Below are 576,716 nucleotides of genomic sequence, written 5' to 3'. Positions count from 1 at the left end.
ACTTGATGCCACGAAGGTTTACATTGTGCTTTTCCATAATATATACTTTAGCTTGGCAGGAAGTTTGTTTCATCTCTGGAAATGAGACAGCTATATGTCATTTAAATGGATGACCTGTGCACTTTGTTTGAAGTGAGGTTTTCCATAACATGAAAGAAAGGAGAAAGCTAGAACTGATAGTTCAACATTTCATCAATTAGGACTGGAATATTTTTTTCTTTTTCAAAAAGAATGAGGGATAGAAGCTTGTTCTTTAAAGTTGAAACAGAAAATAACTGGATACTAAATAAACAAAATTCTACATGTCCAACATCTCATCCCTAATTCCAAAAAGGAAATGTAGATAAAATGCCAGTATTCATGGAAATGATTTATTACAGGACCGAGAAATTAAACTTTGGGGAAACTTAAATAGCAAGGCAATGCTGATAGATTCCCATGCATTTCTGTACATCCTAAGAAAGCTTTACCAAATAAACAAATAAACCACCTCTGTTTTCTTTTCTTTCTTTCTTTTCTTTTTTTTTTTTTTTTTGTCTTTTTTCCATTTGCTTCAATGGCATATGGAGATTCCCAGGCTAGGGGTACAATCAGAGCTGTAGCTGCTGGCCTACACCAGAGCCACAGCAATGCAGGATCCGAGCCTTGTCTGGGACCTACACCACAGCTCAGGGCAACGCCGGATCCTTAACCCACTGAGCAAGGCCAGGGATCGAACCCGCAACCTCATGGTTCTTAGTCGGATTCATTAACCACTGAGCCACGACAGGAACTCCAACCACCTCTGTTTTCAAACAAAAGAACAGGTATAAAAAACAAGACGGAAAGAGAGAGACAAATACCGTATGATATCACTTACATCTGAAATCTAATATAGGGCACAAATGAACCTTTCCAAAGAAAAGAAAATCATGGACTTGGAGAATAGACTTGTGGTTGCCAAGGGGGTGGGGAGTGGGATGGATTGGGTGCTTGGGGTTAATAGATGCAGACTATTGCCTTTGGAATGGATTAGCAGTGAGATCCTGCTGTGTAGAACTGGGAACTATGTCTAGTCAATTATGATGGAGCATTATAATGTGAGAAAAAAGAATGTATACATGTATGTGTAATTGGATCACCATGCTGTATGGTAGAAAAAAAAAATGTATTGGGGAAATAAAAAAAAAAAAAACCACCAACAAGATGGAAAACAAATATTTTGTAATTTTGGACTTTTCAAATAACTTTTTCCTTTTGAAACACTTTAATCCTTTCTTCAGATGAGTGGCTTAGCTTATTGGAGGAAAGACATTCAGTTTTATAACAAAACTCACATCCAAAAGCTATCATAAGACTTAAAAGGGAGCTCCTGCAAGGTTGCTTTGCCTTTAATGGTTCTGCTGGTTCCTCTATTGCTGCCATGAAAGTCTCCAAAACTCTCACTGCAAGGACATAAACGAACTCAGGCATGCATTTATTGGGTTGTCTAACTGTATCTGGCTTTATTTGATCATGTTATTCAATCTATCCCTGTCTTCCTCCTGAGGAGTGGAAGTAAAATATCTAAAGTCTAAACTTTAAAGATGAAGAAATAATACTTGAACAATCTGAGAAAAAAGTTAAATTACCTTTTGTGTACCACTGTGTTTGTGTAAAACTGTAACAATAAAAACTTTTCATCAAATTTTTATGTTTTAGTCTTGATCTGGCTGTTCTACCTTTTAGTCTAAATGGAAGTTATTTCTGGATTTTTGATTAGATATAGATGTAACACTTTTGGCAAGAGTGTAAAAAACTTTGTGCTTCAATTTGCATTATATCAGAGGCCTGAAATATCTGGCGGTTCTACTTTTAGTGATGCTGAGATTAATCAGTGACTTCAGGTGGTGACAATCTGGTCGATCACTGTAATGCTCTATATTAATCTTTGATCTAATGACTACATTCATGAATGATAGTTGACAAAGGAATTACTTCTTTAAGGGACTGAAAAATGGCAATTTTCTAATTCTTTGATGCTTTAAAATTTTTATCAGTTGGAATTCTTCAATAAAGAAGAGCTTTCTCTCATCAGCTAGGATTACTCGGTTTCCCTGAAATACTGTTTATACTAAAGGCAAGATAAACACTCAGTTCTTTCCTTTAATTACCAATTCACCAAATAAGAAATTGATACTCTAGTTACTTCCAATGGTCTCCACTGGATTTTACTTTTGATATTTCTCCATCTGCATAATTTTGAACACAGAGTTCTGAGCACAAACCCTCACATGTGGGGATCTGGCACTGGGAGAAAGAGCCCCTGGAACATCTGCCATTGAAGGCCAGTGGGGCTTGTGCACAGGAGCTCCACAGGACTGGGGGAAACGGAGACCCCATTCTTAAAAGGTGCACACAGACTTTCACGTGCACTGGGTCCCAGGGCAGAGCAAAGTCTCCACAGGAATCTGGGTCAAACCTGACTGCAGTTCTTAGAGGATATCCTGGGAAAACAGGGGTGAGTGTGGCTTGTTGTGAGGGAAGGACATTGAAGGCAAAGCTCTCGGGAATATTCAGCAGCTGCCTTTCTCTGGAGGTGGCCAGTTGGGAAAATCTGGCCCCACCCATCAGTCAGCTCTAAGAAGCCCCAGGCAAAACAACTATCCAGGTGGGATCACAGCCCCCCTCAGTAAACAGGCTACCTAAAGACCCCTCAGGCACACAGCTGCCTCTAATCCCATCCAGAGACTAAGCCCCACCCACCAGAGGGATTAGAATCAGCTCCACCTACCAGTGGGCAGGCATCAGCCCCTCCCACCAGGAAGCCTACAGCAAGCCCCCAGAATGACTTCAGCCACAAGGGGGACAGACACCAGAAGTAAGAGAGGCTACAACTCTATAAAGGTCACCACACCAAAAGCATATAAAAAGGAGAAGACAGAGAACTGTAACTCAGATGAGGGAGAAAGGAAAAACCCCAGCCAATCAGCTAAGTGATGAGGAGATTCTCAGCCTCCAGGAAAAAAACTTTAGATTGTTGATGCTGAAGATGATGCAAGACATTGGAAATAAACTGGAGGCAAAGATGGATAGCTTACAGGAAACACTGAGCAAAGAGATACAAGATATAAAACTTAAACAAGAAGAGATGCAAAATACCATAACTGAAATAAAAAATTCACTAGAAGCAGCTAACAGCAGAATACAGGAGGCAGAAGAACCAATAAGTGAGGTGGAGGACAGATTAGAAGAAATTATGGATGCAGAACAGAAAAGAGAAAGTAGATTGAAAACAAATGAAGAGAGTCTCAGAGAACTCTGGGACAATGTTAAACGCGCCAACATCCATATTATAGGCGTGCTAGAAGGAGAAGAGAGAGAGAAGGGGACAGAAAAAATATTCCAAGAGATAATAGCTGAAAACTTCCCTAACATAGGAAAGGAACCACTCACTCAAATCCAGGAAGCACTATGAGCACCATATAAAATAAACCCAAGGAGGAACACCCTGAGACACATATTAATCAAACTGACCAAAATTAAAGACAAAGAGAAAATATTGAGAGTACCTAGGGAAAAGACACAAATAGCTAACAAGGGAACCCCAATAAGGTTATGGGCAGATTTTTCAGCAGAAACTCTGCAGGCCAGAAGGGAGTGGCATGATATACTTAATATGATGAAAGGAAAAAACCTCCAACCAAGATTACTCTACCCAGCAAGGCTCTCATTCAGATTTGAAGGAGAAATCAGAACCTTCACAGATAAGCAAAAGTTGAGAGAATTCAGCAACACTAAACCAGCCATACAACAAATACTAAAGGAACTTCTCCAGGCAGAAAAGAAAAGGCTGCGATAGGAAACAAAAATTCCACAAATGACAAAGTTCACCAGTAAAGGTATATATACAGTAAAGATACAAAATCATCCATGCACAATTATACCACCAATATCAGAAATCATGAGAAGTGGGTACAAATGTAGGACACTGGAGATGAACTTGCAATTAAGAGAACAACAACTTAAAACAATCTCATATTCATATAGACTCATATCAAAACTTCAGAATAACTGCAAACCAAAAATCTACAATTGATACACAAACAAAGACTCTCTGGAGAAGAAATATATCTCATAGTAAATAAGTGCATAATCCACCATGAAGGGGGTCATTTGACATCATTCTTGGAATGCTGAAGTCTTCTCAGATCTGATTCTGATTTCCTCTCCATCAAAGAATTATGATAATTATAGTTAAATAATGCAACTGTACAATTAAAAAAAATAGTACTACAAATTTATTGGTATGTGATGGTGTGACTGGAGAGTATGCCACCAAAACACATAGCAAAGAAGTATTACAGATATTTGAATAGCGACCTAAAGTGAGGAGAGTTATCTACCTGAAGGTGTAGGGAAAAAGTATCCCAAGAAAAGAAAGTGGCAAATATATAGACCTTAGGATGGGCAAAGAATGTGTGTTCAGGGACCACAACAAGGACAGTGAGGTTGGAACAGTATTACAAGAAGAGTGGGAGTTCAAGAGAGAGGAACAGTAGACAGGAGCCAATCACGGATAGCATTTTGGAAAGGGCTTTAAATTGTATTCTCAGTATAATGGAAGTCATTGTTAGATTTGACATTTGCAAAATTACACTGGCTACTATGTGAAAATTAGATACTGCTGGTATGAGTAAGAATAGAAAGATAATTGTCAGGAGGAACCCAAGCAACAGATGATGGTGCCTTGGATCATGACCATGAGAAGGGGTCAAGTTCAGGACAATATTTTGAAAATAAAACCAAAGGACTTTTATGTGGATTCAATGTGAGATACTATAGAAACAACAGATTTATGCATGATGCTTAGTATTTGAGCCTGAGAATCTGTGTGAATTGTGGTAGCATTTAGTAAGGTCGCAAAGTCTGAGGAGGGCTGAGTTCATGGTCGGGGGAGGGAGGATGGAGGAGAGATTGATCAGTAGTCCAATTTTCTGCATGTGTTAAGTCTGATATGCTGATTAGACATCGGAGGTGTTGAGCTGACAGGTTAGATATGCGTCTGGAGCTCAAAGGAGAGGCAGGGGTGGAGATAGAGATGTGGTTCAGCAGCACCTAGATAACAGTGAAAACTATGAGATTATGTAAAATAACCTAGGATGGGAGAGGCAGTAGGGAGCACTGAGTCCTGGGGAAAAGCAACAAGGACTTAGGAAGAGGCAGAAGAATAGGCAAAAGAGGCTGGGAGGAAGTGACTGATGAGGAAGGAAGAAAAGCAGGAGTATGTGGAACCCTAAAGACAAAGAACAGTGTGTTAAGGATGAAGGAAAAGTCAGTGAATAACAAATGCTGCCAAGAGGTCAAAACTGGCAGAAAAATTGATAACTGATCACTTGGCAACACTGAGAACCGTATTAAAGGTTGTCCTACACAGATATTTTCAGGTAAAAAAGAAAGAGGGAAAGTTAAAATTTGCTATATTTCACCTTATCTGGAATAAGAGAAAAGGGAGGTAGAATAGAATGAGTTTCCATGGAAGATGTTTTAATTTTGCCTTGTTAAAAATATATTTTTTTTGTTGCAGCCATGAGCTGAGGCAAAGTGCTTATTCTTTTCAATCAAGATTGCCCTCGTTATCAGATATGTTGGCAGGACTCTGCTTTTTGAATAATTGCAGCAGCCTCAGACACATTTAAGCTGGAGGTAGGTATCCTTAGCCCCCTGAGCAAAGGACAGGGATGGAACCCGCATCCTCATGGGTATTAGTTGGGTTTGTTACTGCTGAGCCACAATGGGAATTCTAGCCTTGGGCTTTGACCCTGGTCCCAGGCATGCCTGGAGTGGGGGTCCAGGGGAGTGGTCCTGGCAGGCTGGCCAGAGTACCAGTCAGTTTTCATTCTGCTGCCTCTGTGCTGGGACTAAGAGCAGGCAAGTCTGTGTGAGTGCTCTTCAAGAGCAGAGTTACCCCCTGGTAAGCCCCACTAGTTTTCAAATCAGCTAAGAGGGCTTGTGTTCCTGGTGCCACACCCCAGGGCTGGGGTGCCTAATATGGCACTCAAATCCCTCATTCCTTAGGGAGGACCCTCAGGCCTGCGGTACACCCTTTTTTTCTGGGTCACCCAGTAGGGGTGTGAGTTCTGAATAGATCACTTCTCCTCCGCTCCTTCCAGACGATGAGGTCCTTTCTTTATCACCCTGGTTTCAGAAGAGCCATTCTGCTAGTCTTTAGGTGGTTCTCAGCAAAAGCTGCTCTAAACGTAGTTGTAGTTTTGTTGTGTTCATGGGGGGAGGTGAACTCAGGGTCTTCCTATTCCACTATCTTGCTCGCTCTCCTTTAATTCCTGATATAGATAAGAGATGTGACATAATAGCAAAGAGATGCAATTATCAAAATTTCCACTAGACTCTCTTTAAATAGGTATCTTACTACCTGTTTATGACACTCTTAAGCTCTCTCCTCATTGATAGCTGGCATCAATGATGACAAGAACAAAAAATTTTTAAATGTTGCTACTAAGATCCATATATGCCTAAAAATGTTGTTATGCCATAGTGAAGAAAAGTGTTTCACAGATATTAATGATATGCAGTGTGAGTTGCCTTTGATTCTATAGGGTTTTATTTTTTCACAATAGATCACAATTCAGTGCACAGCAAATTCCCATTAGGCAATAACTTAAGCATGACTTTCATTTGCAATCTATTCATTTGATTTTTGGTGGTAGTTTAAAATATTAGACACATGGAAAACTGAATTCATATGAATTTTTAAGGCAAAATGAAGATGTCAAAGGCCTTTTCTTTCTGGCCTTGTCTGCTTTGAGCTATTATTTAGAACTGGACAAGATCAGATTTATAAGTTAGGGTGACACAAATCCCAGAATCACTGATGTTGGACAATTTGCATATGATGTGTTTCTGAATACTCCCTGCACATCGTTGCATTTTCTTCTCTGGAAAGCTCTGTTTGATACTTAGAAAATGTGAGAGAGTATTGATAAATGTAATTACATCTGTTATTTCTATATGTATAAGCCTTGATTCCAACATCTTATCTCTTGTAGGAAACATTAGCACCACAAAGTACAGATGCCTGAAAGCTCCATGTTGTCTTTATTTATAATGTCAGCTCCTTGAGGGACATGACTAATATTTTGATGTTTCCTGAGATGACTAAAATGCATGTAGTGATGCCAAATCATATTTGAGGAGGAAATGCATGACTTGATGCCTAACTCAGTACAAAGATGAGATCGCAAGAAGTCATGTGTTAGCTATTATTGCTCACAGCTGTTTTCTCATTGGTGCTACCGATCATGTCATTGAAAAAAATTAATGATGTGTCCAAGGGAAGGGAAGCGTCATGTTGTCCTCTGGGCCTCACAAACAAACCTCGTATTTTGGAATTTGGATCTACATCAGTCAATCTGTCACACTATCTTAAAGGTATGGGAAGCATGTGATTTGCTCAGAACCAAAACTTGGCATTGAAACAGATTAAGCTCTGCTGTTTCCAACTGTGTGATCTTCAACCTCTCTGAGTCTGTTTCCTCAAATGCAAAACAAGGATAATAATAGAATATACTTCACTAGGTACTGTTAAAAATTAAATTGGTTAATATATGAAAGTGCTAAACACTGTGCCTGACAAAGACCAAGTACGTAACAGATAATAATTATTACCCAGTAGCACAGTGAGATACTATAGTGAATATAAGGAACCAGTCTTAGGCTCTGCCCCCAACAATTTTCCACCAATTTGAATAAGCAAGGTGTACGCATAAGTAAATAAGGTCCAAACACACAACAAGGAAGTGCTATTGCAACAGCATAGGGAATGGCTAATTTCTAATTTCAGAGAAAAGAAAGATCAAAGAAAATACAAGTCAGAGACAACTCACAGAAAATGCAGAATATGAACTTGGCTATAAACAACGAGCAAAATTTCAGTACACCAAAGAAGTGGTCAAGGGAAAGGCACTGAGAACTATGTGAGCAAGAACATGGAAGTGTGAGCATGGCAATGTGGAAGGCCGTGAGGTGGAGTGATTGGAATAAGGGATCCTTTTGGAAGCCAATGGAGATCAGCTACAAGGTGATTCTAAATAGAGAAGAAGATAAAAAACAAGAAGAAATTTTGATCTTTTCCCATGAAATTAAATTCTCATTGCATATTGAGATAGCACAATAGAAGAAAAAAAGATGTTTAAGGAAAATTAATACATATTTCATGTATTAATACTACTGCACTAGGAACAGTGGGAGAAGCTGAGCTATGAAGCCATCTTAACTGAGGACTCAGCCAATCCTAGAGAGTTTTGAAATCAGGACGACCCTCTACAGTTGTCCCCAGATGGGTAATGGGACCGGGCCTTTATGCCCCACATTGATCCATCCTTGGAGATGGGTCACTATAAGAATGGTGTGTGACCGGATGAAGAAGCTAGCTCTCTAAACCCAGGCAGTCCCTAAAAGGAGCTGACAGGGAGGGCCATCTTCTGCCAGCAATTCCAGAACCCAGGGGAATAAGACCTTCATTCCCATGAGAGGATCTGGACAACACAGACCAGCGCCCACCACCACCGCTGTTACTTTCAAAAGAGACAAATACAGACTAGTGAGATGGTGACTGATGGTCTAGTCTAATTATTTCAGTCCCATTCTTTCTGCCCTCAATTTAGGACTCTTCTCTGTACGGGATTGCAATGGGAAAAAAATTAAAACAATAGTTGAGCGACTGAAATTGAGAAAAATAAACAATATCTCTACCAAAGTTTCTTGAAAACACCGAATGCAGTTTCAATTCACAGAGCACAAAATCTCTTAAAATCCTCTTTCCCCATTTCTTTCCTTCTTAGTATCTCACATGAACATCATCTGCCCCCGATTCTTTCCCCTGACCCCCATATGAACATCAGCAACCTCCAATTCCCATCACCAATTCAGACCCAGCCCTCCTGCTGTGATTCCTTCTTTGTAAATCTATTCTAGGCTCATTCCACAGGAACTCTCTTTGCCACCAGCAAGTTAGCGAACATCAGCCTGGTTAGCTGGGCTCCTCTCTGATCTCTACCCCACAACTTCTCTGTTTTTTACAGCCAAAGTCAAGAGCATATATAACAGACACAACCTTATGCTGAAGGTTAGTTAATTATTTCCTCTTACCCCTCTTATTCTCCCAACACTCTACTTATCATTGTAATGATTTGTTGGTTTTCTCTATAATCTCTTTGTAGCATCACTCTCAATAGATACTAAATGAACATATCAGACACCTCTCTCCCCACTATTTACCCCAGCCATTTCAGTGGCAGCCAGTTTTGTACAGGTATAACCCAACAGCCACCAACTTCTGCTGTATCATGTGTCATTTGTCATCAGCCCCTGGTCTTCTCTAACACTGGGACACCTGTGGACACCTGTCTTCTATTTGTTCATGAACAATATGTGGAATAAGATAATTAATACTCCAAGGGGCATCCCCTGCCCAATGACAGATGGAAGCTGGTGAATAAATGCTCTGTTTCTCCAAATGTGAGGCAGATCCCACACGACTCACCAGAAAGACCCTGTGGGATTGATTTATAGCTGCCAGCAAGGTTGAACCATTTGAGGACACACCCTTGGACTGGCTTTGCCTCTGCACCTGGTCTCTCTCTTCTGTTTCCTGGAATTAATTCTGCCTCCCACCTTCCTACCCCCAACTATTGCACATAAATTCTTCTCTCTTATTCTGCTTTCTGGAGGAAATACAGAGAAAGAGACAAAGCCAAGGAATGTATGAATGAATGGATGAATGGATGAATGAATGACTGGATAAACATAGAAGAGAATTCTGTGGTAGGAGAGTTTCCTTAGATGTTCAAAGAAATTGTAAAATTCTCTGATTAATTCAGGGATGCAGAAAGAGATTCATTGTTCTATTGTCCTACCAAACACTTTAAACACTTTACATGTGATGCAAATACAGAGCTCTATCCAGACGTCACCGTGTGTGTGTGTGTGTGTGTGTGTGTGTGTGTGTGTGTATGTGTGTGTGTGTTAGCTGGAATGCACTGGGTCTCCAAATAGTTCCTACATATTGTGTCAAATTCTGCTGAGGATATGTGTGTGTTCATGGTGCATGTGTATTTGTGTTTGTGTAGGCAAGAAGGAAAAGGGTTAGACGTGCCTTAAAGAGCTTTTGCAAACACTGATGAGTTAGAAGCACAAATTAAATTCACTGTCCATTCCTTTAGATAGAGAAATAGTAAAGCAGAACACCTGGGGCAATATAAATTAACTCTTGGAATTTTGATAAACTACCACCTGCTTTTGAACATTTACATAAGAAACAAACTTTCATTTGATTAAAAACACATTTATCAAAAATTTTGCAGTCTCCTTTCAAAGTGCTCTTTTCAAATCATTCATTTAGAGAGACTTAATTTTCTTATGCTTTTGAAATTGGTGGTGAGTGAACATGAACATGCCATTTTCAGTTAGAATTAAGCATCTTATTGCAATGAGATATGATGCTAATTTCCAGGTGTACCCACCCTCCCTTCCTCTCCATACAAACAATTTCATCTCCCACATTTACCAACACGACTATCTGTATCTGGGTTTGCATTTTAGTTCACTGAATCAACAGATTAAAATTATTTCTAAACCATGCCATAAAAATCAGTTATTAGGACAATACTCTATTGAAATATCTATTCAGTCTGAGACATAAAAATGGAACTATGAATTCCTATGAGTGCTGATTTGGAGGGGAGATGCTATACCTGCCTTCTGGTTAATCCTCAAATATTTGACAATTGTTATGTGCAAATCATTGTTTTAGATCCATAGCAATTACAAAGACCTATAGTAATCTTCCCCCATGGTGAATTCATCTTACACAAAGTTTAATGCACTTCGATTTAATGAGTCACCCCTGCTGTTTTTCACTGGGGCTGCATGTGGGTGTGTGTGTGTAGGGGGTTGCTTATGCCCTTGCTGTACATTAGCTGGAAAATGGAGAAAGTTATCTCCCTCTGCCTCTCCCTCTTTTTCTCTTTTTTAACTTTCTTTTTCCTCTCTCTCCCTCTATCCTTTTGCTTTTGAAGAATAAAGTCTTGAGGGACAGACATAAGAGTTTCAGCAAAGATTTGTGTCATGTGAGAACTCTCCTAATTGAGAAACTTTTAGCTCCATATATTCTAAGAGATTAGGGAGAACAGAAGCCTTGCGTCAGCAAAGAGCTGGAGCAGCTACATCCATCAGAGCAGGAATGGTAAATAGGGAGAAAGCTCTGGGTGGGGGCAGTTGCAGGCACAAATAGCAGGGGAGATTTGCTCAAGAAAGAACACAGCACAGGTGAAAGAGACCAGCAAGGAAGCAGAAACCAGAGCTATTCCCACATACATCCTTGTGCTTAATGCACCTATTGCCAGAACGTATGAGTGCATCATCAATGCATCTGATACAAATGTAATCCCAACTTAAATCAAAGGAAATGTGGAATAGCTATGCAATTCCTTGAATTTTTTTTTCTTATGCTTTTTAGGGCCACATCTATGGCATAGGGAGGTCCCCAGCCTAGGGGTCCAATCGGCGCTACAGCTGCCAGCCTACACCACAGGCACAGCAATACCAGATTCAAGCCGTGTCTGCAACCTACACCACAGCTCACGGCAATGCCAGATCCTTAACCCACTGAGTGAGGCCAGGGATCAAACCCACAACCTCATGATTCCTAGTTGGATTTGTTTATGCTGTGCCATGACCAGAACTCCCAATTCCTTGAATTTTTAACAATAGATAGAAGTCAGGGGAAGAAATGAAATAAGTCATCTTTGACATGCCTTATGGAAACTTTGGAATGCGATCATAACCTATTTTTCAACCTTTATTCTAATACATTTTAAAAGCCTTAAAAAATACTTGATTGAAGGAGTCAATGGCATTGAGTAACTGACATCAGACACTAGGTTTTATCTCTTGGACAGGAGGTGAATCAATATCAAAGAGTCATAGGAGTTGGAATCAACCTGACAAGTATCGAGAAATTTGCAAATTTGAAGTAAAGCAGATTATAGAAGCCAGAATGTTTTTTGGTTTAAACTTCACAATTAAGAACATCTCAGTAAAAACTGATCTCTCTTCAAGAGAAAAATTAAACTTGAGTTTATGCAACAAATTCTTATTGAGCACTTTCCACATACCAGGCATATAGTTGTTAGCTACTGGACAGTTCACTACAATCTTAGAAAGATGGGCAGGGAGGCTTTAACAAAAATCATTTATTTCATGTCTTTCTTTTTCTTCTTCTTTTTTGCCTTTTAAGGCTGCACCATGGCATGTGGATCTTTCCAGGCTAGGGGTCGAATCACAGCTGCAGCTGCTGGCCTATGCCACAACAGGGGATCTGAGCTGCATCTGTGACCTACACTACAGCTCATGGCAATGCTGGATCCTTAACCCACTGAGCAAGGCCAGGGATTGAACCTGTATCCACATGGATGCTAGTCAGATTTGTTAACTGCTGAGCCAATGACTGAAACTCCCACTGTTTTTCTTTAACCAAAAGAGTATGAAAAATAATTTCAAGAAAACCTGAACCATTGTACAGAAACACACAAATGGGCCTAGAAAATTAGCCTACTAGGGTACACGTATGAAAGAGATCAACTGCTGCTCCTTGTGACATTTAGAGTTTTCTTTCTCCCCTCTTCATCTTTTTGGCCACCAGGGTAATAAGGCAGCAACAGCATCTCAGAGTCAAAGGCGACTGGAAATTAGCTTCATAATATCCATCATTGATCATTTAAGATGCTTAAAATGCACTTTTATGCATTGTTTAACATGCAGCCTTTCAGTGAAATAAAAGAAAATTTAACAGAATTAAAATGTTTTCCTGTAAACTCTTACAAAATCTTAATTTCTCCTCCTTAGGGTTTTGGGGACCCTTTGTCCTAGCTCTCAGGTACGATTACTACAAAATGCCTTACAGCTGTACTATCCATTATAGAAGACACTAGCACATGTGGCTACTTAAACTCAAATTAATTTAAAAAAATAAATTACATGTCAAGTGTGCAATAGCCAAACATGGCCAGTGGCTACCATATTGGACAGCACAGGTCTAGTACATCTCCATCATCTAAGAAAGTTCTCTTGGACAACTTAGCCTTAGAATTACCTTCGAGGATGTTGTCCAGAGTTACTTGACATGGCTTAAGAGTCAACAGCACAAGTTGTATTTTGTTATATTGTATAACAGCCTGAGTGCCAGATGACTGGTGATAGTAATTAGTACTTTAGGAATCAGAAGAGACAGAGTTTACTGTGAGTGAGGTAGTCAGGGAAAGTTTCATGGAAAAGGTGGGCTTTGAGTTGAGTCCCAATAAACTGTTTGGATTTGGGCAAGGAGCAAGTGGCAAAAACATTCTAGATGACAAACAAAACCTGAAGTAATATATGAATGCCAAATAATTTAAGGTATAGTTAGGACAGAGAACTGAAAGTTCATGTTTAGAAAAGTAATTTGAAATAATATTGTATCTGATCTTAGAGGATAAGGGGGGACATGATGAAGCACAATTTTAGAAGGATGTTGAAAAGTCTTGAACATTCGCTGAGTTTTATTTTCTATGAAAGATATATCAGCAGGACCACTATAGCCCAAATAGTGTTTTAATTGTGAGTCAGAAAAGCGCTTCTTGGACTTAAGTATTTTTAAAGTTGGTATATTTTAATGTATCTATAACAAGTAAAAACAAATATAAAATGACTTTGGTAAATTATACAAGTTGAAGTAGTAAACATGAAATTATAGAAAATTAAAACTTTAATCACAATAATTAAGAACTCAGAGATACAATGAAATATAATTTATTATAAAATAATTATACTCCTTGCTTTCATAGGAAACAAAACCCTTTATGACTGCTTCAATGCTCACTTGTGCTATTTCTGTACAGAAATGGCTACTAGATTAACAGCCTATTTTGTAGCATTATTCTTAAATATATATATATATATATATATATATATATATATATTTAATGGGATTTATATAAATAATGGGATTTGAGGTTCAACAATGGGCCTACACCAAGGTCTACTGCAACCAACCAATTCTGAAATCACATGCCAAGGTTTTATTTAAACGAATGAATCGCTTTTCCTACTGAAAATCTGTGGCTTTTGCTTTTATGGATTCTGCCGAGTTTTTGTGTTTTCTTCTATATGAGTGCATCCTCAATGCTTTAAACTACTTGCCTCAGGGTGATTCTTTGACGGTGAATCCAAAGACCGCTTCTTATAGACCTGATCCCTCTGTGTTTGGTCAGATTTTTGCTGTTTTGTCAGGCAGAAACTTCAGCAGAACTCTCACTCTATCTCAGAGTTATTTTTTCCTTTATAAGTGTTTTTGTAATTCTTCAAATTAAATATTATAGAAGTATTTAAAAGACCATAAAATTGTTTCTGATTTTTTTCAAAATTATATTACTGTATACAAATTTTTAAAAAAATTGATTTTGAAATTTAGTTTTGAATTCTGAACTGATAATAGGGTTTGAGGTCAATATAAGTCTCCCTTTTCCTATGTTGGAGAAATTGTCATCAGTGTAAAGATGTTCACAATTTGTTTGGTGTCAGTGATACTGATCTTGTAAATACTACTACTCCTAACTTAAAAAAAAATTCTGAATCTCTTTGATGCTTTCATGGACATAACATTTATTAAGTTTTGGTTTATGCATCATTTCACTTAAAGCTTTGAGCCAAAATAGTATTTAACAAATAAATTTCAAAAGATAGGCTTGTGTTATAATTTACATCTTTATTAATATCAGCAACAGTTTTTATAAAAGCACACATTGCATCTAATTGCATTTTAATAGCCTAATGGCAATGACTTGAATTTCTCATTGTGGATTCCACAATGGTTTCAAATTTGCATTTGTTAAATGTGTTTTTAAAATATTTCAATATTCATTGAAGCCAAAGAGTATTAATTGTATAGCCCTTGTATAATGTTTAAAAAGGGGGAAAAAAACCCTTTATGTAATAGTAAAAGAGCCTTTTCCTTCATTGTTTGTTGAAGAATGAAACATTTAAAATGTCTTAGATTTCTTTTCAAGAATATTTTGTCACAAATCACTATGTTTTACATGTTTCCAAATTGAGATGCTTTAGAACCCCAGGCTTCTAAAATGTTTTTGGCTTAAATTTATTCTGTTTTATCCAGTCTGTTACATTTATTTATTTGTTTAGTTGGATTTTTTTTAGCCTATATATATAAAATCTGCTAGAATCTGGTTTTGTATTTCACTCCATAAATAATGTGTTTATTTATTATTTATTGTCAATGTTTGCATGCCTCACAGAAGTTTTGCTGTAATGCTTTCAAATTTGGTTAATGAAAATTCCCATTATCATATGCACATAACATTTCTTGGATAATTTTCAGGATGGCGGGCATCACCTTGCCAAAAACTGTATCATGGATTATGCATTCAAAAACAGCACCTTGGGAGTTCCTGCGGTGGTGCAGTGGGAATGAATCTGACTAGGAACCATGAGGTTGCAGGTTCAATCCCAGACCTTGCTCAGTGGGTTAAGGATCTGGTGTTACCATGAGCCGTGGTGTAGGTTACAGACGTGGCTCGGATCTGGCGCTGCTGTGGCTGTGGTGTAGGCTGGCAGCTGTAGCTCCGATTAGATCCCTAACCTGGGAACCTCCATATGCCATGGGAGCAGCCCCAGAAATGGCAAAAAGACAAAAAAAAAAAAAAAAAAAAAACTACTGATGACTATTTCACTTTGCTCATATTTAAGAAAATGCTATAAGTGCTGCCAAAAATTGTACCATAGTTTCAATCAAACAGAGTGCAATAGGTTTTTCACCATTTTGAAGAATTTGAGTGTCATGAATTTCTGAAAATGTCATGTTAGTGCTATCTCTTGGAAAACTAAAATATCTTATTTAGGTTATGTATCTGGATCAGCAGACAGTATGTTTAGTATAATAAATCCTCTGTGATTTTTCTATTACTGTTTGTTTTATCCTTGAAATTCTGTAGTAATAGCTTTCATAGCATACAGTAAATTTACCCATGCTTCATCTGCACCCTAACTCTAGCCACATTCTGCTCACATTAGGAACTCTGAATTACTTTTCACTTTTTCTACTTTTCCATCTATTTTCTCCAACAATGCATTTCTTTTTTTTTTTTTTTCCTTTTTATCTTTTGTCTTTTTAGGGCCACACCCGTGGCATATGGAGGTTACCAGGCTAAGGGTCTAATTGGAGCTACAGCTGCCGGCTTAGGCCAGAGCCACAGCAACGCCAGATCCGAGCCACGTCCGCAACCTACACCACAGCTCACGGCAATGCCAGATCCTTAACCCACTGAGCAAGGCCAGGGATTGAACCTGCAACCTCATGGTTCCTGGTCGGATTCCCTTCCTCTGCACCACGACAGGAATTATCAAACTTGTTCCTCTTTCATAAGTTAATACGGCATTTGTTATACATATGCATGTAATTATATAATTTATATCTTAAAGTGACACACTTTATTCCCATTAATCATAAAATTATCTATATATATATACACATATTTTTAGAATAAGACTCTACCATCATCAGAAAACTCTCAGTATAAATATGCAAATAGCAACAGACAACACAGGAGAGTTACATTTGGGGGACAAGAACTGATCTAAACCTAAAAGAAGCAAACTATGGCATTTGGAGTGGATGAGCAATGAGATTCTGCTGTATAGCACAGGGAACTAGTGATGGAACATGATATAAGATAATGTGAGAAAAAGAATGCGTGTGTGTGTGTGTGTGTGTGTTGTGACTGGGTCACTTTGCTGCACAGTAGAGAAGTGACATAACATTGTAAATCAACTATAATAGAAAAATAAAAATCATTTAAAAAATAAGAACTGATCTAAACTTATGTGTAGGTTGCTTGTTTTATAAGTAAATTCTATCTCAGGTTATTAATGTTTATAACACTGCAAACTGTAAAATAGTCTATTACATTTAGTGATGATGATAATGCATTTAGAATCTATATATGTGTGTGTGTGTATATAAATATATAAATATAATAGCTAAGTCTTCTTGTAATCAGCTTTCCCCATTGGAAAAGTAAAATTAATTATAATCTCTTCTTTGAAAGCCCAGAGGTGATACCCTATCTCCACCTGGTTTATATAAAGATTGGTAAATTATCTCAAAGCAACATGTTGATGTATGGAAGTAGGTTTAAAATCAACTCTTCAATATTCAATGATTTTACAATAAATCAACTGACTTTCGATGCGGTAAAATATTTTCTGTTAAACAACAGGTCAATTGGCTAAGCAACACGATTTTGTTGTTCTCTGTAAAATGTTCTAGTGAGTAAAATTATATTTTTATGGTTGCACTGACAAAAGAACACTTGTGCTATAGCTTTGATTTACTAACCTAGTTCTTATCCTTATAAAATGCCACTCTCAGCTGTATTTATCTTCCTTAGTCATCCTGTCCTTTCTAAATACCATTGCTGTAGTTTTCCATAATACTATTATTTTTCTTTAATCTTGAAAAAATTCAGACAACTTCACAAATAAGTTATTTGTTATATATGTTTGGAGAGAAACTCAATATTTAAGCAAAGTTAATTACACGGTACCTTTAGGCTTTGGAGAGCATTACATTCTTTTCCACAGTTGACCGACCAGCAGATCTCTTCAATCTCAATTGTTTCCCTGAGATTTGAGAAATCATATGTGAGCAATTTGTATATTTTTAATTTCACATGTTAGAGCATCCTTTTTCCATCTGTAGAAAAGAAAATTGTTTGAAAAAACATTAATGTCAGAAGCTGATATAAGAATATTTACTTCAGAATTTTATTCCTGTTATAGGATATATTAATGCCCACTATACAAATATGAAAACAGCAATGCCACTAACTTCTATTAAAATGGGGAAACTGAATGACTCAAAGTAGACTGTTTCCTGGGTCAAGATATGTTTGATATTTTTCTAGAGTCCAAACGCCACCTATTGGTGGGAGGTTTCTCTATAAAGTGTTTCTCTGAAAATAAGCACAAACAACAAACAAAATCACCTGGTAAGTTAGCATTGAGGAGATATATTCACCAAATACAGGGATCATACAGTTGTCTGAATTACAGAGCTGGAAAGTGGCTTACGGTTGATTTTGATAAAATGAATATGATAGGAGAAAACTGACATTTGAAATTTTCTCTGCTGGTACTGTTTCTATTTTCAAACTTTTGGAATTTGGTCCCTTAACATATTCATAGAAATCACCACATTTCTTGGAATTATCTAAAGATTTTAGACTTAGAACTGTCTTTTGTTTGCACTGTAGCTATAGACTAGGCTAGAGAAGTTTCTGAAGGAGAAGTATTTTACAAAAGCAAGCTTAGAAAAAATAGCAGCACATTTGGAGTGAGTCTTGGAGCTTATTTCCAACAATGGAACGAATGCAAGGGGTCGCAAATCTCAGGGAAGGATGAAAGTAAATATCAAATGAGGCTCCAATTAGATAATATATTCACAGCAGGATTTCAATAAACGATAGCCATAAGCATTTTTAATACAAGTCTGACAACTCCTTGATTTTGTATTATGTTTATGGCTTTTCACACATCCGCCACACACACAATCATCTGATAAGTGACAGACACTTACAATGGCTTATAGGCATTAAATTATGACTTGATTACCCATGTCAAATACAGGAGAGACATCTTTTAAAACTGAACTTGGAAAATCCTTTTTTTCACATCACAGGGGATAATTCCTTTTTAAAAATCCACTTCACATCCCACAATGAAAATATGGCAGTCTGGGAAGGTTTGATACTAAGAAAGTAAGTTTACTTATTCCAAAGCGATAAGAAAATATATATCTTTTTCAGTCACCAACTTGAGTAACAGAAATATTTTAGATAGCAGATTATAAAAATCTAAACGTATTTTGATCTCCCAAATGGTTATGTTCTCAGGGGAATTCTCAGTGGAAGCCCAGAGCAAAGGCTAGCCAGAGACTTCTTGATTTTTTTTCAAGGGAAAAAACAAAAACAAACAAATAAAACCATGCGAATTAGATACTTTTGCCTCATGCCACTAAGAGGACGCAGGCACAAGTTCGAGGGTGGACAGTTGTTATTCATTTTCCCTAATCTCTGTCTCAGAAGGTGCCTGCAAGGCAGTGCCCTTCTCTCCACGACTCATGCCGTTCATGACAGATTTCTTCAGCTGAACCTGGATCCACTTTCCCATACACTCTCAACCAGGAATTGTGTGATAATTAGAGGCTATGTTACATTTTAGGTACCGTAATTTTGCCCACACATCCCACTAGTAATTTGTTCACCGCAAGTGTGTCCGGCCCACACATTTCATCTCTAAACTCTTCGCTCTGGCATTCTCTAAAATTATGATTCTGATGTAAACCTAGATATAATGGTGAGCCTTTCAGTGAAGGTCATCTACCCTAAAATCATCAAAAAAAAAAAAATTTTTAGGGAAAAAATGCCACTTGTATTGTGCAAAAAGGATACCACTGATGAGGGTGAACTTCAAATGGAATTGGTTAATCTCTACAATGCTTCCTCTAAACACTAAACACTATGTTCTAATTACACAATGGAAATATAGTAACTTAAAGGAAGTTTAAGCATCTTTTAAAATGAACATTTCTTCACATTTCTCTGAGGAAATAAAATATAGATAGAATAAAATAAATGCGAGAATCTAAATATTATTTCAAGTGTTAAAATGTTATAGCTATTTAATATTTCACTTGGCTAAAATATTTAAGCTAATCATTACTATCTGAATATATGCATTGGTTTTTGTTCTTCGTGGGAAGAATATCAAACTTAAAATAAAACTAATTGCAACTTTACATTAACCTTTAGGATAACTAATTATTAATTAAATTGGCAAATGAGCCTCTGCCAGAAAATCTAATTCCAACTCCATGAAAACCGAAGGCCTTTAAAACCATCTTCATCAAATGAAAAGATTGGGGGAAAATGTTAGCTAGATCTTATTATTTCTAAATTAATTTGTTCTTCTTTCAGCTTGCCTCCATAACCACATTGCAATATATCACATACTCATTAGTTATCCCTTATGTGTCCTTCTTTGGTGTTTGTTAGTTCATTTATTTGTTTCACTCATTCATTCTCTGTACATGTTAGCTTTCTTTAGTTGCAATCTGCAGAAATGAACTACTACTAATAAAGCAAAACTGAAAGATTGAATTATTGCACAGACATGCATTAGCTCACAAAATCAAAGGAGAGATGATTAATTAGTTTTTTTTTAAAGTCAAAACCAGGGGCTCTCTAATTTTGTAGACATAGAAAATTTGCAAAAATAGTACAAAGAAATACACGTAGCCTCTATCCAGATTCCCCAAATGTTAGCATTCTACATTTGCCTTCTCTTTCTCTCCCTTTTCTTTTTTTCTCTCTCTCTCTTCATGTTCAATTGAGTCCTGGTCCAGTAACAAGAAAGGCTTTTCTCTGTGGCCTCTTTTGTAAGAAAGGGAAAAACAAAACCCTTCCCTTTAGATCCGTCTCCAGATACTATTCAGGGGCAGACTGGGCCAGGACTGGAATTTAATGGCATTGAGAACACGTGGGATCTGTCTCTGAGTTCCTCTTGGTTTGAAATCATTTCATACAAATAGATGATAGATAGATAGATAGATATAGATAGATAGATAGACAGAGAGATAATTTTTTTAAAATCTGTTTGAGAGTAAGCTGCAGAAATAGCATTCCTTTAACCCTACGATAAAGGGTCTAACTCCATTTTCTAATGCTTGCTGACAGCTTTAAACCTCACTCCTCCTCTTCCCAGCTGAGCAATCTGATGGGAAAGTACAATACTCTTTCCTTCAGTGCCATGGGGAGCTTCAGACCATGTAAGCCCCTGCCTGAGTGTGGGAACCCTCAGTCTGGGCCGATCCCCAACCCCAATGAAACCCTGAACCAGTCTTCCATCCTTGCTCTCTTTGACCTGATTGGGAGGCTTGTCTTGTTTATCCAAGACACATCAACTGCATAAGCAATAAATCTTCTTATACTCTCATACCTCCTTAGGTGTGTACGATATAAATCTCAATGTTGGAAACAAATTCTGGGAAAGGGACCATCCTACCCCTACAGAGTGATCACAACAAACTCTAAATATAATCTCTTATAGAATCACAGTATAATCATCAAAATCAGGACACTAACATTGATGCACCTTGATTATTTAACCTACAAACCTTTTTCAGATCTCTTCATTTGCCTCAATAATGTTCCTTTAAGCCAAAGAAGACCTTGGATGGTATTATTAGTCAGATGGCATGTATATTTATCTCCTTTATCTGAAGCAGTTCCAAAGTCTTTCCTTGTCTTTCATGACATTGATGTTTTGAAGAGTATTGTTCTATCATTTTTTTTTCTATCGTCAAATCTCAATCTATATTTTATGTCTCTTCATAATTAAATTCTGGCTATGTTGTACTTGAAGTTCCTTTGTTTCTGATTGTGGACTGTATGTGCTTTTTGCCCTATCAAGGGTTTCTGGTATTCCTATTATCCTTAATATCTCCTAGGTAGGAACAAATTCCTAAACAAAACCAGGCTTAAGTCTTGAGTATCCAAAGGCTGAGACAAAAACCACTGGACAGTGTTTTCTACTGGCCCTCTTGCTACTGATTTTAGGGTGACAGAAGGTATCAGTTACTAAGAGGTAGTGGATTAAGCATTGTCATTTGCGCTTTTGAAAACTAATGCCATTTGCAGCAACATGGATGGCTCTAGAGAATCTCATACTAAGTGAAATAAGCCAGAAAGAAAAAGACAAATACCATATGATATCACTTATTTATGGAATCTAAAATATGGAACAGATGATCCTATCTAAAAATAACAAGCAAACAAACAAACAAATAAGCAAAAAACAGAAACAGATCATGGCCAAGAAGAGCAGACTTGGGGTTCCTGAGGGGGAGTGGGATGGATGGGCATTTTTGGGGGTTTAGGGGATGCAAACTGTTATATTTGGAATGAATGGGCAATGGGATCCTTCCATACAGCACAGAGAAATGTGTGTGATTGGGTCACTTTGTTGTACAACAGAACCTGATGAAACATTGTAAATCAACTATACTTTAATAATAATAAAATTTAAAAAATTAAAAGTTAAAAACAGAAAACCTTGTAGAAGTTCTCTCTTGAGTCAGGCTTGGCTGAGATCTGACACAAGAGATGCCATATTAAAAGCTCTTGAATAAACCTCTTCTGCCTCTTTTTGTTAAATCACCCTAGAAATTCCAAGAGCTACCAAAAATTAAAGGAAGGGTATGGTTTCTAGTAATTGTAGCACTATTACCAGTAGTCTGACTGATCAATGATTTTCACATTTTAATGTAGACATTTTTGGGTTATTTATGAGAAACATACATTCCCTTCATAATCAAAAAATAAGGAGGATGATGATTTTTCCATTAAAAAGCCCCACATCTAGTAGGTAACAAACTAGTGGTTACCAGCAGGGAAAGGGAACAGGGGAGGGGCAATACAGGGGCAGAAGAGTAAGAGGTACAAACAAGTAGGTATAAAATAAGCTATAAGGCTATATTATACAATACAGAGAATGTATCCAATATTTTATAATAACTATAAATGGAGTATACTCTTTAACAATTGTGAATCGCTATATTGTACACCTATAAGTTATATCAGAGTTTGTAGCAACCATACATCAATTTTTAAAAAAACCTACCCCGGACCAAAATTGTTTACTCTAATCATTATTCCCTCCCTCCCTGTGAAGCTAAGTTCTTGAAAGAGCAACACCCACTTGATGTACCCACCTCCTCCTCATGGCCCATTCAGTTCTGCAGTAACCTTCTCAGGCTCACTTCTCCATCCTCGCTGGTACTTGATCAGTTTTGAGCACTTCTTCCTTTGGCAACTGACTGAATATCATCTTTGTTTGCATCTCTTGCTCTACCCATGCCATAAATATTGCCCACATATGTCCCTATTCTCACTGTTCAATGAATTCATACACTTTCGTGGGTTCAACTCCCACTTAATCATCCAAGATATAAAGGAAGAGTCATATTAGATCCTTCCCTTGTTCCACACTTCCAGGTCCTGTTGGGTCCAGATCCTATATACTTCTTCTTCTACATCCCCTCTACTACCTAGCTATAAGGACAAATTTGGCAATCGTTCATAAAAATCCTATTCACTATACATTTCAGACATTTCAGTTCTATCCAGTTTTGTTTGTTTGTTTCTTCCATCAGCTTTCATATATCTCCACACTTGAAAAATTCCCACATATTCAGGATAACATTCATCATATATTTATATAATATTTAGTAAAATCTTCTGGAACTCTCTGCAAACATCAGAGAAAATGACTGAAAGATATGAACATCCCCTTATTTGATCCAATGATTTAGAATGAGTTTCCAGTTTTTAACAAAAATAATTGAGGCATTAAATTGCTGCTTTTCAAATTTCCTCCAGGAGATCCCTGGTGGCCTAGTGGTTAGGACTTGGCACCTCACCACCACAGCCCAGGTTCAATCCTTGGTCTGGGAACTAAGATCTCACATCAAGCTGCTGCATGCTATGGCCAAAAAAAAAAAAAAAAAAAAAGTTAAAAAAAACTTCTGACAGTGAGAGAGCATCATCTTTTGTCATTTCTCCTGGCATTATTCATCAAACTTGACTTATTTTTCTATATAAATATCCATTTTCTTGCATACTGAGGCATAGATAACTTTTTAATATCTGGGTGCTGATCTTCAAGTAACCACTCTAAATCTTGTTGTTTATCTGTACATTGTTCACATCTGATTCCAGATGTTTGCAAATATGATTGTGTTTGATTAACTTCATCTAAAACTTCAAACAAGAAAAAAGATAACTCAGAAGAGAAAAATCCCACTCATCAGAGAGCAAAAATATAAGCTTATCTTCTTGGATCCATATTTCCTATTAGATCACACAGTACTTCAAAGGTTGGGATTAACTTTTCAAAATGTGTCTGTACTACCTGCATGGTTTTATAATGAACACCCCAGCCTGTCTGGGAAAGTCTTTCCATCCTTATACTTTCTGCAGCATTTTCCAGTAATGAGGTGAGACTAAACAGAATAAATAATTTTTCCTCAAAGCTCCAAAAAATGACACACTTGAAGAACTAGTTCGACTGGAATGATTTCTGCAAACTTCTGAGAATGATTATTCATGAGGTCAAATAAGAACTTGAGATTAATTGTTTAATATTTCTCTGAACACCTGTGAGAAGACTAGTCATCTCACAGCATTATTAGATCCTTCAACATTGTGTATAGTTTAAAAAACTTCTATAGAAATGCAAATTTATTTATTTATTTATTTATCTATCTATCTAAAGTAACTATGCTAAAAAGAACCCAAGAATCAGATAGGACAGGACTAAAAAACAACAATGAATCATCTTCCATAAGCACTGACAATAAGGAAGAGAAAGAAAATATCGGGTAAGAATCAAAATCACATGTATATATATGTACATAAGTATATATACATATATAGAGAGAGAAAGAGGCGAGAGAGATAGAGTGAGAGACAGAGAGAGATACAGAGAGTGACATGTAGAAAGAGACAGAGAGACAGATTTGTAAATACCAAGACAAAGATTTGATACAGAAGGGATAATTAATGATATTTTAATTTATTCTGATATTGCTGCTTGGCTAGTACTGGTTTCAGATGATTTGAGAGTTAATTTGTTTAGGAGAGGAACTGAACCTCTTCAGATTAACGATGAACTTTTCCAGTTCAATGAAAAAGGGAAAAAAATAGCAGAGATGGTGGTTGACATAACAATGTCATGGTTTTATAAATCTTTATCAAACGGCAAAGAACTTGAGAACTTGATTTATTCAAAAATCACAAATGTATTTGCTTTCTTTTTTCACGGTAGGCTGTTTGCAGATACAGAGATATAAGTTGCAACATCCAACTTTATAACTAGCTTTAAAACATAGAAGAAATTCAAACCTCAAATCCCTGAACTTGAGACATACAGACACTTCTGCCAATTAGAGAAGGAAGACATCAGCAATGATACTAAAATTTAGGGGAAAAAAATTGTTGCTAGAACCCATCATATGGAAACATAAAGGGAGGGAAAAATGGGGAGACAACTTACATCATCTTTTTGACATATAGTGTTTTTAGCTACACAACACCAGCCCTTCTGTGGTCATAAAGAGAACATTATCTACAAACAAAGGAAATGTTTGGAGTTGTTAGAACTGCTCTCAAGTTACAACCCAGTTTTGAAGGAACATTTTATTAAACTTAATCATGTTATTCCCTCTGAAGGGAAAGTAATTTCATGTTTGTTTTGGAAGATCATCTTCTGTAAAATCATATCAAATGAAAAATCATAGTGGACACTTTTTTTCAGGTCACTTTAATCATTTAATCCCATCACAATTACAATTTTTTTTAATAAGGTAGGAGTCATGTTTCTACTTGTAATTATGTTTTTGGTGAAGTAAGGAACCTTAGAGTTCAAATAAGTCACTTTTCTAATTATATAGATGAGGCAATAACTATAATAAAATTCACTGAGTGGATTTTTTAAAAGCTAAACCAAAGCGAAGGATGAACTGTCAATCCCACTTCCAAGATTCAGTGATTTTAGTACCCTTTACTAGGAGCTTTAAGAATAAAGACAATCAAGAGACTGGGACAGGGCAGAGAGGTCAGACCCTCTCAAGGGTCTCCATCAGTCCCTCTTTTACGTGTTGGACACAAGATCAACAAGCAAGGTCTCCAGGATTTTGGGGGGATTCGTCACATTTCACAGAACATTTAACTTATGAAATATTTCCATGTTATACCTCAGAATGTGGTACATAGCTTAGGGGAAATTCTTCAGGGAGTGATGCCTCCGAGATTACGAGTTTATTTATTATAAGCTATCCTTTAGCCAGAGACATCCCACAGATCAACAGACCTCTTCCTCCTATAAAATACCATTGTCTTTGCTTATACCTGGAGATCCTCTTGACGAGGAGTACAGGCCAGTCTTCTTTTCTTGCCCCTAGAGGCCTGCCTCCTTCCTATTAAGGGCATGAGTGATCTCAGACCAGATCTGCAATTCCTTCCATCTATAATTCTTTCTGTAATTCCTTCCTCCAAATACTTGAGTATGGAAATTTCTAGATTTACTGTAAGTTGGAATAAATTTTTAATAAATTTATTAAGCCTCTGCCAAACTTATTATCTTCCATTCATCACTATCCATTGTTCTGAAGTCCTGTCCATTCAGCAGCAATCTTTCCAGAAATGGGAAAGAAGCTCAAGAGAATTTATTTTAATTTTGTCATCTTTAACATGAACATTTTCCTTCACACTTTGCACATCTGCTCAATGTGTGAACTCAATACTAAATCTAGAAATTTCAATACTATCTTTTTTTTCAATACTGTACTTGTTTCTTTGAGCAGTTTTCAAATGTCCCCAGAGTTTAAAATTTTGTACTAAGCATCTTCATCATAAATTTATATTACATTTGATAAAATATTCTGGAGTTTCTCTTCTGGAAAAATCAAATAAAATGGTTGAAAGGTAGCAAACATTGAAATTATCTTATCCATTGCTTTAGAATAAGTGTCACTCAATGTACCCTGCTCCAAATTTCTTTTAAAAATCCAGAATAAGTATGTACCAGCTGCTGCTTTCACAACTATCTTGCAAACAACTACAAGCTTTCTCTAAGTTTCTGAAAGAAAAAAAAAAAATTTCGCTTAAAGTTACTTGTATCCTTCTAAAACTTGGCACTTTGACTTTTTTAATTACATAAATAGTTGTGTAAATAATCCAGTAACAAATTAGTGAATTTTAATAAAATCAAACACTTGCAAAAAGTACAATTTAAACAACTACTAAGTTACACCATCTATGTAACATTCTATTTTATGGATTTGTTCTTTAGCATTAAAACAAATTTAGGGAGTTCCCTTCCTGGCTCAGCAGTTAACAAACCCGATGAAGATCCATGAGGATGTGGGTTCGATCCCTGGCCTCACTCAGTGAGTTAAGGATCCGGCACTGCCATGAGCTGTGGTGTAGGTAACTGACACGGCTCAGATCTGGTGTTGCTGTGGCTGTGGTATAGGCCAGCAGCTGCAGCTCCGATTTGACCCCTAGCCTGGGAACCTACATATGCTGTGGGCGCAGCCCTAAAAAGAAAAAAAAAATTTAAAAATACATTCTTTTTAAAGATATATTTTATATTGTATGAAATAAAACTGCCCAAATACAGTTGAGAAGTCTCTATAACAATAGATACTATTTTTGTTGCATGTCTGCTCTCATGACAATTAAATGTAGCTAGGCTATTGTCTAATACCTCTAAACAGCTGAGATAGCCTACTTAGGTTTTGCCAGTAATACCCTTGCCATCAAAATTGCTAGATTTATGTGATGGACAAACAAACACAACATGTGCTTTCCAATACATTTCATATATATATATATATATACACACACACACACACACACATTTCATATATATATATACACACATTTCATATTTTATATATATATATATATATATATATATATATATATATACACATTTCTTTTTTTCCATTATAGCTGGTTTCCAGTGTTCTGTAAATTTTCTACTATACAGCATGGTGACCCAGTTATACATCCATATACACATTCTATTTTCTCACATTATCATGCTCCATCATAAGTGACCAGACAGAGTTTCCAGTGCTACACAGCAGGATCTCATTGCTAATCCATTCCAAAGGTAATAGTCTGCATCTATTAACTCCAAGCTCCAAATCCACCCCACTCCTTCCCCCTCCCACAAGTCTATTTTCCAAGTCCATGAGTTTCTTTTCTGTGGGAAGGTTCATTTGTGCCATATTTTAGATTCCAGATATAAGTGAAATCATATGGTATTTGTCTTTCTCTTTCTGACTTACTTCACTCAGTATGAGAGTATCTAGTTGCATCCATGTTGTTGCAAATACATTATTTCATTCTTTTTTATGGCTGAGTAGTATTCCATTGTGTATATATACCACATCTTCCGAATCCAGTCATCTGTTGATGGACATTTGGGTTGTTTCCATGTCTTGGCTATTGTGAATAGTGCTTCAATGAACATGTGGGTCCATGTGTCGTTTTCAAGGAAAGTTTTGTCTGGATATATGCACAAGAGTGGGATTGCTGGGTCATATGGTAGTTCTATGTATAGTTTTCTAAGGTACCTCCATACTGTTCTCCATAGTAGTCGTACCAGCTTACATTCCCACCAACAGCGCAGGAAGTTTCCCTTTTCTCCATACCCCCACCAGCATTTGTAATGATGGCCATTCTGACTGGTGTGAGGTGGTATCTCATGGTAGTTTTGATTTGCATTTCTCTAATAATCAGGGATGTTGAGCATTTTTTCATGTGCTTGTTGGCCATCCATATGTCTTCCTTGGAGAAATGTCTATTCAGGTCTTTTGCCCATTTTTCCATTGGGTTGTGGGCTTTTTTGCTGTTGAGTTGTATAAGTTGCTTATATATTCTAGAGATTAAACCCTTGTCACTTGCATCATTTGAAACTATTTTCTCCCATTCTGTAAGTTGTCTTTTTGTTTTCTTTTTGGTTTCCTTTGCCGTGCAAAAGCCTGTCAGTTTGATTAGGTCCCATTGGTTTATTTTTGCTTTTATTTCTGATGCTTTGGGAGACTGACCTGAGAAAACATTTATTTGTAAGTTTGATGTCAGAGAATGTTTTACCTATGTTCTCTTCTAGGAGTTTGATGGTGTATTATCTTACATTTAAGTCTTTAAGCCATTTTGAGTTTATTTTCATTCATGGTAGGAGGCTGTGTTCCGAATTCATTGATTTGCATGCAGCTGTCCAGGTTTCCCAGCAATACTTGCTGAAAAGACTGTATTTTTTTTTTTTTTTTTTTGAAAAGACTGTCTTTCTCCCATTTTATGTTCTTGCTTCCTTTGTCAAAGATTAATTGACCATAAGTGTCTGGGTTTATTTCTGGGTTCTATATTCTGTCCCACTGGTCTGTATGTCTGTTTTGGTACCAATACCACACTGTCTTGATGACTGTGGCTTTGTAATATTGCCTGAAGTCTGGGAGAGTTATGCCTCTTGCTTGGTTTTTGTTCCTCAGGATTGCTTTGGCAATTCCAGGTCTTTTGTGGTTCCATATAAATTTTTGGATTGTTTGCTCTAGTTCCATGAAAAATGTCATGGGTAATTTGATAGGGATTGCATTGAGTCTGTAGACTGCTTTGGGTAATATGGCCATTTTTACAATATTAATTTTTCCAACCCAGGAGCATAGAATATCTTTCCATTTCATTACATCTTCTTTAATTTCCTTGATTAATGTTTTATAGTTCTTGGCATATAAGTCCTTTACCTCCTTGGTCAGGTGTAGTCCCAGGTATTTGATTTTTTGGGGTGCAATTTTAAAAGGTATTGTATTTTTGTATTCCTTTACTAATATTTCTTTGTTAGTCTACATAAATGCAATTGATTTCTGAATGTTAATCTTATACTTTGATGAATTTGTTGATCAGTTCAAGTAGTTTTTGGGTTGAGTCCTTAGGATTTTCTATATAGAGGATCATGTCATCTGCATACAGTGACAGTTTTACCTCTTCTCTTCCTATTTGGATGCCTTTTATTTCTTTTGTTTGTCTGATTGCTGCAGCTAGGACTTCCAATACTATGTTGAATAACAGTGATGAGAGTGGGCATCCTTGTCTTGTTTCAGATTTTAATGCATTTCTAATGGGCTATGAATGTGCCCAGTCTAACTAACCAAAGACTATTTAGTCTATTCCCCATCGACTGATTTTTCAACTTAGTTTGTAAGACAGTCTTCTGAAGGTTTCCTATACCCTAGCAAGTATTTTCCAAAAAGCTTGCCAAAAAATAAAGTACCTCTGCCTCATCTACTACCACTTATACATATCAATATCACTTGCTCACATCAAGAGTACTCTACTTTGGCTGTCTTTTCATAATCCACAACAAATTATTTTTTTATTCATTTTATCTCTCATTCAACAGACATTTATTAAGTACTCTCTAAATGCCAGTAAGATACAAAGATAAAAGATGTGATTCTTGGAGTTCTCGTTGTTAAGAATCCAACTAGTATTCATGAGGATGTGGGTTCGCTCCCTGGCCTCACTCAGTGGGTTAAAGGATCCAATGCTGCCTTTAGGTGTAGGTTTCAGACATGATTCATATCTGGCATTTGGTGTTGCTGTAGCTGTGGTGCAGGTCAGTAGCTGCAGCTCTGATTCAACTCCTAGCCTGGGAACTTCCATATGCCATGGCTGTGGCCCCCCCAAAAAATAAAAAAATATAAATAATGTGATCTTCCTTTAAAAAGATAATATTTGGAAAGTTAAACAATAAATTTTGGTAGATGCCAATAAAGACGCTCATAAAGAGACTAGGTGTCTATTCAAGAATTTACTCTACAAGCTTGGGGTTTGAAGGTCATTAGGTATGACTCGAAAGTTGTTAACCAAAAAGGAATAAAATAATATTAAACATCCCTCTGACCTAAAAATTAATTCTGGAAAGTCCAGTTAATAATCTCATATTGCATTTAATTATAGGAATGGAAACCTAGAAAAGGGATTTATAAACAATTACAGTTGGGCAGGAATTCCCATTGTGGCGCAGTGGTTAACGAATCCAACTGGGAACCATGAGGTTGCGGGTTCTGTCCCTGGCCTTGCTTAGTGGGTTAAGGACCTGGCATTGCGGTGAGCTGTGGTGTAGGTTGCAGACGCGGCTTGGATCCTGCGTTGCTGTGGCTCTGGTGTAGGCTGGTGGCTACAGCTCTGATTCGACCCCTAGCCTGGGAACCTCCATATGCCGCGTGTGTGGCCCTAGAAAAGGTAAAAAGACAAAAAAAAAAAAAAAAAAAAAAAAAAACAAGAACAAAAAAAAACCCCAACAACAACAAAAAAACAATTACAGTTGGGGGCAGAAGTAGCCATCAAACTTTTGCGCCAACAAGTATCAGATTATTCACTTCACTAGAGAGTGGGACCATAGCTTATTCACCTTTGTATACCAGACCATAATATTAAGTACTGGCTCAAAAATTCTTTTTGAACCACACTTAAGGTAATATTTCAGAAAATTAAAACTTGAAGCAAAAATTCTGAATTATCTATTTATCTCTCCTATCTCTCTTCCCAAAAAGATGATCAATAATGTAATAGAACTGTTTTTTTTATTTGTTTCCCAAACGCATTAGGTTTATATTCATCTTTTGTTTCTTATAGACTCAGTGAAAGGCAGTAAATGGCAGAATAATAAATATGCATTGGCAACTAAGAGAAGTAAATATCCAGAAAAGCCACAATCTCCAAAATTGACTAATGAGTAATTCAAAATTGACACACTTGATTCAAAAACTGTGTGTTGAGGGCCCTAGTCTTTATTCGGCACTACAAACACAAGAGTAAGACTTTCTAAGTTATAGGATTACAATTATTTTTTGTCTTTTTAGGGCCACGCCCGTGGCATATAGAGTTTCCCAGGCTAGGGGTCAAATCAGAGCTGTAGCCACCAGCCTACACCACAGTAGAGGATTACAAATTTTAAAGGAATAGGTTTTTTTCCTTGTTTTAAAGGAATATAGTCACGATGGAAATTTCACCAGTTTTTCTTTCCTAGACTTCCTACTCTTCTCCTGTTTCTTGCGAGTATTCTTTTAGTCTCTGTAGGCCTCATGCTGCAAAACGGAATTGAAAACAAAAACCCACTGTAGGGCCAGAGAGATCCAATAGGAGACTCAGACCTCCCTTGTACCAAGCAGCTCCCACTGCTGCTGTGTCCTTAGTGAGGATATGAAAGAAGCAGAACATGATGTAGACACTTCTTTTTTAAAGTTACATTTTTAATCGATGACTATGTTCCATGGCCTCTTCTTTTTAAAAAAAATTTTAAATTATTGTTGATTTACAACATTGTGCCAATTTCTGCTGTACAGCAAAGTGACCCAGTAACACATAAATACACATTCTTTTTCTCGTACCATCTTCCATCATTTTCAATCCCAAGAGACTGGTTATAGTTCCTTGTGTTATACAATAGGACCTCATTGTCCCTCCATTCTAAATGTAATAGTTCAAATCTACCAACCCCAAACTCCCTGTCCATCCCACTACCTCCCCCTGCCCCCTTGGCAACGGCAAGTCTGTTCTCTACATCTGTGAGTCTATTTCTGTTTTGTAGATAGGTTCATTTGTGCCATATTTTATTTTATTTTTAATTAATTTTATTACATTTATAGGTGTACAATAATCATCAACAATTTTACAGCATTTCTATCCCAAACCTTCAGTGCATCCCCCCACCCACCAACCTGTCTCAGGTGGAAACCGTAAGTTTTTCAAAGTCTGTAAGTATCTGTTCTGCAAAAAAGTTGTGCCATTTTTTAAAATTTATTTTTCATTTTTTTGTCCATTTAGGGCTGCACCTGCTGCATATGAAGATTCCCAGGCTAATGGTCTCATCAGAGCTGTAGCTACTGGCCTAAGCCACAGCCACAACACCACCAGATCGGAGCCACCTCCGTGAACTACACCACAGCTCTCAGCAACACCTGATCCCTAACCCACTGAGGAAGGCCAGGGATTGAACCCTCAACCTCATGGTTCCTAGTCAGATTCGTTTCCACTGGGCCATGAGGGGAACTGCTACTGTGTCCTTTTTTCAGATTCCACATTTAAGTGATAGCATTTGATCTTGGTGTCTCACTGTCTGACTGACTTCACTTACCATGATAATTTCTAGGTCCATCCATGTTGCTACAATTGCTATTATTTCTTTACTTTTAATGGCTGAGTAATATTCCATTGTATATATGTACCACATCTTCTTTAGCCACCCCTCTGTCGATGGACATTTAGGTTGTTGTCTTGGCTATTGCATATAGTGCTGCAATGAACACCAGAGTACATGTGTCTTTGCGAGTCATGGTTTCTCTGGACAGATGCCGAAGAGTAGGATTGTTGGATCAAATGGTAGTTCTATTTTTAGTTTTCTGAGGAATCTCCATACTGTTTCCCACAGTGGTTGCACCAATTTACATTCCCACCAACAGTGTAATAGGGTTCCTTTTTCTCCATGCTCTCTCCAGCACTTATTGTTTGTAGACTTTTTGATGATGGCCATTCTGGCCAGTATAAGGTGGTTTTGATTTGCATTTCTCTAACAATGAGTGATGATGAACATCTTTTCATGTGTTTTTTGGCCACCTGCATGTCTTCTTTTGAGAATTGTCTGTTTATATCTTCTGCCCATTTTTTAATGGGGTTGTTTGGTGTGTTTTTTTTTTTTTTTTTTTTTTTGGTTTTGAGAGGCAGGAGGTGTTTATAAATTTTGGAGATTAATCCCTTATCAGTTGAGTCATTTGCAAAGATTTTTTCCATTCTATGGGTTGTCTTTTTGTTTTGTTTAGGGTTTCCTTTGCTGTGCAGAAACTTTTATGTTTAATTAAGTCCTATTTGTTTATTTTTTATTTTATTGTCATTACTCTAAGAGGTGGATCTGAGAAGATATAGCTGTCATTTATGTCGGAGAGTGTTTGGCCTATGTTTTCCTCTAAGAGTTTTATAGTATCTGGGCTTATATCTAGGTCTTTAATCCATTTTGAGTTTATTTTTGTGTATGGTCTTAGGAAGTATTCTAATTTCCTTCTTTTACATGTGGCTGTCCAGTTTCCCCAGCACCACTTGTTGAACAGGCTGTCTTTTCTCCATTGTATATTCTTAGCTCCCTTGTCATAGATTAGTTGACTATAGATGTGTGGGTTTAATTCTGGACTTCCTATCCTGTTCCACTGACCTATGTTTCTGTCTTTGTGCCAGTACCATATGGTTTTGATGACTGCTGCTTTGTAGAATAGTCTGAAGTCATGGAGCCTGATGCCTGCAGCTCCATTTTTCTTTTTCAGAATGTCTTTGGCTATTCTGGGTCTTTTGTGCTTCCAAACAAACTTTAAAAGATTTTGTTCGAGTTCTATGAAAAATGTCCTTGGTAATTTGATAGGGATTGCATTGAAGTTGTATATTGCCTTGCATAGTATAGTCATTTTGATAATATTGACTCTTCCAATCCAAGAGCATGGTAGGTCTTTCCATCAGTTTGTTTCATCTTTGATTTCTTTCATCAGTGTCTTTTAGTTTGCAGAGTACAGGTCTTTTGTCTCTTTAGGTAGGTTTATTCCTAAGTATTTTATTCTTTTTGATGCAATGGTAAATGGGATTGCTTACCTAATTTCTCTTTCTGATTTTTCATTGTTAGTATATAGAAATGCCATCTATTTCTGTGTATTAATTTTATATCCTGTGACTTTGCCAAATTCATTGATGAGATCTAACAGTTTTCTGGTAGTCTTTAGGATTCTCTAGGTACAGTATCATGTCATCTACAAATGTGAGAGTTTTACTTCTTCCTATCCAATTTGGATTCCTTTTATTTCTTTTACTTCTCTGATTGCTGTGGCTAGGACTTCCAGAACTATCTGGAAGAGTAGTGGTGATAGCAGACATCCTTGTCTTGTTCCTGATCTCAGTGGGAATTCTTTCAGCTTTTCACCATTGAGAATGATGTTGGCTCTGGGTTTGTCATATATGGCCTTTGTTATGTTCCCTCTATGCCCACTTTCTGAAAGGTTTTTATCAGAAATGGGTGTTGGATTTTGTCAAAGGCTTTTTCTGCATCTGTTGAGAAAATCGTATGTTTTTTTATTCTTCAGTTTATTAATGTGGTGTATCACACTGATCAATTTGCAGATATTGAAGAATCCTTGCATCCCTGGGACAAATCCCACTTGATCATGATGTACAATCCTTTTAATGTATTGTTGGATGCAGTTTGCTAGTATTTTGTTGAGGATTTTTGCATCTATGTTCATCAGTGAAATTGGCCTGTAGTTTTCTTTTTGTATGATATCTTTGTCTGGTTTTGGTACCAGGGTGATGGTGGCATCATAGAATGAGTTTGGGAGTATCCCTTCCTCTGCAATTTTTTGAAATAGTTTCAGAAGGATAAGTGTTAGCTCTTCTCTAAATGTTTGATAGAATTCGCCTGTGAAGCCATCTGGTCCTGGACTTTTGTTTGTTGGAAGTTTTTTAATCACAGTTTCAATTTCAGTACTTGTGATTGGTGTGTTCATCTTTTCTATTTCATCTTGGTTTAGTCTTGGAAGATTGTAACTTTCTAAAAATTTGTCCATTTCTTCTAGGTTTTCTGTTTTATTGGCGTATAGTTGCATATAGTAGTCACTTAGGATCTTCGTATTTCTGTGATATCCGTTGTTACTTCTCCTTTTTCATTTCTGATTTTATTGATTTTAGTCCTCTCTCTTTTTTTTTTTTATTTGTCTTTTTGCTATTTCTTGGGCCGCTCCCGTGGCATATGGAGGTTCCCAGGCTAGGGGTCGAATCGGAGCTGTAGCCACTGGCCTACGTCAGAGCCACAGCAACTCGGGATCCGAGCCACGTCTGCAACCTACACCTACAGCTCATGGCAACACCGGATCCTTAACCCACTGAGCAAGGGCAGGGATTGAACCCGCAACCTCATGGTTCCTAGTTGGATTCGTTAACCACTGCGCCACGACGGGAATTCCCTCTCTCTTTTTTTCTTGATAAGTCCGGCTAAGGGTTTATCAATTTTGTTGATCTTTTCAAAGAACCAGATTTCATTTCATTGATCTTTTCCATGGTTTTCTTCATTTCTACTTCATTGATTTCTGCTCAGATCTTTATGATTTCTTTCCTTCTACTAATTTTAGGTCTTATCTGTTCTTCTCTCTTGAGCTGCTTTAGATGTAAAGTTAGGTTGTTTATTTGAGCTTTTTCTTGTTTCCTGAGATAGATTTGTATTGCTATAAACTTTCCTCTTAGACCTGATTTTGCATCCCATAGGTTTTAGAGTGTTGCAACTTTGTCATTTGCTTCCAAGTATTTTTTAATTTATTCTTTGATTTCTTCAGTGATCCATTGGTTTTTCTAGTAGCACATAGTTTAGTCTCCACGTGTTTGTGTTTTTTTGCAGTTTTTTTCTTGTTGTTGATTTCCAGTCATATAGTGTTGTGGTCGGAAAAGATGTTTGATATGATTTCAATTTCCTTAAAATTACTGAGGATGGATATTAGCCCAGGATGTGATGAATCTTAGAGAATGTTTCATGTGCACTTGAGAAGAATGGGTATTCTGTTGCTTTTGGATGGAACGTTCTATAAACATCTAGTAAGTCCATCTGGTCTAATGTTTCATTTAGGGCCTGTGTTTCCTTATTGATTTTCTGTCTGGATGATCTGTCCATTGCTGTAAATGGGGTGTTAAAATTCTCCACTATTATTGTGTTATTGTTGATTTCTCCTTTTAAGTTTGTTAGCAGTTTCCTTACATATTGTGGTGAACCTATGCTGGGTGCATAGATATTAAAAATTGTTAAATCTTCTTGGATTGATCCTTTGATCATTATGTAGTATTCTTCCTTGTCTCTTAAAATATTCTTCATTTTAAAGTCTATTTTGTCTGATACGAGTATTGCTACTCCAGCTTTCTTTTGATTCCCGTTTGCATGGAATATTTTCTTCCATCCTCTCACTCTCAATTTGTATGTGTCCTTAGAAGTGAAGTGGGTCTCTTAAAGACAGGATATATATGGGTCTTGTTTTTGTATGCATTCAGCACGTCTATGTCTTTTGGTTGGGGTGTTTAGTCCATTTACATTTAAGGTAGTTATTGATATGTATGTTCTTATTGCCATTTTATTAATTGCTCTGGATTTGTTTTTGTTGCTCTTTTTTCTTCCCTTCTTCTCTTGTTCTTGCCTCTTGTGGTTTGGTGACTATCTTTAGTAGTGTATTTGAGTTGATTTTTCTTATTTGTGTGTGTATCAGTTGTAGATTTTTGGTTTGCAGTTGCCCTGAAATTTTTATATAGGAGTCTATATACATACATGAGATTGTTTTAAGTTGTTGGTCTCTTAATTGCAAATGCATCTCCAGTGTCCTGCATTTGTACCCTCCTCTTCTCATGATTTCTGATTCTGGTAGCATAATTTTGCATGGATTATTTCCTATCTTTACTCTATATATGCCTTTACTGGTGAGCCTTGTCATTTGTGGTATTTCTGTTACTGGTTGCAGCCTTTTCTTTTCTGCCTAGAGAAGTTCCTTTAGTATTTGTTGTAAGGCTGGTTTAGTGTTGCTGAATTCTCTCAACTTTTGCTTATCTGTGAAGGTTCTGATTTCTCCTTCAAATCTGAATGAGAGCCTTGCTGGGTAGAGTAATCTTGGTTGGAGGTTTTTTCCTTTCATCGTATTAAGTATATCATGCCACTCCCTTCTGGCCTGCAGAGTTTCTGCTGAAAAATCTGCCCATAACCTTATTGGGGTTCCCTTGTTAGCTATTTGTTTCTTTTCCCTAGGTACTCTCAATATTTTCTCTTTGTCTTTAATTTTGGTCAGTTCGATTAATATGTGTCTTGGTGTATTCCTTCTTGGGTTTATTTTATGTGGTACTCGTTGCACTTCCTGGATTTGAGTGAGTGGTTCCCTTCTCATGTTAGGGAAGTTTTTGGCTATTATCTCCTTGAGTATTTTTTCTATCCCTTTCTCTCTCTCTTCTCCTTCTGGCACCCCTATAATATGGATGTTGGTGCGTTTAATGTTGTCACAGAGTTCTCTGAGACTCTCTTCATTTGTTTTCAATCTTTTTTCTCTTTTCTCTTCCACATCAGTGATTTCCACTAGTCTGTCCTCCACTCTCTTATTCTTTATTCTGCCTCCTGTATTCTGCTGTTAGCTGCTTCTAATGAATTTTTTATTTCAGTTGTTGTATTTTGCATCTCTTCTTGCTTAAATTTTATATCTTGTATTTCTTTGCTCAGTATTTCCTGTAAATTATCCATCTTTGCCTCCAGTTTATTTCCAATGTCTTGCATCATCTTCAGCATCAACAATATAAAGTCTTTTCCTGGAGGCTGAGAATCTCCCGATCACTTAGCTGTTCTGCGGTTTTTTCTTTCTCCATTATCTGAGTTATAGTTCTCTGTGTTTTCATTTTTATAGATTTTTGGTGTGGTGACCTTTTTGCAGACAATACAGTTTTAGCCTTTCTTACTTCTTACGTCTGCTGCCCTTGTGGCTGACGTTGTTATGGGGGGGCTTGCTGTAGGCTTCCTAATGGGAGGGACTGATGCCTGGCCACTGGTAGGTGGGGCTGATTCCTATCCCTCTGGTGGGTGAGATTAGAGGCAGCCGTGTGCCTGGAGGGTCTCTAGGCAGTCTGTTTACTGATGGGTGGGGCTGCGATTCCTCCTGGATTATTGTTTGGCTTGGGGCTTCTCAGCACTGATTGGTGGGGCCAGATTTTCCCAAAACGCCCACCTCCAGAGAAATGCATGCTGATGAATATTCCCAAGAGCTTTGCCTCCAATGCCCTTCCCCCAGAACGAGCCACATTCACCCCTTTTCCTAGGAGATATACCAGGAACTGCAGTCAAGTCTGACCCAGATTCCCATAGAGGCTTTGCTTTGCCCCGGGACCCAGTGTACATGAAAGTCTGAGTGCACCTTTCAATAATGGGGTCTCCATTTCCCCCAGTCCCATGGAGCTCCTGCTCACAAGCCCTACTGGCCTTCAATGCCAGATGCTCTGAGGGCTCTTTCTCCCAGTGCCAGATCCCCAGGCATGGGGATTTGATGTGGGGTCTAGAACTCTCATTCCTGTAGGTGAGTCTCTGTGATACAGTTACTTTCCAACTGTGAGGCTTCTTACCTGGGAGGTATGGGGTTGTTTATATCCCATAATCACCACTCCTACCTCTTGATGTGGCCTCCTCTTTGCTTTCTGTAGTAGGATATCTTTTTGAAAAGTTTCCAGTCCATTTGGTTGAAGGTTGCTCAGCATTTGCTTGTAATTTTGTTGTTTTTATGAGAGAAGTTGAGATCCAATCCTTCTATTCTGCCATCTTAATCCTGTCTCTGTGCCATATTTCAGATTTCACATATAAGTGATATGGTGTAGATATTTAACAACAAACCTGGGCTCCAATCAGGTTCGTTTGGAGAACTTCCCTAGCCTATAAGAAGGGAGCTGAGGAATCAGAAAGGTTGAAGAGTAAGGCTTTCTGAATATTTGGGGTAAGCATGGTGTTTAAGCATTACCAGTATATTCCCGTGGTCACCATAGCATGAAATATTTCCCAAGAAAGGCTGCTATGCCAGTGTGCTTCTGCTTTTTACTTTTAATATTATAATGATTTTTATTTTCTCCCATTATAGCTGGTTTACAGTGTTCTCCAGATTTTTTACCATACAGTATGGTGACCCAGTTACACATACATATATACATTCTTTTTTCTCACATTATCATGCTCCATCATAAGAGACCAGACATAGGTCCCAGTGCCACACAGCAGGATCTCCTTGCTTATCCATTCCAAAGGCAATAATCTGCATCTACAAATCCCAAATTCTCAGTCCATCCAACTCCCTCCTCCTCCCTCTTGGCAAACACAAGTCTGTTCTCCTCGTCCACAATTTTCTTTTCTGTGGAAAGGTTCATTTGTGCCATATATTAGATTCCAGATATAAGTGATATCGTATGGTGTTTGTCTTTCTCTTTCTAACTTCACTCAGTATGAGAGTCTCTAGTTCCATCCATCTTGCTGCAAATGGCATCATGTTGTTCTTTTTATGGCTGAGTAGTATTCCATTGTGTATCTATACCACATCTTCCTAGTCCAGTCATCTGTCAATGGACATCTACGTTGTTTCCATGGCTTGTGGCTATTGTGAATAGTGCTGCAATGAACATGCAGGTGCATGTGTCTTTTTTCAAGGAAAGTTTTGTCCAGATATATGCCCTAGAGTGGGATTGCTGGGTCATATGGTAGTTCTATGAATAGTTTTCTAATTTACCTCCATGCTGTTTTCCATAGTGGTTGTACCAATTTACATTCCCACCAACAGTGCAGGAGGGTTCCCTTTTCTCCATACCCCCATCAGCATTTGTTATTTGTGGACTTATTAACGATGGCCATTCTGACTGGTGTGAGATGGTATCTCGTGGTAGTTTTGATTTGCATTTCTCTAATAATCAGGGATGTTGAGCATTTTTTCATGTGCTTGTGGCCATCTGTATATCTTCCTTGGAGAAATATCTATTCAGGCCTTTGCCCATTTTTCCATTGGGTTGTTGGCTTTTTTGCTGTTGAGTTGTATAAATTGGTATATATTGTAAAGATTAAGCCCTTGTAATTTGCATCATTTGAAACTATTTTCTCCCATTCTCTAAGTTGTCTTTTTTGTTTTTTTTTTTAAGGTGTCCTTTGCTGTGCAAAAGCTTGTCAGGCTGATAGGGCCCATTGGTTTATTTTTGCTTTTATTTCTCTTGCCTTGGGAGACTGACCTGAGAAAACATTTGTAAGGTTGATGTCAGAGAATGTTTTGCCTATGTTCTCTTTAGGAGTTTGATGGTGTATTGTCTTACATTTAAGTCTTTCAGCCATTTTGAGTTTATTTTCATGCCTGGTGTGAGGGTGTGTTCCAGTTTCATTGATTTGCATGCAGCTGTCCAGGTTTCCCAGCAACACTTGCTGAAAAGACTGTCTTTTGAGGCTGTAGGCTGTAGGTCCCTTGCCATACAAAGCTAAGGTGGGCTAGGTGACTTGGGGAGGTGAGAAAAGTGTCTGTGTCTGCTTTGGCAATAATGACCATAATGCTGCCATAAAGCCGTCATCACAGAGTTTTGGGAGACTCATTCTAATACCCAACTCTTGCAACTTTGGGATGGAAATTATATCATGCATATAAAATGCTAGCAAATAACAATACCTATAATAAGCTCATAACAAATAAGAAAGATGAGCTGTTATAATTTCTATTTCTGTCATCATCATCATCATTGTCACCTTCCAAACACAAAGGACATTGTTCTAAATGACATCCCCAGTTATTCTCAGATGAATCTACAAATTGAAATGAATCCTTTTCTAATTTTCCAGGTAAGATTATGCAAAAAAGGGAGAAACAGCAGCATTTACCAATGACTTGAACATTGTAAGTAATATGCATCCCCCTTCTCTTCCAAACTATAATAGCACAGAGCAGTGATCATAATAAGCAATATCTTATGGTCACAGCAACCATTGGCTCTGAGTGGATTCATCCCAAGATACACTGCTGTTTTATTTTGCTTTTTAAGCCTGTAGCACAGGTGTATTTCAAGCAATCAGCTAACTTATCCTCAAAAGGAAAAAAAATCAAATAGTGGATAGACAGTGAGAGGATCAGGACGTTGAGACATAGTCACTGCAAGGAGAAAAGCTTAGACATAGACATATATAAATAATTACGTTATTATTCTTAGTCTGCCTCTTTTTACTCCCTCTCTCTACCTTCCACCCATGTTGAAACAAGGATTCTTTTACCATGCAAATTTGAATGTTGCAGAATAAATAAGCTCAAGTGCCTTATTTCACTTTCTTTGACACATGTTATGGCTCTGTAAATAGGTCCTGTGAGATGAACCTGTTGGATGTATTGAGATCCAAAGTAAACGTATTTTCTTAAAAGGTTATGAAAGTGTCTTTAAATAAAATGAAGGACTCAGAGAATGAACTGATTCAGTTATAATATTAGAATTTTCACCACAGACTCAATATTATATTTAAAACCTCCATATTATTTCATCACACTTTCATATTAGTAACTTATTTTTGATTCTCAATGTCTTGTGATGCGATATTCATAAGGCAGTATTTCCATACTACAGAAGATACACAAAAACGTTATGCATCTCATAAAAAAGTCAGAGTTAGTAGGCCTAAAACGTTTTACTTTATTCGCTGTCCAATTATTTACTGGACACCCAATAATTACCAAGGACTATGCAAGGCACTGGGGGATATACAGGTGAGGGAGGGGCCCATTTTCTTGATTTGAATGGCTATTTTGGTAGGTTTATTAGAACTCAAAATTCTACATGCCATTTGTCCATCCATCATTTCAAGCAAGTTACTGCAAAAAAGGCCTGAGCGTTTCAATATATATTCAGACAGCTGTGCACACTAAAGAGGACAGATGTGGTTTCAACAGTTCTCTGTTTGTCTGAATTCTTATTTAACACCTGTGTTAGAGAAGCCTGGCCTACCTTTATGAGCATGAGATCACCGTAGCATTTTCCACCTATAATTTTGAATAAAGGGCCAGACAACCCCGGGTGGGAATTGACCTCAAGATTTAGTCTTTTTGTGTGTGTGTGGCCACCTGCATTTGAACTCATTCATCTCCATCCAATTTAATAAGCTGAGGGAAGGGGAGAACCCATTAATGAAACTGAAAGTTTTTCTCTTCAAAAGGAACTTGTTAAGAAAACAAAAGGTCTTAAAACACATGTGCGTGCATGCACACGCACACACACGTGAAAGCAAGATTTGGCACAATATAAAAAATAATAAAGCTGGAAGCGTTTTTCTTGTGATTCTAGTGCTCATTAAACATTTAAAATAAATCCAATGAAAATAGTTCAGGTGTGATTTTGTAGCCAAATCATGAGGTTGTTTCTTAAAACATAAAATATTTCAATATATATTTTATCCCACTTTTAGTGTCTGGAAAGTAGGAAAAAAAATCATCCAAAAACAGAAACTCTACCCAATATTCTGGAATAATCTATGTGGGAAAAGAATCTGAATGAAATGGATGCGTGTATATGTACAACTGAATCACTTTGTTGTACAGAAGAAATTATCACAAACTTGTAAATCAACTATACTTCAAAAAAACTTTAAAGATTGAAAAAAGGTAGATTCTGCTTTTCTAAAAAAAAAAAGGTATTTACTTTTTAACTTATATAAAAAAAAATTCACACTTTTGGGTGTATATTTCAATGAGTTTTGACCCATCAAGCCAAAAGAACCCTCATGCTACCGATTATATACTGTTCCTTTTCCCACTTTGAACTCCTAGAAATCACCATTCTACCTTCTACAAAGAGTGAAATATATATGCTATTGTTCCGTATGTAGCCTTTAGGATCTGGCTTCTTTCACAAAGCATAATTCATTTGAGATTCATGTTAAGTCAGTAACATATTCCTTTGTATTGCTGAATAGTATTTCCAAATGATTTAGTAACTTGGCCTCATAATTTTAGTTAATGATGTAGAGTCAAGTAATGTACTTCTCTATTTTCCCCTTCCTCTTTAATTCTTTCTTTCCTTCCCAGTTCCCATCAGTATATGCCACCCACATCTCTATGTCTCTGTGGCTGTGTAGGATTTGGGAAGGCAAAGTGAAGGAGCTTGTGAGTTTCTGAAGTCAGAAAGACTTGGGTTGAATCCTACGAACTTTGGCAAGTAAATTAACTTTGTTAAGGCTTGGTTTTCTGATCTATAAAAAGGGCATAATATTACCTACCTCATAGGATTTCTCATGATGATGAAATTGAATACCAAATACCAAATGTCTAGCATAGGGCCTGAAATATAATCAACTCCTCCATATTTTATAAAACCTGCATTGTTTCCAGTCCCTGATATTGAAATTCACTTAACTTGGTGGAAATCCTCTGAATCCACAATTAGAGATACACCCACAAGGCAATACACATATATTAAGTTATGTTTGGGATAAAAATCCCATTGACAAATTTACATGGAGGCATAAATTATTGATTTAAGCCTCTTTCAAGGAAAAAAAAAAAAGGATGTCTGAAGAAGTAAAAGAGTGGATAGAGGGAGGGGATATATAAAAAGAGGAGACCTGGGTCCACTGAAAATAAGGTTTATCTATTTTAACTTTTTTGTCTGACAATAGTTATATGTCAGAGACTAACTTATAAGACTACTCTTGTGGGATGTTGATCTTTGAGTAGCATATTATGTTCACCAACCATATTATAATGAATCTGTCCTATGTAATAAAGGTTTTCCATTACTCTCAATAATAAAATAAACACAAACTTTCTTCTGAATTCTAGCTACAGCAAGTTGTGTTATAGTAACTTTTACTATGGTGCGTGAAATCTCTCCTTTTCTGAATCTTTGGAGACAATTAACCAAATTCCTGGCCCAGCTATCAAACGACCAGAAGGGAAATTTCGGTTCTCATTTGGTGGCAATTCAAACATTTGTTGTCAGTCAATCAAGATGAGTCTCATCCATGCATTTTTCTTGGAGAGATGTGACTCTGGTAATGAATATATGCATATCTGTGAACTGGGTAATAATAGCCTCTCTACTGACAACTTGTATCTGCAGAATCACCAGCCCTGCCCCAGTCCCCTCATAAATGCTATCCAAAGAGTCATCATTTCCACATGTACTAAGCACCAAATTTAATGACTTCTTGAATAATATCTAAAGAGAATATTGTTATCAATTTTAAAATATGCTTTTCAAGATCAGAGCAGTGGGAATCTTAGTGGAATGTTTCTGAGGTGCGTTCCCTCCTCTGAATTTCCTTAATCACTCACCTCTATCATTTTGCTGTTCTGCATGTAGCGCATGCATTTCTCATTGAATTAGAAGTGCTCTTGGGAAAAAATAAGCAATTGCCGGTAGGAGCTTCATCTATGTTATGAGTTTCTGGAAGGCAGAAAAGTACATCTTATTTATCACAATGTTCCTTTCATCGCTGAAGGAGAGTTATTCAACACTCACAATGTTTCAGGCATTATATGAAGTATAGCAGAGCCAATGACAAGATGACTTCATAGCCTGCCAGGAGAACACAGTGAGAACAGGGTTTGTCTGAAACCACTGGTGCATCTGGCCAGAGTTGCAAATGTCTAGGCTCCACCCAACATGTTCTTTATCAGAATTTGTGCTGAGTGTCCTGGGAATTATACCACATAAACTTCTGTGGATTAGGGATTGTGTCTTGTTCTTCAATTTGTACCCAGTGCTAAAGGCAAATTCTGAAACAGAGTAGATACTTAATACCTATTTGTGAACTTCAAGCATTCCACAAATATCTGAGCACCTTCCATGAGCCAGACATTGCTCTAGACAAAAACTGCCATTTTCATGCAGTTTATACATGGGAAAAGGGAGGGAAAGGAATAAACAATGAACACAATACGAGAAAGCAATCAGCTGTATTCACTAAAGTGCAAGATATGCACCTTGAGAAGGTGACACTTGAGCAAGGACTCAAAAGAGGTGAGAAAGCGAGCCTCATAAGTATTTGACAGAGAGAATCCAGTGAAGAGAGAAGAGCTAGTGCAAAGGGAGTGAGTCAGAAGTGCAGCTGGCACATGAGAGTAACAGCAAGTACCCTTGTGGGCTGGGACCAGAGTGAGCAGAGGAAGAGGTCAGAGAGGTAAGGGAGGGACAGACCCTGTGCAATCTAGCAGGCCATTGTAAGGACTTTAAGTTAAATGAGAAAATGAATTAATGAATAAAGGAGTTAATGAATGAAGTTGCTACCATGACATGTGGCAAGTACTAAGCAAAGAAATTCAGAGGGCGCTCAGAGGGGAGTCCACTGTTGCAGGAATTCAAATATTGTTTTACTATTAGATATTTTCTTTTTGCAATTAAAAGGTGCATTTAAAAAAACAAAAATTAGGACCCCCCCCCCAAAAAAAAGGTGCATTTTGTTATCATCAATCTTGCCACTGGCTAGTGAAAACTAAATATGGTTCTAATAAGAGCAGTTCTCTTTCTGTTTTCTTTTTCTTAATACGTGCACTATTTTTTTGGCCATGGCCATGGCATGTGAAAGTTCCTGGGCCAGGGATCAAACCCGCACCACAGCAGCAGCCCAATCCGCTGCAGTGACAATGCTGGATCCTTAACCTGCTGCAGCACAAGAGAACCCCCATGCATTATTTTTTTAGGGGAAAAAAATCCTCCTAGTCTCACCCTTCCTAAAAGAACTAACTAACTAACATGGCAAAAGTAGAATAAAAGCCCTGTGTTCTGCCATTCAATCAAGAGTTTCTTCTGTTTTCTCACAATGTCTCAAGGTATCCAAAATGTCTGGCAAGTCAGTTCTGTGATTTCAAGGGCCATAAACAACAGTGGCCACTTTAAACTAATACAGTGTGTATGTCAATTATAACTCAATAAAACTGGAAAAAAGAAACACAACAGTGGCCTCAAGTGGACTGCCCTTATTCTGACTCTCTCTGCCAAGTAAAAATAAAAATTAAAAAGGACTCTACATAGTGTTTAGTGCCTTAATGTTTTCTAAGGTTATAGTACAAATTCTCTCTGTAATATCAGATACTATTTGTCATGAGGTTTGGTCATACCCATGTTTCACACATTTTGGTAGGGTTATATATATATATAGCACTTTGCTATAGAAAAACTAAAGTTTTCTAACCAAACACCCAAACAAGACACTATTCAAACAAACAACCAGCAACAACAACACACACAAACATCCCTCTAGAGAAATAACTGCACAGTCAAGTTTTAGAAAGATATGGTAACAGACAAGGAGAAAGAAGAGAAAGTCTTATGTTTTCAGCTGAATATTTTATAGGAAATAATCAAATTAACTTCAGAATCTCTAATTTTTTTCAAACTGTATAGAGTGACAGATTATTACATTGTATGGTAATTTAATTAATTATTAAAGATATATTTTAATTGCTATGCATACATAATAGAATCACAGTTTTACATTTGATATTACTATAACTCCATATTTTAGTTAAATTTTAAAGTTTTTTTTCTTCTTTTTTTCTTCAGGCTTTTACGATGCTTCCTTTTAATGATTAGAGTATTTGGGAAACCCACTATTTTGTGTTTGTCTAACATTAAACAGGTCATGTCACACTATTCTCTTTTTTCTATGCTCCATATGAAAAGTCCTTCAATATTGAAATGATTCTTCATGGTGCTATTATGCAGTACTCACTCACATAATTTCTTAACTTACACTGCACCCAAGAAATTGTGCTAATTTGGTCATTTGTAAAGCCATCTATGTCAGCAGAATATATGTAAAATGATTATAAACTTGTAAAAATGAACCCTATAGTCCCACATGGCTACAAATTATTAATTTATTTGTATTATATTAATATGGTAAATATTTTATATGATGGAAAATGTGTTACAAATGCATTTGAAGTTTATGTTCTCCTTGGGAGCAATCCTGGAAAATACATCACTGAACCCTCACATGCATATTAAAAATACATTTTATTTCTGTGATTTTTGGATTTTTGTCATCTATCTTGAGAGCTTAGAGCAAATAAGAAGTAAAAAACTGAGATATAAAGAATTGACAAAATAAAGTTTATATGTTTATACTCTGAAGACAGCCACACGATTCTATATTCTCACAATCCCTTGGGCATGAAAAGCTCATCGGCTGTGCATTAGTAAATTTAAACACTGTAATTTTAGGTTTTAACCTTCGATTGTCAATAAAAACACAACATGTGGCTGGAAGAGGTTGTTTATGAAGAAGAATTCTCGACGATACTTAAAATAGTGTTATTTTTAAACATTGTGCCCTTTTAGCTGAAATTAGTTTATTTCATTTGAGACTGTAAAATTTACTGATCTGATGTAATAAAGATATGTATATGTATAATATATATATGTAATAAATAAATATATATATAGTGACAGAGTTGATATATTGATCAGTTTAAGCAAATGCTTTAATAAAAGAAAGTACTAGATAATATTTTCCTTCTCTGGATGAGATTCCCCATCTCTCCAACTTTCACTCTTCTTCCTTTTTCTTCTTGTCTCCCAAAGCCTGTGCTTGTGTTTCCTTTCATCATTCACATTCTTTTCTATTTCTCTTCTTTTTCTCTGCTTGCTTTTTCTTCTCTCCTTTGGGTGTCAGGGCTTTGCTTGCTTCCTTTAACCTCTTTTCTGGCTCTTTCCCTCTTTCTTTTGGTTACAGTAATACCCCTTTTGGCAAAATCTCTCCTTTAGAGACATCAGGGCTCTTGCATGAAATGCCTGGAAAATTAATTCCATGTACATTTTAGGAAATCTTGCTCACAGCTGCATTTTTCCATTAGAGATGGTTTCAAAGGCTACATTAAAAAAACCACAGCCAAATGAGGCAAAGTTTAAGTGAGAAAACATGTGTGGAGCATTAAGCCAAGTGACAGGAACAGAGCTACATTTTCAGAGAAGCAGAGAATTTCTATAAATGCCTTTCAAATAAAACAAGAACATTTTTTTGAACTTTAAAAATACAAATCAGATTGCCAACACAATAAAATTTACAAAAATAAAATTCACTTTTGGTTTGAAAGACAATTATAGGTCAACTTCTTCAGTGACTGGTAAACAGCAACCACATATGTAAAATCATGAAATGTACCTAGTAACAAGAGAGAGAGACAATCAACTAAAAACAATCCTTCCATTTACTATCATTCTTTATTAGTGATCATAAAGCTTTTCTTAAAATCATAGTCTGCTAAAAATCCTGCTATTTGCCAAATTTCCACAGATTTAACTCATTAATTTATGACTAACATATTTTCTTTTCCCATTTTGGACAATGGTCTTTTTCTACAGATTTTTTTCAAAATATGGCAAACAGAAGTGATATGAGTAATACAAAATTAGTAGTAGGCAATGATTAAAAGATAATCTAATATTTGTCAAAATTCCCAGTATAGAAATTGACCTGACATCTTTGTGAAACTTTTGTGTAGGTCATGTAAAGTACATGACCACTGCTATATGTGTTTGAGAAGACATAATAAAACAGTAACATATTTCTTTGCAACTTCTCAATTTTCAGAAGACCTTTCAAATATATTCTGATTTGGTGTGATCATTTAATATCTTTGAAGGGAATAAAAGCAACTGTCCTGTCTGTTCAAATAGCTCAGGAAGAGAAAAAAGGAATCTCATACAAACTTTGAAAGGAGTTAGGAGTTGCTATGATATTGAATGAATAGTCATCTTTATGCAGATGAATGTTTATTGTAATTCTGGGCTTCATGAATCAATTGAGAATGAAGTGATGCGAAGTAATAACTTGATTTCCAAGGATTTCTGCTAACTCTGGAAAAGGACTCTCATGAGGAAGTAATCAAGAAAGATATTAAAAATAAAGTTTACACAATTTTATTTTTCTGCTAGCCTAGGAAGGTCAAATATGAAACATGACCTTTGCTCATAGAAATCTCTACCCACTCCCTCCACCTCTAAAATAATCACTTTGAGTTGACATACTGACTTAAATGTACAAAGGAGCTGTCTTCTTTCCAATAACCTGTGAGCCTCTCCAATAACTAATGCTTAAGACCTTCTTTCCAATTCTATTCCAAAATGTCTAAGGGGATGTAGCCATTTGGAACAGGTTTAAGCAGCACACACATACACACACACAAATAGTGGAATCTGTTTAAACAGTGACTCTCAAATTCATTGTCTAAGCCAGGACACTCTTGAGAGTGAAGAGGGCTACCAGAGCTATGGAGAACAATGGCTAGGTGAGCCTTCTTACTGGAAAAAGGTTAGAGATGTTCATTAAAAAAAAATCTGTCTACTAAATACGAACAGCAATACACATAAAATCTCCAAAGAAAAAAATAGTAATAGCTGTTGATTCAACAGCTCTTTTCATTTTCTTAGTTTTCTTCAAACTTACAACTAAGTTTTTCTACATTATACAATAACATTGCAAATGTCTCTGAACACAATATTTATGCACAGCCAAACCTATTAGATAATCTATTGCATCTTTTTTTTTGTCCTGGAAGAAGCCATACTAGAACCCTCTTCTTTTGTTCTAATCTTTACTACTTGCTCTCTAGGTCTAACAGTTTTCATCCTGAGAATTCCCTTTGCCTTTCTCTTCTCTTGTATCCTATATACTGCACCTTCTTTGTTTCTTCTTTCTCCCTTATTTTGGTAGAGCACATTCTTAAGGAGATTTCTAAGAAAAGTACATAAGAGACAATTCTTTTGAGATGGTGTTTATCTGAAAATATCTTTATCCTATCTTGACATTAGGTTGATATTTTGGTTAGAGACAGAATTCTAGGTTGACAATAATTTTCACTCGTAATTGTGGCTGTGTCCATTGTTTTGTAACTTCCAATTTGTGAGAAGTCTGATGTTGTTTTTATTCTTGATCCTTTATATGTGATGTTTATTTCCTTTGAAAAAAAAAAAGATTTCAGACCTTTATGACTAGTGGTCTGTAGAGTTATAATACTTTGCTATGTAATTATTACAATAACTTCTCCCATTTCTCTGAATGTATTGATTTTAGTTTCTTTGGAAAAAAAATTTATGTTCTCTACATTTTAAAATCCCTTTTCTGAGTTCATTTTAATTTGTTTTATCTTTTTTAAATATCAGTCTTTACTCAACTATCAGGTGATCTTTGGCTGTCCATTCATTTTTAATGATGACACTGAAAAGCTAACTAAGAAATATGTCTCCATGAACATAGCTTCTTCACGGACAGGTTTCACTCTAGGCTGATGAGGTGATCAACTGAACTTGTATCTGAGAATGCTAGATTTAAGAATCTGTACTATTTTTCTGTGGGATACTTGAGTTTCTCAAAGGATACACATATTTCTCGCCAGGGCTTGGGAATGGAGGAGGGAACATAAGCCTGGTTGTCATCTTTCTGGTAAGGAATGTAGCTGGCGCTGATCACACTGTTCAAATGCTGACTTCCATGTTATTCCCATTGTCAATCCAGCATCTCAGCCTACAGAGAGTTTGATATATTCTTTTGGTTACATCTGGCTAGATTGTTGATAACGGTCTACCCATTGTCAAAGGCAGGCATAACACTAACTCACTGAAAATCATCCTACCTGGGTATTCAAAGTGCGGTTATACAATACCTAGGAAAGAAAAAACACTTTTCCCAGCTAACGTTGCAAACGTAAATCTATTAAGTGATGGCAAATATCACAAAGCTATAGAGTTTAAAGGTTTTATGGCACATGCTTTATTATGAAACTAATAAAACAATGAATTCAAATAATATTCACCTCTGTAAGGAGTAACCAACAATATTTGATGGATTTAAATATTCTAAGGTGTGTTTTCCTCTTGATGTCAATAATATTAAAATCAATATAATAGCAGAAAAGAAGTGAATGTGCACACACACACACACACACATCTTATAAATGGAAGGACATAAACAATTCTGTTAATTGAAATAAAGGTTTTTCCAGTTTCTTTCCTCTAGTGATTCAATAGGATGGAAAAGAAAGGTGCAGAAGTATAATAGCCTTTATGATCTCAACCAATGTGTAGCTCTATAACGAAACACCCTTGCAGCCTGGATGAAATCACTTTCATCTGGTAAGTTCATGAACTTGTTCAGTATCTTTCTGTTGATGAAAAACAAATACCTAGCTTCAGCCATAATCTGTAAACCAAGCTTCAAGTTTATATGTAATTTCTTACTGAACAAACCCAACTTAACCTTCTACAGTCACCTCGAATCCAATTATTAAAAATGAATCCGTCATTGTTTCCAGAAACTAAGATCCTCCTCTGGGTTCCTTCTGAGATCCCTGGTGTCACCATCTGCTCATTCTTCCAAGCCCGAAACCTGGGACAGATTATCTTTCAGACACACACACAACACCCACCCACCCCCTAACTATTCATAAGAGCTGAGCAAATCTATTTCAAAATTTCTCTCAGGTTCAGTCTCTCCCTTCCCAGATCTATTGCTGTCACTATCAGTAAAGACAAAGCAGTCTCTTTGCACAGACCTCCTTTTTAAACTCCCTGTCTATCTCTAGTACTGCCACCGGATTTGCCTCTGGCCATAAATCTGCATATGACACTCCCCTTATTAATGTCTCTGTGACCATCCACGCCCAGAGGATAAAAGCATACCCTCCACACCCTTGTGCCTTGGCCTCAGTCTGTTCTACACCTTGTAGCTTACATTATAGCTCCAGGAATATAACCTTCTCCTTGGGTGTGATACTTTCCTTGTGACACTGACTTTCTGTTATTCAGTGCTGGTCTGTTATATTTAACTAGAATACTGTTCTCCCACTCCCCAGGTCTGGCACACTCCTGATGAATTCTGAAACCTGGAACAAATGCTTTGCTTATCTCTTGCAGGTAGAGTCTGTCATTTCTTCAACCAGCTATTTGTTCATACCTATGTCATGTCACTCACTAATTTTGATAGTAACTTAAGTTATCCATAATATATTACATATAAGTGTTATATAAAATTTATCGATCTTGTATTTAGGGCTCTCAGACTGCATAAAATAGCAACCAAATATAGTTTAATGTGTACCTAAAGTAATCTACATAATTGTATCAGGTCATTGGTCATTCCAGTGCCTTTAAGCAACATCTACTAAGCCCATGTTAGCTGTTAAGCTATATTGCTCTGAAAAAAAGGAAGTTTTGCTGCGCAATTCAGTCAAATCTGCTGTGAAGGAATTTAAATACAAAGAGTCAGAAGTAATTTTCATGAATGACATGTCCATGAATTTTAAATCTTCGAGAACTGAATTGTTTTATTTCACAATAAAAACTTTTTTTACTCTAATGGGATAAATTTTCACTACTCTCTGATACTTAAAATTTTACATTTCTACTCTTTTCTTACCTTCCACTCTGCTTTTCTAAATACTAATATTCTTCACTTGTTTCCAAAAAAAACAAAGCGTATGTTACATACTGATTCTCACATTTATGTTTAAAGTATATCCCACAAGGTGCTGAAAATTCAACTCAATTGGAAAACCATATGCCGATTTTCTGCTTTTTGCCAGGTACTGAAGTAATATTCTAACTACTTTGAAAAAAGAGAATGTGACCTAAGTAAAAGACTCTGGGATGCAGAGTCAGAAGATCTGGATTCAAACCCGGGCCTCATTATTAGAAGCTGTGAGTACCATGCTCTTTAAGGACTTTCTCTGTTTCTTGAAATGATATTTTCTTGATTATCTTCCCTGGCTCAGTTGGGGCAAATTTCGTTGGAAAAACAGAAATTTTTCATAAAATTAATGTAGAAGTTTGTGTATTTTTTATGGTTTTGTAGAGAAAATAGAAACCTCTATAGCTATTTTACACAGAAAGGGATTCAATACAGGAGTTAAATGCCTCTAAAATCATTAGACATGTTAGAGAAGTTCTAACGAGAAGACTGACCATGGAACCATTGAGTGAAAGAATTATAAGCCTCTGTTTCAAGGATCAGAAACACCCCCACTAATATCTCAGCTGCTTCCTGCCACCCATGAAGCCAGGGACTGGACAGGAGCTCAGAGTGTGTCGTCCACTCCCAAGACCACCACCCTGCTTCTCAACACTGCCAGCAGAAATAGAAGGGTGAAAGCAGCCCCGTCACTAACAGCTTCCAAATTTTGCAGAGGTGTAGCTGTAAGAGTCTAGAAATTTAGAATTTGTTTTTTTCTAGCCTCTGAAATGTATTCAAGAAGGCACGTTGAAAGAGGTAAGAAAAGAAGTTTGGTATCTATTAATCATAAACAGACTGGAGAGCATATTGGAAGGATGGTTTGTATGGCTATTCAGAATGTGTGGCACTTAAGGACAAGAAAGGAAGAAGATTTAGCTGGACATAGTCAGGTGAGGACTGAAGAGGAAAATCGGTGAGTGACCTTGGGAGACTCATGTTTCCCAAGAGCTATGCATTTTTATCCTCATTCCTGCTCCTCCCCCCTTCTCTCCCCCTACTTCCCTCTCTCCCCACCCCTGTTCACACAGATCTCTATAACATAAACTAGATAGCTGGAGAATGGGGACACAGGAGAATGAGAGAAAGGTAAGTTATCTTAAGAATGGAAGCGAGCAGGTGATGATCTTTTTTTGTTTTCACACCTCTCAGGGTCTGTCAGGATACCTAGGACAGAGGACATGTTCACTAGGTGATGCATAAACAGATGAATAAATAGACTTTGACTGTTTCCTCATATCTAAAGTGAAAAATGGAAATATCTGCTCAATCCTTTTACGGTTGTTGTGAGAATCAAATGAAATTTAAAAAAAGGCTTATATAAATGTTATCCTATTTTATGAGATATGCATCATTTTTACCACCAATTTTAAAATGTTAAAGAAAAAAGAATAAAAGTATTATTTAGAACAGCATTTTTCCACATGCTTTGCTATGGTTTATATACTATATTATCTGACACTGGGTCTCTGGTTCTCAGTAAATACTAATTAATTTGAATCTACATGTGCAGTCATGTGTGTAGTAAATAGTGTAGATGCATCCATCCATGAGATATTTTTATCATTGCTAATAACAATCCTTATTATTTTCTTTTGTGAAATCATCTGATAATTGACTGAATTTCCAGCTGAGAAATTCGAGAACCAATCCAACTGTCACTCTATGGAACAGTTACCCTACGACTAGTACATGCTGTTCATTCTCAATAGACTTCAATTTATTCCAGAAATATGATTCCAGTGCTTTCATGGGGCATTGAACTATAGATAAGACAATTGCAGCCATAAAGTTCTATACTTCTGTTGGCACTAAATAGCAATAGGTTTTAGTATAAAATTGAAATCACTGTAAGGCTAACTTAACCTACTCCACAGCTCTAAGGAAAGATTTCCTAGGAACCAAATAAGACAGGGAAAAGAAATCATATTTACTGGTGGACTACCTTGAACATTTTATATACATTGTTATATATGGACGTCTATTGAATAGCCAGACCTATTTCCAATAATTTGAACAGACTTGTCATTTCATCTTACAAATATTAAATGAGTATCTACTGTATTCCAGGAAACATCCTGGGGACATAACGATATGAAGGATCAACCTCTGCCCCAAGGAACTTATACTTCAGAGGATCTATGAACAAAAAACTAACTTCAGTGCACTGCAAATGTGATATTAGTGTGCTATGGGATATCACAGTAAGGACCCTTAATTCAGCCTCTGGGAGTCAGGAGAGACTTTATAGAGTAGCACCTAAGAGGACTGCAGGTGAGCACTCAGAGGCGTAGAGGGCACGATGTGTAGCAAACATATGTGGGACTTTTGTAAGGTCATATCTGACATACTAAGGTGTTTCAACTTAGGGAAAGGGGAAACCAAGGAACTTCAAGTAGAGGGTGATTGATGGAATTTGCATTATGGAAAGATCAATCTGGCTGTGTATGGAAATGGATTGAAGGCCTATGAGAGTGAAGGTTAGACAGGACATTTGGGAGAAAGTCTTTGTAACAAAGGAGAAGGGTGACGGTGGCTTGTACTAGGGTGGAGCTAGTGGGGAATGAAAGAAGAAATATTTTCAATGTTTAAAGAATCTTGTGATTTTACAGAGAGGTAAGGACAAGGGAGAGGTTATGGATGATACCTATATTTCTGGTTTGCATCAGGCAACTGGAAGGAAAAGAGTGTCATTCATTGAAACTGGGAAATTTGGAAGAGAAACCAAATTCTGGAAGAGATGACCTACATTTTGAGCATTTTGAGAGTGAAGTGCTGAAAGGCATCTGGGTGAAGATATTAGGCACCATTTGTATTCACTTCTATAAGTAGCTCTGGGGAGCTCTCTGGGAGAGAGACCACAGAACCAAGACAATAAGAGAAGCTACTTGGAGAAAGTAGGGAGAGTGCCTGTGAGGGACACCAATATTTGAGGGCACCAATGTCCAACAAACAAGGGAGCAAAGCTTTTAAAGGAAATAGACAAGAAGGGAAAGCCAGTAGGAAAACACTGGGTCATGAAGCCAACATAAAGAAGTGTTTCAAGAAAAAGTGGGTGACAAACAGGTTGAATGCTACTAAAGAAACAAGTTCAGTAAGTCTGAAAGTGGTCTGTTGGGTTCACTGGGGCACTTGAATGGGCAGAAATAAGACAGCAATGAATTGTAAAATTCAGATGTGGGGGAAAAAAAAGGCAGTGAGTCTGATAGATAAAAGGAGGATAATGACAGAATGATAGTTGGGGGGGGGGCATTCAATTAACAAAAGCTCTTCCTACCTTTCTTGGGTCAAAATAAAAGAGACACAAGTAATTTTAAATGTTAAAAAGAGGAAAATAGAAAGAGCAGAAGATAAAAAATATTAAACAAGAAGATACTCACTTCAGAGAGGTAGAAGAAGAGTCAGAACTAGCTAAAGCCACCTTGGCTTCAGATCCATTGAATTATTAACTTGACGAACATTTATTGAGTGTTTACTCAAGTCTGGAGATACATCAGTGAGAGGAGATAGAGGTGGGGAAAAAAAGTAAAAAAATGGGAGTTCCCGTCATGGCTCAATGGTTAACAATTCCGTTAGGAACCATGAGGTCATGGGTTCGATCCCTGGCCTCACTCAGTGGGTTAAGGATCTGGTGTTGCCCTGAGCTGTGGTGTAGGTCGCAGACAAGGCTTGGATCCTGCATTGCTGTGGCTGTGGTGTAGGCCGGTGGCTACAGCTGCGATTAGACCCCTAGCCTAGGAATCTCCATATGCCGTGGGTGCGGCCCTAAAAAGAAAAAAAAAATGTAAAAAAATATTGTGGAGGAAAAGGTAAAAAACAGAGAAAATGAAGGTTAACATGGTAAGAATGGAATGTGTAATTAAATGAAAAAGCATTAATTATTTGAGAGGCATTGAATTTAATAGCAATTTCCAGCTTAATCTTCTTCATTGTGCTTTGTGTGTAAGCTTTCCCCAAAATCATTCTGGCATATGGAAGTTCCCAGTCTAGGGGTTGAATCGGAGCTGCAGCTGCCAGCCTATAAGGATTTCTTTCTTAAATGTCCAAAGAAATGTGGTCAAGAAAGCTCATTGCATATCACCAATATTATCAGATAGGAACAATTACAAAGCTGATGATGATGATAATAATAATAATAATAATAATAATAATAATGGGAACAAGCCGCATCCCATGCACCCCGTGTAGTTTAACACCTCTTCATACAATTGAATCAAAACCCTTTAAGAAATTATCAGTTGATGCTGTGGAGGCTCAGATGGAAATAAAATAGAGTGCCCTTGTACAAAGAAGGAACCCACACACAGCTTTCTGTGCTGCAGATGAAAGACTCTGAAGCAGAGAATAGTTCGTGCGGGCTCTTCCGCATGTGCTGCTCAGGTCTGGACCTCCAAGGAATTAGACTGACAATTGCATGAAAGGTTCTGATTCAACTGTTCCCTTCAAAAACACTTCAAAGGATGGTGATGAGAGATACCAAAGGGATAAAAGGTTTCTTTCAGGACTGTGTTAATTTATTTTAGACCAAAGAACAAATATCCCAGTTGACAAGGGAGGTGATGCCGTCCTCCTGATTGTAGTGACAAACTTTAGAAAAAGACCAGGTCAGGAGGAGGCTGGAAGAAATTCCTAATCAATTGTGTACCAACTTGCCTATGAAGTAAGTCTCAAGTCACGCTGACTGGATTGTGTGTGCTGACAGAGAGATCCAGAAAAAAGTCAATGCAAGTGAGGTCTGGGGAGGGAAGTCAGGTGGATGGGAGCAGGTACTGCTTTTGCTCTCCAGGCTGCTAATGACCTCTCTGTGGATGGAGGAGACAGACACAGACAGAGGCTAAGGAAGACCAAAGATATTTTTTTCACAGCCAACTATTTCAAGTCTAGTAGAAGTACTGGACTTGGAGTTTGAATTCTTGGATATGGATTCCACAATGCTGGGGGTTAGGCTAGCTGTGAGACTGACAGCAGTAACTTAATTTCTCTGTGTTACAATGGATACAGTTTCTCAAGAGTAAATTACAGAGCTGTTGAGTGCCTTAAGTAAGGTAATATAATCTAAGGCCTGTGGTAAACTCAAAAATGCTACACGTTAGAAATTTTTGCAGCTATATTTACAAGAATAAAACCTGTAATATTGTATTAGAACTTAAAAAAATCATATGAAAAAAGGCAATAGCAAACATGTCACCAAAATATCTGCATGGGGGACAGACAGGAACTCAATAAGCTGAATGAAAATCAAACTTAGCGAAAATATTTGTAGCAATTCAGAAGCTGAAGCTGTGGTACATTCTAAAAAATCAAGTAGTTGGAGTTCCTGCTATGGCTCAGCACGTTAAGAACATGACATAGTGCTTGTGAGGATTCAGGTTCGATACGTGGCCTCGCTTAGTGGGTTAAGGATCCAGCATTTGCATAAGCTGCGGCACAGGCCACAGATGTGGCTCAGATCCCGTGTTGCTGTGGCTGTGGTGTAGGCAGCAGCACGTCCAATTCGACCCTTAGCCTGGGAACTTCCATGTGTCCCAGGTGCAGCTGTAAAAAGAAGAAAAAAAAAAATCAAGTAGAATAGATGGAACAGAAAAAAGAAAAAATGGGAAATCATGTTTTTTTCATGCTTTTACCATGACTCAGGTAAAAGGCATTTTAAGAAAGAATCCAATGCAAATTGCTAAGGATCGGATCGTGCTTAAATTGAGCTTTTTTCCCCTCAGGGAAGGAATAGATAAATTGCTCCCTTCCTACTTTTTCTATTGTATTTATATTTTATATAAATATAAGTTTAAATTTTTTTAATTGAAATACAGTTTATTTACAATATTGTGTTAGTTTCACATAGTGTATAGCATAGTGATTCAGGGTTTTTTTGGCATGTTATATTCTGCTATGGGTTATTAAAAGATATTGGGTATAATTCCCTATGCTATACATAAATCCTTGTGGCTTATCTATTTTATATATAATAGTGTGCATATGCTAATGTCATATTCCTTATTTGTCTCTGCCCCTCCCTTTTCCCTTTGGTAACCCAAATTTTCTTTTCTATGGTTATGAATCTGTTTCTGTTTAAAATATAGATCCATTTGTATTATTTTTTAGGCTCCACACATAAGGGGTATCATATACTATTTGTCTTTCCCCATCTGACTTATTTCACTAAGTTTAATATTCTCTAAGTCCATTCACATTGCTGCAAATGGTAATATTTCATATTTTATAGCTGTATTCTTTATCCAGTCATCTGTTGATGGGTATCTGAGTTGTGTCCACGTCTTGACTGCTGCTATGAACATTGCAGTGCCTATATCTTATCGAATTAGTTTTCATCTTTTCCAGGAGTGGGATTGGTAGATGAAATAGCAACTCTGTTTTCAGTTTTTTAAGAAACTTCCACACCATTTTCCACATTGGGTGCACCAATTTATAGTCTTACCAACAGTGTAAGAGGGTTACATCTTCTTCACATCCCCTCTAGAATCCATCATTTATATACTTTACTTTAAAAAAAAAATTTTATGGCCATACCTACAGCACATGGAAGTTCCCAGCCAGGGACTGAATCTGAGCCACTGCTGCCACCAACCCCACAGCCACAGCAACACCAGATCCCTTTAACCAACTGTGGCAGGACAGGGACTGAATCCACTCTTCCATAGTGACCCTAGCTGCTGTGGTTGGATTCTTAACCCACTGCACCAAGGCAGGAACTCCTTATTTGTATACTTTTTGATGATGGCCATTCTGGCCGGTGTATATGTGGTGCATTGATGCTCTACAGTATTTGGTTCAAGTACATCCTTTACCTCCCCGCTAATAAAACATTTATGTTACAGAAAGATGTTTAATTTCACTCATTAAAAGGCTATACAAATTAATACCACACCATCCGCCCCATTTTATATCCAATAAATCTGCAAAAATTCAAATTTACATGAACATATTGTATTGGCAATGATGTGAGAACATAGGCACCTCCATATATTGTTGGTGAGTGTGGGAACTGGCATAAGTTAAGTACATGACAATTTGTCAATATCTGTCAAAAGTACAAGTCTATTGACTAAACAATCCGTGGCTAGAAATTCATCTTAGATTTCATACATGAAATGAGATGATGAAATTGTGTTTGTTATAGAAAAAGACTTAAAAACTGCATTTTGTCTCTACGAGACTAGTAAAATGAATTATGGAATATCATACAATGAAAACTATGTACTTACATAAAATAATAAATAAGATCTTTATGTATTCATGTAGAAAGATCTCCAAGATATACTGTAAATGGAAAACATTAACATATAAAACAGTATGTGAAATAATTTACTATTTGTGAAAAAAGGGGGGTTATAAATATATATTCATCTTTGTATTTGAATATATACTAAAATATATGGCAGGACACACAAGAACTCAATAACACACCACCTACCTATTGGAGGGACTTTAATACTTTCTGATTTAAGAAGATGGAACTAGAGAATCTCATACTGAGTGAAATGAGCCAGAAAGACAAAGACAAATACCATATGATATCACTTATAACTGGAATCTAATATCCAGCACAAATGAACATCTCCTCAGAAAAGAAAATCATGGACTTGGAGAAGAGACTTGTGGTTGCCTGATGGGAGGGGGAGGGAGTGGGAGGGATCGGGAGCTTGGGCTTATCAGACACAACCTTGAATAGATTTACAAGGAGATCCTGCTGAATAGCATTGAGAACTATGTCTAGATACTCATGTTGCAACAGAAGAAAGGGTGGGGGAAAAAACTGTAACTGCAATGTATACATCTAAGGATAACCTGACCCCCTTGCTGTACAGTGGGAAAATAAAAAAAAATAAATAAAAAAAATAAATTGGGCTCATTTTAATCTAATTCTTAGTGCAAAAAAAAAAAAAGAATGTGCAAGTGTATTATTATTTCAAAATTTTAATTTAATTAATTTTTAAATAAATTATTTGCTTGGAAACCTGTTTTCCCAACAGAGTAAAGACTATGCCTTGTTCCTTTCCCATCTCATTACCTAGCTCAGGACACAGCACATAGCACGTGTTCAACAAATGCTTAATAAATAAACAATGAAAAATAAAATGCTATAATTGAAACATTCTTGAAGGAAAGGCAAATGTCCTGCCTTCCTTCCATATAGAATTCTTGATGCAGTGAAAGTTAGTGACATTTTGTGACAAGGACAAGGAAGACCAACAGAAAAGCAACTGAGCAGCATTGAGAACTATGTCTAGAAACTCATATTGCAACAAAACAAAGGGTGGGGGAAAACATGCATACATGTAAGGATAACTTGACCCCCTTGCTGTACAGTGGGAAAAAAATAAATTAATAAAAAAAAGAAATATGCAGATTTGAGAGAGAATAAGATATTTTAGAAATAAAAAATATAAAAATTGAAAAAAAAAAAAGAAAAGAAAAGCAACTGAGAAGATAAGAAAATAGACTTCTATGCAAAATCCTAATTTGAGATGTCATTCCTTTTCTAATTCTTTCCGGAGTTTGCCAACCAAAGTTGAAGTGGGTGAGGTGAGAAAGAAAACTTCAACTGTACTTTGAAGAGAAAGAGAAAGGGGGAAGAGAGAAACAAAAAGAAGGAGAAGCACAAAAAAGTTTCAAGTAGAAGCAATTGCTCCTAACTCTGGGACATCAAGGTGTTTTGGGGTTGTTTTGGTATTGGGTAAACTATTTTGTTTAGTGGATTCCTGTTTTTTAAATGTTTGTGGATGTAAACTGTTTACTTCAGGCTTCTTTTTTTATATTTGTTAGCTATTACTTTCTGAAAGCTTTTTCTTTCTCCCAGGTTCAAAATAGTCAGCTCACATACACTCAGTTTAAGCACAAGGGAGAAACACACAGGTTAGACCACAGGGCTTAGAGCAAGGGTTCTCAATCTTGGTCATGGGTTAGAATCCACAGGGAGTGTAAAAATAATAATGACGCCTGGTTCCACCCCCAGATATGCTGATTTAATTGGTTTATAGAATGGCTTGGGCATCAGAATATTTTAAATCTCCCCCAAGTGATTCTAATATGCAGCAAAGTGTAAGAGCTACTGATTAATAGCATTCTTCAGCCTTTGTATGGAAATAAGAGATCTCCAAAGTCAAAGGAATATGGAATTTATTATTCATTTGGAATAACTAACTTTTATAGTGAAGACTGGGAAATAAAGTGCCATATCCCTTATTTTTCTTTTTGGGGGTAGCCAAGTGTTTGCTGTCCTTACCTCCTTAATATAGGAGCTACATATTATAAGAAGCTCCCATGTGCTTCATATTAATGATCATAGGTGGTGGCAACACCAAGTGATAGCTTTGTGGGTCCGTAGATTACAACTGCTCCTGTCATTGCAAGTTTCCTCAATGTTGTTTAGGAAGGTCCATTGGATTTGTTCTCAGGTTAGTCACCTGTGTTTGCTCAACAACAGCAGTGTAGTTGTAATAGCAAAAAAAATTAGAAACAATTCAAATGACTAAATCAGAAGAACGGATAGGTAATTTGCATTATATTACACACACATACAACATAACACACCCAGGCACACACACATGAATGCACGAGTGGGAAAAAACTATTTAACTGGACCTATGTGTAGCAATATGGAGTAATCTTATAGTATCAAGTACAAAAAGCAATTCCTAGAAGACTACATATAGCCTCATGATCTTTTAGATCACCTACAACTAAATTAGACAACTTGCTTGTTGAGGGTTAATTACCAGTTTTCCTATGTTCCGCCTTGAGGAACTACGTCCAGGAGAAATAATAGTGAAAAGGTTAATTTTAAAAATATATATTTTGGAGTTCCCATTATGGTGCAGTGGAAATGAATCCAACTAGTATCCATGAGGATGTGGGTTCAATCCCTGGCCTCACTCAGTGGGTTAAGGATCTGGTGCTGCAGTGAGCTGTGGTATAGGCCTCAGACATGGCTTGGATCTGGTGTTGCCGTGGCTGTGGCAAAAAAGTCCATATCCTACAGAACTTACAGTCAAAGGTAACTTAAACAAGGTGATTTATGTGTCAATAGAGGAATAAAGATACAATTATATAAGAAAAGATATCCCATTGTTTGAGTTCCAGCCAAAAGCTTCCTCAAGCAGCTCATTTCTACACTGAAGAATGTGTAAAAATATGCCCAGGGAAGAGTATTCGAGGATGACAGAATAGTAGCTGCAAATACCCAGAGGAGAGGAAGCACAAGGCATTCAGTGGGCTCTAAGTTGATTGGGAGGACAGGATTACACTGAAAGAGACAGAGAGTTGAGGATGACAACAAAGAAGGCTGAAGAGAAAAAGCAAGTAAGAGATGGTGAAGGGACTTGTTCTCCCAGCAGATCAGAGCTGCACTGATGAGCAACAGAAATGGACCCTGGGTCATATAAAAAGAAAAGGTTTTCTGGAAAACTATCAAAGAAAGGTAATGCATTTCATTTCACCCATAACACATACTGGTGGGCTTTCCAAACTGAAATAAAAGATCAGATGTAGATAAAAAAAATAAGTAAGACTAAGAAAGAGAGGATAGAACACTTCTATTTCATTCTATAGGCAACCAGGGGTCATAAAATGGATTGACATGTTACAATCTGCATTATCCATCTAAAGATTCTTGCAGTAGTGGGAATAAATTGAAGTTACTTCGAGGAGATGAGAGCTATTGCAGTGACATGGTTGAGAGATGACAGTGGCTTAAATAAGGGCAGTGGTCATGGAGAAAGAAGAAAATGGGAAAGAACAGATGTGGGATCTAGGGTTGCAGAAGGGTAGCAGAGGATGAGTGAGCATCTGTGCCCTGCTGCTGGCCAGTATCTCTAAATACAAAATCATGGCTTCAGTGGCTTGGCTTTCATGAAGCAGGAGAAGAAAAATCCCAGGTGGGAGTGGATTTGGGGAGTGGGGAGTTAGCTACTGCTTCCTCCTGAATATTCCTGTGTGGTCCAGTCTCCACAAAACAGAACTGCACATTACCCCCACTTTCGACAATGCATAAGTTGTATATTTCATTTTCGAACATCTCCTTTTCAGTCGTAACACCTAACCTTGACTGTCCTCCATAATGAGATGTAAATTTATTAACACCTTTTAGTCACTTGCCTGCAACTATATATTTTGGCCAGCCTCCCAAGTCTTTAATTCCTTTATTGATGCATTTCATGATGGTTATTGCTTCTGTTTAAAAGCTTTTTGCAATCTCTGAGTTTTTGGAAGACTATCTGTTTCTCTCCCATCCATGCTCTCACTAAAATTGATTTTCTCAACTTCTCAGGTATTTCTGTTTGAGGCAAAGAATTTTAGACAGATACCACATCCTAAGCACCAGAGGTAAAGATGGGGGACAACTGAGATCTGCGAAATGTTATTTTAATTGCAATTTAAAGCCAAAAGGCAAAGACTTAGTAAAGAGCTGTTTTCGTTACAGTTGTTCCATGCATGAAATGAACCATTACACATTGGAAAAGAAGAAATCATTCCAGAGTGGCTTAGTTCTAACAAACAAAATGAGTTCCAACAAGCTGTTTTTAGTCCCACAGCCAAAAAATGCATTCTGTTGGTATTCAGGATTTTTTTTTTCTAATGTGGTATTCTATTTTGAAATGTGATTTCATATTATACTCTTTGTATAACATATTTGCATTGAATAATGAGAGAAATGACCAGCTGGTCTTAGCAGTTACAAAGCCCTTTATTAGAGGGAGCAGGTTGATGGCAGATGGCAATTTTAGGTTGAAGTCTCACTACAAATAGATTTGTAGCACCTTGTTGATGTGGGATATACAACCTTCCTCTGGTCTATCAGAATGATGCTGGTTTATTGAGATATTAATTTATACTTTTGTTTTCACTGTATTTTTTCTTCCCTCATTAAAATGGGAGAGGCTTTTTGGTTCACTGTAGTTGAGTTCCAAGACCAAAGGCGAACGTCAAAGACAGCACTTCTTATTCTCCTGTTTTTGAAAGCTGAACTAAGGAAATGAATGAGAGGGCGAACAGGGGAAAGAAGGTGTTTGGGGTTGGAGAGCTGGAAGAACAGTTCCATATCTTAGATAGAGAACGTCGTGTACTTGATGGAATAGCAGGATTGACCCTGACTCCTTTACCAACATGGATGTTCACCTCAAGGTACCATTCACTAGGCACTGAGACCACCACTTCTTACCCTAGGCTTGTGCAGGTGTAGCAGAGCCACCCAGATTTAAAGAGGCCATAAAGAAGGGCAGAGTCCTCTGCTTTTGTAAAGATCAAGAATGTAAGTACTATCTTTGTCACCATCACATGGAAGACAAAAAACTCCAATGTTTCATAAACGGTTTAGACCCTGATTCTCTTGTGTGGCCTTGGAAGTACAGGACCAGGACCACTCCAACCCAGTCCTATACCTTTAAGACAGGAACTGAATTTCTTACCATCTTAAGGATTGGAGATTTAGAATCTGGTTAAAAGTTATCTAGAACAATAGTGTAACATTTCTTGCACTGGAGTATTATAGAATAAAATTCAAACCTTCCACAAGTATGAGAAGACAGTTATTTAAGGTAAAGTCATATAAAAGAAAGGGTTTTAAAGCCATAATTCCAGATCACTCTGAATTTTAATTATTACAATGATTATGAGAAGTGTAGTTGATAAGCTCAATGGTTGGGATGGAGAACTGTCTCCCAAGCAGTAGATTCTTGTCCTCAACCAGCATTCCACCACTATTTTACAGTCAATGTTCCTAGGAACCCTTGCACTTCCTTTCTGAGACCTTCACATGGAGATGCGGATAAAGCCCAGCTCTTCACAGTCTAGTGTATTACTGTCCTTCACAAACCAAGATGGCATCTCACCGTTCTCTTCACCAGGCTCAAGGATCCTAATTCTATTAGCTTTGTCTCCCAATGTCTAGTTTCAAGCGTTTTTGTTCTTTTATATGCAATTCTTTAAAGCCCTTCTGTTTTCACATTCGATCAACCATTTGTGCTTGAGATCATTAAGGACAGTGTGGTATAATGACAAGAACCACGGAACAGTCCCAAAGCTAAAGCTCCGTGGGATTTTCAGAGGCAGCTGGATCTCATTCATATCCAGCTTCTGCCACTTCCCAGCTGTGGGAGCTTGGGCCAGTTCTTTAAACTCTGTATTGCTCAATGTCCACATTTATAGTCATCACTTAAAAAATTTTCTCTATCGTGTGTTTTAATATCTTGGGGACCTTACAGATTGCTTCTCCAAGGGCTAATTCGTCCCTAAAAAGGTTGTAAATGCCCTACCTAGGACCATGTATTTCATGTGCAAACCAGCCAATACAGGGTCTATACCCCCAACCACCTTTCCTTACCTACCTCTCACATAGCAGGCTAGTTCTTCCCCCACCCTAAAGCACCTCAGGGCCAGATATCAGACAGCTGGAGACAACCTGCATAGCCCAAAGTTCACTGAAATTACTCATAATAACCAATCATAAACTGTATACTCTCCCTTGCCTTACCTTTCCTCTGGAAATCCTAATAAAGGCCATGTCCGAGACTTTGTCCTGCTTCTGCTTCCTGACCCAACCTGGTGCTTTCCCATAGCCCTTGTGATTTGGGTTTCTCTTGGGAAATGTAACTAATACATTTTTCTTTTAGTGGTATTGACGCTGTGTCATCCCTCAGTCACCCCCGTAAATAAAAATCCCATGGGCACAAATGAGGCAATGTTGAAAAATCAGAAAGATGGTTAATAATAGGTCACTACAAGGATGAAAAAGAGCCAACAGGAGTTCCCATCATGGCTCAGTGGAAAGGATCCTGACTAGTATTCATGAGGAGGCAAGTTCAATCCCCAGCCTTGCTCAGTGGGATAAGGATCTAGTGTTGCCTTGAGCTGTGGTGTAGGTTGCAGAAGCGGCTCCGTTTCAACCCCTAGAAAAAAGCGAAAAACAAAAAAACAAAACAAAAAGCCACAATGTGCACAGGTATATGAAATCCTGGGAACATTACTTTGTGCACAGCAGGTGCTTAATTGATGCTGTCTATTATTTTTAATAAACTTTAACAAACAGTTGTTGAGTATCTCTACCCTACTTCTTCAGTTTCTTCATTTGTTAAAAGGGATACAATGACAATATGTCAACAGCAAAGGAATATTTTGATGATTAATCTTAACTTTTTTATAAACCAATAAAGGTACAATATTACTTTGGAAAATTCCAGTAATAACCATTGCATTCTAACTTGGAAAAAAAAGTGTTGCTGTGTGAAATCTTATTGAACTAATGATATTAGTAAATAGCTTCTTGAAATGACTGGATGATTAAGGCCAATTTGAAGACGTCATTTTTATCTTCTATAATGTTGTTCCACCCAGTTTCCTCATGGAACTCCCAGCTGCTGCTAATTCCTAACCTGCCCTCATTGGAAAGGAAAGGAGCAAACATGGGGCAGACATGCGCATGATGAGAATGAGTGTCTCATCCCCTCTTTGTTTTTGAGAACGTTCAGCCACATTTCTGAATAATTTCCAAATTAGAACCACATTTTCTGCCTGCTTTCTCATGTTTAGTATGAACCACAAACTCTAGCCTAGGGCATTGCACTCAAAGGCCCCTCTTGACTATGTTCTCTGTCTAACATGGGGCCCTGCAGCCTACCCTTGTCCCCCTACTCACCTTCTGACATCATCGCAAACCCTTTAGTTTAACGTGATGTAAGGTACATACATGGCAGGAAACTGAAAAAGGAGTGACAGATGGGGAAGGGCTTTTCTGTTAAAATAGTAACAGTGACCCCAAACTTTTCATGTTAAACATACAGGCTCAGTCCTTCGCCCTACAGCTGTGGTAGGAGGCCAGGGGGTCTGAAAACAAATGGGCACAGATGTTTGAGAACATTAGCCTGTATCACAACCATCCCAAGGGCTTGTTAAAATGCAGACTGAATGACTTCCGCTTTTGAGAAGGAAAGACATATTTCTCTACTCCTTCCACTAAACATTTTTTTTACATGTTTGACAAACATAAGAGGACTCTGAAGGTGGAGAGAAGAAGGCCGACTGACTAGGACCTTGAGACCCAAGGAGGGACACTGTGGTGAGTTCCCTCAGTTTTTATTTTGCCTCATGCATCCCAGACTTGGAGCAGAAGAAATGCCAATGGTCTCAGACAAGAAAAAATAAAATAGGGCTCAACCAAAGGGCAGCCTACCAAGGCAGAAACGTTTAGAAAATAACAGCTCCATTTCAGCAAAACACCACAGGGGAAACAAAACAAAACAAAACAAAACAAAAACTGGCCACACCTTCACACAGGCCAGCAAAGGCCTAGACTTTCATCCTAGTGAGGGTGGAATGAAACACTTCAAGCCCCCTTCTGGGTGGTATTAAAGAAATCAAGCAAGGAGCCAGAATTTCTTCCCCTCCAGCCAATAACGAGCTCCTCCCCTTGTCAGTAGAGACCACATGGAGATCTTGGACTTCCACTTCCCCTGCAGGAATGAGGCACCCTTGCCTCTGATACCAGAGAAGGCCAAGTGGAGAGTCCGGACTCTCAGCTATTATCCAGCAAAGACGACGCCATCCTCACCACACTGTCAGTGGATATCCCCCTGAGAAGCTCAAATGCCCACCCCACCCAGCACTATGGAGCACTCCTCCTTGAGTGTCAGTGGTGGCTGAGCAGGGAACCTGGACTTCTACTCCCAGCCAGCAGCAACAAGGTGACACATCACCCCTCGTTCCCCTTCCAGAGTAGTGTTATATGAAATCAGCTAAACCAAAAGGCTTAAATAAGATCCAGAGTCTCCTAACACACACACACACACAAATTCAAATTTCAACTGAAATTTACTCATCAGGCCAAGAATCAGGAATATCTCCAAGTGAATGAAAAAAAATATAATCAATAGATGCCAACATTCAGATGATGGACATGTTACAATTATTGGACAACGGTTTTAAAGCCAGCCATCATAAAAATGCTTCAATGAGCATTGAAGAATGGGCTTGAGACAACAACAAATGAAAAAATCAGAAGCCTCGGCAAAGAAATAGAAAGACTTAGCAAAATAACAGATGAAATAAAGAAGAACCAAAAGGAAATTTCACTTTTTTTCATTTTTTAAAGTTTTATTGATATATAGTTGATTTAAAATGTTGTGATAATTTCTGCTGTTACAACAAAGTAATTCAGTTATATATTTACATACATCCATTCTCTTTCAGATTCTTTCTCCACATAGATTATCACAGAATTTTGGGTAGACTTCTCTGCGCTATACAGAAAGTCCCTGATGGCCAATCATTCCATATACCTTAATGTGTATATGCCAATCCCCAAATCCCACTCCACCTCTCCTCCCACACCTGTCCCCTTTGGTAACCATAAATTTTTCAGTTTCTGAGTCTTTGAAAGTTCATTTGTACTCTTTTTTTTTTTTTAGATTCATATATAAGTGATATCATATGATGTTTGCTTTCACTGTCTGACTAACTTCACTTAGTGTTTTTTTTTTCTTTTTTCTTTTTCTTTTTTTTTTTTGTCTTTTTGTCTCTCTTTGTTGTTGTTGTTGTTGTTGTTGTTGCTATTTCTTGGGCCGCTCCCACGGCATATGGAGGTTCCCAGGCTAGGGGCTGAATCGGTGCTGTAGCCACCGGCCTACACCAGAGCCACAGCAACGCGGGATCCGAGCCGCGTCTGCAACCTACACCACAGCTCACAGCAACGCCGGATCGTTAACCCACTGAGTGAGGCCAGGGATCAAACCCGCAACCTCATGGTTCCTAGTCGGATTCGTTAACCACTGCGCCACGACGGGAACTCCTCACTTAGTGTTATAATCTCTAGGTCCATCCATGTTGCAGCAAGTGACATTATTCCATTCTTTTTTTTTGGCTAATATTCCATTGTATATACGTAGCATATCTTCTTCATCCATTCCTCTGTTAATGGACATTTAGGCCGCTGCCATGTCTTGGCTATTACAAATAGTGCTGCAGTGAGCACTGGGGTACATGTATCTTTTCAAATTATGGTTTTCTCCAGATAGATGCCCAGGAGTTGGATTGTTAGATCATATGGTAGTTCTATTTTTAGTTTTTAAAGGATCCTCCATACAGTTTTCCATGGTTGCACTAATTTCCATTCCCACCAACAGTGTAGGAGGGTTCGATTCCTCCACATCCTCTCCAGCTTTTATTGTTTGTAGACTTTTTGATGATGGCCATTCTGGCTGGTGTAAGGTGGTACCTTTTGATTTGCATTTCTCTAATAATTAGCTATGATGATCATCTTTGCATGTGGTTTTTGCCCATCTGTATGTTTTCTTTGGGGACATGTCTATTAATTCTTCTGCCCATTTTTTTGATTGTGTTGTTTTTTTTGATATTGAGCTGCAGGAGTTGTTTGTATATTTTGGAGATTAATCCCTTGTCAGTTGCTTCGTTTGCAAATATTTTCTCCCATTCTATGGGTTGTCTTTTAATTTTGTTTATGGTTTCCTTTGCCATGCAAAAACTTTTCAGTTTAATTAAGTCCCATTTGTTTATTTTTATTTCCATAACTCTAGGAGGTGGATCTGAGTAAATATTGCCACAGTTTATGTTGGGGAGTGTTTGGCCTGTTTTCCTCTAAGAGTTTTATAGTATCTGGTCTTGTGTTTAGGTCTTTAATATATTTCGAGTTTATTTTGGTGTATGGTGTTAGAGAATGTTCTAATTTCACTCTTTTGTATGTAGCTGTCCAGTTTCCCAGCACCACTTATTGAAGAGACTGTTTTTTCTCCATTGTATATTCTTGCCTCCTTTGTCATAGATTATTTGACCATGGGTTTATTTCTGGGCCTCCTATCCTGTTCCATTGATCTATATTTCTGTTTTTGTGCCAGTACCATATTGTTTTGATGACTGTAGCTTTGTAGTATAGTCTGAAGTCAGGGAGACTGATTCCTCCAGCTCCATTTTTCTTCCTTAGGATTGCTTTGGCTCTTCAGGGTCTTCTATGTTTCAATACAATAAATGGAAATTTTAGAAGTGGAAAATATAACAACCGAAATTTAAAAGTTAAATGCATAGAATTAAGAGTAGAATGGTGATGACAGTGGAAAGAATCAGTGAACCAGAAGATAGGGAGATGGAACTAACCCAATTTTTTTACAGAACGTGAGGTTCAGCTGCTCACCACTCTAGAGCAATAAAGAGGCAAGGCTGGTGGAAAGGACAGTTTGCTTTATTTTGGAGGCTAGCAACTGGGGGAGTGGCAGGGGGAGAGGGGACAGGGTAGACTCCTGTTCAAACACACCTCACTGACAACCAGTGGGCAAGACCTTTTAAAGGGGAGTTTCAGGGATTTACAGGCAGAGGAGGGGGCTACATTCAGAAACAGCACAGTCAGCTCTGAGAGTTCTCTTGAAATTGGTCATGTGGTCTGACCAGCATTGTTTTAAGTACTTAATCTTCAGTTCCAGGGTCAGTTTGTTCTCATTTCTTTGAGGCCAGTTCTTGGGACTGTGGCAGCTTACATCATGGCTAAAATTTGGGCATCATATATTTAACCTCTTCCACCTGCTGGGGTGTTCAGTATCTATAAAACAGCTCACAGAATATGGCTCAGAATATTATCTATAGCTCCTGAGAAGGAACTAAATGTCCTTGACTTTGATTAATGATTAAAGTAGTATTATTTGGTCTTGACTGTTTTCCTTTGCTTCTGCATTTTCTTACTTCTCTGATTAAACTTATTCTTTGGCTAAATTTTTTCCACAGACAAATTTTTTCCGCAGGCAGAGGACACGGTGGGGAAAAACCATAGGGTCCTACTCCATTTCAATCTGAACCACAGAAAAACCTTTACAAAACAACAACAACAACAACAAAAAATAAAACAAAACAAAACAAAAAAGAGGCTCAGCAACCACAGAACTATTTAAAAATATATAACTTTCATTTCATTGGAGACCCAAGGAGAGGAGAAACAAGAAGGAACTAAAAAACGAACAAACACAAAAAATTCTCAAATAAATAATAGCTGAACATTTCTCAAATTTGACAAGAACCCAAAGAATACAAACCCAAAGAAATTCATGCTGAGATATACCACAATTAAACCTCTGAAAAGACAAAAATATATCTTGATAACAACTAGAGGAAAAACAATACCTATGAGGGTTAAATGATCCAAATGGCTGCAAATTTCTCAGCAGAACCATGGAGGCCACAAGGAGGTAGCACAATATCTTTCAGGTGCTGACAGAAAAAAGAAAAGAAGGAAAGAAATTCAACTCAGAATCCTATGTCCAAAAAAAAAAAAAAAATACTCTTTAAGAACTGAAAGGAAAATCAAGACATCTTCAGATGAAGGAAAACTAAGACAACTTGTTTTGAGTAGACATACAAAGAATGGCTGAATAAAATTCTCTAAAAAAGAAAGAAACTGATACAAGAAAAAACCTTGGAACATCAGGAAGGGAAAAAAAACATGGGAAATAAAATTATGGACAAACAGAACAGGCTTTTCTGGAATTTTCTAAATTATGTTTGATGACTGAAGCAAAAATTATAAGAATGTCTGTGTGATAGATGTGATTCTAAATGTATGTAGAAGGAAAACTTAAGGGAATTACATTATAAATAAGGAATATAAAAGGACACAAAGAGAGGTAAGTTTTCTATATTTCCCTTAAAATGCGAAAATGATGCCAATAAATTTTAATCAGTTATGTATATGTAACAGGAATGTAAAATGATACAGTCACTCTGGAAAATAGTTTGGAAATTCCTTTAAAATTTTAATATGCAACTAACATGCAAGCCAGTAATTGTCCCCCTCGGTATTTATATCAAAGAAATGAAGACTTATGTTCATACAAAAACCTGTCCACAAATGTTTATAATAGCTTTATTTGTAATAGTCAAAAAAGAAAACCCAGATGTCCTTAATGGGTGAATGGTTAAATAGACTGTGATCCATCTAAACCTGGGCTCTTATTCAGCAATAAAAAGAAATGAACTATCAATGCAACAACCTGGATGAATCTCCAGAGAATTATGCTGAATGCAAAAAAAATTCCAAAAGGTTACACACTGTGTGATACCATTTATATTACATTTTTGAAATGATAAATTATTGAAATGAAGGACAGATTAGTGGTTACCAGGAGTTAAGGAGCGGGTGAGGGCAGAAAGGAAGTGAATGTGGCAAGAAGAGGGCAACATGAGGGATCCTTGTGAGGACAGAAATGGTCTGCATCACTGCCGACGTTCTCCTTGTGACCCTGCACTACAGTGTTCAAGATGCTACCATTGGTGAGAACCGAATAAAAGGTATGAGGGATCCCTCTTCATTCTTTCTTATAAGGGCATGTGAAACTACAATTATCTCCAAAGAAAAATTTTTTTAAAAGAAGGCTTGCAGAGTTTCAGATTCAGTAAGTCTAGGATAATGCCTGATAATCTGCATTTCTGAAAGGTTCCCAGGTGGTGTCAACACTGCTAGTTGGGACTCTTTTTTTTTTTTTTAATTGTTTTTTAGGGCCAAGCCTGTAGCATATGGATGTGGGAGGTCAAATCGGAGCTGCACCTGCCAGTCTACACCAGAGCCACAGCAACATGGGATCTGTATCTGTGACCCACACCACAGCTCATGGCAACGCTGGCTCCTTAACCCACTGAGCAAGGCCAGGGATCAAACCTGCATCCTCATGGATACTTGTCAGGTTCGTTTCTGCTGAGCCACAATGGGAACTCCTGGGACCATACTTTGATAACCACTACCCTAGAGGACAAGGAAATTTGGTTTCCAGAGAAAAGCCCACAGAAGACATTCTACGCAGACACTCTTTCCTCTTCAAACCAAAATGTCAACATAAATAACAACTTCATAGTGCTAAGTCCAGAAACAAGAGGAAAAGAGGAACTGGAGAGAAGCCAGCCTTAAGGCTAGCCAGTTCTAGCCTCAAAACCAGTGTGGAAGTGTGCTGTCATATTGGTCAGCAATATCAGATGATGTCACCAGAAAAGTCAGTGACCCTGTGGTCATGGTGGTCCCCTAACACAGTGGTCCCTAATCCTGGCTTGGAACCAAAAACACTTGTGGTAGAAATATAGCTTTCTGGATCCCACTCCAGAGCCCATCGAATCATAATCTCTTCTTGGGAGGGCCCAGAATTCTATATTTCTTATCACACTTTCCAGATGAAGTATGCACGGTAAAGCTGGAGAAACACTGGGCTGGAGACTTATGATTAGACAAAGAATAACCCAGGAAAGAGTATAGGGCAAGCTGGCAGCTAGTGAGAGGAAGGCCTTCCTGCCTTCCAGATAGAAGGGCTTCTCCTTTAGCAGTTTTACACATTGCCTTTTGTGGAGCATTACTGTGTATGAGGCATAACACCAGAACATTGTAGACTGTCTCTAATTTTATTCCCACAAGAGCCCTGTAGTCCTGCAAAATAGCTATTATTAGCCTTATTTTACATATGAGGAACCCAAGGTCCAGAGACGTTAACTGCTCAATGTCATATACCTGATGAGTAATCGAGCAGGGTTTCTAATCTGGGTCTTTCATCTGGCTAAACTCAATTTCAAAGCTCTACCACTTGGATGCTCCACGATAGTATACAAGAATGGAGAGAGAGGACAAGATGGCGGAGGAGTAGGGGGACACGCTCGCCCTCTCCCACAAACACAACAAAAAAAGCACATCTACAGAAGAAATGACTCGCACAGAACAGCAACCAATCGCTGGCAGAGGAACCTAAACTCCAATAATGGCAAGAAGTTCGTGACATTATTGGGCAGAACGGGAGAAAAGAGGAGAGTGAGAGAAGGTGAATCCGAGCGGGACGGGCGCTCCCGAAAGGGAACTGCGGAGGAGAAAGAGATCCTGCACCCTGGAAAGTCTCCTACCAGGCGAAAGATCAAATGAACCGGAGGAATCCCCAGATGCAGAGAAGAGTGTAGCAGTAAGTCGGAGTACGGAAAAACGGATCAAGAACCCAACGGACCATCTGAACTACGGGCACAGTCACCAAAAATTGAGACGCCTGGGTGGGGGCTGGGCACCGAATCCTCGGCTCCAGAGGTTAGTCCCCGGGAAAGGGCCGGGGGACGCCTGGGTGGGGGCTGGGCACCGAGACCTCGCCTCCGAAGGTTAGTCCCCAAGAAAGGGCCGGGGGACGCCTGGGTGGGGGCTGGGCACCGAGACCTCGGCTCCAGAGATTAGTCCCCGGGCTAGGGGGGCGGGGAAGAGCGGAAACTGCTTGGGAGGTCTCTAAACCATTTGACGGGCAGAGACTGCCTGGGAGACTAGAAAACAAAGCTGTCGCAGAGGAAGGGAGCAATACTCTAGGGGCGGGGAAGTGGAAAGCCGCCTCAGAGGGAACCTGGGAGAAGAGCCTGGTCTGCGCCCGTGCTGGGGAGCGGAGAAAAGAAGGGGTGGGTTCCCATAGAATACCCCCCACGCCACAGCAAGCTTACAGGCCCGCTAGCTAGCAGAAAGCTGTGCTTCCCAGTGCATTCCCTCCCCCCACCCCCGCCACCCCCTACGCTATCGCGGAACCTGGGGCTGCCTGCCATCCAGGAGGGCTGGCCTCAACAATTGCCTGAAGCCTACCACCGCAGGGGCTCTCCCTGCACAGGCCTGCTTGCCCTTTGGAGGGGCTACACTTCCACAGAGCAGCACCAAACACCACCAGCCCCCTAGAAAAGGCCTGCAGCCCAGAAAAGCTAGAACAAGCCTAGCCAGGCCGTGAATAGATCGACCTAATTCTCCGACGGTTTTTCTGAGACGGGCTCCCCCGGGGAGGAGCCTCTTGGGTTTCCAAGGGCCTTGCTACCCGCCCAAGACCCCAGGGGGTGCTAAGACCTAGTGGACCAGCTGCATAGGACTGCCAGCTCCAGGCAGGACCCCCTGCAGCCCAGAAAAGCTGCAACAAGCCTGGCCGACTTGGGAAAAGATCTCAGACGGTCTTTCTGAGTCGGGCTGCCCTGGGGAGGAGCCTCTTGAGTCTCCAAGGGCCCTGCTACCCGCCCAAGACCCCAAGGGGTGCTGAGACCTAGTGGACCAGCTGCATAGGACTGCCAGCTCCAGGCAGGACCCCCTGCAGCCCAGAAAAGCTGCAACAAGCCTGGCCGACTTAGGAAAAGATCTCCGACGGTCTTTCTGAGTCGGGCTGCCCTGGGGAGGAGCCTCTTGAGTCTCCAAGGGCCCTGCTACCCGCCCAAGATCCCAAGGGGTGCTGAGACCTAGTGGACCAGCTGCATAGGACTGCCAGCTCCAGGCAGGACCCCCTGCAGCCCAGAAAAGCTGCAACAAGCCTGGCCGACTTGGGAAAAGATCTCAGACGGTCTTTCTGAGTCGGGCTGCCCTGGGGAGGAGCCTCTTGAGTCTCCAAGGGCCCTGCTACCCGCCCAAGACCCCAAGGGGTGCTGAGACCTAGTGGACCAGCTGCATAGGACTGCCAGCTCCAGGCAGGACCCCCTGCAGCCCAGAAAAGCTGCAACAAGCCTGGCCGACTTGGGAAAAGATCTCAGACGGTCTTTCTGAGTCGGGCTGCCCTGGGGAGGAGCCTCTTGAGTCTCCAAGGGCCCTGCTACCTGCCCAAGACCCCAGGGGGTGCTGAGAACCAAGTGAAATCTGCTACCATCGTGGGGTGGACCTCCCAGTCCTGTCTGCCCTCAGGAAGTCCTCCTTTGCTTCAAAGAAACACTGTTAGTTCCATCAACACTCCAGAAAAGCCACACTGCCTCAAAAAAGATTGACCAACAACGACAGCCCTCAGGAAATATTCCACGGCAGTGACAAGGCAAACACTACCCGATAACGGAGAGTACAACTCCCTCAGGAGAAAGAAGACAACAAGCAAGATGAAGAAGCTGAGAAACCACCCCCAGTCAAACCAACAGGAGAACTCACCTAAAACAGTCAACAATGAAACAGATCTCGGCAGTCTGACAGACCTAGAATTCAAAAGAGAAATACTGAAAATACTGAAGGAATTAAGAGAAGATATGAACAGTAATGCAGATACCCTCAGAAAGGAGCTAGAAAATATAAGGAGGAGCCAAGAAAAACTAGAACATTCATTTGCAGAGATGCAAACTGAACTAGGGGCAGTAAAAACCAGAATGAATAATTCAGAAGAACGAATCAGTGATGTGGAAGATAGAATAATGGAAATCACTCAATCTGGTCAACAGACAGAAAACCGAATCAAAAAACTGGAAAGCAATATAAGAGACCTATGGGATAATATAAAGCGGGCCAATCTACGCATAATAGGAATTCCAGAAGGAGTAGAAAAAGATAAGGGAATGGAAAATATATTTGAAGAAATTATCGCTGGAAACTTCCCAAATCTAAAGGATACTGGGTTCAAGATACAAGAAGCACAGAGGGCCCCAAACAAACTGAACCCAAACAGACCCACACCAAGACACATCATAATAAAAATGGCAAAAGTTAGTGATAAACAGAGGATCCTAAAGGCAGCAAGAGAAAAACAGAATGTTACCTACAAGGGAACCCCCATAAGAATATCAGCTGATTTCTCTACAGAAACACTACAGGCCAGGAGGGAATGGCAAGAGATATTTAAAGTGCTAAAAGGAAAAAATATGCAACCTAGAATACTTTATCCAGCAAGAATATCATTTAAAATAGAAGGGGAAATAAAAATTTTTCCCAACAAACAAAAACTTAAAGAATACAGCAACACAAAACCCAGGTTAAAGGAAATATTGAAAGGGCTTCTCTAAACCAAAAAGAAAGGAAGGAAAGGGAAGAAAAAAGAAAAGAAAAAAAAAAAAAAAAGAAGAAGAAGAAGAGGAAGAACTAGGACTGAGGAAACCGTAATCAGAGAGCAGTCACTCAAATAAGCCAGCATACAGATTTAATCATGAACATGCTTCAAACAAAATAAAATTAAAAAGAAAAAAATAAAAGAGTCATCAAAACCATAAAATGTGGGCAAGGGATGTTAGGAGGTAAATAATCCTTTTTGTTTGTATGTATGTCTCTCTTCTTAATTTTAATATAATAATGAAGTGTTTGAACTTACAGGACCATCAGGCTAAGACACACAATTATGGGAAGGGGTTAGCATACTTAAAAAACAGGGCAACCACAAGCCAAAACCAAATAATGCATTTGCAAAAAATGAAAAAAAAAATAATACACTCAAGCAGATAATAACAGGAGACCATCCAACCAAAAAAAAAAAAAAAAAAAAAAAAAAGAAGAAGAATGGAGAACCATAGAATCAACTGGAACACGAGGATCAAATGGCAATAAATAATCATCTATCAATTATCACCTTAAATGTCAATGGACTGAATGCCCCAATCAAAAGACACAGAGTGGCTGAGTGGATAAAAAGGCAAAAACCTTCAATATGCTGCCTACAAGAAACTCACCTTAGGACAAAAGATACATATAGATTGAAAGTGAAAGGCTGGGGAAAAGTATTTCATGCCAATAGACATGACAGAAAAGCAGGAGTTGCAACGCTCATATCAGACAAAATAGACTTTAAAACAAAAGACATAAAGAAAGACAAAGAAGGACACTATTTAATGATTAAGGGATCCATCCAAGGAGAGGATGTTACTATCATCAACATATATGCCCCAAACATAGGAGCACCCAGATACATACAACAAATATTAACAGACATAAAGGGAGATATTGATGAGAATACAATCATAGTAGGAGACCTAAATACCCCCCTCACATCAATGGACAGATCCTCCAGACAGAAAACCAATAAAGCAACAGAGATCCTAAAGGAAACAATAGAAAAGTTAGACTTAATTGATATCTTCAGGACACTACATCCAAAAAAAGCAGAATACACATTCTTCTCAAATGCTCATGGAACATTCTCAAGAATCGACCACATATTGGGACACAAAGCGAATCTCAATAAATTTAGGAGCATAGAAATTATCTCAAGTATCTTCTCTGACCACAATGCCATGAAATTAGAAATCAACCATGGGAAAAGCAAAGAGAAAAAACCTACTCCATGGAGACTAAACAACATGCTACTAAAAAACCAATGGGTCAATGAGGAAATCAAGAAGGAAATTAAAAACTACCTTGAAACAAATGATACTGAAGACACAACCTCTCAAAATCTATGGGATGCTGCGAAAACAGTGCTCAGAGGGAAATTTATAGCAATCCAGGCCTTTCTCAAAAAAGAAGAAAGATCCCAAATTGACAACTTAACCCTCCACCTAAATGAATTAGAAAAAGAAGAACAAAAAAGTCCTAAAGTCAGCAGAAGGAAGGAAATTATAAAGATCAAAGAAGAAATCAATAAAATAGAGACCCAAAAAACAATAGAGAAAATTAATAAAACCAAGAGCTGGTTCTTTGAAAAGGTGAACAAAATTGATAAACCCCTGGCCAGACTCACTAAAAAGAGGAGAGAAAGAACCCAAATCACCAAAATTATAAATGAAAAAGGAGAAATCACAATGGATACAGCAGAAATACAAAAAACCATAAGAGAATACTATGAACAACTATATGGCAATAAGTTTGACAATCTGGAAGAAATGGACAATTTTCTAGAATCTTACAGCCTGCCAAAACTTAATCAAGCAGAAACAGACCAACTGAACAGACCGATCACTAGAAATGAAATTGAAGAGGTCATAAAATCACTCCCTACAAATAAAAGTCCAGGACCAGATGGCTTCACAGGTGAATTCTATCAAACATATAAAGAGGAATTGGTGCCCATCCTCCTTAAACTCTTTCAAAAGGTTGAAGAAGAAGGAATACTCCCAAGACATTCTATGAGGCCACCATCACCCTCATTCCAAAACCAGGCAGAGATACCACCAAAAAAGAAAACTATCGCCCAATATCATTGATGAATATAGATGCAAAAATTCTCAACAAAATCTTAGCCTACCGAATCCAACAACATATCAAAAAAATTATACACCATGACCAGGTTGGGTTCATCCCAGGTTCACAAGGATGGTTCAACATACGCAAATCAATCAACATCATACACCACATTAACAAAAAAAAAGTCAAAAATCATATGATCATCTCAATAGACGCAGAAAAAGCATTTGACAAAGTTCAACATCCATTCATGATCAAGACCCTCGCCAAAGTGGGTATAGAGGGAACATTCCTGAATATAATCAAAGCCATTTATGATAAACCCACAGCAAATATAATCCTCAATGGGGAAAAACTGAAAGCCTTCTCACTCAAATCTGGAACAAGACAGGGATGCCCACTCTCACCACTGCTCTTCAACATCGTTTTGGAAGTCCTAGCCACAGCAATTAGACAAACAAAAGAAATAAAAGGCATCCATATAGGAAGAGAAGAGATCAAACTGTCACTGTATGCAGATGACATGATTCTATACCTAGAAAACCCTAAGGACTCAACCCCAAAACTCCTTGAACTGATTAATAAATTCAGCAAAGTGGCAGGATATAAGATTAACATTCAGAAGTCAGTTGCATTTCTGTATACCAGCAATGAAACATTAGAAAAGGAATACAAAAATACGATACCTTTTAAAATTGTACCACACAAAATCAAATACCTCGGAATACACCTGACCAAAGAGGTAAAGGACCTATATGCCGAGAACTATAACACCTTAATCAAAGAAACCAAAGAAGATGTAAAGAAATGGAAAGATATTCCATGTTCCTGGATTGGAAAAATCAATATTGTGAAAATGGCCATCCTACCCAAAGCAATCTACAGATTCAATGCAATCCCTATCAAATCACCCATGACATTGTTCACAGAACTAGAACAAACAATCCAAACATTTATATGGAACAACAAAAGACCCAGAATCGCCAAAGCAATCCTGAGAAACAAAAACCAAGCAGGAGGCATAACTCTCCCAGACTTCAAGAAATACTACAAAGCCACAGTCATCAAAACAGTGTGGTACTGGTATCAAAACAGACAGACAGACCAATGGAACAGAATCGAGAATCCGGAAATAAACCCTGACACCTATGGTCAATTAATCTTTGACAAGGGAGGCAAGAACATCAAATGGGAAAAGGAAAGTCTATTCAGCAAGCATTGCTGGGAAACCTGGACAGCTGCATGCAAAGCAATGAAACTAGAACACACCCTCACACCATGCACAAAAATAAACTCCAAATGGCTGAAAGACTTAAATATACGACAGGACACCATCAAACTCCTAGAAGAAAACATAGGCAAAACACTCTCTGACATCAACATCATGAATATTTTCTCAGGTCAGTCTCCCAAAGCAATAGAAATTAGAGCAAAAATAAACCCATGGGACCTCATCAAACTGAAAAGCTTTTGCACAGCAAAGGAAACCCAAAAGAAAACAAAAAGACAACTTACAGAACGGGAGAAAATAGTTTCAAATGATGCAACTGACAAGGGCTTAATCTCTAGAATATATAAGCAACTTATACAACTCAACAGCAAAAAAACCAATCAATCAATGGAAAAATGGGCAAAAGACCTGAATAGACATTTCTCCAAGGAAGATATACAGATGGCCAACAAACACATGAAAAAATGCTCCACATCGCTGATTATAAGAGAAATGCAAATCAAAACCACCATGAGATACCACCTCACACCAGTCAGAATGGCTATCATTAATAAATCCACAAATAACAAGTGCTGGAGGGGCTGTGGAGAAAAGGGAACCCTCCTGCACTGTTGGTGGGAATGTCAACTGGTACAGCCACTATGGAGAACAGTTTGGAGATACCTTAGAAATCTATACATAGACCTTCCATATGACCCTGCAATCCCACTCCTGGGCATCTATCCGGACAAAGCTCTACTTAAAAGAGACACATGCACCCGCATGTTCATTGCAGCACTATTCACAATAGCCAGGACATGGAAACAATCCAAATGTCCATCGACAGAGGATTGGATTCGGAAGATGTGGTATATATACACGATGGAATACTACTCAGCCATAAAAAAGGATGACATCATGCCATTTGCAGCAACATGGATGGAACTAGAGAATCTCATACTGAGTGAAATGAGCCAGAAAGACAAAGACAAATACCATATGATATCACTTATAACTGGAATCTAATATCCAGCACAAATGAACATCTCCTCAGAAAAGAAAATCATGGACTTGGAGAAGAGACTTGTGGTTGCCTGATGGGAGGGGGAGGGAGTGGGAGGGATCGGGAGCTTGGGCTTATCAGTCACAACCTAGAATAGATTTACAAGGAGATCCCGCTGAATAGCATTGAGAACTATGTCTAGATACTCATGTTGCAACAGAAGAAATGGTGGGGGAAAAAGTGTAATTGTAATGTATACATGTAAGGATAACCTGACCCCCTTGCTGTACAGTGGGAAAATAAAAAAATAAAATTAAAAAAAAAAAAAAAAAAAAGAATGGAAATGGTGGGAGCAAAGGTGAATCAATAGTGGCAGCAAAATAGCAAAAGCAACAGCTAAAGTGGTATGGGGCACCAGAGTGTTCCAGGGAGGGGACATGGCCCAGAGAGTGAGGGCTGGCTGTGAGAGGGGGGTGAAATAAGCAAGGTGAGAGTGGGGCTGAGATGGGTAGAGAGAGGGTGTTGTGGGAGGATGTAATATTTACCACTAATATTATGAAATTGGTTTATTTTACGTTCAAATGGAAATTCATATTTACAAAATAAAATGATATTATATAAAATATTTTTAGAAAGCTATATATGCTTTAATAAAAGAAACAGTGTATTTTCTAGGGCATATAAATAACCAGAATAATGTACAACCACATTGCTTCAAAGAGGAAAATGTCTTCAGATTTGCTCATTTCCAGTTAAAACATTTGTTTTCCTAGAACATAGGTCCTATAAATAATCTAACACCCAATATAAAATCTGGCAGGAAATATAGTCTATTAAATTTCTACCATTGTGCTTTCTTTATCTGTCATATGTTTTAATGTGATTTTATTAACTGTGATAATTGCTCCTATACTGCTAATGATAATATGATACTGTTAAAAATCAACTTCCAAAGTAATTGCTTTTATGCATTCCACCTCCCTCAATTCTTACACTCAAACCGTGAGCATGGTTCTGGAGTTAAAGCAGGTCTGTGTTTTTCTGTAATTGAATCAATTTGATCACCTCTCCTGATGGTAAATCCAGGACCATGCTATCCTATTCTTCCAAATTTCCACAATTTTACCAAACCCCAGGAAGATAATATCCTTCCCTATAATTTGCAGATTAAACAGCTAATAACAGATGTGCAAGTCTATTATACTATCTGCTTATAATAATTGATAGCTAGTAATAGTAGAGTAGTAGTAATAGTAGTAGCAGTGGTCAAAACTGGTAATAAATAGTAGTAGCATTATCCAATAAAGGAATGAGACTTGATATCTGTTGTTTTGGTTGAAAGAAGTTATCTTACTTATTGGGGGAGGGGGCTCTCTTGTGTTGTTCAGAAGGGAAAATGTTAATATGTTGCCCATCCAGACATACATCTCAGGTTATCACTATTTATTGTACTTGCCCTTAGACCTATCAGAGACTGTCCTTGCTCTGAGTCCATGCTTATCAAACAAGCTCATGGGAATGGCTCATCTTCCTATGTGGATTTGCCATCCAGGGAGAGCATGCACTGACCACCACCTGGTAGGAGCAGGTCAGGTTTTTTATGGGTTTTTTTCTCATTATAATTCTAGTTTATTAAAAAGATGAAACATTTTGCCTTATATAAATGTTAACTTTAGTTTTTTTCTATTTCCTTTTTTATTCACTGGATTCTCCATTGAGCTGAGAAATTTTTTCTTCACAGTAAAGCAAACAATCAACAAAATGAAAAGGCAACCAACAGAACGGGAAAAAAACATTTGTAAACCTTATATCTAATAAGAGGTTAATATCCAAAATATATAAGGAACTCATATAACTCAATAGCAAAAAATAGAAAATAAAAAACCACCAACGACAAATAACGATTAAAAAATGAGCAAAGAGCTTAAACAGGCATTTCTCCAAAGAAAACATACCAGTGTCAAACAGGTATATGGAAAGATGCTCAACAATACTAATCATCAGCAAAATGCAAATCAGAACCTCAGTGAGATATAACCTCATACCTTTTAGGATGACCATTATCAAAAAAATATATAGCAAGTGTTGTCAAGGATGTGGAGAAAGTGAACCCTTATGCACTGTTGGTGGGACTGTAAATTGGTGCAGCCACCATGAAAAACAGTATGAAGGGTCCTCAAAAAAAATTAAATATAAAACTAGTGTATGATCCAGCAATCCCACTTCTGGGTATATAGCAGAAGAAAATAAAATCAGCATCTTGAAGAGATATCTGCACTCCTGTGTTTATTGCAGCAGTATTCAAAATAGCTAAGGTATGGAAACAACCTAAATTTCAATCAATGGATGAGTAAATAAGGAAGATGTTGTGTATGTGTGTATATATATATATATATGGAATATTACCTAACCCTAAAAAAGGACAGCCTGTTATCTGTGACAACACGGATGAATCTGGAGGACATTATACTAAGGGAAATAAGCCAGGCACAGAAAGAAAATATTACATCATACCACTTATAAGAGGAATCTAATATAGTCAGAAGCAGAGAGTAGAATGGTGGTTATTGGAGGTTTGGGGGAGGGGAAATGGGAAGTTGTTGTTCACTGGATATAAAGTCTCAGTTATGCAAGATTTTGTAGAGATTTGGAGTTTCGGGGGAGGGGAAATGGGAAGTTGTTGTTCACTGGATATAAAGTCTCAGTTATGCAAGATTTTGTAGAGCTTTGGAGTTTCCACTGTGGCGCAGCAGAAACGAATCCAACTAGGAACTATGAGGTTGCGGTTCCATCCCTGGCCTCACTCTGGAGTTAAAGATCCAGTGTTGCCTGAGCTGTGGTGTAAGTCACAGATACAGCTTGGATCCCAAGTTGCTGTGGCTGTGGTGTAGGCTGGCAAGTGTAGCTCTGATTAGACCCCTAGCTTGGGAATCTCCAAGCCCTTTTTAGGGCTATAGGTATGGCCCTAAAAAGCAGAAAAAAAAAATCCATCCTGACATTACTATCAATAATGACCTCTGACAGGTTACATTTCCTCTGGCTTCAGTTCCCATCTATAAATGAAGGGGTTGGTCCAAGACACTATGCCAAATAAATTATGTGTCAATAAGAATTGCATATGAGCAGGAATCTATATTTATGTTGCATTCCAGATCAACTCTACTCTGTGCCAGATATAAAAATATTTCCAAATTGTCTTTTGTCACCCAAAATGCAAAGTAGTCATAGGAATTTTTAAATAAACAGAAATGTGGTTGGTGTTGGTAATCACAGATAGATTATCATAGACATTGAAATTTTCAGAGGCATAGTTAACCAGCAGGCTCCATTGCAATACTGATCCAGTTCCCCAAACATTTTCTTCTCAAATAATGTAGAAATGTTAATTACACTTCTAGAGGGAGATTCTTTTTGGCTACAATATATTTTTCTTTTGTTAAAAAATTTTGTGATTTCTTTAGTCCTGATTAAAACTGGGCTTTGCTTTTTTAGCTCATGCATCTGGAAATGTAAGGAAGAGGAAAATAGAACTACTTTGTCTTTTTTTCCAGATTGTCACTCAGTTCTCAGTTATCTATGAAATCAGTCCATTGTTATTAATGTCTTAGAAATCTATAGAAATACTGGAAAAGTCTTTAATTTTTTTTTAGGGTATGTTTATATTAATGCTGAGGTAGCCCAAACATTTGTTCTATGTGGTAGACTGTAAAATTTGATTAATCTGTGATATCTATCCTGCCACTTCTTTACAATTGGATGAAGAAGTTATTACGGATTGGAAATTTGACTATTCAACCAAAATACGTTTTGGGAGACATGACATTCTGATAAAAATATGCAACTATTACTTGGATTACTATATAGTGTTATTATTTGGGAATCAGTCTTTGAGATAAATACAAAAAAAAAAAAACAGATAATGCTTCCAAAATGAACCTAATAAGAGATTTTAACTCCTGCCTCTTGCAAATATATGTTCTTGTTGACATTTTACTCCTAGTCCTGGGGAAGAGTATTTCTGAAATATTTTTTTAAATTAGACTGCAAAAGAAAAACCAGAATAATGAAGAAAAAGACATAAAGACAATGCTGGCATTCATGAACCAGTCATTAGAGCATATACTTTTTGGTCTTAATGAATTACTTATGTGGTGAGATTGTTTTAGGAATCGTGACAAAAACATAAATACTACTGCTATCATAAGTTTTAATTTATTGAGCATTTATATCCTGAACAGAATAGTATGTCACACATGCACTATTTCTCAATAAATCCATGGGATAGGTATTTTCATGACTGTTACAGATGAAGAAATTGAAATTCACTCTAAGCGTTGTAATGAATTGCTCAAGGTCACACACATCTACCTTGTAAAAGGTAGATCTGAGATTTGAACCTAAGTTGTATGACTTGGTAGACGGCCCTCTAAAGAAGCCAGATGTCACAAATTCCACTAATAAAGTATCTTATCCCACAGTGACCTTAATTTAAATATCATCCAAACTACCCATTTCTCATTAAGGGGGCTGAAAACATTAGATAATTCTGCTATATTTGCATTTCCAATCTACAGACTTAGCCCCTCCCACCCACACCCCAGTGTAACACTTAGAATTGCAAGTCTGAGATGCTATCAGTTTTAAGCAGGATCATACATAGCAGGAAAGAGAACTCAATTGAGCTAAAAGACACAGTAAACTTTAATATGATCAATTTCACTCAGAGAGGGGAGGGGAACTTTTTTGGAAAAGTCTATTAGAAATTCTTGGAGTAAGCTAGCTACTTTACCTTTAAAGCATAAAAAAGGGAAATGCTTCTGAAACCCTTCTAATAAAAATAAAAATTGTTTTTTAATAGGAAATTAGAAAATTTAGAAAATGTTAATTTAAAAAATCTTTCTGCTACTGACCACTGACTCTGAAAAAAATGGTAATAATTTAAGAAAAGGGAACAAAAAAAAAGAAAGAAAAGGAGGAGGAATTAAAAAAAAAGAAGAGGAAGAAGAGGGGGAGGAAGAAGAGATGGGCAGGAGTAGGAAGTAGGAAGAAAAGAGGAAAGAAGGAAAAATAAAAGAGACACTTAAAAAGCAAGAGCTGCTCATGTACCTTTATTTTTTTCCTTCCATTAATCTTTCATTTCTGTTGAATAGATATTCACTAAGGCATTTTATGGAGTATATCAATATTTTTGATATGGTCAAATTATAAACCAGGTGAGGTCAGAGTTCTATTTTTTTTTTTTTTACTTTATTTACTGCTTCTCCCCAGCATCTAGAACAGTATTAGGCATATAGATGACATTCATTATGTTTGTTGATTGAATGAAATTTCAGGCTATGCTTTCAAATCCACTAAGGAGAGCTAGTCAATTAGATAGTTAATCTATTTCTTATATTGAATAACTTAGCAATACAGAGAATAACTGTATGCTGACAAAATGAATTTTTCTGAACAAATGCATTTCAGTGTAACATCTAATTATGCCAGCTTTGGAGATATTTCAGACCCCCAGCAAATTATCAAAATTGTTGTCAGTTGGGTCTACGTACCAACTAGTTTCTACCTCCTCCTAGAAACTATTACCTCTACAAACAGGGGAAATTTTCTTGATGCTGAAATTAAATAGAATTGGGAAGGGTGTTTGATAATTTTAAATGTGAAATACTTCGAGAAATGGGTTTAATGAGAGAGTAAATATGGGCTGTGTTAGCTTCTGTCTTTTCCTCCTTTATCCTGGAAAATATCAGATTGTCCTGTAGGCACTTATATGAATGTGTGTGTGTGTGTGTGTGTGTGTGTGTGTGTGTGAGAGAGAGAGAGAGAGAGAGAGAGAGAGAGAGAGAGAAATCATCATTAGCAATAAAATGAACAGTGGTCATTTTATTTTAACATATTAGATGCCAGGAACTGCTTGAGTATTTTCCATATATGAACTCATTTAATCTTCAGAGCAGCCCTGTGAGCTAAACAAAACCTGATTCCTTTTTAAGTTTCTTGTTTCCTTTTCTCAGTCTCTCACCATTGAAGTTACAAGGATCTATTTCTGAGGTTAGCTGACTCCTGTTTTTTGCCTGTTTCTGTAAATAGTGGGAAAAAGTACACTCATTAATTTAAGTACTGTCTATGGCTGCTTTTTCATTAAAAAAAAAAAAAGTAGTTGTGATGGAGACCAGATGGCCCACAGAGCCAAAAGTGTTTTCTACCTGGCAGTGGGCAAAAGTTTGCCAACCCTCATGACCTGTACAGACTGCAGAGGAATTCGATGGCTCTTGCTTCTTCCTTTCCAGCTGTCTGGAAGTTCTACTCCATTTTTGTTTCTCCAGTCCCCATTTTTCATGACGTTCTGTTCCGGAGAGCTATCCTGAGAGTCAGGGTGCAGATTCCAGACCCAGGCTGCTGAAGTTCAAATTCCACCTACTCTGTATGTAACCTTTGCAAACCTGCTGGACTTCTATGTGCTTAAGTTGTGTCCTTAAGTTTCTGCTCTCCTGTTGCTGTTTTGGCCACTCTCTGCCTTCATCTCTGTTGCACTAAAATAAGACTCTCAGGAACTAGCCATCCCTGTGTTTGCTGCCAGGATGGAACTCTCAATGAGGCTGACCCTGCCGTCCTTCCACACGAAGCCAGAAACTCTGGCCTCACATGAAGCTTTCCGTCTCCAGCCATTTATAGAGGAACCGTCTCCTAGGAGCTAAAGTAGCTCATGGGGACTGCAGCCAAGCTGGATAGGGAAGGAAATCTGACTTTCTTCTTCCCCAGCAGCTGCCAGGAGTTCCACAGTACCCACACTGCTAGCTTAATTGCCCACATACCCACCATGTCCACAATAAAATCACTGGATGAGGAAACTAAGACTTCTGTTCGTGTCCCATGGAAAACACCATATAATGGAATGAATTCTAAACTAGGAGTGGAATTGCCTGGATTTTAGTTCTGGCTCTACCCCAAACTGCTTCAGAACCTTAAGCTATCACTTTAACTTTTCTCTATTTTCCTCTTCTCACCTCTAAAACTGGGCACACTAGAAAGTCTCTAAAGCCCCTTATAGCTGTAGGATATTTATGATGCTATATAACCCTGAACTAACTATAAGGGGCACTTAAAAACTTGTTCAAATGGAGTCCATTCGAGCAGAATTTGGCCTGTGATCATCAACTGCCTGGGCTACTGAAGCAATGGCCTTTGTCTTAGAAAACGGGGTTAATGGGTCATTCCTTCTGAGGTTCCTTTATATCAAACAGGCTCAAAAACTGTCAAGAAGAAAAAAAAAAAAGCTGCATAGTCCTTTTAGATCTAGGTCAACTATTTCTTGAAAAGAAAAAGAAATGACTTACTTTTCTTAGCAATAATTTCTACAACTCAAACTATATTTTAACATAAGCCTCCAGGCTCCTGGCAGAGGAAATATATATGACAGTATATTGGAGGAGTTTAAATGTCAGATTTATTCAATGTTTTCAAAGCAACAGCTTCAATAAAAGGAAAAAAAAAAGACATCCAAGGACTAAATTTGAGGGCAAAGATTAAAGGCTGTTCATTTGTGTGAAGAAGGGTAGAGGGGAAGGACATGATGATTTGGGAATTGAAAATAATATAAAAGTACAGATGTTTTAATTTCAATAACATAAAATAAAAATTTCAAACTATTCTTGATATATTATGAAAGGCCTTTATTTTTAATCCTATTTTGAGGAAAGGATTAAAAGTATTGAATTTGGTTTGGGAGAGACATTCCTCAAATTTCATTCCTGAGTAAAGAATGAATATACTAAGCACAGGTATTTAGCCCTAAATACTGTAAAGAAATCTTTGAGGACATATTCATGGGCCCCTTAGATCACTGACATCTTGAAGATTATATTTCTCAGGTGCTATTTCAAGAGTTTTATCAATTCTGTTCAGACCCATTTAGAATGAAGAAGAGAGAAATCAAATTCAAAAACTAATCCTTTGTTTTTGCAATTTATGGAACCTAGTACAGGACTTCTAACAAACAGATTTATTATGCTTTTTCAAAAGAGGATATAGAGATTCCTTCATTTGGAATGTGTGTGTGGAAGGGGTTTTATCAAGAGGAGGTGACAAATAGCAGGAAAGGTTTGTTCATATCTTTATCTGGGTGAAAGAATTATGTTTAAGCAATGTGCCTACCACTCCAGTAGTGTCTGAAGGCCATGGCAGTGCCCACGATTGAAGGACAACCCACTCATCAGCCCAGGGGCCATGGCAGGTAAGTTTCATTGCTGAGTTTCTACTGACTCCAACCTGCTGGGCTTTGTAGAACACCTACGAAGCTAGACTTTCTGAAAATGCATTTTAAAAGGCTAAAAAAATTCAAGAGATCCTTTAAAAATTCATCAACAATGACAGGACAACTATTACAGTCTAACAGTGACTCATACAATCTATGAAAACATCCATGAGCTATCCCATCACTCATTTGGTAAACCATCAGACTTGCACTGAGGTCCTGCGTGAACAGAACTGTTTCTTGCCTTGACCTCACTATTAGCTACTTGAGAGGGTGAGTTTTCTTCTCTCGTCTTCCAAACAAGTCCTCTAGATTTGGCCCTGGCTGGCCTCCATGCTGAGCCTCCTACCTGCAACCTCACTGATACGTACCCTCCTCAACAGACGGATACACAAACCTCTCATTTCCACATTCATCCAACAACATTACTTTGGCAATGTGTACATTCACTTGTAGCCAGAGTAAATTTTACACTTTGATCAAAATTAATTGGTGTAAAGACTTGGCTGGGAGCCAAAGTGCCTGGGAATCTGATTAAAACAACAACAACAACAACAAAAACCCTTTAATTCAACAGGCCTAAAGGTTTAATGACTAAAGATGCTAGGGTGCCTGATTTTTACATGAAGATTTTTAACAAAGGCACACACAAATATATTTTGGCACATACTACCCTTTTCAGATCCACCAAGATGGAAATCACATTTAAACGTTAACATGTTTATCTGAACCATTTTGCTGTATAGCAGAAATTAGCACAACACTGTAAATCAACTCTACCTCAATTAAAAAATTAAAAAAAATGTTAAAATGTTTACTGTACAATATTTATGGTCTGTGCATATTTGGTTTAGCTATTCTGTACTGCAGCAATTTTTATGATTATTTTCTCTTTCAGAGATTTTATAGTAATAGTATATTCATCTCTTGAGATGCTGCACTGCATTGTGTTTTCTTTCAGCTTACAAGTAACCTGGATATCACAGCCAGTTAGATATATTTTCCCTTTGTGTGTATCAGGGTTTGGGAGACAGGGGATTGTTAACAATTGGATAGATTATACAGCATGGTATTATAGTGCTCATCCATTTGGTAGAAGTTTATACATTACCCAAATGTAGCCCCACTTAGACTGTGGGTGCTGTGATCCAATTGCAGAGTGATCACAAATTATTCCCAGAGAGCATGTACCTGCCAAACACATGGCAGAGCTTCCCAGTCTTGACCTTCTTTCATGTCATCCTTCTTGCAGATAAGAGTCTGGCATAGAAGGTCAGGACCTCCAGTTGGTACTTTAGGTACATTGAAACACCAGAGGCAATGAATGCACTTGACATTTACAAAATGTTTGCATGAAATTCACAACTGTAGCAAATAACAAGAGGTGAACTAATGAGTGACCAGTGTAAGAGATACAGTCTATCTCAGTGGAGACCTCCCTGGAGGGTCAAGGTTTACAAAACGAAATAAACCTATTTGGAAACCCAAGAAAGATTCATGGCTTAGGGGTGCCAAATGCATGCAAGACTCAGCAGGAGAAACGGAGCCAGGTATCTGAGGCAGAACTGGAGTGTGCTCGTGCCTGTCAGGGGAAGGGAGGTTTATCTCTGATAGGCACAGCCAGCTTAATATGAAACTTGCATCCACAGTTAGCACCAAACTCCAGACTTTCATTCTTACGTATTGAGTCAAGTACTTCTTTATTCGACTGGCTATTGAAAAAGCATGGTAGAATACTGTGAAGATCAGTATTTTCTGACAGTGCAAGGAATCAAGCCTTACTTCTCACCCTCAAAGAAAAAAGAGAAAATGTTCCTTTATTCTTTTTATTATCAAAGAGATACACTTTTGTCAAAAAATTTAAAATGCAGAAATGCAAATAGAAGAATATTAAAACCACCTGCCATCCTCATAGTCAATAGTTTGGTTAATATCCTTCTAGTCTCTTTTCAATATATGTGTACATGATTTATTTTAAATATATAATATAAAGTTAAAAAGTATAAAAATTTGCCACTGAATCTTATTTTTCTTCAGCAACACATAGTGATCATCTTTCCATGACATTATTCTTTCACTGCTTCATTTTTAATAGCACATGATATTCCAGTTACAACCCTCTTGAAATTAACTTCACACATTTATGTTATGTCCAACTGTTTTACTACTACAAAATATGCTGTAAGGAACATTAAAAAAAAAAAGGCCTTTGAAACTGGGTCTACTTTTAACATTTCCAGGCATTATTTCTTCCCTTCCCTCCATTTTAATCAGGCACCCACCTACTCACCCAGCATCTAGTATTCCTCTTTATCTGGAACTTTACTGATGTCTCCATATAGAAATGACAGGAAATATTCAAAGAGCTGACACACAGGAGAGGATTTAGAATGATTCTGTGCTTTCTCTAGGACAAAACCTGGACCAGTGGTGAGAGGTTGCAGGGGAACAGATGGCCACTAAACACATAAACTTTGAAACAATGGATAGGCAGAGCTTTAGAATAATGAGTTCAGGTCCCTAGTGTTCAAGCAGAGGCTGGAAAGATATCTGTCCAGGATATTTTAGAAGAAATGCTTATTTTGAATGGAAAATATATCCAATTAGACTTTTAAAGGTTTTTTTGTTTTTCAAATGGAAAATTTTCTACCAATTTAGGTGAACTCTGTATAAAGAAGAGCAGCATTTTCTTAACATAAAGGTTATTTAATATGTTCAAACTTTTGACACTTACTATGAAGCTAATCAATGAGAAAATTTGAAAACTGGTGGTCCTCAATATGCCTAAAACCTATCTGACATATTTGGGGAGAGCTTTATTTTTAATAATTTAAAATTCATAAAGTATGGTTTGAAAAAATTGTTTGGAATCATACAACTAGACTCCTTGAACTATCTCTGCAACTTTGTAGTTTTGTGGAATGAAGATCGAAAACCAAGGCACTAGACTGTCTTTAAGAATCTTTCTAGTTCTGGAGTTCCCATCGTGGCTCAGTGGTTAACGAATCCGCCTAGGAACCATGAGGTTGTGGGTTCGATCCCTGGCCTCACTCAGTGGGTTAGGGATCCAGCATTGCCATGAGCTGTGGTGTAGTTTGCAGACACAGCTCAGATCCCGCGTTGCTGTGGCTATGCCTCAGGAGTGGCCCTAGAAAAGGCAAAAAGACCAAAAAAAAAAAAAAAAGTATTTCTAGTTCTAAGCATCTCAATTTTTTGAAAACTTTGGATTACATTTCTATGAGCCAATTCCTTGATTTAAATGTTGCTATATTTTATTCAATGATGTGCCTGTTGGCAGAGAGCATAATACCTGGAGAGTGTATGTGGAGGCTTGTCAGTCAGATTAAAGCAGGGTTTGAACTTGGGATCAAGAAAAAGCTGGAGTGAGTTTGCATTCATTCTCAAATAAAGAGTTCAGGCTAACAGGTGTGGGATGGGAGAATGAAGCAGCAGGGATCAAAAGTCCAAGATAGCAAGAGTTGAAATCTAGTTCATGGGTTTTGATGTCAGGGAAGGGTACCAGCAAAGAAGAGAGGAGCTTATTATATGGCAAATTTTGTACAAAATTGGAAGTCTTTCTCTCCTTCCTGCCAAAGGCATGTCACACTCTCAAAGAGTGGACAGAACTGAGCTCAAAATTATGGGTTAATAAAAGGTCCTTCTTTTCTTCTTCTTCTTTTTTTTTTTTTTTTTTTTTGCTTTTTAGGGCCACACCTGTGGCATATGGAAGTTCCCAGGACTAGGGGTCGAATTGGACCTTCAGCTGCCATCCTACACCCCAGCAAAGTGGGATCCAATCTTCGGCCAATACCGCAGCTCACAGCAACACCAGATCCTTAACCCACTGAGTGGGGCCAGGGATCAGACCCGAGTCCTCATGGACTCTAGTCAGGTTCATTACTGCTGAGCCATGATGGGAACTCCAAAAGGTCCTATTTTTGATGGCTTAAAGAAGTGGAGACAGAGTAGAACATCTCTAACACTAATAGTTTGTGGATGGGCAGCATTATAAGCAAACTAATTATGCTTAGAAATAGCATTGGGTTGGTCTGGTAAAGATTTTAAGGAGATTTTGTAGACTTATAAGCACATGGTGCCCCCTGGAGTGAGAGAATCTGGTATGATGATACGAGGAGAAATTTGAAGATTTCTCTTCTGTTCCAAAGCAGGGAATGAATGAATCAAGACTGAGCCTTAGGGGTATTTACAGGGCAGTGCAGACTCACAACTTGGTGTTCTGTCTAACAAAAGCAAGAAAATTAAGAAGGCACATTTGGGAGTTCCCGTCGTGGCGCAGTGGTTAACGAATCTGACTAGGAACCATGAGGTTGCCGGTTTGGTCCCTGCCCTTGCTCAGTGGGTTAACGATCTGGTGTTGCCGTGAGCCGTGGTGTGGGTTGCAGATGCGGCTCATATCCTGCATTGCTGTGGCTCTGGCGTGGGCCGGTGGCTACAGCTCCAATTCCACCCCTAGCCTGGGAACCTCCATATGCCGCGGGAGCGGCCCAAGAAATAGCTAAAAAAAAAAAAAAAAAAAAAAAGAAGGCACATTTGTTTTTCAGGATGCTGGTGGTCCTCAATCCACTGGCTTTGTGTTACTGAACCAAACTCTGGTCCATTCACTGGAGGTGCAGCAAAGTCAATCTACTGATACCAGGTTGTGGTGAAGGAAAGTACAATGTTTAGTGTAGGTATAGCTGCTGGTTAGCTCAGCTGGTTAGAGAGTGGTGCTAGTAATAATGTTTACTGTAGGGCCCATCAAGGAGAACAGGCACTTCATGCTCAACAGACCCAAATTCTCCAATGGTTTTCGGGGAAGGGTTTTTATTTTGTTGTGTTTTTCCCTCAACAATAGATATTTATTTCTTACAATTCTGGTGGATGGGAAGTTCAAGGTCAAGGCACTGGCTGATGTGGTTCTTGGTGAGTGCCCTCTTTCTGGCATGAAGCTGGCTGCCTTCTCACTGTGTCCTCACATGGCTGAGAGAGCTCCCTCTGGTCTCTCCTCCTCTTAAAAAGGCACTAATCCCATTGTGGGGGTCCCACCCTTATGATCTCATCTAAATTAATAATCTCCCAAACCCTTCCTCCAAATACCATCATATTGGGTGTTGGGACTTCAACATATGAGTTTAGGGGGGACACAAACATTCAGTCCACAACAATATACATCACCGTATATAGGTATTCCTTACCTTTCAAAGTTCACTTTCTATCACTTTGCTTTTATGAAAGATCTGCATTACTACTTGTTTTCACTAACTGGAAGAAATGTGAAGGGGATTTTCACTTTTATAAAAAAAGATGAAAAGTGAAAATATCATTCAGCATTTGCTTTGCAGCACAGCAGTTACAGAGGTAGCAGGACTCTGGGCAGTGAGAGTGGCCAGGCTGGGGAAGAATTCCTAAAGCAAGTTTGAGGGAGGGTGTCACAGGGAGCATGACCAACCCATGAACATCTTTCTAATTGGTTAGTGGGGAGGTAACAGGGTGGTGTTTTTAGGAGTCAATGTCATCAACTTTCTGGTTCCAATCAGTCTGGGGGCGCCATGCTGATGGTCAGCATGCAGTTCACTTTCTACACCTGGTGAGGGTTTTAGTATCTACAAGACAACTTAGAAATGTACCAGACTTAGCTTTAGCTTTGAAACTGGGGGTCCTTGTGACTGATTTATTGTTTAAGTTACGACTACTGTTCCCTGCCTGACTGTCCTATCTTTGTCTCTGCAATCTTTATTTCCCCAAATATTAACTGTTGGGCCCTGTTCTTTGTTCTACATGGAAGATCTAGGAGGTGACATTATATTTCCATAGACTCTTTTCTTAACAATAAGAGGGAACACAGAGGGGTCTGTTACCAAGAAGGTCCCTACATAGTCCTATTTGGTTTCGGCTTATTCATCTACACCTATATAAATAATATACTCAGAAATCATTTCAGATACAAAAGCTGCTAATAAATGCGTATATATGTAATGCTTTGTATAGTTCTGCAATTATTTTTATTTTGAAAGGAATATATTTGTTCATTAAGTAATCATTAATTAGCTATTTGTAGATCTTCCTTGTGCTAAACACTGCTAGGTACATAACTAAATGACTTTAGTACTTAAGGAAATTGAAATGTTGCTAAGAAACACACAATATATACTTTTAAGCAGCAGTCTTATGCTACATGTTTTGCAGATTCTTCCTGTATGTATCTTGTCTCATTTGTTCCCCAGTATTTCAGAAAATCCCAGCTGAAAGAGACCCAGAGATCACCTCTTCCACCGAGTGTACTGATGACCAAACATGACACAGTAACTTGCTTAGACAATTAAAATCAGAACCTGAATCTTCTGACCCAAGAGTGATGCACAGACCACACTCACCCTTCCTGTACAAACAGATATACTAGTACTTCTTTTGCTTTGTAATATATATTTAATTTTCAGTTTGTCTACTCCAATTGTAAGTTTGTCAAATAGCTTGGCTTGACCTACTTTTCACATATTTGAGGTTTGGCTTGATATAAATCATATTTATGAAGAACATTTTATTTTAATTTAGAAAACTGTATGTATATTTTAAGGAAGAATTAAAACATATGTTTCTGATTCATTTACAATTAATTCAACCTTTTATTTTGCCATAGTCATTTGATGCTTAGATACCTCATTGTGCCTTCAAAATAGTTTCTCCTATAAGTAGAAATCATAATTCATTAAGATTAAAAAAAATTACTCCTAAAAAATCATCATGTATACCTCAAAACTAGTTTTCATAATATTTTATTAGATTCCAAACAAAATAGACAGTGCTCATTTTTACTAAGGAAAACTTATTCTCAATTTAGAATCTTTTCCAACTCCTTATTGTGCTATTTAAAGGGATTTTATTTTACATTTTCTCAGAATCCTTCAGGATATGTACATCACATTTATAAAAATGGCTTTTGTTGTCAAAAAGGAACGATGAAGGAGGAAAAAAAATCACTGTTTTTTTTAAAAGGTAATAACACGACATTTAAATGAATACCTCTTTTCACCATTCAGACATGAGTGAACTTGGCATTAAACCCATTCTTAATTCAATCCATCTGTTCAGTGCCCACTGCTTTATTTTTAGTGCCACCATTTAAAACCACCTGAAATACTTCATAGTGAAAATTAACAAAGAACACAGCATTCCTGATATAATAAGCATATATATGTTCACCAATAAAGCATTTTTTTGATGTGGTATCTCATGTCTCTTAATATCAAAAACAATTTTCAAAAAAAAAAAAACACACTACAATTTTTATGACAGGGGAATTTAACCACTAACCATGAGGTCTATTCAGTGTGGCATTTGAGGGTAAATCATTAATTTAATGTAGTGTCAAGTACATATACTGGATGCTAACAATTACTAGCAACAAAATAGAAGACATACTTTATCAATGTACAAAAATGTAAGAGGCAATAGAGACAAAGAATCTCAGTATATTTACTGAAATCCTGTAATGGGCTTGTCTGCAGTACAAGCACTTGTTGAAATTCAGGCCTTGCCACTGTCTCTGACTCCTGACATCCTACAGCCACATAGCGACTGCACAGTGACATGGAAGGAGCAGTGGTCAACCTGGGACCACATGTTCCCTGCTGATCCTCCTCTTTCCAAAACAGCCCTGAGACTTTCTCAAAAAGACCTGACTGTACTGCTTTGGACCTACAGTTTCAGGTTCTGTATACTTCAGAACCAGAGTTTCCTGTTTCAGCAGGAATTCCTGGTATTTATTTTAAAGCCCTAAATCAGAAGTTTCCCATACTCTAAAACTTTATTTCACATGAGCTATACATCAAAGGTACATGACTAGGTAGCTTTCATTTTATGAGGTCCTACAGTTTCAGCTTCTGGGATAATATGTTCTGCACAGAATTTTTTCTTAGCCTTTTTGTTGAAAGAATCTGAAAGCATGGGTGTGAGTGGAGAAGGTAAAACTGTGCAGGTAAGTGCATAACCCAATGCTTTTCTAGAGTTAAGCATATTTTTAAACATAATTAGTGCTATTATAAGAGGCAGAGTAGTCTAGCAGAGAAATGACAAAGTTTTCGGAGCTGCAAAATGACCTCAGAAAGCATGTAGTTGAATGGCTTTGTGTACAAAATCAGCCTTGCGAGGCTGAAAAGTTTCCCTAAGTGACAGCCATCAGCAGAACTGGCCCTCGGGTTCTACATCCACATCTGTAGGTCAGCTCCACGACCTGATTCCTAGTCCAGCTTTCCACCAACCATGTGACTTTTCTGGGCGTCAGAAGTTCCCCCATCCCTGAAATGAAGGGACTTAGACTGGATGATCTTTGAGGTCCTTTCCCATACATTTGATGTGTTCTAGACAGGAAGTGGTATGTTTTTTAATTTAGAGGAGAAATTTATCTGGAAAAATGCCAAGATCCATTTTTTATCTTCTAATCCTTTTTGAATGATTGGTGTCACTATTAAGTGAAATATTGTGTGTGAAGACCTGGAAATGCCTGATACTCAGTAGATGGTAGCTCTTAATATTCTCATTTTTTTTCCAAGGAAGCAGGATTATTTTTACTCCTTTGCTGAAAAGTCTTCTATGCTATTTTTTTCAAGATTTGGGCTCACTTGGCCACCTGGTCGTGCTCCTGACATCTTTCCCTCTCCAAACTAAAAGTGAAGGAGAGGCTTGACAAAAGGAAGCAGGAGAACTATGAAGGAGTTGGGGTGGGGAGAGTCTGAGAAGTGTCTGAAATGGAAAAACAGAAAAACATCTCAAAATAAATAACAAAAGAGAAAGTACTTAAAGAGAAATAATTACAGAGGTCAAATGAATTTCTGATAATTTCCTGATAATTTCCAATAACCCGAAGGATAGAAAACATTAAATGTTCAATTAGCAGTGCCCAAGGACATCAAGGGAAGTGCCTGCTACAACTCTGAGGGTTCTCTACGCTTAATTAGACCTCACTCCAGGGTTTAAAGCAGCTAATATGCAGCTAATATTCCCATCTTGCCTATCACGTACGCAGAATGCACATTGCAAGTCAACACTTGGGACTGCTTTTTAATTCCTGCTTATTTTCCAGATGCTTGGAAGCTATAGCTGCATGTATGATATATACCAATTTATCCAGCTGGTTGTTCCAAGCTTTCCAAATAAGATGAGCCCCAAATGAGCTGCTCTCCCAAAGCCCACTATGAAATAAACACTACCACATCATGCAGGAGGCTATTCTCAGTCCACAGATGACATAAAAGTGGAGAGTGGGTGACTCCTAATTTCTAATACCCATGAGTCCTGCTGGGTTAGAGAAATGATCCTTGGGGCAAGATCGTATCAATGGACAAGTTACCAAGCCACAAGGGTACCATTTAGTACTCAGAAGTAAGAATCTGCTAAATTGTACTCTGAGATCCCGGGAAATGAAGGCACTGGCAAAAAAGTTTATTTCTACTCAGGGAACAGGTTACTCAGGCACAGGATCTGGCCCCAGGGTTAACACATTGTTTTAAGGATCCATGAAATTGTTTCTGTGTTCAGAGGGGAAAAGGAGAAACAAGGGAACAATTTGGACTGCTATATTTATTTTCTCTTATGGTAATGCAGAGCCCTTTCCCTTCCAGGACTCCAGGAATAGTTTTCAGCTTGAGACATCTTGGGCTAATGGACTGTATACCGGCCTTATGGGAGTTAATTTTGAGTTTACTGCTGACTGGCAGACCAATCTGTAGCTAGCTACCCCTTTGCATTTTCAATTTCCTTATCCGTGAAATGGGGATAACTATATTTGCTTCTCCACCTCACAGTGGCCTTTGTGATTAAGTAATTAATGTGGATCAAGTTCATTAAACCAGAAAGAACCATATAAATGCTAAGAAGAATTATTATAACAAACCCCAGTGGTTTGTCCAGTTAATTTCCTGCCAGGCCAGACAAAAGGAGAAATTGAATTGGATTTGCAGGATGGGTATGACTGTTTTGAGTTGGCTGTTCCATGATGACTTCAAATTGTTTATAGCAACTTTTAAGTGTGATTTTTTTCCCCTAGGGAAAAGGATTTAAATTAAATGGCATTCTTTCATCCTGTGACTATGGGAAAGATCTATTACTTTTTACTAATCCCAGATTTTATTGATACCATCCACCATTTTATAGTCAGTGAAAATGTATTCAGTACCCACATGCTGAATACATGCAGTGAGACAGAATGAAAACCTTCCCTTTGTTAAACTTCTCTGTTCAATTTGTCACTGGCATGTGTCACACCCTAAGACTGACACCAAGTTGAAGAAAAGACTTGCCCTGCTTTATGGGAAGTCACAACCCAGTTGGGGAGCTGGACCCAGACGTAAACAATGAGAATGTAAGGGCTGCATGAGTGTTATCATGTAGGCACAAGAGCTCTCCAAGTGTGAACTTCCTAATATAAAGACATAGTCATGGTATTCCCATCAAAACCACAGTTTAAGTGAACTTCATAATCTAGCTCCTGATTAGCATCCAGCAGCATCTTGACTTTCTCTCATCTTACACCCAGCAGTCAGGTGACCCTTAGCATTCAGTTCCAGTTCACCAAATCCACTGAGCTCTCCTACATCTCCTTAGAACATGCTGCTCCCTTGGCGGGAAAAGCATTTCCCTGAGTGTCCCCTCCATCCTTTCCCCCAGGTCCTCCCCCTTTGTCTACTATCTGCCACATTCTCAGTGTTTCAGATTTCAGTGGACAGTCACATCCTCCTGGAACCTTCCCTGATGTCCTCAGGTCATTGTTATGTGACTCTCTGTGAACTTGAATTTCTCCTATCTTAGCAATTTGTGCACAGTATTATAAATGCCTGTCCTCTTGTGTTTTGCACTAGACTATTGGCTCAAGGATGGCAGCAGCATCTATCCCTGACACAGCACCAGCATAGCAAGTGCACAATAAATATATGAGTGAATGAATGAATGAGTCTAGAGTCAAGGATTGTACTCTAGAGCTGTTAAGTACATTGTGTAACTACAAGAATATTAAACACTTTCTGCTTCATCTCTCCAAAGATTATATTCCATCTTGACTAAATTACGTCTAAAGCTAGGATCTTTATCAAAGATCACTTTCTTATAGTGCATCTCCTCCATAAGTATATACTGTTTACACAATAATGGGTTTCTAGTTTTTATGCAATGTTATTGTAACAAAAATACCAATCTCAAATGACATAAAAGTCTTAGTATACTTTTAATTATAACTTTAAATTGAGTTGCAGTGCAATCCATTTCATTCATAAAGGGGGGAAACAGATTTATTGGCATGTTTGATACAATATCCAAGTTGAATAAGATGTTTTCAAAAATTTTAATGTATGTTGTCAATTTTCATTTTCCGTGAAAATCCATTTTGACATTGATCCAAACCCATTCTATAAAAATGGTATTTTACTGCATATAATTATGTACTTCATGTTGCTCTACAGCTGTTCTCTGAGTGTTTCATCAATCAATCAGCAGCACTTATTGAGCGCCTGCTAGGAAAGTACTCAGCCCTGAGATGGGAGCCATGGTGGGAAGAGAGAAAAAATATAATAAGTCTGCTTCCTGGCCTCAGACAGTGTAGAATCTAGTTAAGGAGTTAACTGACATGAACAAACAGATTTTTAAAATCAAAATTATTATGGAACAGGTGCAAATCTCTATCCACAAACTCAGGAAAACATGAAATGTATACTTGCTGCTCCAAGTGTAGCCTGAAAACCAACAGCAGCAGAAACAATGAGAAGCTTGTTAAAAATGAAGATTCTCCTGTAAGCTGGCACAGCCACTATAGAAAATAGTATAGAGGGTCCTCAGAAAACTAAAGATAGAGTTACCATATGATCTAGCAATCCCACTCCTGGGCAGGTATGTAGACAAAACTATAATTCAAAAAGGTGCATGCATCCCTATGTTCATATGTTCATAGCAGCATTATTCACAATAGCCAAGACATGGAAACAACCTAAATGTCCATTGACAGATGAATGGATAAAGAAGATGTAGTACACACTGGAATACTACTCATCCATAAAAAAAAATGACTAATGCTATTCACAGCAACATGGATGCAACCAGAGATTGTCATACTAAAAGAAGTACGCCAGAAAGATAAATGCCATTTGATATCACTAATATGTGGAATCCACAATATGAGACAAATGAATCTATCTATGATACAGAAACAGACTCACAGACAAGGGGAACAGACTTATAGTTGCTAAGGGGAAGGGGTTTGGGATTGGGATGGGGTAGGGAGGTTGAGGTTAGCTTATGTAGACTATTATACATGGAGGGGATTAAACGACAACAAATAGCAATGAACGATAATAAACAACAGTAGGAGGGTCCTACTCTATAGCACAGAGAACTATATTCAGTGCCCTATGGTAAACCATATTGGAAAAAAATACTTTTAAAAAAGAGAGTGTGTATATATATAAACACACACATACACCCACACATATATGTATGTATGTATAACTAAATTACTTGGCTATACAGCAGAAATTAACACAATATTGCAAATAAACTATACTTCAATTAAAAATGCAGATTCTCAGGGCTGGTGCTGGAACTACTGAATCGGCATCTGCATTTTAACAAGGCCCCTGGGTCATCATTATTCATGGTAGAGTTTTTGAAGCACTGTTCTGGTAGAGTATTTTTCAAAGTAGCCCAGAGATGACCTGCATTAGATCACCAGGGGGCACTAGCTAAAAATACAGATTCAGGCAAGTATTACTATATATAATTGCAAGTATAAAATCATAAATTTCCAAGTAGCAAATCCAGGACTATGCAGCTATATAAAGCCCATCAGATGAGACCTACACTCTCTACCATTTGAAAACTCTTGCCACACCACCTAGAAATGAGGTAGGTTTCAGTAATTATGGAATTACAGTTAATTTTCAATAAATAATATATAAATCTGTGTAAATATTGAATAATGCTTTATAAATTTTGATGGAGAAGAAAAGAGTAGTCTGATATGTGTTGGACTGATCACAAAATACAGAATGCTCACATTTCCAAGATGTTTTAGAATTATACTCCAATGCAGTTCAACTAAATTTAACAAATATTTATTTAGCACCTGCTATGGGTAAATATTGCCTCACTGCTAAAATAACTAATTAATTTAATGTACATTTATTAATTTTCTATCCTGTATCATTGGCAGAACAGCAATAAAATAAGATATGGATTCATTCTTCAAGGAAAACTACTGAAGGAACATTGTGGAGTTTTCCTAGTTTTGCTTATTAGTATCTCACTTCAAAAAAGAAAAGAGCTGAAAGAAGCTTATTTGTGGGGATCTCCTAAAGAATATGGTTTATGGATATTTTACCTTAGTTGACGTAAATATTATGATGAATGTGTTTTTCTATTTCAAATGTAACAGAGTAGATGTAATTCTACACTCATCATTGTGACTAGAACACAAATAGTTTAGCTTTTATTATTACTACTCTTTGCTACATAATTATATCAAGCAGAGTAGGCTGTTATCCTGCATTAACAAACAATATAAAAATCTTTGTGGTTCAAAAATAATAAAGTTTATTTTTGTTCATGCTTTATTGACTCATATTTGACCAAAAGAGCCCTTCAGGTTAGTCACTCAAGGGGTAGGGCTGATGAAGGCTTCATCTGGACACAGACTTCCTTGATTGATGAATCCAGGAAAAGAATATAACGGACAAACACACTGGCTATTAAAGCTTCTCCTATAAGTAACGCATGTCACTGTCATTCACTTTTCATTGGCCAAAACATGCTGTTAGAACTCAACAGAATGGGGATATATAGTCCTTTTGGATAGAGGGGCACCAAATATTCAAACAGTCTATCATAGTAAGCAGAAAACACAGTCTATTAAATGATAATTAAGTTAGTGACACTTAAGCTCCAGGTTCTAGTCTAATAGTGAGGTCTGCAGATTAGTCAGAAGCAGGGTTGGGGAAGGAAAAAAATAACAGAGCAAATACTTACCCAACCAAACTTGGGTCCACTGACCCAACACCAGGCCAATCTAACGACACCAGGTTGTGGTGAAGGAAAGTACAGTGTTTACTGCAAGTTCAAGCAAGGAGAATAGGCAACGAATGCTCAAAAGACCCAAAGTCTCTGATGGCTTTCAGGGAAGGACTCTTTTTTTTTTTTTTTTTTGTCTTTTTGCTATTTCTTGGGCCGCTCCTGTGGTATATGGAGGTTCCCAGGCTAGGGGTTGAATCGGAGCTGTAGCCACCGGCCTAAGCCAGAGCCACAGCAACGCGGGATCCGAGCCGCGTCTGCAACCTACACCGCAAGCAGCTCTCGTTAACCCACTGAGCAAGGGCAGGGACCGAACCCGCAACCTCATGGTTCCTAGTCGGATTCGTTAACCACTGCGCCACGAAGGGAATTCCCAGGGAAGGATTTTTAAAGACAGTGTGAGGGAGAGGGTCCTAAGGTACATTATCAGCTTGTGCTCAATTCTCTGGCTGATGATGTGGCAACAGGGTGATGATTCACGAATTTCAATCACTGGTTTCAGGAATTTCAATCATTGACTTTCTGGTTCCAGCCAGTGTCGATATGCTGATGGTCAGTATGTAGTTAAAAGTATTTGTAAAACAACTCAAGGATATGGCTCAGGATATTATCTACAGCCCTTGAGGAGGAACTAAAGGTCTTTGACTTTGTTTATGGCTAAACTATTATTGTTTTGTCTTGCTTGACTATTTTCCTTTGTTTCTAAAATTTCTCTCTTCTCTTATTAAATCTTCTCTTTGGAACTTGGGGAAGGGCCAGGAAATTAAAGATTTTTTGCAAACAAGAGGCAGGGGACATGCAGGATCTGTCCCCAGGAAGGCCTCACAGGGTCCTCTCAGTTTTAAGACAAGGAGTAGAATTGTTGTGATACACGTCTTATTTTTTCAGTAAATGCCCTGAAACTCAATGTATCCTTCTGAATTTCTTCTTAAAACAAATAACCAATGAACTAGATCCCACTGTATTCAAATCACTCTCTGGAGAAGTCACTGGCTCTTTTTCATGCCACTTTACTCACAAAGGTAAATAAATGCCCTAATCTTGAAAGCATCTACCTTAGCAACCAGAGGTGGGAGATATCCACCAGCTGGGAGGTTCTTTTTTTTTTTTTTCCTTTGCCTATCTTCTTCTCTTTATTTAAGTGTCTGGTATTAAGAATGCTTTATTGTGCTGGTTTATGTGGGTTAGGGAAGAGTGGGATAAGCCACTTCTCACAATAATCCATCACAAAATAAACTGAGGTTTTCTGCATATCATAAACAAAAATTACAATGCATTTGCTAAGAACTACTATTAGAGATGTAAAGATAATGCTGAAAAAAAAATGAGTAAAACACATTTCTTGCTTTCAGGTATCCCAGTCTCATGTTATAAGGATATCTAAAGGTAGAAAAATTATAATTTTTCAGTACAGGGTGTCTAAATACTGAAGAAGTAGAAACCAAGGCAGAAAACGCAAGATGAGACCAAATTGCCTAAAGACTCCAATGCCAGGCACAAAACAGATAGGTGTGGCCCACTAATGAAAGAAAGACAATCTGGGAGCAGTGGTGTGCACTCAACAGAGTGGGGGATTTGAGTTATAGGGACAAGGCAGAAGGATATTGCACTAGGCTGGACAGGAGGCGCTGGTCAAAGATCTGTCGACTGATGGGAGGTAAGAGAGCAGAAGAGGAGTCTAGGACCACTGACCACCAATCTTGCTCTCTTCTTGAAGGAAGTCCATACCTGTTCAGGAATTCTCTACCAATAGGCAATAAACATCAAGATCCAGGAAGTTCACCTTAACATGAAACCACTAAGTAAGTAACTGTAGAGTTTTCCCTCAGGGTTTTGTCTTAATGAGCAGGATAACTATGACCAGGTTATAAAGGTCAATCATTACTTCTGCAGTTGAAGTGACATTAGGTAGTAAGCCTCCAGGCCCCTTACCAGGAATTTTACCTCTCAGGAATTCTCCCTCGGATTTGTCAAAATATGTCCTTCCTTAAAAACACTTCTGTTGCTACTTATTTTCTTGCCAATGAAAAATCCATTACTGTTTCCATGGTAATAAGAGATTTTTTTCTTTTTTCTACTTCTGAAAGCCTTCACCTGAGAGAAGAGATGGTGAGACTTGGTTTGGTTGATGAGATCTTCTGAGACTCTGAGGGCCCAACAATAGGGTCAAGGTGCATAGTGCTTTTCAGGAATGTACACACTACTGCTTCCAACTTCCCCCAGACACCAATAAATATACTGGTGAAGCAACTATGTGAGGGTCCTGTGATGTCAAATAGAGACTTAGGATGGGGGGAGGGGGCTTCAAGAGCATTGCACGGAGGTAAAACCCCTAACAGATATGATTAGTTGCTGAGGCCATATGCTTCTGGCTGTGAAGGACACTGTCCATATTAACATCGTTTGTATTTTACATTTTTTTTGTTTGTTTGTTTGTTTGTTTTCTCTCTCTCTCCTAAGCATCCCATTCAGGGATAGTGTAAAGAGCTTAAGGTGGGGAGGGGGATTAATTTATGAGAATTTTATAGACTATTTTAGAGAAGATGAAAAGTGATGTCTTGTTCTCCTTTCAATGCTGATTTAAATAAGGTCCCTGTCATTTTATAGCCCTTCCAGAGGCCCCTAACAAGTCTTTGGTACATAAGTCCCATGAGAAGAAAGGGTGAGAGGGAGAGAGACTATTAAAAACTATTTTAGAACCCTAAGGCAAAGACAGTAATTGCCAATTTTTTTTTTCATCTTCAATTCTGGAATCTGTGTATCTTTCATGAGAAAACTTAACCCCACAATTTATGATGCATTTATGACTCATTTACACTTACTTTATCAAAGCCACATGTTTCAGATAACTCTCAGATAATAGACAGATGAGACCTCTTTATAAAGCCACTTTAAAAGGTGAAAAAAATCAGACTTTATCCAAACGTACTAGAATTTGTTCTTGAGTTTGATTTAACTTGGAGTATCTCAGAGCTTGTAGGATTTCAAACATGAAACAACCTGCTCTCCAGTCTAATTATCAAGCTAAGCTTTAACTGACGAGGTATATTTTTTATCAGACACTTATGTCATCAAAGGTTTTAACCAACTCTATTTTGGGCAAGACCTGGATACCTTCCAATTTAAAATGTGCCATCTGATCACTCCAGAGCCACAGGGCCAGCAATTATCCAAGTCATCTATACTGACACAATAAAAACAGATTAGCCATCTAAAACAAATGGATTTACAATTAGGTCATTAAGAAGATGGCCACCCTTCTAAGCCCTTTTCTCCATCTCTGTCAGAAAGAAGGCCAAAAAGGTCTGCTCATTTCCTACTGTTTCCCCCCTAACCCCTGAGGTATTTGGTGAGTGAAAAACCTATAAACTTTTCCCAGTGCTTTTTATCTCCTGCCATTCTCCTCCATCTTGCCGTAGGTCATTTAAATAAATGTTTGCTGCTTGAATCCATTTGTCCTGGTGGCAGTGATTAATGCACCTGTTTGGTTTAATTTTATATGCATTTTATATCACCCATTGTGCATTTTCAGACTTATTAAATAAGTACTCCATCTTTTTACACATAGTCAGTAAACATTTTATTTCTATAATTTGAGTGTGTGTATATCTGATTTTAAAAACCAATTTTCTTTTCCTTTCAAAATAAAAATACCTACAGCCTTAACCACCTACGGTTATGTTTGGTTTCTAATGCACATGCTACAATGCAAAATGAAGACAAAGCTTTGAGTTTAATAATTGGCTTTACTCATTTAAAGCAAAACAGCTTCAAATTTAACTCTTTATTGACAATGCATTAGGTAGATTTCCTAATAACTCACCCAGGAGCAAATATTTATATTTTTCTTAACAAATGACTTTGGGTTAAGGGGACTTTATGAAAATACAGGCAGGATTTTTAACAAATTTTTACAAATTTAGTTTATAAAACTTTCAGTTATTGTGGAAAGCCCTATTTGATTTTAGGCAAAGATTATTCTATCCTTTTACTTGCAAAAATTGCTGAGTGCCAAAACAATGAATTCATATCCTGAGCCACTAAAGAAAAATTCTTAATAGGATTCTTTATCTTTGATTTATGTCAAATAAATAGATCAGCAAAAAAGATGTACCATCCCAATGCTACCTGCTACTTCAACCCCATCACCAGGAATTTAAGGACTGCCACTAGACCTAGGAGACTAAATCTCTAATTTCAAGACTTTTTTTATTCTGTCTTCAATACATTAAAGGTAATGTTTACCTAAGTGTCCATTTACATAAATGGATAAAGAGGATGTGGTACATATACACAATGGAATACTACTCAGACATAAAAAAGAATGAAATAGTGCCATTCACACAAAATGGATGCGACTAGCGATTCTCATACTAAATGAAGTCAGAAAGAGAACAATAAATACCATATATCACTTATATGTGGAAGAGAACAATAAATACCATATATCACTTATATGTGGAATCTAAAATATAACACAAATGAACCTATGCTTGAAACAGAAACAGATTCTCAGATAAGGAAAATAGACTTATAGTTGCCAAGGGGAATGGGATTAGGAGAGGGATGGGGTAGGAGGTTGAGGTTAGCAGATGTAAGCTATTATACATGGAGGGGATAAACAACAAGATTCTATTGTAAAGCACAGAGAACTATATTCAATGTCCTATGATAAAGCGTAATGGAAAAGAATTTTTTGAAGTGTATGTGTGTATATAGCTGAATCATATTGCTATACAGCAGAAGTTGGCACAACACTATAGATCAACCACACTTAAATTAAAAAAACAAAAAAGGAATGTTTGCTCCTAAATACCTGCCCCCCCAAAGAGCACGTAAGTGCCATAGAGTGTTACTCAGAAATGATAATAATTATGACCAAGCACACATGCAATACACAACACACACACACACACACACACACACACACACACACATACACACACACACACACACACACACCCAAAAGGCTAAAGTTAAACAAAGGCACTTGATTGAAAGATTATGCTCATCTAGACCAATAGTTTCAACCACAATCTTTAAAACCCCAAATTTACTCAAAGATTCTGCAACATTCTGCAACCATTTGATAAAAATTTTAAGATATGTTTTAAAACTATACCTAGAAAGCAATAATCCCACTCAAATTTGCTATATTAATACATTTTGCCAGTAAGAGACCATCAGCCTGTTAACTAGGACAGCCAGGTTAATTTTTTTTTCTTTTTTTCTTTTTTTTGTCTTTTTGCCATTTCTTTGGGCCGCTTCCGTGGCATATGGAGGCTCCCAGGCTAGGGGTTGAATCGGAGCTGTAGCCACAGGCCTACGCCAGAGCCACAGCAACACGGGATCCAAGCCGCATCTGCAACCTACACCACAGCTCACGGCAACGCCGGATCGTTAACCCACTGAGCAAGGGCAGGGACCGAACCCGCAACCTCATGGTTCCCAGTCGGATTCGTTAACCACTGCGCCATGGCGGGAACTCCTAGGTTAATATATTTTTGTGCCAATCTCAGAATAATTTTCTTCTGCCACATCTGTATAGACATTATTTCTTGCAAACATAAATTTGAGATGGTAGCTCTGTGAGGTTTTGTTTGTTTGTTGGACTTTAAAATTCAGACCCGGGAGTTCCCGTCGTGGCGCAGTGGTTAACGAATCCGACTAGGAACCATGAGGTTGCGGGTTCGGTCCCTGCACTTGCTCAGTGGGTTAATGATCCGGCGTTGCTGTGAGCTGTGGTGTAGGTTGCAGACGCGGCTCGGATCTTTCATTGCTGTGGCTCTGGCGTAGGCCGGAGACTACAGCTCCGATTGGACCCCTAGCCTGGGAACCTCCATATGCCGCGGGAGCGGCCCAAGAAATAGCAAAAAGAAAAAAAAAAAAAAAAAAAAGAAGTTGTTTAAAAAAAAAAAAAAATTCAGACCCGAACATATCTATAAAAGACAGTTTCTCATTAGCAGAGACTCTGGTCGTGACATAATATTTAGTTAGACAACAAACACATTTATTAAAGTTCACATTTATTCAGTACTTACTATGTACCAGACAACATTTTAAGTTCTTTGCACAATCTATCTGGTTTAATTCTCAGTTAATCCTACAAATTAGATAACATTATGAGCAAAATTTTAAACAGATGAACACAAGAGAGAGAAGTAATGTGCCCAAAGTCATGCAAGTGGTGGGCAGAAATGCTGAGCTCTAAACCTGGGTGATCAGGTTTCAATGCCCACGTGGTTGACCTTTACAGCCAACTGCTTCTCAGACTTTTTTTTTTAATGAGACTTCTAAGATATATGAATGTTACCTTTCCCTTCCTTCCTTTCTTCCTTCTTTTCTTCTTTTTTTCTGTCTGTCTGTCTGTCTTTTTTTAGGGCTATACCCTAGGCACATGGAAGTTCCCAGGCTAGGAGCTGAATCAGAGCTGCAGCTGCCAGCCTATGCCACAGCCACAGCAATGCCAGATCTGACCCGTGCCTGTGACCTATACCACAGCTCATGGCAATGCCAGATCCTTTAACCCACTGAGCAAGGCCAGGGATCAAACCCTCATCCTCATGGAACTCCCATATGAATATATCTTTCCACAATCTGTTTAATCATGGAAAACTCTGATATTTATAGTCTATGAGAAAAAGAAAAAGGTTTTCATTTTTTAATGTAACTGTTAAGCCATTCATGATTGCAATTATTCACCCACTCAATAAATATCTACTAAAGATATATGCTAGTTACTGGTAATAAAAAACAGAAAACAGTTCCTGCTCTCAAGTTTACAGTCTCATTTGTGAGACAATCAATTCCAGATAATAAAAATACTCTAAGGGATAGGATATTCTGTGGGAACGCATAAGAAAGATACCTCACAGACTGAAAAGAGAAAGACTTCCTAGCAGGAGGGATGGTCTGAGCTGATCTTTAAAGATAGTTAGTATTCACTGAATCAAATGAAGGTGGAAAAGCCATTCCAGAGAGGGCCATTAGCGGGGAATATCAAGTAAGTAGTACAGTATGGCTAGAGTTCAGGGTTTAATGGAAGCAATGGGGCGGACGTTGAAAAATGAACTTGGAAAATCAAGTAGGATGAAATCAAAGGTGATTGCATGTGCTATGAAAATAGCTTGGGTGTTGGTATGAAAGGAATGAGGAGTCCTTGCAGATCTTAAGCAAAACAGTGATCTCATAAGCTTAGGTAAATGAATTAAAAGGGGAGCAGAGAATGGATGAGGAAGGCAATAGGTAGAATCCAGATGGGAAATGATAAAGTAAAGGAAATGGTAGTTCCAGTGGTGATGAGCAGAGGCCTGATTAGATGAAAGTCTCTTGCGATGAACTCAAGAGAAGCTTTTATTCTCTGGTTATGCAAGACCATGGTGTGAATCTGGGCTGCTGGCAACTTTGTCCTCTAAACTAAGAAGAGGCCAGTCATGGTAGAGGATAGTAACACCAACATTCAAAAATAAACAGAAGTGAGAATTCTTGTCCAGATGCTAGAGTGAATTTTTCACTTTTTTTTTTTTTCTCTTTTCACTTGTAATCAGGTGTTCTTGAATAATATAAGTAGGAAGAGCCCAGCACTTCCTTTTAAACCAAGGATCATGATAAAAATCTGACACTGTGGAAACCTCAACTTGTTACCTCCTTAACACTTCACTCTGCCATTTCTTTGGTAAATCTCTGTTGCCAATATATGCAAACAGTTAAAGGGAGTTCCATCAGAGATAATGTCTTTTCCTTGTTCCTTTTCCCACAGTTTCCACAGTCAATGACATACTCATTCATCTATTCAGCAATTGTTTATTGAGTGTCAACTCTTTTAGGCACAGAGGATTAAAAAAAAATGGAAAAGGGAAGTCCTAGTTCTTATGGAGCTTACATTTTAATATAAATGTATAACAACGTAGCCAGACAGTGTAAAGAAACTAGGGACTCTCCCATATGGAAAATAGTTTATTTTCAGCTTTATATTCTCATGTTACTCCAGTAAGCTTGACTTTGCTTAAAATATGGCTTTATATTTTCTTAGACATCCCACTTCTACCCTTGTTTGGTCAGCTGTTCCAAATCTTTATGACATTGCATATTTCCTTGCTGATTTAATTTTGTCTCATCATATTTATAATACTGTACATTCTGGTTTCGCCTTTTACCAGCTATGTGTACTTGGAATAATTTATCTCCTAAGCCTCAATTTCCTCATTTGGAAAATAAAGGGTGTTCCATGTGTATTAAAACAATTCATGGAGTTCCCATTGTGGCTCATGGGAAATAAATCCAGCTAGTACCCATGAGGATGCAGGTTTGATCCCTGGCCTTGCTCAGTGGGTTAAGGATCCACCGTTGCCATGAGCTGTGACGTAGGTTGCAGACATGGCTTGGATCTGGCATTGCTGTGGCTGTGGTATAGGCTGGTGGCTACAGCTCCTATTTGATCCCTAGCCTGGGAACCTCCATATGCTGGGGGTGCAGCCCTTAAAAGAGAAAAGACAGAAAAAAAAAATAATTCATGTCAGGAGCTCACTATAGTGATGAATGCATGGTGATACCTCTCAGCTATTTTGTTGATGATGATAATGATGAGAAGGAGGAAAAGGTAGTGAGTGTGTGTTTGTGGCATTCAGAAATTACTGAATCTCTTGGATTAGATCAGGGGTCCACAGACATTCCCGTACAGAGCCAGATAGTAAATATATGACTTTGCAGGTCACATAAATTCTGTGTTAACTATTCCACTCTGCCATTGTAGTGTTGGAAGCCACCAAGGCAATATAGAAACAAATGAACATGACTGTGTTCCAATAAAACTTTATTTACAAGAACAGCTAGTGGGTCAGGTTTGGCCTATAAGTGGTAGTTTGTCAATCCCTGGACTAGATCACAAGACTTCTAAGTCTAGGAGAGTTTTATGTAAACGAATATAGGCAACCTAAAGGATCAAATACCTTTTGGGCAAAAGCTTTTTTTACTTTTTAAAAAGACACTATTTAACTTCTTTTTAAAAAGAAGCTATTAAGGGACAGTTAATTCAAATAAAGAAGAAAGAGTAAACTATGAGTGAAACCAAATAGAAAATGTAGCATAAACCCTTATATGCTTTAAATATGACTTGAAATAATACTGCAAATCCCCAAAGTGCTAAAGAGGTAAAGATCATGAACAGGTGTTACAAAAAAACAAAAAGAGTGTGTTGCCATAAGATTATGCCTCTGCTGAAGGCCAAAAAGTCATTTAGAAGAAATTTTAGAATGAATGTAAGGTCAAGACTCATATGCTATGAGATTTAAGAAGAAAGTATTATGTAATAGTATAAATTAATGTAAGCTAGTTTCTATTAGTTTTTTTTAATAATGTGCACTTAATAAATAATTTCTCTTTTTCTCTTAAAACTATTCCTTAACCCATGATGCCATTTTACTGCAGATGGCATCTAAGAATTGAAGAAATACAGTATTCCTTTCATGAGGAAGTTTGTTTCAACAGAAATTTTGTAAAAGTAGAGTTAAAGCTTAGGAATGTATTCATGTTTACCTAGTACTCTTTAAAGGAGAGAAACAGATTCTGGCAGAGATGAGTATTTCAGTGCCTGATACAGCAAACACAGTAACAGATAAATGCTTTTCTAGGCGCGAATAAAATATTCTATAATAACAGAAAAGCAAAAATAAATAGCCTATCTTTCTTTTATCATATTTGGTGTTCATCAAACTACCTACTGATTATTCATATAATTTTCTAGATACTAAGATAACAGAAACAGATCACATTCACATAATCTTTATTAATAATAACTATTACTTATTGACTGACTCTAGCCCCATAAAAAGTACCTTATATGAATTAAGTCATGACACTTTGATGAAATGGGACTATTATCTTCATTTTATAGATGGGGAAACCAAGGCTTATAGAATTCTGCAAGGTTGTACAGCTAGTAAGCAGTGAATCTTAATTTAAATCCAAGATTCATTGACCCTAATACCGACACTATTAACCACTGAATATTCTTGCCACAGGAAAGAAATAACCACCCACTGGAAACTATTAAATGGTCTTTCTGGGTGATAAACTCAGTTTTTTTGAGCTTGGCTGATGTGAATCAGTCGCTAAACCTAGACAGGCAGGAACACATCTTTGAACTCCAGGTGTCCCAATGCTTTAAGCATCAAAAGACTGACCCATCCAAACTTTCTACTAAGCTCTATATCTACCAGTTTCACTACACCATCAGAGGGTTAATTTTGATAATGTTCCTAAAAAGTAAATAAATACAAAGTATAAGTGAGTACAAATTCTAGAACCAAATTTCCTGGGCTCATATTCCAATATTTCCACTCACCAGCTGTGTGGCCTTCAACAAGTTATTTAAGACTGAGTTTACTCATCTATAAAATGGGGAATCTATTTGGGCCTGCCTCATAAAGTTACAGAGAGGATTAAATGAGATAATCTATGTAAGGCATTTGGTACAGAACTTAGAACACAGCAAAAGTTAGTACCTTAAAAAAAAAAAAAAAGCCATGACTCAGAGAGTTGATTGACAGTGTTCAAAAATAATCATTTTAACATCCCTCTCTACCATGCTGAGGCCAAAAAAATGATTGACTGCTTTGCTTTGAATAACAAACCCACATCTATGGTAGAGTACATACAATGGTAAAGTTCCAATTTTTCAAATGTCCCTCATTTTCCACTTGACATGTCTAGTAAATTTTAGATGATATAGTAAAATGCAAGATGCCCTTTCTGAATGGCATTTCGAACATGAAACCTCAAATTAGGGATCTGATAAGCCAACCCAGTTTCTGCCCACTTAATGGGGCAGTCAGTTCCATCCTAAGGTTCACTGCAAAATTTTCAGCAGCAAAATTATTTAAATATTTTTGAAGCTGTCCTTCTGGACTACTTGCTTTCGTCATAGAAAACATAAGATAAATTACCCATCTGAAGCCAGGCGAATGGTGTTCTGAGAATTTAAGCACTACATTTAAAGACTGACCAGAGAGGGAGACTGCCTTTCACACCACACCAACTCCATTTGCTCAGATCAGCTTATTCCAAAACCAACCACACAGCAGCTATAAGATACACACAGATGAATGTTCAGGAAAATGTTAATAAAATGACTGTTAGTTAAATTTGACAGCTTTGAGATTTGGGAGTCAATCTTCCAGATAAATAAGAAATTAACTGGACAATTGCTCTAATCTGAACCCTTATGTCTGACTCTGTCTGTTTCTCGCATTTTTCTAAGTATGTGCTTGGAAATAACAATTAGAATATGTGGGAACTCCTGCAAATGATGTGTCTTCCTCTCCTCTCCAGAACCTATAGCGTAATTCAGAGTTTTAGAAATGAAGAACTATAAATTTATTTTGCAAATGAAAAAACTCAAGGACATGATGGAAGAAAACCACGTGGCATTTGAAGGTGTCACATTTTTTAAGATTCCAAACTTATAGCTTAAAATTAATTTCAGTTCCTAAGTGGACCACCATGAAAATATTATTATAGATAAAAATTGCAAAGTCAAATAATTACTTTGTCAAAAACTAAAATTAAAAAAAAAAACTGTTTAGGACTTATTTTTCACTCTTGAAAATATTCATTAGTATGCAAGTTTATTAATATTAAAAAGATGCTTTAGGTACATTTGTTATCTACCTAAATTGTTCATTCACTTCTACTGTGTTTTAAAGCTTCCTTCCTTCTTTCCTTTCTTTTTTTCATTTTTGACCACTCTGTGACACATGGAGCTCCCAGGCCAGGGATCAGATCCAAGCTGTCACGACCTAAGCCTCAGCAGTGGCAATGCCAGATCCATAACCCACTGTGCTGGGCAGAGGATCAAACCTGTGTCCCAGCGCTCCCAAGACTCCACCAATCCAGTTGCACCACAATGGGAGCTCTTAAGGCTTTTGTTTTCTGTTTGATTTTTTTTTTTTTCAAATTATGAACATTCCCTGGAGTATCAGCTACAAGCAGTTCAGTACACTCAATGAATGGAAAGCGTATTAATGAAGTATTTGTAGCTTATGGCACTTTCGATTCTTCTGAAAGCATCTTTATGAATAACAGTATCGATCACTAGACTAGCAAAATCTCACTCATCTTCCCAGGCCCAATTTAAATCTAATCTCCTCCATAGAACTGGCTTTAATCACCTCAGCCTAAAAGACATCTAATCTCTTAGAATACATATTTTCTACCCGGGCACTTGTTTTTTATCTTTTATTTTCAATGACCATTAATGATTTAATTATCTACTTATTTGTACAGTCATTCACCCACACATTCATCCATTCACTCTTTAATGAGCATTTCCTAAGTACACTGTATGTGTTAGTCATTGAGCTAAAATCTAGGGATGCTAAATTACATAATAGTAATTGCTTTACAATAAGGGTATTATATATAATGTAATAAGTAAAGGATATTGGGATTAATGTTCAGCAACCTCAAAAAAAATGAATTGGGTTCATGAGGAAATCACTAATAAAACCCTATTGTGAGACTGTTCTCCAAGGAAGATATACAGATGGCCAACAAGCACATGAAAAAATGCTGAATATCGCTGATTATAAGAGAAATGCAAATCAAAACTACCATAAGATACCATCTCACACCAGTCAGAAAGGCCATCATAAATATGTCCACAACTAACAAGTGCTAGAGGGGTTGTGGAGAAAAGAGAACCCTCCTTCACTTGTTGGTGGGAATGTAAGCTAGTACAGCCACTATGGAGAACAGTCTGGAGATACCTTAGAAATCTATACATAGAACTTCCCTATGACCCTGCAATCCCACTCTTGGGCATATATCTGGACAAAACTCTACTTAAAAGAGACACATGCACCCACATGTTCATTGCAGCACTATTCACAATAACCAAGACATGGTAACAACCCAAATGTCCATCGACAGATGATTGGATTAGGAAGACATGGTATATATACACAATGGAATACTACTCAGCCATAAAAAAGGATGACATAATGCCATTTATAGCAACATGAATGGAACTAGAGACTCTCATACTGAGTGAAATGTCAGAAAGACAAAGACAAATACCATATGATATCACTTATAACTGGAATCTAATATATAGCACAAATGAACATTTCCACAGAAAAGAAAATCATGGACTTGGAGAATAGACTTGTGGTTGCCTGATGGGAGGGGGAGGGAGTGGGAGGGATTGGGAGCTTGGGGTTATTGGATACAACTTGGAATGGATTACAATGACATCCTGCTGAGTAGCATTGAGAACTATGTCTAGATACTTATATTGTAACAGAACAAAGGGTAGGGGAAAAAAAATGTATACATGTAAGTGTATCTTGGCCCCCATGCTGTACAGCAGAAAAATAAATAAATTAATTAATTTTAAAAAACCCTATTGTGAATGTATAAAAGCCAAGTGAAAAATATAATATGGAGAACTGGATTTCTGCTAATTTAATGTGGGGGATGGGATGAGATGGGCATTAAGCCCTGTCCTTGCTAGACTCAAATTAGTATCTGTCATGACAATTCTTTTAGGTGTTACCTGCTATGGCCACAGCGTTTTTCAACTGAAAACTTGAATGTATCATCTGGCAAAATAATTTTGAATATTGAAGAATGAATTAATTTTTCTTTTTTTAGGGCTGCATTTGCAGCATACAGAAGTTCCCAGGCTAGGGGCTGAATCAGAGCTGTAGCTGCCAGCCTATGCCACAGCCACAACACAGGATCTGAGCCACATCTGCAACCTGTGCCACAATTTGTGGCAATGGCAGATCTTAACCCTCTGAGTGAGGTTAGGGATCAAACCTGAATTCTTATGGATACTAGTTGGGTTCTGAACCCACTGAGCCACAACAAGAAATCTGAATATTAAACAATGAATTTAAATGAAACTTTTTTTAAAAGATTGTTAAAGTCACAGTTCATTAGATATTTGCCAATTTAACTTTTTTTCACAGAAGATATTGTATTCTAAGAGAAGCAGCCCCAAGACAAAAATCCATGCTCAAGTGACTTATTAAGGAAGTGCCCAGGAATGCCATGGAAGGGAATATGGGAAGAAAATGAAGGGAAGAGGGCAAGAAGATGCCATCGCAGACTACCTCAAACAGGGCTTCTGAAGAACTACAGAGCATGAGCTATGCCTTAAAACTGTCCTGACAAAAACAGGGAAGCTGGCCTTTCGTACCCCAGTACCTACTAAATTAGGCCACCCAGAGGTGCATGGACTTTTCCAGGCACTTTTGTCTCAGAGTATGCAGACGAAGCATCCTGTGGTGGACTGAGGGCAGGATACAAAAAAAGACACAGATGCTGGCCATGGGAGAAGAAGAAGTATTTTAAAGAAAGCGTGAGAGAGAAGCGAAAAGTGAAAGGAAGGGAGGAAAAGAAATGGAGGAAGGGAATAAGGGACAGAGGAAAAAAGGAAGGGGAGAAAAGAAAAAAAAGGTAGAGGTAGAAGGGGAAAAGAAAATAACAGTAGGAGTTGCACAGTGGCACAGACAGTTAAGAAACTGACTGCAGCAGCTCAGGTCTCTGAAGAGATGCAGGTTTGACCCCCGAGCCTGATGCAGTAGGTTAAAGGATCTGGCATTGCCACAGCAGCAGTGGTGCAGGTTGCGGCTATGGCTCAAATTCAGTCCCTGGCACGGGAACTTCCTTATGCCGCAGGTGCAGCCATAAAATAAAATTAAAAAAAAAAAAAGTAACAGTAAAAAGAGAAAGGATGCAGGAAGTCTAAAAGGAGCACTGAAACAGCCTCACTTGAAATGTGAAAAATCTAAGGAAATGCCAAATGTATAATCTGATACCTATTTTAATTTTCCTTACCTGCCTTGCCTGCCACTTGGGGAAACTTCATTATTAACCTGTTCACCCCAGCATACAGGGAGGCCAAGGTACTTAGATGGGGCAAGGATGAGTATAAATCACCACACTCTACCCGCTATTTTCCCTTTGGATACCTCTGTGACACCTTAGCATCTGTAAGGACCATATTCTAAAGAAATTCTGTCCAAGTCGATTAGCACCATCCTGTCATGTGTTGTGGTTGATACTTGCTTGTCATTTTCTTTTACATGCTTTCTGAGCTCAAAATTTTGTAACTCACCTTGGGTCGCCCCCCGTCATTAGTGTGAGGTGAGAGAGTATTCTTCTGTATGAAATAAGCAGGTATGTATTAGTTTGATTTCTCATCAGGGGAGAGAACTGTAAGGTAATTTGCATGCTCCAATGCTCCAAGATAACTTAAAAGTTACCTCTGCTTTCCTTGACATTGATGAAACAAGACTATACCCATAGGCAATGGCTCAAGGTCACACTTTGGATTTTCCTTCATCTTTGATTTCCCTTCATTCTATCCCTGCGAATTTATACTGGTAAAATGAGCTCACTTTGTACTGAATGACCCATCTTAATGAATACTGATGTTGTGTAACTTCTCATACTCAGAGCTCTGTCAGACATTTACCTGACAGTCTCTAGTGGATAGAGCACGTTAGAATATAATGGTTCCGTGAATTCCTTTCTGCCCATAGAGCAAAATATTTCCACTGGCTTCACTGAGATTTAAAAAGGAAGAAGTCATTCTACATTCTGATAAAATTTTGTTCCCAAATCTTTTCTTTCTGCTACGGACTCAAAACAACATATCTTTATATCACTATTTTTAATACATGTGAAGATGCTACGTCCACAGGTAAAGTGCTCAATAATCAATTTAAAGCATCTATTGTCATAAACACCAAAGAAAGCAGCCAAATAAAACTTGAAATAGTTGTGTGTGAAACTCTTAAATTAAGAAAAAAATTATTTTTAAAATTACATGCACACTGAAAAAATCAAATGAAATCATACCATCAATGTTTCCTGTGCATTTAATAAAACCCTATAATATGTGCATAAAATATATGGATAGACACATTTATAGGTTTTTCTATTTCTAAACAAATATTGGATCACATTATGTATACTTCGCAAATTGTCTTATCACTGAACAATATATCCTCAAAAACTTTCCATGCTAGTCCATTAGGTCCACTTTATTCCTTTTAAAATCTCAGTAGTGTAACCGGTGCTTACAAGGGAAAATCAGAGCTGTAGCTGCCAGCCTACATCCCAGCCATAGCAAGGCCAGATCCGAGCTGTGTCTGTGTCAACACCACAGCTCACTGCATCACCAGATCCTTTAACCCACTGAGCGAGGCCAGGGATCAAACCCACATCCTCATTGATGATAGTCAGATTCAATACCAATGAGCCACAACAGGAACTCCTAGTACCTATTCTTATACCACTCCTGAACTATTTTATTTTTATTTTTTTGCCCTTTAGGGCCACACTTGTGGCATATGGAAGTTTCCAGGCTAGGGGTCAAATTGGAGCTATAGCTGCTGGCCTACAGCACAGCCACAGCAATGCGGGATCCGAGCCGTGTCTGCGACCTATATCAACAGCTCAGGGCAGCACTGGATCCCAGGCCTATTGAGTGAGTCCCGGGATCAAACCTGCATCCTCATGTATACTAGTCGGATTCGTTTCTGCTGCACCACAGTAGGAACTTCACTCCTGAACCTTGCAAAACAGAGTAACTTGATGGCATTTTTTGATATTTTAAAGGTATCCCCCTTTAAGAATATTTCTAAAAATATATTTGTTTTTACATTTCTAATAATTACACATCATATTTCTATTTGGTGTTTTTATCTTAGTGAATTAGACAGCACTTCAGTAATAATGTTAAAGAATAGTGCTGCCAGGGAAAATTTGTGCCTTTTTCTTAACTCTAACTAGACAGCCCCTAATGGTTCACCGTTAAGTATGATGTTGGCTGTTTGTAAAGATGGTTGTTTTTGTCTGCCCAGCAGTTCTTCCATATCCTCCCAGCCTTTTGGTAATAGGCCCTGGCTCTGACTGTATTTTTGAGAATGCGATCCCCTTTGAGTCAGCCATAGTATCCATCCCTCTGGACACAGTGATTGGTTTAAAGATGAGCCCCTGACTCAAGCCCAGCCAATAAAAAACCAGTACTTACAGGGGAAAATCTCTCTAACCTTTCAAGTAACACCAGAGACCTATGAATCTGATGTTGCTGACAGCCATGTTTCATGTTATCGTGTTTCATGCCATATGGCAAACTGTTAAATAAGAGAAAGTGAAGCTCACCACAGAGGGAAAAAGGGGTTGAGAGAGAGAGGGGGAGAGGGAGGGAGAGAATGCGTGCTGTAATCATTTGTTCCTTGAGCCGTCATATCAGAAAAGAGACCATATCTGCTCTTGCTCTTTTCAGACAGCAGGTCTTCTAGAATTTCACTTCAGAGGATCACGTTTACCTGAGTAATGAAAACTCCAGAGATTTCTCTACTTTTTTTCTGGATCTTTCCCCTCAACTTTATCTCTCAAATCTTGGTTCCCCTTTCCTGGAATTCTTTCTACAGTGATATTCTTTTTATCAGTCTGGAATATTTGCCTTTCCACACTTCTTTCTTGTCATAATCTTGCCTGGTTCTCCTTAATCTTATCAAGATCTGCTTATTTCTGGTGCCTTAGAAATATCTTCATAAATCACATCATCTTCTACACACTATATAATCTGAAGATCTATTAGATGTTAGAACTCTCAGTTGGTGACAGAATCACAAAATTTTCATTTTGAAATCCCTCTTAAGTTTCATCAACTCCAATTTATCATTGCGACCCCAAAGCAGCACAGAGATGCCTAACTCTCTGGCCTGCTCATCTAACACGGGCTTGAGCCTAAAGCTCTACCTACCAAGAATCTCCAGCCTAGTAAACAGGTAGAGTTACCAATGCTGTTACATCTACTGCACTAGGAAACCTTGGGCAAATCGTTACATTTGACTCAATAAAATGAGCTCATAAAATGACATTAAATTTTTGAACAGAGGATGCAATGAGATTGTAAATAAGATCACATATGTAAAGCAGGTAGTACAATCCCCCTAGTTAGCACACACTGATAGTCATTATTCCCATTATCCATCGAGTGACTTACTCAATCCTGGATGAACAAGAGCATCACTTGTGTAGCCTCTAAAAAAGTACAGCATTCCCTCCTCATACCTCCCTAGAATTGAGCCTGGGTTAGAAAGCCCCATTGGTGATTCTGCTGCACATCTGCATTATGTGAAAATGTCATGAGTCATCCAGTTTCATCTTTCCAAAGTTCCACCTTCTAGAAAGAATTTCCTTTCATTTAGTCAAATGCAACTTGTACTCCTATTTTTATTTTTGACCCTGAGGAGTAGACAGAGCAATCAAATAACATTTTCTGCTTGGAAGTCCTTCGGATACATGAAAGCAGCTATTACATCTCTTACTATGTCTCTTCTCCTCCTGGCTAAATAGTCTCATTTTTTTCAACCACTCTTGTATAACATGATTTTAAGCCTCTTCCCCTTTCTAGCATGCTGAGCTTCAGCGCCCAAGACAAAATGCAGTGCTCCTGATTTCTTCTGATCAGCCACAAACAGAGGGGTCCTATTACTGCCCTAAATTGGCATTAGGATTTTTTTCTATCATTGCCCAAAGTTTGGGATAAAGGTGCTATTAACCCCTACTGACTCATCTTTATGGTGCTCTTTGTCACTAAACCTTCCCTATTATCACTTAAAAAGAATTCCCTTCTCTCTTGGCACCATCTCACAAGTTGCTGTGCTTATTAATCGTGAGTGAGTAAGATCTGATAGGTATCTCACTTGCATATCCTTTTGTTAGTCAGTCTGTCCTGCCTTTTAGATTTCACTTGAATCCCAAATCTATTATCCAGTGCAATTGCTACAATTCTACAGAATTGTGACCTCAACATTTTCACACAACATTAGTAAAAAATACTGGCTATGACAGGAATGAAAAGAGAGACTGATGGCATACTACTATAAAATACCTCTTCTTTTTTTTTGCTACATGTATTCCTAGACTGAGAGGCAGAATTTGAATGAGAGTATCTTGCTCCAATTGCAGCTTCTCCACTTGTTAATTACATGATTTCCTGTGCCTCAGTGATCTCATCTATAAAATGGGAATAAAATAATAATAATAGCACTTGGAGTTCCCGTCGTGGCGCAGTGGAAACAAATCCGACTAGGAATCATGAGGTTGCGGATTCGATCCCTGGCCTAGCTCAATGGGTTAGGGATTTGGCATTTTCATGAGCTGTGGTGTAGGTTGCAGACATGGCTCGGATCTAGCATGGCTGTGTCTTTGGCTGTGGTGTAGTCTGGCAGCTGTAGCTCCAGTTCGACTCCTAGCCTGGGAACCTCCATATGCCGCCGGTGTGGCCCTAAAAAGACAAAAAAAATAATAATAATAATAATAATTAATAATAATAATAGCACTTGACTCCTAAGGTTTCTATGAGGATTCATTGGGTACTTCATGTAGAGCAAAAGGTAGCTGGTGAAAGGTAGAGACAGGAAGTGTTGGTCAGAGGCATGCATTTAAATTCAAGTTATGCTACCATTCATCACTATCTACTACCTCTGAACCACAATTTCCCCTCTGTGGAATAAATATGATAATCACACCAACTTATGTAATTATGACTGTTACATGAGGTGATAAAGCACTTAGCACAGTAGCTAGTATAGAGAGATCACTAAATTATGTGTAGCATTGTTGCTATTACTGTTGTTATTTATAATAGCATTCAGTTCTTCTGATTCCCTGTGCATTATTCTCTCCATTATTTTATATTACTCAGGTCCCTCTTTTCAAAACCAAACTACTGAGCTGTCATTGCCTAAATAAATCTTTGTTCTTTTAAAGGGAATAAAATGAAAAAAAAGTTTTAAATTTCTATGTAATCTGCCCCAATTTTTATAACTTTCCCTACAATAGACTTTTAAACATATTGCTTAGAATACCATTTCAAAGAGTTAATAAATCTTCAAAGCCTTTTATTTTTCTAGTTATGTTTTAAGTTCCTTTCACTACATGTAGAAAATCATGCTATGACTTTAGAACAGCGCTGCTGTTAATTCTGCAGTCGCAAATTCCCCTTAAAATATGGCTAAGCCTTCTTGCATTGCTCTTATTGCAAGATTATCCAAGTTAGAAAAAGAAATCAGTGCATTTAAGAACTCTTAGCACCATCACCACCTCTTATTGATACTTGAATACATAACTTATCACACAAAATCTCCACTCAGATGCCAGATATCAGTTGGTTCTGATATAGGGAAATAATAATTGACACACTAGACAAGACACACTAGCTGCTGGGAAGCTCTTCCCTGGGGCTTGCATGGAAGGTCAAGGTGAGAAGAATGGTGGGCCTGTCCTCCTGACAGCCACACATCACACCTCTGCTTACTCGACCTGGTGCCTGCTTATGCTGCTAAACTCCCAACTATAGATCCTCTTACGTTCTGATTCTTCTTTCAAGAATTTTTTCCTTGACTCCTGAGTCAAGCTTGGTCCCCATTCTTCTGCTACGGGGCTCTGTAGTCTCTCATGATCTCAGAATACCTTTTCTTTCCAGCTTTTCTTGCAGATTGACTCATGAAGTCTGCTGTCTTGTCCACCATCTCTCTCCACATCCCTCTTCCCATGCCCTGCTCCCGGAAGAACTGACCCCAGATACATGTAATCTGGAATTCTACGAACTACTTGATTGGGATATTACCTTGAGAACTTGGTATAAATATAGATAATAGACTTCCCAATTCATTTGGTCTTGGTTTAGAGATCTTTATGATTCAGAAGCTTCCTGATGTATATCTAGGTTTGGGAGCTATGTTTTATATAACACTACCACATCAGTTTTCCTAAATCATGATTCAGATCATGCCAAGTTCCTACTCAAAATACTTTCTTTTTTTTTTTTTTTTTCTTTTTATTGATGCATCTGTGGCATATGGAAGTTCTAGGCTAGGCATTGAATAGGAGCTGCAGCTGCTGGCCTACACCATAGCTTGCAGCAATGCCAGATTCTGATTCCACTGAGTGAGGCCAGGGATCAAACCCACATCCTCATGGACACTATGTTGGGTTCTTAACCCACTGAGCTACAACAAAAACTCCTCAAGATGCTTCGATCTTTCTTCAACGTCCATAATTTAAATGCAAAACCCCCGATCTGGTATGTAAGATCACCATAATTTGGCTCCAACAATTATCTACTTTTCTTTCCATTGCTCCCATGTACATATCATTTTCTCTAGCCAAACTCTGCCTAATACATTCCATAGGCTTTCCAGCCTCCATGATTTAACAAATGCATTGTTGTCCACCTGGAATACCTCCTCCTACTTCCAACAGCTACTGAAAACCCTCCCTGTCTTATGCGGGTCAGATCAAACTCTACCTCTAAGCCTTGCCCAACCTTCCTCCACCACCTTCACCCCCACATGAAATCCTCATTCATTCAATCAACGAGTATTTCCTGAGAGGCAACCATGGGCCTGGTAGTGAGAAAAGCACTGGTGATACAGGGCCTTGTGAAATAGAGCCTTCACAGAGCTTACAGCCTAGCAGATTTATGCCCCTGAACCCTTACACCACTTGGTTTATGCCTTTCCTCTGACACTGACCTTGTCTAAGTTATTTGTGTGCATGTCCTATGTCCTCCCTTAAACTGTAAATCTATCTATTGTGCCCTGCAGCATCTGCCGTGGGGTTGTACACATGGCTGGTGCTCATCAAAGTGTTCTTGGACTGAATTGAAATCCTCCACAGGGATGAGTAAAAGTAGATGCTCAACATTGATTGACGTTAGACACTTTAACTGCAGAAGATTGTTGCCCTCAATAGAAAATATGCTTTATGGATACTAAAGCAGCAAAAATAGGCTGAATATTCCTTGATTTCTAAAGGTAAAGGTGTTTTCCTCAAAATGCCCTTAATATAAGCATCTGAAGCTAGAATACTTTGAATTATCCTTCAGAGGAAAGTACTGAAATAATTACAAGCCCATGTATGATTTATCAGCCACACTGGTGACCTGAGATAAGAGAATATGCACACGGTGCTCATGTCAGCTTAATTCTCAGGAATAAAACTCAAGAGTTTCCTTTCTTGAAAACCTCAAGATATGCAGGCCCAAGGAGAAATAATAGTAATAAAAAAGCCTCAGAGGTATGTGACTAGCCTCTAAATGCTGCAATAAGTGTGCTTTGTTGAACATTAGTGTCAGCATGTCATAACATCAGCTCATTTGATGTGGCATAACTCCTGTAAGTCTTCTTACAATGTCAAAATACAGGCTAAAGCTCTCTCTCTTTTTTTTTTTTTTTCCTGTGGAAGAAATAGGAAATAGTAATAAATTTCTCTGTTGTATGCAGGCTGCTGGATGGGTCTGTTTCCTGGCTCCCAGGCTGGTTGTCAAGTGGTTCTACTGCTGAGGAATATGAAATGTTGTTCCATGGATATCCAGTGATCGGGCTGATCGGTCTCCCTTGTTTACTAAAAGGCAAAGTTCCCAGTGACAAGCAGGGAATCAAGGGCAAGGAAAACCTGGGGAAACGCCTCTGTTCAGAAAAAGGCACCAGTTACACTGTGTTTCTGTGCCTAACATTGTGTAAGGCAAGTAGTGGACATTCAGTAATACCTGCTGACCAGTGAAGGCTGAATGAATCCTAGCTTCTCACTGCTGGAATGCACAGAGGCTGAGTCAGATGCTGAAAGAACACTTAATAAACCTAGGGGGCTTATCCATGGGGGTATCAAGTGATAGAGCTTCAGACAAAGTCCAGAGACTGATAGTTCAGCATATATTGCCAACTTCCCTTCTCCAATCTGTCTAGAAATATCCTATTATACTAGCAATGATAAGCTTCTCAAGTGTGAAGTATACAACTCATATATCATGGGTATCCTCTGTAGCTCCTACAAAATGTTGGAGTGTGCTTGACACGTGTTTTTTAACTAAGAATGGGAAGCAAACAGGCAAGGGGAACCTTTGGTATCAACACACATGCCTAACCCATAAGCCCCAAGAGAAATATGGCTTGGGTCCCCAGTGGAGCCTTGAGACACAGCTGTTACTGCTCTTTCTGTTCCTTTCTGTTTGTCCCAGCATCTCCTGTACTTTGTCACTGCTGGTAGGAACTGTGTCTGATGAAAAATGGAAACTGAACACACACTAGTATCTTTTCCCTCTCGTCTCACACTACGCTGACATTTTCTTCCACCTGCTGGACCCCCTTCCTATGTGGTAAGTCTACATTTTTGGCTGGCTCCTCGGAAGTTCCGTGAAAGCACAGGAGGCCACCTTTTGCCACTTTATTAACCGTTTTTACTCTTTAGGAGATCTATCAAGGATGGTGTTTATTTTCCATTTTATCCCCCAACAATTACATGTCCCTGTCAAAGAGAAGTCTAAATCAGAAGAGATTCAAATGATTCCTTCAGAGTTGGAGCATTCAAATGCCTTCAAAGTCACATAACTTTTTTGAAAAGAGATGTATCTTTAAGCATAGTCCCAGGTACATTCTACTGGAACTGTCAGCAAGAATATAAACACTTCCATCAAGCCTAAAGGACACTCTACTTGGAGCTCATGTCCCAAGCCAAATCCTCAAAGTGAGCTGTTTCTTCAGCCCACACTCCTGTTTCAACTCTCACACTAACCAGGAGATATAGAAACATCATGCATCAGGAGAGTGAAGTAACTCAGCAGATTTTTTAGGACTGACAAGGATTTGTAAAAAATCCTTGGATGAAAGGAATGAGCAAACCTTGTTTTCAGACCTGATATTAACTATGTGACCTAGGGCAAGTCATTTCACCTGTCAATTCTTTCTTTTTTTTTTTTTTGTTTTTTGTTTTTTGTCTTTTTTTAGGGTCACACCCATGGCATGTGGAAGTTCCCAGGCTAGGGGTTGAATTGGAGCTGCAGCTGCCAGCCTACACCACAGCCACAGCAACACAGTATCTGAGCTATGTCTGCGACCTACGCCACAGCTCCGGGCAATGTTGGATCCTTAACCCACTGAGCAATGCCAGGGATTGAACCCGCATCCTCATGGATACTAATCGGATTCGTTTCCACTGAGCCAAGATGGGCACTCCTATAACCCTCTTTCTTCAGAGTAACCATGTGTCCTACAAACTTTCATAGACCTTTGAAAGATGTGGTGAGTTAATGTACAAAAAAAAAAATTACTGTGAAATGTTACTCATATGTAAGGCAACTCTGATATCTACAGAGATCTACAGAGATGAGGCAACAGTCCTATAACTATTGAACTCTTTCTCTTTCTTCCTTGATTCATTTAACCTATCAACAGATAGTTATTGAATGCCTAGGTGCCAGGTATTCTTGGTGTTGGGGATATAGAAGTAACAAAGCAAAACCTTTGCCCTCATGAAGCTTACATGCTAGTGAAGACAAACAAACAATAAAAGTGCTATGAAATAAAATGAAGCAGTGTTGTGGGTGCAACCTGATTTGTGTGGGAGAGTATGATGTTACATAATGGTGGGCTGAAAAGGCTTCTCTGATATAGTGACATCTGGCAGACCTCTGAAGGAAACAAGGGACAGAGCCATGACAATATGTAGAGAAGCAGTGTTCCACGCAGAAAGGACAGTGAGTGCAGAAGCCCTGAGAAGGAAGCGTGCACTCAGGAATAGGAAGGAAGCTGGTAGAGCCAACTGGTAGAGTGAGCAAAGATTGGGGTGGTTGGAGAAAGAGTCTGGTGGCAAGGGGTCAGGAAGCATAGTTAAGGTACAACCTGCTATGATCATAGGTTTGAGGAAAGGTATGGAAGAGTTTTGGAGAGAAGAGAATAAGATCTGTCTTCTTTTTAAGGGCAGCTCTCAGACTGGAGGGTATATCATGGAGGCAGAGAGACAAGTTAGAAGCATTTTCCAGTAATGCAGCAAGAAATTAAGAGGATTTGGATTAGGGAGGCGATGGTGAAAACAGTGATTCCAGATATATTTTTAAGATAGAGCCAATAGGATTGCTGATGTATCGGATTGAGATATAGAGAATAAAACGAGTAAGAAATTATTCCAATTTAAAATGTTTCCACCATCACTCCCCCCCACCAACAGAGGGTAGGGAGTTAGAAGGGGAAGAAGCAAATAGATTGAACTTAATATTACTTTTTCCTAAAAAATTACTTGTTGAACTCCTAATATATATGATGATTTCTGACCTCAAATGAACTCGTGATTATTTGGGTGAGCAAGACCCCAGTGAAGAGTGGGAAGAGTTAAACAATGTTTAACAGAGAATTAGCTACAAATCCTACAAGTTTTAAAACATGTGATGATTTTTAAACAAAAAAATAAAATGAAGCACTGCATCATCCAATGAAATTATCTCTGGCTGTTCATTGAGGCCAATATTGAAATCTCAGTGCTGCTATAAATTGTGCAATTTGGAGCCAATTAACCATAGTAGCCACAACATAATACAAATGTTTATTTGATCTAATCCAATTTAGTTTGACAGACCTGGGCTCAAACAATGGTTCCATCATTTATTAACAGTGTGACCTTGGGCAAGTTCCTTATATGCTCCAAACCTAATTCCCTCTTCTATATACACTGACAATAGAGGCTAGCTCACCTGTATTGGGGGAGGAGGGGAGCTGTCATTGAAGATGATGATGTACATGTGATATTATATTTGATACATAGCTCTCAGGACCAGTTGTTGCTGCCATTGGCTGCAAGGTCTCTAATGTGCTCTGCAAGCCAGCCTCACTCAGGGGAGTGCTTCCTATTCAGTATATTCACCAAGAAAGCTAGTCTGTGCCACAAATGGCAAGAGTGGCTTTTATACCCTTCACATTCTCTGGATGCCTGGCACTGTGCTAAGTGCTAAACAGAGTAGAAGGTGTATTTTATATTTGGCACTTAGCAACGTAGGATGAAAAGATTTGCTAACTGGCATGCAGCAGGGCAATACAGGGGTGTTTACTGATTGGCCAGCCACAATGCAGAGGGATTGCTACCTAAACAAGTGATGAAAAACAATGTGAACCCCACAACTTTGCCCTTCCTCACTTTATTAGTTTGGAAGGGCTGCCACAACAGAGCACCGCAAACTGAGTGGCTTAAATAAAAGAAATATATTGTCTTAGTTCTAGAGACTAGATGCTCAAGACCAAAATGCCAGCAGGGTTGATGCCTTCTGAGGGTGGTGAAGAGGAACCTGTTCCTGGCCGCTCTCCTCATTTCTGGTGGTGTTCTGGCCATCTTTGGCCTTCTTTGCCTTGTAAGCATCACCCTGATCTCTTCCCTCATCTTCACATGATGTTCTCCCTGTGTGTACCTGTGTCCATATTTCCCATTTTTATTTTTTGCTTTTTAGGGCTGCACCTGTGGCATATGGAAGTTCCCAGGCCAGGGGTCAAATCGCCTACACCACAGCAATGCCATACCAAGCCGAGTCTGCAACCTATGCCACAGCTCACTGCAATGCCAGATCCCCAACCTGCTAAGCAAGGCCAGGGATCGAACCCACAACCTCATGGATACTAGTCAGGTTTGTTATCGCTGAGCCACAATGGGAATTCCCATTTTTGTAAGGACACCAGTCATACTGGCGTAAGGGTCCCCTCCAGTATGACCTCATCTTAACTGATTACAAAGGAAAATGACCCTATTTCCAAATAAGGTCACACAGTGAGGTACTGGGGTCTTAGGACTTTGACATATGAATTTTGGGGACACAATTAAATCCATAACACAGTCCTGCTGCATGCCCTATTTTGCATCCTCCTCATCTAGGAACTTGATTTCCTCCTGCTTCCTCTTCTTTATTTTATACAGTTCAGTTTCCTAACTAGCAGCTAATAGGCCCACATCCACGAGCCACTTAAGCAGCACTCTGTATGCTCTGTATTCTTATCACTGCTGACACGCCATCTTACAATTCAGGACTTGTGCTCTGAAGGAAGGAAGTTTGCTATCTTGGGAGCCTTCCAGATTATAAAGAACAAACGGAACAAATTGTTTGAAGGACCCTTTGATGACTCACTCATCATTCCTACACTCCTATTGTCTTTGTGTCTCCTTACTCGCTGACCTTTCTTCTTGGCAAACTGCTTCATACAAAACGCTTCCCTTCTCCTTTAACTCAGCTCACCCAGCAGAGAATCCTGCATGTGGGTCGTGCATAGAAATTATCAGCATAGGCACCATGGAGCAAGGTTAATGAAGAGCAGTTTTAATTCTATGGCCATCTCCAAACCCCTCCTCTCCATTTATATTTTCAACATATGGTTGGCTTTTTCATGTTGCTTTAATGTTTTCTCTTGTACTTAATTATTTAAAGATTTAATAACAAACTGCTGAGAATCAATCACACACAAGGGACACATTTCTTTGAATTCTTGCTCTTTTTTTCCTGCTTTTGCATAAGAGTGAATTTAAGTCACTGGAAACTAAGAGCACAAAGCTAAAAGGAGAAAAGAAGAGAACAACTTAAATGCATTCAGAAAAGGGTTATCTGTAGGTGAAATCAAACTCTCACCAACACCTGATATGTACCTCTTATCAGCAGTAGGCAGTGGTGATAACCAAGGAAAACCAAAACAAATATCTTTAATTCCACTTTCTTGCTAATAATATAAAGGCCATGGCTTACATGTCAAAATTTTTCTTTTTAAAATAAATACCTCTTGGGCTTGGTTCTGAGTGTTGGGGGCAAGGAGCTGGAAGGATAATTATTGCTGTAAGGCTCCAGTCCTAGTAACAGAGAGAGGACTTTTTTTTTTTAATATCATGTTTATAATTTTAAATGGTTTGCTGCCTAATACTTTAGGATTTCCTTTCCTCATTTCTAACTATCATCTGGATGCCCTAATTTAGTTAGGGAGACGCTCATTCATTAACGTATTTTCCTTGCATGCTTTGGCTAGAAAGTGTACCAGGTAATAAGGATCTAGCAAGAGGCAATGCCAAGAGCATCCTGGCTTCACAGCCACTCACATCCACCTTGGGGAACAGAATTCACAAAAGGACAGTTACCATGCCCATGCTCTGATGTAGGAAGCACAAGCTACTATGGAAGCCCAGGGGAAGGGCATTAACCCAGATGTGGAAGAAATGGCAAATCCTTCCTGGATGAGACAACTCTCACAAGACCTGAGAAATCAATAGGAGTATGACCAATGAAGGTCAGTAAGGAGGATAAATAATGGAGAATCCACTATTATTTAGTTATTTCCTATATGTGTATTTTTAAAATAAGAATTAGAAATTAAGCAGGCATTTTGCAAATGATGCTGGATACTGTTTCTAGAGGCAAAATTTCATTGATTTTTATAGAAAACGGTCTTACCAAATTTTCCCCAAATGGCCAAGTCTGACGCTGTCTTTGCTGGCTCCAGCTAGCACTGCTATGAGGAGCAACCCAAGTCTGCATCTGCTAACCACAGGATTCCCTGGACCGGAACCTCTTAAACTTGAAATTCTGACTTTGGGGATGGCAGGATTTGTCAGCCCCTTACATCTCACCTTTACACTTATCTAAATTCATGACATTGATTTGCAATAAAGTATACATGTCAAGGAATATTATATGCATTACTGTTTTTTTTCTAGACTCTATAAAGTTCATTTCAGTTAACTTTCTTATTTCAGGGAACATACACTTACAAAATATATAATTTAAAAATGTTAAAGGCAGTGAGCAAATAAAACTTCACTTAATTTAATATTCAATGATGTTCCTCCAGGACTTAATGAAAAAGTTAAATCATGACTTATGATCCTGAGCTCTGAAAGTCAACATCAACATGATTGTCATCATCTTCAAATAGACCATGTTAAGAGGAATTGAGATGGTTTGTGATTTACTGAAAGGCAGTGTACAGAATGCACTGCTAACTACAGCACAGTATGACAGAGTATTCTAAAAATTCCACCAAAAGAATGCATTGCCTGATGAACTCCCCATCCTTAAGAGACTGAGGCAGCAACAAGAGTATTGGAGAAAGGATCTTTGTGTTAAGTAGGGTGTTAAATTATAACTTATTACTGTTTTAATGTTACAAATAATATATTTGAGTTTCATTTTCATTACAGGATCATTGTAAGGATCATCTGAGATATGTATTAACAGTATAGACCAGAGCCTGGCAATTAAAATATGTTTAATGATTGGTGATTGTGCTAGTAATACAAGTATCAGCAATAGTAATGAGTTGTTTAAAAAAGAGAGGGAAAAAATACAGAAAAGTAAGTGAAAATGTAAAATATCCTGTAATGTCTCTACCTAAGGAAAAACAGTTCACATTTAGGACATTTTCTTTGATATGGATGGATGGAAAGATGGATAGGAAAGAAAGTGGGGGGATAGGAAAGAAAGTGGGAGAGAAAGAAAGAAGAGAGGAAGTAAGGCTGAAAGAGAGGAACTAAGGTTGAAAGAAAGGAACAAAGGAGAGAGGAAGGAAAGTTGGGAGGAAGAAAGGGGAAAAGGAAAGGGAGGAGGAGGGAAGGAGGGAGGGAGGGAGAAAGGAAGGAAGTCATGAACTTTGAGGGTTTTCTTTTTGCCTTCCTACTTGAATGATAAGCTGGTGGACCCTGGGCTCTCAGTTTAAAACCATTTTCCTCTAGAACTTTGTAGACACTGTCTTGTTATTTTTACCATCCTGTGTGACAACTGAATATTCTATTAGTCTGATTCTTTCTTTTTGTAAGCAACATTTTCCCTCCCTTAACTCACAGGATTTTCTCTTTATTTTACTCAGATCTTTCATAAGCATGTTCCTATATATGCTTCTTTTTCTATTTGTTTTAATTTCCCTCCTCTGTCAAGTCTTTATTCACACCAGAACAATTTACTTCTATTTATCTTCCTTGCTCATTTCTCCTTTATTTTATTTACTTCTCTTATTATCAGAGAGTTATTGAATATCTAGGTATATCTTCCATATCTCAGCAAAAGGGGCAACCATTTTCTCCCTAAGCAGTGAAGAAGGTGCTAATCACAGAAAATTTCACTGTGATAACTGTGGGAATATGAGCAAAGAGAGAGCGTACCTCCTGAGCCTAGGAACTCCATGTCTACTGCTTTATTCCGCTACTACCCCTGGAATCAATACTCAGGCTGGATTTTTCCCATAAATCAATTGCCCCATTTGTTTAAAGAATAGTTCCCGTACCCTAAACTGTAACAAATGCTGATTCAGCCACTTAACAGTAGAGACTGGAGCAGTTGGTCCCACAGGCTTTTTAATAATTAGCACACTAAGCATCCTCTGGCATATTTCTACTTGCAAGTCTTGAATCTCTGATCTAGGGGATTTTCCTGAATTCAGATGGGAAAATTCACTCTTGAACGGTGCTCACTTTCATTTTTATGGGCCACAGGCAGCCTTCCATCAATCCAAGTCCATCTGCTATGTATCTTCCAGAAATTCCTTGGCATTCTTGGCCTGCTGATGGTGCCCTTCCAAAGGCTTCCAAAAGTAAATTTGTTTGTTTGTTTGTTACTGCCCAAGGGTAAGCCGTGGCTCTGCTCTTTTTTCGGTTTATAGTTTCACTTTAGGTCTATCCGTCCTTAGTTTCATATATTTTTTTTTTCTATCATTTCAGTAGGATCACAGGAGAAAAAGCAAATGATTTTCTTAGTCAGACATCTTGAACTGGAGTTGCTGAATTAAGTTTTAATTGTTCATTTCTATTTCTGTCTATCCCCATTAGATTATAAGCCCTTTGATGTCAAGATCTCCATATTACTTCATTTTTATATACCTGCCCCTGACACATAGAAGATGCAAAATAGAGGTTACTTAATGCATAATTGATTAAATTAGGTAAAATGGCTATAAACAGATATTTTATTACATTGAGTGTACATAAGTAATAGAAAACAGTCACCTCTTCATAGAAAACAAATTTATGGTTACCAAAGGGGAAAGGGGTGGGAGAGGGATAAATTAAGAGTATGAGATTATCAGATACAAACTATTATATATAAAATAGATAAACGAGGTCCTACTGTATAGCACAGGGAACTATATTCAATATTTTGAAATAAACTGTAATAGGAAAAAATATGAAAAAGAATATATAAAAATATATGTATAACTGAATCACTTTGTGCTATACCAGTAACACAACATTGTAAATCAACTATAATCCATTAAAAAGTATAACATTAAAAAAAGAGAAAAAATAGCCATCTCTTAAACTTGCTGCAAAGAGATGAGAGTCTTACCCCAGCCATCCCACTTCCACTGTGCTACAAAGAGGAGGAAGCTTTGTAAAGAAGGCAGTGTTTTATGCGAACTCAAATGAGGATGCCTAGAGTGGTTGGGGTGGAGATAGGGTGAGGAGTAGAGGGAGAAGTTATTCTCAACTGTGTGCCTCATCCTGTTTTTCCAAGAGATTCCATCTCTGTCTCATGCCTTTCACATTACTGTTCATCTCTCCTCTTTTCAGAATTCATGCTTAGTTTCATTTCTCTGGCCATAGTCTGGTTTCCTACCCCAGCTTCCCTGAATTACCTCTAAGGTCAATCCTCAGAGTCTAGTCCTTGCTGCTGCCCTCCCAACCTGTGCCACAACCACACTGGTCCCAGCCCTATAAGTAATAACTGGACACAAGTTTGTGCATATTTTTGCCAAACTTTTCTTAGTTTCATTTTTAACCCTAAAAAAAAAAATAGTATTATAACTCCCTTTCTCCCTCAAGCCAAGGTTAATGGTACATTTAATGCATCATCATTTATTTTCAGAGACTTTAAGAGGTATAAATTGTACCTAATATGCTAGAGCCATGTTGGCTTTGAGGAAAAAAGATAAATACAAAGTCAGTGCATTGAAGCTTCCCAAGCAGCTAGCCACTTGTCCCCTCCTCCCCCAGGTTAAAAGAAGTGATGAATAAAGGTCTTTGTGCATTAAGAAGTTAAAATAATCCTGCAATGAACATGCGGGTGCATATGTCTCTTTTAAGTAGAGTTTTGTCCGGATATATGCTCAAGAGTGGGATTGTGGGGTCATGTGAAAGTTCTATGTATAGATTTCTAAGATATTTCCAAACTGTTCTCCATAGTGGCTGTACAAGTTTACATTCCCACCAACAGTGCAGGAGGGTTCCCTTTTCTCCACAGCACCTCCAGCACTTGTTATTTGTCAATTTATTAATGATGGCCATTCTGACTGGTGTGAGGTGGTATCTCATGGTAGTTTTGATTTGCATTTCTCTTATAATCATTGAGCATTTTTTCATGTGTTTGCTGGCCATCTGTATATCTTCTTTGGAGAAATGTCTATTCAGGTCTTTTGCCCATTTTTCCATTGATTGATTGGCCTTTTTGCTGTTGGGTTGTATAAGTTGCTTATATATTCTAGAGATTAAGCCCTTGTCGGTTGCATCATTTGAAACTATTTTCTCCCATTCTGTAAGTTGTCTTTTTGTTTTCTTTTGGGTTTCCTTTGCTGTGCAAAAGCTTTTCAGTTTGATTAGGTCCCATCGGTTTATTTTTGTTCTAATTTCTATTGCTTTGGGAGACTGACCTGAGAAAATATTCATGATGTTGATGTCAGAGAGTGTTTTGCCTATGTTTTCTTCCAGGAGTTTGATGGTGTCCTGTCATATATTTAAGTCTTTCAGCCATTTGGAGTTTATTTTTGTGCATGGTGTGAGTGTGTGTTCTAATTTCATAGCTTTGCATGCAGCTGTCCAGGTTTCCCAGCAATGCTTGTTGAATAGACTTTCTTTTTCCCATTTTATGTTCTTGCCTCCCTTGTCAAAGATTAATTGACCATAGGTGTCAGGGTTTATTTCCGGATTCTCTATTCTGTTCCATTGGTCTGTCTGTCTGTTTTGATCCCAGTACCACACTGTTTTGATGACTGTGGCTTTGTAGTATTTCTTGAAGTCTGGGAGAGTGATGCCTCCTGCTTGGTTTTTGTTTCTCAGGATTGCTTTGGCGATTCTGGGTCTTTTGTGGTTCCATATAAATGTTTGGATTGTTTGTTCTAGTTCTGTGAAAAATGTCATGGGTAATTTGATAGGGATTGCATTGACTCTGTAGATTGCTTTGGGTAGTATGGCCATTTTTACAATATTAATTTTTTGAACCGTAGCTTGAATAGCACAGAGAGGCATGCAGGAATGAAGTAAAGGGTTTCGTTAAAGTTAGAATAAATGGTTGTAGCCAAATTATGAAGAGCATCAGCTATCAGTAGAAGCATTTGTATTTGGTTGTGAACTCTTCCTCAACATATTTTTGAGGCATTGAGTTCAATGAGTTGGGAAGTACATGTTCTGAATTTCCACTTGTGACAAGAAGTTTTGCATCAAAGTATTAACATTTGCAATTTGGGACTGAATCTTGATTTACGTTTGAGATTTGTGAAAATGCACCAGTTTATGGGGATAGTGGGATGTGTAATATTAACAGTATCTAAAATAAATGAAAGAAAATAATCATTGAAGATAAATTCACTCAAAGACCTGTTTTATCTTTTACTTTTTCTGGCTTTTTGGTGGTGGATACATTTGGTTATTTTTCAGACCTTAGGAAAAGGAGCTCTGGAGAAGCTAACTGTGGCAGAAACTGACCAGCCCTTCATAAAATTAATCTCCTCTTCTTCCAGGACCACAGGAAGCTACATTTCCCAGCCATTCTTGCACGGAGACACAGCCTTGTTCCAGAATGTGCACATCACCACTTCTACTGCAGGTCCACAAAATGTTCCCACATGTGATCCTTCCCTTTTTTTCCCCATCTTCTGGCTGAATGTGGACAACTCTGAGGTCCTAGAGGAGGATGGGGCCAGAAGATGGAGGAAATCTGGATCTCAAAAGGTTATGTGCAAATAAAGAACTGCCACATAAATAGGTTAGATGTAAAGAAGGAACACCCACCCCCTGAACGGCTACACAGATACATTAGATGTGCTCCTGTTTAGCCACAGAGATTTGGGGATTAGTTTGCTACAGCAGCTAGCATTGGCCTTACTGATTCAATACACTGACATTTAAGTTACTGGCTAGCCTTTCAAAAATAGAATTGGTAACTATGACAAAGAAGTTTTTTAATAATCTTCATGTCCATGGAGGTAGGAACAGAACTAAATAGATAGTGAAAGGTAAACCATATACCTAGAATGGAAAGTGTCTTTAACTCACCTTGGCTAAGTTTAACTCTCCTAAGTCTTCCCATTGTATAGGATGGAGAGAAAGAATAGTACCCCCTCAGAGGCCTCCACTCCTCACATTAATCACAATCAACATTCCTACTATGTGATTCAGTCTGTAGAACTAATCACTCACCATTTTAAAACATCTTGGGCTTTTGTTTGTTTGGTGTCATCCTCCCTCTTGAATGTCAGTTTTATGAGAAAAGAGACTGTTCTGGTCCTGTAACTTCTTGATAACCAGCACCTTGAACACTTGCTCTGTATTAGACACTCAATGGTCATTTTTGTTGAACTGATGAATGACCCTTGATGTTCATGACTAAAAAGATTTGGATTTATTATTGTATTCTTCCTCCAGTCAACAAATAAGTAGTATGACTTAAAGCTAGTCTAAGCCTGCAGTCCAACTGAGGAGGTTGTAGGTCAAGCGAGGAAAGATAGGACATGACAGGGTTCAGCAAGACAAATGGTGGGTGATAAATGGTAAATTTAATGAAAGTGGTAGAATTCAAGTGTTTCCAGGACTTCAGAGGGGAAGAATGAGTGGCTAAGAAAAATTCCACAGGAATTTGAGTTAAATCTTGAGTTAAATCTTCAAGGGCAGATCGAAACTGACAGTCTAAAGATGTGTTCACCAAAAGAGATGTGATGACCTTGAGGAGCGGGTGGGGAAGGGGTGAGGGTCACAGGACATCTACAGGGGTGGAGAGAGGAATTATTAGAACTCTCGTACAAATCCACTCTTCATATTTTTTTTTTAAAAAAAGGCTTTACTAATATTTAGCAGATGAACTAATAATATACAAGCATACATTTCATAAAGTAAACATGCACATATTATGGGGGCATGTTCATAATTAGAAAGTTTAAAGATTGCTTATACAGAGAGGACATTTTAATGAGAGAGGTGAACCAGGCATGGGTGCAGGAATGAACAAAAGGGCATATTTGAACCATAGCTTGAATAGCACAGAGAGGCATGCAGGAATGAAGTAAAGGGTTTCGTTAAAGTTAGAATAAATGGTTGTAGCCAAATTATGAAGAGCATCAGCTATCAGTAGAAGCATTTGTATTTGGTTGTGAACTCTTCCTCAACAAGATATCCCTGTGTCCATTGTTTCCAGCTCTTTGATAGCCTCAGGGTGACTGCAACACCTCCCAACTCATCTCCTTGCTTCCATACTGGCCCCACCTCTGTTTGCTCCCCCACAAGGTGGCCATTGTGATATTTTAAAAATTTAAATGGGATCATTCCACTCCTTTACTCAAAAGTTTTGAATGATACACCAATGCACTTAGAATACAATCAAATTTCTACCTTTTCTATATGATTTGTCACCTGCTTATTTTTCCAGGCTCAACTTGTATCACCCTGCCCTTGCTCCCTGTATTCAAGCCTCGTCAATCCATTGTTTGTTTCTCCTCATGCATGCAAACCCTTTCCTTTCATAGCATCATCACACTAGCTGTGCCTCTACTCAGAGTGTTTTTCTCACAGATGCATGACCTGCCTCTTATCTTCATCTAAGCCTCTTCTGTGCTAGGTACTTGCATATATACATATCATTAATTTTATCCTCCCCATAACCCAGTGAGGAAGGTACAGTAAGAAAGGGTCAATTATATTAGAAATGGATGTAGGTATAAATGTATGTGTAAGTATGTGCATTGATTAGTGTGCAAAGTACTTTAATATGAGTCCATTTGATCCTCACCCCAACTCTGTCAGGTAGAAATTGTTTTATAAGGGAAAGAAATGAGAGTAGAAAGATTGTGACTTCATAAAAATTACACGCAGATTTTAAGTGCTGGATAGAGGATTCAACAAATGTCATTTGGCTTCAAAATCTAGTGGTCATTTTGCTCTATTCCACATAAAGGCAGAGATCCAAGAATGTGAGGAGAGACATTAAGAGCATCTCTTAGAGTCAGCAAAGGAAAAATGTATAAATTAGGATGTCAGGAGTAGCCTCTGTTAGCATAATGAATAACCAACATATTCATTAAAATTAAAACATTAAATCCCTACCATGTGCACTGAACTAGGCTGGATTAGGAAGATGTGGTATATATACACAATGGAATACTACTCAGCCATAAAAAAGAACAAAATAATACCATTTACAGCAACATGGATGGAACTAGAGACTCTCATACTGAGTGAAGTAATTAAAAAACAGAAAGAAAAATACCATATGATACCGCTTATATCTAGAATCTAACATAAGGCACAAATGAAACTTTCCACAGAAAAGAAAATCAAGGAATTGCAGAATAGACTTGTGGTTGCCAAGGGGGAGGGGGAGGGAGTGAGTGGGTTGGTTGGGGAGCTTGGGGTTAATAGATGCAAACTATTGCCTTTCGAATGGATTAGCAATGAGATCCTGCTATGTTGCACTGGGGACTATGTCTAGTTACTTATGATGGAGCATGATAATGTGAGAAAATAGAATGTGTACATGTATGTGTAACTGGGTCACCATGTTGTACAGTAGAAAAAAAATTGTATTGGGGAGATAACTATTAAAAAAAAAAAAAAAAGAGTGGTTCCCATTCCCTAAAATGGGATTTTCAAAGAATAATGGCAACAGAGGTCAAATTAAATGAGGACAAGATAAAGGTCTCTGGAGAAAGAAAAATCACACTCCCAGTTCTCTGAGATTTTTGTCTCTGAAAGGTGGAGACAATAGTTTAGTAACAGGAAGGAGGAGAAGGTCAAATGGAGGTTGTATTCAAGATCCAAGACAACAAGTAATTAGGTAAACCGCAGCTTTTTAACTTGACAGTGTCTCATGGGCTTTTCAGCCTGTATTCAGAAATTTGCATTTTCACTTCAAGGCTCTAGTTAGGCGGTTTCAGTGATGTCATCAGATTGGCTTTTCCTGAGGGCCTCTTCTGAGAGCACCTGTCAATACTGAAAGCTCAGTATCCGGGGAGGGGTGACGTTGACACAGAAAATGCCCTTCTGATGGCTGATGCTCTTGCTGCCTCAAGCTGCCAGAGTGACACAGTGACCCAGAGCCTCCTAGGATTTGGCTGATCCTTGGGAGTAAGATGAGGGTTTAGAAAGCCTCATAAATAACCCTGGTCGGGGGTTTGGGGGCATTACATAGATACATGTGTCTGGTTTAGTGTACTCATTGGTACTCTAGAGACCAACGGGTAGGAAATCAACTTTCAAAAGTCTGATAATTTACTCTATGTATTCTATGAGTAGAAAGACTCTTGAATTTGACTCAAAATACCTCCCTATTAGATCTGATTTCAGTTTACAATGGATCCCTCATTAGTGCTGTCTTAATTGCTGATATCATCCTGTACTGCTCCAATTGTTCAGTTTCTGCCTTTGAGGGGCAGTCCTCAAAAGGCTCTGCATATGAGAATATGAAGCACAGTCTCAAGAAATGTAAATTCAGGAATTTTTAATAGATTTTCTAGGAGAAGAAATGAAAAGAAGGGATCAGAAGCTAAAAGCTAGATAACACTGAAGGGTCAGGCCAAGACAAAACAAAAGTCATCCTATGAGATATGTGGTCATTGACTGGACTCAATGGAACAAAAGTGGAACACAAGTAGGTTAATTCAGCAGACTTAGAAATTGTATTTACTACATTAATTAAGGGAAATTTTAAATATTCTCTATAGACTACATGCAAATACAGAATTCTTGGGGAAGCTCAAGTATTTAAATATCATTTTTCTTAATCTGGGTCTTGCTCTGAAAACCTTGGTGATGGGGGTTGTTTCTGGATTCTGGTCCAAAGCCTTCCTGATATCCAGTTTGTCTGACATTCCTATTAATGCTGATTTCAGATCTTTCCCATACCATGCTGGGGGATTGTGTGGTCCACAGTTTTTATGCTCAGATAGCTGTCCATATTAGAGGAGGAAAGGTAGTAAGAACCCTTGAAATATATTTCAATGGAGCTTTTTCTAACTCTTTTTTTCCAAGTACTACTACCTCTCCAAACCAGCCTCCCACAAATACCCAGTTGCTACCCTGATCTTGTTCCTTTTCCCTCATCTTTTTTTTTCTCTTATATTTCTCCCCAGAGCTCTCCAAGAGAAGAAAAATACAACCCAGTAGCTATGGGGATAACAACCAAGCACTCTTCCAACTGACAATAAATTGAAATTTCTCCTGTTCTGTATGGTCAGCATGAACCAATCATACCTTGGAAAATACACCTATACCCCTGCATTAAGAATTTGCCTTTTCTTGCAACAGTATAGGTAAGCAAGTTATTCACTTTATTCCAAGGGAAACAGAGGTAATGTACCGAGAAGTGGCAGGATATGATTCAGTGGTTCTCAATCCTGGATGCACACCTGTCTTTTAAAACACACTAATGCTCAGGCCCCACTTCAGACCAAGTAATTCATAATACATGAATGTGGAGTCACTCTCATTTTGTCAAAACTCCCAGGCTATGCTCTTAGGCAGCAGATTAAGGACCACTAATATCATACTCAGAGCAGTGTAAATCTGAGGATTGATGTTAGTCTCTGTTCCAGACTCGTGCAATGACCTTGAACATGCTACATAGCCCATTGGGTTTGAGTCTCTTTCTCTATAAAATGTCTTTGGTCTCCTTCTTCTCTCTCTTTTCCCCCACTTTCACTTGGACTAAATGTTCAAAATACCATCCAGTTTTAAAGGTTTATAATTTTAATGCCTGCAAATGGATCAAGTGGGATTATTTTGACTTCTCAGATCATAGAAAGATCTCATGACAAAAGACACGGAATCCATTAAGGATGATAGAGAGAATGTGTAGGGGAAAGATGGGAACCAGCTGATGGGCAGGCAGAGATTTAACATGAATAACAGTGCTGGAAAGAAGAGCCAAGCTTCCCAAATGTCAAACCTCCATGGGTTAGGAGGAACATAATAAGGAAGGAATTTCCCAGATTGTTGACAAAGCAGTATAGCCACGAAAGGGTTCTAATGGGACAATACCAGAATACTGATGGTTCCATTTTAAAATTTTTAATTCTACATTTTGCAGGAAATCAAACAAAATAAACTTAAGAACCTAGTCTTATTTTATGTGAATACTGTATCTAACACACATCTATGTACCTATTCAAATAAACATATTCACATCTGTTACACATCACAGAGTGTATTCATGTGTTCAGAGTAGCTTTTCATTAAACAAATTCTCAGCAAGCACCTATACTATGTTTTATATACTGAGGATACAGCATATAAAACCCAGCAAATTTCCATTCCCAGCTTTCAGTCTAGTGGAGAAGACATACTATAAATAGGATAAGTAGTGCCTTCTTAGTGCAGTGGGCAGCACGAAGTTCTCATAAATAGGATTAGTAGGTATATGCTAATAAAACTAGGTAAAAAAATATTGCAGGAAAAAGATATCAGATTACAGCCAGGTAGGGTGCTGCTATGGTATAGGTTCTACCCCTGGCCTGGGAACTTCTGTATGCCACAGGGGTGGCCAAACAAACAAAGATATCAGAAGCATTGGGAAGGTGGTAATAGTTTTAGGTAGAGAACTAGAGAGAAAGACAATGCCATATATTTTATTTGGATTTAGATCAAATTAACTTAGCTTTCCATTTATGAAATGAAGACTGTTAGCCTTCCTCTCCAGAGGAAAGGAGAGTCCCTGATTAAGGTGCCTGGCAGGTACTAAAGGACTCAGTTAGTAGACAAAGAAAAAGGACACTGGATAAGTAATGGTGAATCAGGAACAGGTCAACAGCAGAGCTAGAACCTAAACTCGAGATCTTCAGACTTCACTTCATGGTGGGTGCCTGCTCCTTTCCATCTCTGCTCTGCAGGTGTTCAAAGACTGGTTCTGAGTATTTAAAGTTATGACACTCACACCATATCTGTGGAAAAAATGTGAGGTTGAAAAAGGCAGAGAGGTATAGTTGGTCCACACTATAAGCTAGAAAGGTAGTAAGGACTCAAGTAATATTTGTAGAATAGTCATTGTATTTACTACTCTAACTTCTAGTAGTAACACATAAAATTCAATAAATATGAGCTATAGAAATGCTGACCCTCTGTAGTGTTTGGTTTTACACTGTGGGCCGAATGAGACACAAACATACGTTTAACCAAATTGATGTTTTATCAATTCATTTTACTTTAGATCACAGGACAGCAAGTCCATTTCCAGGTTTGAAATAAGAATACAAAAAGGTACCATTTTGAGTAAGCATTTACCCTTTACAACCCTTGTCTATCACCATGGCATTTCGATGCCCAAACTATTTTTCCTCTGTAAATAAAAAAGAGAGCTTTATATTTTAATTACAATGCATGCTGTTTCCACTTCCAAATTCCTTAACCACTCTTCAACTTCTAGCCCCCAGAGTGGACACTACCCTTTTGAAGATCGCTGATGCCACTTTAGGACTTCAATTCTGTCCTATCCTCTTTGGCTTTTCAGCAGCCAGGAACCCCTGGTGAACATTATAAATCCTCCTTGAAACTGTCCCTTCCCTTGGCTTTCAGATGGTTGGGCCTTTGGTTCTTTGTCCTCTCCTACTCCTCTCTCCCTGACTTCCTGTGCAAATGCCTTCCTTGTTCTGCTCCCTACATGGTGTCATCCCTCAGAATGTGGCTCACATTCCACTTCTCTCTCTCCTATAGTTAACCTGTCATTGCTGTTTTACTCTTGACCTCAATTATCACCTTTAAGAGGGATGCCTCCAATTCTGTCTCCAAGTCAGACTTCTGGGATGGCTTCTAGGTCTGCATTTATGTAGCCAGGACAGTTTCATGGGCATGTTTCTCTGTTCTCATATGTCTAGCACATCCAAAGCGGGATGCTTTATACTCAGTCTATTCTCTTCTTCTTTCTGTGTTCTCTACCTCTCTCATGTCATAGTTGTCTTACTCACCCAGGCTTAAAATTCCACCCCTTAACTACTCATTCCTGTCCTTGACTCCCCATATGCAAGGAGTCATCAAATCCAGTACACTCTGGTTCCACGTTTCTCACGTCCATTCCTTTTAACTCCCTCTGCTGTGGTCATGTTAACTCTCACTTACACAGCTGCATCATTCTCAGTCTCCCCACAGCCTTCAATTCTAATCATGTCCCTCTCCTTCTGTTGCTCCCATAATAAAGCTCAAAAACATGTTGCCTTTAAAACTCTTAACAATCTAGCCCCAAATACCCTTTCCCACTTAATTCCCTATCTTTCCTCTCTTAACATGCTATGTTTGAGCTGTACCAAATCCCACATCATTACTCAGACTTGCTGCCCTAGTGCTCTTGCCACAATGGTACTTTCAACCTGGGATGCACTGTCCCCTACTCTGCCTACCAAGTCCTTCCCCTCTTCCTTCCAAGTCCTCCTTTGGAATGTTTCTCTTGGTTCTGCCAATGTAAGATCACATTTTTCATTTCTGTGCTCCATCAGCACTTCATTTATTCTTTTCTCATTGCTCCATCTTTTAGTATAGTTGTAAATGTACATATTGTAGAGACATTTAATCATGTGACCACATAGCTCCGTCCCCGTTATGGTTCATTGTGTTGACCCAGCAGATCCTCCAAGAGTGTCCTATTACTTCAATTATTGCCCAAATGGCCATGAGGTTCAGCTAGCCTCCAACACCATCCTTCAACAAGCCTGGCCCTCTTTAGCAACCTAGCACCCTCTCATGGTGGGCATCTTCAAATGCCTAGCACCATTCACCCTAATAACGCTCTCCTTTGAGAAGAGCCAGAAGTTTCATTCATTTGTCATTTATATCACCATTTTCCTTTCATTTAAGATTGCAAATCAGTTCTTTTTAATCACCACTTTCCTCAGCAACTTCAAAGACCCACCATCATCCTCTTCTTTAGGCTCAGATCCTTAGAGCAGAGTCATGCTACAAATCAAGGGGCACCTCTCTTAGGAACCTCTTCATTTTGCAGTTAGAAATGCATGCAGCAGCTCTGCTTGCCTGCTTCACTTCAGGGCTGCAAATTCAAACAAATTCCCTTGCCAAAGACCATTATGTGTTTACTTAGCAGCAAGGAGAGCACTTTCTAAATAATTAATTTCAAGTTCAGGATCTTTCTGACCTGTGCTCAGTTCCTGGAATTTATCCTGAAGGATCCCATGTGCTAACTATTTCATAACTGTTACTATAGCTATAGATCTTCCTCTGGATGCTTTTGATTTTTCTTTCTGTTTTGTTTTTTTTTTTCCAAAGGGGGGAAAATGAATTTTCAGCCACTATATAATTTTAAAGATTTACTTTGATTAGTCAAAAATGGAGAAAATGAAAAAGTTTTCCCTGGTATACTAATCCCCCAAATGCTCACACTTGAAATTGTCCCTGGCCTACTGTTTCTCACAATCCTGCTCACACGGTCTCAAGTCCTTTGCCTGAGCATGCTTTCCATCTTTGTTTTTGTTTGGAGGCTTAGTATATTAGACTACAAGTGGTGCAAATTTTAAACAAAGCAGGCTTCAGTTCAGAGAAGACTGACAGGTCATATCAAAGGATACCTGTGCAAATAATAGGAAAATTGTTTTCCCACCACCTCCTAAATTCATTTTGGCCAAATAAAACTTATAGGCCTAAACCAGATAATAACTCAAAATTAGCTTTATGATAAATAAATACTCTAAGTCTCCCTAGAATTATGGCTTTTTTTTCAGCATTGTATTGTGGCAACAATATATGCTGTTAGGACCTGCAAGAACTACTGTGCCAAAACAAAGACTCATAATGGTATAAAAGACAGAGGATATCAAGTAATGCTCAGTTGCCCAGAAACGAGCTTTATACAACTGTAGAACTGTGACCCATCATCCAAGCCAGTCTTTTTAGGAAATTGAGGCTCAGATAGGTAAAGGAGCTGGCCCAACCAAGGTCTCACAATTATTTTATTAGCACTAAAATTAGATGAAAGTTTCATGACTCCTTTAAGTCATGGCACTAAACCAGACCTCATCTAACATTGTACAAGTGAGGTAGCCTGTTGAGATTTGCCCAGTTTAGAGAAGCCAGATTCTAAGAAAACAAAACAAAACAAAATCCCATCAATTGTTGAATAAAATCTCTTATTTGAAAAGAGGATGGGATAAGGATGATATAAAAGCAAATCAAAGTAATCTCAAGTTTAAGGGCATTAAGAACCATGTATTAAAATAAACAAGAGATAAATTTGCTACAAAATGGTCTCTCTTTATTCTCTATCTTCACATTTCTTCTCTTTTCCTTTTGTGTCCAGCCTCTTTCTTTCCTCTCCTCTTCACTCTCCTACTAAAGAATCCAACCAAAATGAGCCAATAGCTATTAAATCCACCCAGTTAGGGAGAAATCTCTGCCATTTGCCTTTAATTAATCAAATGGTAAATGTGAAGAGCTGCTCGGAGCTAGCTTCTGGGGAATCTCTGTGATGAGTGTGCTATCAGGGTTCAAGAGCTATCAGTGCAGCTAGCAGCCTTCTTCTCTTCCTTAGAAATAGATTCGACCTGATTGCTTAAGTGGTTTGAATGGATGCTTAAAGTGACTTCGTTTAAGCAGTAGCCATCCATCACGGCTGAGCTGTCAGAGCCCAGTGTGTGAGAACCAAAGGATCAGATCTTGACAAAACTTTATCTCCATGGAGACCTAGACGCTCATGGCACCACCCGTTTACCCTCCTCACCATGCAGTCTGTGCACAGCTCAGCCTGGCCTTTTCTCACTACCAAGCTCCATCCAATCAACTTCCTATGCATTTTTCTGAGGTAAAAAGACCCCAATTAAATGGTACCAGACCTAATATTTTGTGTTTCATTTTTCTATATACCCTACAACTTTCGGAATTCTTCCCACACTGAGACTTGTTCAAAAATGGCGCCCCAAGGTATTTCCTTGGCTGGACCAAATTTTCATTTAGGGTCTTTTCCTGTATATTTCTGGGGTTTTCTTTTTAACATTTCAGTGGATAAGTTCCAAGGCCTATGTCTTATTCATTTTGTAACTTTTACCCTAGTGCAGTGCCTGGTAAATAGCAAGTAATTGACTTGTTTGTGAATGACGGAAAAAATAAGGACTCAGATTTCTGCTCTCCCTGTGAAGCAGTGTCTTTCAGTTTCTTTACCTCTATATTCCACCTCCACTCAGTACACTCCCTTCATCTCTGAACTTTTTCTGCAGACTTTCTCACACAGTGTTACAAGCATCTTTCAGATGCAGATTCTATCTGCTTTTATGATGGGGCCAGACAAAGAGTGTTTTTCTGGCTGGGTCTTCCCCCCCCCCCCCCCAAGGCAACTAGGGACATTTCCAGTGAGTATATCATTAGAGTGATTTTTCAGTGGTTAACCAAGTTGTCATAGGCATTTAGCACTGCCAAATAGTAAAAGCTCTTTGACACTACTCAGTACCCAGTTCTCCCTTACTTATTTATATACAATATTTAAATAATTTGTCATGCATTTGGAGTTCCTGTCATGGTCCAGCGGAAAAGAATCTGACTAGGAACCATGAGGTTGCAGGTTTGATCCCTAGCCTGGTGCAGTGGGTTAAGGATCCAGTATTGCTGTGAGCTGTGGTGTAGGCCACAAATGCGGATCAGATCTGGCACTGCTGTGCCTGTGGCGTAGGCCAGCAGCTATAGTTCCAATTGAACCCCTAGCCTGGAAATCTCCATATGCTGCTAATGTGGCCCTAAAAAGTAAATAAATAAATAAATAAATACTGTGTCATACATTTAAAATAGCCCCTGAGAAGTGTGGCAAGAAACAAGTCAATAGGGGGATTAATGGAGCTTTGTTTGTAGAATGCAGAATTTTGTAATAATTCCGGAAGCAGATTTTTGGAGGATGACATATTTTCAAATTCATTATTGCTTTTAGAACAACATAATTTTATATATGAGCAATAGCTTGAGACTGCTAGAAATGGAATTAGCAAGAGGGGTGGCTTTATTTTTTGGTCTTTGCAGGTAGCAGACAATTCTCCTCTTTATACTTGGAAGCTCTCGTGTCATCGTGGAATGTGATCAGTGGATTCAACAGTTGGGGGTTTTTGAGAGAGAGTAAAGGGAGAAGGATTAATTCTAAGAACTTCTAGCAATAGTTAATCAAAAGGTAGGATTTTTAAAAAATATCTTTAATTCTGCTTGTACCAGACTTATAATACAGGGCAACTGATCACTTGATTTTATTGGGCTGAGGAGTCTGGAAATACCTCACCATATTGATTAAGGACCTAGCATTTCCATGCAACCTACCTGCTTGCATTCAGGCACCTTACAAGAATAGGTGTTACTATCTCAAGATCACCTGATAAATTTATTGTTTTAATTAAGTTATGTATTGATTCAAATTTTTTACTAAATTTGGTATGGAGAGAAATTGAGATAGAGGGTAGTGTCTCTCATAAAATTTCTCCCCCAAAAGAGGGGAGGTTTTATACCTATTATAATAAGTGCCCCACACATTCCGAATGGATTTGTAGGCTATGGGTCTCTATGACAGAGTCTGTGAAATGTGACTAGGATGGAAAGGTATTTCACTGCTTCCTTTGACAGAGAACCTAGGGAAAGAGGTGGAAAGGATGCATCCCAAATACCAGCAAGAATGAAAGCTCCTGAGTAGATAAGTTAGAAGGTTGTGAGCCACTTCAAGATGAGCATTAACTCCTTAAATTCAGAAATTAAATATTCATTGACCATCACTCACTTTTAAGGGATCATGGGACTGCCTATCCCGGAAGTCTATAATCTCAGGATGTTAGCTCTAGATAGGACTCCAGGGATGAAATAATTAAACCAAACCTCTCACCTGTCATATGAGTGCATGAAACCAAGAGTTCAGTGACTTACCATGCTAAGTTGGAGTAGAGAGATACCTACAATCTAGACCCTGTGACTCATGTCCAGGCCTGCAGATGTGACTGTGAAATCTCCAGTACCTGGTTAGTAATGCTGAAATTTATGCTATGAGTACCATCAGACTTATTTTGAGAATTTTAGTAAAAAATGCAAGATGGAAGCTAGAGTACACTTTTCAAAGGAAAATTTAGCTCTACCTTATTTCATTAAAAAAGGGGGAGAGAATGGATACAAACAATGCTCATACACAACATTTTAAATTTCAAGGCTCCTTACAGTAAGACTCTTTCTGTATAGTTCGTGGGGTCAAGCCAGCTGTTTAAAAACTAGCTCTTCAAGCTTAGGGAAGAAAAATACCTCTAAAAGTGATACGTTGCATATATGTGCACAAGGCAAAGAAAGAATTCACCTTCCCTCTTTGGGTATTTGTTGCAGTGGGGAGGTTCTGTCCTTTCTGCAGCTTACTTGAACAGCTTGGGAAGATGGTGTATTAGTTTTCTACTGCTGCATAGCAAATTATCAAAATCAACAGCTTAAAACAATACCCATATATTAGCTCACAATTATGTAGATTAGAAGCCTTGTTAAGCATAAGGTGATCTCCATCCAGGAGACCACAAGGCTGAAATGAAGGTTTTGGCAGGGCTGGGTTCTCAAATGGAGATTCCAAGGACAAATATGCTTCCAGGCTCATTCTCATTGTTGGCAGAATTCATCCCCTTGCAGCTGCAGGACTGAGGTCCCTGTTACCTTGTTGGCTATCAGACAGGGGCTACTTCTTCTGAATACCTACAGGCCACCCATACTCCTTGCCATGTGGTCTCCTCCTTTGTCAAAGCAGCAATGATGCTTCAAATACTTCTCACATTCTTGGGTCTGACTTCCTCTTCTCTGACCAGCTGAAGGAAACTCTCTTTTAAAGGGTTCAGTATGATTAAATCAGACCCACCCAGATAATCTACCTATTTTAAAATCAATTGTTTAATGACCTTAACTACATTTGCAAAATCCTTCACAGCAGTCCTTAGATTAGTATTTAATTGAGTAGCTGGGAGAAGCTGCAGGCATATCAAGTGCCAAGAATCCTTTTTTTTTTTCTTTTTAGGGTCACACCTTTGGCATATGGAAATTCCCAGGCTAGGGGTCAAATTGAAACTGCAGTTGAGGCCTACACCACAGCTACAGCAACATCAGATCCAAGCCACATCTGCAACCTATAGTGAAGCTTGCAGCAATGCCTAATCCTTTAACCCACTGAACGAGGCCAGGGTCAAATCCACATCCTCATGGATACTAGTCAGATTCTTAACCCACTGAGCCACAATGAGAACTCCAGGTGCCAAGAATCTTGGTGGGCCATCAGAATTCTTCCTACCACAGATGACATGGTGTACCCATCCAAAGTTAAGAACAATGCATCTTTTCTTCCTTAATAAATGCTGCCACCTGACACTAAAGATTCAAAGACCCAGATAGACTATTTTTATTCAGCATGACACAGTGCCTAAGTCAGAACTCTATAGCCTAAGGACTCGGATGTGATATTGGTATGACCATGCATACATATTTCTGAGAAGGGGTTATAAAGACATCATCAGATTATTAAAGGTTTGGGACCTTCCACTCAATCATGATCCCCTTACTCCCACCAGAATATAGGTAATCATTGTTTTAGTTTTGTTGTAAGCTGCTTGTCACTCTCCCCATACAAGGCACATGAGCAATTAGTAGAAAACCCCCCAAATTTCTTTTCTTTCTCCAAATATTAAAACAGTTCTTAGTCTGACTTAGTTTGCTTACTGTGGAATCCCTACCACTTGGCCCTGGTGTCCCCATTGTTCTCATTCCCCTGTTCCCTGCACACCTCAAGGCCTCCACTCTGATTTGTGTCTACAGACTCTTTGGAAATCTCAAGGCTAGAAAACAACCGATCTTTCTGCAACTCCAAAGGACTCAACCTTTTTGGCTATCTCATAAAGAGAAAGAGTTGCCATCAGTAGGTATGACACAAGCAACAGGAGGCTGTGTACACAATGGCTAAGGGAGCAGACTGCTGATAAGCCTGGCTGGATTGGGAATCTGCCTCCAACATTACTCACTGGGTGAACTGGGGCAAGTTCCATTACTTCCCTGGGCTTTGATCATCTTATCTTCAAAATAGGATTCATATTAATGCCATATTTACAAGGTTAGTGGGAGGTAATTGTACATGGAAAGTACTGAGAAGTCACTCAGTAAATTCAAGACTATGGGGTTCCCATTGTGGCTCAGCAGAAATGAATCTGACTAGTATCCATGAGGACACAGGTTCGATCCCCGGCCTCACTCAGTGGGTTAAGGATCCAGCATTGCCATGAGCTATGATGTAGGTCACAGATAGGGCTTAGATCATATGTTGCTGTAGCTGTGGCATAGGCTGGCAACTACAGCTCTGGTTCAACCCCTAACCTGGGAACCTCTATATGCCATGGGTGCGGCCATAAAAAAATAAAAAAATAAATTCAAGACTAGCTATTTTATCATAAAATCAATGCTATTGCTCTAATTTCTCACCTCTTATCACCATCTCTCTTGTCTGCAGCAAGACATACATCCATTGTCTCTTGAGGGGTTATTTCCCCACTTCTCCAAGGCGCCCTCTTCAACTGAGTACAATGCACCACCCTCTACTTCAAAGCACAGTGAGGAGAAAAGGGTATCAAAACAAGTTCAGAAGAACTGACATAAGCCCACAAAATCTCCCACAAAGGCCTCCTTCTGCAGTTCTTTGTTCAAATGGAGTCTCCAACACAGACCACAGATGCCTGAGAAATAAACTTGGTGACTTAGTCTCAACAAGGATCAAAGTCCAATAAAAGAAATAGACTTAAAACCTTGGAAAGAACTAACATAGACAGAAGTAGTCATTACTCATCACTGGATAAATTTAGATTATAGCCAGAAATAAATAATTGTAGGAAATACTGATGCTTGCTGATGTGAAGGACGAGAAAGAAATACAATATTGAATACCAAACACCTGTGGTAGCATCTACTACTATGGACTGTACATTGCAGATGCCTTCTGTCATTCAGTGTAAAACAAAGACTAGCCTACCAGGAAGAACACCATGAGAAAGAAGAGTGAGCAACCGTGACCTGGAGCTATGATTCCAAAGGATATTAAAGGAATTACGATAGTAGAGTCCTCAGTCTTTCTGGAATGACATAAAGAAATGGCTTTAAAGGTGGGATATAAACTATGACATAGAGACTTAATGAAGTAATATAAATAAAGGGCCATTTTATTATAAGACTATACTATATTGTCTTCATTGTTTAAAATCTTTAAAATGTCAATACTCAATAATAACTCAATAAAATAAATGCAAATTTGCTCTTCTCACAAAGCGATTATGAGGATAACTATGACGTAATGCTTAAGGAATGACGATGATACAGGAATTATGATGTTCAACCATACTAGTTTAGGAAATAAACAATGTCACTCTATAGTAACAACCCCAGAGTGCATTTCTATTCAAAGTAGCAGGTAAGCCTGAGCTTTCCTAGGGATTCGTAATCACCTGCAGAATCCAACAATATCAAGAGGTACTTACTCATGTGCAAAGATTTGGTTTCTGTGACAAATCAGATGTACTTTCTTGAGATCAGAGATAGGGCTCACCAAGAGGTCATTTATTTTTCCTAATTGTCTTTTGCCCACACACAGTCACCCTCATGGCAGAAGCTCAGCTCATCTTTCTCTCCCCTATGCTCCTCACTAAAAAGCATCAAACTTGAGGATAATTTCCTTTGAGTCCTAATCCTTTTTCCTAAAGATAAATATTGCTCTATATTTGGGGCCACATTCTAGTTTTTCTCTTTTCTCTTTAATGAAAGGAAAGGTAACTAAATCAACTTTGCCAAGATACATGGCACAGTGTGTGGAACTCAAAGTCAAGGGACCAACTGGAAATGCAAACTCTTCTGTAAGGATGAGTGTTTCAACATGGTTCAGCTAGTTTGGACCCTTAGTCATTTTTTTCAGGGGCCACCTCTACAATCTGAAGTGAATCTAGGGAAGTGAATTTGGGGACTATGACAAAGAAGAAGAAAATAAAAGCCCCCATCTATCTTGCCATAGTTAAAGCATCAATTGCTAATGCTGTTTCTCATCTCTGCTTGGCTGCTGCCTTCTGGGCCCCCATTAAAAGCCTCTTGTATGATCATTACTACTCTTGCTTCTTCAAAATGTCATGGAGCCTATTTAGCCAATAGATCACCTCATGCAAGGCTACGACTTCTCTTTTAAATATTGCACTAATCACTTAAATGTCGAATGATGTGAGCTATTAAATTGGTAACAAAATGGTTTTTCCTCTTGGCTCTTTTTATTCCTCCTCTTATTATTACAAAAAAGGCAAACCAATACTTCACAATGGACACCTATATCCTCAGGATCTAAATAATATTCCTTTGTTTCCACCTATCATTCAATGTGTATACTATGCTGTCAAGGCATTATAAAGGCATGCAACCCATGCCCTTCAAGGACATGGTCCACTCTTTGTGCACATCAGCTAAGATTCTAAAGATGGTACACAGATGAAGAAGTCCAGGACCAAGACCTAGGTGCATCCAAGACCTAGATCTTGTCTAGCACTGTCCCACATCAGCTGTGCAACTGGAGGTTAGTTGATTTATTTTATTTTATTTTTGCTTTTTAGGGCCACTCCTGAAACATATGGAGGTTCCCAGGATAGGGGGCCAGTCAGAGCTGTAGCAGCCAGCCTACACCACAGCCACAGTGATGCAGGATCAGAGCCATGTCAGCAACCTACACCATAGCTCACGGCAATGCTGGATCCTTAACCCACTGAGCAAAGCCAGGGATAGAACCTGCAACCTCATGGTTACTTGTCAGATTCGTTTCCGGTGTGCCACAACAGGAACTCCCTAAATTCTTTTCTAATATTTATAAATACCATCTCTAAGCTCTGAGATTCTATGTTTATTACTGAACCAGGTTTGTGACACTTGGAAGACAAGAAGATTTTGTAAAAACAACGAAAGCAAGCTTGATAAGTGAAGGCAGTTTGCAATTCATTATTTATTAAGCAAGTTATAATTTAATAGATCTAACTGATGATTACCCTCAGTTTCATGATCAACAGACTCTTTACTGGACAAAATACTTATTTATTTATTTATTTATTTTCTTTTTAGGGCCACACCAGCGGCATATGGAGGTTCACAGCTAGGGGTCAAATCAGAGCTGTTGCCACTGGTCTTTCACCATGGCCACAGCAATGCCAGATCCGAGCTGTATCTGACCTACACTGCAGCTTGTGGCAATGCCTGATCCTTAACCCACTGAACGAGGCCAGAGATTGAACGGCATCCTCATGGATACTAGTTTGGTTCTTAACCTGCTGAGCCACAATGGGAACTCTTGGACAAAATATTTTAGAAAGAGAATAGAGTACCTATGGCCAGAAGCTTACATTGTAAACGCTGGTCAACAAAGAGTATACTGAATCACATAGTGCATGAGGACAGTGGTTGGTATTGGGATGTAGGGTACTTCCTTTCCGAAATTAGGTTAGTGATGCAATAAACACCCAGTTCTTTGGAGCAGAACTCCTTATCTCATATCCTGGTTCTATCATTTATCTTTACATGAATCACCTAAATTATCTGACTTCAGTTCCCTCACTTGTAAGATGAGTATACATGTATATGCATATGTATATATATATATATATATATACACACACACACATATATGTGTATATGTGTGTGTGTGCTTCATCTCTGATACTGTGAATGGGGTGTTGTGTCAATTTTGAAAAACATCTGCCATGTCACTATGTCTGACTGGCCGTGACATAGTACAATTACATGAGTCTGAGCCTGTGTTAACATGACTGAGCATCTCTGTATCACTGGAATGTCTGTGACACACTTTATGTCCTTATTGCCTTGAGTAGGTGAGCATTACACACTCATAATTGTGTGGCTCAGTGCTCTCAGGCTTGTATGTGATTTCCACCCTAACTACCTTACAGGGCTGCTCTTAGGATGAAATAAAATGAGTACAAATAATCTGCCACATTTCTATAGCATTTTATAACTTATAAAGGGTTTGCCCATATGACATCTGTTTTTGGCATCCTAACAGCTGAATGAAGTGTTTTATTACTTTTATTACTATCATATAGATAAGGAGATCTAAAACTTAAATAACTGATTTAAAGTAACTTAGCTAATCAAGGGGACAGCTATATTAAACCTAGATCTTTATCATGGCCAATATTTCCGGTATGTGTTTTTCACATTATATACCCACCTCCTTGTGAAAAAGTTTCAAGGCCTATTGTAAAGTGCATTACAGATGTAAGACATTAATTCTTAATACTACAGAAAATTTTGTAAGGAAGACTATGCAGTTGTAATTTCCTAGGTGATTTACTGATCAGGTTTTCCTCAGTAATTGTGCTATTTCCTACTTCTTTACAATTGAAGATGTAGCTGAAGCTAATAACAAAGTCAGGGAAAAGCCATGGTTTTGGATGCCAACTGGTATAGGAATTTGTCTGAAGACTTGGACTGTGTGTCTTGTGGCTGAAATGGCTGCAATGTCTGCTTAATGCTTCCAATGTATGGTCTGCATCTGCTCCTGATTTGCTCTATGATCAATACTTTCTCCAGCAGGTATTGCAAAAGCCTCACCGTTCCTGTACTAAGATACCGCGACTGAGTCATCAGCAGAATGGGGCATGAGCTGTGAACTACTTCTACAGGGTCAAGGGTAAATTTTCACTGAGTCCATTTCCTCTTTCTGATCACCCTGGTGATCACTTGCTCAGGGTAGGAGCTGTTCCCATAATCGCGCACTCTAAGTTTCCTTATCTGTCAAAGGGTGTAACAACAGCTACCTTGCAGGATGAGTGTATTTGTAAAATAACATGTTCAGAGTGGTTTACACAATAATTAATAGTTATTTTAATAGAGACATTATTGAAAGGAAATCACTCCCAAGATCTTCATCTTTTAGCACAGAACTCCCATCCACTGAGCCAAGAAGCCAGCTATGGTCACTTCTACTTTATATTCTGACAATCACTTCTTAAACACTTAAAGGAAGGAGAAGGTTAGTTAATTAAATAAATGCTTTTTTATTAATAAATATTTATAAATCAAAGGGACCTGTCTTTGAAATTTCTTAAGCTTTGTGCATTTGATTACTGCTTTCTTTGGAAGAATGAATAAATTAATTTCTCTTATCACTTGGCAAAGGAAACCTTTGTTTATGCACAAAGGAGCCAGCTTTAGGTCTGTACTGAAGAGTGATTAAATTCTAGAGGCTTCTAGAGGTTGAGAGGCAAGAAGATAACATGTTGTTGTTATTAACATCTATTTATTTAACACATAATGTGTAGCAGTTTCTAAAATAATTTTTATATACACCATTCATTCACTAATTTAATGAGCACCTACTATGTGTTGGGGGTTATAGTCAAATAAATCATTGAAAAGCCAGAGTCTGATCTCTGCATAATAACATGCTCAGATTAAAAACAAACAAACAAACAAACAAAAACACATGAATCATGATTTTCTGGACCTCATATCCCTCATCTGTATACTGAGATAATAAAACCTGTTTTTATCTCCAGTACTGCTACAAAGATAAAAAGAAACAATAGACAAAAACCTTATAAATAATTAAGAATTTCAAAAATGTAAATGTTAATAATAGCTTTCAATTGCTTTATTCATTTATTTGTGTTACTAGATACTGAAATACCTGAATCAGCTAAGATTGTATTAGTCTGCCTTCCAGAGAAACACCAAACTAAAGCGTTTTAAATGGAAAAAACTTAATTTTGGCAAATAAAAAAATATATAGGGGTAAGCAGTCTAAGGCTCAACATTGCCATTAAGGACCCTGGTTAATTCTATATCTTCCTGCTACTCGAACTTTAGAGTTTGGTTTTCTTCATGATCACACAATAGCTGTTTCACCTCCAGGGTTGCATCCACATTCCAGTCAAACACATTAATATAGTTTTGTCAAATACTGCAGGAAAAGAAACTCTTTCCAGCTGTATTTAGAATTCAAGATACAAATTATATATTTCCCCACAGGAAAAAACGTCATTTTATTTATAAACAGAAAAGAATGAGATCCCCTATTCATATTGATAATTCATATTATAATGCAGACCCAACGGTTAAAAAGGAAAATTAAAATTAAAAGAAAGTGAAATGGGAGTGTGCCTGGAATCAAATGCACTCAGAGAAATAAGAGAGAACTAGAAGATACCATTACTTATACTATCAGAACAGGAGCAGGGAAAGAATAAAACTACATAAAAGCAAGTAGATTAAACTAGAGTAAAAAAGCAATTTCTCAGGAGTCCCATTGTGGTGCATCAAAAATGAATCTGACTAGTATCCGTGAGGACACGGTTTTGATCCCTGGCCTTGCTCAGTGGGTTGGGGATCTGGCATTGCCGAAACTGTGGTATAGGTTGCAGACACGGCTCAGATCCTATGTTGCTGTCTGTGGCATAGGCTGGCAGTTGTAGCTCTGATTTGACCCCTAGCCTGGGAACTTCCATATGCTGTGAGTGTGGCCCTAAGGAAAAAAAAAAAAAAAAACAATTTCTCAAGAAGAATATGTGAGTCAGCATTCTCCAGAGAAATAGAACCAACAGGAACCCAGGAAAGAATTGATGTTATAGCTCAAGTTCAAAGCTGAAAGAAGTCATTTTCTTTTAGGGATGTCAGGTTTTTTTCTTAAGGTCTTCAACTGATTGGATGAGGCCCACCTGCACTATGGAAGAAAATCTGCTTTACTTTCTGTCTACTGATTTAAATGTTAATCTCATTAAAACACACACACACACACACACACACACACACACACACCTTCACAGCGACATACAGATACCAGTGGCCATACATCTAGGTACCATAGCCTAGCCAAGCTGACAGATAAAATTAACTATCCCTGGGACTATCAAGATCTTAAAAAACAGGCCAGGTGATATGAAGTATATATTTTGGTGATTTTTCCAGACCGTCAGGATCTAGGAAATTATTGGGGGGTACTCTCCTAAAATTCAGAAATGCCATACTAAAAAAAATAATAAAATAAAATAAAATAAGTAATCCCTTGAATTTCAAGACAGCTATATCTAGTGGTTTACAGAAAACTGGGAAGAATTGAGAGAGTTAGAACAGCATGATCTTAAGATACACAAAGATTATTATAGTACATAGTTAAATAATAGTCCCAATGAAGCAGTCCTCCTTTTGTCCATTCCCATTTGTCAGGTCAGTTTGCTATTCAGAGATGGAGCCCATTTCCTCACTCCTTAAATCTGGGATTGTCTAGTGACTCTTTGACCAATGGAATGCCTCGGAACTGATGTCATACATTTATTTTTTGATAAACATTTGAAATATTCCCAGCTTATTGCTGTCAAGAAAATGCCATTTATGAACATTTATATATATTTACATAAACAGTTACACAAATAAAAGAATTTATCTAGCATATACACCTAGGAGAAGAATGACTATTGTAAATATAAGCATTTTCAATTTAACTATCAAAACAGTTATCAAACCACTTTCCAAAGTACAAACTGTGTAGAGATTAAACAGATAAACTGTAAAAGAAAATATTAGTAACTAACTTAAATCAAGAACTTCTTCATCAAGGACAACATAATGAAAGGTGAAGAGAAGTAACAAACTGGAAAAAGGCATCTGCCTACATTTAATTAAAGTATGGGTATGCCTAACACATAAAGAATTATGAATCAATAGGAAAAAAGATAAACAACTTAAGAGGAAAAAAATATAAACATCACATAAGAAAAAATACAATGGCCCATAAACATATAAAATGAATTTTCAGTTCATTAGTAAATAGGGAAATGCATTTCTTCGTGAACCCAAGACACTTCTTTGCCATTTCAAAGGAGGTGGATGATATTAGTAAAACAAAATTTATGTCCCATCACTACTTACCTACTAAATTTATCTCTTAAACATTCAAAAAAGAAAAAATCTGAAACTGAAATGGTGACAGTGAAATACATGATGTCCATGCATATACAGGGAAAAACAACTAATGTTGTGGTTAAGAATGAAAATTAATACATTTCTAGAGACGATTAGGTAATATACACCAAAAGCTTTTAAAATGTGTATACTCTTAGTCAGGAATTTCACTTTGGGGAATTTATTAGCTAACTGCAGAGATATTTGCATAGAAGTGTTGATTATTGAACAGTTTGACCATGCACCCTTCTAAAGGATCTGTCTCAACCTATATTTCTTCCTGAGTGGCAAGGCCAACTGTCACACCAGGTGAGCCTGACCACATCCTGTCAGAGGTAAACAGACTGACTGGTCAGGCATAAAGAGATGGGCAGGGACAAGAGGAAACCACAACACAGAGCTATAGTTTACAGAGACTGGAACCAAAAGGATGGAGTAAGGGTTGCCACGATGCATTATTATAGACAGGGAAGGCCCTCACATAACAGAGACGAGAATTATGAGGAGGTAGAGGAATACCATTAGTAAAAAGAAGAGAATAAAATAGATGCACGGAGAGAATCAACTTTCCTAGAGCTGCTTTAGAGGGCAGCAGCTTTCTAGGGCCAGTTCCAGCCCACATGTACCATGATAACAAAGCACCTTTTCATTGGGGAGCCTCAAGCAAGACTGTTTCTTGAAATCAAGAAGGTTCTCACTAAAATAACCCTACATGAAATCATGTATAAGGATATAAAATTGTGATGCTGAATCACATTGATGAAATGACAAGCTCACAATGATAGGTTGTTGTCTCCTCTGTGTGACACGTGGTCTGCACTTTTTGGGCAGTTTATGTCTGGGAAAGAAAATTAGTAGGAAACTTTGACGGTGGGATCAAGCTATGTTTTCTAATATAATCCTACCGCCAATATGTAGTATTTTGAGCCACTCAACATAAGCTGATAAAATTAAAAGCAGAACATTAAAGAACAGTGTATCTAAATATCTGCATTATTCCTCAACATTTACATACACAGTATGTGATAAACAAATAGATCAGAGAGAATGCATATCAAAATATTGACTATTTCCATCTCTGGATGGTAATATTACAGATTTTTTGACTCTCTGGGTTATCTACAGGGAAATGAATAATTTTAGAAACAAATACTTAAGTAATGTGAGCTTGTGGACATTTGTGCCACTGGATAGCACCCCCATGTGCTTCTTCCTTAGGAAAGGCCAGTTCCATGAGAACAATTTGAAGATGCAAATACATGGTCAAATATTTCACAATTACTCTCATAAATGAGCACTGCACAAGGTCATAAACATGGGTAAGGATCAGCCCTACAGTTGGACATTGGGAAAATGTTCTTAGTTTTAACTGAGCCCCTGGCTAAGCCATTTCAGGACCACCATGGCTGGACCTCCTGATATATTCACAAGTGCCCTGCTTTACTCATGAGATTTAGGAGTAAATGTCATAGACTGTTATTGGCAAAGTGAGTTATTTGATGTATTATTCAAAATCAAAAAGTTGTTTAATGAAAAAAAATAGCAGCTGAGTTTATTTTTGTGACAATGGTTTGAATTAAAATTCTCTAATAAACTTATCATTAAGGTTTTATAAAATGACTGTTCCAATGTTAGTTTATTATTACAGACTATTAAGTAACGGCTTTAAAACACATTCTATTTGTACTATGAAGCAAATAGGATTTTAATTATCAAGAAATTGTTACTTTTCTGCTATGTTAATCATTAAATGGAGTCAGAAAATAACAGAATGGAATCAGATGAAAATATTAAATCTTTAGCAGGAAGCTGCATAAAACTATGTGATCACTTAAGGTTTACCTATGAGTTAACTCATTGTAAAAAGATAATAAATGATTTAATTACTCCCCAGCTATTAGAAATTTGATTAAATGCCATTTAGTTTCTGTAACCACAAACTTCTTGCCATTACTCCATTCTCAATCTTATCTCTACTGTATATTGATGCTACTAGAAGGTAAAATACAGCCATCTAGAGAAGGGAAATAACATAAATACTTGGATCTATGACATACTACACTCTAAATTTCATTCACCATATTTCATTAACCCACCTCATTAGTGATATGAAGTAGCCGATCCCCTGAATAGCCAGGCACACTTAGCCCATCACCCTAGCATTCCTCTGACACCTGGGAGCCCTCTCTGAACTTATCTTTCAATGTCGCCATTTTTCTTGCTACTTCTTCACAAAATGATGAGTTCTTTAAGTTCAGGGACAATATCTAGTTTACCAAGATATAATGGGGCAAATATTATTTAAAGCCAAATCTGACAGTATACCAACTTCCACCCATTAGGGAAAACCCCATAGTGCTAATAGAAAAAGGGACTTTTGATGTGCTCTATTCTCTTTCTCAGAGACCTTTGTGAAGAGAGGAAAAAAGAACATTAAAATTGCAAGACCGCTTCCAAACCTGTTGTGCCTCGTCATGGAGGGAACTAGAGTACACATCCCACTGTTTAGCAGAATGCCTTAGGTATATCTCCAGATATTTTAAAGGTATACCCAAAGCAGAGGCACAGGAAATAAATTGCTCTAAACAATGTAGTAAGGACAATTGAGTTTTCCTCGGTTGCTAAAGGGTAAAGGCATGGGGTGTCCCACTAAATTGAAAACCAGAGACTCGGGAGAATGGCTCTCAAACTATTTGGGGTGAAGGAGGGGGTCTTGGGTTTTCGTTTTTGTTTTTGTTTGTTTGTTTGTTTGAAGTACTTCTGGTTGTTGGAAGTGGATTTTTGGGGGAGGGGGTAGTTTTCAAAAACCACTGATGAATTGATATGAATGCTTACTCTCAATTTCAGGATTTACCTCAGGGTGGACTAGTAAGAGTTCACATCTTTGAGTAGCATTGGTCTAGAGGGTGGAGAGGTGAAAGGACTCTCAAGAAAAATAATGCCTGGTTTCAGTTTAAGTTATTTACTGCTGATTGATCAACTGATTGATTGATTGATATTTTTTACATCAACAAATGACATAAACAACAAATGCTTTGCAAGAATGGATTTTGTTTTCGAGAGAGGATTAAGATGGTGGAATAGAAGGACTGGAGCTCAACTTCTCTCCTAAAAACAACAAAATTCACAACTAAAAGCTGAACAATCTCCACCCAAATGGACGAGAAACCTTAAAAAAGATATCCTACTCCAGAAGAAAAAGAGGAGGACACATCAAGAGGTAGGAGGGGTGATTTTATGATATAAACAACCCCATGCCTCCTGGGTGGGAAGCTCCACAGAGTGGAAACTAACTGGGTCACAAAGACTCACCTACAGGAGTGAGAGTTCTGAGCCCCACATCAAACCCTCACATGTGGGGATCTGGCACTGGGAGAAAGAGCCCCTGGAACATCTGCCATTGAAGGCCAGTGGGGCTTGTGCACAGGAGCTTCACAGGACTGGGGGAAACGGAGACCCCATTCTTAAAAGGTGCACACAGACTTTCACGTGCACTGAGTCCCAGGGCAGAGCAAGGTCTCCACAGGAATCTGGATCAAACCTGACTGCAGTTCTTAGAGGACATCCTGGGAAAATAGGGGTGAGTGTGGCTTGTTGTGAGGAAGGGACATTGAAGGCAAAACTCTTGGGATTATTCAGCAGCTGCCTTTCTTGGGAGGTGGCCATTTTGGGAAAATCTGGCCCCACCCATCAGTCATCTCTAAGAAGCCCCAGGCAAAAAAACAATCCAGGTGGGATCACAGCCCCACCCCTCAGTAAACAGACTACTTAAAGACCCTTCAGGCACACAGCTGCCTCTAATCCCATGCAGAGACTAAGCCCCACCCAACAGAGGGATTAGAATCAGCTCCACCTACCAGTGGGCAGGCATCAGCCCCTCCCACCAGGAAGCCTACAGCAAGCCCCCAGAATGACTTCAGCCACAAGGGGGACAGACACCAGAAGTAAGAGAGGCTACAACTCTATTATTTGTAAAAAGGTCACCACACCAAAAACCTATAAAAATGAAAAGACAGAGAACTATTAACTCAGATGAGGGAGAAAGGAAAAACCCCAGAAAATCAGCTACGAGATAAGGAGATTCTGAGCCTCCAGGAAAAAAACTTTAGATTGTTGATGCTGAAGATGATGCAAGACATTGGAAATAAACTGGAGGCAAAAATGGATACCTTACAGGAAGCACTGACCAAAGAGATATGAGATATAAAACTTAAACAAGAAGAGATGCAAAATACAATAACTGAAATAAAAAATTCACTAGAAGCAGCTAACAGCAGAATACAGGAGGCAGAAGAACCAATAAGCGAGGTGGAGGACAGATTAGAAGAAATTATGGATGCAGAACAGAAAAGAGAAAGTAGATTGAAAACAAATGAAGAGAGTCTCAGAGAACCCTGGGACAATGTTAAACGCACCAACATCCATATGATAGGGGTGCTAGAAGGAGAAGAGAGAGAGAAGGGGATAGAAAAAATATTCCAAGAGATAATAGCTGAAAACTTCCCTAACATAGGAAAGGAATCACTCACTCAAATCCAGGAAGCACTACGAGCACCATATAAAATAAACCCAAGGAGGAATACACCAAGACACATATTAATCGAACTGACCAAAATTAAAGACAAAGAGAAAATATTGAGAGTACCTAGGGAAAAGAAACAAATAGCTAAGAAGGGAACCCCAATAAGGTTATGGGCAGATTTTTCAGCAGCAACTCTGCAGGCCAGAAGGGAGTGGCATGATATACTTAATGTGATGAAAGGAAAAAACCTCCAACCAAGATTACTCTACCCAGCAAGGCTCTCATTCAGATTTGAAGGAGAAATCAGAACCTTCACAGATAAGCAAAAGTTGAGAGAATTCAGCAACACTAAGCCAGCCATACAACAAATACTAAAGGAACTTCTCTAGGCAGAAAAGAAAAGGCTGCGATAGGAAACAAAAATTCCACAAATGACAAAGCTCACCAGTAAAGGTATATATACAGTAAAGATACAAAATCATCCATGCACAATTATACCACCAAAATCAGAAATCATGAGAAGTGGGTACAAATGTAGGACACTGGAGATGAACTTGCAATTAAGAGAACAACTTAAAACAATTTCATATTCATATAGACTCTTATATCAAAACTTCAGAATAACTGCAAACCAAAAATCTACAATTGATACACAAACAAAGAATCTCTGGAGAAGAAATATATCTCATAGTAAATAAGTGCATAATCCACCATGAAGGGGGTCATTTGACATCATTCTTGGAATGCTGAAGTCTTCTCAGATCTGATTCTGATTTCATCTCCATAAAATAATTTATGATTATTATAATTAAATAATGCAACTATACAATTAAATAATACAGTTCTACAATTATTATTAATAACCATTTCTCTCCATGGTACAATGTAGGGTCTATAATGTCTTGTTTATCACATCACCTAGAATGGTGTAATACCTATATTGAAGAATCAATAGGATGTAACAAATTGTGAGGTCATATTTATACAGTTACACTGTTTTTTAACCAATTTATGCATTTTATATTTTACTTATTTTCAGAGGGTGTATTATTTTTGTTATTCTTACCAGTTGTTATTCTTTTTATTATGCTATATAAAATATTTAATGGTATATAAGGCTTTCTTCTTTATAAATTTTAGTTGCATAATATACACAATTTTAATATAATGCTAATTTTTAAAGAAAAGTTGAAATGTAATAGATAATACTAAATAGTAAAGATGAAAGCCATACAAAATGGGATAAAGCATAGGATAAATTTCCTATTTGTTTCAGCATATTTTCCATTCCACTTCTCCAGAGGGAGACACTTAATCTGTTTCTTAAGATCCGTGATATAATAATCTGTCTGAATGCAATTGTGTTTAAATATATGTATTTTATTCTGTAAAAAAATTATATTCCGTGATAATCTATGTGGGAAAAGAATGTGAAAGGGAATGGATGTATGTACATGTATAACTGAATCTCTTTGTTGTACAGCAGAAATTATCACAACCTTGTAAATCAACTATACTTCAATAAATTTTTTTTAAAAATAAAAAAAAAAGAATGGATTTTGTTTTGGTTGTAGTTGAGGATTGAGGGATTTTGGGAAATGAGGAAGAGAGGCAATTTTATATCTTGGTCATCATAGAGCAGACCAAAAAAAAGGGAATAGATGGTATTACATAAAAGTTCAATGAGATCAAAAACTAAGCCAGGGTCATTGCCAACTACCCAAAAAGCCCACCAAAGTCTTATAGATTATGCAAAGCCACGTTTATTGATCATTGCAATAAAGGAGGTCATGACCTTGACAGTCTTAGCTGCATCTTGAAAGACAGAGTGAGAAGGAAAGATAAGATCTTAAGGAGAGGCCTTCAATGTGAAAGCAGAATTGGGTAGAGCTTGTGATGTAATAGTTTAGAATTGGCAGAAAGAGTAAGAACAAGGTTTTAAAGGAAGTAACAAGTCCTTTCATAAACCAAGTTAAACAATCTATTGTTCCTGAGAAGGAGGCTTGCTTGCCTTGATGAAGACTAAATGGGTAGTCTACTACTGACAAATGAAGTTCAGGAAGATTATGAGACCAATATCTTCCTTAATAAGAATTTCCAGAAAAATGAAGTCAGGTCAATGAAGAGTACTGAGTAGTAATGCCATGCTAAGGTAGACCATAAGCTACAGGGTTTGATTCAGAGTTACCAGTAAATGCAAACCCTGTAGACGGTATTAGATTTCACAGAGGTTTTAGAATAGGAAATTGGTCTCATGTGACATCTGGATTATATTTGTTATCTCTATCATCCAGCAATGACAGGAATGTAGTAGGGACTTGACAAATACTTATGAAAAAAGAATGAATCAGTAAATAAATGAGTGAATGAATGAGCACACCACCTGATTACTGTTTAATTCAAAGTCTGAAAGCTCTGGTTTTTTAATGTCCACTGTCGGGACTTCTTATTTCAACATTATCTATTTTGTTAAGAAGAAAAAGCAAAAGCAACCATGCTAAGCTTCAAACATGAGCCCACAAGCATGTCTGATGAATGACCCTAGCCCCCTGGAATCTTACAGAACTCATCTTGAACTGGCTGGAAGTCTGGTCTCCCAGCATCAGCCCTGTGAAACTTGAAAGTGACCATTTATAAAGAAGTGGTTTCTTTGCTGTAGGAGCCAATGAGAGCTGTGAACTCAGAATCCCGCCTGATATATTTGATGTGATTCCTCCTTTGGTACTCTTTTAATTTCTGCCCGAAGAGACTCACTGACCTTGTAGCTGATTGACGGGACTTTCATTTTTCAGGCAAGCAATAAATTCAGCTTTGTTTTGGATCTCAATTTGGTGGTAAACTTCCTTTAGTATTTAACAATTAATAATAGAATCCTAATCCCAAGATATAATGAAGAGATAGACTATTAATAAAATCCCAACCCCACTGTCAATGAGATTCCAAGAATGTAAGTGTTGCTTCCTCCAAAACTATAGTGCAAAACTTTATACAATTAAAACTTTATAATGGTATAATTTTAAAATGCAATCACTACAGCCTGACATATACCTTGTGCCTAACTGGTCATGTATTTCAAACAAATATTAAAAGAGTCCCTGGACAGTGATGTGTTCAGACCTGTCCCCAGAAAATATAGGACACTGGTCTTAAATCCAAAAGCACCTCTAACCACACATATTCAACTGTGAACTTTGCTTTCCATTATTGTTTGAAATTAATAGCATTTTTAAATTTTTATTTTTTTAAAATTGTTATTTCCCCAATATAATTTTTTTTCTACTATACAGCACAGTAATCCAGTTACACATACATGTACACATTCTATTTTCTCACATTATCATGCTCCATCATAAGTGACTAGTCATAGTTTCTGGTGCTACACAGCAGAATCTCATTGCTAATCCATTCCCAAAGGCAACAGTTTGCATCTATTAACCCCAAGCTCCCAATCCACCCCACTCCCTCCCCCTGCCCCTCCCCCTTGGCAACCACAGGTCTCTTCTCCAAATCCATGATTTTCTTTTCTGTGGAAAGATTCATTTGTGCCTTATATTAGATTTTAGATATAAGTAAATGGAGTTCCGGTTGTGGTGCAGCAGTTAATGAATCTGACTAGGAACCATGAGGTTGCAGGTTTGATCCCTGGCTTCACTCAGTGGGTTAAGGATCCGGCGTTCCGTGAGCTGCGGTGTAGGTCGCAGACGCGGCTCAGATCCCGCATTGCTGTGGCTGTGGTGTAGGCCGGCAGCTACAGCTCTGATTAGATCCCTAGCCTGGGAACCTCCATGTGTCGTGGGTGTGGCCCTAAAAGGAAAAAGACAAAAAAAAAAAAAAGTTAGTAGCTTTTTTTAAAGTAAACTTCTTTAAGAAGTTCAGGGCATCATTGATTTATATACACTCATTTATATATTATGAATTTGGTCAAATAAGGGTATATGATTACTAGATACCATGGGACAATGTGAATCTGAGTCAGCTACCTCCAAAGTCTGCTTAGGGCAGAAGAAAGCTCCATAAGCCAATAAGCCCTGGGAGAGTAACAACCAAAGGGAGATGGGAATATCCCAGTCTGTACATTCAAGGAACACTCTGCAAAACCAAAGTACAAAGGGAGGTCTGGGTCTCCCTCTCTTTGGACTTGGGACTTGCATGTAATATTTTCAGTATGTCTTGGTCATTGAAATGCTATGATCTCTGAGCAGAATAGAAGGGATACCTCGGCTATCTATTTTTACAATATTTTAGTTTTGTTTGTCTCACCAGCTTAGCTTGGGTTTCTAGCCTGATAGTCTGCATTTAAAATGTTCTGTTGAAGTATTCAGTTCATTTATTTTTAATTAAAATGTTATTAAGATTATAAAACTGGTATGAAGATTAAAAGCAGACAGTACAAATTACATATGGGATGTGGTAACATTAAATATTCACCCACCCAACTAATTTGGATAACTTCAGAGTGAAGAGTAAAAAAATCCCGATGGCTTCCAACTTTGTTCTTTTCCGTTTGCCACCAGATGTCCCTGGGTCTCCTCTAACTCTGTGATTCACAAGTAAATGCTTCTTTCTGTCCTCCTAGACTGCTTCTAATGGAGCCTTACAAATAAATGATATTTCACCAGTCCATCAGTATGGAAAAATGGGGGAAAGGGAGTGAAGATTCAGTTCCTGGTACCATCTTGAATGAGAAAAACCAGCTTCATGATCAATAAAACCCATGGAACAAACATTACATAGGCACCTTGAAATGGCAAAAGAGCTTTATTGCACATGAAGATGTCTCTAACAATTGGTTCCAGGACTCACAGGAAAGGTGACTGTATGAAGACAGGCAATAGCACTACAGTTAACCTGCTTGGGCGTGACTCCTACCCTTCTGGGTAGACAGTAGAAATGCTGAGAATAGGCCTACCAAGAACCCAAAGCTTAATAGGAAAAGAAACTATAGCTACCACTCACTTTAAAATTCATGATCTAGCTAACCTTTCAATAAGGTAAGTGGTAGAAAGCAATAGCTATTAGTAAAACAGAAATGAACTACACAAAGCCATTCTAGAGGTGTAGGTGGTAGTGTGAGAAATGGAACTAACCTCTAAGCCCTACGGTCTTCCCACTACATCAAGCAGAGAATTCTAGATGATATATATGTATATACATATGTACGTATATACGTGTGTGTGTGTGTATGTGAAAGAGAGAAACTGGTCAGGAGGCTTCTATATAAGATACACAAACCCTTTACCTTCTTATTCTTATTTCTGGAATGTGCAATTGTATTAGTTGACATTTCAGCTCTGCATTTTTGAAATATAGCACTTTACCTACCTTGGGATGCTGGACAGCTAATCTGACCATCAACAGATTGTATCAGACTACTTTTAGAAGCTTCTTAAAATCAAACTTAATGTTTTGCATTAATATTTCTATTAGAATAAATCCAAAAGAAAGATACATACTTTTTCCCCTAAATGTTACTCAAGTAAAAAGCAGGCAGGCTGAAAATGTAAACTGTTACATATTTCACAAACAAAATTGATATAAGTGCAAGAATCTACAGTGAATTAGGGAACAATGAAGGCACCTGGAACATTTTCATTAAAGCAAATCCTTTTCAAAGAATAAGAAAAAAACCTTAACAGTAAATGGACTCCTAGTTTTCTTATCTAGAGAGGAAATCCTAAACTGTAGCAATGGTTTGCCTCAGATCAGAATCGGTATTTTTAAAATTAATTTTAAAGAACAGAGCTAGATATACTGTTGTAAGTCCTGGGTCCAAGATCCAAGTGCAGCCTGTGGGACCAGTGTCCACTGAGGTCTGGTAGGGTCCCTACTGGAGTAGCCAGCAATGTCATTGGAGTATAGGCTGATTGTACAACCTCCAAATCTAATTCCCTGGCCCTGAGGGTCTGTGAGTTCCCCAGGGTTCTTTCATTCATTCCCTTTCCACTTAAACTGCTTAGACTGACCTTTATTTTTTGAACACCCTCACACAGAGACACACACACAAAGTTCATCTTCCACATATTGGCCAGAGTGAGATTTTTATGCAACATCAATTCATTACACTCTTTTGATCAAAACCCTCCCATGGACTTCCCATTGCCACCATACACAGTCCAGACTACGCACCAGGACTATGGGCTCACACCTTGTCCATGGAGACCTCAGCTACACCCCCATAAGATCTGCCATACCCATCTCCCTCCCCTCTCCCTGTCAATGGCTCCACTCCAGCCACACTGGCCTCTTTCTGTCCCTAGGACATACCAGCTCCCTCCTATCTCAGGACCTTTGTACTTGTTATTCCTTCTGCTACCAGAACCTCCCATTGCTGCTGTCCTCACACCACTGAGAACACTCCAGGCACTCTCAATTACATTCTGTCATTTTATCTTCTACTTAGTTCTCATATGTCCAAGAAAGTATTTTATCCATTTATTTTCTTAACTGTGTATTGTCTATTCCCTCATAGGTGAATGTAAACAGCTCAAGGGTAGGAATTGAATTCTATCTTATTCCAGCATTTAAAAGGGCCCAAAATAATCACAGAGATTCTCGATCAATATTCACTACATGACAAACTCTCAAACTACCTCTGAATATTTTATGTAGTTTTAATTTTAAAACAGATATTATTTATTTCCCACTATGTGGGCCCATAGTCCTGGTGCAGAGCCTGGACTGTAGTATGGTGGCAATGGGAAGTCCATGGGAGCGTTTTGATCATTTGAGATAACTGAGAAGATACAACATATTACAAAGGAGAGAAAAAAAATCTTTATTTCCACACCCTGGGACAAGTCTAATAACAATTTGATCTATTTGTTTTATTCATTTTTTTCTATAGAACATAGAGCCATTTCATGTAATTGAGATTCTATTCCATACTGTATTAGATTTCTAGGGCTGTTGTTACAAATTAACACAAACTGGAGGACTTAAAATAACAGGAATAGACAACTTACAGAGTGGGAGAGAATATCTGCAAACCACATATCTGATAAGGGGTTAATATCCAAAATATATAATGAACTCCTACCACTCTGAAAAAAAAAATCCAATTTTAAAAATGAGCAGAGGATCTGAACAGACATTTCTCCAAAGACATAAAGTGGCCAATGAAAAAACACTCACCATCACTAAACGTCTGGGAAATGCAAATCAAAACCACACCGAGGTACTACTTCACAGCTATTAAAATGGCTACTACCAAACAGACAAGAGATAAAAATGTTGGTGTGAAGATACAGAAAATTTGGACCCTTTTCACATTGTCAGTGTGAACGTAAAATGGTGAGTCTACTAGGGAAAACAGTATGGAGGGTCCTCAAAAAATTAAAAATAGAACCAAAATAGGATCCAGCAATTCCATATCTGGGTATATGTTGTAAAGAACTGAAATCTGGATCTTGAAGAGATATTTGCACTTCTATGTTCATTGCAAAATTATTCACAGTAGCCAAAAGGTAGAAATAACTTAAATGTCCATCAGTGGATGAATAGATAAAGAAAATTTGGTGTGTATATAAAAAGGAATATTACCCAGCCATAAAAATGGTCAGCCTTTTCTATGCTATAAGATGAATCTTGAGGACATTATGTTAAGTGAAATAGCTTCTTATTTCACTTAACACACACTGACATGATTCCACTAATATGAGGTATCTAAAGCACTTAAATCCATAGAAACACAAAGTGGAATGGTAGCTGCCAGGGACTGGAAGAAGGGGAAAATGGGAAGTTGCTATAGGTATAGGTATCGTTTTGGTCATGCAAAACAATTCTAGAGACTTGACATAAACATTAGACACTTATAAATTTGTTAAGAGGGTGGATCTCATGTGTTTTTTTTACCACAACTTTTGTTCAAAATGTTTTTTTTTTAAAAAAAAAAAGATTTAGTCATTCACAATTCAAGAGGCCACAGTCTAAAATCAAGGTGTCAGCAAGTCATTGTTCTCTGTGAAAGCTCTATGAAGAAAGAATCCATCCTTGCCTCCTTCTAACTTCTGGCAGTTTCTGGCAATCTTAGGCATTACTTGGCTTATGGATGCATCCAACACTCCAGTCTCCATCTGGGCCATCACATGGCCTTCCCTGTGTGTTGACATGGGTTTCTATAAAGATGCTAGTCATTGGACTCAGGGCCTACCCTAACCTAGTATGACCTCATCTTAATTAATTCCATCTACCATGACCCTATTTCTAAATAAGGGCACATTTCCAGAGATCTCAGTCCCTGTTAGGACTCACCTCAACTTTTACTCCAAGACCCAAGTTCAAAGCTATACTTCAGCTTTGAAATGACCCCAGCCACTCAGTCCTCCTGTCCCTGCTCCTCTGAGTGAGGCAGTTCTATTCTGGCTCCAAGGGCAGTCAGTTCTTTGCCATCAGATTATCCTGCACTAAACTTGCAGATTTATTCTTCATCACTACTAGAGATTTCTCTCATCTTAGCCCAGAGAATTTGACCTCAAGCCCTTAAACCATTTCTTTTCATTAGTATTATTTATTTGAGGCACATTCACCACAGAGATTATAAAACTGGTTCCACCCTATGAAGATGTTCAACTTTTTCACATGTTTCTCAATGACAGCACTTGGATTTAGTCTCTTATAGGGTCTCCTATGTGAATTTTTTCTGACTAGCTTATCAAAGATCCACTTACATTATCTTTTGAATGCTAATGAGCTCTTGAATATGACCTTGAATTTCTGAGATTCCACCTCATTAGATAAACAGAAAGACCAAGAATATGCTGGGCTAAGGAATGCTCTGGCACCAACCTCGGCTGTTCCAATCAGCCTTCTCCCAGGAAACTATCATGCAAACAGTATCAAAATATTAAAATATTTTATCAAAGTATTAAAATATTAAAATATTTTTCTCAGAGGCATTAACAATTTCTGGTTAGAATCGTGCTTGGGAAAGCTAGTTACAGGGAATAAAGAATGGGAGAGAGACTAGCAAGGATACGGGTCAGCAGTTCATTTCAAGACCTGAAGAAATTTTGGGAACTAGAGGAGGACTAGAAGGGAGGAAGGAGTCATGAGACCTCTATTCAGTTTAACTTATAGGCTACTATGACCTAGCCAACTTCTCCATATCTCGAGGAAATGTGTCATTGAGCTGGTTTAGACATGTATAGACTATTAGAAGGACATCTGTGTGAAAGAGTCCGAGTGGGGTGCCAATAGGGGAAAGATGACATCATAGGACTTTGATGTTGATGCTTAAGTGAAGCAAGATGCAAAATAGGAAATCTCTAGGTAGCTGTGATAGTAGAATACCATCAGATCCAACAAGCTTTTAAAATCCTACATGTTCCCATGCAATGAAGACAGGGTAGGCAGGCTACTCTGCTTAACAAATATTAATCCTTAGACCCTACCATTTCCAGTACTGAAAACTGCCCATTTAAAACCATTTAAAAATTTATTTGTGGGCCATTTTACATTCAAATTCTAAAGAGAAGGAAGTGTGGAACAAATATCTTTGTATTTCCTTGGGCACAACAAATATGAAATAATCCCTTTTATCATTCTTGTTTGCCTGTGGAAAAATTCAAAACCAGAAATATGATTCAATTTAAGAAACTTTAACCTTATTTCATGTGATGCTGTGCTGTTTGTCATTAAGACAGTTCTGATTAAAGGTTTATTGACTCAAATAGATACTCTCTATTATATATCACTGTTTTAAAAAGAGCAAAGCTAACTCATTAGTTAGAAACCAGCAAAGCATGCAAGTGCTTTGTTCAACTGACAATACGAGAGAGAACCAGTGGAAATTTACTGCTGGAAAGCATTATCACCAGAAGATATTCACTGAGCTGACAATTTTTGACGTTTCCCATGTTCCTTTTGAAAATATTTGTATTAGAATCAGACCTTTCAACATCACCAAATAGCATCTGATTGATTTCTGTGTGATTTTGCAAACTCTGGAAACTAAAATACAAGTAAGATGGACTAAGTGTCTCTGAATGCACACAACAGACCCAAAGCCGCACCCAGGGTGCCGTGCTCTCATCACTCCTACCCCCACCACCAACACCATCAGGGCTGAACGTCAACAATAATATGACTCATGTTTCTGAAACTCTCTCCCCCCAAAAAAAACACAGACTCCTACTCCAAACTCCATGTTCTCTGTAGAGCCCTCACCTTCACTTGCTTCAGTGGTCTTGCTGTCTGTTGTCTGAGGGCCTGAGTGATGCAGTTCCCAGGGAGCTTCTGCTTCTGCTGCATCTCCCCCAGATTTATCCTCGAAATGTATTGCTGAGGCTGTTGGGACTCAGCCTTGCCTTCACTCCCACTATCTTTCCTCCTATCATAACTTCCACTGCCTTATATGATTCCTGAGTGCCCTATTTCAGAGGATGGGTTTGCCTTTTCTACCCACAGGACTTTGCCAAGCACCACTATCCAGGGCTCACAAACATTTATTCTGCTAACATGGGATAATGTAAAACATCAAGCCAGAATAAAGGACCCACCTTACAGCAGCTGCAGGCCTGAGAGCACAAGGGAAGGACCTTTTGAAAGCACTGCTGAGGCACCATCGTGGAGATGATGCTCTATGAAACAGGTAAGCATCCTCCAGGATGCAGTGTACACCTTCAAATGAAACCACCATGTGGTATCGTCTGTTCTTGTAGGTCAAATACAGGTACAAGTGTAAGTAGTTATTTTGCCCTTTTCTATTTATTCATCTCTATTTTCCTCAGCCCTTAATGATAAAGTTGAGATCAGTAGGCAATATTTAACCTAACTCTTGATTTTTGCTTTACTGAATGTACACAATGCCTTGCCTAACCTGTTGATTCCTTTCCTGTATTAGAAGGAATAACAATGAAGAATTAAGTAGTTAAAGAATCATTGACTCTCTACCCCCAGCTTCACCTTAGCAAATCTGTAGGTGGACCAGAGGGCAAAACAGCATCCAACAGAAGATCAAGAGAAGTCAGCAGGTCTACATGCAATGGAAAATTAACCTCCTATCTTAATTATTAACTGAGATTGCTGTCCCTTTAAAAATTGTCATGGCTGAGCAGAATCTTTAACACTAGTCTCCAGACATGAGTCTACCTTCTCCCCACACTGCTGGCCTTTCTGAATAAAGGACCTTTCCTTTCTACCAACACTTTCCCCTTGATTATTGGCTTTTGAACAGGAAGCAGCTGAACCTAAGCTTGGCAACACAGGAAACAATAGATAGAAGTAGTAGAAGGGCTCCTAATGACTGTCCTGGGGAATTTGTGCTTCTCAACCCTTCATCTCTAGGCTCCAGGTATCAATAGGTCCTGGTTCCCAGAGGCGAATGCTTCTACCAGAGACATGGTTCAAGTCCTACTGAACTTTAAGCCACAGCTTCCACCCAGTTTCTTTGAGTCTTTTGCGCCAAGAAACCAGTAGGCAAGGAAAAGTGTCACTGAATTGGTAAGATTAATAATCTTTATTATAAGGAAGAGGAAGGACCTTTTATACAATGGAGGAAGGGAAGAATATGGTTGGCACTTGGGTAACCACTGGGTATCTTTTAATACTCTCCTATCCAATTTTGACAGAAAATGGAGAACTACAACAGCAGTGGACAGAGAAGGATATGGTGACCAGGGGCTCGGAACCCTCAGGGATCAATCTAGGTCACCATGCCAGCAAGCCCCATAAAGTGGCAGAAGTGTTAAATTAGACTGAGAGAAATCTAAAATGGGTAGTAGAGGAAAAAGACAATGAATATCAGTAGTAATGTCCTGGCAGCTACAGTGGCAAGGCGTGGAGCTGGACCCACTAACCTTCCTTCATCAAGTTTCATAAGAAAACGAGATCAATCAGAATTTTGAAGGAGTTGTTTCCAGAGGAGGGTATTTTACTGTATGAAACAAGTGGACCCTAGGGTTGGGCTGTGGTGGGTGGAGTGGTGGACCACTTGGCTCTCTCCTTCAGAAATGAGGCACTAGTATCTGAGAATGTATGCTGATGACAGTTCTAGGATCTGCCCTCAGCCAAATGGAGCTGCCTCTCCTCAGGATCTGTGGCATCCAATGACTGGTCCATAGGAGATTTCAGAGGATCAGCCCCTCACCTGAAAGGCCAACCCAGTACCAGAGCCCATGGAGATTCCCTGCAGCCTCAGCCACATCATCCCAATTCAATGTTTCCCTCTGCCCAGCCTGCTTCCCTCACTCCTTTACCAGTGCTGCTCAGAGCCTCTCAACAAATCTTCTGTACACAAGTCACAGAAGCTGTTTCCAAGGGAACTCAATGTAAGACAATCTCAGGAGCCTTGGTTTCTGCAAAGCTCATAGCAACACCTACATTATAGGGTTGCTATGAGGATTAAATGAAAAATTACATGTAAAGCATTAAGAATAATACCTCATTCATGCAATATTCATTAAGTGCGCATTCTTGTGTGGTCCTGTTACAAGTTAATTCCTGGTTTGCATGTCAGCAGTGACATCACTATCACTAGAATCCATAAAGTCTGTCCTTCAAGGTCTCCTAAAACTAGTGCTATAAGAGGGTCTTTTCTATTTCCCTTGCCTTCTCTCCAATTGTAGTTTATCTTCAAGCCTGAGTCTCTTAGTTTTAACTTAAAGCCTCTGAAAGATTTTACAGTGTCTGTGGCCTTTTTCCTTGGGGATGCAAGAAAAAAGTCCTTATGACCATGAAAGAAATGAAGTAAAATTGTCAGATCTAGATCAGAAGGAGATTTCCAGATTATTTTTCACTTGATTGTGGTCCATGTTTGAAGACTGTAATATGAGAACCTTGGGCTCTGTTATTGACCTCAAGAGAATGAGTTAGGCATTCAGAATCATGCCTAATTATACGATCCAAAAAATTAGGCATACAGTTCTGGAAGCCATGAGTTGTTTTTGGAAGAATAACAAGTAAGGAGTTTCTCTATTTTCTTCTTAGTGTGGCTCAGAGCTCTAGCTAAATAATGCATTCTGCCAAAAATGGATGGGCAGCTGACCACTCCCCTCTCTAGTCAGCCCTCTCTCTGGGTGGAGGGAAGGTGGTGGAGCAAGGCAAGTTGGCTGGCTAACATAAAATTCTCACATCTTTCCGTTAAAATAAAAATATTCCCATCGCCTTGTCCACCCTTCTGCATCACTTATCCACCAATGTAATCTCCTTACTATCTCCAGAGGGCACTATATTCTCTCCAGTCTTTGATCACACCATGCTCTCCATTCTCAAAGCTGACATTCTTTGACCACTGCAAAGCCTACCACACCTCCCTCTCCGGAGCCCCATGGTAACTAGAGGCTATACATGGAGCATGAAAATATATTCTTTTTATATACTTCTCTCTTGTTTGAGATATGCTTGTTTTGTCTCTAGTGGAAATAAGAGTTCCTTCAAGGGAGAGATTCATATTCTAAATGAATGTGGAATGACTTTTTGGGAGAATGGGGAGCATCCTTCAGCAGCTCTCTTCCAATGGATATTGACATCCACTGCCCCACCAACTATAATATCAAATACATCTGCTTATCTGGGCAAAGTAAAAGCCTATGTCTATACCATTCCCTAAAAAAGAGCCAGAGCTCCTTGGAGAACTAGCCGATTCTAGAACTTGGAAAAGAAAGAACAAAATAAGTCTGGAAATCATTCTGTGTCAGGAAATGCACATGCTCAAAAAATAATGGGGACATATAAAAATGACATAGGATGTAGTTTGAGGGGCTCCTTCTGGTCAAGTCTGACAACTGAGTATCAAATATTGTTTTAATAAATTACAAATCATTGAGTAATATAAAAATCCATGAGTCTATATTGACAATCTATTTCTGCCCCTTCATAGGTCATAAAAATATTTTCATATTTTCTTCTAAAAGTTTTATAGTTTTAGAAATTGCATTTTTATTTGAAATTTCATATCAATTTTTTATGTGTAGAATATGAAGTAGACATCAAGATTCATTTTTTTCATATGTTTATCCAACTATTCTAGCACACTTATTGAAAAAAATCTTCTCTTCATCAAATTAATTTGCCCCTTGTTATAAAGTCAATTGACCATATGTACATGGGTCTATTTCTAAAATCAACTCTGTTCAATTTTTTTCGTATTATCTAATGCAAATTCTTCCCTGTCTTGGATGCTGTGGGCGTCATAGAAAGTTCTAAAATCTAATAGGGTAAGTTTTCAAGATTGGTAGGTTCCTTCCTTTCAGGGATATCTTGTCTCAATTTCTAGCCACCTCAGCATCCCAAACTTTGCTTTTCTCAGGTCAATACAACTATGACTTGTCCATAGCCCTCATGAGGACAGGAAGACGTGCCTTCAGGAGAAGAAGCCAAAGTTTGTGGATTTCACCCAGTGTAATTGTTTACTTCTCTCAAGGGTTGAATCTACTCTAGTTCTTGCTAGCTTTTGGATCTATACAGAGGGAGAAAGTCTATAACAGTTATCAGCAGGAGTTAGCTTAATATAAGCTCTTTGGCTCTTACTGGGAGACCTAACTTTTCCATTGGTTTTCAACACTGACAGCTGCCATCAGCCCTACCTGGAAACTCCTACCAGATAGGTGAGCTTAGGAACCAAACACTATTGTCCAGAGGCAGCTTTTCATTTCCTCCATGCTGTTAACCATGTCTGCCCTCAAGCACCCAATCACACCATGGCACTGCTGTGCTCCTAGCTGGCCATCTAGCCCCTGGCTGTGATTGCATAGTTCCAAGTTTCCTCAGAACAAATGAGGACAGAAGCAAAACACCCAGAGGAAAGATGGAAGAGCCCTGGGAGGGGAGGGAAAGAAGAGCGGGAACCTCAGCCATATCTGAAGGTGAATGGGGGTGTGGAGAGGAGGTACTGAGGCCAGAGACGCTAGGATTTAGAACAAGAGTCTTATCTTTTGTGGGAGCTATTTGTCAATGTCTGTTGGTACTGAAGAAAGAATTTTATGGAGTTCCCGTCGTGGCGCAGTGGTTAACAAATCTGACTAGGAACCATGAGGTTGCGGGTTCGGTCCCTGCCCTTGCTCAGTGGGTTAACGATCCGGCGTTGCCGTGAGCTGTGGTGTAGGTTGCAGACGCGGCTCGGATCCCGCGTTGCTGTGGCTCTGGCGTAGGCCAGCAGCTGCAGCTGCGATTCGACCCCTAGCCTGGGAACCTCCATATGCCGCGGGAGCGGTCCAAAGAAATAGCAAAAAGAAAAAAAAAAAAAAAAAGAAAGAATTTTACTACTCTACTGACACTGTCTCTTTGTCCTTCCTGGGACCACTAATCCCTTAATTATTCCCAGGAGAACTAAAACTATAATTATACTTGCAGCTACTCTTGATTCCCTGGACAGCCTGGATATGACAGTTCTGTCAAACCTCCTTTCCCTACCATGGTCTCTTTTGTCTCTTTCCCTTTCAAAAGAAGTCATTCTTATTTCTGAACCACCCCATTATTAATCTTTTTCAATTTCTATAAAAAGCAAAGCTATATATTTTCTAATGAAAAGGAACTCATCCCCCTTTGGAAATTGTGCTTGTCTTTGAAAATCATGTAGCCATTTCAGTGGGAAGAGCATGAAGGGAAAAAAAAATCATTGTAATCATCTTCAACTCTTTGACTGCAGTTGAGTAAAATGTGAAGAGCCTCAGGTTATGTGACTTAAGGCCAATAGTTTCATTTATCAGAGAAAGATAAGGTAAGCTCTAAACAAATCCAGCTGCATGATTGCTTTCTGACCTTTCATTGAACAGTTATCAGTTGTCACTTTGGCTTGCAGATTGACATTAAAAAAGATGAAAATATGACTTTCTTAGTACAGCTTCTTATGGACAAGGCTTTTGTTCAGGCTATGACACTCTGACAAATTAGTCCAGGAAAATGGAGCAGGAAAAACAACCTTTATTTCTCCTTGTTATCATCTTTAATATTACCAGAGCAGTTATTGTTCATTTCTTACTAAGGAATGGGATCTGCATAAATTAATGGATGGCCAATATCCAACTAGATTGTGAACTCTGTGGGTGGGGAGGGTTTGATTTAAACCCCCACAGCACTCAGCATACTTCTGGGCACATGGAAAGTACTCAGTAATTATTATTTGATCATATAGCACACAAGTTGTTCAACATTAATATTCTGTACTCATCTCTTTTTCCCTGAGATCAAAAATCCACACTAATTTTGGGGTGGTTTTATGTCTATAGCAATGTCTTCTTTCCACGGGTGTTGTAAATATAGTAGGAAAATCTTTAGTAACTCTAGTGAATGTATTTTTATCTTGAGATTTTTTTCTGTACTTGGTAATCAAATTGGAGGAGATAAGGACTTTTAGCACACTCAAATCCATGCAATAATCTTCACCTTATAATGGCAGGTTCTATTCCAGCACATTTCCTACTAAGAAAGAGTGTTGATAAGTATGATATTGCTTTGTGTGGTGATTAGTGCCTTAAACATGTCTGACCAGCCAGAATTCACTAAATAATTTCAAACTTTCCTTTGCTCTCTGGACTCTGCAGAGTAAAACAGGGCAAATTACTTGGGGGAAAAAAAAATCTCTCTCAGTCCTCATTTCTTTGCTTGTAATAGAGGAATTATAATACCTGTCCAACCTACCACTAAGATTATTTGTTTTGAGGGTCAAATGGGATATGCATGAGAATATGATTTGTCAACTGCAAAGCTGTGCACAAATTCAAGTTATTATAATTTGCATTGTACACAGATCAAAGCCTTCCTGGGCAAAGAGATCCATTCTAAACTTCTCAAATAAACATTTCAAGCCATTCTAAGTCTGCATCATATAATATCAACTATTTCTTTCTGTGCCACAGATCAATGATGATACTGCCTAGTCACTTATTTTACCTGACAGGCCCCTAAATAAAAATAATTAAAAGCTGCTCTGCATACCACATATTCTTCATTGCCACATAGAGCCTTACAAGCTAGTAACAGATCGATTAATCAATGCTTCCCTCAATTAGGGTCTGTCAGCAGATCAATCTACCAAACCAATCAAGAATATTATGGGCTTACAGTTGTGCACGAATAAAATCTGCAGCTGCTGGGCCATTTCCCTTGAAAGGGAAGAGTGAGAAATGATTGTTATACCTCATCTTTTCTGCAAGCACAAGAAGTTTCCAATTGATGAAAAGGTCATGTCGACAAATTCATAGTAAGATATTTGGAATCCGTGTGGAAACTTTGTGAAGGACGTGGTGCTGGTACAGAGGACCTGAGACAATCTGAGAAAGGCCTCATCTGTTTCTTTTCCTTGCACATCAAGGAAACGAACCCCATCAGCGTGTTCCCTGTTTCTGTACCTATAAGAGAACTGACAGTATTGTTGCTATTCTTAGGGAAGACATGGTATTCCAAGGTGATTATCTTTGCATGTTTGCGTATACTCATTTTGATGTATAGGACAGTAAGACAGGTTTCATTAAGTATGGGGACCATTTTAACTTAAACGTAAACTTCTAAGTAAGGAAGCACTGTAATATTTTGTTCCTCTAACAAATATCCTTCGTTAACAAGTTTCATTTACTACTAAATCCCACCTCATTTGGTTTTTCTTTTATTTCCTCCTCCTCTGAAAGAGACTACGGTAACAAGAGAAACACAGGGATCTGACTGCTTAAACAGATTTGGCCTTCACTGTACTCAGCTAGGCACATGGGGCTCTGGAAGGTTTGTTTTACTTCCTGCAATATGAAAAGCTTCATGCACAATGAACTTCTTCTTGGGAAAGTTACCTCAAATAAGTTTTCATTTCCAAGGTAGCAGGCAGTAAATCCTGGGTGGGGGTTTACGTGACCCATGAGTCCACTATCTGCTTTTATCTTGCCCTTGTCATTCTATCCCCTGCCTCTAGATAATTTAATCTATGTTATAATTTACAACTGGAAAAAAAAAATGTAGGCTGTGTTTCCATCAGTGGTTTTTCAACACTTTCAAAAAACTATCAATATCTAGGTTCCCTCCTAGATGTTTAGTTGGTTTGGGGTAAGGCCTGGGATGCAATACTTTTTAGAATCTCCTTGATTAATTTTAATGTGTGGCCAGGGTTGAGAACCACAGTCTAGAATGTAATTTGTAATGGATCTTGGAAAAACTAACTTTGCTTGGGAAATGCTATAGTTTATGGGAATTAATGTTTATATTATAAACTGTTGCCTGGTCACATGTTTTAAAGAAATGTACTTAAGTTTCTAAAATGTTGCGGTTATGGGCCTTGCATTGATACATTCCTATGTATCCTGTTAACCTTGTGGAACTTTGGACAAGTGGAGCATACGAAAAATGAAAATTAATCCATTTTTAGATGTTTAGAAGGAACTACAGAAGCCCCCATGGATGCCTCAAGCAGAAGTTGCCAGAGTTTGATTCTAACCAGGCTGCAGAAAGAAGGCTCTTTGGCTGATATTAAGAAAAGGAAAAAGAAAATTAAAGAGGAAATTGTTTTGTATACCTTGAATAACTTTCTTTAGGGTAATAAGAAGAGACTCATTTGGTGGGAAGAGGGGCTTTCTTTAGGCGAACAAAGGATTAATTTAATAGTGGAGCAAGGGGAGTGGGGAGTTTGACAGGTTCTATAACAAAGGTGGCATCACGTCCCAGTGTAAATTTAATTAAAATCATATGTTGGAGGGCCTGCTGTGGTGCAAGGGGATCGGCAGCGTCTCTGCAGCACCAGAACACAGGTTCAAACCCCTGCCAGCAGAGTGGGTTAAGGACCTAGTGTTGCCATAACTGCTGCTCAGATCTGATCCCTGACCCACAAACTCCAAATGCTGTGGGTGGCTAAAAATAAAATAAAATCCTATCTTGATGCCTTTTGGAGGTTTCTGGAGAAAATAAGCGAAAGATACTTACAAAGTTCTCTGGGAATAGAGACTGCTCACTTTCTTGGGCTAAATGGATATGTAGAAGTAAGGATAGTTGGGAGCAGTAGTTTCTTAAAGGTACAGGCAAGACATCTCAGACTATAATTACCTTCTCCTTTTAAAGGAAACAGCTACTTCTCAAATAAGTCATTGAATTAAGTGATTTCCTTTAGGAGGAGCTCAAGACTCAGATATGGTATATAAAGGGCAAATTGTCTGGCAGAGACCAAGGCATTTAAGTAGCTTCAGTGGAGTTTTTCCAGTGCAGTGAACAGGGATCTCTACCTTGTGAGATTCTCCATTCTCTCTCTCTCCCATTATCTATCTTGGATTCTTGTTCCTCCCTTTTGATTTGCTTTATGTTGCCTTCTATCTTATCTTCCCTTAGAGCTGGTGGGATAAGAGCCATTTATACTGGTTCTCCAGGAAGAAAATTATCTTCTCTTTCAGTTCTAGATTTCAAAAGGGAATGGAGGAATGAACTTATTTACAAAAAAAAAAAAAAAAAAAAAAATTCACTCACAGACACAGAAAACAAACTTATAGTTACCAAAGGTGAAAGGGAGGGAGAGGAATAAATTAGGAGTTTGGGATTAACATATACACACTACTATATATAAAATATATAAACAATGGGGACCTTCTGTATAGCACAGGGAACTATATTCAGTATCTTGTAATAACCTATAATGGAAAAGAATCTGAAAAAGAAAAAAAAAGTTATATATATATATATATATATAAAACTGAATCACTTTGCTGTATACCTTTTTTAATTGAAGTTAAATCAACTACACTTCAATTAAAAAAGATTAAAGGGAACAGACAAAAGGAAGCTTAGAATAGGTGATTCAAGGGTACTCTGCTGTAGCCTGAAATGATCACATCCTTTCTCTTGGATTCACCTTTTGGGCCACCCAAAAGATGGTAAAACTCCAGTCAAGGTGAAGGTATGGCCCCGGGGAAAGGAGCCAAGAGAACCCATTGGCTTGCTCCTGGTAAATGCACAAATGGAATCGTGTAGGCTCTCATATCATCTCTTCCACTTCACTGTGCTGAGAAAAAGATCCTCATGATGGGAAACTATAGAAGAAGTGGGGCGAATCTCCAGATAAAGTGACAGTAGGTCTTCAGAAAAACATCAGTATCAGCTGAAAATACAGAGATTTGGACCCTGGCCATCTCTATTTCTCTCAATGGAATATGCAACAAATAGCACTTAATGTTGGCACTCTCTGCTTTCACCCTTGCTTCTTCATCTCCTTTCCTTACTCATCTGGAGTCATCTGGTTTACTAAGACTCATGTGTCGTCTTGCTTTGACTGCTATATCAAATAAATGTTATGAATGGTTTTATCTGCCTGTGTTGGTCAGCCTCCTTTTCTTAAGCAATGTTTTGACCCAAATTTTTACCTAACATACCTAGAAACTCTGTAATTTTTGTGAAAGTGCAATATTATCTACATCTTCCCCCATGTTCTGCATCAAGATTTCTAAAACTTTAACATCATCTAGTGCTAGCTAAAACAAAACCAAACAAACAAAAAAACAGGGGGGAAAAAAAAAAAAAAAAAAACACCCACAACCCACAAGGACCAATGTTCCTTGTGAGTAACAAATTAAGAATTAAAGCTCAGAGCTCAATGACCACTGATTTCTAGAATTTGGTATTAGACTATTACTTTTGCTTTTAAGAAGGCAATTTTGTTTTCCTGAATTATATGTTAATAGTAACAGCACCACATTGTTTTGATTGTTTGTTTGAACATACGCATATTTTATTTACTTAATTTGCTGCCATCATCCACCTCGGAGTAGAGACTCTCATGGTACTATAGGCTAAATTACAAATGAATGGGAACATTAGAACGAGAACACTGCAGTTATTTCATTATGATGTCATTCAATTTTCCTCTCCAAGTATTTGTTCTATAACCCAGCTCTTCCAGAAAAGGGCACAGAGGCCATTTGAATAAATTCATCAACCCAGACTTTCCTTTTATATCAACAAAGATGAAGATAACAATCACTTAAAACCAAAAATGAACTACACACCAAAGATTGGAAAATATAGTTCTCCAGCAGGTTCTCTTTTGAAAAATTACAGTATTAACATGCATTCCATATTCAAGGATTTAAACGTCCAGAACTGTGAAAAGTCTGAGTTTTTTTTTTCCCTATTTGCAAGGTAACAAGTTCAACTTACCCAGCCGCATTTTCATAGATGCTGGCAGAAGACATGAAACTCTTGGGTCAGAGACAAAGGACTCACAGCCCAGCAAGCAGCATGAACTGTGTGCTCACAGCAGTGCCCCTCTCCCTCCAATGCCCAGATTGCATGGAGGCATGTCGAACAACCATGTTGGATGCTGAGCATACAAGCAGGATTGCATCACAGCTGAGGAATCCCAAGCTTAGGGATTCCAAATCTTCTATAATGTGCTACAGGCAAACTTATACCAACCAGAAGGTCACAACCTCCAGAAGGTCACATAATCTTTATTATTCAGAAAAGTAAACAAATCTATGCTCTGCTCCATAGAGAAATATGGTTCCTGTGTTTCAAGGCTATTCTCTGTACAAACATCTTTGAAAAGATAATCCAAAAGGCTGCCAGTGCCTCTGCTAACATGACGTGCAGAGAGATCCATGAAGAATGGTCCCCCAATATGAAGGTTATTACAAAGCAGCCCATCAAAGTCTATTCCAATTCACATATTAATGCATGAAAGCACATATTTGTTTACTCCCTAACAATCTACTTCTTCCCAATTAGATTCTGAACTCCTATAGGGAAGAGATAGTCTGGCTCATGTGCATATCTCCATGGCATAGCTTAGAACCCTACACCTAGTAAATGCACGACAGATGTTTTATAAATGAAAAAGCGGTTGGGACCACACAGTTACATTTACTTTATGATGTTATATAAAGATAAAATATGTCACATCAGATATTAATTTTAATATTCGTTTCCCAATATATTCAGAAATAAACTAATCCTTAATAGATAAGAGTGTCCAAAGCCTCTAGACAAAAGTTTTCATTAAACTTTTCTTAAAAGATATTTTATGGAGTTCCCATTGTGGCCTAGCAGGTTAAAATCCTAACTAGTATCCATGAAGATGTAGATTTGATCCCTGGCCTTGCTCAGGGACCCGGCATTGCTACAAGCTGCATGTAGGTCACAGATGCGGCTCAGATCTGGTGTTGCTGTGACTGTAGCATAGACCACAGGCTACAGCTCCAATTCAATCTCTAGCTTGGGAACTTCCATATGCCTTAGGTATGTCCCCAGAAAGACAAAAACAAACAAAAAAGATATTTATGATTATTTCTTAGAATAAAGAGCTTCTGCCAAGCAAAATGGTTAATTAGTGCGGTGTGAAAATAGTTCCTTGGCCTAGGTCTCATTTCAGTATTTATGGAATGAATCCTCTTAACAGCAGATAGTTATATTGAGTAAGTCTTATACAGTTTTGTGCAACCACTGAATGTGATTACTTAGAAATACTGAATTAGCCACTAGGAGAGGCCAGAACATCAACATCCAGTCCTTGTATTTTGACACTTAGCTGCCAAATACAGTGCTTATCTCTTGCATTTAGTTTCCATTCTTCTTCTTCTTCCTTTTTTTTTTTTTTTTTTTTTTTTTTGCTTTTTAGGGCAGCACCTATAGCATATGGAAGTTCTCAGGCTAGGGATCAAATCAGAGCCACAGCTGCCAGCTTATGCCACAACCACAGCAACCACCAGATCTATGCTTACCACATACACCACAGCTCACGACAATGCTGGATCCTTGACCATTGAGCGAGGCCAGGGATTGAACCCATGTCCTCATGGATACTAATCAGGTTCATTTCCACTGAGTCACAACAGGAACTCCCTAGTTTCCATTCTAACAGATCGCCTTTAGGATGTACAGATGATGATAATCACTATATATATATCAACAAAAATAATGACAAAATAGGTCAAAAAAGTCTTCAAGTTTTAAGGCAACTAGTAAATGGGATACTGGAGCTTAGAGGCTGAAACAGAATGACTGCCAAGGCCCTGGCCCAGGAGTAGGCAGGAAGTCTGACCCCTGTGATGGCTCCAGCAATGGGCCAGAACTAGGATGGGACTAAAGAAGATCCTCACATAAACCCTTGGGTGTGTTTATAACACATTTAATGAACTTACATGATATAGTAACATTTATCCTGGAGGTGACAAAAATCAAGCTGGATAAGCATTACATTTGAAAATAACACACTGACTCAGAATAGATGTGTGGTCAAGGTCTAGTGCCTCTATTTATCCATGTGAGCTTGGGTTAGTTAAATAATCTGTAAAAAAAAAAATCTGTAGTAATACCCACCTCACAGGACTGCTTTAGGTATTAAATGAATTAACAGATGTGAAAGGGAGCCACAGAGTATGATATGAATGGTGATTATTATCATTGCTCTGTAGACATGATGTGAAGGCAGCTGGGTTGGGTTAGTGACAAGACAGAATAGACATGCTGTACCTCATTCCAGGCCTTCCGTAAAAAACAAACCGGGCAACCGGTATTTTGGCAAAACTGACAGAAGGACTAACATTTAAAAGTGAGAACAAATCAGATATCTCTCTATAAATATTGTAATATCCATGAAATGTCTAAAGATTAATGATAATATTTGAGCTACGTAATTTTCAGAATTGCATAGTGAATAGGTTCCCAGACCTGCAGTGGAATTAATTTTTTCTTAATTAACTTTTAAGCAAGTTGATATCCTAAAAGCCTATCATCCTACATTAAGCCACAGGGTAAAACACAAAGTCTCCTCAAGCATGACTTCTCTATCTTGTGACTTCTTACTAAAAAGACTTACTTATTAGTCTTTCTCATCTCCACTGAAATCTTGGGAATATATAGATGAGCAACCACAAGAAAATAACTTCAGTTCTGTATGTGATTATAACTTTAAAGACAAATAGCTCCTGTTCCATTAGAAGTTTTCCATAAGTGGGAAAACTTTTGTGGAGATATTAAATGATGATCACCTTTTAAATGACTTTTCTTAAATGTGTGAAATAAACAAGGTGTGGTGGGTTGGAAAAGAATGCTTTCACTCCTATAAAAAAATTTCCCCACCTTTTGGTATTTCTCCAAGTATGTGAATTTTTCTTGGGAGTGTAATGAAGGGGCTAGCACAGAGTATGTGATTAACAGATGGTGAATGGAAGGAAAAAAGAAAGTAAGAGGGAGAGGGGAAGGGGAAAGAAAGAAAATAAGGAAGAAAGGAAAGGGAAGACAAGAAGGATGAAGGGAAGGTATGGAGAAAAGAAGGAGGAAAGAATGAAGGAACAGAGAGAGAGAGAAAGAAAGAGGAGAAGGAGAGAGGAAGGGAGGGAAAAAGAGAAAACTGAGGGGTAAAGAAAAATGAAGAAGAAAGAAAAGAAGCCATGAGGAAAAGGATGGAAAGGCAGGAGGAAAAACTCATAGCATATAGAATGTTAAAGAAATGCGACCTTAAAAATTATCAATCAAGAAAGTTAGTTTGAACTTCACCGTTGCAATATTTTATAATTGTATGCTACACAGATGACTTTCATTTGAGGATAAGGACTATGTTTTAATTACATTTGTATTTCTGGTGCCAAGCATGGTATCTGACACATGAAGGCACTGAATACACATTCAGTATAATAAATTAAAAAAAAAAAAAAAAAGTTAGTTTGAATTCAGGTACAAAATGACCTGGCAGCAACATAATTTCTCCACTGTGGTCAATCTAACATCTCCCAGAATCAAAGCAGGGCACTTGGAATTGGTCTGAGTCAACCATTTCGACATACTTCCATCTGTAAATGAGGTGAACACTTCTTATACTTACGAGCCTCCACCAATTCCTTCTCCCACTCTAACTTTCACTCCATCCTTGTCCTACCCTCATTCTATACTAGGCTTTTCTCCCAAGGCCTCAGCCTAATTCAAGTTTGAAGCTGGGCCTTGTCTCTGAGACTTAGGGAAATACTGAGTGAGGAGGTCAGTTGGAGTAAGAATGTCATTGACTCCATTGCTTAGTAACTTAAAATTTTAAATGCTAATGAGTATCTAAAAAGAAAAAAAACTGTATCAAACTGCCTTAGCATTAAAATGCTCCCCCTTCTAAATGTCAGCATTAAAGTGATTACGTCCAATTGTCTTGATACCTACTATTAAGAGGCTCTTACTTTCTACTGGGGTCATATTTTCATCATCAATGTCCAACAAAAACAATTAACGCACTCTTGTATCAAGGTTTGGAGGAGGCCCAGACAATTCCTAATTAGATCAATAATTCTAGACTACTGCCAATTTAATCAGGCCTTTGCTGAATCATGTACTTTGGTGGATCACAGCAATGGAGAGTCAGTGGTTTGCTTGTTTTTCTTTTTTCTTTATCATGGTATAAAGAAAGCTCTCTTGTGGGCTCTTACTCCACACAAAAGCATCCTCATCTGAAGTCTTGAAAAGAAAGCATTGATTTTGCCGTAAAAGGCCTGCTAAGATACCTAACTGATAAGTTACACACTGTTCCCCATTCTTACATCCCTCAACTTTCTCGCCTCTGGGCCCCATTTGTCAGCTGTGTAATTGCCTCCTGTTGATGGTCTTTCCAATTTCCAGATCCCTTAATCTTTCTCTTACCTCTCAATGTTGCACCATCAGCTTTTGTTAATCCCTGATGCATACTGACATGTCCTTCCTTTATCCTTTCGGATTCTTTGATCTCTTCTTTAGCCCTCTTCTTATGCCGAAGAGCATAAGCCCGGCACCATAGGTTACCTCCTTTCCACCTACTTTGGCTTCCTGATCTCTAACTTCCCATTTCTCTTAAGGCTTTCTGATGTTTTTCTAGGCTTTTAGATAGCTAGTCAATGTCTCTTCTTCCTCTAGTTTATTCATCATTTTTACTTCATTTTCACTTCTATTTAAGCTTTCATTTATTCAACAGAAAGTATTGATTGCCTATTACATAATGGATCCGGCCTATAAAATTTCCATACCAACTACATCAACAACAGATTCCTAAGCATCATTCATATCTAAACTTGCCATTTTTTGCTATACATACATTTTGTGGATATATGCTGAAAGTTATAGGATAAAAGCCCTTCTTAGACATTCCAATTCACTGGAACATAGATACCTCTGTTAGTGGAGCAAATATATGATGAGTGTGTGATATTAACCCTGCTGTGCACAGCTGCTTGCTGAGGGAATGAGGAATGAGGAATGTTTGGGGAGGTGGGAGAGGAAAACTTAGTCTGGAATGACTAGCACAACTCCACAAATTCTTTCAGAATTATGATTACTCTACAGTAGAATATAGCCCTGATCTAACTTTAAAGGGCCAAAAGAATTAAGAAAATAATTGCCATCATACCTTTGTTTCATTATAAATTACCTAAATATCGGATTGCCAGGTTGCATTTCAATTCTCAGCCATCCAAGCCCTCTGAGCACAGAGGAAGATAATTTCTAATAAAAGGCTTAAGAGAATAAGAGAAAAAGAACTATGGCTATTAGGTCTTGGGGCCTATGCAAAAAGATCTTTATTTTGGATTGTGCTGTGTTGACTTGTATGATAAACACAGTTTACGATCAATTGTCTCCATTTAGGAGATTTTGATTCTCTCTTAAAGAGTGCTCTGCAGCTAAGCTAATTGCTTTTACAATTCAAGAAGAAGAATTGTTTAAGTCTGAGCTCTCTCTCTCAAAATAACTCTGAAATTCAAAAAATAGAAAGCATAAAAAGTAAAAACCCACTTCACCAAAAGGACAATTTGAGGTGTATGAAGGAACAGTTTGTACTTTTGCTGAGTTCAGAAAAGATTCATTTAGAGGGCAACTATGAAATCGAGTAGCGAACCAGCAACTTAGTTAAATTGCTGGCTGGAGGGCAAGCCTGCTCTCGCAGCAGCTTTTATCCTTTGCATCTCATCCAAAGCCGGGGAACACCCTGCAAAATGGTTTGCCGAAGTGCTACGCTGCCATCTACAGGAACTGTCTCACCTGAAGGTGACATCTGGGTCAAGTTACACTAGCGGGTATGTCTCCTTTTGTGTGCTATCTTTACTAGAAAACTAGAGTTCATTTGGACTAAATAACCTCAAGGGGTGCATTTCCTTGTTGGAGGGAGAGCTTTTTTGTTTGTTTGCTGTTTTTTTTAGTTTTTCTTTGTTTGTTACTTGCTTTTTAGGGCCACACCTGCAGAATATGGAAATTCCCAGACTAGGGGTCGAATCAGAGCTGCAGCTGCCAGCCTATGCCACAGCCATACAACACCAGATCCGAGCCGTATCTGCGACCTACACCACAGCTCATAGCAACGCTGGATCCTCGACTCACTGATCAAGTCCAGGGGTCGAACCCATACCCTCATATATATTAGTCAGGTTCATTACCACTGAGCCACAACAGGAACTCCAAGGGAGAGCTGCTTTTAAATCTAAAAGACTTCCTTTAAAAAGATAAAGCAGTAATGCATCTACTGTTATTGTTCTTCACTGTCAAAGTATGATTATACAAGAAACAAGCACTTAGCTAGGCACAGACCATTTTCCTTGACCTTCTTTTCTAAAATATTCTCCAAATAAAGAACTCCAAAAACATACGGAGCCATGTGAATACGATACTCTTTAAAAAAAAAAAAAAAAAAATATATATATATATATATATATATATATATATACACAATTGTATATTTGGTATCTGAAACATGATTAGAGGTTCCTATGTCTACACCACAGCTTAACCCCCACAGACTTGATCCTCAGATGATGGTTTGGGTAAAGTGCCATGCAGAGCAACACCAGATTATTCTAGAACTGAGCCCTCCTACATATTTATTTCCATATTTATTTACACGGTTTCGCCCTTTGACAGAGTAGGATAAATTTTTCATATGCAGCCAAAAATGACCAATAAACCCAGATAAAGCTCAGTACCAAATGAAACAGTAACTAACTCCCAGGCTGGCTTGACAGCACTGTCTCTGCTCTCACAGTAAGTCTGCATGTGTGGTTTGATAAACCACGGTCAACGATATGCTAAACCTTTCCAGAGTTTCTTCTTTTTTCTCTGCACAAACAAATGCTCAAAAGGCAATGATTTTAAAACATTTCAGAAGCACATTTAATAAGATGCAGAGGCCCCAGAAAATGTGAGCTTTCTTTCCCTTCTTTCTGGTTGATCAACTTAATAGCAACGCTGACTTCTTGAAAATAATATGAAAATCAGAAGGATAATTAGAGCTCATTGCCACTTGAAGCAAAGCCTAAAATTTTCATTGAATTTACACAAATTAGAGAAAAATCAACTTGGCATTATCTCATTTTGAAGTTTCTCACTCCTCCTGAGAGGGTCTATCTTCTTAGCTGGATGGGAGTAGAGGAAGGGGATGCGGTCGTGTAAATTTATTGCTGCTGCTTCCTACCACTGTCTTTCTTCCCTCGGTCTTATCTTTTTTTATTTTTTAATTGACTTAATCTTGCTCCATTGTTTGCATCTTTGAACGAAACTCTAAATCCTTTTTAGGATACAGAGGGAAGAAAAAGAAAGAGGTAAATGAGTTTGCTGTAATTCATGACGATCCTCAGACTTTTTACTCTTAGTCTTTTCAGAATTCTATGGGATCTGTTCAAATGGACAAAACTAAGCATGTCAATTATGAATCCAGTCACTCCCCATGACTGACCCGGTGTTCGACATGCAGCTTCCCTTGCCCAGGTGAAAGGCCATGTATGTGGCCGCCTCACCATGGCCCCTGTGCAAGAACTTTAGCAGGACCTTCAGGACCAGAGGTCTTTCATCAGTTATTACCTTCCTGGGGCTGCCAAAACAAACAACCACAAACTGGGTGGCTCATTACAACAGAAATGTATTCTCTCATGGTTACCATCTAAAATCAAGGTATCCCGGAGTCCCCGTCGTGGCACAGTGGTTAACGAATCCGACTAGGAACTATGAGGTTGCGGGTTCGGTCCCTGCCCTTGCTCAGTGGGTTAATGATCCGGCGTTGCCGTGAGCTGTGGTGTAGGTCGCAGACGCGGCTCGGATCCTGCGTTGCTGTGGCTCTGGCGTAGGCCAGTGGCTACAGCTCCGATTCGACCCCTAGCCTGGGAACCTCCATATGCCGCGGGAGCGGCCCAAAGAAACAGCAAAAAGATAAAATCAAGGTATCCCCAGGGCCATGCTCTCTCTGAAGCCTCTGTTTGACTCTTCCAGCTTCTGACACTGCCAGCATCCTTGGTGCTCCTTGGCTGGGAGATGCATCACTCCAACCTCTGCCTCCATCTTCACACAGCCTTCACCCCATGTCTCTGTCTTCATATAGTGTCCTCCTCTCTGTATCTGTGTCCAAATACTCCTCACCCTCTTCTTAGAAGGACACCAGTCACTAGATTAGGATCGACCCCCTTTCAGTGCGGCCTCATTTTAACTTGATTTTGTCCACAAAGATCTATTTCCAAATAAAGTCACATTTGGAGATATCAGGTAAGTATGAATTTGGGGGAGGATACCATTCAATCCAGTACAATGTGTAAAACAGAGACAGCTGTGTGAGAAGTACCTAGAGACTTGCCATGGCCCATACTGACCACTAACTTAAAATTTAACCATCTTTCCTCCACTTCTCATAACCTTGCACAAAATGATGACTGTTCTAGCAGGAACCCAAACTCAACTGTCCTTTTTGCTTTTATTTTTGCATGTCTCTCTTTCTTTTTTCTTTTTCTTTTTTTTTTTTTTTTATGGCCACACCCAAGGTATATGGAAGTTCCCAGACTAGGGTCGAATTAGAGCTGTAGCTGCCAGCCTATGCCATAGCCATAGCAATGCCGGATCCAAGCCAAGTCTACCTACACCACAGCTCACAGCAACGCCAGATCTTTCACCCACTGAGCGAGGCTAGGGGTTGAACCTGAATTCTCTTGGATACTGGATGGGTTCATTACCACTGAGCCACAACAAGAACTGCTATTTCTCTTTAAAGTAAGCTGTCCCGGTTCATGTTCGATCTTTTGCACTGTTTTCCAAAAATTGATTAAGGCATTATATTTACATGTATTAAGCAATATACTTCTCTGCAAAAAATAAGGAACTGCATTTGACACTCATGGTGGGAAAGCAGGTAGGGTAGGCATATGAAGCAGAGAGGATTTTTTACCAGATGCTGGCTAGAGACTAGAAGCATCTGCTCTGGGACCCAACAGTGCTTTTAAGTTTGTTTGCCCTGGGCCTTCCTCCAGAATTCCCACCACCTCTCACTCTTTTCTTATGGTTTCTAGAATTGGTGAGTAGTACCCTATTTTTTCCCTTTCCCCTCCAATAATCCAGAGAAGCTAGTGAAAGCTTAAAGAAGAGAAGGCATAGCTCACATGAAAAGACACATTCAGATGCAATTCAGAGCAACACCACATAATTACTCGACTTGCACAGACTCAAAACAGCCTCCAGTGAGAGAGCGAAATAAGGGATTATTCTGTCCATTTGATCTTCTTGTTAACCTAATAGCCTTTCTCACCATCATTCATGCTCCAGAGAAGTTTGGCATGCAATGAATTCTCGATGCTATGTTCTTGCCTCATTTAAAGAGGACCAGTTCCAGTTTTATCATGTGTAGCAATTCTAGTTTTAAAATATTTTGATGCGTGTCTTGCCTGCCATTGGGTCTGTACAGGCTTCACTTGGCCAGGATAAATGCCCTCCACATATAATACACAGCAACACCCGTTCATTCTCGCTTCCTGGAATCTATTCCTGGGATTCTTTTTTTTTTTTTTAATTTTTATTTATATATTTATTTATTTATTTTTATTTTTAGGGCCGCACCTGCAGCACATGGAGGTTCCCAGGCTAGGGGTCTAATCAGAGCTACAGCTGCCGGCCTACACCACAGCCACAGCAACATCAGATCCGAGCCGAGTCTGTAGCCTACACCACAGTTCATGGCAATGCCGGATCCTTAACCCACTGAATGAGGTCAGGGATCGAACCTGCGTCCTCATGGATGCTAGTCAGATCTGTTTCCACTGTGCCATGACAGGAACTCCTGATTCTTGGAATTCTTGATGCAGGGCACATTGATGACAACAAGGGATGTGCGTGCTGCTGCATGTTACCAGCCTGTCCATAGGTGCACTGGCCATGCAGAGAACCTCTGTAAACACAGTCTCTTCCCACGCATGCTTGTTCTTCAGTCAGGGGCACATACATGGCAGGAAAAACTGGAACATCCTTCTATTAGAAAGATGGAAGCAAGAGTTGATGTTTCCCCATCTGTGTGGCAGTGTAATACACCTAATGTGAGTATCAGCTCTCATGACCAGAGCCAGAACTAGGAAGGAAAACAAATATACTGGGACTATAATTAAGTAGTAGTTAAGATTAGAGCTACATTAAGAGGAACAATAGTCTTTTTCATATGAGAGACAATTATGTTGTCCCTCGCAGAAGCTACTGCTCGCTGCAGAGAGGAGTACAGTCTGGTAAATAAACGAGAGCGAATCAGCCTCTTGGGTCTGGCAGACAGTAGACCAGGATAGGATGGAATACTTCACCCTGAAGCCAAGGAAGCTTCAGCTTCCTGTCCCCACAAGCACTGGGAGCTACTGAGAGATGCAGTGTTCTAGGTGGTTAGGCAAAGCCAGGTTGCAATCAGGAGGCATTTTAATGTAAGCATTTCTGCTAAATTCCCTAAAAAGATTTTTTGAAATGCTGAAGCTTCAAGGCTCTGATAGTTAGTTGTGAATTCTTTGCGGGTTCAGTCATTTATCAACTTTGTAATTTATATTTTTCTCTTCATTCTCTAAAAATAAAGATGGGGGGAGGGGGGAGACTCAGAATTGTATTTGCTGTGGGGCCCCACAAAGCTGAATATCCCCTGACTCTCACTTAAGGAATGAGCAGCCCTGCCCTCCTTTCTGAAATCTGCAATTATCAGAAGCAAACAATCAAGGCTGGAAGGTGGGGCAGGGAAGTGGGCTTTTTCCTCCTGTCAGATGCCCTGGAGCTTCTTGAGAGAGGATTGCAGGGCTGATTCTGACCAAGTGCTGAGTGATTGAGGAGAGTGGCCATTACTCTCTGGAAAGTTTTAAAACAGTAGGTCCCTTTGGATGGACCGAGTCTAAAGTAAAACTGTTCCTTTCATACTCTTTTTATTACTATTTATTTATTTATTTTTTATTTTGTCTTTTTGTCTTTTCAGGGCCATACCTGCAGCATATGGAGGTTCCCAGGCTAGGGGTCCAATCCGAGCTGTAGCTGCTGGCCTACACCAGAGCCACAGCAACATAGGATCTGAGCCATGTCTGTGACCTACACCACAGCTCATGGCAACACTGGATCCTTAACACACTGAGCGAGGCCAGGGATCAAACCCACCACCTCATGGTTCCTAGTCGGATTTGTTTCTGCTGCACCATGACAGGAACTCCCCTTTCATACGCTTTAAAGCTCTAACAGATCCTTCACAAACAAACAGTGAATTTCCACCATGGTACTTGTAGGTAAAATAGAAGGTCCTCAGGAGGAAATGTAGCTACTTCTGGGTTGTTTTTTGTTTGTCTGTTTGTTGTTTGTTTTTATCTTTTTAGGGCCACACCCACGGCATACAGAGGTTCCCAGGCTAGGGTTGGAATTGGTGCTATAGCTGCTGGCCTGCGCCACAGCAACGCCAGATCTGAGCTGCGTCTGCAAACTACGCCACAGCTCACAGCAACACCAGATCCTTAACCCACTGAGCAAAGCCAGAGATCGAACCTGCATCCTCATGGATACTAGTTGGAATTTTTTTCCGCTGAGCCACAATGAGAACTCCAATTTTTAAAACTTTTGATAGCCACTTCTAAACTGGTTTGCGGGGCTTCAGTGAACTTTGTCAATGGTTTTTGGACATAACAAGAACCTCTCTCGTGGCACTATTGCCAAGGAAATCCCAAAGCAAGAGAAACATTAGGAATGAATTCCCCATTCCTCATTCTTCAGACAGCAATAAACAATTCTTTTGAGATTGAAAATAAGTGCTCTGCCACACCCATGTTGCATTTATATGATTAGTAGTACATGCTTTGCAAGTTTCAGACCAAGGAAAATGAGACTATACAGAACATCTAAAATTTAAATTACAACCTAGGTGGTAATGATGCTATCTTGTGGGTGATGGAATGTAAAGACTCTGCTCTAAAACATGACTATAAACTTTGGGACTGCTCACTGCAAAAATAAATAAATTTCTTCCAATAATGGGCCTTTATAAGTGCATATGCCAATTCGTCCAGAAATATAGTACTGCCTAAAAGCAGGGACACTACATTGGGAACCCAAACATTTTCACTGAAAATTATATATGTAATATATATATATATGTATATCTATATGCATATCTATATCTATCTATCTATCTATATGCTGTTATGCTGTTCAAAGCCTTCAGATCTTCATGGGGAGGAAGCTGTATAATGATGCTAAAGATTCGGTATGGGAAGAGAGACGAAGGAGACCAGAAACATCCCCAGAGTACTAGGAGGATGGACTGGATGGTCAAACCAATTGGAAAGTCCACTATATTATTACATTTTTGAGGACAATGGCCTTGGCTTATTTATTTTTTTAATCTCCTATAAAATATATTAGAATATTCTACACTGTCACCATCTTGAAATTATTAATAATTTTAATTTTTAATAATTTTGGACAGGGAGCCCTACCTTTTTCTTTGCATTGCAATAAAAGGTAGCTGGTCCAGGCCAGTAGAGCCTTAGTAGATATGTGTTGAATGAGTAAATAAAACATAACAGGTGGACTTAACTATATAATAGTAAGTACCAATGAATCAGGTCAAGGCTTCTTAGAATCATCTAGAGATGATGCCCCATCCCAGGCCATTTAAATCTGGAATCTCTGTTACAAATATTTTTCAAAAGTTTCTCAGGTGATCCTGATATACGGAGAGACGTGAGATCCACTAAACTGAGTAGTCTGCCAAGAACCTTTCCAAGACCAAGATTCTGTAGCTTCCAAAACATTATCAGACTCTGAACAATGCGTCAGTACCACATGTCTAAGACTCCTTTAACTGGCCAGGACCAGCTACCTTTTATTGCAGGGCTCAATGCAAATAAAAAGGTAGGGCATCTTGTCCAAAATTATCAAAAGTTAAAATTATTAATAATTTCAAGATGGTAACTGTAGAGCATTAAACCAAGGGTGAGGTTTTTATAAGCACAAGGCCATGTGACTGCACTGGTCACATAGTGAAGCCAGCCCTGTTGATGGCACCTGGCCCCCCACCTTGCAATCTTAATTTGCATCCTAATGCAACTCTTTGTTCTTGTATTTTCAGAGAAGTGAGATGACCTCATTTGCTCCTTTCTGCTTCATACAATTTTAAAAGGTAAAAAAGGTATTGGAAAGGAGTTCCCATTGTGGCTCAGCAGGTTAGGAGCCTGACGAGTATCCGCAAGGATGCGGGTTTGATCCCTGACCTAACTCAGTGGATTAAAGGATCTGGTGTTGCTGTGAGCTGCAGTGTAGGTTGCAGATGTGGCTAAGATCCCACATTGCTGTGGCTGTGTAGACCGATAGCTGCAGCTCCAATTAGACCCCTAGCCTGGGAACTTCCATATGCCACAGGCACAGCCCTAAATTTATAAATAGATAGATAGATAGATAGATAGATAGATAGGTAGATAGATAGATAGATAGACAGACAGACAGACACTGGAAATAGTCTGACTTAACCTTACATCTCAAGAAAGAATTCCCTTCAAGTTGCCTCTCATGTAATAAAAATCAGATGAATCATCTAGTAATGTAGAAAAAGTGACCTACCTTCCCATTATCCTATTTTGCTCATCTGTAAATGAAGACAGTGATGCTCCCTGTATCTTGCTGCTATGAGGATTAATTCAGATGTACATTAAAAAGGGGCTATTTTTCCGTGGCCCAGGATGATTGCTCTGAACTTATTCTGGGCCACATTCAGCTTTATTGGTTTCAAAAAAAAAAAAAAAAAAAAAAGCCAAAGTCATAGTTCATTAGCAAAGAAATTTATATTTTGCAGAAGATTAAGTAGGGAGATGGCAGAAAAGATTTTGTACTGGAGACCCCACAACATAAATGTCATCAAATTCCTCATTAAACAACCCTGCTCTTCTTTCAAAGAGATTTTTCACTGGCATCTTCTCCACTTCCCATTTTTTCTTTCCTAAAACAATCACCCCAAAAATCTCCCCCACCTTTCTTCCATTATTTTGAAATATCGAGCTCTCGCCTCAGTTCATGAATAGAATTGGGGGGGGGGAGCTTATTAAACAGCTATCAACAACCATCTACTGCTCTTCTAGTGTGTAAGCATTTCAATACCATTCCTAACCAGTTAGGCTTCTCACTGTATCCCCTCCCTCAAAAAGATGGCAAGGATTTGACACAGTCTGCTACCAAGAAAATAAGCTTTCTTCTATATAGTTATATAGGTAAAGGGACTAGTTCACAATAAATGTTAATTCCTTCCTTCCGCCCAGCCTTCCTCACCATCTCTGCCTGAACATCTCTAATACTAAGAGGAATTCATTCCCTCACAAAGTAATTAATTCCATTCTGTTTTTCATCGGCTTTATTTTTTGGAAAATTTTTCCTTATACGGACCCCAAATCTGCTTCCCTGTAACTTTTATCTGAAGTTTATCATTCCCCTTGGGACGAAGTAGAGCAGCGTCATTCTTTTTTAAGATGATGGCTTTCTCCCCAGTTCATTTACTGGTCTTCCTGTGACAAACTTCTCAAATTCTGAACAGTTTCCAACTCCCCCTTTAAAAAATTCATCCCCAACTAAATACAATCTCTAAATGTGGTCTTTGATGTAATGTAGATTGCCAAAGGACCATCTCTTCCCTTGATCGGGGCACACACTGATTAATTATTCAATCAAAGCCATCTCTCCATTTCCTCAGCTCCTTGGGCAGCCCTCTCAGGAGACCCTTTGAAATAGTCCAGGGGTGGAAGAGAGTGCTAATGCCAACCAAGCCTTGTGGTTTAGTCACCAACCACATTGAAGCAGGCCACAAACAGTTTCGGCAGTCAAAGACTGAATTGTTGTGACTCAGAGCAAAGGCATCAAGTAGCATTTATTGAAGTACAAAAGCCCCAAGTGACAGACTCCCTCCTCTACAGGCTGTGGCTGAACCCAGAAAATAAACATTGCGCTCAATACCAGCTTGCCTGCCCCTGTCCCCTCTGCGATCCAACCAAGTGAATATTTGCTCTCTGTGGGGCACTGTGCTAAGTTGATCCCATTCTCAGCAACTTAGAGTCTAATGATGTACACAAGTAACTGAACAAATAAGTAGGCAATTACGAATTGGAATGAAGGCTACAAAGGAAAATAATAGAGTGTAACTAGAACCAGGATAAAAGGAGGGATCTCCTTTAAGTATGGATGATCAGAAAAAGTGTCTCTGAGGGGATATTTAAGTTGATACCTGGCAGAAGGGAAAGAACCAGCAGTAAAGAGTAGCTGGGGAGAGGATAAGAGCAGCAAAGGGCAGAGTGGTTTAAAAAAGTCTTCAAGAAGGAAATTTTGGTGTGCTTGAAGGAGTTGAATGGATGTCAGTGTGAATGGAGTTTGGTGAATGAGAGGGAGAAGGGTGGAAGGCAGGATGAGGATGGAAAGAGGGGCTGAGCCCAGTTCATGCAAGCGCTAGAAAGCCATGGCAAGAAGCTGGTATTACCAAGTTAGTGTTATGAAAAGGATTTGAAGAACTTTAAGCATAAGAGTCAAATGGTCTGCTTTAGGTTTTTAAAAAGATAACCATAGCTGCTTTTGAAGGAGAAACTGGAGGGATGCAAGATAGGAAACTGGAGACTAATTTGGAGGCTTTTGCAGTTGATTGATGTGTCTTGAATATCAATGGTAACAGTGAAATAGAAAAGATGAGGGAATTTGAAAAGCACCCTATGTGCCAGAATCTCAACTAAACTTTAACTTGTCTGATCAAGGTATCTATATGCACCTAGATATACCTATGAGTTCTTAAAATGTGGTCCCCACATTGAGGTTAATGCTCCAGGAGCATTAGCATTACCTGGGAACTTGTCATAAAATCAGATTTCAAGCTCTCCTCCAGACTTACTGAATCAGAAACTCTGGAGGAATCTAGTTCTAACAAACCCTCCAGGGTATTCTGAGGTACACTGAAGTTTGAGAGCTACCTACCGACCTACAGGAATTCATTAACCTTGGGCTCTCTGAATAAAGCAAAACATGTGTAGGGAATTACTGAGACAATATTATGGGATTAAAATGCATTTGCTATACAGTTAAAAAAAAACCCTAGATTAATATGATGGGCTGTGAACATTATAGTAGGATTAAATCAAATTCTAGCTCCTATATACTAGGAATTTATGTGAAAAACTTGACTATTAAGAAGAAAAGAATCCTCTTTAGGTCCTACTGGGACATTTTTTTTTACCCTTACATTGTCCCAACTATGCTGCTATTCTTATGCTTTCTGCAATATTCTTTACTAGAATGGCTGCATCCTTGTATCTAGTCCTCATTCTTTAATGACTTCTCATGAATGTCTTCAAATATACAGTCTATATTTGGATTTCATGGAGGTTATCCCCTTCAATATACTCTGAGAAACATCAGTTGCCTGCTTTCTTAATCATGGGAATAAGATTTTTGGTCTGCTTTGGTGCTCCCTCTTATCCTGGGAAGAAAGAGAAGTTTGATTTATTCCATTGGGAAAATTCACTACCTGACTTGGGTATAAATTAAAAGTGGCTGTCCCCTGCTATGTAGTGTCATGACACTTCCTTTGGCATACCATCAAACATCCTCTTGAAAGAACTCATTGATTTAAGCATGTCACTATCATACTATTTTACAACATTGTTGGGTGGGCAAATTTGTAGTGATCAGCATATATTATTAAAAATATATTATTAAAAATTACACATTTATAGCTTGAACAAAAGAGCAATAATTTGAATTTCAAGTTTGGAGTTTGAGCTTAAAAAAATAAAAAACATGGAGATGGAATCAGGGCAAAATCATACAGCTTCTAGGGTGTAGAGACCCTTGGGGAGAAGAAAACATGCGCATTTCTTAGTAAGAACCTCAGGTCTAGAATAGTGTCCAGAACATTGGTTGGTGCTAAAAATTACTTTATTATTATTATTTTTTAATAGTTATTTCCCCAATATAATTTTTTTCTACTATACAGCACAGTAATCCAGTTATACATACATGTACACATTCTATTTTCTCACATTATCATGCTCCATAAGTAACTAGACATAGTTCTCAGTGCTACACAGCAGGATCTCATTACTAATCCATTCCAAAGGCAATAGTTTGCACCTATTAACCCCAAGCTCCCAACCAACCCACTCCCTCCCTCCCCCTCCCCCTTGGCAACCACAAGTCTATTCCGTAATTCCTTGATTTTCTTTTCTGTGGAAAGGTTCTTTTGTGCCTTACGTTAGATTCTGGATATAAGTGGTATCATATGGTATTTGTCTTTCTCTTTCTGAATTACTTCACTCAGTATGAGAGTCTCTAGTTCCATCCACGTTGCTGCAAATGGCATCATGTTGTTCTTTTTTATGGCTGAGTAGTATTCCATTGTGTATATATACCACATCTTCCCAATCTAATCATCTGTCAATGGACATTTGGGTTGTTTACATGTCTTGGCTATTGTGAAGAGAGCTGCAATGAAAATGCAGGTGCATGTGTCTTTTTCAAGAAAAGTTTTGTCCGGATATATGCCCAAGAGTGGGATTGCTGGGTCATATGGTAGTTATATGTATAGATTTCTAAGGTATCGCCATACTGATCTCCATAGTGGCTGTATCCACTTTCATTTCCACCAACAATGCAGGAGAGTTCCCTTGAAAAATTACTTATTCATCCATCCTTGAAAATGAGTGAAATTTAGGCACATGCTACATAGATGAACTTTGAAAACATCATGCTAACTGAAATGAACCAATCACAAAAGATAAATACTGTATGATTCCATTTTTGTGAGGTACCAAGAGTAGGAAAATTCATAGAGACAGGAAGTACAATAGAGGTTACCAGGGGCTGGAGGTAGAGGGAGTTGAGGAGTTATTGTTTAATGGGTACTGAGTTTTTGTTGGGGAAGATGAGAACATTCTGGAGCTGGATAATGATGATGGTTGCATAACACTGTGAATATGCCTGAAGTTGCTGAAAAGTACACTTAAAATGGCTTAAATGGTAATCTTTATATTATGCATGTTTTACCACAATTTTTTTAAATTAAAAAAAAATTTAAATTAAGAATTCAAAACCAGCATTGAATAAATACCAGTTTACTGCTACCTCCCCAGGGCTGTTATAAAGAGAATTAAAAGGAAAGACATAATGGCATTTGCAGCAACATGGATGGACCTAGAAATTATCATGCTAAGTGAAGTTAGACAGTGAGACACCAACATCATATGCTATCACTTACATGTGGAATCTTAAAAAAGGACATAATGAACTTCTTTGCAGAACAGATACTGACCCACAGACTTTAAAAAACTTATGGTTTACAAAGGAGACAGGTTTCTGGGTGGGGAATGGGTTTGGGGGGCAGGTTGGGGATGGAAATGCTATAAAATTGGGTTGTGATTATCGTTGTACAACTATAAATGTAATAAAATTCATTGAGTAATTTAAAAAATAAAAAAAATAAAAACATGGAAAAAAATAAAGATGAAATACCATGATATAAAATGACTGCATATACTCATTATAATTACAATAATTGCATATTCTGAAATCAATATCTTTGCCTTTTGTATTATCAGGAGGCCTCAGGACTGAAACACAAGAGGTCTGTGTTTAGAAAGCAGATTATTGACAATAGGGTTATGCAAAGATGACCACAAATATTACTCATTAGTCCTTGGAATTTCTAGACCACGTTCCCTCATCCTTGGTCTATCAAATACGTTGGGTGTCAGTGACTAAATGAGTTTAGTTCATAAATCTACTTCACATGCTCATCTTAATCCACCAAAAGAATGAAAATTCTATTGTGGGATCCCTTCACTTTTTTTTTTTTTTAGCACTAAGCCTAAGTAGTCAATAAAAGCTAAAAGCTAAGTTTCTAATTTTAGTTTACAAATTTTCTGTATGCTGTAAAAAAAAAAAAAACAAACAGAGAAGGCTCTTTATGCATAACAAAAACCTGCATAATTTTCTCAGAAGGAGGTTTCATATCACAAGATCTTCACTGCTCTAAAAAGAAAATGCAATTCCTGGTCTGTAAATACCAGTACAGCCACCTGCCCCCTTCTTCCCTAATGAGATGAAATTAATAAAGAGGAGAGCAATTTGCAAGGATTCTCCCCTTAACTGATTTATGCCTCTATAGTGTGTTAAATCCTTTCTGAATTCCTTTTGCTGCATGTATGGGAAGACATTCAGAAAAAGGCTTTGGAATGCTTCTAATCTTCTAAATCAACAATAAAGAAAAAAATAAAGCAAAGGTCAAGATTTTGATACACTGCTTCTCAAATACATCCCACACTGAGTAAAATGCCATGAAATCATCTGTCAGAACTGACTTTCTTCTAGAGACTACATTCCAAGAGCGTGAAGAGAGCTGGAGTGGCTATTGATGGTTTTCTTAGATTCCAATGCACCTTAATCATATTCACAAGACTGTACTTTTTCATCACTGCAGGAGCTGACAGAATTTTGTGACAATTCTGGGAAATGCTTTCAGATAGCCCCTTCTATGAATTATGAATGTTCCACAAAGCTCTGCAATAAATGGACTAGCCTTGTTCTCCCAAATCCAGGGGCTGATTAGGAGGTTGCTTTCCTTTGTTTCCTTGCCTTGAAATTTAACATTTTTTGCAAAGAGTTCGAGAAAATAAATTTTGATAAATAGGTTCTAATTAGTTATAAGCAATCATTTCATCTCATAAAAATTGTATTTGTTTTATTCATTAGAGATCACAAATATTTTACAAGTTTCTTCTCTAGAACATTCTTAATGTGATAGTGAACAGATTTATACGTGATGCCTTTTAGGTGTTATTAAAAAATACACATATAAAAATAATGTCAGACAGAGAAAGACAGATACTATATGTTTTCACTCACATGTGGAATCTAAAAAATAAAACAAATGAACAAATAGGACAAAACAGAAACAAACTCACAGTACAGAGACGAATCTAGTGGTTACCAGTGGAAGAGGGAGAAGGGCAAGATAGGGGGAAGGGGAAGAAGAGGTACAATCTGAAAGGTATAAAATAAGCAAGTTACAAGAATGTAATGTACAGCACAGGAAATACAGTCAATATTTTATAATAGCTTTGAATGGAGAGTAATCTATAAAAATATCACATTATTATGTTGTACACTTGAAACTAATATTGTGTCAACCACACTTCAATTAAAATAAATATACATATGTACACTTGATACTCATTATTCCTTACGTTCTATAAATTTGCCACAAACACCGAATTAGTGAATACTAACCCACTGCTCCTAGAGGAAATACAGGGTGAGGTTCCTATGAGCCTCTGGTCACATTTTTGTCAACTGAGCAATACATAACCTTGTGTTATGTGTGTTTCTGTTTAGAGATAACTTACACAATATATATCATTGGGGCGTTCACACTGGATTCACAGCCAATGACACCATAACTCATGCTTGAATGAAGCTTATCTGACACACTTATTTTTGCATGGAGGAACACTAGCCAGCACTTCAGCAATATATTTGGGAGCAAATTTAAACACTGAAATCACAACAAGTAAGCTTACAAACAGAAACAAATGTGCACTAAGCAGACCACAAAAAGGACGCTTGTTTATGATATGAAAGCTTGAAAATGAGAACACAGAGGATCACCTTGTTTGACTTGAGCTGGGAACATGAACATCACGCAACTCAATTTTTAACTATTCTGTGCATGTCCATGAATGACCACAAAAATGACAGAGAGTGTAGATTTGGAGGTAGCAAAGTTTAGCAAGTAGGTGAATCCACAAGTATGAAACCCATGAATAATAAAGATCAATCGTGTCCATATTCACTTGAAGTGTCACTCAGTTTGGAGATAATTTTTCACTTCAAATCAGCGGTCAGTTGCTGGGACACAAGTGAAGAAAGCTTACCCCCTTGGTATGAAATCCATGACAAAGTTGTCTCCATTATATTTGAAGAGTCTTAAGATAGTCTTGAAATAAAAGTTATTTTATTCATTCCCCTTTGTTCTATAGGTTCTCCATGAGTGAACTTAGTGTTATAGCAAGACTAGAAGCTGTCTGACCTGATGGGGTGAGCAAAGCCTGTCTGGACAGCCAGTGACTCATGGTAGGGGCAGCTTTTGGTTTGGAAGTCCTAGGTCATGTCCCAAGGCAGGCTGACACAGAACCATGCTGGAATAAATATGTTGCAGTTCCCGTTGTGGCGCAATGGTTAACGAATCTGACTAGGAACCATGAGGTTGTGGGTTCGGTCCCTGGCCTTGCTCAGGGGTTAAGGACCCGGCGTTGCCATGAGCTGTGGTGCAGGTTGCAGACGTGGCTCAGATCCTGCGTTGCTGTGGCTCTGGCATAAGCTAGCAGCTACAGCTCTGATTAGACCTCTAGCCTGGGAACCTCCATATGCCGTGGGAGTGGCCCTAGAAAAGGCAAAATGACAAAAAAATAATAATAATAAAAATAGAATAAATATGTTTTATGCAGTGGAATCCAGAGAACCACTGAAACAACCACCCAGAGGGTCAAGTTAGAAGAATAAGAAGGTGAGATACAAGAGAATGAGGCAGGAACTGAGAGGATGTACAGCAGGAAGGCAAGCTTTCAAGAAGCTTCCAGGCTAAGTGTCAGCATTTAGACCACAAACAGAGCTCTGGAATTTCCACTGTCTGAGGTGTTTGGTATGTGAGTCCCAGACTAGGGAAAGTTATTTAGAAAGAATCACACAAAACTGAAGAGAAATTTTATCTCATAAGCATTAAGTTTTGTTCCTGCTTAACAGAGCCTTGACTATATGACTTCAAGAAATACAATCTGTATTTTGTCTCCAAGGTAACAGTTTATCACAGACAATGATAAAAGTCATGAACATCTCTAAATCGTCTGTCCAACCCTCAGCGTCCCAGCCACTCTGCAGAGATATATGTCTACTTTACTCCTAAATATTACCCAAAGTGGAAACTTTTAACCATCTGTTGGTAGCTCATTTCCATGGTTTTTATCACGGTAAGTCCCTATTCCATGAATTTTCTTTTACTAATGACAGAACACTATTTTTATGACATAAAGATGGCTATCCAAAGAACTCCCAGAAATTATTCAACTCTTAGTAAGTCACTTGAGAAAGGCCAATAAAGTAATTTTCTATCAAATGAGTACTTTCTCCACCAGAAATACAGCTACAAGATTCTCTTTCTCAAAGAGACAGTACAGTATGGAAGCAAAGTTATTTGTTATTCTTCTAAAGTGTTCTCTAGATACCTCCTCCAAGATAGTTTTTTTTTAATGTGATAATTATGCATTTATTTGTTTGGTTTTCCTCTAGATTCCAAATGATGGAAAATTATATTAATAATATATGACTGAGTCACTCTGCTGTACAGAAGAAATTGGCACAACATTGTAAATCAACTATAATTTTTAAAGAAGATTCAAAAAAACTTTCAAAATAAAAAAGTCCTCTGAGGACTGTGTATGCATCAAAGTCTGTCTGGACCCTGATCAAGATGTCTTTACTGAGCTTCCTTTCCAAGCCAGATGCATACAAACTATCAATTTGAGTATTGAAAACCTGCTCCCTAAATCTAATTTGGTAATCTGTCCTAACCAGTTGGAACATTCTTTCTTTAAGGATAGCATCCTAGACATCACCCCACTGCCCAAGGAAGCTCTGGAATAAGAATCAGAGAGACCTTCCCCAAACCCCACTTTATGATTCAAGTATGACAGCTCAGGGTAGCTACTGATCCTTCTATGCCCTCTTTTCCCTGGAAGTGATTATAGATTTTCCAGTATCCTAAGGGCATCTCAGAGCCAAAGAAGTATTTACCATAGCCTTATATGAAGTGTGGGAAGTGTGCTTGATAGAGCTTTAAGTGCAGCCTTAAGCCTAGGGTCCAAAGAAGTTCCATCTCTTTGGACAGCTATTGATTAGGCTTTGAGCTTCAGTTTCCTCATTTGTAAAGTGGAAATGATAACTCTCTCTCTGTAAGAAGCAAATAAGATAATGGATGTGAAAAGATTAGATGAACTAAAAAATATTCATGTGTAAATTAATTCTATTAGCTTAGCTCTAGCCACACAGGCTTTCTATTTATTCTATAAAGTTTCAAGCTCATGCTTGCCCCAGGCCCTTTTCATTTGCTGCTCTTTCTATCTAGAATACTGTTTACTATTCTCTTCATGGTTAATTCCTACTTTAAACATGTCTCTATGCAAATGTCACCTTCTCAGAGATAAGCTCCCTGACCCTTCTCACTAAAACAGCACTTCCTGGCCCTTCTATCATTTTAACTTGCTTTATTTTTTCTTGATGGCACTTATTGGCTTATAATATTGATATTTATTATGTTTGTTTGTTTATTGTATCTCTCTCATTGAAACACAAGCTCTTTTTTCAGGGCAGGGACTTTGTCATGTCCCTAAAAGCCATAATGGCCCATGCATGGTAGGTGTCCATCAAATATTTGTAGAATAAGTGGGTGTGCAAATATAGGCAGGGGAATAAAAAAAGTTCTGATGATGAGATGCAATTAAAAGCTAGAGAAACAAGAAAGATGAACTGGAAAGTATTTGATCTGAAATGAACCCTAAAGCAGAATTTTAGAATCTTGTAAAGGAAGGTCTATGTATTTTTCCATGAGCATAAATTATCAACATTTCAAATTTATACACAGATTATAAATTATTTGGGAACAAAGAACTTACTTTTATCTCTTTGTATACTTCCTCTCTCATTGCCAAACAGAGTACCTAGTGAAACTAGATAAAATGTTAGTTTGTTTACAGAGACATCACTTCAATACAATGCTCCTGACAGCCTACTAGGGTATTGATCTGGTACTAATTCAGAGAAAAGATAATGGCTCTGAGACAAATTATAGACATTGTTTATGTCACAATTATATTTCTTGGTGATATCTTGCCTAAATAAACCTAATGCTTATTAAAATCTACTGAAAATCACACCCTGGGGTAGAGAGGAGTGCTGAAGAATAGAATTTATGAGGGGAAAATGTTTGTCCCTCTATGGATTTCCCTTGTTTCTTTCTCTCTTCTTGATGTCACAACTTTTCAAGCTCACTAAAGATGGGATAAATCAGGGGAGGGGAGAAGGCAGGAGGGATGATTGGGGGAGGAGAGAAGAGAGCAGAATGTAAGGAGATGAAATCCACATAGAGCAGATGAATATGGCAGGAAATCTATGAGGCAGGAATATCTGTATTGAATATGACTTATGTAATGAAAGCAAACTACACAAAGGATCTTGCAAGTGCTAGAAAAAATTCATGAGGGAGTTAGTTTAGCATGTGTATACAAATTCTTTACTTAAAGTTTTAATAATTTTAATTAGTCAATTCATTCTGCCTCTATGTATTAAATACTGACTGTGGACATGTCCTTACCAAACCACAGAGGTGTTATTTTAATTTATATTAATAATATTTGTATTATATTTGGGAGAATGAGTAGGATTATTATGCAATTACTCCAATTTGTCAACATTTATTTTATTTATTTTTGTCTTTTTGTCTTTTTAGGGCTGCACCCACGGCATATGGAGGTTCCTAGGCCAGGGGTCCAATCCGAGCTGTAGCTTCCGGCCTAAGACAGAGCCACAGCAACCCCAGATCCGAGCTGTGTCTGCAACCTACACCACAGCTCACAGCAACACTGGATCCTTAACCCACTGAGCGAGGCCAGGGATCAAACCCACAACCTCATGGTTCCTAGTCGGATTCGTCTCCACTGCACCATGATGGGAACTCCCAATTTGTCAACATTTAAACAGCCAGATCTATCCATTCATTTCAACAATACTTAATGATGACTGACTACATTCTGAGAGGTCAGCGTGGGGGACTCAGAATACATGACTTATTTTCCTTGCCTTCAAAGAACTTACTTTTATAGGGGAAAAAAAAAAAAACACAGTAAATAACTGTCTCATATTATAGCTGCATGTTTGTGTTTTATATCTATTTGTAAAAAGGAACCGGGGGAGGGGGGTATCAATGAATACTTATAGACGATTTCAAAAAGGCGATACCATCTGTGCCCTGAAGGGCATTCACCAGAAGGACAAAAAGGGAAAGGACCTGCCAGGTAGAGGGAAAACCAGGAGCAGAGGTGGAAGTTGAAGTAATAAGTATAGGTAAGGTCTCTTTGGAGTGCAAGAGCAGAGTGAGAAAAAAAAAAAAAAGAGATCTGGTTTCAGAATTCAGAGGAACACCGACATTTAAGGCTTGTGCCTGGCGAAAGGAGCTAGAGCAGACAGTTGCTCCAAATTTTCCGGCCCACCTTGCAATTGGGTTGGCATGTGTGATTGGTTAGTGGAATATGAGAGGAAGTGGTATGTGCCAGCATAGACCTGATGCATGAAATCACCCTGCTCAACTGCCTTGCCTAGTCTTTCTGCTGGATGCCAATGCCCAAGGCTTCCTGAAGCCGTGCTGAAGACAGCAGAGTCTCAACCAGCTTGAGTCCCCAAATGGCTCTCTGAGACAGAGTTCCTCACCCCCTACTCCCATCCCTACTATCACCACCTCCATTAAACTAAGACATAATCAAAAAATAAGCTTATGTTAAGCCACTGAGATTTATTACGAGACTTAGCCCAGCATAATGAATTCAAAAATTTTCATTTCAAGTTGCAATATAACACCAATACTTAGGAATTTACACAACCATTCGAAGAGCTAGGGCACTAAAGGGAAAGAAAAACTATAGCTGGCCTTCAGGAAGTTTGGGTGAACAGGAAACAGAGGGAAGCTCCTGCTGATAACCTCCCTACTGTAGCACCAAAGCAGGTGATTTTCAGGAGCTCTCTTTTCTAGAGTAGCTTCTCTACTGTAAATCTCATGTATGCTGACTGTCCACATGTCTGCCTGCAGCTGTCACCAGTGAAAAATGGCTTTTCCTTTTTCCTGTCTTCCAAATCTTGCACAGTGCTTCTTTTGGCAGACTCTAACCCAGAACCCTGCTGGAAATGGAATTCTGAAAGGTCTAATTTAGCTGCTTCTAACCTGAGATGCATTATAGAATTTGGAAGGGGACAGAAAGGTAGAAGGAAGGGAGAGAGGAAGGAAGGGAAGGAGGAAGGGAGGGCGGGAAGGAGGAAGGAAAAGAAGAAAGGAAGGAAGGAAGGAATAAAGGGAGGGACGGAGGAAGGGAGGAAAGGAGGGAGGGAGGAAGGAAGAGAGGGAGGAAGGAAGGAATAAAGGGAGGGATGGAGGAAGGGAGGAAGGGAGGGAGGAACGGAGGAAGGAAGGGAGGAAGGGAGGGAGGAAGGAAGGAAGGAAGAAAGAAAGATCTTGGATGGTTGATGAATAGAATAGAATAGAATTTGCCAATGCTGGAGTTCCCCCGCCCCATTGCTGCTCAGCGAAACAAATCTGACTAGCATCCATGAGGACATAGGTTCAATCCTTGGCCTCACTTAGTGGGTTAAGGATCTGGCATTGCTGTGAGCTGTGCTGTAGCTTGCAAATGCGGCTCGGATCTGACGTTGCTGTGGCTGTGGCATAGGCCAGCACTAGGTATGCCACAGGTGTGGCCCTAAATAGACAAAAAAAAAAAAAAAAGAATTTGCCAATGCTCAAGGCAGAGAATTTCTCTTTAGCGGGCTCTTGGAAGTTTCCTCATAAAAGCATAAGCAATTAGGGGAAAGGTGGGGAGATGTACAAAATTGGACGATGTATTTCTGAAGCCACGTTTCCAAGAAAAAAATTCCCGCAGTGCAAGAAAGGAAAAACTAGCAGCCACAGAGCTGCAAGGTAATCAAGGCCTGCAATACCCTTGTCTTGGAATTCCCTCTCTCCCTATTTACTACCCATTACCACTTTCAGAGCATCCTCCAGGAAGACTCTGAGGATTAAGTCTAGAGAATTTTAAATACTCCTTAACTCTGCTTCCTTCCAATATCTCTCATTTTCCCCCTTTAACAGGATGTTTTGTCACTGTTTGCATGGCCTTTTATACATGTGCTTTGTAAACGGAGCTGTTTCCTCCAAAAGGTTTTCCTTCCACAAACCTTACAAAACAGTTCTAAAGTGCTCAATTAATGTTAGCTAGAACCATGCCTTCACATAAAAAAAAAGGCACTCAGTAAAGGTTTTCTGAATGAAGAATGAACAAGCATGAGTGAAATACACCTCACCAAATCCTGGCTAAATGCTTAAGTTAGGGCCCAGAATAGGTTGAGCACCAAGAGTAATAGAGGTTGATGGGTATTTAAATGAATTATCTCATTTGTCAATTCCAGTTGACCGTTCTCACTTTTGCTGGTGATAACTTTAATTAGATCAAGAGTGTTCATTTGTTTTGCTTTTTAAAAATTGCCCAAGTTTTCTTCAGACATGTTTTATCCAATCAATTCCATCATATTTGCCTTTTTAGAATCTGTGATATAGTAAGATCAACAATAGCTTCGCAATAAAAATTACATGGCAATTGCAAAAGAAATAAGTTACTGTAGAAAGTGCACTGGACTGGGAGTTGGGAAACAGTCTCCCAACAGATGTTTCCACCACCAGCAGCAGCATCAATAGAAGCAACAACAATACTAATAATTAGTAACACTTATTGAATGCTTATGTGCCAAGCCCCAAGCCAAGGGGGGACCTTACCTCTCAGTTGGTCCTCATAAAAATCCCCATGAAATAGGTTAAAATATCCACATCCAAACTGCATAAACTTTGTGAGCTTCACACTTTTCATCGCAAAGTCAATGTGTTGAAGCAAAGAATAACACCTTACTGCTGATTACCGCACACACTTCTAAGGGGCTTTCTTAAGTATTATTTAGTTTGCCATTGGAGTTGCCCACATGTTATTGAATAGTCCTGAATTCACTAGAGACTATCCTGATGGCCAGCTGCACATATCATAACATCTGAAGGACAAAAATCAATTTCCAAAATGACTGCAGTGCAGTTTCATGAAGTTTCATTGAAGTTTTCTGGAGCAGAGAGAGGTGGTTAACCCCTAGAGCCCACTATCTTCCTTGCCCAAATCTCTTAGCTTCCCCCAGACACACTTCCTCACCTCTTATGCTGACAGCACTGTCCTTGTGACTTAAAACAAACCAAAAAAAGCAAGTCTAAAAACATTAAACAAAGAAAAACCTTGATGGTTAGTCAAAGCAATAACCACTTAGCAGCTCTCTGGCATGCTCCTGGGGAGCCTTGATTCATCCTAGCAAAGGCTTATCAACCCAATGAGGCAGGCAGGGCAGGTACTATGAGACGTAGGGCTAGTTAGCTACAAATCTAAGACTCCAATCCTTATCTCCTGACCCCAGGCAGAAGGCTATTTTTACCATACTACAAAATGCTCTCTAAGGGCCCTTCCAGCTCTGAAATAGTAATGATTCTTGGAAATGTAGGAATAAACACAATGCAATAATGCAAACAAGAGACAGTGTGTGTAATATTCTTCAATTTTTGAGAATTTCCAAACTCCACTTTCCCATCCTTGCTTTATTGAGCATGTGGATTGAATTTGGATTTACAACATGGGGCAGTCCTTGTGCCAGCATTGGCCACGGTTCAAAATGCGTGGGATCACTTTGGAAGATTTATGTCCCTGTATCTTAGGCAAAATCTAAGAAAAACAAAATAAAAGGAATTAGCACTCAGTGTCCAGAATGGACCAAGCACTCTGTGTGGCACTTACACTACCCTCATCACAGCCTTTCAAAGCAAGTACTGTTTCCATTTTATTTTTGAGAACACCGAAACACCAAGAATCTAAAATACTAATTGAAGTCCACAGAGCTTTGTAAGTGGAAAAGCTAGATTTTGAATACAGATATATTTGATACAAAAGCCCCAGAACAACTTCTCCACAGCACACCCCAGTATGCTAAAACCTGACATATTTCATTACCCTTGTAGGTACATAAATTCCGTATTCCTTGTTCCCTCTCTGCTAGGGAGGTGAGAGTTCAAGGGCAAGTCTGCCCCTCGATGAGCACAAGTGGTAGCCATTCTTAGGAAGGTCCGTCCAGAATCGGATATCTCAGCTCGAAATTCTCCTGTTTAGGGTTCCTAAGAAAGGAACAGCTGACTTCCTGCCAGTCTTTTATGATAAGACCAGGAATTATTGTTACAGATGAGATAGGTTGAAGTGATACATGGCAACAGTAAACATACCCAAGGAGACATGGAATTGAGAGGATTTTTTAAGTTAAAATGGCAGGTCTCACTGATAGATGAGATGTGAACAGTAGGATAGAGGAATCAAAGATACTCTAGCAAGGGAAATCAATGAGGACCTTTCTGAAAAGAAAAGAAGAAGCTGAGAGATGGCAGAGGTGTGAGTGCAGAATGGCTTGAGAGGCCTGTATTCCAGGACCTGCAGTGGGAAAACGATCAGCATCCTTGAGAAGCAAAAAGGGTGGAGTGGCTGGAGTGAGAAAGAAGACAGACAATGGAAAGAGGAGATTTTGGAGAGATTTAAGGGATCAGATCATCGGATCATCATCAGGGGTCTGTTAGAGCTTGGTAAAGAATTTGGAGTTTATCCCAAGCAAAATAGAAAAAATAGTTGTAAAAAGGGGAAAATATGGTCTATGTTTTAAAAGGATTGTTCAGGTTGTGAGTTAATGCTCTGACTCTTGCTATTGGAGTACAAATATAACCGAGTAAGAATATTTTGAGCATTTCTCTATCAAAATGTCATTATACTTGTTTTTTTCCTAGATCTTACCATGATTTATAATTACATATATTTTAAATTTAGCATATACATTTCCCACTAGATTTTAAGGTATATAAGAACAAACTGAGTCTGTCAATCCCATGCTCATTCTCAAGTCCAGTGTCTCTTATACTTAACAGATACTGCTTAAATATTTATTCAATGAATGTTACTCTCTAAAACCCCCTGGGTAAGAAAGAAATCAATATCATCTTTGTCCCCTGTGATCACTTTCAGACCATTGTTTGAGGCCATCATTCAATAATCTTTCTTTTCAAGCCCATGTTGTCCACTGCTTTCCAATTTTCCATTTTCTCCAGGCTCTGCCTCTTCCATCATAACGTTAACATTTCCTTAACAGTCCCACCCTCCCTCAGGGTCAATGCTGATGATCTTCCACCATTTTTACACCACACCTCCTTAAGCTTGGACACTTAGGCTACTGTCATTGCCATTACAGTTGAGTCTCCACAAGCCCAGCCTCATCTCAGCTCTCTCTTCCCTTTGTTGTTCTTCACATCTTATCCACTCACTCCTCCCAAGCCCAGGCTGCATCATCCTCACCTTCAAGCCCCCATTCCCTCCTTGTTCTATTCTTTCATCCCATTAACCATCTCCAGGTCCCTCTATGTCCAAGCTGGACAGCACATCTGCCATTCATGAAATGTTCTCAAGGACATGCTGAGTGCCCTCCCTCCCTCTACCACACAGCAGTGTCTTTCCCACCCTAGGAAACCCCACTGTCTGCTTTTTCTGATGCACCTCACAGATGGTTGAGCATTGCTGAGAAAAATTACAAGCTCAGCAGGATCACTTTAAAGGCACAATCTCCTTTTCACTTCGTCACTGGTGCTGCTAGTCAAATATCTCAAATACATATGGTGGCTCATCTCTCTCATGCTCAGGTATCTATTCCATCTCTTCTGCTTAAACTTCCACCCTATCGTTAGGCACATCTATTACTTCTTAATAAAATTGAGAGTAACTAACTTAAATCCTCTCAATTCTTTTCTCCTTATCTACTTGCCTTCATTAATCTTTTGTTCTTCCCATCTCAGAGAAGAAACTGTTCTACTCCCTCTTTTTCCCTAAGGCTTCACTTTCCTCTCATGATCTTGGTCCTAACCCCTCTTGCTTCTCCCAAGATGTTGATCTATTAATTATTCTATCCTCTCTTGAATATTTTATGTCTCTCTATATGCTGGCTTCTTTCCCTTGACCTATGCATATAATTATATCCTCTATTTTAATGAAGTGGGAAAAAAAAGGAAATTCTTCTAGGAATTCTCCCTCTGAGTCACTGTTCCAGAGCTCTCCCACAAAGCAATTTAAACTCCCTGCTCTTATTCCCTCAGCCCAGCTCACTTTAACATGTCTCCTGAAATTTTATTTGCAAAGCCAACAAACTGCTGAAATGCTTTCTCAAAGGCTACTCGTGCCCTCCTAGTTATCAAGTCCAGAGTATTTTTCTCAGTGCTCATTCTTCTTGACCTCAGGATAATTTGATGTTTACTACCTCTTCCTTCCTAAAATTTATTCTTCTCTTGAATAGATGCCTTTCCTTGAATGATGGTTCAAGTGTCAGAGAGTTTCCACTAATACATGGAAAAATCCAGATCTTTTTGAAACCCAAAGATTCTAACCAAGACAATTCTGGATGTCGTTGACTAAAGCAAGTGCAGCCTGCTGTTGCTTGAAAATCAAAACACTTAGACCAACCTCTAGATGGTGTACTATGGGCCAGTCTTACATCCTTCTCTGACATGTATTTCATACTTCTACATCTAACACTATCACCTCCAAATTAGACATTCCTCCAAAATCAGTTTCTGAGGTGCTTCTCCATTCCTTTCTTTGAAAAAAACTAAAATTATGGCATAAAAATTTCAAAACTCATCTTTAGAGTAATGGAAAATACAGATTTTTTTAAAAACTTAAGTTGTACTTTTGGCTGTGAGATTGTTTTTACACTAACTCATACTAGACCATCATTTATTTACTTTATACTATCACAACTTGCCAAAAATTTGCAGTCAATTACAATAGTTTTTTAAGGGACAATTAAATACTCCAAGTGAAAGGATTAGAGGCTATGTTGAGTATTCACTTACTAATAGTGTAGACTCCATGAAAGATAGAATTCACCATGTGCCCTCAATAAAATATCCCTCTTTCTGAGGTATGAAGAATTTACAGAATGATTTGTTGAGTTGCTCCTGACCCCCAAGATGACACAAAATGTAGATCTTGGGAAACAAAATTGTAGCAATACAAACACTTCATTCACCAGGTTCAACAGCTGGCAACCAGGAAGGTCAGCTAAGCATTCTCAAGCATCTCTATTGAACACATTTCTGATTTAAATTTGCATTAAAACCATGAGATTCTTATTTAGAATTTCATATATTGTGAGCTATTTCTCTTCTCATTTAGCATTATGACATATTTCAGCTGACCTTTGTTTCCTGAAGTAAATTAGAGGTGAAATTATTTCTTCTCGATTAGCATCAATGAAATGACATCTATTTAGCTTTGCTACTCTGGCAAACCCTACTCTTCAGGGGAAGTACAACATGGTTTTAGTGGGTTGATTAATCATTTTCTTTTTCTGCTCTGTGTGTGTGTGTGTGTGTGTGTGTGTGTGTGTGTGTGTGTGTGTACGTGACACATAGATTTTGCACTGCGTTTCTGAACAGCAATGCATTGTCTCATCTCTCCCGTGATGCCTCCAGGGATTAGCTAAAGGGACACAATTGCTAATAAAATTTCACACCAGTAAACTTGGCTTGAAGAACTGCTGTAAAAACCCCACTGATTGTCATAAGCATTCATTCATAAGAACGCACACCACTGAGCATATGTGGGACAGGATGTTTTGCTATGCCAAAAGCGAATTTTCATGCTGTTGAATTTATGCATTTCCCGCTGCTCCTCCAAAGGCTTGTCTGCATGTTCAGGCAGGGGGGAGTGCTCTCTGTGGAAAAATGTTCCTCTTCTGTTTGTGTCAAAAGGTCTGACCTGTACCCCAGTCCCCATTCGGAGGTAATTTGCAGAATATGTTAGATAATCTTTTAAAAAATCTACCAGGAAAGATACTGGGTTAATTTTTTGCTTAAAAAGAAAAGGGCTATAAAAAGCATATTAGGAAGGGAGAAAATGGTCTCAAAATGGAAACCAAAACAGGCATTTGGGAAAGATAAATGCAACATCCCCTTCACCCTCAGGAAATGAAATTTTTCTGACAGGGTCAGAGACTCTGCTTGGCAAACCTTCTTAAATTAATTACCTTCTTGACATTTTAAAGGAAGGTTTCAGATTGTAAATTTAACCCAGACAAAGCATTCTTTTTAATCTTGTCAGTATGCAAACTACTTTGCACTGCAGTCTGTGAATTATTTATCAGAAGAACGACCCCAAAGGGTGAAAGGAAAATGCAGGCATATTTGATCTGAGATTTGGCGGCTAGATGTAGTTCTTTGCCTTAGATCTGTACCTGTTGCAACTACTTAACTTTTTCTGCTTTTGATGTTTTTAATACCTTAAGAATTCTTTGTCTCTGAGAGGAAGACATTTGGTGCCATTTAATAATATGCTTATTAAGATGAGTAAAATATATATAGCTTGGCAGGTTTTATAATGGTAGCCACCATTGGGTTGGTGGGGGAAACAATGGGGCTTCTTTTCTTTTTTCTTTTTTTTTCTTTTTCTTTCTTTCTTTTTTTTTTTTTTTTTTTTTTGTCTTTTTAGGGCTGCACCTGTGGCATATGGAGGTTCCCAGGCTACGGGGTCTAATTGGAGCTATTGCTGCCAGCCTACACCACAGCCACAGCAATGCCAGATCTGAGCTTTGTCTGCGACCTACACCACAGCTTAGGGCAACGCCAGATCCTTAACCCACTGAGTGAGGCCAGGGATCGAACCTGCAACCTCATGGTTCCTAGTTGGATTCGCTTCTGCTGCACCACGACAGGAACTCCAGTGGGGCTTCTTTTCAATAAACTTTCACATTATAAATGCTAGGCAAGCAGCATCTTAACTGACTCTTGTGCCCACGTGAAACGGAGCCTGCAGAGATGGATTGTCAGGGAAATTAACGCTTCCAACTATCGGTAAACTGATGTACTTAATATTTCAACAAACATTAGCAGGTTCATTCAGGGCTTAAAGAGAAGCAAAATTTACAATGCCTAAAATCCAGAAAGCAAAACTGTGGCTTTCATTCTAGAATTAAGTGTTCTTAAAATATTTGGGACCAAGAACACCCATGTGTATTAGTTCTACAACATTGCGTAATAGATGTGGAACCACCCTAGAACTTAAATAGGGCACATAAAGTCATAGAGAAAAGTGTCTGGGGCTTCCCCAGACTTTGCAGAGTGATGGCAAGATTCAACTTTGGAAAAAACCTCAATGGCTTAGTTCCTAAGAGATTGCATGTATGCATGGGTCACAAGGTCTTACCTAAGTCTTCACATGCCCTGCTACTGCCTCTTCTCACAAAATCCCTGGGCTTCCTTTGAAAGAAAAGGAATCCAACCATCTTTTGATGGACATTTGGGTTGTTTCCATGTCTTGGCTATTGTGAATAGTGCTTCAACTATGCAGGTGCATGCAGGTGCATGTGTCTTTTTTAAGGAGAGTTTTGTCCAGATATATGCCCAAGAGTGGGATTGCTGGGTCATATGGTAGTTCTATGTAGAGATTTCTAAGGTACCTCCATACTGTTCTCCACAGTGGTTGTACCAACTTACATTCCCACCAACAGTGCAGGAGGGTTCCCTTTTCTCCACAACTCCTCCAGCATTTGTTATTTGTGGACTTATCAATGATGGCCATTCTGACTGGTATGAGGTGGTATCTCAAGGTGGTTTTGATTTTCATTTCTCTAATAATCAGGGATGTTGAGCATTTTTTCATGTGCTTGTTGGCCATCTGTATATCTTCCATGGAAAAATGTCTATTCAGGTCTTTTCCCATCTTTCCATTGAGTTGTTGGCTTTTTTGCTGTTGAGTTTTATAAGTTGCTTGTGTATTCTAGAGATTAGACCCTTGTCCACTGCATCATTTGAAACTATTTTTTCCCATTCTCTAAGTTGTCTTTTTGGTTTCCTTTTGGTTTCCTTTGCTGTGCAAAAGCTTGTTGATTAGGTCCCATTGGTTTATTTTTGCTTTTATTTCTATTGCCTTGGGAGACTGACCTGAGAAAATATTCATGAGGTTGATGTCAGAGAATGTTTTGCCTATGTTCTCTTCCAGGAGTTTGATGGTGTCTTGTCTTATATTTAAGTCTTTAAGCCATTTTGAGTTTATTTTTGTGCATGGTGTGAGGGTGTGTTCCAGTTTCACTGATTTGCATGAAGCTGTCCAGGTTTCTCAGCAATACTTACTGAAAAGACTGTCTTTTTCCCTTTTTATGTTCTTGCCTCCTTTGTCAAAGATTAATTGACCATAGGTGTCTGGGTTTATTTCTGGGTTCTGTATTCTGTTCCATTGGTCCGTCTATCTGTTTTGGTACCAGTACCACACTGCCTTGATGACTGTGGCTTTGTAATATTGCCTGAAGTCTGGGAGAGTTATGCCTCCCACTTGGTTTTTGTTCCTCAGAATTGCTTTGGCAATTCTGGGTCTTTTGTGGTTCCATATAAATTTTTGGATTGTTTGTTCTAGTTCTGTGAAAAATTCATGGGTAATATGACAGGGATTGCATTGACTCTGTAGATTGCTTTGGGTGGTAATGCCATTTTTACAATGTTAATTTTTCCAACTCAGGAGCATGGAATATCTTTCCATTTCTTTACATTTTCTTTAATTTCCTTGATTAATGTTTTATAGTTCTCAGCATGTAAGTCCTTTACCTCCTTGGTCAGGTGTATTCCCAGGTATTTGATTTTTTGGGGTGCAATTTTAAAAGGTATTGTATTTTTGTATTCCTTCTGTAATATTTCATTGTTATTATACAGAAATGTGACTGATTTCTGAATATTAATCTTGACATCCATCGACAGATGATTGGATTAGGAAGATGTGGTGATATACACAATGGAATACTACTCAGTCATAAAAAAGAATGAAGTAATGCCATTTGCAGCAACATGGATGCAACTAGAGACTCTCATACTGAGTGAAGTAATTCAGAAAGAGAAAGACAAATACCATATGATATCACTTATATATGGAATCTAATATATGGCACAAATTAACCTTTCCACAGAAAAGAAAATAATGGATTTGGAGAATAGACTTGTGGTTGCCAAGGGGGAGGGGGAGGGAATAGTATGGATTCAGAGCTTGGGGTTAATGGATGCAGACTATTGCCTTTGGAATGGATTAGCAATGAGATCCTGCTAGGTAGCACTGGGAACTATGTCTAGTCACTTACAATGGAGCATAATAGTGTGAGAAAATAGAATGTGTACACATATGGGTAACTGGATAACCACGCTGTACAGTAGAAAAAAAATTGTATTGGGGAAATAATTTAAAAATTTTTTAAAAATTTAAAAAAAAAAAAGAAAGAAAAGGAAGACATGCAGCATCACTGCCCCTTTTTCTTGCCACATGTGGTCATTTCACCCTGAACAGACATCCCCAGTGCAAAAGACTAGGGTATGCCTTACAATTGTAAATGAAATCTCACAACACAGACAACTCTATTTCTGCATGAGAGACTCCTCTCAAAATTAATAAAAGAAATAAATGTGATAACTAAGATAAAATTTTAAAGTAGACATAATTTTTCATTTAATTCCCAACCTATATGGGGCTGATTTATCCTCCTTCAAAATGTAGATTTGTCATAATAATAGCTGCCATTTATTGTTTAATTTCTATTCCATCCCCTTGCAACTCACCTATGAAGTAGGTCTTACTGTTCTCACCCTCCCCCTCCTCCTCCCTCCCCCTTTTTTACAGCTGAGGAAACTGAGGCTTAGAGAGAGATTAAATTTCAAGCCAGCAATTCTGCACCTAATAAGGCTGAGATTCAAAGCCAGGTCTCTATGACCCCAAACTCCATACATTCTGCCTCTCTAAACATGCAATGTGATCTTAATTCCATTTTGTTGCCTGAAACTCTTCTCTTTATGCACAATGAAATCAGGTAGAAATGTAATAAACCTAACATAAAGAGCTTTATAATTTTGTTTCATCATACTAGATTTTTCAAGCTTGCATTCGTATCTTAATAATCTATTGCACACAGTTTATTTAAACCAAATACATTGAAAGACAGCATATAAATTTGAGTTTCAGTGAGTATGTTTTCTAGAAGAATGAGGCAGGCACCAACCACAGAGATAGCATGCAAACATAAGCTAGTAAATTGATGTTTGTTAGTCTGTGCTCTCTGAGATACACAGAGGATTTACCCACTTAATAGGACTTATAAGAACAAATCCCCTGAGCATGAATGAGAGAAAGTGGGCATTGAAATTTATCCTTTCATAGAGCTGTCACACATATTAATCCAAGGACCACAAAGGTCTTGTTCACCTTTTTTTTTTAATCATTTTTCTTTCACTCACCTCTTGAATAAGTACCTAATGCAGAGCACCTGATCATCCATGCCAAGGTCATCTTCACCCAGGTGAACTTCAACTCTAAGGACAAGGCCCAGGGAGGACATCCTTTTAGAGTCATGGCGTATCAGATTTTCATACCTGGAAGAAAACATAGAGACTATTCAGTACAAACATTTTTTTTTTTTTCCCACTAGGAAGTGAAGAGACAGGTATAAGGCTGCCTAACTTGTCTGAGTTAGTGAAAAAACTGACTAGGCCACATATGTCTTGAAATGTATGGTGGCTTTAACTGAAACTGAAATAGAACTTTTTTTTTTTTTAGTATTACCTAGATTAGTTAGGATTCTCCAGAGAAACAAAACTATTAGAATATATGTATGTATACAGAGGTTTAGTATAAGGAATTGACTCATGTGATTATGAAGGCTGACAAATCCCAAGAGCTGCAGGGTGAGTCTGCAAGCTAGAGACATAGGAGAGCCAATGGTACAATTCCACTTCCAATCTGGAGGTTGGCAGGCTCAAGATCCAGAAAGAGCCTATGTTTCAGTTCAATTCCTAGGACAGGAAAAAAAAAAAAAAATGTCCCAGTCCTAAAGCATTCAGGCAGGAAGAGGGGAGGACGGGCCTTTTTGTTCTATTCATGCCTTCAACTGACAGGATGAGGCCCACCCAGATTAGGGAGAGTAATAGCTTTACTCAGTCTATTGATATGAACGTTAATCTCAGCCCTCACAGGAGAACCCAGAATAATTTTTTTTTTTTGTCTTTTGTCTTTTTTTTTGTTGTTGTTGTTGTTGTTGTTGCTATTTCTTGGGCCGCTCCCGCGGCATATGGAGGTTCCCAGGCTAGGGGTTGAATCAGAGCTGTAGCCACCGGCCTACGCCAGAGCCACAGCAACGCGGGATCCGAGCCGCGTCTGCAACCTACACCACAGCTCACGGCAACGCCGGATCGTTAACCCACTGAGCAAGGGCAGGGACCGAACCCGCAACCTCATGGTTCCTAGTCGGATTCGTTAACCACTGCGCCACGACGGGAACTCCCAGAATAATTTTTTGACCAATAATCTGGGCATCCTGTGCTCCAGTCAAGTTAGGACACGTTAAAATTAAGCATCATACCACCTAAGCTGAGGACGGCATTCTATTAATACACATATCTGCTAGGGACTGATTCTTTTATTTAAAAGTTGAGAGAAAAGCAATGCAAATATTCAGAAAATACTGTAAATATTACTAAAGTATAAAACAAGCAGATATGCTTGTGTTTATCTATTGAAAGGTTATCAGTCCAGTGAAAAGATCATTTGCACTTAACAAAACCCTCAATGACATTTACTGGTTCCGTTCAATGTTTTGAATTTGATATTTAAATAATTCTCCCTTATTCTCTAAAATACAAGTGCAAAATGCACAGATGTACATAATACAAATAATTTTAAGTCTAGTTAACTTCAGTGTTTATTTAGACATTTAAATCACTTAACCTAACATACAGTGAACATCTAGGGTAGTGTAATTTGTTGTCTAAAGGATATGAAGGGCTGAGGAAGACTTTTCACCAATCGTACAAATGTAGTATGTTTGGTCTAGTACTTCGTGAATATTTAATGTTGATGGAAATAAGACAAGTTTGTTAATTATTTATTAAGTAAATTCATGAACATAGATATATATTTGAGTGATGGTTTTTAAGATACATCTACAAATTCTTTGGCACTCCTCCCTTCAAGAGGTAGAGCTTGGGAGTTCCCGTCATGGCGCAGTGGTTAACAAATCCGACTAGGAACCATGAAGTTGTAGGTTCGATCCCTGGCCTTGCTCAGTGGGTTAAGGATCCAGCACTGCCCTGAGCTGTGGTGTAGGTCGCAGACGTGGCTTGGATTCCACGTTGCTGTGGCTCTGGCATAGGCCGGGGCTACAGCTCTGATTAAAACCCTAGCCTGGGAACCTCCATATGCCACAGGAGCGGCCCTAGAAAAGGCAAAAAAAAAAGAGAGAGAGAGAGAGAGAGGTAGAGCTTAATTCCTTCTACACTCACTTCTAACAAACAGCATATGGCAGACGTGATTGTGTAAAACTTCTGAGATTAGGTTATAAAAGAGCATGGCTTCTACCTTCCTCCTTCTTGAACTGCTGTCTCTGCAAGAAGCCTGCTACAACTTCATGAGGGCATTTTAGCAGCCTTGTATAGAGGACCGTGTGGTGGAGCACTGCATCCTCTTCCCAACATGCAAGCAAGGAGCAGTGGCCTCCTGCCAACAGTCAGATGAGAGTGAACTATCTTGGAAGTAGCTTCTCCAACTGCAATCAAATCTTCAGATGACTACAGCCACTACTGAGGTTTTCACTGTAAACTAATTGTAATAGGAAAGAACCTGAGTTAGAGCCATCTAGGGAAGCTCCCACATTTCTGATCCACAGAAACTACGAAATAATAAACAGTTGTTTTCAGCTGCTGAGTTCGGGGTTAATTTGTTATGTAATAATAGATGGCTCATATATGTGAAGTCTAAATTGCCCCTATGATGAGAATTTTTATCCATAAATTACCATTTGCTTACAATATGTCATGCTCATAATTTATAGGTTGTATATTCTAAGCCAAACTAGACTTATGTGTGTGTCTATAGGTATAACACAATTTTAATATTTGTAAAATATTATTTTCTTCATAGAATAGCACTCTGAGCACTAATGATAAAATTGGTTTTTGATGTTTTGGTGAACAAATGGCCATGCTATAATAGAAGAATGACATTTGCTTTTAAATTCACTTTAATCTTATTCCTTTTTGTTTTCTCCAGTTGTGCTATTATAATTTTATGATAAAACATAAATGATGGCTAGTACTTTCATTTTTTTTTTTTACTTAAAGCTCAAGGATAAGTTAAAAACAATTAATTCTTCTAAATAAACTCTGCATTATAAAAAATAAACATTATCTATAATTATTTCTTCAAGTTTGAAAAGCTTTCTTTTTGTGTCAACTCATTTAAAATATTTTTCTTCTCTTAACCTATCTATGCATTCTACATTAAGATTTGTTTAATTTATCTTTTATTCTCTATGCCATAATATATTTTTATTTTTTTCTAACTACTCTCTATTGTTCCCTCTTTCCTGCAGTTTTTATTCTACCCCTCCACCAAGCTCTAATGTTTCTCTTCTCTTTACTTCAACTGCACTTAGAATGTAGCTCCTTGAAAGTAAAATACAGTATTGTTTATATCCACCTCCAATTATTTCAGCTAGGTTACTCTTGTCTCTCAAACAAGACTGCATGCCCTTTCATTTTTTTTTTCTTTTTTTATGCTTTTGATACCTAGCCCAGTGCCTGCACACAGAAAGTACTCAGTAAAATTATGTAACACTATATTTATTTCCTTCTCCCAATGGTCTTTGCCTCCTTTCTGCTTTTGAGAAGAGCCTTATCTGGCACTAAGCACAGCTGCAAAGAAAAATAAAGGAGCAATAGACAGGATACAGGGAGTTACAGAAACAGAAACTAGTTAAGAAGAGATATGGCCATAGCACTCTCATGGCTTTTAAATATATTCCTGAATACATGTTAGCTCCAGGGACCCAAAATCATTGATACTCCTCTCTTTTCAATTTTTAATTCGACTATCATATTGACAGAGTAGAAATACATAGACAGTGTCACTGCCCTCTTTCCTGTAGTTAGCACTTAAAGTTTCCTCATATCTACCCAGCCAGCTGAGTTCATCACTATCTTATACTTGACTGTATATTTCTACATCTTTAAGAATCTCAATGCTTCCCAAATGCCCACTGCAATATATTTTTTTTCTGACATGTTCTATTGTCTATAATAGAGTTGGTATATAGTGGTGGATGGTTTTAGCTTCTGTATGTGTATTTGTTCATTGCACTTCCTAATCTAGCATTCAGTATTTATTTTTCATCATTGACAGCTGACGGCTCTGTCTCAAATATTTGCGAAAGAGAAAAAGTGAAAGAAAAGTAGGTGAGAGTTGCTGATATCCCAGGTTGAAGAGTGTTAACAGTGATAATTTCTCGAAAACAAAAGAGTGAGGAGAATGGCAAACCTGTATGGGGTGGTACCAGGGGAAGACCATGTCCTCTACCAGTTACTACTTAGTAATTAACACAGAGAAGTCTTTTTTAGTAGTTTGTTCAGATTTAGTAGTTGTTCAGTTGCTCAACTCTACAACTATACAGACACATGATGATTGCAATTGATCTAATTATTTTCTCTAAACCTGCCTTTGCTGGGTCATTTGTATACTCTATAACTTGTTAGATAATCAGGATTCTTAAACTTTGCATCTTCACAAAATATTGACAAACAGTGTGAAATAGAAAAAAGAAAATCAGAGAGTAAAAAGTAGTGTGAGGAGCAAACATGTAAATGTTTTACTAAAGTAGATGAGATTTGTGTGGACAGAGAACCATAAAGCAGTAAGAATACAGTGGGCTTATCAATTTACTTTATTTAGGGATTTGTGCTATGTCTTAAAGAATAAGTGCTAGTTTTCTAGAGATGGAGAATAAACAAGAGGAAATCCATTTACGGGAACATAGCAAGTTAAAAGAAAGGTGGGTAATTGAACATGGCTGGGGCATGGTGTGGGGGAGAAGATTCCAGAAAGGTATAGATTGTGAAAGACTTTGCACGCATTGAAAAAATATGTATTGAAGACTTACCATGTGCACTGCACTGATGCCTGTGAATAAGACAGGTCCTGCCCTCAAAGGGCTTATGATCCATGAGGAAATTTGAACTTGATCCTCTGTGGGAATAACTCACCAGACTTTACTGGATCATAGCTCTGTGACCTTACTATAGTCTCTCCTGGATCACAGTTTTATTGGGTCATAGTTCTGGCAGTGGTGCTTCACATTCTCCAGGGGTAGGGAGACCAGATGGAAGGCTGTGGTAATGGTAAACAAGATTAGAAGTAAAAATAGTAATATGAGAAGTTTCATAAGGCAGTAACACAGTGAGAGGAGGTAGAAAAGAAAGGTTAAATTTGGGATACTTTTTTTTTTTCTTTTTTGCTGAACTCTTGTCATGTGGAAATTCCAGAGCCAGGGGTCAAATTCACACCACAGCAGTGACCAGAGCTATTGCAGTGACAATGCTGGATCCTTAACCTGCTGCAATGCAGGAGAACTCTTGGGGTACATTTTCAAAGTAAGATTAACAGAATTAATTAACAGAATTAACAGGATTCATGTAGTACATTATGCAGTGGAATTATGAAATTAATGGATGTGGCTGTGAAGTAAAGGGAAATAAAGTGAAGTAAATTTCTGAGGTTTCTAGTGTGGAGGACAGAATGAGTGGGAAGAGATACAAAATGGAAGGGGAACAAGTTTGTTGGGAAGAAAAGGAGTTTGCTTCTGAATCTATTAAGTTTAAAAGGGATCTTGAGAACTTCTTAGGTTTTAATTAAACTGTCCTAATCTCAAAAGCCACCTTTTCCCTCCCCTTCTGCTCACCTTTACCCATTACTCCTCTTCTCCTAAGAACTTTGGGAAGGTGAGGAATGTGGACAGAATCAGGACATGATCAGGATGTTTGGAAGGGGACCAGATCCAGACGTGTGAGCCTTGGTCCCCAAAGCACCAAAACCACAGGTGGAAAGTGGAACCTTCAGAGACTACTATGTTTTTGATTTGCATGTTCTCAAGTAGAAAGTGTTTGAATGGTTTATTTTATGGGATTGGAGTTTTTTAATTTATTACCATAATGTGTAAAACTCTCACTCCTAACGTGCAAACACCATAAAGCAACTTCTAGCATGGATTACAGGCAGGGCCAGCTAATGGCGTAACTGAATTTATGTGGTATGATCTCAGATACACCAGGAAGGGAGCCTACCTCAAATATATTCCCCACAGGCTAAAATTCCAACATGAATGGACCCATTTATTTGAATCAAACAGGATCATCCCAGAAACATACCACAGTGCTAATGTATAAATTATGGAGAGAATGTGCATTCATATTTACTGTCTTTATTCTTGCTCTTTCCTATTGAAAATACTCTTCCCCATGTGGTTTATCACATTTTTGAAAACCAGTCTGTCACTTCCTCTCCATATATTTCCTTGAACTTCCCCTACATGCCTGCCCAAAATCCACATGTGTGCACACGTGCACACACACACACACACACACAAACACAATACAGTTTACCTCAGATAATATATTTCAACTTTTGTCTGTTCCCATATCTCACACATGTGTTTCTGTTATAGCAAATATCATACTACATTATCATGTTGAATTTGGGGATCTTTACTCCTCTGTAGAATAAGCTTTTTTTTAAAATTTTTTAATTTTTGTTGTTGTTCTTTTTAAGGCTGCACCCATGGCATATGGAAGTTCCCAGGCTAGGGGTCAAATCGAGCTGCGGCTACCAGCCTACACCATAGCCACAGCAATGTAGGACCCGAGCTGCATCTGCAACCTATGCCACACCTTGTGGCAGTGCCAGATCCTTAACCCCCTGAGCGAGGCCAGGAATCAAACCTGCATTCTCATGGAACTAGTTGGGTTCTTAACATGCTGAGCCACAACAGGAACTCCAGAATGAGCTTTTTAAAGGTGAGAATCATATTATTATATTATACATTTTCATATACCCAACATGTATTATAAAGAAGAGTAAAATGTATGTAAATGTTTACTACTGAATCATAACCAGTGTAACGTTCCTGAACAAATGACTACTGAGGCCCAACTAATAAAATAGGGATAGGGAACAGATTTCAATTTATCAGCTCCAGTAAATTACTCATGCTGCCTGGAGCTTTGGTTGGGAAAGAGGTCATGATCCCATCTAACCTCAGTGGGAAAGAGTTCCATCATTAAGGAGGTATGTCTGCCAAGACATAAGAGGCAATGGTGGCAGCACAATTATTATCTATCCATGAACTATACTATTCTAAGTAAGGCAATCATTTACTTACTCAACAAATATTCATCATGCATCTGGCACTGTTGCTAAGCACCAGGGGACAAGACATGGAGATAATGAACATACAGCCCCTACCCTCAGGGATCCCAGAGATCTGGAAAATAAATGAGGTGACAACACCTGTAATTTACTCAATTGTATAATAATAGGTATATAATAATAATTTGCTAGATATGAGGTCGTAACAATTATAGTAAACAAAGGAATCAGAGTATATGTGTCATCTCCTATATTGTCCAGGATAGAAAATGTGTTGACTAGCACTCAAGAAAATTCCAGCCCCCGGTGTGGGTAATTGCATCATGCTGTCATTGTTTAATGAAGTCATTCATTCACTCATTTAACCAATGTTTACTGAACGCCTGCTACATGTCAGTCTATATGCTAGACACTGGGTAGACTGTAGCAAGTAAAATAATCTAAATAGAGAGGCAGATATTAAACAAGTAATACACAAGAAAATATGTAGTTACAAATCACGATGAATGAGAGAATTCTAATCTGCTTTTTAGTCATACCAAACAATCTTCTGAATTCAATTTTGATCCCTAGGTTGACTCCTTTCATAAAGTAGGAGTGCACTAACCATTTATTAAATATTCCATTCTGTTTTTCTCTGTCATGATAAAGAGGTATACCAATTAGTCTCACATAGCGGCTATGCATAAGTTCTATGGAGGCCAGCCACCTCCAGAGTAACCAATCAGTGCATTTCTGGACAGGAAACCTGTGGGCTTCTCAAAGTCAGTGCTGTCCAGAGGTATACTGTTTTAATGGCCAATCTCTCTCTTGACATCTTTTAGCTGTCATTCATTTACATTCTGAAGAAGTCTAACCTCTTACCAAGACATCACCAAAAAATAATTGCAAATAGAAAAAAAATCTCTGAGATAAAGAGAATACATATATATGTAAACTGAAAATGTGGACTAACTAAACATTCATTAATATTATATAATATTCCTCCTACCATAAAATACTCATGGTCTTAAAAATTCTCTGAAAAATATACTCTACCATTTATAATTGTTTCACCTTCCCTATGTGCAAAGAATTATTTTCCACAAAATTTTCACATCGCTTTTCACATGATTTATTACTTTTTTGTGTTGTTTACTGTTTTATACAAATTTTACATTTTACACTTCCTATGCCCTCCTTTTTATAGTATCACATATTCTTACCCCATCTCAAGGTCTACCTATACTCAATACTATTACACTGTAGCCTCCCTCACCAAAATAACTCTTCCTTTATTCATTAACTTTTTGTGATGGGTGTTATAAAAAGTGTAAGCAGTTGAGACTCATAGAATCTTGGGATTGCAGCTTGCCGCAAATCCAGCCTCCCAACATCCTATAAAAGTTCTTGCAGAGAAGTATCCATGCATAGCTGGAGAACCACTTAAAGCTAGAGTCCCAGCTCTGCTAACACTTGGCTGTGTACCTGAGAACAGGTCAGTTCTGTGGTAACATTTAGTTCCTTTTTACACCTGTTTCAGAAGCTTTTATCATAATAGGTATAGAAGTGCCTTGTAAACTGTAAAGAGGTCCACCAATGCAAGGGTGGACTGGGAGACCCATTTCTCATGGACAGTCCCATCAGACGGTTAATGACGTCAGAGTAACACAGAGACAGAGCACAGACTCTGTGACAAATAATTTGAATCTCCATTTAGTCCCTGCACAGCCTTGGACAAGTAATACAACTCCCTTCACCTCTGATTTCCTCATTTATACAATCAAGGTTACAGTGCCTACCCTGGAGAAGGGCTAGTATAAGAAATGTACAATTTTTCAGAAAATAGACTGATGTTCAGTAAATGTTTTGCTTTTTTATTGTCTGATTGTATTTTTGCTTTATAAGTGCTGGTAGTGGTCTCTGTAATGACTCGGATAAACTCTAAATCCCCTTTCACACAGCAGCCCCTCAAAAAAGGACATCATCCTTCCCATTAAACAACACATGTATGTGTAACTTGGTCCCCATGTTGTACAGTGGAAAAAATAAATAAATAAAAAAGACAAAAAAAAAATCCTTTCTTAAATTGTGCCCCCCTCCCTACATCCCATCAAGATTCCTGAGTCCCTCCCTGTTCCATCTGTCTCTGGGCTTTCTCCAGCCTGTCCTTATCCCCTTACAAAGAGCCACCCAAGACTGCCTTCTAGTCTGTGGCGGAAGTGGTTTTGCTTTCTGGTGGTAATTACTTCTGAGGCATCTGTGTTTACTTTAGAACCTGTGGCTAAGGTAATTAGCTGACAGCTGGCTAAGCCTTAGATAATAATGCGCCTGACTTTTTAGGTATCTCTTTTCTAGAACTCATTTTTTTACTTTATTTCACTTACACAGTCAACAGACAGTAATGGCAAATTGTCCCTATGTGGAACACAATTAGATTCATTTGCATCTGGCAGGAGATCTGCCTTTAAAAAGTGGCTGGGCTCAGAATGGATGCTTCTACACATAGCATGCTTTTTGACTGCAGTACTTTTTCATTTATTCACTAAACATTCACTAAACATTTTTTGAAGGACTATTATGTATAGAACCCTGGGCTGGGATGCTAGGTACAAAAACACAAATACAACATCACCCCTTTCTTCAAAGACTTTGAAATTTGAAGAAAGATGGGCAAACAAACAAGGGTCCATGCCCAGTGCTCTGGAGATGTAAATGGGGTCAGGGTGGCAGCATTTAGGAGGAAAGCCATGGGCAGGGTCTTAAAAGGAAAAGAGATACGTAAATATTTACTGGGTGGATTGGAGGATCCAACAGAGAACATCCTTCTGGACTGAAGCGTATAAACCTAAGTATGAAGGCTTTATATTGCCAATATGATTAGTTGGCAATCAGAAGATAAGACTAGGGTAAAGCGAGCAAGGCACCTGGGGTGTGCAATTCTTAAGGAAGCTTTGCAAGTACAGGATTGGACAGAAACTTTCAGAAATGACACCCTACTTACCTCTCCCTGAGAGTGAGTGCCTCCTTAAATTTTGCACCTTGGGCAACTCTCCATTGCCTCACTCTAACCCCAGCCCTGATATATATACAAGAATTTGTGTGTGCCAACAGAACCTGTATATTACTGAAGCAATGCTTTAGAACATCAAGTATTTACTGATTTATTTAAGCCTAGAGGTGATCAACTCTCTAAACACTTCTTACACCTCCCCCAAAAATAAAGCCTGTGGCTGACCTCTTCCCACCCAATCAGAAGGGCTCACTTTAAAGAAAGGGAGCAAAAGAAAATTAAACTTCCAAATACCCATAACCCCAGTCATCTGATAGGTGATAGCTTATAATCATCCAGTATTTTCTTTACACTTAAAAAAAAGCTATTTATATTTACATTATCTAAATTGTGGGGAGAGGATGTTTTTCTACTAAGATCTAAAACACATAATAGTTAATGAAGCCCTTTATTCTTGTGACTAAAAATAAAGATTTTTACAGAAGAGAGAATAAAAAGACATATCTGTGAAACAGCTCCAAAAATGGTGTGTTTGCATGTGGGGAGGGGTGTTAACGAGTCTGCTGTTATACAAGCCTGTATATTAAGACATAGGAATTATCTCAATGGCTTAGGCAGGGTAAATGTGAATGATAAAATCTTACAAGATAAGATTACCCAAAGAGTAGAAATCACACAATTAGATAATTGCAGAGTAAGCCTGTATAACTGCGGGTATATAATGCTATAGGGGGCTCTGTACCACCTGGTGGGATAATAAATATAATATTTCCTTTCTATTCTTCAGCTAATTCTGAATGATTGCCTGATGACCATCATGTGAGATGTCCACACACTTTCCAGTTCACTCCACTGAACATCATGATTTGTTAAGTGTAGCTTATATATAGGATATCTTTTCAAAAAACTTGGAATAGCTTTGGGACTGTATTGGATTTAGCACTGTCGTACCATCCTGATGCAGCCTCCACCTCTCCCCCATACTCTCCCGCATCCTCAAAGCCTATCATGGCTCCAGACCTTCTGTCCTATACCCTTAGGACCCTGCTTTCCTGTCATAGACTAAAATTCACTGGTGGAGCTGGCATTGACCTTGCTGACCACGGCACTCCAGAACACAGTACTCTGTCTGGCATATTATAGGTTCTTAGTATCTGTTGAACAAATTAGGCATTGATGACTATATTATTATGTATCATGGGGTGAGGATGTGTGTCCGCCTCTTCCCAACTCAGCAGCCAGGGTGATGCTTTACAGCATAAGCAGGATCTCATTCCCTTTGATTAGAATTCTCCAAGGGCTTCACATCTCACTCAGAGCTGGCATTGACCTTGCTGACCACAGCACTCCAGAACACAGTACTCTGTCTGGCATATTATAGGTTCTTAATAAGTATCTGTTGAACAAATTAGGCATTGATGACTATATTATTATGTATCATGGGGTGAGGATGTGTGTCCGCCTCTTCCCAACTCAGCAGCCAGGGTGATGCTTTACAGCATAAGCAGGATCTCATTCCCTTTGATTAGAATTCTCCAAGGGCTTCACATCTCACTCAGAGAAAGAGCTCAAGGCTTTGCAGTGATTTATGAGCCCTCTGTCCCATAAACCCCCTCATCCCCTGCCCTTTCTACTCTGTTCCCCAGCTACAGTGCCTGACTGCCTTTTTTTTTTTTTTTTTTGAATGTGCCAGGCATGCAGCATCTTCAGTGCCTTCACTGAAATTCTTCCCTAAAATTTCTTAGCATTTATTGGCACACTCCTGCACCTCTTCAAGCCTTTTCTCAAATCCCATCTTCCCAGTGAGGCCTCCCCTACAGCTGGCATTCCTCACATATGCTCTTCCCCTCATCCTCATGCCTTTTACCCTTCTAAAATACTATATAATTTACTTATTTATATTATCTAGTTTTGTTAACCCTATTTCCCTGTTAGAAGTTAAGCTCCTCAGGCAGAATTTTTGTCCATTCTGTTTGGTTATCCATCCCATGTGCTCACCTGCTGAATTCATGATTTACAGATCACAGATGAATAAGTGCTTCCAAATTTGATTTACTGTTTGATAAACTATTATTTATTTATTTATTTATTTATTTATTTTTATGGCTGCACCCATGGTATATGGAAGTTCCCAGGCTAGGGGTTGAATTGGAGCTGTAGCTGCTGGCTTACACCACAAGGCACAGCAATGCCAGATTCTTAATCCACCGAGCAAGGCCAGGGATCAAACCTATGAACTAGTTGGGTTTATTACCACTGAGCCACAATGGGAATTCCAAACTATGCATCTTTTTATTGTCTGGTTTTACCCCAACAACATTTGCTGATACATACTGTTATTATTATCCTCATTTTTAAATGAAAATGTTGAGCCTGAGAAGTTGAGTGGCTTGCCTTTGACCTCGACAATGTGAAATTGTTTACTCAACCTCCATTTGTGTCTCCTTCTATTGTAGATATTGGAAAACTACAAGCTACATTTCCTAGGTTCCTCTGCAGTTCAAGTTGAATGCACATTGTAAGAAAGAAAGCGAAGGCCGTCTTTCTGCCTATTCCTGTTTCTTTTGGCCAACATGGTTGCAGAAAATGAAGTATCTCTGGGAGTTCCCATCACAGCTCAGCAGAAATGAACCTGACTAGGAACCATGAGGTTGTGGGTTTGATCCCTGCCCTCACTCAGTGGGTTAAGGATCCGGCATTGCTGTGGGCTGTGGTGTAGGCCGGCAGCTATAGCTCCAATTTGACCCCTAGCCTGGGAACCTCCATGTGCCGCAGGTGCGGCCCTAAAAAGCAAAAAAAAAAAAAAAAAGAAAAAAGAAAAAAAAAGAAAATGAGGTATCTCTGTAGCAGCAGTCCAGTGCCCGTTCTCTGGCTTCTGAGTGTAGAGAAGCTACCTGGAGACAGTAGAAGCAGCAACACTCCCTGACCTGGCTCCCTAGGCCCTGAATCTCAGCAAAGATGTCCATTCTTTAGCTTCCTGGGCAAGAGATGCACTTGAAGCAAAGGGACAGAAGCAGCTGTGTCAAGGTCTTGATTCTGTTTGGTTCCAGGGTGGCCTCAGGGATTTGCAGCTCCTAGAACCTCCCCTAGCAGGTCAGTTTTGTATGGTTCTGAGAATTAGAACTAGAGGCCAGTCTATAACACAGCCTTTAGCCTCCAACAATCTTGCAAGCCCCTAATTCCCTGTATTAAATTCCTCTTTATTTAAAATCTCTAAAGTGGCTTCCATTTCTGCTCCGAACTTGATGGGCAGGGCTTCCGATCACAGAAGGAAAGTTGATCTTCCTTCTGGTAACATTCAGTTCAACAAATTGTTTCCTGAGCACTCACCTCTAGGTCCATGGCTGTAAATGCAAATATACAATTAGGCACAATAAGAATATTTTCTCCAGATTCATCCCATCTACAGAATTTGAGAAGCTCTGGTCCTTTTCAAATCCCTCATAATTTGGGAAGGCTCCAGGGACTGTTTCACATGTACTTCCAAATGCCATCTCCCGTTAACCATGAGAAGCTCTCACAAGCACATGAAAGCAACCTTGCTGTTCCCAACATAGGTTAAAAATGGATAAATTACCTGGGTGGAGCTGCGACATCACCTGCCATCCATAAGAAGCGGTTGCTCCTCCATTCCATTCTCTAGGGAGGACAGAATACTCTTTGCACTCCAGAGTCACACAGCAGCACTAAGAGATAGATAATGAAGATGGCCAAGAGTCATGGAATCATCTGCCAAATGATGCTCGTGAGATTTTAAAACATTTACTTAGCCACCCTGAGCTTCAATTTCTTCAACAGTAAAACAAACAAAAACATTTATATACATTTAATTCTGATTAAAACTGAGATATTCCCATTTTACAAGTGAGGAAAACTGAGAACTACTATTATTACTATGTTCTTACTATTACTATTACTACTCCTCCTATTATCATCGCCATGGCCCTATATGCTCATGGTTCTCAGATATTCAAATACTATACATCTCTGCTTTGTTACAGCTTTCTCTCCTCAGAACTTTTAAGAGGTCAATGGCCAGCCCCTGAGCAGTGCTGAGTGAGACACAACCTGAGTAACACGGCCTCTCACATATTCAGAATAGTCTCTCCACTGTTGCTGTTCTCCACCCAAGCTTGAGAGTCTCTGTCCTCCTTTCCAAAGACCCTAAACTTTCCCAAGAGTCTTCGTGGCCTCTTAAGCTCATACATATCCCCCCATGACTCACAGCCTGGCTCCTCATTCCTTTAGGTATGTCAGGCATTTTGGAACTCACAGAAGGCATACAGATAGGGCCATGATGTTCTAATACCCAACACCATCACCTCTCCTTTACACAGATGAGTAAGACATGTCCAGCTCTAAAGAGGCCTATAACCTTATTACAAAGATGAGAAAAATAAGTGCTAATTTAAAAAACTGACCACATGGAGGGATGGTATCACATGTAAGTAACAACAGTGAAAACGCCGGCGCTAGAGTCGAGAAGATTCCAGTTTACATCTTTCCTCTGCTATGTCCCAACACTCAGACAATGGCAAGGGATGAGACTTGTCAAGTCTCAGTCTCCTTACCTGAAAAATGGGGTTTAAATAAGGACAAAATGAAACAACTGTGGAGGGCGCTAGGCATTATAGTAAGCTTGGAATACACAGAAGCTCTTAATATTTTTATTTAAGTTAGTTTATGAAAACTTCCTGTCAAGTTGAGTGGACATTTGTGGTGCCCTGCAGAATGAAAAATCTAAATTCAGTCATTGAGGAGAGAGTAGCAATCACTTAGAACAAGGGTAATGGAAGGGTTCGCCACTGTTAAATCTCTGGGCCAGAAGCTAGAAAATGTTTACTGCTGTAAAGGTCATAAATTAACACTTATAGACCAAATCTTTGTAGCTTTTCTCATTATACATTGGTATGATACCCTCAAAAAGATAGCGTACATAGTGCAATGATAAATTACTTTTTCATTAGCTAATATCAAAATGTATGGCACACTGAACAACACAAAATACTGACATTAATTTATTATTTGGTCAACATTTATACTTCAAGTATACAAATTTAGATATTGAATACAGCCTAAATTATCTACCCTTTATTATGACTTCTCATGATAGTACCATAGTCCAGATGGATAAATTTCTCTTCAGTGTAATCATGCCCATCTGCAATTATACGTTGATGCTTTTTTGTTATGTAGATTTTTAATTACCAACATCAAATTTAGTTGCTATAATTAGTCCACTACAATATTAAATTTTTATCCGTTTTTCTTCCTTTGCACACATGTGAGGGAGATAAGCTATTAATGATTTCTGCCTGTGAAGCTCAGAATTAAATACCATCAGAGTAGAGAAGATGACAGTTAAAAGGGTAATTGCCTTCTAACATAGTCTTGCCTACCTGTTTTTGATTAAAATATACAGTTTCTCTGTGGTATATTACAGTGACCCAGCTTCTAAGACTTAAATTCCAAGTCTGATACCAAGGCCCTGAAATAAAAATAAATAGCAAGAAAATGCAGAGAGTGGAGTTTGATGAATATCAGCAACTTTATGAGAATGAAGAACTATTCTGTCTTGGGGAGTCCTTTTACTATCTTGGTTTCTTATCACCCAGAATCAAGTCTTCTCGTCAAGTTGAACTCTTTCCTTCCTCACCTTTGACTTTCAATCAGCCAACAGATCCTATTGCTTCTTCCTTTACCAACATTCTCTCTGCTTAATTATTTCTACAACTGTTATCTAAAGTCAAGTCTTTGGTACTTTATGTGTGGATTATTACAATAGCCCCACACTGGTTTCCCTCCCTCTAATTTCCACCCTATTCAATTCCTTGGACACATTACCACCAATATAACCTGTGTAAAATGCTTTATGTAGTGGGACATTTCACATCCTTGATAAAAAAATCACCAATGATTCTTCAGAGCCTGCATATTGAGCAGCTGCTCAAATTTAGATTAAATGTATTTAGTGTGACTGGGTCACCTTTCTGTATAGTACAAAACTGATAGAACACTGTAAACCAGCTATAAAGAAAAAATAAAAACCATTATTAAAAATAGATTAAATGCATAAATAAACACATACATATGTATTCATACGAAAATTCTAGAAATATCTTCACTCTTATGTTGTGGAACTACTATGTTTATAAATCCTCTGCTTTCTTTAATTGCTAATAGATCTGTGTCAAAAATAAAGCAAATAAGAAAATACACCCTAAAAATGAGTATACTCACAAAGAAAGCCCTAGAACCAACATATTTTCCAAACATTTAAGAAAAAATAACACTAATCTTCATTAATTTTTCCAAATCATAAGAAAAGGAAATACTTCCCAACTTATACTTTGAATTTGGAGGGATCATGACAACAAAAACTACAAGGCTGTACAAGAAAGCAAGTTAGAGACCATTTTCTCTCATCAACAAAAAAGTAAAAATCTTAAATACAATGTTAGCAAAATGAATCTAGTAATAAATAAAAATGATAATTCACCATGACCAACTTGAATTTATTCCAAGAATGAAAGGTTGGATTGTATACTAAGTAATGGATCAATATGATTCAACACATTAACAGGAGTATTGGAGAAAAATCATGTGATTATCTTCAGAGATGCAGAGAAAGCATTTGACAAATTTAATATCTATTCATGCTAAAAACTCTTAGCGAATGAGAAATATAAGAGAATATCTGTAATTTAATAAAAAGTAGCAACAAAATACAGCAAATTAATGGTGACAGATGGAAGGTTTTTACAAGAATGAGACAAAACTGACTGCTAGCACCACTTCTATTTAATGTGGTAAGCAGGTTTTAGCAAGGCACTAAGGCAGGGAAAATGAAGGATTAAGAACTAAAAAGAAAGAAAATTGCCATCTTATTTACAAACAAATTCAAAAGAATCTTCAGATAAATTATTAGATTTAATAAATGAATTTACTAAGGTCACTGGAAATTAAATCAATACACAAAAATCAATTTTACTTCTACATGAAAGCAACAAATGAACATACAATGAAATTTTTTAAATAATAGTTAAAATAGCATCAACTACCTATGAATAAATACAACCATAAATGTAATATGCAGGAGCTTTACACAAATAACTATGACATTGTTATAAAAACTATAGATAATCTAAAAGAGGGCTATGTCATGTTCATGAATTGGAATACTCAATATTGTCATAATGTCAATTCTCCTCAAATTTACGTATGGATTCAATTAATAGAGAGCAAAATTTTAGCAGATATATTTGTGGAAATTGACAAGTTAATTCTAACATTCATTTAGAAATGCCAAAGGCATACCTAAAACAATCTTCTTTCTTGAAGAACAAAGTGTTAGAAATGGATATTCCCAGATATCAAGACCTATTATAAAGCTACAACAATTAAGATGGTGGGACTGTCTGTAGAAAAAGAAATATGTAAAACAGAGTAGAAATCCCAGAAACAGAACACTATTTATTTGTACATTTATAAAAAAATACAGTGATGAACATCAGTGGAAAAAGGATAGATGATTAAATATATAACACTGGATCAATTTTAAACCCGTATGAGAAAAACTTGTATCTTAACCCTTTATCTCACACCATACAATCCCATATGAATTACAGATCTAAATGTAAATGGTAAAACAACAAATTTGGGGGACAATGATATGAAAAATAATATTTTCATGACAATAATTTAGGCAGAGATTTTTTGAAATCTCTTAGGAAAATAAACATTACCCTTATAAAAATATTAATAGCTTTATCTCCATTAAAATTAGCAACTTCAAGAGTTCCTGTCGTGGCTCAGGGGTTAACAAACCTGACTCGTATCCATGAGGACATGGGATTGATCCCTGGCCTCACTCAGTAGGTTAAGGATCCAGCGCTGCCGTGAGCTGTGGTGTAGGGGTGTAGGTCGCAGATGTGGCTCAAATCCCACATTGCTGTGGCTATGGTATAGGCCGGCGGCTACAGCTCCAATTGGAACCCTAGCCTGAGAACCTCCATATGCCATGGGCACGGCCCTAAAAAGACCAAAAAAAAAGTTTAAAAAATAGCAGCCTATGTTAAACAAGAGATATTATTTAGAGAGACAAAAAAGAAAACCACAATAATATGCCACTGGACACCAGAAGGGCTAAAATCTAAAAGTCTTATAATATCAAGTGTTGGCAAAGATACAATACAACTAGAATTTTCATACATTGCTTGTAGGAGTGTAAAATGGTACAAACACTATGCAAATATTTTAATAGTGCTTATTTGAACTAAATACAAATATGTACCCTATAACCTAGAATTTTCTTTTTTTTTTTTTTTTTTTTTTGCATCTACTATATAGAAATTCTCACTCATGTGCACAAGGAGGCAGTAAATAAAAGTCACTTTGGCACTGATGTAGTTCCAGCTTAGATCCCGGAGAGCAAGAACTTTGTTTGATTATAAGTGCTGTATCCCAATTATGTAACAGTGACCAACCACACATTTGTCATAGTAATATTAGAATAGTAACCACAACATTTAAATGGCATGTAGAACTTAAAACGAAGATTAAGTAGTTTGTCAATGAATAGCATTCTGTTTCTTTATTAAACTAGATTATGCATAATAGCTACCTCTTATTGAGTTTATATGATATGCCAAATGCTAATGCTATATGTTTTATACAGATTATCTCCTCTAAACCTTACTACAGTTTTGGGATATAAGGATAATTATTACACATTATATAGGTAAAGAAAATGAAACTAAGAACAAAGTAGACTGCCCAAAGCCAATACAGCTATGAAGTTATCTCCAAAACTTGCCTCCTAATACTTGTATCTTTAAACTCATTGAAACACATTGAGATTGTAAACACAGGATGACTAAACTAAATCAAATTATATTTAATCCACGTTAAGCATTATGACTGGATGTATATCATGAGAAACATCAATGAAAAAAATTTTAGTCATTGTTTTAATTTAATAAATAACAAAGTGAGGTTTATGAAAGTTTATGTCAGTGCTCATAAAACTGGAAATAAAATATGCTATTTACCAGTGGAGCACTGAAGATCTTTTGATTTTAAAAAAGAAGGTATACATATTTGGTCTTTCTGGCTTACTAAATATTGTAAAGGCCATTTTTTTTTAATTTTCAAAGAACTATTCTGATCTGTTGCATGAAATTATGTCTACAACGTTTTCAAGTAACTAAGCACAAGGGATCCTAACAAGAACTTTTAAAAAGTACAAAGTTTTTATTAGCTAATGCAGCTGTAAAGCCTATATTTTAAAGACCACTGTTTACAGGGCACTGTCCCAGGAAACCAAATGGTCTAGTTGGCTGATTTCCCACAAACACAGGCAGAATAGAGTTAACATTCTTTACTCATCCAGGACTTTCTGACCTCATCTAAGCCTCTTGATGCCTCTCAAAATGAGCAAATACGGTCCTTAGTTCACCTTGTAGGGGCTTAGATAATAGACAATAAATTAATATGCGTAAAAGGGTATTGATTCTACTAAAGGAAAGAACCTACTATACATATCATGCCAAATTCCTGGTTTCTGCTGTTATATTTTAAACAGACCTGAATTACCTTTGCTGAACTAAGCTGCGAGGAGTTGAACATGTTAAACAGTTTATGGAGTCAAAAATCTAAATGTTAAGTGAAAAAGAGTGGACATCATGACTCTTCTGTAAGGAGGGAAGCACAATCATTATCTTAATGCCCTGGAGCCCATAAAACGAAAGAAAACCTGAAGCATCAACGATAATTGACTTAGTTTCATTTAAAACAGAGATGGTCTCTTGTTGACAGCTAATCGAAAAGGAGAGGTTTCAGACAAAATGTTGGTGAGCATCTTCTGTGTATTCAACCATAGTGGTTAGAATCAGGGAGTGCATTGTTATATTGCTAAATAATATCTCTGAAGTAGAGCTAAAAATTAAGAAGGAAATACTTTGGTGAAAATCATTGTAAGTTTTAAATCAACTCAGAAAAGCCCCAGCTACCAGTCATTACAAGATGGCTTTACCCAGTGGAATGACGTGTATTACAATTTAAGGGACCCTAATGGGGCACAGGTAATATTCAATTTGTGGATTTTGTATAGAGCACCAGCCTGCCTATCTCCCAAAATTGTAGTTAACAGTACTCATGTACTATCCATGAATCTAAGCTTTAAAATTTATATTGCACATGAAGAAATTAGTCCTCACATTGCCTCTGAACATTAGGTCAAATCCCTAAAATTTTTCAGCGTAGAAATCTGTATTATGAGACATGTACAAGGCCACAGAAATGACAGATAATGGAGCTTGGAATTAAAATGTTAAATTTCCAGTGCCTCCTCTCATACCCACATGATTTCAAATCTCTGTGACTTAAATTCTATGTGTAAAGATCAACTAATCTTGTTCTGTGTTTTCATGATTCCTTCTCTATTTATTTATAGATAACTTTCCCTATTCTACTAAGGATTTAAAGTGACATGTTGAAATGCAATTCCAAATCCATCAAATCTAAAACAAGAAGCTGAAGATGAGAAAAAGGAGAAAAATAAAGATAAAAGGTAAGTTAACGACAGTATTAAATTCACTTACACAATGTAGAACCCTTACTTTGTGAGAGGTGGGATAGAGATTTTGAAGCTTTAGTTGCTTATGGCCAATGCCAGGAGTAATCAGTGTCATGAGGAGCACAAATATTACTGATTCTAATAACAGAAGTAAATTATTCAACTGCATCTAAATAAATAAGAATATCTGGGGCACGGGTAATATATCTGTAATATAATAAACTACCAACCACCCCAACAACAACCTGCAAATAAATACAGATGTTTCACAGGGTGGATTCTTACAAGTCCCTCAGTCAATACAGAGAGAGTGCTTTAGGGAATGATAAATAGAAATTTTCTTTACTTTCAAAAAACACAAACTTCTGGTGTTGTCCTTCCTGCCTGCTTAGAGATTATTACTTGTCAAAAAAGACCCTAAGACCGAAGCCATTGCTTGACTGGGACTGTCAGCTGGGCTGGCCCTGAAGCAACCACCTCTTATTATCAGTCATGTTTTTCCTTCCCTGAGGTTGTCAGAAACAAAGAGGGTCAATTCGTGCTCACCTCTGCCAAAATTGTTTTCCCTGCCAGTCAGAGATAGCAAGGTCTAAAGCTATAAATGTGGCAGACATTTTTTTTTTAATTTAAGTCTCTGAAAGGAAAATATTAGGCCAGTTGGCCATGTTTCAGGACAAAACTTCATCACCAAGAAGCCTAGATTGAAAGTATCATAGTGTAAGCTTGTATGTTCTAATATTTATAGAAAATACTGACAAAGAAGTAGGAGCCACATGGGGATCAAAGTATCAACTTTACTTGTGGGTTAGGTGAGTATTCAACAGCTTTCAATGCACAGGATTGTTAGGTAAGCTGTACTGACAGACAGGGCTTAAACCTGAGAATGAAGTTAGGGTCTCATAATCTCTCTCTCTCCCTAATTTAGGATGTCAGACCCAAATTACTGGCCTGAAATGTTGGGACAATAAGAAAATATTTTGTTCACTGCATGAACACTGGAAAAGAAAGGTGACTTCCCTGAGCCCAATCAGAAGCAAACAAAAAGGACAAAGAGGCAAGAGCAATCACCTTTAGCACACACTAACTCCACCCGCTGATGAATGTGGTCCAAGGGATGTAATCTCTTACTAATCAGCTCTGCTACTCTTTTCTCCTGTTAAAGAGCAAGTTCAAAGTGTAGAGAGAGAGACAAGAAGCATTTACTAGTACTTCTTATCTCAGAGACAGGTTACAAATTCCTTCATTCATGAAAATGGGAGGGCAGGTGAATAATGGTTCCCAACCAATAGTTAGTGCCAGCTTCATGGGTGTGACCTGTGTAATCACACAAGGACTTGGGCTCAGAAGGGCCCTGTACTTGATTTAATGCTCTGATGTCATTGCTTTGCAATTCTTAATAGTTTTTGAAATATTTCATTTTGTATTGAGCTCACAAATTATGTAACTAGTCCAACAACAGATAATTAAGACAATGATTACATTAGAGAGAGTGACAGTGATCCAGGGGCAAAAGTTGTCTAGGTATGAGGGAAACTGAAACCAGGATCAGTAGGTGAGAGCAACCCAAAGAATACTGCTCATCTGATGGCATGAGCACCAAAGTGGGGGGGGGGAAGGGGCTTAAAAAGGAGGAATAGGATGTTCAGGGGAATGCCTTTCTCACATCCTGGTCCCATTGCGTAAGGGTTAGGGGAGAAAAACACCCACTGCTTGAAAAGTGCTGCAAGGGAAGTAGTAACTTCAGAGGAGAGTGACTCAAGGTATGTGTGTGCGTGTGTCTGTGTGTGTGTGTCTGTGCGTGTTTGTGTGTTCATATCCAGAGAGAGCAGGCAAACAAGAAGAATCCAGAAACGTTAAACCAGCAAATGGTCATATAAGGTGAGGTTAGTGTAAAATGCTGATTATATCATCTGCACAAGAATTATAACACTAAGAAGAGATAGATTATGAGTCTCCCAGGTCTCTTGAGAGGAGGCTTTTTGATAATCCAAGTGTGAAAGGTCTAATAGAAACATTAGGAAAGATCCGAGGTTTCAACTGAGGAAAAAGGACCTGATTCTTATGATTTAGGTGGAGCGCTTCCCCTCTACTCTCTCTCCCTGTGCTTCTTGATGGTTATTATAAAAGCAAATCATAGATTAATAAAATATATGAGACTAATGAGAGAAAAAATTTGTCAATATATCAAAAATATTAAGGTAATTATTACTAAAACAGCTAAAAGAAGATAAAAAACAAAAATAAAAGGTTAAAAATAAAACAAATTCAGGAGTTCCTTCTGTGGCTCAGCAGGTTAAGAACTCAACATAGTGTCCATGAGGTTGTGGCTTTGATCCCTGGCCTTGCTCAGTGGGTTAAAGATCTGGTGCTGCCACAAGCTGCAGCAAAGGTCGCAGATGCAGCTCGGATCCTGCATTGCTGTGGCTATGGCATAGGCCTCAGCTGTAGCTCCAACTGTACCCCTAGCCCAGGAACTTCCATATGTTGCAAGAGTGGCCATGAAAAGAAAAAAGAAAAAAAATGAATTAAAAGGTCAAAGATTACCAGTTTTAATATAACGTTAAATAGATAAGACTTCAAATAAAATATAAAAGACCAATAAAACTAAAGTTTAATTCCTCCACAGATTATTTTATTTATTTGGTCATTGCTCAAAATTAACAAATGGTTAACCTTGTGCTAAAGCAGTGCACAAGTAACATTCATTCTTCTCCCCACCGCAGGTAATAGGCTACGTTTTGTCTTCAGAGTGACAAAAACAAGCAAACTAATAAAACCAAAAACACAAAGAAATTAGGCAACAGTATAACATGGCCAAGTAGGATTTATTCTTGGAATCGAAGAATAATCCAAATATAAAAATCAATCAATGTAATACACAACATCCACAAAATGAAATAGGAAAAAAAAAAATATGGCCATCTCAATTAACATGAAAAAAACCTGACAAAAGCCAACACTTTTTCTGATAAAAATACTCAACAAACTAAGGATAGATGGAAATCACCTCAATATAATAAAAGCCACATATTCAAAACCTATAGTGAACATCATATTCAATAATGAAAGATTGAATGCTCTTTCTCTAAGATCAGGAATAAGCGAAGGATTCCTGCTTTCATGCCTTCTGTTCAACATAATATTGGACGTTCTAGACAAATTAATTAAGCAGGAAGAAATACAAGGCATCTAAATTGGAAAAGAGAAAAGTAAAATTACCCCTATTCACAGATGATAGATCTCTTGTGTAGAAAACCCTAAATATTCCATGTACAAAAAACCTACTAGAACTAATAAACAAATTCAGCAAAGTGTTAGGCTACAGAAGCAATATACAAAAATCAGTTACATATCTATATACTTACAATGAACAATTTGAAAAGGAAATTAAGAAAAATAATTAAATTTACAATAGCATCACTAAGAGTAAAATACTTAGGAATTAACCATGGAAGTGAAAGGCTTATACAATGATAGCTATAAAAATATTGCTAAGGGAGTTCCCATTGTGGCACAGTGGTTAACAAATCCGACTAGGAACCATGAGGTTGCGGGTTCGATCCCTGCCCTTGCTCAGTGGGTTAACGATCCGGCGTTGCCGTGAGCTGTGGTGTAGGTTGCAGACGCGGCTCGGATCCTGCGTTGCTGTGGCTCTGGCGTAGGCTGGTGGCTACAGCTCCAATTAGACCCCTAGCCTGGGAACCTCCATATGCCGCGAGAGCGGCCCAAGAAATGGCAAAAAGACAAAATATATATATATATATATATATATATATATATATTGCTGAAATTAAAGACATAAATAAATGGTGAGATAGCCCATTTTCATGGAATGGAAGGCATAATATTGTTAAGATGTCAATACTATCCAAAGAGAGATTTAATGTAACTCCTATCAAAATCTCTATGACGTTTTGTGCAGAAATAGAAAAATCTGTTCCACAGTTTGGAGATACCTTAGAAATCTATACATAGAACTTCCCTATGACCCTGCAATCCCACTCTTGGGCATCTATCCGGACAAAGCTCTACTTAAAAGAGACACATGCACCCGCATGTTCATTGCAGCACTATTCACAATAGCCAGGACATGGAAACAATCCAAATGTCCATCGACAGATGATTGGATTCGGAAGATGTGGTATATATACACAATGGAATACTACTCAGCCATAAAAAAGGATGACATCATGCCATTTGCAGCAACATGGATGGAACTAGAGAATCTCATACTGAGTGAAATGAGCCAGAAAGACAAAGACAAATACCATATGATATCACTTATAACTGGAATCTAATATCCAGCACAAATGAACATCTCCTCAGCAGAGAAAATCATGGACTTGGAGAAGAGACTTGTGGTTGCCTGATGGGAGGGGGAGGGAGTGGGAGGGATAGGGAGCTTGGGCTTATCAGACACAACCTAGAATAGATTTACAAGGAGATCCCGCTGAATAGCATTGAGAACTATGTCTAGATACTCATGTTGCAACAGAAGAAATGGTGGGGGAAAAACTGTAATTGTAATGTATACATGTAAGGATAACCTGACCCCCTTGCTGTACAGTGGGAAAATTAAAAAAAAAAAAATCTGTTCCAAAAGTTATATGAAATCTCAAGGGACCCCCCAAATAGCCAAAATAATCTTGAAAAATAAAAACAAAATTGAAGGACTCATACTTCCTGACTTGAAAACTTAACTACAAAACCACAGTAATCAAAACAGTGTGGTATCGGCACAGAGACAGACAGAGAGACCAATAGTAAGAAATAAATATCTTAGTAATAAACCTTTGCATTCATGGTCACATAATATGGGGCAAGGGGCCAAGACCATTAAGCGGGGGAAAAGACCATCTTTTCAATGAATGGTGCTATGAAAACTGAATATTCACATACAAAAGAATGAAGAAGAACACTTACCTAATACCATTCAGAAAAATGAACTCAAATGGATCAAAGAAGTAAATATAAGAGCTAAAACTATAAAACAATTACAAGACAACATAAGGCAAACACTTCATTGATCCTGGATTTGACAGTGATTTCTTGGATATGACACCAAAAACACAGGCAACAAAAGCAAAAATGCACAAATTGGACCTCACAAAAATTGAAAACTTAAGTACACTAAAAGACACTATCAACCCTGTAAAAAGGCAACCCAGGAGGGATCAAGACAGTGGAGGAGTAAAACATGGTTCTCACCTTCTCCCACAAACACATTAAAGAAAAAAAAAAAAAAAACCATCTACATGCAGAACAATTCGCACAGAACATCTACTGAACAGAACACTTTAAACCTCCAAAAAAAAGGGGCAAGAAACCCTCCACATAACTGGGTAGAACAAAAGGGGGAAAAAAAGGAGAGAGAGAAGGAATCAAGATGAGACTAGCACACTGGGTAGGGAACTGTTAAATAGGAAAGGAACCCACACCCTGGGAAGCCACCTAACCAATGGGGAGATCAGCCAAGACAGAGAGACCTCAAAGTGATGGAGAAAGCAAGGCAGCAGGACTAAGGAGGGAAAAGCAGAATGAGAGCCCCACAGATCATCAGTACCAGTGCCCCCGGACACCACAGCCTGAGACATTCAGGCAGGGGCTGGGCCCTGAGACTCATATACAGGAGGTCAGTGCCAGGGAGAGGACTAGGGTTAGCTGTGTGGAGACAGCCTGAAGGGCTACAGGGAAGTACCCCATGGGCTAGGGGGAAGTACCCCATGGGCAGGTAGAGCCAAGGGAACCTGGGAGGAGTTATGGGCCTGCAGGAGAAGCAAGGTGCCATTGTTGAGCAGAGTAAGAGGAGGAGGAGTGGACCTCCACAGGAACATCTGTCCCTGTACACATGCAAACTCTCAGAGGGTGGGGCACCTCTAGCACAGGCTACAGATGGCGAGGCGCCACTTGCAAAGGCTACAGGCAATAGGGTGCCTCTTGGACAGTGTGTGTAGGTGGCCAGGCACCTCTTGGGTGGGATGAAGGCAGTGACAGGCTAATCATGACATGGTGCCTCTTGCTTGGTCTACAGGTGGCAGGGGAAAACCACAGCACTCATCTTAGATGCCAGAGATGGATGTGGCCTGCTACCACTAGGGGTCCATGAACAGGCACCACCTGCAGCCCCTTTCACCTCAAAGATCTGTCGCCTTCAGAGACTGACCTGACCAATGGAACAGAATAGAGAACCCAGAAATAAACCCAGACACCTACAGTCAATTAATCTTCGACAAAAGAGGCAAGAATATAAAATGGGAAAAAGACCATCTTTTCAACAAGTGATGCTGGGAAAACTGGACAGCCGCATGTAAATCAATGAAACTGGAACACACCCTCACACCATGCACAAAAATAAACTCAAAGTGGCATAAAGGTGTAAACATAAGACAAGACACCATCAAACTCCTCGAAGAGAACAAAGGCAAAACATTCTCTTACATCAACCTTATACCAGGTACTTAATGTAAAGTGGTCAAAATCAGACAGACAGAAATAGAATGGTGGTTGCCAGGGGCTTGTGGGAAAGGGAGGAATGGTGAGTTACTGTTTTATAGGTATAGATAGAGTTTCAGGGTTTGTTTTTGTTTTTGTTTTTGACTTTTTAGGGCCACACCCACAGCATATGGAAGTTCCCAAGCTAGGGGTCGAATCGGAGCTACAGTGGCTGGCCTGTGCCACAGCCACAGCAACGTGGAATCGGAGCCATTTCTGCAACTTACACCACAGTTCACAGCAACACCGGATTCCTGACCCACTGAGCAAGGCCAGGGATCTAACCCACATCCTCATGGATACTAGTCAGATTCATTTCCACTGCACCATAACAAGAATTCCGAGTTTCAGATTTGTAAGATTAAAAGTTTTGAGTACGGATGGCGGTGATAGTTGCACAACAATATAAATGTACTTAATACCATTGAACTATACACTTAAAAATGGTTATGATAGCTTTTATGTGTTATACGTGTTTGTCATAATAAGAAAAAAATTGAAAGAAAAAAAAAAAGCTGGAAGCCCAGCTGAATTTGAACTTCAGGTGGACAGCAAATGATTTGTAGCATGACCCAAATATTGCATATAATATTCTTATATTCCAAAAATTATTAATGATTGTTTGGAGTTTAAGTTTAAACAGGTATCCTGTATTTTATTGGAAGGAAGGAAGGGAAGAAGGAAAGGAGGAAGGAAGGAAGAAAGGTGGGTACGAGGTAAGAAAGGAGGGTAGAAGTGAGGGAGAGAGAGAGGAAGGAAGACATAAATTAGGCAACACCTGTAAGTTTCCTGAGGATGGATGTATTACTGCTTCTTTGCCCTTGATCTGCTTTATCTGTCTCAGTAATGTAAACACATACTGACAACCTAATCAAGATGTTAAGATTTTGCTTTGGCTTTAAAAAGTATGATTTTTCCTAATACAAATATAACAGACCTGATGGGTAATCTGGGATATTCAGCTACTTCAAAGAAAAGAGAGAAGCATGTGATCTTTATTCTAATTCAGGACACTCTAAATGAAGAAAGCTTTTTTACCAGAGAAATTTTATCTTGGGAAGATGGAGAAATCTTGTGCCTAAGCTCTTTATTCCTCCTTGCTCTTTTCCAGCCTCTGCAAATGCCTCTGCAATTTTATTTATACTAATGGATTGGGATGTTAAGGCTATGAGCACTCTTTAATAACATGGAAATAAACTATTACATTACTTACTGATATTATCTTCGAAATTTCTTCTCTCCTTCAATGAAGCTTTCCAAGCTATCTATTTCATATACTAATATTTGCAGATAACTGCTTTATGTTTCAATGTATTGAGTCATTTTATTCCATGCCTCTCACTCTATTACCATGATTTTAGCCTCAGCATTTTCTTTCGGCAGAGATCCAGTTTATTGTTCACAATTTCTGCCAAGGTCATTTACTCTTAAAAGTTCACACAGGCACTACTACTAGACTGAACTCTTTCATCTTGACTCCTGAACTAATACAGTATCTTTTTTTTTCCTGTTACATCTCCGGCATACACATGCTGCCTTTTTAGATATTTTTGTTTTGTTTTCTTCTTTATCTTGTTGCTGGAGAAATTCCTACATCTTTCTTAAGCCTTCTGATACATTCCTCAAAGTCAGTTCCTTTCCTTCTCCTCTCAACGCAATACATGTACTCATGTCAACTCTCAGCCTTTGCATAACCATATCCAGTCATTTATTTTCACTTTAGGACTAAATGTCCAGTAATGGCAGACAGAATTTATAAGAAGCTTGTTTTTCAAATCTCACATGAGACCCTCAAGGTTCAGATTTGTGTTTAATTCTTCAGAGCCTGAGTTTGTCCCTGCTTACAGGGAAAGCAAACAGGTTTGGAACAGTGGATTTTAGGATACTTCCTAATCCAAAAATAGTAGAAGTTACTGTCAATATAGAAACAGGGAGGTTTTCCCATCGTCCTAACCCATTGTGCTTTTGTCTTTAACAATATTTTAGGGTACAAATGGCATCAAACATGTCTCTGAATACTCCCACTCCAATCTCAAATCAACTATGTTTAGTATCACTTCATTAGATTTTACAGTCAATACCACCATTACAGACTTGATTAAACGAACTCCACTGGGTTCTAAAACATTAATTATAGCTTCACAACTCTTGCAGCCATCAGAGAACATTCATTATGTATGGCTCCAACCACAGAAGGAGAAATCGCTGACTATTTGGGTGATGTCTTTTCAGAAGAAATCTGTACAATTTTTTTTGATTGACAAAAGGTATCTGATTTATACAAATATAAACTAATTGAGGAATGCATCTGATAATATAAATTTTGTGGGATCATTTTACCCCTCAAATATGAGAATAGCAAAAGAAGTGGTTCTAGCGCTAGTGTAATTTAGGTTTTTCATTCTACTTTGACTGTGTCCAATACTACAATAAATATAGCTTCTGCAGAATTAACCATTATTCAATAAATGCTTATTAAGTAGCAGTTATGTTTCCTACTCTGCACTGAGGCTCTACAATACACAAAGATAATAGCCCAATATCAAAAAAATATGTAGGCTATAATATCAACTATGTGTAAAAAAAACCATGAAGTTAACCATTCAGATGAAATTTAAAAGTGTGGATTCAGAAATAAAAGAGTTCTTAAACCCTAATGCTACTTTTTGGCTCCTGTTACTTCTGACACATGATTAGTTCATGTTTACACTCACTTCTGGGGTGTATGAATTCACTGAGCACCTGGCCTGGAGGTCCAAGACTACTTGATTCTACATTAGTGATCTTCACATGATGACCTAGTTCCTTCCAGATTTGGGGTTTTCTGCTTGTAGGCACATTCTTAAATAGAAAAAAAAAAATTAGAAGCAAAGAAATTAGTTGGGAGGAGCCAAAAGATTATGACTAAGATAAATATGTAATTAGAAAACAGTTCATTTAAAATATATTTGGTTTAGAAGTTACTGTTGTGGCTCAGCAGATTACGAGCCCTGTATCCCTGAGGATATGGGTTTGATCCCTGGCCTCGCTCAGTAGGTTAAGGATCTGGCACTGCCATGAGCTGTGGTGCAGGTTGCAGATGTAGCTCAGATCTGGTGTTGCTGTGGCTGTGGATATGCCAGCAGCTGTTGCTCCGATTTGAGATTCGACCCCTAGCCTGGAAACTTCCATATGCCACAAGTGCATATTTGTGTTTATACAATTATTTATACCTTAATTAAGCAGGCATGGTTCTTGTTTGAACTCTCTGAGTTTACTTAATAGATTGTGACAGAATTTTTAACTGCAAAAATGCTATTTCTACTGCTAATATAGCTTCTCTTTTAATATATCAATTATTCTTTTCTTTAATAAATGTTTTCTAAATGTTAACGCTAAAAATATGACTCTAAGTAGGAGATCATTTTATTTTGGGGAGGAAAAAAACAACAAATTATTTTCTTTCTGTAGGAGAAGCCATATATATCTGACACATGATTTTGAAAGTCTTATGGTTTCTAATTCCAGGAAGACCCTATCTCTCCATTTTTCATGTCCTCAAAAATCTTGTGACAATGCCATGACAGTGACAACTCTGGTGCTGCAGCAACTGACTTGAGCCTGCAGAGAAAAACATTAACCCTTTCCTGCTCATCACACATGAATCACACTATCTTTCAGGGAATTGACTCCTGGTGCCAGTTGCAAATTGAACCACAGCTTTAGAGGAAGAATTCAAGGAATGTGCAGCAGAATTCATGCATAAGATGAAATAATGCTGGTGGCAAAGGTTCTTTGCTTGACCAAATTTTAGTTAGACTTTTGAACCTTTTCCTAGGCCCATCTGGGTACTTCCTTATAAATTCCGGTTTTAGCAAGAATCCTAAATAAGTTTAGCAAGAATCCCCCTACCCTCACTACCTGATCACCCTCATATCTGATCAGGTTCTCATTCTCTATCATCCTCCAACTGATGACTGATCATCCTACCCTATCTTTAGTGAGAATCTTACCATGTCAGTTTAGCCATGATAAGTTTACCTCTGATGTTTCTTCTTAGTAATTTTCTACCCACTGAGTCCCACCTTGCTCCTTGCTTATAAGTTCCCACTTGCCCAGGCTGTACTTGGAGTTGATCCCAATCTCTCTCCCCCACTGCAAAATCCCATTGCGGTGGTCCCTATACCTATCAATATAGTCTTGAATAAAGTCTGTCTTGCCATCTTTAACAAGTGTCATGAATATTTTTTCTTTGCCAAAGAGCAAAGGTGATTTCCTCTACACACCCTGGCCTCAGCTGAACAAATCACGAAGCATTTCAGATATATTCTATTCCTGCCCCCTCATTTAAGCATATCACATTCCCCCACCCAAGAGATTTCTTACACATTAGTGTTATTTTAAATAAATGGATTAGAATAGTCATGCTCTTCAAATAGGAATGTCTGCTTATTCTGTGTTTTTCCCAACTGTAAAGCGTTTCATGTCTTTGCAGCCTCACTCTGAAGAGCTCATTAGAAGTGCCCATTTTAGAATGAGCTTCTGATGTGTCATCATCAATACCTCATCCCATGTGCCTGACATCATCAAGTGTACCTGTCAATGGAGAAAAACTCTGGTATTTCAAGGAAAGTATGCAGCCATCCACTGAAATTCATTAGGAGCTGCACTGGCCACAGTCATCCCTTAAATCAGGTGGCCTAGATAGTCTGCAACAGAGTCAGTTGTATCTGCTGCAGGTAGAACAAGGGGTCCAGAGCCCACTGGCAATCAGGCTGCTCCCATGAACTTTAATAGAAGATCTATTTATTCAACAATGTGCTTTTTTTTAGTGACATCTGATTATACCTCGATTTAGTCAAGGAAAATGGCAATGAGATTATAACGAGCAAACAAACTGTTTGGCTCAGCATTTTCTAAATTTGCCTAATCAGAAGCTTATTAGGGAGAGCCCACTAAGAATACAGAATTCCAGACCAAACTTGAGACCCACTATAGAATCTAGAAAGGAGAATCTGATGATTGGCATTTTTATCAAAAGTCTCCAGTGAGACTTATGCTCAAGTAAGAAAGGGAAATGCTGTTTTAGCCACTCAACGGTGAGTCCTACATTCACTGCAACATTGAATAGGAATAAGATCCAAGCTCCCTTAACCCAGCACTCAAGAACCACTACCACCCAACATTAGCCTTTTTACATCTCACCTCAAGGCAAAAATCAGTTGTGATAAATAGAATGAGCACCAGAATCAGAGCCATGCCTCATAAATCCTGTCTCTAAATTTATCTAGTTTTATGACTTTGAGTAAATTACCTAAACTCACTGAGTTTCTATAATACGGTAATAATAATTCTTACCTCAAAGTATTGTTGTAAAGATTAAATTATATAATGTTAAAATAATATTTATTAAATACTTACTATGTACCAGATTCTATGCTAGGTACTCTTTCTTATCTAATGTGCATCTAATACATCAATGGCATTCAATAATTATTGGTGGAATAAATGAGCTATAACAGATGAATAAGCAATAGTTATTTAAGATAAAATACATAAAAATCACACTGTTACTATATGACACTGTATAGTTTTTTAAATAGTTATGCTCTATTAAGTTTACATTTTATTTATTTTATTTTATTTTTTTTGTCTTTTGTCTTTTTGTTGTTGTCGTTGTTGCTATTTCTTGGGCCGCTCCCGCGGCATATGGAGGTTCCTAGGCTAGGGGTTGAATCAGAGCTGTAGCCACCGGCCTACACCAGAGCCACAGCAACGGGGGATCCGAGCCGCGTCTGCAACCTACACCACAGCTCACGGCAACGCCGGATCGTTAACCCACTGAGCAAGGGCAGGGATCGAACCCGCAACCTCATGGTTCCTAGTCGGATTCGTTAACCACTGCGCCACGACGGGAACTCCTAAGTTTACATTTTAAAGTGTTTATAGAAGAGAAGATGATTGAGGAGCATGCTGGCATAAGCTGTTCTTGCAGGGCATCCATCTGGAGCAAGAGAATAATCATTGATAAAACAGCTAGTCAGGGAGTTCCCGTTGTGGCTCAGTGGTTAACGAATCCGACTAGGAACCATGAAGTTTTGGGTTCAATCCCTGGCCTTGCTCAGTGGGTTAAGGATCCAGCATTGCCATGAGCTGTGGCGCAGGTTGCAGACGTGGCTCGGATCCTGCATTGCTCTGGCTGTGGCATAGGCCAGTGGCTACAGCTCCAATTAGACCCGTAGCCTGGGAACCTCCATATGCCATGGGTACAGCCCTAGAAAAGACAAAAAGACAAACAAACAAACAAAAAAACAGCTAGTCAGTACTAGACTAGCTCCTGAGCACAAATAGAAGTAACAAACCCTCACAAGGAGGCAGGGTAACCAGACCTGGACAGCAGAAAGAGGTCCATTGTGGGATATTTTATACATGAGGTGTTTTATTTAATTCCAGATACAACATAAGAGTTACTCTAATAGACAAAAAGATAATGAGGATGCAATTCATCTTGTAAATACTACTGAGTGTCTGCTAATTTTTTTTCTTAAAAATGCTCCGTATTCAAACACCTTAAGAAACTTTAGTTCTGTGAGGGAGAAAGACAAATAAGCAGGAACCCTCTCACTGTAATCTCAAAAAAGGAATACTGCCCCTCCCTCCAAGATAGGGAAGTCTTGCTCTGGCTGGTCACAGCCTATGACATTTGAAGACATATTTTTCTGGGCATACGGCTTTCAAATATGGGTACAGTCCTCTTCAACCCAAGCAGACATAGAGGTAAATTAATAAATTTACTAGAGGTATGTCAAGCCATTGTTTCTGAGGACACTTTATCTCCTCCCAATGTGACTGCTAGGATGGAAATATTAGCCAGGCCACATGTGAAGCCAGCTCAGCACTGGGCTCTGGAGACTAACATGGTGCTGTCTTTTGTACCCTGTTCCTTGACACCAGGGGTGCATGGTAGATGGGCACTGGCTTGTCCCCTAATGTTAAGGTTTATTAATCCAAGGCTTGGGTTAGGTGCCAGGAAACCTAACGGACCACATGGTCTGCTCTAGTGTGAAGTTACTTATACATAACTGGCTTAAAAAAAGAAGAGTTTTGTATTTGCTCTATTAGTGGTGAATTGGAGTTAAAAGCTCAAATATTAAAGAGGTCTACATGAGGAGGAAAAAAGTCACATAGAAAGGGTGCTCAGTTCTATGTGGGAGTCAAGGAAGAAGCAATGAGGGACAACTTCCAGGAGAAGAGAGGCCATATTAAGGATACTCCCTGAAGAGTGATAAACACCACATCCCAAGCCTGGGGGTGGGCAGACGATGGGAAAGAGGAATTGATATCCCAGAGAAAATTCAAAGAATGGCACCTGGAGTGAGGAATCTGGAAACAATGGTCCAAAAGAAATGTTTTAAGGAAACAAGGACAACTTGTCTTTTTAGGAGAAAGCTTGAGTAGAGCTGTTCTTATATTTTAAGGACTTCCTGTGGATAATATATTGGGCTTACTCTCACTTTTCCAGAGAACAGAAGCAACAGCAGCAGGGGAATGACCAGACAGTGGACTCTACTCAGTACACAAAGTGTCCTCTTACAGGATCCAACCAACAATGAGGGATCATCTGCCCCTGGATTAGTCCAGGAGAGGACAGAAAGACATGCGTGCATGTTTGGAAGAGGACAGTCCTGTGTCAGATGGGAGCTCAGCCTACGTGACTGCCTCAGTCTTTCCAACTCATGAGTCTACCACCAGCCAATTCGTGAACACAATTCCATGCAGAAATGAGATTCTCTCATGCGCACTCTCTCTAGCTTAAAAGACAGGAACATGAATATTGCATTCAAATACTGCAAACTTTTACTTACCAGGTAGAATATGGTGAAAGACAAATTATGTATTTCAAATGACAAAATACACTTGAGCAAAAAAATTTTCTATAAAATAACTCCATGTTTCTTTAAAACTCAGAAGTTACTTCCAAACTTTGCAGGACCTCAATTTTTTTTCCCCTTATACACATCATAGCACTTACACCACTGTATTATAATTTACTAGTTTACATTGCCCCCCCCCCAAATAAACTATGAAATCCTTTAAAGCAACAACTTCCATTTATTCAGTATCTCCAGGTTACATTGCCTGGCACACAGGAGATTCAGGGCAAATTAATGAATCAATCTCTTGATCATCACAAATTTTTCGAGATACAGTATTCTCAGTGCATTTGCCATAAAACAAGATAACACAGTTCAGTGTAATGGTATTGACACAAGCATTTATTCTATCTCCATAACTTGGTTTTCATTTTTCTTTCTATTATGATTCAAAGGATGAGGCTCCCCCACATTGAAACTGCAGGTTTCTGAACCCAAACCTTACCGCGCTCTTGTTTTTCACTATTATTGTTGGTAGTTTTCTAAACGTGATATAGGTGATTTTTTTTTTAATGTTTTCCTTGTTATCTGTCAGGTAGAATGAAATTACTAGCCCAGTTAAGAGTAGGTATACATCAGTGACGGTGTGCTAGGCATGCATAAAAGCTTCTATAACCTTTCCCTGCACTCTGATAAGTTCTCTGAAGGATGATCAGCCCTGTTAACTTGGTGACACTATCTGATAGTTGATTGACTAGGTCATTTACACTTTCTTATCTGGTTGTTTGTTTGCATATTACGAAAGCATGGCCAGGACCAAACTCTCTGAGTCAAGTCCCTTTAATAATTTAGAATGTTCAGTTCTCTTCCAGCTTACTCTTTGCACGGGAGTTATGTATTTTCCTCCAAATGACACAATGTAGTTTCCACAGAAGCTGAATGATCACATGCTTCTGTCACATCTCTGCAGTCACATATCTTATTAGAATTCTCATTATCCATAAACAGAAGTGAATTTTCTAAAAACATTTGCCTCTGATTTCTGGTGGGTTGATGCTGGGATTTGCCATCTTACAGTTGAGGTTTGGCTTTAGTTTCTCGGGGAAAATCTGTTAGCCCCTTATAGATTTAAATAGTATCAATAATATTAGGTTATCTCTATATGACAAATACTATGCCAAGTGATGGGATAGTAAATGGCGGCAACTATAAATTCTTAGGCCCCAAAGTATGAAATTAGACTCACAGAATTAAACTCACATGGAATAAAAATTTAGAGGCATGCAAAGCCAAATTAATATGTTAAATAGCCCCTGTGTGTATCAGACATAGGCTCCTGAGTTCAGAGTTTTCAGATATAGGCAGTCACAGCCAGAGGAGAGGATTACAGAGCATGGAACTACATAAGAAGACACCATTGCAGGACCAACAATCTGTCCAGGTGAAGCAAACTGACCACGAATGATAAAACAATAAAATCCCTAAGTTACTGCTGCTAGAGAGAAGGCAAGCGGTCATCAAAGAAGAGCCACTTCATGACAGAGATACATTTTTATAATGAAAAGAGTAACAAATTCAGAAGGACAGCATCCACTCTAGGAAGTGATGTAGGGGTGTGTGTGTGTGTGTGTGTGTGTACACACAATGGAATACTACCCACCCATAAAAAGAATGAACTGATACCATTTGCAGAAACATGGATGGACCTAGAGATTATCATACTAAGTGAAGTAAGTCAAAGACAAATATCATATATCATTTATATAGAGAGTGATTTTAAAAAGTGATACAAATGAACTTATTTACAAAATAGAAGTTAACTCACAGAAATAGAAAATGAACTGTTGGTTATCAAAGAGGAAAGGGGGGAGAGAGAAATTAGGAATTTGGGACAAATAGATACAGAGTACTATATATAAAATAGATAAACAACAATGTGCTGCTGTATAGCATAAAGAACTGTATTTAATATCTTATAATAATGTATAATGGCAAATAGTCTGACAAATATATACATATATATATAATTGAATCTCTTTACTGTATACCTGAAATATTGCCAATCAACTATATTTCAATTAAAAAAAAACCCCTTTTAAGGAAGACTTTTATGTTCCTATTTTGCAGATGGGAAACAAAGAAGCAGAGAGGCTCCTCACTCAAGTAACTCACCCAGGTGGCAGAGTCAGCATATAAATCCAGATCTCTCTTTAGAGAATAAACCCTCTTCACTACTATACCAGGCTTTTGGACCTGTAAAGCAGTTAGCATTCTACATAGCACATTTGAGAAAATTATCTTTTTAAACCTAATTTATAAGTATTTTGGCTGAACATTGAGCCTTTTGAGATGCAATGAATAAGAACTTAGTAATTAGGGACTCAACTGAAAGAGAGGTACCGACCTGAGCTGCATGAGGCTGAATTCTCCTGATTATAATCAAGGTTCTAATACTCAAGAGTTGGAAAATCCAGGCAAGCAGCACATCTCAATGCCATCTTAGCAAAGTTTGTTTCTTCCTGGATGTTAAACAGTATAGCAACACACACTCTCCCCAAATACAATACTCAGGTTGCAGAGTTCCCACTGTAGCACAGCGGAAATGAATCTGACTAGGAACCACGAGGCTGTGGGTTCGATCCCTGGCCTTGCTCAGTGGGTAGGGGATCCGGCATTGCAGTGAGCTGTGGTGTAGGTCACAGACATGGCTTGGATCCCAAGTTGCTATGGCTGTGGCATAGGCCAGCAGCAGTAGCTCTGATTCAACCCCTAGCCTGGGAACCTCCATATGCCTCAGGTGAGGCCCTAAAAAGCAAAAAAACAAAAACAGAAACAAACAAAAAAAACCACACAAACAAAAAACAATACTTAGGTTGCAAAAAAAATAAATGGGTGATTCTGGGAAAGTAGGCTAAGTATCTTTTATTTGTTTATCACTCTGCCATGCTTTATCATGCTTTATTACATGGGCTTTAATTTTCCTTCAGCCTTATGATGTTTGCCACGGCTTTGTAACTTGAGATTTATAACTGTAAATACTGAAAACATTTGCCCTGGGAGAATTTTCTCTTCCACTTTATCATCCTTATTCTAAGAGGTGGTGATGCCTTTGAGCAGAAGCTTGATTCACGTAATCAGGGATATCCATAAACACAGTTGTAAGAAATGTAGATTTGATCCATCTTTTTTGTTTTTTTGGTTTTTTTTTTGCTTTTTAGGGCCGCACCTGAGGCATATGGAAGTTCCCAGGCTAGAGGTTGAATCAGAGCTGCAGCTGCCAGCCTACACCACAGCAACATTGGATCCGAGGTGCGTCTGTGACCTACACAAGAGCTCATGGCAACGTTGGATCCTTAGCCCACTGAGCAAGGCCAGGGAGCGAACCTGTAACCTCATGGATACTAGTTGGGTTCTTTACCACTAAGCCACAATGGGAATCCCTGATCCATCTTTATAAAAATTAGCCCTTCATGAAAATAACTATGAATTTCTCTTAAAACATGGTTTACTTATGAAGCCAAAGTCCTGCACAAAAACACAGGGAGAATTTAGCTCCCATTACACAAAGTATTAACTGTTATTTGTTGCAGCTGACTCTGAATTTCTTCTAGTCCCCAGATTAAAGGTTCCTCTCTTACCTACTCCATAGCCTGTCATACAGTCATCCCCTTCACACAGAAGATGTGGGCCTCAGAGCTCTGGGCCAACACTGCAGCAGAGATATTTATAACCACATTATGTAAGCCATGATCAACCAATGACTGCCTTTTTCCACAATATGCCACTGAAAATTTATCAGCACTTTCTTTTTTCAGTTTTCTTTTCTTTAAGGCAAAAGCCCAAAATGTGAACCAATGCCTCTAACCTAAAACATAATTGGAAGACTGCTTCCTGTATGGGGTCAACATTTCTGTGCTCCAGCTCAACAATTGAATCATAGATATCCATCAACTTGATAATATCCACTCATTCAGCTCTTGCCTTGTGGGCACTGCTTCTGGTGCTGACATGTAACAGAGAACAAACCAAGTCTCTACTCATGAGGAGCCTGCCTTCTAATAAAGGGACCAAAAACCAAATATATGCTTTGTCAGAGGATGATACATACTATGAGGGGAAAAAAAAAAGCAGGGTAAGAAGGCTAGATAGTAGGAAGAGGGGATTGGGCTATTTTAAAAGGGTGGTCAGTGAAGGCTTCATTGACAAAAAATCCAATATATACCATGCTGCTTTCTAATAGGGTTTAGATTTTCTGACCTAGAAAGTATAAAATTCATCAGAACTAATCCTTTGCAGTTTGAAGAAGATAACCTATAAATTGGCTGTGTCATATAATGAGAACAAAAGGAATCTTTAAATAACTCTGGTTTTAAACCTAACTCTGCAATAAGTATATAAAGTACTCAATGAATGACAGACATGCAGCGGGTTCTCAACTCACTATAGTAATTGTTTTATTATTATTTTAAGAAAGAGTGAAACATTTCCCATTCCAAATGCTTTTTTAGCTACCAGGTAAATTAAACTTGAATGTGCACACAAAGACTTTCACTAAACACTTCTTTCCAATTTTCACAATTTACAAATTGCCTCAGAAGAAAATCATGTGTGTTTCAGATATCTATTGATGCAAAAGAAACAACCCCAAAACTTAGTGTCTTTAAACAATAACGTATTATCTCTCAGCTTCTGCATGTTCTCTGGACTCAACTAGGGCAGTTCTCACTTAGAATTTCTCATGCGCTGCAGCTGGAGGGCAACTGGGACCAGAGTCATTTGAAGGCTTGACTCGGGTGGATAGCCAAGATGCTCACTCACAGGCCTGGCAGCTGCTGCTGGCCATCAGGTTGGAGCTGAGCTCAGTGAGAGCTGTCAACAACAGCTCCTATTTGTGGCTTCTACATGTGGGTTCTGAGAGGGAGTGCTCCAAGAGCGAGTGTCCCAAGAAATCCAAGCAGAAGCTGAAAGCCTGCTTCTGAGTGAGCTTCAGAAGTCCCAGTCACTTCTGCTATATTCTATTGGCCGAGAAGGTCACTAAGGCCAGCCCACATTCAAGGAGAGGGGAATCCATCTCATGATGTGTGAAGCAGAAAGCATGTACAAGGAGGGAAAGAAATGATGGCAGCCATATTGGCGGCCACATCTCACAGCACAGTACTTAGAAACTGCAGTCAGAGCTGGTGTCTTTTATCATGGAACGTTCTTAAATATCACCTTTATGTAAAGCTTCAGCTTTGATGACAGAGATCTTAAAATTTATGCACATTTTTTTTCTTTTTCTTTTTTTGTCCAGAGTGTTCTATAGAGAGTAAGTATTCAATAATTATTACTAACTGATGAACCAGGCCTCCAACCCCAACTTCTGGCTGCTGTGAGTATATAAGGAAATTTTAAATGTGTAGGATCCTTAAATTCTCATACTCAAATAGATACAGCCATGCTGTACCTCATAACACAGAGGCAACCGAAGAGAAAATAATCATGTCCATTTTTCAGTAGCTTTGCTCTTCAAAAAGCATATTCATATTCATCAATTCACTTGATTTTCACAACTACCCACATGAGGTAAACAGAAAAAGCAATATGAGCAACATGTTCATCAAAGGAATTAAAATCTCAGAGAAGCGAATGGCTCCCCTCAACACATACGTAATATGTGGAGGAGCTACAACTTGAAAAATTCATAAAATAATTTCAACATCATTGCTCCTAAATCTCACTATTTTCCAGCAGATATCTTGGGACAGAGCTTGATTACATTCCATGTCATCAGTAATAGTAAGAACAACCATTTATTAATTTTATTGTTATTTCCCGAATACAATTTGTTTTCTACCGCACAGCATGGTGACATAGTTACACATACATGTATACATTCTTTTTTCTACCATTATCATGCTCCATCGTAAGTGACTAGACATAGTTCCCAGTGATACACAGCAGGATCTCATTGCTAATTCATCCCAAAGGCAATAGTTTGCATCTATTAACCCCCAGCTCCCAATCTGTCCCACTCCCTCCCCCTCCCCCTTGGCAACCACAGTCTATTCTCCAAGTCCATAATTTTCTCTTCTGTGGAAAGATTCATTTGTGCTGTATATTATATCCCAGATATAAGTGATATCATTTGGTATATGTCTTTCTCTTTCTGACTTACTTCACTCAGGATAAGAGTCTCTAGTTCTATCCATGTTGAACTCCACTATCATTCTGTTGCTTTTGGATGAAATGTCCTATAAACATCTATTAAGTCCATCTGGTTACATGCTTCATTCAGGGACTGTGTTTCCTTATTGATTTTCTGTCTGGTTCATCTGTCCATTGCTATAAGTGTGGTGTTAAAGTCCCCAACTATTATTGTGCTATTGTTGATTTGTCCTTTTAAGGTTGTTAGCAGTTGCCTTACATATTGTGGTGAACCTATGTTGAGTGCATAGATATTTAAAATTGTTATATCTTCTTCTTGAATTGATCCTTTGATCATTATGTAATGTCCTTCTTTGTCACTTAAAATATTCTTCATTTTAAAGTCTATTTTGTCTGACATGAGTATTGCTACTCCAGCTTTCTTTTGATCCCCGTTTGCATGAAATATTTTCTTCCATCCTCTCACTTTCAATTTGTATCTGTCCCTGGAAGCGAAGTGGGTCTCTTGAAGACAGCATATATATGGGTCTTGTTTTTGAATCCATTCAGCCAGTCTATGTCTTTTGGTTGGGGCATTTAGTCCATTAACATTTAAGGGAATTATTGATATGTATGTTCTTATTGCCATTTTATTAATTGCTTTGGATTTGTTTTTGCTGCTCTTCTTTCTTTCCTTCTTCTCTTGTTCTTTTCTGCCTAGAGAAGTTCCTTTAGTATTTGTTGTAAGGCTGGTTTAGTGTTGCCGAATTCTCTCAACTTTTATTTATCTGTGAAGGTTCTGATTTCTCCTTCAAATCTGAATGAGAGCCTTGCTGGGTAGAGTAATCTTGGTTGGAGGTTTTTTCCTTTCATCACGTGAAGTATATCATGCCACTCCCTTCTGGCCTGTAGAGTTTCTGCTGAAAAATCTGCCCATAACCTTTTTGGGGTTCCCTTATATGTGATTTCTTTTCCCTAGCTGCTTTCAAGATTTTCTCTTTGTCTTTAATTTTGGTTAGTTTGATTAATATGTGTCTCAGGGTGTTCCTCCTTGGGTTTATTTTATATGGCACTCATTGTGCTTCCTGGATTTGAGTGAGTGGTTCCTTCCCCATGTTAGGGAAGTTTTCAGCTATTATCTCTTGGAATATTTTTTCTGTCTCCTCTCTCTCTCTCTTCTCCTTCTGGCACCCCTATAATGTGGATGTTGGTGCATTTAACATTGTCCCAGAGTTCTCTGAGACTCTCTTCATTTGTTTTCAATCTTCTTTCTCTTTTCTGTTCTACATCCGTAATTTCTTCTAATCTGTCCTCCACCTCATTTATTCCTTCTTCTGCCTCCTGTATTCTGCTGTTGGCTGCTTCTAGCGAATTTTTTCTTTCAGTTATGGTATTTTGCATCTCTTCTTGTTTAAGTTTTATATCTCATATCTCTTTGGTCAGTTCTTCCTGTAAGTTATTCATCTTTGCCTCCAGTTTATTTCCAATGTCTTGCATCATCTTCAGCATCAACAGTCTAAAGTCTTTTTCCTGGAGGCTGAGGCTCTCCTGATCATTTAGCTGATTTTCTGGGGTTTTTCCGTTCTCCCTCATCTGAGTTATAGTTCTCTGTCTTTTCATTTTTATAGGTTTTTGGTGTGGTGACCTTTTTACAGATAATAGAATTGTAGCCTCTCTTACTTCTGGTGTCTGTCTCCCTTGTGGCTAAAATCTGTATGCGGGCATGCTGTAGGCTTCCTGATGGGAGGGGCTGATGCCTGCCCACTGGCAGGTGGAGCTGATTCTAATCCCTCTGTTGGGTGGGGCTTAGTCTCTGGATGGGATTAGAGGCAGCTGTGTGCCTGAGGGGTCTTTAGGCAGCCTGTCTACTGAGGGGTGGGGCTGTGATCCCACCTGGATTGTTGTTTGCCCTGGGCTTCTCAGCAGCTGACTGACAGGTGGGGCCAGATTTTCCCAAAATGGCCACCTCCAGAGATAGGCACGCTGCTGAATATTCCTAAGAGCTTTAATTTCAATGTCCTTCCCTCACAACAAGCCACATTCACCCCTGTTTTCCCAGGATGTGCTCCAAGAACTGCAGTCAGGTTTGACCCAGATTCCTATGGAGACTTTGCTTTGCCCTGGGACCCAGTGCACGTGCAAGTCTGTGTGCGCCTTTTAGGAATGGGGTCTCCGTTTCCCCCAGTTCCATGGAGCCCCTGCGCACAAGCCCCACTGGCCTTCAATGCCAGATGCTCTGGGGGCTCTTTCTCCCAGTGCCAGAACCCCACACATGAGAGTTTGATGTGGGGCTCAGAACTCTCAGTCCTGTAGGTGAGTCTCTGTGAACCAGTTAGTTTCCAGTCTGTGGGTCTTCCCACCCAGGAGGTATGGGGTTGTTTATATCGCAAAATCGCACCTCCTACCTCTTGATGTGTCCTCCTCTTTTTCTTATGGATAGGATATCTTTTTTAAGGTTTCTGGTCCATTTGGGTGAAGAATGCTCAGTCTTTAGTTGTGAATTTTGTTGTTTTAGGAGAGAAGTTGAGCTCCAGTCCTTCTATTCCGCCATCTTAATCCCGTTTCCAACAAACATTTATTGAACGCTTCTGTGCAAGCACTTTGTATGTATAAATCATCTCATACTCACAACCACTCCATGAGAAGCCTTTTCCCTGTTTTGAATCAGGGAAACTAAATTAGCACCCCTAAAAAATGGCAAAGCCAACATTTTGATCCAGCCATTCTAGGGTAGTGCCTGTAGCCTTAATGATCAGATTGTGTCAAAATACTGCTGCAATATCTCAAAACATGTCTAACATCTCCTAAATTACTACAAAGCTGATATTCAAGAATTATTTGAACCTTTCTTGAATCTCCATATTTTCAGCTTGCACCTATTCTTGTGATAAGACTAAAAGTTCAAAACTACTTATGAAAACGAGAAATTAGTTTGATTCTCATGTGGGCAGAAGATTTGTTTTGTTTCATGGCCGTATGTGCTGTTGACCTTAAGCAACAATCTCATAAATGTGGACCATTTTTCACAAGGAAAAGTTGAAATGAGAGAATGGACAGGTCCACACAGTTCTGCCTCTGCCAGTCATTTAGCATCTCTGAGGCACATTTTATTTGTATACAAATGTGAACTTGGATAAGATGCTCTCAGAGGCCTCTTCCAACTTTAGGGTCTATGATTATGCCCCTCAGTGCCACAGGGCATAAAATGGCCAATTGTAAGAAAAGCTTTGTATGACTGAATGCAGAAACTCCTCAGTCATTTGTAGCCTCTCATATATTAGCAGAAATAATAAAGTTTAAAGCTCTGGAGTACATTAACATTTTTTGCTGGCACCATTTTATATTAGGCCTTTAATAGATTAAAAATGTGTGGACAAAAAAAAAATAAATGAGAAAACAGCTCTGCTTTGCAGGATATTCTGGGGAAGTTTTCTTTTCCATAGTTTAAGAGGATGTGTGATATAAAGAGAGTATTGAGCTGACAATCAAAAGCCCTCAGTCAAGGCTTCATTCACAATGCCTGTGACCTTGGACTGGTCACTCTCAAGCTTGTTTCTTCATTGGTAAAATAGGAACCCTAGCATGAGGTGATCTCACAGTCCTGCTCAAGTTTTAAATTCTATATTTAAACTTGTGCTGATAGCCTGAATTTGAAGATTAGAATATAAATGAGAAAGCACACTATTTTCCTTGTAATTTATATGCCATTTTGTGCTGTAGGATTGTGAATACATTTGACATAAGGTGAAATGAATAGATATTAGTGTTACTAAAGTCTTTCCTATTTCCTATGAATTGGGACGGTGTGGAAGAAGACAAATCGAAACATTTTCTAACTTGTCACTTTAAAAGGTCCTGACTTTAAAAACAAAAAGGAAAAAGAGAAAGCAATGTATACTCTAAAAATGAGATGGCTACCCCAATTCTTAATTTAGAAAATATTTTTGTTTTATTCAAAGGCAAACGTGTTTGGCAGATAAGATATTCTTAGGTCTAACAATGTTGTAAGTTAAGTTAAGCGACTTATTTAAAACACTTCTCCTTGGATAAAGTTTTACAATCCGGCCATGCAGAGATAGAGGGTCATTTCCTAAATGAGTTCATTTTCATTATTATTATCCATGACAGGTGCACAGAATGACATGCAATGAAATGATGTGGACCAGAAGATGCCTCCTATGACATCGAGGCTGATTTTCCCTTGAGGTTCCCTTTTATCCTGCTACCATATTTCATTCTCCCTTAAGGGACACAAAGTCAATTTTTGCCAAGAACCTTGACAATATTTTTCTACTTCTTAAATTTTGGTATTACAATGCCACAATTTCCCTGGCCAGGAATCCTCATGTCCTGTAGCTCCCCTTTGATTTTTGTTTCTTGTTCATAACTCTTGAACCTAATTACTTGGGCCTTACATAGAAAGCACATGGCCCTAAATGGTATCTACTATCTCCCTACTATAATTACACAACAAATAGGAAATAATATAATGAGTGTTATTAAACAACCAAGTAATATATATTATTATTAATTTTATATCTATGTGTTAGTTATTCCCACACCTAAACAAATATAAAAATTCCAAGTTTGAAAAGTGAGTTAACTCACTAACTCAGATTTTAAAAGTTACTAATAAGGACAATTAGTAATCCATACAATTTAGTCATTATCCTTCCAAAATTCTAAAATAAAAATTAATGGCTCAAATTTATGACTAACTACAAGGAGATGAAAAGAGGTGTTACTTGGCCTTATGAAAAAAAATAAATCCTAAATATGGGATGTCATATTTTATATTCATAATATATGATTTAAATCTTAAATTTCATTTGATTTATAATCTACTTTGCCTATATCTTGTCTCTCCAAAGTATAAGCTCCTTGAAGGTAGAAAATATGTCCTACGGTTTTTAACACTCTAACAAATTTAAAGCATCTAAAACAACTTTTTCCAATAGAAAACTAGCAAATATTTATTAATTAGAGAATGAGAACTCTGCCTTTAATAATCTAAAAATGAAGTGATGACTTCCTTCATGGCTGGTTTTACTATCAATCAAAATTTTGTACTGTTTCTTCTCTATGCCCTATTACCACTTTTCAACTAATACATATAAGTCAAGATGACACTCTGTCAAAGTAACTTACAGTAACAATTTTTAGAAGGGAATCTTGCTTTGGGGAAAAAAAATTTTTTGAGATCCTTAAAAATCTATCAATAAAAAGAAATGTGTTTTGAAAATAATGGGAAATAATAATTATTTTTTTTTTTGTCTTTTTAGGGCCACACCCACAGCATATGGAAGTTCCAAAGCTAGGGGTCAAACCAGAGCTGTAGCTGCCAGCCTACACCACAGTCACAGCAACGCCAGATCTGAGTTGCATCTGCAACCAACAGCACAGCTCACAGCAATGCTGGCTCCTTAACCCACTGAGCAAGGCCAAGGATTGAACTCACATCCTCATGGATACTAGTCAGATTTGCTACTGCTGAGCAACTATGGGGACTCCCTGGAAAATATTTTCTTTAACTGTTGTCCCCACTCGGAACTCTGGAACTCATTTTCTTCCACACTTATGGTGAGGGGTACTCCCCAATACTTGGGCAGGGAGGAGGGTGTGTGGAGACAACAGGGAGACTGGAGTTTAAGCCAATACGAAAGTCGAAGCCAGCAGGGATGATACATGTAGAAAGCAAGAACCATGAATTAAATTCTGGAATGAGAGTTTCTGATAAAAAAGAAATTGAATCACAGAAACTGGAAAGCCAGAGGGACTCAAACCAAGAATGGGCCATCATGGTAGCAACAAATAAAAACAACCAGGTCAAAGCCAAGGAAGACTAAAAGCCATAAAGAGAAGACATTCAGGGGCACACCTGAGGCCCTCACAGAATTCTGCTGGATGACACACTATGGCCTCAGTTCTTTTATTACCTTGGGAGGTAGCGCCTAGCTATAGAGTCCTTCATAAATACCAAAAGGTTATATACAATATCAGAAAATAGCAATGGAGAATCACTGCATTTTCCTCTGCTATCTATTCTGCATGTTTTATTTCCTTTAGGGAGATCAGACTTTCTACATGCAAAGTTGTAACAAACGATGTGGTTGGTTAGGTATGTGGTGAATGTTAAGCAAACAGGCCTGATGATATTTTACAATTGGCAACTCTCTCACAAAAATTCCAGCTCCCTCTCACAGTGCCTACTCACCAAGGAGTTGGTAGTGTCTCTGTGTAAGCAGCTTCTGGTTTTGAGATTTTAAAACAAAGTGGATAAGCAATGAAATCCTGCCGTATAGCACTGGGAACTATATCTAGTCACTTATGCTGGAGCATGATAATGTGAGAAAAAAAGAATGTATATATGTATGTGTGACTGGGTCACCTTGTTATACAGTAGAAAATAGACAGAACACTGTAACCCAGTTATAATGGAAAAAATAAAAATCATTATTAAAAAAATATAAAGCTTACTTTCAAGGGCTCTTGTCCTTTCAAGGGTGGCTTTAGCTCAAAAATCAATCTCAACAGTCTTCTCTATAAACACACTTATTTAAATGGCCCACCTATCTTTCATGATGATTCAAGAAGTTTCTCCAAGCTTTGACATGTAATTTATTAGGAAATTTTTCCATCATTAAGAAAATGGCTTTCTATGGCTATTTTTACCCACCAGCAATTAAGGAAATTTAAGACTTATGAATCAAAGCCAAAGAAGTTATGAAATATGAATCAATGGTTTGACCTTTACAAGCCCAGAAATGCAGAGAATGTTTGTTGACTAAACTAGGAAATGTTCACTTTTATTCACTGATACCCTCCCCAAAAGAAATTACCACTAATAATAACTGCTCTTCATTTCAGCTCCTGAGATTGGCCATGCCAGGATGGTTAACTAGCATGCTTGAACATTATTATTTAAAAAGGAAAGGGAAGCTTTTCCACAACTATTCTTAGTAGCACACAATGTTTTAAAAAGAATTAATCGACTCAATTAATTAGTATTTTCCATATTTCTTATTATTTATTTTTTATATGATTTTATTTTTTTCCCATTATAACTGGTTTACAGTGTTCTGCCAATTTTATAAGTACAGAATGGTGACCCAGTTATAAATACATGCATACATTCTTTTTTTTTTTTAACTTCATCAGGCTCCATCATAAGTGACTAGACATAGTTCCCAATGCTAAACAGCAGGATCTCATTGCTAATCCATTCCAAAGGCAATATTCTGCATCTATTAATCCCAAACTCCCAATCCATCCCACTCTATCCCACTCCCCCAGGCAACCACAAGTCTATTCTCCAAGTTCATGATTTTCTTTTCTATGGAAAGATTCACTTATGCCTTATATTAGATTCCAGATATGTGATATCATATGGTATTTGTCTTTCTCTTTCTGACTTACTTCACTCAGTATGAGAGTCTCTAGTTCCACCCATGTTGCTGCAAATGGCATTATTTCATTTTTATGACTGAGTAGTATTCCACTGTGTATATATACCATATCTTCCTAATCCAATCATCTTTTCATATATTTCTTATTCATTCTTTTGTATTAAACTACCATATGATCCAGCAATCCCACTCCTTGGCATATATCCAGACAGAAATTTCATTCAAAAAGATACATGCACCCCTGTGTTCATTGCAGCATTATTCACAATAGCCAAGACATGGAAACAACCTAAATGTCTGTCAACAGATGAATGGATTAAGAAGATGTGGTACATATATGGAGTTCCCATTGTGGCTCAGTGGTTAACGAATCCAACTAGGAACCATGAGGTTGCAGGATGATCCCTGGCCTTGCTCAGTGGGTTAAGGATCCGGCGTTGCTGTGAGCTGTGGTGTAGGTTGCAGACACGGCTCGGATCCCGCGTTGCTGTGGCTGCTGGAGTAGGCCAGCAGCTACAGCTCCGATACAACCCCTAGCCTGGGAATCTCCATATGCCATGGGAGCAGCCCAAGAAATGGCAGGAAAAAAAAAAAAAAAAAAAAGATGTGGTGGTACATATAAACAATGGGATACTACTCAGCCATAAAAAAAAGAACAAAATAATGCCATCTGCAGCAACATGGATGGAATTAGAGACTCTCATACTAAGTGAAGTAAGTCAGATAAAGACAAATGCCATATGATACCACCTATATGTAGAATCTAAAATATGGCATAGATGAACCTATCTACAGAAAAGAACAGACTCACAGACATGGAGAACAGACTTGTGGTTGCCAAGGGGGAGAGGGGGGAGTGAGATGGACTGGGAGTTTGGGGTTAATAGATATAAACCGTTACATTAAGAATGGATAGGCAATGAGGTCCTGATGTATAGCACAGGAAACTATTTCCAATCACTTGTGATGGAACATGGTGAAAGATAATATGAGAAAGAGTGTGCTTAGATGTGTGACTGAGTCACTTTGATATATAGCAGAAATGGACAGAACATTGTAAATAAACTATAATAATTTTTTTAAAAGAATTAATCAACTCAATTAGTATTTTCCATATATTTCTTAGACATTCTTTTGTATTAAGCTTTCCAGTTTAAACTTAACTCACATTTATGGGCTTCTTAAATGATATATACCATGTATAAACAAACATACATTAAAGTTTATATGTGTTTTTGATGGATGCTTTTGTTTATAAGAATTTTACTTTTGTAGAAACATCAGTTCAACCATTTGTTGATGTTTTAGATAAATTTGAGAATTTTACATAATCAATTAAAAATTTTTAAAAGTACGGCAAAGTTGGTATTTATGCTGTGGCACAATAGGATCAGCGGTGTCTCCACAGCATCAGAGTGCAGGTTCGATCCCTGGCCCAGCATAGTGGGTTAAAGGGTCTAGCATTGCTGCAGCTATGGTGAAGCTCGCAGCTGCGGCTTGGATCTGATCCCTGGCCCAGGAACTCCGTATGCTGCAGGGCAGCCAATATAGGAAAACAAAAACAAAAACAAACAAACAAAAAAACTATGAGGAAGTTTATTATCCTCTTCATTCCATTCCCCCAGAGCAGTATGTTATGTATGGCTAGATACATTACACACTACTAGTCTAATGGAAATATACTTAGAATTTTAGCTTAGGCAATTTTAGAAGCAGACACAGGTCCTTGTACAGCCTACATGGTGGTAAAGGTGAAACAGGGAAAAGAATGAGCACTTAATCTCTGGGATTTGAGTAAAATGGAAAGATTGGATGACTTTACAATGGAAATGTCCTGACATCTATATCTCTGCCAATGAGTGGTTCATTTTTATCTTAGAATCCCAAATAGAAAGTTACTTTTTCTACCAAAGAAGGCAGAATAAAACTCCTCAAGAACCAGAGCCCAGAGTCACTCTACATATGAAATAGAACATGTCAAAAAACTGATCCCTGGGTATGAGAAAGTAAAGTGCACCAGCAAGCAAATGTCCAGCAAGTCAGTGCTTGGGTAATAAAATCAGAATGAAAATAATATTGCCTCCACTATAACAGGGGAATTAAACTGCTTTAGCAATACCATGAAAAGATTCAGTTCTGAGCAGAGGCAAAAGCCTGCGTGAAGATCCCCAAGTCAAGAGAATATGATTCAAATTAATCACCATGATTAATTAGGGTGTCAATTTTTCTCCACAGAGCCTAAAGACTGTGATATTTTCATCTGTGCATCCTTCATTACACAGATATCTATAGGAGATATTCAATATGAACATAATTTTTTCAGTTAGATTACTGTTGTTATCAATTATATTTTTCCAAATGAATGTAATTCTTTTAAAGTTTCAACATAGTCTAGGATTTTCTTGTCAACTTAGGAAAAAGAGATTTCAGGTATGGCCTGTCAGGTGTGTAGGTACCAACACCCTGGCTAACCTGCATCAATTTTAGTAGAGTGGAACTGTGGATGTTTCAACTCTCAATTTTATTATTGGTTCATTTAACCAATGACTGCTGCTTTTCTCATAAATGCTAATATACCAAATGCTATTCATTGATAAAGGAAAAATGATGTTGTAATTGTGTCCATTTGTTTCCTTCCAGAAATCATTAGCAATAAATTCACTGTATATTGATATGCTATTAATACGTACCAAGGGAAAAAATGTGGCTTGAGAACATGTTGTAAACATGGCCAGCATCTTGCTTCGTTTACCTTTGTTAGTGCACAAAGTGGCACCATCACAAAAGCATGTAAGAAGTTGGCCACGCATGCATGTCTGTGCACACGTGAGCATAATCTTTTCTATACAACTGAAAATATCATTCTACATCACCAAGTGAAAATTACAAAATTACAACAAAAAGAACATATTTATTTGGAACTATGAAACAGACATATTAGTTGTAATATTTGACATGATGTGGAATCAATCAGTGAGTTGGAGGCTTGCCGAGTCCCTGAGAGTTGTGTGAAATGTGATAGTTCATAAATAATGCATGAATAGAAAAATTTGGATATTTGAAAGCACATCATCTCAGGACCCAGAAAACTCACTCTGAAAATTCAATCTCAGTACCTGGAGAATTCAGCCTGTCATAGCTGGCAAAGAAAGAGAGCATTCCACTAATAATCTTTTTTGCTTTGGGTTTCCTAAAGAGGCTATTAATTGAGGTAAGTTGTGATATCAAACCCTCTTCTAAGGAAAGTTTCCCTTTTCTTGGATGAACACCAGCATGTTTGTCAAAGGAATGATTAATTACATAGATTTTTTTTTCATTATTATAGTCTAATGCTGCTGCTACCTGCTTTGGCTTTGAACTTTTCATGAAGGAATTGACACAAAGTTATTAGACATTTTTCTCAAAAGTTAAAAAATTGTCATATAAATGAAGAAATAGGCAAGTGCCTAAATTCAACATTAATCAAAGATGCTAACCCTTTAGAAGTTGATTTTTATGTGACTTTCATGAACTCATTAATCAAGCGTACACCAAGAGATGGCCAGGTTTCGAGTTTCAAAGATCCACGAGATATTTATTTTTAGAGCAATGAGACCATCTGTAACTTTTGAAACTGTTGTAAACCAAACAGAGGGGGCTCTGGAATTTCTATAAAGGAAGGTCTAAGGCACCAGTCTGTTGGAACAGAATACTGGAAACTCTTTTGATGATCCATTGCACAGCGTGCACATTCTTTTTCCTTGGATTGCATATGGATTTGGTATAGGTTGGAAGAGGCAGAGACTGAGGTTATGAGAAAAACTTAAGCCTCCTCTCCCATTGGTATCTCCTTTAAGCATCCTGGTTCATTTTCTATAGTGCAAAATGTAAATTTTACCAGTGTATCACAATTTATATCTGAGCCTCAGAGACTGTAGGCCTTCACTTCAATGTATAAGCCACATTAACCACATCAGATACAGGAGCAGTGAGGAGTCAAGGGCATGGTTGCTAGTGCTGGGTCATCTGGTTTGAATTATGACTTCAGCATTTTGGGCTGGGTGACATTAGGCTGGTGAATTGATCTTCTTGTCACTCAATTTTCTCATGTATAATATGAGGGAAATTTATAGCGTTTTCTTCATTGACTATTGTGAAGACTGAGTGAATGCCTGATAAATAATAAACACTACATAAATATTATCTAGTATTTTCATACATAATGGGAGGGAGTCTACAGCTGAGGCTTCAAGTTCCCAACAGAACAAAACCCATGGGGTCCAGGATGGGGCAATGTGTGAAGCATTTTGTCTTGAAGCAATGGTTCTTCATGTTAATCGTTCCAAAGGAAGAAAATAAATAGCCACTAAAGAACCTCTCATAAAACAGAGGCTAAAATCCAATGCCTATTATACACAGTGAGCAGAAAAAACAGAATACATCTTGTCCAAACTTATAAACCTAATATACAATGGAAATTATTCATATATGTTTGAATAAATAAGAGCAATGGAATCAATGTGTTCTAATTTATTTATTTATTTATGCTATGTACACTCACAAATAAGTGACCATGCATTTAAGTGGCCAGAAGATGTAACAGTGATAGATAAAAATTTAGTAGATCCATTCTTTCAATGTATGTGTCTTTCACACATACTGAGCAAAGAGACATGAAGGGCCTAAGAAAATATTACATTTCTGACTATGGCAATGAGAAGAGGTAGAGGTAAGATAGGTGGAAGTAAAACCAGGAACTGAGGCTACCTAAAGCCAGATGCTTTAGAGCATCTAGACGGGGTTCCTCTTTGGGAGGGTAACAAGATTCATTGCTAGAAAAAGCAAAGAAAAGGATAGCAGAGGGCAGAGGCCAAGCATTCTTGACTATAGCTTTGGTGGGGAGCCACACTGGGAAAATCTGAGTTAAAAGGATACATATTCAGATTTTGGTAGTTCCCAGAGGAGAGTAGACTCCTGAGTGAGAATCACAGCATGGAAAAGATACGTCTCAGGGGATCTGAGAGTCTTCCCCACAGGAGCAATTTCATATTCATTCACACCGTGGTGAGTATATTCCCAGATACCTTTCTAACAGCTAGAATACTTTTTGTAGATTCATATATAGAAATAGCTTTTAATCTCACTTGCAGCACCTGGAAACAATTCTCGAAGTTTGTATACTCTTAAACATCATGCTTTTGTTTCTCCTAAATTATACCTTTGGCTGCTTTCTTTTTCTTTTAGCAAAACATGTGAGCTTAAATTTCCCCTTGTTTTGATTTTATTCTTAGATTATTTACATGTTCCTCAAAAGTGGTATGGAGAAATAAGTTGAGTTCATAATTTCATAATTTTAGCAAGTTCCCACTGCTAAACCTTCTCAAGTATGACTGAATTACAATATACCACATAAATTGTGACTTAAGTCTCATGATTCCCAAATGCTCTCTGTGTAGTAAGATCTATTTTTATCAATTGGGCAGCACTGTCTCTATTATTTATTGAGCACTGTCTACACAGAGCTATAAACTGAATGAAGATGTCAACGTTCTGCCTCATAGTTTTATAATCTACTTACAAAAGGTGAACGATTTAGCTAAATAAAAACCTTGATGTACCTACTCAGGGCCATTCATGACCTCCTCTTGGGTCATGCAGCTAAGTCAGATTAGGGAATATCTATGTGTTTTAGGGACTATTTTTTCTACTATTTATAGTACTCTAATTCAAAATATCTCCGTTCTTAGTTCTCTTAGCTCCAAGGAAAACCAAAAACAGAAATTACTCAATAAACTATTTTCTTTATAAGAAAAATGGAAACATATAAGTCAACAACCATGGGGAGTTTCCTGGTGGCCTAGTGGTTAAGGATCTGGTATTGCTGCTGCTGTGGCATGGGTTTGATCCCTGGCCTGGGAACTTCCACATGCCATGGGTGCTGCTAAAAAAGAAAAAAGAAAGAAAAGAATACAGAAGGGAGAAGGATGGACTGGGAGCTTGGGGTTGGCAGATGTTAACTACTACATTTAAAATGGTAAACCACGAGGTCCTACTGTATAGCATAGGGAACTACATCCAATCTCCTGGGATAGACCATGATGGAAAAACATATTACAAAGAGTGTGTGTGTGTGTGTGTGTGTGTGTGTGTGTGTGTGTGTGTGTGTGAATGAGTCACTTTGCTGTACAGCAGAAGTTCGTGCAACACTGTAAATCAACTACATTTTTTAAAAAATTTAAAAAGATGGTCATGGGGCACATGGTTGCCTAGTTAGTCATGAAAACGCATGGGAAGCAGGGTACTTCTTGGAAATCCACTCTATTCACACTGACCCAGGTGCACACACAACTTGACTCCTTCTGACAATAACATATGCAGTTATTGGCTCTGCTATGGACAGGCAGATATTCCTTAGAGTCACTCTGGAACAGAGGAGCTTTGGGCAAGGATGATGTTAGAAACAAAACTGCAAGTCCAACACAACACATGGAACCAGTTTCCAGAAACACAGAGACTGACTTGGAAGGAAATACTTGCAGGGAACAGAAACCACAAGAGAAAAGACATAGGCCCAGGAAGAAGGCAAATATAAATCAATCAGCAAAAGTATGAAGCTTTTCCATTAACTAAGTGCTTTCACATACATGAATCTCATTTTATCTTTATAAATGGTAAATAGTCAGGTTTTTGAGGAAGCTCTCTCAATGATATTTAAATATAAAAATTCTAATTTTTCCAACCTCTGCTTTTGACTGTGTTATTTGTTCTGACTTGTCATTCAATATTATCTTGTAAAAATGCTCCTTTTTTAAGATTTTATTTTTTAGAGCAGCTTTAGGTTTACTGGAAAACTGAACAAAAAGAACAGAGAATTCACCTGTACTCCTATTCCCTATCCCCCAACAGCCTGCTCCATTATTGGTATCTTGAATTAGTAAATTTATTACAATTAGATCCACTATTAATTCATTTATTTATATGGTCTTCTCTCACCCTTGTCTTTAATTTTTATTTGGCATGGTGTTCCCCCCAGAGGCTAATGGTTATTCATAAGACACTCAAAAAACTACAATTAAGAGGGTGAACTCTAGCACTAGGCTGCCTGGGTTTGTATTCTAACTCTGCCTCTCACTACCAGATGACCCTGGTTAAGTTATCTAAACCGTCTTTGCCTTGAAAATAATAATAATACCACCTACCTTAAAGAATTGTTGTAACAAATGAGTACACATAAAAGACTCAGAACAGTGCCTGGCACAGAGTAAACTCATTAAGCATTGGATTTAGTTGGGGTTTTTTTTGTTTTTTTTTTTTTTGTTTTTAATTTTTTTTTTTTTTTTTTTTGGCTTTTTGCTATTTCTTGGGCCGCTCCCGCGGCATATGGAGGTTCCCAGGCTAGGGGTCTAATCGGAGCTGTAGCCACCGGCCTACACCAGAGCCACAGCAATGCGGGATCCAAACCGCGTCTGCAACCTACACCACAGCTCACGGCAACGACGGATCGTTAACCCACTGAGCAAGGGCAGGGACCGAACCTGCAACCTCATGGTTCCTAGTCGGATTCGTTAACCACTGAGCCACGACGGGAACTCCGATTTAGTTTTATTATCTGTATCATCATCATTACTACACCTATTACTCTCACATTCCTAATTCCCAAGCTCTCTCTCTGCCAAGCTTGGGCCCAAGGGACCTGGGACTTTGTACGGAGGAAGTTCAGGAGGAGCCATGAGCATATGGCCATGCAGGCCAGCCCTCCTGGGCTCACATACACACAGCAGGGCCAGGCAGTCCTTCGCCCTGTCCCACCCCACACCCAACCCAATGCCTTTGCCCTTTTCTTATAATTTGCTGGGGATGTGGGGGATAAGTGAGATATTCTGGAGGCCTGGTCTGACTGAGGCTCTCTCAGTAGCCTGCTGCAGAATCTAAAATCCAAGATTTAAAGGCAGGAAGGGGGACTGCTAAGGCACCAACAAGAGGAACAGTCACAAGACAGAAGCCTTCATCTTCACCCTCCATCTAAGGAAATCAGAACTGTCCTGCTCAAACCAAATGATGCCTGAGATTGGGCTCACAATCATCTAGTGCATATGTGTGTGCTGTAAGGGATGGCAAAGTAGCAGATAAAGGTAAATAGGAAACAAGACTGGCCTTCTGTTAATAAAGTTTGAAATTGGGTAATAGGTACATTGAGATTTGTTTCACTCTTTTCTCCACTATTTTGCATGCCTAAAAATGTCCACAATAAAAAAGAAAAAAATAAAATGAAGCCAAGTTTTCTTTTCTAATAGATTATTAAGAATTGAAGGAGAGATTTCTTACATTTTATCAGAATTCCTGGGGCCAGCACAGTACCTCACTCCCTGCCCCAGAGAGTGGTACTTAGTCTATAGACATTGATTGCATGAATTAATAAACAGAAAGAGGGAGGAAGAGAAATGAACACAAGCGTGTGCAGGTGCATTTGTGTGCACACATGTGCACGCGTACACACACATACACACACACCAGGGGTAAACAGTGATGAAAAACACAGGTCCTGCCCTCAAGCTGCTGCTACATGTCTTTGTCTCTTGATCCTGTCAACTACTTGCCCCTGGGTACAGGAGGCTTGGAACAGAGTAGGATCTGTGGGGAGAAGGAAGCAGTTCTATGAACAGGCTCCAGGAATGAAATCACCTAGTTAGGCTCCTGCTTACAAGGCTAAATAAAAGAAGATTGGAATTCAGATCTGGCCTGGCTCCCAGTCCTGTATTTTGTTCATTAGGCCTTCCTTCCCCTACTGAACATTGATCAGTCCTTCCATCCATCACCTCGAACATCACTTCAGGCCTTATTTGGAAAGGAGATGCATAACTCAGGGATAGGACAACAGGCTGGCCAGCAAGTCTCCAGTATTGACCTGAATTCAAATATTGCGAGAGAAAGTGTGTTTAACTAAGGGCTTGTCTGAAAGAGCTGCTATGAAAGTTTACTCATTTAACATTTCTGAAGGTTTTCAAACACAAGGAGAATTTAAGTATTGAGTCTTGTCTTTACCTACCCAAGTGAATTACAGGTTTACGATCTGCTTATTTGTTTTGCTCTGCCTTGGGAATAGGATTGCTCTTGATGCCTAATTTAGATCTCTGTTCTTTTATGCTGGAGAAGACAATAATAAAACGTCTTTCTCCATAAAAGTTAGTGTAAAATCAAAAGAACAGCTCCACAGCAAGGGCATTAGTTTCCAGGTGAAAATATAAATGAGATGCTTCAGATGAGAGCAATATCAAAAACCAAAAAAAGATAAGTATTACCCAGAGGAAGATGGAAGGTTGCCTTTATCTTGCAAATAAACATTAAGTATCTCTGATTGGGGACATTGTAGAAGGATAATGTAAATCGTATTTAAAAGATATAATACAAATAGAGTGCTAAACAATACTTTTAACAAAATATATAGAAAAAGAGACAGAGAATGAGAGTAACAGTCACGATTTTAAGTATCTGGCTATGAGTCAGGCTCTGTCTGTTAAGTGTTTGCATGAATGTCATTTAATCCTCAGGAGATCTCTCTGAGGTGATTATGCATATTTTACCACTGAAACTGTTTCACTGGCAGTGTTAAGCATCTGTCCTAAGATAGCACATAGTAAGTGGTAGAGCTGGAATTCAAGCCCAGACCATAGCACTCAAAAGTCCATGCTTTAAACCATTGTGTAACCCTGGTTCTTGTTCTCTAGGGAAACCTAATCAGCTGATGATCAAAAAAACCACCTTGAAAGTAAAGGCTTTATAGCATCAAGAGAGAGCAGAAAGGGGGAACAGGATTCCCAGGCGGAGTTGGGAGTAGGGGAACAAAACTTCGGGGCTGGCTAAGAGAGCCAAGTGCAGCTGCCACAATAAGCTCAACTGAGAGCCAAGGAAGGGTGTGCCTTGAAGAAAGGGCTAAAGCCCACAATGGGGCCAGGGCTGTGGCGAGGAAGTGGGGTAGAGGAAAGAAAAAGAACTTGAAGGCTTATGGGAAATTGTGCCAGATGTTAAAGACCAGACAGTATTTTAAATGCTGAACATCCATTCAGTTTTCTATATTCAATATAAAGTCACACTTGGGATTTACCTCAACTTTAGAGAGTTCAGTTCAACGAACTTTATTGATTGCCTCTATATGCAAAGAACTGTCCTAGGTATAACAGAGTTCTATAAATTAAACAATAACAAATGGCACTTCCGAATAGGATGGGAAAACAGAAACATATAAAAGAACTTCAGCAAAGAACAAAATGTGATACATTATATAAGAGAAGTTCAAAATATTGTGCAAGGTTGGAATAGGAGGGCATAAATCCTACTGGGAAAATCTGGGGCTGGTAGTGACTTAATAAGGCTGAGACATAAAACATGTGTTGGGCTTCAGCAGGCACAAGTACAAGAAGACATTGTACAGTAAAGGGGAAAGCATGAGCAATGGCTTAGCACTGGTTGACTGAAGGCCTCATCTGGAAAATGGCCAGTAGATGACTGTGACCAAAGACAGGAATGTAGAGGCATATTCTCATAATTAAATATGAGAAAAAGAGAAAAGCTGAACTGCACAAGGCTTTAAGTGTCAGGCTGAGGAGTTTGGGGTTCTCAATCAACAGTGGGCTTTCAATTAAGCTGAAGTGAAGGCAGCACCAAGAGTCAACTAGCTCTAAAATGATAAACTCTCGCAGATACGGTTACTAGGTAAAGGGCAACCCTGAGCCTCTGATGCCATCATGAGATCTAAGGATGTCTTCCTGACCATCCACAGTCCCTCAGATCTGATTAACTCCTCCTCCTACTGCCTCTTTAAGGACCTGATAGTGGGTGGACCCGTGGCTGAACCCAAGTTCCACTCTTCATAGATGAGTGTGACTCTGAATGCCCAAGTGAAAGAGATGCAGACTGAATGTCTGACCATCCATGGTAACACCTTTGGATTTGGGCTCACCCAGTCCTGGAGGACTCTAGTCCTGGAGGTATCCAAGCCAACCCAATGCCACCCAGACTTTTTCAGTTGAGATCCTTCTTCCAATAATGAAGCTATTTTCTTCACATACACTGCTCCTCTAAGAATTTCCTCTCCTAGACCATGAGACTTCCCTTCTTCCTCTTTTCTTCTATGTATCTAATGAAGCCATATCTGCGTTGCCTCCAGGAAGGCCACGGTTTCTACTTCTTGGTGCATTCGTCTCTCAGTAACAGCAAGATTTTTTTTTTTTTTTTTGATATTTGCATCTTTGCCAGAGAGTTAGAAATACCCTTGAGAGGATTTTACACTGTGGTGCAATGGGATTGCTGGCATATATGCAGCACTGGAATGCAGGTTCAATCCCCAGGCCCCCACACCGCCACAGTGGGTTGGGGATCCAGCATTGCTGCAGCTGCGGTGTAGGTCACAATTGTGTCTCCAATCTGATCCCTGGCCAGGAACCGCCTATGCCACAAGGCAGCCAAAAAAGAGAGAGAGGGAGAGAGGGAGAGAGAGAGAGAGAGAGAGAGGGAGGAGAGAGAGGGAGAAAGAGAGAGAGAGAGAGAGAGAGAGAGAGAGGGAGAGGGAGAGGGAGAGGGAGAGGGAGAGGGAGAGGGAGAGAGAGAGGGAGAAAGAAAGAAAGAAAGAAAGAAAGAAAGAAAGAAAGAAAGAAAGAAAGAAAGAAAGAAAGAAAGAAAAGAAAGGAAGGAAGGAAGGAAGGAAGGAAGGAAGGAAGGAGGGAAGGAAGGAGGGAGGAAAGGAAAGAAGGGAAGGAAGGAAAGGAAAGGAAGAAAGAAAGAAAGATTGATTCTTGAGAGTGGTAGCCAAGAAGAGACACCTAAAGTATACAGTAATGTAATAGAGTTTAGAATTCCTGAGGTATTCTTGTTAGGTTCCAAGACTGAGAGAACCTGGGTGCCACAGAGACAATAAGAGGAGATAGAGTGTACCTAGGCTAGACACTGGATGGTAAAATCAGTAAGATTCAGGTGGCACTCAGAGCTATGTGAATTCCCTGTCCCTAAGTCTGGGACATGAGAGAGAGAGAAAACTATTCCAAGAGGACTGATCAGCTCACCCCCCAGGAAGCCACAAAAGGTAGTCAAAAGGATCACAGAGAGGAAGTGTCAGGAGAGGCAGCCTCGGAGAGGCCAGGCAACCACTCACCTGGATCACACAGACCTGGAGAGCAAACCTGAGAAGAACATCAAGTCAGAACCTGCTTCTCCAGTGCCTCTCACAGTGCCTGTCATATAATAACCTCCCAATATATATAACTGCAGCATAAATTAATGGTGTCCCTGGGGCTGCTATTATACCTTCCCCAAGGGTTATTTCAGGTGAGTCCCCCTGGCTCTTCCTCTCCCCACCTCCCTTGCCATTAAAATACTTCAGAGAGGAAAAGAAAGTGTTCATATGAAGAGAGGAAAGTGGGACTCATCTCCCAGATGAGATGCTGGAGCATATTTAAAGGATGGAGAATTAGATCATTGCTTGGGGGAACCTTGAGTGTCAGTCTTTATATCAAAACCAGGCAACTTGGAGTTCCCGTCATGGCTCAGTGGTTAACGAATCCAAACAGGAACCATGAGGTTGTGGGTTCGATCCCTAGCCTTGCTCAATGGATTAAGGATCTGGTGTTGCTGTGAGCTGCGGTATAGGTCACAGACGTGGCTTGGATCCAGCATTGCTGTGACTCTGGCGTAGGCCGGCAGCTACAGCTCCGATTTGACCCCTAGCCTGGGAACCTTCACATGCCGCAGAAGCAGCTCAAGAAATGGCAAAAAGACAAAAAACAAACAAACAAACAAACAAACAAACAAACAAAAAACAGGCAACTTTCTGTTTGGCAATAACTTGACTGAAATGGTTTTCTTAGCAGGTGTGTTACTCAGAAGTCATTAGAACCTCCTCATTCTGGTATTGGCTCCAAGTACCAGTAACCAATGGACATTTGGAACCTGAAAACTTAATGCCATAATTCCACCTGTATTAGATATTACAAATTACCACAAACTTGGTGGCTTAAAACAACAGGAATTTATTCTCCCATAGTTCTGGATACCAGAAGTCCAAAATTAAGATTTCAGCAGGACCATACTTCCTCTGAAGGCTCTAGGAAAGAATCCTTCTTTTTCCTTCTAGACTCTGGCGGCTCCTGGCAATCTGTGGCTTGAGGCAGCATAATCTTTGCCTCCATCTCTACAAGCCCTTTTCCCCATGTCTATTTCTGTATCCTTTCCACTTCTCAAGTCACTGGCTCACCCCAAATCTAGGATGATTTCATCTCAAGATCCTTAATCAATTATATCTACAATAGTCCTATTAGCAAATAAGATCACTTTTTGAGGTTTTGAATTCAGAGTCAACACATGAATTCTGGGGCAACATGATCCCCTACTATATTGCCTGACTATATCCCTCATTACAATTGTGAATAAAACTTGAATTTGTTCACTAACAAGTTTTTTCAAGGATTTTTTTTAGCTAACTGAATGACTGTTGTCTTGTCAGTTCAGCCCTATAACAGAATACCATAGACTGGGAAGCTTGGAAGTCCAAGATGAGGGTGCCAGCATGGTTAGGTGCTGTTTAGGACTCTCTTCTGGACTGCAGACAGCCGGATTCTCATTGAAGCCTCATGTGGTGGATAGAGCAGGAGAGCTCTCTGAGGTCTCTTCTGTAAGGACACTAATCCCATGCACGAGAGCTCCACCCTCATGGCCTAACCATCTTCTAAAAGCTCCATCATTTTACTGAGGGTTAAGATTTCAACATATGGGGGGTTCCTGTCAGATTTCAATATATGGGGGTGCAGCAGAAGCAAATCCAACTAGGAACCCTGAGGTTGCAAGTTAGACCCTGGCCTTGCTCAGTGGATTAAGGATCTAGCGTTGCTGTGAGCTGTGGTGTAGGTCGCAGACACAGCTTGGATCTGGCATTGCTGTGGCTGTGGTATAGGCCAGCAACTGTAGCTCCTATTTAATCTCGCTTGGGAACCTCCGTATGCTGTGGGTGCCACCCTAAAAAGTAAAAAAAAAAAAAAAAAAAAAAAAGATTTCAACATATAAATTTTGGATATATGTACATTCAGTCCAAAACAATTGGTCAAAAAAGAAAGTAAAAACGTAGTAAGTATAAATCACTGTGGGAAATTTCACAGTGCAGTCTTTTTTCCATCATCTATCTTTAATAACACTCCATAAGAAAAATGAAGCCACTCAAGAAAGGCTGTATAGAGGACATAAAGACATTTAAATCCTTAAGGCCCTGGGCAGGCCCAAGCTTCTTTGCCAAGCAACACTGAGCCAGACAGAGCTTGCTGGAAGTAAGATTATTTCTTCAAAAGACCTTCTCCACTTAGGTGAGAAAGTTCTTTAGCACATGGCATAAGCAAATCTTATTCTCCACTTGAGTCTATAGAAATCTTCAGAGTCACTCAGAGTAATGAAGTGATGCCATTAGAAGAAATTCATGTTCAACTCTGCAGAAATGGTGTTTGTTGTTGGATATAAAACTATCAAAAAAATTTTCTCTCTTCTAGTATTGTCATAAAAACATTATTTGAATAAGGATGTTACCTCGGAGGTATAAAATGTAAGGCAAAAAATAAATAAATTTGATGTTATAAGAAGTAAAGACTTTTGTTCACCAAAACAATGCCATGGACCAAGTTAACAGAGATATGATAGATCTGGAAAAGACATTTGCAGTATCTGAAACTGATAAGCAATTCCTACAATTAACAAAGAAAAGAGAGGAACTCTGAAAGAGAATAGGCAAAAAGAATACTCAATTTACAGACGATAAAACATAAAAGTTCATATACAAAGAGAAACACTTGTTAAAAACACATTATTTGTAAAATGTAAATTAAAGCACTAATGAGATATCACTTCAGAGCCACTGGACTGGCAAAGAGCAGAGAGCTACATAATGCTGAGCTGGCAGAAACACCAGGACACAGAAGGCCTCATTACTGCTGGGAAGAAAGACAGGAGAGCCATTCTGGAGAGGAAGTGGTTGCAGTTGGTTAAGTTAAATATACAATTTTGCACATATGCTCTATTAATTCCATGCATCCACACGGGGGCAAGTACCAGGACACTTGTCACAATGCCACTTCTGAAGTGTGACATGAAAGGCAATCTGGGGTCCAACACAAAGGAGTGAACACGTGAAATGTAGTAGATGTGCCCCATAGAGCACTATATAGTGATTAAAGGCTATGGATTGGATGTTCAATCAAGCCACATGGTACAACATAATGCTCAGAGAAAAGAAGTTCAAAAATAACAATAACGAGGAGTCCTCATCGTGGTGCAGTGGAAACGAATCCAACTAGGAACCATGAGGTTTCAGGTTTGATCCCTGGCCTCGCTCAGTGGGTTAAGGATCCGATGTTGCCGTGAGCTATGGTGTAGGTCGCAGATTTGGCTCAGATCTGACGTTGCTGTGGCTCTGGTGTAGGCCAGCAGCTACAGCTCCAATTGAACCCCTAGCCTGGGAACCTCCATATGCCGCAGGTGCAGCCCTAAGAAGACAAATAATAATAATAATAATAATAATAGTGAGAAGAAGATCTGTAGCATTTGTAGCGTCAGTTATAAATGAATGCATCCAAAATAAATCAATGCATACAAAATATAGACCCAAAAAGATCACAGAAAACATGAACATAGTTGTAATATGGAAGAGTGGGTAGGGGCATAAGAATAGAAAAATAAGAATAGGAAAAAGGAATAAACAACATTACAAAGTTCCTTGTTCTCATAAAAGGATCTAATATAGAGAACCGTGGAAGCTAGGAATTCTTCACAATGGAGCATTTTGAAAATATGATCAGAAAAGGAAGTGAGGAGGAAGGAAAAAGAGCAGCCTCATTCCTTTTAACTCCACCACTTCCACATTATTGACTGTACCACAAATCAAGTCAGGACGAGTAAGCGCTGACATCCTTGAAGTTTGTGAAAATCAAAGAGCCATTTCTTCCCATTTGCTCATTTATTCAACCATTATTAAATGTCTATTTTGTGTGAGCCTATGTTCCAGGTGCCATGGATGATATTCCGTTTCAGACCCCCACTTTGTGGAGCCTGTACACTGATAGAGAAATGCAAAGCTGCCTGGCCCCCTCCTTTACAAGTTTCCCTTGTCAACAAGAGCCCAAAGCAGAAATTTGAGGAGGAAACTATATGAATAGCTTTCCATCTTGCTTTTTCTCACACTAGCTCAGTGTTTTCTATCTCCTAAGAGGCTCTCAGAAATACTCTGAGAATCTCCTGACTTCTTAAAAATGGCAGAATTTTCTCTCCCATGGTACTGAGACAACATGTGCTAAGAAACAAGAGAAAAAGGAAGCCACCCAACAAGCCCTTTTCTGTCCCCTTTTACAAACTTATCTTATGACAAGGACAGTTTAGATGCCAGAATCAGGGAGGAGGGGAGAGCCTTTCCCTCCTTTCTGGGTCACAGGGAGCTTCTGAGGGTGGAGGAGGATTATAAAAGAGGAAAGGAGGTAGGACAATGGGGTATGCTCCTCGACCTCAAAGGCTGCCAAATCTGTGGATAAACTTTTGCCTGTTTAAGAGTTTATGAAACTTCTAACTCAGGAAAGAAAATACGATTTAGACTTAAATCTTCTCAGTCAGCCTACTCAGTCAGCCCTACTTAATGGAGTTCATTATCTGTTGTTTGGTTCTACGTAGGATTCCTTTTCCCATCGAGAAACAGAAATTGAATGTAGTAATTAGAATTGAGAGCTGAGTTAAGAAATGTAGATCTATGCTTCAAGTGAAATATTTTATTGTGTGGGTCAGTGGTACATGAATTATTCAAAAACTAAAAATGAAATCCTACAAGCAAGTCTAAAAAAAGCATATGTAAGATTAATTTTAGGAATTTTAGGCTAAATTCAAAACTCTTCCTAATTCCCTCAACAGGAATTGAGTTCTGTATTAGAATCCTATTCTTGATAAATTATGTTTTGTGTATCTCTCAGGATTTCTAATTATATAATTTTTATAATCTTCACTTGGAAACTGAATAACAGATAAGATTCTGTCTCACCTTCTAGTTTGTTTTAAAATTTTATTAAAATATAGTTGATTTACAATGTTCTGTAAATTCCTACTGTACAGCAATGACTCAGTCATACATATCTATATATATACATTATTTTTTCTTATATTATCTTCCATCATATTCTATCACAAGTGAGTGGATATAGTTCCCTGTGTTATACAGCAGTATCTTCTAGTTTTAAGTCATGATTTAGGAAGGGGAAAAGTATCCATTGGAAATGAAGAACTAAACTTGAAATAGGACAAAAAATGAAGATTTGGTTTTCTGGACCTGATACATAAGAATGAGGGTCTTGAGATCAGATTCTTGGGTAACCTCTATACTGAGAGGGCAGGAGGAGAAAAAGCCACAGAGAAAGAGCCCCAGGAAATGTGCAAGAAGAATTAGAAGAGTGTATTATCTCAGGTGTCAAGTAATTTCAAGGGGCAGGAAGACAAAGGCTCATACACCCTCTCAGGGAATGAAAATTACATTAGATCCAACAGCTTGGAGGCCACTTTTAGAGGGTGACTTCTATAGAGTAAGTTGTGAGGGCTAAAGGGACGAAGGATAAAGTGCAGAGTAGGATCATTCTTGACTGGTAATACTGTAATCTCATCTCTCACAAGAGGAGGGATAATGGTGATTATAATAGTAAGCACCACTTACTGGGCACTTGACACATGACAATAACTGCACTAAGTGTTTTATACTTTGTATACATATTTTTTATTTTTTTAATTGAGGTATAGTTGATACATAATATTACATGTTTCAGGTGTACAACATAGCAATTCACAATTTTAAAGGTTATGTTCCATTTATAGTTATTATAAAATATTGGTTATATTCCTTGTATTATACAATACATCCCTGTAGCATAATTTATATCTAATAGTTTGTACTTCTTAATCCCTTATCCCTATATTGTCCCTCTCCCCACTGGTAACCACTAGTTTATTCTCTATATCTGTGAGACTGTCTTTTTTTATTATATTCACTAGTTTGCTGTAGTTTTTAAATTCCACATATCAATGATAGCATATAGTATTTGTCTATTTCACTAGGCATAGTACCCTTCAAGTCCATCTATGGTGTTGCAAATGGCAAAATTTCATTATTTTTATGGTTAAGTACTATTCCATTGTGTATATATACCACATGTTCTTTATCCATTCCTCTGTTGATGGACATTTAGGTTGCTTCCATATCTTGGCAATTGTAAATAATGCTGCTATGAACACTGGGATGCATGTATCTTTTCAAATTAGTCTTTTGGGGGATTTTTTGTATAGACACCCAGGAGTAGAATTGTGAGGTCATATGGTAATTCTATTTTTAGTTTTTTGAGAAACCTCCACACTGTTTCCTAAAGTGGTTGAACCAATTTACATTCCCACCAACAGTGTACAAGGGTTCCCTTATTTCCACATCCTCGCCAACATTTGTTTTTTGTGTTCTTTCTGATGATAGCTATTCTGATAGGTGTGGAGTGATAGCTCATTGTGGCTTTGATTTATATTTCCCTGATGATTAGTGATGTCGAGCAACTTTTCATGTGCCTGTTGGCCACCTGTGCCTCCTCTTTGGAAAAATGTATATTCAGGTCTTTTGTCCATTTTTTAAATCAGGTTCTTTGGTTTTTTGATGTTGAGTTGTATGAGCCGTTCATGTATTTTGGATATTAACCCCTTATCAGTCACATCATTTGCAAATATTTTCTTCTATTCAGTAGGCTTTTTGTTTTGTATATGGTTTCCTTTGTTGTGCAAAAGCTTTTAAGTTTAATTAGGTCCCATTTGTTCATATTTGCTTTTATTTCATTTGCTTTAGGAGACAGATAAAAAAATATTGCTATGATTTAAGTCAAATAGTATTCTACAGATTATACACCATGACCAAGTTGGATTCATCCCAAGTTCACAATGATGGTTCAACATACACAAATCAATCAATGTAATACACCACATTAACAAAAGAAAACTCAAAAACCATGATCATCTAAATAGATGCTTAAAAAGCATTTGAAAAAAATCCAACATTAATTCACGATAAAAACTCTTACCAGGGAGTTCCCGTCGTGGCGCAGTGGTTAACGAATCCGACTAGGAACCATGAGGTTGCGGGTTCAGTCCCTGCCCTTGCTCAGTGGGTTCACGATCCGGCGTTGCTGTGAGCTGTGGTGTAGGTTGCAGATGCGGCTCGGATTCCGCGTTGCTGTGGCTCTGGCGTAGGCCGGTGGCTACAGCTCCGATTCAACTCCTAGCCTGGGAACCTCCATATGCCGCAGGAGCGGCCCAAGAAATAGCAACAACAACAACAACAAAAAGACAGAAGACAAAAAAAAAAAAAAAAAAAACTCTTACCAAAGTGGGTATAGAGGGAACATATCTCAACATAATCAAAGCCATTTATGACAAACCCACACTTAATACAATGCTCAATACAGAAAAGCTGAAAGCCTTCCTACTAAAATATGGAATAAGACAAAGATACCCACCCCCACCCTCATCCAACACAGTATAGGAAGTCCTAGCCACAGAAATCACACAAGAGAAATAAAAGGTATCCAAATTGAAAGAGGTAAAATTATCACCATATGCAGATGACATAATGCTATACACGGAAAACTCTAAAGAATCCACACAAAAACTACTCAAACTGATCAGTGAATTAGGCAAAGTAGAAGGATACAAGATTAACATTCAGAAATCAGTTGCATTTCTGTATACTAACAATGAAATATTAGAAAAGGAATATTAAAAAAAACCTTTCAAAATCACACCAATAAAAAAAATACCTAGGAATAACCTGACCAAGGAGATGAAAGACTTATATGCTGAGAACTATTAAATATTAATAAAGAAAATTAAAGAAGAGTCAAAGAAATGGAAAGATAGCCAATGCTCCAAGATTAGAGAATTAATATTGTTAAAATGGCCATACTACCCAAAGCAATATACAGATTTAATTCAATCTCTATTAAATTACCAATGATGTTTTTCACAGAACTAGAAAAAATAATCCTAAAATGTATATGGGACCATAAAAGACCCAGAACTGCCAAAGCAATCCGGGGGGGCGGGGAGAGCAGGAGGCATAACTCTACCAGACTTCATGCAATATTAAGAAGCTACAGTAATCAAGGCACTGTGGTACTGGCACAAAAACAAACATATGGATCAATGGAACAGAATAGAGAACCCAGACACCTACAGTCAATTAATCTTTGACAAAGGAGGCAAGAATATAGAACGGGAAAAGGACAATCCCTTCAGCAAGTGGTACTGGGAAAACTGGACAGCTACATGTGAATCAATGAAACTAGAACACACCATCACACCATACACAATAATAGACTCAAAATAGCATAAAGACTTAAACATAAGATAAGACACTATAAAACTACTAGAAGACAACATAGGCAAAACATTCGCTGACATCAACCACACAAATGTTTTCTTAGGTCAATCTCCCAAGGCAATAGAACTAAAAATAAAAATAAATAAATGGGACCTAATCAAGCTTATACGCTTTTGCAGAGAAAAGGAAACCATGAAAAAACAATCTATGGAATGGGAGAAAATAGTTACAAACAATCCAACTGACAAGAGCTTAATCTCCAAAATACACAAAAAACTCATACAATTCAACAACAAAAAAACAAACAACCCAATCAAAAATGGGTAGAAGACCTAAATAGACATTTCTCCAAATAAGACATAAGGATGGCCAGGAGGCACATGAAAAAAATGCTCAGTATCACTAATTATTAGAGAAATGCAAAAATCAAAACTACAATGAGGTACCACCTTACACTGGTAAGAATGACAATCATTGTTAAGTTTACAAATAAAAAATGCTGGAGAGGGTGTGGAGAAAAGGGAACCCTCATACACCACTGGTGGGAATGTAAATTGATATAATCACTATGGAAAACAGTATGGAGGTTTCTCAAAAAACTAATTATAGAACTACCATATCATCCTACCATCCCACTCCTGGGCATATATCCAGACAGAACTTTCATTCAAAAAGCTACATGCACCCCTATGTTCACTGCAGCACTATTCACAACAGCCAAGACACAGAAACAATCTAAGTGTCCATCAGCAGATAAATGGATTGAGAAGATGTGGTACATATACACAACAGAATACTACACAGCCATAAAAAAGAATGATATAATGCCATTTTTAGCATCATGGATGCAACTAGAAATTATCACACTAAGTGAAGTAAGTCAGAAAGAGAAAGACAAATATCATATGATATCACTTATATGTGGAATCTAAAATATGGCACAGATGAACCTACCTACAGAGCAGAAGAGACTCACAGACATGGAGAACAGACTTGTGGTTGCCAAGGGATAGCGGGTAGGGAGCAAGATGAACTGGGAGTTTGGCATTAATAGATGCAAACTATTACACTTAGAATGCATGGGCAATGAGGTCCTGCTGTATAGCACAGGGAACTGTCCAATCTCTTGGGATAGAACACAATGGGAGATGATATGAGAAAAAGAATATATATATGTCACTTTATTGTACAGCAGAAATTGTCACAACATTGTAAATCATCCATATTTGAATTTTTAAGAAAATGGGAAAAAAAGAGTGTTCTGCCTATGCTTTTCTCTAGGAGTTTTATGGTTTCAGTCTTACATTTCGGTCTTTTTTTAAAATTTTATTACATTTATAACATTTAGGTCTTTAATCCACTTTGAGTTTTTTATATATGGTATTAGAGAATTGTATACATATAAATTCAAAAAATATTTATTAAGAACCCCTACCTCCAAAATGTATCCCTAGTTCCATCACGTCCACTCTGGTCACATCAGTCTAAACTCCCTAATCTTCTGCGCCAAATGCTGCAAGAGCCTCCTCTACCTCCGCCCATCCCTACAGTACATTATCTATAACAGCAGATAAAAATGTCTAAATGCAATCAGATCAAATTAAAAAAAAAAAAACCCTCCAATGACTTTCATTTTCACTTACATATGATCCAAACTTCTTCAAAGCCCTGTGTGTTCTGGCCCTCACTTTTATCTCCCACTCAGTATCCTACACATCTCCATTTTGTTCATGATTCTCTAGCTACACTGGTCTTCTGGTCACTCCTTGAACCTACCAAATTCATTCTCAAAGGTAAAATAGTTAGAAGTCAAGGTAAGTAAGCAGAGATGAACTGCATGAATGGTACTAGGAAGTCCACAATGTAGAATGATTTAAGGTTTTTATAAACATTCAATTACCTAAGGCAGTAGTGAAGCATGGTGGGTAAGAAGTCAGCTCCTGATATTCAGTATTCTGGATTCAAACCTTGACTCTACTACTCATTGACCACTAATGCTGGTGACCTACTTATCTTCTCTAAGTCCATTTCCTCATCAATAAAATGGATAAAACAGTAGAAATCCTACAGAGAAAATAATAAGAGAATATTCAATGAGAAAATGCAAATAAAGCACTTTGTGTATATACCATGCTCAAATATTAGCTATTATAATGCATTCAATAAATATTTATTGAGCACAGTGCTAAGCTCTGTGTCAAACTCTGGGAAAATAATCTTTGCCCTCATGAAGTTTTGTTTCATATTTTTAAGTGGGAGGAATTTTTTAATTTTTTAATTTTAACATGCCTAGCAAGTTAATTATCTATCAGTTCCCTGATGTAAGATGTCACAGTGTTCATGTTAGAGAAAATGCTGAACTCAGTTTTATTTATTAAGTATACTTGATTTTCAAAGGATAGAAAATTTGATTGAGAAGGTTATTTGAAGTTCAAAACCCATATATCTCTTTAAGACTACCAGGTAATAAGCACATATTTCAAAGGAAAGCAAGAAAAAAGAGCTCAACTGAATAAGCCCACAATGAAGGAGTAAAATCGAAAAAAACAAAAAACAAAAAACAAAACAGTTATATAATCCAATGTGTTCAGTACTATAACAGAGGAAACAAAAGGTGCTAAAGAAGTCCTGAAGGAGCTCAAGCTGAGTCTTAAAAGGCACAAGAAGGGTTTCACCAAGTGAGCAAGGTGAGTAGGCAGGTGTTCTCAGCAGTCAGATCTGTGACAAGAGTTTAATGATTTTTTTATGTATGAGTGATGATCAGAATATTTAACCACCAGTATCGGTAGACACCAACCAACACTAGCATTAAGCAGCCAACACACCTGCACCAGTGCTACTAAGCCCTGTGTCAGAGTTGAAGTTGTGGAAAGAAACAATATTGGAAAGGAGGAATTTACCAAAAATCTCAACTCTACAAATTAATTTGCTAAAAATTAAGGCACTGAAAAGCAGTCCACCAAAAGTCAACTTTCTGAATGCTCAATTCACCTAAGTATCAAGGTTTTAGTTTTGCCAAGCTAGACCCAGCTTAATGCAGTTCTTTGACAGTTTTTGACTTGATTAATCAGTAAGTTGGCTTTGGCAAATAGTTTTAGAGTCAGAAAGTCAGGAAAACAGAAAGCAGATCATAAAAGGCTTTTAGAGGCAATATGCATCATGGCTAAAGGCCCACTTTTCAGGAGCTCCCATTCTCAGTTCAAGTGCAAGTTTGGCCATTTACCAGCAGTGTGACTTTGACATTTTAACCTCTCTTGCTTCCTCTTCTTCATCCATAATATAGAGATAATAATAGAACTTACCTCATAGGTTGTCATAATGAATTAATGTGAAAGAAATGTTTAGAACAGTGTCTGGTACATAGTAAACAATCAATCAATGACAGCCATTAATAGCACATTATGCTAAGGAGGGTTAATTTATGCTAAAGATGATAGGGAGTCAGTGAAGGACTTTGCAGTCAAGAGAACAGATTAGCAGTGGTGGAGAATGGAAGTGTTACAGTAGTCCAGTAAAGAATGATGACAATATGAGCTAAGTTTTGTCAATGAGGAAGAAATGAGATAACATTAGGAGAACACTGAGTTGCCCTGAATGAGGTCAAATTTCTAGATCCAAAGAAAGGATGAGAAATTAGTGGAGGGGTTTGTACCGTTGAACTAATGCTACTCATCTTAAAGAAAACGTGAAATGACAGAAGTGCCAGGAGAAGAAAGACAAGCAAATAGCATCCAACTTTCAAAAAAAAAAAAAAAAAAAAAAGAATTCTATTAGTACAGCACAGAGATCCAAATTCTAGAATGGGTTATTAATGGGATAGATTATGTTCACTGGTGGCCTGAGTTCCCTAAAAACAAATTGGACCAAGTGAATTTCATTTCCTTTTCTTGGTGAGAATTATAAGATTAACAGTTTGGGGAAAACAGCCTTAGAATCCGTATTTCAACTGTATTTAACAAGGTGATACATTTTATCATGTGGACAAATGTAAATATGGACTAGATTCTTAGCTTGTTAAATCTACCTACAGAGTTTATTTGCACTGTAACCTCCAAACTAGATCTGTTACATTTATACCTGTTTATTACCAAATTATTTTTATATATACAAACTACATAAATATATAATGTATATTTTTAAATATATACAAAAACAAAATTTTAAGCATGAGATAAAGGTAAAATGATGTTTTCACATGACATCACAATTTGGTGAAAAAAATCTACTTGTTCTTATTTGAAATAGGAAAGGTCTAAAGTCAACAAACTTAGTTTTGGTTCAGCTAAGATGTCTTGATTTCCCCTTCATTCCCCAAAGATATTTTCACTGGATACAGAATTCTGGGTGAACAGCTCTTTTGTTCTAAGCCTCTGAAAAATGTCTTGCACTACCTTTTGACCTCCATGGTTTCTGATGAAAGATTCTATGTCATTCAAACTACTTTTTCCCTATCAGTAAGGTGTCATTTCTCTCATGTGTCTTTAGTGTTCAGAAATTTGACTATGATGTGTCTTGCTGTGGAACTGGAGGATTATCTTTAGACTTTATTCAGCTTCTTGAATCTAGAGGTTTGTGTATTTTATCAAATATGAGAAGTGTTCATTCATTATATCTTTGGGTACTTTTTAAAAAATTTTATTGGGATATAGTTGACCCACAATGCTGCATAAGCTCCAGCCCCACAGCAAAGTTAATAAGCAGCATACACACATATGCTCATTCTTTTCTCCCACACAGGCCACCATAAAACACTGAGTAGACCTCCCTGTGCTACACAGCAGGTCCCTGCGAGTTATCCATTTTATATATAATAGTGTGCAAGTGTCAATCCCATCCTCCCAGTCTGCCACCCATTCCATGACCTCCTCCCCACACCCCCAACAACCCCAAGTTTGGTTTCAGAGTCTGAGTCTGCCTCTACCTTATAAGTAACTTTTCAGCCTGTTCCTCTTTTTTATCTTTCTGAGACTCTGATGGCATGAGTGTTAAATCTTTTGTTATAGTTCTGTTACAGCAGGTGGATAGCTAGGTAGGAACAGATAAAGAGGAACCTGGGGCCAGATGACAGGAAACCACACATCCTACAAACAGCAGGGTCCTTGGGCAGATAAAGAAAAGCAGGAACTTCCGGACTTACAAGGAACCACATATTTTGGGGTGATAAGTGCCCTGGAGGCAGACAAAGAATGGTGAATGACAAACGGCATGAATCTCCAGCACCCAAATGTAACCTGTTGTTCATTATATGCCCTCATTACAATAAAATTGTAACAAAATTGGCCATTCCAATAAGAAGTACCCATCATGTACCAATGCCATGACACTTCCAATCAAAGCTAAATAAGGACAAAAAATGCTTCCTCCCTTTGGGAAGATGGAGCTGGGATGAAAGTCAGGGAACATGATCTCCAAACCCTTCCTTCCCAGTGAACATTCTGCCTCTGCAATTGGATGCCCCTTATAACCAGTGTGCCAAAGAAATATGACAAGACAAGAAACTTCTCTTCAGGAACAGTTCCACAGATCCACAAGGCTCTATGTGCTTTTTTAAGTCCATTTCCCCTCTGTTGTTCATTCAGATTGGGTGACTGTTTATATCATTCTGTCCTCAAGGTCACTAATTCTTTCCTACATCCTCTCCATTTTGCTTTGATTCATTATAGTTTTTTATTTGGGTTAGTATTTTTTTGGTTCCAAAAGTTTCATCTGGCTCGTCTTTATGTTTTCTATTTCTTTCCTGAGATTTTCTTTTTTTTCATATGTTTCAAGGGTGTTCAGAATTGCTGGCTGAATAATTTTAGGATTTCTACTTTAAAATCTTGGTCAGATAATTCTAACGTCTCTGTCACCTTGGTGTTGGCATATATTTCTTGCCTTTCTCTATCCAGTTTGACATCTTCCTGGTTCTTGGTGATCACAATTAGTGGGTTTGGACTGAAATCTGGACCTTACGTGTATTATATTATGAGACTTTGAATCTTAGTTAGCCTTCTGTTTTTCTGACTTTCTCTGACACCTTCCCACTAGAGAAAGGGGATAGAATGTGTTGCCTTGTTACTGCCAGATGAGGATAGAAGTCCAGGTTCCCCACTGAGCCTTTATTGATACCTGAGGTCCTTGCTGCTGGTCAAGGGTGAGAGTTCTGGCTCCAAACTAGGCCTACAATGATACCTCCTTACCTGGGAGAGATGACAGTGCTTCCTTACTGCTTTCCATGCAATCTCCACTCATACCAGGGAGAAGGAGAGAAGGTGGCCTGATGGGTAGTGGTGATGGTACTGGAGTCCTTTGGGCCTCCTCTGACGTCACACCAATAGGGAGTGAGAATAGCACTCATTACTCCCAGGCAGGGTAGAAGTCCAAGCTCCCTACCCAGCCTTCTCTGATACTGCTTGGCAGGGGAATTTGGTGCCTTGCTCCAGCCTCATGAAGGTGGAAGTTCACGCTCCTCAGTCAGTCTTTGTTGCCATGATCGGAGGTGGAGCCATAGTTTTTCTATGGAGTATAATAGTTATTATCTCAAAGTTGGCTGGTCCTTTCACTAGAGTGAAGGCTTCTGCTGGAGCCTTTTTTGTTCATATTCATTGGCAATTTCAGGCTGCCAATTTCTCCAGCTCCAAATCTAGAATACATGAGGCAAAAAGAAAACCAGGGAACTCACCACCATGTCGTTCCTTGGGCCCCAAGGTCCCTAACCTGTCTTCCTTCTTTCCTACCTTTCAGTATTATCTTTATTTTATATATGATGTTCAGGGGTTTTAGTTGTACTTAGTATATATAAGAATAGGGAAAAATATATCTACTTCATCTTCCCAGAAGTAGAAGTCTCTATAAACAAGCATGTTCAGTGAGATCAATGTGGATATCAGATCCAATCAAGTCATTATGCTTTAACCTCCTAATATGGCAGCCACATGGTTCCCATAAGGATTAGAAATGTGCTGTGCAATTGCTTTTGTTTATGCATATGTTTGCATCAGTATTTTACTACTTTCGATCGACCATCACTTTGCAGAAATATTTTAGGTCACTTAATATTTTCCTCCCACATTTTAAGAACTGCACTTTTGAATCTAGGAGGTAGGTAAAAGAACACTAAACAGGGATATTATACATGAAAATGGTCTTTATTGAAATATAGAAAGCCATGAAAATTTAAGAGATATGTAATATGCTTGATAATAGAACAAGAATTCCAAAAAGGTACCTAAAACTAGAATGATGAACAGAAATTAACAAGAAGAAATATAACAGGTAAAAATGTGAAAGTCTGTATATAAAATTAAAAATTTATTCCATAAGTCAAATAGAGGATGAAAACAACTTGACTATCTTCCTTTTCCACATTCTTCCCTTCCCTCATAGGGAAAATACCTAGAGGCAGGACAACTGTAAGCTCAATTCAAAATAGCAGCAGAGCAAGCTCCTTAAGAGAGAGCAGGATGGTTTGCACAAAACAGACACACACAAAAAATGTCTGAATGAGTTATTTTTAAAATGGCCATGCAACATTAGCCTACAACAAAAGTATTACAGCACAGGTATAAGAGAATTCATAATTCCACAAAGGTCTGCACTAATCAACTATATCTGAAATATATCTAGCCTTGTACAAGATGTTAAAAATTAAAGTTGTGTTTTCGTTTTACTTCTCAGATTATAAAAGCAATACATTCCCACTGTAAGCAATTTGGAAGTTATAGGAAGCTAAGAAGAACATAGAAATCAGCCATCAATAACCACTGTAAATTATTTCCATGTGCCACACCTTCTAATTTCATTAATTCTATATATTTATTGAATGCCTAAAAGACGATGATCTAATATGATTCAAACAGGAATCACGTTAGACAACAGTGATGTAGCAGCAAACAAGAAGCATAGTCCTTGGCCTCAGGGAGCAGGGGCAGCGGGGACTGTGAGCTAGCAGTTAGGTCTGTAAAGAATGCCCAAGACAATCACAGGTACAGAAGTCATGTTATTTGAGAAATGGTCAGTTGAAGGAACTCTGTTTAGTTGACAGACGACTAAGGAGAAATTTTATAACTGTTTAGTTTAAAGGAACTAAATAAATAAGCGATACTAAGTTTAATTATATTTTCTTAGAAGACAAAGCTAAGATCTATATATGGAATTTATAAAGGGGCAAAGTTTGACTCAGTATGAGAAAGTATTTTCTAGTAGTTGGATTGGATGATAATTGCTAGAGGCCTCTTTGGAAGTGGTGAATTCTCCATCCTGAAAGTGGCAAGGCTGGATGGCCATCCTAAGAATACCAGAGGGACAGACAGTTCATGCAAATCAGGAATTGGGCTTTTGTCTTCTGCAATTGGAAAACTCAGGGGCAAATTACCAATGACTTTCAAAAGAAAGTTTCAGACATTCTGGGAGACAACATTAGAGTGACCCTGGTTTTGTTTGTCAGTTTTATCTTAGGATTTGAAGTGCTTTCTTTTTCTTACCCTGAGACATGAAGCAAACAATAAGATTGCATTCTGGTTTCAAATTGTGCTATTCCATGATGATATGATGGAACTAGAAATACCAAAACATAGTGTTTTATGCAAGTTAACCTGAGATAAAGTAAGAAGATGGCCTAAGGTTAAGACTGGTGATACACAGAGTGTTGGAATGGAGGCAGGATGTCTGGAGTAACAGGAGCCATTTTTTGATCATAAAACAATAAGCATAAAGAAAAAGCCAAAAGAATTTCATAAACTGCTGAGTAAATGCTAAGATCCACCTACCTCTATTTGTTTATTTTTTAATATCCAAAACAAGTAAGTCCTTAAGTGTTTAAACCAATATAGATGAGCTTCTTGCAGCTAAAAGTAATCTTTCTCATTATATATGAATGGTCTAACACAGGTGGAAGAAGACCCTACTTATATAGCGGGATATACTTTTGAGATGGTAATGTGTTTTCTGTTCTCTTATCTTTTTTCCACCCCCATTTTTAGCAGAGTTAGCATTTCATTACCATGGGAAATTTACAGAATAGAGAGCAAATGTTCCTTGAAGTCAGCTACTATTTCTGTTTTTAGAAAAGCCCCCCATCATTGAAGAGGTGGGCAAGAGGAGGAGGAAAAAGGAGATAGTGATTCTGAGAGGGTGAGGGAGGTAACAGAGTGAGTTCACCCGAAAGTGGAAGAAGATGAAGCTTGGTAAGTCACAAGACTCCCTTCTTCACGGGAAATAGCAAGATCTTGGAAGGAAGACTCCTTAAGCAGCCAATTCCCAACCTCCCAAGGATTCTTGGGTCCAACCATGGTGTAGAAGCAGCTGTCACTGGACCTGAAGGACCCATAAGGCATGAAATCACAAATGCCCTGCTAGTGACCAACAGACACCACAGACCAGAGCTCACTTCTGGCTCAGAAGAAAACTGCAAGGTATTGGCTCATCACCAGGGAGGCTGTGAAGGTCAGGGAGTTTAGCAGAATGAAAATTTAGAACCGGATTTAAACTGATACATAGAAAAACTGTAAATGCCCTATTTCTTGCATACCTAAGTATGTGGACTAATACATCAAAACTTTTAACCATCCTGCCTGATTTATCTATTTTTATTTCCAACAATTATCTACAAAATATTTCCTTGCATATTTTCAATGGGTCTTGAACTTTCTTCTTAAGTCTGTCTCTTTATTTCTAGTACTTTAAAATCAACCTCTCTACCCTCTCTACCTCTCTCTCCCCCCAATGCCCTACTGCCCTCCCCACCTTTATATGTATGTATGTTTCACTCCCCCTCTGCATTCACAAATTCAATGCGTCTTTACCTTACTGTCTTCATAAAAGTTTTTTTTTTCCCCAAAATGATGACATGACTTCCATGAACAATGTCTAGGATGAGCAGTATCTAGGATGTCCATTGTAGCTAACTCTGCCTTTCACACAAACAAAAAGATTATGTAAAGTTTTCTACCGTGTGGCAATTTTAACACAGGTTACAAATTCCTGTATACTCCTCCTATCGAAGGGTGAAGTCTATATTCCCTGCCCTTGAATTTGGGCAGGCTTGGGACTGCTTCATTCAATAAAGTACAACCAAAGTATGCTATGTGACTTCTGAAGCTAGGTGACAAAAACCCATGCAGCATCCGCCTAGAGCTGCTGTAACACCTGTTCTTGCAGCCCAAATTGCCATGTAAGTAGTATGACTACCCGGATGTCAACATGCTCTGAAGAAGCTCGAGCCACACATATTTATTCCAGTTGATAGTCCCAGTTAAGCCCAGTATTTGAGTTACCCCAGCCCAGACACCAGATAGGTGAGTGAAGACTCCAGGCTATTCTAGCCATTAGCTATTCAAGTCATCCCCAATTGTTTGAGCCTTTCCATCTGAGTCCCAGACATCTAAAAGTGGAGATAAGTCATCTCCACTGATTCCTGTCTGAACTCCTGACCCATAGAACTAGTGAGCATAATAAAAACAGTTATTTTATGCCACCAAGTCAGGAATAGTTTCAGATAACTGAAACACAGTAGTGACAGAGACTTGAACAGAGCAGGACAACACAACCAAACAGACAGAATGTCCTGAACATTACCTTTAAAAGCCAGGCATATTTTAAGTTGAGAAGAGGCTGGGATGAGCTGAGAATATGATTTTTTAAAGTAACATATGATGAGAAATGAGAAATGGGAGTCCCCACGTTAAGCTCCACGTGGGTCAATGATGAGGCTAATTGCATGCCAACAAAAGGATGGGGAATTGGAAAAGGAAGAGCATGCCTTGGGACAAGAGTTATGGATAAAAAGAAGAGAAATATAGTGTGGGAAAAAAGGGGCTAAAAATCTCAAAGGTTTCATAGTGTTTTGGAGCTTTGCCAGCAGCTTCTAACCTTGTGAAGGTTAACTTTCTAGTTAATACCTTTATGCAACTTAAGTGATGAAACTCTGTTAAACTGGTATATTTTTATAACATGCTCGTAATGATTCTTTAAGTCTAGCAACTCCCTACTACTATCCAATGTACACTAAATTTTATTTTATTATAGGGAGAATCCTACAATTATAGTTGCAGATATTTGAGGCTTATCAAAATTATGCTGACATAAGCATAAACTTTCGATGAACAATAATGGGAAAAGGTATTGAAAAAGAAAGTTCATAATGTTATTCTGCTCCTGATAAAACTGGTTTTTTTTTTTCACTTTTTTACTGTGGCCTTCTTTAATGGGTAAAAGAAAAGTATTCTAGTACCCTAAGCTCCTCTGAGTGACAGTATTACCTATTCTACTTGCTGGCTAAAAAGGGTCTAAAGGTGACATTTCTTATTATTGCTTTGAATCAACTAAAAAGTTTCACATTTTGTGAGTTCAATGGGATTCAAAAAAAGTCCAAAAAAAATTGTTTATATTTCCAGGTCAATTTATTTTCCCATAAAATGACAGAACACATTCCTAGCTCAACCATAATAAAGTTTTCCATCTCACTCTCATTATGACTAAAAAAAACAAATTATCACAATGTTTAATATGGGTCTGGATCAGCTCTGTAGTTACAGTTGGACTTAGAGTTCTAGTGGTTTCCTCAAATAAACTCTGATTATTCTAAGGGTAGAGTTAAAGCTTTATTTCTTACTTCATAATTTTTAAAATATATCACATGCTTAGCTGGAGGATGAGAAAAGATAGGAAAGACAGGCATTAAAAGGACCTCAGCCACCCCTGTTGCAGAGTACATTCATTTTTTCAACTCTTTCATGGAGCATCAAAATCTATATTCATTAGCTCTTCCAGGAAGTGGGTCTCATTCAATTAACATTGCCAAATAAAATACCAATATTTCATGGGACATATTGATACTAAAAAAAAGTATTCATTGTTTATCTATATTCAAATTTAACTAGGCATCCTGTTTTTTTATTTCCTAAGTCTAGCAACCCTATTTGTAAGAACTGGAAAACCTGTTCTCCTTTCTCATGAACCCCTCCTAGCTCTCCAGGGAAAATCTAAGATTTGACACTAATACTGTTACCACAGAGCTATATGAGAAGTTCAAACAAGGAAAATCTATATTACACATGGACGAAACACTCAGTGTCTGGGTTTCATGTAGACAGTAGTTTTCCTTGAGTTGCTGCTTTGGTGTCTAACTACTCGCCACTTTTAGGCTTGTGCACACACATGCAGGTACACATTCACACACACACACACACACACACACACACACACACACACACACACGTGATAAACACATTGTTCCTCTCATTTTCTCCTCTAACAGAATGGAGTAGATCTTGTAAGAAGCAGGAAGAAGTCTCTCTATGTCCCAGCACAAGGGCCCTCCTCAACCACCAGCCAGGCTCTGTAAGGCTATAACACCATGGTCCTTTGCTGAGTGTCTCCACTTGCTAGACCACAGTATTATGTAATTGAATACCTTCATAAACAGAATGTTGCTTATTCTGAAAAAAAAGGGGGGTAATTTGTGTTACAATTAGAGTCTAAATCTCTCCTTGCTACAGGCTTTCCCACATCAGGTAGAGAATGCCTCTAACCCACAAAGGCTACCAAAGGCCAGCCACTGGCTCAGGCCCACCACTTTAATTAACACTTCTCTGAATTATACTCTTGTTGCAGTTAGAAGTAGAAGGAATTAATAGTCACCTAGTTTAAACTTTGTATTCTAAAAATGGGACTCCTAAAGCTCAAATGTGACATACTGAGTTCAGAGAGGTAATTAATAGCCAATACTGGACAAAGTCCCGATTCTTTCAACCATGCAGTGTTCTTTCCAATATCACCCTGACCTCCCTCAGCAACTCAGCTTTATCAACTAAGAAAGAGTTCATCAAGTAGAATCCTAGGAAAATAATTCCTGCTATGCAGACTTAGAAGAAATTGCTTTATTAACTAGATAATTCATTCATTATGTATAAGAAAGAACAACTTCCCTTATGGAATAAACAATACTTTTTATATAGACCAGGGATTGGCAGATTTTTTTTTTTGTAAAAATCCATATAGTAAATACTTTAGGATTTGTAGCGATAATGTCTCTGCATTTTTATCTCTAATGCAATAGTTGGGAGTTCCCATTTCCAACCAAAATATTCAATCAATGGCTAGACCTCCTTGTGTGACAGCTGTAGCGGTGCCCTACACAAATCTCCTTTTAAGATAATCTTCTCTGAGGAACATAGATCATTAAAAGTCTCCAACTGTCACAATTTTGAGTCCACCCAGGGGCAGCATTTGCCCCGAGACCACATTTTCCTAGAGCTATTCTCAAAAACATTTTAACTTGGTGAGGGAATTCCTGCCCAACATGGGATTACTCTAAAGCAAAGGTCAGTATTTTTTTCCTCTAAAAAAATAATAAATATTTTAGATTTTTCCAGCCCTAAGTTCTCTGTTGCAACTACTCAACTCTGCCATTTTATCATGAAAAGCAGCCAGGGACAATGTAAATGAAAAGGTGTGACTGTATTCCAATAAAGCTTGATTTATAAAACCAGGTAGCAGGCTGGATTTGTCCCGTGAGCCACAGTTCACCAACCCCTGCTCTAAAGGATTTAGATTCAGAGATTCCTCACTATCTGGCCAAAAGTTTCTCAGAACTGTGCTATGATCTGAGGCTCTTCCTCCCCAATCTTTCCATCTTTCCTTTTTTCACAGGTGTCAGACCTGTCTACTCCTGCTCTCCCTGGCTACCCCTCCTTCCTCTTGCTTTATTCGCACTGAGGGAGAAAGTATGACATGATGGAAATTACAATGGCTGGCCTCAGAAGATTTGAGGGAACTCTTGCTTTGCTATTTTCTGGCCCTATGGCCTTCAACTCCTTCAGATCATCTCACAGATGGGTCAATCTTGCTTTGCCTGCCTCATAGGATTGTTGAGAGAACATATAAGAAAGCAAACCAGTGTCACTCAAGACACTACCTGTGTTAGGCACCATATCTGAATCATTGTACCTCTTTTTATCCTTAGTCATGGCCACGGCATTGCACTGAGAAGTTAAGTTGTTAATTTTAGAGGAAATGTAAGTTGTTGATTTTAGAAGAAATATATTTATAAATATAAATATAAAGCTTATGCAGAGTTCAAACAAGCTGTTCTGGCTGACTATTACTCTTGGTTGAAGAATGAGATGTAATGCAGCCAACACTGCAAGCTTGATCCCCTCAGTGACCAATTGATTTTACTAAGGACAAATAAGGCATCTCTCACCTGCATCAACAGCCCTGCTTCCAACAGGCACACTGTCACCATTATAGCATCAAATACTCAAAACTTCTATCCTGTTTACACTGGACTAGGAGTGTCATCTTCTAATCCCAAGCACAGCTCCACCCCTGCCAGGCAGAAGCCATGGATTTCTCACTGGTCCCTCAAGACTAAAACAGACTGGTATTCATTCTTCAGATATGAAAGGAGGCAAGAGAAGTAACTGAAAATCTCCTCAAGTTTGTATTTTATTACAGCAAGGAGGCACAGAAGGCAACAGCCACAGCAGTCATGTACCTGGGTGAGTTTCAAAAGTCAACTTGGTGTATTGGTACAGGCTACATAAAATAACTCTTTTGTCAAGAGAATGGACTGAGTAACAAGCTCAAACGGATCACGTGAAAGGAGAAAGGCAAGAAGTTGGAGAAAGGCTTTTAAGAATGCATGTTGAATTCTGAGAAACTAGCATAAGCCCAAGGAGTCACGAAGTGTACCTATTCGTTCATCTAAAAATATTTATTGACACCTACTATGTACCAGGACACAGCTCTAGGCACATGGATTTGGGAGTGATCAAGACAGATAAGAATATGCTTAAATGTTATCATGAAAATATATCCCCCCAAAGGAACACATGCTTCACAATTACTTTCAGAAATGATAAAGGCTATGCAGCAAATACACCAAGGTAAAATGGGGCAGACAGAGGAGAGGTAAGGAGGTATGGGAGAGCATCTTGGAAGAGGTCACGTTTTGATCCTAGAAACAAATGATGCAAAGGAGCCAGCCACAGGAGGATGGGGAATGGGGGAAGGGGCTTCTACGTAGAGGAAATGGCAAGTGCAAAGACCCTGAGGCAGGGGCAAGCTCAGACCATGCCAAGGACAAAGAAGGCCAGTGTGTCTGGAGTTTAGTGAACCAGGGGAAGAGTAGTGTGAAATCATGTCACAGGCAAGCGGGGAGCAGATCAGGGTTCCAAGACCATGATAAGCAGCTCAGATTTTACTCTAGGTGAAATGGGAAGCCATTAAAGGCTTTAAATCATCTTATTAATACAGGTGAAGACAAGCAGATCAACCAGCATGACTCCTTCTTAAAAGACACTGACCCTGTCTTGCTCACCTCTCTATCCACTTGGGACCTAGTCAGTGCTTAACACATGATGTGTTCTCACAGATGCTCATTGTCCTGAATGAGAAAATCATTTATGTACATCCTTCCCTGATCCTTTATACTCTGAGTCTCTTGAGAGGTGTATCTGTTCCATATTTCTTACTCTTTTTTTGCAATTTCAGGGTCTGGAAAAGATATCTGGAAATGCACTTTTCAAAAATATTTGTGAATGAATGGGTGAAGCAGATATGGAAATTACAGTGAAAGGCACAGTTGCTATACAGACAGACTCCATTCTGGAGAGAACTGTTACTTCCAGGATCCACTCTAGCTAGGGAAACACTTTTGAGAATAAAAAGGAGCTGTTGTTAATAATTGTGTTGGAACAGCAGGTGTGAAGGAGGACTATCTTTGGGCAGAACACATGGTTACGCTGAATATAGTCTTTATTAAATTTTTCCAAATCATCAATTCTATCTAGTCACTGCTTCCATATTTGCCAAGAAAATATCTGATGAATAATTTTCTATTTGCCTTATTTTAAATCAATCTATCAAGAATATTAGATCATTTAGATCAGTTCTCCAGTTAGAGATTAACATGTGAATTTAAAATGTAGGTTAGTCTCACTTCTTCCTTGCAAAACCCAAGTGCTATTTTTCTCCCCTAACTATTGTTTATTGATATGTTGACCCAATCACAAAGTCAAAATTCAAAATCTTTAGAAAACTGTTCTTTATATTTGTTTCACATGTATTCTCAACCTTTAGAATCAAGCTGTCAGTCTAAATTTTTGGATTTTCTCCTTTTTAAATAAACCTCTGACCTATTATTTTCAGCAACACATTCTTGCTTGCAGTTGTTTATTTTCCCTTTGACGAAACCAATGGTACAATATAGCACTTTACTATACTTTGCTTTCAAACCTGAGTGATTTTCCTACAGTTTTGTCAGTTGCAGGAATGAAAAAATAGATTTTGTCTAAACAAGTTCTCTAATAGAGTAATCCTGGTAGGCTGGATTCCTATAATCATATTCATTTGTTTAAGTTTACTGAAAAGCTGATTTGCCAAAAAGCCTTGGCTTGTCAGAACAGAGCCTGGACAGAAGGAAAAGCTATAAAATGGAAAAATAAAATGATAGAGTTGAAGTTTCCTATTTGGGTTTACAGTTTCCTCTATATTATTCTGAAAATTGGCATGGATCAAAGCACAGCCTGAGGAATGAGGCAAGTGAGAGAGTGTGTCTACCTGAAGCGACATCTCAGAGGCTTGCTAAATTGCATTCTAATGTTGTCGGTTCAGCTTCACACAGTAATGTGGCTGTAATGTGACTGCCCAGAAATCCAGGTCTCCCTAAAGGAGCTTGGAAAAGGCCATAGCTGTCCTCTAGTTACACACAGCAGGAAAGGTTTGCTGATTCTCTTAACTCAGCATTATAGAAATGGAAACCAACCACCTTCTGAAAGTCCCTGCAACCCTTTTCTGCTCCAAACATGCCAAGATGAGTCCTATTTGGGAGCACTTAGAAGAGCTAATCCCTCCACATGAAACATCCTTCCCCCACATCTTCACATGACTGACCATCTCTCTCGATTCAGCTGAAATTTTGACTTCAGAAAGCAGCCTTTCCCAATAATAGTCCCACTCATTACCCTGGTTTTCTCTTTTGGCAGCACGGGCAGCATGGGCAGCATGGGTATCTGTTCACTTACAGGTCTGTGCATTTACTGTCTGCTCCACACTTTCATACACCCCTAAGTCTTCTGAAGACAAGAATCTTGTCTGTCTTGTTTATCATTATGACCCCAATGTATGGAGCACTGCTTGGTACAAAGTACCACAAAATAAAATTTAGATAAGTGATGAATGAATCGATGAATGTCCTCCAGTATCAGCACCCTAAGACTTTCTGCAATAAGCATCTCAGATTCCTCCCCTCTGGGGCACCCACTGCTGCCATCACTCTGGGACTGAATCACCAACTGCCTTGGATTATGACCTAGCTAGTTTTAAGTGTCCTTGTCCTGTCTCTAAACAACTAACCTGTGAGCAACTCAAGGCCACAGGCCATGTCTGGTCTTCTAATTTCACATTATGCTTGGGTGCTTAGCTAAGTACTTCCCCTTCTATATTGTGAGTTTCATGCAAACTCAAGCTACTTCTGATGCATTGGTGTACTCCCTGCATTCAGCAACAGAGCCAATTACATTAGAAGCGCTAACTACATGTTTGTTGAATCATAATTACATTCTTTTCAATCACTAGTTCAGTGTGGTGGATGCTAATAATTCCAAAAGAAATACTCTTATCCCATTCCAAAATAGTCTAATGTCTTACTTCCAGCTTTATTGAGATGTAACTGACATGTAACATTGTGGAAGTTTAAGGTGTACAATGTATTGATCTGATTCTCATACACTGCATGATCATCACTATAGTGTTAGCTAACATCTCTACCATCATCTTCCAATTGAGAAAATAAAGAAGAGGCGTTATACAATAAGAAAACAAAAAAATGGTATATTCCTTGAGAAGCTCTAAAGCTAATCATAATAAATAATAATGGACTAATCTGTCAGTCAAAGAGGAACAGTTGTCAGATTATGTGTGTGTGTGTGTGTATTTATTTATTTATTCATTTATTATTTATTTATACATATGGTGCGATTTGCAAGAAATACTCTTAATGCAAAAGAATAGGGTGAGGTTGAAAATAAAAGTACAAATCAGACAGATGCATATATATTAACATCAGGCACAACAGATTTTAAGACAAAAAATTATAAATGTTAAGAATATTGATACGTGATAATAAAAATTCAATTCACAATAAGACAGGGATATTCTAATTTTATGCACCTAATAAGATAGCCTAAAATATGTATATAAAATAAAATTGACAGAATTATAGGAATAAATTTAAAAATCCATCATCGCAGAGATTTAAGTATATCCTTCAATTATTAATAGTTGAACAAAGAAAAACTCAAAAACATATAAAATATTTGAACAGAGTTAATAAGTTTGGTCCAAATGACATATTTCAAACTTGGACATCAAGAATCAGGCAATAAACATTATCCTCAAGCACACACGAACATTTACAACCATTAATTGAATACTAGGCCAGGTATCAATGAATTTCAAAACATCAATACCATATAAAGCATGTTCTCTGGCCACACAATTAAGTTAGAAATTAATAACACAATGTGCCCATACAGTGGGACTTTTAAAAACATACTGCAAATAATTTCATGGATCAAGAAGAAATAATAATGGGAATTTTAAAATTTTAGAACTGAATAATAATGAAAATGCCACATAGCAAACCTTGTGGGATGCAGTAAAAGTGGTAGCTATGTTCACATATAATAAAAGACTGGCCTATGATTTAGACATCCAGTTAAGAAGTTATTAAAAGAACAATAAAGCCAATCCAAAGAAAGAGAAGGAAAGGAAACAACAGCAGAAATTCAAGAAATAAAAATATCTATAACTGAAGGAACCAATAACGTCAAAAGTTTGCTCTTTGAAAAGCATAATTAATAAGATAAGCAACCCTCAAGCAAAACTGACAAGAAAAAAGAGAAAAAGCTGGAGTTCCCGTTGTGGTACAGCAGAAACAAATCCGTCTAGGAACCATGAGTTTCCATCCCTTGCCTCACTCAGTGGGTTAGAGATCCAGCATTGCCATGAGCTATGGTGTAGGTCGCAGATGCAGCTTGGATCTGGGATCTGGCATTGCTGTGACTGTGGCGTAGGCCAGTGGCTGTTGCTCTGATTAGATTCCTAGCCTGGGAACCTCCATATGATGTGGGTGTGGCCCTAAAGTGACAAAAGATAAAAAAAAAAATGGGGGGGTATAAACAACAGTATTAGACTAGGATAAATGGGACAAAAGTACAGGTACAGAAGACATTTTAAAAGAACATAAGGAATTCTATAAATAATTTGACATCCATAAACTTGAAAACTTTTACAAAATGACAAGTTCCTAGGAAAATGTACTACACCCCAAGTGACTTAAGAAAAAAATTGAATTGTTCTGTAATTATTAAGGAAATTGAAGGACTAGTTTGAAATCCTCCCACAAGGATTAAGCCTAGACAATATCAAAACAAAAACAACTAACCTCCAACGAACTAAACATTTCAATCTTAAACAAATTCTCCCATAAAACAGAAAAAGAAGGACTACACCTCAAGCCATTACATTGGTTGAATATGACACTGATATCAAAAAGAGAGAACAAAAAAGGAAAATTGCAGGCCAATATAGCTCATAGAAATATGTGCAAATATCCTAAATAAAACAATAAAAAAATCAGGAAGCAAAAAGGCAGAAGACCTAAAAAGGCATTTCTCCAAAGAAGGCATACAGATAGCCAATAGGCACATGAAAAGATGCTCAGCATTACTATTTCTTAAAGAAATGCAAGTCAAAATTACAATAAGGTACCACCTCACACTGGTCAGAAAGGCTATTATTAAAAAATATACAAATAACAAATGCTGGAGAGGATGTGGAGAAAAGAGAACCTTCTTTTACTGGTGGTGGGAATGTAAATCGGTGCAGCCACTATGGAAAACTGCATGGTGCCTCCTTAAAAACTAAAAGTAGGAGTTTCTGCCTTGGCACAGTGGGTTAAGAATCCAGTCATAGCAGCTCAGGGCACTGTGGAGGCACAGATTTGATCCCTGGCTCAGCTCAGTGGCTTAAAGGATCTGGCATTGCCACAGCTGTGTTGTAGGTTGCAGCTACAGCTGAGATTCAGTCCCTGGCCTGGGAACTATATGCTGCAGATGCAACCATTAAAAACTAAAAATAGAGTTTCCATATGATCCAGCAATTTCACTCCTGGGCATATATTAGGAGAAAACTCTAATTCAAAAAGACACATGCACCCCAATGCTCACAGCAGCAATATTTACAATAGCCAAGATATGGAAGCAACCTGAACGTCCATCAATAAATGAATGGATAAAGAAGATATCACATATATACATAGTGGAATACAACTCAGCCATAAAAACGAATGAAATAATGCCATTTGTAGCAATATAGATGAACCTAGAGATGTTTAACTAAGAGAAAGACAAATAACAAATCATATCACTTACATGTGGTATCTAAAATATGACACAAATTAACTTATTTAAAAAATAGAAACAGACTCACAAACATAGGAAACAAACTTATGATTACCAAAGGAGAAAGGAGGTAGGGAGGGATAAATTAGGAATCTGGGATTACCAAATATAAACTATTATATGTAAACAACAAGGTCCTACTGTATAGTTCAGGAACTATATTCAATATCCTGTGATAAACTATACTGGAAAAGAATATATATATATACATGATTCAATTTGCTCTGTACAAGAACCTAACAAATCATTGTAAATAAACTATACATCAATTAAGATAAATACTAGCATTTAGCAGAGAAACTAGCCTTTCTTAGATCAATATACAAAAATCAGTAACATTTTTTTATATACAGGAAAGTTTAAAAACATAAATTTTAAATAACACCTTTTCCAAAATCAATAAAAACTCTTAAAGACCCTATGAACAAATATAGAAAAAGATGTATGAGATTTATATTTTTATTAAAAACATTAAAGAAGACCTAAAAAACTAAGACAGCATGTTCATGAATAGAAAGACTCAATAACAAAAAGATGCCAAATATTTCAAATTACCCTAAAGATCCAAATAAAATCTCAAAATGATTATTGAAAAATTCTAAAATTTATAAGGAAAAGCAAAGGGTCAAGAAAAGCTAGAACACTGCTGAAGAAGAAAAAAAAAGAAGTTGGAGGGCACTCCCCTACCAGATGCAAGTTTTATTTATTTATTTATTTTTGTCTTTTCTAGGGCCACACCCGCAGCATATGGAGGTTCCCAGGCTAGGGGTCTAATTGGAGCTACAGCTGCCGGGCTACACCACAGCCACAGCAACTCGGAATCTGAGCTGCATCTGTGACCTACACCACAGCTCACGGCAGTGCCGGATCCTTAACCCACTGAGCAAGGGCAGGGATTGAACCTGCAACCTCATGGTTCCTAGTTGGATTCGTTTCTGCTGAGCCACAACAGGAACTCCACTGACTGTTTTTTTTTTTTTTTTTTTTTTTTGTCTTTTTGCCTTTTCTAGGGCCGCTCCTGCGGCACATGGAGGTTCCCAGGCTAGGGGTCTAACTAGAGCTGTAGCCGCCAGTCTACACCAAAGCCACAGTAACACCAGATCCGAGCCGGGCCTACGACCTACACCACAGCTCACGGCAACGCCGGTTCCTTAACCCACTGAACATGGCCAGGGATCAAACCCACAACCTCATGGGTGATTAACACGCCCTCTGTCTCCATGCTAGTAAATTACAGGGCCTCAATTTGAAGACAAGTCTGCCCGAGTCTAGAAGCCATGCCCCACTGGGGTAAATACCTTGACTTATTTGCTTTTGCATCCTCACAGACCTACCCAGTTCTGGGCACACAGTTCATACTCATTATACGCTTTTTGGTTGGTCCACCAGCACCTGCTTTTTGATTTATCACTTAATCCACATAGAATATATCGGGCTTTACATCTTTTCTCAGATCACAGTAACTTTTACTTTAGAAAGAAAACTATTTTCTTTCATATAAAACTGGCCTGATCCCTTTGATAGTTTGAGTAACATGAAAAGAAAGAAACATAAAAGAATGGAAGCTATTCTTTAATAAACAGCTAATATGCATCAGACATTGCTCTAGGTGCTCATAAAACTATCTTATCTTTATTACATTTTAAAGCATTGGAGACAGGTTTGAATTTTGCTTGTCTCATTAGTGGTGTGAACTTCAGAAAGTCACTTAATCTCTCTGAGCCTTTAAGTTCATAGCTGTAAATAGTAACAGCTCAGCTACTCTACCTAGGAGATACTGAAAGATCCAAATGAGCTTATGTATGTAAAAAAAGCATTGCAAACTGAAATGCGATATGCAAATCAATGAATGGTGATGAATTTACTATAAGTACCTTGTACATAGTAATTTTCCTATTTCACTATACATAAATAAGGCGTAATATATGAAATTTTAAATTAAAAATATTGCACTTCTCCTCACTGTTTTAAGTTTATCACCATTTACTGAGAGTCCTGAATGACCCATAGTGGGAACTGCTATACTTTCTTAAAAGAGCAGTGACTGTGCTCTTTTAAGACTTAGGCCATCATTTCTCTGAGTTGACAACCAGGAAGGAACTTAGAACCAAATAGCTCAAAGAATATTTTCAAATTGTTTCTCTCTAGAGTGTTCTAGATGAAACGACATTTTCTAGCAAGTAGAAATGACAGATGATTACTAAGGTTAAAACATTTAGATTCTTACTTGCCCTAAATACAATTTTGCTTCTTGCTTTTCCCAAATGCAATGGAAATTGACTTGAATTAGTCTTTACACAAGCTGGGAAATATAGTCCTAATTTTAATATTAAATTGTATTAAGGGGTAAACTGTAAATAGGTTTCCCTTCAAGGTTTTCCAATTTTTACACTTATTAAGTGACCCAGTGAAGTAATTTTCAGTTCATGAGAAATAACATAATTATGAGAGAAAAAGTTGTTTGGGAAATTGGATTAATCTCTCGCTATATAAGATCAGAATAATTCTGCACTCTCAAACCCTCTGGGTCATCAAATGCATTTTCCCTAAAACAAGCAAAATTTCAAAATATCCTCAAATTTATTGCCAAAACTCAAGAAATGCTAATGGTTAAAATATCAATATAGAGATATTTGCACTAACACTCACATCCCCGGTTAAGATACAAAAGCAAGGTAGGTGGGTAAATTCATCAAAGCATGCAATTTGAAACATGATAAAAGAAAGTCAAGATATCCAATCCTTACTGAATAAAGAGAAATAAAACCCATCTCACTTTGTGGCTATTTTCAGAGCACAGAAATCTTGCCAGGAAGAGAGAAAAGCATGTTTAACTCCATTTTTATTACATAGCTACAGAGCTAGTCCATTATTCAGTATAATGAAACTGGACCTTCTGTCAATAGATGGAAATAACTGGATTTAAAAATACAGGATTTCACTCCCCACATTCATCCCATAGTCTAAGGAAGCTAGTGGCTTAAAAATCCAGAATCATAAGATAAAAATCTCCCTACTCCAAGGATATCTCTGTACTTCAGGAGATAGCCTTGAATAGGTGACAGATGACTAAACATATTTAGTCAAAAGGAATTTTTCTGAGTTGATGCTGAGTTTCTGTGAGGAGAATTTGTTTATACCACAGGGAAAAAATTGGAAAATAAAACTTTGACTTGTTGGCATATAAAGGAATAGGTTCATTTGTTAATATGCTCTTTAGGTTCATTATCAGAACTTGAATTGAACTTTTATGGTACATTAGCTGAGCTATTTCTAATGTTCTTTTGAAAATGAGAAGATTCATGTCAAAAACTGGCTATCTATGACTTATTTCTAGTAAATAAATGGATAGGTGAATATCAGCTGCCTGAGATAACCACTGACTTGAAAACTGCTTACTTTGGACCATTTGGAGATAATTTTAGAAAGAATCATTTTTCTGGGACCATACAAATGATGAAACTCTGAGGAAATGATTACATTACCATAGTTTTACCCTGGCATTCCATATAATGAAATTGAACCTTTTGTCAACAGTTAAAAATATTTCAGATTTGCTGAAGCTATCAGCGTAGTGCTAATGTGTTTGAGTTGACTTTATAATTGAGACAATAAGAGCCCTCGTGAATGCAGCTGTTATGATAGGAAGCTAATCTACAGAAAGTAGGAACATGAGCTACTGCACACATCTTCAACCATTTTCAGCTTGGTCTGTCAATTTTAACAGGACATGTATATGATTGCTGAATAGTTTATTGTTGTATAACCACCAAAGATACTGTGCAGACAGGTAAGGTATTTTAATTTTTTCCCCTTCTGGTAAATACAGGACCTATCAATGTCAGGAGTGGCACAGTGCAGTTGTAAAGCAGAATTTTCTTTTGCATTTCAACAGTAGCAAAACATCTCTGCCTTCCAACACTATCTGCATTTAAATTCTTCAGAATCACAATTGCGTGTTCTTGCAAAGGACAAACATTAGGGCCTAAGTGGCCTTTGAAAGTTATCTCCTTTGGATTTGAGTGAGGGCTAAATTATATATCTTTTCCATGGAGGAAGAAAGAAAGTAGATTAAAAAAGAAAGAGAACTGTTTGAAATGCACAAGGGCTTTCCTAGGAACGGGAAGAACTGCATGCAGAGGAAGCTAAATTCCAGCCTAGTAAACAGGTTGGTAATCCTCTCTTTGTTTACTGAAAATGAATCACTCTTCGATTCTGAAAGGAAACAAAGAAATGTACTCTGTGTTTGTGAAGGCTATAAATCCTCAAGTTGAGGCCACTGGAGCTCACTGAGGCTGCTGGGCTGATTGAGTCATGCTCTCATGAATGTCATGGCACAGTTTCAAGAAGAAAGTCAGCAAAAGTTGTTGAGCAAACTGATGGTAATGTTCCAGGAGAATCGGCCTTCAGCCCTGTGCCCACAGTCAGGTCACTGATTTATTCCTCTGTGTCAAATGGCAAATGTGTTCAAGCTGGTAAAGGTCGATCTCCATGGCAACAAATCCAACTCTTACCCGAGGGGAGAAAGCTGGAAACCATTGTGGACACTTCTTATTGGTTTAGGAATGTCAGCTGAACTTGGAAACCTGCCCAGACTGCATTTTGCCATGACTGACATAGATAGAGGCAGAGTCCTGCATGACTTCTCAGCACCACAGTGATGAAGATGAACTCTTCTCAACTGGAGATACCAACTTGGAAAAAAGTTAGTGACACTGGTTCCCTAAGCAAAACTTACTTTAGGCAATATTCTTTTAAAAAATAAACCAAGGCTTACCAAAAATGTTGGGTTTATTTGAGCAAAAATGTATTCCAAGTCTGCTGCACCAAACCAGAAGTGGTTAAGAGCCATCAGTGAACAGGAACCAGGGGAAAGACATATAGAGAAAGAGAAGAAAGAAAGGAAATTATTTGATTGGTTACAGCTTAAATCCTAGTTAGCTCTTTGGGATTGTCTGTCCTTAGCATTTTGATTTTGTAACCTTGAGACACCTAGAAGCTTAGATTTTAGACCTACCTATAGACTCACATAGACTTCCAAAGCACTGCAGCCACCACAGTCTAATGGCCTCCTTGCTTAATTAATTTAACAGTTCTTAAAATATTGAATTGTAAGAAAATTACATAGCTAGTGAAAGATGGAATAACAGACTGAAAAGAGATTCTCTCTAAACATATTAAAAATGAGAACATGACAGGGAAAAAAATCACATCTTAAGTGTTGGGTAGACTTTCTAAGAGATCTGTTTTTTAGCCATTAGGTTTATAAAAGTCATTAAAAAGCAAGTATAGCCTCTTTTACCAAAACAGTAGCAGTATCAGGATTATTTTTTTAATGTGAAGAAAACAATCTAAAAACAGTATCCAGATCATCTAACATTTCAAATATGTCAGACATTATCCTTACATAAATCTGTGTTACTGAGTGAATTACCTAAACCAGAGATTCTAGCATCTGGAAAGTTTTTTAAAAATACAAGTTCTTAAGCTTTACCCCAGACCCACAAAATGAGAATCTCCAGAGGTAGAGCCCTTGAATCTTTATTTCTTTTTTAAGGTCATTCTGATGATTGGGAATCATTGGTCATAGGAGGAACCCAAGTTCCTTAAGGAAAGACAATAAAACTGTAAGTCACATGAAACTTTTAGGATTTATATAATGTGTGTACCCAAAGTTACATCTTGAATAACTAATCCTGAAATGTGTGTTTAGTTATCAAAATTTAAATTTTGCACTTAAAAAGAAAACTTTGCGCATATTTTGCTCTATTAATGATAAAAAAGAATGTGTAAGTTTCTAAAATTATCATGTTATCTGATTAATAATACATTTTAAGAGTTTATTCATGTCAATGGTTTCATCACAACTTAGAAATTCTAATAATTAGTGCTTTTGAACCTCATTTAGCCAAAGAGTGCTAATTTGACCCTGTATCTTATTGAGCTTCATTAATTAACTTGTCACCATATATTTAATAAGTTCACAATCTAATGCGGTAGGAAAATAAATGAGCAGTGGCAAGCAAACTTACTGATGCCAGTGTGTGTCACTTTATTTCCTATTTGCTTTCTTGTTTTTTCTCTTTCAACTAATTTTTAAGTCGTGCCACCATTAGCATGGAATTCCAGGCATGGGTTGTATAATAGCTCATGAAGACAAAGCACAGTGAATGAATATCTCCTTTAAGTGGAGTAGTAATGACCATTACAACATGTGACAAGGCGTGCTAATTATCCTGCCTGTCAGCCCTGGCCTATAGCCAGCCCTCAGTACTACATGGGAGAGGATTAAACTCCTGTTTTGTCTAAGCTACTGTTATTTTGTCTGTTACAGTCAAATCAACACCTAATACATAGCCATTGCTGGTTGTTCCGTCCATTTTAAGGACGCCCTACGTCTAAGCCTATCACTTTGACTTTGCTAGTGTTTGAAATGATATAAATTCTGCACGTGTGCACACACATGCACAGGCATGATTAGGCTATCCAGAAACAGTATCTTCTTGAACAAATCTGTTAGGATCTCCTGAAACTCTCATTTGAACAAACCTTAACCAGTTCCCCTGAAATTCTGTGAGTCACTGCACTGTCCAATTTTAGCAAGAATTTTGTTAAGAGAGTTTAGCCAGAATCTTCCACCATCAATGCCAGAACACCCTCAACACCTGATCCTGTTCTTCAACCCGCATCATCTTCCAGGTGACATCTGATCATCTTGGCCTGTCTTTAGCAAGAATCCTATTGTGTCACTTTAGCTAGAATCTCCCCTTTACTATTTCCTCTGTAATTTATTTATTTATTTATTTATTTATTTACTCTTTCAGGGCCGCATAGGGAAATTCTCAAGCTAGGGGTCCAATCACAGCTGCAGCTGCAGGCCTGCACCACAGCCTCACCAGATCTGAGCATCGTCTGAGACCTGTGCTGCTGCTCCTGGCAACACCAGATCCTTAACCCACTGGGTGGGACCAGGGATTGAACATGCTTTCTCAAAGATACTAGCCAGGTTCATTACTGTTGAGCCACAGTGGAAACTCTCTCTCAGTAATTTTCTATCCGTTGATCTCCACTCTGCTCCTAGGTTACAAATTCTCACTTTTCCTTATATTCAAAGTTGAATACAATCTCTCTTCCCTCACAAAACAAACCCCATTGCAATAGACCTATACCTACCACAATGGTCCTGAAGAAAGTCTGCCTTACCATTCTTTAACAAATGTTAAGAAGGAATCACTGTTTTCCTTAACACCGATAAATAAGTCAGTAGAGTCTATACTGATACAATATTCATGTTAACTAAAGCACCTATAGTAGAGATGAAACCAAATGCCTAGCTCAAAGTACAATACATAAGTGAATTTTGGATTCCAGGTTCATCTCCTTGCAGATGCTGAAAGGCCTGAAGTCTTTCCCTGAGTTTACTGTATCTGCAATAACCCATTCTAAATAACACACTAAGGAAAAGGAAAGAGAAAAGATAATTAGAAATCAGAACTTTTGATGTAAATTATGAATAAATTTATGGATATTTAATCCAAACTGTCAGTTAAGGAAGTCATAACCTCTTTGCTACAATTGTGCCCATATGGAGTCAATCTTCCATTGGATTATTTGTTCTTGACGGAAATGATGAGAAGTTTCCTTGAGAGTTTTGGTGCAAATCAGCAACTGGGTGTTTTCTGTAGAAAAGGGGAGAATCAGACCCTATTCTGTTCTGCCCTGAAGAATATTTAGATGTCAGATATGAATCTATGTTACATAGAACTGAGCTCCTAAAGATTGCCTTTTAATCTCAAAATCATTCAATAACACAAATAAATGTTCCCATGTTGTTTTAGATAAATTCTGTATATGAGGTTATCTTGGAAGAAGCTCCTTTCTTACACCTGCTTTCTTTTCTTTTATCTTGTACTCCATCTTTTTTTTTTTTTTTTGTCTTTTTTAGGGTCACACCTGCGGTATATGGAGGTTCCTAGGCTAGGAGTCGAATCGGAGCTGTAGACACCAGCCTACGCCAGGGCCACAGCAACTCAGGATGCGAGCTGCATCTGCGACCTACACCACAGCTCACAGCAACACAGATCCTTAACCCACTGAGCGAGGCCAGGGATGGAACCCACAACCTCATGGTTCCTAGTCGGATTCGTTAACCACTGAGCCATGAAGGGAATTTCGCTCCATCTTTAATGGTGAATCTTTCAAACTTTTGACTAATTATACAATTTACTTCTTTTTGCCAATTGACTGTTTGTTGGCACTAATTTCTTTCAGATGCTTTACAAAGCAATACACATCTTCATAATTAATGCTTTTTCTATGTGCTGAGGTATTTATTTTAATTTTTTTATTATTTATTTATTTTATTACTCAAATGAATTTATCACATCTGTAGTTGTATAATGATCATAACAATCTGATTTCACAGGATTTCCATCTCACAGCCCAAGCACATCTCCCCAGCCCCCAAACTGTCTACTCCGGAGACCATAAGTTTTTCAACGTTTGTGAGTCAGCATCTGTTCTGCAAAGAAGTTCCACCTGTCCTTTTTTCAGATTCCACATGTCAGTGAAAGCATTTGATGTTGGTGTCTCATTGTATGGCTGACTTCACTTAGCATGATAATTTTTAGGTCCATCCATTTTGCAAAAAATGCTAGTATTTCGTTCTTTTCAATGGCTGAGTAATACTCCATTGTGTATATATATCACATCTTCTTATTCCACTCCTCTGTCGATGGACATTTAGATTGTTTCCATGTTTTGGCTATTGTAAATAGTGCTGCAATGAACATCGGAGTACATGTGTCTTTGCAAGTCATGGTTTTCTCTGGGTAGATGCCCAGGAGTGGGATTACTGGATCAAATGGTAGTTCTTTGTTTAGTTTTCTAAGGAATCTCCATACTGCTTTCCACAGTGGTTGCACCAATTTACAATCGCACCAACAGTGTACTAGGGTTCCTTTTTCTCCACACCCTCTCCAGCATGTATTGTTTGAGGACTTTTTGATGATGGCCATTCTGGCTGGTGTAAGGTGGTACCTCATAGTGGTTTTGATTCGCATTTCTCTAATAATGAGTGATGTTGAACATCTTTTCATGTGTCTCTCGGCCATCTGGATGTCTTCTTTGGAGAACTGTCTGTTTAGATCTTCTGCCCATTTTTTGATGGGGTTGTTTGTTTTTTGGGTATGGAGCTGCAGAAGGTGTTTATACATTTTGGAAATTAATCCCTTGTCAGCCGATTCACTTGCAAAGATTTTCTCCCATACTGTGGGTTGTCTTTTTGTGTCGTTTAGGGTTTTCTTTGCTGTGAAGAAACTTTGAAGTTTGATTAGGTCCCATTTTTTTATTTTTGTTTTTGTGGTCAATACTCTGAGAGTTGGATCTGAGAAGATGTTGCTGTTGTTTATGTCAGAGAGTGTTTGGCCTATGTTTTCCTCTAAGAGTTTTATAACATCTGGTCTTATATCTAGGTCTTTAATCCATTTTGAGTTTATTTTTGTATATGGGGTTAGGGATTGTTCTAATTTCATTCTTTTCCATGTGGCTGCCCAGTTTTCCCAGCACCACTTACTGAACAAGCTGTCCTTTCTCCATTGTATATCCTTGCCTCCTTTGTCATAGATGAGTTGGCTGTAGGTGTGTGGGTTGAATTCTGGGCCTTCTATCCTGTTCCACTGATCTGTATTTCTGTCTTTGTGCCGGTACCATATGGTTTTTGATGACTGTTGCTTTGTAGTATAGTCTGAAGTCCGGGAGCCTGATTCCTCCAGCTCCATTTTTCTTTTTCAGGATGTCTTTGGCTATTCTGGGTCTTTTGTGCTTCCAAACAAACTTTAAAAGATTTTGTTCAAGTTCTGTGAAAAATGTCCTTGGTAATTTGATAGGGATTGCATTGAATCTGTAGATTGCTTTAGGTAGTATAGTCATTTTGATAATATTAACTCTTCCAATCCATGAGCATAGTATGTCTTTGCATCTATTTGTGTCATCTTTGATTTCTTTCATCAGTGTCTCACAGTTATCAGAGTACAGGTCTTTTGCCTCTTTAGGTAGGTTTACTCCTAGGTATTTTATTACTTTGGATGCAATGGTAAACAGGATTGCTTCCCTAATTTCTTTTTCTGCTCTTCCATTGTTAGTGTATAGAAATGCTGTCGATTTCTGTGTATTAATTTTGTATCCTGCAACTTTGCCAAATTTGTGGATGAGCTCTAACAGTTTTCTGGTAGAGTCTTTAGGATTTTCTAGGTATAGTATCATGTCATCTGCAAATAGGGATAGTTTTACTTCTTCCTTTCCAATTTGGATTCCTTTTATTTCTTTTACTTCTCTGATTGCCATGGCTAGGACTTCCAGAACTATGTTGAAGAATAATGGCAAGAGTGGACATCCTTGTCTTGTTCCTGATCTCAGCGGGAATTCTTTCAGCTTTTCACCATTGAGAATGATGTTCACTGTGGGTTTGTCGTATATGAACTTTATCATGTTGAGGTAGGTTCCCGTTATGCCCACTTTCTGAAGGGTTTTTATGAGAAATGGGTTTTGGATTTTGTCAAAGGCTTTTTCCACGTCTATTGAGAGGATCATGTGGTTTTTATTCTTCAGTTTGTTAATGTGGTGTATCACACTGATGGATTTGCAGATATTGAAGAAACCTTGCATCCCTGGGATAAATCCCACGTGATCATGATGTATAATCCTTTTAATGTATTCTTGGATGTGGTTTGCTAGTATTTTGTTGAGGATTTTTGCATTGATGTTCATCAGTGAAATTCCCCTGTAGCTTCCTTTTTTTGTGGTATCTTTGTCTGGTTTTGGTATCAGAGTGATGGTGGCCTCATAAAATGAGTTTGGGAGTATCCCTTCCTCTGCAATTTTTTGAAATAGTTTCAGAAGGAGAAGTGTTAGCTCTTCTCTAAATGTTTGATAGAATTCACCTGTGAAGCCATCTGGTCCTGGACTTTTGTTTGTTGGAAGTTTTTTAATCACAGTTTCAATTTCAGTTCTTGTGATTGGCCCATTCATCTTTTCTATTTCATCTTGGTTTAGTCTTGGAAGATGGTACCTTTCTAAGAATTTGTCCATTTCTTCTAGGTTTTCCATTTTATTGGCATATGGTTGCATATAGTAGTCTCTTATGATCCTTTGTATTTCTGTGATGTCTGTTACTTCTCCTTCTTCATTTCTAATTTTATTGATTTGAGTCCTCTCTCTTTTTTGCTTGATAAGTCTGGCTAGGGGTTTATCAATTTCGTTGATCTTTTCAAAGAACCAGGTTTTCGTTTCATTAATCTTTTCTATGGTTTTCTTTGTTTCTATTTCACTGATTTCTGCTCTGATCTTTATGACTTCTTTCCTTCTACTAACTTTAGGTCTTGTCTGTTCTCTCTCTAGCTGCTTTATATGTACAGTTAGCTTGTTTATTTGAACTCTTTCTTGTTTCCTGAGGTGGGCTTGTATTGCTATAAACTTTCCTCTTAGAACGGCTTTTGCTGCATCCCATAGGTTTTGGAGTGTTGTGTCTTCGTTGTCATTTGCTGCTAGGTATGTTTTAATTTCCTCTTTGATTTCTTCAGTGATCCATTGGTTGTTTAGTAGCATATTGTTTAGTCTCCACGTGTTTGTGTTTTTTGCACTCTTTTTCCTTCTGTTGATTTCCAGTCGTATAGCATTGTGGTTGGAAAAGATGCTTGATATGATTTAAATTTTCTTAAGGTTACCGAGGTTGGATTTGTAGCCCAGGATATAATCGATCTTAGAGAATGTTCCATGTGCACTAGAGAAGAATGTGTTCTGTTGCTTTTGGATGAAATGTCCTATAAATATCTATTAAGTCCATCTGGTTTCATGCTTCATTCAGGGACTGTGTTTTCTTATTGATTTTCTGTCTGGTTCATCTGTCCATTGCTATAAGTCGGGTGTTAAAGTCCCCAACTATTATTGTGTTACTGTCGATTTGACCTTTTAAGGTTGTTAGCAGTTGCCTTATATATTGTGGTGAACCTATGTTGGGTGCGTAGACATTTAAAATTGTTATATCTTCGTCTTGGATTGATCCTTTGATCATTATGTAATGTCCTTTTTTGTCTTAAAATATTCTTCATTTTAAAGTCTATTTTGTCTGACATGAGTATTGCTACTCCAGCTTTCTTTTGATCCCCGTTTGCATGAAATATTTTCTTCCATCCTCTCACTTTCAATTTGTATCTGTCCCTGGAAGTGAAGTGGGTCTCTTGAAGATAGCATATATATGGGTCTTGTTTTTGAATCCATTCAGCCAGTTTATGTCTTTTGGTTGGGGCATTTAGTCCATTAACATTTAAGGGAATTATTGATATGTATGTTCTTATTGCCATTTTATTAATTGCTTTGGATTTGTTTTTGCTGCTCTTCTTTCTTTCCTTCTTCTCTTGTTCTTTTCTGCCTAGAGAAGTTCCTTTAGTATTTGTTGTAAGGCTGGTTTAGTGTTGCCGAATTCTCTCAACTTTTATTTATCTGTGAAGGTTCTGATTTCTCCTTCAAATCTGAATGAGAGCCTTGCTGGGTAGAGTAATCTTGGTTGGAGGTTTTTTTCCTTTCATCACGTGAAGTATATCATGCCACTCCCTTCTGGCCTGTAGAGTTTCTGCTGAAAAATCTGCCCATAACCTTTTTGGGGTTCCCTTATATGTGATTTCTTTTCCCTAGCTGCTTTCAAGATTTTCTCTTTGTCTTTAATTTTGGTTAGTTTGATTAATATGTGTCTCAGGGTGTTCCTCCTTGGGTTTATTTTATATGGCACTCGTTGTGCTTCCTGGATTTGAGTGAGTGGTTCCTTCCCCATGTTAGGGAAGTTTTCAGCTATTATCTCTTGAAATATTTTTTCTGTCTCCTCTCTCTCTCTTCTCCTTCTGGCATCTCTATAATATGGATGTTGGTGCGTTTAACGTTGTCCCAGAGTTCTATGAGACTCTCTTCCCATCCACTGAGTTAGCAAAATGCATCACTTCTTTCTCTCACAGTTCTGACATTTTTGCCTTTATTGGCATTTCTTGCTTTACTGTCTTCCAAAATAAGGGTAAATATCAAGAGGAAAAAGATTGTTTTTAGTCATTGTTATAGCCCTGGCCAGACCAGGAAAATCTTTAACATATAGGTCCTCAATAAGTTTTTAGTGAATGTACTATCTTCCTACAGCTGCTGTAACAAATTACCACAAAATCAGTGGCCTAAAACAACACAGATTCATCTTCTTACAGTTTAGGGAGACAGAAGACAAGAATACATTTCACCAGACTAAAGTCAAGGTGTTAGCAGGGCTCTGGTCTCTAGAGGCTCTAGGATAGAATCCATTCCCTTGCTTTTCCAACTTAACACTGCATTCTCTGCATTCCTTGGCTCATAGTTCCTTCCTCTGTATTTTAGTGTTAACAAGTAGCATCTATCTTCACATCTCTATCCAGGAGTTTGCTAGTGGCCTAGCTAGCAGTTAATGAATCCAGTGTTGTCACTGCTGTGGTTCAGGTCGCTGCTGCGGCACAGATTTGATCCCTGGCCCTGGAACTTCCACATGCCACAGGAGTGGCCAAAAAAAACCCTCTCCATCTGAGGTTGTCATATCACCTTCTCCTCTTAAGCAAACCTCCCACTACATCCCTCTTATAAGAATATGTGATTACATTTAGGATCCATCTGGATAACACAGACAATCTCCTGATCTCAAAGTCCTTAATCACTTTTTTTTGACACATAAGGTAATATTCACCATTTTGCCTTTACTCACAAATTTCAGAGATTAGGACCTGAATGTCTTTGAGGGATCATTGTTCAGCCTATCACAGCAAGTTTAACCCTCTTTTTAAATGGGACCATTCAATGCAAGATTCAAAATATTTACACCTGCTGAGTCTCCATCTAAGGAAACATTTTCCCCACTAACAATATCTAATGTTCTCTAAGTTGCAAATCCAACCTTAACAGTCTCAGTCAGCTTCTGCCTGTCGGACTCTTAAGTCCTCTGCCCCTGAGAACTGACTTGGGTCTGCCCCCTTTCTCTCCTAGCCTTGTCAGAGAGTTCTCTTCAGGAGCCTTACCTTACAAGCTGTTTCTTGGAAGATAGTGACTAACTTCCAGTAAGAACTGTCTACCCCTCATCAGGTAGGAAATGGCTGCTTCTCCCTCCTCCCTTCCTTCTTGTGGCATAGTCTAAGATTTCCTGATGGAGTCAGATGACTCTTTAGGCACACATACTCCACCATCTGGCTCCCACGCAGAACTGAGTCTTTGCATATAGCGTGCCCTCTAATTGGAATATTTGCCTTCATTTCTGCTTTGCTTGAAAATACCACCTCTTCCTTCAGAGCTTATCTCCTCTCCCCTCTCTGTGAAGCCTTTCCTATGTGACTTCCCTCAAGCATACCTGGCCCTGCACTCCTTTTTCTCCTTTATCTCACAGGGTATCTAGGATTTTATCTAAATAGCACTTACCACACTGAATGGCACCACTGTTTATCTTCCCAGAGCATCCTGGAATTCCCAAGGGGTAAAACTTGTATCATTTGCATTTGTATTTCACCTCTCTGACTCTCCATTTCGTCATTATAAAACAGTGATAATAATAACTCCTACCCTATTGGGTTGTTCTGAAGATTAAATGAATTAATATATGTAAAATAGTTGGAACAGTGCCTGGCACATAAAAGTAATCAATAAAGGATAGCTATTATTATTCATGACATTTATCATTTATCATTCTGACATTATTTTTATATGTTTGTGTCTCTCAAGGTGCTTAGAATGTAAGCTCTGTAATGGCAGGCATTTTTGTCTATTTTGTTCCCTGGTGTATTCCCAGAGCCTTGGGAATATATGCCTAGTATAGCATGCACTCAAAAATTCAAAGAACGTCTATGTGAAAGAATGACAACAGAGCACCTAATCTTATACTTATTATGTAGTAGGTACACACTGTATGTTTTCTTAAACTTAATTAATTTCATTTTTAATATATATTTTCATATATCTGACTCTATAATTAAACAACTGCTTCTTCAATGAAGTATTTTCCTAAATTTTAATAAAAAGCATGACATCATCATAACCAAAAATCTCCTTCTAATTCACTTTGGTTCAAGGTTCCTTTAGCTCTAGTATTTTCTATCCAGATAGAAAAGCTTTTAGAAAAAAGAAAAAGATTGCATCTACTAACCCCAGACTCCCAGTCCGTCCCCTTCCTTCCCTCTTCCCCCTCGGCAATGGATAAGTGATGAGATTGTATTTTATAGCACAGGGAACTATAGCCAGTTGATAGAATATAATATAAGAAAGGGAATCTGTATGTGTCTGTGTGTGTATACACACACACACACCTGGGTCACTTTGCTCCACAGCAGAAATTGGCACAACACTGTAAGTCAACTATACTTTACAAATAAAAAAAAGAATTTTGCTAAAAGAAAAAAGAGAGAAAGGAGTTCCCCTTGTGGCTCAGGAGGTTAAGAACCCAACATAGGGTTCGTGAGGATACAGGTTTGATCCCTGGCCTCGCACAGTGGGTTAAGGATCCCATGTTACCTTGGGCTGCAGTGTAGGTCCCAGATGCAGCCCGTATCTGATGTTGCTGAGGCAGTGGTATAGGCAGGCAGCTGCAGCTCTGATTTGACCCTTAGTCTAGGAACTTCCATATGCTGCAGGCGTGGTTTTAAAAAGAATTTAAAAAGAAAAGCTTTGGGTAGGTTTTCTCCGGGAGTTAAAAAATTTTTAAAAACACCAGTCAGTTTGCCCATTTAAATTTAAATTAATTAAAACTAAATAAAATTTGAAATTCAGTTCCTTAGTCACACTGGCCATAATTCAAGTACACAACAGCCACGTGTGGCTAGTGGCTACCACATTGGTTAGTGCAGATATAGAACATTTCCAAAATCACAGAAAGTTTTATTAGACCAGCCTGATCTAGGTTACGCTGTGGTAACAAACCACACCAAAATCTCAGAGGTTTAACATAGCAAAAGTTTATTTTCGTGCACTAAAAGTTCACTGCCAGTTGACATGACTCTGGGCACTACGCTTACCATGTGCTAGTTCAGCATTATGGGCCATTTTGGTTTTGTGGCCCATCCATTTCCACATATACTCCCATAATCATTGAAGCAGAGGACGAAAGAATGGAGAATTGTATACCAGCTCCTAAGTGCCTCCACCTGGAAATGACAGCCATGCCTGACTGCAACAGCCTGGGATGCTTAATGCTCTGTGTACACAGATATAGTAAGAAATTAGTAAACTCTGGTGCTATCTGCCATATTAGGCATAATCATCCATGTTCAAATGCCTCCTTGTATGTACCCTCTTGTAACCAAGACTATGCATGTGAAAATACTCAATACAGTTTTGAGAACACAGTAGGCTCTCAGTAAATGCTGCTTCTCTCGCTCTCTCTCTCTTTTTTTTTTTGTCTTTTTGGGGCCACACCTGAGGCATATGGAGGTTCCCAGGCTAAGGGTCAAATCAGACCTGCAGCTGCTGGCCTATGCCACAGCCATAGCAACACAGCATCTGAGCCACGTCTGAGACATACATCACAGCTCATGGCAACGCCGGATCCTTAACCCACTGAGTGGTGCCAGGGATCAAACCCGCGTCCTCACAGATACTAGTCAGGTTTGTTCATCGCTGAGCCACGACAGGAACTCCAGAAAGTGCTACTTCTCAACCTCTTTCTCTTTGCAAAAGTTCTTATATGATGTCACAGATTCCAGCCTCAGCCTTATTTAATTCATTTTCTATGATACCATCAGAATAGCCAGATTATTTTCCTGCTCAAATTCTTCTATAGTTACTCACTGAATCCAGACTGAAATGCAATCTAACATGCTATCCAAGACCTCCCAGAGTCTGGCCCACCTGGCCTAATTTCTCTCTCAGCCCCTCTCACTACAGCAATACCGTACATGTAACTGCTCTAGTCCCTTCCGTCTTAATGCAAATTCCCCAACCTTATGCCCTAACTTTTTTCTGGAATGACCTTCCTCTTCTTCCTTGCCCATCATAGTTCTCTAAACCCTTAAAATGCCACCTTCTTTGATTTCCTCAGCTAAAATTCCATCCCATATCCTCTCACAGCTCATGTCTTACTCTGGTTACAAATCTCTTACAAGCAGCTTGAGAAAAAGGAAGGAGTCTTAATCATCTTAGATTCTCTTACTCAAAACCAGGAACACAGTCTGTACTTTGTAAATGTTTGATGAATGTAATAAGACCTTCTTCTCAGGAGATTCTCATCAGATATTTTCCACCAAAAGTATTAGCATCTTAGAAGAAAAATAATATATCCACAGATTAGAAATAATAACTTTTTTAATAAACATTAATATAACACCTCTAATATTATTGAATGAGACACTGTAACCAAACAGAGTTGGGTTGAAAATAAAAGAAGAAGATGGATAGCTTAAAAAGAAATTACTTAGGGAGTTTCTGCTGTGGCACAGTAGAAATGAATTCAACTAGTATTCATGAGGATATAGGTTTGACCCCTGGCCTCCTTCAATGGGTCTGGGATCTGGCATTGCCATGAGCTATGGTGTAGGTCGCAGTTGCAGCTTGGATCCCGAGTTGCTGAGGCTCTGGTATAGACCGGCAACTGCAGCTCTGATTCAATTCCTAGCCTGGGAATTTCCATATGCTGCATGTGTGGCCCTAAAGAGCAAAAAGCAAAAAAAAAAAAAAAAAAGAACTTACTCAATGTCTTATTCTTAAGAGAAGTAAACATTTTATTTAAGTAGTATTGAGTCAGCATTTCTGAAACTTAAGAGAAATGGAAGATTATATTGTACATACTTTTTAAGTAGAAATCAGGAAAATTAGAGCATATTTTAAAATAGTCCACAAGAACTTCCTTTGCCCTTGAAATATCTGTGTATGCTTCAATGCTATAAGAGGAAGTAATGTAAATTACTTCTAAAATTTCAATATCATTATGAAAGCACTGAAAAGAGAGCTTGCAAAGAGACAGCAAAGACTTAAATTTGAAAAAGGAAGCATAAGTAAAGATGAGATATAATTTGTTAAATTATATAAGAACAAGGGGAAATACTTTTGAAAGAATAGAAAATGGGAAAAGGAAAGACATTATCTCAAAACATATGGAGATAAATGATAATCACTCCCAAATAGGATAAAAACCTAGAAGAAATATTATCTCAGTGATAGTCTACAGAAAAGGGAAAAGGCTGAGATGTTTTTCTAAGTCACCTACAGAGATTATCTGTGAAACAGAAGACAGATGACAAGCAGATAAAGGTATAACAGGCTATTTCCAAGGTAAGGGTTCCTTAGAGTATCTGTAGGAAAAAGGACCTTACAGCTGATTTTTTGATGTGAGGGTTTTTTCAATTATTATTTTTTAAATTAAAGTATAGTTGATTTACAATGTTTCTTCAAGTTCTGTTGTATAGCAAAGTGACCCAATCACACACATTTCCATAGGAGGGTGCTATTGCCCATCCATTCTAACTGCAACAGTTTGCACCCCAAAACCCCCAAAATGCCCATCCATCCCACTCCTCCCCCTTTCCTGCCTGAGAACCTGACATCTGCTCTCCTTAGCCATGATCTGTTTCTGCTTTTTTAGATCGAATCATCTGTTCCATATTTCAGATTCCACAAATAAGTGATATCATATGGTATTTGTCTTTTTCTTTCTGGCTTATTTCGCTTATTATGAGACTCTCTAGTTCCATCCATGTTGTTGCAAATGGCATTGGTTTAAAAATATGCCCTCCCTCATTTTCAAAGGATCATAGGAAATGTATCATCTCACTTTTACATACCCCTTTTAGAGTAAATAAGCTGGTTTTCTCAAGGACAGGCCACATCATCAAAACACCACGCTGGATGGACTCCTACCAGGATAAGTCAAAGGAAAACAACACACTTGAATGAGCCAACCATAAAGAAGATAAAGAGTCCAGTTGTGCCTGAATAGTTGGCAACATTCTTTAACCTTTCCCTTGGACTCAGCCAAGATGCCCATACTGAATAGATTAGTACAATTAGGGCAGAATTCTGGAATCAAGGCTACAGATGTAATCCCCATCCAGGCTCAGACTCAAATTAGTATCACTGGTCACAAGAATCTCAATCAAGATGCTGGAATAGGGTGAGTGAGATGGTGTCAATATTTAGCCTTGGAAAGCTTTCTTATAAAAAGGTTTCTAAGGATGCTGAGGACCGAGTCTCCATCTAGCCTAGAGGACAACCCAGCCAGCTTGCTCTAATTTTCCCTTAAGATTAAATGTATTATAAAACAGACTAAATGAAACTCTCTGAGAGAATGTAAAAAATGCAGACTTCATTATAGGAGAGCATAGATTCACAAACCCTCAAAGATTCACCCCTTTATGGTCTAAGATAAGCAACTGAGAAATGGGGAAAGACTTGTGATATCCGTGTTAAATGTTAGTACGAGTAAGAATCTTGTAGTTCTTGTGGGACACTAACCTGGAGTCTGCCTTATCTGCTCTTGTCTGATCTCAGATTATCAAGCCTGAGCTGGTCTGAATATACTTCTTTTCTTGGCATCTGGTGCCTCACTCTGTTGTTATAACCAATCCCCCAATCTGTTCTTGCTTTGGCCTTATTAACCCTTAGTCCTGATCTTTACCTATTGCTTAGGCTCCCTGATACGATGTTCCCCATCCACCCAAGCCTGCTGGCTTGCATCTCCTAAAGAAACTGACAGGAACACAAGGTCCTTTGCTCCAACTGGCCCAAGGGGAAGATACCTGAGCTGCAGCCTGGGTCATACATAGGGCAGATACCTATCATATCATTCTCAACATATCTGTTGCCTTGAACGCCCTGGTACCTTCCTTCATGATGTCTTCTCTGCAAAGGAAGCCTCTTTCTATCCACTTCCTTCTCACTGCCTACTTGCACCTCTATCCATCCTCCAGGACCCAAAACAGATGTCACCTCCTCCAGGAAGCCTTCTCAAGGCAGAAGGTTCTCATAGCACTTGGGATAGATGGATAGATAGATAGATAGATAGATAGATAGATAGATAGATATGAACAATATCCATTTTAATATTTAAACATAATTATTTTTCAACCTCCGTCTCCCCTATACTGTAACATGGTTAAATGTTGAGAATATTCGTTTCCTTTCCTCTGTGGAACTTAGCACAGTACTTGACTCACAGTACATGTTTACCATACGTTTCTTAAATATATAAATAAGTTTTTCTAAATCACAACTTCCAGATAATTAGAAAATGCCACTATGCTGGCCCTGGTACAATTTTCTTTTTACCCCAGAAGTGAAAGATAAGTTCAGAGGAGCCCGTAATTAGTAGCCATTTTCTTTACTAAATATCCATCCAGTCACCAACAACTTTAGTCCAATACAATCAGCCTGAGCTTTTGGGGGTGCTGACCCTTCATCTAGAATGGAACATCCGCCAATGCATCACTCCTGCCTCTAATCGGTCAATAGAGCAATCTCCTTCCTCAACATAATTCTTTTAAATGTTAGCAGTAAAGGAGGGGGCATCTCAACCACCAGATCCTGCAGCTTCGGAAGAGACCCTTGATGCCATCAGTCCATTCAAGCTGAGTCCTAGGCCCTGTACTCTTAAGGGGTGACCCTGGAGAATTGGCTCCAGAATGTTATAAGTGAACCATTCTCAAATAACACTTTAGAGGGAAAAAATCTACTCATATGTTACAATTGAAAGATACCGAGACCCCTCTGCAAGAGTTGCAATGTCAACCTAAGAGGGCAACCCCATACAACAGTTAAAAGTAACAACTTTGAAGTAAGGCAAACCTAGATTTGAATCAGCTCTACCAGCTAGTCTCAGTATAATTTGGGGAAAATATTTTAACCTATCTAAGCTTGGTTTCTACCTCTAAAATAGGAACAAAACTTCTTTATAGGATTAAGAACTAAATAAAAATTATATTGCTAGGCATACAGCAGTTAATAAACAATAAATATTGTTAATATTATTGTTATTATATACCCTTCCTCTACCATTTTCTAAGATTCTTTATCAAGGATCCAAACTATCTTCATTTATGAAGGCTTAAAGAGCATCTAAGAGTCTGAGACTCACTCAGGAACACCTTCTTATCTAAAGCCAATCTCTGGATTTCACCTGGTCTGAGGGTTTGTGATGCAGTTTAGGAATCATCAATGGCCATCAGCTGTGAAATGATGCTTAGTAGATGTACTGTCTGTTATGATATCTATAATATGATATCTCATCCTCTAGTTCTGAGGACTAGAGAGGTGTGATGAAGTAATGAACTCCCTAAGGGCAGAAATCAGATCCCCTACTGATGCAGCACCCATCATATATCTGGAATATAAAAGGCATTCAACAAATATTTGGTATAATGGGAACTTTAAAATTCCTACTCTTAGTCTGGAGTTAATTCATCCAATTCAACATGTACTGATCACCTCCTATTACCAAACCATTATATTACGTGCTAAGAATGCAGAGATGAGATACAGCTCTTAAGCTCAAAGAGCTTACACTTTAGATTGTGTTATTTTCCCCAACTTCAATACTCACTGACTTATTTGGATGACCACATACATGATTCCTAAAATTGAGCACCAATCTGTTTCTCTCTGGAAATGATATAATTTCAAACATGTGCTTAGCTCTGGAAACACCACCTAAGCTTCTCTATTCCCATCACTCACTAAGACAGTACCAACCAGGTCATATACTCCCTAACAAAACAGAGCCATTGGGGCTTTCCAAGTTGGCTAAGTCTGTAACTCTTGAAGTCAGGTAAGATCCCAACTCCATTCACCTACCAGCAATAGTAACATTTTTATTATAAAATCTCTCTGGTGCTCATTTTTATTTTTAAATCTCTTTTTTAAAAAGCTAGTAGTATCTGTTTCATAAGTTTGTCATGAAGATTATGTAATATGGTGAGTATGATGCATCTAAAACTGTACCTCTCTCATTGCAGGCATTTATTATGGTAACAATTTTGTTCTGAATCTAGAGCATAAGACTGAGGCAGTGACTTTCGTGTTTGTTCATCATCATGTCCTCAATGCTTAACACAGTGCCTGGAAAATGTTAGGCAATGAATAATTATTTAAAGAATTAACTAATTAATAAAGGCACAGGTTTATTCAGCTTCCCTCTTCTCCCATCTGGTCCCTTATAACAAGAAAAAGAATAAGGCCAAGAAAAGTCTGTAGGATACAATGTCACTCTTTGGTTAGCCATAATTTAAAAAACAAAACAACAAAACTAGTTCTCAGAGATTCATACATCCAGGTTCAAGTCAGGTGAAGAGATGATGCTGGAGGCATATCTTGGCATATGGATGACTGTGACAGACTGTGTACCACTCTCACGGTTACGGTACTTCCTGAGCAAAGGCATCTAAAGTCAGCAGATCTCTGCAGAGTCATGTCCTAGAGGAATGCTCTGGGATCCCTCTGCTGCTTGCCACCATCATCCCTGAAGGCATCTGTGTCAATTAAGAATTGGCTTTGTCTGCAAGTCAAGAGAGCTGCCTACAGTGGTTTACATGCATAGAGGTTTGTTATTAATAATAATAAGTCTGAAGGTAGCAGCTACTGTCATGGTTAAGCAGCTCAAAGATTTCATGGCCAAGGTCTCTGTGATTCTCCTGGCCTTTCCCTAATTGTCTCTGATGTCCAAATATCAAGTCTGTATTCCAGGCGTAAAGAAGGAGAGGATGGAAAATCCAGAAAGCACAGCATCTGTAGCAGGAAAACAACAGTGTTTCCAGAAATCCCACACTTCAGTATATGCGTCATGGGCCAATATTCTATCACATGGCCTCCCCTAGGTGCAAAAGAGATTTGGAAATGTGTAGATTTTTTTTTTCCAGCTAGACATATTGCCGCCCTCAAAATAGTTAGTAAAGCAGACTGGAAAATGGAGATGGGATGAACACCCAGAACAGTCTGCCCCCGGACTGCTCACTTCCTGAGACTTGGAATGAATGACAGCCAGGATTTCTTAAGTTTTCATACTGAATCACCTCCCCTCCCAAGCAGTTACAAAAGTATGAAGTCTTTCAATGGCTGCTGAAAGCCGAACTTCTCTTCCGATTCTTGAACTGGACCTCACTACCAGTTCAGTCACATCAGTCACCTTAGAAGAAAGACACATTTAATCTAACAGTGGAGTGAGTCTCATGCCCATTCAAGAAAAGCTACTTTTCCTCCTTCATAAAAAGGCATCTCCAATCCAACAGAATAAACTGGATCGTATTTTATGACTTCATATATCAAGTTAGCAACTGAACTTTGCCCCTCTGTAAAGCAGAGTCCCTATAAGATCACTACACCCACACTGTTGTCCAGCAAGTGAAAGAGTCTTCTAACGAGCCACCCACTTCTCCCCGCTGCCCCACACACATGTATGTGAAAAAAATTTACCTCACAGAGCACCAGTATTCCCAGGTCAGTTTGGAAATACACCTAGGGTGGTCCCTATAATCCCACATGAATGAAACAGCCAAAAAAGAGGGCCTCAAGAAATTACTTGCAGTGGGAAACTATAGTGCAATCTCTATCAATCCCCTTAGTTCTCTGAAAAGTTATGTCACAATCCCACCCTCAAAGAAAGTTTCCAAACTTATAGTTTGTAAACTCATAACTCCTCAAAAACATAATTATTCTGTTCACTGTACTGAACCAGGCACAAAACAATACCCTTAAAACACCTACCTTGATCCAAATTTCAAGCTGATTCTCATGACCCGTAGAAATGGCCACTTTACTTAGACTATAGGGAATAGAGCCTAGAGACCTTCAGCCTCATTCTCAGCTGTGTCTCAGCCACAGGATGGAGCAGGATCATGAGAAAGATGTCACAGAATAAGAAAATAACTATCAAATGCCTACCTCCTTGAGCTAAGGTCTAGAAGATTTCAGGGAAAAAACTGAGCCCTTCAAGATCTGGTCCCACTTACCTCTCCAGCCTCACCCTCTGCAGCTGCCCACTTTGGACTCTGTTTCCCCATCACACTATACTCTCTCTAACTTCTTTATGCATGCTGTTCCCCTGCCTGAAACATCCCTGCCTCCTTCTTGTTCTTTAGGACATAGCTGGGACCTCACTTCTGGGATTAGATACCTCATCTCAGTGCTTCTATCTATTTCCCTCATCAAGCCCTTGTCACAGACACAACTGTCATTTGCCTGTTGTGGCCAGCCTCCCTCCTCCCCCGCCATCCCATGGCAAATTCTATGAGGGGAGCAGATTTGTCTGCCTTGTGACAGATACATCCCTCCATCCTGTAACTGTGCCTGGCACACAGTAAGCACACAGGTGGCTTCATGATTCTTCTCAGAAATTACGGGCCAGATTTTTTTCTCTGGTTCACATATTTGGACTCAGCCTGTTGCTAAGAATATGCAGAGGAAGGAAAGAGAATGTATATGATTCCCAGCATAGCATCACAACCAGGGGAAACAACTCGCTCATAGCGTAGCTGATGAAGGGTCAGAAGCTTCATTACCATATGCTGTTCATCAATGTGTCTGTGTGAGTTTCTAATAGGTTTGAGGGAAGGATTGTTTTCTTTTCCTTTGTTTATAAGTATTCTTATATTATCTTCTTCTTCCGATCACTTACAGTGCATTTTGCCCAAGACAGTTTTAAACATCTAGTATAAATTTACCTATGATGACTTTAAACAGGAGTCCAAATGATTGTGGTCCCCAGACAAATCATCTCAGCTTCTTGTCCTTAAAACTGAAGTAGATACTATAATACCATAATGTTGGGAGAATCTCAAGTCACAAGGAGAAGAAATGGGGAAAAGCATAGAATTAGTTGTCTTGATCTGTCTCCCCACAGGCAGAACAAGTCTGTCTGAATCAAAGTCTACGTCCAGTGTGTCAGCTTGTCCCAACCAGGCTGTAGGTGATCTGGGGACATGGGTCACATCCCCACTCTCTTCTCTTCTTCAAATACCATAACTAATACCACCAGGGAATGTTAACCTCTCCCTTGCAAGCTTGCCATAGCACAAGGTCTTAAACTCTCAGAACAGTTCCCACACTCTACTTGACAATAAAGATGTAAGTACATGTATCTGTACTTACTACAAACTACTCACTAATTGCGAACTCCTAGAGTGGGGACTGGGGCCATTTATTTCTGCCTTTGTCCCAGATAGCACCCAGCTATCTGGTGCATTGCATGCTTACATCCTACATATTTTTTTGGAGGGGGGATAGTTGTCAAACAGAATTGAAATGTTGAGCATTTAACTAGAGCTCACTAAATATTTTTCATTATTTAATTGATGCTTAATTCCACGATATCAACAATGCTCAATTCTAATATAATTATGCTTTTTATTATTTTCCCCCAAATCTTATGACTATTTTGTAACTGTGTAGAGTGTCTTTAAATAGTTGAGTTGTTTCAAATTACATCAACTTTTACTTTTTTATCTAGTGTGCTCCTTCATTTAATCTATGAAATTTGACTAATGGAAATTGATTTCTTTCTCCTGAGCATCATTTTCTTACCATATCTAATCCAGATCTTTTGTTGCTAATTCATAGGTTTTGATATGGTTGTTTCTGGTGTTAAATTTGTAAATTATGCTTATACTTCTTATACTTGAAGAATATTTTGTATTATCTTTCCAAGTTTTTTAAGCTATAATGTAGTGTTACCTTTCAGGGATTTTTCTCTCTCTCTCTCTTTTTTTTTTTTTTAAAGCAGAAAGCCAGTTGAGATCACCACCATTTCATTCATGAAACATTCAAATGCCCTCCCCCTTTTTTTCAACAACTCTAAGGATGGCTTTGTGATACTGGCCCAGTATGCTTTTCTTCCCAGTAACATCTTTTCTTTTTTTTTTTTTTTAGGACTACACCCTCAGCACATGGAAGTTCCCAGGCTAGAAGTCTAATCAGAGCTACCACCTGCCGGCCTACACCACAGCCACAGCAACACAGGATCCAAGCCACATCTGTAACCTACAGATTAGCAACGCTAGATCCTTAACCCACTGAGTGAGGCCAAGGATCGAACCCCCGTCCTCATGGACCCTAATTGGGTTTGTTAACCACTGGGCCATGACAGGAACTCCTCATTAAGCTCCAAGTCTTGGGGATGTCTGATGCTATTGCCAGTTACTGCAGTGATCTAGGAATGGTTTACCATGTAAAATAAGCCTTAGTACTACTCCATGGGCAGGGAAGATATCTTGATTATGCAAATCCTTGGTCACTCCTACTTGCTTTAACTTTCTGTGTGACCTCAGGAAAATCACTGGATTTCCCTGAGCTTCAGTTTCTGCATCTGTACCTGAGTCACAAGGCTGTTGGAAAATTTGTATAAGAAGGTGTTTGAGAAAGTTCCAGGAAAGATGCCTGCCACATAATAGAGAGTTAAATAAATAAGGGTTCTTTATCTTTCTTAATCCTCTTCTTGGAGATTCTCTCCTTCCTATTCCTGTTCTATACCCTAGGGGCCTTGCCATAAGACAAGCTAATGATCCCCTAACAGGGTACTTTTAATAGGAGATTCTGAATGCCTGAAAAAAAAAAATTAATGTTCAGAAGAAATGAATTTTTGGCATCAGGAGAGGTGATGGGGAGAAATTCGGAACTGGAAAATCTCCAGGTCCCATCATGTTACATTGTTCTGGGCTATGGCTTCTGCCCTCCCCCCAATACTCCACCCTCTGGGCTTACTTTACAGTCAGGCAAAAAGAGATTAAAAAAAAAATGAGTTTTTCAGAATATTTGAAATTAGACAAGCTACTTGGGAACAGAAAAGCTTTCCTCTGATTTTGGCCACAGGTTTCCACATTCCCCTAATAAGAAGAGAAGAGAACAAGATGAGAAATATCTTTAAAAAATTAAAGACATTGTGGAGTCTCTGAAGCGGGTGTCTTACTATCAGCACATTACTGTTCCTTAAGTTCCATTCTCTTTAAAGCTTTGTAACAGTACACTTTAAAATTGGGGGACCAAATAAAATAATAGGTGTGGTCAGGTGTATCTTGTAGCTTTCCAATCCTCCTATAAGGTGGGAATTGTCTAGGAGGATTTTTAAATGCTTCCTACTTTTATTAAGTGTCAGTTCTGGTGCTCAGCAGTAATTAAACTGAAAAGAAAATGTCAAGAATGATAAATTACTATTACCGGTTTATTCTTTCTTTTCTTTTCAGAAACTAGCCAGCCATGTATCATGAGATTCTAAAATATTAACCTCGAGGGTATCAAAGGAGAAAGCCTCCTTGCTATGCTGCTTTTTTTTTTATAAACGATGTCCACGTAAAGTGTAAGTTCTATGATTTAAATACAAGTCGTAGTGTCTTAATATTCCATATTTATTCAATTTCAGTTACAACTACTTGACCCTGCAGAATTAAGCTGCTATAGCTGAAAGAGGCATACGTAGCCCAGTCTGCTATGTGACTAACAGGCAATAACTTTATATTTCAGTATCCGACCTAGGGAATAAAGTGGAGGTTAGTGAATAATTCTTCTGAATAGAGTTAACCATTATTAAAGCTTTTAAGATGCAAATTTCCAGGAGTCTCTGGAATTTCCATTTAGTCCAAATAGAGGCTTAGGAATCATGAGGAAGAGCTTTAAAAGCCCATTACTTTTTTTGAGCATCGTATTCCAGACTGTAAGTCTCATTATAGGAGATAATCAAATTTCCATCTTATTTCTCAAACAAATAGAAGTTAAGATAATAAACAGAGTGGAGGTATGGAGCAATTTAAAGACCTCAACAATTGATTAGTTTTGGATGCCTATAACCAATTGCAATGAGGGTATGTGAAAAATCTAGAAACATAGTTTCCAAATCAGCAGTATGTACTGGGTATTAGGGTTCTCCAGAGAAAAAGAACCAAAAGAATTATATATAAGAACCACTATAGGGCAATGATCAGAAAATTTGTTGATGGCAAGAAAAAGAGAAGAGAATAATTAACCCTGAAGTTATGATTATAGTAGCTAACACTAACTGGACATTTATTATATACTCAGCTCTGTTAATGCTCATAATCACATGTTATATTCACAAAAACCCACTGTACAGATGAGGAGCCTGAGGCCCAGAGAGTTTAAGTATTTTTCTTAGCATCACCCAGCTAATAAGAAGTCAGGGGGGTGGCCAGATTCACTGCTTTTACCACAATTCAGTGTCCCTTCTAACTTTAGGAGGAAGAAGGATGATTATACCCAAGGGTAGAGAAATCATGGTCTGGAGTGTAACAGAGGGAACCAGCAGAAGAATAATCTTTGAAAGATTTTACCAGACTTATTTTAATAAAAATATTTACATGAATTAAAGCTCAGTTTTTCAGGTTCTGCCTGCAAAGTTGCAATTTATTACTGTACAAAAAAAAAAGAAAGGATAGCTAAGAAGTAAGCAGTCCATTTTGCAAAAGAGAGCTGCTCTTTGGGGCAAATAGCTTGTAAATGAATTTTAGAGTATTTCGGCCTTTGGGAATAAAAGAATGTTACGAACAGAGGACCCGCATTTCAAACTTTATGTGTTTTTTTCAAATCTGCATCATTCATTTCAACCATAAAATTCAGTTTATAGAGTTAAAGTCTAAAATATTGCCATATTACTAAGAATGTATTTTATTATGCAGTTAAAAACAAAATTATAAAAATAAACATTTTATGTTCTATCCAAGTCAAATTTTCTAGTTAACCCTCTCAGTAAGATAAATTTTCACACATATGTGAAGTTTTATTTTAGGAATTTACCTAAAATAGCAAGTTGGTTATAAGGTTAAGGAGTTGTGAATTTATGCTCCTCTTTAGCAAAAATTAATCAGAATGTCTCCATTCCACCAGCACTAATTTCTAACAGACTTTCAAATCATAAGTACTCCTTCCCCCTATTTCTTCTTCAGTTCTCTCCATTCTCTACGTCCTGAAATCCTGCCAATTCCTATGTATGAACAATTCAAATGATATTCTGGCCAATAAGGATCAATCACTTACTGCCTCTACATGAGGGCAAAGCAATCAGTTGATCTTTTGGCATTATACATTGTGGCAGACAGGCTCTAAGGTGGTCTCCCATGATTCCCATGCCCAGGTGTGGATGCCTTTGTGTAATCTCCTCATCTTGAGTGTGGCTGGGAACTGTGACTTGCTTCTAAGCAACAGAACATGGCAAAGATGATGGGATGCCACTCCCTTGATTATATTAAGATCCAGAAGGCTCCATCTTGCTGGCAGACACAACCTAGAAATTCTCCTTGCTCATTTGGTAAAATAAGCAGCCATGGTGGAAAGTCTACATGGTAAGGACCTCTCGGGACTGTGGGCTGCCTCCAGCAACTGAAAATGGCCTCCAGCAGAAAGCCTTCAACAAGCTGGGCCTTTGGGTCCCACAACTGCAAGGAAATGAATTCTACCAAGAACCTGAGTGAGCTCTGAAGTGTTTTCGTCCCCAGTCATACCTCCAGATGAAAAGGCAGCATGGATGACACCTTCGTTACAGCCTTGTAGGATACTGAAAACAAGCTTAAAAGGAACAAGCTGAGCTATACCCAGACTCCTAACCCACAGAAATTATAAAATAATAAATGCATGTTACTTTAAGTCACTGTTTGTGGCTAATTTGTTGGACAAGATGAGAAAACGAATACATATGTCTTCCTCTGAAATCTTCAGTCCAAACATCTCACACTAAAACTTCCCATTCTTCTAGCTCTATTAGTTACCTGACTTTACAGGATCCTCCAGACCCTGACTCCCCTTTTTCTTGTCTATATATTGACTTTTCTCTTAAATATACAACCTTCCACATTTAATGCAGAATCCCTGGTCCTTCACTTCCTCCAATTTCTTGCCAATTCTCTTTCCACAATCTGTTCCATTTTCTTCCATAGCAGATGCCTGGCAAATCCCCAAACCTGAATAAATCCAACTATTTTCCTTCTCCATTCTTACTTGTGGTCATTGAGAAAATCATTCAACTGTACAAACTGGTGATGCTGGAAATTCATGGGTACAGAAACATTTGTTTTATTAAAAGTAATCAACAAAAGGTGTGAATTTTGCAAAGAATATTAAAAAAAGTGATTCACAAAGTTACAGATGCAAATTTAAATGAGACCTCTCTCCATTGGTGAATAATACATAAAACAGTGACATCTTCAGAAGTTAGGTAATGCTCTTTCAACTACATATTTAAGCCCTTACAATTATTCAGTCACTCCTGATATGTCTGGCTCAATGGAACACAGAAAATGGGGATTCCAAGAATCCTTCCTCATGACTCAATAGAAGTCATATTATATGCTTTCTATTCTCCTTTCAAAAACAGTAAGATTTGGGAGTTCCCATCATGGCGCAGTGGTTAATGAATCCAACTAGAAACCATGAGGTTGTGGGTTCGATCTCTGCCCTTCCTCAGTGGGTTAACAATCCGGCGTTGCCGTGAGCTGTGGTGTAGGCTGCAGACGCGGCTCAGATCCCGCACTGCTGTGGCCCTGGTATAGGCCAGCGGCTTCAGCTCCGATTAGACCCCTAGCCTGGGAATTTCCATATGCCGTGGGAGCGGCCCAAGAAATGGCAAAAAGACAAAAAAAAAAAAAAAAAAAACACAGTAAGATTCTTCATGTTATTTGGTGGAAAATTAACTTTGATGTCCTAATTTAATTGACTTAAGGTATTATCAGTCAGAATGCCAGTGGTTCCTAAAGGCATAATGAAATTGCTGTAATGGTTTACAGTCCTTGGGAATGTCAAAAATACAGCTAAACATTTTGTCAAAGGTATTAGATTGTTGTTCTTTATAATTGTCCTTATTGTATACTAATAAAAACTCTCTTAACTGCATCTCCCTCCCCAGAAATTTTATTATATGGACCACTTCTATATTTTATTTTAGACAGAGAATCCAGAAAGTAAGCAAACAGTAATATTTTAATGAAGTCTACCTGTTTCACATTAACTTATTCAATTATTTAAAACAATTAAATAACTAGTATTGTATATTTGGGACAGATTTGTTTTTTTTTCAATCCTAAGGGTATGTATCCTTAAAATAAGTAGAATTTTAATATTTTGCTTGTGTTGGTAAGAATGTCAGGGAATTTTCTTTCTAATTTTTCACTTTCCTAAGACATCTTAAATTATTTCCCCTTCTACTTGAACATTTTCTTTCTCCCACTTTTCCTTTTCTCCTAAGTTTCATAAAAATAGCCCTAAGATCTCCAAATCTAGATCCAAAAGATATGTTTTATTCCTTTTTTTTTACATAGGAATTATGCTTAGCTGATAACAGGCCACAAAATGATGTTTAAAAATGAATACAGTATTCATTTATTCATCACTCCTTCTAGAGCAAGCTTTATGGTAAGCTATGAATTCACTTCGGTTATGTGCCTGCCAGATTCTGTGAAGTAAGTGAAGTTAATCATAAGTTTCTTTTATTTCCTGTCTACCCTCTTTTCATCCTTTCAGCAGCTGCCTCCTTATATCAAAGGAAAAGGTGCCACCCACCAGCTAGCTACCAGCCTTGGTTTCTTTCCCTAAGAACCCATTCATCCAACAAATGTCTACTGAATGCTTAGTATAATGAAGACCCTGAGTTAAGGGAGCTGCGTTGTTCTCATTAAGCTCCCACCTTTAGCCTAGAGTAGCTTCCTGCTGTGCACTGTCCTTCACCTGATTTGGACTGGTTAACTACTCACCATTCAGATCACAAATTAGTCAACACATCCTCTAGGAAGCTGTCTGTAACTGAGCTCAGTGCCTCTCCCAAGCAATCCCAAAGAATTTTTCTTTGACCCTTTTATAGTTCTCTGTGTTAGAGTTATCTATTCACTTGTTTGTGGTTATTAGACTGTAAGACTTCTGAAGTTAGAGACTTTTTAAGGTGGGATTCCCCAATGCCTAGCAGAGGACCTGATACATCAATGGTGCTAAAGAAATATGGGTTCACGGAGGAAGGGCAGCTATAGCGCTATGGGAATCAAAGAAGCAATAGGTTAATTTTTCTGGGAGAATTATAGAAGTCTTGGTGATTCATGATGAACTTAGTAGGATAGATGGAATTTGGAGAGAAGGCATTTCAAGAGAAAGGAAAGTTGAGCCAATAATGTTGTACACTTTGTGAAAAGTAGTGGACCATAGCAAAGATTGGAATCAGAATGCTCATTGAAAGTGTTCCGGCTTGATTTTCTACAGCCAACTATACTCTTAAAATAGGTTGGAGCAAAAGCAAAAATAAATGAAGTAAAATTCATTACTAACCCCCAGCTTTCATTTGAGATGTTCTTTGTCCATATATGCTCTCCATATTTTTCCTCAAACTTATTTTACTAACCTGAACCCTCTGTCTAAAATGAACCTGCATCCAAATGCTGAATGTCCAGATCCTACCTATACAACAAAGTCTGCTTATATATCAGCATCTCTGTAAAACTACAATGTTTAACAACCAAAAAATTACCAATATTAATAACAAGGATGATGACAATAACAATTGCTGCATACTGAAAACCTATCATGTCCCAGGGACTTTTTAAGGAACATTAAAAATGCTTCAGTAATCTTATCAAACCCAAAATATGAGCATGTTAAACTCTATTGTACAAAGAGGGAAACAGACTGAGAATTCTCAAAGTTAGTAAGGAACTCAACTGGCATTCAAATCCAGGTCCATTAACTTCAGTGCCTACACCCTCTCTACTATACTGCCAGCTTCCTGGTCTTTTCTTCTTCTGGAACCCCATGACAGCTTTTTCATATCTCAGTCTTAGCAACTGCTATGTCTCTCTCATAATTATTTCTCTACCATATTAATCCTCTCCCCTCTTCAGTGAGTGCTTTGCCTTGAACATGCTGTATGACCACACCAACCACAAGCAGTGCATAAATTATCCAATGTGGTCAATACACAATTGATGAATGAAAATATTCCACAAATGTCTTTTTTTTTTAGGAGCCTGAATGTAGCTGCTTAATGAGATGCAGGAAATCAACTTGCTTGAGGTGTTAATTATATTTTTCAGCTCTTCCAAGCTGATTTTTGTTGTTGTTTATATAGTACCCAAAAGAGGGAAGGAAGGAAGGAAGGAAGGAAAAGAAGGAAGGAAGGAAGGAAGGAAGGAAAAGAAAGAAAGAAAGAAAGAAAGAAAGAAAGAAAGAAAGAAAGAGAAAGAAAGGGAGAGAGAAAGAGGGAGGGAGGAAGGAGGGAGGGAAGAAAGGGAAGGAAGGGAGGGAAATCCTATCATTGGAATGAGATGAATTATCTTTGGTCACATAGGCTTAGGGAGAAATCAACATTTATTTTTACTCATAGAAAGAGGCATATCCAATGCCCCTCTTCAAAAGGTTTTGGCTCTCATTGCAAGTCTTCTCCACAGGTTTTGAAAAGGAATCTTGGCTAGTAACCAGCACTCTGATTTCATAAATACACACCAGGAGTAACTGATGATTCTTCCCCTCATAGAAGCAGGGAGAAATAAATTCCTACCCTCTGATATATATACAAACTCAAAGCCTCTTGGCTGACTTGCATGCTTAAGTTTTCCTCTTTGAAAATTTAACTAAAGCCATAGAATTTAACCAAATTGACTACATAATCCAGTTTAAGATTCATTCATCACACAGAAATCAAAGTCAATTTAGTCCCATCAAGAGGGCCTCTATTGCAGTTGTCACCAGAAATAACTTTGCATGTGTTTGTGAAGTCAGATTTTAGTCATTTCAGCATTTGTTTGTATATAGCCTATTTCCCTTCGGATTACATAAGCAAGATGAAATGCATAAAATAAGGATTCAAAGGAAAGAAAGCAGGTTGGGTACAGAGAAAAACATTTTACTGTTACACTACCTTACGGTGGAGTGTATGTGTATATGAGTGTGTGTGTGTGCATGCACACGCACATGCATTTGCACTCCTGCTGCTTATATCCTGAGGAGCTGATCTGAAAAAGGTGCTAGCTTTGAAATGAAACATACATGAGAGAGCTGCTGTGATAGAAGGATGCTGTAACACTGGCCTTGTGCAATTTATAACTCTGCTCTAGTATCCCACCATGCCTATTTCCTCTAAGATCTGATATATCCAGCCAGAAAGAAATGACAAGTTAGAAACTTCACACAAGTTCTTCCTTTGGTCTTGACAGTTTATGTCATTGCTTCAGTCTCAATTTCCCTTTGTCAGCAAAAGAACTACCTTTAAAATGTACACTAAATATGCAATCAGGATGCATAGGGACGTGTGAGAAAAATCTGACTACTCTATGACTGAGGGCTTACAGACTTTTTATATGTTGTGGGATGAAATAAAATCCCCATCCCTGATAAGAGAGGATAAATGTGAGCATCAGAGAGAGATGATGTGTGAGCCACCTATTACCCTGTATGGCACCACCTCAGGCATTTTCTATAAAATCTATGGGGAGCCTTTCTTATGAAAACTGGGTCAGGAAGGGGCAAATGTGTTTTAATTTAATAGAATCAGATTTATTATATTGCAAAAGAGTCAAAGACATAGAAGGGGTATCCATTTCTTCACATATCAGACCAGGTAGTCTTTAGAAGAAAATTAATTCTCACTGCATTATGCACTTAGTTTTTAGTAAATGAAGATCTGCCACGTCATGAGTGAAGAGTTAACTGGAGTTAAAGCACTACCTACTTATTATCCACCTAACTTAAGGAGACAGAGTACAGGGCACCAAAAAGAACTGGGGACAAGACTGTGTTAAACCATGCAGAAGGGAAGTATACTATGAGTAGGGGACAGAGGGGCCACAAAGACACCCGAAAAGGACAACCTGAAAGATAAGCCTCTGGAAACACTGATAAGAGTTAAGGAACAAGGGAGATGGTGAGTCTTTGTCCAACTGTTTGCTCAACGAAATGAGTTGTCTAAAGAAAAACAATTCTCAAAGTTCTCGCACTGTACCTACTCTGGGACACCCACTTGCAGCCTTCTTAAACTCACACTAGAGTTTAACATGCATTGAGTCTGGGAGAATAATGGCTGACATCTGAGCAGGAGTGAGGTAATATGGGGAGATGGAAGGTGGACAGTGGTGGCCTCAGCCCCCTATCCATATGACAGATTTAAGCCAAGGATTTCCAACCTGCAGATTCCTTTCCTACAGTGATTATAAGTTTAATTCCCTGACATCAATGACCCTTGACAACAGACCCATCAAGGAGAGCCCAAACATAGAGATGACATGACGCTTCACCCAGAGACATGTTAAATCCTCTATGCCTGAGAAAGATGAGCCCAAAAAGGAGTTTCCGTTGTGGCCCAGTGGACAAGTGTGACTAGTATCCATGAAGATGCAGGTTTGACCCCTGGCCTTGCTGAGTGGGTTAAGGATCTGGTGTTGCCATGAGCTGTGGTGTATGTTGCAGATGCAGCTGGGATCCTGTGTTGCTGCGGCTGTGGTGTAGGCCGGCAGTTGCAGCTACAATTTGACCCCTAGCCCAGGAATTTCGGTATGCCACAGGTATGGCCCTAAAAAAAAAAAAAAAAGATGAGCCCAAAACAATCATCTTTATTCACTATTTCTGAATTTCATTTCCCTAAGAAAATAGCACATTTTTCAGAATAAAAATGTTGTGACCTTTCGAAGGTAATCGGAAGTAAAAGCTTTTTAAAATTTTTTTCAAAAAATTTTTAAAGCTAAAGAGGAAACACTTCTCTCCTTCCTTGATAAGCTTAAAAATTTATATCCCACTCCTTCATTTAAGCTGAGATGTGCTGTATTCCACCTTCCATTCCATCCCATCCACCACTTTAAGGAACCAGAGTCTAGCAGGGCCATCTGCCTTGAAGGCCCCTTTCCCTCTTCTCCTCCTTGGTATGCATTCATTGATGAAATCCTAGGTCAAGTCGCCAACTCACATCCCCTCAACAAGAACCAGCACCAAGCATCAGAGTCAGCTGGAAGTCACTTGTTATTACTAATTTAACTATAATTCACTATCCACTGATAGATCTATATTTATAGAGAAGTACTATAATCTATTACATATTAACATCAAGAGATCACAATATTTGAAGGACAATTTAAAGAAAAAATAACCAAGGTATAGTGCATATGCTCAGCATCTTAGTATAAAATAATTTTAATCACTGTGGAACTTAATCCAATCTTGATTTCATCTTCCCCCAAGGACAAAGACCTCAGTTCCACAATCACTTCCATGTGGGACTGGGGCTTATTCCTGAAGTACTGTGCAGATATCCTCCAACTCTTGTCACAAGCCACCCCGGAGGGTACTTTCAACTTTCTAACAATATGTGCCTAGCATTGCTTAGAAGGGTGCCAAAGCCCTGCCTTGAAACTCTGCTATTTGATTATTTAAAAACATATATTCTGTTCTTCTGCTGCCCCTTTCACCTGATCTAAACAAAATACAGCCATCTCTTCTCAATGGAAACTTCTGGTTTACACCTCCTAACTCCAGGCCCCTGAATTTCCCATCACCATATAACGACCTGAATCACTGAGTTGGCTGGAACACAGTTCTTCATTTTTTTTTCCTAGTGAATTCAGGTCTGACTGGTAGTAGGAGAGCAACACAAATACCCAATGCTGAATAAAACAGATGTCATAAAAATATATTAAGCACACATTTACTTTCACATCCTTTAGTCCATTTCATTAAGTTTCAAAAAAATCCAAGTTTTTATGCATTAACCAGAACAGTCCTGGCTACTTCCTTACAACTTATTGAGCAAGGACGCAGAATCAATCCCAATAACTGTTTTTCTCAATTTTCTTCTAAAATACATTGTGACTTTATCTCCCTCTATTTCTTACCCCATCATTTTTCACCTTTCCCAAAATAAATTCTTGAGCTATATGATATTATAGTGTTTTTAGTTACCACATGTGAATTTAATGTCATTTTTCCTGATATCTATAAATATTTGTCTCTATCAGTATATCATAGTTGTAATAGATATTTTACAAAGAACCAAAAAAAAAAAAAAGCCTTAAAAAAAGTCCCTCTATGTGGAGATTAGCCAGGTAACACACATAAAAAAACATTTAATTAATGGATTTCTGTCATAATAAGAATCAACATCATCCATCTAGCATTCTTTCCATTAGCCCATACTGCCCTCTTCATTACCATCATGCATTTCAGAAAATGAACAATCTCTCCATTTCCATGACTGACTACTCAGGGAAATTTGCTTGTCAATATAATAACTGTAATGTGATGATAACATTTCCCATAGTTAGATTTAATGCCATGTGGACACAAATAGATCGAAAAATATGGATCCTGTCAGAACCAATGAATTCACTCAAGAAATGTGTTAGTAATATGCAAGACCAGGAAGCAGGGACAATAGTGCCAAGGATACAGAATGGACAGACAGAAAGTGTGTAGATCCAGTCTACACTGCGTTCAGTAAGGCAATCCAACTGTGGATAACTCTTTGTCGGGTGTTCTTCAAACCCAAATGCTTGGGAGTCGTAATAATGATGGGAGTGAGACAAATAATATAAAGCTTCAATTGACTAGAACCCAACTGGATGATCCCTTACTTTCCAATTTTTATCCACTTCCTGATCCCACAGTCACCTCAGCAGCCATTTTAAGCACAAAAGCAGTTAATACACTCACAAGAATTCATCTCTTTAAACCAACACATTGGGGAGTAAATTCTGAGATCAGTGCACCTTAAGGCCTCCCCCACCCATTCTCTATTTGTGCATTGACCCTTATGTTTATGTTAATGACACCAAAGTGGTACAAGGTCTTCAAACTTTAAAAAAAAAAAAAAGGCTCACTATTAGTCATGAAATTCTACTTGATAAATCAAAAAGAATTTTTTAAACTGTCAAAGTAAAAGCAGTTGGGTTATTTTAATCTCTTATTAAGCCAAAATTTTAATTATCCAAGAGTTCGGTCCTCATCATTTTATGGATCATTGTATTACTTTATAAGTGGTTGGGATTATCCATTCTCTAGTATATTCCATGTGTCTCTTCCCCTTCATTTGAGTAATCAAAAATTGTCTGCATCTGGAAATAGCTTATAGGATTTTACTGTTTTTTTTAATTTTTATTGAAGTATAGTTAATTTACAATGTTGTGGTAATTTCTGCTATACAACAAAATGATTCATTTATACATATACACACATCCATTCTCTTTCAGATTCTTTTCCCACAAAGATTATCACAGAATACTGGGTAGAGTTCTCTGTGCTATACAGCAGGTTCCTGTTGGCCAGTCATTCCACATACTACAGTATGCATATGCCAATTCCAAATCCCCAATCCATCCCTCCCCCAACACCTGTCCCCTTTGGTAACCATAAGTTTGTTTTCAAAATCTGTGAATCTGTTTATTTTCTGCAAATAACTTCATTTGTATCCTTTTTTTTAGAGTCCACATATAAGTGATATCATGTGTTTATCTTTCACTAACCTCTTTAGTATGATGATTTCTAGGTCCATCCATGTTGCTGCAAATGGCATTACTTCCATTATTTTTTATGACTGAGTAATACTCCATGGTATACATGTACCACATCTTCTTTACCTTTTTTTCTGTCAATGGATATTTAGGTTGTTTCCATGTCTTGGCTATTGTAAATAGTGCTGCTATGAACACTGGGGTGCATGTATCTTTTCAAATCATAGTTTTCTCCAGAGGGATGCCAAGGAGAGGATTGCTGCATCATAGATTAGTTCTATTTTCAGTTTTTTGAGGAACCTTCATACTGTTTTCCATAGTGGTTTTACCAATTTACATTCCCACCAACAGTGTAAGAGGGTTCCCTTTTCTCCATATCCTCTCCAGCATTTTTTGTTGGTAGAGTTTTTTTTGATGATGGTCATTCTGGCTAGTTAAGCTGGTACCTTATAGTAGTTTTGATTTGCATTTCTCTAATAATTCATGATGTTAAGCCTATTTTCCTGTTTGTTTGTTTGTTTTACCATCTGTATGTCTTCTTTGGAGAAATGTCTATTTAGAGCTTCTGCCCACTTATTGATTGGGTTGCTTGTTTTTACGACATTGAAGCATGTATGATTTTAAATAAACAGTTAACACATGAATGGGTTTTGTTTTTAGGAATTTTGTGCTCAAATTCCTGAGAGAAAATAATTTCAAAAAGTGTTTTCCAAAAACGAATTCCGAGTATGACATAATTTTCTTTCAGTGTATATTTAAAAAAATGTCACTGTCCCACTAAGTCCATCCTTGAAGACTCTCCATAGATCCTCAAATAACACTGTTCAGTCCAAATTCCAGTAGCATAGTAAATGTCTGTCTTACATGGAAGGCAGTGTGTGTACTGATTGATATCAAGTGATAAAATAATATTAAATGATAAGCTATGGTTATCAAAATATCCCTACTCCTATCTACTGCGTTTAATATTTGTCACTGCTGTGCTTTATAATATATATTATCAACCAATGAGCCTCATTTCATAAACCACATACAATCATCAGACATGTCAATTTATAAGCACAGCTTGGGTATACCATTAGGGAAAAGCTGAATATACTGAAACCCTTAATTAACTAAACTTTAACTACATTCTACTTTTATGAGAGAAGCCAATCACAAAAAAACTCAAGGTGTGAACATTTTAAAAATCCATTAAATCCTAGGGTTCCAATGCACATTAAGGACAAACTCCTACGTCAGTGAGTTTCATTTTTTGAAGCAGTAAAATTTTTTTCCAAATAAAACAAAAATTATTGCAGAGCAGGCATTGGGGTGGGAGGTAAGGTGCATTTGGTTCAGAGTTCTGCCCACTCCTAACCTACGGATTAGCCAGATGAGGCTGGGATATGTTATGGTATAATAGATCCCCAAATCTCAGCAACTTGAAATAACAACGGTTTATGTCTTACTTTTCTAGCCGGCAGAGGCTCCATCTTGACACATGCTTCTATTATTGCCAGAGAAGGAAAAAAGCAAAGTTGATTCTAAAGCCTGGCAATTAAAGGCTTTTGCCCAGAATGACACGCATCCCTTCTGTTTCTATTTCCTTGACCAGAGAAGGTTCACAGCCATGCTTAGTCATAAGGTGGTAGAAAGGACAGATCCTTCCAGGAGAGCAAGACAGCAGTGGACAGGAACCATGCCTAACATACAGCAACACTAGTAGCGTCAAAACTACAGCAGCTCAAAGCCATCACCCTCCCTGTCTTCACCTGGTATTATTAAGAATGAAGTATTGCAAGATACAAATTGATCAGGAAAAAAAATTTCTTCCACACCATAAATTTCTTAGGAAAGTTAAATGAACTAACATAATATGCAAAGAGCTTAACAAGAAGGATTTTCAGAATATCTTTTCAGTAAGCTGAAATATTAAATAACCAGAGGACAATTCCCCAAACAAACCACTTAACTTGGGTTTACCTGCTTTTCTTTTTAAATTAAGTTTGGTGATAGTTAACATAAAACAACCTTCAAAAATTCTTCTCTACTCTTTCAACCTAGTTTTAGATACGTATAAAATATATACATACCTAGTTTTATACATATATAAAATGAGTAGGTTTTGTGTGGGGGGGGGGGCCACACACACACATACACACAACTAGTTATTTGGCCCCAAACCAGAAGCAACTGAAAAAACACTGAAGAGCACCGGTGAAAATAACTTCAGTGGCCATCTATACTATATAATAATTACTGTCATCCTTAAGTGACTATTGCCTTAATATTGTGTGTAAAATTGAGATTGTCAGCTTATAGAACATGATTAGCCTTAGTGACCCTCACTCCTTTCCTATGATTCAACAGACCTAAGATTAGAGGCAACAAGAATGATCAAAATATCAGTAAAAAAGTGACTCTTAACCGAAAAATATAGATGGAAAACTATCTAGAAAAACACCTTCATTCATGGGGGGGGGGGGGGAGTGAATAGGCTGTACTTAGCAATTAACCCTCTATGTATTACGAGACAGCCTAACAATTAATATTGATAATGACCCTAAGTCATGAATAAAATATTAAAACTATAATCATCTTAGGTGCATCATTTAGCCTCATTAACCTTTAGTTTTATTATCTAAAAATAAGAGAGTAGGAATCACTGAACTCTGGTCATTCTGTGATTCTATGAGGCTATAAACAATTGATTATCACTAACTAATAGAAACTGCAAACCTAAAGAAAAAAGATGAAACCGAAATAGAGCAAGGAATTAAGCAAGGGGAAAAAAAAATCAATGAAGCAAGCTGCAAAATGCTTTCATGAGCAAATAGCTGAAAATGCAGTGCACCAGTCATAAGGATTTCAGTTGAAAATAAAAGAAACCCAGCACGAATCATCTAAAACAATAAAGAAATGTATTATTCTTCATCTATAAATTCAAGAGTAATGTGGGTTTGAGATTTAGTTTGAGCCAGTAGCACAAAAACGTCCACAAGGAAATCCAACCTGTCTCTATGCTCTGCCTTCCATACTGTCTACCTCATCCTAAAGCTACTTTCCTTGTGGCTGCAACATAGCTGCCAAAAAATCCCAGGGCTACATGCTGTTTCGTTTACATCCAACAGCTCTATCTCAGACATCCAAGGAAAAGTCCTGAAATTAACTACAATTGGTCCAGGCTGGGTCTCATGTTTGTTCTTCAATCAAACACTGCAGCCAGGTTATAGACAATGTTGTTTAGCCTAAGCCAGTGAGGGCCCACTTCAGAAACTTCAGATAGAATAACCTTCCCTAGAAGCATACAGGCGTAAGGGTAGGGGGAGGTAATCAAAATAAAAGTAGGAGTACTGGCAAGAAAAGGAAAAATCGTTGGCAGATAATAAGCAAATATCCACAATATATAGAAGAAAGCAAGATAGGAAAGGAGCAATTTAATGAGATAATTTACTGGGAAAATATTTAAATACTTAGCGAGCAAAGCACTGTGCTAGGCATTAGCAGAGAGAAAGGGAAGTAAGTAATACATAGTCCCTGCTCTCCAAGGAACTTACAACCTAATAGAGGAGAGCAGACATGTAAAAAGTTAGTTAATATGAGGAAGAATACTGACAAAGGGTAAGGAAATATTTCCATAAAAACTCAAAGTTTTTGAAAAAGCAAAGCCTAAGAAAGCATATCCCAGAGTACTTAGAATATTCATCAGACAACTAATTACACTTCCCAGAATATAAATAAAATCTCCAAAAAAAATTAAGAGGCACAAGTAATGTCCAGCCATTAAAATTAGACAGGACCAAAATTTGTCAGCTTATTCTGATTCCCAGAAAGACACTAAAGCAAATATTTAAACAATTTTCAAAATCCCAAGCAAAGAACTTAAGCAGAGTCATGAGCAAAAAACTAAGGGAAAAATAAATAAATAGATAAATAAATAAATATTGGAGTTCCCGTCGTGGCTCAGTGGTTAACCAATCCGACTAGGAACCATGAGGTTGCGGGTTCGGTCCCTAGCCTTGCTCAGTGGGTTAAGGATCTGGTGTTGCCGTGAGCTGTGGTGTAGGTCGCAGACGCAGCTCGGATCCCGTGTTGCTGTGGCTCTGGCGTAGGCCAGCAGCTACAGCTCCGATTCGAGCCCTAGCCTGAGAATCTCCATGTGCCGCGGGAGCGGCTCAAGAAAAGGCAAAAAGACAAAAAAAAAAAAAAAAAAAACCTAAGCAAAATCAAGATGGCAATGAAGAGTCAACCCTCTTCCCCAGGGAGGTACTATGCTCTTGATAAAGATCAGTCACTAGTGTCCTAGAGACTAGGGCTTTGAGCACATGGAAGATTATGTGCAGACCCAGCAAATATTTCTGAGCACCTAATAGGCCATGGCAGCTGAGAAAGGTGCAGTGGTAGAGAGAGACATATCAGCAGATCATTTCTATGGACTGTTCTGATGGAAATTTTGAAGTGGTTGGCAAAACCTGGCTCCCCCACCCCCACTCATACCCTGTGCAAAGATCCAACTGCAAGTGTCTTAACTAGGGAAATATTCCATTTATAACATACTTTTAATTTTTCACCTCCCAAAAAATTCCATCTAAATGACCAATGAACAGGGGAAATTCTGCATAATTGTTAGAAATTAGAGAATAGCCATATCCACATGACAAATCTTGGGGAATTTCTGCTAGATATTGTGCTGACGAAAGCAGATTGGCACAAGGACCCGTCTAACCCACAATTTTTTTAATATTTTTATTTTATTTTTTTGTCTTTTTGCCATTTCTTGGGCAACTCCGGCCGCATATGGAGGTTCCCAGGCTAGGGCTCGAATCGGAGCTGTAGCCACCAGCCTACGCCAGAGCCACAGCAACGTGGGATCCGAGCCACATCTGCAACCTACACCACAGCTCACAGCAACACCGGATCCTTAACCCACTGAGCAAAGTCAGGGATCGAACCCGCAACCTCATGGTTCCTAGTCTGATTCGTTAACCACTGAGTCATGATGGGAACTCCCATCATACAACTTCATGTATGAGAAAGAACTGCTGGCCAGGAAAGTAAGTGGACAGGCATCTATGAGAAATTCTAACAAGCATAGACCAACCCTCCACAAAGATTGCATGAAACCACATGGCAGTTCAAAGGAAGGACATCATGCTAAGAAATCAAAGCAAGATCCTCCAGTAAACTAGTATAATTAAAGGACAACTTAAAAATGTATTTTTAACAATAATAAAAGAGACATTAGGTCCAAAAAACTAGGACAGGTGGGAGGGGGTTTCTGAATAATAAAAGACCTCATGAGATGACAACCATAAAGTCCACAATAAATACTACAATGAAGGTAGCTGAACAACAGATCCACTATCTCAAAAAAAGTAAAAGTAAAAAAGAGAAAGATTAACAGGTCAAAAAGATAAAAGGCAAGAAGGACAGATCCTTGAGAATCAGTTCATTATAGTAAAAACTCTGGAAAAAGAGAATAGAGAAAAAACCAAAAGCAAAAACAACAGAACTTGCCTAAACTGAAGAGAAACTAAATGTTCATATTAAAAGGGCTTAACAAGTAGTAGACATTATTTGTTAAAAGATTCTGTATTACTTTGCTAGGGCTGCCATGATAAAAAAAAAAAAAAAAGAAAGAAAAAAAGAAAAAGCCATAGCCTGGTTGACTTAGGAGGAAATTTGCTTCTTATATAGTTCAGGGAGCTGGAAGTCCAAGATCAAGATGTCAGCAGGCTGGTTTCTTCTGAGGCCTCTCTCCACGGCTTGCAGAGGGTCACCTTCTCTTTGTGCCCTCAAATGGTCTTTCCTCTGTGTGCACATAACTGGTGTCTCACTGTGTGTCCAAATTCCATCTTTTTTTAAATAAGGACACCAGTCAGACTGGATTACAGTCCACCACAATGGCCTCATCTTAACTTAATCACATGTTTAAAGGTCCTACCTTCAAATACAGTCACATTCTGAGGTACCAGGGATTATGGCCTTAATATGTGGATTTGGGCAGCAGGGACACAATTCTGGTCATAACAGATCTCAAAACCAAAATGTTTTCTGGTCATTTAATTTAAAGGATAAAAAATGCTATTTTCAGAGTAGAAAAAACAAACAGCAAAATAGTAACAATGATAAAATCAAGCTGGTTTATATTTCTCATCTACATTGTTAAGCACCAGAAGTTTTCATATAGAAAGTTTGTAGTTTTCTGGGGAAAAAAAATATTTAACCCAAAGAATCTATTTGTAACCAGGTAAGAGACATTCTCAGACATAAAAAATAAAGAATGTATAATACCCATGTACTCTTTCCAAAAATAATTACTTCAAAAATTAAAATGAAAAACTCAAAAATGTGGGTAAGTTGTGGTATTTAAAAAATTGTAATCAGTAATGGAGAGATTTAAGTTAGAATTCTACCTGAATAATTGTAAATAGCAGTGTCATAAGATGCAATGTGTTATTCAAAAATAATTCTTTAAATAAAATAGTTCTGATGTAAAATTTACAATATAAAATAAAAATCTGAATCTAACACACCAGATTATATCAAAGATACCTAGAAGGAAGAAAAGAATAAAATAATAAATAATAAAAAAATTTAAATATATTTCAATTAACAATATATGCATTAACTACATTAAATAAAAATAGGATAAGAACTTTTAAATTATTGAGAGTAGCAAAAAATTCTATATAGAAAAAAAAATTTTTTTAAGGAAGTACAAAAACTGAAAAGTATTTAAAAACTACACTGAACTAAATCTACCATTTGTGATAGTAAATATTAATGGATTAAACATCTTTAAGGCCCAATTAAAAAGCACAGGGAAAGATATCTAGTCACTTGCGATGGAACATGATGGAGGATAATGTGAGAAAAAGAATGTGTGTGTGTGTGTGTGTGTGTGTGTGTGTGTGTATGGCTGGGTCACTTTGTTGTATAGCAGCAATTGAAAGAACAAAGAAAATCAACTATAATAGAAAAAATAAAAACCTAAAAAAATAAAATAAAAATCCAGGTTTCTGCTTTGTGCTTTTTCTTTAGTTTCAAAACTCCTTTCAATAAAGATGTTTCAATTTCATAATTATAAAAGTGATAAATATTATTACAGAGTATAGAAAAAAATATAAAAGTAAAGAGATCTATTTTGACAAACACATTACAAATTTGCCCATTCTTATAGTGTCAGCTAGATGCTATGGGTAGCACATAAACAAACCTCAGAATGCTCCTTCTAAGGCATTACTGTCCAGTCCGCAAGCAGTACGAATACATCCTCACTCTGCTGCTGACACACACTGTCTCCCCTCCCTCCTCAGCACCCTGGCCATAGTTAATTAGATAGGCTACCCAAGGTCAACCAATCCATGAGCTTGTTTGTGGCCTGGTGAGAAAAGCTGGGCAATTAGATTCCCTCTCTGGGACATACTGGAGCTGGAAACTTGGGAAAGGAAGTCAGGCCTCAGTGAGAGCCAGAGTTGCTCTGCTCCTAATAGCTCCCCGAGTATCTCTGTTGACAAATTCTCCCTCTTCCAGAGGCAACCTGAGCGGCTGTGTTCCAGCAGCCAAAAGAGATGAATCAAAATATGATGGGAAAGTAGAAAATTCCATTAATTAAATAATCTGCTCCACATCAAATTTAAAAATTGACTAAATTGACTGAATCGATTCATTTTTAGCACATTGTTAAGGATGTGATTTTTACTCCACATTGAACAGTTACTTATTAGAGTTCTGCTAATAAGATATGCCAAGGAACTGTGTTAAAATGTTTAGATAGGGTGACTAAAACAATTAACAAGTTGCCAAGTGTTTTCACATCTATCTGAGTGAATACTACTTCCTCTCTCCACAGATAGAATCTACACTGTCATTTATATTCAGGCAAATGCTTTTTTGGCCTATGCCTGTTGCAAATTTCTCATTATCTCTTTTGAGTTGAAGGAATGATAATACACTGAATTTAATTCCTTTTAATAAAACCGTTGCCTGATGTTTCATGGTGGCTGATAGTTTTAAAAATGGTAGCATCTGTCTGGTTATTGTTTTTTAGAATCAGCCATCATTGTCATGTTTCAAATTGGCTGTAGATAGGCTCATTAAAAAGAAATAAATAAAAGTACTTGACACCTATGTTTGCTGGCTGCCTTACCAGTGTATCATGTAGGATCCATCTGTTAAGCCAGAATTCTGTAAGGAGTGTTGCCTTCCTTGTTTCCTAACTTTTGAGTAGCAGAGAATTCACTAGAATAATCAAGTGAGGTCAGTCAAGTACAGATCTATAAAGAAAGAAAAAAAAAATTTGTGTTCCTATGAAAACAATGATGGTTTAGGTAGAGAATGACTGGTCATACTTTGGTTTTTATTCAATGAGTAAAAGGATGTATGAACAAATGAATGAATGACAAATTAATGAATAAGTGAATAAAGGAGTAACATTAAGATTAAAATAAAAATTACAGAAGCAGTTAAAAACAACTGTACACAGAAACAATAGATTGTTTACTGTAGTGTTAACAAAATTAATTCCTAGCTCCACAACTTGGAAATAGTCTGCAGGGGTAGGGGGGTAAGCTTTGACAGAAGAAATAAAAAGATAGTCTTTCTTTTAGTTAAATATTCTCTCTTCCTTTCGGTCTTGGTTGATCCTTTTCTGTACATGCCACATTGTTCTGGTCAGGAATATCCTCTTAGCATTTCAGAGCTGATGTTACCAAGAGCAGAGAAATAGTTTCTCCTTATGTGCTTGCTCAATGTGTATTATCAATGCAGCCTTTATTAATGGTACTTGTAAAGAGGAGTTCTTTTATTAAGTAATTTCAAAAATGCCAACTATATCCTTGATTTCTTTTGCTAGGAGTGGTTTTTCTTTCTGTTTGTTTATTGTCATAGTGCTGGGCTCACTTGCACTCTCTCCCTCCCTCCCCCCCTCCGCCCCCGCTCTGGCTTTGTGTGTGTGTGTGTGTTTTGGGGGGTGTTTCTGGTGTGTATTCTCATGCCATAGCAAAAAAATAGAGTTTATATTTGGTGTTTTGGGGAGAAAAGCATTTATTAGAAGCAAAGTACCATGTGGAAGACCACACGGGAGAGCCTGGAATGAGCTGCATACAATAGGGGCAGCTAGCTTGGGTTGCTTATATAGGGGCAATTTTCCTATCCAATCATTTTCATATTTGGTTCTGGTGTGTGCACACATCTCTCAGCCAAGATGGATTCCAGCTGGCATCTTCTTCCTCCTTTCATCCTTTCCCTAGACTGAAGGCCTTCTCTGTGCATGTGCCAGGATGAGAAATCCACAAATATGCACCCAATCAGGGCCCATCAGTCCTGCTGGTAGCCCATCCCTAAGCATCAGCAGGAGACCAGCTGTAGCTGCTCAGCCTGGTGCCTATGTATCTCCTACCTCAGTCTTATTAAACAGTCCCTCCCCCTGACTTAGCTGCTTAGTCTGACTGTATAACCATTTCAATACTGATATCTCAGTGTTCCCCTTCTACCATTCAGCCTTTTGGTAAAAATGGAACCTCTGATCTATTGTGTCTTTCTTGTGCTCTATTAAATTAACCTAGAATATTTTTCCATCATCAACTCTTTGAAAGCTAGAACTCCATGGTACTTGATAGCATCTTTTATATATGTGAATTAAATTAATTCAAAATGACTTACTATTGTTTGGGGTTTTTTAAAATGTGGAAAATAGGATAGCATATAAAAGAAAATAATCAAAATAGTCAATACATGGGGAAATTCCAGGCATATGAAAAAGAAAAATATTAATAAATGCAATCAAAATATAATTCAACTTCTTATTACATGTATTTGGAGACATATTAAGTGTTGAACTACATCCCTTGAAATGTAACTTCACAGAGTAAAATTCTAACATAACACAGTTATTCTTTGGGCTTTGTTCTCCCACCTCAGTGATGGGGTCTGATCTCATGGACCAGCCTGGCTAGCCAAGAAAAAAAAAGATAGAACCGATGAGGGAACATATCTTGACAATGAGGTCTGCCATGTTAGAAAAAAACATTCTGAAATGGAATTGTGACAAGTATCAGGTCCTGGGGACATAGAAAATTAGTTTGCTCAAAATTCTAAAAGGCACGCTCGAGTAAGGCAGTTTCAATCAATGCAAAGGAAGGGAGATGGGCTCACTAACCTGCCGGGTCTATTCCCCTTCTTTATGCCTCCAAACGTGTCTGAAACACATTAAGAAAACATTTATGTGCTGCTCACCTTGAATGCAAAGGCACACACAGCTTCTCCCACACAGCCCAGGGAGACCTTTCATTTTCAAGTTTACCAAGAATAAAATAAAATTAGAGCTTGTCATCTTTAGGGGAGAAGAAAACAGACTCAAATCATACAGCCACCTCGATAGCTCAATCTTCAATAGAAAGTCACGAGAAACAGGAGTTCATAGCAGCCTATTCTTAGGAACAGCCAGCCAGGAGGTTTGTACACCCAGTGAGAGTGACTTATAATTGTTGTCAGAACCTGAAACTTTCTCTCCCCTGATTCTGGAGGCATGAAGTCCCCAGATTTTGTTCACAATACCACAGCTTGTGCTTGTGGTCGTTAAGCTGTGATGATCTGCATTCCTCAATCTCCTCTCCCCTGTGTAGTGCACCGTCTTATCTACTCAGATTCCATGAACTAAGAATTTTGGACACTTTGGAAAGCAATTTGAGCTGAAGCTTTTCTTACCCATGAAGGGAGGATTTCTAAGATACTAGTATTGTAAACAAAGTTGTGGCAAAAAGGAATAAATTCAATGGCACAGACAGGACTGAGGTGGCAAGTTTCTCTCAGCTTGCCTAAATTTGAGACAGAATTCTTCCTGACTACAGGCCCTTTACCCCCCCACCCCTTTTTCCTAAAGCATGTAGTTTAGAAAAAACTGAAATTGTAAATTCCTTCTCTGCCCCTCTGAAATATAAATCTTATACAACGCAGGATTGTCTTTCTTAAGGACTTGGAAGTCATCCCTTTGGAATGCAATTATCTAGAAAGAGAGCACCCCTATCCCCCAGTCTCTGTGGAAGGGGGTGGGGAGCCTAAGTTCCATAAGTAACAATTAAATGCAGGTGCCCTAATCACATTAAACCCATGTTCCCTTTAATATCCTTGAGTATTTTTCATTAGCTCACCCCAGCATTGAAAATTCCTTCTGCCTTTTATTTCAACAGAGTTAAGCTCAATCTCTCTTCCTCACCAAAACAGTCTCTCTCCTCTATTGCAACAGTCTTGAATAAAATCTTCCCTGACTACTTAACTGCACTGATCCAACACAATTTTTCTCTTACAAACAATAGTTCACAATCCAATCATCCACCACCCCTTTTTTCCTTAGAACCAATCTTATTCAGAGTAGTAATATTTTCAGCTAGGATATTACATGACATGCTCCAGTCCTCTCAGCAACTAAGTATGCCCATGCCTATTCCAGTAGCCATCTGGACTAGATGCTTTGCACTAAGGATGGCTGAGGAGTAAGGATGACCGAACCTGGGATCCTGCAGCCTCGTGAAACTGCCATTAAAGTCTCAACTTCTTAATGTCTATTTCCTTTACGTGAGAGAGAAATTGTACAGCTCTCTTTGTTTCAAAAACTGTGATTTGGGGTGGGGGGAGGAGGGACTTCAACTGCGTGAAGGATAAACTTTTCAAGCTTCCTCCAAAACCTCAAACACATTTCTTTCTTAGGACTTGAATAGATATTAAAAAGAATCTAGTCCTCACCCTCTATTTTACAAGATGAGAAAAATGAGGAAAGCAGAAGATTTCAATGAACTTGACCAAAATCCTTTATATAGGCCAATATATAAAATTTAAAACATTACTTCTCCCCAGGGCCCAGGCTGTTGCCTAACATCTAGCAGAGACTTCATATATGTTTAGTGACCAGAAGATCATGTAAACAAATAATTACAATTCGGTGACATAACTGTTATACTAGACAAATAAACAAATGCAGGAATACAGAGGTGCATACCCCTAGCCACTAACTGTGTATGCCACAGTTATTTAAAGTTGCAAAGCTCATGTTTGGAAATATATTTGTTTTTAATCCCTTAAATTAAGCTTTCTATTAATAAGAACTGGGCTTCATATTGGTGATTTTTATACTGATCTCAGCAGGTACCTTGTTCAACACACAGAGTCTGGCTAAAATAGTCCAGGGACCCAGTTCTCTCTATATATGAACAATACTATCTGAGTGCTACACACCCTTCCTCCTGGGAATCTGCTGCTCAAGGACTGTATAAATTTATGGCAGGAAAATAAAAATATTAAATCTCTCAGTTGGATTAGTTCTGTTGTATGTAAATCCACAGCAAATGTGCCAAACCAAAGTGTAAATTCTTCCCTGGATTTATAATCTTACTATTAATTGTATTTTAACATTTGAAAACATTTAGAGTCAAAAACAGGGATGCTTAATAAGGCACAAGTCATATTAAATGGAAGCCTATTTTTTTCTGCTTATTTTTAGAGGTGCTAAGAGACAGGCGACACTACAGGGGAGCTTTCTCTAGTCTCTGTTACTTTGCTTTTGTGAAGCTGTTTCCTCTTCTATAATGATGGTATCTGACCAGTCAGAATTTCCAGTCCTGTCAGCTCTGAGAGTCTATGATACTATAATTGATTTAATGTCTACATTGTATAGTATACAGAGGGCTTACTTCTCCTCTCCCACATTCTGTATAGAGAAGAAACTTCTGTTCCTTTTCCAATGAAGAAGGGTACAGGACAAACAGGTGGTTCTCTCTCTCCATCCCCTCACTCACTCACTCCTCCTGATGGGAAGAGGGGTGATTTCCCTGAAAGATGAGGCAAGGAGCACCTGAAATCCACAGGACCTTGTTTACCAAGGGTAAAATCATGGCATCGAACATTGCACAAGCCAGGCTCTTGCTATCTTATTCTCTTGACTCATATACCCTCATGCTGGGTACTCTCTGCCCCTCTAGCTCCTGCCCCAAACAGTACTTTTCCTCTACCAAGAGATCCAATATTCTCTAGCCTCTCTGCTACGGACTGATAGGCAAGTTTCAACTGAGGTATGAGATAAGAGCCCAAGCTATCATTCTCTAATTCAGCTTTCCTAGTATAATACTGATACTATACTTTAATCCCTATCTGACAACTGGCATCTATTATCAATTATTGAATACAACATGTAATAACTGTCTCAGAACAAGGGTCCAAGCTAGTACCCTCTGCACATGCCAGAGTCAGGACATGGCCCTATCCTAGAAAAAGGGATGTGACTATAAATCTTGGAGAACTGTGGCTGGACCTCCATATCTGAGCAATAGGTGGAATAGGAAAGAAATCCATATATGCATAGTCAGGGGAAGGCAAAGAGGAACCACTCTCATGTACTCCACTGTGTGATGAGGTTTGTATCATTTTCCACCTTAGCCCAAGGGGACTTACACCAAGAACTTAAACCACATAATAAACTTTAAGAAGAAGGTAAATAGGCAACTTCTATCATCAGGGGATCTATAAGAAATAGCATCAAACTATTTGATTTTCCAAGACAATAAATACATAGATAAAAGAGTTTTCAACCATCAGAGATGATGCTCTCTCTCTTCTCCCCTCAACAGTGGTAGGAGTGGATCGTGTCTAGAAGCAAGGACAAGAGGAGGAGCTACAGCTAAGAAGGCAGATAAAGCATGGAGTGAAGAAGACAGGAAAATGGATTCTGCCTGTAGTCCTGGCTCAGAGGAGACTGGATGCTACTGAGGAGCCCTAGAAGAGACACCACGGAAAGGATCCCTGCATGTCAAGACCTGGCGACAAAAGTTCCAGTAACTTTTCACAGCTCACTGTGAAATGCCAGGGGATCATTTGTCATGACATATGCTCTAAGACCACCCCTGTCCAACAGTGACATACTGCAAGCCACAAAAGTGAATTTACAAGTAGCCACATCAAGAAAGTAAAAATAAACAGGTAGAATTGATTTTAATAATATATTTTAGTAATCTAATAGATCCAAAATATTAATTTTGACATTTAATCAATACAGAAAATTAAGATTTTTTTTAATATTGTCTTTGAAACCTACTGTTTATTTTACACTTAAAACACAGCCCAATTCAGAGTATCCACATGTGGCTAGTGGTCATGACACCAGACAATGTAGTCTTAAATTACAGCCAATAATCTGGGTACGGATGGAAACAGGGATGCAGTGGGGGGGGGGGGGGTGTATGAATAAAACATCTCCCAACAGGATGTAAACTTTGAAATCTAAAGATATCACTACTAAACCAAAGTGTGGATGATGCTGTCCTCCAAAGGAGATGATGTTCTTAATCTATAGCGACAGTTTACCTTCATATTGTAGGTTCCATTCTAGGGTCAAAAAATATATATTTGTTTTAGAATATCACAAGTTTGCCCACTTAAAGCTGCATGTTAAAATCCCCAGTTCTTACATATTCAAGACCGGCCTCTCCTGAGCAAATCTCCCCCTTCTCTTACTGCATTTCTGGGTTCATGTGAATCCTTTGGCCACAAAGTGGTCTTTGCTCCCCAGAGCAAATCACTGCAACTCAATTGTTGTCTTTTGTCTCAGTGGGCATCCAGCAAAGGTTGATCCCATGAATTGCCAAGGAAAATTTATCTTCTCAACCCACAAAATCATTTTCAGATTTACGCTAGTGGAAGATTAGCCAACAACAGAAAGAAGTTGTCACCAAAGTTTGAGTCAACAAATTGGTTTCTCACCCTTCCTTTTGCAGACTTCCTCTGCATTTGAGAAACTGGAGACACAGTTGATGACTTAAGAAAAATACATCCTTCTACATCTATGAAAATGTGCTTTGGAGAGAATAAGATGGGTTGCCTAATATCAGAAAAAGTAATCTTGTTTGAAAAATAGGTCTTCCATCTTGCGCAGGGACAACTAAGTTAAAACAAAACAGAGGAATTAAAAGAAGATACAAAAGTTAATGCAGCCTGAAGGCAACCTCAGCTTTAATGCCAACAAATCATAACATTTTTACAAAATTTTTCTGATTTTACACTTAAAAAATGACTAGCTAAGGTAGCAAAAGCAAGCATCTTCCTGCAAAAACATATAGCAAGAATAGAACAAATGGCCCTTTGTTTTGTTTTTTCACTAGTGAATCAAATTCTAAGCCACAGCAATTAGCAGTCACTGAATGATCAATACCCAAAATTGATTTGCTTGGGCACTTGTGAAACTAGACTTTTGACAGCAGGAGTTAGTGCATGTGCTAGTGAGAAATCACACAGAGAACTCTGGGTAAATAGTGAAGGGATGGTTTCATCATGTGTCAGCTGTGCTCAGTTTGCAATTTAGTCCTAGATGCTCAAGATGACTGAGCACTACTGCACAAAAGTGACCCAGCTTTTTGAAATCCGGCAAGAAACATGTCATCTCTTAGTTCACAAAATCTTAATTGTACACTCATGTTCTCATGATTATAATCATTCAGACCCATTCAATCTCAAAAGACATGCTGTCTGTGTTCAGATGCCTCTTCATCATTAGCTCACTTTACATTTAAGCCCTGAAGCTAACTTATCCCAATGGTGGATGCCAGTAAATGGTAGTTAAACTCTCTTGCATTAACACTGGCATCTTTTTGAAATGGACTTTACCAATTCATTTTCAAGCCTGGTGGCCCCAAAGTTATAAAACCTCTCTTAACCAAGCCTATCCAGTAGTAACATGGCAACCCTTTTTGGAAATGGAGTTATGATAGATAAAACTATATTATTTTATTTTCTACTTGAAAAATAGGAAGAAAATCTCATTAAGTAAACTTAAGTGGCATAAGGTTCCAAAAGGAATTACAGTGGAGTTTAAGTTTCATTTTCAATATCAAATGGTAAAAGTCAATTTTTTTTAGTGGCACATTTTTAGAAAGTCTGTATACAACATGTGATTATTCAGTAACTCAATTTTCTGTTATGGAATATTGTTATAGTCTCTTTTATCTGAATAACTGATGAGAAATTGATAAAATTTGCCTGCCCAATTGTCTTCCCAGTCACTCTCCTGCTAGTTCCTCTGCTGTGGTCATTCCCTCAGACATCATCACTACCCATCCACACCTCATACTGAAGAGAAAGGATGAGATCAAAATAACGTCTAGCTGACACAATCCATATCTATTCCAGGCCAACCAGAGAAAATCTATCCAGAGCACCTGAGGCATTAATCTAGGGAGTAGCACTGGGATATGCTGGATAATGCCCTGCCACCTGAAAACAGGTTTTGTAGGTGACAGTCACTTGTCTGTCTATATCTTCTGCCCTTAATTGTGGCTGCGGATGCCAGAGGTCCCTCCAAAGAGAACAAATAAAAGCCAGGTGGGCCACATCCTGTGCCAGGTATACACCAGGACCACCCTCCCATCTGGACCCAGACTTCCATGATTCTCCTGGTTTCATACTCAGGTTCCCAACATCAGCATCAAGAGCTCCTCCTGTGACCAGTATGAACACTCTTATATGACTTACCATCCTCCTACCCTGGTACCCTACTCTGTCCTAGACAGTCTCACCCCTAACCACGCAGGCTAGCCTCCTCTCTTTACCATCCCTCCAGAAGAAGATGACTGCACATTTTCTGCCTCGACTCCTGAACATCAATCACATCTCTCTGGAGGCTCCATCACTTTGCTCTATCTGCCTGCTTATAGGATACTTAGCAGTTATTTCAGATTGAGGTGGACTTTCCACCTAGGCTATGCCATTTAGATCTTATGTTTGGATAGCTAAAGTAAATTTTGGCCAGCATTAGCAGCTAAATCTCCTCTGGGCCTCCCCACCCTCAGAGCCCACCGCACTCCTGTGAATAGGATATTCCCATGTCTTATTTACACCTCCTTCCTTCCCCACCTCAAGTCACCTCCCTTCCACTTAGTCTGCCATACTCTTTCACAGTTATCAGGCAATTCCTGGCTCTTTCTGTGAAAATAAGTGCTCTTAAAATGATAAGGATTTCAGAGAACTGAGCGGTAGTCAAGAAGGTGGACATTTTCTCATCCTAAGTTTAACCATCAATGGCATTTCACTACTTCCTTCAAAGTAGTTTTCTAGAACATCAAACACATACATATTCATCAGCTGCTATCTATATTAGATTATCCATGCTTCTGCCTTCTTCCATTAGTGCAGTTAATCAAGAGCATTAGAAAATAGAGCTACCTTATGAAGTCTGAATTTTGTAGCAAAGTATGTGCAGAACCAGCAGATGCTCTTGCTGTATTTGTTGACCTCTCATGAAGGTGCAAAGGAAACTGAAAGCTTCAAGTATTTCAAAGGATTTGAAACAGTTTAGGTGGATTTTTATTTGCTCAGATGCCTTCTCTAAAGGGAATTGCATTTTGAACTGTTATATTACATATACATTTTTATTGCTATTTCTGTTCAGTCATCCAAATACCAAGCTAGAGCATTGGACCAGTGGACACAAGGATGAATTCCAAGAAGATTAGGGAACCAGGGAAGTGCAGAATGGATTTAATGACTCATGGGTGAAGCATTAGTCATTGGTCATAAACCAATATGGAACCAGAGACACTGGGAATGATTCAGGCTACAGAGCAACAGGCTCTGTGAATTCTACTTAACAGTTCAAACAGCTGACTCAACACTTCCACAGGGTTTACAAAGCAAAAAGTCCAGTTGGTTTACTCTATTTCATCTTCCACTTAACCTTTTACCATCGAGGTCTCTTTTAGCATACTTGAGCAACATGAAAAAGTGATTTCTGGGAAAATATGATTCCTAAGAGAGAGAATAATGACCTAAGATACTCAAACACACACATAAGTAAAAGGATGCAATGGTTAAGTTAGGAATATTTGTTTAAAATGCATTGACAGGAGTTCCCTGGTGGTCTAGTGTTTAGGACTCAGCACTTTCACTGCTGCGGTCTGGGTTCAATCCCTGGTCTGGGAATTGAGATCCCACATAAAGCCACTGCACACCATGGCCAAAATAAATAAATCAAAATAAAATGAATGCACTGAAATATAGAGTGTCTAGTGGTTTCATGGATGACTGGGAACTAGGAATTCTAGCTCTGATTAATTCTGCCCACAATTCAGGTTGTAACATAGTCTAGGCGGATCCCTTGCATACTCTGATTCGTCACTATGGACATATGGGATGTGCAGCAACTCAAAATCCTTTTCAGGCCCTCCCACTTTTTGAAGGCTTCTATGACTCTCCCCCTTGCTGTAAAGTAAATTACCTCTTAGCACCATCTCTATCCCACAGGCATTTCCTCACTTGCACTCTCCTATTTGGTTTACCAGCTGGTTCTATCCCCCTGCTCACTAAGGAATTCCTCACATGCCATCAAGAGGGGCTCATCATTGTTTAGGGCTAACAAACAAGTATTGGCAGGGATCCAATTGAGCAAGGCATCTCAAGATGAGAAAAAGTGTGACAACTCTAGATTAATTGATCATCACTGTGGGTCCCAGTGTCTTGGGAATTCTGATCCCTTATGTCTGTATTTAATTAAACAACCAACAAGATGTGATATACAAAGATCATGGATTTTGAAGTCAGAAAGGCTTGAATTCAAATCCAAACTGCCTTAAATCCACTTTAATTCCTCATCCAACAAGTATACATTATGCATCTGCTATGTTGAAGACATGGTTCTAGATGCTACGAGTATAGCAATAAACAAAAGAGATAACATTGTGAACCCAGAAGAAACTTTAGGGATTTTCTAAGTTTGACTGGAACACACTCAGGCTCCTTCACTTACGTACCATTCCTAACTGCCTGCATCACAACAGAACTGAATGGCTAAAACATACTTTATGGACCAAATATTTTTAAATATTTACTTTACAAAAAATTATTTCTTTGCAGAAAAATGTTTTCTGACTTTTTTCTAAAGGCTATTACTTTTCTTACTGAGTTCTAGTCATATACCAAAGCATTCTTCTAGGCTTTGGAAATACAGTGTTAAATAAGGCACATACCCTGTCTTCAGGGAGCCTGAAGTTTAGTAGAGACAGGACAAATAAATATGCCATCAGAGTCCAATAAGGTAAGTAGATCTTCCCCTGTTTTGTTCACTGATGTATCCCAAGCACCTAGAAGAATGTCTGGAATATTCAAGATGCTTGAGAAGTATTTTTTAATGAATTTCTCAAAGGAAAGGATGTCTCAATAAAAAAAATTTAAGGACTTTCTAGGCAACTAGGAAAAGGGAAGGAGAAAAAAAATGTATGTGCAAAGGCCAAGAGGCTAATGAACAGGTGGAATATTTTCAATACAGTAGTTCGATAGATCTCTTCAGAATGAGAGGGTATGAATTGTAAAGGAAGAAGCTGGAGCAATTAGCAAAGGACAGACCTTGCAGCATTTATTAAGACTGGCTAATGAGCTGGAACTTGAACTGGGAGCCACTAAAGAATTTAAAGGTTGAGTGAGATGTGTTTAGATACTTTAGAAAGACAGTCATGGCCACAGCATGGAGAGTCCAGGGCAGACAGGACTGCAGGCCCAGGGGCTAGTTAGCAGCAGTGGTGGTTACTCTGCAAAGTATCAGGAGAAAACCCTGCAAAGGACTGGACAGACAACTGGGGACTATGAGACTATGAGGAAATGCAGTGTTAGCAGAACCTGTGGTATTTTGAAATTATTATTAGAGTTCTTGGGGCTTTTAAATAGATACCTCAGAAAATCCAGAGACTCCTGGTCAGCAAGGGGAAAGGAATGTTCATCTTCACTGAAAACCATCTTCACTTAAAGCTGATTCTTAATTCAGTCAGGGAAAATCTCCTCTCATTCATCTGAAACTCAAACCCAATGTGTGGTTTCTGTTTCCAGATTTTTCTCTTTCCCTGTGTGGTGAGCAGAAGGTGTACATCAAAGAAGTCACCAGGGAGACCAGTGGACCTGCTGGCAGGAAGTAGGACCAGGTGGCAGTTATTGTCTTGCTCAACTCATCCCTGTCCAAGGTGTTGGCGTGAAACCAAACTCAAGTCCTAGAGATCATTGGACTCAAGGAGGCTGACTCAGCCTACTAAGTTCACAAAAGACTGAAGTATAAACCAGAAAACCAACTACTTATTTTACAATGATAAATATAAGCAGCAGAAAGGTTAGTAGCACCTTCAGTCTGGTCTGTACTTTTTCTCTACAAGAAAACCCTATGGAGAGCTAAATTATAATATTTCATGAGAAATATAGAGTCTTTACAAAATAAATCAGCTCAATGCTTTGCCTATGTAGTGACTTTGGGTTGACAGCCTGAGATAGATACCCCACCATGTAGCTAGTATTGCCAATAGGAAAGAAATATTCAAAGACCCTAACTAAGGCTCCCTCTCCTCTGGGTAGTTCTAGGAGGACACTTGCCAGCACAGACCTCTCTGACTTTCCATTTTCTGTTCTTCCCCTGTTGGCAGCCTGCTGTTCTGAATGGTAAATTCTCTCTTTAGATATTTAATAGAGTTAATCAGGTTACAGTCCAGTCTTGGCTGACTTCATTTCAAGTCATTCTCAAAAGTGACTTTCATGTCTTTGTCCTGGCCTGCTAGATGCAGGAGGGGCTTTTATTCCCTGGTTTCCAAATTCTTGGGCATACTGTTCTCTTGCTCCCCCATGCAGATATAGCTTCTGATGTTCAAATGCTTGCCCCTTGTTCTCACAGGTATCTAGAAGCTGGAATCAGGACTCGATTAAGATAGGACCTCATGCATTATGTACTTTCCTTGCTTTTTACTAAAATAAAAATTCTTTTTACTGCATTTGAAACCTCGTTTGCTTAAGATACCATTAAAGCATTTATATTCTTTACTGATTAAATTGTAAGACCTTGGATGGAAGAACAGAAATAATACCGCAACCTACATGGTACTTGCTATTTACAGGCACTGTACTTTATATATGTTATTTCATTGGAGCCTCTAAATACTCTGTGATGAAAGTATTACCTCCCCTTTGTGTATGAAGGAAAGTGAGGCTCAAAGCAAAGAGGTTTCCCAAGGACACTAAGTGACACAGCTGGGATTCAAAACTAGGCCCACCAAACCTCAAAGCATGTAAGTCACCTCCCATGTTCACAAATATTTAGAAGAATTAAACTGACTGCATCCAAAGAGGAGCCTAGTTTTTCTATATAAATTGAACCTCTCAACTCCAGAAACTGAAATAAACATATTGTTTTGTTTTGGGTCTTTTTTTGTCTTTTTGCCTTTTCTAGGGCCGCTCCCACGGCATATGGAGGTTCCCAGGCTAGGGGTCTAACCAGAGCTACAGTCGCCGGCCTACACCACAGCCACAGCAACTCAGGATCCGAGCAGTGTCTGCAATGCACACCACAGCTCACGGCAACGCCAGATCCTTGACCCACTGAGCAAGGCCAGGGATCTAACCCACAACCTCATGGTTCCTAGTCGGATTCGTTAACCACTGAGCCATGACAGGAACTCTAACATATTATACTTTTCATTAACTTTTTTTTATTAAAGTATACTTGATTTCCAATGTTGTGCCAGAATTCCTGCTATACAGCAAAGTAACTCAGTCATACATGTATAGACATTACTTTTTTTTTTTTAACATATTCTATTTTGATGGTAGTCTACCTGGCTTTTCTGATTTTGGTTTTGTCCCAGTGTTCATAACCTAAGGTTCTACCACTCTGATATTGGCAGTCCCCTGGTGTATCCCGGCATTTTACAGGTATATCATTGTCTAAGAGAAAGTTGAGAAGCATCACGATGTTGTTATGCTCTAGTTTCCCCTCAGCATATGCTTCCAGGCACTAGAAATCAAAATGAACCAGCTCATCCCAAATTGTTACAAGCTGCATGGTTGGGTGGATTCTAATGCTTTCCAGGTGCGGCTCTGCTGACCTTCAAAATATCCACTCCACCTATATTCCCAGAGTAAAGAATTTGTTCTCTCACTTGATTTCATTTTTCTTACACAGTGAGTTCCAATCTAGGTTGATCAGCAGAAACACTTCAGAGATTTTTAAGCATATAGATTCCAGAGCCCACTCTATGAATCAGTAAATTTTAAATGCCCTAGGGCTGAAGTTCCCTCTGTGGCCCAAAGGGATCAGTGGTATCTCTGCAGTACCAGAACACAGGTTCTATCCCAGGCCCTGCACAGTGGGTTAAAGGATCTGGTGTTGCTATAGCTGCAGCATAGGTTGCAACTGTGGCTCTGATCCCTGGCCCAGGAATTCCATATAATGCTGGGAAGCCAAAAAACAAAATAAAAAAGTCCTGGGGCTAGTTTGGAAATTCATCTAAGTTTAGGAACCTCAGTGTAGTGGATACAGCCATGGCTGCTGAGAAAAGACTTGGGTTTAAGTTCTCGTCTGCTACTACAAGATTTGGGGAAAACGAATCCCTTGAAACATCAATTTTCTCTTAAGATAGGTTATAAAATGCTTATTTCTTGGTACGTAGCAGAGAGGATTAAATAAGATAACTTAGGTGAAAAATATTCATAAATAATTATTTTCATTTAATATTAACATATCTCAATTAAAAGACTCCAAAAAATGGGCATTCCATCCAATTTCAGATTCACTTTTAGCACTTCATGCATCTCACCACATTGATCTCTGAATTCAATAATTTCAAATTTATAACAAATACAGACATAGCTATCCCCTCTAAAAACAAACATAAGCTTAACAGTTATATGTAAAAAGAAGCCAAGAATCTTGAGAAGCTTTTTTGTCCTCAAGCTATTAATGTGTCTGTCTTTGGGGAAAGGGTGTTTTGTATTTCTTGCTATCAATCCTTCACTTAATATGGAACTTCATGAATTCCAGCTGTTAGCCACATAATTTCTTTCCACATCTGATTTCTGGGCTTTTCCCTTGTCTCTAAATCCTTCCCATATGTTAGTCAGGGGGCCCCGGGAGTGGAGAACAGAACACAGGAGGCTCAAAGCTACCCCCTGTCCAAGGGCTAAAGTGGTGCATGAGACTACATGACAAGCCACCAGTGCCCTGATTAGTAGATGCTCTTTATCTTCTTACCAGGCCTTCTGCCCTCCAGGCTGCGGCAGCTCCTTATTTTCCTGAGCTATTCTTCACTTCACCATGTGAAAAAAAAACACACGCACACACAAAAAAAATATATACTTTTTTTCAGCTGAAACTGCCCCTAGACTGTCTGCATTCTGGCTTTGTTTACAAAGACTCTGCAGTGTTCTTGCCATCAGAAGAAAAGGGAAAAAATACCCACCTCATCTTCGATTTAACCTTTTCCAATCAAGGTCTCTTTTGGTACACTAGAAAAATATCAAATAGTGATTTATATGGGAAAGATGTGATTCTTAAGAGATGGAACAGTGGCTCAAAATACTCTAATGCACACATAAGTAAAACGTTACAATTTTTAAGCTAAGCATATCTGCTTAAAATGAAATACACTGTTGAAATGTTATCTTCTAAGGAGCACCCCTTGGTTTCATAGTTGACTTGAAAGCAGGAATCCTGGGACTGTTATATTTTGCCAGTTCAGGCCGTGCTTCAGTTTGGGCTTGGTGGATCCCTTGCGCATCCTGCCTCTCCATCTCCAAACACATGATGAGAAATCAGTTCACTTCGAAGTACTCTGAGAATGATGTTTCATTTACCTTAACATAGCGAGCTAATTCCGATCTTCTTTGGATCTTTTCTCCATCCAAAGGAGCCTACACCACCTTAGAATTACTTGGCTACTTTTCAGCCTCCTCAACTAGGTTGAGCATTCCTTAAGGTCAAGGTGATACCTTACTCATCAGGATACCCCCCCCACCCCCCAGGCCCTTGCACAGAGTCTGACAAATCTTGGGGGTTTATTGGTGAACTTCAATAGTGGCAATGTATGTTTGGAGACTTAAGAAGATTATATGCATCGAGTCTTTGTGATATGTTCACCTGAAATAATTTTTCCACAACCTTCATTCTTCCCTTACTCTCTACCCTAAAATCTTCTCCGGACAGACCATTTGAAGGGCTGATTTAATTCTCAGCACCAGCTCATGAAAGGTATATGTAGAGACTGGAGCATGTCTGGAGCCCAGCAGAGAGCCTGGTGGGTAGCAGCTGTGTAAGATACATCTTGTGCCCCATTTCTGACTCTTTTGGTCCTACCTGTCCCCAGTTCCAGCCACTGCCACAGGACCAGATCAACATCCCACAGGTGTACCTGGCCTCAGAAACAGCCCCCTGACCTTCGCTTCCTCCTCAGGGCTTCTCTGCTGAGGAGGTGAGGTTTCCCTGCTCAGGCATGTGCAACCTGAGAGTGAGGGAGAGTAAAGGTCCCCCTGGGCAAACCCCTGACCAAGAGGGACAGGAGCCAACAGATAAATGCTTCCCTCAGACAGACAGTCCAGAGACGCACCTCCTATGGTTCCTTGGGCCCTGCCATGGCATGGAGCACCCTGACAACCTGAAAATGCATCTTTTATTGACTCTCCCTCCCTCCCTGCATGGTTCCCCCATCCTTCACTTCTGCTTCCTAGAATATGCTCCCTGGAAAAACATTTACACATAAGCTTTGACCAATACTTGAGTGAACAGATCAGGATATTAAAAATCAACAAATGGTACATAAAGAACCAGGGGAAGATTATTTTCTAAAAAGAAAGACCTTGAAAGAATATAAAACTTGTCATGTGGAACGAAGTGGAGATTTATCCTGTGTTGTTCAGATCACGTTAAACTGGATCCACAAGTGAAAGTTACAATGCAGACTTTGACTCAATGGAGAGTTAAGAAAACATTTAGCAATTAGAGCTGGCCTCCCTGCCTGCCTGTGTCCCAGCTGCCAGCTCTCCTCTTGGGTCCATCCTGCACCAAATTTTCCTTTAATCAACAGCCTTTTCGTCAAGTTATCCCTACTTTGAACACCTCTAATAGACTGCCACTCACTTAAGGACCAAGTTCACACTCTGGCACTGGAACTATTTGGCAAGACAATGAGCCATACTGTGAGGAGAGGAGCACCCTGTCAACAAGGCCTGTCAAGCTATGACCACTTTGGCAGGTTTGCTATAAATAAGGTTCTCCCCCCAGTCCCTCTTTCCAGGTGCCTGCTAGCTATGTCCACTCTGGTGTTCCATCATCACTTAGTACTTAGTCCATCTAAAACAGAATTCATCCGGGTCCTCCCCAACTTACTCTCCCAACATCTTTATTTCTGAAGAGGTACTTTCCTATTCTCTGGTGAATTCCCAGCCACGGGTAAGACCCTGCTCAAATGCTGCTTCCTCCATCAATTCTCTGTAGTTCGCCCTCTTCTATTTTTTTCATGCCTACATTTTAACAACACACAATTACAGCTGCGAGAAACACAAAAAAGTCTCTGAACACATTGAGGACAGAGACAAACTCTCACTCTTTATACTTGTTACTTTTTAACAATTTCAGCGTCTAAACAGTGTCTTGAACATAGAAAGTGCTCAGTAAGTACTTGGTCATGAGTTACTGAAGGAATAAAGCAATGTTAAGGGATGTGATTCCTCAAGTTACCACACGGTGAAACCTGAGAGTCACTGTCCCTCCCATCAAATCTGAGTTAACCAAATTAGTCTCGCTTCTTTCTTCTAATCCCTCACATCTCTCCTGGATTCCATCGCCGTCCCACTGATCTAGGCTGGGCCTTGAATTTCATTCAATAACTTCCCGACCTGGATCTCTACCTCCAGGCACTTTCAACACCTTTTAATATGCTCTGTTCTCTGTGGATAAAAACATCAGATTATTCTTTCTAGAAATCCCACTGCTGGCTTCCCTCTACCCAGGAGGATAAAATCCTAGTGTTTTGTCCAGGAATTCAGTTGTTTTCTGGTCCTGTTTTGCCAGCTTTATTTTCCACACTCCTTACATCAAACTGGGGTGTTCTGCTCCCTGAAGTTCCCAACCATGACTTCTGCATTTCTTCTGCCTGGCCACATCCTACACTTTTTAAGACGTCGGTTCAAATTCTCTCACCTCCATGAAGACTTTCCTAATGACTAAGTCCCAAATTCTCACTCCAGTCTCTGAAATTCTAATGTATGTATTGCCTTTAAATATCCTCTAAGATTGCCCCTTACAAAAAAAAAAAAAAAAAAAAAAAAAAAAAACACCTAGTGAAGTCAAATAAGTTTGAGAAATATCTATCTATCTATCACAATAACGGCAACCTTTGAAGGTGTGTACCAGCCATTAGTTTTATGTACGCTGTTGTTGCAATTAATCCTCATGTCAGGGAGGAGGGAATTTGCTCCCTACCCATCCTGAGTTCTTTTCACCGGTCTAATAATTAAATTGGCATAAGACAGACTAACAGGAGAAAAATCAAATTTAATTTCATATATATGAAGGTCTCCTCGATAGAGGACTTAAAGAAATGACCAAAGCAGACAGTTTTTATACTTTTTAGACAAAGAAACAATAAATCTGGGAAGAACTGACAAGACAAAAAAGTTTGGGATTAGGGTAGTACTTGAGCAAAGAAGTAACAAGGTTTGTTTATACAGCCCCCTTCTAGCCTTGAATTTCCCATCTCTGGTGACAAGAATGTATCTCTATCTCCTGGTACAGGGAGGGTACCTTTCGTATGGGAAACTTACTTCCTATTTTCAGGTAGACAGAGAGGAGGGTCGGAGTATTCCCCTAATACTGGCTGTTTCCTGAGCAACTCTAATCCAAAATAATCAATATGCCACTTTGACATAGTTTGGGTAGCCTTCCCTGAGCCCCAACATTCACAACAACCCTATGAGGTGCTATATCTCTGTCTGAAGGTAAGAAAACTGAGTTGAGACATTTGACCCCCTTAAGCCTCAATTTTCTTATCTGTAAACTAAGATCCAAACTCAGACAGAGTTTGTGATATGCTCTTCTAGAATATGTAGAATCGGTCAAGTTTTCAGGTATAGAAAATGGAACACAAATTTCAGGGCTGGCCATTACCAACATTGTCTTAGTTCTTCAATAGACTAGAAGCTCTCTGAGGGCAAACACCAGCCCAAATCCCAATTGTATTTCCACAGCAGAGAGCACGGTAAATACCCATCCCCCTAAAAAAGTGGTACACTTTTTTTAAATTTCATGTTATTAAAGACTATTTTAAATGTATAAAAACAGTATGTTATATTTTACATAGCCCTTTCTCGTCTATTAATTTATTTTATTTTCAAAACAATGCTCAGGTAGGTCAGTACTTTTTGTCTACAAGAAAATCAAGATACAGAGAAAGAAGATGATGTGCCCAGGAATGGATACATAAGATTTGGCAAGGAGTAGGCTTCCCACATCTCATTACTGAGTGTGTAATCCTCACTTCACTGGACACTGGGACCCCTGTGTCAGCATCTCTGGGAGGGGCTTGGTTGAAAACATTGAGTAAGGTCCCTTTACTGCATTCAGTGGCCACTGGACTGTCAACCTCAGAGATCTGTAAAATGTAAATATGTAGGAAAAAATAATAAAGAGTTTTATGACACATCTATCTTGAATGCATTCAGGCCCCCGTTTTGTGGAAATCACTATTTCTCTAAAGTGAATTACTAGAGGAATACATGATATTACACAAAACAAACCCCTATTCCTTTTGTTACTATTTTGCTGTTCTTACCCTTTCTGCAGATACCATCGTGTCACCTGCTTGTTTTTAGTATTTAAACACTATAATTGAAACACAAAATATAACAGGTCTTTTCACATCTCCTTGTGGATATGTGTATGGAAATTGTTCACACACAGGCACAGATGTACCCTGGACAAGGCAGAACTTAGTTAGTCCCCTGGGCTGTGAAGCCACATTTTTTTGTTCTCAAAGTCTTTGCATAAATAACAGGCTTTGGTATTTCTCTTAGCAGCAATCTAATTTCTCTCAAAAACTCCCCCTGGTTAGTAGGGGAGGTTGCTTTCAATGAATTTTTCTGTTGCCGTCATCCTTTTCCTGATCAATGTTTTAGTCTAATTACTTGATTTTTAAATTACTTTGTAATTACGAAATGTTCAGCTAATTTTAGCTTAATTCCAAAAAGTGATTTACATTGGTGCCATCTCTTTGTCTGTTCCTTTCTTTGGCAATACTGCAGCTAGATGTGAAATTAATTGCACCCTGATTGTAAGGATGCCACCTGAGCTGGCTAGCTGTTCTTCTTTGAGGAAGCATCAATTTAAAAAAGGAAAAAAAAAAAAAAGCATTCAAGCTGATGGATAAAAGAATTAGGATCTCTTAGCTTGGAAAAGTGTTGAGGGGTGACTATAATCGCTTTTAAGTACATAGGAGATAATGGCTAGTTGTCGGCAACTGCAGGGAGAACAGAACAAAAGAAAATAGGTTTTCAGAAGGAACGTGGAGATTCAGAATAGAAATAAGGAATAAATTACTATCTAAAGATGGGACTGGTGTAAATTGCAGACGAGACGAATCCACAGAACACGTGACATTTTGAAGAGTCCCAGGAAGGCTCCTGCTCCCTCACAAACCTCTCTCTCCTGCTTCCTTTTAGAGAATTCTCAACATCCTTCCTCCTCATTTTTCCATACTCCCTAAGACGTTCTTTTAAAATCAAATCGTTTTATGATTCATTAAGTTACAGGCAGACAAGTATGGCTTCCAGGACCAGCAACATAATTCATGCCCAGGATGAAATGAAAAAAAGCCCCTTGTTCAAAAGGTAAGGATGGCAAGATGGCAACAGCAGAGCATTAAAACCGAATGAGGCCCTTCTAGAAGCAAAGCCCTATGTTGCTGCACAGGTCACATACCCACCCAGCTGGTCCTGATGGCTCGGTTTGCTAAGATACAGAGAATAAGGAGGTTAGGCCATGTGGCCTCTAAGATCCCTTAAGAACCTGCCAAATGATGGACGTAGATCCAATGCCCAATCACAGCACAACAAGCCTCCTGAGATCATGGTTTAGGGAAAGGGCACTGTGAGGAGAGGAGGAAAGCAGAGGAAGGGGAGATAAAAACAGCCCAATTCACCCTGAAGTCACGGAAGGATCTGGGTGAAGGAAGATACCATGAGCACAGGGAAAACCTGCAGACCAAGTCCCTGGCTATCCCTTTGCTGATGCCCCTTTTCTCCAATGCCTTCAACTGGTCCTCAACCTCCACCACTGAGCACTCTCTTCTTAGCATTGATCTGTCCCCACATTCTCTCCATCCAAAACTGCAGTCTGTGCCTCTCTATTCCCACTGTCTGTGCCAGCTCATGTCTTAATAGCTAACAATGTCTTAACACCTAAATCTATTCTGTCTAAAACGGGTTACTTAAAAGGACAAAAAAGAATATCAAATCCAACCCTCTGGGGCCTAGGAGAACAGCCTAAAATAAAATAAGTCCAAAGTTTAATGTAAGGGTTTTTTTTAATTGTAAACATATATGTGAATTCTATTCTGTAGACCATAATATAGTTGTGCCTATTTCCGTATTTTTTAAGAAATTATAATATGTCGAATTACATCTAGAACAAAATAAGTTTATCTACAGTTTCATTTTTCTCCAGGCGTAAACAAAATATTTGATCCAGTACAATTGTGACAAGAAGCCACACTGATATGTGGGAGCCAGTTGGGTTTTACTTTATTTTGTTTTTATTTGGGATAACTAGAAATTCAAAAACGCCACTTCATAAGGTGACAAAACTCATTTTTCAAAGACTAGCTGTGGGGTTTTGCCAAGGCCAGCCTATCACCTCAGCTCTGCAAAGTTTGTACTAGCCCTCAGGACCAACAAAATTAGCATATGTTCTCCCAAAACAGAATAGCTGGTTCATTTTAATGTAACCAATTCTCTAATAGCCAAAAGTTTCTTGATAACACAAAAGTACTAAGTACCAACTTTTCTAATCGATACTCTTTCGGTCTTCAAGAAAGGATGAAATTGGCCAACAAAGAAAAGATGGATTTAGTGGATTTTCTTGTGCATAGTCCCCAAAACACTCATGAGAATAGAAAGTCAAACTTAACCCCTGCCCCACAGCCTCCTACATAAACAAGGTGATGCTCCACACTTATTCCGTGGCATCTCCATGCCACCAGAGGGAAAATGCTGCTCAATCTCCTTGAGACAATATGTGCATGTTCATTTCTGGTTGTCCTTTAATAAATATCAACAAGGAAATAAGGGCTGTCATTTGCTGACCACATCTCACACACCAAGCACAAAGCCAAAGGTCATGCATGGGGGACTTCAGTCGCACTGACACTAGGAGGAAGGATGATTACCTCACCAAGTCATTAGGGGGCTTAGAAGAGTTAGTTCAAGTTAGCTAATTTACATATGCTATTTTCTTTAATCCCCTTGATAATCTCATGATTAATAAGTCAATAAGATCAAAGTATTAAACATCAGCTGAAATTTCACCTCAGTTCAATAAAATGGGGAAACGTGTGCTCGTATCCTTGCCCTGTTGTAACTGAGCGGGAGGATCACGGGGCCTTCCTGGGACAGACCCCTAGCCCCCATGGCCCCTGCCTGCCTCTCCTTTATAGAAAACTTTAGCTTCCTAGGCCTTCCCCAGTTACCAAGAGGAAATTTAATCAGAGAAATGCAGAAAAAAAGGAACAGAGTCAAGCCATTAAACAAAGTCAAGAGCCTCTGGCTCCTCAAGGGCTATAGATAATATTCTGAGCCATATTCTTGAGCTATTTTGCCACCATCTCTAAGAGGCCTTCCCTAACCACCCAATTTAAAGCAGCCTAATCACACTCCAGCCACACAATCCCATCACCCTGTTTATCTCCCATAGAGTAGCTCCTTCTGTTCAGGTTTCTGGATTATCGCCTGTCTCCCCTCAGCAGAGGGTCAGCTTTCTGAGAAGAGGGACCTCATTTAGGCCACCACTGCAAACCTAAGATGTGGACTGATGCCAGTTCATCATAAGCCCTGGGGTGGTCATGAATGAATCAATCTACTGCACCACATGAACCAGCTTTCTTCAGAGAACATAGATTCAACCTTAGCCCGCTTTCCTGATCAAAAGCACCCTCTTTGTGATAACATTTCAACTCCAGTGGCAAATACTTCTATCACTTTACTACTGCTATTACTACTACTACTAATAATAAATAATAGTACCTATCACATGCTAAGTGCTTGTTATATACAAGATTGAGTACTACTCGTTTTATATATATTATCCCATTTACCAATGTTACTGGGCTCATTTTAAGGAAGAGGATCCCAAGATTAGTTTAATGAGGTTCTGGGGCTTGAAAGTCAGACAGCTACTACTAAGTGGTAGAAATGGAGCCCAGATCCAGTTTTTTCTGACTCCAAAACCACCATGACAACCTCCCTCCCCTGCAGAAAGCATGCATTTCCAAGTGTATCATCTAAAAGTTTGAGAAACCCTGAACTAAATGGTGGAAACTCCAACTGGGGAGAACTCAGAAAAAGTATTCCTACATAGCTTTGGAGGATTCTGGATTACAGAGAGGAAGGTGATTGCATCCTTTGAAGGAAAAATGGAAAGTGTTTAATTAAAAAAAAAAAAAAAAAAAAAAAGGTCTTAGTCAGTTGGTTTTCCTTTATTAATGGTATCAAGACAGTTATTCATTACCCTACTTTCTAGAGACCCAATGGTGAAAGTGGCCTCCCAAAGCAAAGATGATGGAGGCTGGGATTCCAAGAAATGGAACTAACTGAGAAAAAAGGTTGCAAAGCACAGCAAGACTTCTGCTACACTCAGTCCAGACTGCTGCTCACAGCTTCCACAGAACACTGAGCAAAGATAGGGAAATGGAGCTGTACATTTCAGGCAGAGAACAGGAGCAAAAGTTCTGCAGAGCTTGCAAGGATACTATAGATTACTGGAGTGATCAATGGTTTCCAATATGCAAAGCACATCATATCTCTCTGATCTCAATAAATTTAGGGTCTATGATAAATAATGGGTAACTAACTTTGAGATTCACTGAGAGATAGTTTGAGTTGGAGAAAATTTATGTGAATCCAGCAGTAATGGGACTAGAATATTCAGGGAACAAAATGATGAAGGTTGTATAAATAAATAAATAAATAAGACCTTGTGACGTGATTGTGACACCACTATTCAAGGCCAAAAATAGAAAGAAAGAAAAAAAAAGTATGAGAGGAAAAGATGAGGTTTTTGAAATAATTTTAAAATGTAGGGCTTCCTGGTTTTGTCAAATGAATTTAAGACTCTAGTAGAAAAGCTAAGGACCTTGATTATCAAATTGCTTAGGCCGTTTTGGATGATCTTATTCTCAGCACTCATCCTATTAATATTGGGTCTATATTTCCTTTTTCTATTTCTTAACACAGCCTATATCCCCAACGAATTTACCAGAGAAAAAATTTTTAAAGATATAGCAGTATATCAATCAAATTTGTTGGATCTCCTGAATTCACATTTAAAAAATAGTCCTTATGTGTGCACATCTCATGTGTCATTAGTTGATTTTAATACATTATCACTAGCAAGTTCTTCTAGAAGCCATATTTCTGTACTGCTGGTAAACAATGTTTAAAAAAGAAAAAAAAAAAAGAAAAAAGCTGAACCAGAAATAGAAAAGGTTAGTCCTCTATTATTCTCTCATCATAGAAAGCATGGGTGCAATTCTTTTTTAATAGCAGAATAAACAGTATAGTGATAATGCTTTCACACTAATAAATAGGTCACCAATGTAAAATAGAAATGTTTCTGATAGTTATTGCCTGGAATGCAGAATCTGAAAAATACGTACAATCTCTAGAAAATGTTGCCTTGTATTTAAAAAAGGAGGCTATCATTTTAACATTTCTCTTAACTTTGCTAAAAATAATAACCATGAAAGAAAGCCTTTTCCCCTACTAACGGGGATGCCAAATGGAAAAAAATAACTAAAGAACCACAGTGACCCCTAGTGGAAAGAAGCAGAACTGTTCTTCATGCACAGTAAGTAGTGAACTACACGGAGCATTCCTGGGCAAAATCATTCTCTACAAATCAAATAGAAAGAAAACAATAGTATTGTTGACTTCAAAAATTAATTCACTATTTATGCATGGATCCAATTTTCTTTGTTACTAGCAGTTTTATATTTTTAGGCGATAGTGCATGTAGTTGTGATCATGCCATACGTATGATTTTGAACACTGAAGTACATTTAATATGACAACTCAGGCATTTCCTTGTTATCCAAAAATCTTCATAAACATCCTTTGTGATGTACCATGATTTATTTAACCCTTTCATTTTTCTAAGAAACTTTGAAATAATTAAAAATATTTTAAAAGAATCACGAATTTGTAAAGGAATCCAAGTAGGATTAGCAAAGCTTTTCAAGATAAGGGAAGTCCTCAGGCAACTGCTTCAAGAAACCCATAGAGATGATTTGTAATCAAAATATCAATTATTCAATGATCCCTACTATATTCAAACTGTTAATGTTAGATACACACTGGGAAGAACCCAACAAAAGAAGGGATGCTGGAGGGATAAGATCAAGGTGACTAAAAGACACATGCATACAAACAATGCAAGGCAGTGCATTGAAGTAGAAATAAATAACACAATGATCCAGGAGATCAGAAAGGTGAAAGCAGCCAGCCTTCCAGAAAAGCAATCAGGAGAGCCGTCAAAGAGATGGACAGCTGAGGAGAAGAGAGAAGATATATTCAAGATACAGTGAATAACAGAAGCAAAATTACACAGGCAGGAGCTCAGCTTGAACAGTTTTCCCAAGGGATGGATAGGAGATGGTTCCAACATAGAACTTAGAAGGAGCACTTCTTGTAACACAAAGGGAAGTGGGGCGGGGGCGGGAGGAGAGGGTGTGCTGAGTATCATTCCTTATCCCAGGCACCAGGTCAGGAGGTTTACCTGCTCATCTCACTTACTGATCCTAGAACTTTGCAATTATGGATGTCATTGACCTCATTTTAATATGATGAAGCTGAAAGTCACAAAGGGAATGATCCTTGGTCAATAGGTAGAAAAAACAAGATTTGGACTCAATCAGCTGTCCTATGTGGACCATATTTTCTAACGTGATCAAGTTTCATCCTTTGCCATCATGTTTAATCTACTCATTTACTTAGAAAAAGAAAACTCTTTTATCATGGAAAGAATGGTAGTGCACTCCAACCAAGATTCTGTATTGGTGATCACAAATGTAAAAAATGCAAGGAGTTCCCGTCGTGGCACAGTGGTTAACGAATCCGACTAGGAACCATGAGGTCGCGGGTTCGGTCCCTGCCCTTGCTCAGTGGGTTAACGATCTGGCGTTGCTGTGAGCTGTGGTGTAGGTTGCAGACGCAGCTCGGATCCTGCGTTGCTGTGGCTCTGGCGTAGGCCAGTGGCTACAGCTCCAATTGGACCCCTAGCCTGGGAACCTCCATATGCCACGGGAGCGGCCCAAGAAATAGCAAAAAAAAAAAAGACAAAAAAAAATATGCAGCTTCTGAATAAATTATGATTGCAATTAAATAGCCTAAACTCTTTTCAACTCCTCACACCACAACTTTGTGTGTACAATTTGTGAAGGCTGGAAACTACAATACTGAAAGCAAGGACGCTAAAATCCTTTGTAAAATTGCAGGGAGGGTGGTCTCTCTGTTTCCCTCCTAAAGCAGAGGGATGGAAAGAGTGACATGAGACCAGGAACAGCAAAGCTGTCTCCTGGGATGGCATTTGGTTGTGTTGGACCTGCTCGCACAGAGCCACAGACCCCGATGATATTCCTCTACAGAAGAGAACTACCACTAATAGCACCTCTACCAATAGCCATGTACCCTTCACATAGGTTACCCATTGAATGCTCATACCCAGCTACTCAGGGTCACAGAGTACTGAAAAGCTGTGACCATGCAGTTCAGGTGCTCAGAGTTCTCACATTCAAAACTTAAAGTCCAACAACACAAGGTTGGTTCAAATAAACTTGAGCTCTTTACTTGTATTTCTCAAATATTTTGAGGGAGTATGTAGGTCACAGCAACACTCTTAAAATTCCCCTTTTCTCTTTTTTTACTTCTCTTACCAACAACTATTCCAGAACTTCTCATCTTGAAAATTCTCACAAAACAATCATTTTTCCAAATTAAAAACTTCGCTTCCAAATAGCCAAAGATATCCTGAGCAAGAAAAATGGAGCTAGAGGAGTCAGGATCCCTGATTTCAGACTATACTACAAAGCTACAGTCATCAAAACAATATGGTACTGGCACAAAAACAGAAATATAGATCAATGGAACAGGAGAGGAAGCTCAGAAATAAACTCACCCATCTATGGTCAACTAACCTACAACAAAGGACGAAAGAATATACAATGGAGAAAAAACAGTCTCTTCAATAAGTGGTGCTGGGAAAACTGGACAGCTACATGTAAAAGAATGAAATTAGAATACTCTCTAACACCATACAGAAAAATAAACTCAAAATGGATTAATGACCTAAACATAATCTAGATATTATAAAACTCTTAGAGGAAAACATAGGCAGAACACTCTCTGACATAAACTATAGTAATATCTTCTAAGATCCACCTCCTAGAATAATGAAAATAAAAATAAACAAATGGGACCTAATTAAATGGAAAAGTTTTTGCACAGGAAAGTTCTGCCCATTAACAAAACTAAAAAAAAAAAAAAAAAAAAAAAAAAAAACCCACAGAATGGGAGAAAATATTTGTAAATGAAGCAACAGACAAGGGATTCATCTCCAAAATATATAAATGACTTATGCAGCTCAATATCAAGAAAACCCAAACAAAAAATGGTCAGAAGATCTAAATAGACATTTCTCCAAAGAAGACATATAGATGGTCAAAAAGCACATGAAAAGATGTTCAACATTGCTAATTATTAGAGAAATGAAAACCAAAACCACTATGAGGGACCACTTTACACTAACCAGAATGGCCATCATCAAAAACTCTACAAATGATAAATGCTGAAGAGGGTGTGAAGAAAACCAAACCCTCCTACACTCTTGGTGGGAATGTAAATTGGTTCAACCATTATGGAAAACAGTACAGAAGTTCCTCAAAAAATTAAAAACAGAACTATCATATGATCTATCAGTCCAATTCTTGGGCATTTATCTGTATAAAACCCACAATTTGGAAAGACACATGCACCCCAATGTTCAGTGTAACACTATTTACAATTGCCAAGACATGGAAGCAACCTAAATGTCCATCAACAGAGAAATAGATAAAGATGTGGTACGTACATACAATGGAATATTACTCAGCCATAAGAAAGTATGGGGAGTTCCCATTATGGCTCAGTGGGTCACAAGCCCAACTCGTATCCATAAGGATGCAGGTTGATCCCTGGCCTCACTCAGTGGGTTAAGGATACAGCATTGCTGTGAGCTGTGGTATAGGTCACAGACAGGGCTTGGATCCCACATTGCTGTGGCTGTGGTGTAGGCCCTGCAGCTATAGCTCTGATTTGACCCCTAACCTGGGAACTTCTGTATGCTACAGGTATAGCCCTAAAAAACAAAAAAAAAGGGGGGGGGGAGGATGAAATAATGCCACTTGCTGCAACATGGATGGACCTAGAAATTGTCATACTAAGTGAAGTTAATCAGGCAGTGAGACAACCATCATATGATATTTATGTCTTATCTTTAAAAAGTATACAAATAAATCTATATGCAGAATAGAAACAGACTCACACTTTGAAAAACTTATGATTACCAAAGCGGACAAGTATAGGTGGGAGAAGGACAGACAGGGGGTTTGGGACTGGCATATGCACACTGAGGTATACAGCATCACTGGCCAGCGGGAACCTGCTGTATAACACAGGAAACTCTTCACAATATTCTGTGATTTTCTATGTGCGGAAAGAATCTGAAAGAGAACGGATGTGTATACATGTATAACTGAATCACTTTGTTGTACAGCAGAAATTATCACAACACTGTAAATCAACTATACTTGAATAAAACTTTAAAAATGAAAAAAAAAATTATGTTTCAAAGACACTGTTAAGAGGATAAAAACACAAGCCATGGACTGGGAGAAATGCATCCACTGGGAGGAAATACTTGCCAAGCACATAAAACATAAAGGACTTTTATCCAAAATATATAAAGAACACTTAAAATCCAACAATAAGAAAACAAACAACCCAACTAAAAAGGAGGCTAAAAATCTGAAGACATCTCACCAAAAAAGATATTCAGATGGAAAATAAGCATATGAAAAGATGTTCAACACTAAATTGCAAATTTAGCTGCAAATTAAAATAAAAATTTACCACTACACATCTTTTTGAATGACTAAAATCCAAAACACTGACAACAACAAATGCTAATGAGGTTATGGGGCACCAGAAACTTTCAATCATCACTGGAGAGAATACAAAATGGTATGACCACTTTGGAAGACAGTTTGGCAGTTTTTTTATAAAACTAAACACTCTTATGATAACATCCCACTCCTTGATGTTTATCCAAATGAGTCAAAAACTTGCATCCACAGGGGAAAAAAAAAAAATCGGGCACACTGGGCTATAGCAGCTTTATTCATAATTGCCAAAAATTAATGGCAACTTGATCATCAATAGATGAATGAATAAAAAAACTGTGGTACATCAGTAGAATTGAACATTATTCAGCAATAAAAAGAAACGAGCTGAGTTCCTGATGTGGTTCAGGGGGTTAAGAATCTGACTGCAGTGGCTTGGGTCACTGCAGAGGTATGGGTTCAATCACCAGGCCAGTACATTGGGTTAAAGTTTCCTGCATTGCCACAGCTGCAACATAGGTCACAGCTGTGGCTGAGATTCAACCCCTGGCCTGGGAATGTCCACATGCCACAGGTGCAGCCATAAAATTTAAAAAGAAAAAGAAATGACCTATCAAATCACAAAAAGACATAGAGGAAACATTGCTGGGTGCAAAAAGGCCAATCTGAAAAGACTACAGACTATATGATTCTGACTACATAACATCCTGGAAAAGGTAAAATTATAAATACAGTAAAAAGATCAAAAGTTTCCAAGGAGTGGTAGGCAGAGAAGAAGGACAAATAGTCGGAGCACAGTGGATTTTTAGGGCAGCGAAACTATTCTGTGTGATACTGTGATGGTGGATACGTGACATTACGTATTTGGCAAAACCCATAGAACTTTGCAAAACAAAGTATGAACTCTAATGTAAACTATGAATCTTAGTTAATAATAGATTATCAGTAATGGGTTCATCAATTGTTACAAACATGCCACACTAAAGCAAGAAGTTAATTATAGGAGAAACTCAGGGAAGGGGGTAGAGTATTTGGGAACTCTCTACCTTGTGAAACAGAGCAGAATCCTATAGTCCTTCCCACCCCATGTCCTTCATCTGCCTTTCGTCTGTAGAAAAAATTTTAGTCAAAGAATAATTTTAACCAGAAAAGTGAGAAAATGCAAAAGCAATTGTAAACACTCAAGACCAAATAATAACAGTTTAGTCATTAAACAAAGTTAAGGACCTTTAGTTTCTCCTCAAGGGCCACAGATCATATTCTAAGCCATATCCTTTGCACCATTTTATAGCTACTGAAACCCCCACCAGGTAGAAGAAGTTAACTACATGATAACCAGACCATAGTCATGGCATAAGCTGCCATAATTCCAAGAACTGGCCTCAAAAAAAATGGGTACAAATCAACCCTGGAACTGAGGATTAACTGTACTTAAAATAATCAAGATGGGACTGATCACTGCATGACCAATTTCAAGATGACTGTCAAAGCTGACTGGGCTATTTCTGCCTGTAGCCCTCTCCCTTCACCTATACACCTCTGAAACTCTCTTTTAAAAGTTCTTCTCCCCTGGTTGTCAGTCGGGAAGTTGGCCTTTGGACATGAGTCTACCCTCTCCCCCATCTGCCAAACTCCAAAATAAAACACTTTCCTTTCCACCAACCTTGCCTCTCAAGTATCAACTCTTGAGCAGCAAGTATCTGATTCCTACTTTTGATAACACTTTTTGCTTATTTTTTTCTATAAGCCTAAAACTTCCCTATAAAGTACAGTCCATAAATGTTTTTTTAAATTATTTTCCTCACCACATAGAAGTGGCCACTGGGACTACACCACCAAAGCCTTAACGGTTGTTGTGGGTGCCAGCGGGCCAGTTGACCAGGAAAGATGCATCCTTCTCCTCACCCACATGGTTTTTGACCCTCTTTCTTTCTTCTTAGTCATCATTTTGTTTACTTGGGATTAAAGCAGAGCCCTGTGCTGTGTGCGATGCCCTGTGAGAGGCCCAGAACACAGATGGCTCACTCGTCACCTTCAGGTCATCACCACTTTCCTATGGAGTGACCTCCTAGGACCTCAGGGTCCAGGTCTCTCCAGACCTTTGTGAGTCTTCTTCAAAAGGCTCCACTGGAAAAGGCCTACTTTGGGAATCCCCAAAAGCAGTCCATATAAAGTACAATTGGCCCTCCATTTCTATGGATCCAACCAACCACGCATCAAAAGTATTCATTAAAAAAATTCCAGAAACCTCCAAAAAAGCAAAACTTGAATTTGCCAGCATCTGCAACCATTTACATAGCATGCATATTGTATTTACGGCTATTTACGGAGCATTTACATTATATTAGATATTGTAAGTAATCTGGAGATGATGTAAAGTGTATGGGAGGATGTGCATAGGTTATACACTATAAATGGCAAACATTACGCCATATCATATAAGGGACTCAAGCATCTGTGGATTTGGGTATCACTGTGGGGAGGCAGGGTCCTAAAATCAATGCCCCACACGTACTAAGCGACAACTATACTCAGGATTTTCTGAAACAGGACAGAACTAAAAATAAGCTATATAATAAAATCCTCCCCCAAAAAATCTCTGTAGGAGACTCGCAAGTTAATTTTAACTAACAGAGGGTTCCAAGCCCCAAACCAATATATAGTCATCGGTCATCCACAGTTGAGTTCAAAAGTAACATCTCTTAGGGAAAGAACTCACCTTTTGGTTTTAAGAGTTAAATGTGCAAATAACCTCCTGCTCTGGGTCCCTTATTTTTCAAAGGTCAATTTTTTTTCCTAAAGCTCTAAACACACTTACTCCTCTTGACTTATTATTGTCAATCTGCCAAATCACTCCGGAGTGTTTATAATGCAGTACATACATTTTTAGTTTATCATTTTGCCATCTGTTCATGGAACTATCAACACCAGCACATGCATATACATTGTCCTCTAGTTTTCTACTACAGAAGCAGTAAACACCAGCAGAAGTTTGGCAACTATTAGCAGCAGATGACCTTTTCTCTGATACGCACAGAATACTGCCCAGACAGAACGCACTGGATTAGACAGGAGGCCAAATCAATGGATACAATCCACAGAGAAAGCCATTTTTCTCATACAACCTCAATTAAAATAAATATGTAAAGATGTACAACTAGAATATTTTTAAAAGACATCTTTCCTGAAAGAAATATAGCCATGATACTTCACAGTGATTTCTACAGATTTACAATATTTAGCATGGACATATGCCCTTCATAATTTTCAAATTGTTGACATAGAAGATTTATTTACTTTCACCAGTAAGGAAGAATACAAAATTTACTTAATGTTTCCTGAGTGCCTGTTTTGAGATGATTGCTCATTATATCCTCCTTGTAAACATATGGAGAATATTACAATCCCCTTAAAATATGGCAACTCTACCAGAGAGTGTTCTGTGATAACCCCAATTTAGATTTACATTTCTCTAGGTTTTGATCTTTCACATTATTAAAGATTCATCCCTTTTGCTATTGATTTGATTGAAATTTCATCTGAACTTTTCCGAATTAAAAGCAAAAGTTGATCTAAATAGGGTTGAACAGCATACATTTGTGTGACTGCTGACCTCACTGGCCCAAGAAATAAACCAATTGAGGAGAAATGGTTAGTTCTATGTTTATTGAATCTTGACGAAATTTAAGAAAATTATTACTTCTCTCACAAAATATCACATAAAAATTGGAATATGATGTCTTTATAGAGTAACTGTTCATTTCTTAGGTTAGTTCATTCAGCCCAATAATGTCTGGTCCTAATGAGACCTGCCATGGGGATTTGAACACCAAATGGACCAGCTTGCTTTGCACTAAGAAAAGCTCTCTTGTTTGCTCCCACTAAGCCTCTCAAACATGTATCATTTTTGTTGCCATGGATACCAGAAAAGAAGTATAGGTGGATCTGCAAAAATCCATAATCACTAATCACTTCTGGAAAAATCAACCAGAACTTCAGGTCATACTGAGAAATGATCCACAGCATCATTTTGAATAGAAACAAACATACCTTTCTCCTACACTGAAGTAAAAATTCTGAAAGCTAAAGCTCACTGTGAGATGTCAGGCTCTGCCTTACCCACTGTGTATGCATATTTGTGGAAGAGAGTAATGTCAATCAATACCATAACTATCATCATTTTCAGTTCTAAATCCAACTGGAAGAGAATTATTGCAAAGCATACTTTTTTTTTTCTAATGTACTAGGATCCTATCTTGATTTTAGCCACAGAAACAAAAGACAAAATTATAACATTAGGAGATTCTCTTTATAATCATGCAGGGAAATATTTCTGCCAAAAGTCCTACAGTGTAAAGACAAAAGCAGGTGATTAATATGAAGGCATGATTTACTGAAAATCTGAACATCATTAAATTAATATATATTTTTAAGGCCCAGCCATGAGCCAAGCACTGAAGCTATTAAAGGAAATTCAAAACCTGTCATTTTCAAAAAGCTTACATTCTTCTTAGGAAAATGAGGCATGCATACCAAAATACCCTGTGAACAACAGAGATAATCATTTTCTGGAAAAGATGGCCTGGAAAAGGACTATGGGGATGAAAAAACAGAAAGCTCTTTGTAGGATGACATAATCAAAGAAAAGCTTCCTGGAGATGAGCTAGACATTTGATTTGGTGGTAAGTAAAAGGACAGGTAGTCCCGGTCAAAGAAAGATGCTTACTTTTGTTAGGATGCTGAGGGAAGCCTTTCTGATTAAATAATATTTGAACTGAGACTTAAATTATGATGGGTCAACCTGCAGGCATCAGACAGAGGGAACAGGAAGAGTATATGACCATAGGAGAAAAATAGTTCATGTTAATTTTCAAAGATAGAAAGGAGGCCAGTGTGGTAGGTGCACAGTCACAGAAGAGAGTGGTATGGATGAAGTCAGAAAAGCAGGTAGGGACTGATCCAGTCAACTCTCTTCCACCATGATAAGAGACTCACCTTTTATTTCAATTACAATAGAAAATCAGTGAACTCTTTTAGATTTGGGCAAAGGATTCAGACAGGCAAGTTAAATGATGTCATTTATATCTGTAAAAGATCACCATGAAAAACTGATTGTGGAGGGAAGGGCAAGAACAGAAGCAGGGAGATGGTTAGGAGGGTCCTGTAGCAGTGATACAGGCTGGGACCAGAGAGGTGGCAACAAGAGTGAGCAAAGCAAAATGCCTACAAACAAAAAAAACCTATAGGACTTGCTCATGATTGTGAAGCAAGAGGAGAGAGGACAGAAAGACAGGACATAAGGATGACACGTACGCTTTTTGCTTGTGCAATTTTGATAGTAGTGAAACCTCTTACTGAATTGAGGAAGACTTGGGGCGGGGGAGGAATTTGGTCGAGGGTAGAGTAAATCAAAAGTTCTTTATTAGATATGTTGTTTTTTTTATGCCTATCCTATATCTGTATCACTCCTACATAGGAATTACCTTCAAAACCTTGAAAGCAAAGGCCTAACCACTAAGGTGTTTATTTTTTTTATATAGCAAAGAACCCAGGGAAGGGTTGGCAGTTCAGTATTGAGATAGCTACTCAAAGCCCCCTTTCCTTTCCTGCACAAGTACCAAAATAAGAAATAACTCGTTCTTGTGGTTGCCCCATGATTACAATATATGTTTTAAATGCTACTTATGGTCTGTGATTCAGGCAGGAATAAGAAAGAAACAAAATGAGGAAGGATATGTGTCTATATCAAGACTGAAAATTTCCCAGACATCTCCATCTCTTTGATTGACATCTCCCATGACTACCCATAGCTGCAAGGGACTCTGAAAAATGTAGTTCTTAGCTGAAACACTGTCATTCCAATCAATACTGGGGGACTATTGGGGAACGTGGATACTGGAAAGGTAGTCGGGGGTGTGAGCCACAATATCCAAGTGCAAACTGAAAGAAGAATGCTAGTTATACAAGTGTGGAGTCCAGGAAATAGAGATATCAAAAATAGTCATCAACCTATAGAGGATATTTAACCCAACAGAACTGAGTAAAATTAGTTAGGTAGAAAGTTAAGAAAGAGAAGAGGACTCTAGGCTCGGCCTGAAAACCTTTCAACATTCTGAAGTTCAGTAAAGGAGGTGGCAAAGAAGACTGAAAGGAGCAGTCAGAAAGACAGAAGGAAAACAGAAGAATGTGCTGAACACTGCTGAGAGGTCATGTTAGAGAAGTAAGAGGATGGGCCACTGAATTTAGCAACATGGAAATTGTTGGTAACCAAGAAAAGAGTAGTTTCCGCAGAGTCATGAATTCAAAGACCAGATTGGACTGGGTTGAAGAATGACTAGAAAGCAAGAAAAGGGGACTGAGTAGAGACAAGTGTCCCAAGCAGTTTTTCTATTTAAAAAAAAAACAAAAAACAAAAAACCCCAAAGAGATAAAGCAGCAATAGAGGGTATGTAACTTCAGGAGAGGTTGTGAGGATTTCTGTTAGCTTGCTTGCTTTTTTGCTTGCTTTGTAAATGGGAGATGCTAGACTATGTTTCTCTGCTGTTGGAAGACCTTGAATTCCAAGTTGAGTGGTTGGGATTTAATTTTGGAAATATTGCAAGTTTTTAAGCCAGGAAATGACATGATGAAGTCAACGTTTTAGAAAGATTCATCTGCAAAGAGCTGCCCATAAATTGTGTAAAATTGAAAAAGTATACATAGCCATGAAAAATGCTGGATGTCACCCAAAGGGAGCCGACTAATGCAACAGAAAATGGCTTTAAAGAGGCTCCCGAGGTAAGTCAGCTGTGAGTCTTTCAATGGCTAAAGAATGAGCCCCAGAAGGGGCATTCAAAATTGATGCCTCTCCAAACAGCAAAATTTCAGCTTAAAGTCTGTCTCTGAGTGACTGCCATAAAAACTCCAAACACTGTAAAATATCTGAGGAGAAAATATTGAAGTCATCACTAAAATCTGCTAAATATTAAATGGATGAATGTGTTGGATCAGCACTTATTTTTGTTCTTATAATTTATAGAGCTGTGTAAATGTATATGGTACTTTATAGAACATAAAGCACAAAAGACAGAATTCCTGTCCTGTGAAGTTTACACTCTCTTTCAGACATAAACTAAAATACTGGATGATGACCATCAAATATTTTTTTGAGCCAAAGTGATAAAAGACATCAGCACAGCCAACACAACAAATAGATGTTTTATTTTTTTTTCTTTCTTTTTTAGGGCCACACCTGAGGCATATGGAAGTTCCCAGGCTAGGGACTGAATCAGAGTTGCAGCTGCCAGCCTACACCACAGCCACAGCAATGCCAGATCCAAGCCGCACCTGTGACCTACACCACAACTCACAGCAATGCAGGATCCCCGACCCATTGAGCAAGGCCAGGGATTGAACCCGTGTCCTCATGGATACTAGTCAAGTTGGTTACCACTGAGCCACGATGGGAAACCCCAGAGAGATGTTTTCTACATCCCATTGGACAACTCCAGTAAAAAACCTTGTTGGAGACCATGGCCATGTACCGATTTCTTTTTGCCTGTGTTGCATACGTATTCCGAAATTTTTGGAAAAGAAAATGTGTTATTTGCATGGCTCCTCTCTGATACTTCTCCGATAACAATCAGGATTTCTATGATATAGAGTCCCATATCATAGAATAAGAATATTAGACACAGGGAGGCCATAGCAATCAAGAGGCCCAATCAACTCACTTTTGAGATAGAGCTGACAGCCAACAAGGTGAAGGTGAAGTCATTTACACAAGGTCATTCCACTAATTAGCAGATCCGGAACTTGAACGTGAGAACAATGCACAGTCTAGGAGGCTTTCTCCTTTCCCTTCTGAAGCAAATCAGCCCCAAGAAGTTCCATTTGTTTATTTCTCCGTTGATTTTCAGGAAAATCATGTGGCTCTTTTATCATGTTTCCTTTGAAATTCACCTGCATTACACTGTACTTTAGCAAAAGCATCAGGGAAGGAGATTAGGAGCTGCTTTCTAAGGTCCAAATCCCAGACTCTGACAGCCCAGAACCAAAAATTGGCCATATTTAACATAGAGCCATCTCTGACAGAAGGCTTTTTCTCTTTCTTGAGTCTATTTTAATAGCTTTTGTCCCCTCTACAAGCCAGCTAGTGACCATTCTCAGCAGTTATATGTTAATCTACCTGAAAATGCAGAAAAAACTTGCCATTTGTGGAATTTAGGCACCTATAACAACAGCCTACAGAAAACAGCATATAATACGTGGTAGATTAATTGACTGTGAAATTACAGTTTAAGCAACAAAGCTTTTTAAAGTGTTAGGAATGTAAAGAAGCATGTAAACAAACTGATTTTCATTACTTGTTGAAGTAAAACAGTCTGCCTTTTCCCTGTGCCTTCTTTCTTCCCTTCTCTTTATAAATGTCTTACAAGCACTTACTCTGGGATCGTTTCATTTATAAAGCCTTCCTAAACAGCACTCCTTGAAAAGGGAGATTTATTTGTAGAGGTGCTGAATGATTCTTCGCTAAAGTGATCTGCAGTGGTTTCTGTGGATGTTAAAAGCTAATAAAGCACTGTACAAATCAAAGGTATTATATTAATGTTATTATGATGAATAAGAAAGGTGAATAGTCATTATTGATGGGCAGCTTAGTGACTGCCCAGCACTTTACAACTACAAAGGGCAAAAGAGAAAATTAATCCAGCCCAATTCATCTTGAAAACAAAGAAAATGAGGGCTAATAAGGGGAAGTGATACGTCCAGGAGCCCACAAATAGTTAGAGACTGAGCTGGAGACAGAATCTTTAAAGTGTAAAAAATGAGAAAACCACATCCCCAAGGAATTTGTCTTGTGTGATACCCTCACATCTTGGCATGATACCTGCCACTAAACCATACCTGTCAGATCCCTTGGTCTTGCCCAAGAGCAGCCTATGGGTCAATTACTGAAGCCTGTGGGTCAGGTCATTTACTCCTGAAGGTCCAGGACTAAAACTAACCACGAAGAATGGTCAGTCATTATTAGACCCACATTCCCCAAAGCTAAATGTGGGAGAAATGAGGCAACGGTTCTGGAAAAGGAATGCTATTAGAGTATTCTATGACATTTAGCCTATGATCACAGAAATACAGAGAACATAAATGCATTGTTAGATTTTTTTTTTAAATGCTCAATTTTCAAAATGTTCTTTTTTTTCCATTTTATCAGGATTCTACAGCATGCCCAATTTGGTTTTTCTATTTCCAAACTCCATATTGGTGCCCTACATGATAATTATTTGATAGGTACCAGTATAATGATTGTGCACAGTCCATTTGATGAACAGTTTATTTCTGATTGGCTTTACTATCATCTGTTGCCTCTTTTGTATCATCCAGAAAAGGTTAGAGGATGCCAAAATTTTCAACAAAACTGGTGGAATTTTTGTATTGAGAATAAAGAATGCATCACAAATTTAATGTCAAACTATGAAAGATTTACCTCCCTCATTTTAGATTTTTCAAAATATTTTCAACTCTGTGGAGGCTAGTTACAGAGATGGAATTGGGCTCCTAATTCACAGGAACTCATGTAGGATCAAGAAGCCATCAGTGTGTGACTTCCAGTTCTCTTGTGGATGTACGCTAATTGAGAGAGACAGAGCAGGCAATTATAAAGCTCAGGAGGAAGTGATCAGGGAAGGAAGAGGTGGAAGGTAGGGTGTCTCCTGCCTGCCTACCTTATTCATACAATGAACAGTGCAAATGCCCAATACACATGGATCCATTCTCTTTGCATAAAACTCTTACTTTCTGGACTAAGACCTCTTCATTCCAGAGGCACTTTGTTTCCCATTCCAACTATTGACCAGCTTTTCAGGGCTGTCATCATCCCAAGGAGATCACCCAAGTCAGAGACAATCTTACCATGAGGAAGAGGCAGAAAGAAGAAACTGCTCCTTGTGGGTTGTTTTCTCACCTAGGCCCTTGGTCAACAAATTCCACAGAAAGATTTGCTTTTCTCATAGCAGCAGGGTACTTCTCCTAAACAGTTTATACAAACCAGCATGAGAACCCTCATAACGGCAGAAATTATGTTTCTGGTCTCAAAATGAAATCTCTGAATTTGGAAGGGAAGGGAAATGATAAAGCTCAACCTTAAAATGTTTCAACTAGATCAAGTAACAATAATGGTCATTTATTCATTTGCTCAGCAAATACTTAACCGTCTCCCTCAAGACAGATATAATGTAGGCACTGGAGATACAACAGTAAACAAACAGTCCAAGAAAGTGAGCAAATATATAGTATGTAAGAAGGTGATAAATACTACAGAGAAAAAGGACATAAGGCAAGGGAGAGAGGGACCTGGGATGGTGGGCCAGTTTGCAATTTTAAATACGGTTTCCAAGGAAAGCCATACTGAAAAGGTGACATTTGAGTCAAGGCCTGTAGGAGGTAGTGAGTGAACTAGACAACTCTCTGGGACAACAGCAAGAGTAAGAGCAAGTTCAACGGCCCTAAGACAGGAGCATATCTAATATGTTGGAAGAAATGCAAAGGAAGCCAGTGTGGTTGGAATGGATAAAAGGAGAGAACATTAGTAGCTATCAAGGACAGAGAGAGAAACTGTAGGGTGTTAGAAATCCAAGCAAGGACTTCTACTCTGAGGGTCATGCTCTGACTTACATTTTAAAAGGTTTATATTTTTGACTGCTGTGTTGAAAACAGACTGAGTGGGGGTTGGGGCATGGAGGTAAAGGTAGGGAGACCAGTTAGGAATCTATTAAGGAATGTGGCTCAGACCAGGGAGGTAGCAGTAGTGATGGAAAGAACGATGGATTGTGGATGTATCAGCATATGGAGCCAAAAAGATTGGCAGATAAATTGGATGTAGAATGTGAAAGAAAGGAGTCAAAGAGCTGAGATTTTGAACCTAAATAGCTGGAAGGGTGAACTGAAATGCAAAATACTAAGAGAAGAAAGTTTGGGATGGATGATCAGAAGTTCTGTTTGGGGAGTTCCCATCGTGGTGCAGTGGTTAACGAATCCGACTAAGAACCATGAGGTTGCAGGTTCGATCCCTGGCCTCCCTCAGTGGGTTAAGGATTCGGTGTTGCCGTGAGCTGTGGTGTGGGTTGCAGACGAGGCTTGGTTGCTGTGAACTGTGGTGTAGGTCGAAGACGCAGCTCGGATCTGGTGTTGGCGTAGGCCGACGGCTACAGCTCTGATTAGACCGCTGGCTGGGAACCTCCATATGCCTCAGGTGCAGACCTAAAGGGACAAAAAGACAAAAAAAAAAAAAAAAAAAGTTCTGTTTGGGACGTTCTGAATTTGAGTTGCTTCTCAAACATCCAAATGAAGATGCTGGGTGTAAGGATCTGGATATGCAGGTCTAGAACTGGGAGAAGAGATCCAAGCTAGAGATAGAAAAGTCAGTCACTAATAAGTTTCTCCACCCACCGACCCCATTTCCATAGTGTTTCTTCATGTTCAGAACTAGATTATTTCTTCACACCCTTTGACTCAAGGGGACTCTACTTCTACAGAATTTAGTCATTCAGTGTTTGTCCTTCTGCATAAATGTCTTATTTCACTACTCAAATAAGTAACGGGAAAAAGAAGTTATTACTGTTCTAATATTTCTAGAATTGGAGCTTTTAAGTTTTTCTCCATTGGTCACTAAAAAACCTTGAAGGAGACTCTTTGAAAATAAAAAGAAAATAAGGAACTCTGTAGTAGAAATATTATAGAAGATAATTTGTGCCTTCCTTCATGGTAGTTTTGTGAGATATTCTGAACACTTCATTGCTATGATACTGGGAACATTCAGTCGGTCATTTTTTTCTTACATTTTTATTAGAAGTTGCCTATGGACTCAGTTTGCTCAATATAAAAATGTTATGTTTCCTGGAGTTCCCATCGTGACTCAGTGGTTAACGGATCTGACTAGGAACCATGAGGTTGTGGGTTCAATCCCTGGCCTTGCTCAGTGGGTTAAGGATCTGGTGTTGCCATGAGCTGTGGTGTAGGTTACAGACTCAGCTCAGATCTGGCATTGCTGTAGCTCTGGTGCAGGCCAGCGGCTACAGCTCCAATTCGACCCCTAGCCCGGGAACCTCCATGTGCCACAGGAGCAGCCCTAGAAAAGGCAAAAAGACCAAAAAAAAAAAAAAAAAAAATTATGTTTCCTTTGACTAGTTTCTAAAATTTGAGGATGCATTATTGCTATGCTGGCATTTCAAGATCAGTGAAGTCTTGCCCTGGTCACCTCAGATACACACTTGCCTCCCTTTAGGAATGTGATAATCCAGAAATCTTTCCATCTCTCCTCTAAAGAGCTCCTAAATCTACCTGTGATAAAATTGTAAGAAGGAGAATCTCTCCACCCCAGACTGAGATATTATTAAGAAGTCAATAAACTACTATTAAAACCACTATTTTCTACTGATTTTTTCAAAACCTGAGGTTTCTGTCTGTCTTAGATTGAGTACACACAGCACACCACACAGCTCAGAAAATGGCCACACTGTTCAAAAGCTAGAATCTTCTCCTGGACGTAGAGTCAGAAGGTGTCTATTCTGGCCAAAATAATGCCCTTTTCTTGGTTTATATCTTGAAACTTCTTCTATATTCCCCACCTCATTTAATTAAAAACTTAAGTAGACATATTTAATTGGGTCCCTTTCTTTCAAAGCTCACTCAAAAAATACCCCTACACATAAGCAAAATACATCTTTCTAACGTACCCTGATTTATTTTTTATTTAGGACTTCAAAATGACTCCTAGAGCAGAGTTCAGAGTTCTTTTTCTGTAAAGAGCCAGGCAGTAAACATTTTAGGCTTTATGAGCCATAAGCTCTGTCACAACTACACAGCTCTGCCATTTTAGCACAAAAACCCAGCTATAGATTCTATAAAAATAAATAGATATGGCTGTATTCCAACAAAATATCATCTACAAAACAGGTAGTAGGCTGGATTTGGCCTGCAGGCCATAGTTTATTGACCCCCTCCTCTAGAACTTAGGTCTGAGCCTATCTTATTCTTTATTTCCACAAATACAAAATTCTAACTCTTCCAAAAACATATACTGTTTTGGATAAATTAAATTTACAGATGAGCGACTAATAAATAATAAACACCAGTAAAATAATTTATAGTGAATGTAATAGTTCTACTAATAACCTACTATGGGTCCAAAAAAATCATTCATTCAAATAATACAGAGTATCCAACAAGAAACCTCATTCAAAAAACAACAAAAACAAAAACAAAAAAACTTATCTTTATGGTATCATTTGCCAGAACAACAAAACACCACTGCCACTCTTGAAACAGGTTCCCAAATGTTAGGAATTTACCTACATGCTACGGTTTCTACTTTTGTTCAATTGCAACATCCTCAGCCAGTAAAAAGAGATGCCAGAAATCATATTTGAAGATCTTAAAACATATATTCATAGTTTAGTGACCATAGGTAAGGACTTAAAACACCAGTGAGTGCTTCTGATTATAATCCTAAAATCCCTAGAACAAAAGAATCACAAGAATGGACCAGGGTATCAAATTCTCTAAGAGTGTGTGATTCTTGAATGAGCCATTCTAAGTCTTCCCTACTGAAACACTACCTAGGTAACAATGCTCATTTATTTGAGGGTAATAGAGGCTATGGCAACCAAGCTCCAAGACAGCCTCCAAGGACCACCCCCCTTCTTCCTGGTGTAGTCTGTCCTCCACATTGTTTCAGAGTTGGTCTGTGTGACCAACAAAATCAAGCACAAATGACACCATGTAACTTCCAAAATCAGATTCTAAAAGGCACTGCAGCTTCTATCTTGGTTGCTCTGTCTTGCTCAACTCTCTTAAATCACTTGCTCAGTGTGGCCCCCGCCATATCATGGTGAGGAACTGAGCCTCTTGCCAACATCCACACAAATGGGCTTGACTAGCTCATCAGAAGACTGCAGACTGGTCAATAGCTTGACTACAACCTCATGAAAGACTCAGAGCCAGAAGCAGTTAAAAAAGTATGTGAGATAATAAATATTTGTTGTTTTAATATGCTAAGTAATGGAGTAATTAGTTACATGGCAATAGATAACTGAAGGCTAACACATACCTAATATGTAAACTGGTATACACAAAAACAGATTGTGATTCTTTTTCAGTCAGTGTAGAAAAAGACTGATAATATTCAAAAGCAGACAAGAAATAAAGTCTTTTCAGGTGTTACAACAGACCCTAAAAGGTGGCTCATACTGATGAGATCCAGCCATCTGATCTGTGAATCTGAGTTCAAGTGACCAAAATGTAAGGCAATACTTCCTGCTCAGACCCGGCCCTGAAATTCCATCTTCCTTCCTTCTACATAGGTCAATGTGCAGATTTTATTCATTCTTTGTGGCCCAGCTCAATTCCTTCCCAATACTTTTTAAACCAAATCAGCACCAACATGGCTCTGTCTTTTCTCAACATCTATTGCATCTGATTCTATACCACAGAGTTTATGACTGTTAACAAGGAATTAGTTTAATCTCCCTAAATACTTTGAGAACAGAGTATGGTTTTTATAAGAATTCTCTACTTCTCATCTCACCTCCATCCTTATCTCCTGATATTATTCACTTATTAGCAACAAGTCCCTCTCTCACGACCACTTTAGTAATTCTAGGGCATGTTCTATTGTAGATATTATATATGATATTCAACATCAATTTTCAGTCTCATCCACGGTCCCCCCTGGATCCTCGGCCACAGAGGCTGAAAACTACAATTCCAAGACTCCTTTGCAGGTGTGACTCTGGATATAATTTAGGTTCTGCTGGTAACATGCACTTGTGTGAGATCTGGAAAGTACAACAGATGTAGAATACTTTTTTTTTTCCCAGTTGTGATTGCCAACATGAGCATTGGTAGCCCACCAGATTTCAGGCTGTAAGGGGTTACAAAGGAAGTGACTATTGCAGTAGCAGCAGTGTTCTGGCCTCAGGTCACAGCTCAGTCTTGGTCAAAAAGTCCAGAGGCAGCCCCTGCCTCCAGGCATTCCAAACATTTTGTACGCACCAAATTCCTTGTAGTAAATCTCTTTCAGGACAAGATATCTTAAAGGTTTCTATTGCCTGTATTAAACCCTAACTGATATACACAGCATGCAGCTTTTTTTTTTTTTTTTTTTTTTTTAAGATTTGCTGACCATCTGGGTTTTTTGTTTGTTTGTTTGTTTGTTTGTTTTATTTTTGGTCTTTTTAGGGCTGCACCCACGGCATATGTAGATTCTCAGGGTATGGATCAAATCAGAGCTGTAGCCACCAGCCTCCCCCAGAGCCACAGCAACACAGGATCTGAGCTTTGTCTGCGACCCACCACAGCTCATGGCAATGCTGGATCCTTAACCCACTGAGCAAGGCCAGGGATTGAACCTGCGTGCTTATGGATGCTAGTCAGGTTTGTTAAACATTTTTTTAATTTTTTTTCATTCATCCACTCAACTAGCCATGGACATTTTCTGAATGAACCAATAAATGGAGAAGAAAAGAATGTCTCAAAGGAAAGATAATGATTTTTGTTTTTTGATAATATGCTTGTGCATTTTGCAGGTGGTGATAACCAACAGACAGTGGACTCTAGGGCTGCAATGAAAGTGAGAAGTCCAAAGCTTCTTTCAGTACTTTGATTGGTGTTAGTGAAATGTCAGGCGAAAGGACACAGCTCTGACTGTTTGTTGATTACCTTAATTGAGTCTGAACAGGAACAAATGCACTCATTACTTTTAGTAAAAGCAACGAGCAATGGTGAAGAAGAGGATGTGAGGGTTAACCCTAACTTTCTGTTTTCAATGCTTTTCAATGGGAAAAAAACCACAGGTTTATTACCATAAAATCTTCAACAGCATTTCAGTATAGTACGTTAAGGTCAATTTAAAACAGAAGAATTATTTTCAAGGCCTCTGCTTGCTTCAGCAAAGTTCAAGAAGGGGAAAAAAAAAAAAAAAGGATTAGCAGAACTTCCTCAAACAGTGCTTTTAAAAACTTGGGCCATCCAAATCACTCCAGCAAAGCCCTTCTGAACTCCAAGGAGGCATGTTAGTTTTCAATCAAATTTATGATAGAATGGAATTACATTTTTAAATATGGTGTGTATACTTGATACTACAGTAGAGCCTCAACTATGATCGAAGTATATGGGACATTTATGCCTATTTTTTACAGCATTTGGATCAGACTTTTATTATTTTAAATGATTATAAATGTGTATGGTAGCTGTAGCTTCATCATATTGTTAATAATGTTAATAGTGCTGGGGCGCCCAGAGCTTTGTAAAGCACATGCCCAAATACCACGTTTCTCTATGTGAAAATATGATTTTCTTCATATATTGTAATGCACTGCAGGAAGACTTAGGCACCACCTCCACTTTCTGGCACATCTCCCATAGGACTTTGAACAGTCTGGGGTACAAAGAAGGGACCTAACATTTTCTTGCTGCTTGACGAAATGCTTCAGTGTGTGTACATCAGTAAAAACACTCTGCATCTGAAAAACACAGGATTCTTGACTTGATAATGTGCCCCTCTCACAACCGTTGTTCATTCGTGTCCTTCTATAAATCAGAGGTTCCCTGACCCTCAGGATAGTCCCTGGTGAACTAGAGGATACTAAAATTATGAGCCTGGTAGAGATTAAAATGGCTTCCCCAGCTAATCTCCTCTTTCTCCAGCTGCCTCTCTTCTACCTGAACCTTGTGTCACTGCTCTCTGAGCCTGTGTGCAAACCCATAATCAGGTCTCAGGTGTCACTGTCTCAGTGGCACCTGCCTCCATTACCAGTCATGCATTAAGGACCTACCATATGCCAAGCTTTGGTAAGGCACTAGAGCACATGGCTAAGAGGACAGACAGGCTATGAAGCTAAGCTACTTGGGTGTTCACATCCAGCTCTGCCTGTTGCTGTGTGGCATAGAATAAGTTACTTAACTTCTCTGGGCCTGGGTTTCATCATTGATATCATGGAGATTAAGTAGTACTTCCCTCACAAGGGTATTTAAGGATTAAAAGAGCCAATACATTTTTTTTTTTTTTTTTTTTTTTAGGGCCACACCTGTGGCATATGGAAGTTCCCAGGCGAGGGGTCAAATTGGAGGGGCAGCTGCCAGCCTATGCCACAGCCGCAGTAATGTGGGATCCGAGCCATGTCTGCAACCTATACCACAGCTCATGAGTGAGGCCAGGGGTCAAACCCATATTCCCATGAATACTAGTAGGGTTTGTTACTGCTGAGCCGCGACAGCTACTCCCAAGCTAATATATGTTTTTTAAGGATAGCACCTGGTGCACAGAAAATGCACAGTAAACAGTACTAGTCTTGGGGATAAAAAATTGATCAATCCTTCCTTCAGGGAAATCACATCTACTAAGAAAGAAAGATGGCCATCCTACAGCACAGGTGCTGGGACAAAGGGAAGCAGAGACAGCAAAATGTTTAAATTAGACTGAACGTATGGGTAGACTTCCTACAGAAGTCAGTATTTGAGCTAAGCTCTGACCAAAAAAAAAAGTACAGAGAAGACATTCTAGCCAGAGGCAACAACATCACAAAGGCCTGGAGGCAGAGGGCTAAAAAACGCCAGAGGAAAGACCAGAGCTTCAGTGCAGCTGGAGAAGCTGAAGCCAGAGGGGCTGATAATGACAGACCTTACACACCACCCTAAGGGATGTGAACTTTAAAAATAAAGGCAGAGGCAGCACTGAATAACTTGCATTTTGAAAAGATCATTATGGCCTTAGGATAGAAATTAAAGATGTGTCAGGCAGCTCCAAATTTCAAGATCTGCAGAAAAGGGTAGGAAACAACCAGTCAATCCACTTTCTCATTATCAGTTGTCATTGCAACCCAGGAAGGCTTTGTCAAGCATCTGCTCTTTGCTCTCTCACTAAGCCAACCTTAGTACCCTTAATGAAGTTTACTCAAAATAATAACTTTAAAATTACACAAGGACTCTAGATTCCATTGTGAATGCTATAAAGAGATCTTCAGACCATCTGTATTTGATCAGCTCTACTAGAAAATTAGTAATAAGTCAGCCTCCATTGTTCTATTAAATTTCCCTTCATTCATGAAGTGACTCTGCCCAAAGATCCAGATGAGAATCATAACTCTATTTTTAACTTCCTATTCTTCCCAAGTGAAAACAGGTTAATTATATTTCAGAAGTAACCTTTTCCTTCCTTTAGATTGGTAATGGTGTCAAATAATTTCATAATGGATAATAAAATTCCCATTAGTGTTATGAATTATATTAGTATGAATCTTTTCCAAAGTCTTAAAATGTTTTAGCTGATATTTTAACTGTCTTAAAATTATAGTATAAAGTACTTTCTTTTAATTCTCTTATGGTTCAATTTCAGCTCACCCCAAACTGGTGATTTGTTAACTACTGCACTGTATTCAAGTTTTCTCTCTTACAGAAAGTATTTAATAATTCTTTAGCTGATGTGCGTATTACTTTTGTTCCTGTATATTCAAATCTCTAGATTGCAAAAAAAAAAAAAAAAAAAAAAAGACTTAATTGTCCAAGGAGGCTCCTTACAACACAGAATACTCTGTGAATGCCTTTTAGGGCAGTGAATGTTAGATGGTGAAAAGAATTGCTCCCAGAACAAGCAAGAGAATTTAAATGTCCTTTGCTGTGTAATTGTTTCTGTTCTCCCACTACAAAACATAACAAAATATAATCACAGGAGTGATGTTCCATCACCTTTGCCATAAACTATTGGTCAGAAGAAAGTCACAGATTAAAGTCACAATCAAGAGGAAGGAGTTCAAGGGCACGACTAATCAGGGTTCACTTTAAGGATGTATCTGACACATAGGTGCTTGAACTACTACTTTCTTGTATAGGGTACATCCTACCTTTTCATCAAAACAGGACAGAGAGAATACAAATAATGTCATTGCAATTTTATTTGTTATTTGAGATTTTAAAAACGCAGTCATTAACACAGCACCTGAATATCATTTAAAAAGAAAAAAAAATTAGTACAATTAACACACTTCCTCCTGTATTTTGAGACACCCTGCTAAGGTTTTGAGACATACTGCTGAGGTTTAAAAATAATCGTGAAGACATGGCTTTGGCATTTTTCAGAAAAGCAAACAGGATTTTCAGAGTACAGCAGCACTTGCCTCCTGCATATCTTACTCAAGTCAGGCTGGTGGCATTTGGCTCATGAATTCACTGGTTTCTATTGTGTCTACAATTCTACTTCCTCAGTATGCTTGCATTTTCTGTACAAATATACTAGAGGAGGTTCTCAAAGGGGTTAAGCGTCTCAGTGATGAGGCAATGCAGCCCTTATCAAGAAATCCCTGGTAAGATTTTCTTGGTTAAATTCAACCATGGGCCACAGCAGGGGAGAAAGAAAAAAAGAGGAATTTGTTCTTCACAATGTAATTTTCCAGCGTAATTGCTAAATTTCTTAGGAATATTGGCAAGGTGACAATGGCATGTTGGACCAGTTCTGCTCTGGATATACCACAACTGAAATCCTTAAGAAGTTTTCATATCAGAACTGAAAGCCATTCATAGGGCATAGTGTTGATCCTCATTACTTTTGGCTTTGCCAAATGCAATTCAGGGTGAGAAGGGATTGCCAGAGGTCTTATTTTGCAGCTTTTAACATAGGTTCAAAAAAATCAATGCTTAATTTTCACTAGCGCACAAAAAACAATAACTCAGTATTCCTTTACTCTTGCCACCACTCCTTTTCACTCCTAACATTACCACTGGACACATGACCCAGTTAAAGAAATACTCAGAATTACCTGGGAAATCTATACAACGACTTGAGGCAACTGAATAAAACCAAAATAGAACCCCCCAAACATTTACTTCTATTAAAAACTAGAGTTGAAACAACTTTTTGCTTTAATAATATAGATTTTTTTTTAATTGGGAGTAGAAACAGTCCATATATTTTTTGGACAATTATCTTAACTATCTCTATTACTTCACATGTGTAATCAATGGCAACAAGAAAAATGAGCAATATTCCAAAAGGTGAACGTCTCTCCTCCTCCCTTCATTCACTCAATATCAACAAGTCTGCACGGTTCTCTGCTGGGCACTTTAGAAACTACAATAGTGAGTTGTAGAGGTCCCTAGCCCTGCATGTTTATGTAGCAGGATTTACAAAATATGTACTCAATTCTAATTATACTAAATTACATAAAAAGTGGACCAATAACATAATTCCACTGAACCATGTAGATCAACATTTACACATGCACTGTTGGTTTTCAGAAGAAAGACTGAACAAGAGTTAAAGGCATATTCTCTTCATTTATTTATCTCATTTATTTCTTCAGGATGTATATATTATGAGAGACCAATTGTATGTACTATCTTTACTGAAGAATAAATGATAAAATTTTTATTTTACTAAAAAAAGTTGTTCACAAAGGCTGACTTCAGAATGCAGAGTCTATCAAATTATTTACTGCCTATTTATTTTCATCCTCTATTTTGAACTTTTTAAAAAACTAAAAATAGAATCTTTTTTTTGGTCTTTTTTTTTTAAGGGCTGCACCCACGGCATAGTTCCCAGGCTAGGGGTTGAATCGGAGCTAAAGCTGTCAGCCTGCACCACAGCTGCAGCAATGCAGGATCCGAGCTGTGTCTGTGTCCTACACCACAGCTCACAGCAATACCAGATCCTTAACCCATTAAGAGAGGCCAGGGATCAAACCCATGCCCTCATGAATACTAGTCGGATTCATTACCACTGAGCCACAACAGGACTGCAAATCTAATAAAAGAATCTTGCTTTCAAATAGGACTCAATAGTCACCGTAGTCTTTAAAAACAGATAGAGGGCAAAGTCAGACTCCTGCATTCAACTGTCAGATAAAGCTGAGGCAGGCTGGTTCCTTAATTTCATGAACCTGTACATTGGGTGGTGGGAAGTGGGGCATCAAAGAAGGCGCAGGAGTGGGTTGTGAAGAGGCATCACCTTGGAGCACAATACACTGGAGATGAATCTTTTTGTGCAACCTTGGACCCTTCCTTAACTTCTCTTGGACTCAGCTTACTTTCATCTGTATTTACCTATCTCAGAGTTAAGTATCATATGGGATAATGTATTTGAAGCACTCTGCACATAGAGGGGCTTTAAAACTGGCTGCTATTTCTTCACCAATAAATTGAGGGTAATAAAATACCCACCTCAAACATTGTTGTGGAATTGCATTGTTAAATGCCAGAGGACATGCACAAGCACAGTGCCTGATGTTCAATAGATATCAAGAGACAAGAGATATTTACTAAAGGTAATGAGTGACTGACTGACTGAGTGACTGAGTGACTGAGTGTGTGTGTTCATGTACATGTTTGCCAAAGTGAATATTGAAAGAATTAACTATTACGCTGGGAAATGCACAAAATAAAAAGGCTGGTTTTGCCACATGTCCCACAGTCTGTATGGTTGATATAACCTAGTAAGATTCTACTTCATTACCATTGTAAACAATGCCCTGGGAAGCTATGAAGTAGCTGCCATCTAGGAGCTAAGTCTGCTTTCGATTTTTCACTGTTAACAAGCATCTTCCTCTTGACTTCACCATCACACTTTGGCTCTCTCCCTCTCTGTGGGATCCAGGCTTGTCCACTTTGGCTCTTAATCTCCTCAGGTAGTTTTCACTCCCTAAACCTTTCTGAATAACCCAAATTTAAAATAATGCATAAACATTTGTTCATTTGAATAAGCTCTGAGAACTACTGTAACTTCTTTGACATTGGTTTAGGATATTTTGAAACTATTAACAGGTCAGATCACCCTTCCAAAGGCCTCATCTTGAGGGGGTAGCATTCCTCATTAGCAACAAGTATTCTTCCCTCAAGAACATAAATTTTATAGCTGATTGTCAGTGTACTGATGAAATGACCTATCAGTAATGTCAATTTCTTGAAGTATAGACCTGAGATCTGCATTTAATGATTGTAAAAGACTAGAATATCTAATATTTTTCTCTTCTGATATGTAATAAAATATACCCTAATTTATAGAGCTCTGAATGCTACTTCTCTTTGCTTTGGTTCATCCATCAGCAGATACTTAAGCTCATATTGTAAGTATACCCACTATCAAGTATTTGTGTCTATGGATAAGAGAATTTTCTGATCCTCTTTTATTATTATTTTATTGCAAGAACTGTCCAAACTAATTTATGATCTGAAAATAATCTCCTGCCTTTGTATTAGAGAATATATAGATTCTGCTGCATGTTCCACAGGTCAAAAATAGCAATGTCTTTAGTAAGGCAGAAATTCATTTCTTTACAGACAAAGGTGCTGGAGGGCTGGTAGGGCTGCCAAGCTTTGCAGTCATCAAAAGACCCAGAGTCCTTTCTATTACCCCACTGAGCCCTGCCTAGGCTTCTACTCTCATTCACATGGTTCAGGGAAGCTCATCAATCCACCTTCTCAACAGCAGGATAAAGAAAGGGAATGGGAGGAAGAGGCACCCTCCCTTTCTTCAAGAATAAAATAATAAAAAATAAATAAATAAATAAATAAAAGTAAAAAAATCATGTACTCCCCCCCCCAAAAAAAAGAATGATTTCCAGAAGTCATACACATCACTGCTCCTCACATCTCATTGGTCACTGCTGAGTCATGTGGTCACACCTAGCTGAAGGGGAGGTTTGGGAATAGTTATTGTTTCAGGATCCAGAGCCACAGCCAAAAACCAGTGGTTTTATTATAGAAAAATAAAGGAAGGTGAATACTGAATCATAATTTTAGTCTCTCTCAAGACACTTTTAGGAATCTGGTGCTCATGAAACAACTCTTCAAAGAATTATCTTTCAGTAAGGACTTCTGGAGTTGGGAGGGGGAAAAAAGTTACACCCAAGAGAAAAGTAAGGAATGACCATTGTGGATAGAAGCAGGCTGAAAAAATGAAAAGGCCAAAAAAAAAAAAAAAAAAAAATTAATGCTAAAAATTTGAGCTTTACAAATCTCTCCAATTTCCTTTTTGCTAATAACAATAACTTTTCTAAAATGTTGTCTATCCTTGAATATCAACAGGACATTAGTTCTCTTGATTTTTATTTTTATGATTTTGGGGCTTGGGATTTTTTTGAAGTAGCATTTACCTAGAGTGGGGTTATTTAGGAAACATAGAAGAAGCCAGATTTGTCTGCTTCAGCCTAGGAAGCTTTTCAGAAGAAAGTTTTTACTGATTCAATATTAACACCATGCATTTGTATATATTAACTTCATGAGATGTAACCACTCCTTGCAATAGATAAAGCAGAAAACATGACCCCCATATATCTAGCCCAGAGACAGCTGAAATAATGAAAAGTATCCTAGGTGACGGGCCCTGAGGCCTGGGCTTTGGCATGGAATATTCTTCTTCCCAGCCCTGTGACCTTAGACAAGTCAAGTAATCACTCTGTAATGACTAGCAATTTAATTGGTTGTAACAGAGGTGCAAGTGGAAATTAGCAACTCAAGACACTGATTTTTTTTTGATGAATTAATATAATATGGTGTCTAATGGGACTATTGATTAAAATACTACAGGAAACCTGAAGTGAAAGGAATGTGTTTATTTTCTTAAAAGTAAATCCAATAAAAACTCTTAATCTGATCCTGCTACAATTGGCACAATACCAACCTGAGTAACAAAAATATTTCCACCCCAAACTATGGTATGTTTTAGCAGGAGGTGTCTCACAAAACCACAGGTCCAGTTTAATGCTTAGAGTGAGTTATTCCTCTATTTTCTATGATGGTTGGGGACAGGGGTCCAAAAAATTCCTTTTCAGAGATGAGCCACTTTAACTTGTCTCCTGTTTCTGTGTGAAGCCTGAAAGTTTTATACTACAAATGTGTGCATTAAAATACAAAGTGATAAAATAGGGAGTACTCACTCACAAAACAAGTATTTATGGAGACAATCATGTGCCAAGCTAATGGGAACTACAAATTAATGGTTTAAAATACAGTAACATATAAGGCACTGACTCTGTTCTCCAAAGTGACATCCCAGTGGGTGAGACTGTTGCATACATACAGAACTACAAGAAAGCACAGATATGTCTTGATGGGGATATGTGGTGAAAAGAGGCCACCAACTGCCCTGGAGTTGGTAGTGGTGGTGGAGGAGCATCAGGGAAACAATGTAACATGGTGGTTAAGAAACAGCTTGGGCTCTGGACTCAGAAAGGGTGAAGCTGGAATCATGGCTTTGTTGCATGTAGCTGGGTGATGGAAATTAACAATATTATAATAATTATTATTAATAATATACTATTTGTCTTTATTTTAGTACTTCTGAAGTAGCATTTACCTAGAGTGGGGTTATTTAGGAAACGTAGAAGAAGCCAGATTTGTCTGCTTCAGCCTAGGAAGCTTTTCAGAAGAAAGTTTTTACTGATTCAATATTAACACCATGCATTTGTATATATTAACTTCATGAGATGTAACCACTCCTTGCAATAGATAAAGCAGCTTTTCAAGACATAAGTATGATCCAATTGAGAAGCAAGCCTGTGTCTCACCTCTCTTTTTTAAATTTTTGCCTCTGTCCCTGAACATATCTGACAAGGTACAAATGGCACCATTCAGATGAGAACGGAGGTGGACAAAGGGATGACTGGAGGTATATTTCAAAATCCCACTTAAACCTTCTTCTGGTGAAAATTTGCAAGGAAAAGCTGTTCTGACTATGATATATAATCCTTTTTTGGCAAACACTTTAAGAATTAAACAGATTAAACATTTACCCTCTTTAATCTCTTATCAAAAGGAAACTGACAACAGGTCTTAGGCATAGCCAAATTAGGTTTCAACCAGGCAGTGCACAATTCCTGGAATGTTTTTCTTCATCATGACAAAGCCTGGGTTGTCTTGAAGTGACCTCCCAGGCTGTGAATGCTAGAATGTGAGCACCACTATCTGGAGTCTTTAAATTTACGGCCTGAAGGAAAGGGAGTGGTTCTCACCAATAATAGCTACTTCTCATCAAACCAGGTGACACCAGAGAAAGAACATACTTGGAAAATAAAACCAAGGTTCTAAGAGTTTATGTCATCTTGTCAGTCCTGCATCCTCTGCCCACTTTTCAGAAACTAGATGCACAAAAGATGACAATATTGAAAAGCAGCAAAGAATCAAAAATTTGTCTTTTTCCCAAAGAAACAGTCTTTGAAAGCCCATCTCATTTTAGTATATAATGATTTTCGTGCTTTCTTTTACTGCTCTTGGTTTGAGGAGGGTTTTTGTTGTTGTTGTTTGCCTTTTTAGGGCCGCATCCATAGCATGTGGAGGTTCCCAGACTAGGGGTCAAATCGGAGCTGTAGCTGCTGCCCTACACCACACCCATAGCAATGCAGGATCTGAGCCACATCTGCAACACCACAGCTCATGGCAACACCAGACCCTTAACCCACTGAGAGAGGCCAGGGTCGAACCTGCATCCTCATGGATGCTAGTCAAATTCATTTCCACTGAGCCACAAGGGGAACTCCTTTTTTTTTTTTTTTTTTTTTAATATATAAAAGAAATTCTTTTGTTTTCTTGATGTTTTGTCGCTAAAATCCATTTCAGCCATTTCAGGGTATGGTAAACTCACTAAATACTGAAAAAATTTAACAATGAATTACCGCAGTGTTCCATCTTTAACAGCTGAGATGACTGGTACTAAGCCTTGTGCTTATTGTGGGAAAATTGATTCCTTCCTGGATCTTCCTAAAGAAAAACCAGCTCAGCTACTGTAGAAATGCAGCTCCCCATGTACCCCAAGTGGTAAGTCATCTCAGTAAAGCAGGATGTCACAACATCCATTGTTTTTATCCACATGAAGGTCATTTGAAGCTAAGGAAATTACATACTAGAATCTGACTCATCTTCAGAGCAAAAAAGAGAATGTCAATTAAGCAACTGATTTTATTTTATATAACAATATTTGAAATACAGACATGTTGGGTAAAAATCTTATAAAAGGTTGTGTTTTCAAATGTTTTATAGGCTACAAAAATGTTTTGGTCTTTGACTCCAAAATATATGATACATTTTCAACTGGCAACCCAAGGAAAGGAAATAAAAACTGCTTTGGTCTAATTTAATTTAATGATTTACCCTGTAAATACTAAGATGAGTGTGGAAAAGGTGGTGGTGGAGACAATGTGAACATGCTGACGGTGGAAAGATACTGGTTTTTAAATAAATGAGTTGTCTTTGATTTTTTTTTTAATTTGGAAGTTAGGAAAGAGAAGATGAACCAGAAGCAGGGCAGTAGGCCTAGGTTACTTTGAAAATTCATAGGACTCAAATTTTGCATTAGAAACAATTCACAGAGGTAGTAAGCCTAGCCAGAATACGGTCTTTTGAGGGCCAGGACATGATATTTCTATGAGAAAAGTAGATGAAATAGCATGTATACAACAAGATACTAGAAATATCACAAATGAATCTGTGCTAGAATTTTATTTACTAAATGTGTGATCTTGGGCAAGCTACTTGACCTCTCTAGGATTCAGTTTCCAGTCAGCAAATGGGGATAATAATACCTACACTCAAGGGTTGTTGTATGGCTCAAAACAATTAATAAATGTAAAATACTTAGCCCAGAGTAAGCACTGAACAAATATCAATCCCCTCTCCTCCCCTCCCCTATCTTTCTTCTAGCATTCTCATTTTTTCTCCAATCAGGTAAGACTATTTTGATACAAAGATTAAATGTCTTAGAAACACTAATCAAGTATATTGAGTAATCCCACAAATTAATTCAATATAAGACCCATCTTCAAATGTATAACCCTTTGAAAGCCACAGACACATAAGACCTAATAAGTTAAAAGAATAAGACTTTTGCAGAGACGGGCCTCATGCACACCTAAAAATTTGATTGTCTTTGTTCTATTCTATTCAGTACATCGCCTCCATCATTTGTTCAACCAACACCTGCTCTCAGGAAGAAAAATTGATTAGATATTATTTCTTAATAACATATGAAGCTTCAGTCAGAGTTACTAATTTGGAATTAAAAAAGCAATTTTGGGTGTAAGTAACACTTCTATTCTATTCCTCTCCAAGAGAAGAGTGCCTCATCTAATAACCTGTGTCTCTGAGATAAATGAATGCATTAAAGCTCTTAACATCCCTTGATGGACTACAAATGGTCACAATACAGAACAATATTTGAACAGTAATGATTTGTGCTTTCTTCTTAAGTGCAAGCTGATTGCAAAGGCTCCTAGACCACATGAAGTAAATAGCTAAAGGGTCATGAATCCTAATAGCTTCCAAATCAGAAAGATCTGCAACTTATATGCCCTGACTGGAGTGTGAATAGAATGTATAAATATTAATAGGTCTGGCAGAGCCTCTGCAGACAAGCTGTCTAAAATTTCACAGTAGAAAGATTGAAGTTGCAGTGTACGGAGCAGACATGAGGCTCCCACCTGGAAATGAACTGTCAGCATGTGTGTAAATACATTTTTCCTGAAGCGATATTTAACACTCGGTGCTACCCTGACACCCAATATCACTATGCATTGATATTTAACTCCAGTCGATTATTTAAGATTATGAACATGCAGACCAGGTTCATCTCCAGAAACACTAAGACCGAATACCTTGTCTTAGTTTGGGAGTCTCAAAATACAACACAGAAAACACTAAATCCCTGGAATACTCCAAAACGATACCCAGCTCCATCGCCCAATGCCTCTTGGTGCACACCTGGGTTCTCTAACATCCTATTCTCAGTGAACAGGACACATGGGCACTGATTGGTCTGATCAAGACAGAGAGATTTCAGCTTTGCGTTATGAATAATACAGTGAATAGCAATTAATAAACCTTAGTTTAAAAAAAATGATACCGTAAGGAAGAAAATTGGTTTTAAAGTAAAGTTTTTGTTTTTTCTAACCTGTGGCATCCTGGAAAGCATAAGACTTATAAACAGAACCAGATATGCAAATCCTACTTTGTTATTCTAGATGAAAGGAAAGAAAGAACAAAAGCATGATAGTCTTAGGAGCAGTGAAGAAAATTTGGTCAAATTAGAAAACAATCCACAATTTCCATTACTTCAAAATTTATGAGGGAAACAAAAATGCATGGGGATGTTAATTGTTTGTATTGGTTTAAGGATGTTTCCTTTATATTTTCATGAATGGAATAAAATACTGATTTTAAATGTTTCTGACGTTTATCTTGGACAAAAGCAAAGCCAAAAATCTTCCCCCTTCCTCCAAAAAAATGGTATTGATAATTACTTGCCCTCAAATGAGAGAGACAATGAAGCCCTCAAGAAAAAGCAAATACTCATTAGAATTAAAGATTCATATATTTGCTTCCTTTTAAAGATGTATCAAAAATTTATCATCACCAACTTGGGACTCTCAAAAGAAACTGCTTGAGATTTGTTAGATTTTTCACACCAACCAGGCTGCGCAGCCAGATCAACAAGCCTTACCTACCACCTTTTCACACAAAGACAACTTAAAATAATTGATTATTACCCCAAAGTAATTCGAGCTAAAAGCAAAATCTGAATCCAAACAGTAGTCTTAGTGTTACAATCACTATCATCCCCAACTACACTGGCAAGGAAGGTACCATGAGCTGCCATCACTGGGTCAGTTATGTGCTGCCTTTCCTGCAGGGGGAGGTCCTGGAAAACTGGACATACATCAAATTCGATCCTTCTGCTAAGTTTCAAACATTCTGCTTTAATCTCCAATAGATCTTCCAATGTGAATTATTCCCAACACTTCAATTCTAAATTCCTCTGTCTTTTCCCTTCCTCCTCTAGGCTCTCTAATAAATTATGTGAGAACACAAAGAACACAATTTTAAAACTATCATAAAACTAAATAATCCTTTAGTAAAAATCAGCCCTCAATTATCTGCTTGCTACATCTGGAATTTTTTTAAGCTGCTACGTATTTGTGTGAACATTTAGAAAAGACTGGAATTTCATTAGCAATTTTCAATTTCCCAAGAAAACTCCAACACAACTAAAAAGTGAGAGTTGTTCTGTGGAAATGCGACACCAAGTACAATGCTGGGTAACCCATATTCAGCAGTCAGAGTCCTGGCATGATTAGCACCTCAGTTATCCCTAAAATTACAGATTTGTAAGATTAGATCTGTATTCCAGAGCTGTCTACCTTCAGCCTGCAGCCTTCAGATAAAAGATCAGTCCTTAGAAGTCACCGCGAAAGGCTTTATGTGTCAATTATAGCTGTCCAGGGTTGTAACGTCCTTCTGGCTTTTTATATCCCCAGTCAAACTTTATTTTTGAAATACCTGTCTTTATCCCCCTAACTTCTGAAACTTGCCCCTTTCTATTTGAGAGATGTGTAGGGCACAAGTGTCATTTTTATCCCCAGGTTTAGATTTCTTAACTATACAAAGACAACTTTGGGGGTTTTTGAGGGGGTGGGTTTTTTTTTTTTTTGGTTTTGGGGTTTTTTTTTTTGCTTTTTAGGGCTACACCAGCGGCATATGGAGGTTCCTGGGCTAGGGGTCTAATCACAGCTATAGCCGCCGGCCTACACCACAGCCACAGCCACACCAGATCCAAGCCTCATCTGCGACCCGCACTGCAGCTCACAGCATGCCAGATCCTTAACCTACTGAGCGAGGCCAGGGATTGAACCCACAACCTCATAGTTCCTAGTTGGATTCGTTTCCGCTGCACCATGACAGGAACGCTGACAACTTTAATTTCAACTTTATATGTGGCCTCTTTCAATGTGTATTGATACCCTTTTCCCAGATATTGCTAGAATGAAAATTTGTAGATAATATTACACTCGATTTCTTAAAAATATAAAAATCAGTGGTCCAGCAGCACAGAATTGCATTTCTGAAATTTGTGATTGTGGGTCTGTATATCCCAAACAAAGCTTTTCTCATCCTGGGGCACTTTCAAAGCCCGTAGAGAAACACCCTCAGCTGAATCACAGTTGTCAGTTACCCTAAATACTCCTTTTGTAGTTGGTCTTCTCAGCATTGCCCAAAGCAGTACTTTTGCAGAGGGGGGATGAATTACTAACTGGCTGTGATGCATACTGAAAGCATTAAGCACTAACAAGCCCACAAGTTTACCACACAATGAAAATGGTTTAGAAACACTGAACTAGGTGAAAAGCCTACCCTACATGATTGAGCTGAATCTTTGCATATGGAGCCATACAAGGGTCCGCTCAAGTAATGACAGCTGACAAGCTCTACTACTCTGCTTTTCTCTTTACCTGTTTTAAATTGGCCAGAACTCAGAGGAAGGTCTTCTGTACACCCCAAGATATTTTGGAGTTAGGATAGAATTGTGTACCCAGGTGTAGGCAAAGGGCTTTCACAACTCCCCCAGATCAGCAGAGACTCTGGCATTACCTTTGTAGCTGACAATTCTCCTTACAGAACTCCAGAACTGGTACAAAAGTGACCTTACTGAAAACTGATAATAATTGTACATCTCAACATTTTCAGAACCTACTTCAACCAGAGAGCTTCCAAAAGCACTGTGCCACTTTTTATTTTTCAAAATATACATATTAAAATACCTTTTACAGAGTGCTTTCAAGCATAATGTTCAAGCAGAGAAATACACTGGTTTCTCAGAATAAGTCATTAAAATAGTCCTTAAATGTCTAGGTAATGCTACATGGCCTATATTTACATATAAATTAGACCCAGCACATCAAACAAAAATGTCGTGACTTTTAGATAATATCATTAAATTCTGCACAAAAACTTTATATTCTTAATAATTAACATGCCTGAATCTGCATTTACTCCAGTAAGTCATTTTTCAACCAGTTTTGCTTATTTTTTATGAAATATGTCCCCTCATCCTAGGATCTTAAGATATTTTCGCCATATTAAGGTACTTTTGTTATTGTTGCTGTTAAGATACATAAATGGTTTCTTCACCACAAACATGTTCAGAAGAAAGTTCAGTGACTTGCCAACATTAACTAGCGTAGCATCAGACACTGATAAGCACAAGACAGCTCAGTTCATCTCTATTTTACAAAGAAGGAAATTAATGATCAGAGAGAAAAAAATGCTTACTCTACCATCACCCAGCTAAGAAAGAGAACTCCCAGTTTACTCAATTTAGTCAGGCAAAATAGCCAAAAATATGGAAATACAAAAATGTAATACTTATTTCTAAAAGAAACTTGGAATTCTGAACTTTGTCAAAATCAAAGTCACTCATACTAGGTGTGAATAAATGTAGTAACTAAAATAGTATCAAGAGGGTCATCATTAAATTGTCATTACAATAAATTTTAACATCTAATTAATTCTTTTCTCACTAAGAAAAACCTTTTAATTATAGTCACCCTCACAATGTGGTTAAAAATTAAATAGTCTTTCAAAATTATTTTTAATTATATTAGACTAGCCTAAAGACAGTGTTTATTGTGACAGGAATGTTAAAAACAAATTTGGCCCAAAAACAATATGGCAAAGGAAAAGGAACAAGATGGAGTAAAAGGTTCTTAAATCTATGTGGTAGAAAAGGCAATTTAGCAATATGTTTCAGCCCTAAAAATATGCATGCCCTTGATCCAGTAACTCAACTTCTAAGAATGCATCCTACAAATTTGGAGTTGGGGATTAACGTACACGCACTACTATATATAAAATAGATAATTAACAATAGCACAGAGAACTCTACTCAATATTCTATAATTAAACCATACTTGAAAGGAATCTGAAAAAGAATGGATATATGTATATGTATAACTGAATCACTTTGCTGTATACCTGAAACTAACACAACATTGTAAATCAACTATACTTCAATAAAAAATAAAAATTAGAAAAATAAAATGAAATAAATTTTAGGAGTTCCCATCATGGTGCAGCAGAAACAAATCTGACTAGGAGCCATGAGGTTTTGGATTTGATCCTTGGCCTTGCTCAGTGGGTTAAGGATCCAGGGTTGCCATGAGTTGTGGTGTAGGTCATAGACATGGCTCAGATCTGGCATGGCTGTAGCTCTGGAGTAGACCCCCTTGCCTGGGAACCTCCATATGCCATGGATGCGGCCCTGAAAGGACAAAAGACAAAAAAAAAAAAAAAAAAATCCTTAATAATCCTAATTCTGAGATGAAATAATTTGAGCACATATATGTTTACTAATGTTTTATTTACAATAGTGAAAACTGACTACAACCTAAATGACAAAACGTTAAGACAATGGTTCCATAAACTTAAGTAGTATATCTAATGAGTAGATCATGCAGTTGGAAAAATGGTAATTAAGTATACTGCATAATAGCATGGAAATGCATATGGTATATGTTAAGTTTTTTAAAGATATAAAAATACACATACAGAATGCAATATAATGTAAAAAATTATGGAGAATAGATTGGAAGGAAATTGACAAAATATAATTGAGTTAATTAGAGATTTTCTATTCTATGTTTAAATATTTTAAAAATTTATAATAATGATTATTTGAGAATTAGAAACCTTTTTGAAAACTTAAAGAAGGAAAGTCACTTTTAGTTCTAGTCGTGGAGACTTCTGTAGTTAGAACCAATCCCTTTGCTGAGGACAACAGAAAAGCTGAATGAAATATAAAAACATCTGCTTGAAGGAATCAAAGCTTTAACAAAATAGCGAACAATAACTGAGCTCAGATCTTGGAAAATATGAAAATCTAAAGAAGTGAGCTTTTCCTTTGGATCAACTTTTGGCTTTGACAAATTCCAGAAAAGCATGCTGAAAGCAAATCAGAATGGATGACAGTCTCTTCACCTCATAGGACAAAATCTAGAGCCCAGACCTGCTAAAAGTAGGAGTTGAAATAAATCCCTAGTGTCTTAGGTTGAGATCCCAAAGACCTGCATCATATATGCATAAGGGAAAACTGTAAATAAGCCAGCCCTCACAAGAGACAAAAACACATCTTTAAATCTTCTACATGGCCCAGAAAAATTTTCAGTTCCTAAAATTGGATTAAAGTGATCCTAAATTACTAGTACCATCAGGCTCCTGGCAAATCTTCTCTGGTCAAAGACAACTGAAATTATCCTAGATCTCAAATTATTTCCACGAACAACTTTAATACAAATCCTACCTACAATAAAGGATTAACCAAACACACAAAGATACAAAACTACATGAACAAAACCAGCAAAAACAACAGGGTGAAACAGTCTTACATGAGTTCTAGATGTTAGAATTTTTAGACATGGGTTTTTAAACAAACCTTCTTGCAATATTCAATATTTCACTTTCGGTAGAAAGTTAAAAACTCAAAAAATGCAGAAAAAATTTTAAACAATAATCAAAATTATGAACTAACAGATTTAATAGCCTATTAGATTCAAACAAAATTTCATGAACTATATATAGTATAAGTCAGAAGAAACTAACCAGAATAAAGTATAGAAGACAAAAGAATGGAAAACATAGGAGAAAGTCTAAGAAACATAGAGAATACATATATCTAATATGCATTTATTAGAAAGAAAAGAGGGAAAGGTCAAAAGCAATTTTAAAATACAATGGCAAAATTTTTCCAAAACTGATGAAAAATATCAAGCCATGGACTTAAGAATCCTGTGAAAAAGGAAATGAAGGAAAACTCAGGATTTTGCTGATTCAGTTGTTACACCAATGAGCTATATGACCTTGACCTTGGGGGGAAAAGGCATTGGATTACATAATTTCTAACAATATATCAAATATGTTTCTAAAAACAGCAATTATTCTCAGTAATAGTCTTTATTATATTGCAATATTACAGGCATTTCAAAACTCCTGCACATAAACATATCCCGTATCAATCAACAGTGTTATAAGCCTAAATTTCTACTAGTCTATAAAATCCTACTATAGACATCCTTTGGATTATCCAACAAAACCAGTTCATTTTAACTTAAAGGATTTTTTTTTCCCTGTCTTTTGTCTTTTCAGGGCCTCACCCACGGTATATGGAGGTTCCCAGGCCAGGAGTCTAATCAGAGCTGGAGCCGCCAGCCTATCCACAGCCACAGCAACGCGAGATCCAAGCCACGTCTGCGACCTACACCACAGCTTCACAGCAACACTGGGTCCTTAACCCACTGATTGAGGCCAGGTATCAAACCCGCAACTTCATGGTTCCTAGTCAGATTCGTTAACCACTGAACCATGACAGGAACTCCAAACTTAAAGGATATTATTAAAATATCCACATGCTATGTGATACATGATATGAGTGAGAGCAACTCCTAGCCTTTAACAGAGATACATATACTGGATTAATTTATTATGACATATTACTATCAACTGACAAAGAATTAGGATAAGGTACACAGAACAAGTAAGTTTCAATGAAAAAAAATCATCAGATGAAGTAAACAATATATCTGGCAACATAAATATAAAAATAGAAATATTATTATTAAATGTTCCAAACCTATCTGATAGTCAATTTAATTACATATAAAATTATAATATTTATCAGTGTCAATTTATGAACAGTACCAAGTTGCAAACATAAAAACTGGAACTGAAATTATAAGAATAATAACGTTTACCACCAAATTTAAATAATAGACAACTTTTACAATCCCTAAATCATCTCATTTCTTAAAAAAAGACAGGAAACAAAAGAAAAAAACAGGCAGAAGCCACAAATAAATAGTATTAATATTCTACTTGCATGCCACAGGCAACATTGCTTTTTTTATGTGTCTACTTAAGTAAGAAATGTGAACCATGAATCTATCATGTTCATGAGCTAAAGATAAGGTATAATATTTCTATTACCATTAATGAAAGCTAGATGACTTTCCACTAAACTAGGTTTAACATTTACTGATCCTTAATAATCACTTCTTAGAGCTGTTATAAATAAGAAACTTATTATAAAGTTGGAAACTTGCTAGAATCTCTTAAATCAATGACTTGAAGGTAATTTTTTAAGAGTTTTTTTTTTTAATTAGGAAAAATAGAAATAGAAACCCTATCTGATTTCTAATAGTTAATGAAATGCAAATTGAATGCTTCTCTCTGTTAAACATCAGAAGGGTCAATGTATAAGTTATTCTCTAATATTCGGATTCATGCTGTGAATTTTAAATTCTAATTCCATAGTTCATTTCTCTCTAATTCACCATTGACAATATCTGTTCAGCCCATCCCTGGAAGAAGGTTCATTTTCTTTGGTGATAAAGGAATTGATATTTGGCTTTTCCTGGCTTCCCTGAAGCACTGCATTTGCCATTTCCATTCAAGGTCCAGTAGGTCTTACTAATTGTGCAAATTTGCAAAAATTAAAAAGCTCTGCAAAACGTTTGGAGTAAGTTCAAGAAAACTGTGTTATCTCAAGCTAATATTAGTATCAATGGAGAGGGGAAAGCATTGAAGCCAAGCAGATAACAAGGTTAGGTTCTCTTACTTTTTTATTTATTTATTTTTTTTAGGGCTGCACCCGTGGCATATGGAAGTTCCCAGACTTTCCCAGGCCAGAGTTGAATCAGAGCTGTGTCTGCCGGGCCATAGCCACAGAAACACCAGATCCAAGGGAGCTGCACCTGCAACTTACATCAAAGATCACAGCAACACTGGGTCCTTAACCCACTGAGTGAAGCCAGGGATCAAACCCACGTCCACATGGATACTAGTCGGGTTCCTTACTGCTGAGCCACAATGGGAACTCTGAGGTTAGAGTCTTTTAAAGTCATTTATGTAGAACATGGTTTACAAAGAAATATCATTTATGAAAACACAAACAACCCTGAAAGATCAGTAATGCAAGCAACTGACATTCAGCAATTACAAACCCAATGCATTTGTTATGCTGCTCTAATTTCACACTTTATTCTAGAATGCTAGAGAGGATTCCAAGTAATGCACTTCAGGGAAAAAAGTCGGGTATAAGTCCTCTCAACTGAAAATATTTACACGTAAAATGAATGTTAACAAATTCAAATCACCACAGGTAAACCCTATAAGAACAGTCTATACGTGAAAGTTGGGGCACTGTACATGTGGTCCAAACCCTTCACTCCTCAGAGGGAAGCCGGGGGTTGGTTCCCCCCTGACTGTGAGGCACCATTCCTAGGGGTAGAGTTTATGGTGAGAGTTGTCTCAGCCTTTCTTACCTGTTTCAAGGTGAGTATTTTCTCAGCCACCCATTGTGTAGGAGCCACTCAGCTTGTTTGTGGATTCCTCTCAGAGGAAATTGATCCATGAATAGCTGTATATTCAGTGAATCCTGGGAGGAAGGAAATTCAAGACCCTCTTATGTTGCCATCTTGGTGACCCCTCTCATTCATCTTTTTATCCATCTTACCACCCAAGAGAGTGTGAAAATAGGAGGTGCTCAATAAACATTTATTTAATTAGAGGAAAAGTTTATCATAAAATGTGTTCAAAATAAAACTTTGAATGTGAAAAATCAAACTGGCCACCTTACCAAACAATCTTCTGATTTTATAGATATAAATCCAAAAAGAAAGCGCTGCAGATACACAAACAGAGGTCAGGTTCCTAGAAAATTCATTTGCATGGAAGAATTCTGCCCCCAACATTGCTGAATAAATGAAATAATTCTCTACTTTAGAAAAATAAAATTTGATAAACTCTTTTTAAAAAATTTAGACAGAGTTTTAGGAATAATATATGCAGCAATTATATGTAGAGAAGTCTGCTCAAATAGTTGCTACCATCAAAACAGTGAGAAGTTAATAAGAAAGTATTTAGACTATACCTACTTTGAACTGTGTATTAAGGGCTAAGCATGGGTAAGTAAATTATTTACGGATAATAGAATGGCCAAATCCACAATATAAAAGGCTTTGAACTCTAATTTCAACTATTAAAAATATGCCTTATACAGAGACATTATTTCTTGCAGAATAAGATTTTACTTTCTTTAGTGGAATCTGTACCATGAGATTTTAGTAAAAAATATCTGTGAAGAGGTTATAAGAAGCTAATATATATATATAGTTCTGAAATATACCAGTAAGTAATGGTAACACTAAAAGAGTTATTGTTTTCACTGAGCTACTTGTGACAAAATAAAAAATAGCTTTTGTTAGTAATTCTGAAGTAGAAACTAAAATCCCAACAGTGAAGAGTTCCTCTATCTAGTTTTTGGTTTCATTTTGCTTTATTATTAAGTGAATATCTTCCATGTTAGTTCCTAGAGGGCATCAAAATCACCTAAAGAAATTGTTAAAACACAGACCGCTGGACCTCACTCCCAGAGTTTATGATATAGTAGATCTCAGGTGGGACCCTAGAATCTGTATTTCCAACTAGTTTCCAGGTGATGTCTTTACTACTTGCCAAGAACCACACTTTGAGAACCACTGTTATGTATATTTGCTAATAATTTATTATTAGAAGGTAATTTTCATAAATATTTTCCAAATTAGGAACACTGAGAAAGAACCTACACTTACTTTACACAAGACATATGTTTAAATTGGTCTACAACATGCACTTGCGTATTTCAAATTCCATCATAACCTGCTGAAAAAGGACAATGTTTATTATTTCATAAAACCTGCAATGGATTCTAGCATAAAGTGAAAAAGCCTCTGCTAAATCAAAAAATCATGTAGTAGAGCCTTTAGTGGAAAGAAATGTACTTTAATTGATTTTATCACCCACAGAATCTCACACATTTGTGGACATGTAGTTATAGCTCAACATATACATGTTGACTGATTAACCAATAATTCCATTTTGTATGGAATGCATAAATCTGGTTTTTAAATCTAGTTCACTTTAGACACATTTTCCTAAAACATTTTCTCATGTCCATTATATAGAATGTCCTGAACTTCAAAGTCATCTCTAACCACCATCTCCTGCGTCCAGCCCTCCCTCTCCCCCTCTAGTTTTACCTTCACTTCGACTACAGCAAAATCTTAAGTTTCTTGGCCCTTCCATTTTATCACATCTTTAAGCTACCTTGGTTTCAGGTCCTTCCTTTCAGCTCCATGACAGATTATCTCAATCATTCCCTCAACGTTTTTCACAATTATTCTTTCTTCTTTTGCCTGAACCACATCCTTTCCAACAAAAGCCCCCATCCTGGATCATGCCAATCATCCAGTGTCCCCATTTCAGCTTCACTACATTTGAAGAAGAAAAATCACACAAGCACTCAGAATGGTGCTTCTGCAAATTTTTCATTTCCCACCTCAACTGGGTGAGCCCTCAATTTGACCAGACCATCCTACACATGAAAGGGGATGCCTTTCCTATTTTCCTGAGGGGTGACTCCTCTTCTACCCTGTCACTCTAAGAAAAGGACTTTGCCTCCAGCTTCACTGAGAAAACTGAAGCCACAGGTCAGTCTCATTCTCAATTTCCTCCTCTTTCTCCAGAACTTCTGCTTTACAGAACAAAAATACTCTTTTTGAGTTCTGTGGTAGCCAACCTCTAAGATGGACCACAATGATCCCTGTCTCCTAATATTCACACCTGTTTGTAGTTTCTCCAGCACTGAACCAGGATTAATGTGTATGAACAGAAGTGATGGTAAGTGATGGTATTACCCCCACATTACATTACAAAAGACACAGCAGCTTCTATTTGGGTTTTTACTTTCTTATTTCTCTTGGATCACTTGCCATAGGTGAAATCTTGTCATGAGCAGCACTATGGGGAGGCCCATGTGGTAAGGAACGTAAGCTTCTTGCCAACAGTTTGTAAGCAGCTACTGCAGCTCCAGTCAAATCTTCAGAGACTAGCTCTGGCTGCCAGCTTAACTGCAACCTCTCAAGAGATCTTGAGCCAGAACTACCCAGCTAAGCAGCTGTCAGAGTCCTGATCTTCAGAAAGTATGTGAGATAATAAATGTTTATCATATAAGCTGCTATGTTTTCAGGTAATTTGTTAACATAGCAGCAGATAGCTAATGCAGAGTCTAAGATTAAACCAGCCTTCAGAGGCATTATTCAGCCATCCCTTTCACCCCATGTGTCAAACTTTTCCATTCAGTCCCCTTCCCTATATGATATTGCTCGAGTTTCCTTTTTCCTCAAAAAAAACAAGCACCACTTCTCTATCCCTTATGCCCACTCTTATTGGCCCTGTACCTCCCTCCTCCTCTTCATAGCAAAATTCCCAAAATAATGACTTGCTACCCACAATTTCTAACTGCCACTCACTCCTCCTCCACCCTCAGTAGTCTGCCATTCATATGCACAATTTCACTAAAGTTTCTCACAGAAGTTTCCAAAACGCTCCATATTGCCAAGGGCAATGGCTAGGGTAAGGAGTTTGGATTTTATTCTAAGGGCAGAGAGAAGGAAACAAGAGACAGCCAAATGCAGTGGTTAGAAGCTCACACTTCAGAGCCAGACTGCCTAGCCGCAGTTAAAGAGAGGGCTATGGTAGCAGCCAGGAGGGAAACGATGATGACTTACTCCAATGTTGTAGCAGAGGAGCTAGAAAGAAACTAAGAATATTTTTGTGGAGACTGACATAATACAACTTGCTGATACATTGCTTATGGGAGGAGAAGGAAAGAAAGAAATTGAAAATGACTTCCACGTTTGGGGCTGGAGCAACTAGTGATGGCTGATGATTTTTATTAAAATGTAATATTGGGGGCGAATAGCGTGGGGGAGGAAGAATAAAAATGAAGAGTTTGGGCATTATGTTTGAGATGATAGCAGACATCCAGGTGAAATATTATGAAATAAAATGGAATATGTGGAATAGTATACTTACAGCTAATAACTCCAGTTCATTTTTAAAATATAACAATTGAATTCAAAAATATGTATCAGACACTACTCATTATGTGTATATTTCAGCAATTGTAAAGAAACTACTTTCCACAGTTCAGCAGTTTTCGAAATTCTTGTTTATGGGGTTTGGCTCGCATTTCTTGAAATTAAGGATCAACTAGGGCTTAATATTACATGAGCAATTGAACATGACAACAGAGTTCAAAATCAGTGACTTAAAAAAGCAAAGTCTCCAGGGATTTTAGGCTTCTGATTAAAATATATTGATAGCACATAATTTAGGGTTAAGTTTAGCTCACATTCTGGTGCCATAACTTTAGCCCCAGAGGAGAAACAAGATCCAGCATATTAAGCATCCATCAGGGAGTCTGAATAGCAAGACCTAATTTGCGTAAGACTTTTCTTAGATCACCATGTCCTAACACTCATACAAACAATTTAAATTCTCTCTTTCAGAATGAGAAAAGCAAGCACAATAAAAATAAAAGAAATAAAGTAAGTTAAAATAATAAATAATGCTAGAAGGAATTACAGTCATAAGAACTACTTAAAGAAAGAGCATAAATAACTTGTGATCATAAATTCATTTAAAAATATCAAAAATTACATTGATACTAGATGGGCACATAGCTAATACAGAGACATCTCTCTACCAACTGAACTAGCCTCTGCAAAGCCTTATATGAGAAAGGTACCTGACCAATTGGAACAGCAGTATACCCTGTATTTGTACACTGATTGACCTTGCACTTTGCTATACATCATTTCACACAACACAGCTATCCAATTCAAGTCATTCAGTCATTCAGCAGACATTGGTGATCACCTCCTTCGTGGCAAGCACAGGACAAGGCGTTGAAGAGAAATATCCAGTCTGCTCACAAAGACCTTACATTTAATGCAACAAGTGCTATCTGTGACAGGATAACTTAAGATCAAACGGGCTCCTACCTCATCCTGCAGTATGGAATATGGAAGAGAAGGAAAGTTGTATACTCATATTTCCCAATAAGATGATTGAGCTGGGTATTGATACTGAGCTAACAGTTTCTCAAAAACTGGAAGAAAAATGTCTCTGGTGAAGAAACACCACAAATGGAAAAGATGGCACCAAGAGGTAGCAGGTCACTGCTGGAAAGTTTGCATATAATTATGCTTAACTGAAGCATAAAATAGCCTAGAGAAACTAGGTGAAGAAGATAAAGAGGAAAGGGAAAGCCATCAAAGTCTTTGTATGGCAGAACAGGGAGTTCATTCTGATCACAAAGGCCACAGGACAGAACCAGACATGTTTAGTGAAAGAGGTGATATGAGCAAACTTCCATTTTGGATACATTGCTTTGGACACTTTGGGGAAGTTAGATTCAAGAGCTTGAGACTCTAAAGGCAGATACCTTTTCTTGTAATTATCATAAAACCCACCCCAGCACCCAATAACCACTTTAAATGTAAATGGATTAAATGCTCCAATCCAAAATCAGAGAGCGGCTGAATGAATTTAAAAACAAGACTCATACATATGCTGCCTAAAAGGGACTCACTTTAGATATAGACACACATACTGAAAGTGGAAAGATAGAAAAAGGTATTCCATGCAAGTAGAAGCAAAAAGAAAACTGGGGTGGGAGTTCCATTGTGGCTCAGTGGGTTAAGGATCCAACACTGTCTCTGTGAGGATGCAGATTCAATCTCTAGCCTCACTCAGTGGGTCAAGGATCTGGTATTGCTGCAAACTGTGGCATAGGTCACAGATGCAGCTCAGATCTGGTGTTGCCACTGCTCCAGCATAGGCCTCAGCTGCAGCTCCAATTCAACCCCTATCCCAGGAACTTTCCATATGCTGCAGGTGCAGCTGTAAAAAGAGAAAAACAAAAAAAAAAACAAACAAACAAAACAAAACAAAACAAAAACATAAAAAGAAAAAGAAGGTTAGGGTACCAATACTTATATCAGACAAAATAAAGCATCACACAATGATCAAGGGGTCAATCCAAGAAGATACAATAATTACAAATCTACACGCACATAACATAGGAGCACCAGAATACATAAAGCAAACATTAACAAACAAAAGGAAATTACAGTAACACAATATACTAAGGGACTTTAATACCCATTTATATCAATGAACAGATCATCAAGACAGAAAATCAATAAAGAAACACTAGCCTTAAATGAAACATTAGACTGGATGGATGTAGTAGATAAATATAGAACATTCCATCCAAGCAGCAGAATATAGTCTTTTCAAATGCACATGGAATAACGTCCAGGATAGATCACATGTTAGGCAACAAAACGAGTCACAATAAATTTAAGAAAATAGAAATCATATCAAGTATTTTTTCCAACCACAACAGTACAAAACTAGAATCAACTACAAGAAAAAAACTGAAATGACACAACACAAGGGGAATAAAAAGCATGCTATTAAAAACCCACTAAGTCCTGGAGAAATAAGAGGAAATCAAAAAGTACCTGGAGACAAATAAAATGAAAACTTAATGATCCAAAATTTATGGGACACAGCAAAAGCAGCTGTAAGAAGGAACTTTTGTTTGGCTGCACCAGCAGCTTGTGAAAAGTTCCTGGGCCAGGGTCAAATCTGTACCACAGCTGTAACCAGAGCCACAATACTGACAATGCCATATCCCTTAACCCACTGAGCCATGAGGGAACTCCAGAAAGAGCTTTATAATAATACAGGCCTACCTCAGGAAACAAGAAAAATCTCATATAAACAATTTAATCTTACACCTAAAGGACTAGAAAAAGGAAAAGTAAATAAAGACCAAAGTTAGTTAAAGAAAGAAATAATAACATAACATTGGGGTAGAAATGAATGAAATAGAGACTAAAAAAAAAAAAAAACAGACAAGATTAGTAAGACTAAGAGCTGATTCTTTGAAAAGATAAACAATATTAGTAAACCTTTAACCACACTCATCAAGAAAAAAAAGAGGGCTCATATAAATAAAATCAGAAATAAGAACTTACAACCAATATCACAGTAATACAAGAGATCATAAGAAATTACTACAAACAATTATATGCCAATAAAAAAAAGGCAACAAAGAAGAAATTGAAAAATTCTTTAAAATGTGCAACATCCCAAGATTGAAACAGGAAAAACAGAAAACATGAACAGAATAATTACCAGTGATGAAACTGATCAGTAATAAATTAAAAAAAAAAAAAAAAGCCTCACAACAAACCAAAATCTAGCACCAGACAATTTCAGATGTAGTAAATGGAAGAGGAGAAATTGGAGAGAACATGTATAAACAACTCTTTGGAGAAGTTTAGCTATAAAGAAGAAAAAAAAAAAAAAGGTTTCCAGCTAAAGCAGTATGTGGGGTCCTGGAAGGTTTATTTAAAATGGGAGATAGTTGAGTGTGTTTGTAAACTAATGAAAATGAATCAAATGAGAGGAAAAGATTGATGGTACAGTAACGAGAGGAATTTTTTTTTTTCTGTCTTTTTGCCTTTTCTAGGTCCACACCGGTGGCATATGGAGGTTCCCACCTACACCACAGCTCACAGCAATGCCGGATCTTCAACCCACTGAGTGAGGCCAGGGATCGAACCCGCAACCTCATGGTTCCTAGTCAGATTAGTTAACCACTGCGCCACAATGGGAACTCCAAGCGGAAATAGTTGAAGGGAGAGTCTTTAACAAGAAAAGGGTTTTGATAAGGAATCAAGGGTCACAGTACAGGTAGAAAATATCTTCTTCAAATAAAAGAAGTTTGAAGGAGAAACAAACTTCTATTATTTCAGGAAGGAAGGAAAAAAATGATACAGACATATAAGTTTGGGAGAGAAGGCTGATGAAGGTCCTCTTTGTTGATTTTTGTTTTCTCAGTGAGTTTGAGGCAAGGTTTCTAGTGGAAGTCCAAAAGATTAGATATGAGTCCATGTGGCACATAAAAGAATGAGCTTACTAGAGAGAAGCAGGCACAGGGTGTGCAGAGTTCAGCTTGCATTGAGAATGGTGAGCATAAGGAGTTCCCATTGTGGCTCAGCAGATTAACAACTCAAGATTGTATCTGTGAGGCTCTGGGTCCAATCCCTGGCCTCGTTCAGTGGGTTAAGGATCCAGCACTGCCTTGACTGTGGTTTAGGCTGGCAGCTGCAATTTGACTTCTAGGCTGAGAACTTTCAATGCCATGGATGCAGCCCTAAAAAGAAAAAAATTTTTAAAAAGTGCCTGAGAGTGGTGAGCATGAAGTGACACTTTTTCCAAATTGTCTGTCATGTAGCAACATTTGGCTGTGCAGGCATACACATAGAAGTGATAGAAGGCTGGACCTTCCAGGAGTGTGAATTTGCCAGAGGATAATATGACAACTCCATTACATAAAAATTATGTGATTAAAATTATCACGGATTCAAAGTGGATAGGAAGAGTGGACTGAAGACAAAAGATGGCTGAGAAATAGACAGAAAGCAGGTTAAAGCTCTCAGATCTTCTAAGAATTGTTTTCATGGGCAACTGAGGAGGTAAACAGGAAAAATAAAAACATTTCTCAGAGAATGAGACACATGAATTTACTGTGAAATTCTAATTTTAAAATTGGAGCAATGGAGAGAATGCATAGCTGAGTTGGAGTGGAGAGAATATTAATTGGGGATGAAATGTTTAAGTCATCGAGGATCAGCTACAGGATGCTGAAGGTACTCAAAATTGAGAAAGAGTAGATAAATCACTGTGATCAGGTTTGTATTTTAGAAACACTCCAGCTACAATGAGGAGAATGGACTGGAAGGAATGGAGACCATTGCCGAAACCCTGTGAGATCTTGACAGTTCAAATTAAGATATCAGTAGGAAAGGTGGAAAGAAATGGATGTTTTCAAGAGATGCTGAGATAGTAGAAGGGTTTTTTGGTGAGGGTGGGAATGAGGAAGGAATCAAAGAACCAGGATCAGGTAACTGAGGCAGATGCTAACATAATTCTCTGAAAAAAGGAAGAGCTTCTCTGGAGACCATTTAAACTGAGGATAAATCACTTAATCGGTATGGATACAAATCTATCACAGGGATGAAAAAAATTAATACTAGATATCAAAATTCCAGCTAAGGTTTATAGTTCAAATGTTGATAATACAGTTCAGTGGTTTGTACAGTTTCTATATAACAGCAGCACACAATGAAGGCTTTCAAGTCTAGAGGAAATTTTAAATTATTAATAAATTTGGTCTGGACAAAATTGCTTTGTCTGAAGATTAAAGGACTCCCAACCATCATAAAGATTAAATATTAAAAGAAGTTATTTAAATTTTTTGATAGATGGGTCAATATCTAGCTTTTAAATTTGCATTTAAAAATCAGTTAAGAAGCATAACATCAATGAAACTTGATTGGACTAGTATTTTGGAACTCTCATTAAAGAAATTAGTATTATGCTCCAAACAACTCAAATATTTAACAAATGAATATATGGCCTTATTGTATGTTATGCTTTTTCAATGACATGTCTCTGCTCACTGTAAGCACAGGTTTTAAAAAGAGCTATTTTTGGAGTTCCCATTGTGGCACAGAGGAAACAAATCCAACTAGTAACCATGAGGTTGCAGGTTCAATCCCTGGCCTCGCTCTGTGGGTTAAGGATCTGGCATTGCCATGAGCTGTGGTGTAGGTCACAGACTTGGCTCAGATCCTGCATTGCTGTGGCTGTGGTGTAGGCCAGCAGCTGTAGCTCCAATTCGACCCCTAGCCTGGGAATCTCCATATGCTGTGCATGTGACCCTAAAAAGACAAAAAAATAAAAAATAAAATAAGAATAAAAAGAGCTATTTTTCTTTTTTTTTTTACTATTAGAATTTTTTTTAAGGGCTACGCCCGCAGCATATGGAAATTCCCAGGCTAGGGGTCAAATCGGAATTACAGCTACCAGCTTACGCCACAACCACAGCCATGACAGATCCAAGCCATGTCTGCGACCTCCACCACAGCTCATGGTAATGCCAGATCCTTAATCCACTGAGCAAGACCAGGGATCGAACCCGCAACCTCATGGATACTAGTCAGATTCATTTCTGCTGAACCACAACAGGAATTCCCATATTATTAAAGTATAGTTGGTTTACAATGTTTCATTAAGTTCTGTTATACAACAAAGTGACCCAATCACACACATTTCCCTGTGATGTACAGTAGGCTCCCACTCCTCATCCATTCCAGATATAGCAGTGTGCATCCCCCAAACCCCCAAAATGTCCATCCCTTCCACTCCCTCCCCTTTCCCTCCAGGAACCCATGTCTGGAAGAGCTATTTTTCTTAACAGTTACTTTCATATATCTTTCATTTGCTGAATCTCAACTTTCCGAATATGATGGAAAAGTAAATTTGCATGGTAAGAATTTGTGATTCATTCAAATAAAAACCCAATATCCAGGTTAAATACTGTGATTTCATTATTGCATCCTCCCCTTTTCCAGAATATTTTTATGAATTATTCTTTGTATAATGCTAAGGTACATGATTAATGCAAATCAAAGGTCAGTTTAGTTATAAATATTAATGACCTGCACAAAGTAACTTTGGTTACGGAATTTCATAACAGTCAATTTTGTCAATTCCACATGTTGCTTGATTATAGATGTTTCGATTAGGCATGAGTATTGTTTTATTCTTTTTGATGGAAAGTTAGAAATTACAGTTTTATAATAATTAAATTTTTAGAAATACAACATAATGTAATCTGTGGCAGTTCCTGAAATTCCCATTTGGTTATAAAATATGTTATCCTGTAATAATTAAATACATACGAATTTAAAGGCTAAAGAACAGTTGCTTTATAACATTTACAAGAAGTAATTTATGTTACTGAGAGGAAATAAGAAATTTTTAACATAAATGTAATTAGAATCCATTGAACCCCCTTCCTTAGTCTTTTAAAGATAGATCTCTGTGATACAAATTTTTCAATAGCTATTAAAGAAATTCAGTGCTTTTCTTCCCCACTTGTAATATGTTTAAGGGCATATGAAATTCTTAAGGCACTTTACTTTCAGGTTTACATGACTAATTATCAGGGTGGCTATAACTACTGTAGTATATATATATATATATATATATACACACACACACATATATATATACATATATATACATATATATATACACATATACACACATATATACACACATATATATACACATATACACATATATATACACATATATATACACACACATATATATATAGTTTTTTTTTAACAGAGCTACACATGCAACATATGGAAGTTCCCAGGCTAAGAGTCAAATCAGAGCTACAACTGTTGGCCTACGCCACAGCCAAGGCAACATAGGATCCAAGTCGCATCTCACAGCAATGCCAGACCTACACCACAGCTCATGGCAATGCCAGATCCTTAACCCACTGAGCAAGGCCAGGGATCGAACCCACATCCTCACAAATACTAGTCAGGTTTGTTACTGCTGAGCCACAATGGGAACTCCAGCTTCAATAATTTTAAACTAATTCTCGACTATTATTATTTTATGTAGCTTAACTCTAAACATGGAAGTACACTCGAGAAAATTCTGCAAATAAATATTGCATTTACCATCTGGAGTGCTAACAATTAATAAAAATATCAAAGACTCTATGAAGGCTATAAATAACTAATATTTCTGATAAAGAAAGATTGCCAAATTTTAAATTAATTTCTCCCCAAATAATTAGAAGGTGGTTAATAACAAGTATTTGAAATCGTGCTAAAGTTGTTGTCCATCTGCATCATTCTTACCACGACAGAGCATGAAAAATGGGTAAAAAAAAATTATAATAAGCAGCATTCACTGGGGGCTTGCAATATAGTAGGCACTAGGCTAAGCATTTATTATGTCATATCTTAATCAGTCCTTGTAACTAACCTAGGAAGTGGACTACTGTTGCACCCATTTGAGCGGTGAGGAATCTTTGTATTAGCAGCTGGCCCACAGTCTCCAGAGGGATACTATTTTTGCACCCATTTAAAAGGTGATGAATTTTTGTGCAAGGAGTTAGCCCATGCTTTATAGAGCTGGTCTCCAGAAGGCCATGGCTGTTGTCCTTCAACCCTGTCTCCTCTCCAGGTAGGATAGTGTAGTAGTTCAGAGCACAGACAGCATGCTCTTCCAATTCTTCAGTAGCCATATTTAAAAACATGGCATGCTTCATGTTTGTTAAGGAATTTAGGAAATTGGCTAAATATGACTACATAAGGGCCCCTTCAAGTCTGATCCAATCAGTGACAAGAAATCTGATCCTAACATCATTAATGCTCTTGACTTCAGAAGTCAACAGTAACAAAAGCAGGAGTTCCTGTTGTGGCGCAGTGGTTAACGAATCCGACTAGGAACCATGAGGTTGCGGGTTCGGTCCCTGCCCTTGCTCAGTGGGTTAACGATCTGGTGTTGCCGTGAGCTGTGGTGTAGGTTGCAGACGCGGCTCGGATCCCGCGTTGCTGTGGCTCTGGCGTAGGCCGGTGGCTACAGCTCCGATTGGACCCCTAGCCTGGGAACCTCCATATGCCACAGGAGCGGCCCAAGAAATAGCAACAACAACAACAACAAAAAAGACAAAAAGACCAAAAAAAAAAACAGTAACAAAAGCAGAGTGACAATCAATAAGAGGCAATGGGAAAACTGCAGCCATGTTTTCTCATAAGCCTTTATTCTACTTTGTGCCCCTGGTGCTCAGAGCCTCTAACTGTCCAGTCACACCTTTCCACAGATGAATACAGAGACACTGATTCCTGAAATCCAGGGAAAATAGGCCCTCTTTTACAGACTTTTTCCATTATATTCAAGAAACACTAGGGATTTCTCTAGCTTCATGGCTGCTACTGTAAGAGAAAATCCTTTGATTACAAGTTAATCACTAAAGGGATGTTGCCTATAAGCTTAAATTATACACAGTGGCCCATCTATGGGAACCCTGCCTCCCAGGGAACAAACACTAAGCTAATATACCTTTGCTTAGCTCACTGGAAACATCCTGATCAGTCCCACCTATGAATGACTGCAGGAAGAAAGAAATTACTACAGCCCCTCTGGAGGCCAACCAGAACCAGGAAATGCTTGACTTTATTCCCTCCCTCTTTGGTGTAAGAGGAGCCTGAATTCTTACTCAGACAAATGTTTCTTTGGGACACAAGTCCACCATATTCTGAGTCAGAATTTTTTTCCAAATAAAGTCACTATTCCTTGCCCCAACACCTCATCTCTTCATTTATTGGTCTGTCATTGGGCAAGCAGTATGAGCAGTTACTTGGACTTAGTAATACTACTTTTTTCTTTCTGTCCTTATAGAAAGTTTATTCACTTTTGGAGTCAAAAAGCTGGAACAAGATTTTTCTGTGCAAAACACTACCAAGGTTTTCTTTTTTTCTTTTTTTTTTCTTTTTTTTTTTTGTCTTTGCCATTTTCTTGGGCCACTCTGGTGGTATATGGAGGTTCCCAGGCTAGGGGTTGAATCGGAGCTGTAGCCACTGGCCTATGCCAGAGCCACAGCAGCGCGGGATCCGAGCCATGGCTACAACCTGCACCACAGCTCAGGCAACGCCGGATCATTAACCCATTGAGCAAGGGCAGGGATCGAACCCGCAACTTCATGATTCCTAGTCGGATTCGTTAACCACTGCACCACGACGGGAACTCCCTACCAAGGTTTTCTAATGAGCAACTCCAACTCCAGGTAAAAATATCTTCCTCAGCATCTCTGGTCAGCATGTCCCAACCTACAAGTGAATCTTGGAGGAGGCAAATCAGCCTAGAGAGAGAACCAACTGAACATAGACCAGCTCTAATTATTAGCCCCTCATTCTAGGCAATAATCTACTTCTCTTTTACTTCCAACATCTGTACCCAAGCAAATCCCTTTCACAATCAACTTGTCAACTTTTGAAGACAGCAGTCAAATCTGCTTTTAGTCTCAAGTGCTCCAACTAATCCCCAATTCCTTCAAACATTTCTCAATAGGCATAGACAGCCAGATCCTCTATCAATTCTATGATCCTATTCTGTCAATGATCTTAAAATGTATTCCACCCCAAAAACTGCTCAGAATGCCACAGACATCTTATAATGAGAGTCAAATACAATGGAGCCAATACTACCTTATGGTCAGGATATCATGCTTTCATGGGTGCAAGCTAAGACTGTACTGAGTTTGGGGCAGAAAAATCTCACAACTCAGGCATTGAATTAGCAAAGTGCAAACCATGGATTCAGGTTAATGATTTTACAGTTACTTCATTATGTATATCATATGCATTATCAACAAACTAAGCATCCTCTAGCTCTACAGCTTTACTCAAAATTTACTTTCCCATTATTCTTCCCTATAAATAACTAGACTCCTTCCCTGTATAAAGTTAAAAGTGAGCATATATTGAGCTTCTATTATGTGCAGGAACTGTGCCAATCACTTATGTGCCTGATCTCATGGTGTCCCCACAGGATAAGGACTTTCTCATCATACCCACTTTTCACATAAGGAAAGTAAAGCCCAGAGGGATTAAGTGAGTTTTCCAAATCACAGCGCTAGGCAAAGCCAGGATTTAAACTCAGTTGTGTCAAAGCCCCAGAGGTTCCACTAATCTTGTTCTTTCTATGTCACAACCACACTGTCCTCAAACATATTCTGTTTTACAGTTGCAGCTGCTTGTTTTCTCTCTGACCATTAAGTTGCAGTGTAGAACCCTTAAGCTCCATTTGGCAATATACCAATCTCTTCTCTGAGCCTCCAGGAATTATGTAGAAATAGCAGGAAGCTAACCTGGGACAGAATAAGCTACCACTACAGAATGAAACCTCAAACTGTTTCATAGTTTAACTACATAGTTAATCCATGCAAAATTGAACACAACAAATTATAAGCATAATAGAGAGAGATGCTTATATAATTAATGCCTATTTCTCAGTCCACAAAAATTCTGATTAAACTAAACAACAAATGGATCAGTGAAGAAATCAAAGAGGAAAATAAAAAAATACCTTGAGACAAATGAAGACAAAGACATCATGATCCAAAATCTATGGGACACAGCAAAAGCAGTTCTATGAGGGAAGTTTATAGCAGTACAATATTACCTCAGGAAACAAGAAAAAATTCAAATAAGCAACCTAACCTTATATAAAGCAACTAGAGAAAGGAGAACAAGAAAGACAAAAGTTAGTAGAAGGAAAGAAATCATAAAGATCAGAGCAGAAAAAAATGAAATAGAGACAAAGAAAACAATAAAGATCAATGAAACTAAAAGCTGGTTCTTCGAAAAAATAAACAAAATGGGTAAACCTTTAGCAAGACTCATAAAGAATAAAAGGGAGAGGGCTTAAATCAATAAACTTAGAAATGAAAAAAAGAAGTTGTAACAGACACCACAGAAAAATAAAAGATCATGAGAGACTGCTACAACTATATGCCAATAAAATGGACAATCTAGAAGAAATGCACAAATTCTGAGAAAGATACATCCTTCCAAGACTGAACCAAGAAGTAGAAAATATGAACAGACCAATTAAAAGTACTGAAATTGAAACTATGATTTAAAAACTTCCAAAAACTGAAAGTCCAGGACCAGATGGCTTCACAGGCAAATTCTATCAAACATTTAGAGAAGAATTAGCATCTATCCTTCTGAAACTCTTCCAAAAAACTGCAGAGGAAGAAACACTACCAAGCTCATCCCAACACTCATACCAAGCTCATTAGTATCAGGCCACCACCCTGATACCAAAACCAGATAAAAACACGACAAAAAAGAAAATTGCAGGCCAGGATCACTGATGAATACAACACAAAAATCCTCGACCAAGTTCTAGCAAACCAAATCTAATAATATATTAAAAGGGAGCAGTCCCTTCATGGCTCAGCAGTTAACAAACCCTACTAGGATCCATGAGGATGCAGGTCCATGCAACATGATCAAGTGCGATTTATCCCAGGGATGCAAGGATTCTTCAATATCCACAAATCGACCAATGTGATACACTACATTAACAAAGTGAAAATTTTAGAATGGACAGGCAATGAGGTACCACTGTATAGCACAGGGAACTATAACCAGTCTCTTGGAATAGACTATGATGAAGATAATGCAAGAAAGGGAATGTGTGTGTGTATGTATGTGTGTGTGTGTGTGTACATATATCATACATAAAAAACTAGGTCACTTTGCTGGATAGCAGAAATTGGCACGTTGTAAATCAACTATATTTTAACTTTTAAAAAATAATTAAGATATTTTGTCCCATTCTGTGGGTTGCCTTTTAGTTTTGTTAATGGTTTCTTTTGCTGTGCAAAAACTTTTAAGTTTAAATTGTCCCATTTGTTGTTTTTTATTTTCATTATTCTACGAAGTGGATCTGAGAAGATAGTGTTGTCATGTGAAATTTACCAGCAGCTCTCACAGGGTTTTTATTAACTGTTGCACTATTTTGTGTCTGGGGTCAATTTATGTTGTCTATCCACCACTTAGTGGTCCTCTTGGGAAGCAATGCCTCCTTTCCTTGATTCATATTCTTATGAGAGCCACTCATATCTGAATTCTGAGCTTGTAGTTTGTCTTTCATTCTGGAGAGGAAAGCGGTGTCATGAGGAAAAGGTAAAAAAAAGTTTATGGCATATCCCACTGTAAGTAACAGCAGAGATTAAAAAATTCTTAAATACCAAGAGATGAGTGGAAGGTAAGAAAATCTTAACTGCCTCTTGATTTAATTCACTTAAAACAGCCTAAAGCTATTAAATATCCCCAGGCAGGCTAAATTTTTTTCTATCTGGATAACCAGTGGCTAGTTATGACGCCCAAACAAACTTTTAAAAATAGCATTCTAATGGGCTTCCTACTCCCATCTACCTCCAACCTGCAGACTTCACCCTAAGTTCACCCTAAGTGAAACAAGAATTTCTGCTAGGTCATAGCCAGAGGCCAAAAAGTCCCTAAGATTGGTGGAAGTGAGAATTTAGCCAATACAGTACACCTTATTTTCTGTGTGTCATAATATTTATATTCATTCAGGACTGTTTCCTTCCTGTCACGGAAGTGTCAAAGCCAAGAATTCATTTTATTAATTCGGTGTGATCTGTTTTTCATTTTTTTTCTCTCACCTGAAACATCTGCTGTCAGTTTATATCGTAACTGCCATGTAGAGAAAACTCTTGCCATTTATAGAATATAAGGAAGCCATATCCATGGTCTTATAAAAATAAGCCTCATTTTTACCCACTTGAATAATCTTCTACCTCACTCTAGTAACTTGGCAGAAATAGAGCATAAGAGTATTGCAATATAATCAGTTGATTAATACTACTTGGGGCCAACAAAAGATATACTGTTATGCTTCTTTCACCTGTAACACATTAGGTTTAAGCTGTAGAATATGAACTATGGCTGCCTTTATACGACCTATCTTTATACCACCAAAGAAACCCATAAAGATAAAGAATGACAGCATCTGAAAAAGTTAGCATTTCCAAACCTACCTGTCATTCTACATGGCAGATGAAACAGAGAATCAGACTAGAATGGAAGCCAGCAGACAGAAGAAAGGAATTGGGAGGAAAATCTGATGTCCCTCATTTCTTAAAAAGAATGGTTTTAATATCATATGGTCTCATGTTCATTACAAAGGAAATTAGAACATATGCCTTCACACACCAAAAGGGAGGAAGGAGAAAGAGGAGGAAAGCAGAGGGTAGAAGTGACTGGAAAGGAAATCTGGAAAGATATATCACAAACATTCCCCGAAACAATGGATGAAAACACAGCCTTATGAGTAACAATGATTTTTCAGCAGCCTTGCTGTTGCCATATGAACTGCTGTGATTTGTGTGGGTATTTACTCAGGCCTTATTTTTGAGCAGTCTTGGCCTATGATATTTTCCATTTTAGAAAGCTGGAATAAAGTCTGAGTTTGGAAACCAGCAAAAAACACAGCACATTGTATATCCTTTCCCATTATATCATTAAAGTCATAGAGACTAGCAGCTGCTTATTCTTTTCCCCAAGACAGCAACTATTAGAGCTAAAATCTGCAAACAAATGAAAAACACACACACACACACACACACACACACACACACACACACACACACACACACACACACACACACACACTAGATTTTTATGGCAAAAGGGACAATCTTCAGTGGGAATTTTTTTTTTTTCTTTTTTTGCTTTCTAGGGCCGAATGTGGGGCATATGGAAGTCCTCAGGCTAGGGGTTGAATTGGAGCTGCAGCTGCTGGCCTACACCACAGCCACAGCAACGCGGATTCCAAGCCATGTCTGCAAACTACACTATAGTGCACGGCAATATCAGATCCTTATCCCAGTGAGTGAAGCCAGGGATGGAACCTGCACCCTTATGGATACTAGTTGGGCTCACTACCACTGAGCCACATCAGAAACTCCTTTTTTTTTTTTTTTAAGAAAACAAGAAACATATATATGTTATAGCTGGATACAGTCTTATGGACATATGGTGGTTCTTGGAAAAATATGTCTGCTCATTCCTTTCTAATGAGATCTTCTGCATCTATCTTCATACCTATGTGGTCATCTAACAACTTCTTTTCTTTCTCCTTTTCAGTGTGCACAACATTTATTTGAGAAGTTATAGTCTAATTATTGTGGCAAAACTAATTTAATATTATGTATCAAAATGTGTACTCTACTAATGTGTACTCTCTAGAATTGATATGTTCACATTTTATAGCTTGGCTTCTTTTAAATCTTCAGTAGCTAAACCTGTTATACAAAAGCAATGATTCTTTGCATTTTCCACCCCATTCTTTTATTAGTTGTCACTTTATTCAACACTCTGATTACTCCATAAATTCAATAAATTGAAGTTATTTATAGATAGATTTTTTCATCTAATAAAATATGTATATTCCAACATCTTAAATTTAGAGATACATAAAAACACATCAGCAAGACTGTATAGCCCAGCAGAAAGACTTTGGAGCTGAACAGTATAGGCATCACCAGTTCTACTAAAATTAGGTAATGTTACTAAAATTCTCTAAGCCTTTGTTTGCTAAGGTATCAATATTATTCTGCATATTTTAATATAAAACATATTAAAATAAAACATTAAAATATGCAGAATAATGTTTACATCTTAAAGTATTATAAAATATTAGTAAGAAAATGGAGTTAACATGCTTCATAACAGTATCTGGCAGAGCAGTTGTTCAATAAATATTTATTGAATGAGCAAATGTCACAACCAGTTACAAACCCAAGAGAAATGAGTGCTCATTTCCACAAAATATTTCCACAAAAAGGTACTTAGCATCTTTATTCAGAAAAGCCAAAAACTGGAATCAACCTAAATGTCTATCAACAGGAGAAGAGATAAACTATTTGGAATTTTTAAGTGTCAGAGTAATATTTTGGGTATTTTAAGCAGGCAAAGAACTACAGCATTTTAATTGCTGTACATAGCACACGATACCAAATTGCCTCACTTCAGTCTTCATGCTTTCATGTACAAAAGTCCAATTAGATTTCAGAATTATGGTCTTGATGAAACCTCAGCTGCATTCACTCCTGATTCCTCTTCACCGTGAAGCAACATGCCCAGAGTTACACAGCTATCAGCAGAGTCAAGGCAAATACCCAGGTGGCAGGACCCCTAATTCAGTCTCTTCCTACTGCATGTGTCTCTCTGCACATGCAGGACAACACAGAGCAAAGAGCTCTAGAATCAAACCTTGGTTCCACCGCTGATAAGCTGTGTGACCTCTATGTGGCCTCAATCTCTCTTAGCCTGTGCACCTCCTTCTGTGTTGCAGAGATTTAACAAAACCTACTTCAGAGACTCACTGTAAGGGTAAATGAAATAATGCAAGAATCATTGGCATAATAATCACCAGTAAAACTCAAGTGTGCTAAATCCTTTAAAATAAAATCCCACCTGCTATCAAGTAAGATGGGCGCTGAATCACAGCCAGTTCATGAAAACCCATCATATTTTAAGATCAGAAAACTCCATAGCGTTCTACTTAAAAGTTAAACGTATTTACATAAAAGTTCTCACTGTCTCTTTCCAAGAAAATATCCCAGCTTCTTCTAAAAGCAAGTATCCTTCAATGAGTTTGTAAATATATTTTATATCCTAACTGAAAGAGTTGGTTTATTTCTTTTGCAAAGGAATGAATTTGCATTTTTTTTTTTTTTGTCTTTTTGCCTTTTCTAGGTCCACACCTGTGGCATATGGAGATTCCCAGGCTAGGGGTCGAATCGGACCTGTAGCCACCGGCCTACGCCAGAGCCACAGCAATGCCAGATCCGAGCCGTGTCTGCAACCTACACCACAGCTCATGGCAACGCCAGATCCCTAACCCACTGAGCAAGGCCGGGTATCAAACCCATAACCTCTTGGTTCCTAGTCGGATTCATTAACCACTAAGCCACAACGGGAACTCCTGAATCTGCATTTTAAAAGCCATACTATATTAGATTATATAGAAATATATGGAATTTGTACTTTTATCAAGTAATTGAGCTTAATTAATGTTTTGAAAACTGAAGCTGTTTTACTAAGAGAGATATGTGGAACTGGTAGGGGATGGAAAAGCACTTTGAAAAAGTCACCCAAATAAAGTATATGTGTGTTTGTTGTGTGTATAAAATATATATATGTATATGTGTGTGTATGTGTATACATGTATCGGGCATGGGCATGTAGCTTCATGGTGAAGAAGAGTCAGGAGTGAATGCAGCTGAGGCTTCATCAAGCCCATAATTCTGAAATCTAATTGGACATTTGTACATGAAAGTATGCCAACTGAAGTGAGGTAATTTGGTACTGTGTGCTATGTACAGCAATTATATATAAAATTGTCATCTAAAACCATAAATGAAATTTGGCAGCAATGCACTCCCCCCAGCAAAATGCGGTTTTTCATAGAATCAGAGACCCTATGAATGGTTCCATTTCTTTGCAAACTCTACTAAACAAAACCTAAAGCCAATTGGTACACAGGCCAATCCTGATGTTTCTGTTGAAACATCAGAAATGGCACTGTGTATTGTATGTTATTTTGGAGCTTGTGATGGGAGATGGAATGGGGTGGTGAAAATCCCTACAAGTCTAAAGGGCATCACCAGGCATGTGTGGTCCTATGAATGGACCATGTCAATCCATTAAGAACCAAGTGCTTTTCTTGTCAGAGTATAATTTGATGGTGATGAAGGCTTTATGTGTCCTCTGTTGTTTCTGAAAAGAAATAGGAAATATACTATTTAGATTCTAAGGCAACTAAAATAGAGGCATTTGTGGCAGATGGGATTTTTATGAGCTGTTTGTCACCATATACCAGTCTTGTTAAGAAGCAATCGTTTTCTGCTTCATTACACTAAGATAGCTCTGTTTAGGGTTCCACTCAGCTGTGAAATGATTTTAAAACTCCTGTAAGGAGTCTAGATGGTTTTTTTATATATAATAAAAGACTGTTGAGAAAAAATGTACTAAAACACAAAAAAGTGGTCAAACGCACTATTTTTTATGTCAGGGAAATAGAGATATGCTGAATCTCCTACTTATGCTTAATCTGCTCATTTATGCCAACAGAAAAAACTACATAATACTTTTATTTTCTTCACCTAAGAAAGGTAAGAGCTCCTTTTATGTTTTTACAAAGTCTTCAAGGCATATATCATATAAATATAAAGGGAAAAGTACTTGAGCAAGGAGCAGTTTCAGCTTAAAATATGTAAAAAGAAAAACAAATTTAGTAAATGCAAGAAGTATATTTCTAATGGCTTTACTTTCCTCAGAACTAATCCACTTTTAGGTTTCTTTTCATATTTGGTCATGGTTTTAAAGGATTGACATTGGGGCCAGGAGGAGATGAAGGTTGTTTTGTTTTGCCACCATTAGGCATTTGGAACTTCCCAGTCTAGGGTTCAAAGTGAATCAGAGTTGCAGCTGCCAGCCTACACCACAGCCACAGTAACACTGGATCCAAGTCACGTCTACAACCTACACCACAGCTCATGGCAACACCGGATATTTAACCCACTGAGAGAGGCCAGGGATCAAACCATCATGGTTACTTGTTGGGTTCGTTACTACTGAGCCACAGTGGGAACTCCAGAAGCTTCTTACTTTAAAGATTACAAATTTATCTTGTCACCGTTCCTGGCTCTAATCCCCTCAGTGTAATTCAGGGAAGTCAGGAGGGCTTGATTCAAACCCCGACCCAGCCACTTACTTATGTTACCCTGGGTACATGAATTAACCTTTCTGAGCCTCATTTTTCTTATTAATAAAAAGAATATTGGCAACACAAATGTTGCAGTATCAGATGTTTATTGCCCCAATGATGCTGCATAAGAAATAACCACAAAACCTCAATGGTAATATTTAGCTTATAAATCTGTGAGATTCAGTCGATTTAGGCTGAACTCAATCAGGCTTAGCTGTGCACATTTGTGTGTCTACAGTGTGGCTGGCCTGCTCATGTCTGTGGGTTGGCTCTGCTAGGGCTTGGCTTGCTGTTGGCTGATCTATGACAATTTCAGCTTACAGTATTAGGGCAATCTTGCCCTGCTTCATGTGTCTCCCATCCTCCAGGCAGCTAGCCAGGGCCCATTCTCATGAATAGTGGTGAAGGTGCTAAGAGAGAACAAACCCAATTACACAAGATATTTTTCAAGCCCTTGCATGCACCACATTTGCTTACCTCAAAGGACCGAAGCAAGTCACATGGCCCAGGACAGAACCAGGTGGGAGGGTTCTACACAGCGGTTTGGCAAAAAGTGAAGAACTGGGCCATTAACACCATCAATCTGCATACTTGCTGATGTTTATAAAAACTGAGGCATCTTATGAGTGTTTATGAAGCCACACGCATAGCACTTGGTACCCAGCAGGCACTCAGTAAATGTTAGTTTCCTTCCCTCCTAAATGTTCCCAGTCTTTCTAAGCCTTTCCTCAATTAATCTCCTAAGATTTGTCTATTCAAAAGACCAAATAAAAATAAAAATTATTATATAAAGGACCTGTAATTTTCTCTTTCTCAAACCATGGTACTCAGCCTCAGGGAGACAAGAAACCATGCGACACATCTTAAATATTTTATGCAAAAATTAGGAAAACAAAATATGATTTTTATGCTGAAATACATTCAGGTAACATATTGACTGCTTTGGGCTCCACTGGAAGTGGGTGGCATGTAACATAGTCTCTTTGCTCTGCTCTTTGGGGTGAGGTACTTTGGGGGAAAAGTCCAATAATTTAGAAAGATGAAACTCTAAGGTTTGAGCCCATTCTGCAGGGTCTGATGTTTCCTATAAACCTGCTGCTTCTGAGTTTTTTCCCTGAAATCTGAAGCTCAAACCAGTAAAAGAGGCTCTGAAAAGAAGTCAAATAGTAAAACAGGAAAAGCACACCATATTTATCTTGCAAGCAAATAAAGTTGGCTAAGCAGGGGGTAGGATTCTGGGGACAGCCTATTTAGAGGAAAGTGGAAATACTTCTTTTCTCAGAAAGAAGGAGCAAGCTCACCAAAGGGCAGATGATGGATTCTCTAGTCCTACAAGCTGCTGTGGGAGCTTCTACAGTCCCCAAGAAGCAGCAGAAAACTGCCTACTCATTCCACCTCATACACACCACTTAAGCTGGTCCTTGGTAGAACCAGACCCTTTTATCCTTGGATGGAAACGTTTTGGCTTCAAATGCTTTTTTGTATGAACCAAAAGGCAAAGGTGAGGTGCATGACCAAGCACTTCCGGAAGCAGGATACAGCCCAAAGCAGCCCCTCCCCATTCACCAACAACCCAGTCTCTTTTTAGGCCCTCTTCTATTATTAACGTACCTGTGAATTCTGGAATTTTACTTCATAACATCCTGTTCTAGTTTCAAGGAGGTAAGTATTTTTTTATTTATAGTCTTTGCAAAAAATAGATGCACTGGGAAAAAGCACCAAATAACTTTGCCTATGCTTTGCCTGGATGCCAGAATAAGCAGTAAACTCCAAAGCTAGAATAAAAGAACAAAATTAGCCTGGGAAGAGCAGGAAGGAGCAATTAAAAGGCAAAAGTGTAAAATGACTAATTAGAAAAATGGAAGACAACAAAATATATAGTATTTACATCTAAAAGCTAGTAATTGAAAAGACAAGTAAAATAGAAAAATCTCCACAACCATGGAGGAAATCCAGCTTGCTAGCTATACTGAGAATCCAGTTCATCATGCATTAAATATCAAAGCTCAACAGACATTTGAGGAAGATTGGGAGCACAAAAGAAAAACGACCCAGGGAAGAGAAGAAATGTATTATTTATTAGTAGTGGGAGTATAATTAGTATCCTCAGAGATATTAGTATTCTCAACTGGGTTATGAAGAGAAATGAACAATCAGGAGCAAGAAAGGGTTCTTAGAGATGAAAAACAGGATTGCCAAAGTAAAATATTTCAATATATATGGCATAGTCTGATTTTGTTAGTAGTATATATATTTGCATGCAGGGAAACTTGAAGCTCATAACCCACACTGTTGACAGAAAAGTGTCTCTGAAAACTGGAATAGGATTGGTGGCCTGAACAGAGGATAAACTTTCACTACTTAATACGGTGCTTAAGAACTCACTCTACAGCAAACTTTCAAGGTCCACACCCCAGAAACCCCATTTAACTAGATGTGTAACTCTAAGCAAACTACTTAACACACACACACAAACATACACAGTGGAGTATTATTCAGCCATAGAAGGAAGGAAACATGCCATTTGCAAGAACATGAATGGAACTTGATCTCATTATGCTTTGAGATAAGTCAGACAGGAAAAGACAAATACCTTATAATCTCACTTACATACGGAATCTGAAAAATCCAAATTCACAGAAACATACTAGAATGGTGGTTACCAGGAACAGGGGTTGGGGGAAATGGAAAGAAGTTGGTCAAAAGTTGCAAACTTCTAGTTATAAGATGAATAAGTTCTGGGGATCTAATGTACAGCATGGAGATTACAGTTAATAATACTGTATTATATACTTGAAAGTTGTTAAGAGAATAAATCTTAAATGTTCTCACTACACACACACTCAAAAAGTGGTACTTATGTGCCTTGATTGAGATGTTATGGAAGTGATCATTTTGCAATATATAAGTGTATCAAACAAGCACATTGTACACCTTAAGCTTATGCAATATTATATGTCAGTTATATTTCAATAAACCTAGGGAAAGTGTAGCTTCTTATATGTCAGAGAGAGAGAAAAAAAAAAAATCTAGCTGACAAGATTTTTAGCTGGGAGTTAGCTAAAAACCTAACTCCCAGTTTTTGGTTCTGTCATAACCATAGAAATCATGCCCCTAAGAAATGACATTTCTCAGGAAGCCCTCCTACATCGCTGGTGAGACTGTAAGTTGGTACAACCACTATGGAAAACAGCCTGGAGGTTCCTCAGAAAACTAAATATAAGCGTTCCCATCATGGCTCAGCTATAACAATCCCGACCAGTATCCATGAGGATGCAGGTTCAATCCCTGGCCTTGCTCAGTGGATTAAGGATCCAGCATTGCCATGAGCTGTGGCATCACTGTGAGCTATGGTATAGGTTGCAGATGCAGCTCAGATCTGACTTGGCCATGGCTGTGGCATAGGCCAGAGACTACAGCTCTGATTTGACCCCTAGCTTGAGAACTTCCATATGCCATGGGTGCAGCCCTAAAAAGACCAAAAAAGAAAGCAAAATATAGAACTACCATATGATCCAGCAACCCTACTCCTGGGCATATATCCAGACAAAACCTTCATTGAAAAGGGTAATATGCACCCCTATGTTCCCTGCAGCACTAGTCACAATAGCCAAGACATGGAAACAACCTAAATGTCCCTCCACAAATAAATGATTTAAGAAGATGTGGTACATATATACAATGGAATACTACTCAGCCATAAAAAGAACAAATATGGATACACCTAGAGATTCTCATACCACATGAAAGAGAAAGGCAAATATATGATATCACTTACATGTGGAATCTAAAATACGGCACACATGAACTTATCTACAGAAAAGAAACAGACACACAGACATGGAGAACAGACTTGTGGTTGCCAAGGGGGAGGGAAAGGGAGAAGGATGGACTGAGAGCTTGGGGTTAGTAGATGCAAACTATTACATTTAGAATGGATATGCAATGAGGTCCTGCTGTATAGCACAGGGAACCATATCCAATCTCTTGTGATAGAACATGATACAAGATAATAAGAGAAAAAGAATGTAAATCAATAAAAATCATTATACAAAAAAAAATGTATACATGTATGTGTGACTGAGTCACCTTGCTATGCAGCAGAAAATTGATAGACCACTATAAATCAGCTATAATGGAAAAAATAAAAATCATTATAAAAAATAATAAATATATATATATATATGATGGGTCACTCTACTGTGCAGAAGAAATTGACAGAACACTATAAATCTACTATACTTTAATTTTAAAAAATTAAAAGAAAAAAAAGAGAAACTGGATCTTTCTAAAATGTGGCTTAACCTGACAGCCAAATAGGACTGAAAGAGCATCTGCAAATACCCTTCAGATAATTACTACATAAAATCAAGTTCCTACCAAGTTCATATGTGGTACTAGAGAGATTCTCCTCACTTTATGCAAAATTCTGATAGTTCTGGATAGTTGCAATTATGTAAATCTAGCACATTTGAAATACGCTATGGGAGTTTGAATTTTAGATAATCTTATAGTGACTCTTTTTCTAAAGCAAATTAGTAACTCCTAATTTTATTGTTTTGTAAAACCAGATTTTGATATGTGACATGTTTAAAGTGCGATAAATCTATAATTCTGCTTTATAAAGTGTATAATCTTCTGAGACTGCAAGCATCCACATTCATGATTCTACGAGACATGCATCCTCATGCCTTGGATTAAGCAAATGCAGTTTTACACACCTAATTAAGGGAAGAGATGGTGGCCTGTTCTTTCCCTTCTTCAATCCCACTCCACCTAGGGACTCTAGCGCTTGAGGAAATTATACAAACATTCCTGTTTCTCTGCCTCACATACCCAAAACCAAATCCAGTAACAGAATTAGCCTCACTCTGCTCAGACTAAATATATTCTCGCTTTTTAAAAACTGGCTCCCTTACTGCTTGTAAGTTTGTATTTTTGAGTATTAAAGGAAAAAAGTCCTTTATCAAAACCAAATCTCCTCTCACAAAAAAAAAACAGCTATGTGTACTCTCCATTTAGGCACAAATCAAACTTTTTTTTTCCTTTTTTGGCCACACCTGCGGCACATGGAAGTTCCCAGGCCAGGGACTGAATCCAAGCCACATCTATGACCTACACAACAGATACAGCAACAATGGATCCTTAACCCACCTGCACTGGGCCAGGGATTGAACTGGCAACACCACGGAGACAAGCTGGATCATTAACCCACGGCGGGAACTCCAAAGCAAACATTTTTGGATCCCTAGTCAGTTTGAGGGCTGGTGCCAGGCTGAATTGCTGAAACATACTGTGTATATGTTTACTATATCCTTAAAATTAAATCACAACAGGAGTTCCTGTTGTGACTCAAGGGTAAGGAACCCAACTAGGATCTATGAGGATGCAGATTCAATCCTTGGCCCTGCTCAGTGGGTTAAGGATCCAGCATTGTTGTGAGCTGCAATGTAGGGCACAAACATGGCTCGGATCCAGCGTTGCTGTGGCTGAGCTGTAGGCCGGCACCTGCAGCTCCAATTCGACCTCTGGCCTGTGAACCTTCATATGCCACAGGGGTGGTCCTAAAAAGACAAAAAACAAAACAAAACAAAACAACGACATTCACTTAATTCAAAAGCCCTAGTCAATGCAACTCAGTATGGTAACTCATTACAACAAACATTTTGAAAATGAATTTGAGCTGGGAAACCCAATAAAAAGGAAACGCAAAAAGGTCCAACGTGGCAATGGAGAAAAGTAGAAAAAGGGTCACAAATTACAAAGGCAGAAGACAGCTCTTTGACGTTTGAGAAACCCCTTCTATTTTGCCCAACGCCTTACAACCACCATTTCAGACATCTGTGGGTACTGTTATAGGAAAAATAAAAAGTCAGGCCTCTTTGTACTATATGTGTTGTGATTTTTTAATAAAATGAACTGGCTTTTAGTTTTTACATGAAAAAAACATTTTTAAGCCTTAGAATCGGGCTGGCTTAAAATCTCTATCTGGTATATGGCAAATGATGCCTCTGTGAGCTGACCTTGATTTTGATGTTGACTTTAAAAAATCATTATGGGAAGAAGAGGACCTAAAGGAATTCCTTCCAACATATTAATAGCTCTCACCAAGACAATTAGGTCATGACTGAATCAAGTCAGAAGCACTTCCATTTCTAGATTATATCGAATTTTTTAAAGAATTTTTCAGTCGTTCTATTTGTAGAACACCGTCAAATGCAAAGCATGACTCCCTCCTCAGAAATTGAGCTCTTTTGGACCTTTCAGAGAGTCAGGGGGCCAGAGACAAGTTCTATCCTACTGCATCTCTGCTAAGCACTTCAGGTGGGAAATGACACAGCCATGCATGTTTTAGGAAATAATTCAAATGACAATGTAGAAATAACGAGGTTCTGAACCAGGGTAGTATCCATGGGAATAGCAAGAGAGAATGGGTCGAGAAATATGAAGCTGCAAAATGAATGTGGTTTCTTCACTAACCGGATGCTAGAAATAAGGGCCATGATAAGTTTCTAGGTTGACTGAATAAAGGAAAAGAAAGATCAGACTTAAGGAAGGAAATAAATTCCACAAGGACATATTGCATTCAAAAAAACTTTCAGCACATATAACAAACAATTGGAAAATCAGATCCAGAGTTCAAAAGAGAGAAAAAAATTCTGAAAAATAAGATCTGAGAGCCTTACATGGGTACCATAAAGTTCAACCCAGGAAGAAATAGGAGATCCCCTTAGGAAAAGAGTGGGGAAGAGAGCTTAGAAATGGCTAGATGCAATGAGCAGGCAGGAGAAGATAAGCCATTCATCTGGTCACTCAATAAACAGTTTGAATGAAACAATCTCTCCCTTCTACTTTGTGGAGAGAATTTTTTTGGTGAGTAGGTGGATTGGGAAAGACGACACAAAGTTTTTTGTCCTGCTTTGAGAATGGTGTAGGATAAAAAAGAAAGGCTGCAAGGCAGCCATAGGCAGATGACCTTAATGAGTACAGCAAGTCTTGTAGGGACTACATCAGAAGTCCTTGCACAGGGTTGAATGGAAACTTCAATCCCAAGGATAAGGGAAGGGGACACTCTGCCTCTCCAAACTGCCCCACAGTGGCTGAACACCATTTCTTATTCTCTTCTCACACTCCAAGGCCTTCTTCCAAAGACCAACAAAGCTTAGATCCGAACATTAGCCTTCTTTCAGGCAAAGGGGAATATCTACTTGTTTAGGATCATAATCACTCAAAGTAATCACACCAATGCTTCCTGCAATGAATGTACACACAAAACACACATAAAAACATACCTCTGCAAGTATGTTCACGGATTCCTTCTTGGCCTCATGGAAGTTTCTGGACTTTCTTTACACCGCCATCTGTCCCCCACATTGCTTCTTTCTCTTTCTCTTCCATCACTGTGGCTTAATTCTAACACACCCCATGCCTTTTGTCTCCTCAAGTATCTGAATGGCCATCTTCAAATAAGTTGTTCGGTGGTTGCCTCTGCCTTTCTGTCTCTCCATTAACACCTCACTCCTGCTCTTGTTCCTTTTTCCACGCCTACATTGATCCTAAAAAGCAACAAGATAAGGGTGTACCATTAACACATGTGAAACTTACACACTTCAGCCAGCCAAGGCTGTCAGGAGAAGGGTGTCTCCTCTGACAGCTGCAAGGAGGTTAGATAGAGTAATAATGTGGATATAAATCCCCGTCTTAAAAATTCAGAGTGCCATTGTGGTACAAGCCAAGGAAACTCCAAAAATACATCAGAAATAAGCAGCCCTTGGAGAGTCTTACTGCTTTGAAGATATACATAATTTCCTGAAGTAGAATCTCCCTATTATGAGCTAAAACATTAATTCCCATTTTTGCCAAGTGTTCAGAATCATCAGGTCAGAATAACTACTTTAAACAAACATTCATAATGCTTTCATTATTTTATGTGTGAAGAGCTATTCTGATTCAAATATATGTCCTATAACTTTGCAAAGTATTGTTTTCATCATTACTGTTCTTGTGGTTTTACTACAAAAGCTCATTGTTGCTGATCTATGGCATTTTTCTTGTCATCAAATTATTTGCTAAATCTATCTAATCCTTTTGCCCTCTGTATAATATTTCAATTTAGAAAGAAATATCAATATGTTGTCCCTTGTGCTGAAAATACTTTTACAATGACAAATCTAATGGCATAGTCAATCACCCTATTATTGTTATCAATATATCTTGATCCAATGGTAAATGTCTAAGAAAGCTAAAGTCCTGAGGAAAAAAAGTGAGGTCATCCACAGGGGATACATATATAGTGATTATTACTGGGTTCATGTTTTCAATTTAATCACTCTCCATGATCCATTTGCCCTTAGGATATTACTGTTGAAACAAAATTATTTCACTTATACTCCTGTTAATGGGAACTGTAATTCTAGTCAGCAGTCCTTTGTGTTACAAAAGACTAAACTTCTTACTCATCACTCACAAGGTTTAGAAATGCATTAAAATTCAAATAAAATTTCTCTTGCAAGGTAATGGAGCCTGTGACCCTTCTACGATAAACTATAAGTTGGGGGTGCATATTACAATTGTTCCATCATTTGCTATTTCTAGAGGTAAAACATAGAGTAATATTAAAATATCCTGCTCTCTGTATTTCATGCAATGCTACCTAATAACACATCCTTTTGTTTTCTTGACAGTGATTTAAAAGTGTTACAAACCTCTCCTATATCCAAGAAAGAATATTTTAATAATCTCCTTAATCTTCCTTAAATCTCTCTAGCATGATGTTCCTCAGAATTGTTCTTTACCACAAGACAAACTAAATAGGTCTCCAAAAGAAGTCTAGGTAATCTTCTATTTCTCTTATTCTTCTATTTACCTTGCTTCTACAAAGCAAATGCTATAGGATTACGGTTGAGTAAAATAAGACATTTTTGAAGAGGCTTTCCTACTGTCCCAGCCCATCAGCCAGAACTCGGACACTTTTCTGTTAGATGTGTGCCCAAAAGACAGGATTCCGAGTCCCTAAATCCAAGACCATCTTCTGTCATGACAGACACATGACAGTGACCTTGTTCCAGCACTGTGGCCAGTTCACCTCCACATTTTCCCAAGACACAAGCAAGAAGACACTCTAGGAAAATGTGTATTGTGGCCTGACACCTGTACTTACCACCCTCTAGCCATGGTGAAAAAGGCCAGGCCAGCTGTGGGCCTCAGACTCTCTCTTGCCTTTGGCACAGCTCTGCATGACAACCAGCTTCCTCTATCCCCTTCCATCTGGGCCCCACCATGGTCCCGCTTCTTCCCCAGGGTGCCTCCAGGTTACAGGCATTCCTAGCACCAGCTTCCCAAGGTAAAAACAAACAGAAATACAGATAAGTGAATGTCTTGTCTCAGGCCCTGATCAAAGCACAATCAAACTGTCCTCTTTTGGCTTCCTTTCCTCATATGTTGATCCCCAATCCCTGCTCTGACCAGGTCTTCCAAGTCTCCAACAATATCCCAATGAAAAGTACTTCCTGACACATCTCATCACAATTTTACCTCATTACTCCTGCTTATAGAAAGAGAGAGAATTTTAAAAGGAGGGAAAAAAATGAAAGGAAAGAAGAAAATAAGGAAGAGAGGGAAGGTGCATGGTAAAAGAATGTGCTGAACACCCTCCTGGTCCAGCATCCTCAGATAAAACCAGCCTTGGTCCTCAAGCATCTTTCATCAGTTGGGATGAAGCTGCTAGCAGCTGCAGCAGAGAAGTTTTTTCTAGGCTGGGTCTATGGTTAGCTCCTTTGCTCACTAAATATGTCCGATACTTTTCAGCTATTTTTCATCAAAATAAAAGGAAAAGCAAAAACAATAAATAACACAAGTGAAAACATTTGAAATAAAAAAGGAAACAGTGACCTCCCAAGGTATCTAGTTTGTCCAAAGCTAATGTGCTTATTAAAACTACTTCAACTAGAGTCCATTTTAGACCTTGAGGATTCCACGAATCATTCAGCCAAAATTCATGAGAACTAAACTTAATGAATGTTATTGGATATAAAAGAGGAAGAATCAGATATCCATTCAACCAGTCATAGTTCGACAAGGGAAGAAGAACCAGTGGGAAACTGTGTGTGTGTGTGTGCGAACAAGGAATTGGTTTATGCAATTGTGAAGGCCGGTTAAATAAGTCCATAGGGTCAACACTCAAAAAGGGAAGAAATGAGAAAGCTGTTACCCATGGGCTCAACAGGTTGAAGCTCCCGTCCACAGGCAGTCACAAAGAAAGATTACAAGCAGTCTGGAGCCCCACAGGCACAAGCTGAAGTTTAATGTCCCGAGGCTGTTAAGAAGGGAAAATGATAAGCAGGCTGCCACCCCTAAGATCCATCGAAGGAGAGCAAATGCAGACCTAGCAGCTGCTGGCCCAGGATAACCTTCCTTTTGATTAACTTAGAGTCAACTGATTAGGGACTTTAAACTTCAAGTTCCTTTGTTGTAGCCCCTAAATCAGTGTTTGACTGAAGAGCTAAGGACTACTGTTCGGTCCAACCAAACTGAAACATCAAGAAGCCATCATACCCACTGTCCCCTAAAACTAATTATGGAGGGAACTCTGTAAGTCTACATGTATTCAATATACCAGCATTTACTTAATGCAAAGCCCTGTGCTATGCACTGGAGGAAAGTTACTTTAGTGCACAGAAACTTACAAAAAGGAAAAAAAGGGAAGGACCAGCAAGAGCAGGGCGCATGGTTTGATCCCTGGCCCAGGAACCTTGGTGTGCCACAGGGTTGGTTAAAAAAAAAAAAAAAAAAAAAAAGGAGAGAAAGATTTTAAAATAAGATGAATAATACAAATTTTTTTAAATTATATTAAGAAACAGTGCAAGAAAAAGCTGGTTTCTGTTTTTCAAAGATAGGAAAAGACATTCACATTGGTACGGTATCAAAGTCACGTTAATATTAATGGGTAATAACATTCTCAGAGTACAGACCATGATTTAGTTGATTTTCCCAATGAAGCTTTCTCAACTTATAAAAATTTATAAATACATAAAATTTGTTAAAGGGAAAAGTATACTTAAGAGTTCCTAAGAGGAACCACTCCAATTCCATACTGTAAAAACTAAATTTCATCCTCAATATGTTACAAAAACATGTCTATCGCTATTGTTTTAGTTCTCCTCAAGAGAATAAAAGGTAATGCAAAAATATAACCCATAAAAGACATGAGGCAAGGAGTTCCCATCATGGCTCAATGGTTAGCGAACCCAACTAGTATCCACGAGGATGCAGGTTCCATCCCTGGCCTCCCTCAGTGGATTAAGGATTCGACTTTGCTGTGAGCTATGGTGTAGGTCGAAGACATGGCTTGGTTCTGGCATTGCTGTGGCTGTGGTGTAGGCCAGCAGCTACAGCTCTGATTCGACCTGTAGCCTGGGAACCTCCATATGCCACAAGTGAGGCCCCCAAAAAAGACAAAATTAAAAAAAAAAAAAAAGACATGAGGCAAAACAAAGTTAAGAAGATTTTATATCTAATCAGTTGTGAGAATCGTCACACTTATGAATGCTGAGCCTTCTATGTTTAATAGTGTAAACTGCGTAAAACTGGGCTTCCTGGAGTCCAGACTGAGTACAAGGCACATCCAAAGTCTGTCTCCACCTCCCAGCCACTCATCATACTCCAACCCCCACATTTCTTCATTCCTACTGTCTTTCTCCCTCCCTCCATTTCTCTCTCTCCTCTCCCTCCCTCTGCCCTTGAATCTCCTTGTCCTCTCCTCTTCTTTTTAACACAGAGTAACCTAAATTATTCTGAACTTCTACCTTTCTCCTCCACACTCCCCACCCCACACTTCCTTCAGCACAGCAGAGACCCTGTCTCAGAGCAAGAGAACAAAGGAAGGTAAGGGGAGGGTACAATTGCAAACACCCATTACTTTATATAATTTTTCCTGACAGAGCAGTAAATCTCCAATGCATTTGCAAGTAATGAATCAGAACTAGTTCTTTCATTTCTCAGATACAAAAAAAAGTCAGAAAAATAGATAAACATACTCATCCCAGATGTCACAGAAATATAAAAAAAAAAAATGTTTTATTTGTTCATTTACTGAACTGCTGTTGAGATTTTTATTTTTCTAGATGACACACCAGGTATTGGGGACCAAAAAATGATACACATTTATTCTTTATTGGATTATTTTTAAAGTAATAGAAATCTTACAGTTGGGAATGGTTTTGAGACAGAAAAAAAAAAAAAAAAGAGAAAGTTGATGCCCAGCATTATTCGTGCCTGAGATGGAAACCAGATTTGTTATAGCTCACTTTCAATTATTCCAGTAGCTGACTGGGCAATTTCTGAATTAACCAGAATTTCGTCTTCTCTTTATGATTCCTCCTTTGGGGCTCTTGGCCATTGTGCTGCAGGTCAGGACTTTTGTGGGAAGGTGAACAGGGAGTAGAGAAGCCATCAGTCCATTCTGCTTGCCTGCTACTTGCTAAAAATCTTAGTGACGTTGAAAAAAATATATTAAAATTAGATGTATAGATTGGGGGGGGCATTTCAATTACCTCTGCTATTCTTGTCCCTCATTATTTTTCATATTCAAGGATAGGTTTCCTATTCAGACATGCAATTTAATCATCCAAATTCATTATCCAGGCTGAACTAAAGGGAAAAATTTATAGTAATAATACAAGTTAATATTTAGTGTCATAAGGGAATAAGGTTCAATTTCTATTTTTGAAAGAATTAAGATGACCTGTTCTACCTAGTAATTCAAGACTCTCTCTCAAGATGTTTACTTCTTGAGGTGAGATGCAAAACCTTCACCATTCCTTCCAAAATATGTAGCTAGAATTTTTAAAATACTTACCAAATCTTAGATGTCTGTGTTATTCAAGCACAAAACAATATACTCATAGTAATGAAATACAAAGAAATGAAAGTTTGAGAACTCAATTTAGAAAATGTGAGATGGAGACTAGATTAAAAATGATGGCTCAGATCTGATCTCTGGTCCGGGAACTCAGGCCAAGACAGCCAAAAAAAAAAAGAACTTTCTTATAAGTACTCTGCACCACTGGAGCTCCACTAAAAAATACTTTCCTGTTAAAAAAATGCTAACCATCACCTCAAATATCAGTAAGTCATAATCTTTTTGCTGGTGAAGGACCTGAATATATCAAGAATTACCAAAATGTGACACAGAGACATGATGTGAGCAAACACTGTTGGAAAAATGGCACTGGGAGACTTGCTTGACCCAAGATTGCCACAAACCATCAATTTGTTTGAAGGAAAAAAAAAAAGTCAATATCTGCAAAGTGCAAAAAAGAAGCTATGCCTATAATACTGTCATGAGGCCATTGTAAGGATTCGATCACAATGCATTTAAATTATGTTGCCTGGAACATTATAAACTCCTTAATAAATGTTAACTTTTACTGTTCCTCTCCCTGGGGAGGTTGGAGAAACCATCAAAGAAGGGCTCTCTGAGCTGTTTCAAGACACCTCTATCTTCTGCTCCACAGACTACTTGCCACATGTCACATTCCTAAGAAAACAGTTAAGGTATAATAGATTCCCTTGGTAGATAGTATGGCTGACATTCCGTCAGAATCTTCAGGCAAAGTGACATGAAGAGCTCTTTTGATAAGTTGTAAAATATTAGAAATGTTCATGGAGGGTGACACTGAAAAACAGGAAAGTAGGGAGAATGTGAAAGAGTATAAGATGAGAACAAAGACCCCTGGTAGAGCAAGGCATGAGGTCTGGTGATGGGAAACCCAGCCAGCATCTCACCTCGGAGACCCAGCTTTGGCCCTCCTGGAATGAAGTTGCTAATGGCTCATCTTCCTAAAGAGAACCTTTTCTTTTTAGTTGCCCAACATTTAAAGGGATCAATCTGTTTGAAAAACTGAATAAGGCCAAGTTACATTTCAAACTTTTTGCTTGGCCCTATCTTCTACACTTTGCTTCATTCAACTCCATAAAATATTCTCCCTCCATGAATAATTTTCAGGGGCTCCAGTCTGCCCTATAAATCTCTGGCTTTTGTCTGCTCTTCAGTCACCTGCTTTGTTATGGATCCAATTTTGTGGCTCACAAACAAAATCTCCTCAGAAATGTCCTGTGAAGCAGCCTCCACAGGGCTGCCTGGGACTTGAGAGCTTTCATTTCCTCCCCCGTGGAGAGCAGCAACGATCCAGCAAGGAGACCAGAAATGAAGGGAGATGGGAGGATGTTGCATTTAGTTGTCAGAGCTTATATTTTGCAGTTTGTCCTTTGGCTACGGTGATTCCTTAGCTCTTTTCTGAAGTTCTGAAATAAATTTTGACCTCATATCTTAATTGGCAAATCAACATAAATTTACTAGAAAATAAGGCATGTTCTAAGGGGCAGTTTGAATTTTTGCTTTATTCATGATACTCATTTGTATTATTTAAGGTGATTCAATTCAACTGTGGTTGTGTAAATAGATGGAATCATTTCCAGAAAAGTAATGATAACAAATCAATGTCTTATTCCAGAATTATAAAAGCATAAGCCTCTTTTTAAAAAACTAGAGTTGCATGTCAGGAAATCTAAACAAATGTGTAGTTAAGAATGATTGTTATACCTTGGGGACTCTGTTTCTACAAGACAGATTAGCAAGATATGCACCTAATTATGCACGGAAGTCATTTGTTTTTCCATGAATCCACCACAGCACAAGTTCTGGGGTTGCAATTCATAAAGAGAACAAATGTGAAGACTGAGAGCTGTTATGACATTAATCTTCATGAATATGGAAAGAAATGAATTATTATCTTTCTCTTTATGAGGTGAAGAGAACTGTTGCAACAAATTTGAATCTTGGTATATATTGGAATGTGAGCACTGAAGGGCCTTAGAGAGTTAGTCTAAGCCTTCTATTTGCAGGAGACGCAACCACTTTTACATGGTGAGTTAATGGCAAAGTTGGTAGAGACATCTCTTGACTGACTCAAAAGAGGAGCAAATTTTCTCCTAATTCCAGTGTTTCTAATCAATCAAGAGGTCTCTTTAATGTACTTCATACTGGATCTTAAACTACATACAGACAGTCAATTTTTGACTCTCTATTGTGAGCTAACCCACTTTTTGGTATTTACTTTCTTGTCTACATTTATGCTATACAAATTCCACTGTCAATAAGTTCTCAGCTCTGTTAACAATGTCAAAAATCATAAATCTGAGCCTTTTTGTACAGGTGTTCAGCACCGTGACTAATAAGGTAAGCTTCCAAGCTGCTCAGCTTTAGCTGTTCCCTCACACAATTTAAAACTTCCACTGAAAATACATTGACATTCCATTAAGCGTAAAAAAAAAAAAAATGCAATTTCTGAGGTGTTGTTAGGGCCCTCTTTGGAAAAGCAAGATTCCTTTAAAAAAAACTTTAAAAATATTTTTAAAAAGCAAAACAAGTAGGCGTTCACACTGTGGTTTGAAAGGTTAAGAATCTGACTGCAGGGGTTGGGGTGGCTGAGGAGGCACAGGTTCAATCTCCAGCCTGGTACACAGTGAGTTAAAGGACCCAGCATTGCTGCAGCTGTGGCTCCAATTCAATGCCTGGCCCAGGAACTTTCATATGCCACGGATTCAGCCATTAAAAAAAAGAAAAAACACACAAGCAATCACTTCAAAATAACTTAGAGTCCTCTATCACTGAACTATTACTAATTATTGATATGCATTCTATTAATTTCTATCAGCTATATTAACTTGTTCAAAGGATATACTAGCAGAAAGGCGTTTGGAAACTAGACTAGAAATCAAAAGACTTGAATTTTAAACATTTTTTCCTTGCTAGGCAAGACAATGAAGGGAGATGGATATAATGATGAGAAACTAGCTTGGTTCCCAAGTCTGACTTTACCACCTACTGCTTGTGTGAGCTTGAACACATGTTTTAAACTCCCAGACCTCAGTTTCTTCCTCATTAGTAAAAATAAGTATAATTCCTACATCAAGGGTAGATGTAAGAAACTGGATAAAATATATGAAGAAAGTCAGGCTAATAACAGGGGTTCAGGGAATGCTAGCTAGTTTATTATCTCCTTGCACATACCTACCAATACCCTCCTTAATCTCTCATCCTCAATTCCTAATCTGGACAACCTACATAACAAAAGAACCCGAAGGATTGATTTTAGGATGATGCACCAAAAATGTGTGGAGCATCTAACTCACTGCAAAAAAAAATCCTTCCAGAGGCAAAATGATTACTAAAAGAAATTACGTAACAAAAAGATCTCTCCTAAGACAAGACACAAGAGGCACAAATAGAATTAACTATGACTGGAGAGTGAGAAAAACTGATTGAGGAGTTCCCATCGTGGCGCAGTGGTTAACGAATCCGACTAGGAACCATGAGGTTGCGGGTTCGGTCCCTGCCCTTGCTCAGTGGGTTAACGATCCGGCGTTGCCGTGAGCTGTGGTGTAGGTTGCAGACGCGGCTCGGATCCCGCGTTGCTGTGGCTGTGGCGTAGGCCGGTGGCTACAGCTCCGATTAGACCCCTAGCCTGGGAACCTCCATATGCCGTGGGAGCGGCCCAAGAAATAGCAACAACAGCAGCAACAACAACAAAAGCCAAAAAAAAAAGAAAAAAAAAAAGAAAAACTGATTGATGGGAGAGTCTTCTGACTGAAGCAACAGACTGACCAAAGGTACCTTGAATTGAAGTAAGCAAGGTAGAGGATAGGACAAGTAGAGGCTATGACTGCTAGGTATGAGCAGATAAATGGGGGCATGCGGCCAGATGGCAGGAAACCACGCATCATGCAAACAGCAGGGTCCTCGAGCAGACAAAGAAAAGCGGGAACCTCCAAACTGACAGGAAACCACACATTCTAGGGTGGTAAGTGCTGTGGAGGCAAAGAAAGGTGGAAAAGGGCATGAATCTCCAGCATCCAAATGTAACCTTAGCTCATTATGCCCTCATTACAATAAAATTATAACAAAATTACTCATGCACATAAGAAGTATCCATCATGCACTGACACCATGACACTTCCAATCAAAACTAAATAAGGACAAAAATCCTTCCTCCCTTCGGGAAGGTGGAGCTGGAATGAAAATTAGGGAATATAACCTCCAAGCCCCTCCTTCCCAGTGAATATTCTGCCTGTGCAACTGGATGTCCATTATAATGAGTGTGCCAAAGAAACAGGGCAGCTGCTCGTCTCCCTGCCCACCTCTCTTTAAGGGGTGTATTCCTCACTTAAATGAATCCTCACTTTACTTTCTCAATTTGTGTCTCATTTCTGAATTCCTTCGGCAACAAGGCAAGAATCTTCCCTTAGGGAATAGGAGGAAGGGTGACGATGGGTTTAATTTTGGATAGTAACTGACTTTTAGACATACTATGGTCTGAATGTGTGTGCCCCCCTAAAATGCGTATGTTCAAATCTTAATTCCCAAGTTGGTGGCATTAGGAAGGGAAGCATTTGAGAGGTGATTAAGCATTTGAAGGCTCTGGCCTCATGATGGAATTAGTGCTCTTGTAAATAAAAAAATCCTCACAGATCTCCCTAGGCCCTTCTGCCATGTGACAACATAGCAGGGAGGAAAAAAAAAAAAAAAAAAAAAACACGAAAAAAGAACCAGGAAGTGGGTTCTTACCAGCACCCGATGATGCTGGCACTCTGATTTTGGAATTCCAGCCTCCAGACTGTGAGCAATAAATTTTTCCTACTGTTTATAACCCCCCCAGTCTATGGTATTTTGTTATAGGTGCCCAAACAGATTAAGACAGACATACTGGGTTTAGGCTTTTATGATTCTCTAATCGTACCCCTAAAAAAACAGTGGTTTCTAAACAAGTGTTTCAAGCAAGTGCATGTACTTAAAAGTAACCTAATTTGCAACTCAAGATTTCAAAACCAAACTATGGTTACCAAAGGGAAAATGTTACAGGGAGGGATAAAAATGGAAGGTTGGGACTGACATATACACACTACTATATATAAAATAGATAGGTAAACAGGGCCTACTATATCTATCTATCTATCTATCTATCTATCTATCTATCTATATATATATATAGCACAGGGAAATCTACTCAATACTCTGTAGTCACCTATATGGGAAAAGAATCTGAAAAGGAATGGATATGTGTATAACTGATTCATTCTGCCATACATCTGAAACAAATACAACATTGTAAGTCAACAATGCTCCAATAAAGTTTTAAGAAAAAAGTCACCCAACAAGGAAAAAAAAAACCTAATATGCAAGAAATCCCCTTTAAGCAAAACCCCTTGATAAAGCAACTCCTTGGCATATCTGCTTCATGAATTCCAATTCCAGTATATCAGGTTTTCCTCCAAGAAAAGTACATCTGCACATATGCTCATCATAGTCATTAAGAATAGATTTTCTAATTCATTGCTCCAGGAATGATAACTGCCAATTCTGAAACTTGAGTCATACATCACAACTTCTATTTAAGTCTGTTTTTCATTTCAAAATCCAGTTGTCTTTGTTCAAAAGACAACAAATTGGTCTTTAAGAAACACTTCTGAAGCCATGTATGAATTTCTCAGAAATTATCATATTTAACACTCTCCCAGCCATCCTCCACCATCAACACACACAAAATATTAAGACTGTTAAAAGAGAGTTCCCATCGGGGCTCAGAGGAAACAAATCTGACTAGAATCCATGAGGATTCAGGATCAATCCCTGGCCTCGCTCAGTAAGTTAAGGATCTGGAGTTGCCATGAGCTGTGGTGCAGATCACAGACACAGCTCAGATCCCACCTTGTTGTTGCTGTGACTGCAGAGTAGGCCTGCGGCTACATCTCCAATTCAACCCCTCGCCTGGGAACCTCCATATGCCGCAGGTGTGGCCCTAAAAAGACATAAAAAAAAAAAAAAAATTAGGAGTTCTTACTTCAGAGGTACCACCACTGTAATATATCAAACATATTAAAATAAGTCATGAAAATCACTAACAACTTCATTGGTTGAATTGCAGTAGACTGATATAAAGTTATGCTCTAAAGATATTTAAGTTAAATATTAATTAATTTCAATTTTGTAGAATTGGGATAATTTTAGAGATAAGAAACAAATTTAAAATTTCAAATATTGTAGGCCCTTGAAAAGCCTGTATTCCATTAAGTACTTTTTCAATAGTCAATGGATAAAATAGTCCCAAGAACAAATCCCCACTCAAAGAAAAAGATAAAACATTAGCACTTTCAGAATGTTTTGTTGATCATTTCCCCCTCATACATAAAGCATTTGTATTATTTTAAGTTTTTCTTTTTTTAATAAATTTTACTTGAGTATAGTTGACTTTGAAAGTTGTGTTGGTTTCAGGTGTACAGCAAGGAAAAATCAGTTGTACACATACACATATCCATTTCTTGTCAGATTCTTTCCCTATATAGGTTACTACGCAGTATTGAGTAAATTACTCAATACTTACTGTGCTAATCAGTAAGTCTTTGTTACCTGTCTATTTTATATATAGCAGTGTGTATGGGTCAAGCCCAACCCCCTAATTTATCCTTCCTACCCCTCATTTCCCCTTTGGTAACCAACAATTTGATTTCAAAATCTTTGAGTCTGTTTCTGATTTCTAAGTTCTTTTATATCATTTTTTACTATATTCTACATAGTGATCTCATAGGATATTTGTGTTTTTCTGACTTCACTTAGTATGATAATCTCTAGGTCCATCCATGTTGCTGCAAATGGCATTGTTTCAAGGTTTTTTATGGTTGAGTAATATTCCATTGTATATATGTACCACATCTTCTTTATCAATCCTCTGTTGATGGACACTTAGGTTGTTTCCATGTCTTGGCTATTGGGAATAGTGCTGCAATGAACACCGGGGTGCATGTATCTTTCCAAATTATGGTTTTCTCCTGATAAATGCCCAGGAGTGGGACAGCTGGATCATAAGGTAATTCTATATTTAGTTTATCAGGGAGCCTCCATACCATTCTCCACAGTGGTTACACCAACCTACATTCCCACCAGCAGTGTAGGAAGGTTCCCTTTTCTCCACACCTTCTCCAGCATTGATTGTTCATAGACTTTTTTGGGGAGGGGCAAGGGGCTTTTTGTCTTTTCAGGGCTGCATTCGCAGCATATGGACATTCCCAGGCTAGGGGTCTAATAGGAGCTGTAGCTGCTGGCCTACACCACACCCACAACAACGCGGGATCCTAGCAGCACCTGCCACCTACTCCACAGCTCACCACAATGCCGGGTCCTTAACCCACTGAGCAAGACCAGGGATTGAACCCACCACCTCATGGTTCCTAGTCAGATTCATTTCCACTGTGCCACAACAGGAACTCCTATTGCTTGTAGACTTTTTGATGATGGCCATTCCGACTGGTGTGAGGTGATACCTCATTGTAGTTTTGACTTGCATTTTTCTAATAATTAACGATACTGAGCCTCTTTTCAAGTGTTTTTTGGCCAAGTGTATATCTTCTTTGAAGAAGTATCTATTTAGATCTTCCGTTCATTTTTTGGTTGGGTTGTTTGTTTTCTTGATACTAAGCTGCATAATTTGTTTGTATATTTTGGAGATTAAACCCTTGTCAGTTGCTTAAAATGTATTTTCTTAATTCTGTGGGTTATCTTCATTTTATTTATGGTTTCCTTCGCTATGCAAAAGCTTTTAAGTTTAATTAGGTTCTATTTGTTTATTTTTATTTTCCTTATTCTAGGATGTGGATCTGAAAAAGATATTGCTGCAATCTATGACAGAGAGTGTTCTACCAGTGTTTTCCTCTAAGAGTTTTATAACATCCAGCCTTACATTTAGGTCTTTAATCAATTTTGAGTTTACTTTTGTGTATGGTGTTAGAGAGTATTCTCATTTTATTCTTTTACATGTAGCTGTCCAGTTTTCCCAGAATCATTTATCAAAAAGAAGCTGTCTTTTGTCCATTGTATATTCTTGCCTCCTCTGTCATAGACTAGTTGACCATAGGTGGGTGGGTTTATTTCTAGGCTTTCTATCCTGTTCCATTGACCTATATTTCTGGTTTTGTACCAGCACCATATTGTTTTGATGACTGTAGCTATATAATGTAGTCTGATGTCAGAGGGTCTGATTCCTCCAGCTCCACTTTTCTTTCTCACGATTGCTTTGGCTATTAGAGGCCTTTGTGTTTCCGTACAAATTTTAAAATTTTTTGTTAGAGTTCTGAGAAAAATGTCATTGTTTGATAGAGATTGCACCAAATCTGTAGATTGTCTTGGGTAGTATAGTCATTTTGATAATACTGATTCTTCCAATACAAAGGCATGGTATATCTCTCCATCTGTTTGTGTCATCTTCGATTTCCTTCATCAGTATTTTATAGTTTTCACAGTATAGGACTTTTGCCTCTTTGGGTAGGTTTATTCCTAGGAATTTTATTCTCTTTGATATGATGGTAAATGGGATTATGTCCTTAATCTCTCTTTCTGAACTTTCATTGTTGGTTTTAGGAATGCAAGAGATTTCTGTGCATTAATTTTGTATCCTGCAACTTTAACAAATTCAATGATGAGCTCTAGTAGTTTTCTGGTAATATCTTTAGGATTTTCTATGTATAGTATCATGTAATCTGTGAACAATGATAGAGTCACTTCTTCTTTTCCAATCTGGATTCCTTTTATTTCTTTTTCTTCCCTGATTTCCATGGCTAGGACTTCCAAAACTACATTGAATAAAAGTGGTGAGAGTGGACATCCTTGTCTTGTTCCTGACAAGTGTTTCTTATCATGGGCTCTTTTGTCTTCATGCAGTAGTTGACATGGAGAACCGTGATGTTTGGGAATTGACTACCTTGCTCGTCCTGGAGGTGGCGGGGGCGGGGGGGGGGGTGCTACATCTTCCTACTGTGGGATTCTCAAATGCACTAGGACATGGTGTGGACTAAATGTACACCTGGCCAGCCTTGGGCACCTCTGTCCTGTTATAAGACCTTTCAGCAAACACTGTAGGGCCTTCTAAATGACTGAGGCCTAAGGTAGAGCTTGGTCACGCATGAGATTTCACTTCAATTACTATGAATTTTGAAAGATATTCACAGGAACTATGCTAACAAAAGAAAAATGTGATTATTTAAAAGACATCTCTCCAAAGCACCAAATATGCAAATATGTCATAGGTTTTTGCCTTGGCAGAAATCAGTAGCAGAAACATACTAAAAACTGTTTCTCTAAGCTTATAACTGATTTTAGAAGCAACTCTGTTAGCTTATGAAAAGCCAAGGACAAGAAGGACCATAAATTGCTCCTCTTTTTGTTCCTCCCCACCAAGTGCAGTCACTCTACTAATCTAGGTCACACTTGGGAATAAAGAGAACTGGAGGGAAGCAGGGAAGAGGAATAAATGGAAGTGGCTAAAAGCTGTTCAAAGACTGCATTTCTCTCCTACACTCTGACACTCAAACCTACATTCCTCTCTGTGAAAACAATTTGAGTTAAGACAAAAGGAGACAAAGGCCTATTTAGCCAATAATTTGACAATATTCTCTGGGTACCCTTTTTCTCTAATTAGATAGCCACTTTCTTTTGACAATGAAAGAAAAGTAGTTCTTATAATATTTACTCCTCAAATAGCCAGGTTGTGTTGAATTTAATGTGTTCATTTAAGTTCTGCATTTCACTCCACTAGAGACAGCACTGGAGAATTGATTTTTTTTTAAAACTTACTACATGATAATTGCAATTTATTGGTGATATTAATTATTTCAGTTCCTGTTTTGTCATTTTGTATACAGTTTTAAAGGCTTAAGAACGTAAATGTAAAAGGGGAAAATTGATTTTAAAATAAAGCTATTTATTTATTTTGATAAAAGATGAAATCAAAGGGTTTTTTCCTTATCTATGAATAGAAATTCTGTGTAATGTTATAGGTAATAGAGTATTGATTCCCTCCCCCCTTTTACTTTTGCAATGTGCTTTGGAGGTGTCTTTTATATTTTTTAAATATACAGGTTTTGTGTTACATTTGGGGAAACAGGCATATTTACAGAAAATATTTCTCCCAAAGGGATCTATGTATTTCGGTAGTGAGAAATCTATTTCACACACATTAGTTTAGTATCTGACCGGGTGTGACACCTATGAAAAAATAAGTTGAAATCAGAGAATTCAACAATAACTGCTCAGTGAAAAAGATTAATTGTAAACCAGGATTTATTTCAACCTGACTTTTAATTAAAGGCTATATATATATATATATTATATATATATATATATATATAATCACAAACACTTATACTTCCTGAGGTGCTTTCCTCCCTTCTCTCCACACTCCTCCCTGCCTCAATCACATTATTTTCACTCTGAAAAATAATTAGCTTTCGTAGCAGGGCTGGCAGGCCCTGAAACTGACATCTTCAATCTTCTCACCAATTCCATTTCTGAGGATAAAAATGTAAGATGTAAAAATAATAATAATAAGGAAAAGGAGAAACTGTTGCATATTTGAATGAGATTTGTAACATACAAAAGCCAGCTGTGATGTCTTTGCATTAACTCAATCCAGTGTCCACAACTTCTAATTAATTTGGGGCATGACAAAATCCTCAAGCGAAGTCAGTGAGTTAAAGCCAGTTATGAATCTGGAGTACAAATTTGTATGCAGTGAAATCAGGCAATACAGCTTCTAGAGGAGGCAGAAAGTCCTCAGACTCATAATCATCTGTCTTTGGCATGGCCTCTAATTAGCTGTGTTGTCTTTGGCATGTTGTTAAGTCTTTCTGAGGATTTGCCTCCCTAGTGATATGAATGAACTGGACAAGATGATATCCACAATCTCTTATGGTTAACCCTCAGCCAGAAAACACTGACTAAACAACTGCCTTGATTCCAACTCAGTGAAGGATAAAGTAGAGGGCTATATAATTATGATGTGCCTCTGTGTGTGTGTGTGTGTGTGTGTGTGTGTGTGTGTGTGTGTGCGCGCGCCCTACCTCCCCTACCAACCTTGAAGTAATCTGAAGGCAAATCTGTGGCCAGTTCTTCTTTCTTTCCCCTAGCACTTAACACAATGCCTAGCAAAACAGAAGCACTCAACAATTTCTTCAGTGAGTGAATGAATATCTGAAAGCTTCCATAGGGGTTTTACAGTCTCCCTAGGAAAATATCACAAAAGCATTCCTTTGCAGGGGGTGGGGGAATGGAAGAGTGGGGATTATCACTAATATAACTAAGAAACACGATGAACAGAAGCCCTTGGGACTCTCATTTCTCCCACTCAGAAGAAACAAATTAAAATACATTATAATATTCTCCTGAATATAAGAGCATGAGCCCAGTTTGTAATTGGGAGAACCCCAAAATTAATAGGTGGTACTACTCATCTCTCCAGTTACACCTTAAACGACTGATGCCTTGAAATAAAATTTCTTGCTAACAATCGCGAACTCAGGTGGTGCCTCAAAAGCTTTCCACCAAGATTGTTACCTTGGTTAATGAAGTTTCCTTGCAAGATGAGAGATTTTAATCCCTAGCGAAGCAGTCATAGAATTGAAAACATCAGAATTCATTTCATAAGGCTTGAAAATCACCTCTTTTTAAAATAACAAGCTTAACTTTTAAGGAGAAAGAACATTTAAACAGAAGGGAGGAAATCCTTTCCAAACACAATTTTACAGTTTTCACAGTGAAATAACTGAAACTAAAGCTCCACTTGATTTAAACGTAAGCAGGATTCTAAACCTAAGCCATGGCCATTGCAACACACAATCAGTTTATTCCCGAGTGCACTTTGGCAAGGAGATTGGGAGGTCTCTTATTTGTCAGTCAGGGTGAAAGACAGAAAACCAAGGTGTCAGTTATAGAAACATATCCGTGCTTGCTAATGCCTTCTAAAAGTCCCCTGTCAGGAAAACTCCACATGTTGTAGCCTTGCTCATTTCATTTCCTTAGACATCACATATCATTAATCATCGCAGTCTGTCAAGACAAAGAGCTGGAAAACATTTATATTCCAAAATCTCTCAAACATCAAACAGGTCTCAAACACAAAGGGCACTCTGGTTATCAATAATGATTGGATACTCAAGGTGACAAGTTCAGTTCCAGGCTTTTAGCTTTCCCCTACTGTCATCAGGCTCCGAGGATTGCATGTGAGACGTACAAAATATAACCACACTCAGGAGGATAATTAACTTCTCCCTAAGGATTAAACAGCCTCATTCCCATGACATGGAGAGGCAAGCAGCACCCACTGTGACTATGACTTCCTCCCAGGGGGATGCTCGACATTCCCCTGAATGGATCACTGGCTCGGAGACGGTGACCTGTGAGGGATTGAGAAAGCCCACACACTTCCTCTCCACCAGCCAAAGCTGCCTCCCCCAAGGGTCTGCTGTTGACAACGAGTCATTCTTTGAGTGATAGCTTTTCCCATAACCAAACATCCAAGACATGGTATTAGGTAACTAGTCGACATGAGTGGGTCCCACCCCATCCTGGACAGAGTCATCTTTCTCTTTTTTTCCCTCACCTTGACACCAGAACACACCCAGAGATCCTCCCTTTTGTGGTTTAAAGACTACAAAGTCCCCAGCCTTATCAGGCCCAAGTAGAAGGTCAAAAACACAGCTGCCAGCACCAGTTGACACAGGGCACACCAAGACCTAAGAGGTGACCCAAAATGACCCAGGTTCATTTATAATAAATTAGCATTGTGGTTTTGCGCATGCATGCGCACACACACACAGCCACCCCATGGGTTTCATTTGGAAGCTTATGGGTAAGTGTCTGCACAAAAGGAGAAAAGGTATATAACCTAAAGCTGTCAATCACCTTGCCAAATAAATGTTGGAGGACACAAGGAGGGACTTTTCTCTACTCTGAAAAACCAGCCCTCCCCTCACTGCTGGGCTGCTTCTAGTTTCCAGCCAGACAGCCTGCTCTCTTCTCTTCTCTTTAGGGGCATACGTTAGTTTGCTTTGCCTAATAAAATTTCTGTTGCTTAAAACTGTTCTATGTCTCTCATTTGAATTTTTTCCTTTTGGGGATAAAAGGACCAAGGAATTATAGTGGTGGTACTGTTAATAAGAACAGAGTAAAGTGGACAAGCCAGAGAGACGGTCTGGACAGTCATCACCAAACAGTGGGTGTCTAACAAGGAAGGGAGAAAACAAGGAAGGCTCTGGAAAGACACAACACAGGATTCACTAAAGATAATCTTAACCTACTTTTTTTTTTCTTTTTTTAGGGCCGTACCTACAGCATATGGAAGTTCCCAGGCTAGGGGTTGAATCAGAGCTATAGCGGCCAGCCTACACCACAGCCACAGCCACAGCCATGCCAGATCCAAATAGCATCTGTGACCTACACCACAGCTCACACAACACCAGATCCTTAACCCTCTGAATGGGGCCAGGGATCCAGCCCGCATCCTCATGGATACGAGCCAGATTTGTTTCTGCTGAGCCACAACAGGAACTCCCTTAACCTAATTTAAAATTTTACCTGAACTTGCAGCTCTGAGATCTGGAACAGGAGCCTGAGGGTGATAAGAGAGCCTCAGGTGTCTTTGGGTGTGTAGGCAGTAAACATGGAACCCTCTGCTTTCCTTGCCATCTATTTCAGGGCTCTTGTCACCACCACCGCAATGCAAGGGTTTTGAATTGTTGGATACTACACCTATAAGCTTCTTATTTTATGAAATTGTGAGTTTTTTTCATTTCTAAATACATTTTGTTTTAAATATTCAAGTGCAATCCCATCTTCTTACCTTTGTTGATCTTGTTCCCTCTGTAAGAAAAGCCCTCCCACCATTAACAGCTTAGCTAAATGGTACCCATCAGTCAAGACCCAACTCCTATCACTCTCCTCTGTGAAGATTCAGAGGTTGATCTTTCCCCCTTCAAAACCTCCAAAGTATGTTTCTATAAATCACAGTGTGTATGTGTGAGAACAGCACATCGATACAGCAGAGTTACGTTATCTAACCTCTGGATGTCCATGTTGCCTGGGCAGGTGGTGCATAGGAAACACCCATCCCAGTTCCAAGGATAACCCAAGATAGAGGCACTCGGTGCATTTTAGTGTAGGTCTCTAGCTCTAACCAGTTCTGCCAAGGAATGGTTTTCTAGTATTCTAACACTTTACAAGTTCTAAAGAAAATTACTTTAGCCTGGAACTAATGATAGCGAATATTTTTTGCCAACATTGGAATGAGGCTGCTTCCTCATAAATGGGAAATGAATCTTCTCACTATTGCATTTCGCCCTGTTCTATTATCTTCACTCAGCTTTTATACCAGTTTTACTATTTTCTCCATTACTATACTATGAAATCTTTCAAACGAAAGAGCTAAGGTGGATTTTGTTCTATATTTTTCCTTAAAAATGCATTTCAGACTTAGAAAATACATGTAAACCATGTATTCACATGTATTCATTTTAATTTTCATGTCACCAAATTAAAGCAATATCACTTCTGTATTACACTTATTTTTTCAACAGTAAAATAGCTATTTTTTACTATTTCTTTTTTTTTCTTTTTTTTTTTTTTTTTTTTTTGTCTTTTTGTCTTTTTTGTTGCTATTTCTTGGGCCGCTCCCGCGGCATATGGAGGTTCCCAGGCTAGGGGTCCAATCAGAGCTGTAGCCACCGGCCTACGCCACAGCCACAGCAACGCGGGATCCGAGCCGCGTCTGCAACCTACACCACAGCTCACGGCAACACCGGATCGTTAACCCACTGAGCAAGGGGCAGGGACCGAACCCGCAACCTCATGGTTCCTAGTCGGATTCGTTAACCACTGCGCCATGATGGGAACTCCTATTTTTTACTATTTCTGATTTGGTTTGGTTTTAAGAAATTAGATTTCTCTTACCTATGGTCTATTACATGACTAAAATGTATAGTGTTCACCTTCGAAAGCATTCAAAATAAGGAATTCAGTATATTAGCTCATTATTTATATTCATATTATCCATAAAGATATTTAAGTTAGGTTTTTGTTTCATTCTTTAAAATTTTTTTCAAGTCTTTGTTTCCTACCATTATGCTTTTTTTTTTTTTTTTTTTGTCTTTTTGCATTTTTTCTTGAGCCGCTCCAGTGGCACATGGAGGTTCCCAGGCTAGGGATCTAATCGGAGCTGTAGCCACCGGCCTATGCCAGAGCCACAGCAACGGAGGATCCGAGCCACGTCTGCGACCCACACCACAGCTCATGGCAATGCTGGATCCTTAACCCGCTGAGCAAGGCCAGGGATCAAACCCGCAACCTCATCATTCCTAGGCAGATTCGTTAACCACTGAGCCACGACGGGAACTCCCCATTATGCTTTTTAATGGTTATAGATATTGACTGACAACATTAATCTGAAAAAGGAGTAAAAAAAATGCTAAAATCTTTACAAAATAGACAATCATAATTGTTAATGTAATCTATACTAAGAACAAGCAACACAGGATATTCAACACTTTCTATAGAAAAAAAAAATACATTCATGGGTTTAAGTGCACCCAGAGAAAATTTAATTAAAGGGTTAACTACTGGGAATTCCCTTCATGGCTCAACAGTTAGAGAACCTGACTAGGATCCATGAGGATGCAGGTTTGATCCCTGGCCTTACTCAGTGGTTGGGGATCTGGCGTTGGCGTGTAGACGCGGCTGGGATCCCAAGTTGCTATGGCTGTGGAGTAGGATGGCAGCTGTAGCTCTGATTCGACCCCTAGCTTGGGAACCTCCATATGCTGCTTGTGTGGCCCTTAAAAGCAAAACAAAACAAACAAACAAAAACACTACCTTCATAAGATAAACTTGAGAAATTTAAAATGTTTTCATATCCTCACACAAATCCTCTTCAGCATTATGATGGGTCACATAAATGTTACTATTTAAATGTAGCAGATGAATTTCTTACATTTTAGATACTGAATAATATTAGTTCTAATTAGGATGAAGAGGATTTATATTAATTAAGCACTGACTTGAGTTTATCACTCACTTTTAACATGTTATCTCGTGTCATAACCACATGCAGTGAGTATTTTACTTTTCATTTTACTGATTAAGAAACTGAGGATCAGGAAATTCCCTGGTAGTCTAGTGGTTAGGACTCAGCACTCTTACCACTGTGGCCCAGGTGTGATCCCTGGTCTGGCAAATGAGATGCCACATCAAGCCGCTGCATACAGCAGTTAAAAAAAAGAACAAAGAAGAAGAAACTGAGGATCAGAGTGACATTCCTAAGTGGCTTAATTGGAGCTCATAGTTTGTGATAAAGGCCATGATCTTTTCGCTATACCATGTGGCCTCCTTAAATTAAGACTCTCCTGTCAACAAGTTTGTGAAGACAGAGATAATGTGACATCCAGGAGGGGACTAGAACACAGGAGATCATCAACGCCTTTTCCAGTTAGCCCACAAAGATCCTAGGAAATTTCAGCCTAGTCATGAAGTCATAGATAAAAACTTACAAAATATCTAATTTAGCAGAGAATTACAAAGTCATAAAGTGATTTATAGTGCTTTTTCATCCAACTATATCATGAGCTCTAAGGTGTTTGCCAAAACAATTTTATCTACCTGAAAACAACTAGCAAAAGCAAAATAACAAGTGGAATAAATTAAGTCTCTGTTAAGGATGATATAGTGCCACCTTCTCTGTGAAGGTACACTAACCAATAAAATTTAGAGGCCTAGTAGAGGCATCATTTCTATACCCTGCATACCTATTCTTTTACCAAAAACCAGAAGAGAGGAGTGATTAGAAAAATGAAGGGGCATGGTCCCAGAATAAAAGGCACAATCAGACACTTGTTACAACATGGCTTTTCCTAATCTAATTCCTGTCTCTCCAATCTCTGGAACACTTGGCATACTAAACCCTGTACTATGCACTGGGAACCTAGAATTGACTCAGCAATAGTCTTGGCCTTCCAAGAGCTCACAGTCTAGTTAGGGAGATACAGTGGGAAATAAGGCAAACACATTAACCATGGCATTTATAGATAATATCACACATGTCATAAAGAATTAGACATTCTCAACAATGACCCCATGGGTACCATTTGGGATAGAGAGGTGGGTGGAATGTCAACAGGCAGATGAGGGGCTCCATTAAAGGGTGGGTATCTTCTAGAACAGTCACTTGGTTTCCTGGGCTACAAAATGAAATGCAGTTGATTGGTGCCACACTGTGGAGGGCCTGGCACACCACGGTGAGGAGTCTGTGTCTAAGGGGTGACCTTTCAAAGAGCTGTTTCACTGAGTGGAAAATTCTAAAATTAAACCACAAAATGTGATTTGCATTCATGAATGCACTGGCCAATCTTCCCACTCTTTCCTTGCCTCTTGACAGGCGGCTGCCCACATCTAAAATTTGATTCAACACCTGACAAGTCATTTTCTCACTTCCTATCCTCCTTAGAAGATTTAATTGGTGATACACTCAAAGTAAAATAAACAGAAGAATAGAGAAAAAAAATTGAAGTAGGGGCAGAAAGTGTCAGTAGCAGATGATTGGCCAAAGGAAAGGATCAGTGGATCTTGACAATGGGAAGAAGTCTGCTTACCCAGCCATTGCCCTCCTCCACCACTGAAACTCCCCTGCAGAAGATGAAGGTCAACTGGTGAGGGAGGCTCCAGGTTTCTCAGGGATTCAACAGATCCATAGGCAGTGAGAACGGCAGTTAATAACACACACAAATTTGGAGTCAGACAGATGCCAGTTTCAGTATATACTTAGCGGTTGTGTGAACCTAAAAAAGTTACACTTTCTCTGGCCCTCAGTTTTGTCTGTAAAATGGGACTGCCAGTAGTACCTGCCTTATAGGGTTCTTGGAGATGAGATAATGCAAGAAAGGGAACTTAGCCCAGGGAGCCCTAGAGAGGATTTCTACTATTACCAATAACTTTACGTGGCAGTAGAGGTCAGCTATACAATTCTGTAAGGCATTCAGAGAATGGAAGACACACAAAGACACAAACCCTCCCTGCTCCAGTGTGTAGCGTGTGTGTGTGTGTGAGAGAGAGAGAGAGAGAGAGACAGAGTCAGAAAAATTTTACTCTCAAACTGTTTGATAAAAAAGAACCCTTTTTCTACCATTCTGGGGAAATGTTAGAACTCAAAGCCCCACTTACATGGGAAGGGGAAAGTAGAAACGAATATGAATTGATTTTTGTGGAGATCTGGCACCCAGAATGCAGGACTAGAAAAAGCCAAGTCAATAAAAGTGAGGTTCTAAGGATGTGAGAAACAGATGTATGTGCACCAGCAAAGATATGCTTTTATCACACACACATGCGCACGCGTGCTCACACACACACACACAATATACCACTGATTAGCGTGGTACTGGGGAAGCACGGCTCACACCTATACTATTTTATTATTTGGAACATCTGAAAGATGTCAGGGGTGTGAAGTCCCCAGGATGCACCAAGGGTGGAGAGTACTGGTGAAGTGTAATGTAGGGACAGGATGGGGACAACAGCAGTCACAGGGATCAGGTTGATATTGAGGCTATACAGGAGGATCAGGACTAGACAAATTATCAGGAGAAGCATGGCAACAATATTGTTTAAAACAAACAAGGACTATGGGACTTGTGCCTGCCCCTATGGATGGGGCCACATTTAAACCACAGGCTCCAAAACTCCTCTGACATTGACTTGAGGAATTCAGTACCTGTGTAAGAATCCCAGCATACCTTGGCTTTTCTGAAAGTGACCAGAGCTTAAGACTCTAGAAAATGAAAAGGCCGCAGCAGTGACTACCTAGGAAAATTCGAAAACACTGCTTCAGGGCTACTCTATAGAAATGGTTGCACTGACTGGAAGGACCAAAATGCAAATAGTCACTCACAAGTATTTCTCCAAGGACCTCAGGACTTTACTGAATGCCATCTTTTCCAAGAAATGTGATCTATGTAGTGACAGACCCTTAGTCTATATGTAGCATCCACATACTCTGTCAAATTAATGGTCATCTGCCAAACAAAAGTCCAGGAACTTCCTGAGGGAAGAAGTTGAGTACAATTAAAAGTTTAACAAAACACAGCTGCAACACAGAAAACCACCTTAGGAGTTACCATTGTGGCTCAGCTGTAAAGAACCCGACTAATAACCATGAGGACACAGGTTCGATCCCTGGCCTCACTCAGTGGGTTAAGGATCTGGCATTCCCATGAGCTGTGGTGTAGGTCACAGACCCAGCTTGGATCCTGTGTTGCTATGGTGTAGGCCTGCAGCTGCAGCTCCAATTGAACCCCTAGCCTGGAAATTTCCATACGCCATGGATGCGGCCCTAAAAAGACTAAAAAAAAAAAAAAATCTTAATTCTAATTTCTTTCACCATCCATAAGAGGAAAACAGAATAAACAGCTTAAAAAGTCCCAAAGACTCCTTCTCCTGAGGTTACAATATTAAAGGAAGTTTCTAACAAGTCCTGAAAACACCCTCAGTATCCAAAGAAAATCCCCCACAGACCTATTCTATACACAGCACTTGGTGCTCTGGAACCCCAGTCTGTGGCTGCAAACTTGGGATTTATTTAGCTAATATCCCTAATGTGCCCTTTCCTGGATGAGGAAAATATATCATCCATGGAAAAGAACTATTGATTTTTAATATGGAAAAGCAGACTGTGTGAAGTATACACTTGGATTTAATTACTTTTGTCAGCAGTCCAATGACTTCAAGGATAAACCAGGAGGAAGCACTTCCAGCAGATAAATGGAAACTCTCCAACAGCTCCGACGTTCTATAGTAGGGCTATGACCTCAATTCAGCTGGAGTCGGATTTTACCTTGGGTAGTGTTTTGATGAGTCTGTTTGAGGAATGAAGAATCAATTATTAAAACAAAAGATCTTAAACTTGGAATGAAAACTCACAAGTGAACCTAGTAATTCTGCCTTTTATATACTGTAGCCCATAAGAGTTAAAAGAGTCCTCTGAAATCACCTCATCCTATTCTTTCATTTTAAAGATGAGGAAGATGGGATCCAAAGAGCACTGGTGACTTGCCCAAGATTACCTCTCCCCTTAGAAGTACTCTTTCCTCTATATAACAGTGACCTAAATTTGAAATTTGTTAAGAAAAATGCCATTCCCAGTGCAGCCTCTCACTTGGTACTAGAGGACTCCTTTTTCTCTTAAAGGGACAGTATGCTCAATACCCTGGTTTAATAGATAAGGACCTCAGTATTTATAACCAAAACTGTATTCAAAATCTTTGTAAATCAGTGGTTTAGAACTTGAGCTCTATTTTTCTCATAGAAACAGTATTAGAAATGGTAGAATGGCACCAACACAACTCATTGTAAAAATTTATTTAAATTAGGATAACACTTCAATGCCATAGGTGTTATAGAAAATACAGTAAACAGTAATACTTTTGTAATTCTTGCAGTAAACAAGATAAAAAGCAATACTTTCCAAAAAGTTATCAGTGTTAAGTTTCTTGAATGTTAATGCTTAATGAAAAACAGGTTTAAGTATTTATTTAACAAGAACATACTGGGTACCGCCAGACTGAGTGACTGACTCAAAGAAGTTCCAGAAACCTGGAAGGGACAAGAAAACAAAGAAAATGAGAAGGTTAGAGATATGCCCTAAGTGGTAACAGAACACAACTGCCTGGGGAGACCAAGAGAGCCCTTGCAGAGGAGGTAACTTCTGATCCCATCCTCAAAGGATGAGCAGAAGGTTGACAAGAAGACGAAAAAACGAATGTCACTCCAGGAAGTAGACAGAAATGTTTTGAGGCTATTCTGATGAGAATTTGAGCACTCTCAGGGACTAATTATTTCTCATTCCACCTAAGAACGTGGAGCTTCGCTTTTTGCTAAATACAGATATTTCCCTAGCACTTTTCATGCTCCTCAGTCATAATAAAAATTGGATTTAGTTATGAATGAAAGAGAAAAAAGGAGCAAAAGAAGAAAAGGTTAATGAGTAAGAACCAAAAATGGGAGAGGAAGATCCAGCTCAAATGCATGTATTTGCCATCCATGTAGGAGGCCAGGTTCTTAATGCAACCACTTTCAGAATTTTCAAAGCATGTATTAGGTACTTAGCAAATGTTTATTTGAATTAAAGTCACAAATTTCCACAATGAGATAGCACTTTATCACCATAAGCATGGCTATAACAAAAAATACCAGTAATAACAAGTGTGGATATAAGAAAATGTAGAGAAATCAGAACCCTTATACAGTGTTGGTGGGAATGTAAAATGGTTCAAGAATTTTAGAAAATAGTTTCACAGTTCTGCAAAAAGTTAAGGATAGAATTACCATATGATCTTGCAATTCCACTTTGAGGCATATACCCAAGAGAAATGAAAACACATCCACACATAAAGAAATGTATGTACATCAATGTCCTTGGCAGCATTATTCATAATAGCCAAAAAGTAGAAATGACCCAATGTCCATCAACTAATGAATGGATAAATAAAATGCAGTCTACCCCTACAATAAAATATTACTCTGTCATAAAAAGAAGTGAAGTACCGATACATGTTACAACATGGATAAACTTCGGTTTTTTAAGTTACTTGACCTACAATATTAGTACAACATAGTAATTCTATACATACAAAGTTGTTGCAATATTATTGGCTATATTCCCTGCATGTACAACTCTGTGAATTATTTATTTTACAGCTGGAATTTGTACCAGTAGTTTGTTCTCTATATCTACAAATCTGTTTCTATTTTATTGTTTCATTTGTTCTGTGTTTTAGATTCTACATATGAGTGAAAACATATAGCCCACCTATGCCCTCACAAATGCCAAGATTTCATTCATCATATATACATATGCACACATATATATACACATCACATGTAGCTATTTCAGTCATCATATATGAGACTATATATATAATATACATATGTAATTATTTTTATGGTTGGGTAGTGTGTGTGTACAGTATACATATTACATATAGCAATTCCACTTATGTAGCAATCCCATATACATGTATATATTCCCAGAAGTGGAATTGCTGGATTTTATAGTTGTTCTGTTTTCAGTTTTTTGAGAAACCGCCATACCGTTTTCCATTGCAGCTGCACCAATTTACATTCCCACCAACAGTGCACCAGGTCTTTTCTCCACAGCCTCATTAACACTTGTGGTTTCCTGTCTTTTTGATAATAGTCATTCTGACAAGTGTGAGGTGATATATTATTGTGATTTTGATTTGCATTTCTCTGATGATTTTTGATGCTGAGCACCTTTCCATGTGCCTCTTGGCCATCTGCTTGGTCGGTATCTTCTTTGGAAAAATGTTTATTCAGGTCCTTTGACCATGTTTTAATAAAATCATTTGTTTTCTTATGTTGACTTGTATGAGTTTTTTGTATATTTTGGATACTACCCCTTTATTGGATACAACATTTGCAAATATCATCTCCCATTCAGCAGGTTGCCTTTTCATTTAGTTAGTGGTTTCCTTTAAGCTTTTAGTTTGATGCAGTCCCATTTATTCTTGCTTTTGTTTAGTGACTGAGTTCCTCTATTCTTCTCCTGAGTTTGGTGAGTCTCTTTATGATGGTTTCTTTGGACTCTTTATCAGGTAAACCACTTGTCTCCATTTCATTAGGGTTTTTCCTGAGTTTTATTTTGTGTTTTGTTTTGTTTGGCTATGCATAAGGCATCCAAAAGTTCCAAGGCCAGGGATAAAACCTGCACCACAGCAGCAACCCAATCCACAGAAATGGCAACACAGGATCCTCTACCCTCTGAGCCACCAGGAAACTCCTATTTTGGTCTCTTTTTTGGAACCTCTTCCTCTGTCTCCTCATTTTGTATGACTTTCAGTTTTTGTTTCTATGAAATGGGCAAAAGAGCTACCTCTCCTGGTTGAAGGAGTGGCCCTGTGTGGGAGCATTCCTTGTGTAGACTGCTTGTACCTGGCAGCTTGGGCAGGCTTGCTGAGGCCAGAGCAGTGCAGGTCAGGGCTGAGTAGGGGGCGGGGTGGAGGGCATTCCCTGAAGAGCACTGCACCTGAGGCTGCCTTGATGAGATGGCTGGGACTGGAGTTGGATTGGATGTGGGCTAGGGGAACTCCACCAATGGCACTCACCAGTGCCTCCAATCCAGAGAGGGCTCTCATTTGGCAGAAGCTTTACATTAGTAAGTGAACTTTATTCCCATATAGTTTAGGTGCCTTTTAAACTTGTGCTTTTTTGCTGTGTCCCAGGGTGGGTGAGTCTGCCCTCAGGTCCCTCAGCTCTATCCCTCCCTATTCCAGGTAGCTGTGACAGGTGGGGCTCCTGTGGATACCACGTCCCCATCTTTCCCAGCAGTTTCTATGTTGTCCTCCTATGTGCAGTAGCTGTTCCATCGGTTCTCAGTTTTCTCCAGAAGGAATTTCTCTACACGCTGTAGATTGTGTGCCCATGGGAGGAGGTGAGCTCAGGGTTTTCCTGTGCTGTCATCTTGACCTCCTCCCACCAACATGGATGACCTCTGAAAACATTAAGTGAAAGAAGAAAACCACAAAAGACCTTTGGTCTTTTCCATTTGTATGAAAGATCCAGAATAAGTAAATCTATAGAGACGAAAAGTAGATACGTGGTTGCCTAAGGCTGAGGGATAAGGGAAAATGGAGAAGGACTTCTAATAGGTGCAGGATTTCTTTTGGGGTTATTGAAAATGTACTAAACTTGATCATGGTGATTATTATGCAATTCTGCGAATATACTAAAAACCATTGAACTATACACTTTAAATGAGTGAAATGATATATGAATTGTATCACAATACACTTTTAAAATTAAGTCACAAGGTGACCACACCTATGAAACTCCTTTATCTATTCATTCAAATATTTTTTTAATCCCCTCTTCTATGCCAGGCACTGTTAGAGGCCTGATATGGAATAATAAAAAAAAGACATAGTCCCTACCCTCAAGGTATTTATATGGGGGCAGGGTGGACAATAAGCAAAAAATTAAGTGACTAGATAAACAGTTAACTGAAAAGAGGCCCTAATGATTTTCTGTCTAGAGGATCTGTCACTTATAATGGAGCATGATAATGTGAGAAAAAAGAATGTATACATGTATGTGTGATTGGGTCACCTTGCTATACAGTAGAAATTAACAAAACACTGTAAACCAGCTACAATGGAAAATATAAAGATCATTATTAAAAAAAAACACTGGAAAAAATTAAAAAATAAAATGTCAAAAAGAAAGAAGGAAAGAAAGAAAGCAAGCGAGCCCCTTATATATGCCCCTCTCTTCAAAATTCCAGTAAAACCACTGCCAAGGACTGAAAAGGTGTTAAAAAGCAGAGACAAAGATAAGAGAATAAGAAATAACCTCAGACAAGGCTTGACACAAACTTCTAACACAGAAAGATGGACAAATGATACCTTAACATATTCACTGGGAAGTCACTAAAAGTTTTCAATCACATGGTGTGACTTGAATTAACACTGAGACCATTACCCTGGCTGCTCTGTGTAGAATGGATAATAGAGCAAGAGAGTGGAAGGCAAGAGAACAATTAGATGCTATTACCATAGTCCAAGTAAGTGATGGTGCCACTTGGACAGTGAAGACAGAAAAAAATGGGATTGCATTTGCAATCTTGAAGGTAGAACCAATAGGACTTGCTGATAAATTGACGATGAGGCATGAAGAGAGAAAGGAATCAAAAATTACCACTACATATTTTAGTTGAGCACTTGGGTAGATCATCATTTACTCAAATGAGACAGAGGGGTTGGAGAAGGAAAGATCTTGGGATGGGGCAAGTAATTAGGAATCAAGCATTTAGGACATGTTACATCTTGCATGCCTATAAGATAGCCAAGTGCCCAAGATGGGTGCCAAGTAGAAACTGTATGTATGTTGGACTAGAGATATAGATTTGGGAGTCATGAGCACGTTTATGGTGTTTAAACGCATGGAACATGAAACTAAGAGGGGAAGAGGGCCTCAATCTGAGCCCTGAAGCATTTAGAGGTGGGCCACAGGCCTCAACATTTTGCTGGACACTTCTTTTGTTAAGTTTGTGAAATACTTCACCCAACAGAAGTTTTAAATTACTTTCTAATACTTCGGCTTTGCACGCCATTCTAAGACCTTCTACACTCAATATAACAAAACTTCCTCCTATGCATCCTTCTAGCACCTTCAATATTTACATGTATATCTTTAGCACAGTGATATACTAAAGATTTGAACAGATGCCAAAGACAATAAGGTGGTACAATCACAGAACTTGCCTCATTTGTTTCCTCTCAGGGAGCCCTGGCCTTTGTTATCCTGTATCCAGCATCTTGAAAATCATCCCGCATATGTTTTTGCATATTTAATATAATGAGTACATATAAAATAATTTTAATTTCATACTAATAAAATATGTATACATAAATACATACATACCTACTGATTAATGTGCACATAATTTACAAGTTAATACACAATGAACTGGAATGATCTATATCAAACAATTAACAGTGGTTATGCTCACAAATGAAGGTAAATGTGAAGTAGGGATCACTTTTTATTCTACTTAAACTGCCTTTCAGTGTTTTAATTTTTATAGTGAGCATATTTTATCTTTATAAACTATTACAAAAATAATTACAATGAATACCTTGACCCATTCTCCAGTTACCCTCTTCAATTCAGTGAATGTGTTGAAGAAGGGGTGCTTGTGATTGACTCACTCACACATCAGTTCAAATGACACTGTCTCCTTAACATTGTAATTTCCTATTAAGGCCTCCTAAACTGTATCCACCCCCCACGTTTTGAAAGGATGATCATTTAATCGAAACAATATGAGGAGGACAATTTACATCAATAAATGTGTATCTTAAATTCAGCTGGACAAAAAAAATAACTGCATCAACTATAATTTGAAATACAGCTATGGTTATTACCATCCCAACTGAAACTTTCTTGGTGGAAGAAAGGCTGTTTTGTCTCCAGAGAAAATAGGGAGGCTGTCAAGCAATTCCGCTACATGGTACAACCCATCTTTACCATCTCTGAAAATCTGATTTCTTGTTTTGAATACTGTATTTAAGTTAGCTGACAGCTTTTTCATTGTAAATTGATGGGAAAGATTTTTGTGCAACCAAACGTCAATCTTGTTTCCACAGCTTAGGACCCAAAATGTAAATTACACTATATATTTTGAATGCACTTTGAATAAAAGAATTCAGTAAGAGAGCGGGGTCTATATGTGAAGAAATGCTTCTTAATGGGTCTCTAACTATCCTGCATTACCACAGACTCCAGAAGTTAATTCAGTCCCATAAGGCTGCCCCCCCCCATTTCAGATGCCTATCTCAAGTAGGGGGTTCCCAGGTTACCCACTCCTCAGTCTGACTTGGCCACAAATCGGGGGTACCCACAACCCCTTCTCAGGTTCAGTAATTTTCTATAATTTCTCACAGAACTCAGGGAAATACACTACTTATGTTTACTTGTTTAATATAAATGCGATTACGAAGTATACAAATGAAAGCCAGATGAAGAGGTACCATAGGTTGAGGTCTGGAAGGGTCCTGAGCACAGGAGCTTTTGTCCCTGTGCAGCTGGAGTGCACCATTCTCCCAGTATTTTCACCATCCTGGAAGCTCTCTGAACCCTACAGTTCAGCAATCTTTACCGAGGCATCATCACAGAGCCACAAGTGATTATTAATTCAATCTCCAGCACTTCCATTCTCCCCAGAGCATGAGGAGTATGCTGAAAGCTCCAAGCTTCGAATCATGGTGTGATCTTGGGTGACCAGCCCCATCCTGAAGCTGTCTAGGAGTCCGCCAAGAGTCACCTCATTAGAACAGAAGACATCCCATCATCCAGGAATTTCCAAGGGATTTAGGAATTCTGTGCAAGATGCTCCCTATCATTCACATCACTCGGGAAATTACATGGGTTTTAGGAGTTCTACATCAGGAACTAGAGGCAGGGGCCAAACATGTATTTCTTCTTATATCACAGGTTGGTCAATACATCATATAAAATATATCAAACTTCTTTTATGCAGCAGAGAGATGACACGGGCTCTCTGGAGGCCCCTTCAAGCTTTATGCTTCATTCAAATCTATCACATATTTTGTAGTCCTATAAATACATACTCACACACACACACAAACACAGACACACACCCCTTTATTCCTAAATTCTGATCTTCAAACTACTATAGATTTTGAGTAGATGATAAACTTTTAAAAGTGCCAAAGCATTACCTATTAGGACTCCAGGAGGAAACAGAATTTAATACTTAGAGTTTCAAATGCCTAACATGGTAAAAGCACCTAGAACCATGTCCAGAACCTGGTAGAAGCCAGGGATGATACTCAAAATATTTTATCATCATTATGGCATGGTCACCCACCAATCACAATAAACACTAGCTATAAACTTTTAGTAGGAATAGACCACAGCATACTAGGTAAATTATCAGTTCTGCTAAAAGCTCACTAAATGTTTGGATTTTTCGGAGTTCCCATTGTGCTACAGTGGTTAACAAATCTCACTAGGAATTATGAGGTTGTGGGTTCAATCCCTGGCCTTGCTCAGTGGGTTGACGATCCGGCGTTGCCGTGAGCTGTGATATAGTGTAGGTCGTAGACGCGGCTCGGATCCCACACTGCTGTGGCTCTGGTGTAGGCCGGTGGCTACAGCTCTGATTAGACCCCTAGCCTGGCAACTCCATGTACCGTGGGAACAGCCCTAGAAAAGGCAAAAAGACAAAAAAAAAAAAAAAAGTAAGTTTGGATTTTTCTTTTTCTATGCACCTTTGTTCACATAGAGTTTATCAAACTAAAATTAATATTTACAGGACATTATTATCACAGTATATATGCTTTCTTTGAGTTATATAATTGTATTTACATTTTGTTCATTAATTTCCTATTGATACTGGAAGCCTTCAGAAAGCTATTTCTCAAGAACTTGGAAGTGAGACAAACAAGACCTCCCTTTGAGAGTTAGATTAAGAAATGAACTTCTACTGGGAGAAGTTACTGGCCATAACGGCTGAAATTAAGTAATGTGAAGACAACTCAAAGCAAAACTTATTATCATGTTAAAGTTGCGAAATATCTAAAGTCCAGAGACAGAGAGAGAGGCAGTAGAAAATATTCAGAACTGCCCCAGGGAAAAAGCAGACACTGGTCTAGAAGAGGGTGCCCTGGCCAGCATACTCCAAGTATATTGGGCCCGAATCAGGGCTGCCTCTAGAGGGGGGAGGTTCTGGAGAGATTTTGTTAAAGGATTTTTCTTGCAATTAACCAAATCCTTTTCATTTTGACCTACTTATTGATTTGTTAAAGAATAGAGAAAAATGATCTGCTCATACAGTCCTAATCAGACAGCTTATTCTGGTTCCTACTAAGTACTTTCTCACTCTAAGTTCATAAATTGACATTTTTTGTGCTTAAACCAGCCCTATGTGCATTTTACTTAGTACAGATCAGCTACCAGTGTCTGATGATCTCCCAGTACTCTTTGTTTTTGGGGTTTTTTTTTTCCACTATACAGCATGGGAACCAAGTTACACATACATGTATACATACTTTTTCCTCCCACTGTTGTGTTGCGATGTAAGTATCTAGACATAGTTCTCAATGCTACATAGCAGGATCTCATTGTAAATCTATTCCAAGAGCAATAGATTGCATCTGTTAACGCCAAGCTCCCAATCCTTCCCACTCCCTCCCTCTCCCTCCCTCTCCCCGAGGGCAGCCGCAAGTCTATTCTCCAAGTCCATGATTTTCTTTTCTGTGGAGATGTTCATTTGTGCTGTATATTAGATTCCAGATATAAGTGATGTCACATGGTATTTGTCTTTCTGACTTACTTCACTCAGTATGAGATATCATATGGTATTTGTCTTTCTCTTTCTGACTTACTTCACTCTGTATGGCCATGTTGCTGCAAATGGCATTATTTTGTTCTTTTTTATGGCTGAGTAGTATTCCATTGTGTGTACATACCACATCTCTCAAATCCAATCATCTGTTGATGGACATTTAGGTTGTTTCCATGTCTTGGCTATTGTAAATAGTGCTTCAACAAACAGGAAGGTGCATGTGCCTTTTTTAAGGAAAGTTTTGTCTGGATATATGCCCAAGAGTGGCTCTGCTGGGTCATACGGTAGTTCCATGTATAGATTTCTAAGGTACCTCCATACTGTTCTCCACCGTGGCTATACCAGCTTACATTCCCACCAACAGTGCAGGAGGGTTCCCTTTTCTCCACACCCGCTCCAGCACTTGTTATTTGTGGACTTATTAATGACAGCCATTCTGACTGGTGTGAGGTGGTATCTCATGATAGTTTTGGTTTGCATTACTCTAATAATCAGGGATGTTGAGCATTTTTCATGTGTTTGTTGGCCATCTGTATATCTTCCTTGGAGAAATGTCTCTTCAGGTCTTTTGCCCATTTTTCCATTGGGTGGTTGGCTTTTTTGCTGTTGAGTTGTATAAGTTGCTTGTGTATTCTAGAGATTAGGCTCTTGTCCGTTGCATCATTTGAAACTATTTTCTCCCATTCTCTAAGTTGTCTTTTTGGTTTCTTTTTGGTTTCCTTTGCTGTGCAAAAGCTTGTCAGTTTGATTAGGTCCCATTGGTTTATTTTTGCTTTTATTTCTGCTGCTTTGGGAGAATGACCTGAGAAAATATTCATGAGGTTGATGTCAGAGAATGTTTTGCCTATGTTCTCTTCCAGGAGTTTGATGGTGTCTTGTCTTACATTTAAGTCTTTAAGCCATTTTGAGTTTATTTTTGTGCATGGTGTGAGGGTGTGTTCTAATTTCATTGATTTGCATGAAGCTGTCCAGGTTTCCCAACAATACTTGCTGAAAAGTCTGTCTTTTTCCCATTTTGTATTCTTGCCTCCTTGGTCAAAGATTAATTGACCATAGGTGTCTTGGTTCTCTATGCTGTTCCATTGGTTTGTATGTCTGTTTTGGTACCAGTACCACACTGTCTTGATTACCATGGCTTTGTAATATTACCTGAAGTCTGGAAGAGTTATGCCTCCTGCTTGGTTTTTGTTCCTCAGAATTGCTTTGGCAATTCTGGGTCTTTTGTGGTTCCATATAAATTTTTGGATTGTTTGTTCTAGTTCTGTGAAAAATTCATGGGTAATTTGACAGGGATTGCATTGACTCTGTAGATTGCTTTGGGTAGTATGGTCATTTTTACAATATTAATTTTTCCAACCCAGGAGCATAGAATATCTTTCCATTTCTTTACATTTTCTTTAATTTCCTTGATTAATGTTTTATAGTTCTCAGCATATAAGTCCTTTACTTCCTTGGTCAGGTGTATTCCCAGGTATTTGATTTTTTGGGGTGCAATTTTAAAAGGTATTATATTTTTCATTGTAAAACTATAAATGTAATAAATTCACTGAGTAATAAAAATAATAAAAAATAAAAGGTATTGTATTTTTGTATTCATTTTCTAATATTTCATTGTTAGTATACAGAAATGAGATTGATTTCTGAATATTGATCTTATATCCTGCTATTGTGCGGAATTTGTTGATCAGTTCAAATAATTTTTGGGTTGAGTCCTTAGGGTTTTCTATATATAGTATCATGTCAACTGCATACAGTGACAGTTTTACCTCTTCTCTTCCTATTTGGATGCCTTTAATTTCTTTTGTCTGACTGCTGTGGCTAGGACTTCCAGTACTATGTTGGATAACAGTAGTGAAAGTGGACATCTCTGTCTTGTTCCAGATTTTAGTGGGAAGGCTTTCAGCTTTTCTAACAAATGCTGGAGGGGATGTGGAGAAAAGGGAACCCTCCTACACTGTTGGTGGGAATGTAAGCTGGTACAACCATCATGGAGATCAGGATGGAGATACCTTAGAAATCTATACATAGAACTACCATATGACCCAGCAAGCCCACTCTTGGGTATATATCCAGACAAAATTTTTCTTAAAAAAGATGCATGCACCCACATGTTCACTGCAGCAGTATTCACTATAGCCAAGACATGGAAACAACCCAAATGTCCACCAAAAGATGATCGGATTAGGAAGATGTGGTATATATACACAATGGAATACTACTCAGTCATAAAAAAGAATGAAATAATGCCATTTGCAGCAACATGGGTGGAACTAGAGACTCTCATACTGAGTGAAGTAAGTCAGAAAGAGAAAGACAAACACCATATGATATCACTTATATCTGGAATCTAATATACGGCACAAATGAATGTTTCCACAGAAAAGAAAACCATGGACTTAGAGAATAGACTTGTGGTTGCCAAGGGGGAGGGGGAGGGAGAGGGGTGGATTGAGAGTTTGGGGTTAATGGATGCAAATTATTGCCTTTGGAATGGATTAGCAATGAGGTCCTGCTGTGTAGCACTGGGAACTATGTCTAGTCACTTATGATGGAGCATGATAGTGTGAGAAAACAGAATGTGTACATGTATGTGTAACTGGGTCACCATGCTGTACAGTAGGAAAAAAATTGTATTGGGGAAATAATTAACAAATAAAATGAAATTTAAAAAAAATTCAGACAAGCAAAAACAAAAAAAAATAAAAAATGTCAAAAAGAAAAACTCTAAATCTTAGAGAAAGATCAGTCAACATTAAAAGAAACAAAAAAATGGATAACTTTGGATAAAAGACAATGGAGCAATATTTTCAATATATACCCCAATATACCATTACCAACTTAAGAGTTTTCCTAATGTACAAGGATGGCTTAACATTAGAATTCCATGAGTATAATTTACAACATTAATGAATTGAAGAGAAACACCACATGACCATCTTTAAAAGTACAGAAAATGTATTTTCTAAAATCCAACATTGATCTACAATTTTATAAAATTCAACATCATCCACATCATCCACATTCTTAAGGCTACTCCAGAGAGGAGGGGAGGTAACTAAGGAGCATGGGCATCTTTGAGGAAAATGAGGAGCTTGATACATGTGGGACACAGCATGAGAGGACGGAGCAAAAAGGTCTCATAAGTGGCAAAGTAACCAGGACACAAAGAGAGATCTGGGAAGGAGCCTACTTTAAAATATTCCCTAGGTTCCTAGAACCCTGTCACTTCTCCCCACCTCACCTTCCCAGATGCCAATTCCAATGTCACTAAATCTGATGGAACCTGCCTTCCCTTAGCTTCATTACCTATAGTGATAGACAGGAGGCTCTAGGAAAGGGTTAAGAGAGTCCTCACAGTGAGGGCTCAGGACCCCTAAGGAGCCACACCCAGAAATCAGGGTCCTTGAATTTGATTGAGCATGTGCATTATTTAGCAGAAACTTGGATGCTTAAATTTTAGTCTCTGAAAACACTGTTAAGGCCTTCAAGTGTCAGGCTTGCTTTTGTCTTTTATGTTTTCATTACCTTTCTTTCTATAGTTTAAGAAATCCAAGTGCAAAATGCAGAACTGTGGGAACGAAAATGGATTCCTAGTATTTGGAATGGTACTTTGGGCTCTAACCTTGGAAAGAAGTGACTCTTTCCCCCATAGAGCAGCTGAAGTAGCACATGTTCAGAAGCTACAGAGCATGCGGTGTAAAATAAACGCTAGAAGGGAAAAATGCTGTCCCAAGGATTTTATAATCTGTTTAACTGTGAATTCATGAGCACAAAAAATACCATGGAAGAGGGTGCTTAAATCTTAGAAGTCCAGGGGCTGCTAAACTATTTCCTTTGTTCATTTTCTTTTCATAATCATGAGGCTTTTAAGACTGGCTAAGATATAGAAAGCCCAGCATTTACCATCTATGTTATTAAATACCATATTTATTTTGTAAGAAGAAAATTTCCATTATTGGGTTAGGGTGTATTAAAAGAAAGAGAGAGAGAGAAAAGGCACTGAGGGCCTCTCTGAAGAAACATCTAGAATTTGGCACTACCTACCATTGGAGTGTCCCAAGTTTTTAATTTCCACAGTTAAGCTGCATTATATTTCATAGGACATAATTTGGGGATGAAAAGTCTAACTCTGCAGAATAGGCTGAGTAGGGAATTTAACAGCACTGTAACAGAATGAGTTGTTATTTCATACATTTGAAATTTTAAAGGAAAAATAAAACCTCTAAAACAAAGAAAATAACCATAGATGTCGTTCAGGTACACCTGAGATGGCATTTAAATGTTATGTTAAAGAATGAGTGTAACTGGGTCACTATGCTGTACAGTAGAACAAACTGACAGAACACGGTAAACCAGATATAATGAAAAAAATAAAAATCATTATATAAAAATTTTTTTAAATAAATTAAAAAAAAAAAAAAAGAATGAGTGGGTTTTCACCAGAGAGACCAGGAGGGGAAGAACATTGGGAGAAGGAACTCCATACACAGAGGAACACAGCACAAAAAGGAGGGATTTCTTCAGGGACCAGCATGCCATGCAGTGGGACAGAGGCACAGGTGCTCTTATAAACAGCATGGAGATGAGGCTGGAGAAGTAAAAGGAGGGGTTGTGTCATCAAAGGCCTCATATGCCCCTTTTATCATTCAAGAACTTTTTTGCTACCCAATTCCAACTGGCTTAAAAAAAAAGGGGGGGGGGGGAGTGGGCAGGATTTATTGTTTCACAAAAATGAAAGATCCAGGTGTTGACTTCAGACACAGCTGGATATCATTTAGGATTCAAATGATATCCTTAGGGCATAGGGTCTTCCCAGCCTTCTGCTGAGTTAGTTGGCTTCATCCTCAGACTCTACCTGGAAATTTACAAGCCTAGCTCCAGAATCCACCCAGGGCCCAGACTAAGATGAGGAAAGCACTCATTACTTCAGGCACAAAATTTGAGGGGGTCGCTTGAAAAATTAGTAATCAATATAAATAAAATTTTAATCCAATATCTTAAAAATTAAAGCAAAGAAATCTGTGATAAAAAAAAATCTTTTTTTTTTTTTTTGCTTTTTAGGGCCTCAGGTGCAGCATATGGTAGTACCCAGGCTAGGGGTTGAATTGGAGCTGTAGCTGCCGACCTACACCACAGCCACAGCAACACGGAATCCAAGATGCATCTGCAACCTACACCACAGCTCACAACAATGCCGGATCCTTAACCCACTGAACAAGGCCAGAGGTCAAACCTGCATCCTCTTGGATACTGGTTGGCTTTGTTTCCGCTGAGCCACAATGGGAACTCCAATACATCAAAATTTTAAAGACATAAGATCAGGATTACTGACTTTTCTTTTTGCCTCAAGCTCATACAAATTTTAAATAAAGACAGAATCAGTCATTGTGCTACTGATACTAGAGGAATGTTTGGCTGCTAGGGGTGGACAGGGCACAATGTGATGCCCATCACAGAATGGTCAGAAGTTTCAACTTTATCTGTAGGCAATGTATGATTATGAAAGACTCCAGGCAAGAGACATAAACAATGGATAGAAAGACAAGTTGCGAAGACTAAAGGAAGGAAAGTCAGGGATGGGAAGTATTATGAGCCCAGGCAAGACATGGTAAAACACATACATAAAGCAGTGCCAGCTGGGGATGGGGGAGGGAGTATGGGGGACACAGGGGACAGAACTGAGAAGTAGTTAGGAATATCAGTAGAACTTGAGAGACTGGAAATGAGAAATGTTAAATAGTCAGAGATGGTTCTCCAGTTTCTGGCTCTAGCAGCTGGATGGGAGCACAATAAACAAGCTTAAGATCTCAAGATATGAGCGGGTTGGTGATTCACTGAAGGGAGGCAAGTGTGAGGAAGAGATGCAGTTCTAAACATAATGACATTGAGGTGGCAATATCCAGCAGACAACAGGATCCAAATCTCCTAAGAAAGATCAGGACTGGAGCGGCTTTGGAAGGTATTAGCATACATAAGAGATAGCAGAAGACCTGGGAATTAACAAGTTTTCCAAGAGGGTGTGTACAAAGTGGGGGAGAGGACTGAAGATAGAATTGATATCATTAGAAGCTCTCCCCAGTGCAATTTGAAAAATTAATCCTGGCCCTAAAATACCTTCCTTATTGATCTTACAACTCCTAAAAAATCTTTTTAACTCCTAAAATTTTCATATGCTTCTGCCTCGGATTGAATCACTAAAAGCATTCTGATATAAATCAAATGCTATCTCTATAACTTTGGACTGTAAGAATACAAACTAACAGAGCTAGGATAACCACCTAGAAAAAAAAGACATAAAGCACCTAATTAAAAGGAGAGTGGGAAAATGAAAGGAGCAAACAGGCGCTACCGTTGGGCTTGTGACCATCTTAAAAAACCTTGGTCTATAATTGATTTCTCAGGGTGGGCCTGAAAGAATTACAGAGTATGAAAGGTCCCTGATAATACCTTTTGAATCCTCCATAGCTGGTTGAATGGGAGAGTTAAGAGAAACAAACAGGAAGTACAAAGAAAGAGGAGGGCCTCAAGGTGGGATCAGGGTTCTGGGCCCAATGTGGGTTTCTGTGCTCTTTCCCCCCATCCCACTTCAAGTCAGAAGTGAAAAGAAATCAGTCATCTCTGGAGGTCCATTGCTGGTGCCAACTGTAGAAGGGCATCATCTGACTCTTACCAAGGGGACAGACAGACAGACAGGACAGGTACTCTTCCCCCGTCTTCGAACACAGTGGCCACAAAATAAAATATCAGATATATTTGAGTATTCCATCAGGAAATGCCCAACTCAGTAAGTCTGCACTGGGACTTTTTTGAAAAGCCCAGAAAGATCTAAAACTAGGAGAAAAATTACTTTCATTTGCAGCTAAGGCTGGAATCATTATTTTTATAGTGTGAGGTTTGGCGGAATTTAAAAATCTTTTGTTATTCTACAACTTTAGCCTGTTTTTAATTAAGACACCCATGTCAGTTGAAAAATGTGGCATATTTGCATAGAAATAACTATAGCAAACCAAAATCTTAATTTTAAGCCATTTTAATCACTTTCCCAGACACGCTGGTAATTACTTCTGGTTGACACCACTGAAGTGCTTTCCAGCAGCACTGAATATATTCATATCAATTGAAGTTTTCCCTTGTGCAGAAAGATGAGGTGCCCAGGATAGCTCTGGGAGTGGGCAAATCGCATTTTTCATCAGTGCCTAATAATTAGCAGAAATTCATTACTCTTGTGTGTGTTTGAGCCTAAACAATATCAGCTTGTAATTACTGATAGCTTAGGGCAAGGTAAATATTTGATGTGATACTGGTAAATCAGTTTTTAGTGATACAAAGAGCTGATCGTGTATTTCTTTAGCCTTTAATAAGATTGTAAGCATTAACCACAAAGGTGAAGCTGAACCTTCTCCATCTGTTGTTCTACCTTCATGCTGCAGACAAATAGCAGGAAAGAGACTGCCCCTGGAACACCAAGCTAATGAACCCCTGGGGGACTAGGCCTATCTACTTAGGTTACAAACAGGAAATTGCTTTTAGCAAATTCAGTGCAGGAAAAATAGCTACAGTAGCCTTAATCGCTAAAGTCCTAAAAAGCCTGTTAACAGGGCTAAGCCTTGGCCTAGTTTTGATTTAAATCTTTTAATTTTTTTGAGTCTAAGCACCTGACACTGGAGGCAAATTTAAGCTTTCCTGGTTGGTTTACTATATACTTTTAAGTCTTAAAATTAGGCAATATTCTTTATGTAATAAACACAGCAGGTAAGTTCCAGAAGAATCTTCTCCAGGAGTAAATGAGCCAATAAAAGTGCACAGGACTTTGTAACAATCTAAACATGAATACATACATGTAGCCCATTTATCCCACTACAGCTCAGCAAGGCAGGCGGAGCCAATGGTATTATCTCCATTTTAAGAATGAGGAAATAGAGTCTCAAAGAGATTAAAGCCCTGGCAGGAAGTCACAGTTTTAGTCAGTGGTGGATCAGGCTGAGCACAGGCTGTCTCAGAACTCTGTCCACACCACATTTACCTGTGGGTCCATGTCAAGACCAAGACAGCAGTGATGAGTTCAGAGGTGACTGCCTCTCTCAAGATTTGGGAGCACAGCCAGCACCTTATACAACATGAGGAAGACACCAGGTAAACAGCTCCCCAAAGCACAGCTCCGCAAAATAGCATGTAAATTCCCACCTAGCTGGATCAAGGGCAAACCAGAGAAAAGCACCAGTTTGGAAAGCAGGCTTGGTGGACATCTGTTTAAGACTCTTGAGCACAAGAATCAGATTTCTGTCTTCTTTATATACCACAGCCTAGCACAGTATCCATGGGGCAGAGGCTCAGTAGCTATGTGCCTTATGCAGGTGCCCAATTGAGAGGAATGGGGAAGGCAGGGACAGAAGAATAAGACAGGGCATACAGATCCAATCTCAAACTGTCACCAGATTCCTCTACAGTGAAGCTCCAATCAAATCTCTCCTCTACTCAGAAAGCATCAAGGGCTCCATATTGTCTATCCTGGCCTGGCATTCAAAACCCTCATCAATGACTACTCTCTCCCCTGTGGATACAGGCACAATGGCTTACTGTTCTTTCCTGAACATGCCCTGGTGGGTCTCACTTCTGTGAAACAGGCCTCCTGTGATGTTCTCTCTTTGAGAGCCCTCCCACCTGTTCAGATTCATCTCAAAGACTATCTCCCACTGAAGACCTTTCTGGATCCTCCAATTGACTAATATTTTACTCTCCCTTGAACCCTCATGGATGAACTTTTCCATTTATCCTCTTACTCTGCCTTACATAGGCTGAGTATATGAAATTGCCGGTATTCATATATTTTCATATCATTTTCCCCATGTTAGAGAACTTCTAGAGGACTGAAACTATGTGTGCTCCTCTTGGTCAGCGTCCTCCACAATACCTAGGCTGAAAAAATGGACAATAATTTTCAGTCAACAAAAAATTTGAGTTGTTCCTTCAACTCTTTTCTTTGACATTCCCTCATTCTGTAAGTATATCAGGTCCCAACTCCATGACCCCTGTTTCTTCCCCACTCCCTCACATTGAATCCATCCTAGAAATTCCACCTCCAAAATAGTTCCCATATGAAACCTGAAGACAACTGATCATTATATCTAACTACATCCTGCAGAGACAAAGGTGACCTTTGTATTTCATTTGTTCCTCTATTCAACTACCATGCATTGAGAATGGTCACTTTGCCAATCATTAGGAGGCACAAGATAGACATAGCTGAAATAGTCCGTCTGTCTTCAAATCACAGTCCAATGGGGAAAACAAGCAAGAAAGCCAATGATTGCCAGAGAATGTGGCAGGTGGCATGGAAGGGGTCCACAGGGTCCTATGGGGGCACAGAGTATGGGCTCTTGATTCCCTCTACACAGGAGATGGGGAAGGGGAATTCAAAGAATGCTCCCAAAAAGCTAACTGAATGTTGAGAGATAAGTTTACATGGGTGGGAAAAAAAGGAGAAAATTTTTCCAGAGAGAGAGTATAATGTTCAAGGCAGACACCTGTGTCAAAACACCCATTTCAATGAAATAATAAGTAGTTTGTAGGGCATAATTGGAGGAAACATGGCAAGAGAAGAGACTGGAGAGGTGGGCAAAGATGATGGTGGACCTTGTGTACCAAACCAAGGAACTTCAACTTTATCCTGAACATGACTGGAATCCATTAAAGAGTAAGGGGTGTGTGTGTGTTTATAAATTATAAATATATGTAGAGAGGGATGGCCAGAGATTCTAAATGTACATAGCAGCTAAAGACTGTCCATTATGGTTTACAGTATGGAAAACTGATTCACAAATTAATATTTGTACATGGAATTATAAACTACTACAGTATTAGTTTTGGAAAGGAGAGTTTAGAGATCATCTATCCAATAACCACATTTTACACATGAAGAGTGTAAAATGCTTTTGCCTCTGGTCATAAGACTTATGAGCATCCAGGCTGATAATTACTGCCAATAATAATCTTTTATTTTCATCATTGTCATATGTGTCAGAATTGTGCTTGAAATAAGAATTTTATTTGGTTTGCATTTTACATCAACAACTAATGTGGTCAATGTCTCTAATAGTTTCTGAAATATGAGCTATATCAGATAGAATAAGATGGATTTTTCAGTGACAGGAAAACAGCAAAATCAGTGTGGTCTTTTCGGAAGGCCACATACTTAAGTTGTTGACATTAATGTCAATAATATATACAGTGTCATTGACATTGATGTGGGCATTGCCCACATCAGCTTTGGAACTCTCCTTTTGGAAATGTCTCTGAACACTAAGGTAAGTATAGCTTAGTTCTTAAATGTTGGCCTCCTGAGCCCCAGAGTGTCTGGGTTCTATTTTGGCTCTGAACCTCATGAGGTAAGTGACCTGGGCAAGCTGACTAACTGCTTTATGTCCCAATTTCCCCATGTGTAGAAAGAGAAAAAAATGTTATTTACCTCTAGAGTTGTTATGAGGATTAGATGAGTTATTACTTATAATGGGCTGAGACTAGCCTGACACATGATAGGTATTACATAGGCATGAGTTAATACAAATAAAGCCAGATATTAACCCCATGAAAGAGTTGGCAAGATGAGTTCCTTTTTTTTTTTTTCCTTGCTTTTTAGGGCTTCACCCACAGCATATGGAGGTTCTCAGACTAGGGGTCTAATCGGAGCTACAGCTGCCAGCCTATGCCATAGCCATAGCAACGCCAGATCCAAGCCACATCTGCTACCTATACTGTATCTTTAACCCACTAAGCAATGCCAGGGATCAAACCCGCAACCTCAGGGTTCCTAGTCAGATTTGTTTCTGCTACGCCACGATGGGAGCTCCCAAGATGAGTTTCTAATTATGCTCTGGTTAAAGCTAACAAACAGAATTCTAAAACCAAACTATAGAAAAATAATTCTAAAGTATGTTTTTGCTGTAGATGTTAATGGCATTAGTCCATCATTAGCTACTCTGTAAAATATGAATGTTTATTCTTTTATTTGTTTAATGTTCATAGCAAATCTTTTACACATCTGTTTACATGTTAAAAAAAAAAAAAAATCCCTGGAGTTCCTATCAGGGCTCAGTGGTTAACTAGCCCAACTACTATCCATGAGAACACAGGTTCAATCCCTGGCCTCGCTCAGTGAGTTAAGGACCTGGCATTGCCATGAGCTGTAGTACAGGTTGCAAATGCAGCTCAGATCCTGCATTGTTGTAGCTGTGGCATAGGCCGGCATCTATAGCTCCAATTAGACTCCTAGCCTGGGAATCTCCATATTTTACAGGTCTGGCCCTAAAAAAGCAAAAGGACAAACAAACAGAAAAACCCCCCAAAGGACAAAAATCATGCTCTCTGAACTTGCCTTCTAAGGTGTCAAATCCAAGTGGGCACTTTCTGGTGATGGGGATTAAACTGAACAAATGAGTTTCTTTGCCTTCTTTATGAGTCAGCTTTACTTGATTTTTGCTGCATATGAATAATTTCATTTTCATTTCATTGCTTTGATTTTCTTTTGAAGGGGAGAGGGAGAGTGGGAAAGATAGTTTACCACACTCCTCAGGTAGATTTGAGTGATCGGTAATGTCATTATATCCCCACTAGGTGCAGTTGGTTTTGTGACTGTCTTTTTGCTAGCAGAGTCTATAGTGGGTCATTGAACACTTGAGGCAGGTTTAACTTAGAGAAGAGACCGGGAGAGACCTACAAATGAGGAGAAGCAATGACTTCACAGCAGCACATCCCTGTCTGATGAAAAGGCCTTGCTCAGTAAATCAGCCCAGAGAGCCTTGAATTCAGGCTCTAGTCGATGTGATGAAGTAAATAGTATAAAATATAATTCTGGAATGAAACTGAGTGGCTCCTGATCTTGTAACAAACAGCGACTTACCAAAACAAAGAAAGGGTAACATGTCAGGAAATAAGATACAGACAGAATTAAAATAACTTTAAAAGCTCCCTGACCAAAAAAAAAGGACAAACTAAGCTTACTTCAATTCCACTTCTTGCACTATCTATTCCCTAATAAAATGCTTTTCTGGATAAAATCTACATGTCAGGGCTTTTCAAATAACAGAAAATTGTTTGAAAAGAAACTGTGCAAAGAAAAAAAGTTAACTCTCCCTCATAATATTCCCTGGAAATAGGAATGAGGCAGGATCATCATGCTGAGCATCAATCAAAGTACAACATCTGCTAAACTGAAATGTAGGCTCTGGATAGGATAAAACTTGACACTGAAAGGTCCTCCTTAGTATGTCCACACTCACAATTAAGCATTAAATAATCTTGTGAGGGACAGGGAAACTGGCAAGAAGCTGGATATGTTCTAGAATTACAGATGTGTTGACACAGCCCTCATGAAAACAGCCAAGCCAAGAGCTTCATGATTTGGTGGAGATTTATGGCACAGGCAGCTGAATTAATTAGTAAAGAAAGTATATGAGAAATATTCTCTTAAAGTGGAATGCATCTATAGAAGCTATCTGGGCTATTACCAAAAACATATTTTTTATGAGCTCCCAAGGCTGAAATCACATAAGGGATGAATCAGGCCAAGGAGGTGGCACTTTCTCTGCTGTCAACACCTAGCTAGCAGACATGACATGGTGAGTACAAAGTGTGTTGTCAGTGGCTGGCCTCCCCAACAATATGGGTTTGCTGCTCCAGAAGCATCTCTACTGTTATTTGTAAGGAAGCCTCAGATTTGCACCAACACTGCAGATATTCATGCATAAGATACGCATTTTCAGTGTGCCAGAGAAATGGAGTGATATCAAATGGCCTAAATTCAAAGAAACAAAGAATATTCCTGGTGATGACATTGCATTATCTCCCTTCCTCACCATCTGTTATGCACCTTCAAAGGCCACATCATTTAGGAATTAAGGAACTCACCTGTATCACTTCAAGAAATGTGCCAAATGAAATACTTAAAGAGCAGTAAATCCATTTTTTTAAAAAAAGCCTTGCTATCAATTTATCAAGGATGTCTTAAAAGAGTGATTTGTGATCAAAAGCTCTTTCCATCAAAAATATATACATTTCCATTCTGTCTCATGACTGACAGGAATAGCCAATATTAATACACTTAATTATTTATGGTTTGACCTTTACTTTTCACAGAAATTCAAAGAGCCGCTCTCCTTATAAATTCAAGATAATGACCACACTAACTTTTTGAATATCAATCAACTTGTTAAAATTAAAGGTGTACCACCATTTTGATTTCTTATTGAATAATGAAATGAGAGAAGATCAAAAACAGAATTTCAATATACCAGATAATCTCTTTAATTTCCTTTCTTCAACAAATATGTACTCAGTTCCTCCTAGGAGCAGGGCACTGTACATCTATAACATGAGAGAAGAGAGTTAGACAAAATATATACAAAATAGGGACTCCTATTTAAGAAGGCAAAAATTTTATTAAGGAGGCCAAAGAATTTGCTTAAGTAGGCAAAATTATTAAGATGAGGTTAAAAATGCAAAGTAACATGATTTTACAAGAGTAAGATCATTTGATACAAAGAATGTCTCTAATAGTTGGAGGAATTACAAATAAAGGAATAACTGCTGTTGAATTAGGGAGCTGGCAGGCTGTTATGCTAGGGAAAATTTTTTAAAAAGTTAAATTTTGACTAGAGTCTAGAGGGAGGTGTGTCTCAGAACATTGCTTTCCTGTAATGATCTTCTACTCATCGCTCTATTTAAGCCCCAATTGGTTCATTCACTATGTAGTATGTGCCAGTCACTGCATTGAGCACTTTAAATACAAAAAATGAAGTATCTGAATCCCGTCTTCGGAAAGCATAACAAAGGAGACAGACCACTCCTGGGCATATACCTGGAAAAAATGAAAACACTAATTTGGAAAGATACATGCTCCTCAATGTTCAGAACAGCACTACTTACAATAGCCAAGACATGGAAGCAACCTAAGTGCCCATCAACAGATGGAGAGATAAAGAAGATGTATTATATATACACTGAAATATTACTAAACCATAAAAAAGAACAAAATTCTGCCATTAGCAGCAATATGGAAAGACTTAGAGAATATTATTCTTAGTGAAATGTCAGGTGGAGAAAGACCAATACTATATTATATCACTTATATGTAAAACCTAAAAAGTAATACAAATAAATATATATGGTAAAACAGAAGCAGACTCAATACAGAGAACAAACTAGTGGTTACCAGTGAAGAGAGGCAGTTAGGGGTATGGGTTTGAGAGATACAAACTACTATGTATAAAATTGATAAGCAACAAGGGTATATTGGCTAGCACAAGGAATTATAGCTGTTATCTTGTAATAACTTTCAATGGAGTAGAAACTGTAAAAATACTGAATCACTATGCTGTAGACCTGAAACGAATATAATACTGTAAATCAATTATACTTCAATTTTTTTTAAAAAAAAGGTGAGTAGAGTGGTAACAGTGTAATCAAGTTATAGCAGAAAAAATAGTTCTACCTGGCAAGTGACAGATGTTTTCAAAAGGCAGAAACTGAATTAAGTATTAAGAGGAGAACAGACGGTTCCATAAAAGTGGGAGAGAAGGCCGTACCAGACATAATAACCATGCAACGTTTGCAGGGCTCCATGGTGGGCTTTCCAGAATCTGAGAGCAGAGAAGTGTCAGGAACTACAGAAGATCTGATAGAAAGTAGATCTGGGCCAGAATATAAAGAAGGTTCTTTATGTACAAGTCTATCCTTCTCAGCACTAAATGCACGTTGAGAATAACTTTTTTTATATGTATTTTTTACCCCCAGCATTGTTATCCAGTTGGTCTAAGGGGAGACAAGATGGGAACCACTATCAGATACTTCATTGTTTGGTATTGTTCTAAAATTAATCTTGTGAGGCCAAAAGAAGCACAAAAGAAACAAATGTGTTTTATGTTGGATATTGACTTTTATCACTAATTTCAATTCTTAAATGAGACAATATTTATTAAGAAAAGACTAAATGTATCATAAATACATTATTAATAATGTATTTATCAATAAATACATATAATAATGTATGATAAAGATTGCATTTATTATCAAGTATTTCACTTAATCAGCCAGATAGTTAATATTGGCTAGACAAGTGCTTATGAATTATGGCATTGCTTTTGGCAAAACAATTTATCTGTGTGACACGATATGTCACTTTTGAACTTCAACTTGACATCCATAAAATTACATTTTCATCAAACTGAAAGATCAAGCTTTCCATGCTGACTCACTTGGGTCAACATTTTGCAAATGCCTAGATTTACCACTTGAACCACAAACGCTTTGTGAATAATTCTGAGCACTGATGTTTGATAGCCTAGGGCACAGATCATCATTTCTGAGTAGAAGAAGGGGTGTCAAAGCAAAATGCATTTCCTTTGTGCATACCCGATGACTTACTCCAAAGACTATTCTCATCAGGTTATTTTGAAATCACTGGATAAACACTAACTTTGTTGAGCCTCAAAGGAATGTAAACAGCATCCATGATGCATCTTCTACTTCTTAGGATTAGGAAAGAGCATCACCTCCACTGCCAGAGGATTTTCACTAGTGTAACCTGTAACTAGGTACTTGCCACACTTGGGGTGATTCCCTTCTTTAGGTTAGGCTTGGTTTAAGGTTCTTTAAATGTAAGCAACGAGGTAGAAATTTCGAAACTGACCACAAGACCTAGAGAGTCACGAATTACTCTGTCCTTAATTCCATACTCCAAAAACAAACAAACAAAAAAAACCCTATGCAGCATTCAGGTGTTAATGCTCTTTTCTGAGCCCTGTTTATGAACTGGATTCTTTTTCTCATATGAGGATTTGAAACTTCTAACCCTGGCAAGTAAATATACAGGGTTTGACACTCAGATGAATGGCTCCTTGAAAGAGGAAAGGACCCAATGCTTCTAAATCTTTTTGGACAGAAATGATTGGCTATGATGAAATCCAGTCATCACTCATTTAGTCCATTTAAGGATTATTAAATGAGCAGATTTTTAACTGCTGATCTTTACTAAACACAAGAAGGAATGATCTGGCTCCGTTTTTGGAACAAGATGTTCACAACAATTTTGCAAGAATAAATATTCTATTTGGTACAATAATGCAAACATTGTCTTCTGAGAAAGGTGTGCACCAGTTTTGGTGATATTTACACAAAACAATTTGTTAGCTTTAAATCTTTCCCAAGGAAAAGGAAGAGAAATATTAAATATGATGATCCTTATGATGACTTCACTAAGGGCTCCTGGAACGAATGACGACAGAAGTTCTCATTGGCAGGTATAAAGTTTGAAGATAAATCTTTGCGAAGTACTCTGCCCCAGGTAGCACAAATAATTGGAATGTTACTCACAGAGTGAGTGGGCTAATCGTAAAGATGGAATGGAGGTACCTGGGGTTTTAGAACTATCCAAAAGAACCACCCAGATCTTAACTAATATGGGAGTGAATTCTTGGAAGAAAGTTGGACTTAGTGTTAAATATTTAGTACCTATAAGAATCTCTTGTCGATAAGACCTGTCATAAAACAGTTTTGGTAATATTGGTATAGAACCTCACAGAACCTGAGGAATCTTACAGGTTAAAAGGCCAAGCTGCTAAATTAGATGACTGAGAAAAATATATATCATTTTTGCTTTCTGTAGCTACTAAGAGAAAATTCTGTTTGGCAGGGATTAAATAGCAAAATAAATTTATTAGCCCACTTAACTAAAAAGTCCAGAGATAAAGAGACTTGATATACCACTCAACCATATTACAAAAAAAAAAAAAAAAAAAAAAATTTCCATCTCTCTTCTCTGTCTCCCACAGGGTCAGGTTTATCCTAGGCCTTTCTCTTTCATGGTCATAGAGAGTTCCCAGGGTCTGTGTTTCCTTATTCAAGCTCAGGAGCAAAGGGTAGTTTTCTAGTACCACACACAAAACCTCAGCAAAGCTCCTTTTCTAGATTCTAGAAACATTTTCTTGACTCTTAGTGGTGTGAATCTTGTGCTTATCCCCAAACTAATCAATGTGACTAGTAACCAAGGCAGATATTTTGTCATGTCATAGACTTTAAGGTTTTTTTTTTTCATTTTTGTCTTTTTGTCTTTTAGAGCCCGTGGCATATGGAGGTTCCCAGGCTAGGGGTCCAATCAGCTGTAGCCATCGGCCTACACCAGAGCCACAGCAACACAGGATCCAAGCCGAGTCTTCAACCGACACCACAGCTCATGGCAATGCTGGATCCTTAACCCACTAAGTGAGGCCATGGATTGAACCCAAGTCCTCATGGATGCTAGTCGGGTTCGTTAACCACTGAGTCAGGACAGGAACACCCTAAAACTTTTTTTCTAATTATCTGCTATAGCTCTGGATTTAGTGACCTTCACCTTGGGCCACTTTCAAGCAGACTATGAAAGGAAGGCACCACTAACAGACTTCCTCTCCAAGGGCCCCAGCCCAGCTGCATCCTCCTGCAAGCACTGTTTCTAGCAGGGAGTACACAGCAGGAGGTATCTGAGAGGAGACTAGAAGAATCAGGCTTCTCTCAGTTCTGACCTTATTTGCACCTGAGTCTTTTACTTCTTTGCTTTTGCTTGCATTAACTTTAGTTTGGAAAGAGATTTTGAATTCTGCTATACCTTAAACTATTTTATAGACTACTACATCAAAGCCCTCTCTACAAAGTTGTGGGTTTTTTCCCCTCTTTTCTTTTTTTTTTTTTTTTGCTTCTTAGGGCTGCATCTGCAGCATATGGAGGTTTCCAGGCTAGGGGTCAGATTGGAGCTACAGTTTCCGGCCTATACCACAGCCACAGCAATGCAGGATCTGAGCCATATCTGCAACCTACACCACAGCTCAATGGCAATGCCGGATCCTTAACCCAGTGAGTGAGGCCAGGGATCAAACCCACAACCTCATGGTTCCTAGTCCAGTTCGTTTCCACTGTGCCCCAAATGGGAACTCCCTCTCTCTCTTTTCAATTTCAGGCTAAGCATACCTTTTTTAGTAAGACCTTACTAAAGCTTGCAAGGAGTCAAAATACTCCAATATCCTCATTTTTGTCTGCCAAATTTCCTAATGCTGCTGCCCTTGTAGGCAAAAGATCTAAGAATCAAATCACAGTGGGGCTTAGGTCAACTAGCTGTTCCATTACTAGGATTAAGAACAGTTTTCCAGATTTGGATAGTGAGACTTCATTGCTCTCACCTCAAATCCCTGGAATCAGCCAATTCCACATTTTTAGGTGTATTTATCTAAATATGCCTATTAACAGTAGCAAAAAACAGAAATAGATTCTGATAATTCTAAACAAAAGGAAACTTGTTGGAAAGTCATTGAGGGGCTATGGAACAACAGGAAGTTTCTAGACTTAGAAAATAGTAGTAAATCTAGTAATTAAGATATAGATCCTGCTTCTTTAGCAGAGGCCAAGTAACAGTGACTTAACCAACACAAAAAATTTGTTTCTTTCCTGTGTGAAGAGAAGGGAACAAGGAATATAGGCTGCTCTAACCGGGCTCCTTCCCCTTGGCTTTCTATTCTCTAAGATGTTGTCTTCATCAACGAGGTTGCCTCACTAGCACCACATCCAGCCAATGAAAGGAGAATGAGGAAATAATGAGTAAACAGCTTCCTTTCAAAGCTGTGATGTAAAAGTTGTGCCCGTCACTCCCACCTTCTGCCAACTGGCCAAAATTAGTCACTTGGTCACACCTAGCTACAAGGGAAGCCAGAAAAATCGAGTCTCTAGGTAGATAGCTCAACACCAAGCTAAAATTTGGGATGTAGGGGGAATTTTTCTTAAAAGTATATTGAGGAATCTAGTAGTCTCTGCCACAGAAACCCAATGTTATGGTTTGAATGGTTGTATCTCCCCAAAATTCATATGTTGAAGTCCTAACACCCAATGTAATAGTATTAGGAGGTAGGGGCTTTGGGAGGTGATTGGGTCACAAGGATGGAGCCCTGCTGAACTGGATGAATGCGGGTCTTATAAAAGAGACCCAAAGATGTCCCAAGCCCCTTCTTGTGAGGATACAAGAAATCTGCAGCCGGAAACAGGTCCTCACCCAACAATGCTGGCACCCTGATGTCATACTTCCAGGTTTCAGAACTGTGAAAAGTGTTTCTATTGTTTATAAGCCACCTGATCTGTGGCATTTTGTTATAGCAGCCTGAATAGACCAAGACCCCAGGAAGCTCTAGAGGATGAAGAAGCAGAAGAGACATTATCTCTGAACAAGGACATCGGCTAGGCTCCCACTAGTAGCCCTGGTGCAGGGCACTGCCACCATCAGCAGTTGGCATCACTTCCTACTACCAGGAATAAATTCTAGCTGACCTTTCATCTTTGAGTCACCCACTTGAGCGCCAAGATCCTGAGCCTCAGTATCTGACTGTCCAGGCCTAAATCCTGTGCTCGTGTCCTGGCAGCTAAGAAGGGGTGAGTTGGAAATCCTGCCTCCCACCAAGACTACACCTGATCAAGGATTCCCCAAGAATAAGAAGTTTAGATACTAGGCGACCAAATAAAAATGACAAATGTCCACTGCCTATGAGGAACAGACTGTTTCTCTCAAATATCATTTATCAGAGCATCTTATTAGTCTGCTTAAAATCAGTGCATCTTGAAGGGGTTGTGGCCTCGGTTCATGGCCTGGTGACTTGAAAACAAGTAAACATAACCTTCGAAACAGTTGTGAACTCTACTGCCTCCTTTAGGAGGTACATGGAAATATTTGGGGGGAATGTTTAATGAGTCAAGGAAGGAGTTGCTATATTTCTATAGTCTCAAGTTTTCACATATGAATGGAAAGAAGTTTCCTATTTGCTCCAGAAAACATAATTTTCTTTCATCTAAATCAGTCTTAGAAATCATCGCATCCCAGGTCTCCCAGAATGAATCTCTCTGAAAATCTTGCCTAAGCTTTGTGGTTAATCACAAGAACATCATCGTTATAGAAAGCCGCTTTCAATAAGTAGTATACAAAGCTTGGAAAAGATACAGAGGATTTAGTTAAAAAAAAAAAAAAAAAAAAAAAAAAAAAAACCCTTTACCTTAGATCCATTTGCAGCAGAGCTTCTGGAGGAGGGCACTGCTATAATTTGGGGTAGGACAATTCTACACTGTATGGGACTATCCCATACATTGTGCATTATTTAATATACCAGGCCTTCAGGCACCAAATACCAGTGGCACCTCTATAATATACATCATAGTTATTGTATAGAGACACTATAATAACAAAGATATCACACATTTTCAAATGTTCCCTAAAGGTTCCCACCTGTAGTTGTAAACCACTGGGGAGACAAAGTATACAAAAAGACCTTAACAATCAGGGAGCAGTCAACATAGACTTGGAAATGATCCACAGTGGCACCTACCACAGTGCCTGGCATATTGAGGTGTGCAATTCATATGGAGCCATTGAGAATCAACAGGTGATTTCTCCATGAAGCAAATGAACAAATGGATGGATAATGAAGATGGGACATAACTGGCTCTCATAGAATGGAGCTGTAGTACAAGAAACCCTCATAGAGAGTTTAGACAACAGTAAATAGACCTATGGGGCTACAGTGTAGCATTTCTTAATAGAAGCATGGTCCAGATGGAAGAAGGCCTTAAATGTCAGGTGGGAACTGATTCTCCCAGTCTGCCACTTAACATGTGACTTTGGACAAGAAAATGAATTGCCTGCATTTTATCTTGTATTAATCTGTAACATGAGGGTATGTGCCTCATATAGTAGCTGTGAGGATGGAATGTTAGAAAACCCCACACGGCGCTTAGTGTATAGCTGGCTAAGAATAAATGGGAACTGTTATTATCACCAGTTAGATAGTTGTGATAGTTAGATTTAAACTTATGTTTGAGTGGGAGACGGTGAGGCAAAAAAAGCAACATGTACAAAGCGATGTGAATAAAAGGGTATTAGAGAGCAGAATAGGCTGGAACCAGAGACTAGTTAATGCTGAGTGCTCCATTTCAGCACTTTCCATTTAAAGTAATGTAGTTTCATTCTAGGTTTTCTTAGTTCTTAGTTCACAGACTATGTGGTTTTTTAAGTCCTTACAATAAAATATACACATGATGTTACTAATAGCATTTACAAATCAATTTATGATTCTGGGTCTTACCTTTTTATGTTAATAGTATATCCTACCTTTATTCCATTTTTTTAAATTTATTTTTATTTTTTATTGATCGCAGTTGATGTATAATATATGTTACAGGTATACAATACAGTGAGTGTACCATAGTAATATTTTCTAATTTTTTCATCATAAACCTTTTTAATGTTTTATTTTGAATAGTTTTTATGTAAATATTTTTAAATAAAATACAATGAAGTCGATTTTGAAAGCTGGGAACTCTTTAATAAAGTTTTCTAATCATTAGTGGACATTTTTTGAACAGCCTAGATGAAGTAAGCAAAATCTTGGCACTAATGTCTGTCTCAAATGACCAGCAATTCATGAGGAGCCATTGAGAATCAACAGGTGATTTCTCCATGAAGCTGATGTGCCTTCTGGGACAGGAATCAATGGTACCCAGGGAAGCAAAGGGAGAGGAAAAGGCCAGGGCTTCGTTCCCAGACTCCTGGGGGCTCAATTACTTTCCCCATCACTTTTTATATCATGTCCCATCAGAGAGAATGTCTTTCACTTTTGGGTAATTATTTCAACTGGGCTAAAATAAAAGGCCATTTACTTGAGACAAGTTTTTAAGACTTTGCTTTAAGTTTTATTCTGTTTATCATGCTCCTCTGCTTATGAAATGCACTAAGCATTTGTTGATGTGATATCTAAAATTTGAGCTGACTGTAAGAGCAAAAAGTGATTGTTACAGCTACAAAGCAGCTGTATTCAACACTGTTCATATAAGTATGCTACATCTCACAATAACTACAACTGTATTATGAAATTAGAGGCAAATATCAACAACAGTGATTTTTGCACTTAAATGTATATATAGTTTAATTTGTATATATAGTTTAATTTCCCTTAAAACATGGAAGAAAAGCAACTCTTTGAAAAGTTTTAAAAACCCCATCAAAATGGTGATTTAGAAGAACATAGGTTTTTTAATATGTACATAGATACAGCCCTAGAGTAAAATGCTGATTTGCGCTGCAAACAGGAATGTTTATGTTCTTACACTTCAGCTGTAATTTGGTCTAATCTGTCAAACATTTCCCACCTATCCTGAATAACTGAATTTAACTAATCAACATGCAGTTAACATTAGTAGCTTTTTGAGACTTTTTTTCCAGCAAAGGATTTTTTTTTTTTAACCTTACACCCAGGGAAAATAAAGACATAAAGGGAGAAAATGTTGTTTGACTCTTCCTAGTCTAAGCTTTTGAATTGCCTCCCTCCAGGACTTAGTCATAATGATTTTATAAATTAGCTTTTATTGAGCACTTACCACGGACCAAGTGCAAAGTGCTTTCCATACTTTGCCTCTTTTAATCCCTCTCCAAAGATCCTTCACAGGTTAAGAAACCAAGGCTCACAAGTAAGTGACCTGCCCAAGGTCACCCAGTTTACAGGTCAGAGGGTCAAGATTTAATCCCTATCCTGCTTGACTCCAAAGGCCCTCACTCATGACAGCTCCACTCTGGGCTCAACTCATGTGAGCCCTGAATTATTCTGAAAGATAAATGGCCCAGAGACTGCCTCAGGCCATTTGTAGTGGTGCTGTGTATCTTTCAGGCCATCTTGGGGCTGCTGCATGTCTTCTATTAACATTCATGTCAAGTAAAAACCATGCCTTAGAGAGAAAGACCAGATGATTACAGCATGCACTTAATGTAGCACTTACTATGTATCAGACACTCCCTAAATATAATACACATTTATTTTCAATCCTCAAAAGCCTATGCATTAGGTATTATTACAGTCAGCACTAATTTACAGACAGTAATTTAAGACAGAGAAACTAAGTAAATTGCCTAAGGTGACATGGCTGGCAAATGGAAATGCTGAGATTCAAAGGCAGACAGGCTAATGCCTTGGGCCAGGTCCTGACCACCACCTACACCCCCTCTCACAGAGACTATGCTCCTATTTTCACACCTCCCACTGTCTCTGGGTAAAGCAATGACCAAGGCTTTCAGAAGCAGCTTTACTATTTTGAGGTTTGGAAAAAAAAGTCTTCTTGACAAAGTATTTGGAAATGTAGAGATAAATTATTCAATTCAATAAATAAATATTCTGTTTGTATGCTCATGTACTTTTTTGTACAGAACACTCTGGACTTGTATTTTCTTAGGTAAGACCTAAAGGGGAAATAAAGAGCAGAGAAAAATCTTAAAGTGTGAAAAATGTTATGACTGTAATAAAATGGCTTTTTAAATATATATAGACTCCAAGACCTTTCTTTTAGTCAGATAATATCTAACTGGCTATGGGAAAACTAACAAGTGTAAGACAATGCATTTGAATTTCAGAGAATAAATATTTAATTTGGTGCCCACAGTACATTCTCGGGCACAGGACAAGATGATTTTTAAAAGCAAAATAAGGAGATATCACAGTTCACGCAGTACTCAATTACTGTGAGCCACTTCTATTTAAGCACTCAATTGTTGTGAGGACAAGATTTACAAGAGTTAATCGGCCAAATAATTAAATAATTCAACTACCTATGTGAACACTTTTCCTAATATGATCTCGCAACCTTTGGCCCCATAGAAATAAAATTCATGGAAATCAATTAAGCCACTGCACACTGGCTACCTCAGGTAGAAAAAAAGAAAAATCCCTCATCCAAACAATGTTCCAGTACAGAAGAGAGATGCTGGAGTCTGGGAAAGAAGCCATTTAACTGGATGCCCGGTCTCTCCTGATTTAATTGTACTGCAGTGAATTGGCTAACAAGACCAAAATGAGAAAACCCATCCAATTATTAAGAATTGGGTGTATCCACTGCCCTTCAAACACTATTGGCTAGATTCACTTTGGAAAGCAATGCAGATCCAAACAATTCAAATATGTAAGTAGACTCTTTTCCCTGGGAGAGATACGGTCTTGTCACAGGGCTGAAATCATCCTGCAGTACAAGAAAGCATACACACTGTGGAAAAAATGGCACCCTGGGAACAAAAAGAAGGCTTAAAATAATCCAAAGAAATAGTAGACCTCTATTTATACTACATATGATTGCAGAAATAGAAATAATTATCATTTACCGAGAACTTACTATGTGCTAAACACTGGGGGTAATGTAACATATTGAGACAGACACAGTACTACTAGTCAGACAGCCCAGGGTCTGGTTTTGACACTTCCACCTGTGTAGGCTTTTTTTTTTTTTTTTTTTTTTTTTTTTGTCTTTTGTCTTTTTAGGGCCGCACCCACAGCGTATGGAGGTTCCCAGGCTAGGGGTCTAGTCAGAGCTACAGCTGTCAGCTATGACAGAGCCACAGCAATGCCAGTTCCAAGCCGCGTCTGCAGCCTACACCACAGCTCACAGCAACACCAGATCCTTAACCCACTGAGCGAGGCCAGGGATCGAACCTGCAACCTCATGGTTCCTAGTCGGATTGGTTTCCGCTGCGCCACAATGGGAACTCCCCTGTGTAGCCTTTTGATGTTTACTTCCCTCTGAAAAAAGGGGTCAATGACACACATTTGACTGAACCACTGTAAGGATCAAGTAAGATAATGTATATGCGGCACACATTGCTATGAGGACTCCCAATTTTTAGCTAGATACTTAGCTACCTGGAATAAACGCTACTGCCCAGACTCCCTGGCAGTTAAGTATGGGCATGAACTACAATACGGCCAATGGGAAGCAGAGAGCTGTGTCATGTGGTAGTTTTCATTCACCACCTTTAACTCGGTCATCTTCATGAATGCAGGCTCTGCCTCTCCTTAATCCCTTTCTCCCACGAGCTGGAGCACCAGGTTGCCATATTGGACCATGGGGTTATGGTCACACACAGACAGCAGAAAGCTAGAAGGAGCCTGGCTCTCTGACTCTATGGAGTGATATATCCCTGATCCATCTTCCCACACTTTACCAAAAAGACAAACAAGCTTCTATCTTGTTTAATTCACTGGTATAGTTTGGTTTTCTATATAGCTCTGTTATTGCTAAAATACCAACCAAGCACATATCTCATTGGGGTGGTGGAGGATGAAGGAAGGGAGAAGAAAGCATTTTTGGCTCAGCAAACCAGGATCTTCTCAAATGTTCCTTGAGGGTCCCAGGTTGTAAATGTATGGCCTCTCTTTTCCTCTATATCTACTTGCACATGGTCAAGCCTCCAGCTCTAAAATGCTAAGATTCCATCACTCCAATGTTGTTGTTATTCCCACAGAATGTGATCTCAGAAGAAGAGTCCACACACCAGGAAGGCTTAAGATCACCATCCCAGAAAATGCACCATCCAGTTGGCAGGGAGTGTGACAGTGCAGAGCCTAGAGGAATTAGGACTCCAGAGATGGGTTTGTTATATGGAGATAAAAGTCTGTAAGCCAGGCAAAAGGAGTGGTGGAGACCACAAAGAATTAACTCTCCTCACCCTCTGGCTCAGAGCAGGGATCCAGCTTTACAGCCACCTGCCCAACTTGAGCACAGTCCTGTGTGCTACTGATGTCCAAGTGTGTCCCTGGCAGACTGACTTTCCTTACCCTCTCCTGAGCATTGTTGTTCAAATCTGGCCTCCTTCCTGCCCATTCTCTCTCCAGAGGCGCCGCAGACCTAGTGCCTTGTCATTTGCCTTTATCACTGTTGTTCTCAGTGCAGACTGCTGGCTGCAAAGATGTGCACACCACTGCCTGCTCAATAGTGTGACTTTGGGCAAGTCACTTTGTTTCTTCAACTTTAAAATTGGAGGCATGTATTAATTCCACCTCAATAAAACTAGGATAATTAATTAAAGCAACTAAAGAAAAATGAAGAACTAGAAAATCTCTTCCTAACATTCCTTCCAATATCATGGTCAATGATCCTGTATGATAACCCTGAGAATCCAAAGAGTAGACCTAAGTGGAGAGCAATGGCCCCTGAAATTCTTCTCATCAAAGTTGGCACAAAGTTCTGCATCAAATGATCTTTACTTTGAAAAACAACTCCTGCCACTTCTGCCCACCACAGGTAACTTACTTCACTCTCACCTGGACTAATATAAGTCGCAAGTGTTCAATGAGAAAAATTGTGTCCTCTCTCTCCCCATTTTTCCACCTTTAATGTTATCTCTTTCATCCTAGGCCTCAATGCTTTGAGGTCAGGAAAAGGGATAAAAGACTTTTACCCTAAAGCCCACCTGGGGAACTCCTACCTGTTCTCAAGTTCAACTTGGCATCACCATCTATGAAAGACCTTGCCTACATCTCCATGTGGTGTTGTGCTACTTCTCAGATATGCTGTACATGACTCTGTAATAAGACTCAATACCTTGTGAGGTATTATATGTATGTGCATGTGTATCTCCAACTAGACTGTGAGCTTCAGGAGGGAAAGAATCAAATCTTATTGATTCTCTTTCCCAAACTTTTAGAAAAGCCCTGGACACACAACAGGAGCTTTAAAAATATTTGATGAATGAATGAGTAAATATATACTCTGCTATTACAGTTCAACTGTATTTTGAAGCTCCAGGATTACAGGAAGGTCATTTTATCCTGCTCTTGGGTAGATGATTGCATGGCCTTATAATGCTGTTGACCTAATACTTTCTACCGTGATTTGAGCCACTGCCCTCTGCTTGGTCCTCAGTGGAGACAGAGAACAAGTCAGCATCATCTATGTGTCACTGTCCTTGCTGAGGATTCCCAGGTTTATTTTAGGCTGAAGAATGTTCATCCTGGGAAAGGCAATAAGAAGGATACCATCTTCAGAGGTCATTCTTTAACACCCTTTCTTTCTCAAACTGGCAGTCAGAGCACTGGGGACAGGGCAGAAGCAGAGGCTCTGGTGCCTGAGTCCTCAGTGTGGCCACAGAACATAAAGTTTCTTGATGCCTTGGGTAATCCAAAGTGACATGGGGGTTATTCAAAAATCTGAATTTGTGAAGTGTTCTCTTTACCATCATAGCCACACCTAGTTTTGTGATATTATTTTCCTTTTACAAAATCACTATTTCTATAATCATGAGTCCAAAGAGCTTATAAAAACTCTCACAACCTGACATTTGCCCACCTTCAAAGGTCCATAAAAGTCCTTCAAACATACAGCTCCCCTCACGTCTTCCTACCTCTAGCAATGGCTCACATTTCTGCCACTTACTGAACTTCTAGACATACTTCAGAACTCAGCTCAAATGTCTCCTCTTTTGTAAGGCCTCTCATGATCCCCACAGAAAGAGATTAATGCCTCGACAACAAACTAACCACTGCAGCATTTTCCTGATGCTACAATTGTTTATATGACTGTCTTCCCCATTTGACTGTGAGCTCCTACAGAGAAGGGATCACACATCTTTGCATCACCAACACTCAGGAGGACTCAGACATCTTAGACTCTGAACAAGTTACTGATAAATTATTATCGATTAATGAAAAAGTAACCAGGAGTTCCCGTCGTGGCTCAGCAGTTAACGAACCCAACTAGTATCCATGAGGAAATGTGCTCAATCCCTGGCCTTGCTCAGTAGGTTAAGGATCTGGCTTGCTGTGAGCTGTGGTGTAGTTTGCAGATGCGGCTTGGGTCCCGCGTTGCTGTGGCTGTGGTGTAGGCTGACAGCTACAGCTCCTATTCGACCCCTAATCTGGGAACCTCCATATGCTGTAGGTGTGGCCCTAAAAAGACAAAAAAAAAAATAACCGGCTATCTAGCTAAAGGTATGACTTCATGATCTGAGTTGACTTGAAGGTTACCTTCCCCCAAAATAAATCAGATACTGGACATAAGGAACACCCTACCACAGTCACATATTATATTAGCAAATCTCTTAGACTATTTTTTGTAGGTAGAACCAGGATGTGAAAATTTGAGGATCATTAAACACATACATACCTGATGACCCAGCAATTTCACTCCAAAGTTTATACCCAAGAGAAATGAACACATATGTCCACACAAACATTTGTACATGAATATACATAGACCTTTATTAATAATACTCAAAAACCAGAAACAACCCAAACACCTACCAACAGGTATGTAAACAAATTGTGGTATGTTCACACAATGGGATATGAATATTACTTAGCAAGAAAAAGAAGAAAGCTATGAATACATGCAACAACATAAATGAACCTCACAACAATATGTTGACTATTTCATTTACATAAAATTTGAACAATAGGGGGAAAAAAAAAGTATTTTCAGTGGTTGTCCTTGGGTTGGAAGATGTGACTAAAAGAGGGCACCTGGGAACCTTCAAGGATAATAAAAACATTTTGCATATTGATTTGAATGACAATAGCCCAGGTGTATATTTATCACAAGTCACTGAACTTAAGATCTGTGCATTTTACTGTATGTAAATTATTCCTCAAAAAGAAAAAAGTTTGAGGATAAAGGCTTTATAAAAACCATGCACTTCAGGAGTTCCTGCTGTGGCACAGTGGGTAAGGGATCCAGCACTGTCTCTGCAGCAGCTCAGGCTGCTGTAGAGGTGTGGGTTTGATCCCTTGCCCAGCAGAGTGGGTTAAGGCATTGCCACAGCTGTGACATAGGTCACAACTGCTGCTTGGATTTGATCCCTGGCTGGTCCAGACACTTCCTTATGCCACAAGTGCAGCAAAACAAAAAACCTTCAAGAAATAATGCTATATGCACCTTTCCTTGGGAGATGGGAAAGCTGGAGTATTGTTCTATTTCAGACATCACCTCATAGGAAAGAAAATATGGTGCTATACCCAACATAATGACACTGCAAAATATAAACCCTTTTGAAAATGACAAACTATTGGTCTATTGAGGAATCAAAGAGGAAAAAGTGTTGTTCAAAAGCCTTCATTAAAATTTCACTTTTGCTTGCCTGTCATAAGAGATCTTAATTCTCTGATGATGAATTGCCTATTATAATATTGCCTATTATTTTTAGCCTCTTTTTTATGAGAGTGGAGAAAAATATTTTAACTTGAGGAGGCAATCAGGGAAATGTGATTGCAAATGACAGCAAACAAAGGCATTTTATGAAGCTGGAGTGATTGGTAAGTGCTTTGAGATCTATGAATTAAGAGCTATATAGCCTATGCCTGGTTGCTCAATAAGAAAATACTTTCATTTTCAACAATCTTTGCAAAGACTTAAACTGGCATCAGTGGTCAACACATTTATCCAAAACCTCTATCTTATATTTGCTTCTAAGACTCAATTCAATACTGCCCAGCCTTTATTACTAAACTGTCCTGATAAATACTGCAGTTTCAGAAACTTCTTTACTGATACACGTACACACACACACATTTATCTTCCATTCACTGGGTGGGCTTTGTAGTTATATTCCAAACTTCCCCACTTATTAGCTCTGGAAACTTGAGCAATTTATTCAATCTCTATTTTCCAGATTCCTCATCTATAAAATGGGATAATAACAGAATCATTTACAGGTTAAATGTAATTATGTGTTTAGCAGAGGATCTAGCTCATAGTAGTAAGTCTCAGAAAACGCTAGAAGAAAAGCAAAGACATGGTGGAACTTAAGAGATGGAAGAGACATTAGACATCATCGATTCACAAATAATGATACTGATGCCTAAAAAGGGAAAGTGACTTCCTAAACAAGCAAATATTTTATGGAAGAACTGCTACTAGAATAGAAATTTCTTAACTCCCAGACCAATGCTCTTCCCAACATTCCTGCTCTTTTCTCTACTGTCCCCCAACCTCTACTATGCCATGTACCCACAAATAAGAAGACACTGTAATGAACATAATCAAGAGACCCATACTCTATTTCCAAATTGACACCTCCCTGAACTTATGATTTCTATAAAACGAAAGGATTGGAAACGACTGCAAAGATTCTGATCAGGAATAGCACTCTGTGATTCCATTAGCAAATCTAACCTCTGCCCTATTTTGGGGTGAAGAGTGGAACCCCTACATCACCGATAATCTACAGTCTTCTGCTCTGACTAACCACTTTGTAAAGCTGTCCAGCCTTGCACTCATCTCCTTGATATCTCCCTCCCGTTCTTTCACGCTCTGCCTGGAGCCGTGTGGACAGGAATGGAATGAGCACAGGTGAGGCAGGGAAAAGAATTGAAGGAAAGCTCTCTAGGAGACTAGAGAGTGTGTTCCTCATGCCTGATGGTTTATACAACAGGCATGTAAATTAAAGAGCAACCAGCAGTTCTATAAAGGCACACAGCACGTTTCAAGGCAATAAGCAGCAAAGTCTGAGAATTAAGTTCAATTCTGTCTCCAAGATAATGTGTTCCTCTTCTTTATCTGACAAGAAAAAATCGTCCTGTCAGGTGTGGCCCCCCAAAAAAACAAAATAAGATAAAAATAAATGAGACACACAAATAATTACAATGCAATACAATGAGTGAAATTATGGGATACGTGTATAGATTGATAGGAGTAAGTAATGAACTGCTGTTTTGAAGGATGAATAAGAATATAACATGAAGATGAAGGGAGGTGGGAGTGTAACTTCCCTCATCTGTCTCAATCTTTATCCACAAAATAAAACATTTTATAATTCTACAATCATTTTTTCAAAGAACTAGTAATAACTTTTAAGTTCTTAAAAGTGCAAATCGCCTTAATTACCACAATAATTGTAAATAATTTGATTAAACAAAATAAACTTGTAAATCTACATATCTGTGGTTCCATTGAAAAATTGGTCAAAAATAAAAAGATACCTCCTAACTTACAGACAAGTGGAAGAGGGAAATAAAGGTACAGACTCTGGTGCCAGACTGCCTAAGTTTGATCTCAGGCTCTGCTTCTTGCTTGCTATGTGAGCTAGGCAAGTTATTCAACCTCACTGACCTTCGGTTTTATAAAACAGGGATGATAATAAAGTAGTACTTGCTTTGTAGCATTGTTAAGATTCAATGAGTTAATAAAAGTAAAATATTCCAGAAAAAAAAGTCCACGTATACTAATCCCACTGTGCCAAGGCTGTTCTGATAAGCCTGATGTATTTCCTAGTGCCAAACAAGTATATTCACACATGTGTGTGTGTGTATCAATACAACCTATGAACAGAAATGACTTGGCATTGAGTATGGTACAACATAATTTATAATTATGTAATTATATCCAATTAAGTTGTAATATTCCACCAATAAAAATATAAGCATGGTAATTTTTTATTTATGTACATGTTTACAGTAATTGAACTCGAAAAAATTTTAATGACACTGATGTAAGATGTAAAAAAATTGCCCATTAATTGAAAAATACTTCAAAAACTTTGCATTTTAATTATTTGCAGCTCCTTTCTCTCACAAAACTCTTAATTTCTCTCAAAAGTGTCCTTATAGGCACCCCATCTAAAGCTTAGAAAAACAAAATTAATACAATCAGAGGAAGGTGGTAAGAGGCAGATTTCACTTCAAAGTTAGCAAGAGCTTTCTTATAACCAGAGGTATTCAACAAAAGGGAGCACAGTTTTGTAAGAAGATCATCTAGCGTGATGTCCAACAAGGTAGCTGGTTTCATTAATGACAATGGAATGGGCCACTTCAAGAGGCCATGTGCTCACTGGAAACACTGAGTGACAACCTACAGAATGGGAGAAAATAATTTTAAATGATGCACCTGGCGAGGGCTTAATCTCTAAAATATATAAACAACTTATACAACTCAACAGCAAAAAAACCAACAACCCAACTAAAAAAGGGCAAAAGAACTGAATAGACATTTTTCCAAAGAAGATATACAGATGACCAAGAAGCACATGAAAAAAATGTTCAACATCACTGATTATTAAGAGAAATGCAAATCAAAATTACTATGAGGTACCACCTCACACCTGCCAGAATGGCCATCATTAACAAGTCAACCAATAACAAATGCTGGAGAGGGTGTGGAGAAAAGGGAACCCTCCTACACTGTTGGTGAGAATGTAAATTGGTACAACCACTGTGGAAAACAGTATGGAGGTACCTCAGAAAACTAAATACAGAACAACAATATGACCCAGCAATCCCACTCTTGGGCATTTATCTGGACAAAACTTTTACTGAAAAAAATACATGCATCCCCTGGAGTTCCCATCATTGCTCAGTGGAAACAAATCCGACTAGCATCCATGAGGACTCAGGTTCAATCCCTGACCTCACTCAATGGGTTAAGGGTTCGGCATTGCCGTGAGCTGTGGTTTAAGTTGCAGATATGGCTCAGATATGGCATTGCTGTGGCTGTGGTGTAGGCCAGCAGCTACAGCTCCAATTGGACCCCTAGCCTGGGAACCACCATATGCCTCTGGTGCAGCCCTAGAAAGACAATAATAAAGAAGAAAAAGATACATGCATCCCTATGTTCATTGCAGCACTATTCACAATAGCCAAGATATAGAAACAACCTAAATGTCCATCAAGAGATGAATAGGTTAAGAAGGTGTGGTATGGGAGTTCCTGTCATGGTGCAGTGGTTAATGAATCCAACCAGGAACCATGAGGTTGCAGGTTCGATCCCTGCCCTTGCTCAGTGGGTTAAGGATCCGGCGTTGCCGTGAGCTGTGGTGTAGGTCACAGACGCAGCTTGGATCCCGCATTTCTGTGGCTCTGGCGTAGGCCAGTGGCTACAGTTTCAATTCGACCCCCAGCCTGGGAACCTCCATATGCCACGGGAGCAGCCCTAGAAAAGGCAAAAAGACAAAAAAAAAAAAAGAAGATGTGGTATGTATACACAATGGAGCACTACTCAGCCATAAAAAAAAAATAATAACAATGCCATTTGTAGCAACATGGATGGAACTAGACACTCTCATACTAATGAAGTAAGTCGGAAAGAGAAAGACAAATACCATATGATATCACACATCTGGAATCTAATACATGGCACAAATGAAACTTGCCACAGAAAAGAAACTCATGGACCTGGAGAACAGACTTGCGGTTGCCAAGGGGAAGGGGGAAGGTGTGAGATGGACTGGGAGTCTGGGGTTAACAGATGAAAACTATTGCACTTGGAGTGGATAAGCAATAAGATCCTGCTGTACAGGGAACTATATCCAGTCATTTGTGATGGAACATGATGGAGGATAATGTGATAAAAAGAATACACACACACACACACACACACACACACACATATATATAATAACAAATAAATAAACACTATGAGTGAAGGGACCTAACTGAGTCCAGAAGGAGGATCTAGAATATCTCTAAGGTTCCTTAAAATTCTGTGATTCATTCATCAACAAATAGTCATTGCTCTCTCTTGCATTGCTCATCCTGGAGGAAGCATCTCACACAGAAACTGTGTGAGATGATAAATGTTTTTTGTTTTAAGTTGTTAAAAAAAACTGAGTGCCCGCTACAAATAAGGCACAGTTCTAGTGGTGAAGGACAGCAGTGGTGAGTCTACGCTGTAACAATTGTATAAAGCACTAATAATTGCTTGATAGCTGAAAATGTTGCAGAAACCGTGGCAGCAGAAGGAGGCAAAGGGAACTCAGAGATGGGGAAAAGCAAGGTTTATTCAGCACTGGTGTCTGCCTCAGAGGAGTCACCTCCAGAGTCTGAGCACCAGGTCCTTGCCTTAGCAACTTTTATACCATATAGAGTCTTGTTTTTCCCATGTAAGAAGCCAGGACCTCCCCCTTCCCAGAGCAGACAGTGTTCCAGCCTGAGAAACTGAGCAAGCAAGGTTACAGAAGCAAAACTGATAAGCAATGCTTGGAGCAAGATTAGCTGGGCTGCTGGCTTGGACATAGGGCACATAGTTGCTACATAATTACAAGAAGGATGGTATGAGGCCAGCAGAGCTGAAAAGGCACTGCAGCTGCTTTTTCAGACAAGGGGGGTTATGTCTCTTAGTTAAGGGGGTTATGTCTCCCACTTTAGCTGCATCCCAGAAAAATGGGCCAGTAAGTCAAATGGTGAAAATAAGTATGTAAAAATGCTCTGGAAACATTCAAGTACAACACAGATGTGAGCTATAATTATTGTTAAATTGAACTATATATTTACATCTTTAAACTATATTTGACCATTAGTCATACAAACAGCTGTTTTATATACACAATTGTAGTCTTCCAGGTTCAGGTCTTCAGATTTCTGTTTTCAGCTGGACAAACTTTAATTTGTGTTAACTTGTATTTAGTTTTGTGAAGGCATCCTTCCATGTGAGCATGTTCAACCTCCCAGAATAGCTTATAAATCTTAAAGTCAGGGTCCCATCTTGCATTCATCAGCTCAGCCTTCACAGTTTTTAGACCAAGGACCAGTACTCAAAGGACTCTTAGGAGACAAGATTGGCTGTACAGATACTTTCTTTCCCATTAGCCAAGAATCAAGCTTCAAATCTTCAGCACCTTTTGTCTTGTAAAGAGTAAGCCCCATTCTGTGTTCCTTTATTGTTCCTGCCTCCTATTATTCCCCCACAAAATGAAATTTTATTATGACCAGGATTCAGCAAACAAAACTAACATAACTCAAATCCTTAAACCCCTAAGGGTTCTTCTCTAGAGAATACAAGTTCAAATCCACTGGTGTGCCCAGAAGCTTTTGATCCCCAAAAAGATTTTTAAAACTGTGCCTTAATATCTAACTTTTCTCTACTCCTCTCAATCATACTGAATCCTTTTATCATTATTATACTATTTCTTTGCAGAAATGGCTAAGAGCCTTCATTCTGTGCTCTTGAGAGCTGATCCAAATCATACCCACAGAGCATATTGTGTGAACTTGCAATTATTTCCTGTGAATGCTCTGTAAATGTGCTGAAACCAAGCATGAATATTTCCAGCCCAACCGCAATTTTTTAGGTCCTTTACAGCATCCCAAGTTCTGAAAACAGGAAGCGTTAATAGCAGTTTCTAACACAAAAGCTGTGGATGCTCAATTTGCAGAGGCAAAAGGTTTCCCGTTCCCACATTCATGATTTTCATGTTCAAATAGTAAAACCATAAATAGAATTTGATCAGTCACCACTCCTCTTCCATTCCCAACAACTGTTAACAACAGAAAACTTCCACAATAATTGCAAGGACTAAAGGGGGTCTCCACTGTCCCGGATATGCACATAACTGGGGAAATATTTGTGAAACTATAATTGATGTATGGTTCATGTTCCCCGGAAGCCACTCTGTTATGATGATGCGACGGAAGGGGAAAGTCAATGCCATCTCAGGAAGGAGAGTACGATGTGGAGGAAGGTCCTTCCAGACAGGAAGAGAAAATGGAAAGACTTCTGCTTCCAAATCCCAGTGGAATATGGGGAGGAGAGATCAAATGTCCGTGATTCATGGACCCCTCTGAAGTGGAACTCTGAGAGGAGGAGGCATGACAGAAACACCCACACAGACAGATACCAGGAAACAGCTTTTAGTGGGATCTGTGATTTGGTGTGCTTTCCTGGGCAGAGCTTGGGAAGCCTGTGAGGCTACAGGCAAGATTTCATTCTAAGTAGCAGAGGAATAAAGTGTAGCCCTGGTAGGAAGAAGAGCCCAGAGGAGCTCTAGCAGTGTGCCTGGCTTCCCAAGGATTGAGCAAGACATGCAAGAGATCTGGGACCTCTACCTGCTCTGGAACAGGGTATTAGAGACCAGAGGGGGCCTGAGGAGGGCTGCAATTAGGACAAAATGGCTGCAGCAATCAAAGACTTCATGATCAGAGGCAAAAGCATGAACTCAATATTGGGAAACTTACCTCCAAATGACCAGGAAGGTTCATCTCCTACAGCAGCACAGGGAACAGACCAGATCAGCTATGGCACAGTGAAGACCAGTGAGGAGCCAAAGGATACCGCATAGGTTGGCAACTCCTGCTAACATCAGGTCACATGTGCCCACACTTTGATCTACATTGGTACCATCTTAAAGTGAGAGGAGCAGAGACTGGGCATCTAAAAGACTGAATATTTACTCGAAGGGGACTTGGTCATCCAAGAGAGAATATTTAAACCCAAAGGTGCAAGGACAGCATAAGTTGACAAGTTTAATTTCCACACCTCCCACTACCTAGCCCTACCCAGCTGAGTACGGTCTAGTAAGGAAGATCACATCAGTTTTAGGAAACAAAGAAACTCCTTTTTCTTTGCATATCTGAGTGAGGCGTGTGAATTTATTGTACAACTTCCCACAGTCCTGAGCTTTCCCTTGCTATCAACCAACATTAAGATACTCAATTAATTTCAAATGTTGGGGTTTTTTTTTTTTCAATCCCAATAAGATTTCCTTTTCTCTTGTAGGTCTCATCAAGATGTACCTGAGAAAATTTGGAGAGCTGGAAAAGATGCCCCCAAAATTCCCAACACTGCCCTGACACAACCAATGGAGGGACGTCCCCAGACTGCCAGCCCTGGGGTCCAAGGGCTATGATGACTTAACACAGAGAAAGGAAGAAGTGTGCATGTGCATGATTCCAGCTGTCAGTGCCAAAGAACTCTGCTACTCATCCACTGAAACATTCATAACCAGATTGGGGGGCTCCAGGGGTGTCTAAATGTTAAGGGAAACTTTTAAATTTCCCCATCCTGTTGGCCCCAAACGAGACACACATCACTTCCAAATCTATGGAGCCTTAACAGAGGCTGCAGACTGCCCCAGTGGTAGTAGGTTACATGGAACCACCTCTACACACACACACACACACACACACACACACACACACACACACACACCCTCACAATCTTCTGTTAAACAGCTCCCCACCCCCATAGCATGCCATCATCTTGACAACAGGCAAACCCATCCCTCTCTCATCATAATCCCCTACCTGAGACTCCATATTAACCATTTGTAAGTTATTGTCCTCCAATAAAGTTAACCTTTGGGGAATGTAAACTGATACAACCACTATGGAGAACAGTTTGGAGAGACCTTAGAAATCTATACATATAACTTCCATATGACCCCGCAATCCCACTCTTGGGCATATATCCAGAAAAAACTCTACTTAAAAGAGACACATGCACCCGCATGTTCATTGCAGCACTATTCACAATAGCCAGGACATGGAAACAACCCAAATGTCCATCGACAGATGACTGGATTCGGAAGATGTGGTATATATACACAATGGAATACTACTCAGCCATAAAAAAGAATGACATCATGCCATTTGCAGCAACATGGATGGAACTAGAGAATCTCATACTGAGTGAAATGAGTCAGAAAGACAAAGACAAATACCATATGATACCACTTATAACTGGAATCTAATATCCAGCACAAATGAACATCTCCACAGAAAAGAAAATCATGGACTTGGAAAATAGACTTGTGGCTGCCTGATGGGAGAGGGAGAGAGTGGGAGGGATCAGGAGCTTGGGCTTATCAGACACAACTTAGAATAGATTTACAAGGAGAACTATGTCTAGATACTCATACTGCAACAGAACAAAGGGTGGGGGAAAAAATGTATACAAGTAAGGATAACTTGATCCCCTTGCTGTACCATGGGGAAAAAAATAAATTATAAAAAAAAAATTTTTAAAAAGTTAACCTTTGATGTTTCATTAACTTCTTCAAATCCTTTTTGAAAGAGAAAGTGAATAAGTTCATTCTATTTTTATAAAAATAAATGCCATTTAGATTAACCTGAGACAGGAGGAAGAGGGCAAGGTGTGTGCCTTTCTCCAGGCAGGCCAAGGTCCTGCAGAAGAGGGTTCTTGGATTCTACTGCTCTGTTCCTGCTAGTGCTGTAGTCAAGGTCCACTCCCACACACAATTCCCTTCACTTTCATCTGTCCTTGGCCTGCCATTGCTTCCGGTGTTCAGGTCTCAGACTCCATTCTGTGCAAAAATGTCAGAGACTTTTACTTTCTTCCAACTAGCCTCACTCCAATTGCCAAAGCCAACTTATACTTTCCCTGTGTACTCTTTCCTGGGGAGCATGCCCTCAGTCACAGAAGACAGAGTTATGCTCTGGTGTGATCATTTAAATTAGTTATTTCTCATGTTCTGCCTTATAAAATGTCTCCTTTCTCTCATATCTCAGACCTGGGAGGTCTGTTATTAACAAACAAAAAGGAAGGCATCCTCCTTCCAAATACTTTTCTTCCTTTTTGAGGTCCAGGTCTCACTGGATGAAAAGCCCAGGGCACATTGATTATATTTCCCAGAGTTATTCTCTTCATTCTTTACTTCTGGAAACTTTTTTAAAATGCTCTATCAATATTTAATGATAGCTATTATCTCTAACTGGCAAAAGTGCCTTCCATTACATAAGGTAAAAGGACAACAATTTATATAGCCCTGGTATAAAGGGGTTCTTGCTTCATTACATCCACTAGGGGGAAAAGGTGTAATAAATAATTAACTACCCAAAATTGCTGCCATGAATAATAACATAATCAGCCAGGACTTCCATCAATACACACAATCAATGCTGTGAGGATGCTTCCACCTGTAACTTACACACAGTCCTCTCCTGCTCACTCCTAATGTGGCCCCAAGTACCCGTTTTTGCCCTGATTACACCACCTCTTCCTGAACTTGCAGCAATGTTAAGAAATGAGACCTGAAATCCTGAGAAAGGCTCAATATTTTCTCAAAGGAAATGCCAGCTGCAAGCAGAGCCCTCAGCCTAGCATGTCCCTGCTGACACAGAGAAGCAGCCTGGACCCCAGCGCCATCCCCACAGGCTCTGTGAACTCCAGGAGCTGGCCTTAACTCTCCCAGACTCCTCCCAAGGACTGAGTGTATGATTTCCACCAACATAGGTTTAAAAAAGAAACAGAGAAAAAGCAGCTGAGTTTTCACATGAAAAATGGATTGAGTATATTACATTATTTAAATTATTGATTAAAAAAATCAGCATCCACCTTCTTAGCGCCACAGCTGACTAGGTCTGCTATCTGAACCACAAGTGCACTGAGGCTGCTCACTGCCTGGACTTTCATTATTTTGTTCCATGTGGCGTTTTCTGATACTAGTACTGCAGCTCCTTCTTTGAAGAATGCAGCTCTCCCTGGAAAAGGAGTAAATAAGACCAAAGGGCTACCACATCTGATCCTTTATCATCTCCTCCTGAACAAAGAAGAAAAATTGTCATGAGGGACCCCTGAGGATTTCTTTCAGTCTCATCCTAAACCTGTAATCTGAACTTTATAGGCTTTGCACAGAGTTTATCCTACATTTTCTACTCAAAGATATCTCTGTTGTTACTCCTAACCTTTTCTATCATTGCAACATTCTGTTGCTCATCCCTGTAACTGAAAGAATATGGATTAACTCTAGGAGAATTAGCCAATAAACCCAGTGGCAACAATTCACCTAGCTAGAAGAGTGAAGCAAGATTTGATCAAGCACATCCAGGATTTCACTGACTGGGAAAAGGTAAGAGGTCTTGGTTCAGATGTCCTTCTATCTGTTTGATGTTCATGAGGAAAATATTCACAGTCTTCAAAGATTCTTTCCCAAAATGGCAATATGATAAAAAATACAAAGAAAAAAATAATCACATGGGCTACCACAATTTCATGCAGAATATAACATGTCAAAAGGAATAGAATCAAATGGCCAGTGAGGTGGAGCAGAAACTGTGAGAGCATCTCTACCTGGCAGGAAAGGAGACAAATACCAAGAGCAACTCCTATTTGAAGTTGCAAAAAAGAAAGTTCTGTAAATGCATCTCATTTTACATGACAGAGCAGGAAGCAGTTTGTAGTCTGAATGGAAACTAGTCTGTATGACAATAAAACCTTTCTCTGTATAATGTTTGTCCTAAAACTAAACTTTACCTTCACTGAAAATGAAAGCTTGGAATTTGGCAATACATACTCAAGCATCTCCCCCAGCTCTGTATTTTTTCATTTTTCTGTGACTACTGATGAATAAATTGCTTTTAATTAAATGTGATATAATACTAGAGATTATCAAGTTATGACAAACTAATAACTCAATTTGGTCTCTTCAAAACAAATTAACAGATGAATTGAGGTTTACAAAATTCAGAGAGAGAGAAAAAGAGAGGGAAGAGATTGGAAAAAAATCCACTTGTCTAAAGGTAGGGGAATGGTAATCTGTATAATGGGATATTTGTGGGGTCATTAAAATCACTGTCACATAAAAAAATACTTTATGTCATGGGGAAATATTCATAATATATTAAGTGAAAAAAAAAAAACAGGAACTAATACATCATAAAACAAAGTTTCTAAAAATAAAACAACTTAACCCAGGTAAAAATATCCCAAAATATCAGCCTTTTCCTCCCCTTGATGATATGATACAGGGATTTTTATCTTTATATTTTTCTATATTTTCTACAATATATACATGATATAACTTACATTCAGAAAAATAATTGTATTTTTAAGAGACTATCTCAACCATAAGTAGGTTGATCAAGGATTTAAGCATATAAAAGATGACCTAAAGGATTAGAGAGGCAGACTTGACAGTAACTTTCCAAGTTCCATCTGGGCTATGACCTTGGAGATGACCCCACCTGATACTAAAGACAAGTGCCACAGTCTGTCACTGACTGATACTATTCCGGATTCAGATGAGAACCAGCTCTTCATTTGAGGGGTTCATGCTCTACCTTGTTGCTAGAAAGTTCATTTTAGGTTCAATTGTATCTGAATTGATTAAGTGGGTAAGATTTCTAACCTGTGATTATTGCCTATCCTGGCCATCTTTTATGATTTTCTACCATAATTAAAATAGGGTTTACAAGCATGGAAGTTTAGTCTTGTAACAAGACAATATGACAGCAAGACAGTCCCTATCTCTTTATATTGTGTGGAAGAAAAATCCAGTGAAGAAATTGTCCCTTATGGTAGAGAACAGAGAGCTTATCAATTTTCATCTTTCTCAAAAATCTTCATCTCGATTGACTGTTCAGCTCTCCAAAGCCCTTTGTTTGCTTTACTAGATCATAAATCTGATCTTATGGCACACAGAAACTAACCAATTTTAGATCAAAGTAGACTGTTTACTAGTTTTCCTTTAATTAAAGATGATTTTCTTCTTAAAGGAGATTCATGCTTCTGATTTTATATTTTCCTTCTCAAAAAGGGAACTTGTTGTTTCTATATACAACTTACCTGTTGACAATAGCAGAACCAACGGTAGGGTACTAGACAGTCCCCTTTGAGCCGTGGTGTTCAAGGGGCTGGAGGTATTGTGAACACGTTTTCATAAGGAAGGGGATTTGGGTTAACATAGTAGGTTAATGAGGCTGAGGAGGGCTAAGACTGTTTCTGGTGGACTTTCCAGAACTATTTGGTCTTAGTGTCTCTGCTCAAAACTTGAACCCCACACCCAGCCTTCTCCAGAGCACCAACATTTCTCCAAAGTCTGACACTTGTAGCCCTCAAGGTTTAGAGTCCTACTCAACATTTATCTGTGTCTTCCCAATACCCAACAGAACACATTCCCTAGACAGAAGCATACTGAGCACCTCCAAATTAACAGGCACTATGATAGGTGCTAGTTTAAAGGCATTGAACAAGACAGACCCAGCTGCCATTCTCGTAAGAGTTCACTCCATAAGGAGAAATAGACGAAATTGGGTAAATTTCAGCAAGTGTGAAATCAACAAAGAAAATAAAACAGGGTACTGGAATAGAAAGTGGTGGGGCAAGTACTTAGGTTGGGTGAACAGGGAAGGCTCCACTGAAGAGGAAGAATTTAAGCTAAAAGCTAATGCAAGAGAAGGAGCTCGGAGCAAGGGAGGTACACTCCAAGAAGAGAACTGCAAGTTCAAAAGGCCTGAGGCAAAGCAAGTTTGGTTTGTGAGACGAACAAGCAGGGAGCCAGGCTGGCTAGAATCTAAGGAGAGGCGGGCCAGATGACAGGACAGAGGTATACGGAGGCCAAATCAGGCAAGATCTTATAAGAAGGAAGATCAGATTTTATTTTAAATATGAATGGGAAGATACAAAAGGTTATGGTATCACAATCTGAAGAAACGACCACCTCATCTATAAAGCTTAGGAAGGAGGATCCCGGTCTGTATCATTTTACTTCAAGTCACCCCCAGCACTGGGGTTTCCCATTAGGCACAGCTCCAGTGTACCTGCCTAGGATCACCACTCAGAAGCAGGCAAGTGAGTCCTTCTCTATTCATTTTTTACCCAAAATACCTTACTTTCCCTTTCCCTTTGAAAGGTACCACAATCTTAATTATGGTTAGGGTAGAACCTAAACAAACTTCCACATACCCAGTGACCTAGCCAATACCTTCATAGTACCTCAAACTCAATCACAGCCCACTCCCACCTGTCCTCTGAAATTCAGCTCTCTCCTAGTGCTCCCCACCTTCCCAGTTTCAAGCCAGGTATTTGGGAATTACCCAACACCTTGCACTTCCTCACCCCCATATTTAATCCTCACCAAGTTCTCCTAAAACTCTCAGTTCCATCTGCTTCTCCAGCTCAACCAAGGAGATCTCTGATTCGAACCACCATCAGAAAGCAAGCACCTCTGAACTGGCCTTTTCACAGTCACTTTTGTTCTCCTGAAATACACTGCAGGCTGAATAGTCTTAAAGATGCTTAAGCTCTCCAGTGACTTCTCAATATGCTTAGGAAAACTGTTAATCCAGCCTATGAAGTTCTTAGTGATGAGGCCATGTTACTCGCTCCAGACTCATTCATCCTGGCCCCAATCAATTCCTCAACTTATCATGCTTCCGTTAATCTCAAGGTCTCTGCCCTTGTTTTTACACCTCATACCTTTCCTTCACCTGGTTAATGCCTATTCCTTTTTCAGATCTCACCACACACATCACTTCCTTAGGAATCCTTCCTTGTATTCTCTATTTTATTTTCTTATAGCTTGTATATTCATTTAGCTCTCATGAAAACAATGGAAACACTGCACAAAATTAATCCAATTGTTTTTATTGCATTTCTTAATACATGCACATTCTAGCAACTCTCTATCTTAGGCTAAACGATGAGTAAGGAAGGACTGAAAGGAATAGGAACCTAGGTGGCCTGGTCTTTCTCTTTCCTTTAACACCAGTATTTTCACTGTTAGTAGCTGAAAAACATAAGGAAATTACACAAGTGGAAAAGGACAAGATAGAGTTCTTGGGGTATTTTATATTTCTTAGGATGCTATTGCTAGCTTTCATCATTCAAAGCAAGTTCTGGTTCAAATGGAAAGTGTGGCCTCTTGTCCTTTGTTAAGGTTCACAAATAAAAATGTAAGACAGGAGTTCCCGTCGTGGCGCAGTGGTTAACGAATCTGACTAGGAACCATGAGGTTGCAGGTTCAATCCCTGCCCTTGCTCAGTGGGTTAACGATCCGGCGTTGCCGTGAGCTGTGGTGTAGGTCGCAGACGCGGCTCGGATCCCGTGTTGCTGTGGCTCTGGCGTAGGCCAGCGGCTACAGCTCTGATTCGACCCCTAGCCTGGGAACCTCCATATGCCGCGAGAGCGGCCCAAAGAAATAGCAAAAAGACAAAAAAAAAAAAAAGTAAGACAAACAATCTGGATCTCAGATAAACAACAGATCACTTTTTCGTATAAGTATATCCCAAACACTGCACAGGACATAATATATCTTAGTACTATCAGTGCCCCTTGCTTCCTGAGTCACAGATATAACATGATTCCTTTAATTATGACAAAAATATGCAACATAAAATTTACCTTATTAAACATTTTTACAGTTCAGTGGCATTAACTACACTCATTTCGTTGTGCAAACATCACCACCAAATACCCACAGAACTTTTTTATGTTGAAAAACTGAAACTTGACATCTATTAAACACAAACTCTTCATTTTCCTCTCCCTAAAGTTCCTGACAACCACCATTCTATTTTCTGTCTCTATGAATTTAGCTATTCTAAGTACTTCATCCGAATTAATCATGATGCATTTTTTACTATATTTTATAGTCCTTTTGTGACTGGCTATTTCACAGAGCATAATATCTTCAAGGTTCATCCATGGTACAATATGTCAGAATTTCTTTCCCTTTTTTGCAAAAAAAAAAAAAAAAAAAAAAAATTAATTTTTTTTCAGCTTTAAGGTATAATTGACAAAAATGGCATACATTGAGTGTATACAATGTGATGGTTTCATGTAAGTATACACTATGAAATGATCACAAAAATCAAGCAAATTAGCATTCATTACCTCACATAATTACTTTTTCTTCTCATCCCCTACCCTATCCCTCTCTGGCAATACCTATTTGCTCTCTGTATCTATCTATGATTCTGTTTCTGTTTTGTTATGTTTGTTCATTTGTTTTATTTTTTAGATTCCATATATGAGTAAAATCATATTTGTTTTTCTCTGCCTAACTTATTTTACTCAGCATAATACCTTCTAAGCCCATCCACACTGCCATGAATGGCAAGATTTCATTCTTTTTATGGTTAATTTTCCATTATATATGTACCATGTCTTCTTTATCCATTTATCCATCAGTGGACATTTAGGTCCCTTCTATCTTGGCTATTTACATAATGCTGCAATGAACACAGGGGTATATATATCTTTTCAAATTAGCGTTTTTCTTTTCGTCAGAAAAACAGAAATGGAATTGCTGGATCGCATAGTAGTTCTATTTCTAACTTGGGGGGAAACTCCATACTGTTTTCCACAGTAGTTGCACCAGTGTACTTTCCCACCCACAGTGCACAAGCATTACCTTTCTCCACATCCTCACCAACACTTGTTTTTTGTTGTCTTTTTGATGATAGAGATTCTGAAAGGTGTGAAGTAATATCCCACTGTGGTTTTGATTTCCTTGATGATTAGTGATGTTAAGCATCTTTTCATGCGTCTGTTGACCATCTCTAAAGATGTTGGAAAAATAACTATTCAGGTCCTCAGACCATTTTTTAATTGAGTTGTTTGTTTTTTGACATTGAGTTATATAAGTTTGTTGTGTATTTTGGATATTAACTCGCATCAGATATATTGTTTGCAAATACCTTCTCCCATTCAGTAGGCTACCTTTTCCTTTTATTGATAGTGTCCTTCACTGTGCAAAAGCTATTCAGTGTGATATAGTCTCATTTTTTTATGTCTGCTTTTGTTTCCCTTGCCTGAGGAGGCAGATTCAAAAAATATTGCTAAGACCAATGTCAAAGAGCAAACTACCTCTGCTTTCTTCTAGGGATTTTATGGTTTCAGATCTTACATTTAAGTCTGTAATCCATTTTGAATTTATTTTTGTATATGGTGTAAGAAAGTAGTACAGTTTGATTCTTTTGCATGTAGCTATTTAGTTTGGGGGGGGTTCCCTATTTTATAGCTTCACTGCATCGTACCTTTCCTTTGTATCATTTATCAAAGTTTGTGAATGTACTTTAAGTTGGATGATTATATTATTGGATCAATCTCTCCTATCAGTCTATGAGCTCCATGAGGGCAAGGGTGGTATCTTCTAAGTTTCCCGTCACTGTCATCAGCTAATACTGAGTTGGACACCTAAGAGATGCTCAGTAAATGCTCCTCATGAATGAATGGGTTGTAATACTTACTCATGACTATTCATTCCATTCTATGCATGACACAAGCTAGGTACTGTGGTAATGTAAAGTAATAAAATATGACCCAACCCTCAAGATTTAGAGATGAAGACAGACATAGAGTAACAGACAAGATGGGAGAAGCACATGAATAACAAAAGTAGCCAGAGAAGGAAGATACTAATTCCCCAAAAGAGATGGGGGCAAAGTTAGGAAATATCATCTAAAGCCCCAACTTTCATCTATGCTTTCTTCAATCTCCTATCAGATTTTATATCCTACTCAATGCTTTAGCTTTCCAAAATAAAGATCTAATTCTTTAATCAATTAATTCATATATTGGACCAAAGTATAAAAAGGTGAAATGGAAAAAAGTTATCACTTCCCTTTTCAAACCTAAGTCAATATGTTCTTTCTTCTCTACCCAAAGCTCCTTGGGATGCCATCAGAAGATCTGAACATCAGCCCTAATTCTGCTCCAAACTTGCTGTGTGTGTGTTAGTTCATGATGCCATTTAAAAAACACTGTAGACCAGATGGTTTAGACAACAGAAATTTATTTTCCCATAGTTCTAGAGTCTGGAAGTCCAAAATGAGATTGCCAGCATAGCCAGGCTCTGGTGAGAGCTTGTTACCTGGCCTGTAGATGGCCAATGTCAAGGAAATTCACTGTTTTTTTTTTTTTCCTTTACTTTCACATGTACAACACTTCAGACACTAGATGTGTGAGTTTTTTCCCTGCCCTGACAAATTCTCCAACATCAGCTGAGTGTCTTAAAATTCAACTCAATTCTGACACCATTTGGAATTAGTGCAGACCCCCCAGGATAAAAACTCAGGCCTATGAGACTGCCCCTCACCTCAAATGCCAATCATAAGTAGTAGGTCCCCAGGTTAACCACAACTTCTATTATGACTTGGCTATAAATCAGAAGGTCCCATAACCCTCACCTCAGGCTTAACGATTTGTTAGAGTGGCTCAAAGAACCCAAAAAACAGTTCTTACTACTGCCAATTTACTACAAATGATATTTTAAAGCATATAAATGAACATTCAGATGAAGAGATACACAGGTGAGGTCTGGAAGGGTCTTCCCTATGAGGTTTGGGTGTCCTACCCTCCCAGCAGGAGGTTGGTTGATATATCCACCAACCTGGAAGCTCTATGAACCCTGTACTTTTGGGATTTTATGGAGGCTTCAACACATTGGTATGATCAATTATCAACTCAATTTCCAGCTCCTCTCCCTCCCTCTGGAGAATGGGGGATGGGGCTGAAATTTCCAAGCTTCTAATAATGGCTTGGTCCTTCTGGTGACCAGCCTCTATCCAGGAGTCCACCAAGAGTAACCTCATCAGAACAAAAGCTGCTCCTATCATGTGGGGAAATTCCAAAGCATTTTGGAGATCTGTGCTGGGAACCAGGGGCAGAAACAAGTCTTTTTCTATTATTTCGCAGTTATTTTTTCATCATGTCCTCACATGGTAGAGAGAGAGAAAGAGTTCTCTGGTGTCTCTTCTTATAAGGACACTACATCTTATTGTATCAGGGACCTCTCCACCATGACTTCCTTTAATCTTAATTACTTCCTTGTAGTCCTTATCTCCAAACATATTCACATTGAGGGTTAAGGCTTCAGCACATGAATTAGAAGGTGAGGGGCACAATTCAATCCATATCTATGTGACCTTGATCAAACCCAAACTCCTCTGTCTTCATCTAGATCAAGGTTCTGCAACTAGGGCCCAGAGGCTTTTTGTTTCTGTGTAACAAGTTTTATTGGAATGTAGCCACACCCCATACAATTTACATACTGTCTGTGGCTGCAGTTGCACTTCAATAGTACAGTTGAATAATTGTGACAAAGAGCTAACAGCCTGTAAAGTCTAAAATATTTACTATTTGACCCTATACAGAAAAAGTCTGCTGACCTCTTTGCATTCTTACAGCTCTAACATTCTGGGACTCTACTCATGCCTTTAGAACATCTCTTAGTTCAAGTCTTTGGGTTCCACGAAAGGACTAGTGATCTAATGATTGCTTTAATAAGTATTAAGTGCTTATAATGACAGAAGTGTTTTCATTAATCTCACATTGTAGCTAACCTCTGCACTCTTATTAAGTAAGCTTAAGCAGACATGGAACAAAGTCTTTCCATGAATTAAATGTATTTTATATCTCCATAGCCAAGTACATTTCCATTAAATCATTGTTTTAGGGGCTTTGTTGAGTGCCTAATGTAGCAAAAAAAAAAAAACAACAGAGAGTTAGAAGTGTTCCGGCCTCACTGGTTTCCCCTCTTTGCACTTGTATAGCCCCGTTATCTGCACCGCACAACTTGGCACAGAGATAGGTGCAATTTTGAATTGCTTGCTAGTTATGTCATTTGCATTACCCTTGTACCCCAAAATGTAGTTAGTACCTTGGGGTCAGGAATCATGCTCTCTGAATCAAAAAAGCACAGAATTAAAGAGGTGGAAGAGATATTAACAACCATAATCCAACCTTCTTGCTACACACATGAATGAACTGAGGCCCAGATCAAACAAATAACTTGTCTTAACTGTCTTGGTATGTATCAAGTGCCTGATTCAGAATTTCTGTTTGGCAAGGACTTGAAGAATGATTAGAGAAGGAAATTATAAAATGAAATAAGGAGGAAAAGAAAATTTCCTGGATCTTGACTTGAAAAGCTTTTGGTGGTGTATTCTAGAAAGCAATCTAAAATCTACATTTTCATGTACCTCTAACACAGCATTTCATAACAACTCTGTGGAGTGCTAACCCCAAGAGATGCTCCAAGAAAATATGATCCAATAGTTACAAGTTTGGAAAAGGCCTCATACTGTATACTTGCTTGGAGAACCAGATACACATCAGCATAGCAAGGCTCTGAGAAGGTACCTGATCTACGCTGAGATGCACAAATATTGGCAACAACAACCTTTTTTAATAGAACATCTATCATCTTCTCAGAAACAGAGGGAAATATCCAAGAAAGGCAAAATCAGACAAATTTGGAGCTTGGTTAAACCAGTGAATAATTGCCCACTATCTAAAGACAGGTGAACTCTTTCAAGTCAGGCCAGTACACTGAATAGAATTTCACTCCCACATGTAAAAAAGAACTGAAACACTGATGTTCTTCCACAAAGAGAGCAGTTTTTCTTCTTCTCAGAATGAGCACAATAATATCTTTTCAATTAAAAATAGAATCCACTCTACCGGCACCCTGCTAAACAGCAAATTGAGTTGATGAAGGCAAAAATTATCGATATAACCATGGGCATCAAATGGTAAAAGTAAGAAATTAGTGGAATATTTTTTAAGAGAAGAAAAGACCTATTTAGGAACTACATGTAACTTGGTCTTCAGGCTTGGTCACAGTACTAATGAAGCAAGCTGGTATTTAAAGCACTCCCAGAGAGTGCCACTGTCCAACAAGATTGGATAGCAGGGACTAGATTTACCTTTGCACTCAAACCAAAAAATGGACAAGTAAATGAAATAATAGTTTTCAAGACACAGGACAAAGAACGGTGAAAGACAAGAAAATAAATGAGGTGAGCCCTATCATTGCTCTAGATTACTACCTTGAAAGAGTTCCATGACACAACACAGGAAGGAGGAATCTTGGTAGAGCCCATTGACAACCTGAGACAAAGAGATAGAGCTGGGAGTGTGGGAAGACCAAGACAGCTAGAATTCACAAGACAGAGTATTAGAGAGGAGAGAGAGGCACCGAGACATAACTTCAGCTATCTGAAGAGGGTCTTCCCAAGTGTTCAGCTAAGTACTGATGAGTACATGTGTGTGAAGAAACTCTCTGGGAGGCCAGAAAAAGACCATCTGAAAAGATTAAATATAATGAGCCCAGCTGTTCCCACCAGATTGGAAAACCTCATGATTCATAGGGTATTGAGTAGAGTACACAGAAGTAACTTGTATCAACAATGGAAAATAATCAGCCCTAGACTAAATGCTGCTCTACCCCTTGAAATTAACCTTAAAAGGAAGACCAAAAAGATAAAATCTTTTCAAGTAACTTAACTGTGCCTGTAAACAAAGCTCAAGAATATTATTAGGAATACAAAAATATCCAGCATTTAACAATGTAAAATTCACAATGTCTTCTATCCAAACAGAAAATTACCAGACATACAAAGGACCAGAAAAATACAACCAAAAGTGAGGAGGAAAAGTAAATCAGAATTGACACAGATGTTAGAATCAGCAGCTAAGACATTAAAACAGTTATTATAACTGTATTTCATATGTTTAAAAATTTTAAATAGACACACCTAACAAATTCTAAATAAGCTCCTTTCCTGTGAAGCAAGACAATTAAATTCTATGGGATACTTGCTGGACTCACAACTTAATCTATTTCTCTCTGGCAGAGAACTGGAGTGATGCCCATATGGTCTAACATCCTATTGCACCTTTCTCTCCCACAAGACTCCTTTAATATCCTATAGTTTCTCTGGGCAAGAGAATGTCAATTCATCAACCAGGAAACCACCTCACACCACAGGACTATAAAGACCATCTGAGACCAGGGATAATACTGCCATCTGTGTCTGAGCCAGACTCACCAGTCCTGGCAACCCACACCTATTTTATGCACAAAAAGCCATATGGCAGAGAAAGTAGAGAAAGCCTGTAAATTATCAGCTTTGAGACTAAAGAGATGAATTATGACAAAGCTGTTGACATTTCACCTAAAACCACCACGTTGAGTGAAAAAGAAGTTACTAACTAGCAGTACATATACCTTTTTGCAGTTCAATGCTTCCCCTCCTTTCTCCCAAAGCATCTAAGATGAAACTTTCTTCATTTATGCCTTTTGCAGGTTTGACTACTTAGCACTTTTTAAGAAAACAATTTGCAAAAACAATTGAAGTCATTTTTCCAAGTTCAAATCTCTACAAAATTAACTGGTTTCTTAATTAAGAAAGCAATTGCTCGCAATTTTCAATTTACCGATGTGTTTCAAAACTCCAAAAGTTTTTACTTGGTCAGCCTTAGTTTGGAATTAAGAACTTATTGCCGATGAAAACATTGCTCTTATTTATCGAATCATTCGGCAAACTTTTAGGTTGCCTATAATACTGAATCCATTGGGGATTCAGAGGGTGCAGGACATTGTTCCTGTACACAAAGAATTTCTATTTTAGTAGGGAAGATACATATATGAAAAAAATAATAATAAATATATGTAACATATTTCTATACATTAAGTACTAATAATATCATTTAGATCTCTGTTCCTTAAAATTTGGTCCATGAGCTAGTGAGCACCCCAATTCCCTAGGACTTGTTTAAAATGTAGATCCTTTAGTCTTTCTCTAACTCTCCTGAAACCAGTGACTTGTATGAACACGAAAGTTTCAGGACAATAGTATAAGTGATACATGCAATGTACTGTTGAAATTATAAAAAGAAAAAAAAAATCTCTTTTAGATGCTATGGTTAGGGAAAGGTTTAGAAATTTAGAATTGATTAATAGAATTTCATTATATGGGAACTGAAGCTCAAAACATTCTATGCAGGGATTCTGACTTCTGAATGATAGAGTAAGGAACTCCAAAAATCCACTCCTCCTGTAAAAGCAATGAGAATACTAGCAAAAATTGTCAAAATCATCTTTTTAAATACTCCAGAAATTAGCCAAAGGCTTATAATCATCCAAGATGTATTCATTCAAAAAAGTAGCTGACTCCCATAAGAAACAGGAAATTTTGTTTGCCCTGTTCCCACCTTTCTCTCCCAAGTTCTGTGGTAATCTTGAAAACCAACAGCCTTATAATCACAAGAGTCATGAAAACCAGCAGCCTAGCAACCACTGGAATGGGTAGAATAAACTTAAGAGTTCCTCTAAAGCCCTATCCCACTATTTGACCTATCTGGCACTTCCCTGAAAACCCCCACTTCAAGATTCATCTTTATTTTCCAACCCAGAGCTCATTCAGCAAAAACAGCCTTTTTCCCTTGGGGCATTATTCAAAAACAATCAACAGCAATTGTTTAATATTACAGCTACCTGAGATAGCAATAACATCTAGGACAAATGAGAAGTTAATCAAAAAACTTAAAAAGAAAAGCTGGAGAATGGAATGTTCACAGGGAAACTTAAAGGGTTATGGCCTATTTCTGAATATTTAGAAGGTCTTCAGCAGGGCTGGGTATAATCCTCACCTCTGACTGTCCATGAAGCTCTGGGAAAGTGGGAAGTAAAGGCTAAGGTAGTTTGTAAACTGTCTGCCACAGCATTATAGACATTCCCTGACACACACAAACACAAAGACACACACACATGCACATACACACACATATACATACACTCCCTCCACAGAGAAACTTAGTGCAAGGCATTTAAGGAAATCTCTGTCTAATCATTAACTGACCACTACTCTAACTGAGCAGAGACTCCAGTGGCCACATATACAATGAAGAATATAGACTTTACAGAATTAGTTCAGGAAAGTCATTAAGAAAAACAGCAGCATCAACAACACAGTGCAATAACAAACCCAGATAAGGATGAGTAGAGCTGGAATCTGACTTCCGGAATTCCCACATTATATTATTTTAAATGTCCGGATTTTCACAAAAAAATTATAAGACATTCAAAGAAGCAGGAGAATAAGGCTCGTACAGGTTGGAAAGGGATAGAGAAGCAGTAAATATCAACTGTGCCTTTGATAGCTGGATATAGGTCTTACTGGACAAAGACTTTAACTTACATAAAGATGGTAAAAGAACTAAAGGAACATATGACTACAAAGCTAAAAAAGAATAGGAGCACAATGTCTCACCAAAGAGAATTTCTTGAGTTGAAACGTACAATAACTGAAATGAAAAATTCAGTAGAGTACTTAGCATATTTGAGTAGAGAAAAAAAATCAGTGAACTCGAGGATAGGCCAATTGAAATTATCCAGTCTGATGAACAGATCCTCAGAGACTTATGTGATACCATCAAACTACCAATATACACACAACATGAGTCTCAGAAAGAGAAAAAAAGAGAAAGGGGCAAAAAGAATATTTGTAAGAATAATGGACAAATTTGAAGGAAAAAAACATTAATCAGATCGAAGAAGCATGACAAACTTCAAGTAGGACAAACTCAAAGACATTCACAACTAGACACATCATAGTCAAACTGCTGAAAACCAAAGTATTCAGTGCAGGATAGGCGACAGTAAAGGGCCTGGAGTAGATATTCAGAGTTCTGGGAGAAGTAGGAGAAGACAAAGGTAAAAAAATGTTTGGGATTAGGCTACAAAAATCGTTCTGGATAGGAGTGATAAACACATGAACTAAAATAGCAGCATTTAAAATGCAAAGGAAGGAATAAGATGAAACTTTATGGGAGTTCCCATCATGGCGCAGCGGGAACAAATCCAATTAGGAACCATGAGGTTGTGGGTTCAATCCCTGGCCTCACTCAGTGGGTTAAGTATCCAGTGTTGCCGTGAGCTGTGGTATAGGGTGCAAACTTGGCTCAGATCTGGTGTTGCTGTGGCATAGGCCAGCAGCAACAGCTCCTATTGACCCCTAACCTGGGAACCTCCATATGCCGCGGGTGTGGCCCTAAAAAGGACAAAAGACAAAAAGAAAACTTTATAAAAGCCAAATCAATAGACCTGGACACTAATGTCAAGGCAGTGTGTAAGGGAAGCATTCAGAAATGACTCAAGTTTTCAAGTCTCAGTCATTACAAGATGGCAAAAGTAAGAAAATCAGGAATAGTTAGAACGGAAAGAGAATAATGAAGAGAGTGATTTAGGGTAGATGGCATTTGCCCTTAACAAACACAGAAACCACCAGTGAGGGGGTGAAAAAGTGGAACTGAAAGAGCCTGAAGAAAGGTTGCAATTCTGGTTTACTCCTACTGTCCTGGCATCCCATCCAGTTTAGCATTTGTTCCAGACAACAGTGTCCCAGTTTGGGCAATAAATGTTTTGGCCACATTATCCCTTAGAAAGTAATAAGATTAGGGAAGAGCTCAAAGGACAGAACACTGGGCAATGCCCACAGAGAGCTAAGAATAGAAGGAGTAAAAGCCAGTTATGGAAATAGGAAAACAAATCAGAAAAGTAGGAAAGTACATTCAGAAAAGTGAAGGAGGAGTATGACTAGAGAAAGATGGTCAGCTTTGATGTGATCTTCAGAGACCCCAGGAGAGCATATTCCAACAAGTAGTGGATTATCAAAGGTCCAATTTTTTTTTTTATTTTGTCATTCAAGAAAGTAACTAGTTAGAGGATTGTTTTTTAATGCTAAGTATATTTGCTGACTGAGGGGAAGGAACTAGCAGAGATAAAGTGATAGAAGATAGATGTAAAAGCCAAGATAATGAAAAGAGAATGGTCTCAGAGGAAGTGAGGAAAGGAGGGAAGAAAATGGTAGAGACAGCTATAAATGGAACTTTTCTTAAGAATGAATGAAGGTCCTATTTACCAATGCATCTGAAGGAATAAAATACCTAGGAGTAAACCTACCTAACGAGACAAAAGACCCGTACTCTGAAAACTATAAGACACTGATGAAAGAAATCAAAGATGACACAAATAGATGGAAAGACATACTATGCTCTTGGATTGGGAGTGTCAATATTATCAAGACGACTATACTACCTAAGGCAATCTACAGATTCAATGCAATCCCTATCAAATTACCAAGGACATTTTTCACAGAACCCGAACAAAATATTCTAAAGTTTCTTTGGAAGCACAAGAGACCCAGAATAGCCAAAGACATCCTGAAAAAGAAAAATGGTGCTGGAGGAATCAGGCTCCTGGACTTCAGACAATACTGCAAAGCAACAATCATCAAAAGTGTATGGTACTGGCACAAAGACAGAAATATAGATCAGTGGAACAGGATAGAAAGCCCAGAATTAAACCCACGCACCTACAGCCAACTAATCTATCACAAAGGAGGCAAGGATATACAATGGAGAAAGGACAGCCTGCTCAACAAGTGGTTCTGGGGAGTTCCCGTCGTGGCTCAGTGGTTAACGAATCCGACTAGGAACCACGAGGTTGCGGGTTCGGTCCCTGCCCTTGCTCAGTGGGTTAACCATCCGGCGTTGCCGTGAGCTGTGGTGTAGGTTGCAGACGCAGCTCGGATCCTGTGTTGCTGTGGCTCTGGCGTAGGCCGGTGGCTACAGCTCCGATTCAACCCCTAGCCTGGGAACCTCTATATGCAGCGGGAGTGGCCCAAGAAATAGCAACAACAATAACAACAACAAAAGACAAAAAAAAAAAAAAAAAAAAAAAAAAAACAAGTGGTTCTGGGAAAACTGGACAGCCACATGGAAAAGAATGAAATTACAACACTCCCTAACACCATATACAAAAATAAACTCCAAACAGATTAAAGACCTAGATATAAGACCAGACACTATCAAACTCTTAGAGGAAAACATAGGCCAAACACTCTCTGACATAAACAACATATTCTCAGATCCACCTCTTAGGGTAATAACAGTAAAAACAAACAAACAAAAAAAACACACAGAAACGTGTGAGCCTTGTGGGTACACGGGTGGCCCAGAAACAATCTGCACCCTCATTCATCAACGAGTTTACATGTGAGTGCCTCTTCTTCGTGATCAAATACTCAACGCTGCTCCTGTAGCCTGAAAGCACGGTGGACAATACGTAAACGAATGGGCAAGCTTTGTTCCAATAAAACTTTGTTTACAAAAGTAAAAAAAAAAAAAAATAAAATAAAATAAACAAATGGGACCTAATCAAACTTAAAAGTTTCTGCACAGCAAAGGAAACCCTAAACAAAATGAAAAGACAGCCCACAGAATGGGAGAAAATCTTTGCAAGTAAATCAACTGACAAGGGATTAATCTCCAAAATTTATAAACACCTTCTGCAGCTCCATACCCAAAAAACAAACAACCCCATCAAAAAATGGGCAGAAGATCTAAACAGAGAGTTCTCCAAAGACATACAGCTCCATACCAAAAAAACAACCCCATCAAAAAATGGGCAGAAGATCTAAACAGACAATTCTCCAAAGAAGACATACAGATGGCCAAGAAACACATGAAAAGATGTTCAACATCACTCATTATTAGAGAAATGCGAATCAAAACCACGATGAGGTACCACCTTACACCAGCCAGAATGGCCATCATCCAAAAGTCTACAAACAATAAGTGCTGGAGAGGGTGTGGAGAAAAAGGAACCCTAGTACACTGTTGGTGGGATTGTAAATTGGTGCAACCACTGTGGAAAGCAGTATGGAGAGTCCTCAGAAAACTAAAAATAGAACTACCATTTGATCCAGCAATCCCACTCCTGGGCATCTATGCAGGAAAAAAACCACGAGTCGCAAAGACACATGTACTCCGATGTTCATTGCAGCACTATTTGCAATAGCCAAGACATGGAAACAACCTAAACGTCCATCAACGGAGGAGTGGATCCAGAAGATGTGGTACATATATACAATAGAATATTACTCAGCCTTTAAAAAGACCGAAATAGGAGTTCCCGTCATGGTGCAGTGGTTAATGAATCTGACTAGGAACCATGAGGTTGCAGGTTCGGTCCCTGGCCTTGCTCAGTGGGTTAAGGATCCAGTGTTGCCGTGAGCTATGGTGTAGGTTGCAGACTCGGCTCAGATCCCGTGTGGCTGTGGCTGTAGCGTAGGCCGGCAGCTGCAGCTCCGATTCGACCCCTAGCCTGGGAACCTCCATATGCCGCAGGAGCGGCCCTAGGCAAAAAATAAAAGAAAGAACGAAATACCTGCATTTTTAGCAACATGGATGGACCTAGAAATTATCTGCTAAGTGAAGTCAGCCATACAATGAGACACCAACATCAAATGCTTTCACTGACATGTGGAATCTGAAAAAAGGACAGACTGAACTTCTTTGCAGAACAGATACTGACTCACAGACTTTGAAAAACTTATGGTCTTCAAAGGAGACAGTTTGGAAGGTGGGGGGATGCTCTGGGGTCATGGGTTGGAAATCCCATAAAATTGGATTGTGATGATCATTGTACAACTATAAATGTAATAAGTTCATTGAGTAATAAAAAATAAAAATTTTTTTAAAATAAAAAGGAATGAAGGCAGAAAATGTGTGAAGCAATGAGAGGTTGTGGTACAGATGCTATGCAGAGAAATTAAGGCACCGTCACTCCCTACAGGAAGGAATGGCCCTTTTTTATCTAGTGTAGATGTGCCTGATCACTTGGGATTCAAATCCCAGCTCTGCTACCCATTCTGTTATTTTGAGCAAGTTATTTGACTTTTCTGTGCTTCCATTTCCTCATCTATAATAAGGATAATCATATCATTGTGTAAAGTTGAGTGTATACAAGCAAAAGTGCTTAGAATAGTAATGCTTACTGGTGGAGAATAATGTGAGAAAAAGAATGTGTGTGTGTGGGTATGTGTGTGTGTTATGAGACTGGGTCATTTTGCTCCACAGCAGAAAAGTGGCAGAACACTGTAAACCAATTATAATGGAAAAAAATAAAAATCATTATATATAAAAAAAAAGAATAGTAATGCTTACTGAGTGTTTACATAATAAGCACTCAAATGTTATTCTTTGTAGAGGCATTGGTTGGTAGAGTGTTGTGCATAGCTGCCTTTCAACTGTTATTCTTCGCATAGTGTTGTTTGTAGCCAGCGTGCTTCGCATGATCACTGGAGCTTCCTAAATGTCCCATGAACAAATGAAATCAGAATCAAGATAATCTGCTGGGGGCTAGGATGTGGAAATGTTGGTGAAGAATAAAGGTCAAGAGGATGAGAATTCTAGAATTCTACAGGAGGCAAAATTAAAATGACTAATAACTGAGGTCCTTGTGAAGGGGGAGACTCCTCAAGCCAAAGGCAGTTGATGGTGACCGGCCCATGATAAGGATGAAGAGAAGTTTGGGTAGGCGTAAGGGGATGTGAGGCAAAGAACAAAGCAAGCTAAATTATTAACTCTTCAATATTCCCACATAATGAAATACCTTAGTTATCCCCATCGCATCTGGGAAATCACATTAAGACAACACATTAAAGAAAAGCACTCACCAATTATGCATACACACACGGAAACCAGAGGAAAATGCAAAACCTCTCTGCTTTCCCATAATGTCATAGTTCAGTTAATTCAGTCCACCTCAGATAAGCATCTAAAGTTGTACTCTCTCTCTCTCTGGATTTCTTCCCTCTTCCCTCTCTTCCTGCTCCACCCCATCTCATTGGTCCTTTTCTACCTCCTCGCTCCACTCAGAGGGGCTATATATTCCTCTTTAGGCTTTAGGACCTTCCAATCTTCTTTAGTTAACATTGACCATCTCTTAGAGTAAACTCTGGATTTATTACCATGTTAACAAAATCTCTACCTCTCTATTCCAATTTATAAAAGACCCCTTTCAAACCTAAGATGAGAAAAGAAATAGAAGGTGGTAGGAGCAAAGAAAATCCTGTCCTGTCAGGAAATCATTTTAAGCACAAAGTTGGTCCCAGCCTCTAAAACAGTGCCTACACATGATAGTCCCCTAATAAATATCAGATGGACGAATAAATGAATAAACACAAACCCCAAAGTAAAACATTACTGACCTGAACAATAATGACTGTTGGCACATGTGATAGTCTCTCCTGAGCCTTTCGTTTGCTAACTTACTTTATTGGAGTGATTGAATTAAGAATCCCAATTTTTCACACCTCCCTGTATCCATACCTTTTGGTAGCTGCCTTCTCACACTGACTCTGGACTTGGCCATGTGATCTGCTCTGGTGAATGAGGAAGCAGCAAATCTGACTTGAACAGAAGCTTTAAATACACTTGTACATTGGAGTTCCCGCAGTGGCGCAACAGGATCGTTAGCATCTTGGGAGCACTGGGACACAGGTTCAATACTTGGCCCGGCACAGTGGGTTAAGGATCCGGTGTTGCCCCAGCTGTGGCTTAGATCAGGACAGTGTTTTGGATCTGATCCCTGGCCTGGGAACTCCAAGGCTGTGGGGTTGCTGAAAAAGAAATGAATGAATAAATAAATAAATACATACATACACTTATACATCAACTGCCACTAACATAACAAACCCAAGCTAACCTGCTGGAAGGCTACATGAAGGACAGATGAACTGTTTCTGTCGAGGTCATCCTAAACCCACGAGCCACCAGTCTACCCATCAGATGATCACACAGATGCACAGAAGATCCCAGGCACCACCAAACTCTTAAAATACAATAAATGGCTTTTGTTTTAAACCACAAACTTTGAGGGTATTAAATAACTAGCTGATAATACTTCTAAACCCCCAATTCCCTCTGACTACATAAGACTGGGAGCCTCACGTACCACTTTGAGAAGTAAGAGGACCATTCAGATCATAATTTATATTGTGCAATGCAGAGCCTTTATGGCTGTATGCGGCAACACTGCTGGGAGAGCACCAGAATAAGCAAAACCCTCTCCCTCCTGCTTGCCCTTCACCTTTAATTACATACGGGAGTAGAGAAAAGAAAGTTAAAGGCAGCTTGAGCTACCCAAGCTAACAGCATTTTGCAAAAGGAACCATTTCGCTTGACTGAACATTTCCAAACAAGTTTCAGCTCTTGAGCATTTTAAACACAGATAGAAATAGTATAAATAATGTATGTGTGTATGTATATATATACACATACATACATAGACATGTACTTATATCTACATGGCTCTTAATGAATCATTGAAAGGGACATTTTGAATGTTAAAATGGTGTGAATTTCTATACTGCTTTCTGGCTTTCCAGGCACAGTCCCATCAATCTCTAAACCCTGACACCAGGCAGTTCATTGTTTTTCAAATTTATGACATTTTTCAGTCCATTGTTTTTAAACTGTCACCCTCCGTGGGTAGCTGGCACAACTCATTGCTACTCTCGGCTCCCACCGAGCTCATTGCCCTAGGAGTGATGTGCTAGCAAAATTTTCAGTTGACTGATCTCCAGGATAGTAAATACTCTCTGTGTGCTTCCTCTGATGACATCATTAGTTTTGTCCTCCACCCTTACCCCAGAAATAATTAAGATTGTGATTGTCCATCCCAAACACAGATAATGAAAATGAGGGAAACTGAAAATAGAACCAGTCATTCTATTCAAGCTGTTGGTGGGATGGAAGACTAACTCTCTCCCAGAAACCCTAATAGTTTTATGTCATCACTGCAAAAATGTTTCTAATATTGCAAGATCTACATGGTCTATTGAGAAACTATTCCGTATTTGGTTCAAGTTTAAACAGGCTTATTTTGATCTGCTGAATTTTCTCATTTATTTTCTGAAATGCATGACCTATGGACTTAATTCTCATCTCAGAAAACTACCTGATTTCTCCCAGGGTTCTAAATTAATTATATGGAGTTCAGTGAATGTGGAAATCAGTTCCTCCTCTCTGTCCTTAGTTAGGCATTAGGTGTGATGCTAGGGTGTAGTATGTGCCTGAATGGAAGAATCAGAAAACAAGGTCCAGCTGGTTCTGTCCTTAATCAGGGATGTAGCCCTGCACAAGTTACAGTCATGTCTGATTCCCAGGTTTCTTATCTACAAAATGAGGATATTTGGATGATTTCCATGGCTCCTTCTAGCACTGAAAACTAATTATATTATCCACAGTTTTTTTGTGATATTTCCTTTTAGTAGAGAATATATGCTTATTTCAACAACTAAGGTATTTCCAATCAGTATATTTGCTTATCTAATTGTGTGCCTGTATAAAATTTTCATGAGTATATTTTTAGTTCCTCCTTCCATCTTGGGGTTGGAAGGATTTGAAAAGTAATTGGGCAATTCAATCATTCAACATATATTGAGCATTTATTATGTGCCAGGGCCTAAGCTAGGGGCTTGGGAAAATAAATGAAAGTGATTATAATATTGATGTTACTAATTATTTCTCTACAAAAACACTGAGTGAGAGACCTGGTCTCAACCTCAACCCAAAGTATACACCTAGTCTAAGAAAAATGTTTAATTCAAGAGACCACTATATATACCAAACCCAGAAAGAGGCAAAATCTTTTGTTAAAATGGGAATAGTAATACACACCCTCCAGTCCATTCTAAAGATATAGTGTGGAAGTGATTTAAGTTCTGAGAACTATTTAAATTAATTAAATTGCCTAACAGTATCCGGTAAAGAGCTATTATAATGTTTACCTTCCTATCCCTCCTCCCTTTCTTTCCATCTCTTTTCCCTAAAATTAATCTGACTTCTCATTCTCACTCTTCCTACCCAAGCTGGATTCAAAGGGTATACCATTGAAGCAGCAAAATTACCAGGCATCTTATCTCCACTTTTTTTTTTTTTTGTCTTTTTAGGGCCACACCTGCAGCCTATGGAAATTCCCAGGCTAGGGGCTGAATAGGAGCTGTAGCCGCTGGCCTATGCCACAGTCACAGCAATGCCAGATCCAAGCCACACCTGTGACCTACACTACAGGTCATGGCAACCCCAGATCCTTAACTACTGAGGCAGGCCAGGGATGGAATGTGCATTCTCACGGATGCTAGTCAGATTTGTTTTCACTGAGCCACAAGGGAACTCCCCAAATTTCAACACTAGTGAAAAACAACTGCCTTCTTTGCTTCTGACCACATTTCCACATTTTCTTTGTTCAGAACATGCTTACACCAACATGACCTGGAAACCAAGTAAGTAAAATCTGATATTATCCACAGTTTGCTGTGTATTAAGAAATATGCAAAAGTCTGATATTAACCAGGAAGCCAAGAAAATTCTGCATCTGCTGTTCTCTACTCCCTGACAAGGCTCAGTAAGATAGAATCTGCTGTGTGACCACATATTTACATAACAGATTTTCTCTGTCTTCTATTGTTCTGATTTAGAATGTAATTCTAATCTCCAGTTTCCCTCCCCACTAGGAACCAAGTCTATTAGAATTCAAGTATAATGAAAACTCATTAGTGGTAGTGTATAAGTCATTAGAAAAGATAATTTACCACACAGAGAAGTGAAATAATTCCAATAATTCAAAGAAATAATTAAAACACAGTATTTGACCATACTTATTTAATAAGATACAGTCTAGGGGCAAAACAAACAAAACAAACAAACAACTTAATCTTTATTCAGTAGTCTAACTGCTGGTAGTAATACTGGTATGGTTATTTTTAACTATTCATACATGTAGTACGATAATGCTTTAGAAAAGTATGTTATTAAGAACCAAGATTTTTCAGAAAAGAGCCAAACGTATAATTTTTCAAGTAAAACTCCTACAAAATTCAATCTGAATTGGAAATTTCAAGATGAATTCATGGATTTTTTTTTCTAGTTCTTGTCTACTGAAAAGTCTTAGAAACCATAACAGCTCAGCAATGAGAACCCCTACTAACCACCTACTAACCAGACTTGAGGAAGGAAGGAAGGAAGGAAGGAAGGAAGGAAGGAAGGAAGGAAAGAAAGAGAGAAAGAAAGAAAGAAAGAAAGAAAGAAAGAAAGAAAGAAAGAAAGAAAGAAAGAAAGAAAGAAAAGAAAGAAAGAAAGAAAGGAAAGAAAGAAAAGAAAGAAAGAAAGAAAAGAAAAGAAGAGAAAAGAAAAAGAAACACTAAAAGGAACCAGGACTCCTTGGAGAAAAAGCTGATTCCAGGCCAAGGGCAGGAAATTATATAAGATGAGCTTGGAGCACTTTGTTGCTCTAGAAAGCAAGGAAATCATCAAACTTTAAAGGGACTTGTCAAAAACTTACAGAAACCACCTTAAGGAAACTCTCACCGGCCAGAAATGGGACAATTTGAGCATCAAAAACAATAATGATCACACCTGGTTGAAATACACTGAATATATAAAAATTCATGATGAAACTTTTTTAAAAGACAAAAAAAAAAAAAGCTTTAAAGGGAATGAACTTAGAATTTATCTTTATTTTCTTAAGGAAAAAAAAAAAAAAAAAAAAGCTTAATTTCATAAAACCAAACAGCTCTAGTTGACAAGAGAAAGCACCTCTTCTTTTCACAAGGATTCCAACTAATAAATGCAACAGGAATTATAGCATTAGAAAATCACCATTTCATAACCCCTAATAGAATAATTGTTCAGGTAACCATCAACATGTGCTAAAACAGTTAGATGAAAGAATAATAACTGAATATCCATGGGGTACCAAAGTAACACCCCACTGATTATTTTTGGATATAAGGGGGAATGTGCAACTTTACAACAAAAGGATCAGACAATCGCTATTAGCATCCCTAAAACCAGAGAACAATAGATGCCTCCTGATATGATGTAACATGAAGTACCCAACTCACCTATGACATATTCTTGTCAAAATGTTGAATCTGAATTTAAGACTAGCTCTAACTTCCAGTGTGTGGAAAATACAAAGGAAAGGACAGGTTAAATGCTGCCATTCAGAAAAAATCAGGCAAATTAGAGTGTGGGTTATTCTCCATGACAAATAACCTGGTCTTTTCAACAAGTGAATGACAATAAGAAAAAGAAGGGGTAAAGAGACTCTTAAAGATTTAAAGGGGCTCAAGAGTTGCTAAAATTTTTTAAAAAGTCATTTTTGAGAAATTTGAACCTGGGCTGCATATTAAATGATATTAAGGAAATATTTCTAATTTGGGGGGCATCATAAGAGTATAGGGGTTAAGAAGAAGATATTCTTTTTTTTTGTCATGGGGAGGGACTGCACCTATAGCATATGGAAGTTCCTAGGCCAGTGACTGAATCCATGCCACAGCAGCAACCCAATCTACTGCAGTAAACAACACTGGATCCTTAAACCACTGTGCCACAAGAGAACTCCAAGATATTCTTATTTTTAAAGCTATATAAATACACTGAAATATTTAGGGGCAAAAAAAATATCAGGTTGTCCAGGATTGCTTTAAAATGCTTTAGACTGGTAAATCTATAAAAATGAGGTGATTTTGTTTGATCGCATCTATTTTCTCAATAAAATGTTTAGTTTGATTATGACTTTAAAGTGGAGTTATATAAAGTTTGAAGAAAGATGAAATAGAGATTTGTGTTGCATGTCTGAATAAATGGCAAACTCAGTTGGAAAAAATAAAATAAAATGCTTTAGCCAAAAAAAAAAAGCAACAAATACAGCAATATGTTAATAATGGTTTAAGTGAGTATATGGAGGGAGTTCCCATCGTGGCGCAGTGGTTAACGAATCCGACTAGGAACCATGAGGTTGCGGGTTCCATCCCTGGCCTTGCTCAGTGGGTTAAGGATCCAGAGTTGCCGTGAGCTATGGTGTAGGTCACGGACGAGGCTCAGATCCTGCACTGCTGTGGCTGTTTCGTATGCCGGTGGCTACAGCTCCAATCAGACCCCTAGCCTGGGAACCTCCATATGCTGCGGGAGCAGCCCTAGAAAAGGCAAAAGACAAAAAAAAAAAAAAAAAAAAAAAGTATATAGAACTACATTATTTTTCAATTTCTATATGTTTGAATTTTTTCATCAGTAAGAATTTAAAAGTTTCTTCAAATATGATGAAAAACAAAGCCCCTTGCCTCCCAGAGACTACTTCATAATGACAATAATTTTGGTGTAGAAAAGTGACTGTTGGCTTTCAGAATCTCCCCACAAACATCTGAAGTCTTAATTCTGCAGTGAATATTTTGGTATTCCCTGTCATTGTTTTTCCCAAATTGGGCATTATACTTTTTCTGAAAACTTCCACTTCCTCTAAGACCCATATCAACTGCCATCTTCTTCACTAAGTCCACCCATTCATTTAGAGTAACTACTGGGTAACTTCAATGTGCTGGATCCTGCACTGATGCAGGAGATATAGAAACAATAAAGACAAGTTCTTGACTGTCCCTGAGCTGATAGTCTATGTGACAGAGACAAGTAAATAGGAAGTTAGAATGCACCAAGAAGGAAGCTATGGGAGCTCCCACTGTAGCGCAATGGGTGAAGGATCCAGCATTGCTGCAGCTGTGGTGCAGGTTGAAAAAGAAAAAAGATGCAAGCTATGACAGGAAGCTGGAGGATACCACAGGAGAAGGACCTAACCCATTCTAAAAAGCGTGACTTGTGCCCTGAGACCTGAAGATCCAGTGGGAGTAAGCTAGGTAGGGGTCCAGGGACCAAGCATAGTCCAGGCATAGGGAGTGGAATGTACAAAAGAACAGCAGTAAATGAGAACAAGCTATGTTCTTAAAACTTATGATAGTTAATTTTATGTGTCCACTTGACTCAGCATGGGATGCGCGGATATTTGGTCAAACATTATTGTGTCTATGAATATTCCTAGATGAGATTAACATCTGAACTGAGAGACTAAATAACGAGATTGCCCTTCCTAATGTGGGCAGGCCTCATCCAATAAACTGAAGACCTAAATAGAACAAAAAGGCCGAGTAAAAGAGAATTTCACTTGCTTGACACTTCGACAAGTGTCTTTTCCTGTTCTCAGAATGGAATTTAAGACCATCAGCTTTCCTGGTTCTCAGACTTTCAGATTCAGACTGAAAAAAGCACTGGATCTCCTGGGTCTCCAGCTTGACGAACTGTAGATCTAGGGACTTCTTAGCCTCTATAATTATGTGAGACAATTCATAAGCATAACAATAATAATAATTTGCATAGATACATATATATACATACATATATATATATATATATATATACAGTTGACTTTTGAACAACATGGGTTTCAACTGCAGAGATCCACTTACTTGTGGATTTTTTTCAGTAAATACGTACTATAGAACCATACAGTCCAAGGGTGGTTGAATTGGGGATGAACTGAGGATACAGAACACTGACTGTGAAATCATACTTGGATTTTTTACAGTGCTCCTTACTTATACAGTGAGATCCAGCTTTATGCTGAATCCATCATCTTTCTCTTTCCAAGGGAGGACAGAAGCACAATGGAAACATAATTGCAGAACAGCATCTGATGGAAGGGGTTAGTGAAGATACACTACTCTAAGTATCAGTACTGTTCCCTAGATGATTAGATATCACTGCGAATTATCCAATTTATCACCACAGAGTTTTGTATGTGAGGTGCCTCTCACTCTTTCTGCTTTTTTTAATAACACTTTTTTATATATGCATACTGTATAACTATTTCAGAATGTAAATCACCATCATTAAAAAATCCCATCTTGCAATTTGTAAATTTGGACAAGGGTCAACTGTATGTTGTGTGTGTGTGTGTGTGTGTGTGTGTGTGTTATGTAATGTGTAGGATATATATTTGGTTGTTTTTCTGGAGATCCCTGACTAATACAGAACTAAAAAAGATTTAGTAGGGCTAGCACATGAAATATATATATTTGGGAATGAGAAAGGGGAAGGGAAAGAGAGGAAGGGGGAGAATTAGGAAGTTCATATAGTGACCTCCCAAAGGGAATGCAAAACTGTAGGAGAACTTTAAGTGTAATCATATTTGCTTTTAACAAAAAACACGTTGGCTGTTTTATGAAAAGTAGATTAGAGGGAGCAAGACAAGAGTCAGGGAGACCAGATAGGAGGTTGTTGCCATACCCCAGCCAATAGGCTCTCTCCATAGCCTCTGCATCAAGATATTTTGAGGCTCCTTCATAACCTTCATCTCTTCTGCCTTGAGGAATAGATATTTATGCACATGCTTTCTCTCTCCTTCCAGAACAATTTCCTTAAAGGTGGTAATCAAATCTCACATTGCAGGAGTTCCCGTCGTGGCGCAGTGGTTAACGAATCTGACTAGGAACCATGAGGTTTCGGGTTCGATCCCTGCCCTTGCTCAGTGGGTTAAGGATCAGGTGTTGCCGTGAGCTGTGGTGTAGGTTGCAGATGCGGCTCGGATCCCGCGTTGCTGTGGCTCTGGCGTAGGCCGGTGGCTACAGCTCCGATTAGACCCCTAGCCTGGGAACCTCCATATGCCACTGGAGCGGCCCAAGAAATGGCAAAAAGACAAAAAAAAAAATCTCACATTGCCTAATAATAGTAGCTAACACATACCACTTAGGATATACCAAGCACAGTATATACATAATGTCTAATTCCACAATAATCATACAAGATAGCTATTATCACCCATTTACCAAAGAGGAAACTCAAATTCAGAAACATATGCCCAAATAAGTATTTGCACCAGCCCACACAAGTGGTGAATGGTGATGCTTGGATTCCCACCCAAGTCTGCCCTGCTCCAGATCTCTCCATGGACAGTGCCTCACTCCTGTGGTGACCAATAAACACACATACAGTTGAGTTGCAAGATGTCTAAATCCAATCTTACCAAACTAGAGATTTTTATTTTGATTTATGCTTGCTTACAAATGGGTGGAAAATTAAGTTACCCATATTTCAGGTTCGGGTTTTTTGGAGTTGTTTTGCTTTGCTTTTGCTTTTTAGGGCTGCACTTGCAGCATATGAAAGTTCCCAGGCTAGGGGTTGAATCAGTGAGCTATAGCTGCCAGCCTACAGCACAGCCACAGCAATGCAAGACCAGGCCAACTCTGTAACCTACACCACAGCTCATGGCAACACTGGATCCTTAACCCACTAAGCCACAGCAGGAACTCCACATTTCAGGTTTTTTAAATTTCTAGACTATTCAATAGCAGGGGGCTTTTTATTCTCACAATGAGTGTGAAGGTTTGGGGATTTTCAACATAATAGTCCAAGTACTAAACAGACTTCACCAGCAATGTCAGAAGACGAGGATGCTGGAGCCAGAAAGGAAAGCCAAGGCCAGCCAAGAGCATCAGCAGCAGGCTCTGGGGCAGTTCCAGGAAACATTAAAGGCTGGCATCACTTCCTGCTTAATCTATAATGTGACTGAGCTGCAACCCCAGTGGTTTTGAGAAACAAGAATCAGCAGAATTTTGCAGCTTTAATAGAATGTATTAGCAACTAAAAGTTTCAGGGAAGCCTTCACTTCATTACCTCAGCAGCCATACACTGACCTTGTGGCCCCTCTTTGTAAAAACCTCTTTTATGTTTCTTCACCTAAGTAGAATTAACATTTTTCCCTCCCTGGCATGAACTCATAGTAGATGAATGCTTTAGTAGACTGCAAGTAGTTTTTCAATGTCACATTTCTATAACAGTGTTATGGAACAAAACTAATTGTCATCAGGATTGGAGGCAATTCTATTCACAGCAAGATAAATTGGATTTCTAAACTGTGATTTCCATTGTGTTACCTCTATGTATCATGAAAGTTATCCTGATGTGCACAGCAGTCAGGCTCCTTACTTATACAGTGAGATCCAGCTTTATGCTGAATCCATCATCTTTCTCTTCCCAAGGGAGGACAGAAACACAATGGAAGCATAGTTGTAGAACACCATCTAATGGAAGGGGTTAATGAGGATATGCTCCTCTAAATATCAGTATGAACATTCAAAGATTAGAAGAAACAGTCCATGCCCTAAGATGATTAGACATCACTGTGAATTATCCAATTTATCACTGCAGAGTTTTGTGTGTATGTAAGGTGCCTCTCTCCCTCTCTCTCTGCCTTTTTTTTTTTTTTTTTTTTTTTTTGCCATTTCTTGGGCCATTCCAGCGGCATATGGAGGTTCCCAGACTAGAGGTCTAATCGGAGCTGTAGACACCAGCCTAAACCAGAGCCACAGCAATGCGGGATCCTAGCCGCGTCTGCAACCTACACCACAGCTCACGGCAATGCTGGATCCTTAACCCACCAAGCAAGGGCAGGGATCGAACCCACAACCTCATGGTTCCTAGTCAAATTCATTAACCACTGCACCATGACAGGAACTCCTCTCTCTGCTTTTTTAACAATACTTTTTAGATATATGTATACTGTATAGCTATTTCAGAATGTAAACCACCAGCAGTAAAAATATCCCACCTGGACTCCACTAATCTCAACTTAAAATATACTGGGCAGTGTCTTAGGGTATTTTCACAATCTATTAAAAAAAAAAAGATTTGCTAAGTGAATACAGTAAAAATATTATGGAAAACAAAATGGAAAAGCGTTAATGTTCTTACCATTGTAATTAAAAGGCAAACTGGAGGCAGAAAAGCTTAGGACCATGGTGAATTTTGTCTCACCATTGTCATGAACTGGACAACTTACTTAATCTTACTTCAATTTTCTTACCTGTAAAATGGAGATTGTAATAACACACACTTCATAGTAGATTGTCATCAAGATTAGAGAACAAGGAGTTCCCGTCGTGGCACAGTGGTTAACGAATCCAACTAGGAACGATCCCTGGCCTTGCTCAGTGGGTTAAGGATCCGGCGGTGCCGTGAGCTGTGATGTAGGTTGCAGATGCGGCTCGGATCCCACGTTCCTATGGCTCTGGCGTAGGCCAGTGTCTACAGCTCCAATTAGACCCCTAGCCTGGGAACCTCCATATGCCGCAAAAGCGGCCCTAGAAAAGACAAAAAGACAAAAAAAAAAAAAGATTAGAGAACAAGATACTTTCCTGGCACATAATAAATAATTACTCCAGCAGATTTCCTTAGAATCTCTAGCAGGCAGTACCATGTTGCCTCATTCACAATACTAAGTATCTTTGAAAAAAGAACAAATAAGAGGAGTTCTCCTTGTGGCTCAGTGGGTTATGAACCCACTAGTATCCAGGAGGATGTGGGTTCAATCCCCGGCCTCACTCAGCTGGTTAAGGATCTGGCATTGCCATGAGCTGAGGTGTAGGTTGCAGATGTGGCTCAGATCCTGTGTTGCTATGGCACAGTCTGGCAGCTGCAGCTCCCATTCAACCCCTAGCCAGGGAATTTCCATACGCCACAGATGCAGTCCTAAAAAGCCAGAAAACAACAAAAACTGCAGTACTTTAAAAATAAATAAATAAACAAACAACTTTCTATAGTTTGGTTTTCCCCACATTTTTTTTTCTTTGCTTTTTAGGGCTGCACCCATGGCATATGGAAGTTCCCAGGCTAGGGATCAAATCGGAGCTGCAGCTGCCAGCCTACACCACAGCCACAGCAATGGGGGATCCCACCCACATCTGCAACCTACACCACCTACACCACAGCTCATGGCAGCACCAGATCCTTAACCCACTAAGGGAGGCCAGGGATTGAACCTGTGTCCTCATGGATCCTAGTTGGATTCATTAACTCTGAGTCACAAAGGGATCTCCACCCTACTTATTTTTTATTGGTGATATTTTTCTATATTTAAAGTAAACCTAGGCTGTCCAGCCAATACCCAATTCCTTTGAGTCCTGTCAGATCCTTATAAGATCCTATAAAATATCTCCCCACCTGCAAAATTCCCCACTATAAGGACCCAAGATAAAGTTCCTTTGTCTTTGGCATGGGTCATTTATGTATACTGGAAATCATACTTATGTCCTATTTACTAATTGCTGAAGGGAAAGGAGATATTAGACCCTAGCAGCCTTCAAAGAGAGGTAAACTGTAAAAGAGAATGCAAAAAAGTAACATTTTTGTAGCTCACTTGGATTAAGGGGAATCCATAATTACATGAGATGTGGTTTTCACAAACAGCAAGAAGCTATACTTTTGTTGACACAAAACTACCAAATGATTTGTCCTAAAATTTAAATTTTTCTCTCCAACAAAACTGATTTTCCTGGGTCCAGGGAGTGTGCATTATTCTTCCATGTAGTATCTAGCAAATATAGAGTGCACAATACTTACTGACCTAAATAAATTTGAGTGAGCACATAGCACAGCACTGGGCTCAAGGGAGGCACTCAAATATTCTTTGAATGAATTAACCAGAGAAAGGTTGATAGAAACTGGTTCTAGGTGATCTGTCTTGTAAATTGTAATCAAGATTAAGAAAAAAATATATAGGTGCACAGTAGGGATACCATCCCAAAGTAATATGCACAGGTATGTATCTAACATAAACATTCACAGACACAGCCTAAAGCAATCTCAAAAATTAATGTTCAAATGTTCAAAAGGAACTTAAACTATAGAAGAAAGATCAACAATTTATATGATAATATTAAGCAAATTGCCTTGGATCTAACCTACCATTTACAATAGCCTTGATCAGTTCTCAAGGCAGAAAATTTCCCCAAGAATGTTTCTGAAATGTCTAGTGAGATCTAAACTCACTAAATTCCACACTCACCAAATTCAAATCTAAGGTAACCATGTGTGAGCATCATTCCCCATCACTGGACCTGAGAGCTCACTCCCCCACAAGACTTTATTATTCCTAAGATTTTTTAAGACATCTGAGAGCCCCTCAAACTCTCTTATTCTTCTCAACACCTGCTTATTCCAACCAAGATGGCAGAAAGTTTCCAGAATGGTTATGTCAAGGATTGAAACAAGGGGATAAAGACTACTGTATCCATCCTATGGAGGATGATAAGTAGAAAGGGGTAACCTATATTATACTCAAGGGTGCTGTTCTCCAAAGTAGAAACATGCATGAAATTTTGTTTCATACGACATCATTTCTCAACACTGATTTCTGTTCGTAAATAAGCTTCAATTTCCATTTAGGACAGTATATTAAAGGGTTCAAAATGGCCCAAAGAGAAGCCAATTACACATTCCGCAAAAGCTACACATAAGCCAATTTGGGCATATTGCAAAAAAAAAAAAAAAAAAAATTCAAGTCATTTTTAAAAGTTCATAATTTAGAGGAGATCATATGTAGGTTCATAGAGAGGATGTGAATGTTACACTGAGATTTGTTAAGTTGTCAAAGAAAATAACTCAGAGCCAAAAGGAAGAAATTCTTGTCTCCTAATGGGACCAAAGAAATGGGAAGCAACCAAACCTGCCTCTGCCAAGAATGTTTTTCCCACAACAATTAAAAACTCTGGGTGGAATATTGAAAACATCTTTTCTCAATGTATTTATGGGCTCACCAAGAAAATAAAAAATTTTCCAACCCCCAAAATCAAGACCAAAGGGAAACAGGGAAGCAGAGCCTCAAAGCTGACACTTACTCTGAGGGCATCTGCCAAACAGTATCCTTAACTCCCGCCTGTACCCCCGTTTTTCACTCATGTCATTGGCTTGTTTAAAAAGACTAGGTCAGTTGTCATGGAGAATAATCCTCATTCTCCTCCCCCCCTTTTCTGGCACACCTGTGGCATATAGAATTCCCAGGCCAAGGATCAAATCCAAGCATCTGCAACATAAGCCACAGCTGTGGCAACCCAGGATCCTTAACCCACCCTATCAGATGGGCCATCCAACCAGCAAAGCCACAGAGACAAGCCACAGCATTAACCCACTGCGCCACAGAGGGAATGCCAAGAATAACCCTCATTCTGATTTGTCTGATTTTTTTTTTTTTTTTTTTTTTTTTTTGTCTTTTTGCTATTTCTTGGGCCGCTCCCACGGCATATGGAGGTTCCCAGGCTAGGGGTCAAATCGGAGCTGTAGCCGCTGGCCTACACTAGAGCCACAGCAACGTGGGAACCGAGCCGCATCTGCAACCTACACCACAGCTCACGGCAACGCCGGATCGTTAACCCACTGAGCAAGGGCAGGGACCGAACCCGCAACCTCATGGTTCCCAGTCGGATTCATTAACCACTGAGCCAAGACGGGAACTCCCTGACTGTTTCTGAATGGTAGTGTTCAACCTGTTCTTCTTTCCCTTGCATTTTCCATAAACTGTAAGTTACAACTAAAGTCACAATTTTGGGATGAACAAGAAACCAGCCAGCCCAAGGAGGCAGTAAATAAAATTGCCTGTCCTGCCCTAAATGCACTAGATGGGAGGAAACAAACAAACAAACAAAAAAATCCCTTGAGAATTTTTAATTCTTCGTTGAGAATCCTTAATATAAATTTGCAGCCTAAATACCTAGGTGGATTGAAAAAACTTAAATAAATACTTCAGGATAAAATGGTCCCACATTGGTAGTGCCCCAGACATCTAGCAGAAACAAATTAATAAACTGAAAGAACCCACCTTCAACAAAGGCCTCAAAAATTCTCATGGAGAAAGCACTAAAAAAATATGAAGTCAGAGTCAAAAACCCCAAACCACAGGATTTAACTCACCGTGACTGAGAGCCAACAGGAACAGCAGACGACATAAACCTATAAACTTCAAATACTAAGAAACCTACAAGTATGCTTCCTACGTTTAAGAAATACGAGAAGGACTTGCAACTGTGACTAACAAAAAGCCTTCAGTGGTCACAGGAAGAGGCGGAGTCTGCGGAGCGGGCGGGAAAAGAGGTTCCCGGAAAGGGCGGGGCCACCTCGCCCGCCTCTTTCGCGTCGCAAAGCCAAGCCGCCCCTGCACCTGTGCTTACTCGCTGTCGCCGCCAATGCGGCGTCTGGGAGCTGCAGTACCAGGATGACCTCACGGGCACCGCCACCGTATAGGCGTTCAGCAAGCAGGCGCGCTACAGCCTGAAGGATGAATTTCCCCTGCTGACAACCAAACGTGTTTTCTAGAACGGTGTTAGGAAGGAGTTGTGGTTGATCAAGGTATCCACAAATGCTAAAGACCTGTCTTCCAAGGGAGTGAAAATCTGGGATGCCCTTGGATCCTGAGACTTCTGGAAAGCCTGGGGTTCTCCACCAAAGAAGGGGATTTAGGCCCAGTTTATGGCTTACCGTGAGGGCGTTTGAGGGTCAAATACAAAGATATGGATGCAGATTTTTTCAGGTGGAAAAGTGGACCAACTGCAAAAGGTGATTGACACAATCGTAAGCAACACTGACAACACAACAATCATCCTGTGTGCTTGGAATCCAAAAGATCTTCTTGTGGCCCTCTCCCACTCTGCTGCCTGTGCCTCGCCCTTTGCCAGTTCTGTGTAGTGAACTGTGAGCTGCCCTGCCAGCTATATCAGAGGTCGGGAGATGGTCCTGGGTGTGCCCTTCAACATCAGCAGCTACCTCCCTGCTCACCTACACGATCACACACGTTACAGGTCTGAAGCTGGGCGACTTTGTACACGCTTTGGGATATGCACACGTCTATCTGAACCACACTGAGCCGCTGAAAATGAAGCTTCAGGGAGAACCAAGGCCTTTCCTAGAGCTCTAAATACTTGGAAAAGTTGAGAACATGAGTGATATAAGACTGAAGACTTTCAGATTGAAGGCTACAGTCCTCATATGACTATTGAAATGGAAATGGCTGTTTAGAGTACTTTTTTTTTTTTTTTTTTTTTTTTTGATTGAGGTATGGTTGCTTTGCAGTGTTTCAGGTACATAGCAGGTGATTCAGTTCAGAATTTATATATTGTTTTTCTTATTCTTTTCCATTGTAGATTGTTGCAGAATGTTGAGTATGGTTCCCTGTGCTGTGCAATGGGTCCTATAGATTTTCTATTTTATATATAGTGGTGTGTATCTGTTGGTCCCAAATCCTCTTTCACCCCTTCCCCTTTGGTAACCATAAGTTTGTTTTCTATGTCTGTGAGTCTGTATCTGTTTTGTCAATAAGTTCATTTGTGTCATTTTTTAGATTTCACGTGTAAGTGATATCATATGGTATTTGTCTTTGGGTTACTTCACTGAAAGTAATAATTCTAGGTCCATCTATGTTGCTGTAAATGGCCTTATTTCATTCTTTTTTATGTCTAATATTCCATTGTGTGCATGTGTGTGTATGTGTGTACACACACCACATTTTCTTTATCCACTCATATGTTGATGAGAATTTGAGTTGCTTGCATATCTTGGCCGCCATAAATAGTGCTGCTATCAATATTGGAGTGTGTGTATCTTTTCAAATTAGAGTTTTCATCTTTTCTGGTATATACCCAGAGTTGGATTGCTGGATCATATTGCAGTTCTATTTTTAGTCTTTTAAGGACCCTCCACACTGCTCTCCATAGTGGCTGCACCAATTTACATTCCCACCCATAATATAGGAGGTTTCCCTTTTCCACACACCCTTTCCAGCATTTATTACTTGTAGACCTTTTTTTTGGCTGCAGCCATGGTGTGTGAAAGCTCCCCAGCTAGGGATCAAACCCAAGCCATAGCAGTAACCCCAGCCACAGCAAGGAAAATGCCAAGTCCTTAACCACTAGGTCACCAGGGAACTCCTATTTGTATCCTTTTTGTTGATGGCCACTCTGACTGGTGTGAGATGATACCTCATTATAGTTTTGATTTGCATTTCTCTAGTAATTGACAATGTTGAGCATATTTTCATGTGCCTGCTGGCTATCTGTATGTCTTCTTTGGAGAAGTGTCTATTTGGGTCTACTGCCCATTTTCAATTGTGATGTTTGTCTTGTAAAAGAATCGATTGAAGGATATTTACACCCAAGTAAAAGTTTACTTTGCTCTATAGGAAGAGGAACTAGGCCAAAAACCTGTTGGTAACCTGTCAGTTCTTATTCATTAACTTTTAAGAATGTTGCCACTGTAGAGTAGTAATAAAAGGCCTTGAGGGAGTTCCTATTATGGCTCAGAAATGAATCCGACTAGTATCCATGAGGATATGGGTTCAATCCCTGGCCTTGCTCAGTGGGTTAAGGATCCGGCATTACTGTGAGCTGTGCGTAGGTCACAGACGCGGCTCAGATCTGGCGTTACTGGAGCTGTGGTGTAGGCTGACAGATCTAGCTCCAATTCAACCTCTAGCCTGGGAACTTCCATATACCACACCTGCAGCCCTAAAAAACAAAAACAAACAAACAAAAAAAAGGCCTTGAGTTTGGCTAACTCACTGAGATGTATGAAAATGTCAAGATTGTGAACAAAGTCAGGAAAGCAAAAATGTATATATCATAACAAACATGTACTTGCATTTCAGTACCACACTCAAACTTCATAATGTTTTTATGAAGATGGTCTGCAAATTTCAGGAATTATACATAAAACTATCTCAAGAGTTATGTATATAATTATATATAATATATATAACTATTTCAAGAGTTATATATTTAACTTTTCCCCCCAGTTTGAGCAAAGTAAACAACACTATCAGTCATGCTAATGCCAAGTGCAGTTATGAACATTTCAAGCTATATTTGTTTTATATCTTGCTATAATAAAGACGTGTTCCACATTCAAAAAAAGAAGAAGAAAAAGACTAGAAAAAATTTATTTATCTTTATAACTTCACGGTAGGGAAGGATTTCTTAAGTACACATACACATGTACACATGCACATCTAACCACAAAGGTGGATAAATTCTACTACATTAAAATTAAGAACTTCTATATACAAAAAGATGCCATTAAAAGAGTGAAAAGTTGGAGTTCTGGTCATGGCGCAGTGGTTAACTAGGAACCATGAGGTTGTGGGTTCGATCCCTGGCCTTGCTCAGTGGGTCAGTGATCTGATGTTGCTATGAATAGTGGTGTAAGTTCCCAGATGTGGCTTGGATCTGGCATTGCTGTGGTACTGTGGCTGTAGTGTAGGCTGGCAGCTGTAGCTCTGATTCAACCCCTAGCCTGGGAACTTCCATATGCCACAAGTGTGGCCCTAAAAAGCAAAAAATAAAATAATATAATATTAATAAGAAAAAGACAATGTGATAGAAAAATGGGCAAAGATATGAACAGAGGTTTCTTAAAACAAGAAGACATGGGAGTTCCCGTTGTGGCTCAGTGATTAACGAATCCAACTAGGAACCATGAGGTTGCGGGTTCGATCCCTGGCCTCACTCAGTGGGTTGAGGATCTGGTGATGCCATGAGCTATGGTGTGGGTCGCAGACGCGGCTCGGATCCAATGTTGCTGTGTCTCTGGCATAGGCCAGCAGCTGCAGCTCCGATTCAACCCCTAACCTGGGAACCTCCATATGCCATGGGTGCAGCCCTAAAAGGACAAAAAGACAAAAAAAAAAAAAGCAAGAAGACATAGATGTTCACCAAGCACAGAAAAAGATACCATTCTCTTTAGTAATTAGGAAAATACAAATTAGAGCCATAAGACATGACTTCACTTGGGCCAGATTTGCAAAATTATTTTATTATTATTTTAATTTTATTATTAAGTTAATAATTTATATAACTGTCATATAATAACAAATATTTAAATAATAATGAATATATAAATAATAAATAAGAATATTACTTTTAAAAAATAAGTAATTTTATTATTATTTTAATTGTATTATCAAATGTTGCCAAGAATGTGGAATAACAGAAGCAGTTATGTCTGCTGGTAGGAGTATAAATTGGTAAAAATCACTCTGGCATTACCTAGTTCATCTGAGGGTATACATGACTTAGACCTATCTATTTCATTCCTAAAGAAACTAGAGAAACTCTTGCACATGGGCACCAAGTAACACTAGAAGAATGTGCAGAGCACTACTACTTGGTGAAAAACCAGACCAACTCAAATGGGCATCAGCAGAGAAATAGATAAATAACTTACGCTATTTCATGCAATGGAATTCTATGCTGCCACGAACTACAGCTACATGCAAAAAAGTGGATGAACCTTAGAAACGCATTGAATAACAGAATACTTATAGTATGATTCCATTTATATGAAAGTCAAAACATGTAAGCTATATAGTATATTATTTGTGGACAGAGATTTATATAGTAAAACCATAAATTAAAAAAAAAGAGCTTGATACACTCAAAATTCAAGGTTGTAATTACTCCAAATGTGGAGAAAAGGGAATGGAACCAGAGGGACACACAGAAGAATTCGTGAGTAATGAGAAAGTATAAGTTCTTTAACTGGGTCATGAATTCCTGGGAATTTATTCTATTGTCCTTCTTAAGAGTTTAAACATATTTCTTATATATTGTTTTGTATCTCTGCAACATTTAATTTTAAAAATTTTAAATAAAATACAAGTGACAGAAAATACCTATCACATGTGCAAAACAGATAAAAATTAAAATCACAAAATAAAATGATCCTCTGCCAATTTACTAAGAGAAAATGAAAACATGGTAGAAAAATGAGCAAAGGATAAAAACACACAGGCCATGCAATAAGAAACACAAATGGCCAATAAATATATGAAAAAACATTTCACTTCACTAAATCAATACAAAAGAAGCAGAACTATATTTCACCCAATAGATTGGAAGCATTCTTTTTAATGTGATAGTAACAGGATTAGTATAAAGAATGAACTGACAAAGTCTTATGGAGGGCAATTTGATATTATCTATGAAAATTTTAAATGTAAATACTCTTCTGCTCAGCAATTCCATATCTAAGAACCTATCTGATAGAAATACACATACATTTTGGTCAAATTGTATATAAAATGCTCCTTGTAGCCTTATTTGTAATAATGGAAAATTGGAAACAACTTAAATTCCATCAACAAAGAAATAGTTTATTTAGAACACAACTGCATTTAATCATTTTGGAATCCTTTAACTGAACATGGAAATTGTGCCTTAAATAGGGCCTCATTTTTATCATTGAACACATTCTAAATAAAACTCATGGCAGTTATTTGCTCAGCTGTTCCATGTTGTCATCAGGGTCCCTCTGCACCTCCATCTTTGCTTGTTGATTGGACCGTTGTTCTCAGCTCTTCACTCTCTGCAGTATAACCTTGCAGTGTGCTAGAATGGGCTGATGCTGGGCTTGGCCAACTGAATGTGAGTACAAGTTAACTCTGTGTCTACTAGTTCTAAGCCAAGGTCTTAAGAGGTACCTTGTGTTTCTCTTCACTCTCTAGCACTCCTGTGATCCATCATAAGAAGAACTACCTTAGAGAGCCAATGATGCACAAAAAATGAACTACATAGAACAGACCTAAACCTAACTTACAGCTTAGCACCAAGCCCAGCCAATCTCAGGTGAGCAAGCAGAGCCAGAGAAAACCTGCATATCTGTGAGCAAGGAAAAAATGTTTACAGTTGTAATCCACTGAGATTTTAAGGTGGTTTGTTAGATAGAAAGTTCACTAACAAACTTTACATGTTGACTTTCCATCCTTGGCCTGTGGCCTTGTGGTCTCAGAATAGTTTCAAGTTCCAGAAATTGCAATTTCTTCAAAGACAAGAAGTTGGGGATGTGAAAAGAGTGCCTAGGGCACAGATAAACCTTGTGATGATTTGCTTTTATCAAGAAGGAGAACAACCATGAGATACCACCTCACACCAGTCAGAATGGCCCTCATTAATAAGTCAACAAATAACAAGTGCTGGAGGGGGTGTGGAGAAAAGGGAACCATCCTGCACTGCTGGTGGGAATGAAAACTGGTACAACCACTATGGAGAACAGTTTGGAGATACTTTAGAAATCTATATATAGAATTTCCATATGACCCCGCAATCCCACTCGTGGGCATATATCCAGAAAAAACTCTACTTAAAAGAGACACATGCACCCGCATGTTCATTGCAGCACTATTCACAATAGCCAGGACATGGAAACAACCCAAATGTCCATCAACAGATGATTGGGTTCAGAAGATGTGGTATATATACACAATGGAATACTACTCAGTCATAAAAAAGAATGACTTAATGCCATTTGCAGCAACATGGATGGAACTAGAGAATCTCATACTGAGTGAAATGAGTCAGAAAGACAAAGACAAATACCATATGATACCACTTATAACTGGAATCTAATATCCAGCACAAATGAACAACTCTACAGAAAAGAAAATCATGGACTTAGAAAATAGACTTGTGGCTGCCTGATGAGAGAGGGAGGGAGTGGGAGGGATCGGGAGCTTGGGGTTATCAGACACAACTTAGAATAGATTTACAAGGAGATCCTGCTGAGTAGCATTGAGAACTATGTCTAGATACTCATACTGCAACAGAACAAAGGGTGGCGGGGGGGAATGTATACAAGTAAGGATAACTTGATCCCCTTGCTGTACAGTGGGGAAAAAAATAAATTAAAAAAATAAAAATAAAAAATAAAAAAAAAAAAGGAAGGAGATTTCTCAGAAGCCTCTCTGCCAACTTCCCCTTACATTTCACAGACCAGATTGTGTCACATGGTCGGTCTAGCTATTGCAAAGGGTGGGAAATAAATACCTGCAAAGGCCACCAAGACTGGCTGGAGAAAGAGCCTATCTTCCCTGAGATCAAGGGGTATCTGCCCTCTACCTAGACAAAATCAAAGGATTACCAGCAAATCATGTATAACTATGGCATCTACCACATATATTCTGTAAAACTGAGCAAAGGTCAAACAGTAAGGTAGATTTTATGTCGTGACACAAAGTAAGATTATCATTTAAGAATAGAAAATTGCAAAACAATACATTTAATATTCAGGCTTATATAAAAAATAAGAAATTCAGGAGTTCCCGTCGTGGTGCAGTGGTTAACGAATCCGACTAGGAACCATGAGGTTGCTGGTTCGGTCCCTGCCCTTGCTCAGTGGGTTAACAATCAGGCGTTGCTGTGAGCTGTGGTGTAGGTTGCAGACGCGGCTCGGATCCCGCGTTGCTGTGGCTCTGGCGTAGGCCAGTGGCTACAGCTCCGATTCGACCCCTGGCCTGGGAACCTCCATATGCCGCGGGAGCGGCCCAAAGAAATAGCAAAAAGACAAAAAGAAAAAGAAATTCAAATTTATTTGGGTGCATATGTATGTATGTAAATACATAGAAAACGGCCTGAATATATTTACATTAAACTCTTTCATAGCAGTCACTGCTGAGGAAGAGGTGGTTTGGGAAGAGGGTATGTTTAAAAGGACTTTCTCTAGCTGCTCTATGCACTTCTGTATTGTTTGAATTCTTAAGAACATGCAATAATTTATGTATTACTTCTTGAAAATTTTCCTTTTCATAAAAAAATAAAAGCTGTGTGAGAGAACTGAACACTGAAAGAGAATGTGAGCTAAAGGAAAGTCTTTTTTTATTATTATTATTTCAAAGGGTGAAGAAAGGGGTTTTTCTCCATAACACAGTAAACTTCTGGCTCCTAGAAGGAAAACAAAATCATTCAGACAAGATGATTTGTTTGCCCATTGCCATGTCTTTAAAAATGAAAAATCCCTTTTAAATTCCTCTCTCTCTTGTTAACAAGTTTCATTAGGAATGTTAGGCTACCCAGCATTAATCTCCATACACCCCAGCCTTTCCTAACTAGGAGACTCAGAGATCAGCTTATTTTTTGTTTGAATTGTTTATTGTAAATGCATTCTCTTATACTCATCCTTGCCAACACCCATGGGAGATCTAGGTGCTTTTGTATAAATTCAATCAGCCTGGAATGCAATCATTCTTTAGTTTAAAAGCCATGAGTATAAAATCAAAGATGTTACCAAATCCAAAGATCACCAGGAAAATAGATGACATAGTTCCAAAAAAATAGCTTTTCTAAGAAGTATTTCTATATTCTAAGCACTTTTAATAATGTAGGAAATTTTTCTGAATGAAATAAATGAGAAAGAAAAAAGCACTTGTCTTTCATAAAATTTCTTGTACTTCTTAAGAAAACTTCTTTAGAAAAAAATTATAAACTTGAAACTACAAAATACTTTTCAATTACATTTATTAAGAGCTTGATTAGGAACAAAACTGGGAGCTGGGGGCCAAAAAAAAAGATGAATAAGTTGTACTTTCTCCCCATGAAGAGCTTGTAATTTGATAAGAGATGCAGAAGTAAAAATAGATGAATTTAATCAAATGCGTATCCAGCTTTAAAAGGGTAGAAATGTAATGAGACAGAGAAAATTGTATTTTCCAGAACTCCTCTCAGGGAAAATATTACATGAGGTTGGAAGACAGACTTGGGAAGAGTAGGGTGGTGGGGAAGGAAGGATATGACACTGAGGGGGGTCTACTTGACTGGTGGCAAGTGAGTGATTGCTAATGCCCCCTAACCTGGACTGTGATGTGAGCAGTTGGAGGTGTTGCCCCTTATAGTCCTGCCTTTTGTTCTCCTCTGTGTGCAGCTCGGCCTCTCCTGCAAACCATCGGCCTCTCCTGCAAACCATCGTGCACAATGCATCAGGAAAAAGAGAGATTGTAGAAGCACTTTTATTTTAATCATTGTTGCAAAGGAACCACAGACTGAGTCTCTTCAGAAACACACTGAAGTCCATATTATGTAGACAAAATCATTTTTAACATCATTGAGATAGATTTGTGAATTTCCACTACCCTATCTCTTCCCCGAGGGGCCCACACTTCTATCCTGTGCTTCAGACCTTTGTCCATCATCACCAGAGTTAACCTCCTCATCTTCCCCCAGCAAGCCTGCTTTCCTTATCTTAGCAAATAAAACACCATCAACCACCTAACCATCACCAAAAACACAAAAGGCAGCCTTCACTCCTCTACAGTGTGTCTCTGTTTGACTAATTCTACCTGAGGAGCCTTCAAATGCAGCTCTATAAACTCCATGCTTCCTGTCACTGACTAAGTTCAGATCCTTAGCCTTGCTCCCTTCCACAATAGCTCTTTGCGGTGTCTCTGCTCCGGTCTCATCAGCCTCTAGTTGTTCATCTTTCTACTGTTGCCAAATGACATTTCTAAAATGATGATTTGATTTCATTACATTAAAATTCTTCAGAGCTATCATGTACCAACATAAAGTTCAAACTCTAACACGGAGAACAAAGTGCAGGATGATCTATCCCTGCCACCCTCTTCAGTCTCGTTTCCCTTCACTCTCTACACTCAGATTCCATCCTAGACACGTAGCATAGAATCATGACTGCCACATGTTCCTTCTCTGCGTGGAATGCTATAGTGAGCCCTGGAGATAGGAGCGTGAACAGGAGGACATGGCCCCAGTCCTCATGGAACTTTGGGTCCCCTTGCAGGACTCTGAGGGAAGCATGTTTTCATGGTCTCTGGACATCCGCACATGCTACCTCTTCTGCCCCAAGTCATGGCTCTTCAGAGGCATAGCCTCACTAGCCCAGCCAATGGCTAGCTAGGTGGGCTTTAGGGAAATACTTACCTCTCTGGGCCTCTATCCTTCATCTATTACATGCCTAGGTGGTCTAGATGATCTCTAAAATTTCTCCCATATTTTGCAAGTTCAAGATCTAAAGAATAATTTTACATTTCCAAATTGGACAAGAAAGAATCCTCAGAAATGTCCCAACAAATAGTGATGTTTAAACTGTTGTAAGCAGCACTGTCAACTCCTTTTGCCATCACAAAAGAAAGGATCCAGATTCCAAGCAAGATACACCCTCCACTGACTCTTAAACTCTCACAACTAATTAAGGTGTAGCTTTATTTAACTAAAGTACTTTGTAAATTCGAAAGCACTAAAATGTTGTTGTCATTCCTGTTAACTCTGTGCTGTGCTATTTTTCCATGAAGTCGTTATGTAAGTGCATTCCCCAAATTTCAAGGGAACAGAAGGTGACCTCAGCTCTGAAAAGCTGTTTCTTTTGCATCTAACAGAAAGAAAGTGGGCCTTTGGCATTTTTTTCCTGGACACCACCCCAAATCCAAATTTATAGCATTGAATTACAAATAAATCTCCTGGAACAGGATCAGACAGTGCCAGTGCTGCTATCTTCAACCCAAAATAAAGCTAGCTTTGATGTATTTTTAACCTAGGTTCATAAATTAAGTTTCAGAGAAACCTACATTTTGAGCTGAAAACACAATTGTGAAACTCATATAATTAGCCAAATCATGAACAGTTTTGATTTTGAGTCTAGACTTTTAAAGGGAACATGTTCTTAGAGCACATTTAAAAGTGTATTATTATTGTGTGGATATCCAGTTCCTAGTTTTGATATTGAACTAGGGTTATATAAGATGTTACTTAAATAGCTAAGAAAAGTTGGATGAAGGATACATGTAACTATCTGTACTATTTTTGCAACTTTCTATAAGTTTATAATGATTTCAAAATAAAAGTCAGGGTCCACCTAATAAATTAACGAATCTAGTCAGGAATCCCCGTGGCTGCTAACATCACAAAAAGAGAGATAGTTGGGTATCATCCACCTGGTAGAAGCATAGCACCATCCATGAATGAGCCTCACCAAAAGGCAGCCATGACACATGATCAAACCTCCATCCAATGACCAATTTATAGAAAAATAAAGAGCACTGGGATAGGCTGAGAGATATCATGGGGTACAAACAAGCAAGATCCAGACTATGGGAGAATCTACAGAACAAACGATTTCATCTCTTCAACAAATAAGTTCAGAGAGAGGCACAGAGACAGAGAGAGGATAGGGAAGAAATCTGTGGATAAAACAAGGCTTGAAGACACATCAACCAATCGAGAGAGTTCCTGCTCTGGCCCAGTGGGTTAAGAATCCAATTGCAGTGGCTCAGGTTCAATCCCTGACCAAGCACAGTGGGTTAAGAATCTGGCATTGCTGCAGCTGCAGCTCAAATTCGTTCTCTGGCCTCTGCACCGTATGTCTCAGGTACAGCCATTTAAAACAAATAAAAGACATCAACCAATCGCAATATATGGACCTTATTTAGATCCTAATTTGAACAAACTGTAAAACTAAAAATCCTATAGGATTTAAGAGATAATTGGGCATTTTAACACTCATTAGATAGATTATACTTTTAAATGTTAACTTTAAAATAAATACATAATTAAAAGTCCAAATTTTATATGTATAATACTTTTATTGAGGAATATCAATAGCAGTTTCCTATATGTTTAAATGCTTTTGTTTGGAGGGTGCGGTTTCTGAATTGTAGTAATTAGACGCAATTAGATGAACCAAAGCCCTGGCCTGCAGGGCGCACCTGGTTACTATGAGGAAAAGAAAACAGGAAGATTAAGAATTAGACCCTGACTTAAATGTATCCTCCTCTTCCAGTGAGATTCCACAGCTCTCAGATGGAATATTAAACACTTGGCAAAGCTAAATACTGGATTGGTTTCTTTCATCAGCCTGGGTGGTTTCAGGTATGCAGGAGTGAAACATGTCCAAATAGAAAACACTCTGCTCCATTAGCCTTAGATATGGTTAAGGAGAAAGTTCAATTACTGCTCTTGTTCTTAAGTGTTTATTATCTGGACAAATTACCATTTCTACCTAAGTCTCCAGCAGTTCTTCTCAGCAAAAAGGTGAATGCTTTTAGGAAAGCGCTGACTTTCCTAAATTTTAAATTTTAAAATTTAAATTTTAAATTTTAAATTTTAAATTTTTTTGTCTTTTTTTTTTAGGGCCGTACCCACAGCATATGGACCTTCCCAGGCTCGGGGTCCAAATCAGAGCTGTAGCTGCCAGCCTACGCCAGCCACAGAAACAGCAACGGGGATCAGAGCCGCATCTGCAACTTCCACCACTCACTGCAACGCCGGATCCTTAACACACAGAGTAAGGCCAGGGATCGAACCTGTGTCCTCATGGATACTAGTCGAGTTTGTTAACCTCTGAGCCACAACAGGAACACCTAAATTTTAATTTTAGAAGTCTCAATATTTTAAGTATCTTTTGTTCAGGAATTTTCAGCCAAACTTCATTGACATCCACCTCTTTCAGTAGTGGTTTTTCTATGTGACATTCAATGTCCTTTGGGAATTTGTGAGTTGAGTTCAAAGTTCATTAAACCTAGTTGTCAGGAAATAGCCAAGATTTTATAAACACATCAAGCCTTCCCAAGGTTAGAGTAAATTGGGGTGATTCCCCTAATCCTTCCTTTTAAGGAGGCTGTTCAGCTGTAATAAAGAATGGAAGATCTCTTAGAGTTTCCATCGTGGCTCAGTGAAAACAAATCTGACTAGTATCCATAAGGACACAGGTTCGATCCCTGGCCTCACTCAGTGGGTTAAATGATCTGGCGTTGCCATGAGGTGTGGTGTAGGTCACAGATGCAGCTCGGATCTGGTGGTGTTATGGCTGTGGTGTAGGCCGGCAGCTGTAGCTCTGATTCAACCCCAAGCCTGGGAACCTCCACATGCAGCAGGTGCAGCTCTAAAAAGACACACACAAAAAAAGGAAGATCCCTTGGGATGGCAGCAAGAGAGAAAAGGAGAGAAAAGGAGGTGCCTCTTATGGTTGATTTTTTACATCCCAGAGGAAGAGCTATATAGATATATGTGGAATTCATGGGTCTGCATATAAACCCAGATATCAGTCTCTGCCACACAGCCACCCACCCACACAAGGTGACCTCCCTCCAGTATATTTTTCCTTTCGTCAGCTCCTGCATGGAATTCAAGCTGCAACTCCTCTGGTACACCAGGAGCCTCTGTCTTTCCTGCCAACCACAGCTGGCACCCCTGGACCTCTTCTGCTGCATTAGTAAGTTGGAGAGTAGGGCAGCTTCATTTCCCTCTGCTGCCCACCCTTAAATTCCCTCTCATCAACCCTAAATGTTTCTATGAATCTATCACATTTTGCTGAAAGGTTTTTTTGCAACAACGCAGTCATCAATTAAATATTAAATATCCTCTTCTTAAAAAACCTTTAGCTACTCCACTTAAATTCATTCACAAAGAAATATGTATTAATCATCTACAATATGCCAAATACCCTGGTAAGCTTGGAGTTGTATTGGTCAGGGTTAAACTGCAGATAACAGAAATTATACCAGCTAGTTTAAACAGAGAGTGATTTAAAAGGGAATTTAGGTGCTCCCTGCCAAATCTCTGGAAAGACAAGAGAAGCCTCCAGGCTGAGCAAGGCAGCCAAGGGAACATGTGCTCAGATCTCTCCTTAAGAAAGAAAGTGCTCCAAGGAGTGTACTAAATTGACAGCTGCCACTTGCAGTGTTCACCTCAGCACACAAGACCACACATTCTCCAGGTGTCCAGCCACAGACTGAGCCCAGCAGGGGGATTCTAGGCCAGGGCTGCCCAGGGCTGGCTCATCTAATGAGCAGACTTTTCTTAGGGACTCCCCATCAGCCTGGCCACCACTGCAGTGCTATGCTGCGGTCTAAGGCTCCTTCCTTCCCTATAGATGTCAGAACTTCATTATGGTCTGAAGCTCTCCCCGCCCACTCCTGCCACTTCCCCACTTCGTTCCTTGCAAACACTTTCCCCAGTAAATCTCTTACACATCCATCTCCATCTCTACATCTTCTTCCAAATGAACCTGAACTAACTCTCTGGGCCTCTAGGAATAATTCCCAGAACAATGCAACAAAAACTGTCCACCAAAAGGGCCACAGCTGCCATGATCAGGAAAGCAGGGAACTGGGTATTCACCACCTCAACAGCTGGGTACAAAAAAAGCTCTTATCAGAGTTCCTACTGTGGCTCATCGGGTTAAGAACCCAACTAGTATCCATGAGGATGTGGGTTCAATCCCTGGCCTTGCTCAGTGGGTTAAAGGATCCGACGTTCCCACAAGCTACAGCATAGGTTGAAGACAAGGCTCAGATCTGGCATTGCTGTGGCTGTGGTGTAGGCCAGCAGCTACAGCCCTGATTTGACCCCTAGCTGGGGAACTTCCATGTGCCGCAGGTGCAGCCCTAACAAAAAAAACAAAAAAAAAAAAAGGAAAGAAAGAAAAGGAAAAGAAAAAAAAAAAAAGAAGAGGCACCTACCTGAGCCACCACATCCTATTTCTCAAACCCACAAAGTTTGGAAAAAAGTCTCCACTCCAGCCACCATGAGAAAAAAAAAAAAAATCCACCCACAGGACCATGCTTGCCAGGAAAAAAAAGACAAGAACAGAAATGGCAAAAATCTGTCTCTTCCTAATAGTGTTCATGCTGGGCACCTCAGGTCATGTTCATAGGTCAATCTCTATTAAGGTTAGGTAGCAAGCCTGAAGATATTTCTCAAAAGGAATAGTGATCTGGAGAAGATGGCAGAGCTTTGCTCAAAAGCCTAAAGGCTGCTCTAGTATTTATCTGTGGGGTATGCCAAGGACACTTACAAAACTATTGAATGAGTTGGATCATGTGTTTGTCTTTTTTCAATTGATTTTAAGAATTCTGTGTATGTTCTGGAAATTAAACTTTTGTCAGTTATATAGAACTGACCTTACTTTCTCCCAGGTTGTGGCTTATCTTTTCATGCTATTTATGTGCTTTTTGATGAACAGAAGTTTATTTTAATGTAGTTGAATTTATCAGTGTTTCCTTTATGGTATCTTTTCCTCTTTGTATCTTGTTTTAAACCCTTTTCAAATCCGAGGGCATAAGCATAGTCTTCGGTACTTTCTTCTGGAGTTTTAAACTTTTATCTTTAACATTTAAGTCCTTCATCTTTTTTTTTTTTTTTTTTTTTTTTTTTTTTTTTTTTTTTTTTTTTGTCTTTTAGTCTTTTTAGGGCCGCACCCATGGCATATGGAGGTTCCCAGACTAAGGGTATAATCGGAGCTGTAGCTGCCGGCCTATGCCAGAGCCACACCAATAGCAGATCCGAGCCACATCTGCAACCTACACCGCAGCTCATGACAATGCCAGATCCTTGACCCACTGAGCAAGGGCAGGGATGGAACCCACAATCTCATGGTTCCTAGTCAGTTTCGTTTCCACTGCACCACAACAGGAACACTTCATCCTTTTTGAATTGATTTTTGTGTATGAGTGGTAATCCATTTTTTCCCAATAAAGGCAACCAATTTCCCAACACTTTTCTATTGAATACTCCAATTTTTACCACTAATCTGAAATAATATTGTTTCTATTATATCATTATAGGTATGGATGGGTATGTTTATGGGCTCTCTTTTCTGTTGCATTAACCTATTTATCTGCCCATGTACCAGTGCCACATTGTCTAAATACTAAATATTGCGCAATGTTTTATGGTAAGATGTTTCCCAACTCATTGTTCTTCAAGAATATATTGGCCATTCTTGACTCTTTGCTTCTCAATTTAAATTTCAGAGAAGATTTTCAAGGTTCACATGAATTCTTTTTAGGTTTTTTACTTGAATTTTATTGAATCTATTGATCAAATTGGGGATAAAATACTTTTTGAATGATATTCCTTCTATACTTGAAAATAATATGATGTGTCATTTTTTAATGTCTTTCAATAAACTTTTGTGTTTTTTTCTCCATAAAAGTTCCACATATCTTTGGTGAAGTTAGTATCTACGTACCTTTTATTTTGTTAAATAATATAAATGTTAAATGTTACAACTTTATTTTTTTTAACTGTTTGCTGTTGCTATACAGAATAAATATGATTTTTGAATAATAGTTTTATATCCAGCAACCTTATAAAACTCTCTCATTAATTCTAATACTTTTCTATAGATTCTTGGATATACAATCATATCATTTGAAAATAATAGCAATTTTCCTATATCCTTTCAAATTGTATATTTTACATTTCTTTTTCTTGGCCTCTTATACTGTATAAGATACCTAGTACAAAGATGAATAGCAATAGTAGTAGCATAATTCTTGTCTTTTACACAGAATGTTTTTTAAAAATTCATCGTTAAATATTATATCAGTTCTTCACAAGACCCACACCTTCATACTGTGATACCAAGGCTGGGAAAATGCATACCACATTTCCCAGACACCAGCTTCTTATTAGACTCTGCCAATGAGGGGGGTACTGATGGGAGATTGGAAGGCAAAAGAAATGGAGAAGGGATTTCCTGTTATCCAGCTACTGTTCACATTCTTCCTACAGCAGCAGTTTTATTTACCTAACACTTAACATTTAACAACCCAAGCAGCAAACCCCAGGGTGTCACCTCAGTGGGCAAAGCACTGGTTCTGCAGCACGACTTCACAATCACTGGCTCTATGGACTGCCTAAGAGCCAGAAGATGGCTTCCCTTAGCGGTATTAAGCTATACAAGCTTTATAAAATGAGTTGAGAAGAATGCCTCTTTTTCTATTCCTAGAACAGTCTAAATGTCTGAATATGGTTAGTAATCTTGTACTTGAATCTTCAACAGACCTGCTAGTGAAGCCATCTGGCATGGTGTTTTCTTTAAGGGACAATGTTAAGCTACCAATTCAATTTCTTGAATTGTTATAAGATCATTTAGGTTTTCTTTCTTTTCATGAGACTCTTTCGGGAATTTGTAT

At 38.5% G+C, this 576,716-nt stretch overlaps 1 long non-coding RNA gene and 1 pseudogene across 2 annotated transcripts; one reads left to right on the top strand and one right to left on the bottom strand.

The window, feature by feature from the left end:
• Positions 1-96,802: 96,802 nt before the first annotated feature.
• Positions 96,803-560,072, bottom strand: LOC110260855 (uncharacterized). 2 transcript variants are annotated; one of them, XR_014803451.1, is made up of 9 exons: positions 559,943-560,072; positions 478,300-478,454; positions 452,972-453,235; positions 423,854-423,966; positions 238,262-238,350; positions 236,440-236,548; positions 227,610-227,836; positions 222,919-223,053; positions 96,803-98,782 (listed from the first exon to the last, which is right to left on the bottom strand). It is a non-coding gene; the product is annotated as an uncharacterized LOC110260855 (long non-coding RNA). The 2 variants fall into 2 exon arrangements; XR_014803452.1 differs by lacking the exons at positions 96,803-98,782; positions 222,919-223,053; positions 227,610-227,836; positions 236,440-236,548; positions 238,262-238,350 and adding an exon at positions 315,883-316,963.
• A 125-nt stretch (positions 560,073-560,197) lies between these two features.
• LOC100151874 (thymidylate synthase pseudogene) lies at positions 560,198-561,043 on the top strand (annotated as a pseudogene).
• The last annotated feature ends 15,673 nt before the right edge of the window (positions 561,044-576,716 follow it).

The sequence above is a fragment of the Sus scrofa genome, chromosome 5 (genome assembly GCF_054392235.1).
Source record: "Sus scrofa isolate SSC_HxYL_T2T_F1_AM1 chromosome 5, Sscrofa_HxYL_maternal_Yorkshire_Landrace_v2.0, whole genome shotgun sequence".
NCBI lineage: Eukaryota > Metazoa > Chordata > Mammalia > Artiodactyla > Suidae > Sus > Sus scrofa.
The sequence above is the reverse complement of the archived record's forward strand: the minus strand, read 5'-3'. Positions and strand labels throughout refer to the sequence as shown.